This window comes from Mercenaria mercenaria, chromosome 8 (assembly GCF_021730395.1).
Source record: "Mercenaria mercenaria strain notata chromosome 8, MADL_Memer_1, whole genome shotgun sequence".
NCBI classification, from domain to species: domain Eukaryota; kingdom Metazoa; phylum Mollusca; class Bivalvia; order Venerida; family Veneridae; genus Mercenaria; species Mercenaria mercenaria.
This window is the reverse complement of record NC_069368.1, coordinates 141225-717940: the sequence shown is the minus strand read 5'-3', so window position 1 is coordinate 717940 and position 576716 is coordinate 141225. Positions and strand designations below refer to the sequence as shown.

The following is a 576716-nucleotide window of genomic DNA, read 5'->3' as shown; positions in this document are numbered from 1 at the left end:
AAAATTCAAATGCTGTAGAGCTATGTTTGTGGTCACAGCATCACTTGTTCATTCATAAAGTAAATTTTGGTTGGACAGTGAGTTAGCTGAAATCTTCAAAGCTTGTTACACTTCTTCATATTCCTGCACTGCCACAGTCTCGTTTCAAACTAAGTCTTGGACACTATGTGCTCAAGGCTAGTTTCAGTTTGAAACTACATCGTCAATCCAATGATATAGGAGTAGCTCAAGAACAATCTGTGTCTCAAGTCCTGTCCTAGATAAAGGCAACCGTTGACTAGGAAATGATTCTACAGAAGCGTGAAAATGTCAACGTTTTGCGTGTTGGATGTAACGTCACACCAACACAATTATGTCATATGGTTACTTTCCAGCTTTTCATGGTGCAGGAATAAAATGTTTTATCATTAGATAATAACTAAAGATATTAAAACCCCTCATCAGATATGTTTACCTTCTTGGCTACATACAAAACTACTACCTGAGTACTTAGAGCTGCTTTCGCAGTAAAATGTCATGCAGTGATGACAGTCAAGAACTAAAAAGTCCCATCATTTTAGTGGTACATGTAGTACATTCATACTACCGCTAGTACAAATATATCAAATATTGATGCATGGTAAGCTCATATATTTTGGTATCATTTGAAAATGTGTTGTCTACTGAAAAAGAAAATATAAATTAGATGACAAAAATATGTTATAGATTTTTTTACTTTGTCGTTTTCAATGATACCCCAACAGAAATCAAGTTATTACAGTGTAAGGCTTACCATTTCCCAGTCAAAAAACGTGACTGTATTGATTCGTGCATATCGTCCATGGTCATCTTATTTACTAATTCTTGTTCAGCAGACACAACTCTTTCAAATGATACCAAACAAAACATGGGGCCACCAGGCATCGAATTGTTACCTATTTGTGGATCGGATACCTTAACTTCAGTGCTATATGAGTATATAATGTATAGCTAATTTAGTTTGATTAACTTGATAAATAGTGTAACGTTTCTTTTTCTTTGAATTTGAAAACAAGGTTTTAATATAGCCGACCCTTTTCAATTTCCAAACAATTCTGCGAAACTACATTTAAATGACCAATGACAGTGATCTATAATTTCAAATAATTAATGTAGTGGAGCAGTAATCACAGTTGGCAAATTACAAATTTCAGCATTATCTGTTTTCTGTTTTACGGAAAGCCACGTGCGCGTTCAGCTGTATGTAGTCCGAAGAATGCCGAATTGCCTAACGGGAATACGTAATCACACGAAAATTGCCGAGTGTCGTTATGGATCAACTATCTCAATCTAACACTCGCATAAGTGTCTCTACCAAATTGATCAATGAGTTTCAATACATTTCTTTTTTGGACTCAATGACATACATGCGATTTCAATATCCTATTGCCTTATTAATGACTGAAAAAAAATATTTATGCAGAAACCAAACATACATTTGGAATAGACCACGTTGGCGGCTGATTTCTCCCCAAAAAGGTCGTTAATCATGTTACGCTAGGCAGCCATTCCTACTTTTCTTTCTCAGAAGATCTTCGATACAATGTATGCGCAAACAAGTATTGTGCATTTGAATTGCAAATAAGCCAAACCAGACATAAATGAAACACATTCCAGGGTTTCGCAAGTGTCTGCTGTAAAAGCCGTATACTGATTCAGACAATCAAGTCAAATAATAACTAAAGTATCAGTTTGTAGACTCTCTAATACTTGGAATATTTGATTTGCCAAGACGCTAGCTAGTAAGAAATGTCTTTAACAAAGACAAACGGTGTAGAGGTAATAATGTTTGGCGCATGGACAATGAAGAATTAAACAGGATGTACAGACAGAAAAGATTTGGATATGCACCTATGAACACACGATTCATTTGCAAATAGTTGAACTAAGCAGCAAATTTTAATGACCAATAGGTATCCTTTCAGTGATAGAAGATCAAAATGATTTGACGTCCTGTGCTGATTCTGAAATAATTTCGCGTTGGGTCAGAATCCCCCATAAGTAACCCACTGTCCGCATACAATTAGTTGGACTAGAAATAAAAATAAAACCCTAGAAGCTTTTGAATCACTAGTGTCCCAAACAATTCTAATTACTCGATTTAGTTCTAAACTTAAAGCCAAAAATCAAGTTGAAGTTTGTTGAACATTTGCAGGTTGAGAGAACTTAAATAACTGTTGAAATCTTTTTTAATTTGGGTAAAGTAATAGGTAAATACTCACAGACTTAAGCGAGGTGCGCAACGGGAAAAGAAGTTTACTTTCTATATCTCTGGCGATGATAAATTACTAAAGACTTTAAAATTAGAATAAATCATTAAGTTTCGGGTAACATCGCATATATACGGCATTTTATTGTATCCTATATAAGTTATTTATATATGTGCAATATATCAAGGGGGACAACTTTTTGAGAGCATGTAAAGTATCCAGCCGTACAGTCGTACGTAACAGTACAGTAAAACATGTATTGGACAGGTAGATTGTTGTTGGTTTACCAAATATTCCTGTGGTTTGGTTATATACTGCTAAACCGCGGCTTCGTTCGCACCTCTTGGCTGTGTCCCATTATTTATGATTTATCTTCTTATACATTTTGATTAATGAATTCGTCATTACTGACTTTATCAAGCATGGTTTCCAGAGAAGCGAGAAAATAGAAACACTGACATACGACGATATGCAACTTTGTTGTATTAATTATTTTTTGTTCGGTCATGTAAATCTATTTTTATTGGCAATTTTTCTAACCAACTACCTTGAACGCAAACTAATTTTCTGACAGAATATAATAAATTGCTTTGCATTTTCATCGCCTAATTGATTTTCCAGAAGAAATACATAAAAATAAGCGAACAAAAATTGAACGAAACACCAATTATATAAACAAAAATATTTTAAAGCATCTCATATGAAAGGTAAACACAGTAATGAGTGCCAGATATTTTCTTATCAACAAAAAAACTTTTGCTAAATGAATTATGAATTTGGCTGAGTATGCAAAATATGACTGTTTGATTGGCATTTTACAAAATATCATTTCTTTTTCAAATCCCGTGTGTCAGAGTGTCAACATTTGTGTTTGCTTACCAGTGTTTATCACCTCAGTAATAATTTTGAGTGTAGAAATGTTGACTACGTAAAACCTTCCAAAGTGTTACTAAAAATCTGAATGAAGTTAACAGAATTTTCGTCCATTAAATAACCCTTTAAAAGATAAGAAAAGAAACACTTACAGTCATTGAGCTTCCATTAACAAATAAGGATTGTCATCAAGACGACACAAAATAAACGCATAGCGAAAATCGGTAACTGACACACGAGTCAACAAAGCTACGTCTCATCGCACTGGCCTTTTTTTATGCACTTTTGGTGCACTTCATCATCGCGGGCATAATAAAGCATAAACTTACCTTCGCGTTCTTCTGACCTTGAGTGATTCATATTGTGAGGGTGAGGTTTTCCTTTGTAAACAATGCTATTTTTTAAGATTTTTCTTGCTTTGTTTAGTGTTTGGTTCGGTCTTTCTGAGAACTTAGATCCAATCAAATAGAAAATCTATATACAGTAAATCTTTCAGAAAACCACACACAAATTTTGTGAGCCGGAGAGGAACTTCAAACTATCAACTGTTATAGTGTTTAGTCGATGTGTAACTATATTTTGTCCCATGTTTCTGCCAAATGTTTATGAAATTCAATCGTATTTTTCATCAAATGTTCTACCTAAATCCTAACGATTTTCGGCAACAGGATTTCTTAAAACACAGTAGGTCATTTTATATGAGTCATCCATTCTCACACTCACAAATACATACCAATTCACGTATTTACCTCTGTGATCAAACTGTAACATTTTTCTTTGTTTTTCTACATGGATCCAATGACATTGCTGAATGCTATGGTGGCTGATATCTGCCAGTTCGTGTTTTCGTGTTGGTGGGGCGAAAACAAGACAACACTAAACAAGAAAAATTTTACACGAAAACACGACGTTTAGAGGGCGCCGACACGAAACATTTATTTGCCGAGTTTTCGTGTTGGCGGGTATGAATATGTCGTATTGGCGCCCTTTATTTGTCGTGCTGTCGTGTTTTCGCCCCGCCAACACGAAAACACGACAAATACATTATTTGTCGAGTTTTCGTGTTTTCGCCCCGCCGGCACGAAAACACGAAAGCTCAAAAACACGACAAATATCTAATTTGTGGAGTTTTCGTGTCTTCGCTTTGGCATCTTCCGTTAGACATGTGCACAACAATTACTGAATTGAACACAACATAACTGCATGCTAGAAAATATAAGTTTAAGAATAAAAATTGACTTATGTTCTATGTATATTTCGACCGAATACCATTTTGTTACATAAAAAGATATCGAAAGACGAAGGTCGAATATCAAAATAATATTTCCTCACAATTTAGACCCAAACATGCACCAGAGGTCACCACTGCATGCCTATATTTCAAAACTGTCCGTGGGAATACCATCTGACCCTGTAATTCCACTGTCAGGAGGGGGTTAACCCCCGTACCTCAAAATTTAGACCCAAACAAATGCACCAGAGGCCCCCATTGCATGCCTATATTTCAAAAATGTCCGTGGGAATACCATCTGACCCTGTGATTCCACTGTCAGGAGGGGGTTAACCCCCGTACCTCAAAATTTAGACTCAAAAATGAGCAGGGGCCACTATTTCATTCATATATTTCAAACATATCCAGGCGGACACGCCCTGACCTACCTAACAAGAGGGGTTACCCCCTTCCTTACCTAACCCCAATCGGCTCGCCGATGCCACCTTCATTCTTTAACTGTTGCCGCTCACCGCACCCCAATGAATTATTTCTGGAACCGGGTATGTTATACATAAACTTTGTATTCTTAAAACGATAATGACATCTGACATATTATTGTATTGTTTTATGATCTCAGATCTCCTAATGTAGCAATAAATTCTGAATTGACGGTTCGTTCGGATAGAAAGAAAAATGCTTCTAAAACCCTTTGCCACTGGTTTCAGAATAACTCTACGTTTTATAAGAGATGTCTGAAAAGTATTTGTCGTGTTTTCGTGTTGTCGTGTCGGCGGGGCGAAAACACGAAAACTCGACAAGTAATATATTTGTCGTGTTTTCGTGTTGGCGGGGAGAAAACACGAAAACATGAAAACTCGATAGATAAGGTACTTGTCGTGTTTTCGTGTCGGCGGGCGAAAACACGAAAACACGACAAATAAAGGGCGCCAACACGACACATATATACCCGCCAATACGAAAACTCGACAGATAAATTTGTCGTGTCGGCGTCCTCTAAACGTCGAGTTTTCGCGTAAAATGTATCGTGTTTTCGCCCCGCCGACACGACAACACGAAAACTCGACAAATTAGGTTTTTGTCGATGTTTCGTGTTTTCGCCCCGCCAACACGAAATGGCAGATATCGGCCACCATAGAATGCCAAAATATAGAACATCTAATATAGTATGATATTTCTGCTCTAGAGCTGTTTCCGTTGATCATAATTATCATTTCCTTTCACACAGAAATTTCAACTGGCGTTAACCATGCGGCTTTATTAAAACTTTCATAGTCTTTGTGTTTTCTTATACATGTATGCACATTAATTTGTATTTAAACTTATCTTCCATTTCCTTATTAAGAAGCCGACATGGATTTGATTGTACTTTTCCAATATTTGCCATACAAACTGAATTAATCCCAGATAATACCATAATACATAAACAGAACGTAGAAAATGTTTTGATTTTTGTTTCGGTTTAACGTTGTCACCTGCGATGTTTTATCACGGGCTCCTGGACAGAACCACCGACCTTCCGTAGGCCAGCTGGATGGCTTCCTCACATGAAGAATTCAATGCCCCGGGTGAGGCTCGAACCACATCAATGAGAGGCAAGTGATTCGGTAGAAAAGCTAATCATGTAAGTAATAAAGACTAGAAAGAAAACAATACCATACCATACGAAACCAATACAAGACCGTCGAAATCTAATTCATTGTACATTAAAGTACTGCAAGAAAGAACATAGTATTCTTTTTAATTGTCCGTATTTACTCTACAAAATTGCTTACGGAATTATTTGTAATCTATCTATCTTCCGATAATGTCAAACCCCTCACAGGGACGTAGACATTTGGCGCATCAAACCACAAAGAATATTAATAGACTGAAGTGTAAAAAGATAAATAAGTTCATTTCTTTATCTCTAAGTTAATATTCAGAGAAGAGAGACAATATTGTGTTATGACCATGGTTTAAGTATAATGTCATTTGAGCCGCACCATGAGAAAACCAACATAGTGCATTTGCATCCGCGCAGTCTGGTCAGGATCCATGCTGTTCGCTTTCAAAGCCTATTTCAATGAGAAATTGTTAGCGAACAGCATGGATCCTGACCAGACTGCGCTGATGCGCAGGCTGGTCTGGATCCATGCTGGTCGAAAATGCACTATGTTGGTTTTCGCAGGGCGCGGCGCATTTAATGTTTTCAATGCTTGTATCAGCTTAATGAGATGAGGCGTAGTCTACAAAAACTTTCATATTTAAGTTTAATTTTCTGCTAATGTTTCGCTTGAAGTCAGTTACTCGACTTTTAAAAATATTTAAAATTCTTACAATTTTGATTATCGCATGCTGTATATAATAAAAGTAATGGAACCTAAGTAGGGAGTCAATTTCCGTTTCCACATTAATTCAAACATATTTCTGTCTAGTTAGGTGTGAAATGATCGACCTCATCTCTGTGCTTCCAAAACAAGGGCAACAATAAAACAATAAAGCTTAATACTCATTTCACATACATCAAATCGCGTACTCGTTGGAATCATTGGATTTAATTTTACTGGTGGTGCTTCCAGTCTTAAAATAAACATTTAGTCCGGTGGTATTATATAGCTTACTTTGAATTGCAATGGCAAAGGCGTTAAGATCATTAAATAGAAAAACTTGCCACTAAAACATATGTTCATAATTACGGTCTATTGATTTTTATGTTTTTCATCATTTAAAAGATTGTATGATTCAAAGCAAATACCTCAGGTTTAGATGATGAAAGCTTTGTGGTTATTTTCAAAACTTCAAGAGAAAAAAAGCTTCCGTTTAATTAATGATTATAAATATTTTGTCTGAGCATACTAGAGCAATCAGCACGCAATTGTTTGGCTGTACCTGAAATTGATCAAAAGAAAGTATTTTGGAACATAATTTTCCGGCAAATCGAACTTATGGAAGATGTGAAACCAGTTGAATTCCTTGAAATTGTTCCCATTTTATTTTTGAATTCCAATATCACTAAAATTAGGATGTGCTTGTACGGTAATATTGTACTTTTAATTCAGGAAGTTTCAAAAACAAAATTTTAATAAAAGATTATATGTTTCCTTTTATGTTCTCTCGGGGAGCTTGTTTATGAAAATATAGTGTAAGAAATCATTGAGCAAATTCAAAACTTATGTTTGATTTTACTCGTGATCATAATAGATTATGGAATTAAAGTCGGCCAAGAACGAATAACTGAAAATACTACACGTATGTATAATCTTTACGACGATTCGTTGGAAGCATGACAAGCAAACTGCTAACAGACTCATTTTGATTGAGTCTGTCCATGAAAGGCGATGGAAAATGCAACACTTCTCACGACCTACCTGTAATTGAATGCACGCAATGATCTAAACTAACCAGTTAAAAAAAAACTACAAGGCCATAAAAATACATGATAAAATCATTAATTTTAATGTTGTACGGACGTTCTGCTAAAATTCCAATTAGGAAATGTTTGGAAAATGTTCAACCTTGTATATATATAATTTACAGTAAATTTCTTGGATGATAAATCCGGCAGTGCTCTGATTTTGAGTGTTGCTGCAGATAACACTGTGTCAAAAGAAGACGACCTAAATCATTGTCGAAAAGAGGGGTATTAAAGATGCTTCGTTATTTATATTTGTTTTGGTACTTAGATAATATAAAGGGCCTGTTTACTTCAATTAAGTTAAGTAACTGGAACACTTGCTTCGTTTCGTCATATCTGTGACTGATTCTAAGCAGACGAGAGGAAACCTTAGGATTTTGCCTCTTGAGACAGAGGAATTCATCTCATTGAAATCTAATAAAGAATGAATAAATGAACTCAGGAGAAAGATGACTGAAACTAAATAAAATCTGGTGAAACGGTCGACTTCAACGAAATGTAATTTTATGAGACAGGCGCCCTCATGTAAATCAAATTTCATGAGAAAGACTACTTCAACAAAATGAAATCTCGTATGACGGACGATTTCATCTAAAGGAAATCTCGTATGACGGACGATTTCATCTAAAGGAAATCTAGTTAATAAGGCGACTTCATGTAAACAAATCTCATGAGAAAGACGACTTCATCTGAATGAAATCTCTTGAGAAAGTCTACCTACTTCAGATAAATGATTTATTATGTAGACATACAGATACGATAATTTGGAAACTACCGAATAAGTCTAAACTGTATCTTGAAATTATCTAGACGTGAGACTGAATTGATAATGGATGTAAAGAATTTTGTGATTCATGCTTGAAGTGCTAAGCTCCGCAACTATATTTTCTCTCATTGACAAACATAAAACTCTTTCAAGTGTATACTCTTCTGAATTTGTCTTTCAGTCCCCCTAATGCCCGTGTGCCTGGTTAAATCATCGTAAACAGGTACTAACTATGTAATAAATGTAGCATAGTTAGCCGTTATGTTTAGTTCTAGATATGCAGAAGATAACAGTTTTGTTTTTCTTCAGACTGATTACAGTGACACATGCACAAATACAAATATCTAGTTTTCAAACCCTTTTTCTACTGTGCGCACATCTGTAACTTCCGTGCTATGGGTTGCATGTTGCGTGATATATTTTGACACAACCCTTTAATATAATCCACTGCTTTATCATTTAGCTTCTTAGGTGGGAATCTATCTAAATTTGTCTTTATGTATTACACTAAAGAAACAGGCTTGTATTTCGTTGAAAACATACACTATATTGACAATAAAGAAATAGCTACTGTTCGTTATTATTGACAATGTATAGTATAAATATCTACATTGCACGACCAAATTTAGATCAGTATTGTAATGCAATGCATCTGCTTTAATGTAATTCAACAATACAACGCACAGTGATATTTGACATAAGTATTATTATATCTGTTTTCCAACATATCTCAACCAAATTATAACTGAAGTATTGAAACAAACATTGTCAAAATTCGACTGCTATGTTTGTGGTCATAGCAACTGACGCTCATTCATAAAGTTAATTTTGGTTACACAATGATTTTATCATTAATCAAGAGTTGAAATCTCTGTCGGGAATTTCAAAGCTTGTTGCACTTCTTGATATTCCTGCACTGCCACACAGCCTCGTTTCAAACTAAGTCTTAGATACTTTGTGCTCAAGGCCAGTTTCAATTTGAAATTAAGAATCATTCCAATGATATACCTCAAGAACAATCGGTGGCTTAAGGCCTTTCCACTGTTGACTGGGAAATGATTCTGCAGAAGCGTGAAAAGGTCAACATTTTGCATGTTGGGTGTAACGTCACACCAACACAATAATGTCATATGGTAACTTTCCAGCTTTTCATAGAGAAGGAATAAAACATTTTATCATTAGATATTAACTAAAGATATAAAAACTCCTCATCAAATGTGTTCAACTTCTTGGCTAAATACTACCTGAGTATTTAGAGCTGCCTTCGCAGTAAAATGTTATGTGGTGACAGTCAAGAACTAAAAAAGTCCCATCATTTTAGTGGTACATGTATTACACTCATACTACTGCTAGTATATACAATACACGATATCTCAATTTTTAATTTTTTTTATTTGGTCATTAATACAGGCTTTGTCATGGAATGGCCCATTTCTTTTCTGAGATTACATTTGGCATAAGATCCCTTTAAATATGTTACATGTGTTAAAATTATGCTGATAAATATTGGACTTGATGCATTGAAAGTGACTGAACAACACAGTGCATACGTACTGGGTATTCAGGACGAGACGTCACGACAACATGTAGCAATTTAGAAATAAGAAAAGATAGTGTTTCATATCGTACATTCAATAATATGAAATTGTATTGAACCGTAATGTTTTTGTTGCTCTGCGTGTGAATATTTCTTATACAGGACTGAATATAAATTATATTTTCATATTCGAAGACAATGTCTAAATGTTAACTTCAGTGCTATTTGAGTATATAATGCAATATAGCTAAATTAGTTAGATAAACTTGATAAATAGTGTAACGTTTCTTTTTTCTTTGAGTTTTAAACCAAGGTTTGAATATAGCCGACCCTTTTACTTTGCAAACAATCTACGAAACTACATTTAAATGATCATATAGTTATGACAGTTTACTAGAAATTCAATTAATTAATGTAGTGGACCTGTAATCGCCATTGACAAATTACGTATACACAAATATGCGATTTCAGCATTATCCGTTTTTACGGAAAGCCATGTGCGCATACAGCTGTATGTAGTCCGAAGAATGCCGAATTGCCTAACGGGATTACGTAATCACACGAAAATTGCCGGGTGTCATTATAGATCTTACGTATCAATTACCTCTGGCTTACGCACAAGTAAAGTATTTAGATTTGTCTCAACCGAATTGATCAAAAACTTTCAATACATTTCTTTTTTCTAGATTGACTAGACTCAATGGCATACATGCGATCTCAATATCCTGTTGCCTTAAAAGTGACTCTAAAAAAATATCCATTTATACAGAAACCACACTCATACTTGGAATGGCGGCTGATTTCTCGCCAAAAAGGTCATTAATCATGCTACGTTAGGCAGCCATTCCTACTTTTCTTTCTCAGAAGATCTTCGATACAATGTATACGCAAACAAGTATTGTGCATTTGAATTGCAAATAAGCCAAACCAGACATAAAAGAAACTTCGCAAGTGTCTGCTGTAAAAGCCGTATACTGATTCAGACAATCAAGTCAAATAATAACTAAAGTATCAGTTTGTAGACTCTCTAATACTTGGAATATTTGATTTGCCAAGATGCTAGCTAGTAAGATTCGTAGTAGGTAATACAAAACAAGAAATGTCTTTAACAAAAACAAACGGCGTAGAGCTAATAATGTTATAACGCATGGACAATGCAGAATTAAACAGGATGTAAAGACAGAAAATATTTGAATATGCACCTATGAACACACGATTCGTTTGCAAAAGCAAATTTTAATGACCAATAGGTATCCTTTCAGTGATAGAAGGTCAAAATGATTTGACGTCCTGTGCTGATTCTGAACTAATTTCGTGTTGTGTCAGAATCCCCAGTAAGTAACCCACTAGCACAATATCTCGGTCCGCACACAATTAGTTGGACTAGAAATAAAAATAAAACCCTAGAAAGTTTTGAATCACTAGTGACCCAAACAATTCTGATTACTCGATTAAGTACTAAGTTTTTATAAAACTTAAAGCCAAAAATCAAGTTGAAGTCAGTTGAACATTTGCAGGTTGTGAGAACTTCAGTAACTGTTGAAATCTTTTTTAATTTGGGTAAAGTAATAGGTAAATACTCACAGACTTAAGCGAGGTGCGCAACGGGAAAAGAAGTTTACTTTCTATATCTCTGGCGATGATAAATTACTAAAGACTTTAAAATTAGAATAAATCATTTAGTTTTGGGTAATACCCCAGTCACACATACGGTGCGGATAGCTACGTCTAGCCACGGATAGAAGCGTAGTAGTACGTATCGATCCGTAACTGAGCCGTACGGGCTGGTACGGTTTGATACGGATTGATACGGATTACTACTTTAAGCTACGGCTTAGGTACGGATCGATACGGATTACTACGTTTCTAACCGTAGCTTAACGTAGCTATCCGCGCCGTATATGTGACTGTGGTATTACATAGCATATATACGGCGTTTTATTGTATCCTATATAAGTTATTTATATATGTAATATATCAAGGGGGAACAACTTTTTGATAACATATCAAGTATCCAGTCGTACAGTCGTACGTAACAGTACAGTAAAACATGTATTGGATAGGTAGATTGTTGTTTGTTTACCAAATATTCCTGTGGTTTGGTTATATACTGTTAAAACCGCGGCCTCGTTCACACCAAGTCTGCATCTGTCGGCTGTGTCCCATTATATATGATTTATCTTCTTATAAATTTTGATTAATGAATTCGTCATTACTGACTTTATCAAGCATGGTTTCCAGAGAAGCGAGAAAATAGAAGCACTGACATACGACGATATGCAACTTTGTTGTATTAATTATTTTTTGTTCGGTCATGTAAATCTATTTCTGTTGGCAATTTTTCCAACCAACTACCTTGAACGCAAACTAATTTTCTGACAGAATATAATGATTTGCTTTGCATTTTCATCGCCTAATTGATTTTCCAGAGGAAATACATAAAAATAAGTGAACAAAAATTGAACGAAACACCAATTATATAAACAAAAATATTTTAAAACATCTCATATGAAAGGTAAACACAGTAATGAGTGCCAGATATTTTCTAATCAACAAAAAAACTTTTGCTAGATGAATTATGAATTTGGCTGAGTATGCAAAATATGACTGTTTGATTGGCATTTTACAAAATATCATTTCTTTTTCAAATCCCGTGTGTCAGAGTGTCAACATTTGTGTTTGATTACCTGTGTTTTTAACCTCAGTAATAATTTTGTGTCTAGAAATGTTCCGTATGAGCAACAAGACTACGTAAATGCTTCTAAAGTGTTACTTAGAATCTGAATGAAGATAAGAGAATTTTCGTCCATTAAATCACCATTTAAAAGATAAGAAATGAAACACTTACAGTCATTGAGCTTCCATTAACAAGGATTGTCATCAAGACGACACAAAATAAACGCATAGCAAAAATCGGTAACTGACGACAAGAATTTTAGTATCTTTATTTAGGTTCTGTATATCAAAATTAGTTTTGTTACTCTTTTTGATTATTTCAAAATCTTAAATCCTCCAGACCTTCCAAAAATTACGCAGCATAGTATGATGTTAAGCGTTAAAATGTAAATGTTAATTACTCTGTATAAAATAAGTGTCAAGACACACGAGTCAACAAAGCTACGTCTCATCCCGCTGGCCTTGTTTATGCACTTTTGGTGCACTTCATCATCGCGAGCATAATAAAGCATAAACTTACCTTCGTGTTCTTCTGACCTTGTGTGATTCATATTGTGAGGGTGAGGTTTTACTTTGTAGACAATGCTATTTTTTAAGACTTTTCTTGCTTTGTTTAGTGTTTGGTTCGGTCTTTCTGAGAACTTAGATCCATTCAAATAGAAAATCTATATACAGTAAATCTTTCAGAAAACCACACACAAATTTTGTGAGCCGGAGAGGAACTTCAAACCATCAACTGTTATAGTGGTTAGTCGATGTGTAACTATATTTTGTGCCATGTCTCTGCCAAATGTTTTTGAAATTCAATCGTATTTTTCGTCACATGTTCTACCTAAATCCTAACGATTTTCGGCAAGAGGATTTCTTAAAACACAGTATGTCATTATATATGATTCATCCATTCTCACACTCACAGATACATACCAATTCACGTATTTACCTCTGTGATCAAACTGTTACATTTTTCTTTGTTTTTCTACATGGATCCAATGACACTGCTGAATGCTGTGGTGGTTGATTTCTGCCAGTTCGTGTTTTCGTGTTGGCGGGGCGAAAACAAGACAACACTAAACACGACAAATTTTACACGAAAACACGACGTTAAGAGGGCGCCAACACGAAACATTTATTTGCCGTGTTTTCGTGTTGGCGGGTATGAATATGTCGTATTGGCGTCCTTTATTTGTCGTGCTGTCGTGTTTTCGCCCCGCCAACACGAAAACAAGACAAATACATTATTTCACGGTCGAGTTTTCGTGTTTTCGCCCCGCCGGATATCGAAAGACGAAGGTCGAATATCAAAATAATATTTCCTCACAATTTAGACCCCAAAATGCATCAGAGGCCACCATTGCATGCCTTTATTTAAAAAAAATGTCCGTGGGAATACCATCTGACCCTGTAATTCCACTGTCAGGAGGGGGTTAACCCCCGTACCTCAAAATTTAGACCCAAAAATGCACCAGAGGCCACCATTGCAAAAATGTCCGTGGGAATACCATCTGACCCTGTGATTCCACTGTCAGGAGGGGGTTAACCCCCGTACCTCAAAATTTAGACTCAAATATGCAGCAGGGGCCACTATTTTATTCATATATTTCAAACATATCCAGGCGGACACGCCCTGACCTACCTAACATGAGGGGTTACCCCCTTTCGTACCTAACCCCAATCGGCTCGCCGATGCCGCCTTCATTCTTTATGATTATGACATCTGACATATTATTGTATTGTTTTATGATCTCAGATCTCTTAATGTAGCAATAAATTCTGAATTGACGGTTCGTTCGAATAGAAAGAAAAATGCTTTTAAAACCCTTTGCCACTGGTTTCAGAATAACTCTACGTTTTATATGAGATGTCTGAAAAGTATTTGTCGTGTTTTCGTGTTGTCGTGTCGGCGGGTCGAAAACACGAAAACTCGACAAGTAATATATTTGTCGTGTTTTCGTGTTGGCGGGGAGAAAACACGAAAACTCGATAGATAAGGTATTTGTCGTGTTTTCGCCGCATGGTTAACGCCATTTGAAAAGAAATGATAATCATGATCAACGGAAACAGCTCTAGAGCAGAAATATCATACTATCTTAGATGTTTTATATTTTGGCATTCTATGGTGGCCGGTATCTATGGCGGGGCGAAAACACGAAACCTCGACAAAAACCTAATTTGTCGATTTTTCGTGTTGTCGTGTCGGCGGGGCGAAAACACGAAAACACGACAATTAAAGGGCGCCAACACGACATATTTATACCCGCCAACACGAAAACTCGACAGATAAATTTGTCGTGTCGGCGCCCTCTAAACGTCGAGTTTCCGCGTAAAATGTATCGTGTTTTCGTGTTTTCGCCCCGCCGACACGACAACACGAAAAATCGACAAATTAGGTTTTTGTCGAGGTTTCGTGTTTTCGCCCCGCCATAGATACCGGCCACCATAGAATGCCAAAATATAAAACATCTAAGATAGTATGATATTTCTGCTCTAGAGCTGTTTCCGTTGATCATGATTATCATTTCTTTTCAAATGGCGTTAACCATGCGGCTTTATTAAAACTTTCATAGTCTTTGTGTTTTCTTATACATGTATGCACATTAATTTGTATCTAAACTTATCTTCCATCTCCTTATAAAGAAGCCGACATGGATTTCGATTGTACTTTTCCAATATTTGCCAATCAAACTGAATTAATCCCAGATAATACCATAATACATAACAGAACGTAGAAAATGTTTTGGTTTTTGTTTCGGTTTAACGTTGTCACCTGCGATATTTTATCACGGGCTCCTGGACAGAACCACCGACCTTCCGTAGGCCAGCTGGATGGCTTCCTCACATGAAGAATTCAATGCCCCGAGTGAGGCTCGAACCCACATCGGTGAGACGAAAATGATTCGGAAGAAAACCTAATCATGTAAGTAATAAAGACTAGATAGAAAACAATACCATACCATACGAAACCAATACAAAGACCGTCGAAATCTGATTCATTGTACATTAAAGTACTGCAAGGAAGAACATCGTTTTCTTTTTAATTGTCCGTATTTTCACTACAACATTGCTAACGGAACTATTTTTACTCTATCTATCTTCCGATAATGTCAAACCCCTCACAGGGACGTAGACATTTGGCGCGTCAAACCACAAAGAATATTAATAGACTGAAGTGTAAAAAGATGAATAAGTTCAAAGCAAGGAAAAATAGCTTTGTCAAAGGTAGCTATCAATACAGCATATGGCTGTATTTAACTGCTCAGGGGTTGGGAGGTGTTCTATGGAAGAAAGAATACTTTAAGCAATCTGTAGTTGATGTGAATATCTTGTAACTGAGGAAATGGAAGTGACGTATTTGGGGTGGGGGGGGGGACTAAGAGGCCTTCTTTGTGGATGGCAACTAATTGATGGTGGACTTTGTACATAAGGGAAAGTCTACTATAAATACGTTGGAAATCAAGGCGACGAAGTTTGGGGGATTGTAACATGTCTGTGACACTGGAGGTTTGACGGTAGTCAGCCGTAATCCAATTAGTAATTAATTTGTTTCATGAATTATTTTGTTATGAAAGGAATTACTAGTATCACACCTTTCCAGCAATATTGATAAAAGGAATACCGGTTTAATGATAATAATGTTTTTAAAACCATTATTTGCATTCCTGTGTATTGCTGTTTGAAAAAGAGAATATAAATTGAGAGAATTGTAAAAGAGTAAGTCTAAACACTTCAATGGCTATACAAACATATTTCTCGAGAAAGAAAAAAGAGAATATTTCACCAATTACCTGCTTGGCTAAGTAAAACATATTTCAATTAACAATCATCATTTTTACATACTTCGAAGTAATTTTATGGTAGGTATTACAATGAACGTCTAGTATTTGTTTTGCCTAATATTTGTTCCAGAAAACGAGGGACATGAAAATAAGCAAATTCGAAGCATAAAATGAATTAATTTTTGAAATAGCATCTAGCCTAAATCATTTTAGCTTATCATAATCATGTACATATAGAAATAGGTTTTTAATCTTTTGGTTTTGTTTATTGTCCTACAAGTCTACTACTATATTTAGTACTTCATATTTCTATTTTCATCCGGAACGGGACTGACTTGATATGGATGAAATCCCTCGAAGGAAACTTGAAGTCTGTTATATGTTTAAAGGTCCAATACTTAGGAAAGTGAACATTTTAATTTCTTTTAAAAAGCACAGAAACTATTTCATTTTATTGGAAAATGAAAGTTGGTATGTAGAAATTCGAAATAAATCGCAGTATATGTACAGTTATTTTTCTATGAAGTATGAAGAAAGTTAAAAAGACCTGGGGGGGGGGGGGTCATTCTGTCATTTCAACATAATACACATACATTTCTTTGAGTTCCAAAGACCTTCTGTAAATTTTGACCTGCCAATCTTCATTATTTAGTGTCTTGCAGAAGTCTATGCACTGGCTATGAAAAAAATTGCCAACTCACTTTCCCTTAGTAATGGACCTTTAAGTATCTGACCGCTGTAAAAGGCATTGAAATTTTTGTTGTAAAATGACTATTATACCAACTTCCAGTGACTTTAAACATAAATCGAAACATTAGATTCAAAAATATCTTTATGGACAGATAAAAAGGTTAATACAGAATCTCAAACAACGTATGTCAGTAATGAATGAAAATTAATCATATGAAAAAATAGAACGCAACCAAGGAACATAATAGCAGACTCGGTTGGAATTGGTCTGTTTCTGCCAGGTAACAAAATGTGCAATACTCCCCACGCCTTCTAGCATCAGCTTAAGCGGAATTCTACAATAGTAAAAAAAAATGTTCTATATGACCCAAAAGGACCATAAAAAGACGGCACAGTTTCTAGTTTTTGGTAATTGGAAATAGGGAAAGATTTTGATCATTAAATATCCCATTATAATTTTGTTTTATGTTGGTTTTGCTTTCCATTGCAGACGAAGAACCAACTACCACAGTTCAAGGGGTAAAAACATTTCATCATATTAAAACCTAAAATGAGATAGACATAAATCATTAGGAAACCCGTATTAACTACATGTATATATAAACTGTCTCCGAAACTCAGTTACGATAACTCAAATAACAGATATAAGTTTAAAACAGAAACTTAAATCGTTTCATTAATCACTTTTGTGTGTGCGTAATACATGTATAAGCAAATTCAGTACATACTTTGCATTTATTCTGCCTCAAACAAATTTCTAAACATGACATAGGCAAAGGATAATATGATCAAGTTAGGTTTGTATATTACTAGATATATTATTCCTAAATTAATTTCTGAAAATATGAGCAATTCTTGTACATAAAATAGAAACGTCTGTGTTTAAAAATATCTGCAAGAGAATACACAGTAAAACGTGTGTAAGAATGAATGTGAAATGTGGATATAATGGCTGTTACCAGATACAATCAGTGATATTCCACTAACGCAAATATGGATATGATTTGTAGGTAAGTCACTGGAAATATTAATACCCGTTGAATTATAGGTACGAAGGTAGTAATCCGCCGGATATGCCTCCGTGGTCCACTCAAATGTAGTCCATATCAGTATATAGTGCCATTTTCCCGCCCCTAGTAAGGGCCATTTTCATGTCAAATATAATTTTTATTGATGCTTGATTCTGAAGCGCGGAATGTCTGTGGATGATTTTAAATTACAAAATTTACTCCCAAGTTTGTGTCGAAGCTGTTTAAGAAAATGTAAATGAAATTATGCATTTCCTGGTGTCTATCTACGCAATATTAACGTTTTCTATCACCACCTGTCTTTTTACAGATTTTATTAGTCACGTGATCATGGTTTCACTGCGTTATAGGCAACCCCATGTTTATTTGTTTTGTTTTGTTTTCGTGGGGAGTGTAGTTTTGATTGCCTAAAGACAAATCTTTAAGAAAAGGGTATAGTCAGTCTCACAAGAACATGTTGTACATCGTTAATTTTACATAGGAAAAAGCAGGGGAGGCGTTTAATACCTTCATACCTGAATAATGTGTAAATGTTGATAAAATGCAAAATGCTTCACTCTGTATTTGGTGATTTGTGCTAACTTCAATGTACGGTATACTATTTTGGCGGCCGGCATTTTGGGATATGTATGATGTAATGCGCGCGCATGTGCGTTGACGTAACTTTCGTTTAGTCCGAAGTGAACTTTCAAATTCAGTTCTATTTCTTCATGCGTGACATTAGGTTGTTCCAATCATATGATTCTCAGACTTTCAAAGCGAGCTATTTTAAGTAAGCCTTTAAATATAATGCAAGCTATACAATTATTTACAAAACATCAAAGAGAAAATTCGTCCGTTTAATTAGTAATTATAAATATTTTGTCTTGCGCAAATCAGCGAAGTCAGCATGTCATTTCCAGTTGTAGCTGCAGCTGATCACATGAAAATGTTCACAAACATTAATTTCCGGTATAGATGTTTTCCATTAAAAATAAACACAATATAGCTAAAATATCTTAAAATCAAAATAAAAGTCGCATGTTGATGGTTTTTCTACAGGTTTATGAACTGGCTAAACAAGCTGTGAAAAGGAAAACTCACACTTTTGTTTGATCATTTAAAACACATGATGTCATTCTTTTGTCTTTCTCTGTAACAATATTCATTCATGATGAAACTGAAACCAGTGGATAAAAATTGAGGTGAAAACAAGTCCAGCTTTAACTTGTCACCTGCTCAATCCGCAGCACTGAAAAATACGAGGACAATGTGCGAATAAAATACAATAATAACTTAAATAAGAACTGTCTGAAGCATTGAAGAACTGTTAGTTAACTATTTGTGTATTTTCTGTCTGGCGACGAAATTTGATAGATATTTACAACGATCTCTGGGAAATATTTTTGACTATTGCCCGGCAAGCCATTCAATGCGTGTTTTATTATATGACATCGATGAAATATATTCAAAAGTTTTTCTCAGTTTTTTTTTTTAAAGTAGCTTAGCAAACCTTTTCTGAACATACTATTCTTAAATATGATACCAAAGTATTTTCCTAGTTCCGCTATCATAACTTTACAGCCATTTTCACTTTCTGCTGTCTAGCATCGAAATTCTATGTATGAGCCATTATTTATTTGGGGACCACACATTGCTTTTCGTGGAATTGCCCTCTGTGCATCATTGTAGGCTCCATATGCACCGCCGTATGAATACATATGTGGATGTCGCTAAATTACATTCTGGCACTTATGTGTAAATGTTGAGTTCTGCTCAACCCGGGGCTAGAGGGCGTGGACGGTAGCTTGCACTTCCACTATCATCCATGAACAGGCTCAGTCAAACCGAGCCTGCAACATTTTCGTTTATGTCTGTGGTTTTCCACTTTTTTATTCTATAATTATCTAATTGCACAAAAATAATATTTATTCTAGAACATACCACGATGGCGACTGGTTTCTCCGCAAATATCGTAAATCTACTACTGCCATTCAACTTTCTGCTCGATACAATGTATGCACAGATAAGTTGTTTGCATTTGAATTGTAGATAAGCAAAGTCAGAACTACAAAGAAACACAGTCCAGGTTTGCAAGTTAATATAAATAAGTGCCTGCTAAAAAGCAATACACCCATACCGAAACTTAATGCAAAGGAATTTCTTGTGCACCGATTAGTATACATGATACATTCTTTAAACGTTCGTGAAATGATTTCGAAGAAGCTTGCTAACTACATTTTGATTGTTAATTACGTGTTTTACATAAAATCATTAATTATAAGATTTAACGTCTACTACGATTTGGTTTCCGTGGTCTATTCCGTCTGCAAGTTATGGTAAGTAATATGACTTCCATCTGCATTCTTATTCACAAATGAATTAGAAAAATCTGAAGTACAAGAACAAACATATTTTCAAACATCATTTAGATGAGTTCAACATGGATATCTATGCCAGCTGTACTTCGAGCTATTCAAAGAAATATGCTTTGCTGGACATGTTAATGATAATAATTCTTGTGTTTATTGTAAATGTTTGCTAACCGGACATTTTGGATGAAGTTAATCAATGCTATGAATCAGCTTGATATTAAAATTTCTTGCATTCGTCGGGAATTTTTCTTTTTAAATGCATATATACCGGTACATCCTTGAAATATCATTAAAGTTGTACACTTTAAATAGTATAATATTATAATAACTTGCAAATGTTCAAATCGGTCCAATTGTACAGCAAGTCAGCAACCTCTTTTAATTAGCTAGATTATCTGTTTTATCAAAATCTGCATATTAGAAATATTTTGGTTCGAAAGAGCAAAAGCATAATACGGCATTAACCAATACCTTTTCAGTTTTGATTGAGAACATTTTTAATCAATTGTTTTTATGTGCTCACTGTCAGCTTTATTTTATTGAAGTGAATAACTGAGTACACAAAATCTCTGGAAGCATTGAGTAAAGCAATTGAAACCAAAGTCACACACTGCAGAGCGGTCTATCCAGAAATTTACATTGTGTTGGAAAGATAGTAGATATAGTATTACAAAAACCAACCAACAGATAGCTTTTAAAGTGTTGGACTCTGATGATAATCGGTAAATATACGTATTCCCTGTTTGCGTTTTCGGCAGTCTATTTTTACGGGAGTCATGTGTGCATTTAGCTAAATTTACGTCCGAAGAATGTCGAATAGCCTAACGTGAATTCGTAATTATACGGAAACTACCGAGTGTCTTACGGATCCTTTAACTTAAGAATAGTACCATTGAGACAGGTTTGTGCTAAAGCAGCAACACACACGACAACATATATAACATTGATAACAATACTGCCGAAACAGAAGTAGAAAGTAGATGCAGAATTATATTAAAATGACATTCAGTCTGAAGCAAGCTTTAGATCAAAATATATATATCTAAACCTAAGTTCTAGAATCCAGTTTATATTTTGAATGTACTCAGTATATGTTTTAAATGTGTAACTGTAAAGTGCAATAGGATATTTTATAATTTTTGCGCTGTATAAATGCCATGTATTTGTACTTGTATTTAAAATCTACATTAACTTTGTAACTTAGAACGTATGGTGGCAGGTTACTGACATTTCGTGTTTCTTCGAGTCCTCGTCCCGTTTCAGGACGAATAAATGAAGATACGACTAATAAAGGGCGTCAATTCCATGTTTAGTACACGAAGCCACAAAGTTGTTTTTATTCAGTGCAAGAATACATAATCGAGTAATTTGTTTCGATGGAAAAGTTATCGATGGAAAAGTTATCCCTGATGACTATTATTATAAATTTGGTTACTAGTATCTTACTGTTTACTGAGAACAATTTCGAAATTTGTCAGTAGCAAGGCAGCATTCTTTGTCTGGCCTAATTCCGTATTTTTCAAAACCTTGATCAACTAGCCTACCGATTGCGTCTACATCACAAATCATAAAGACGTTTTGGTGGAATCTGAATATGCATAAATAAAATAAAAAATATAACCTTTAAACTGATCCTAAACTATAACATAATTTGATCAGCCACACTGAGAAGGCGAATTAAATTTCCATCAACTAATATTATTGTGAGAGGTGCAGATTTCATTACCTTACATGAACAGACTCAGTAAAACCGAATCTGTATTATTCTGCTTAATTGCATTCCATGCTTTTAAAGGATCGTTTTATAGATTTTTTTTCTATCAGATTTTCCGCACGAACAAAATAAAAAACAATTAAAGTGAAATAGATAAAACCCCTAATCAAAGCCATTGAAAAAATATTGAACATGATTTAGGATTAAATGTCATCTCATAAGTGTAGGTATAGCGGGGTGGGTGGAGCGGGGGTTGAAAGTGGGGGTAAAAGGTAAAAGAGAAAACATGTACATGTACTTATCCGGATTTGGTGTGATGTCTATTGTTAATAAGGGGAAGAACGTATATGTTTTTTTCCTTTTTACTTATAAAACTTTACGTGGGAAAATATGGGTAGGTTTAGCTGGCCGGACCCCCCACTCCCGACTTTGAGATTCGCCCCTGTTCATCTTTACTATAAATGAATTATGCTTTGCGAGACATTTATTTGATTGCAGCAAAATACCGCTGATATATATTTGAAGTGTATGCCATTAACTTGATAGATTGCATCAAAGGGGAATATGCAACAGTATATTATAGTTCACCTTCAAAATAACTTAATGAAACATGAAAAGTAACGAAAACATTGTGAAATCCAGACTACAAAGAAAAATTTATTGTCTTTTGATTATTATCAATGAAATAAAATGGCAGCCATCTTTAGCACAGTGACGCCTTGGTTCTTGAGCTATCTATTCAGCACATGTATAAATCACATCATATTTTGTATATTTCAATTTCTTTTTAATGGAAAATATTTGTCTACTGAATTTCCAATTAAGGACGTAGTTTACTTTGACATTTGATTTGCGCGTGCCCAACCGGAAGATTTACGAAAACGTTTACGACAACTAAAAATGCGTTACCATGGAAACAAAAGTCCCGCTACATATACATTTTAAGCTGATATCAGAAAGCTTACGCACATACTAATAAAATTGTTAACTATGCAGACTTCTACGGATAACAGTGGAACTGAAATACACTGAAAAGTGTTAAATATCTGTACATTATGTATTTTCCCTTTGGAGGATCATGTATTTTAAACCATTATAAAATTGTACATGAAGCGACAGAGATAAACGAAACTGAGATCGAAGCAGCTAAAACATTCAATTACATGAATACAATAAATTACTACGGCAACTATTCACTTAATTTTAATCTACTCTAGGTATACTACGTCCTTAAGTGGTATTTTAAAAGTCTGATAAATTTGACTACAACAATGTATATCTTTTACGATATTATATCATATGAAGTCCAATTAAACCCCTTTTTGCTAGATATTCAGTGTATGGACTCGAAATTTGTTTTATACGCCCGACATTTTCCTTTTTCCTACTTAAGGGAACTCCATTTGCAATCCGAAAGCACAGACAAGTTAATTTCATTTGAATTGCAAATCAACCAAACGAGACATAAAAGAAATACAGAGTTTAGCACGAGTATACAAATACAAACTATAATGCACTATAAACATGCATGTTACTTCAAAATAGTAAAGCCTAAACTCTTCAGTCGCTTGAAAAGCAAAACGTTTTTGTTTGTCTAAACATTTTCGATTACTCTTGTTACTATCGACGTAGATTATATATTATTATTATTAAGTTTTAAGTAGACTATATATTAAAAAGTGGATACAGAGAGCGTAAAACTGGAAGATGGTAAAATAAAAAAACGCAATTAATGTTAACTGTTTGCACAAATCAAACAATGAATTGTATCAGATGTATTAAATACCCTGAGTATGACATATTTTAGTTTAACAATTATCCTACCTACCTACCTTGAGCACAAACTAATTTTCTGACCTCCTTTCCTTTGGAATATGTGTTAACATATTTTCCAGGGACGAAAACATTAAACAAATTAAACGAATAATAACGAAGTAATAAGCAGCAGTGATATAGAATTCAGGACTTCATTTCAGCATTTTCACAAATTTAATATACAGGAGTGGTATATAAGTATACTCCCTGGAATATGGTGTGCACTATGGAACTAAATATGTGATGAAACAACTGATTCTCTAAAACGAAAATTAATCAGGCTTTGATATTTTATTGTGATATTGGTACCAATATTTGTTCCTTACTGCACCCACGGGAAGTCTGCTTTCTTTCAATGTGTGATATTTAATGCTGAACGCGATACGCTGATAAAAATTATGAGCTTATATGATTTAGAATACACTAACGTCACGTTACGGTACAGCATTTATTCCTTCCTCAAGCTTATCTTCTTATGTTCCATCAGCATTATTCAGTGTTACAAAATTTAAAATCGTAACAACACAAAATAAACAAAATGACAACCTGATTATTACGTATCTTCCATTACTCCTAAAACAATAACAGAAATTCGTTTTTTTTTTCTTTTAGTATATTTTTTGATACTTTAAGTTATATGCATCTTAAATAATTCGCTTATTTTTTAAAGTTTCGTTTCTCTTAAACACATTAATATATGGAAAAACAGAACAAGTATGTTTATGCATAAATTACATATCATTGTTTGTCAGAAAAAAAAGACATTTTGACAGCTGTATAATCACGTTGTATCACCGTTGTTTGGAAATTACTAATACAAGTTCTCCTTGAAATATTGTACGTGGTATTGTTCCACAAACATGAAAATACGTAATAAAAAGGAACCAGCTTGATGATGAAGAAATTCGTAGCAAATAGATTGCCAATGTTTGCTACTAACTGCACCCATGAGAAGTCTGGTACTATTCGATGTCTTTTTTCTGGCGAGATACGCTGATTTCTATAAAATTAACTGAAAGAAATCAAAAAATCATGTTTTACTCCTTCTGCAGATAAGTGTTTCCAACTTATATTCGGTCATTTATATTTTCACGGGGATGAGGGCAAGGGTGTAATGGATGAGATGGCAATTTAATGTAACAAGTCTGCTAAAGTGGTCTGATAGTTGGGTATGATTAAGTAGAGAATGAAAAAAAAGCAATAATTTTTCTTTTTCTTTCAACGCCGCCTAGAAAAGATAATTGGATTTTAACGGTCATGTTTTATTTTTACTTTGCATTACAATGACCTCTTTAACAGTGATTCATTCGAAACAAGGCTTTTTTCTGTTGCACTGCATTAGTAGTGCAAATATAATATGGATCAATTCTAGAAAGAAAAGAGTCACTTTAGTCATGCATTACAGTATCAGGCAGACAAGGTTTGTTTTTCGACCAGAATGATACAAAATAACTTGTTTTGACTGGTAACCTGCATAAATATTTCCCAATGAAACATTGTTATATTAACCAGATATCGCAAAAACACAGTGAAGCCCCTACACGAAGCAGTACGTTTGTAATAAAAATGTAATAACTTTACACCGTTTCCATGTTAAACAGGAATTTCTTTTGACATTTATGACCAAAGGATTATCTTTGGAGGTTAATACTAGAGATACGGCGACAAATTATACACTTCTTGCTAATAAAATGCATTCTTGCTCCATTGATTTACAACTGGAATAACAGACAGGCTCATCTTTACGTTATAAATAAGCATATGTTTTTCATAGTTCCTGTGATAAGTTTGTCTAAAGTATTATTATACTATATAAAATGTCTATGATACTGATTTCATTCAAAGCACTGCTGGCTGTTTGTGATAGAACATTACTCAACTGCTGAAGAAACAGGGGACAGTTTTGTACTGTTGACACAGTAATCTATTATATGCATTATATATGTATTTATGTTCTTCTGGTTACTTACATTTAAAAACAATTTTGTGTATAGAACTTGCAGGTGTAGATTACAATGAGAATTAACCTTTATAATATTACATGTGTTCCCAGGCTGCTCAGTGGTAATGGTAACAGAGTCGACAGGTTTTCAATATATTGTCAGGCACATTATACGCTCCTGTCATACAGGACACAAACAAAACAATGTAAATACAATATCAAAATAGGAATTTAACAATACACATTCATGTCAAAAGCAATACATATTCAAGTTTCAAATACATAACTACAAAAATGGATGTTTATAGTTTTCGTGCTATTTCAAAATAATTATGGCGGATATTAATCGATCGAATGTAATTGGTTAATAATATCAAAGTGTTAGAGGAATTATAATGTGTAAGGGAAGCAAATATTGGTAAATAACTGATACAGCCTACAACTACAAATACAACTACACTGCTACTGTCTGTATAATTGGTATTCAGATTTATTATTTGATTGTAATGTATTGTTATTATGACAGCAATATATTTATCTATTTCTGAAACAGAATTTATATTAAAGTATACAAAACATATATGTTGTAACATTGTTATAGATTACCCCTATGACACTGTCAAATGCAGTAAAATGTTCACTAAACAAGAAAAAGACACCCCCTCCCCGCTCCTCCCCACCTCGCCCCACCGTGTATGTCCTAAGAAACATTTATGTATTTTTTTTCCCGAAATTTTTACTGGCTCTCCGGAAGTTACGGAAAGCGTATTTGATTGGAAATACGATACGAATGTAATGGTTTAGACCGTTGAAAAGATTTAAGTTAGAGTTTTGAATTTAAAGTAAACAAGTTGCGCAACGGACATTGTAACACTGACATGACTTTATAAAGTAGCTCTATTTAAAGTCAGTTCATACAGCGTGTGTTTTAATTTGGATTTCACACAGCCAGAAAAGAGTTATGGCCCTTGATTTATTAATAAATGTACATACATTGACAGAAAGAGTGGTACCGGTGTCCTGTTGACACACATCTAGTTTTCTAAACAGTTTATAGTAAAACGTTTTGGTCCCATATATTCATATTTGATCGTTAGAACAATAATGGTTTTGCTTAAAACCAGACTGTTGTTACAACATTATATGTTTTCAAAAAATTAAAAGTTACTTTCGTTATTTTTACAGATGCAGATTGTTAACTCAAAAAGTTAAAGATTAGTACTTATATCATTTGGCCTTAGGCATTAGCTTTTTGACAATTAGCATTTATATTGGCATTTAACATAAAGTATATGACATTTAGCATTAAATTTAGCATTTGGCAATTGGCATGGCGCATCGGATGTCAATATCGGTCATCTATCCAAGTTGATTCAGCTGGAATTTGTGAAAACATAACTTGTCATGAGACATTCTCAATACCAATGCTTAAGTCTAGCATTACGATATGTTAGACAAGGTGATCCCTCTTTCGAATATGATATGGATAAGTATAGGTAATATTTTTATAAATAGTGAATCATACGCTTATTAGTTAAAGGAAAAATAGTGCGATCAAGAACGTAGAAAAAAGTTTTTGTATATACTCACTGCAGTTCGTTGTGTTATGAAGGCCGTGAAGTGTAATAAAACGGTTTCAAAAGTTTCAGGTATATTTATTGGAAGGAGGTACATTGCACTTTCTCTACTTATCTCCTGTCAAAGTATTAATTTATAATATAATCCCTTCAAAGGGGAGCGGTAGTCTAGTGGTAAAGGTGCCGGCCGCTTAACCCGGGGGTTGTGGGTTTGAGCCCCACTGGCGTCACGTCCATGACTTCTCATATTACACCAGTCTGGGGTTTTCCAGGAAGCGGATTCGAGAGTGGTTCAAACAAGCTTTATGCTTTCATCACAATCGAGCTAAACTAATGTATCTGAAGTTATCCTCCGAACATTTTGTTTTAACTCCACTATCTTCTGTACTGATAACTTATCGAACATCGATTTTCTGACCTGTCTTCTTCAGCAGAAATCAAGTTTTCAAGCGAAATAATTTTTTATTTGCTCTTTTTATGATATCACCTTATGATGTAATTTGGAATAAGAGTTTATTTGACAAGTCTGTGAAACTGTTCCTTATCATTAATACAATGACGTACTTTTAATACGGAACTTTTCTGCTGTTTTGTTGACTAAAGTGATTATTTATGCATCACAGAATGCACACTGCATTTCCGTGAACATGGAAAGAAAAACGATACTTGTAGCATTAATAGTATCCTTATAAAAACAATCATTGCGAATATAATTTTTAACAGACGAGTACGTCTATTTTTTTCAAAATCTATCGCATGTCAATTTGGCCTACTTTGTAATGATGGCTTAGGTGGCGAGTATAGTACTTCCTGGACATCAGACACTATGTGTAGTATGATGGTTATGGCAAACTTATGTTTATAATTCTTACTGTCGATCTTCGAACGCTGGAGGAATCTTTCAACGTCTAGCTGATTGCACTTTGGAATTAACATAGTCGATCTTTGCATAAAAACTATCACCCTTGTGAAGCGTCTGTAAAGTCAAGAACTTTCAATGCCACACGTACAGTCTACAATTTCCAACGCAGTGGCCTCCCCTTACAGTACAGGGTTTAGCAAAACTATAACAGTTATTTCGTTTCAACGTTATTCAAGATTTTTATGGCCACGTGGTATTTTTGATGACCGAGATTAGTTTAACGCTAGGGGAGATACTCGTTGCTTTCTTTATTGGTCTGGATAAGTGCAGGATTCTATTCGTCTGCTAGGCCGAGAGTACAAGACAAATATATACAAAGCGTTAAGTGTAATAGTAACTGGTCGAATATCTACAAAGCGATGCAAAACAATTTCATTAGCTATTACTGCATAATGATTTTTTTTGAAGACCACAATTTAAATCAAATAAAAATTTCAAACGGTCTTTTTTCATGTGTCATGGATATGGGCTTGAGTAATTCACATCGTTTATGACGCTATCATACTGATTACACATAACATGGCCGGCGGGATACAAACGGTTTACGTCGAAAGAATTCTCATTACAAAATTGTAACATGCTTTGGTGTTCCGAGGCTGTTGTATTCTACACCAAAGTGATTATTTCAATACAAGATTTATTCAAAAGAGGCCATCGTCGGGGACTGTATGAGACACTGTCACAAATTGACATACGGGCCCTATTTTATCTGTAGTGTAAATGCAGGTATTGCATCATCTTTTTGTAAATTTTTGAGTTATTGAGGTAAATGTCAGATTTCACGCATAAAATACCTCTCATGTTTTTCTGTATTTCATAACTTAAATTTCCATGTAAATTTCATTAAATTCGGTTCAGTAATAAGAAAGTTGATATTTTATAAACTTCAGTAATTTATGTTTTTATCCCCAAAACCACTATAACGGCCCTTAAATTGTCAATTTCAATCCGCGCCAAAGTAGTCAGATTTCTCGGCTATATCGTGAATCCCATGAAAATGACAATAGTCATAGCACACGGATTATCCGTGAATCCCATGAAATTTAGTATTTGGCGAGACATTATCCTTTAAATAGACTGGACTAGATATGCCTTGCGCACACCACCTTCCGACATTATAGACGAATCTATGTCTAATTAATTTTTCTTGCTAGAAATTTATGCTCGATCGAGGTAAGAAATTTATTTGTTAGATTTTTGTATGATTTTTGCATAACGATTTTTATTTGGTAAATTTTTGTTCATTCTACAGAATTCTGTAACATTTACTTTTCGGCATATGATTTTGGCTAGTTTCGGTATGTCAGGATGATTTATTAAATTTTTCAGACTTTTGTAAATTATTTAGAAAAGGAATCTAAAACGTTTCGTTTATATAAGATGTTAGATTTATACTGAAATTTGTATCGTAATAATTGTAAAGCACTGTTTCAAAAACTTATGTCAAACATTTTTGTTAATTATGGAACGCCATTACTGCATTGTATTGTTATGTATAAATCTATATGGCAAATCTAGCACCATGTATGTAATATATTATTGTAATTTGTAATTGTGTGCCAGTCTATAGCACATCTAATTAATGTCCGTTGTAGTGTATGGCATTAGATATTATATGGATGCCAACTATGATATAACGTTTGATTTACATTGAATTTTGTTAATTTGTAGTTGTAAATAATAGCTGCAGTTTATCATGTCCGTATCTATAATGTTTCATCATATACTTTTCATATCTTTTTCATACTTTAACTTTAGTCTTTTAAGTAAGTAATCTTTGTAATAATGGAAGTAATAAGTGACGTATTTCTAATCATGTGACGCTTGAACTTAGTAGCACATATGTTTTGTTTAAGTAGTACGTATTATTTATGGGAGCCTACGGAGGTATGGTGTACCCAAAGGAGCAGTTATATGCCCTGACTTATTTGTTTTGCTATGGTGCTTACCATATGTTATATATTTTAGCTTCCTCCGCCAGACGATTTTCCTGGTGATGTCATAACCCGGAAGTACAATGCCCGAGGTTCACTTGTTTTCACTCGCCTGGATGTGATTTTCCCAGCGCAGAGCTTTCGTCCCATGGTTGTGCCGTAAACCGCAAAGACGATGATTTTTGTTATCCTCTGAAGTCAGCTCAGGGATGCAATCACCTACCACCATAGGGAGCCAATACGGAATCAAAGTATTCACGGTTTAAAGGGACTCTATTTCAAGATACGTTTTGATATTGTTTGTGCTACTTAAAGTTCGCAATTAAATTAAAGAACTGTGACACGTCATTTTAGAATGGAACTGAAAGATCTTTTGTATCCGGAGATACTGAACTTTGATTTTTTTTTCTTTCTTATAATCAGTTTTTTTTTTCATATCATCTATGCATTGTTAATAATCATCTATGTAAATAAATTTGTAAATATTGTAAAGGGTGTTGATTTGTTCTGATGGTTACTGTCGCCGGTACGGCCTTTCCTGTCACAATGGTGTCAGAAGTGGGATTGGTCGACCAGACACAATAGCTATTCGAACATTATTAACACCCATTTAACTGCAGCAATAATTTGTAAAGATTCCTCTTGTTTTGGTCTATTGTTACACATATAATAGTTTTATTCATTTTTCAGAGTGACGTCTTACCTCAGACAAGACAAGACAGATCCATAGCTTCAGCTAACCAGCTTTAGTGGTCACAGACTGATAGACAGTTGCTTACGACACTTGGATTCTGGGGTGAGTTCGTTCCTTTTATTTTTCTTTTGGGTTTATTTTGGGTCACTCTATGATTAAGCCACCATATATCTGTGCTGAGAGTGACCGCCCTTGACAAGGAGAGTTATCCTACTCCCTCTTACTTGTGCGTTGCCCTACTTCTCCCAGTGATCCTATTATGTATTAGTGTACTGTAGACATACTAGATACAGTATTTTTCTTTGTGTGTGTTAGCAAGCTTGTTTACTTGCATATACTTTTACATACTTTTAGTTTTAGCGCTACACAGTTGTGTTATACCTATACTTTATCTTAGGATAAAGCACTTTGATTTATTTTTGTTTTATTTGTTACACTAAAGTGTTAACACTAGTTACAGTTGATTGATATTTGATAAGGCTAGGGTATTGTTGCAGCCTACTGTCACTGTACTTTGTTGATTGTTGCCTATGCAACCTTGATTGACACATAGTACTGTTGCGCAACTTAGTGTATTATTATCTTAGTGAGGACGTTTTGTATAGTATATACTTAGAGTATAGTATTTTGTTTGGCTTCAGTGGTAACTGTGGAGCTTTAGTGTAAACAAGTGTAGTCTAGTATTCCCTCACGATTGTTTAACTAGTGTCTCAGGTTGTTATAGTAGCTGTTGTACTGTAGTGTTATATAGTGTTAACGTAGTGTAATCGTGACTAGTGTAGTAGAGTTAACGAAGGTATGACAGGAGTTAGGTTACGAAGGAGAGGAGTTACGTAACTTTGTTAAGGAAGAGCAGGCTAGGGAACGTGAGGAAATACATAGTAGATTGGAGGCAGAGAAAGATAGGTTAGAAGCAGAAAAATTAAGAGTAGAAGCAGAGAGAGAAAGAGAAAAAGATAGGTTAGAAGCAGAAAGATTAAGAGTAGAAGCAGATAAGGAAAGATTAGAGTTAGAGGCTAGATTGCAGAAAGAAAAGATAGAATATGAAAAACAAAGTAGTTTAGAAGCAGAGAAATTAAGAGTAGAAGCAGAAAAGAATAGATTAGAAGCAGATAGGGAGAGATTAGAGTTAGAAGTTAGGTTGCAGAAGGAAAAGATAGAATATGAACGACGTAGTAGCTTAGAGGCTGAGAAGGAAAAGTTAGAGTTAGAACGTAAGTTAGAACTAGATAAGTTAGAAATGGAAAAGGAGAAGTTAATGTTAGCTAGGAAGTTAGAAACAGAGAAGGAGGAAGCAGAAAGTAGGAAATTAGAAACAGAGCATAAGTTTAAGACAGACTTAGAAAAGATGAGTAAGAAAAAGGTAAAGGTTAAGATGTCTCCCTTTGATGAGAAAATTGATTCCATGGATGTGTACTTGAATGTGTACGAAACGTACGCTGTTGCGCAGGATTGGGATAAAGAATTATGGTCACTTAACTTACCGTTCCTTCTAAAGGGTACGGCAAGAGAGGTTTTTGATAGGCTTCCGTTGGAAGATAGGAAGGATTATGATAAACTGAAAGCCGCTTTGCTACGTCAGTTCGAACTCACTGATGATGGCTATAAGAAAAAGTTTAGAACTGAAAGGCCTCGTGATAATGAGACCTTTGTGATGTTTCTAGCCAGACTAAGTAGATATTTAGATGGTTGGCTTAGATTGAGCAAGGTAGAGAAAACGTACGAAGGATTATTAGATTTTATACTTAGGGACCAATTTTTAGATGTATGTAATAGAGAACTATACCAGAATTTGAGTAGTAAGAATTTAGTTAAAGCTAAGGATGTAGCAGAAGATGCAGATTTGTTTGCAAAGACTCGTGGAGGTCCCAAGTATGTCGTGAATCGAACCAATAAGGACCGGAACCATAAACCATATGAAACACCTCAGAGACAGAATCCTATTAGTCGTAATGTAGGCACTAGTAATAGAGGTAGTAGCAATGTTGTTAATAGAGGTAGAGGTTATCAACCCTTTGGTGTACTGAAGTGTAATAAGTGTGGTCGAATAGGGCATAGCTCATATAACTGTAGGAGTGGAAAGTGCGGCGGTAATAGTGCTAATGCAGCAGCAGAGCAGTAGAGCAGGAACAGGAAAGTAGTAAAGGGGAGAAAAGAAATAGTAAGGAAAATAAAAATAGAGGTAGAGGCCGTGACCGATCTAGGAGTAGAGGTAGAGGAAGAAATAGAGATAGAGATAGGAGTAAGTCAAGTAGGTCAGAGAGTGGAAAATGTATTATAGAACTAAGTGATGTTGAGGAGTTAGGTATGCTTAGTGTAAGTACATGTCCTGCAAAACCCGGTACTTGTAATGGTAGGGATGTAATCGCTATGCGAGATACAGGTTGTACATGTGTGATAGTGAAACGGGACTTAGTAGAAGCAAGTCAGTTTTTAGAGAAAACACGTAGATGTAAGTACATAGATAGGAGTGAACATAGGCTAGATGTAGCTAGAATAGATATTGATTGTCCGTATTTCAAGGGTACAGTAGAGGCGTTGGTTGTAGATAATCCTACCAATGATGTTATAATTGGTAATGTAGAGGGAGCTGTAGAACCTCAGTTTAGTAGTTTAGCGTCAGCAGTAGAAACTAGGGCGCAAGCCAAAGTTAAGAAGCAAGTAAAGCTTAAAGTTCCGTCTCAGATTTTAGATATATCTAGAGAGCAATTCTTAGAAAAGCAACAGAAAGATAGCACTTTAGATTTGTGTAGAAAGAAGGCTGAGGAAGGTACGATTAAGCAGTGTAGAGGTAAAGGTTCAGTTAGGTTTGAGATTAGGAATAGATTGTTATATAGAGAGTATACCGCCCAGAATTTAGACAAAGTAGACAGTTGATTGTACCTAAATGTCTTAGAGAAACTGTGATGAAAGTTGCACATGATTCGTTACTGTCAGGCCATTTAGGTGTAAGGAAAACTAGTGATAGGGTATTAGGCGAATTTTACTGGCCAGGAGTAATGGCACAGGTTAGAAGGTACTGTCAGTCATGTAGTATTTGTCAACGTACTATAGCTAAGGGTAGAGTAAGTAAAGTTCCGTTAGGAAAAATGCCTTTGATTGATACTCCGTTTAAGAGAGTTGCCGTCGATATCGTTGGTCCGATCGAACCTATCACTGATAGGAAAAACAGATGCATTTTGACTATGGTAGATTATGCTACTAGATATCCGGAAGCCATAGCACTACCTAGTATTGAAACTGAGAGAGTAGCAGAGGCATTAGTAGATATGTACAGTAGATTAGGAGTGCCAGAGGAAATGCTTACCGATTGTGGATCGCAGTTTACGTCAGAACTTATGGCAGAAGTTAGTAGGTTATTGTCATTAAGGCAGTTAACTACAACACCGTATCACCCTATGTGTAACGGTTTAGTAGAGAAGTTTAACGGTAGTTTGAAGCAAATGTTGAAGTTCCGCAAGAAAGTTTGGGATTTTCTGCCTTTGAGTTACTTTACGGTAGAACAATCCGTGGACCGATAACTGTGCTAAGAGAGTTATGGGCTGGTAAGACGGAGAATGATGAGGTTAAAACCACTTACCAGTATGTTATGGATTTGCAAGAAAAGTTGGAGGATACGTGTAAGATAGCTCAGCAACAGTTAGCAAAAAGTAGTGCTAGATACAAGAAGTATTACAATAGGAAGGCTAGAGATAGGAGGTTTAAGGCAGGTAGTAAGGTACTTGTATTGTTACCTACGAAAAATAATAAGTTGTTGTTACATTGGAAGGGTCCTTACGTAGTAGTAGAGGTAGTAAATAGACTAGATTACAGGATAGATGTAGACGGAAAGTTGAAAACGTTTCATGCAAACATGCTGAAACAGTACTGTGAAAGGAAGCATGATAGTAAGTCTATACCAGATAAGAGAATTTTAAGTAAGGTTGGAGCAGCTATTGTAGAGGAGGATCAGAGAGATTATGACAGATTAGATCCGAATGAAAGCAGTGATGAGTTTTCGAGTAGAGTAGAAAAGGATATAGTTTTGTGTCCTATAAAGCAGGGTACAGAAACGTACAAAGATGTAGAGGTAAATCCAGAGTTACCAGTAGCAGGTAAACAGGAAGTAGTAGATTTGTTAGAAAATTTCTTAGATGTATTGACAGATATTTATTTTGTATGTGTATCTTTAATGAAACTTTTTAAGTTTATCTCAAATTTCGGCGCCATTGCAGTTCCGCTCACAGATTTGACGAAAAAGGGTCAGCCAAATCTTGTAGAGTGGGGTGAAAGTCAAGAAAAGGCTTTCCAGACTTTGAAGGCTAGCTTAATGGGTCCGCCTATTTTGAAGTTGCCAGATTTAGATCAGACTTTTATATTGAGAGTAGATGCTTCAGATGTAGGTTTAGGCTCAGTATTGCTTCAGGAAAGTGATGGAGAGAAATTACCTGTAGCGTATGCTAGTAGGAAATTGCTACCTAGGGAACAAAAGTACTCAGTGATAGAGAAGGAGTGTTTAGCGATAGTATGGGCAGTAGCTAAGTTTCACCGGTATTTGTTCGGTAAAGACTTTGTATTAGAGACAGATCATCAGCCGCTCACTTATCTGAATAAAGCGAAACTTAGCAACTCCAGGCTGATAAGATGGGCATTGGCATTGCAGCAATATAGGATCAGTATTAGAGCAATTCCTGGTAGAAAAAATGTAGGTGCAGATTATTTGAGTAGAGTGTAGACAGGTGGCTATATTACATGGTGTACAGATAGTGACAGTGTGTGTTTTCTTTTGTGTTTCCTATTTTCAGTATGTCATTTTGTTTCATTTAAGAAAATTATAAATTTTCTTTTTAAAGGGGGGACGTGTGTCACAAATTGACATAAGGGCCTTATTTTATCTGTAGTGTAAATGCAGGTATTGCATCATCTTTTTGTAAATTTTTGAGTTATTGAGGTAAATGTCAGTTTTCACGCGTAAAATACCTCTCATGTTTTTCTGTATTTCATAACTTAAATTTCCATGTAAATTTCATTAAATTCGGTTCAGTAATGAGAAGGTTGATATTTTATAAACTTTAGTAATTTATGTTTTTATCCCCAAAACCACTATAACGGGCCTTAAATTGTCATTTTCAATCCGCGCCAAAGTAGTCAGATTTCTCGGCTATATCGTGAATCCCGTGAAAATGACAATAGTCATAGCACACGGATTATCCGTGAATCCCATGAAATTTAGTATTTGGCGGGACATTATCCTTTAAATAGACTGGACTAGATATGCCTTGCGCACACCACCTTCCGACATTATAGACGAATCTATGTCTAATTAATTTTTCTTGCTAGAAATTTATGCTCGATCGAGGTAAGAAATTTATTTGTTAGATTTTTGTATGATTTTTGCATAACGATTTTTATTTGGTAATTTTTTGTTCATTCTACAGAATTCTGTAACATTTACTTTTCGGCATATGATTTTGGCTAGTTTCGGTATGTCAGGATGATTTATTAAATTTTTCAGACTTTTGTAAATTATTTAGAAAAAGGAATCTAAAACGTTTCGTTTATATAAGATGTTAGATTTATACTGAAATTTGTATCGTAATAACTGTAAAGCACTGTTTCAAAAAAATATGTCAAACATTTTGTTAATTATGGAACGCCATTACTGCATTGTATTGTTATGTATAAATCTATATGGCAAGTCCAGCACCATGTATGTAATATATTATTGTAATTTGCAATTGTGTGCCAGTCTATAGCACATCTAATTAATGTCCGTTGTAGTGTATGGCATTAGATATTATATGGATGCCAACTATGATATAACGTTTGATTTACATTGAATTTTGTTAATTTGTAGTTGTAAATAATAGCTGCAGTTTATCATGTTCGTATCTATAATGTTTCATCATATACTTTTCATATCTTTTTCATACTTTAACTTTAGTCTTTTAAGTAAGTAATCTTTGTAATAATGGAAGTAATAAGTGACGTATTTTTAATCATATGACGTTTGAACTTAGTAGCACATATGTTTTGTTTAAGTAGCACGTATTATTTATGGGAGCCTACGGAGGTATGGTGTACCCAAAGGAGCAGTTATATGCCCTGACTTATTTGTTTTGCTATGGTGCTTACCATATGTTATATATTTTAGCTTCTTCCGCCAGACGATTTTCCTGGTGATGTCATAACCCGGAAGTACAATGCCCGAGGTTCACTTGTCTTCACTCGCCTGGATGTGATTTTCCCAGCGCAGAGCTTTCGTCCCATGGTTGTGCCGTAAACCGCAAAGACGATGATTTTTGTTATCCTCTGAAGTCAGCTCAGGGATGCAATCACCTACCACCATAGGGAGCCAATACGGAATCAAAGTATTCACGGTTTAAAGGGACTCTATTTCAAGATACGTTTTGATATTGTTTGTGCTACTTAAAGTTCGCAATTAAATTAAAGAACTGTGACACGTCACTTTAGAATAGAACTGTTAGATCTTTTGTATCCGGAGATACTGAACTTTGATTTTTTTTTCTTTCTTATAATCAGTTGTTGTTTTTTTTTTTGTTTTTTTTTTTTGTTTGTTTTTTTTTTCATATCATCTATGCATTGTTAATAATCATCTATGTAAATAAATTTGTAAATATTGTAAAGGGTGTTGATTTGTTCTGATGGTTACTGTCGCCGGTACGGCCTTTCCTGTCACAGACACGTTATGAAATCAGTCCCCGATGAGACACGCCATGAAATCATTTTCAGTAATTAAGGCATTATGTAACAAGGAAGAACTGTCTAAACTGTGTGAAATTGTTATTTTGGTCATTTTTCAGACGTCAAAATAAGAGCTCGAATCTTTGTTACTGCTGAAATTAACAGTGTTCAGGACGACTAAGGGATTCATTTGACCATGTTGATACATTGCTTGTATGAATGTTAATATAATAGTTCATATTATTTTGCCGACAGATTTTCAGGATGATAGTGACATACGTATAAAAAGGGAATCATTACGAACACTGATAGTGTTTGGGTGCTCAATAACTTTTGTATTCTGCGCCAAAACGATTGAATCAATACAAAGTTTGGTCCACTTAAGCCATAGGTTTGGTCCATAGTTTCATACTTGGAGACTCTATAACACACCCCATGAAAGCAGCTGTAGCAATTTATACATGATATTCCACCAAAGAGCGGTCAAATCTGTTTGAAATAGGAAAAGATATTTCATATATGTCTAAAATTGTGTGTGTGTGTGTATATATAGGGTATTTTGATTTGATTTTGGTACAAAATGACATAATTTAGTTGAATGAAACACAAAATTATCTTATTTTCACTCTTTTTGGATATGTTTTTGGAAGTATGTATTTACATCATTAAGATTCAGGGTGAAAACCTTTGAAAATTATATCGCAAAAGCTATTTTAGGGGTAAGTATACGCGCTGATATCTATAACTGAAAATGGCATGAAATCTTGAAAAATGTTGGTATAAAGTTGAAACAATGTATTAGTCCATGTAAACCCTTAACGTACGGCTGAAATAAAAGTTAAACAGCTCTAGAAAAAATGGTTGTATATGAAACTTAGGCTATACACCTACATTATTACATGCCTTAAACCATGTCAAAACGACACACACGAGCTTCTGCAGGCATCAATACACAAAACAAATGTGTATTTTCGCTATTCTTATATTAAAAAAAAACATGATACGAAGACTAAATGTATTGTTTTCATATGCAATGGCTTTACGATTCCGGTATCTTTTTTTATTTTCAGCTGTTCATGAAAACAAACGTGTTTTAGATATCTATAACCGGAGGCCTTAAATCAACAAGATTTTATGTCGGATAAGGTATAAACTCAAAATTAACTATAAAGGTATTTGCCCCGACAAAGTCAAGCTCTGTAACCGAACAAACAAAGACCTGCGAAAAGAAGTGGTTCCATAATTAAAATGTTGCGTAAGTAATCTGATATCACAGTCCGCTATTGATTTAAGATATAACTAGTACATATTTATAATATAAATAAAACATGCCTAATACAAAACACATGTTAAGAAATTGCAAACATAAACAACAAATTATATTAGGTTCATATCATAAAAAGAATATAAGGGTATGATCACAACCATAAAAGCAAATTGTAGAGACTAAAACAATCAACAGTACATCATTGCAAGATAAGAGTTTTCCCAGTTGAGCAAAATTAAACCAACACTGCCAAAGCCATATATTGAGGGTTTTTAAACAGCCGAGTACCGCCTAAGGACGGCCGGCGGCCAAAATTATGGTGGACACGATAACTTTCTCATAGGAAAAGGAAAAGGAGAGGGGGTGCAAATGCAAGAGGGCGCAATTGCATGGGAATGGGAAGGAACGGGAGATAGGGGTAGTAAGAGGAGAAAGAGGAAAGGTGTTTCTATGCAGAGAGAATACTTTGAAGGTCTGACGTGAAAACTGTTTGGATCTTATTTTTAATTTAGGTATACGAGGACCAATAACAGAAATTATTGAATTACCCTTGTATATACATTTATATTCACATGAATTTCCTATGAGGTCTTTTTGGCTGTAATTGTGATTGGGTATATCCAGCACGACTTAATACTGTAAATTGGTATGAGGTTCTGCAGAGTTACCTCCAAAACATGTATCAAAAAGCTGGACATGTCCTTGTCCTTTCACAGAGTATTCACAAATAGAAGGGCCATTATGAAGAGTTAACAGAGGAAACCCCAGACAGAGGAAACCCCAGTTTTGTATGTATGAAATTGTGCCCAACATTATTTCTTATGTATTGGTATTATATTGGTTGACGCTATAATGTTATGTTTAAATTTCACACTCTCGCTACAAACAAAGAACACACCAATCTTATGTCAAATCATTACAAATAAAGGCAAATAACAAAACGACATGAAGAAGCTGAATAAATGCACGGCGTCAATTAGAATTAGCTATCTCGCTTGCACTAGAGTCAATTAAAGACTAATGATATGGTTTTTATGATTTTTATTATTATTAAATCATTGTCTTTTTTATAACTTTTATAAAACTATCTATTCGTATTTTTTATCTGTGTTTAAGCAATATTACGTGAATGTAAGTCACATGTTAGTTTTAGAATTTGTTCGCTTAGTTTTATATATCTTACAAAACTGATCTTACTTAATGCGATATTTGTAATTTTAAATTGTATATATGATCTTACACCTGAATAAATCTATCTAACTATCTATCTATCTATAATAGCTTTTCCTGTAAAATAAATGTACGTATATCCGTTAAATAGCTTCTTTTCTGTTCTGTTCTTTATGGTGTATAGGTTATGAAAAGTACTACAAAGCAGGATATGCTCAAAGCAGACAGACATACTATATCAACTTTATCAATCAACCTATGTTTATAAAACCAAAATTGAGTAAAATGTTTTCTCTTTCGTTCAACAGGAAATGTATATAATATGTTTTATCACACTAAATCTACAACGATTATTCGTACTCCGCCAAGTCTACCGCACTTTTACAAGTGTGTGTGAAAATATTACGACTTTCAGTCCGAATCATGATCGTTTTCCTCTAGATAATCAGATGCAAAGTGAATAATCTGCCTCAAGGCTAGCAGCAGTGGGATGTTCTTTAGTGGGTCAATTTCGATTTCACCTTCGTAGTTCTTCACGGGATGAATATTTGACTCTGGTATGGCGAATATTTCTGACGCCTTTTTCACCGCCTTCTGGACTTTCGTGCTACTGAAGATGTTACGAATATCTTCAGCAACCTTTTGACAAAGCAAGTCAACTTTAGTTAGGACAAGTACACGTGGGACGTCTAAAATATAAATAAAAACGTTTGTTATTTATATAGTGTTAGAAAGTTAACTACTAGATATAATTTACAAGAAACATGTCTGATATGCCATTAACTACCTAATTTCCAAAACATACTTCGCGGCTTCTAAATGTAACTGCTCTGTTGTTTCAATTTAAATACATTTGATGATATTTATTTGACAAATGTGTAATGAACTTTTTGTTATACCATCTACTATCTATGTAACATCAAGATGAATAATCCCGCCCGCTTAGCACAGTAGGTAGAGGAACACTGGTTACGTTAACTGCCCGCCGTTACATGACTGAAATACTGTTGAAAAACGGCGTAAAACCCAAAACAAACAAAAACAAACAAGATGAATAAACAACAACAATATGTTGCCATTCAATATATTTCATTATATAGCTGCACTCTCATATACAGATTCTCAAATAAACAGACTATGGACAAATGCCTTGATTCATTCTTTTTCGCAATTTATTCATTGGGAGCACAATCTAATATCTGATAAAGTTTGTCATTAGTTTTCAATATCTGTAAATGTAATGTGTTCAATGAATTCCATATAAACAGCTGAAATTGTCTTTTGATATAATTGAAGTCATGTAAGACTTTTTATTTGTGTGAATTTGTTGCTGGTAAGAAGGGCACGACAAACTCTATACTAAAGTATAAGAATGGTTCCTTTCTGTAAAGAAAACACTTCATAAAGTTATTATTTTTAGAAACAAAATAATATCTTTTCACCGGAAATTCAAACTTGGTACCATCTGAAAATTATTATACTGTGAACTTCTTAATTCCTGTAAACATGTGTGAGAGTTGTAGCCTGAATAAGTGATTAATGATTATGGCCTTTTCCTTAAACACTGCACATGAAATCATTGAAGCTGCTGAAACATATAGAAATATCTATATATGCAACGTGAATAGCAATAAGTATACAATAAATGAAAACTACTCCTTGTTTCAGCGATTTTCTGATATGCTGTAGAACTAAACCCATTGTTTTTATCTATTACCTATTTATTTTTGTGAGAACTAACTACTCACCACGTTTTCTTATTTCCTCTTGCAAATGGTGAATTTTCCTTCTCATCCCATTCGATATGGATCCGGACGACAGCACTAAGGCATCAATTACAAAAACAACACAGTGTATTTTTTCCTCTGGCTTTGGACAAGGGTTATAAGCATGATCTTTTGAAGTTAGGGCCGAGCGTGGATTGAACTGTAATTAGATAGGACAAAATGGAAACTCCACAGGTCGCTCAACACGACAAAAAATGAAAATCTTTCAGGCTCTGTTTGATTTAGTAGTGGAAATGTATTAAAAAGACCCGGGTTGAGCAGAACTCAATATTAACACATGCTACGAGTACAAAAACAATTTAGGGACATACGCAGACGTGTTACATACACTTCTCAGTTCATTCAAATTTTACAGTCGTTCTAGAAGAGTGTTATAAATGTAAAACTTGTAACTGGCACATGAGTGACTACTTCAGAGTAGGAAAAAGGAATTTCAGTTGAAATACATTTAAAACATTACCTTGTAGTTATCGCGGATATGTCCCTCTATCAAATGTACTATATCACTAACGTGAAACCCTTCTTCTTCGTCGTCCTCTACACCCATTGTATCACAGAGACGAAAATTCTTCAATAAGCCAGTTCCTCTGTATCTAGTAAACTAGCATTTAAGAAAACACCAAGTTGTAACGTTGCAAAAAGTTGTATCTGTTTAAATATATGTTTATTTAGACATAAATAAAAGGTCTGCTGTATAACACTTACTAGCATAGGCAATTCTACTCTCAGTGTGCGTACGTGCGTGTGTGCGTTGACAAATGCAAAACTTTAAATATTGTCGGTTTAATTCTACAAACCTGTATATCATTTTTATCCATTTTGAGAAAACCACATTTTATGTTTTGAGTACCTTTTGAATGGTTAACTTGTACAATGTAAATTCTTATATGTTCTCTTGAACTAAATCGACCGTATATCTTATTTGTTTATATACATTATTATTATACCTCACATAAATGTCCAATGCAAATTTCCCATTAGTTTAACTTCAATAATATATCATATTCCCCAGTGATTTTATATCACGTGCGCAAAATCGTTATTTTCAATTTCTGTGCAGGTGATATGATCCATAATTTCATATTACATGCGCAACAACGTTATTTTGATTTTCTGCGCATGTGATATTTTTGTTTCATATCACCCGTTGAGAGACTGATACTTTCGCATTGTTTAATTTCTTTTTTATGCTACGTGCAAAATATTTCGAAAACAATTTTTCATCAAATATTGAATCGAAACTACAACAATAAGTTTGGAAATGATCTAACTAAGAAAATGAGTACTAACACTTATATGTTTCATTTAGAAAAAAGAAAGTTATCGCCGTTTTTCGAATGCTACTGTTTGACGCCATGTTGAAATATTAGAATAAATATAGGCCTACTGTAGGGGTCAGCGATATGTAAACGTCTCGACTAAATCTATCAAAAAAGTCATATTACAGCAAAGTCGCCACAAATTATGAGATCTAACAAGTAAAGACTCTTTAATTCTGTCTTCATTATTTGGTTAGTAATTACTTTTTAATGTTAAATAAATTACTATGTTGATTTTCCAGTAAATGCTTTGACCCTTATAAGCTTTCGGTATAATAAAATAAATATTGCATTCCTGAGAGGGTGATATGAAAAATGTTCACCCCTCGAAATATGAATATAGACCTCGGCTGTCGCCTCGGTCAATATTCATATATTTCGCGGTGAATATTTTTCATACCACCCTCTCAGAAATGCAATATTTATATAATATAGATATGGACCCAAACTACTCGTGTTTTTTTTAATGTTCGTTAATGAGATAATAGAAGATAATTTAAATTCTAAAAGCTAGAATTAAGATATGGGATTCGTACAATTATATTCAACTCAAAACTGATTAAGTGCAGTGAAATTCGGTTGGTAATAAACTTAACGTCAACTGAGACAACTGAGACAAATTGAAATAACATGAACGTCTAACATGTCTGCTTTGCACGTAGAGAACGTAAATAATAATTAAATAATAGTAGACTCGGCGTGACCTAGTCTGTTCTTTAGAGAAAATGAAATCTGCAACTCCTACCCCACTCCTCCTGCCTCACCCGCCATACGATAGCGGTACGTACATGAGGAACATGCATCACACGAAACTAGACACCGACACAGATCTTTTGTTGAGACGTGCGTGCTTAAGCATTTAATTTAAGTATCTGCATTTATTCCTTGTATAATAAAATATTATACTCATAACGTATTGAACACATGTGACTAAATTCAAATGTTATGTATATTGACATTCAGATAAAAATGGTAATATCCAGGAATGAATAATCTTCAAAAATTCCTAATGACATCTACGGCACAAGTGTGTTGACTCTTCTGAAATATTAAGGTGAATATTTTACATGTTACACAAGGCAATAATGCATATGTGTAATACTTACTGATACTGTAAAACTTTTATTTGCCGATCCAGTGTATGCCTTATTTACCAGCCTCCCTTTGCCAATGCTGAAAATTGAATTGATGAACGTTGATTTGCCCGCTTTGATAGGCCCAAGCAACAGAAGACCTGGCTTTTTCACGTCGCCGCATTCAATGCTTATTGATTTCGTTTCATCTTGTAGCTTCTGGCTAAACTAAAATTAAGTTTAACTCATTTGAAATTAATTATGTAATATTGTTGTATCAACTCTTGCAAAATTATCGCTGGGGGAACGGGATCAGCATTTAATACATGTAAAGAGCGCGTAAAACATATCCTATTAAAGTACACGTTGTTAAATAACGTCATAGGTCTACACCATTTATTAAGCCTCACGTTGCGGTCTTTCTAATTACTTTTTGGCTATATATAAGAAATATCAAATAGCTTTCCAAGGTAATATATTTGATGAACAGTATGTACTATTATATTTTCTAAACTTCAATTGCTCATTAAGGTAGGACATGTTGATGTGTTTGAATATCAGTATGATTAAAAATCATGTTAAACTGTTTCAGCAAAACAAAGAAACAACGTCTTGTGCATAAGGTATAATCACAGTCAAGAGCGTTTGACTTACACCTTATATCCCCCAGAGACGACATGCAGAAACGTCTTGCATTATATCAATTCTTATACTTTCACACAGGAAAAAAGCTTGAAGCATTAAAACAGAAAACTTTCATTTTACGTGCAGACATTTTTTTCTGTTTGAAAGAAATAAAGCAATAAATGATGTTTCACTTAGAAATATCAAATAGAGTTTGAACAAAGTGCTACGTGTTTGCGCGTTCAGAGACACACTGACACGGTTTTGATGATGGAAGAAAATCAGGTACTCCATGTATTATCTCAGACATGAGCAAGAAACCAGGGCAGAACTACCTTTCTTCCTTAAACTCGCTTGGATTCCTTAAAAGGGAGTTTCTGAACCTACATTGATTAGAGGCAAGTGATTCTTTACCACTCAGCAACATTATGCGTTTTTGTTTATAGGGTATAGCTTTTTTTATCAATAGATATGCATGAGTTTGCAAAGGAGACATTGCGCTATTAAAATGAAATGAAAAACTAAAACACCCCTTGTGTCCTCTACCGGGTTTAACTCGTAACTATGGAAGCCCTGGAGGGACAACTGATTTCCGTACTTCCCACTTCTGACTTCTAACTTTTGCACTCCTCACTTCCAACTTCTTGACTTCCTACTTCCTACTTCTAACTTCCGCACTTCTGACTTCTAACTTCCACACTTCTGACTTCCAACTTCCTGACTTTCGACTTCTGATTTCCAACTTCCACACTTCTTACTTCCGACTTCTTAACTTCTTACTCCCTTCTTCTAACTTCTGCACTTCTGACTTCTAACTTCCAACTCCTGACTTTCGACTTCTGATTTCCAACTTCCACACTTCTTACTTCCGACTTTTTGACTTCTTACTTCCCTCTTCTAACTTCCGCACTTCTGACTTCTAACTTCCGCACTTCTGACTTCTAACTTCCTAACTCTCTACTTCTGATTTCCAGCTTCCACACTTCTTACTTCCGACTACTTACTTCCCTCTTCTAACTTCCGCACTTCTGACTTCTAACTTCCTCACTTCCAACTTCCGCACTTCTGACTTCCAACTTTCCCTCTTTGGAAGTCGGAAGTAAGAAGTGTGGAAGTTGGAAGTCGGAAGTAAGAAGTCAGGAAGTTGGAAGTCGGAAGTGTGGAAGTTAGAAGTCAAAAGTGCGAAAGTTAGAAGAAGGAAGTAAGAAGTCAAGAAGTCGGAAGTAAGAAGTGTGGAAGTTGGAAGTCAGAAGTCGAAAGTCAGGAAGATGGAAGTCAGAAGTGCGGAAGTTAGAAGTCAGAAGTGTGGAAGTTAGAAGTAGGAAGTCAAGAAGTTGGAAGTGAGGAGTGCAAAAGGTAGAAGTCAGAAGTGGGAAGTACGGAAATCAATTGTCCCTCCAGGGCTTCCATACGTAACACATATTATGATCAATATGATTTCTACAATGCTAATTTAGACAGGCGTTAGTCAGCAGTTATTTAAATCTGAAACCAAAAATCAGAAAATACAAACAACTTATTTATTTGTTATACGCCAAAAAGGATGTATAATGTAATGTAATGCGCTGGTCGTCAGTCTGATTGTTCGTTGTCTTTTTCGAAATTTAGTTCCCGTTAATTGACAAAAACTTAAGGAGAGTAAGCTTGTTTTGAAATGGTTTTCGTCCTAATTTACAAAGAAAGCATACTAAAATGTTAGTCAGGAAAAAAGAGTCATAAAAATTAATAAATTTTGGGTCTCCGATTCCTTTTTTACTGTTCTAAAAATAATAAAATTGAAAAATCGGTTAATCTAATACAAAGCCGTGGTACACATTCATAGAAAAGTCTTTTAAGATGATAAAAGGTAAAAGTAGATTTCCCGTAAGCAAACAGCCGTAGGGCCGTGCATCGCAAAGTGTAGGCCCACAACAGAAACTTTCATGCAATTTCCTCCGTCAATAAAGGAACTGAATAACATTCCACAAAGTTATGAATTTTTGTTCCGAGAAAAGGACGGAAATGAATTATATGAACTTTATCATTTGGCTCCTCCTTCCTTGAATGAGACTACTCATGTATTAATAGGTCGACAGTTTGGACATTATTAACGCTGAAAAACATATATATTATTATAATAATTAAGGCAGCCAGGCAAAACCCGTTATATTTACCTGATGAAAATCAACCAAATAATTTCAGTTACGCTAAAACAATAAAATTCCAATTTACGCCCCCTCTAGAGCTTTGGATGACTTTATTATAATTATCCAGATTCAGGCAAATAAATCCCAAGCTTATTGTCCAGAAATACCGTGACTAAATTTATAGCCTGGTGGTTCTACTCAGAAAGGTATAATTGTAAACACAGTCAAGTCAAACGTTTACTGTTTATCCTGAAAAATCATGAAATAAATATATTTATTCTGTTGGGCTTAACGTCCAACCGACACAATTATAGATCATATGGCGACTCCGTGCATTATTTCATCACGAGCGGGCACCTGGGAAGAACAACCGACTTCCGTAATCATGAAATAAATGTTTTACTGGTTCGAGTCGTAAATTCGGCCAGGTGCCAGATGCTTGAGAACGCATCTGTGTCATCACAAGCACTTGCGTTAACATCAAAGTCGACAAAAAACAACAAGTTGAGGTGAGTAGAAAAAAAGCTGTCCTTCCTTAAAATTGTGTACTCTAAAAAGCAAAAATTTGTCTCGCGGGTCGCGTGACGTCATTGCACGCGCTCGTTTATGCTGAGGCCCGGCAAGGTTTAAGTCAAATCTAAACTTTATAACACAAAAGAACATGTACTAACTAGCATAAAACGCGTTAAAACCAAGAAAATTAATATATTGTCCGTCAACGTCATTGAATTTCCATGTCTACGTTGTTTTTTCACGTTGACGTCATTTCCTTTTGAATTATCCGTTTTTGGGCCGTAATACCTTTATGCTTTGCCACGGAACGCGCATATATAAAAAGGTGTTATAATAGCACGTGAGCGAGAGATTACCTTTACTCTCCTGTTGAAACACCCCCGAAAAGTGACAAGAACAGCAGTTTTATGCTAGAATGTGTGATAAACAGTGACGTAAAAATTAAACTACGTCATGCTGGTGTGAGAAGGATGACAGGCGCTTTTTTAATCTCTGTTGGCAAATATCTCCCACGAGGTATGCTACTGAAAATTGATTGCAGTTTGTTGAAAAAAGAACAATTTTGGCTGTAGCATCGAGTTATTTCCAAGAAAATGTTGAAAATAAAACCAATCTTATGTTTAAAAAGTGGCCGAATATTAACAACCTCTAGAAGGTAAAATGTGGAGGCTAAACCTGTCTGTTATTTTAAGCGCGGTTGTATTGTTTACCATACTGTAAACGGCCCTTAATGATAACAATCAATGTTGCTTGTATCAAAGCACATATGGTAGAAATTTTGTACAAATCAATTGTAAAACGAAAGAAATATTTATGAAAAACCGCAAAAACTGGCCGAATTTACGACTAGAACCAGTATATTCATTTTTTTTTTGGCATCTGGTAGAGGGAAGTATGACGAATTTATATGAAATAGAACAGGTTAAAAATGCCATTATACTGCTTAGGGTATCAGTAATTATGCATTGACCTACGTTCCTCTAGTTCTATATGCTTACTGTTCATGGGTAGTATATGATCTCTATTGACGTTAAAGCCCAGTTTACAGTGACTGTTAATGTAGAAATAGTTTGCGCTGCCTTAATCAACGATCCTTATATTCAAGAGACACATTGCCCATTTGCATTGAATAACTCCTATTTGTATTGAGGTCAGTGGATCAATATCACAAGAATTGTTTCCACATTTCTCTTGAGATCCCTTATCCTTCAGCTTGGAAGACACATTGTCCATGTACTGAGGGCAAAAGATGAAGTTCCTAAGAATATTGAGGTGTTTTAAAACAACTGTTTATCTCAACAGGAAAGACAAATCTACATATCGCTGGGTGGTGACTCTGATTCCGAAAAGAGTTTTTTTAGTCATCCCAGTCATCTTCAATTGCTTACAATCCTCATCATTTCAATACTTCAAATGACTAAGACAACGTAGCAACATAGTAAAACTGAATTGTCTCTACTGAACAAAGTTGAAGTAGTTTGCGAGTCTGAACTTGCTCTAAATCACAGAGAACTACTTATAGTATGCAGTTGTATTGTTTCAAACACTCCGTACTTCCAAATACTGGAAATTTCCAAAACCCATACTTTTTCTGGTCCTGATGGTATGCGGTCTTCGGAAAGTACACTGTACAACTTCTGACTGATTCAATCAGAAAATAGGATCAGTATCAGGATCAGTTCATTGCAGAGAATATCGTATTTGTTAAATGTTTATTAAGTTTCGTCAATATCTTCAACATCTAATTACCTTCTGATGTTGTTTTGTTCCAGTAATAGTAGTGGCGTGGTTACTTCTGTTAAATGTGTAGGGCATGGTCTGTGAGCTATCACTATAGACGTTGTCGTTTTGATCTAACTCAACTGTTTAAAATAGTCCATGGGTACGAGAATAATGATGTGAACAAGTTTTTTTTACATTTAATGAAAGCATTACACGTGGTCATATTTATCAAATAATGAAAATAGGTCTTAACACAATAAGACTGAATGGTTTTCCTAACCGCTCTATTAAGGACTGGAGTCAACTACCAGAAGATCTAGTCATTAATGAATCTGCAAACATGTATAAAAATAAATAGACAGACTGTGGATTACTGAACGTTTCAAGTCAGATAAAATAATATTAACATCAGGAAGTAAATCCCGAAACTCATCCTCCACAAGCGAGTTACAGAAGCCAGAACCAGCTGGCTTTGAGTAAATTTGAAGACGTGGTAAATTGTAAATGGTAAATGGTAAATCAGAAGGGCAGGATCAAGAGTTAATATCAAGACAAGAGGTTTACACGAAGATAGTAATGAAGCGCTACGTTTAACTACGTAGTCCATCCTCTCAGTAGTTGTAGCTTGCTTGCTCCCTCAGAAAGGTGAGGTCGCCTTCTCGCGCTCTCAGTAGTGGTTGTCCGCCCTTTAATTATTGGGACCCGCCCTCTCAGCTGTGGTAGCCGCCCTCTCAGCGGTAGCAGCTTGCCTTCTCAGCTGTAGTAGCTCTCCCTCTCAGCAGTAGCAGCTTGCCGTCTCAGCTGTAGTAGCTCTCCCTCTCAGCAGTAGCAGCTTGTCTTCTCAGCTGTAGTAGCTCTCCCTCTCAGCAGTAGCAGTTTGCCTTCTCAGCTGTAGTAGCTCTCCCTCTCAGCAGTAACAGCTTGTCTTCTCAGCTGTAGTAGCTCTCCCTCTCAGCAGTAGCAGTATGCCTTCTCAGCTGTAGTATCTCTCCCTCTCAGCAGAAGGAGCTTGCCTTCTCAGCTGTGTTAGCCATCTTCTCAGCAGAAACAGCTTGCCTTCTCAGCTGTAGTAGCTCTCCATCTCAGCAGTAGCAGATTGCCTTCTCAGCTGTAGAAGCTCTCCCTCTCAGCAGTAACAGCTTGTCTTCTCAGCTGTAGTAGCTCTCCCTCTCAGCAGTAGCAGCTTGTTTTCTCAGCTGTAGTAACTAGCTCTCCCTCTCAGCAGTAGCAGCTTGCCTTCTCATCTTTAGTAGCTCTCCCTCTCAGCAGTAGCAGCTTGCCTTCTCAGCTGTATTAGCCATCCTCTCAGCAGTAGCAGTTTGTCTTCTCAGATGTGTTTGCCACCCTCTGAGCAGTAGCAGCTTGCCTTCTCATCTGTATTAGCTCTCCCTCTGAGCAGTAGCAGCTTGCCTTCTCAGCTGTAGTAGCTCCCCCACTCAGCAGTGACATATCATAACATCAACAGTGGCTGCTCCCCCTGTCAGCTCCTTATTTTATTTTCCTTTCTAGAGTGGCAGCTCGCCCTTCACAGAAGTGGAGCCCTACCTCAATGTAATGCTAGTTGTCCCTCTCTGGTAACATATTGTCACCCGAGATAGCAGCGGACAAAAACGGTCTCAAAGGCCCGGCTGAGCTAAGACTCTAGCAGTTTTAAAGTATTAACAATGAAGAAGTAAAGTAAATATTATAATCCTTCAAACTTTGTTGTTGTTTTCTAATTTCAGTACAAATGTACTTTATTCAAACTATCGATCTTACAGACGACAATTCTAAATACAATGTAGATAAACTAAGATTAATTCCTATGTAAACCTTTTTTTCAGATTGTTTTAATACCAAGAGCCTGTTTAGTAATCATTTGCTGAATATTATAAATACGCTGGAATTTTCGATCAGCTGCTGAATGCGGGTATATATAGTAAAAGAGGCTTACAGTTCGTAAGTGTGGGCACACAGCTCACAAGGGTGTACTGTGAGGCTCACAACTCACAGATACAGAATGAGTGGTACACAGTTTAAAGTGTTAGGTGTATGTAACAATGCAAATGCAAATGGGATACAAATTCAGCAGCAAACTGGCATAACGTAAAACAATTACATAAAAATCAACAATTAACGAAAGTGTGTTAAACTGAAAGTGAACATGTCTAAGAATTTAAGTATTGTATTCACACTGCTAGAGGTTAACAGCTGCTGCGCAAATGAAAATCAGCATGTAAAATTCAGAATACATACCGATTTTGGAAATGCGTATCATAACCTCTACTGAACAATAACAAAAAACGCGAAATGCATCGTACAACGTGAGTTCGACCCTGTAATCAAAGAGAAACAGCTTCAAAAATGGAATGATAGTTCAAAATTGTTGCCACAATGCGTAATGTGAGTTGGTGCACTTATATAAGAAAACTCCATCCAGCTTAAAGGCCTAGATTCACTACTATACAAGTGTCCCCCACCCCAAATCCAATATACAACTCCCATCTTATCTGCTGTTTATCAGCGATTATGTAACCATAACTGATTAGAGGGCAATTAGCACAGCAGGGACCCAAACTAGACCATGAAGATGTGTGCAGTGGAGTTGAAAGAAATTCATTTTTCTTCAGTGAATGTGGAATGATAATAATATTAATTATTATTTTGATATTATATAGATGATAATAAGTATTACTTTAATGTTATAATAATGATGATAATAATAATAAAAATAATCATCATAATAATAATTATTATTATTGTTGTAATTATTATTATTGTTGTTGTTGTTGTTATTATTATATTACATAAAGGATGATTAAAGATACAGTAATAATATTGAAAACAATATTGATAATAAAACACAAGTACAGTGAAAACTTCAGGAGTTCTTTGTGGTGACAAACAATATTTTTCTAGTTGGAAACTGGGTTTCTTGTTTTCATGTAATCAACATTATTTGAACTTAAAATTATTGTGTTCCATCTATACTGAATTTTCATTTTCAGTATGTTGCCAAAGGTGACTTTTTTCATGTTTTGCTTTGTAAGTTTGAAATGCACATACTGTTTTCAATTTTTAGACAAATGTTATTTACAGTATTCTGCAAACTTTAAATGAGTGAAAGTCACAATTTTCAGAAATATCACAATTCTCCAGACAGACTTTGAAAAAAAAATTGCATATTTCTTTAAGTAAGTTTATCATTATTTCATTATTGTGAAAATAAGTTTCTGATTATCTTATTATTGTGTTTGATCAACAAATATTTTTCTTTACATAAAAATGAAAATAAAACTGGTATAACTTTAAAAGTTATCAATTATATATCAATTTAAGATAAGTTACATTGTTTCCCCTTCTCACTAATTGATACACTTGTAAGGTATACTGACTCTCCAATAAACACTGACCCTTGTTAATTGGAACCATACTGTGATGGTGATTAGCCCCCATCTGTGCTGGTGAAGACAGAAATCCCTTGGCCCACTGCCAAAATCTAGGCCTTTAAAGTTCCGTCAACAGTAACAGCTTAAACTTTTTTGTAGACCGACTTTTTATAAATTGACCCCGTATACCAAGTTTCAATAATTAATGCCAAATAATTATTATCTCTAACACGTTAATCAAATGCTTTTAAGAGATAAAAAGAAGCACAATACAATTGTTCATTTTTGTTAATAAAATGTGAGATTAGGCCATTTAGGGCAAAAATGTAATCAGATGTTCCAAATTTAAGCAGGAAAACAAGCCCTGGCCTCGCAAAGAATGTTATAGTTCTCTGCCATTTTATTTAGTATGTTGTTAAACAACTTTTAAAACAAGTTGCCGTAATAATTAGGAGAGTTATTCCCCATTAATTTCCCTTTTAACTTTCCTTGTCCGTTTTTAACTGTGAGAGGCCATGTTGCAGTTCTAAAGATGTATATCTAAATCTAAGCTCTAATTCAGCAAACATCACCTTAAATTCTGACACAAAATGTATTTTTTAAAATATAATGCCCTCATCAACCTGAAAGAATTAGAGTCCTAAAACTGTGTAAAATTGTCTACGGATATTCTGTTAGTGCTCTTTTCAAAACAAGATACTTTCAGTAGCTTGGCATTTTAAGACGAGCTTTTAAGGACAAAAATGATATTTTTTTATCAATGTTTTAATTACAACTCCTAACAGATTTCTTGTACACTGGCCGGGTATAAACCAAAGCGTTTCTATTTTCTTCGGAAGCATTTAACTTCCACTGCATTCTAGCGTTATGAATTTGTGAACGTTCTGATTTGCATTAATCTGCAAAAAAGATTAAACCGTAGAAAAAATTAACTCAGATCCCCACTTCTATGTACTCTTTATCTCAAATTGTATCTGTGCTCTCAATAAAACGTTACTTTATATCTTCTACCTGACTGGGCAATTTGACACCGTTAAGATGTTCACTAAGTATATATTACATTCTTCGACTGAATAAAATCATCTGTCAAACTGTTTTACAACTGTAGCTAACTAGGTAATAATAAAATGGCATGAAAACAAATTAAGTTGGGTTTAAACATCATATCTATTCTCAGAAAATAAAATACAAACACTAATGCATATGTCATAGCAACACAGGAAAGGATAAGAATGGTTTACGGGTCTTATAGAATTCTTTTCCTACGCGGAAAGAATAAACAAGAGGGCCATGATGGCTATATCGCTCACCTGCTATCATTGCACTTGAGGACAAGAAGGTCCTCAGAAAAAAATATCTAAGTCCAAAGGACAGGAACAACAAAGGAAAGAAATTTTACCAAAAAGAAAAAACAAATTTTTACAAGGTACAGATATGTCAAAATACACCTAAAAATTGGCGGTACCATCCATGTTGTACCACAGAAAAGTGGTCTCAGTTTTCCCTACGGCCAATAATAAAAAAGTTACTAAAAATGAGCTATTTATAGTAACGTAAAAGGGAAGTAATTAAAAAGAAAATTATTGTAAGTGAACAAAAGAAGGATCTGCCAAATAAATCTGTTGACATAAATGAAATTTCAGATCAGTATCTTCATTAGTTCCGGAGACATACCCATTTTAATTTGAAATAAAGGGAGGTAATTTGACATAAAATCAGTCCATAGTTATCTACCCTGATTGGCTCAGTCCAACTAATGACAATAATGAAATTTCAAATAAGTCCTATAAGTACTTACTGATATAAATCCATTTTGACTACAATCAGGGGAGGTAATCAGATATAAAATAACTCTGGAACCTACGATTGGATCTGATTTGTCATGGAATCCAAGATTTATTGTTGTTGAAGATATTTTGGAAATTTGTATCAAATAAAACCATAAATGAAGTCTCTATATGGCTGCAAAAGCCATAATAGCCAATTTTGGACCTTTAAGGGGCCATAACTCTGGAACCCATGATGGAATCTGGCCAGTTTAAAAAAAGGAACCAAGATCTTGTGGTGATACAAGTTGTGTGCAAGTTTGGTTAAAATCAAATCGTAAATGAAGTTGCTGTTGTGCAGATAGGGTCAAAATAGCTAATTTTGGCCATTTCAGGGGCCGTAACTCTGGAACTCATTAAGGGATCTGGCCGGTTCATCAAAGGAACTGAGATCTTATGACAACACAAGTTTTGTGCAAGTTTGATTACATTCAAATCATAAATGAAGCTGCTATTGTGCAGACAATGTCAAAATAGCTAATTATGGCCCTTTCAGGGGCCATAACTCTTGAACCCAAAACGGAATCTAGCCAGTTCAAGATAGGAACCAAGATCTTATAGTGATACAAGTTGTGTGCAAGTTTGGTTAAAATAAAAATCATAAATGAAGCTGCCATTGTACAGTCAATGTCAAAATAGCTGATTTTGGCCCTTTCAGGGGCCATAACTCTGGAACCCATAATGGGATCTGCCCAGTTCAAGAAAGGAACCGAGATCTTATGGTGATACAAGTTGTGTGCAAGTTTGGTAAGAATCAAATCATAAATAAAGCTGCTATTGTGCAGACAAGGGCAAAATAGCTAATTCTGGTCCTTTCAGGGGCCATAACTCTGGAACCCATGATGGGATCTGGCCAGTTCAAGAAAGAAACCGAGATCTTATGGGGATACAAGTTGTGTGCAAGTTTGGTTAAAATAAAATCATAAATGAAACCACTATCGTGCAGACAAGATATTGTTGACGGACGCACGGACGGACTGACGACGGACGACGGACGAAGGGTGATCACAAAAGCTCACCTTGTCACTATGTGACAGGTGAGCTAAAAATGTACGGACATATCTTATGGGACTAGAAACATAGTCTTAAAACATGAAAGTAATAATATTTTTAATTGTATACAAACTGCCTAGGAGAGAGGTTTTCTCCCAACTCGGCTTCAAGCTCCAAAAACAGTCAGAATTGCATTTCTTGGAATGAATGAGAGCTTTTTATATTGATTGACAGATGGACAGACTTTTTTCTATGCTTGAAAAGATAATGCAAACATGTATAACGCACACGTGAAATAAGTACTTAATGGCCATCATCGTCTGATGATTTACTTTTCACTTCACCCCACCTATACTATGGTTTTAAAGGCGCTCGCTACAGTTTTTCGGCCAATTTGGTTGTGTTTCTAATCGATGTAGCTCATTGCAGAGTTGGAGCGGTCTTCTGAGCATGCCCGGAAGTGATTATCTAATGTCGCGTACGGCAAAAAATCGCAAATTATTGTATGTTCGCATGCATTTAATGTATAATATACTGACTAGAGGTTAGGGTAAGTATCACCATGGTTACAAAATATATACATTTAAAGTACTTTTAGTTCAAATTGCTTCAATCCGACATATACTAGAGTGTGAATTTATACCGGCGCTCCAACTCTGCATTGAGTCACAGCTGTTTCTAATCCCGTACCGTACCCATACCGTACATCTGTATTCGTAAACTATAGGTTTTGTTCGGAGAAAGGCGGAAACTTTCATCGTTCTATGACATCAAAATGCTTCAGAAACACCTTAAAATCCGCTTATTAAGAAATATGCCGTTTGATAATTTGATATATCTCTAAGTCATTTGCTCAAACACTGAAAGAGTATTTCGTACCAACCTGCGTTGTATAAATGCCCGCCACACCCCACCTCGTTGTAATTTTATTTAAGCGAAATCTTATATGGTGACCTATCAATTTTCTTTTTGTTTTAGATTAGGTAGACATAACTAAAGGTATGTGCAGAGTTTTATTAAATTCTATTATGTGAAACTCGATAAAATAGCAGAAGTACCAACTTAAAATTGACAAAAATATGCAATAGCCCTTGGGTCTGCTGAACAAGTATTCCTTTCTTTACAAAACTATTTTCTTTTGATGTCTCTGAGCATGTTTCAAACAGATATATTGTTTTCCGTTATAAAAATGCTTAGATATCAAATTTATGCTGATTATTGTACTTTACTGAAATATATTTTAGGATTATAGAAATTTTGAAAAATGTTAAAAAATAGCACCATATCTAGGGGCAAATTAAATTAAAACAAAGCTGGTGACCTAGTATTTTTATTTCATTTTTCAATACATCATAACATGATCTTTTAATACAAAATATTTCATCAAAATTACGAAACTGTAGCGAGTGTCCTTAATTTAGTTTTGTGTCTTGTATTTACGTACAGCTAATTACGCCACTGACCATTATTATTATATGTATTTCCTATAATAATATTCAGGCATTGAGCGGCAAAAATTAACTGGTTTCTTACACCTGGTCCCCATTTTTCTTTCATAGCTCGCCAAGGCGTCGAGGTCAGTGGAGGCGTTTTTGCACGAGGTGGATCTCGATATACTACCCGTGTTGCCGGTTGTGGTGTCGGCTGTGGTTTCGGCGGTGGCGCTAAAATATAAGGTAGATCAATAATAATTTTACGCCTTACATTTAGAGCTGTCATTTTACTACATACTCCATTTTAAAATATTTATTAAACATATCAAGTACAAGAGTATGTCATGTTTTGATTAGAACAGTACAGAAATAAGAACGAAAGACTTGTCATATAGTATTAATGTAATTAGCGGACACTATAAAACGGTATAATCGAGCTGTTATCTGTTACGGACCAGAAACATGGTCTTAAAGCAATTGTATTATGTTGATACAGATCTATTTTAGGAACAGGTTATAACTCAGTTCACTTTTCTTATTAAGAAAAAAAAAGTAGAAAATAAAAAAGTGGAAAACGACAGGTCGCTCAACAGGACATAAATGAAATGTTACAGGCTCGGTTTGATTGAGCCTGTTGGTTTACGGCAGAGGATATTAAAGCTCCAGCCTACGACATCTGGCCATCTCGATGGAGCAGAACTCGACATTTATACAATTAACAGTGCAAAAATACAATTTTAGAGACACTAGTACAATAACGCAATGTAGACTTGCGTAATGAGCACCTGAAGTATGTTTCACAAGTAATAGTACGCTAGAGTTCGTTGCTTGAGTTAACGTTAAAGGTATGACCCATGTAATAGTATACCTCGTTTTGAAGAGTATTCAATTCCTTCAATAAACCTATTTTGACTTAAATTTTCCATGGGGCATAGGTTCAAGCCCCACTGGGACCAATTTTCTTTCCTTATATTCCTTTTTTCAAGTAAGTTTTTACTTTTTCAAGACATTTTATTGATTTATTATAAAAAAAGAGAAAAATTTTAGTTGATAAGGGACTTTATGCTTTTCAAAGTGAATTTACCTCTGAAACAGAAGAGTGGAGAGTTACACATCTTCAAAAAGATTGAGTTACATGCGGTATTAGTTCCTTAGTTTGCCTTTACTCTTTAGATTACAAATTGTGGAAGAAATGTAGGTAGGTTTTACTTCTGTCCCAAGGTTATTTTTGAATGATAGACCAAAATTTAAAACAGCCCCACAGGACTCGACCTTAGATTTTCAAACTTGGAGTTAGAATTCAGTCTCATTAAATCCTTTTACTTGAGGCACTCTAGAAAAATGATATTCACGTTTTATTTTGTGTTTTATAATTGTTTACAAATATTTTGACGTTTCTTTTATCAAAATTAATGGTCCTGTGTCAATGAAATATTTTCGGCTGTAACTAAAAACAGATCTGGTGCGCCCGTGATATATTACAGACTCCGGTATATACCGGATTCATGCAATTGAACGAAATTATCTTAAATATATATATATTGTAACCATGGTGACACTGCCCCTAACCTTTAGTCAATATTATACACATATTTTTGCATATTTTTGCCGTACGCTCCAATTTATAATCACTTCCGGGCATGCGCAGACCGGCTGCATCAGATCTGTAATGAGAAACTATTTTCAACTGTAATATGACCAGGTACGCATAAAGAAACAGCGCTTTCAAATTTGATAAAATATTTTACTTAAAAAGCGTTTTAAACGAAATATCGCATAGCTCAACTGTCTTAATTGATTTACACAAACGCCGAGTTGGTAAGTCGCTGTGCAGAATAATTTGTCATCATTTGTGCTTTAACTGAAATATTCCCCAAGACGTAATACCATTTCCGGTCCAGACACGCATAACAAAGGATCTAGACGAACTCATTTGGCACCATACATCCGCGAAGAAACAGTTCTATCGCATTTAAACTGATTTATACAATAAAGACATATTGGAATTGAAATATTTATAGCAGAGCCGTGTTTACACTCCGGCGGTTACACGTCGTACGAAATATTTCAATCGGGCTGCGCCATCGTGATATTATTACACCTGACGTATAACCGCTCATCGTGTATAAATGTTTTGCTATAAATTATTTTTTAAGTTAAAACTTTCTTACGTGTATTTTCGCTGATAAAGAAATTGATGTGTCAGCTCGACGGTTATACTGACGTGTTTGAATGAAAATGAATATGAGTACTTATTGTTACATATAATTCACAACTACTCGATTAATTTTGTCTATCTATATTTGTTTGTCTTGTTTGGTTTAATGTCTGTTTTATTATTATTATTATTATTATTATTATTATCATCATCATCATTATCATTTTATACCATGTAGCGCTATTTCTATGCCTAAACGCATTTAAAAGTGATTGACAGTGTACATTAAAAGACAAATCTGAAAATATTAACCCTTTGTAGATACCATTTCTATTTAGGTTACATTCGTATTGTTCAAGATCTGCATCTTCGCAATAAAAAAGGAATAACCTTATACTTTTCATAATACAATTTTAGATAATAAAGTCATCAATAAAATCCCTTATCCAATAAAACAATATGATATATTTAAATCTTAAAAAAAATTACCAACCTGGTTTTGAGTCCTCACCTCCCATTGTACTACAAATGATATTCTTACATCCAATTGATCGTATAAAAACGGTACGTATGAATTAGTCGGCTCGAACTGTACTGTTTAGATTATCACTCTACTGAAAGTAGTAGGCAAGAAGAATAATCTGACGGCTTTTAGCACACTAAGACACAATGTGCTATGAGTGAGAGCTATTTTTATCACATAAGGTCAGTCATCCGATTAGTGTTCATCGGTTGTTCATTCACATTTAATTCCAACGAAATCTCTTTTACTTATTGCTGGAAGTTGGTGAAATGTATTTTGCAATGAAAAGTCCTCTTTCATAATTATACGAACGATTTCACTGTGCTGCAAACAGCCTTGAAACTGCTGATCGAATAACGCTTTACCAAGAGCGTTCCAGGCATACCAACTTGTCAAGGTATCTGTCACTGAGTGGTCACTTTTCTCTAATAGTGGAATTTTAAACAGAAGTCAAAATTTCAGAGTATACTTTTGGCGGCCCTCAACTGGACAAACAATTTTAGTTCGCCAAAAAGGTAGGCCTTCAAAGTGTTTGTTGGATGACTCTCTACCAAACTATTTCAATGCGTTTTATCCATGAAAAATACTTGTATGAAAAGGGGCTCTTTTTCCGTATAGGTTATAATGATAATCTTCCTTTTTGAAAGTGTTGTCAAGGTTTCAGAATATTTTTGCAAAAACAGAATATTCAATCACTGTACTTGTACGAAAGCTGTTTAACCCGATGCAATTTGTCAAAAATCAAAGTCACAATCGTGTTATAAAGAGAGATGATAGTTTGTAAATCATATAGTCTGAAACCGCTAGAAATCAAGAATCGTTCTTATGATAACCCACTATCAAGATTTTAAAGTTATGTTGATTTCTTAAGAAACAATGCCGATTTGAAGGAGAGGCTATATATTTGGTCGGATATACTAGAAATGTGGTGTCAATGATGTTACCTTAACAATTTTAAATGAATATTCTTTGGTTTAAAACTTGACGTATTTTTGAATAGGTCTTCAAAAATCTTGGACAGGACTAATGATATAGTCCAAATTTCTTTCCAGTGAAATTTGATACCTCTAACGGGATGGCTTATAGTCCGTCTGACCGTCTGTCTATCCGTTTCTGATCAATAATTAAAGAACGCTTTGGTACACAGTTGTCAGACTTCATAAGATGATTGCCTGTAGTTGGTAAATGACCATTTCTCTTCAGATGAGACAAAAAAGATTCTGATCTATAACTAAAGAATGCTTAGGCCAACATGTTTAGAACTTAATAGGACAATTGCCTATTGTCAGTAGATGCTTTTATTGTTCTGGAGGTCAAAGTAAAAGTGACCTTGAAACTTAAAACGATAACTGAAGAACGCTGCTTCACACGAACCTCCAACTTTGTTGGCAAATGACCCTTATCCATTTTGAGCTCAGTTGTTTAAAGACCAGGAAATTCGTTTCCGTTTTTAACCGAAGAACATAGCCTATCTGTCTAACTGTCGACCATGGATTTCTTGTTTATGACTGAAAAAATTGTTGGCACTCAGGCATCAGGCGTCTTAGAATTATTGCCTTTGGTCAGTAGATAACCCGTACTATTTGTAGGGTCAGTAGGTCTTAGGACAAAGGTCAGGGTGATCAAGGGAGGTTAGGATTGCGAGCATGCGTGTTTTCGATAATAAAGGAAATGTGACTACCAGTGAGCGAGACTGTTATCTAATCTTGTCAAGGAGGTGAAATTCAGGTAAGCATGGCTCATTGTTTATATTTTTTCCGGATTCCTCCAAACCTGTTAAGACTCTTCAAAGATGAGCAGTAACATCGTTTATCATTTCACGTTCTCTGTTAGGTTATTTGAGCCTTGACGAAGTACTGTCTTTGGCTTTCATTGATAAATGAACTATTAATCTGAAATTCTTTCAAATAGCCTCATGTTTTTTGCATTGTACCATTAGATCCAGGTGTAAAGATGTTGCTGTATGTAGTGTTTCAGATCTGGTTTTAAGTATCGGTATTAAGCTTTAATGAATGCAATGTTGGAAATTTAGTTGCATTCCCTTCAAAATTGTCCCAGATTTTATAGGCAAGACATGTACACATTTTTATTCAATAGCAATGTATCCTGTTAATGCTGTAACAAAAATATTCTTTTGGTTGAAAGATGCAGACTAACGGATTGCGTGCTTAACTGAAAATGTATGTGCCCGTTCATAACAGTGCTTTTGTATAGGCTAAAATCACCTTTATCGTTGGAGAGTTGAAATAAGCGTTAGTGTATATATTCAATGGATGATAGAGGAAAATAATTTTAAATCAAATCTTATATCCTTTGATATTTCATTGTTAACTACAAAAAGCCTATGTTCGAATATAAGTATTTTGAAAATTTTACAAGTCGCTCGCATTTTTTTTAAGTTGGACAATGGGAGTTGCATCATCGAGTAAACAATCCGTGAGTATGGTTTATAATTCATGTCAAATATGAATCTTAACAAGTGTTATTGAATACTGAAAATTGTAGTTAAACTAAATATTACAAAATCTAAACGTAGTATTTTGCAGATCGTAATAGGTATGTTTCTGTTTTAGAGATAGAACAAAGTATTCTAAATCAATAGATAATAATACAAATAGATAAAAACTTCAGCTTCACGTACACCGTATTGAAATCATGCCTAATATGTCGCGTCGCAATTTCATCAATTGGAATACCACGAACTAACCTTTTACTTTGTTATATCATATTAATTTTCCTTTTATCTGATATAAGATAAAATATGCGACACAATTTGAAGACGAGTTTAAATGTGCCGCGGTCTTCAGTATCCCCCTCCCCCATTACAGAACGTCACTTGTACGACCTATTATATATATGTTTTATGAACTCTTATTTAAATTCATATCTATAATACAGATAAATTCATAAATATAAAAAATGCTAATCTTGATACTCAAAAATAGCCATGTGCTAAGAACGTGTCGTCATCTGAAGAAGAAAAAGCGCATATTCCGGTTCGACTTTTGTTAGGTAAAAAAATGAGGTTACATTATAACTTAATAGACGCCGCCATCAAAAAAGAAAAATAGCGTTAGTTAAGTTATACCAACCCGTTCTTCAGAAAGTCACGCTTTGTAACGGTCAGAGGAAAGCGGCAAAATTTCATTGGGGAAATCTTATAATCACTTCGCTTAGATAAAATACCCGTAAAAGAAGGTCTTTTTATTAACGTAGATATCAGAAAAGCACGGATCCCTGCATCTTCTATGATACATGTATAAGATAACCGAAGTATCATAATTCTGACTAATGGTTCATCACACGCTTTTACAATTTCTTAGCTCACTTGCGCCTTACCGCTTTGGGTTTTTTTTGTAGTGTTATAAAATCATCCAACCAAACGTACGGAAGATCCGCGGTTCTTCCTAAGTGCCAGACTGGTCGGATGAAGTACAGGAAACCTAATAAAAACTGAACAGATTAATTATAGGTTTTATAACTTTTTTCATTATTATTATTACTATCATTATATTTGAAACATACAATTACAGTTCACATTACTATGAGATCAGATCAATACCAAATATGATAAGGCTTATTAACTAAAGGCTGATAAGGTCATTCAATTTCAACAACAATATTAACATATATACCGCCTGATAAAATACTGAAAATTGTGTTAATTTTTCTCTGCAGTGAAACATATTTTCTATGTTTTCACTGCAGTGAGACATATTTTCTATATTTTCACTATTTTCCCGGAACTATTTTTTGTATTCTTAGGCAGTGACTTTGGTATCATTTGAAGTAAAAACAATGTATATGGATAGTGAAGCAAACTATTTCAAGTCAAAATATAAAATTTACAAATATCGCAACCCACCTATGGTACATAAAATACAAAGGGACATTACTCGGGATACTGATTGAAACGCTAGAAAACTAAACCGCAATAAACCGAAAGGAATTGTACGCAACTGGTACAGCTACACTTTCATGTTAGATATCTTCGTGCATTTAGTAAAGATAACGTTTTTCGTTTATTTCTAAAATAATTCTAAATTTTGGCTGTATGGAAAATCTACTGTTGCTGTTGTTCCTCGTTCTAATGTAAACAAATCATTTTAATCATTTGTGTATAAATAAAAAGAAATCCTCTTTCTCTCTCTCTCGACATATGTAGAGAGAAACTATACCAACAAATTACCACCACAATATACCAGACAAATTACGCCTAGCGACACAAACGTGCTTGTATGTTTCACATTAAATCCACTAACCCAATAAAATTAGTGTCAACTACACATTTGTACTGGTTCAATATTTGCATAAGTACTCAAATCTATGTTGTCATGTCTCAAAGATCAGCAGTGACATTTTAGTCTTTTAAACTGATTGAGACCAGAGAAGCTATATTTTTCTTCTGAAAGTCAACAGAATCTCGAAGATACAATGAACTTTATAAAAATAATTTGCAAGTAGGGATAAAATTGAATTCAGAACAGTTGAATTTCCCAAGCGTGATATCCTTAAGGATACAATTTCGCATTATAAATTATCATAGGCATAGAGATGGTATTTTTTCTTTTATTTTGGGTTTAACGCCATTTTTCAACAGTATTTCAGTTATGCAACGGCGGGCAGTTTACCTATCCAGTATTCATGGATTTTATACCAGTACAAACCTATTGTCCGCAAATAACAGCCATTTTCTCCACATAAACCAGAGGTAGAGGACAAATGATTTCAGACACAATGTCTTCTATCAAATCGTCACGGACAACATATGCCTCGCCCGGGGATTGTACAAATGATCACCCGATCCGTAGATCTACACTTTCCCTACTGCGCTAAGCAGATTCGTCTTTATTACTTTTTGCGGTGTGAAGTGATTTTAAGTGCACCATTTTACTAAGCAAACTGGACAACTCTTGCATTGGCAGTTTGTCATTGATTTTTGGATTTCCACAATTTCAGTCCATATCAAAAGTCTTAACAGCTAAATAAATTCAATAGGGTATAATGGAAGTTTAGTCTATTTTCAACACTTTGAAAGAGCCTATCCTACATTCGAAAAAAGTAGTGAAATTCATCACCTACTGAGAAATTACATAGTGTACATTTTCTCGAAAGTTCTACCCCATGCCAAGATTTTTTTTTTTTTTTTTTTTTTTTTGCAACAAAGGTTAATGACACATGGTCGGGTTTTCAGAATGTTTTCCTAAAAGTAATAAATAACATTGCACTTATCAAAGAGATAAGAATAAAAAATAGAACAGAACCATAGATGACATCAGAAATACTTGAACTTATCAAACTAAAAGATATTGTTTCATATAAATTTAGAAAACATAAGTCAGTTCTTAAGATTACTATTACTTTCATCATAAATATGTCTATTGATTCCGGAATTGTTCCTGGCGGCATGTATTAGCTAGACCTGTAAGCATTCTCATTGTGGTTTCTAAACCTCTAGCGCGTTCTGTATATAATCAGGTTTCTGAATACTTGCATGAAAATTCCCAATTATACCAGTTCCAGTCAGGTTTCAGATCCAAATACTTTACCGATACCTGCCTTATACATCAGTTCTGTTAGGTTATATTAAACAGAATAATTCTGAAGGTGATGTTTTACTTGACATACAAAAGGCATATGAAACCTTTGTGACAAGCTTACAGCTATAGGGGTTCAATCAATAAATTGGTTTAAATCTTATCTTACTGACCAAACTCAGATAGTCAATATTAACAATGTTTCATACGAATCTGCTGTGGTCACATGTGGGGGTCCCCCAGGAAAGTATCCTGGGGCCTTTACTCTTTTTTTTGTTACGTAAATGACATACCAACGTATTTAGATTCGGACTGCAAGATTATATTATATGCCGATGACAGTGCAATATTGTTTGCCCATAAAGATCCCCACATTTTTTTTCAGAAAAATTAAGCAGAGTTATGAGAAAAAATGTTCAACATGGCTAATTGATTATAAATTGTCCCTACACCTTGGTATAACGGAGTGCATGTTGTTTGGTTCCGTTAGGAAGCTCAAGAAAATTTCTTACTTTAAAGTTGTTTGTAATGGTCATATAATACCTTCTGAAAGTAATGTTAAGTATCTTGGTCTGTGTATTGGCAAGTTATAAATGGTGATCAGATATTAGACTCAGTAGTTAGTAAGGTCAATGCACGAGTAAAATTGTTTTACAGACACCGTAGTAATTTCAGTATTCAAACAAAGAAAACTTTGACAAGTGCATTAATACTGTGTACCTTAGGCTACTCTTGTTCGTCGTGGTAAGCTGGTCTCACTGAATCTCTAAAAAGCCGATTACAAGTAACCCAGAACCAGGACTAGTATTACGTGTGGAAGAAGTCAAACTTTTAAGGGTCGAAGATAGGGCTAAACAATTACGGCTGAATCATGTTTATAATCTTTTCCACGGCAATGCTCCACAATATCTTAATCAAAACTTTTGCAAAGTATAAAAAATTCACAACCGTACCAGATTTAGTAAATTTAACTTTATTGTTCCAAAAGTCAAAAGGTTTTTACAGATACTTTTTGTTTCAATGCAGTTCAAGGTTGTAATAATCTTCCCGAATTAATTAAGGCGAAAACAAATAAGCATAGCTTTAAACAGGAAGTGAAGAAACATTTATTGTAAGTGTGCACGTCTAAAGGAAACCACTAATACTATTTTGTACTGAGGCATTCCTGAAGATGAATATCTGTATTTTCTTTTTGTTTAGTTTTAAATATTGAAATCATTACTGTGATGATATTCATGACATACGTTTTTTAGATAACATTATGTTTTGTTCACTTATACACGAATTTTTTACCTCTAAATTTGTAATGATCACACATTTTAATTGTGAAGATAATGATTGAAAATTATATCTACCTAATTTAACCCCATTAGAAATAAGTGATTAGTTTTACTTTAATGGGTCATCCCAGAGATTTTAGATTTTAATCTTTATTTAAGTCTCTTCAATGTAGATCACATATCATGTGTACACAAACAGAAAACAACATTAACAAGAAATACATTGCCATGCAATTAATGAATTATAAGAGACTATGCACAATGCAAAACAAATACAATTGATTCAGACGTTTACACAGTTATCTACAAAATAAAACCAAGGAGAAGCTGCTAATCCCAGATTTCAAGATCATATCTTTTATCTTTGTCATAAATTATAAGATATACTTGACGTAATATTTCATGTATTAATCAGAATATTTTTTTTAAGATTTTTATAAAATTTTAATCAAAGCATTTAAAATAAATTGATTATTGTATACATGTATATTTACTGTATAAGTTATATATAATGTTTCATGCGGTTATGCCTAAAGAATTGAATAGAATTGGATTCTCAAACTCGAGTTTATGTTTAAACAATTTATAATTTCTACACTTACTAGATGTTTCTAAACTTGAATACCATTGGGATTTGTTTTGTTTTTGTTTTTGTTTTTGTTTTCTATAAAGTGCAAAATTATACATAACATGTGTCAATTTAAAACTCTTTGGTAACACTAAAAAGGATAACAGGTAAGGGTAGATTTCTCGGAAGCACAGAGAACCAAAATGAAATTAACCTTGTTTCAATGTTTGAAAAAAGTGGTTTTACTCCAGTTTCACCATACACCACAGTATTAGGAGTAAATGTTTTTAATCCCAAAATGTAAATGTATTTCAAAAATTTAAGCTGGACTCCTTCATTTAAATCTATGTGTCCATATCCCCAGATTTCACACCCATATAGAAGAATGGGATAAACAAATCTGCATATCAATAGGTAATATAAGAATCTTTCACTGGTCGTGGGTAAAGTTGGGAATATCCGGATCCTGTCGAATTACCGCCTAAACAGTTGCCAGAGTGCCTTATATTCCCATCTTTACCCGCTGCTAGTGATTGATTCATTTTCTTGCATGCCTTTTTCTTCAATTTGTAGAAGATATAAAGAAAAACGAAGCCTTTTCTTTAAGGCGCTATTTTGTTATAGTAGCGTATGAATGTACGCATTCGTTCATAAATTATGGCACGTGAGTCATCTTACACCCTGGGTGTAAGATGAGTTTTTTTAGCACCGAAAAAGCACGGGGGAATCCTGTCCGGTATGCAAGAAATATAAAGAATTAGCCTTTTTAATTACGGTATACATAGCAATAGTTCCTTGTTTGGCTATGTGCATTTTGCATTTAAAAATGAACCACTTCTATAGAAAATAATACCTAGGTACCTGTACTCATTTACAACTTCAAAATTTTCAATTTGAAAGTAAAAATTTTACTCTACATGTCTACCGTTTGCCAACACCATTATCTTTGTTTTTGTAGAGTTTAAAACTAATTTCCATTCATCACAATATGCTTCATATACATTTAAAGCTTTTTGTAAATTTATGGCTGAATCAGCTAAAATAACAGTATCATCTGCAAACAATAAGACAAAAGGTTTTTAAAAGTTCATATATTTTCCGCCCAGATCATCTATGTTACAACTGACGCCTTCCACTAGTCCACTATCGGAAAGAGTCATGTAGATCATTTAAAACAGTTAACTGAGAAGTGAAAGTTTTCACCTTGTCTTCCAGAGTAATTGCCGCTAGGAGGAACTGCTAAAGGAAATTACTGTAATGCACTGGATGAATGATGAACTTTTTGAAGTTAACTATAATATACGAGGGATTCGTTATCTATATAGGAATATCTTACGTTTTGGGGGTAAGAGGAGTACCTCCTGCGTCACTCCGATGGCCTCCTCTGTCAAAAGAGGTAAGGAGAGGCGCTTCCTCTATATATCTGCGGAGTAAGGAGGAACGGTTCATTATCAGTTGAGACGCAGACAAGTTGACTTGTGAAATCTGCGAGAAAACATTTTCTAGACTGGACAATATGTTGCGACATAAGAAAAACAAGCACGCGAATGAAAGTGAATCGGACACCATGAGCAATGACTCTGTGGAACAATGCTCTTCAGAAAGATCCTATTTACAAGACAATCATGAAAACGGCATCTGATCTTAAGTTAATCGCTGACTACGAAAGTAAAGAAGTTTGGAAATACGCGGTTAACAAAATGAAATATTTGTTTGAAAAGATTCTGAAGATGTACTATCCTCCGGAGGTAACAAAATCAAAGGCGGGACAATCAACCAGACAAAGAGGAGGAGGGAACACTGCCGTGTAAAGAGTAGAGAACCGGGTTAAGGCCGAACACGAACGCATGCAAAATGCGCCAAAAATAAGCATTATCGGTAGACAATACTTAAGTGAAATAAAATGACGCGCAATTGCAGCATAACAGCGCTTAATTAACTACTATTTACGTCTGGTTTGCTAAACTTTATAATTAAAAGGAGAAAGATAAGGTATATACAATGCATGAAGTATTTGTTCACATACTGACCCCTATAGAGTGTCTTGAGTAAGTCCGAAATAGGTTGGAATGATTGTTGAACATATTAATACTTGAATATAATAAACAGACAGAAATAACGGAAACCGTACCAGTCCAACAGGAAGGAGCCGGAGCAGGAAGAGTGCTACAGAAAGACTCCGAGGGGCCGTTGCAGAGTTTCGAGCGTTAAGTAGAAAGGATAAAAAATCAACCCAAAATATCCATTATCGGAAAACGTTATTAAGGTGTTTGAAAAAATCGAAAAAAAGACTGTTAAACTGTGACTCTGATTTTTATCTATAGATTACTATTATCAAATGAGGCGGAGGTTATTTCTTGCTATGTCTACGAAAAATAAACTTGACTATGATATGCAAACAGTATTGTTTTTATTTACGTTCCCCCCTGCTTAGTTTTTCTCGCGCTGATTCTAACGTTTATGGCGTCTGAGGAGGGCCTCCTACATTCTTTTAGTACCTATCTAGTCAGAGGAGTCAATGGGAGAAACCAACTCTATGCACTGTACATTGCGGTATGAAGATTTGCCCCTTCATGAAGATTTGCACTTTGAGGTACTACGCATGCGTTAAAGGGGAGATATACGTGACAACACGTCTGTCACGATTGTCGGGAGTGATCTTAACTCGACTGGCATAAAAATTCCTGGAAGTCTCCGATGATGCCAGCAACAGTCGCAGACCAATGCAATGGGGTCCAGGAGGATCCCTAGATGCCAAAACTGGTCTTAACTCGATTGGGACCAAAGTTCCTGGAAGTTGCAAGAATGCCAGAAACAGTCACAGACCAATGCAATGGGTTCAGGAGGGTTCCTAGACGTTAAAATTTGTCTTAACTCCATTGCCACCAAAATTCCTGGAAGTCTGCGAGGATGCCAGAAACAGTCGCATACCAATGCAATAGGTTCAGGAGGGCCCCTAAACGTTAAAACTGATCTTAACTCGATTGGCACCAAAATTCCTGGAAGTCTGCGAGGATGCCAGAAACAGTCGCAGACCATTGCAATGGGTTTAGGAGGGTTCCTAGACGTTAAAATTGGTCTTAACTAGATTGGCATCAAAATTCCGGGAAGTCTGCGAGGATGCCAGAAACAGTCGCAGACCAATGCAATGGGGTTCATGAGGGTCCTTAGATGTCAAAACTGTTCTTAACTCGATTGGCACCAAAATTCCTGGAAGTCTGCCAGGATGCCTCGTTAATGCGTCACCCTTTTGTCAGCGCATTCCTGCGATCGCGAAAAGTCGCGTATGTCGGTCGTGTTATAGGCCAAGGTCAAGGTCACTTAGTGCACCGAGCTAAAAGTAGAATGGACGACCGCCGACCTTTTGAGGGGAATAACGGGCATTACATACTACTGATAACAGACATCACCTATATTTTTGTAAACTGGATTGATTATTCTAATTGTCCAATCCTTTGGTAAAATACCAGTAGTAAATACAATATTAAATAGCTTAGCATACACAATTCTCAAATATGGAAACGAATATTTAATGTGTTCATGTATCACTGCATCTATACCACATGACGTGTTGTTTTTAGTGTGTTGACATTATTTTCAATTTCTTCAGTAGTGAATTGCATATTAATTTCTACATTTTCTTCATCAAACAGATCTGTATCAACATTAATATCATATACACTGTCATCATTTTTACACATATTCAAATTTTTAAAGACCTTAAAGTTTTTACGGATCTGTAACAAAAGAAACACGTCAAATTACGTATTCTCTATACGTTATCAGTATTAGAGGGTATGTAAAGCAAAGATCGTTTTAAGCTATAGTTACGTTCAGAGAATGCTGACTGGCAAATACATAATATTATAAGTGTCTCATTACCTATCTACTACCTTAAAATATTGTAATTACATTAATTTTGATGACATTAATTTATAATAATAAGTGTAGAACTATTTGCAGCTATGTTCTCTTGAACAGTGCTTCAATGCTTCATAATGAGTAAAGCATAAAAAAACACTTTCAAAATGATAAACTGAAATGATAAATATAACAACAGTCTACCTGTGTTATTACACTTTTATGACACAAATTTAACTCTTGTAATTTCTAAGTGCTTGACTTCACACTCTGATGTTTCAAATTTCGCGTAAACTTAGTTATCCTAATTGAGAACAAAAATAACTTTAGCCAACAAGCCAAAGCTAAATTATCTTAGTTAACGATTGTTATTGTCTTAAAATGTCTTGAAAACAAATTACGTCTTGATAATCTCTAGGTCAAGTTTGAAACTAGGTCATGTTCGGTCAAAAACTAGGTTAGTAGGCCATATCAAAGGAAAAGCTTGTGAACACTTTAGAGGCCACATTTCTGACCCAATCTTAATGAAACTTGGTCAGAATGTTTGTCTTGATGATTTTTAGATTAACTTTGAAACTGGGTCATGTGGGGTCAAAAACTAGGTCAGTAGGCCAGATCAAAGGAAAAGCTTGTGAACACTATAGAGGCCACACTTGTGACCCAATCTTAACGAAACTTGGTTATAATATTTGTCTTGATAATCTCTAGGTCGATTTTGAAACTGGATCATGTGGGATCAAAAACTAGGTCAGTAGGCTAGCTCAAAGAAAAAGCTTGTGAACACTCTAGAGGCCACAATTGTGATCCAATCTTTATGAAACTTAGTCAGAATGTTTTTTTTTGATAATCTCTAGGTCAAGTTTGAAACTGGATTATGTTGGAACAAAAACTAGGTCAGTAGGCCATATCAAAAGGAAAAGCTTGTGAACATTTTAGAGGACACATTTGTGATCCAATCTTTATGAAACTTGGTCAGAATGTTTGTCTTGATGATCTCTAGGTCAAATTTGAAACTGGGTCATGTTGGATCAAAAACTAGGTTAGTAGGCCAGATCAAAGGAAAAGATTGTGAACACTCTAGAAGCAGCCACATTTATGACCCAATCTTTATGAAATTTGATTAGAATGTTTGTTTTAATGATCTCTAGCTCAAGTTTGAAACTGGGATATGTGGAGTCAAAAACTTGGTCAGTAGGCCAGATCAAAGGAAAAGCTTGTGAACACTATAGAGGCCACATTTGTGGCCCAATCTTTATGAAACTTGGTCAGGATGTTTGTCTTGATGATCTCTAGGTCAAGTATGAAACTGGGATATGTGGGATTAAAAACTAGGTCAGTAGGCCAGATCAAAGGAAAAGCTTGTGAACACTCTAGATGCCACATTTGTGACCCAATCTTTATAAACCTTTGGCCATAATGTTTGTCTTGATGATCTTTAGGTCAAGTTCGAAACTGGGTCATGTGGGGTCAAAAACTAGGTGATTAGGCCAGATCAAAGGAAAAGCTTGTGAACACTCTAGAGGCCGCATTTGTGACCCAATCTTAATGAAACATGGTCAGAATATTTGTCTTGATGATCTTAGGTCAAGTTTTAATCTAGGTCATTTAGGGTCGAAAACAAGGTCACATGGTCAAATCAAAGGAAAAGCTTGTGAACACTCTAAAGGCTGCAGTTATGAAACAATGTTTGTCTTGATGATCTCTAGGCTAAATTGGAAACTGGCTCATGTGGGGCAAAAAAACTAGGTCAGTAGGCCAGATCAACTCTGGTGGACGATATATAGGGCCTCATGGCCCTCTTGTTTAGTTTTATGCACCACTCAACTTTCTAGAAGAGCCTCAGCACAAATTATTAAACAATTATAGGTGTAAGCATGTATCAGAAGTGTGCATTTTGTATATCGCATTCAAAGATTTCTAAAGAAATGTAGGTAATATTTTGTCAACTTTCTGTTTGGAAAAGGACCTATTTAGTTTTCCTTTCACTTTTGACCACTATTCTATTTTGACTTTAGTTTATTTGTCAATTCACTGATGTTCCCTTTAGATTTTCTTAGGTAGGTACCATGTCTAACAGGTGGAGATATTTAAACCAACAAATCACCTCCACAAGACCGGTTACGACAAAGCGCCAAGCGACAAGGGTCAATGTCACAGTGACCTTGGGAAGAAAAATTGTTTATGCGCAATAACTAAGGAAGCTTTAGGCTGCACTGATTAACACTGTGGTTAGTCTGTAGTCAACAGATGACTAACATTGTTTCCGGGATCAGTAAATCAAAGTTTATTGTCAAAGTGACATTAAGACTGACATCTGTGTCCGCGCCGTATCTAAAATCGGTTTGGCCTACAATAATCATTCGTTATAGGATGATTAAATGATGTCACTAAATGACCCCGTGAAGATCAGTAAGTCGTAGGTCAAGGTCATATTGACTTCTAGGCTGAAAACGGTTTTAAAACTTTACAATTGCCTGTGGCCAGATGATGACCAAAATTGTAATGTAGGTCAGTAAATCAAAGGGCACGGTCAAATTGACCTTGGGACTGAAATCTGTGTCGGCGCAATTAACTTAAGGAGGTAGGTTACCTTGTTATCAGGGTAAATTCAAATTAGTTAAACCGTAGCAATTTATTGTATTTCGTGTAAGTTAATGTTTTAGCTGTTACAATGTCAGGTTCGTTTATCTCTGTCCCTATGAGTACAAGTTTTATCCAGGTTTGAAGTACATGACCCTCCACATGTATTTTATATTGAAATAAGAAGGAAAATACGGATGTTTAAAACTTTTCAGTGTATTTCGATTTCACTGTTATCCGTAGAAATCTGCGTAGATGACAATTTTATCAGTATGCACGTTAGCTTTCTAAAATAAGTTTAAAATGTATATGTCGCGGGGTTCGTGTTTCCATGGTAACGCATTTTCTCTCATTTTTAATCAACTATGTATGATAACGGATTTTTCGACGGCTTCAGTGCCATTCTGTTAAAAATCAACATGGAATATTAGGATAATATTATTAGCAGAATATTCAACACGTTACATACGGGAGGGGATCCAACATATGTATTCCCAAATGGGCACCGCTTAAATTCATATGTTGTGCTTCCGGTAGTACATATGTGGTAAACATTTCGCAGAAAAATACGTGAGATTTTTATTTGTGATTGAATATTGTGAAAATGACATTGTTTTGCCAAAAAATCGCGATGCAGTGCAACCGAGTATACATTACCTAGCATGTAAGTGCATTTACCTTACCTGTATTTGAAGAAATGACGGAGAAAAACGTATCCTCCGTGAAGCGGTATAACTGAAAAATAGCAACATTTTTATCAACAGGTGGAAAATTGTTGTTTTGTTGCCCTGCGCCTGCTTAATTTGGCCCTCGCAACCTTCCGTATGCTAAACACCATCCAGAAGAAAAAATATTTGGCGATCACTTTGCTAGGAAAATATTTTTGGGCAAAAAACCGAATGGGATACATATGTTGTGCATGGTCTACATATGTGGTGCATTAGATTTTTTAGAACTCCACAGATCTTGAGCTTAAATGGTACCTGGATAAAGGAACGAACAGGAAATACGTGCCAAGTATATGTCACATCAGTCCAAAAATTATATACATTGTACATGTGTATGAAAGGGATAACTTATAAACGAGCACAGCTTTAAGCTTATATTAGATGTTGTAGAACATTTCCACTTGGGAATCAACGCATCTCTCCTAAATCCGAAGGCGTTAATGTGTTGCTTATGTGTGCTGACCTGTGAATGCCGGAAATATGCTTATAGCATATTAGCTGCCGATACGGTCTGCGTAATTATATGTTCTTGAACCTAGTGTTCTTTTCATGTTTGCTTTACCCGTTCATGTGCGCCTCTATATATATCCTCGGTGGTATTTTGCATCGTTAACTGCGGAGGACTTAAAAATAAAATGTAATAAATACTTTATGGTCAGGGTGTTTCAGGAGGTATTTTGGTTTGCCCGATACAGAACTACTGGCCCAGCCTCTCCACTACATGTACATGTGATATTGTGGACCTGGCACTTACTTGTGTAAAACTACGTTGTTACATGTATACCGCAACTCCACATTCTTGGCCTATTATAGTTTGTAGAAATGTAGGAGGGAGGATATCCTGCAAGGTACTCGGTCATATAATCAGAACACAGCTGCGTCTGGTATAGGTAACTTAATCAAATTAAGGGCCCAGGACATATTTCATAGTTTAATGATCATGCTCAGTTATATACACACAATGTTTGACCGAGTAACTTGCAGTATCTCTTCCCTCCTATATTGCCACAAACTATATAGGTCTAGCTTGCGAAGTTACTGTGTAGTTCAACACAAGTAAGTGCCAGGTCCACAATATCTTATGTATTGGAGCGGCCGGGTCAAATATTACCTCCTGAATTGAAATCCCAGACCCTAAAGGATTTATTACATTTTATGTCGAGCCCGTTGCCCGAGACACAGATATTTGGCTCTATAACTCACTTCGCGTACATGATTCAAAGATAGACAATTTCCACAGTTAACGATGCAAAATACCGCTGAAGATATATATGAAGAGGCGCACACGGACGAGTAAAACAAATACGAAAAGAACACTAGGTTCAATAACATATAATTACGCAGACCGTATCGGCAGCTAATATGCTATACACCAAACTATACATGCATATTTCCAACATTCACAGGTCAACACACATAAGCAACACATAAACGCCTTCGGATTTAGGAGAGATGCGTTGACTCCTAAGTGGAAATGTTCTACAGCATCATATGTAAGCTTAAAGCTGTGCTCGTTTCTAATATGTTATCTCTTTAATATACATGTATATAATTTTTTGAATAATGTGACATATACTTGGCAAGTATTTCCAGTTCATTTCTTTATCCAGGTACCATTTAAGCCCAAGATCTGTGGAGTTCTAAAAATTCTAATGCACCACATATGTAGCCCATGCACAACATATGTATCCCATTCGTTTTTTCGCCCAAAAACATTTTTCTAGCAAAGTGATCACCATAATTTTCTTTTTCTGGTCGGGGTTTAGCATACGGAAGATTTCGAGGGCAAAATTTAAGCAAGCGCAGGGCAATAACAACATATTTCCATCTGTTGATAAAAATGTTGCTAATTGTCAGTCATACCGCTTCACGGAGGATGCGTTTTTCTCTGTCATTTCTACAAATACAGGTAAGGTACATGCACTTACGTGCTGGTTAATGTATACTCGGTTGCACTGCATCGCGATTTTTTGGCAAAACAATGTCATTTCCGCAAAATTCAATCACAAATAAAAACCTCTCCTGTTTTTCTGTGAAATTTTTACCACATATGTACTGCCGGAAGCACAACATATGAATTTAAGCGGTGCCCAGTTGGGAATACATATGTTGGATCCCCTCCCGTGTTACATGGTATCCTATTTATCTTAACGTTTAAAGTTACCATGGCAACAGGGACGTTTAAAATATCTTATATCTTGCTTTTTATCGAAATTTCTATGAAAAGGATTAAATAAAATTACTTCTCGTTTAAGGTATAGGTCCATGTTTCGGAGAAGAAAGTTCGAATGTCATCAAATCATAGAAAGAAAGCATTGTTTTACATGAAAATATAACAGCATATAAAACTTTTATATTATTGTACAAAACCATTGTCAATTTATTCATATATATATTGAATTCCGGAAAGGGACTTCATGAAGGGGCCACACTTCTGGACAGTCCAGCGCCTTTAAAAACTCACCATTTTTAAAAAGCTGTTACGTGTCTTCGTTTTGATGCATTTGCAACATCGTGCGAGTGTTTAAACTTTACATAACTAGGTAAAACATCGTTTTGACAATTGTTTACATTTATTTCTTTACAAATGACATTCTTATTTAAAGGGGGACAACTCATTTAGAATAATTTAGGTATCCAACTCTGTGGGACAGAACAGTAAAACATGTATTGGACAGATAAGTTGTGTGTCAAGATGCTGTTCATTCGCTAAAAAAATCTGTTGTTTTGTGATATACTGCTAAACCTTAATGTAGCTTCAAAACATTTTATTTCTATAGTAAGTAATATGTTCATATTATTTGCATTTATTTAAACAAATTTTAACCTCTGATCCCTTTCTAAATTCCACACCCTAACCCATTGTTTTCTCGTTTGAGGCAAACCTATTACTTCATCTGGAGACCAAACGCCGCTTTTCATGGAATTACACGCCACAACCCGTGTAGCATTGAAGGTTCCATGTTCACCACCATTTGAATACATCTGCGGATGTCTCTAAACTGCTTTTTGTACTTTTAGCATGTGTAAATGTTGAGTTCTGCTCAACCCGGGGCTAGAGGGCGTGGACGGTAGCATGCATTTCCACTATCGTCCATGAACAGGCTCAATCAAACCGAGCCTGCAACATTTTCATATTTATCGTGTTGAGCGACCTGTGAAGTTTCCACGTTTTCTATTTTATTATCACAGCAGCGTTGTTAGTGCGGTATGGCGGCCATAAAAAGTCTCCCCGTACATTCAGTCAGGGCTGTTATATTTCAATCTTCTCAGATCGTCGTTAAGCACGACTTTTATGTTGTTTTATTGGTACTGTTTAGTTTCTCAGTATGACCGTTTCGGCCTGGGCGGTTCCAATACTCCCGTTTTCATAGCCTTGGGTATTGTATAATCACCCCATGGATATGGTGCCTGCTTTTTAATTTTGTCTTTTGAAAGTTCCTGTGATATGCAGGCTCCATAACCGCAGATCCCCTTTCTTAATTCCAGTTTGTTTAGTTCTGTCCATGGTTTTCTCGCTTGGGGCAAACCTATTACTTCATCTGGGGACCAAACGCCGCTTTTCATGGAATTACACGCCACAACCCGTGTATCATTGAAGGTTCCATGTTCACCGCCGTTTGAATTCATCTGCGGATGTCTCTAAAATGTTTGTTTTTTGTACTTTTAGCATGTGTAAATGTTGAGTTCTGCTCAACCCGGGGCTAGAGGGCGTGGACGGTAGCATGCATTTCCACTACCGACCATGAACAGGCTCAATCAAACCGAGCCTGCAACATTTTCATATTTATCGTGTTGAGCGACTTGTGAAGTTTCCACTTTTTCTGTTTTATTATCACAGCAGCGTTGTTTGTGCTGTGTTGCGGCCGTAAAAGTCTCCCCGTACATTCAATCAGGGCTGTTATATTCCGATCTTCTCAGACCGTTCAGCACGACTTTTATGTTGTGTTATTGGTACTGTTTAGTTTCTCAGCATGAACGTTTCGGCCTGGGTGGTTCCAATACTCCCGCTTTCATAGCCTTGGGTATTGTATAATCACCCAATGGATATGGTGCCTGCTTTTTAATTTTGTCTTTTGACAGTTTCTGTGACATGCAGGCTCCATAACCTTAGATCCCCTTTCTAAATTTCAGTTTGTTTAGTTCTGCCCATTGTTTACTCGTTTTAGGCAAACCTATTACTTCATCTGGGGATCAAACGCCGCTTTTCATGGAATTACACGCCACAACCCGTGTATCATTGAAGATTCCATGTTCACCGCCGTTTGAATACATTTGCGGATGTCTCTAAACTGCTATTTGTACTTTTAGCATGTGTAAATGTTGAGTTCTGCTCAATCCGGGGCTGGAGGGCGTGGACGGTAGCATGCATTTCCACTACCGTCCATGAACAGGCTCAATCAAACCGAGCCTGCAACATTTTCATATTTATCGTGTTAAGCGACCTGTGAAGTTTCCACTTTTTCTATTTCAAAGCTTAAAATACTTACAGCAGTACTCCTCATTTGACATTTTTATGGAAAAATCTTGTGCTTGCAATTATAATTCTCACGGCTAATGTTGAAAGGAAAATAAAAAGCTGAAGTTGTGTTCCTTAAATAGACCAGTGTCAACGCTTTTGAATTTTTCATTTAGATATATAGGTTACGGGACTCGTGTCCATGGTAACATTAATATAATTCAAGAAATCTCTATATTCTACTGAAAGTTGAACAATTTTAGAACATAGTTTAAGTGTATTAGTATCAAATTATCAATTGAAACGGAGAAAAGGTATAACAAATCAAATATCCCAATTTTCATTGGAAAATGGCCATGACAAGTAACCTTTCACCCGGCTTTACTAAAAAAAAATCAGTTACCATCATCCATTTTCTTACCTTCATCATAACATTTCAATTTAACTACACAAAAACCGCAAAATATTTATCATTATTCAGAGTGAAAGACTCGAAAATATGTTTTGGCAAAAATGTCTGTCTTAAAATAGTTCAAATAAATATAAATGCTCAGAATTACGTACTTTCAAGATAAAAGCTATTCATTTTGCGCGGTAACTGACACGTAATGTCATGACGTCGATGACGTCATTTTAAGGCAACAATGTTTTGTAGCGTTTGTGCGGTAATTTATTCATTATTTACGCATTATTTAAGAAATAATAAGTTTCCAAACGTGGTTTATCGTAGAATAACCCGAGTTTTGAGTTCTTATACGTAAGAATATATCACGAAGGCCGAAGGCCTGACTGATATATTGTTTCGCATAAGAATGAAAAACTCGGGTTATTGTATGATAAATCACACTTGGGAACTTTTTTTTCGATTCTAACACGACATACTTATCAAAAGTGTTAGAAAAAAATGGTAACTATTTTTTACGACCGTGCTACGCACCTGGATCGGATGACGTCATTGCACGCGAGTGGTTTATTGCAGAATAACCCGAGATAGATTTTGCTCTACAAGTATGTAGATTATCTGCTGGTCGTGTTAGAATAATCCATTAAGTATCAGATCAAACACGGGTAAATGATTTTTTATCAGAAAAAATAAATAAACAAACACATTAAGCTTGTCGTAAACGTTGTCGTAAAGCCTCAAGTTTGTTTCCAGTTGGGCATGCGCACATACAAATATTAAGGTAACCTACCTTCTTAAAAATACTTCGGTCTCTATACTAAAATTATCGCCTTTAGTAAGTAGATGACCCTGTTGTTTCTCGGTCAGTTAATCAGAAGTCAAGTTCACTTTGATCTCTTGATTGAAAACGGTTCCCAGTGAGTAATTAAAGTTTTATTCGACCTTCAGTCATTAAACGTTAAAAGATAATTGTCTCACGTCAGCAGATGAATACTATCGCTTATGGTGTCGGTAGACAAAGAGCAACGCCAAATAGACTTTCATACTGAAAATTCTTTACACTCTGTAAGTGCAGATTGCTTCAGCCAACAGTTGTAAAACTTCCTATGATGATTGCAAGTGGTCAATAGATGACCTCTGTAACATTGAGTGTCAGTAGTTTATAATAAGTTTGATTAAAACGATTTGTATATTAATCACAAGATCTACATTTACACATTGCAGACGGACTGCCAGTCACAGAGATGCAGAAATACAATTTACTTATGATTCTTTATATATCTTTGATGTCTTTGACATTTGCGCATATTATCTTAAAAAGATAATAGGTAAGGGTTGATTTCTCGGAAGCACAGAGCAGCACAAACTCAGTCTCAGAGCCACGCATTTTGCAAAGTAGGTCCACAACAAAAAGTAACCGAAAAATATTACAGATGGGTTTCTTAAAACAACCAACATCCAACAAGTACATTTTAATTTTATGCACAATATGGATATATGGTGAGGAAAGTAAGGGTAGAAAGGGCGTTTGGAGGTGGCTGAAGGGGAAAATAGAACAAGGGTGAATATATAAAGGGAATGCTACGTTCCTTAATCACAGTTAACAACACTGTAGAACACTGTCCAAGGCACACAGACGAACAAGCATACAAACGCACACATATAAGCAGGAAAAAACAACAATCGGGTTTCGCCTTAGGATTCCGGCGGCCGAAATAAAGGTGGGTACGATAACTTACTCATAGTAAAGGGGGAGGGGGAGCCAAAACAAGGGAGCACAATTGCAAGGGGAAGTGATTGGGGTGATAGGGGAAGTGAGGAGAAAGAGGAAAGAAACGCTAACACCAAACAAGAAAACATACGCAACACAAAATACAAGACAGACAGAAAACAAGTTGAAAAGAGCGCCTTGGAACGGTCAGTAACCTATATAAAGGAAACTGGGGATTTAAACGCGTTTAGGGCATGCCAACCTCGCACTTACCCTATTTTCAAGAGTTAGACAAGACAACGTTAATAAAATGCAAACAATAAAAATACTACATACACAAAACAAAATACAAGACGGACCGTTAATAAATGCCAGCATCAAACAAGACTACATACGCAACACAAAATTGGAGACGGGAGAAAATAAGTTGTAAATAGGGAGGCTCAAATAGGGACACCGCCTTGGAACAAGGTAACTGGGGGTTTTAAACGCATTTAGGGCATGCCAACCTCGTACTTACCCTATCTTCAACAAGTTAGACAAGACAATGTAAATAAAACCCCTGCTGAGAAAGGCTCTAACATTAGAGAAAAAAATACCAGACCATATTAAGTAAAACATAAAAGGTAAATCTAAGGTATAATTACACCAATGTACTCAACAACTTGTCTGAAGTCAGAGCACCAAGAGCCTAACTTTTAAGGGCACGACTAAGACAGCTGAAAGACAAAATTCCACTCCCTCCGTCCGTTTTATGTAGGATTCAGAAGAAAAGCATCATGGAGTTTTACACTTTATAAGTCATCGCACCATCAAATAGGAAAGAGTAGCGATTAACTGTAGAGGGGTCAATCACCAAACATGCACTGTTCTTCACGATTTCCGCATCGTACCCTCTTTTGATAACCTTTTTAACACATTTTACAAATATCTGATTTAAATAAAGACTATGTTTAATTTTCCAAATTTTATAAACTACACCTCCATAGTATTCCAGGTGTGTAAGTCTAAGTTTTAAAAGTGTTTAGGTTAGTATCATATTTCTCTAAAAGTTCGGTTGATCTGTAGTAGAATTTACTGAAAGCTTTCCGTAGCTTATGACAACGTTAACCCTGTCCTGATATTTTTTGGTGATATTAAAATTTCTATCATTAAAATCATCTATCTTTGAGCAAGTTCTTGCAAAACGAATAAGTTGTGAAATATAGACACCGTATGGTGTTGCTCAAGGGACATTTCCATCAACGATGGTGAAGTTGACAATTTCAAAATTAAAATCGTCTCTTTTAACTTATATTTTCTTTCTAGATTATCAACTATGATTGTTAAATTTAAGTCCAAAACTGACGTTTCTAAATTTGAAGTATTAGCTTTGTTAAGCTGTAACTCTTTTGGGTAAATTTGTTTACCATTTCGGAAAAAATATAGGTTGTCTATATTTAAAATATCATCAAGATACCTCGAGGTTCCATTAAAAGTTTCAATAATTTCAAATTTTGTCTCAGTGGATAAACTAAGCATTAAATAGAACTTATTTTGAAAGCATTTAATGAACGATACGATATGGTTTTCATGAAAGAAGATTTTCCCGCAGTCAGTAATGCAATTTCTTCTGGAATATTTTGCAATATAATTTAGTAAAGATTTCTAAAAACCTAAATTGTGTATATATCTTCAATATTTTAACTTTAGAATTGCAGAATGTCACAGGTGTTGAAATAATATAAAATACAGATGTCTCAGCATTTTAAGTGGAGTATCACGATATTAAACACTTTACTATTAAGAGCAAACTTTAAAACGTGTTATTTCATGACCATAATTTATTTTCAGACCGAATTGGGTCTTTTTAAGTATCATTTATTTGGTACTATATGTACCAATTTGATCGGCATGAGATTAAACAAATAAAGTGTAAATTATACTTTCGTTCAGTGGTAAGGACGCCTGATATTTTCAATGATATAATAAAATAACACTTGAAATCTGTTTTCTGTTTGATCATATATATTCCACCTCCTGTAGCGATCCAAGTACCTTTCAAAAGAATATTGAAAAGTTCTGATATTGAAGTATTCTATCTAAGTACGGTCCCACATTTTATATATTTGCTTTCTTTTTTTTGGGAACACCTGACGACGCCTTATGAAGCAAACATTTAACTCTCAGTTTTGCAAGGTTGCGTTGTTATTTATGACTGAGCATTTTAACTATAAATTTTATGCGTGTTTTTTTTCAATTTTTTTTTATTTGTCGTGGTTTCAATTTTAGTAATTCAACTTCAAATATTAAGCTATTATTGTAAAACGTATTCATTCGCATGTAATTAACTTTACATAACAGTTTATTCTATATCTATCCTTTTAATTTAAGTAATTGTAGTTCTTTTCAACTTTTTCTAATGCGCTTGCTTATCTTTTAACAGTATGGCCCTGACAAGCGTCCCATAATCAGAATTGACTGTATGGCAGTACATCGTAGATGTAGATAACATTTCCTAATTTAAGAAGAAGGAAAAATTTGCTTTATTTTATGTTACATTTGTGTTGAGGCGTGAAAGTTTTATAAGAACCTTCAAGCACACTAAACCATAATTTCAAACAGATTTTTTTCTGAACAAATAAAGAAATAAAGTAAAGTGCATCCTCACTATTTTTTGTATAAGTTATGAAGTCAATCCTGTGTATTTTTAAAAACAGTACATTTCAGAAGACAATTTTCGATGAAGCTAAAAAATATTGTGTAGTTTTGAAAAATGCATATTTTATTTTATATTTTTTGCAAGCCAGTGGAAATAACTGACGAAGAGATTGCAGTGGAAATATTGCAGATTGTTTATCAGGTAAAATGAGATTCTAGCTTCCTACTGCATATTTAGTATGAGTGAAATACAAAATGTATACATGCTTTAAATCTGTAGGTTTATCTGAGTTGTTTCCTTTCCTAAAATCAGCACTAAAATGACATCAGGCTATGACAGATTATAGATATGCATTGATTGCAATGTAGCTAAACTTAATTATATCCGCTCAAACAAGTTTGTTGGCGGTATATAGGACTGAGCTTGTCTGTCGGTCCGTCCGTTGGTTTTCATGGTTTCCGGACAATAACTCATGGAAGCTCGGGTAGATTTAAATAATCTTTAGTACAAAGGTGTAACAGCATAAAATACAGGTCAAATTCGACTTTGCCTACAAACTTCCATTTTCTGACGTAGTTATGGCCCCTTTCCAACTTAAATTTTGCCAGACTCATGGTTTCCAGACAATAACTCAAGAGAGTAAAATAACTTTGGTACACAGGTGTAACATCATTAAATACAGGTCAAGTTTGACTTAAATTGTACCTTGTTGTGGCCATTTAATTCTTATGGTTGCCATACATCTGTGACAAGACCGTTTTGCGGGTGTATCATTCATCACTCCTGTGGCAGTTCTAGTTATATCTGCTATTTTACATGTTATATACATGAATCAATGTAAAGTATGCAAATGCGTATTTTAAACACGTTGATATTATCATTTCTGGTCCTTTTTTAATATTGACTTCCACTCAAGACAGTGCTAAGACCACGCCGCATTGATTACTTAGTAATTTGTTTATCAAAATTTCATCACCCCATCGCATATACACATAACTCTATTCGAAAACATATTTTATGGTAAGCCCGATTAATAACAGCAAACAATTAATGTTCAGTTATTTAGTTTTAGGTACTACTACTAAAACTCCTGGTCTCTTACAAATATGACCCTATTTTGGGTTAAACCTATTTCTGTTTTCTAAAACGTTAACAGAATATCTCGTAGAGAATGTACTTAATACTTTCTTCCTACTTCAATTTTAATGATTTTTGTTAGTAATGCGTTCATTATAAAATAATAAATTTTGATATACCCAAAGATGAAAAAGATGACGTACTACTTGACAGCAGGTTCCAATGAACAAGATGACGTACTAACTGACAGCTGGTTCCTTTATCTATAAATTGTAAGCTGCTAAGCATGCAAATATTAACGTTTCGGTGCCAGTAATTTCCGTTGCAGTGCAAGTTTTTCTTAACTGTAAGAAAACGTTTGGCTAAACTAACCAATGACCTTGAGTTAGTGTAACAAAGTATCAAAATAGTCATAGCTAAAGTTATTATTTCCTTATGATCGGGCAGGGTATCAACTTGTAACTTTGTCCTCTTTTTTTAGTTTTAGCTGTACTGGCCAAAAATATCCAATATATTATGCTCCGTTGGTATTTATGCTCTAGATAATTGCATTTTCCTTGTTTGCATATTTGTCATTAATACCAAAATATCAAATGCTAATAACTATGCGAGTTTGTTAAAACGCCTGAATAGATTTGTTTTTAGAAATATTATGCACACTTTTCAAAGATTTCAACTGTTGAAATAGGTATAAAATTCATACTATCTCGAAAATCACTACATGTGAGAATATAAAGCAGTTGGCTGGTCAAAATGTTAGATTTCACTTATAAATTACTTGTTCATTAATGTGGATTCGAAACAAGACCTTTCAGATTTTATCAGTCTGCCAACAGAATTCTGTTTAGACATTTCGTAAATATATATACTAAAATGACAAACAACGCAATGAAAATATTTGTTGCACCTGAATATTCAACCTGAGATTGTATGAATAAGAGCAAAGTTATAGGCCTCGACTTTGTTGAAATGAACTGTTTGAACGCTGTGTTGTATGAATCGAAGACAAATTGTAAGAATTATGTTTTGAATACACTATTTCGGAAAGGCATTCCGACCTACAATACATACGAGTCACTGTAGAGCTTAGCCAGTGCCTCTCATGTAACTCTTCGGTCAGACTAAGTCTACAGTAATTGTGTTTGTTTCTGAAGAATCTACTTTATCTAATTACTATAAACACTACGAATATCACGGAATAATACAATCGGGCTACACAATTATAAAGTTATTCCTCTATACTAATTATCTCTTTTTGTTAGAATAGATAAAAACACAGTATTGCTATATATAATTTCAGAACTAACAAAGAACAAAGCCTTTATTATTCGCGTTTGATATTAAAGTTTTTGGCGTTTTTTTTTTTTTCGTACTAGAGCATCAAGAATCAGACAGAAATTTCACAAGAAACAAGAAAAGAGTTGGAAACATTGTGTAAGGTATGCTCTTACATGCTTACTTTGCATTTCCTGTCTTATGGCTTGTAATATCTCAAATTAATTGAGTTTTAATGCTATAAACAGTGATGTGTTTGCGTACACATATATTTAGTTTCTTGATTAATATTCATTTACAAATACCATTGTGCCTGTACAAAACAAACGAATGTTGACATGTAGCAAAACAGAAATTCTAAAAAAAAACTTAAACAAATCAGAACATGACTGCTTTGATTTGTTCATGTATTGGATTTGCAGCTGTAAAATATGTTTGCATGACTGCTCCTGAATATAAAACACTAATCATGATTGAAGTGTGAAGTGAGTAATACATACTTCGACCTTGTACCTTTTTGTAACGATATTGACTGAAAAAAATAAAACAGTACCCTTTGCGCGCTTAATCTTCATTTACACATATAAACGTTTCTATTTGCTTTATAATTAAGTTAAGCTCATTAAAATGGTAGGAAGTAATATGTTTTCCCCCAATATAAATAGTAAAAATAGAATCTGCGGAACCGTTGAATAAATTGTTTCACGGAAATATTTAATTTTATCACTGTGAACTGAATTTATTTGAAACTTTTATCTTTTATTAGAAGTGGTGCAATTTCACTGCTGAATTCTTTTTAAAATAGTGTATAACCTGTCTGATGAATTTTGAGCACTTGACTAATTTTCTGTTCAGCAATAGTATGTTAGGTAGATCACTTGGGATGATATTAATTCAGTTTTGGCCTACATTTTAAGGTAAAACATCTTCGTGTCAGAGACATAACTTGAATACTGCTTAAGCCGGTGCTAGGGGGCGTGGGCAGTGTTGCATTTTCCATTACTGCTCATGAACAGACTCAATCAAACCGAGTCTGCAATTTTCACTGTTTGCCTCGTTCTCGGTGCTTCCGAGGGATCTACTTTTCAGATTTTATTAAAATTATAAAAACAAATGCTGAAGGACGGTTTAGAAGGGGAAACCTTGGTTAGTATAAGCTATCTGTTTTGTGTTCTATTTAATCTTAGTATATTGCACATACTAAATTTTCAGTAGTTTTCAAAAACCTAATAAAAATAAAATTATATAGAGGATATTACATGAGTGTCTTTTCATATTGAATTTATTAAACTCGTGGAATAAAATGATAAAATGCGAGGCTCTGCCGAGTGGTGTGGGAGACATAATGATTTACTCCAGTCTGTCTGTCTGTCTGTCTGTGTGCGTGCGTGCGTGCGTGTGTGTGTCTGTCTGTCACAAAGCTTGTCCGCACTCTAAGCCAAACATTTCTTATCCGATCTTCACCAAAGATCATAAGAGTTCGATAACTAGCCAAATCGGTCCAGGCGTATTAGAGTTATGGCCCTTGAATTACCAAAAATCAGCCTTTTTACTCTTGTCCGCACTTTAAGTCAAAGATTTCTCATCCGATCTTCACCGAACTTGAACAAAATGTGTTTGACCATGAGACCTCAGCCAAGTTCGATAACTAGCCAAATCAGTCCAGGCATTTTAGAGTTATGACCCTTGAATTACCGTAAAATCGGCCTTTTTACTCTTGTCTGCATTCTAAGCCGAACATTTCTCATCCGATCTTCACCAAACTTGAACAAAATGTGTTTGACCGTAAGACCTTGGCCAAGTTTGATAATCAGCCAAATCGATTCAGGTATCAGGCCCTTGAGTTGTAGTGAGTAAACAGTATATAAATACTGACTTGCTATTTAGATGGTTAGGCAGTTGTGGGAGACATTCGCTTTTCTCAAAAGCAGCTCTAGTATTGCATAATTGGGTTTTATCTTAAAATGCCAGAGTTTGCAAGAATACAAGAAAATGCAAAGAAATATATGCAAGAAATTGCAATGAGCGGTATGCAAGAATATGCATGGAATTATGTGCAAAATGCAATGTAGAAAAATGCTATGAAGATACAATAACTTTGTAGAGAGGGAATATAATTAAATTTAGAATAGTTGAGTTTGCACTGTATATATATAAATAATGTATATGCGTTGTTTCTTGAGAAAATTACATTGCCCACGGACTTTTGGGAAAAAACTCATATATTCATAAAACTGTGTTTTAAAACGTTCAGACGACCTTTAATCAAGCGTATTCAACGTATATTGTCATTGTATTTAATCTGTGAGTTTGGTTCGAGTTCATGTAAGAGCCCTGTAGCATGGGACAGGAACAGGGACATCTCCCTGTTAGTGTGGATAATTGAAACAAGAAATATCTTTAAAAATGATGGTCGGCGAATTGTAATAAGGAAAGAAGTTTATGAATTTTTCATCTAACATTCATCTTTCATCTAACATTTTTCAAATTGCAAAACTAAACACCGCACTTTAACAATTTAAATGGTTCTCTTTTAATTTTTCGAAAAGGTTTCGTAGGGTTGCAATTTTGTTTCGTTTATCCTTAGACGAATAATTAAAGCAGTAGTTTGATGCAGATTCATGAAGCGGTTCATGAGAAGAGGTCATTAAACGTGTTTATATTTTTTGCTAAATTGGTCCCTATCCCCATTTGTAACAAAATAGCAGGAGACCTTACGATATTGTTACACATCGAGTTTGATAAAAATCCATTACATTTTAGTGGTTAATGCGAAGAAAGGCATATCTACTTTTAGCTATAGTGGTCCCTAATAGGGCACAAGTTCCTTTATAAATATATTTGGAAGAGGACCTTATAATGATGCTCCGCACCAAGTATGACAAAGATCCACCAAGCTGTTCATGAGACGCTGTATAAAATCAATTCTAGTTTTAGCTCTAGCAGCCCCTAAAAGGGGTCAAATGTCCCAGGTGAACAAAGTTGGCTGCGGGCCTAATAAAGATGCTACAAATCAAGTTTGATTAGAATACATGAGAAAAAATCAATTAAAGATTTTTTCATTTATTATTTTTGTTTATTTCTAAAATAGGCCAACTGATCCCGCTATAACAAAAAGCATATTCGCTATTCATGAATCTTTGGACAATGACGTCACACCTATAAAAAGGTGAAGGTCAAGCAAAACATACATTTGTAATTATTTCAATATTTCTGTTTCATAAGCAAAGTTTGACCATAGTCATATCACATAGATAAACTGTATGCAGCGTACCTTCATTTCAGTGTAACGAGATTCAGTCATTATATAGCATATATATAATAAAACAGATTTCAACTGAGTTCAATATTTGCATACCATACTAAAGAAAAATATTCATATATAATAAATCAGTTAAATAATTTATAACAAATATATCAAAGCAAACAAGTTGTCATTTTAATATGCAACCTGAATAAGTCACAAAAGCAAGAAACCTTTTCATATACAGACGACAATTGTAACAAGGAACATCTTTTAAAAAGCACTTCTCTACATAAAAGACTCTTATCACACCCTTATTCATGTGATACGCAGACCGTACTCAGCTCTTTCTTTAATTTGATATATGTTGGTATTGAACAGGTTTTAATCATATTTATTAAACTTACTTATCATTTTGAGATATATCAATATTCTTGCTAAATATACTTAGCCAAAGTTAGCTTTAAAACTGTGAACAGCGTCGTTTAGGATAAACGCTTTGTCTACATTTCACTCAGCGTAGCACAATCAACAGAGTGAAAGAAATTGACACTCTCGTCTAATCAGGCAGAATGTTGCATAAATCTTCCATTTTGATAAATTATCTATAATGCGTTATCAAGTAGTTTGATTTGCAAACTGAAGTCACGTGACATAGGTAACGAAAACGAATTTAGACAGCGTCGCCGAAAAATATTAAATTTAAATTTGTTTCTCTAATCTTGTATTTTTGTTTCTACATTTCTGTAGCTGTACTTAACTTCTATCTTCAGAAACATGAAGAGAATGGTGGACGTCTTGCACACCGGACATACAAAACAGAAATTTCAACTAGGGACAAGAATCCAAGTCACGGGCAACCTTCCTATGCGAGTAAGGCATTAAAATAATCAAGAATCTATGAAATAACTCCAACAATAGCATCATATGTTATATGGTCTGGATTTGCTTTAATTTCTTTAGTTAGCACCATATGAAGTATCAGTCAAACCATGTTGCTGCTAAGATATGTATTAAAAACTTTCATTTCTGACTACCTTACCGACAATATATAAGTTTATTTTCGTCAAATCAATGTACGTACATACTGTATTTATAAAACAAATGAATAACATTATAAAAGTACATTGCCACTCAGAAATGAGTTAAAGGTCAGGTTAAAACTTCTGGCCTAGAATTTTAATATTTACAAAGTCCTAATCAAAGGATTATCTTATCTTTAAATTCAAGATGGGCTGTTTTAATATTTAAAATAATTCATAGGAATCTGTGTCAAAGATACGATAAAATAAATAGTTTAACTTAAATAACACCCTATAAGCATACTGTAAAACAAACCACCACACCATGTATTATATTGGACTTTGTTTTCACAAAAAAAATATAACAGGTAAGGGTGGATTTCTCGGAATCATGTAGAGCACCACAAACACAGCCTCAGAGCCACGCATTTTCAAAGTAGGTCCGCAACAAAAAGAAGCTGTAACAGAAAAAATTACAGATTGGTTGCTTCAAAGATCCAACAAGTACATTTTAATTTTATGCACAACAGATAGAGGGGGTGGGGATAAAGAGGTAAGGGGTAGAAATGGGCAGGAGGTTGAATGGGGAAAGTAGAACAAGGATGAATATGTAAAAGGGAATGCTATGTTCCTTAATCACAGTTGCACTACAACGTAAACCACAGCAGCGCAGACACTCGTGTACAAAAGATAAACACACACACACACACACACACACACACACACACAAACACACACAACTAACTTACATAGATAAACAGATAAGTTAGATATAACAACACTGTATGGCACTGCCCAAGACACACAGACGCACAAGAACACAAACCCACGCATGTAAGCTGGAAAAAACAACAATCGGGCACCGCCTTAGGATTCCGGCAGCCAAAGAAGGAAATTAAGGTGGTATTACGTTTTGAATTTCCGGTGAATAACAAAAACCAAAGAGTATTCAGTACTTTCCAAAAACCGTTATGTTATGATTCAACCAAATAGTTTCCTTTGTCTACCAGAAAGGAGCAAATCTTATATCTTAATATTAAGGTTTGTTACCTTTATTATAGACAATAAACTAAAGCAATAGAATTCATATGTGACTTCGGTGAGCTCAAAAAAGCAATTTCAAGCACAAATATTAATGTGGAATGTAAAGTAAGTTACACACTAGAATATCCCACCAAGATACTTACAAAAACAGTACATCTGCAGAATAGAGAGATAAAAATAATTTTGATAGCTCGTGAAAACTAATGACAAATTTTGACAGGTGTATGATGACTCATGACCTAAAAACACATCCCTTATTTTCACATAGATATTGATGATTTATCTAATCACATGTATTGGAAACACAATTTTAATACCGATTGTGTATGCAATAATGCTAAACTATCTCAGCCGTGACGTGTCCTTAAAGTGGGCACAATAACTTACTCATGGTAAAAGGGGAGGGGATGTAAAAGCGAGTGAGCGCAAATGCAAGGGGAAAGTATGGGGGCGATAGGGGGTGACGAGAAAGAGGAAAGAAACGCTAACAACAAACAAGAGAACATACGCAACACAAATTACAAGACAAACAGAAATCATAAAATTATGGTAAACTAAGGTATTATTACACCAATGCACTCAACAACACTCAGCAACAGAGCACCAAGAGCCTAACTAAGATAAGCCTAAAATAAGGACTATATGTTTAATTTTCCAAATTTTATAAACTACATCTCCATAGTATTGCCCAAGTTTTTTTAAAAGTGTTTTTTAGGTTAGTATATATTTCTTTGATAGTTCGGACGATCTGCAGCAAAATTTTCTGAAAGTTTTCCGAAGCTTATGATAACGGTAACCCTGTTGTAATAATTTTTGGTGATATGAAAATTTCAATCATTAAAAATCCTCTAACTTTGAGCAAGCTCTTTCAAAACGAATAAGTTGTGAAATATAGATACCATATGATGTTGCTCGAGGAACATCTCCATCAAGGTGGGGAAAGTTGACAATTTCAAAATTAAAATCGACTCATATCTTTTCGTTTCTAGATTATTTTTCACAATTGTTAAATTGAAGTCCAAAAATGATGCTTCTAAATCTAAAGTATTGGCCTTGTTAAGCTGTAACTTTTTTGGGTAAGTGTGTTTCACCATTTCGGAAAAAAAATAGGTTTTCCTTATTTAAGATATCATCAAGATACCTCGAGGTTCCATTAAAAGCTTCATTAATTTCAAATTTTGTCTCAGTGGACAAACTAAGCATGAAATATCGTTCATAACAGTGAAAGAATAAAACAGCAAAGAGTTGAGCGCAGTTAGTTCCAATCGGGATACCAGTTACTTGTCTGTAAGTTTTATTGCCAAATTTGAAAATATGCTATCTAATAGAAACCTTAGAGCTTCACAAACTGATCACGACTCCATAGGTTGTATCTCTTAAATATACTGTTAAATTTACTAGAATGCTCAAGTTTCATTGCCTGCCAGTTATTATCGTTTTCTCTTGCAAATGTTTTCTCAATTCAAGCTACCAGTTTTTCTTTAATAAGATTGTGCGGTAAATTAGTATAAAGAGTAGAAAAGTCAAAAGTACTTATACTCGAACATTTGAAGTGTTTGTTTATTAGCTTTTTGATAACATCTTCAGAGTTCTTGATGGACCAAAACAGACTAACATCCGAGTTCTTATATACTTTGGAGCAATACTTCTGTACGTGGTCTTTTATTGCAGAAAGACAAGAAGTCAATAGTAGAGAAATATCTTTTGTAGTGCATAAGGTTGAATTTGCAATGAATCGAGCTTTATATGGAGTTGTTTTTTTTTTGTTTAGGGATCCAATAACGAGTAGGGAGCTTCATCTGATTGTCTTCAAGTGCTACATTAAAATTTATACATTGAGCTATATGTCTTTTTACATATCATTCTCATCTTGTAGCGATAACTGGTGAGTTTTAGTATGTTTCAGTTCATTTTTGTACTATTTCTGTGTAGTAATCGCGTCATATAATAATAATATTATTTGAAGCTTTGTCTGCAGGAGGTAAAACAAAATTCGTGTGTAACTTAGATAAAGCTTTCTTAAGACTTCGAAGTGAAAACTTGGGTTTAGGGGGTAATCAGGAATGGTTTGATTCAGAGTCTCGCACTTTATTATTTTATGCAACATGTTTAACAAATTCAATATGAAAAGACACTCATGTAATATTCTCTAATTTTTTTTATTCCTTTATTATTTTGGTGGAGGGTGGGCGCTGAAAGTTGCCCTCGTCAGCACGTTTGTCAGTCCCACTTTGTGTCGTGCATACTGTATCCCAAAAAGAATTTGACCAAGAGTCATTAGACTTCGTAGAATTGTCATCCAGCATGTGAAATTGTGCATCTGGTGTTTAAATTGGGAATTTATACAACCAAACCAAAGTTATTGCTCTTGACTTAGTCAAAATGCGCGTAAAAAGAACCTAAAAGTTTGTGTCGCATTTATCTCGAAAGTACTTGACCTAAGATTATAAAACATTATAAGAATATTACTAAGCACGACTTTGAAGTTTTGCATCTTGGGTTTTGTTTGAGTTCAAGAGTTATGGCCCTTGACTTAGCAAAAATATGCATACAACGGTAAAAAAGTTTTTTGTCTCCTATATTTCAGATTTAGAGGCGTTAACATTACAGTATTAATATATAGCATGTATAATCGTGCAGCTGGTGTTCTATTAAGGTATTAGATCACTAATAGAGAACCTCCTTTTTGAAGAGTATTCAATTCCTACCATAAACCTACTTTTACTGCAGTTCTTAGGGGTGCGTAGGTTCAAGCCCTACTGGGACCAATTTTTTTCCCTTATTTTCCTTTTTTACTAGTAAGTTTTTACTTCTTTCAAGACTTATTATTGATTTTTTGTACAAAAATGGAAAAAGATGAATCTTATAAGCGATTTCTTGGTGTTCAAAGTGAATTTACTACTTAAACAGAAGGGGTAGAGTTACACATCTTTAAAAATATTGAGTTACACATGGTGAAAGTTCTCTATTTTGCTTTCACTCTTAGATTATATATATTGGAAGAAATTTAGGTAGGTTTTACATCTTCCCTAAGGTTATTTTTAAATGGAGTAAGCGAAATCCAAAACAGAAACACATCATTCGACCTTATTTTTTCAATGTTGAAGTATGAATTCTGTCTCATTAAATCCGTTTACTTGAGGCACCTTAGAAAAAATGATATTGACATTTTTATTTTGTGTTATATAATTGTTTACCAATAGTTTGATGTTTCTTCTATTGAAATTAATGGTAAAATGAGTTCTCTGCAAACGTTTTGGATAGTGGCTATCACTTTGAAATTTGTCTCTACTTCAGCTTGAGGAGATACCATACGTTATTCAAAATTTATAAAAAAAACGGCACGGTAAAAATTGTTTAAAATTTGCAAAATAGTGCAAAACGCGGTGACCTTTCAGAATATACCAAGCAAAGGCCATTTTGTAAACATTACTATTAGTGACCTAATACCTTAAGCCAGACCAGAGCTATAACCCTTCAAGTGAAAATGCACATTTAGTGCTTTAAATTTTGTGTTGCGTATATCTTAAAAATATTTGACCTAGCGTCAGACTTCGTATTAGTACGTAATACTACCAGAAACTACATTTTTCTACATTTTGGTTTTTCACTCTAGTAAAAACGTATTGAATCGAAGTAAGACTTAGCGAATCGTTGCAGACACCTAGTTAAACGTGCACATGTGTAGCAAAGACGGGACACTGAGTCGCTTTGTCACATTTCAGAACGAGCAAGATGTGTAACACTTAGTGAAAACATACTGATAGTAGGTAAATCCTATAGTCCATATAAACGGGGAAAAACTTGGCAATAAAATGTATTATGTTATTATGTTGAGGCCCATACGGAAGATTGTATGTTGCCTTGTTAAATAATGCAAAAGCGCTCGCTTATGGCTAAAATTCAGCACGAACGCTATTAAAACTTGTATGCAGTTTCACGAATGTATTTCATTGAATAATTAGAAATAGTTTAGAGTATGATCCACTTCCATTAGGCAGCCTTCTTTTGCGGAGAAAACCCTGTTTTTTATACCCGAGTGATTAAGGATTTACTGTTTCTGGTGTTGAAGTATGTTTATAAGTAATTCAAAGTTATTAAAACTTCTAATTCCAGAAAAACAAAAAATTGTAACATACCAACTTTTTGATCCTACTCCAAGTGAGGCTACTGAGTGGTTTATAGAGGAATTGATGAAGATACTTCAAGAAAATAATATAGTTATAAAAAAAGTCTCGAGCATTCCAAACTCCGACGACAATCTCATTTTGGTATGCAACAGATCATCACGTCTTGTGACTGATGTCGAGAGATCTTTAAGAGCAGTTGCCAGTAAGTCCTGCTTGTCATTTAATTATTATTTCCATAGTGTTAAAGTAACAGTTATACCATGATATAAAATACGTGTGTGATTTTAAAATGTATGGATACTGAAAGCATACGTCAACTGCTGAACCGCAATGTATATCTTGTATTTACATAAATTTGTAGTTTGTTTTCTTTCATATTTATGTTTAGGGTTTTATCGATAAGTCTGGTAAAACGCACGTATCTGATCTGATATAACAAGCAATTGTAGCGAACGGAGCGTTGAGATATCTGAAATGGTACACTTTATGAGTCAATAGAGTTGTTTATTATATACATAAAAGAGGGGCGTAATGCATTGTGTAAATAACCAGTTATGATGAAATGCACAACAGTCTCACATTTTAATATTTATTGAACTTGTTTAATAAATTTAATATTAAAGGACACTCCAATAACATCTTCTATATACATGTATACATAATATTCTGCTCATCATTATCAAACATTGAACGCAGCAATAGAAGTATTTTGTCTAAAATTATAACACGTGACTGTTTCAGATATATTACTAGTACATCGAAACAATATTTGACAGATAGATATAATCTAGCAAAACTTATTTCATTCTTGTCTAAATTGTGTACTATCAATCTTTCTTAATGATGAATGTGTGGACATTATTATAACTTGTTAATTATAAAGATTATTATTTCAGGGACGGACTACAATAGAATACTTTTAGTTGCCTTACATGTAAAGGAAGAGTATGCATTGCCCGAAGAGTCAACAAAGCAACATCTACTGTATGAAGATGAAAAGTATCGTGACCTTTTGGGCATTGTTGACATAGCGTTTACAACAGAGAATGGAATATATAGCTGCAGAATGAATGATACAGCCAAACAGGCCATAATGAACTTGTAGAATTTCAAACTGTAACATTTTTCTTTTTTCTTTTTTTTTTCAAGCCGAAGCAGTTTATTCTTTCGGATTTCTTTAACACATCAAAGATAACAAAACTTATTATAATCACTTTGTTGTATAAATTAATTACGTATATTTTTGCTATGATACAGGCAATTTTCAAACGTTACTTGTAAATACTTACTATTTCATTTGAACGTAACTTGTCATTTAGAACTCGTAGAGAAAGTAACAAATGAACCGGATATGTTTATTTGCACCCATCAGTCATGCATGCCCCTTTCCAGAAAGCAGAGCAACAAGAGAAGAGCCCTAATGATAAATATGAAAGCAGATCATTACCGTTGTTTTTCAAGAACGACCTACCATGTACTCTTCGCTAGCGGTTAACTGCAATAAACATACTGAAAAGTCGGGTCATAGCCTTTTTTGATAATTTTTTTTCTATAATTTTATAATATACAGCTGGAAAATTTTCATGACTCAAAATCTCCAACGTTTGTAAACAAAATCTTCATAACGGTAATGTTTTGAAAGTTTTCTTTAAATTACTATTTTTAAAAGTACAAAACCAAATCTGAATCACCATAAAAACACGAGATTTCAATAGTTAACACAAAAAAAACTCCATATATCTGTAGAGCACATCGTGAACTGTTCATAAAGCATATTACTTGCAACATTGAAGTAAATCCAGCCTTAGCCTTGTCAGACTTGTAAAAAATGTGTGTTGCCATTTTAACAGTTTTCATTATACCTGTTGAAACATAAACATTCTATATGTCTGTTCATAGATATAATCTTTTGTTGCCCCTGTGAACATCCCGATTCTTTGCAAGGAGAAATTGGTATGTTTGCGATTTATGATACTTGCTTTAAAGTGTGGTAAATCTGGGTTTTTAGCTAAGAGATATTCTGCTATTGCATTTGACAAGTTTACTGTTTTGCAATGTTTTGGTGACAGTTATTTTATTAGTTTTTCAGTTGATAAAGTTATCGGCAAAACAGATTGCATATTTACCTCGTATCGGAGCAAAGTTACAGTAAAACATGTACATAGTTTATAATGCGAATTCAATATTTTTATGATTATTTCTATCTTTAATGTGTAGTAAAGATGTGTCTGAACATTTATGCAAAGATTGAGGACATGACATTTTACCTTTAGAGAAATCCTGAAAAAAATGTGCCTTTGTTTACATTTTTGCTGGTCGACTGTTTATGAATAGAGCTAGCCAATGGAATTGATTTACTAAAACATTCAGGATTCAAATTCTACTGTATTGTCTGTGGTGTAAGTTTTTATTCATATTGAATTATACAGATTTGTAAAATCCCTTTCTTTTGTAGTCTTTGAAAGGCCCTTAGATAGGAAACAGGTAAACAGGTAAACATTAATGACCACATTTTAAACATTTAACTAAATTTTCTCCAGAAAAAAACTCTGTATGCGCAATAGGGACTGTATTTTTGACTGGATATTCGTGAACTTTAATCAGAGTGATCTTCGTAATGAAATCTAGGTCAAATTCAGATATGGATCATCTGGTGTCAAAAACTAGGTCACTTGGTCAAATCAAAGAAAAACCTTGTGTATGCAATAGGGGCTGAATTTTTCATTTGATGTGCATGAAACTTGGTCGAAATGTTTTTCTCCATGAAATCTCGGATGAGTGTTTACCTGTTTTACATGGGGTCAAAAACTAAGTGACCAGGTCAAATCAAAGATAAAGCTTGTTCAGTCTTCATTAAATTTGTTCAGAATATTTGTTTTCATGGCCACTTTTTTGCTCCAATTTCCATGAAACTTTGTCAAAATGTTTGTTCATATGAAGTTTTAGAGAAGATCTAATCAAGGTTGTATGGGTTAAAAACTAGGTCATTAGGTCATAATCTCCAATGTCCATAAATGTGCCATTACCAAGTTATACAATAGAGTAAAATTCTACAAAAGAACTACCAAAGTCCCCGGCCTAGGGACATTTTTCACAAAACATATAATTGCATACCATTACAACATCTTTCAAGTAATAGGACAACATACTAACAATGTAATAACTGTAAGTTATAACTATATATCATATAATTCATGAAGACATTATGAAGTTTGAAAATGTCTGGAAATCTATAATTGGTAAATGCTTTCAAATGCTAATATCTATATTTTAAAAATTTGTTGTGATTTTATTTCTAAACTGGTAAAAAAAAACAAGAGCTGTACGTTAGACAGTGCGCTCAGTTATTCGGCGATTTGACAGTAAAATAAATTTATGTCTCAATAAGAGACTTGCATACAGAAAATATGTCTATAAACGATGCTTTCAAAAAAAATTAACATGAAAATAATTTCAAGTATAACAACTTGATGACCTTGACCTTGAGTATAATGGGCCCAGCCCCTGCACATACTTTGTTTGTATCACCTCACCTCACCTATCCTCTTCACACCCATTGGTGTATAAGGCCTTAATGCGCCGTTTCCATTGAGTCCGGTCTTTTGCAACTGTTCTAGCTGTTGCCCAACTGTTCCATCCGAGCCGTTTTCGTTCTTGTTCGGTTGTCCTTCTCCATGTTGTCTTTGGTCTGCCCACTTTTCTTTTCCCCTCTGGCTGCCATGTTAGTGCTGTGTTGCAGATGGTGTTTTCTTGTCTTAAGATGTGGCCAATCCACTTCCATTTTCTGATTGTGTCTGATTCACTGGCTTTGGTCGTTTTAGCTCTCTTGTGTAGGTCTTCGTTTCTGATTTTGTTTGGCCACCTTATCCTAAAAATCTGTCTCAGGCATCTGTTCTGAAATGTATCAAGTTTCTTTTTGTCTTGTTCTGTTGTTTTCCATGTTTCACTCCCATAGAGTAGTACTGACATGACTAAGCTGTTGAAGAGTTTGACTTTAGTCTGGATGGAGAAGATAGAGGATGTCCAGATTTTCTCAGTCTGCGAAATTGATTTCTGCCTTTGCCTATTCTGCTATCGATGTCTTCGTCACTGCCCCCATTTGGATGTAACTATTCCACCCAGATATGTGAATGTTTCTACATCTTCTATGTTTGTTTGGTCTATTTTGACTGGTGTTTGGATCCTAGCATTCAGTCTCATCACTTGTGTTTTTCTTGAATTTATTTTCAGTCCAGTACTGCTTGCGTTTTCTTTCAGTTTCTCCGTTTTTTGTTGCATATGTTGGAATTTGGAGGAAAGTAGAGCCAAGTCATCAGCGAAGTCTAGGTCTTCTAGCTTTGTTGTGAATTTCCATCGTATTCCTGTTGGATCGCTGTTGGCGGTTTTCTTCATAACAAAGTCAATTGCTAGTAAGAACAGAAAGCCTGACATTGTGCATCCCTGTTTGACTCCTGTTGTAACCCTAAACCATTTTGTTTGTATGCTGGACAATATTTATGTGAAGTTACAGTAAAAAGTAAACATATAAGCAATAGTAACAAAGATATGACAGAAAAACAAAGGTTGCCAAAAAAACTTTAACCTTAAAAATAACTGTAGTATAACATCTTGGTGACCTTGACCTTATGTATAATGGGCCCAGCCACATACTGTAAAATCATTTAATTTTCGTGGGCATGAAATTTCGTGGTTTTCGTCAAAACAGCAATTTCATGGGGATATGAATGCGTGGATTTTAACTTTTGAACATAAAATGAATGGGAAGTTTACTTGTTCGTTGGGATTAAATTTCATGGATTGACTCAACAATGAAATCCACGAAAATTAGTCCTCAATGAATATTAATGATTTCACAGTACTTTGTTTGCATGCTGAAGAACGTTAATGTGAAGTTACAGTAAGATATAAGCAATAGTAATAAAGAAACACAAAGGTTGCCAAACTTTAACCAAGAAATCTCACACCCACGCCGACAACAGGGCAAGTAGAATAGCACCCTTATTCTCCAAGTAGTGGAGCTAGTAAATAAGAATATAATGAAATGTTTTATCATTAATAAATGGAGGTTATTAACAAACAAATGAAATCCATGACACTTATATGGTACTAAAAAAATGTTTTTAAAGTACACACCAGAAAAAGTTAAATCTTCTCAGTCTGTTGGTCAATACTATCATCCTGCTAACTCTTTCAGAGACAGGCGTATAATAACTATCAATACCAATTACCTTACTTAAAACACATATTTTCGTATTTAATTTCGTGGGAAAACTGATAAAAAACACATGTATTGTATTTTATCATATAAAAGGGATGTAATTTCATGTACAAACAAAACATGTTAACCTGGTGTCTGTGACCTTGACCTTTTGCACATGACGCAATGTCTTGTAATGATGAATATTTATGCCAAGTTATCTGAATATACACCAATGCATAAAAAGTTATAGACCAGACAAAAATACCTATTTGTACTATTTCCAAAGAGGAGCCAGGGGTAATGGGTCCTGGACATGCTATCAAATCATTAAGGGAAACATTTGTGCCAAGTTATTTTAAAATACTTGATGAAAAACAGAGTAATGGAACAGACAATAAACACACCATTTTAACCTTTGACTTGTGCTTGGATGGAAGGATGCAGCCTATTTCTTTGTCCCCCTTTTTTCTTCGATAAAGGCGAGGGACAACAAATTTGAATGGTACAAGAAGATCGTGTTATATATCATATTACCGTTACAACCTCTACGCATTTTTGAAAGACACAAAAAAAACAAAATTGTTTCGATTTTATTGAACAAGCATGTATCATTTATAAGGATACAGAGGTAAAGATATTTAAAGGACAAATATCGAACATTATTACAATTTATTTACTAGATGTGGCAGGAAAAAATGGCATTTGTTCATGTCATGATTTTCCTGTACCTTGTTCTATTTCAACTGTTCTTATATCTTTTGCATGCCTCATGATGTCTGGTAAGTCACAACAGTCTCGTATAATTAGACTTCAATATTATGTAAGAAAACATGTTTCAAGATTAGAACAATTCAAAACATACTATCTATATCAAATAAATAAATTAAACTGCAAAAGAACTTGACTAAAAACAAGTTTCTTTCATTTCTGTGTAAAAAAGCAGTTTTACGTAAATTTTCATTTAAATTCATAAGAGTAATGGTTTATTTTAACATGCATGTTATTGGCAAACAAAATAACTTTAAATTTTCAAACAAAGTAGCTGAATTACACAGATATACAACATTCATTATAGTATGTTTACCATTTGGGTAATGTTTACAAAGTTAGTTCAGTATCGAAGGACAACTGCACCCTTTTCAGAAACTACTAAAGCCACAGATGTGCCAAAGAATCCAGTTTAACTAAGTGAAATTTGATGTTGGAAAATAAAAAAAACTAGAAGTCACAGGAGTGACTTATACCCCCACCATACGATCTTGTCACAGAAGAATGGCAACCATTAACCATAAGAAATCTTAAAAATACTTAGAATAATATAAAACTTAAAAAAAACTTAATACTTAAAACAAAATTTTACTCATCTTTGGAGTACTTCATCCTGGGCTTTCTCGGCACATATAAGTAATACTAGTATATGTGCCAAGGATGAGGATGAGGTAAATATAAAAATCTCTAATATAAGAGATACACTAAAAATGAATACAAAAGTGTCTTACCGACACATGTTACCACAGAAAAATGTTTTTACTTTTTACACAGGACTAATAATAAAAAGTTAGAAAATTACCTAAAAAATTGAAAATCTAAAAATAGAATTTCTAAAAATAGACTAATTCTTGGAATTTAAGGTGAAGTAACTCAGTACAAACGTTAACAAAGTTACTTCCCTTTGGCTCTAAGCCAATCAGAATGACATATGAGTCATTATCTCACAAATATAAACATTTGACATATGTGTTGTCCAATCTGAACTATAGTATTTATATCACTGTTTTTTATAACAGAGCCGAGAAATTGAATAAATATTGTGATTGAGTTGCAAAATAGTCGTTGTTTTTACTATATTTTATAAAAAAATGATCTGTTTTATAAATCTGTCCTTACCTTAACGATGTCAAAGTTACGTGATGGTAAATTTATTGAACGCGAGTCCTGTACACTGTCAATACAACAGCATGAGAAAGTAATGTCAGATTTACAAATTAAACCTTACTTTATCTTAATTACCTTTACTATTATTAGAAATGATGTATTTATGCAGTTTAACTACTTGCTGATGTCGTTCACTTATATTTTACCGTCACGTAATGAAGCCAATGTGGCGGTAAACGTCCCAAACAGCAGTCTTTCCAGTAAAATATTTACCAAGGCAAATGTATCATATATAGTACAAAAAGAATGTCGAATAGTATCTTTGATGAGATAACCATCTGCTGTAAGCATTGTAATCGTTGTATATGGTTGCAACAAAAAAACTCAAAAATTCAACATAAAAAGGAACTAGAATGTGTCTGTAGGACACAGGGTGTGCCCCCCACTGGCACATTTGTCACAAATAAGGGGAAATAATTCAACTGTTTGCAGTCTTAATGGGGTATAGCCTCAAAAAAAAAATTATGAAATAGATTCATTATTGTATACCACATATTTTTTGAGCTATGGGCATCACAAACAAAAAATCTACTATTTTGGCTATTTCAAGGGACATAACTCTGTAATAAACGCTAAAATTCTCAAGAAGAATGCCAAGTGTGCAAGGTCACATTATGATAAAGACTCAAGCAAGGTTTCATGAATTTACATTAAATACTTTTTGTGTGAGGCACATAATTAGGTGAAAATGTGCATTTTTTTACTATTTCAGGGGCCATAACTCTAGAAATAGGGGGCGGACCAAGATGAAAAATAGGAGATGCGCAAGTTTATATCATGATAAAGATTCATGAGAGGTTTCATCAATTTATATCAAATACTTTTTGAGCTAGGCGTGTCACAAGGTGAAAATGTGCATTTTTGACTATTTCAGGGGCCATTACTCTAGAAATAGGGGGCGGACCCAGATGAAAAATAGGAGGTGCACAAGTTCATATCATGATTAAGACTCATGCAAGGTTTCATGAATCTATAACAAATAATTTTGAGCTAGGCATGTCACAAGGTGAAAATGTACATTTTTGACTATTTCAGGGGCCATAACTCCAGAAATAGGGGGCGGAGCCAGACGAAAAATAGGAGGTGCGCAAGTTCGTACCATGATAAAGATTCATGCAAGGCTTCATCAATTTATATCAAACACTTTTTGAGCTAGGCGTGTCACAAGGTGAAAATGTGCATTTTTGACAATTTCAGGGGCATAACTCTAGAAATAGGAGGCGGACCCAGATGAACAAGAGCTGTCGGAGGACAGCAACGTTCGACTATTCAACAGCCTTGTCAACTGAATTAATACGAAAGTCGAAAAAGGGGCATAATTTTGTAAAAATGGGAAAAAGGGTTATGGAACCTTCACAGTGCTTATCAGCTCATAAAGTGAACAAGTGCGTGAAGTTTCAATCCTTTCCCATAGGTGGATACTGAAATACCAGCTTACATACAAAAACTTAACCAAAAACTGCTAAGTCGAAAAAGGGGCAAAATTTTGAAAAAAAATGCAAAGTAGAGTTATGGGACCTACACAGTGCATGTCAGATCATGACAGTGAACAAGGTGTGAAGTTTCAATCCATTCCCATTAGTGGGTACTGAGATACCAGCTTACATACAAAACCTTAACCAAGAATTTCTAAGTCGAAAAAGGGGCATAATTTTGTAAAAAAGCAAAATAGAGTTACGGAACCTGTGCAATGTAGGTCAGTTTATCACAGTGAATAAGTGTGTGAAGTTTCAATCCATTCCCACAAGTGGTTACTGAGATACCAGCTTACATACAAAACCTTAACCAACAATATCCAAGTCGAAAAAGGGGCATAATTTTGTAAAAAAGCAAAATAGAGTTATGGAACCTGTGCAATGTAGGTCAGTTTATCACAGTGAATAAGTGTGTGAAGTTTCAATCCATTTCCACAAGTGGTTACTAAGATACCAGCTTACATACAAAACCTTAACCAAAAATTTCTAAGTCGAAAAAGGGGCATAATTTTGTAAAAAAGCAAAATAGAGTTATGGAACCTTTGCAATGTAGGTCAGTTTATCACAGTGAATAAGTGTGTGAAGTTTCAATCCATTCCCACAAGTGGTTACTGAGATATCAGCTTACATACAAAACCTTAACCAAATCGGGACGCAGACGCGGACGCATGGGTGAGTCCAATAGCTCTACTATTCTTTGAATAGTCGAGCTAAAACTAGAAGGTGCGCAAGTTCATATCATGATTAAGACTCATGCAAGGTTTCATGAATCTATATCAAATACTTTTTGAGCTAGGCGTGTCACAAGGTGAAAATGTGCATTTTTGACTATTTCAGGGGCCATAACTCTAAAATTAAGGGGCGGAGCCAGACGAGTACTGTCCAAAACCTAAAATGTCTTTACCGTTACACTCCTCTATTAGGAATAATTTGAAAGTGTTTTGTCATAATAGCGATGACGTCATTGATTACGTCGAATTCTGCGGAACCGCTCGAAGACTGTTTCTGGCATGATGGAATAATGGCGGGCGCACACAATGAGGTAAACAATATCATATTTTAAGCGGTAGCTTTATTGTAGTCTTTACCGTATGCATGTTAATATGACGAATTTATTGTTTTTTTGTATAATTTTATTTTCCAAGTATTAGAGATAGTTACACAATAGCTCTGCATTCGCAGGGGGGTTGTATGACATATCAAATCTAGATGCAGTGGCGTTTTTGTATATAAATGTCCTCTCCATCACAGTCTTTACCGTTACACAGAATAGTGTTATGTAAAGATGGGCGCTCTTGAAAGCTGTGACAGTAAAGACTTTTTTTAAATTAATCTGTCATTTTGTATATCAACAAGCAAATTCGATGCATTGGTATCCCCCGCCGAAAGGGTCTGTGGTGAGGAATGGCAAAAAGTTAACGATGTTACTAGGAAGCAAATAATTTCATTAGTCAAAATCAATTTAACAGAAAACAAATGTTTAATTAAAGAGTACATAATAAATGTATGATACTTCGATCCTGACTAAAGAATTTATTTTGAATGGAATATGCTTAATGTAATAAGCTTAGCTTTTAAAATTAAATGCAGTTAATTGAAATGTGAGCTTGAAGTTTAACTGGAACGAAATATTGTCTTTGAGTGGTTTGGCACCAAGTGTTGCTGTTTAACATGTACATTTGAACTTAAAAGAACAGATGTCCTTAAGAGAACACAATCAAGTAAGATATCTTGAACATGGCTGGGGGCAAGGTTGGTGTATGTTGAAGGTTTGAACATTTTTAAAAAAAAAATAAGGAATGGAAATATATATATATGTTTATATACTTTTTTTTTGGAGGGGGGGGGGGGGGGGGGGGTGAGGAAAACAAAACCTCACATGTTGATTATAAATATTGATGAAAAATTAAAAATGAAAAAAAAAAATTGGGGTGAAGTGGGGGGTGGGCAGAGGATGCATGATCAGTGGCGGGCATGACTGGGTGGAGGAGCGACGTGGAAGAATGGTACAACTTGCATGTTGATAAATATTCATGAAGGTTTGAAAAAAAATCTAAAATAAGGAATGAAAAAAAAAATATTTTTTTTTTGGGGGGGGGGGGGGGGGGGGGGGGGGGTGTTGACCAAGGTAAGGGGGTGACCAGGTGTGGGTGCACAATTTCACATGTTCATAATAAATGTTCATGGAAAAGAATGAAAGAAATTCAATGAAATTCTACCAAATGGTAAGTTTGTTATAAATATATATATACAAATATGTGGATTTTTATACAATTAAGGGGCAATAACTCTGAAGTTACAAAGGAAATCCGAACGACATTGTGTGTGCACAACCACATGATGGTGCTCTAAATTCTGTTTAAGTTTCATAGTTCAAGGTCAAATATATCAAAAGTTATGATGCAGAAATTGCCATATTGATAGTACCCTATATAGTTAACACTAGAAAGTTTAGAAACTTCTAAGGGCCATAACTCTGGTGTTACTTGGGCAATCTGACTGAAACTTGACGGGCCCCATAACCTTATAGTGGTGGACATGTATATGAAGTTTGTTTGAAAAAAATCTAAAATAAGGAATGATCTTTTTTTTTTGGGGGGGGGGGGGGGGGGGGGGGGGGGGGGGGGGGTGTGACCAAGGTAAGGGGGTGACCAGGTGTGGGTACACAACTTCACATGTTTACAATAAATGTTCATGGAAAAAAATGAAAGAAATTTAATGAAATTCTACCTAATGGTAAGTTTGTTATGTACAAATATGTGGATTTTTATACAATTAAAGGGCAATAACTCTGAAGTTACATAATAAATCCAAACGAAACTGTGTGTACATAACCACATTATGGTGATCTAAATTCTATTTAAGTTTCATAGTTCTAGGTCAAATATATATTGACGGGCTGCATAAACTCATAGTGGTAAACATGTATATGAAGTTTTATTTAAATATTCCCAACCACTTCCTAGATATGACTCCGGAAGGACATTTATAGTACCCAATATAGTTAACACTAGAAACGTCTAAGGGCCATAACTCTGGTGTTACTTGGGCAATCTGACTGAAACTTGACGGGCCGCATAACCTCATAGTGGTAAACATGTATATGAAGTTTTATTTAAATATTCCCAACCACTTTCTAGATATGGCTCCGGACGGGTGGACGGATGGAAAGACGGACGGACAACGCCAAAACTATATCCCTCCGACTTTCGTCGGGGGATAACAAAATAATTTTAATACACGGAACTTTATAGAATAACAAGAGCTGTCACTAATGGTGACAAATGCCCCCGCAGCACCTTGACCTTTGACCTGGTGACCCCAAAGTCAGTAGGGGTGGTGTACTCAATAAGTACTATCAGCATGTGAAGTTTGAAGGTCCTTGGTGAAGTGGTTCGCATGTAAAGTGCCTTCATGCAAAAAGTTAACGTTGGCCCCTGTGACCTTGACCTTTGACCTGGTGACCCCAAAGTCAGTAGGGTTGGTGGACTCATAAAGTACTATCAGCAGGTAAAGTTTGAAGGTCCTTGGTGAAGTGGTTCGCGAGTAAAGTGCCTTCATGCAAAAAGTTAATGTTGGCCCCTGTGACCTTGACCTTTGATCTGGTGACCCCAAAGTCAGTAGGAGTGGTGTACTCAATAAGTACTATCAGCATATGAAGTTTGAAGGTCCTGGGTGCAGTGGTTCGCGAGTAAAGTGCCTTCATGCAAAAAGTTAACGTTGGCCCCTGTGACCTTGACCTTTGACCTGGTGACCCCAATGTCAGTAGGGGTGGTGTACTCAATAAGTACTATCACCACGTGAAGTTTGAAGGTCCTGGGTGCAGTGGTTCGCGAGTAAAGTGCCTTCATGCAAAAAGTTAACGTTGGCCCCTGTGACCTTGACCTTTGACCTGTTGACCCCAAAGTCAGTAGGGGTGGTGTACTCAATAAGTACTATCACCATGTTGTGTTTGAAGGTCCTGGGTGCAGTGGTTCGCGAGTAAAGTGCCTTCATGCAAAAAGTTAATGTTGGCCCCTGTGACCTTGACCTTTGACCTGGTGACCCCAAAGTCAGTAGGAGTGGTGTACTCAACAAGTATTATCAGTATGTGAAGTATGAAGGTCCTGGGTGCAGTGGTTCGCGAGTAAAGTGCCTTCATGCAAAAAGTTAACGTTGGCCCCTGTGACCTTGACCTTTGACCTGGTGACCCCAAAGTCAGTAGGGATGGTATACTCAATAAGTACTATCAGCACGTGAAGTTTGAAGGTCCTGGGTGTAGTGGTTCGTGAGTAAAGTGCCTTCATACAAAAAGTTAACGTTGTGACTAACGAACGAACTAACTAACTAACGAACGAACGAACGGACGGACAGTTGAAAACTAATATGCCTCCCTTCGGGGGCATAAAAGTAATAAAATCTAAAAACGATTGTTAAAAAAAAATCACAAAAAATTGAAATTACAATGGGTATTTTATAAAATAAACAAGGCAGTCTGAAAGACAGCTAAATCTCCCGCCACTGCTATGGATAGGGTAAAACCTTTGATTTTAGCTGTGACCTTGACCTTGAACTGACATGGCTGACTCATGAATTCTGCACAACGTCTTGATGAGGTGATCATTTGACCAAAGTTTCATGAAAATCCTTCAAGGGGTTTAGGAGATACAGAGCTGAAACCTTTGACCTTCAGTTGTGACCTTGACCTTGAGTTGACATGGCTGACTCATGAGTTCTTGATGAGGTGATCATTTGACCCAAGTTTGATGAAAATCCTTCAAGGGGTTAAGGAGATACAGAGTGGACACCAAATGGAAGGCTCAAACTTTCGACCCTTAGTTGTGACCTTGACCTTGAGCTGGCATGGTTGACTCATAATTTCTGCACATCGTTCTGATGAGGTTATCATTTGACCCAAGTTTTATAAAATTCCTTCAAGGGGTTTAGGAGATATAGAGCGGACACGAAATGGAAGGCTCAAACCTTTGACCTTCAGTTGTGACCTTGACCTTGAGCCGACATGGCTGACTCATAAGTTCTGCACATCGCCTTGATGAGGTGATCGTTTGACCCAAGTTTGATGAAAATCCTTCAAGGGGTTTAGGAGATATAGAGCGGACACAAAATGGAAGGTTCAAACCTTTGACCCTAAGTTGTGACCTTGACCTTGAGCCGGCATGACTGACTCATGGGTTCTGCACATCGTCTTGATGAGGTGATCATTATACCCAAGTTTTATAAAAATCATTCAAGGGGTTTAGGAGATATGGACCGGACACTATTTTGTTACGGACGGAAGGACGGACGGACGGAAGCAGACCATTCCTATAATCCCTCCGCCACGGCGGGGGATTAAAAATAACAAGGAGCTGCGTTCAATAAATGCTTGATGCCCCCGGTGGCATCCTTGTCGATACATAGCAACCTAAGTCCAAAACGAGGTCAAGGTCAAACTGAGGTCAGGTGATGTTTGAAGATGAGGAATGGTCACAGGTTACAATTGTATTAGTATCAATTCATTCTTGTAAGCGGTATTAATGCTAAGACGAAACAGTCCCATTTGGTTAACCAAGAGATGGCCCATATAAACCAACCTAAGTCCAAAATGAGGTCAAAGTCAAGGTCAAACTGAGGTCAGGTGATGTTTGAAGATGAGGAATGGTCACAGGTTACATCTGTATTAGTATCAATTCATTCTTGTAAGCGGTATTGATGCTAGACGAAACGGTCCCATTTGGTTAACCAAGAGATGGCCCATATAAAGCAACCTAAGTCCAAAATAAGATCAAGGTCAAGGTCAAACTGAGGTCAGGTGATGTCTGATGATGAGGAATGGTCACAGGTTACATCTGCATTAGTATCAAGTCATTCTAGTAAGGGGTATTGATGCTAGACGAAACAGTCCCATTTGGTTAACCTCATACGGACGGACAGACGAACGGATGGACGGACGGACAGGACGATCACTATATGCCTCCCGCATTAGTAGATGCCGGGAGCATAAAAATATTTATTGTTATTTCAGACAAACCCTTCGGAACTATCTCGACAAAACGAAATATTAAAAGAATACATTCGCATAAATGAATTGCTACTGGACATTGAATTAGAAAGAAGACGTGTGTTGAATGTAATTGAAAATCTTAATTTGCCAAACTTTGAACATGAATGGAATCAGAAAAACGCAGAAATTTTTAAACATCTTAAAGACAGGAAAAAGCAAATTCAAGAAATAATTTCTATTTTTATTTAAGTTTCTGCATTAACAAGATGTGGGCAAAAAAGTACAGATTCTTTAAAATCTGACCCTATAAAACATGCTCAGTACTCACAAAAGGAAAGAGAGGGATACCATAAGAGAAAAGCATCTGGTGAATATGACATAAGTAAAAAGTCAGAAAGAGAAAAGAACTATATAAGAAGGCAATGGAGAAAAAAGAAATAAACATACAGACAACAACAAAGAATGAATGAAAAAGGTATTAATTTCAAGGAAGTAAATAGTCCTACTACATCACCAGAAACTTCTCCATTGCGAGTTAGAATCGAACGGCCACTGCAGCATGCATCTGGAAGAAAGAAAGTAAAAAAACAGAGAGAGCAAAAGCCTATCAAACTATTGGAAAACTGCAGAATGAAGTAAACAGATACAAAAGACTATGGGAAAATTACAGGAAAAAAGAACAGCGTCTAAGGAAACACGTTCAAAAAGGAAGTAAAACTCCTGTTCAGAAAACTGGTGTATTCGGTGAAGTTATTGTAAAAGCTTTGGCCAAGAGATTTAAAGAGTCCAAGGGAGAAATGGAAAGAAAGCTAATATCAAGTGTTGTTTCTAAAGATTTGTTAACGAAAAGCAGAATCCAAAGACAATTCACAAATGAAACCGGAATAAGTTACTATAGGCTAGTGTCTAATGCTGTTAGAGCGGACATGAAAGATTCATATAAGCGGACAGGAAGATCAGTTGTTTGGAGAATAGAAATGCGAAAAAAGGTAAAGAAGTTCTTAGAAGAAGACATAAACAGTGTCCAGGCACCTGGAAAAAAAGACACAATAACTAGAAATGGAAAAAAAATGCAGAAGAGATATCTTGCAGACACACTTAAAAACTTATTCCAAACAAAAGTATTTAGAAAAGTACCCAGGTGATACACAAAAGCTTTCTTACAGCAGTTTCTGTCAATTAAGACCATGATTCTGGATTGTTGCCAAGAAAACAGATGCAAGAGATACATGTCTTTGTAAATTACATGCAAACGTTAAGAGTAGATCTGAATTGAAAAGTTGCATCAACTAATGGTTATTAAAAAAATGGTTATTACAAAAAATCCTGACAAAATCAGTGAACAGTTAGTATGTGATTTGAAAAATAAGGCCTGTAGTTATGGAGACTGTATACATTGTAAAAATAAACTGTTGTGTAGTAACAACCTGGAAGAGCTAGGGGGCAACCAGGTCACATTTTCCCAATGGGTGAACAGGAGTGAAAATATACCAACAAAAGATGGCAAAAGCATGCGAAAAGTTAAAAAAACAGTCAAACAAACCGTCTCTGAAAGACCTAAAGGACAGTAATCCATGTAGATTTTTCAGAGAATTATAACTGCAAAATGTCTGAAGAAGTGCAATCTATTCACTTTGGTGGGTCGAACCAAATTTCTTTACATACGGTTGTTGTATACAGCAAAGCAGGCACAAAGTCTTTTTGCACTGTGTCAGAGAACACATACCATGGTCCTGGTGCTATATGGGCCCATATGTTCCCAATTTTGCAGGAAATTAAGGAAACAATGCCTCAGATATGTACGCTACATTTTGTAAGTGACGGGCCTTGCACACAATACCGATCAAAAAACAACTTTTAAATGTTTAACAAAGAGATACTTGAAAACTCTGAGTTCCAAATGGCTTCTTGGAACTTTACAGAAAGTGGACATGGTAAAGGTGCAGCGGACATTATCGGAGGGGTAGTAAAACGTACAGCTGATCCTATTGTGTCAATGGGTACAGATATATCAGACGCTAAATCTTTTTATGAAGAAGTTAGTAAACGTGTCAGTAATGTACGTTTATTTCTAATTGCTTCCGAGGATATTGACAGGGATACAGCCAGCATTCCCACACATATTCCTACTATTAAAGGGACAATGAAGCTCCACCATGTTGTTATAAACATAGCCCATAGAGGTATAATGCATCTGAGGGAACTTAGTTGCTTCTGCACGTGGCCCACATGTTGTAAGTGTCACATAGCAGAAACGTCAGAATGTATTCTTGTGTCCCAACATGACTCTGTTTCGCCTAGCAATGATGATGCAGATAAAAGATGTAAAACTGGAAGTACAACTAATTTGGATTGTAGAAGCCAGGGAGTATTCACTCATAATTAACTGTGAACCACAGACACCACCAACGGATGTAGAAGCTTTGAAAACACCGAAAAATGTTGACCCGCAGAAAATATTGACGAAAATTGAACCGCATCCAGATCTTATTGGAAACTGGTGTGTTGTCCGGTATGACGACAAGGTTTATCCAGGTATCATTTAGGTATGGTATATCAGTCAGTAGTCGTACTTTTGTTCCACTCTAATAAGTTGAACCGCGTGAAACTAAAGGGGGAGTTGTATTCATTATTATTGAAAAATAAACATCTGCTAAAATAATTTGATTATGTTAAATAGTTACTATAGCAACATATATCTATAGAATAAGATATGTATAATTTTCAGATGTAGGCTTTAAGAGTAAATTTCAAATGATCGACTATTCAAATTGCGCTAAGTTTATAATTTAATGAATGTTGACAGCATGCACCTACTAGCAGAAGTATAAAATCTCAATCTAAAGTCCTATTTTCTTGCATAAATACATAAAAGCAGCATAAAAATTAGGTCGGCATTAAATATCCCGCTTTGAATGTACGCAGGCATTGAATGTACACTATTAACCTATGTTAAACCTAACCCTAATCTTAAGTCAGTATATAGTACACTCTACACGTGCATATGTCCAATAGGGGTGACTTAATGTTAATGTTGACATTATTTAAGGCTTATTAACAGACATGTTCACAATGCAATATTTACTTCGTAACTTTAATACGTAGCTATTGAAAGCCGTATCATAGAAATTCAAAATGTATTAACTTATAATGCATAATTCTTAAATTTAATAATGTTCTTTTGATTTAAGGATGTTTGAGTTGATCAAATATATAAAAAATACACATGTTTAATATACTTCAGGATTTGGATGACGACTCTGCAGAAGTAAAGGTAATGCACCGTATAGGTGAAAACCGTTACTTTTGGCCGTATTTGGAAGATTGTATCTGGTATAACTGGGAAAACTTACTTATGCTTATTCCGAAGCCATTTTACATGTGACAGGTAGACATGTACAGATCGACCCAAGCCATTGGACGGAGGTTAAACATATGTTAAACGAATGATATAATAACATATAATTTAACATGCAACATATCAGTAAATGCCGCACTATCATCAATGTACATGTAACATCTTTTTTTATAAAGGGATCGAATACTGAATAGTATTCTTCTTTGCATATAACTACTGTTCAATAAGATCTGGAACTGAATATTTCATCTTCTTTATTGTTGCATTAAGAAGTGACATTGTAGACTCGGAGATTAAGGTACGGCTGTCGACGTTTAAAGGAGCATTATGTGTTGATTTAAAGTTTTCGTAACACTGTTTAATTTGTTACATCTTTTATTTGTTTGAATTTTGTGTTGTATTGCTTGCTAGCATTTCACTTAAATGAAATAAAATTTATTTGTTTCCATTATTAGTATTTGTTATCATGTATTTATATGAATCATATTACATTACATCACAAAAATTGTCTTTTCCGTCACCTCAGTGTCTTTACCGCAACGAAATGTCTTTACCATCACGTAGCATATTTTTTGTATTTAAAAGTTTTTCATGCAATATTTTCCATTGGTTAATTGTCATAGTACAAAGCAAAATATACTTTTTATGACCAGTGATTAATTTTCTATATCACTATGAAGATAGATGTTTGCAGTAACAAAATATGTTTAAAAAATCGGGATTTCATTTTTTTTTGGAAAATAAACAGTTTAATTCACTCTTTCCATTATACAAACTATTTTTTCCATGCAAAACTTAAGAAAATAACAACTTACTATCCTTTAATACAGACTGACTATCAATTTCATTTATAATTAAAGATTATTTTATGTAAGAAGCATTGTGACGGTAAAGACTAATTTTTCGCACGTGCTTCTTTCACGTGCATCACTACAAATATGACACGCCCGCCCGCTTAGCTCAGTAGGTAAGAGCGTTGGTCTACGGATCGCGGGGTCGCGAGTTCGACCCTCGGGCGGGGCGTATGTTCTCCGTGACTATTTGATAAACGACATTGTGTCTGAAATCATTAGTCCTCCACCTCTGATTCATGTGGGGAAGTTGGCAGTTACTTGCGGAGAACAGGTTTGTACTGGTACAGAATCCAGGAACACTGGTTAGGTTAACTGCCCGCCGTTATATAACTGAAATACTGTTGAAAAACTGCGTTAAACCCAAAACAAACAAACAAAACAAATATGACACATTGTGCTGTATGCATACTAATAAAAAATGACTTTTGAGGGTATAACCTTACAATTATATGCAAGAAAAACAAAAAAGTTTCTTAAAAATTTTATATCAAAATCAATAATACAGTTTAAATTTGTCAGATAATGACCCATATAGTGAAAATGCATCAAAATTAGCCTTAAATTCTAAGTAAAAGGGGGCATAATTCATGAAAAGTTGGTGTCAGAGTTATGCACCTTGTGTCACAAGATGGGGGTGATAAGGTGGAACATCTATTTTAAGTTTGAATCAAATCCATTTAGTAATAACTGAGATATAGTGAAAATGCATAAAAATTAACCTTAAATTCCAATTAAAAGGGGGCATAATTCATGAAAAATTGGTGTCAGAGTTATGCATCTTGTGTCACATGATGTGGGTGAAAAGGTGGAACATCTATTTTAAGTTTGAATCAAATCCATTTAGTAATAACTGAGATATAGTGAAAATGCATCAAAATTAACCTTAAATTCTAATTAAAAGGGGGCATAATTCATGAAAAGTTGGTGTCAGAGTTATGCACCTTGTGTCACATGATGTGGGTGATAAGGTGATACATCTATTTTAAGTTTGGATCAAATCCATTTATTAGTAACTGAGATAATAGATTTCGGGACGCGACGCGACAGGACAAAACTGATTCCTATATAGCCCCCCCAAACATGTTTGGTGGGGGTATAAAAACGCTATTCAGAGAAAGTTTCAAATCAACAGAACAGCCGGAAAAAAAAGTTCAGCAGATTTGGCATTGGTGGGCAACAGCGCGTATTTCAGTGACCTAAAATCTAGTTCAGCTAAAGTAATTTGGTGTCGGAGGACAAGGGCATGCCAATTAGTAAAGTTAACAAAGCAAACAGATGTGCTGAAAATTCCAGTTCAGCAAAATGGTGTTGGAGGACAACAGCACACCATTCAGTGAATATACCAAAGCAACAGATTGCTGAGAAATCCAGTTCACTACAGCATTATTTGGCATCGGAGGGCAACAGCATGCCTTTCAGTTAAACTACAAAGCAACAGATGTGCCGAAAAACCCTGATCAGCAAAGCATAATTTGGTGTCAGAGGACAACTGAGACCATTTAGTCAAATTAACAAAGCAAACAGATGTGCCAAAAAATCCAGTGAGAATTGCATGGTCTATTCCCCGACTATCTTAAATGTTTGTTTGTCGGTATATTTGATCTGATAATGAGATTAATTATTGATGAAAGGTGGATTCCAGGAAGAAAAATTTTATTGATCAAAATTGTTATTAATTATTACTTTTTTCTGCGGGATCGAAAAGATAATTATGAGATCTTAATATTTAAATCAACAGTTGTTTGCATGCAAAAAAAGCCTTTTCATAAAACTGAGACGATAATTATGAGATCTTAATTTGGAGAAGAAAATTGAGAATTCGATTACAGTATTTCAAATAAAAAAAATGTCTTAGCTGTTTCTTCACATGTGCCATTTACGATCTATCATAAATAACGTTTGTAATACGTTTTTTGAAAATGTCACGAGTGTGTTATTATTACGCATCACCGTTTTCTCTGCAAATGGTCTCGATGACAATTGGTAAACCAAACTTCAATTTTCTTCGTATGTTGGTCAATGTTTGGGTCGCTCGAAACCATGGATAACTTGAGCATTTTGCTCATCCCCTTGCGACCTCGAGCGAGCGGTGTTTCACTGTATTCCAACCTACTGACATATTTAATTAAAGTAATATAACTCTTGGTGAATCTAATTCAAACTATGTCTTTTTTGTCTAGGAAAATTTGGTTCAAGTTAGAGTAGGATAGCTCTCAATATATTTCAAGTCGAGCTAAGTCAAGTGAATGAAGTATTGCAAAGCAATACAAAGTCTCCTACAAGGAGGTGACCAATTATCTCAACCAGTATAACATATTTATCTGATATCTGTTGATAATGTATATACGAAATTGTACAAATTATAAAATATGTTAGAACACATAACGTTTAGATTACAATTTGCGTATATAAAAATCTACAGTTGGTGACTGCTTATAACATCTATAAATATAAAAAGACATTTAATTTCAATTTTGATAACACTTCATATAGAAACCTGTGGGAAAATATTAGAAACAAGAGCACCGTCCTAGAGGTGCAGATGCTCATCTGATCTTTTTGTCTCTTTAAAAGTCCAAAAGGGGCCAAAATTCATGCAAAAAAGCAATGCAGAGTTATGGTACTTGTGGTGCAGAGTCAGATTTTAATGGCGATTAAGTGCTCCAAGTTTTAAAGCAATAGCTTTGACCGTTAAGGAGAAAAGATGACCTAAACGCAAAACTAACCTGAAATCTGATATTTTCTAAGTCCAAAAGGGGCCATAATTATTGCAAAAAGCAGGATGGAGTTATGTTTCTTTCTGTACATAGTCAGCTACTGAAGGTAAACATGTGTTGCAAGTTTTAAAGCAATACCTTTGATAGTTTAGGTAAAAAGCTGACCTAAACAGAAAACTTAACCAAGAAACGCCGATGCCGACGCTGATCAAGTGATGACCAGGGACTGCGTTTTAGGCGAAGTTGAGCGATAACTTCGCTTTAAAATATTTCATTTCGCCCTTCCCGCCCAGAAAAGCAAAGTTCAAGTCGCCCTAAAAATGGATGAAAGGAAAACATAATCGGCAATGAAGTGCGCCGAGATTATACATCTCAGTTATGTAAAGTCTGTAAACACAATATGCAATACACAGGATGTCACTGGGAGGCACGCGCGGCGAAACGTGTCCATGACAACAAAAGATGATCACTCGATTTCAGATTGACGCCGCAGGATAAGCTGCTAATTGTTTGCATTTAATGTGATTGCAGTACATGATAATTAAAGAACGAAAGAGTAATAATTGAAGTTGACCGAAATCAGAGATCAGAGAGCCCGAAAACTTCGTAAAACTGCGATAATTAACTTCCGAATTACAAACCTAATTATGTGTCAGTCTGTGCGTGGCGTGATTGACATCTGTCAGTAGCTAATTAACATATGATGCTCCGCCTTCTGTCATACTTCCGTTTGTGGCAGTGAACAACAATGAAATTGAAATTCACCGAGATTTTGATTGACAAAGCAGAACTTTCGAACTCGAGACGCATATCGCAGATCTAGCCGACGCACAGGACACTTTTTTTTGTGCAGGTCAAATTCCAGTTTTTCTTGATTTTCGCGGGTCAAAACACGGAACCTCGGGTCAACTGCACGCCCTCGGTACTTTATAAGGAGATGTCTTATCCAGTAATTCATGGTTTCGGATAAAAATCGTTTCGAAATTTTTATTGCCATCACAATGTAGACTACCCGTTACTCCCGATGTTTATTTTTCAATCGGGATCTGCTTACTAATCATTTTAATCTGCATTTCTCTTTCATTAAAAACATATAATGTTAAATATAAGGCCCTTGACAAACTATTAAATTTGTTGTTTGATAAAAATAGCAGACAACTCTTTTAGTACATTTTGAAATGTGTTAAAGGGAGGTAATACATTTAACCAAATTTTAGATTTTTTATGTCAAAATACGTAGTTTTAAAAAATACTGCCCCTGATTTTTAGGTCTTTTATCTACTGATCAATATAAATAACATTTCATTGTAAGTTTGAGAGTTTTTTAAACTCTGTAGTTTGTCAAATTGAAGGAACAACATATAAAAATTTTAAACTCAAAATGCTCACATGCGTGAGAAAGCTGCTCTAGGAAGGAAGAAATCCAAGAAATATTAAGTACTGGTTATATGAGGAAAGATTTTTTGTGTCAAGTTGTCAAACATTTTGCAGTAAAACAGTGCAAATATGTACTGTATTGTTGAAACATTGCATCATTTTTATTTATGTCATAAAAAGATAATACTACAAAATGAACTGAATAAACATTATTACTGTTATTTAATGCATGTAAGCGATGTCCTGTCTCACGTTTGCTGAACTTCTCCCAAAATTTCAAAACTTCTCCCTATTTCCCCAGGAGGGAGAAGTCACTTCTCCCTAATTTTCCAGGCTAAGGTAGTCCCTGGATGACAATAACTCAACATTTTTTTTTTCAAAAAATCAGCTGAGCTAAAAATGTAAGAAATTATCATACTAAAGGGAAGTTATTCTGCAGAAAATAACCATTTTTTTGCTCACTGGGTCTACATGCCACATAAGCTTCTATCAAAATATTTTTACAGACTGGACAGGAAAAGATCAATATTGACTGTTGACCTTTAAGTGTAGCCTTGACCTTTGAGTTAGGTCCTGGGTATCGCTGAAAGTTGTGCATGACACATCCTCTTATGATGGAGAACATTTGTGCCAAATAATATTAAAATTCCTTTTCACATTGTTAAGTTACAGACGGGATTAGAAAAAAGCCCTGTTGACTTTTGACCTCCAAGTGTGACCTTGACCTTTGAGCTAATGGTCCGAGTTAAGCACATAACACATAATCTCATTATGGGGAACATCTATACCAATTAATATTAAAATCCCTTGATGAATGACTATGTTATTGACCAGGCACGAAACTGCAGATGGATGGAATAACAGACGAACAAAACAGCACAATCCTATAGTCTCCCAAACTGGCTATCAACCAGTAGGGGACTGATAAAACCTCCAATACTGATCACATCCTGAGAAAGTGTTAGAAACAACACTGATTTTTCTGTTTTACTTAAAAATACCAGCACTGAAAATTATTCACAGGCTACATAAATCTGTTACTATAGCGACACCCGTTCGCTGCCTGGAGGCATATGACAGTATATCAAATTGTTATATATTTTTTTATCAGTCAATGAATTAATATATGGTGAGAAACTCCCTGGCATGTTTACACATCTAAAATATACACGTGACTGTCCAAGTAACAGCCTCTGATGAGATGGTTGCTGACCATTCTGTCCCTGCCAAATTTACACTGATCATTTAGAATATCCAGATCAGTGACTGTAGATGTAACGTTTGGTGAGATGGTCCCTGGCCAGTCCGTTCCTGCCTTATTAACATGTAAATTATCTGGAACATATACAATGCAGGAACTGTTTATTCAGAAATATCTGATCATGATGAGATCCACAGATTGTCTGGGGGATAACAGTCAATAGTTGTCTATGTAACAATATCTTGTGAGACGACCCCCGCGAATTTCTCTACATCTCCCACAATGCCTTAGTATTGTCAATGTGGAACGAGCAACATTATCCACTTTTAAACCACCAGTGTCTTTCAGATCTTCATCAACAACAAAGTAACATCCTGAAAAATATATCATAAAAATCTAATCTCAACCAATGTCAACACATCACAAAAGAGCAAAAATACAAGTTATTGTTTGTTCACTGTAACTACAATATTCAATACATTTAACTTAGAAAATACCTAAAATCAACAATAAATATACAATTTCCATGAAAAACTAGCTAAAATCTAGTTCAGTAAAAGTAATTTGGCGTTGGAGGACAAGGGCATGCCAATTAGTAAACTAGCTAAAATGTCCCAGCTTTAAAACAAAAGTTCATCTTGGCAGTTCAACACATCAGTCCATGTAATGTCCTATAAGTTGAATTTTCACAATTTCATGAAACTCGAGATATTTTTATGTCTGAAAATCACCGCATCTCTATGTTCAAGGTACTGTGACTGTTACTATACTGCACCTTCTATATTCACATACTGTAAAATGTGACAGAGGAATAAGTATATAGCCCATTTTCTTTTATCACAGTTCCTTCTATTTTGTAAAAAGTCAACTTTGCTCATTTTGCTAGAACCACAACATTGATCCCCTTGGCCTAACATTTTTGTTTATTGCATTTTTTTAACATGTATGCTTATGTTGCTAGAGCTATACCACTTTTACCTTCTAATTTTGTACACTTACATTTTTAACAAGAGCTGTCTCCATAGGATGACACATGCCCCCGATGGCACTTTGAATGAATAGTTATGGCCGATGTTAAGAGTTTAGGACCTTTGACCTACGGAGCTGGGTCTTGCACGCGACACATCGTCTTACTGTGTCACACATTCATGCATAGTTATTTTAAAATCCATGCATGAATGACAAAGATATGGACCAAACATGCCCATCAATGCACTATCATGAAAAATGATCTTTAACGTCTAAGTGTGACCTTGACCTTTGAGCTACGGACCCGGGTCTTGCGTGTGACACGTCGTCTTACTGTGGTACACATTCATGCCAAGTTATTTGAAAATCCATCCATCGATGACAAAGATATGGACCGGACACGCCAATCAATGCACTATCCTTTAACATCTAAGTGTGACCTTGACCTTTGAGCTACGGACCTGGGTCTTGCGCATGACACGTCGTCTTACTGTGGTACACATTCATGCCAAGTTATTTGAAAATCCATCCATCGATGACAATGATATGGACCGGACACGAAAATTGCGGACAGACCGACAGACAGACAGACGGTTCAAAAACTATATGCCTCCCTTCGGGGGCATAAAAATATAACTGCTTGTTTTAAGAAAAACAACACTTTTTCCCACTGACATTATCTTTTGTTTTTCTATAGTCTCTTGCATTATGAAAACTACATGTTTGGCTTTAGTTTATATTGATTTATTTTACCTTCATTGTGCTTATTTACAAATCTCTGGTAAACTTCCTTGAAAGAACTGATTCACCACACTAAACAATAAATGTTTCACCCTTGAAGAAGCAGTGTCTGCCTACAATACTCACTTAAATGCCACTGAAGTTCAGTGTTATTGAAAGCTATTCATTCTAAGTTATTGCTCAAAAACCATTTTTCTATATCCAGTCACAATGACCTTGACCCAAGCTACTTAAAATGAAACACAAGAAAAGTGGAAACTCAACGAAATTCAGGTTTTTGCATATAAAAAATGGAATTTTTTATCCCTCGCATTCTTTTATATAAGTACAAGTCTGATGTGCAGTACTGCAAGACATGCATGCATGCTTTATCTATAGGCCAAGTTTGGTGTCTATTGCTTGTTCCAAACTAATGTTATTGCACGGAAACCAAAAATTCTATTTTTAGCAACAGTGACCTTGACCTTGACCAAAATGATACCAAATGCAATCCCAGCCTTCCTTTCCTTACCATCTATCTATAGGCCAAGTTTGGTGTCTATTGCTTGTTCCAAACTAATGTTATTGCGCAGAAACCAAAAATTCTATTTTTAGCAACAGTGACCTTGATCTTGACCAAAATGACCCCAAATGCAATCCCAGCCTTCCTTTCCTTACCATCTTATTCTATCTACAGGCCAAGTTTAGTGTCTATAGCTTGTGTGGTAACCAAAAATCTATTTTTAGCAACAGCGACCTTGAACTTGACCTAAATGAACCAAAATGCAATCCCAGCCTTCTTCTCCTTACCATCTATCTACAGGCCAAGCTTGGAGTCTATAGCTTATTCCAAACTAAAGTTATTGTGCTGAAACCAAGGGATGCATTTCGCCACAGCATTTAACATTTCTGCCATGTCTTATTGAAATCCATTGAATCATGTCTGAGAAATGACTTCAAACAGACAGAAAATGGAATAAATTACTACATCTGTACTACAAAAGTAACATATACATGAACAAAGGGCCATAAATCTTGTCTTACTCAAGCTATGTGACCGGTACTAACATGGTGGCATTTCTCTACAACAGTTAACATTTCTATAATGTTTTATTTAAATACTATGTCACAGATTGGGTTCCAAACGGACGGACAGACAACACCTAAACTATATCCCTCTTCCTTTAACAGGGGATAACCAATACAAGTGGCATATGAAAAAGTGTGGTTGCGATCCAAGTGGGGCTCAAACCCCTTAAATAAATGTCTCCTAACTAGTATTAGCACTTTTCTCTCCAGTGGACTTACCTTTTGTCTCTTTCGTCTCTTGCATTTTGTAAGCCTCGTACCGTTTTCTGTTTGCATCATTTAAGGTAGCTTTCTTCTGTTTCAGAAGTTTGTACTTGGCTCTGTACGATTTATTCATTCCTTCTATAAACTTGTTTACCTGATCGTATGTCATTCGGCCCTTCAGGTATCTGTAATTTAAACATGTTTGTAATTCAATGTGATCTTGACCTTGAAGTAGAGACCTGAATTTTGCAAACCACATACCTTCTTGTTTAAAGTTCCATAAGGCTTTAAATTTTATGTTAAAAACAGATGATACCAGGGTTCCCACACTTTTCCGTGGAAATAATTCAAGGACTTTTCCAGGACATTTTCACAAAATTCAAGGACTAATAGAGTGCCTCGTGGTTCAAAGGTAGAGCACCCAAACCTGATCCAGACATTGTAGGTTCAAGTCCTGTCAGAAGTGAAATTCTTTCACTGCCTCTAAGATTTTTAATAGGTGCTAGAACTTTAAGAAAATAAGCTAGAGCTATCCCTAAAGAGGATGGATACTTCTGCCTCGCTCACTGTCACTTAGTTCAAGTAGTACTGTTTAAGAAACATAATGGAAAATATCTAGGTCCAATTTATCTCCCCTTTGCTAGATTATCTTGTAATATGAACATCTTCATGTCATATACTACCAGTCTGTAAAGTTTCAACAAAGCCTTTCAAATAGTTTAAAGTTAGGTTCACAAGAATCATGGACAGACATAAATGAACAGATGGACAGACTCCAATATACCCTCTTTGAACTTCATCGGTGGGGGTTTAATACATGTAAATTTAATTAAACTAAAAAACAGGACTCAATTTCACCAAGCGTTTAAGACTTTTCAAAGTTGTCAGTAGGTTGCTTTTTAGATTGACTTCTTATGCTGATAAGCATCTATTCACCTTGTGATTCAATTTTAAGGGTGTTCTGCAATTTGTCAGAAGTACTTCAGTCAGATTATAAGCATGGACAATGCAGTCATCTGGCAATACCAATTTATTGTCAATTTTCAGACCTTTGAGGTCGTATTTTACACTATCTTTGCCAATTTCTCTTCTTTGTAGGAAAGAAATCATTTTTCAAAGTGTGCCACGTTTTTCTTTCATCTTAATCACCAGACACTTTACAAAGAAAGACAACTCCGTATAGACTAAGTAGGTGTAACACCACTAAAATCTCAACTGATGTGAAGAGTTGAAGATGCGAATTCTTCAAGAACTGGGATAGCAATGCCGGTGTTTCTCTGTTTAAATATGTTTGCTTTTTATGTACACTGGCAATATTGTGAGCATACAAAAAGAACAAAATTCCCGACTTTTTCCAGGTTTTTTGCTCTTTCTTTAAAATTCAAGTACTTTCAAGGCCTTGAAAATGAAATGAAAAATTCAAGGACTTTTCCAGTTTTCCAGGAAGTGTGGGAACCCTGTTGATACACATGTCCAAATAGACATTATGCATAATTACAATGTACATGGTTAGAAAATTGCTACTTTTAATAATATACATGAACTTTTACAGATAGTCATAAAGGGAGTTAATCAAAAACTAGAGATGCTTTTGAGAAACCACAACTGCCCAATGAACAAGAGCTGTCGGAGGACAGCAACGCTCGACTATTCAACAGCCTTGTCAATTGAATGAATACAAAAGTCGATAAAAGGGGCATAATTTTGTAAAAATGGGAAAAAGGGTTATGGAACCTTCACAGAGCTTATCAGCTCATAAAGTGAACAAGTGCGTGAAGTTTCAATCCTTTCCCATAAGTGGATACTGAAATACCAGCTTACATACATAAACTTAACCAAAAACTACTAAGTCGAAAAAGGGCATAATTTTGAAAAAATTGCGAAGTAGAGTTATGGGACCTACACAGTGCATGTCAGATCATGACAGTGAACAAGTGTGTGAAGTTTCAATCCATTCCCATTAGTGGGTACTGAGATACCAGCTTACATACAAAACCTTAACCAAGAATTTCTAAGTCAAAAAGGGGACATAATTTTGTAAAAAAGCAAAACAGAGTTATGGAACCTGTCCTTTCTTTGAATAGTCGAGCTAAAAATGACTAGTTTCTCTGGATGGTCTAGACGAATGGATCCAATCAGTAATTCAAGGGCCATAATTCATAAGTGCCTAAGCGGATTTGGCTAGTTATCAAACTTGGCCGAGGTCTTATGGTCAAACAAATTTTGTTCAAGTTTGGTGAAGATCCTATGAGAAATGTTTGACTTAGAGTGCAGACAAGCTTTGCGACAGTGCTGCCCAATGAAAAATGGCTAGTTTCTCTGGATGGTCTAGACGAATGGATTCAAGGGCCATAATTCCGAAGTGCCTAGGCCGATCGAACTTGGCCGAGAACTTGGCCGAGCACTTACTGGCAGACACATTTTGTTGAAGTTTGGTGAAGATCGGATGAGAAATGTTCGACTTAGAATGCGGACAAGCTTCGTGACTGACAGACAGACACAGACAGACTGGAGTAAATCAATATGTCTCCCAAACCACTGTGTGGTGGGAGACATAACAATAAATTCATTAAAACTTCCTACTATATTAATCAATATTCAAACCTTTGACAAATATAAGAGAAAACAATAATCAGAAATAGGATTTAACAAGAAATTAATATAATTTGTTCATAAAGGAAAATGCGGCAGCCACATTTTAAACAAAGGTATTATGAACCTTTAAGCCAGTTCTGCATGTTTGATAAATCTGAAGAAATGGGTAACATTATTCATCCGGGTAACTTAGAATTAGGTCAGGACTCAGTATATAGAAACGAAAATTGTTTTATGAATCAATGGTAACCTATGAGTAAACATATTAAAACTAGAGTTGTCACTGGAGTGACGAATTATACCCCCACAATATGGCCCTGTCACAGAACTAAGCCAATGTCAAAGCCGAACTTGCTTGACCTCTACTGACCTCAAAATAAATACAGGTCATCTGCTGGTCATGATCAACCTCCCTATGAAGTTTCATGATCCTCGACCCAAGCATTCTAAAGTTATTGTCCGGAAAAGGTTTTAATGTTGATGGTCACTCTGACCCTTGACCTTTGTAACTCAAAATCAATAGGGGTCATCTGATGGTCATGACCAACCTCCCTATTCAGTTTCGTGATCCTAGTCAAAAGAGTTCTGAAGTTATTGTCAGAAAACCATTTTAAATGTTCCGGGTCACTGTGACCTTGACCTGTGACCCACTGACCTAAAAATTATTAGGGATCATATGCTGGTCATAACCAACCTCCCTATCAATTTTCATGATCCTAGGCCCAAGTGTTCTTAAGTTATCATCCGGAAACCGTTTAACTGTTTCATGTCATTGTGACCTTGACCTTTGACCTATTTACCTCAAAGTCAAACTTGACCTGTGTTTTATCATGTTAAACCTGTGTACAAAAAATTATGACTCTAGGCCCAAGCATTCTCAAGTTATCATCCGGAAACCGTTTAACTATTCCGAGTCACTGTGACCTTGAACTTTGACCTACTGACCTCAAAGTCGAACTTGACTTGTATTTCATGATGTTACACCTGTGTACCAAAATTTATGATCCTAGGCCCAAGCGTTCTCAAGTTATCATCCGGAAACTGTTAAACTGTTCAGGGTCACTGTGACCTTGACCTTTGACCCCAAAGTCGAACTTGACCTGTATTTTCTGATGTTACACCTGTGTACCAAAAATTATTTAAATCGGTCAAACCTTTCATGAGTTATCATCCGGAAACCATGAAAACCAACGGACCAACAGAATGACCGACCGACCAACCGACCGACAGACCGACCGACACGCTCACTCCTATATACCCCCCCAAACTTCGTTTTGTGGGGGTATAATTACAATGTTACTATCTTTCAAAAGATAAAATATGATATGAAAATGTTTATATTAGATAATTAGACAAGAGCTGTCCGTAAGACAGCCAATGTTCGACTATTCGAATTATTGTCCCAGAAGCAGAAAAATGTTACCCTAAATGTTAAAATATCTACAGAGTTTCAATCCAGTATCTGCATTAGTTTTGGAAATAGTAACTTGTATGGAAAACTTTAACCAGAAGTTTTATGTTCAAAAGGGGACATAATTTGACCAAAATGCATGTCAGAGTTATGGGACTTGATGCAATCAACTAGTTTTATAACCCCGAAGGCACATGTGAAGTTTCAATTTAATATTTGCATTTGTACTGCAGACAGTAACTTGCACGCAAAACTTTAACCAGAATTTTTTTAAGTCCAAAAGGGGGCATAATTTGGCCAAAATGCAGGTCAGAGTTATGGGGGACTTGATGCTATCAGCTAGTTTTATAATCCCGAAGACACATGTGAAGTTTCAATTCAATATCTGCATTAGTTTTGCATGTAAAACTTTAACCAGGATTTTCTAAGTCCAAAAGGGGGCATAATTTGCCCAAAATACATGTCAGAGTTATGGGACTTGACCCAGTGAGGTTGGTAATTGTCCTAGAAAAAGAAACAAATAAGTTTCAAAGCTATATGCCTTTAAATGATAGCTGTATGTACTTGCATGCAAAACTTTAACCAAGGTGTGACACCGACGCCAGGGTGAGTAGAATAGCTAGACTATTCTTTGAATAGTCGAGCTAAAAAAATGTCTTAAAATCAGAGTGTGATATGCAGATCTCTTTAATCATTCGCAAATTATCTAAAAAACAAGCACACGGACCTGAACATTTTATTTCATTATACATTATGGTTTCTGATTTTTGAAATAAGCAATGGATGTCAATAGTTAGCAACAAATTCCTCTGAAACTTTGAAGAATCACTATTTCATCAAATTCAACAGAGTAGAAAACTAGATGTGTGTCCATAGGACACAGGTGCCCCCCACTCCTGCCACTGTAACACGGCTTAATGACTCAGGTTAAACAATTTTTAAGATGTTTGCAACACAAACTTTTAAGAACCTTATGTGTATTTTTCACTTAGTTGGCCATAACTCTGGCCTAGCTGAGTAAAATTCTAAAGAGAACACTTCATAGGCTATAAAACAATCCCCTAATGTTTTATGATTCTAGGTCAAGTACATTTTAACATATATGTTTAACAAACTTTTTTTTTTGAGTAAGTCTGGACAAGAAGTCTGGTCTTGTGTAGTGAAATAATGACTGTAGGTAAAATATTTTCAGAGCTACGCAAAACATTAAAATGACAATTTTTTCCTAGGTCAGGGGCCATAACTCCTACAATACTGAATGAATCCGAATGCGAAACCCCAGGTGCACAACTGCACATGCTGACCAACATTCCTGTAAACTTTGGTGACTCTAAGTCAAATACTTTTGGAGCTACGCGCGACACAACATTAAAATGACCAATTTTTAACTAAGTCAGGAGCCATAACTCCTACAAGACTGAATGAATCCGGACACGAAACCCCAAGTGCACAACTACACATGCTGACCAATATTCCTGCAAACTTTGGTGACTAGGTCAAATACTTTTGGAGCTACGTGCGACACAACATTAAAATGACCAATTATTTTACTAAGTCTGGGGCCATAACTCCTACACTACTGAATGAATCCAGAAGCGAAACTCCAGGTGCACAACTACACATGCTGACCAACATTCCTGTAAAGTTTTGTGACTCTATGTCAAATACTTTTGGAGCTAGGCGCGACACACTAAAATGATCAATTTTTACAAAGTCAGGGGCCATAACTCCTACACTACTGAATGAATCCGGACGCGAAACCCCAGGTGCACAATTACAAATGCTGACCAACATTCCTGTAAAGTTTTGTGACTCTATGTCAAATACTTTTGGAGCTACGCGCGACACAACATTCTCGGAAGGACGCACAGATGGACGGACAAGAGCAAATCTATATGCCCCCACCACTCATGGGGGGGCACAAAAATTGATACGAATATGCAGAACTACCTTAAACTGTAAATTTTTAAGTCCCTTTGTTTAAATTTTGTTGCCGAGATAAGAAACATTTAGGACAGATGAACTAAAAATTTATACAGACAAAGAGTGTAATTACTACATACCTCCCTTCAAGGGAGAACAAATTATGGTAACTGTGAGAAAATAAATCTTCTACATACATTTTAATAGTGCTACTGTTCGAAGTCCAACACATTGTTTTTAAGATAAACAAAGCCTTGGGTTTGGGTGTTGTATGAAGCTATGCAAGAAGGTAATCACTGCACAGGAGATTGCTAATCCGCTGCACTTGCATTCTGGTTTTGTACATTTAACTAAAACGTAAAACTCTCTTATTTCAGTTTAACTTGTTAACTACAGAGTCAGCTACAGAATTTAACTGAGTTTGATCTAAAATCACTTCTTTACAAATACTTACTTTGGAATCTGTTCAAATTCATCTGTTGTAAGGAACTCTATTTCTGGGTAGTAAGTATTTTCTAATTTTCCTGCTCGTTGACCATTCATACCCTCTTTACTTTTAGTGTTGGTCACACTTGTTGTTATGTTCTGACTGGGTGCAGGCACTTCCTGTAGTGGCATCTTACCAGTGACCACAGGAACATCACTACAACAGGTCAAATACTTCTTGAGGCATACAAACTTTTAGGACCTTATGCACATTCTAAACTAAGCCAAGGGCTATAACTGTGGTCTTGCTCAGTGAATCAAAAAAAGAACCCAAGGAGCATAACTTCACATGCTGATAATAATGATAATCCTATAAGGTTTAATGACTACCATAGATATCAAATACTTTTTAAGACATGTGCAACACAATGTTTCCAAAACATTAGGGGTTATCTACTGACCACAGACAATAATTCTATAACCGTCCAAGGCCAAAAGTTCTCCAGTTATTGGTTTCAACAATTCTCAGACTGGAGTCCACTGTGACCTTGACCTACTGATACCAAACAACAGAGATCATCTAATTACCACAAGAAATCATTCTTACAGTTACTGAAGGTCAAAGACATCTCCAGTTATTGACACAAAACTGTTTTTCAGTCATTGTGACCGACCTTTGACCTACTGGCACCTCAAAACAATAAGGGTCATTTACTTACCAAAGGCATCCTATAAAGTATGACCACTGTAGGTCATAGCCCTCTAGTGATTCATTGGAAACAGAAGTGTCTACTGACCAACAATGAGCAAATTACACTTCCGCATCTTCAAAGGAGTGGAAGGCATAACATAAACATGTCAACCAAATTTAATTTCATTCAACAAACAAGAGCTGTCGGATGACAGCGCGCTCGACTATTCGAAGAATTGATTGAATGGGGTCAAAATATTACCACAGATATTCAGACAAAAGAAGATTAGACAAACAATGTTCCTGGATTTGTGGATTTCGATAATTCAGCCAAAATAGATGACAGAGTTATGTTCTCTTTCCTACAGATAGAGACTATTATACTGATCAAGTGATAAAAGTTTCAAAGCCATATGTCAAACACTTTACACAAAATATTAACTGGTACGAAAAACTTAACCAAGATTTCTAAGTCAAAAGGGGCCATAATTCAGCCAAAATCCTTGATGGAGTTATGTACTTTTGCCTATAACTGGACAAGGTGATGGTATTCAGGTGTTGAAAGTTTCAAAGCTTTATCTCAAAAGACTTTGTCAAAATATGAACTGGTACGAAAAACTTAACCAAGATTTCTAAGTCAAAAAGGGCCATAATTCAGCCAAAATCCTTGATGGAGTTATGTTCTCTTACCTATAACTGGACATGGTGATGGTAAACAAGTGTTGAAAGTTTCAAAGCTTTATCTCAAAAGACTTTGTCAAAATATGAACTGGTACGAAAAACTTAACAGAGATTTTTAAGTCGAAAGGGGCCATAATTCAGCCAAAATCCTTGATGGAGTTATGTACTCTTGGCTATAACTGGACATGGTGATGGTAAACAAGTGTTGAAAGTTTCAAAGCTTTATCTCAAAAGACTTTGTCAAAATATAAACTGGTACGAAAAACTTAACATGGTTCATACAGACCTTCCCCAAAAAAAAAAATTCAAGTAGTTTTCAAGGAGTTTTCAAGTAGTTTTCCTCCATTTTCAAGGACTAAAATGGGCGCAATGTCACTGTTGCTGAGACATGAAATAACCAATTTAAATCCAGTTTAGGACAAAATTAAACAATGTAACACAAGATTTACCTTCAACGCATCGCGGATAAATTACACAGTGTGAAAACTGAGAGAGCATTAAACACGTAAAGTACAGTACCGTACCGTACTATCGCCGACTCCGTGGCAGGCCCTTATGGCGGTAACGGTTGGGTTTTTTCGTCGTTTTTTAGTTTATTTTGGTCCTTTATAATGTTTGTCCATTTTCACTTCGCACACGACGAATTTAAGGACTATTTGCCATCTTTTGTACGTTTTTTCCTAAATTCAAGTAGTTTCTGACTGTTACAAAATTCAAGTAGTTTTCAAGGAGTAGGCATCAAATTCAAGGACTTTTCATGGCCTGTGCGAACCATGCTTAACCATGATTTCTAAGTCAAATGGGGCCATAATTCAGCCAAAATCCTTGATGGAGTTATGTGCTCTTGCCTATAACTGGTCATGGTGATGGTAAACAAGTGTTGAAAGTTTCAAAGCTTTATCTCAAAAGACTTTGTCAAAATGTGGCAAGTAGGATAGCTCCCCTATTCTTCGAATAGTCGAGCTAAAAATGTCTAAGTTAAACTAGAAATACATTCTGCATGCCCACAGGCAAAATGTTGAGCCCACCAGCTGTCTAAAAAAGTAACATTTATTATACTATTTGGCGGTGTCAGAACTGATTTACATTAGTACTTGTATTTGCATATGGAATTTTTTTCACCAATTATAAAAAAAAATCTACATGAGTCCACACAAAACTCCTTACCAGGTAGAGATAGGTCAAAATACACCAAAAAATTGGATGTACCATGCATGTTGTACCACAGAAAAGTGGTCTCAATTTTTCCCCACGGCCAGTAATAAAAAAGTTACAATATAAGCTATTTATAGTAAAAACAAAGGGAAGTAATTCTAAAAACAAGGTTGTCTCATGGTGTTTAACATATGTGCCAAGTTACATCAAAATCCCCTTATGAATAAAGAAGACATACTCCAGACAATGTCATTCTTGTATCTGACCTTTGGCCTCTAAGTGTGACCTTGACCTTTGACACAGGGACGTGGTTCTTGTGCATGACACTCCGTCTCATAAAGGTGAACATTCAGGCCAAGTTACATCAAAATCCCACCATGCATGAAGAACAAGCTTCAATTTGACCTTTGACCTCCAACTGTGACCTTGAGCTTTGAGATAGGAACATGGGGTTTGCGCATGACACTCCTTCTCATTGAGGTAAACATTCATGCCAAATACAAACAAATTTGGTCCATGCATGTCAAAGTTATGGTCCGGACAAACTTCAATTTGACCTTTGACCTCCAGTGATTTTTTTTGGAAAAAATAAAGGTGCCTGTGCCCGCTGAATTGGGAAAATAAGCGCGATAATTCCCCAAATTGGGAAAAATAGAAATATGTTTAATTTCCATACTAAGTGATATAAATCTGTACATTTCCTTACTGAATGTTGTTTGAAGAGTTTATATTTTTTCAAAACCACTTCTGGATTTAAAATCGTGAAATTTTTGGGTGATAAAATAAATTAAGACATCAATACAACTTGTAATAATTGTATTTATCAATTTTCACCTCATGCCCTTGAAATTTGATAACGTCCGAAATTTTGACTATCCGAAAATCGGTACAATCGCGGAGATTTTGATCTCCAATTTTTCAAAAACTAGGAGATATATTGTCATTTTTCATTACCATAAATGATTAAATGACATAATGGAACATATTTAAACCGACTAAAGTGCATATTTCTCTTGAAAATCGGCAATATTTTGTTTGTCACGTGTTTTCGCGACGGTAACCTTGATGCGATTTTGATCTTAAAAAGGACGTTTTTGATGCCATTTCTGCCAATTTCATGTTAGATATCGCTGATCTCACGCCCGAATATAAACTGTTACATTTTGGAAATAAAATCTTATAGTTTGAGGGGGGAAAACATCTCTTTTTTAGGGGAAAAATTGACGATTTTTTGGGAAAAAATGGCCTATTTTGGCGAGGGGAAAGTGCCGATATTCGGCAGTAAAAATACGCAAAAAAAATCACTGACCTCCAACTGTGACCTTGACCTTTGAGATAGGAACATGAGGTTTGCGCATGACACGCCTTCTCATTGAGGTAAACATTCATGCCAAATATAAACAAGATTGGTCCATGCATGTCAAAGTTATGATCTGGACAAAATTGTACGGACGCACGCACATACACCGACCTGCCAAAAGTGACAACTATATTGAGCTCACTGCAAGCGGGCTTGACAATAACTGTTTAATGTAAGGGAATCAGTTGTTTATAAGAACTGTTAACTGTTAATCTCCATTGAGATTTTAAATTTAAGAAGACTATGTCAAATTTCCAGTATTAAAGATAATATGGGACACCTTCAAAAAGCACAATAATTTCAACAACACATTGAAAAACTTACCTTATTATGTTTTTCTTTCGAGCTGGGAGTCTCTCTGGGATATTTTCAACCATGTAAGTCAGTTTCTTCTTCCATTCAATCAAATCCTTATTCAAACTCTGAAATAAGAGTTAGTAGCTTTGTATAAAACACAATAGTGCATTGCAAAGGCTTGTTGCTAACTATTGCTTCTAAACTCCAGTTTGATTTTGTGTTTAATATAATGCTAATAGAATCTGGAAAATATATTTGAATCCGGTGCATATGCAAAAGTAAACTCAAAACAATTTCATATTAAATTCCAAACTAGAAATATGTTGAATATAAGAGACCAATTCATAATTTAATTTATGACTCAGTAACTATTTACAAACAGACAATTTGTACCATTCCAGTATGGCGTGAATCAATTACTTTGTTGCCTTAGTGTGGTAGCCTTAGGAAGGCTATATTCAAATAAGAAAATTAGATGCACAGCTATACATGCTAAACAACATTGCTATAAGGTTTCAGGACCTGAGGTCAAAGTGTGTCTGAAATATGAGTAACATAAACTTGAGGCCCTTTTATATGCCTTTTTTTTCTTTTTTTTTTTTTTACTTAAGACTAAGTCAAGGGAAATAACTCCGGTCCTACTGAGTGAAATAACAAAACCTCAAGCCTCACAACTTCTTATGCTGTATACAGTTCTCAGATCGCTTGATGATTCTATATCAAATACTTTTTGAAATAAGCATGACACAAACTTAGATGGACCAACACGGAAAGACAAACCTAAGTGTACCCCTACCGCAAAAAACTGGGAGTTAAGCATAAAAATTTGCCTTTTGTTCAAAGGAGTTCCCTTAAAAAGTATTTGCCAATATATTAGAAAAACCTTTTTTCGAATACTTCCTTGATTAATTCATGTTTTTGTTTAGTTTTGACATCAAAAATTGGGAGCAACCAAATTTAGCCTTTGAACGTCAAAAGGATTCTTTTGGCACGACAGACCTCAGTGGCCAATAGCAACATAATAAAACTGCCTCCAAATTAAATGTTACACACTAACTTCAGTGTCCTGGAGTTTGACTGCATAAAGGTCTTGAGCTAAATTCCTTTAACATTTAGGTTTGGAGAAAAAAAGTTTAAACTCCAAAAATTCAAATTCAACATATACCTATAGTACCGGTAATTACTGTAAAATCATTAACGTTTAAGGTGTATGATTTTTCAAGGATTTCGTGGTTTGTTTAAATCCATGAAATTAACCCTTACCCTGCTAAAGGACTTCGGACACTATCATATGCTTCTAGCCTACATTTTGAAGGCAAAATTCTCATTAAGTATTTAAACAATACCCAAGTCGTTTCAAGTCAATGATAAACCAATGTGTTAGTTAACTTATTACAGCAGAAACTGGTTTGTATTTGTTCCTATCAAGATGTTTTTCTTATTTTATCTAGGCCAGGGTATATTTTATTGAAAAAATTAAATGTTTAATTTCCGTAAAAATATAATGTCATCACTTTACAGAAGTTTTAAATATATGAATTCCAGTCGAATAAAGTGACAAAATCTGTTTATTTAAGGAAAAAATAACATTTTAAGATTAAAATCCTATGTGTGAATAGGTATACATGTGTAAGTGACCGGTCAGTTTTATTACAGTGGTTCAGGTAGTTATTTAAGTACATGTACATGTCTGTATAGTTCTGTTATAAGTGATGGCAGATATTTGTGTGCTGTATAACATTAAATAAATACTAAGAAAAGGCAGTCATCTTATCAAGACCGTAGGGTTGGTTCTTGCTTGGGATAAGTACCACAGATAACATTTGAGCCGCGCCATGAGAAAACCAACATAGTGCAATTGCGACCAGCATGGATCCAGACCAGCCTGCGCATCTATGCAGACTAGTCAGGATCCATGCTGTTCGCTAACGGTTGGTCTAATTCCAGTAGGCTTTGAAAGCGAACAGCATGGATCCTGACCAGACTGCGCAGATGCCCAGGCTGGTCTGGATCCATGCTGGTCGCAAAGCCACTATGTTGGTTTTCTCATGGCACGGCTCATTTGGCTTAAACATGTAATAAAATGTATCCGAAATGACAGTTCTTTGTGGGGCTTGCCTAAGGAAGCTGTATCGGAAAAGGTTGAATCGGGATAAGTCTGACAACAACCGATCTAAAGATAATGTTGTCTAATCAGGGCTGAAGTTATTGGCAAAACACATTCGAAATGTGTCAATTGTAGGGCTAAAGTAGAAGCAGGTCGCTGCATAAAAAAACCACCTGAAACTTGGCTGGACCTTTTAGTTTGCTTTCGCGTCTTGCCATATTTATATATGCCATCTGCATGGAAAGCGACTTGACACATCACTTTCGTGGCATCACACTGAATGTGAACCCGTCACTGATATAACCTGCCATGAAGCAACTGTTCTTGACCTATGCATCACAGGCATATCAATGCTAAGCGTTAGTTCTGTTGGATAGACTATAGTCATGATCAGATTAACTGCTGTGCACATATTGCCTCCTTTTTTGGTGTTAGACCTAGTCCGTCGCAAAGAACAGTCTTCGATTCAGTTTTCACAGAAGGAAGAACATGAAGTGATGAATGTGTGTGACATTTAGAATTTTTCTAAAAGAAATAAATATGAACGCACAAAAGAAGATGAAAAAATAAAGAAATGAAAAATATATAAGAAATACAAACAAGAGGACCATGATGGTCCTGAATCGCTCACCTATCCCCACATGACCTAGTGTTGAACTGAGTATGACGTCGTTATTTCTATTATTTGACACAGTGACCTAGATATCATCAAGATAAAAAATTCTGACCAATTTTCATGAAGATCCATTGAAAAATATGACCTCTAGGGAGGTCACAAGGTTTTTCTATTATTTGACCTAATGACCTAGTTTTTGAAGGCACGTGACCCACTTTTGAACTTTACCTAGATATCATCAAGGTGAACATTCTCACCAATTTTCCTGAAGATCTCATGAAAAATATGGCCTCTAGAGAGGTCACAAGGTTTTTCTATTTTTTGACCTACTGACCTAGTTTTTGACCGCACATGACCCAGTTACGAACTTGACCTAGGTATCATCAAGCTGAACATTCTCACCAATTTTCATGAAGATCCATTGAGAAATATGGTCTCTAGAGACGTCACAAGGTTTTTCTATTTTTAGACCTACTGACCTAGTTTTTGACCGCACGTGACCCAGTTTCGAACTTGACCTAGATATCATCAAGGTGAACATTCTGACCAATTTTCATGAAGATCTCTTGAAAAATATGGCCTCTAGAGAGGTCACAAGGTTTTTCTATTTTTAGATCTACTGACCTAGTTATTGACTGCACGTGAACCAGTTTCGAACTTGACCTAGATATCATCAAGGTGAACATTCTGACTAATTTTCATACAGATCCCATGAAAAATATGGCCTCTAGAGAGGTCACAAAGTTTTTCTATTTTCAGACCTACTGACCTAGTTTTTGACCCCACGTGACCCAGTTTCGAACTTGACCTAGATATCATCAAGATGAACATTCTGACCAACTTTCATAAAGATCCCATGAAAAATGTGACCTCTAGAGTGGTCACAAGCAAAAGTTTACGCACGCATGGACGGACACACGGACAGACGACGGACGCCACGCGATCACAAAAGCTCACCTTGTCACTTTGTGCATGCAGAAGATTACCTGGTGTGTTGCAAGTATGTTAAAGCACATATTTGCCAATTACTGCAACAAACAACCAGGATAGGCCAATGAAAATTTAACCCAACGAACAATAATGAATTCACAGTATTTGCTTGTCTGACTACTATACATGTATATCATGCCTATGTATACCCTTTCAAACATTTGTATAGTATTTGAGTTACAAACTGATGTAAAAATATGTTTATTAATGAATATAAAAAGTATTGGTTACTTTACATTTGGGAACACCCTGTAGTTACATTTTTTGTTTAAAAGTACTGTTCCACCCCTGGCATCAACACAACAGTCACAGAAAATGTGTACAATTAATATCTACATATGCTGGCCAAATATGTTTTTGATGCACGGGTGGGAAACAATGTTGTATAAAGCAAAACACTTTTTATATCAATATAACAGGGAACGTAATTCTATTTAGAACAAAAATCACCGTTTTATGAAACAAATATTGAAAATTTGACTTTAAGAAATAATCTCAAATATGTATTTTGATGGCATATGTAATTAAATACTTATTTCTTAGTGGTTTATTTTTCACTCTTGGAGTAGGCAAATTCATATAGAAAGTGTCCGAAGTCCTTTCTATAATGAACTTGTCCATCTTCAAATTTGGGCAGTACCATTAACTGTTTAAAGGGGTGCTTACCAAAAAAAAAAAAGACAGCAAAAATAAGCTTTAAATTTTCATTTGAATTATTTTTTTGAATTCATAATCCTTGCATTTTTTTGAAGATGATGCCATGAGGCTTTCAGAACATGAGATCATTTGCGATTCTCCATTCTCCAGCATTTTTTCCCCAACTTTTTTCCAAAGTGCATCTTTAAAAGACTGTAATATTATTTTCAGCTAATTGGAAACCTCTCCTCTTAGACTACTGTATGAAGTGATACAGAAAGTTGAGCAATGAAATAGCTCTCTACCTTCACTGGGAAGAAACATCATTCCAGCTTCCTGTCAACTTGTATCGCCTTGGTAACTTCCATCGAAAATATTTAAATCTAGCACGTCTGAAGTTATATACTCATGTTATCCTTGAGCTTGCTGCTAAATTATTAGAAAGTGGATATCTCCACTCCAGGAATCATTATAAACTCACCTTTATCCTGTCCAGAGCTTTTTGTCTGGTAGCTAGTTCTTTCTTAACCAAAGCCAGATTTTTTTCTTGATTGCCTAACTCTGTCTGCAGAAGCTGAAGTAAATGATAAGGTGAAAAATATCTTTTTTTTTCACTGATAAAAATAATATACATGTAGCTTTATCACCGAAATAAGAGATCTATGAATCAAACACTTAATACATGTACCTCAAGTCCAAACATTACTATCTGCTGGTAAGTTTTAGAAAATCAGGCACACCCATTGGTGGGTACTCAGATACCAGTTTACATATGAAAACTTGACCAATAATTGCCAAGTTGAAAAGGGGGGTATAATTTTGTAACAAAGCAAAACAGATTTATTAAAACTGTGCAATGTTAATCAGTTTATCACATTGAATAATTGTGTGAAGTTCCAATCCATTCCCGTAAGTTGTAAACTGAGGTATCATCTCACATACAGTAAGAAATGTGGAAATTTCACGAAAACCAGGTTTTCAATTGCATCATGCCAACAGGTTCTTTAAAACAAGAGCTCCGCCTTGCAGGTGCAGACGCTCATCTGATTTTTTTTGTCTCTGTATAATAGAAATATTGTCATACCCATGGTTTTCTAAGTCCAAAAGGGGCCATAATTCTTGCAAAAAGCAATATAGAGTTAACTTTCAGTACGTGCTGTGCAGAGTCAGCTTTTAATGGCGAATAACTGCTCCAAGTTTTAAAGCAATAGCTTTGACTGTTAAGGAAAAAAGTTTACCTAAACACAAAACTTAACCAAGAAATATGACATTTCTAATTCCAAAAGGAGCCATAATTTTTGCAAAAAGCAAGATGGAGTTACGTTTCTTGCTGTACAGAGTCAGCGATTGATGGTGAACAAGTGTTGCAAGTTTCAAAGGAATAGCTTTGATAGTTTAGGAGAAAAGCTGACCTAAAGATATAACTTAACCAGGCAACGCCAACCAAGTAACGACCCAAGTGACCTCAAATACATTCTCAACCTTTTGTGTTTGATAAAAGCTATCTACACAACAAGTACACTGACAATAAGTGTACCCAAACTAAAGATATTGAGTGGAAGCCATTTTTCTATTTTTAGTAATAGTCACCCCAAATATCATTCAAACCTATTTTTTCAGATGAGCTTGCTGTACACAAAGTTTGGTGGCAGTAAGTAAGTCCAAACTAAAATTATAAAGCAGAAACCACCTTTTTGATGATCACACGGAGAAAAAAAATCTATTTTTAGTAAATGTGACCTAAAATTTTGGATTTCAGTAGGATTTGAATAGACACCCTTCCGTCCCACTGACTAAAAAGTAGCTTTTGGCGCAACGCTCTAGACCACTGCACCACTGTGGAATTTTCTAAGTGTGAAGATTAAATAAGTTATCCTGACCTTGAACTTGACCCCAATGACCCCATATACAATCCCAACCTTGGTTTTTCTATAAGCTACTTATAGGCCAAGTTTAATTTCACTATTTTACAATTTTAGGTTTGAACCAGATCTATTTAGTAGTAACCTTGACAAAGAGAAAGTGCATCAAAACTTTAAATCAAGTTCTAAGTGGATGATGAGAAATAACTATTCAAAGTCTGAAGCAAATCTATCAAGTAAACAAGTGCATCAAAATGTTAACCAAACATGCAGACAGACACAAGGACAAGTACAACAGCTCTCCATATACTGCTGAACCAAAAATTATTTTACTCTTTTATTATTATAAAATATCCTCACACAGAATGCTCCGCATTGTGGCTACCAATGTAATGTTTGGCAGCATGCTTTTTGAGAAATATAGAACCTATATATTAGACCTTAGTGGCAGCTTAGAATAAGAAGTGTAATTGTTACTTGATACAAATGCTGCAAGCATCAATTTTTTCTATTCAAAACAAGCAATCTCATCAATGTAAAATGGAAATTATTTTGTACCTGTAACTGTTCAACACATGTGTCATCTTTACTGGCATCACGGAGGTTCAGTAATATACCAATTCTATCTAACTTTGATGTAAAATGGTCAGACAGCTCTTCAAACGTTGAGGATTCCATTCTATTTAAAGCATGTACATCAATTATTAGTGGGATTTTCTGAAAATGTTATAGAACTTGTTTGGATTAAACAAACAAAAAATAAATTTTACATTATAATATTATGTATTACATCTTTCTTATAGAATAAGGTCAGTAACTCGGTCACAAAATGGTGTCCCATTATGGTTAGTAGTATATGAATGTCGCTAATACTGTATAAAAAGATTTAAAGCTTTGATCAAGTTGACTGTTAATTTATTCAGTGTCTTGTTTCGATGTCAGGTTTTTTGTGTTTTACTAATAATGTACTGCCTGTAACTTCTGAATAAAGACTTGGGATCCAAACTGGAAGAATGGAGAAGTGTATGTTGCTCTTCATCCCCTTCATGTGCAATCTTTCACATATATCTATCTTTAAAATCTAAAAGAATCACTGAACAGAATTTTACACTGGGAAAAAACTGTTTGCTATAAACTTGTAAATTACAAGGCAGTCTGAAAGACAGCTATATCCCCCACCACTGTTATGGATAGTGAAAGGGTTGATGGTATAGGGTGGAACCATTAAACCTTCGAGTTATGACGACATTAAGCTGGCAATTTTGAATTGTGCACATAATGTCTTGATGTGCACATAATGTCTTGATAAGGGGAATATTATAGCAAAGTTATATTAAAATCCTTCAAGGGGTTTAGGAGATCTATACAGAGCAGACATATAATGGAAGGCTTAAACCTTTTTCTGTGCAATATTCCAGTGTTTTTTAAGCCTATTTGGGGCAGAAATTTGGCCATTAAAACATTTGAAACAAAGTATGCAAACTTAATGCATAAATAGCCATTTTTTCTCAATGTAACATTTCAATAAAATGTACGTCTTCTAACAGTCCCAAGTTTATATGTTTTACAAAGCTTTTTCACCAATTATAACTTTAGGTCCTGGTCCCATTCCAAACGTTTGTTACGTGTCGTCCATATCGCCAGTGTAATACTTTAATCTTTATTATAAGTGTCTGTTGATCAACTCTGCAAATGCTTCAGTAAGATAATGCAGTGACACAAGCTTATCTCCTGTTGCCATTCTGTGTATTTTATACTTCTTCGGTTTAGTTTATTATTGAATTTATTCATACATGAACCTATGTTTGCGACCAAAAATCATAGCTTTTTTCAAGAAACATATTATATTGAATGTAAACCTAGGTTCACGCTCATAGTCATATACCAAAGTTCACGGTCGAAAACATAGGTTCACATTTGCAAATATAGGTTCACATCCATAAACTATGGTTCATGGTTGTAAACATAGGTTCACGTCCATAAACCCATATTCACACCCAAAATTCAAAGCGGGTTTTATTATCCTATTATATCGACCGTAAACCATGCTTTAGGTTTAATAAACTAGATTCCTCAATTGAATTTAGGTCGTTATCCTATTTTTACCCTCCTGAACCCCAATACATGCTCGTAAACCATAGCTTAAAAATGTGAACCGTTTACGATTGTGAACTTTGGTTTACAAGCGTAACCCTCGTTTAAGAGCGTGAACTATGGTTTAAGGCGTTATTCTATGTTTTCACTTGAAAATATTCGTTAGCATTCGAAAAACTTGGTTTATCGATTGTTAATGGGCATGACTAGATACCGGAAAGGGCCCTTTCCGTGGTATTTGATCGGAAAGGGCCTAACATGATCGGAAAGGGCCTGTCATATGTTTATTATTGGAATATATTTAATTATTTCTTCATATTTCATTATGATATATAAAAGAAAATAAATTATGAAAAAAAGTTATCAATTTGTTATTTTTAGTTGAATTATAGACAAAATACGAGTCATGGCATAAACCGCCCTGATCAGAAAGGGCTTAACATGATCGGAAAGGGCCTGCTATATGTTTATTATTGGAAATTATTTTACTGTTTCTTCACATTCCATTTAACAAATAAAAAATAAAACTAGAAAATGCTTTTGTAAAAAAGCGCATGTCTCCCCAAATGCAAAGTCCTATAGGCAAGAAGTCAATAGGGGTCAGGAGTGAAAGTCAAAGAGACACTGATGGTTGGCTGCAATAGGGATCATGTACTTGGCATGTCCAGCCATCCCGCTAAATTTCAACACTCTTGGCCTAGTGGTTCTCAAGTCACTGTTCAGGCTCCTGTGACCTTGACCTTTGATCAAGTGACCTCAAAATAAATAGGGGTCATCTACTCTGCATGTCCAATCATCTTATTAAGTTTCAACATTGTAGGTCAAGTGGTTCTCAAGTTATTTCCAAAAAATGATTTTACATGAACAGGCCACTGTGACCTTGAACTTTAATTGACTGACCACAAAATCAATAGGGGTCATCTACTCTGCATGTTCAATCATCCTATGAAGTTTCAACATTCTGGGTCGAGTGGTTCTCAAGTTATTGATCGGAACTGGTTATCAATGTTCAGGCCCCTGTGACCTTGACCTCTAACGGAGTGACCCCAAAAACAATAGGGGTCATTTACTCTGCATGAACAATCATCCTATGAAGTTTCAACATTCTGGGTCGAGAGGTTCTCAAGTTATTGATTGGAAATGGTTTTCCATGTTCAGGCCCGTGACCTTGACCTTTAATGGAGTGACCCCAAAATCGATAGGGGTCATCTACTTTGAATGTACAATCATCCTATGAAGTTTCAACATTCTGGGTCAAGTGGTTCTCTAGTTACTGACCGGAAATGGTTTTTAATGTTCAGGCCCCTGTGACCTTGACCTTTCAAAGAGTGGCCCCAAAATCGTTAGGGGTCATCTACTCTGCATGACCAATCATCCTATTAAGTTTCAACATTCTGGGTGAAGTGGTTCTCAAGTTACTGACCGGAAATGGTTTTCAATGTTCAAGCCCCTGTGACCTTGACCTTTAATGGATTGACCCCAAAATCGATAGGGGTCATCTACTTTGCATGTACAATCATCATATGAAGGTTCAACATTCTGCGTCAAGTGGTTCTCTAGTTATTGACGAGAAATGGTTTTCCATGTTCAAGCCCCTGTGACCTTGACCTTTGATGGAGTGACCCCAAAATCAATAGGGGTCATCTACTCTTTATGACCAATCATCCAATGAAGTTTCAACATTCTGGGTCAAGTGGTTCTCTAGTTATTGATCGGAAATGGTTTTCAATGTTCAGGCCCCTGTGACCTTGACCTTTAATGGAGTGATCCCAAAATCGATAAGGGTCATCTACTTTGCATGTACAATCATCCTATGAAATTTCAACATTCTGGGTCAAGTGGTTCTCTAGTTACTGACCGGAAATGGTTTTCAATGTTCAGGCCCCTGTGACCTTGACCTTTCAAAGAGTGACCCCAAAATCGTTAGGGGTCATCTACTCTGCATGAACAATCATCCTATTAAGTTTCAACATTCTGGGTGAAGTGGTTCTCAAGTTACTGACCGGAAATGGTTTTCAATGTTCAGGCCCGTGACCTTGACCTTTAATGGAGTGACCCCAAAATCGATAGGGGTCATCTACTTTGCATGTACAATCATCATATCAAGTTTCAACATTCTGCGTCAAGTGGTTCTCTAGTTATTGACCAGAAAAGGTTTTCCATGTTCAGGCCCCTGTGACCTTGACCTTTGATGGAGTGACCCCAAAATCAATAGGGTCATCTACTCTTTATGACCAATCATCCTATGAAGTTTCAACATTCTGCGTCAAGTGGTTCTCTAGTTATTGATAGGAAATTGTTTTCAATGTTCAGGCCCCTGTGACCTTGACCTTTGACAGAGTGACCCCAAAATCGATAGGGGTCATCTACTCTTCATGACCAATCATCCTATGAAGTTTCAACATTCTGGGTCAAGTGGTTCTCTAGTTATTGATCGGAAATGGTTTACAATGTTCAGGCCCCTGTGACCTTGACCTTTGACAGAGTGACCCCAAAAACAATAGGGGTCGTCTACTCCAGCAGCCCTACAACCCTATAAAGTTTGAAGGTTCTAGGTCAAATGGTTCTCCAGTTATTGCTCGGAAATGAAGTGTGACGTACGGACGGACGGACGGACGGAAGGACAGACGGACAGGGCAAAAACAATATGTCTCCTGGGGGAGACATAATAATTGAAGATAAAAAAAAATATCAATATTCGATTTTTAAATGAATTATGGACAAAACACGGGTCATGACATAAACTGCGCTGATTGAAAAGGGTTTAACATGATCGGAAAGGGCCTGCTATATGTTTATTATTGGAAATTGTTTTTTTTTATTTCTTCATAACGAGGGCTCAACGCAATAAGGGCGTATCTACATATAGTTATTATATGTAGATACGCCTTTATTGCGTTGAACCCTCGATATTTCAGTTATCAAATCAAAAAGAAAAGAACAAACAAAAAAATATTCCAATTTTCGATTTTTAAATGAATTATAGGCAAAATACACACCAGTACATAAAGCCTGCTGATCGGAAAGGGCTTAACATTATCAGAAAGGACCTTCTATATGTTTATTATTGGAAATTATTTATTTATTTCCTCATAGTTCATTTATCAAATCAAAAAGAAAAGAACTTACGAAAAACAAGAGCTGTCCATAAGACAGCCAAGCTCGACTATTCGAAATATTGTCCCAGAAGCAGGAAAATATTACCCAAAAAGGTTAAATATCAAAAGAGTTTTAAGTTCAAAAGGGGGCATAATTTGACCAAAATGCATATCAGTTATGGGACTTGCTGCTATCAACTAGTTTTATAACCCCGAAGGCACATGTGAAGCTTCAGTTCAATATCTGCATTAGTTTTGGAGATAGAAACTCGCATGTAAAACTTTTACCAGAATTTTCAAAGTCCAAAAGGGGGGCATAATTTGCCCAAAATCAGTCAGGGGTGTAACTGTTTCAAGTTATCGCAGTTTATAACCCATTTGAGTTATTGGATAAACTTTCATAACTTGTTTCAGTTATCATGAAATATTACAAAGCCCTCCTGTGTCAATTCCTCATTTTGAATGAGACTAATGCAATTATATCTTGAATCCTTGACCTTTTATCTTTCCAGCTGTGCAGTAGAATTTTTTACGCAAGGCTGATAAAAGTCTTACGCAAAAGCTTTTAAAGCTATAAAACTCTTAATATCTCGTTATTATCTCATTATGCTTATCAGGTCATGCTCAGACTAAAAGAGAATTTGATTAACCTCAGTTTGCTACTAATTTCACTTTAAAGGACACTTTGTGAGAACAGCAAAAAGACTTTTTTTGAATAACTTACCTGAGTTAACTATATTTTATAACTAATACAGGTTACAGAATGCCTGAAAAAGTAACTGAAATAGGTTACATAACTTAAAACAGTTACACCCCTGACTGAAAATACATGCCAGAGTTATGGAACTTGACCCAGTGAGGTTGGTAATTGATCTAGAAAAAGAAAAAATAAGTTTCAAATCTATATGCCTTTTAGTAATTGCTGTATGTACTTGCACGCAAAACTTTAACCAGGATTTTCTAAGTCCAAAAAGGGGAATAATTTGCTCAAAATACATGTAAGAGTTATGGGACTTGATCCAGTGAGGTTAGTAATTGATCTAGAAAAAGAAAAAAATAAGTTTCAAATCTATATGCCTTTTAGTAATAGCTATATGTACTTGCACGCAAAACTTCAACCAGAATTTGCTAAGTCCAAAAGGGGGCATAATTTGGCAAAAATGAAAGTCAGAGTTATGGGACTTGATGCTATCAACTAGTTTTATAACCCCGAAGACACATGTGAAGTTTCAAATCAATATCTGCATTAGTTTTGGAGATAGTAACTTGCATGTAAAACTTTAACCAAAATTGTCTAAGTCTAAAAGGGGGCATAATTTGCTCAAAATACATGTCAGAGTTATGGGACTTGACCCAGTGAGGTTGGTAATTGACCTAGAAAAAGAAAAAATAAGTTTCAAATCTATATGCCTTTTAGAAATAGCTGTATGTACTTGCACGCAAAACTTTAACCAGAATTTTCTAAGTCCAAAAGGGGGCATAATTTGGCCAAAATGAAGGTCAGAGTTATGGGACTTGCTGCTATCAACTAGTTTTATAACCCCAAAGACACATGTGAAGTTTCAAATCAATATCTGCATTAGTTTTGGAGATAGTAACTTGCATGTAAAACTTTAACCAAAATTTTCTAAGTCCAAAAGGGGGCATAATTTGCTCAAAATACATGTCAGAGTTATGGGACTTGACCCAGAGAGGTTGGTAATTGACCTAGAAAAAGAAAAAATAAGTTTCAAAGCTATATGCCTTTAATTGATGGCTGTATGTACTTGCATGCAAAAACTTAACCAAGGTGTGACGCCGATGCCGACGCCAGGGTGAGTAGAATAGCTAGACTATTCTTCGAATAGTCGAGCTAATAAAAAGATATACCAATTTTTATTTTTAAATGAATTATTGACAATATATGCGTTAGTACATAAACCGTGCTGATCGGAAAGGGCTTAACATGATCGGAAAGGCCTGCTATATGTTTATTATTGGAAATTATTTATTTGTTTCTTCATATTTCATTTATCAAATCATAAAGAAAAGAACATACGAAAAAAATCATCTTTTTTATTCTTAAATGAATTATTGACAATATACGCGTCAGTACATAAACCGCGCTGATCAGAAAGGGCTTTTGAGGAGGCTGAGCTTTTGGTGCGTGGCATTCCCTGTTTGATATTTCTCTTTGTTTTTAACGTGATCGGAAAGGGCATGTCACATGTTTATTATTAGAAATTATAGAATTATTTCTTCATATTTCATTTTGGCATAAAGAAAATTGATTAAGAAGTATATATTATAGATTTTGAATAAATTATAGACAAAAAACATATTAGTGCATAAAAGCGCTGATCGGAAATGTCCTTAATTGATCGGAAAGGACATGTCTCGTGTTTCCTATGATAAACAACAGATAAAAAGATTTAAATTTTATTATATAAATATTTCACATCTTAATAAATAGGCAATGTAACACAAGTGAAGTATAATATAAATTATCACATAATCAAACAAAGCAGAGAATATGACGAATTCATTAAACTTTTCCAAAATCAAATACATTTAATGTGTTGCTATTTTCTGTTTATTATAACTTTTCAAAATACAAATACATTTAATGTGTTGCTATTTTGCTTAAGAAACATGTATGCTAAGAATCAGGTGACTTTATACCCAAAACATTTAGCGGCATTGTTTGAAGAAAGCAATTAAAGTCAGTAAAGGCGATTATCTGTCAAGTGTATAAAAATGTTGTTAGACATTATTTGTCACATGTCACTTGTGTGTGCTTACAAATATACTGATTAATTGATATAATCAATAGGTGTGATAATCCAATCAAACTCTATCAGGACTAATCAGAGGCACGTGTTTGTTACGCCGCATATATTCAAAGGCCGGTCCTTTCCGATCAGCGCGGTTTATGCACTGACATGATTGTGTTTTGTGTGTAATTCATTTAAAAATCGATATTGATATTTTTGTCTTAATTTATTTTCTTTCTATTTGTTAAACGAACTATGAAGAAACAATTAAATAATTTCAAATAATAAACATGTGACCGGCCCTTTCCGATCATGTTAGGCCCTTTCCGATCAGCGCGGTTTATGTCATGACCCGTATTTTGTCTATAATTCATTTAAAACTCGTAAATAGCTATTTCATAATTCATAATTTATTTCTTTTTTATTTATTAAATTTAATATGAAGTAAAAAAATAAATAAGTTCCAGTAATAAACATATAGCAGGCCCTTTCCGATCATGTTAAGCCCTTTCCGATCAGCGCGGTTTATGTCATGACAGGTATTTTGTCTATAATTCATTTTAAAATCGTAAATTGTTAAATGAAATATGAAGAAATAAATAAATAAATTCCAAAAATAAACACATAGCATGCCCTTTCCGATCATCTTAAGCCCTTTTCGATCAGCGCGGTTTATGCCATGACCCGTATTTTGTCTATAATTCATTTAAAATTCGAGTATTGATGATTTCTTTATTTTGAATTATTTTCTTTTTCATATGTTAAATGAAATGTGAAGTAATAATTAAATAATTTCCAATAATAAACATGTGACAGGCCCTTTCCGATCATGTTAAGCCCTTTCCGATCAGCGCGGTTTATGTCATTACTCGTATTTTGTCTATAATTCATTTAAGAATAAAAAATTGATAACTTTTTTTTTCGTAATTTATTTTCTTTTATAATGTCATAATGAAATATGAAAAAATAATTAAATAAATTCCAGTAATAAACATATGGCAGGCCCTTTCCGATCATGTTAAGTCCTTTTTGCGGAAAGGGCCCTTTCCGGTATCTAGTCATAGCGATTGTTAATCTTAGTTTTTCGACCATGAGGCATTTCTGACAAATAACATGTGAAATGATATGTTGAAATATACCAAATGAAATCCACAGAATAAAATGATACCAAGTGTGTTACAGAAAGGCTTTAAGCGTAGTCAAAGAGCTATAAAATAAACAGATCGGCAACTTGAAAGGCATATAGAGCAAATCTCGCCAACATCCCGTGACAGCTGAATGAGATCTCGTTGTAAGCGTCTGTCGATCGTGATTGATCAAGTCAGCTAACGCTTTGAAATAAGGTTACTTTCGGATCATTTGTTTATCATGATAATGGTGCATTTTTAATGTTATTAGTATTTTCTACACGGGGAAGGAATTAATTTATGATTGAAAGTCTGAGACATCAACAGTTTTCGTTTGAAAAAGGACTCAAATTGGTTTATTACGTGCCGGGCGTACCACCAGTTTTATACTTGAGTAAGCGTCTGTTGATTTGATCATGATTGATCAAGTCGGCAAACGCTTTGAAATAAGATAACACGCTAACACGAGATGACGCGGGATTATCCCAAGTTGCCATTCTGTGTATTTTATAGTTCTTTGGCGTAGTCAAGAATTGATAACCAGACTTACTTAGTCGCGAAAAACAGTTATAATCGTAAAGTTATATTGAATTGTGTCTCCTTGGTCCTAATTCGAGATCACTACATCAGGTAAAATTGAATCTTTATCGGATATCATTCTAGGCGTTCATTCAAGGATGATTTAACAGTTACAATGTATTTTGTTTAATTTTTGACTTTTTAAAATTACCGCTTTTCATGGAATTACCTCCCTTGTTTTATGAAGGGTCTAAAACCCGGGATCCGGACCAGAGATCCGGAATATTTTACAGGTCACACACACCTAAATACTTTTCCCAATATAATCTATATAAAACTGACATTTATAAAGAGTAGACGGCATTATCCTGTTATTTGGAACGCGTTCCAAACAAATATTTAACATAATACCTTATGGCAATATGGACGATGTTTACATTCCGAACCGGATAACCACTTTGGAACTACTTTTTTAATTCATAATGATGATCAATTCTTTTATGTAATAATACTTCGATTTATTCCGTAATTCTTTTTTAATAGAGTCAAATCATTCAATTACTTTAATTAACTCCACCTCTTGCCTCTAAACAATAGATATAAAAGAAAAACAAGGGCGTTCCAAATAACAGGAGTATATATATAGCGAGCGAGTTAGATACTAAAAATGCCTTGCAAGGGGAAGGTTTCCCCGGGAATAGGGTTTTCTTTGGGGGATATATTTCTTCAGAAAATGGGGCTTGGCAATCTTTTGGGGGTTAAAAGTGTCTGAAAATTGTATATTTTAAAGAAAAAAAGAAATATTTAGTATGCGTTCCAAATAACAGGAGTATATATACGCGACGAATTAGGTCAGATTTGTTTACAAAGTATTACTACGCACCTGTGTTACTGTCGGATATTTCGGTGTACATACGATCTTATTCTACCGGCTAGGTACTCGTATCTGTTGCTTGAAACATTGTAAACTTAATTGTTATCTTAATTTCCATCCACTTTTCAAAATTTCTCGATTATTCCTTTCGCTCATTATACATGAATACTACACATTAAATGATTTAAACCTCTGGTACACTCGAGCACAGACTGACCACTAGGCAAGCGGCAAGCTATTAATGCCAGATAATTTTATGGCTATCTTAATGATCCTTATCACTTGGAAGTTTGGAACATCATTCAGTTAGGATGTAGCATGCTGGAATTCAGCATAATTTATTAAATAGCATTCATTGTTCAGATGGATCGAACTCTGATAAGGACATCGCATGCACGTTTTTTTTCTTTCTGACCGTTCCAAAGCATGCATGTTTTTTTTTTACCGTTCCAAATAACAGGAGTATATATATACCGAGAGAGATTTGATTTCAATAATGCCTTGCAAGGGGAAGGTATCCCCGGAAAAGGGTTTTCTTTGGGGGATATAATTCTTCAGAAAATGGGGCATGGCATACTTTTGGGGGTTAAAAGTGCCTTTTTTTAGGATGCGTTCCAAATAACAGGAGTATATATACGTGACGAATTTACTGAAGCACGTGTCACATCCACAGCAGAAACTTAACTTTGGCAGTTCAAATATTTTATAAATACATAAATTGGATAGCAATACGGAATAAATCGAAGCCTACATTCTGCCAGGTGAGTTGCTAAGTTGTATTGTTTTATGAATGAAACTTGCCCCAGATGGCTCCGCCTCAGATAGTATTTCTTCAATGGCGGATGAATACAATCAGTTCTTACTTGACCTAATTCGTCGCGTATATATACTCCTGTTATTTGGAACGCATCCTAAAATTAGGCATTTCTCTCTAAAAAATTCCATTTTCAGACACTTTTAACCCCCAAAAGATTGCCAAGCCCCATTTTCTGAAGAAATGTATCCCCCAAAGAAAACCCTTTTCCCGGGGATACCTTCCCCTTGCGAGGCACTATTTAGAATCACAACTCTCTCTCTATATATATACTCCTGTTATTTGGAACGCACTTGTTTTTCATTCATACCCATTTTTGGAGACAAGATGTGGTATTCAATAGAAGTGAATTGAATGATTTGACAGTATTTAAAAAGCTATACGGAATAAATCGAAGTATAATTATATTAAATTATTCTTTACTAAAAAAAGTAGTTCCAAAGTGGTTATCCGGTTCGGAATGAAACAACGTCCATTTTGCTGTAAAATATGGTAAAATATTTATATGGAACCCGTTCCAAATAACAGGATAATGCCGAGTAGACCCATTTCAGAGAACAAATCCGGAATTATGATAAAAGTACCTGAAGAACCAGAACCAGACGGTTGCAAAAAAAAGAGCTCTGAAGTTTTTTTTGTTAATTTGTTTCTTTTTCAGTGCTAGCTGATACGAACCTGTCTTTCTTGAGTGTGCAAGGGATAAGCTGTGTTTTTGTCACATTTTGGCCAAGTGGGCTGGATTCTTAACGTCTTTTTTGGTGTATTTTTGTCTTTTTCTAGCCGAACCATAGGTTATTTCCCCTTATTTAGCGTGGCTGGTCAGCCATCTTGGATTTAGCATTGTGGGCTGTCTGGTGCCCAAAAGTAAACATAAGATCACCACTGGCTTTCGTACCTACGGTGCTACTGCTTGCTGTTGCCGCGGTGCTCAGCTATTCATCTTCCTTATCTTATACAAACTATACTCATGATTGCAAGAATGTGTCTTCCTCAAATGCCCCATTAACAAATTTAATTAAATTACCAACACTTGCAATTAAATCTAAAAAGGCTAGTGATACCAAAGGTGTAAGCTTTCGTAAGTACTTAGTTGTATTGCTTCTTAGTTTAGCAGGTGACTGTGAATTGAACCCAGGGCCAGCACAATGCCCTTGTGGGGTATGTGATAGGAACGTGGGATGGGAAGATCGTGGATTCGTTTGTGATTCCTGTGAAACATGGTTTCACATTGACTGCCAGGAAATGAACACTACTATGTACAGTTGGTATAATAAGTCTTTTAACCAAAATGTCTCTTGGACGTGATACAGATGTGGCCTGCCCAACTTCTCCTCATCAATATTTGACTCAGTGAGTTGTACTCCTGTAAGTAATAGAATTGAATCTCTGTCAGAGTGTGATAGTACGTTAAGTCCGTTACTGGATGATATTGGTCCCCCAAAAGCAACGTCCTCTCCACTAGGTGCACAGGTTAAAAGAGGTAAGCATAAAGGGAAAGCTATGCTTCACCATCCATTAAGGGTACTTATTATGAATTGTCAATCAATTAAGAATCAATTAAGAATAAGAAAGCTGAATTATATACCGTGATCGATTCTACTAAGGCTGACATTATCCTTGGAACGGATTCCTGGCTTAAGCCTTGTATAGGAAATTCAGAAATATTTCAAGATGATTATCGATGCAGTAAGGAAAGACTGGTCTGATGGTCATGTTGGTGTATTTGTAGCCTTTAAAAGGGATCTTCTCTGTATTGAAGTAACAGAACTAGATTCTGATTGTGAAGTTATATGGTGCCGACTTGAGGTGGCTGGAGCTAAATCGTTATACATTTGTTCATTTTATAGACACCCGGATAAGGTTGAGTTAGACTATCTTGAACAATTGAATTTTTCCCTAAGGCGCATTACTTCAAATAAAAATGCAATCATCTTACTTGGTGGCGATTTTAACTGTGGTAGTATTGACTGGGAGAGCTTGTCAGTCCACCCAGGTGCTCCACAGAGCCATATCCAGAACCAGCTTATTGACATTGTTAAGGAACACTGTCTAAGCCAGGTCGTTAATTTACCTACTCGCCCATCTTTGAACTCAGCAGAGAAGTTATGGAATGAATTCAAGACTGGGGTCTTGACAGCAATTGATAAGTTTGTACCATCAAAAATGACCAGGATCCGGGTAGGATACCCATGGGTTGACAATAATATAAGAAGTCTGATCAGGAAACGTGATCGTCTCTTTAAGAAAGCTCGTAAGAGCAAGGACCCCCACATATACGAAACATTTAAGGAAATGAGATCCTATGTACAAAAGGTAACAAGGGATGCCCATTAAAGATATGTTAATAACATTTTTGAGGGAGGGATACCCTCCCTAGAAGGTGATAAATGTAACAATAAAAAATTCTGGTCATACGTTAATAACTTAAAAAGTGGCTCCAAAGGTATTACATGTCTTAGAGACAATGGTATCCTTAAAATAGACAATAAAGAAAAGGCTGATATTTTGAATAAACAATTTTATTCTGCCTTTACTGTCGAAGAAAACTTACAAATGCCCGATATGGGGCCTAGCATGTACCCATCAATGTCAGACATAACATGTTGAGAGTAATGGGGTCTTTAAATTATTAAACAAACAACTCAAACCACAAACAGCGTCAGGTCCAGATAGTATTAATGCCCGTATACTTAAGGAGTGTTCTGGTGAACTTGCAGACATATTGTCTATCATCTTTAGCCTTTCCCTGCGCTCAGGACAGACCCCTAATGACTGGCGTAATTCCTCAGTAACTCCTATTTTTATGAAGGGTGACAAGTATAACCCGATCAATTATAGACCAGTTTCCCTTACATGTATTTCATGTAAAGTCCTTGAACACATAATTGTTAGTAACTTAATGAAACAAGTAACATAATGAAACACGTTTCATTGTCTAACATTTTGTCAAATTTTCAACACGGTTTCCGAGAGAAAAGGTCGTGTGAAACGCAACTTGTACAATTCACCCATGACTTGGCCCACAACCTGGATAATAGTAAAACCAAGAAACATGTCCAAACCGATATATTAATCATGGATTTTGCCAAGGCCTTTGATAAGGTGCCTCATAAGAGACTCCTGCACAAGTTAAATTTTTATGGTATACGGGGTTCCACCCTTAAATGGATTGAATCTTGGTTAAATAACAGGTCTCAAGTGGTAGTCCTTGATGGTGCAGAGTCTGACCCAGTCTCAGTAGTATCTGGTGTTTCCCAAGGCTCAGTTCTTGGACCGGTATTATTCCTCTTGTTCATTAATGACCTACCTGAGGGTATCATATCAACAGTGCGTCTTTTTGCTGATGACTGCGTGTTGTATCGCGATATCCATTCCTACTCAGATTGCCTGACCCTACAAGATGATTTGAATAAACTGCAACAGTGGGATCAAACTTGGTTAATGAAATTTAATGTGGCCAAATGCGAAGTTATGAGAATTTCTAGACATAAACAGGTCAACCTTATTAAATATAACTATTTGCTCCATGGTCAAGTCGTAGTGGCAGTTGACTCTGCTAAGTATCTTGGTGTAACTATCACCAATACTCTGGGTTGGTCCAAACGCATAGACAATGTGGCTAGTAAGGCCACTAGAACACTGGGTTTCATACGTCGTAACCTCTCTTTTGCCCCACAGGGGACAAGAGTTTTGGCATACAAAACCTTGGTTAGACCCCAGATTGAGTATGCGTCCCCAGTATAGAATCCTTACACCCAACAGAATGTACAGAGGATTGAAAAGGTACAACGCACTGCGGCAAGATGGGCATGTAGGAGGTGGCGTAGGACCAGTCATGTGGGTGACATGTTGACAGAATTAGATTTGGATAGTCTAGAGCATAGAAGAGAGGTCACAAGTTTAACCTTTTTCTACAAAATTCATAACAATCTGGTCTGTATCGATAAGGATAGATATTTGACCCCTATTACAAATAGGTCAGTACAGTGGACTCCTTCAAGAAGGCCATTATGACAATGTAAGGTAATATAGCCTTGTACATAATTTTAACAGGTTGTGTCGGCTACCCTTTTTAAAAACATATAATTTGGCTGTCAGAGCGATTTTGACATCAAAATTACTTATTTTTTATTAATTGTATTATATATGGGTAGTTGTTTGTTTTTATCAACTCTTCTGACTGTACAAATTGCCACCCGCATGACGTTATGATCAATAATGATCGAAGTCGTTAAATGAAGAAAGAAAGAAATTCTATATATATATCTCTACATTTTGTGTCAGTTTTATCATAATGCTGGAAAGCAGATTTTGATTTTCATCACTTTTTATAGTGGATAAAATGTCTGTCTTTTTCTCAAAGCCAGATAAAATATGGAGTGACAGGGAAATTAAGAATTAAGTCTGAAAACTATTATCTTTAAGTGGTACCTAATTAGGCAAATATCCAAACACTTAAGAAATATATTTTCTAAATTTAAACAAAAACAAAATGACAAATACTATTTACAAGATTTTATTCACATTGATTAAGAATGGTAAGGGTCCACTAAACTAGAGTTAAATTATAAAGCCTTTCTTAGTGACAATGTCCGCATTTTTTGGTCATTTTATTTTCTGAATTCATATGAGGCCAAATAACACATTTAATTTTTTCTCCTTTTTTTCTTATCACTAAAATAGCTGTCTTTTATATTCATCCTTGTTCTACTTTCCCCTTCAACCTCCTCCCCTTTCTACCCCTTACAACTTCCTACCCCTCTATCAGTATTTGGCATAAATTTATGCTTTTGTTATATTTTTGAAGCAACCCGTCTGTAATATTTTTCCGTTACAGCTTCTTTTTGTTGTGGGCCTTCTTTGCAAATGCGTGGCTCTGGGGCTATGTTTTAGTGCTCTGTGCTTCCCAGAAATCTTACCTTACCTATTATTTTTTGCAATGTTCATATTTTGATATAATGTGTTGTTTTGTTTCCTTTGGTCTATTTCTGTTATTTCATGTGTCAGGTTTCATGCAGGCATAATAATTTACACATAGTTTTATCTTCTGATATCGACTAGATTTTGAACTCTTTTCACTGTAGTACACAAAGTTTATTTTTTGTTAATTTGTTCATACGTTATTCTAATTCATTTAGAAGATAAAATGACTTTAAGAGTACATAGATTCTTAATTGCGTTCCGTTCTTGCAAAGTCTAGTAAATGAATAGGCATAATAATATAAATATATAACGAGTTGCCTTTCCATTAAGTGCCTTTATACATCCCGCACCCAGACGTGACACATTAATCCAATGTCTTCTTATTTACACACTGAACCCGTTTCCGAATAAATTATCTTTCCTAAGACCGTTGCATGGCAACACACGAAATTGGCTGATCAAAACTATCCAGTTAAAAAAAATCAATAATTTTAAATCCAGGTATGGCCGCTCCATCGAAAACTAGAAAGTCGTGCTTTCCGTGCTAGACCGAAAGTTATTAGATTATTTTCCCACGCTATAGAGATTTTGTTAAAGACCCTTTGGAGATTTAAATTCCGCTATCTATTAAAGTCCCATCATGTTTCAAAGAATTTAGAATTACAAGAGACTACCGGTATACTTTCTATAAGATTAACTGTACACGATTATAAATACTTACAATACAAACGTAGCCATTATGGACTTTTCATTACTATTACTCAATAAATAGCTAGCGTCTACGATGAAAAAAGAAGAAATAAAACTAAATAAATATACTTGACAATGTTACCTTACAACCAAATTTGATTAACTTCGTTGCTTTAGTTGTTTTTCCTCTATGAAGGTGAGTTAAAAGAACACCACTGTCCCCATATATAAATGTATTGTATTATAAATATTGTATAACACCTTGTCTGTCCGAAATATTTTTGAATACTATATGTCTATTGTACTACACTCCCACAGTTTGAAGAATTTATATTTAATCATGTTGTTACTATTATGTAACCTGATTGCAAATAAAAGTAATTGTTGTTGTTGTTGTTGTTGTTCATTGCTTTCAATGCACTGACCACATATGTTACATACTAAGGACATATTTAGTAAAATATTAGGTTGGAAATTGCACGTTTTGTTAGACAGCCTTCATCAACTTGCTGAGCTGATAAATGGCTCCCCTCCAAGTTTAGAACGTTTCGAGTTGTACTGAAACCCAATATTATGACGAATGTATAAAACTGTTTATCGATCCGAGTATGGCATGGCCAAACGTTGCTAAATTATTTTTGTATGTTATTATTATTGTATGTTTGTTTCGGCGATATATGACTGTTTTGTGTCGGTTCGCCGTAGAACCCAACTCACTCACTCACTTATTGTTATTCAATGTTTTGTCATTCATATTCTAAAAGTCGTTATTGTTATTCTATATTTCGTTATTCTTATTGTATCTTTGATATTGTTATTCAATGTCGTGTCATTCATATTCTAAGTCTTACCATTGTTATTCTATATGTCGTTATTCTTATTGTATCTTTGATAAGATATGCCTATTGTGATTAACACAGACAATTTGTTTTTATTTTCTAATATATCTGCGTATCGCATCATTGTTTTACTACTTTTATCAATCCTCGGGGATTGTAACGTACACAAACACAACACGAGTCTATACATTTTCGATGTTTATTTGCACAGTAGAATATTTCGTACATACTTTCATAATTTATTTTGTAACTTCTTAAGTCTTAACAAATGTCATAGCTAAAGCCTAACTGAATCTTAGTATCTGTGAGACCCATTTCGTAGGTCTCATGCACCTGGTCTATTCTAGACCCTTCTCCAAGACCCTTCTGCCTCGAGATCTCTTAGGGATCATTATATAGTCGTTCTGTAACATCATACATATGTACTGTCTGACAATTTGACGTATAAAACGTGTGGGTTTGATATAATAAACAATTACAAACATGCACCATATATCAATTTGACAGGTGTGTAGCTGGTGTACTGTCTAACCCAACTGATTATTTTACACTCGTTACCCACCGAAAGAAAAAATTTGAATTGCAAATTTAAATTTTTTTAGACTTGAAGTACTATAATTTAATTTTTTCAGACTTGAAGTACTATCTCTCGCCTTACGATATGACATGTAGAATGATATTTAATATGATCAAGAACATTAGAATACAATCTGAAGAATGATATTAAAGAAACAGCGTTAAAGAAAAAATCTTAAGTCATTTATGCAATTAATGTAAACAAGAACAAAGGAGAATAGAATTTTAAACTAAACAATTTTCACAATTCATAGAAAGTCTTTTTTTATATTTTATATCGGCCTTTGTAATGGCACTTCTCCTTTCTTCCTCCAAGACTTTTTCTTTAACCCGTGTTACATTCATATTTCACAAAACCAATATCTGTAAAATAAAGCAAAACACAGGTGAGTATCTTTTAGAATATATGCTATATAAGAGTTAGGAAAAAGATAACAATTTCGTTTAATAACATTGATAAATTGCCTGTAATTATTGTCGCGTGTATAGAAATTTATCATGATATTTAAATTTCACTTATTTATACAAAGATTTTATTCAGCATATTTATTTTACTTTCGAAATATTTTGATATTTGACTACAGATCTTAAATAAATAGTAAAATCGATATGTAATGACCAAAATGTATGAATTATGTATTGATAAGTAGAAAGAGAGAGAAGATAATTAGTTTTTTTAGTGTTCTGTAATTTCCCAACTGGACCATTTTCTTCGCCAAACTTCACAGGCTCACAGCTTGCAGTCCACTTTCGCCATTGTCGCTTGGTTTCGCCATCTTTCTACTCATTTGTCCTTTGGTTCCGACATTCTTATACAGCGTAACGCATCACCATCAGTCTCAGTAGCTAAAAATCTCCCGTCATAGGCCGTAACGTTGTTTATGATGTTCATCCATCTAATTTCATTTGCTAACTTCTGAAATTATCTAGAGTTCTCCAAGTTATAATATTATTGTTTCATTAACGTAATGTTCAATATTTCAGATGCATTTTCTAGAGTTCTCCAAGTTATAATATTACTGTTGTATTAAAGTCATGTCCAATATGTCATTTATGACAGATAAAATCAAGTCTGCATGTTTACAAATTGTCATAATACAAAATGCAAATGTCATCATTTTGCTTTGACAGGTACTTCTCGATATGTAACCGTTAGGTATAATTAGTTTCCCTTTGGCTATTACATAATGACAGTCCACAATACGACAAGACTTATAATGTTGACTTGGAATACACTTTTTCCCATGTTAATTTGACAGTCTGTTGGTATTTTATTTCGGACAGTTCGTATTTTATTCAAGGCAGTTCGTTCGTACTTTCTTTTCATACGTGGTATCTGTACTTCGAATAAACCGTTATGTTACCGAAAACCTTACTTCTTTGTACTTTGTTTTGCAAGCTATGTCCTACGTTTTACATTATTCGAAAAATAAAGATATCAGCCAAAATATGTTTCTAACAAAAAGCAAAACATGTTCTCAACATAAAAATATACTTTTTTAAAAATGTATAAGATAGCTATAAAATTCTACAAAATAAGCATTTAGTCATTTCCAAATACAAACAGACATACATACAAAACCAACACCAATATATAACAGAATAACTGATAATGATTTCTTCCATAATTATATTTACACAATGTAACCTTTCTAGATGATTCAACAGAAATATTATGTCGTCCGCGAGAAAAATATAAATTTTCCGGCAAAATACCCTGCTTAAAAACCATGAAAGGTAACCTAAAAGTAACAGCACATTCGACTGTTTTTGCAACTCTTTGACAAAATACTACATCAGGTCTCATAAAACAAAAAGCTATTGCGCTTAAAATATCTGGTAAACACCCGTACCTCATAATGCAACATATGCATCGATTTCACGCCATGATAGTAAGACTCCGACTAAAAATTTCGGAAGACAGTATCTGTGTCTGTATAATAGTATACATCTTACAAAACAACTGGGATCTCAACTTCCAGTCTCACAAAGACAATATTAAGTAACTCTTAGTATCTCACAATATATATAAATTCAACCTTACTGGAAACCACATGTTCCAGCGACAATATCAAGTCATTTTTACGTAATAAACATATTCTTGTGCCATATCAGGCTTCAAAATATTTCCAGCACAACAGACCAATCTATAATTTACTGAGACCCGAAGTAACCATATTTTTGAAAAATAACAATGTAAACATAACCCAGCCATGCATTTTCATGCATGAATCATCTTGAACATGAATTTCGCATATCTAACTAGTTTTCAGCCGTTCCTTGTATTTTCACATATATTCGTGATGAAATATTACCAATAACCTCAACAGAAACTATATACAACTCATTTTTGCGCATATCTATGGCTATAACACAAGTTTCATAGGACAATCCATCTTCCTTCATTTAAACAATTTGTCAATGCGGGAATGCTCAAAACTGTTTAAATGTGGCCATAAGGGAAACAAATATCATATGGAACAAGTAAAATAAACATAACATGACAAGTAACATTTTCGAAAAATAAATATCTTAACATTTGAATTTCCTAATTCAGTCTCTTGAGTATTTTCCTCAATGCATTGTTTCTTACTTTTTACGTTTTTTTTTCTAACTATATTTTACTCTTTTTTTTAAAGAATTTTGTATATTATGAGTTAGATTTTATTATTTTATAAATTTGAATTTCTTTTCATGTCTAACAATTGATCAAAATAAATTTACCTTGAAATTTTGTTCAAAAATAGAAACAAAAATTTAATAAAAGAAAAGACTAGCTTGCAAAATTATACAAGAAGATAGGTAAGATGGTAACTTACAGTTTCTCTTCATTCGTCTTGGCAGCGTGTCGTCGTTGGCAGTAGTACTTCGCTTGGTAATGTCGCAACAACCCATCCTGAAATTCGACATCCTGTCTGCGGCACCAAAAATTTTAATAAAGGTTGTGTAACGTACACAAACACAACACGAGTCTATACATTTTCGATGTTTATTTGCACAGTAGAATATTTCGTACATACTTTCATAATTTATTTTGTAACTTCTTAAGTCTTAACAAATGTCATAGCTAACTGAATCTTAGTATCTGTGAGACCCATTTCGTAGGTCTCATGCACCTGGTCTATTCTAGACCCTTCTCCAAGACCCTTCTGCCTCGAGATCTCTTAGGGATCATTATATAGTCGTTCTGTAACATCATACATATGTACTGTCTGACAATTTGACGTATAAAACGTGTGGGTTTGATATAATAAACAATTACAAACATGCACCATATATCAATTTGACAGGTGTGTAGCTGGTGTACTGTCTAACCCAACTGATTATTTTACAGGATTACATACATAGGTACAGTGCATAATGGTAATGAAATGTTGTACGATATCAGGATTATTATTATTAATTATTATAACAATATAATATTAGATACAGTCAACTCGCCAATAGAGAATCACTGCCAATAGCGGGTCACTTAAAAATAAAATGTGAATCTCTCTTAAACATATTAGAGTATACAATGTTTAAGTTTCCAGTTATATAAATTTATCATTTAGCAATTATTAGACAAAAGAAGATAGATCTAATCTAATGACTTTGAGCTCTATGAGTAGATAATTCTTGCAACCATGTTTCCTGACTGGATTTTAGCACTCTTGAATTCTTCAAAGTAGAATATTTTTGAGCATACCTCACAATTTCTAAGATAAAACCACACACATTTGGTACCATTTTGAAGAGTGAAACGCACATTTTCATAGGAATAATATGATTATGAATTTTAGATTGACTTCGATGAAAAAAGTGCCATCAAACAGAGGCGGCCATTCAGCCAATAGAGAATCATCCATTTCAGGGATAATCAAATGGTTGTTTATTTTGCTTAAAATACAAATCAAAGGTTGATTTGATGTTGTACTGGTTTGAACTGACAAATCTAGATAAATGTATAAGGTTCTATGAATCAATATTTTCATTTTAGTTTTAGATATATTGACTTAATATCTCCTGTTTGAAATGTAAACATACTGTCTCTCATTATATTCTGTCTTGAAATGTTTATTTCTAATACCACAGTCATGTTTTGTCAGAAAAAAGGCTATTTTAAATTGATAGAAAATATGATAAACTAGGTGACCCCCTATTGGCAAAAATGACCCCCTATTGGTAAATCAGACAGGTATAAATATTTCATCATAATTCAGACATAAAAGAATGATTCAAATAAATCAAACATTGATATGAATGTGAGCAATAGTTTTAAGTGTTAGTAAGTTTAGATATCATGAAAGTCCAAACATTCTTCACTATATGCTAAAAATTTAGATAGTGACCCGCTATTGGCGAGTTATCAGTACTCTCTTTTGTTACAGATGTATGTATTTCGTTCTGTAGTCTGTATAAATGATTTAATCAATTTAGTAAAGGAACATATGTGCTGTATGTACGCCTAGACACGGTATACTATACGCTTTAAACTAATATTCTAACCTCTCATTTATAGTCATTTTAATTGGTATTGGTATCTGAAGACCCCAAGAAGTTACAGGAATGCCTGAATGACTTTGTACAATACTGTAATACCTGGGATCTTAACATAAATATTAGTAAAACTAAGGTTCTAGTGCTAGGTTCAAGAAATGATAACAAATTCACATTCAAAATTGGTGATACTCCTCTAGAACTAGTGCGATCTTACAAGTATCTTGGAACATATTTTTCTAAATCTGGAAGTTTTTTAACAACCAGAAAGCATTTGGCTGAACAAGCAAGAAAGGCGTTACATCTAGTATATCAAAGAACTTACAATCTCAATCTACCAATTGACCTAGTGTTTAAGCTGTTTGATCATACCGTCCTGCCAATTCTAATGTACTGTTGTAAATTTAGCAGCTAGTCTTATTAAAGTTGATTTATTAATTGATTCTACTGATGTGAAACTTTGACCTCTGCTACTAGAGATGTCATTCACCAGTTACCCTCATAAATTGCTTGGGACTGGAGTGTGTATCATTTTATCAGGGTATGTTGTCATCATGTACCATCGTAAACATGTCTGATCTGTTAGAGTTAGAGGTTGCTCCATATTTGGGATGGTACCATCAGTCAACGGTTATCCTCATAAATATTAGGGGTAATCTTTGTCTTTCATCACTATGATACACTCCAAATATGGGAGGGTACCTGCTTTTGTATATAAGCCTAGGTCAGAACTTGGGAGGGGAATTCTTTACTTTTGGCTCGGACTTTGAAAATGACAGATCATAGAAACAAGAAATGAAATATTTACAGTTATAATTATAAGTGACTTTAGACCAGAGGAATGAGAGAAATTATACCTTTGATGACTTATTTCCATCACTAGACAAAATCTCATAATAAACTAACATTGAAAATTGGAATTAAAGTGTATTTTATCAATGGTGTATAAACCCCCTCACCCGAATCTACGTTTTTCAACAGTACTCAGCTGAAATATGGGGATATGAAAGCACAGCAATAATTGAAAAAGTTCACTGTGAATTTTTAAGGAAAATTCTAAATTTAAAAAAGAGTACCCCATTATACATGTTATATGGTGAAACTGGAAGGTATCCTCTTGATATAATAGTAAAAAGTAGGATGATTGGATTTTGGAATAGACTTGTAACTGGAAGCCAAAATAAACTTGCATTTAAATTGTATCAATATATGAGAAGCAAACAAAATTTTGAATCTAAATGGATACTTAAAATCAAAGAAATATTAAATGAAGTAGGCAGATATGATATATGGCTTCAACAGGAAAATATAGAAAGCAAAACTATTAAAAACGCAGTAAAGCAAATTTTAATTGATCAAAATTCACAAAACTGGCATTCCTCTCCTGATAACTCAAGTAAGGGAAGAAATTACTCATTTTTCAAAGATTCCATTAAACTTGAAAACTATCTCCTTCATCTTAATAAACAAGAATACTTAAGTCTCTTAAAGTTCAGGACTGGTAATCACTATTTCCCGGTAGAAACTGGTAGATGGATTGGTCAAGAAATACATGAACGTAAATGTTTAGTATGTGGTTCAAATGACATAGGAGATGAACTCCATTACTTGTTGAAATGCTCTTTTTTTTGATAATGAACGAAAAAAGTATATCAAACGATACTATTACAATCGACCAAATATTCTGAAATACAAAGAACTATTGACAAGTACATCTATTATGCAACTAAAGAAAACTTGCAAATTTATAACACTTCTGTTACAAATAATTAAGTAATTGAAAGATTTAAATTATCACATAGGTAGCTGAATTAACAGAGAGTCAGTTATACCTATATCTCTTAAATGAATTAGGTGAGCAATTCAGGGTCACTATGACCTTCTTGTAAAATGTTCCTACTATAATACTATTTGTATTATTTAATTCCCTGTGTATATACATGTCAGCTTAGTAGAATGCTGTCTGTGCATTTATTCACTTTTTGAGAAGATATAGAGCTTACTAAGATATTGATATATAACATCATGTACAACATGTATTAGTGTAAACTCTAATTCCCGCAACCCGATTATTATTCTAATTTATAATACTCATACGTTATTTTGATTAGTATTCCATATTACTTTATAGCTTAAATGTATCCATCCAATAGTGTCACTGTATAACGAACGTAATTCCAGATTCGTTTTTTGTTTACAAATATAATATTTCATTCATAATATAGCACGTGTTTCATAATTCACACGCTCTCAAGTCCAGTTACTACACAGACGGTCACGTGACCCAAGATGTTGTGCTTATCCTAGCGTAAAAGGATATGTTTACAAACATTCGATCCGCCCACGCAATTATAAGTTGTCCATACCTATAATCCGTTTCAAAAAATGTTTGTTAGTACCAGTTAAACCTTAGGGCATTTACCCCCTCTCCCTCCTCCAACCAAATAAATGAAGTAAAATCTCGTTTATTTATTTAAATAATAATTCAAAAAAAAAAATAAAAAATGTTCTTCTTTATACTATGTCACGTGTAAAAGCATGCTTTGTTTAATTGTATTATGCATTGTACACTCTTGTGTTACTGTAATATGTAACTAGAGTTAATAAAGTGATGTTCTGTTCTGTTCTATTCTGTTCTGGTATTTTCTTAAGGCAAACTGCCATAAGAATCCTAGTTTAATTCTTTCTCTGCAGTGTATTTTGTTTAACGTAATAGTACCATAAAACTATAATTTACAGGTTATTTGATATGTTGATCTTGTGTTTCGTTTCGGCAAGATCAACATTCATATTGTGTACATATTTTGTACATATGATGTGAATATGATTGAAGGTGTATATATATATGTGTGTGTTGTATAAGCATACAGGATATAACATATCTATTGATTGAATGCTACTACATTTACCCACATAGTATAAAACAATAATATAACACATGTATTAGTCAAAGGCTACTACATGTACATTTGTATCCAGTATTTACAAAACAATTATATATGTAAAATGACAAAATTCTGTAACATGTGTAATATTCAAAATGTGACACTAGTAAGTTCTGTTAAGCACTGATTTTGTATTACTTTAATGAAATCATTATTTTTGTATCATCATGACTGTGTTCTTAAATGATTGATATGTTTGTAATTGATATGCAATGTATTGTATACCTTCTCCGGTTAACTATATTATTGTATGCATTTGCTAAACACTGTCCTGCCATGTATTATGTTTTGTTTGTCCTCATCAGCCATTTGGCCTTATGGAACTTTGAAAAATAAAACTTATCAAAACTTATGAAACTTATGAAACTTATTACAAGTCTATGCTTATATACGACGTAGCATTATTAATTCCACTTATGATCCAAGTCGCCTTTCTTTACGAAACACTTCTAAAAGAAGTTAAATACGAGCGTATATAGAAGGGCACAATTCATACAATTTAGTGAGTTTAATATGTTGTTGGAGCTAATACACAAATAGAAAAAGTGGAAATTCCACAGGTCGCATTCCTGTCTGTAAAATTTGTTTCTACCTTTGAAAACTGATTTTGGATTTATCTCCGATTATACACACTCGGGGAATGGACGTGCAACAACAAGTAATAGTTTTCCAAAATCACAGGCAATAATAAGGCAATGATCTATAACTCCTCGGCTCCGCCTCTTCCTAAAAAAGTATTAAATATATGAAAATATAATTTTATCAAATCACTAAACAAATACATGTACATAAAACAAATACAATGGAAGATATGCAAACTACATCTATACATATACGCTTTGACAAGATAATCTTTACCGGGTAAATTCTTTTTAGGTCTACAATGTTTTCTGAACAACACAATAAAACATGTATCAGAAAATGGGGACGCGAACATTTGGCATTAGGTAAGTGTACATTAATTAGATAGCAAAGGCTAACTCATTGCTAAAATAGCAAATTTGATACAGTAAATGTCACACAGTGACCTAAACATTTTCAATGTTTTTCAGGAGGAGAGCATGGAGTCATTCTGTTGATAAACTGTAATTCGTAAATTTTATGAGAAACTTCTTTGAGATATTTGTGCGTTATTTGCAGTTGCCATTTAGGCATACGTCTGACACACGAATTTTCCTGTTTTAAATAATCAGTAGTCATCACGGTTGCTACTTTATATGCTTTTGGCAGATAGGTTTATATATACGTTATGGCCAATTGAGCAGTTTGTAACTAAAGTCATTTCAAGATTTTGTCACCAAGAATAGAAATATAGAAAACATCGTCAAAGTTTTATTTAAGAAACTTGGAATACACGTACGATACATGCACACGGGGCCATTTCTAAGAAAATCATCCTTTACAAAATTGGCAAAAGTATAACTAATAGACCGATTAGGATAACGTTTTTAGTCTCTGAAAGATTTAATAATGTTCTTTCAGAAAAGTTGTGAACAGAAAAATCGAAAGTTTAGAATTTACGAGCGGTTATGTATACAGTGTGGCCAACCTACGTGACGTTTGGATACCGTAAACACAGAAAAACATCTCGATACAGGTAATAGTTTGCGTATTTCTCCTAATTACTTGACAGATTTCATGAAGTAAAGTCCTTCAAAGACAGTAAAAAAAGCGCCTGCAATCAGTTCTCAGTACTTTTCTCAAACACTTCGCCCAAATGTTTTCGTGGTCTATCTGTGTAGATAACATACACATATTTGAAATTTGTTTTTAGAATTTTAGAAAAGTACAGAGAACTGATTGCATCGCAAATGTTCTGTGCAGAGAAAAACAGCCATTCTGCTGTCTTCGAAGCTCTGAATCTTATGAAAATTCGTCAAGTAATAAGGAAAATATAGCCAAAATATCACCTAAACCGGGACATTCTCTTCGTATGTATGGTAACCAAAGATTACGTGGGTTTGTCATCCTGTATGTTGAAAGTGTGTGTGTTCACATTATACTGACACCGGGCTAACCAGTCCTAGCATTATCCCCTTAATGCTGAGCGCCAAGCGAAGAAGCTGCTAGTACCATTTTTACGTCTTTGGTATGACGCGGCCGGGGATCGAACCCACGACCTCCCGCACTCGAAGCGGACGCTCTACCACTAGGCTACCGAGGCGGTGTATGTTCAAAGACACAATATTAGAACTATAATTATGTACTTTAATGCAAACGAGTCTGAGACACTTTTATCTCACGTCACTTTAATGCAAACGAGACTGAGACATTTTTATCTCAAATACATCATTGCCTACTGTTATTGTAAATCAAAGCACTAAATGAGCTGTGCTATAAATTGCATTACAGCAAAGCGGCTATGGACGCTTTTTGGCGTCCCGCCGCAAAATATATACCGATTATGTGTAATTTGTATTCACAATGACCATATAAATGTATGTTATTGTCAATCAAACAGGTAATCAGACAATTAATGACAGTATTAATTAATGTTGTTTTGCCCTACTATTACATGATTGTAAAGTAAAAACAGACTACTGTTCGGAAAATTATAATAAAATTACAAGTCAACGAGGAAGGGCTGGACATTTATTTTATGTGTTATTTCTTGTTTTCCTTATTTTTATGTCTTTGTTTAATTCGTGCACGTTTTTGTTAACATATTACGAAAACATTCTGAATATGAGGGAGATTGTCATGCTTTTTTAGTGGTACTATTCAAACTAAATTTCGTATATAAAAGCATTTAGCAATTTAATATCTATTACACATTTTAAATACATTTGAAAATACCATTTTGAAGCTCCTTATCAATTCTGTATTCGTTAGAGATTTCGTCATTATAAACTTGTATCTTAAATCATACATGGTGTCGTTGAAACTCATTCAGTTATAATATTATCAATAAATTCGTCACAATTATTGCATCACTTTTGACCATAAACATACAGTGACAACGGAAATGAAAATCCATTATTTTATACAATAAACACTACAATAAATTTGCTTAGCCTTATTCAAGCAGCATATTTTAAATGAGCCATATTATAGTCGTACAGACATATATCACGAAACTGTGCCAAGTCATTGTCAAATAAATTATTTGTTAACGTTTTCTTAAATTTGAAATAAAACATGAGAACATTTAATAGTGTTTAGATATTTGACACAATGGTTTTATGCCGATTTTAATCAGCATTGTATAAATAGCGAAAACACATCAAGGAATATCAGAATTTAATTCTTTAAAAAAAAAAAAAAACAGGGGAAAATATGATATTTTCTTCAGACACTTATTGTATATTGGAATTAGTTATACTAACAAATATGATAGTATTGTCTGCAACACAAGGACGTCTTACAGGTATATATTTGTTCAATTATGGTTTTGATTTATTACTATTATTTTCTTATCTTTTCAAAATTTATCTGAAATACTTATAGGAGAATATGACATCTAGTTCATACTATGTTAAGATCATCATGGCGGTTCCAAATATTTAAATCACCCTGTCTGTACTGAACGAAGATCTTCGTCGAACAACATGTTATCTAAAAAACTAAAATTCTTTGTTATTAATTCGAGATGATTTGCGGAAATGTGAGGTAACAGTGATTTACCGTAACATTTAAAAACGATCTTTTAGTAATGTCTGAAGTGGTAATAAATCTCTACAAAAATTCTAACTGGATGATCAATATTTCTGGGAAACAAACTGATTCCAGTCTTCTTTGGTGTATAAAAAGTAATGTAAAATTAAACATTATAACTTACACCCAGACGAGAATCATTGAGATACTAGTTTAATTTACAAAGGTCTACACATGACGGAATATTTTGTTATGTTTCAGCCACAGAGAGGAAAATTTTGGAAGGTTTCACCGGCAGTCAGGATGGGCAAGTTCATCTGTTTGACCAAACAGGAAGGACCAATTTACCAGATGTGCTTACTCCAGAGTCTATTGTTATCCCTCCCGATGAACAAGTTGACCAGGCTCCACATGTGGTAAGGTCCAATTTACCAAATGTGCTTACTCCAGAGTCTATTGTTATCCCTCCCGATGAGCAAGTTGACCAGGCTCCACACGTGGTAGTCGTCCAAAGAAAAACTAGTTCCGTTTCGCAAATTTCTGGTGTACATGCAGATTCCACGGGAGAACATGGAACTAATTCACCAATACAGGCCGTTCATAAGCCCGGAACAGACACACATTTAGACATCACAGGACAACTGGACAACCAGTCATCAGTGTCAGTTGTTTATCAGGAAAATCGCGCGAGTGACGTCTTTGGTCAGATGGGACACCAGTTACCTATTTCTGTAGTGAACAGACAAAGTGCAGCGTTCGGTGATCTGCCAGATCAGCACGGAAATGAATCACCTTACCCTGTGGTTCAGAGGCATTATGATTCTCGTGTAGATATACCAAGTCAGCGCGGGAACGAATTAGCTAATCACGTGATTCACAGACAGTCTAGTTCCGTCAGTGATTTACCAGGTCAGTATAGCAAGGAATCTCCGTTTCCGACAGTCGATAGAGACCGTTCACACTTTCAGTCATCTGGTCATCACGGCCCTTTATCACAAACTCAGGGAACTCACACACAAATCCTATTCACTGATCATGTGAGTGGAACTCCTGTTAGAATACCTGGTCAAAATAGAAATATTGGTTCATTTTCGCATGGTTACCGTGAATCTGACGCTGGTGTCAATCGACTGTCCTTAGATTCAGTGGCCGACTCACGCCATTTATATTCACCAAGGGTAATTCCCAATCCCCAAGCAAGGAGACGTTTCAGTTTTCAAATACCAAGGCCTAGACCAAGGCCTAGAGTTACCCAATTTCCTGGAAATCGAAATTATTATGGATCGTTTCTTGGCTCCATTGGACCGCCACCATTTTTACTGCCCCCGGAAGCTAGAAGAATACCTGGAAGAATGATACGACACATGCGCAGACGTATGATAATGGGTCGTCTCCCACCGCCTTTCCCTTCGCTACCTCCATCTCCGGCCCCACGACCTCCAATGGTAGGGTTAGGTGGATTTCTTGCTGGTGCATTTCGGCGTTTATTTGGAAGTCTGTTCGGATAGTAGGAACAGACAACAATCTTACTAGGTTTGACACAAGCTATCTGTACTATAGATTGCACACGACTGTGAACTGTATTTTTAAATAGCAATTTGAACCACGAAGTACTGTCGCGCATCTTTACTAAGTCTTAAACAAACTGTGGTCGAATACGTTTAAACACAAGCTTTATCGGAGCTTCAGTGGTTTACTTGCAATCTTGTTAAAAGAAAGAGTTTTATAAAACATTAGGTAGAGTTCTTTTATTGTTTATGTATATTCATACAATCATCAATGATACAAATCCCGTCATTACTGAAACTGAAAAGTTTGAAAATACTGTATTGAAATTTGGCGATTTTTAACATTAGCTGTATTGTGCGATATCCTGTCGTAATGCGTGACATTATATAAAAGAATATCTTTTTTTGAACAAAACTAATCTAGCTAAACTCAACATCTTTCTAACTATATACACACATTGTGTTTGTAGTTATCTCGTATACATATTGGCATATTTTGAAGAAAATTGGACAGAGTGTCTAGTGCCGCAACCAGACCTGAAAAAACACCAAGGCAGAATTTTTCAGGAAAAAAGTGTTGCTTATATGGGCTTAGATACAAACCTAATTTTGAACATCTTTTATTCTTTCTATATAAAGCACATGTTTGGGCAGGCGTACAGGGGTCCTCCCTGAGAAATTTTGACATTGTACAATACAAAATGGTGCATTTTAAGACCATTTTCAGATAACAAATTCTGAACAAATCGGGCTAACAAGTATATATTACTATCCTGGATAATTGAGATACAGGTAGGGTTGGGGCTTCAGGAGTCCTCTTCGATGAATTTTGGAATTCTTCAATATAAAATGGTAAATTTTAAGCCATTTCAAACAAAAGCATCTTAACAAATCAAGATGAAATGTACATAATACTCACTTGCATGTTTGTAGTACAAGTAGAAATAGGGGTTCGGGTGCTGAGAATTTTGGACATTCTACAAGACAAAGCCATTTCTAACAAACATTTCTACATGGCAAAATGGTGCGTTTTAAGCCATTTCTGACAAAAATTCTGAGCTAATCAGGTTGAAATGTACACACTGCTAGCCTGGATAATTGGGGTACAGGTGAGTTGGGGCTTCAGGAGTCCTCCATGAGAAAATTTGAAATTCTACAATATAAAATGGTACATTTTAAGTCATTTTGACAAAAAAATCTGTTCAAATAATTAAAGTTCAAATGTACACACTACTCACCTGCATAATTATGTACAAGCAGAGGTGTGGGATTTTGAATCCTCCCCGAGAAATCTGGACACTCTACAAGACAAAATGGTGCATTTAAGCCATTCTGACAAAAATCTGACCAAATCAGGTTGAAATGAACACACTACTTGCCTGCATAATTATAGTACAAGTAGATCGAGGTGTGGGTTCAGGGTCCTCCCCGAGAAATTTTGACACAAGACAAAACGGTGCATTTTAAAGCCGCTATTTAAGACTCAGTTTATGAGCAAATAATATTGACAAGTTTAAACTATTTGTCCTTTGACCTTCAAATGCGACCTTGACCTAGGACTAAATTAACCGGGTTGCACGCTCTGCACCTCGTCTTTTTGGCTTAAATAATGATTATTATAATTGATGCTGTTTTTAAATAGCTCCCCAATAGATTAGATGAGAAGTTAATCTATTTGACCTTTGACATCCAAGTGTGGCATTAACCTTGGATCTTATGATCTGGGTTGGGCGCTCTGCACCGCGTCTTCATGACGTAAATAATTGATGCCAGGTTTGTAAACAGCTTCCCTGATTAAGGATGAACACGAAAATATGCTGTATGAGTTTTGATCTCCAAGTGTGACCGTAATCATACACCTATTTACCTGCCTTCTGAGCTCCGCAACTCATTGAAGTGGTGTTAACAGTTGATGTTAGTTTTATGGAAAGATGTTTAGACAAAAGATAAAAGGTAAGGGTAGATTTCTTCTCGGAAGCACGGAGCACTAAAAACACAGCCTCAGATCCACGCAATTTGCAAAGTAAGGCCACGGCAAAAAGAAGCTGTAACGGAAAAATATTACAGACGGGTTGCTTCAAAAATCTAACAAGTCAAATAAATTTATGCCAACTATAGATAGAAGGGGAGGAAGTGGTAAGGGGTAGAAAGGGGGTAGGGGCGGAGGTTGAAGGGTCAAGTAGAACAAGGATGAATATACAAAGGGAATGCCACGTTCCTTAATCACAGTTACACTACAATGTAAACCACAATAGCGCAGACATTCATGTACCAAAGATAAACACACAACTACGCCCAACTAACTAACATAGAAAAACAGACAAGAAAGGTACAGTAACACTGCAGGGCACCGCTTTAGACACACAAGCACACAAACGCAAACCTACAAGAAGGAAAAAAACAATCGTGCACCGCCCCAGGACCCCGGCAGCCAAAATAAAGGGGGTGGGGGGGCACGAAAACCAACCCACAACAAAGGGGGAGGGGACGCCAAAAAACGGGGAAGCGCAAATGAAAGGGAAAAGGAGGGGGCGACAGGGGAGCAAGGAGAAGGAGGGGGAAAACACTTACAACAAACAAGACAGTATACGCAACAGAAAATACAAGACAGACAGAAAAATAGTTGAAAATAGGGGCACCACCTTGAAACGGTCAGTAACCTATATAAAGTAAAGGAAACAGTTTTGACATGAAGCTGCGCTGTTTGACCCTTGACCTGAAGTGTAACTGGTCATCTCAACTGTGCACTCTGCAAGTCGTCTTGGTGAGGTTAAAACTGATGAAGATATGGAGCAGACACGAAACAAGGCTGAAAACCTTTGACCTCCAAATGTGACCTTTTGGTCAGTGACCTGGATTGCGCGTTGATGAGGTAAACAACTGATGTTAGTTTCATGAAAGCAGTTCGAAGCACTTCTGACAATATGGCTCAGACATGAAGTTAATCTGACCTTGACCCCAAAGTGACGACTTTAGACATTTGTTGTGCTTTCTGTGTGTCTTCTTGACAAGAACTAAAGCTACCACCAATGGTAAGTCATGCCTCAACGCGCCACTTTGATACAGAGAAAGTAAAATTTTGAGATAATCACCTTCGTCCTTCAATTGCGACCTTGGCATTGGACCTGGGATTTACATTCTACATATCGTCTGAATGAGGCTAACAGTTGGTGATAATTAAAAACAACAACAACATCCTTGTGTTTAAGAAGATATAGACAAGTTTTTTGGTATTTGGCCTCTAAGTATGACCTTGATCTTGAATTTAGTGACCCAGGTCATATGCTTTGCATGTCATATTGATGTGGTAAACAACTGATGTACTTATATCAAAATCTTCAAGTGGTTTAGAAAATACAGAGTGGACACGAAGTTAGGCTATTTGACCTTTGGCCATAAAGTGTGACCTTGGTTGTGCACTTTGCCGATCATCTTGGATAGGTAAACAAAAAATATGGTTTTAGTTTTATGAAAATCTTCCAAAAGATTTAGACAATATGGGGCAGCCACACAGTTAAAATATTTGACTTGTCTTCTGTTCCTAGTGACTTGGGTTTTGCACTTTGCAAGTTGTTTTGTTGAGGTTTACAACTGAGGCCAATTTTATGGAATTATTCAGTGGATAAGGAAATATGGACTAGACACAACGGACGGACAGACCAATGGACGTGCGTTACTCCAACATATCTTATTTATTTATTTATTTGGGTTTTACGGCGCACAAACATAGTAAAGGTTATATGGCGCCAAACAGGACTACAAATTTTGGTTTCACATCTCATTTACATCGAAATAAAAACATGAGGTATGGAATCAAAATTTGCATACCTGCTGGAATCACAGAGTTACAGCAAAACCAAGTGTTAAGACCCTATTAGTCGCCTAGTACGATCATGCAAGGGTAAGGCAGTGGTTCCAATTCTTTTCATACACAGATCGTCCCAGAACCACAAGGGTCCAACATATCTAGCATGACAAAAATAGCTCCTATGTACTATGTGTCTGTGGTCTTAAAAAGGGAGGTAATTCAAGAATTAGTTTTGCATCTTACTCTCTGCACTGACACTTCTTGCCAGGTCATCAGCATATCATATTTCATGAAATTCTCTTACCTGCTTTTTGAAGTTATTATGCAGAGGAAACAAAATATCGGTAAAACTGATGGACGATAAAACACGACGTATGATTACTGCATAATAAAAGCACAAAAGCAGAATGCATCAACTGGACATATACCTAGTCTTAGTAGTGAAGCTTCCAAAGAATTTTCTTAGAACTCCAACAAGTAGTTGCTGAGAAACAGCCTGCATAAAATAATCATATCTGCTCTTGGATATTGAAGCTTCCTTAAAATGTTCAATGAATTCCAGCCAGTGGTTGCCGAGGAATACTCCAGACAAGGATGGCGCTATACTAGTAGTTAACTCATATTGAAAAATCAAAGGGCAATCACTCAGTGAAATATCATGGAACCGGAACATGAAAATAATACGCACATCTCTTCTGAGAGTGAAGCTTTGTATGATAATGAATTTTTGCTGAATTCCAGCCAGTAGTTGCCGAGAAATACTCTGGACAAAGATGGTGCTGTAATTTACCAATCCTGATTAATCAAAGGTCAATAACTCAGTGAAAACTCATCCAACTATAAAACGAAGACAACATGGGCATCTCCTCTCCAATGAATTTTCACTGAATTCCAGCCAGTGGTTGCTGAGGAATACCATGGACAAGAAATGGGGATATGGTTTACTTCTGTTGAATAATCAAAGGGAAATAAATCAGTGAAAATCATCTGACCAGAACAAGATGATAATATGCACATCTCCAATCCTATGAAGTGGTTGCTGAGAAACAAGAATTACAGGACAGTCTGATGGACAAAGTGGCTGCCATTTACTTTTTAAAAACCCCATATGGGGAGCATAACAAGAGCTGTCCGATGACAGGGCGCTTGACTATTCGAAGAATTGATTGAAGAATGGGGTCAAAATATTTCCACGGATATTCAGACAAAAGAAATAAATAGATTAGACAAACAATGTTCCTGTATTACTATGATTTCGATAAGTCTTGCACTAAATGGCAATATATGAGGCAATTTCAAAGTCCAAAAAGGGCCATAATTCAGTCAAAATAGTTATGTACTCTTGCCTACAGATGGAAATCATAATGATAAACAAGTGTTCAAAGTTTAAAAGCCATATGTCAAATAGTTTTGACAAAACATGGACTTGTATGAAAACAGAACCAATTTCAAAGTCCAAAAAGGGCCATAATTCAGCCAAAATAGATGACAGAGTTATTTTCTCTTTCCTACAGATAGAGACTATTATACTAAACAAGTGATAAAAGTTTCAAAGCCATATGTCAAACACTTTACAAAAAATATTAACTGGTACGAAAAACTTAACCAAGATTTCTAAGTCAAAAGGGGCCATAATTCAGCCAAAATCCTTGATGGAGTTATGTACTCTTGCCTATAACTGGACATGGTGATGGTAAACAGGTGTTGAAAGTTTCAAAGCTTTATCTCAAAAGACTTTGTCAAAATATGAACTGGTACGAAATATTAACCAAGATTTCTAAGTAGAAAGGGGCCATAATTCAGCCAAAATCCCTGATGGAGTTATGTTCTCTTGCCTATAACTGGCCATTGTGATGGTAAACAAGTGTTGAAAGTTTCAAAGCTTTATCTTAAAAGACTTTGTCAAAATATGAACTGGTACGAAAAACTTAACCAAGATTTCTAAATCAAAAGGGGCCATAATTCAGCCAAAATCCCTGATGGAGTTATGTGCTCTTGCCTATAACTGGCCATGATGATGGTAAACAAGTGTTGAAAGTTTTAAAGCTTTATCTTAAAAGACCGTGTCAAAATATGAACTGGTACAAAAAACTTAACCATGATTTCTAAGTCAAAAGGGGCCATAATTCAGCCAAAATCCTTGATGGAGTTATGTGCTCTTGCCTATAACTGGCCATGATGATGGTAAACAAGTGTTGAAAGTTTCAAAGCTTTATCTCAGAAGATTTTGTCAAAATGTGGACTGGTACGAAAAACTTAAACAAGGTGTGACGCCGACGCCGACGCCGTGGTGAGTAGGATAGCTCTACTTATTCTTCGAATAGTCAAGCTAACAAGAGCTGTCTGATGACAGCGCGCTCGACTATTCGAAAATTGATTGAAGAATGGGGTCAAAATATTTCCACGGATATTCAGACTAAAGAAATAAATAGATTAGACAAACAATGTTCCTGTATTACTTTGATTTCGATGAGTCTTGCACTAAATGGCAATATATGAGGCAATTTCAAAGTCCAAAAAGGGCCATAATTCAGCCAAAATAGACGACAGAGTTATTTCCTACAGATAGAGACTATTAAACTAAACAAGTGATAAAAGTTTCAAAGCCATATGTCAAACACTTTACAAAAAATATGAACTGGTACGAAAAACTTAACCAAGATTTCTAAGTCAAAAGGGGCCATAATTCAGCCAAAATCCTTGATGGAGTTATGTACTCTTGCCTATAACTGGACATGGTGATGGTAAACAGGTGTTGAAAGTTTCAAAGCTTTATCTGAAAAGACTTTGTCAAAATATGAACTGGTACGAAAAACTTAACCATGAATTCTAAGTCAAAAGGGGCCATAATTCAGCCAAAATCATTGATGGAGTTATGTGCTCTTGCCTATAACTGGCCATGACGATGGTAAACAAGTGTTGAAAGTTTCAAAGCTTTATCTTAAAAGACTTTGTCAAAATATGAACTGGTACGAAAAACTTAACCATGATTTCTAAGTCAAAAGGGGCCATAATTCCGCCAAAATCCCTGACGGAGTTATGTACTCTTGCCTGTAACTGGCCATGATGATGGTAAACAAGTGTTGAAAGTTTCAAAGCTTTATCTTAAAAGACTTTGTCAAAATATGAACTGGTACGAAAAACTTAACCAAGATTTCTAAGTCAAAAGGGGCCATAATTCAGCCAAAATCATTGATGGAGTTATGTGCTCTTGCCTATAACTGGCCATGATGATGGTAAACAAGTGTTGAAAGTTTCAAAGCTTTATCTTAAAAGACTTTGTCAAAATATGAACTGATACGAAAAACTTAACCATGAATTCTAAGTCAAAAGGGGCCATAATTCAGCCAAAATCATTGATGGAGTTATGTGCTCTTGCCTATAACTGACCATGACGATGGTAAACAAGTGTTGAAAGTTTCAAAGCTTTATCTTAAAAGACTTTGTCAAAATATGAACTGGTACGAAAAACTTAACCATGATTTCTAAGTCAAAAGGGGCCATAATTCAGCCAAAATCCCTGATGGAGTTATGTACTCTTGCCTATAACTGGCCATGATGATGGTAAACAAGTGTTGAAAGTTTCAAAGCTTTATCTTAAAAGACTTTGTCAAAATATGAACTGGTACGAAAAACTTAACCATGATTTCTAAGTCAAAAGGGGCCATAATTCAGCCAAAATCCTTGATGGAGTTATGTGCTCTTGCCTATAACTGGCCATGACGATGGTAAACAAGTGTTGAAAGTTTCAAAGCTTTATCTCAAAAGACTTTGTCAAAATGTGGACTGGTACGAAAAACTTAACCAAGGTGTGACGCCGACGCCGACGCCGTGGTGAGTAGGATAGCTCTACTTATTCTTCGAATAGTCGAGCTGAAAATGGAGACAATTTGAATAATTCATGTTAATTTTGGTTCTGTTGCTCCATACTCCTCATCACTATCTATCAAAATTTCCAAATTATCATTTAAAAAATAGCACTTTTCAGAAAGTTACAGCATGAATATCTCAACTGAGCCAATAAAATGTCCATTTCCTTTGTTTTCAGTCCTTTAGTAGTTTCAAAAACATTGTGTAGACAAAACAAAACTAGAGTTGTCACAGGAGTGACGAATTATACCCCCACATTATGGGCTTGTCACAGAACTAAGCCGATGTCGAAGTTGAACTTACTTGACCTTTGACCTACTGACCTCAAAATCAATAAAGGTCATCTGCTGGTCATGATCAACCTCCCTATGAAGTTTCAAGATCCTTGGCCCAAGCGTTCTCAAGTGATTGTCTGAAAAAGGTTTAAATGTTCTGGGTCACTCTGACCTTTGAAACTCAAAATCATTACATGTCATCTGCTGGTTATGACCAACCTCCCTATTTAGTTTCGTGATCCTAGTCCCAAGCGTTCTGAAGTTATTGTCCGAAAACAGTTTTAATGTTCCGGGTCATTGTGACCTTCACCTTTGACCTACTGACATCAAAATAATTAGGGGTCATCTGTTGGTCCTATCCAACCTCGCTATCAATTTTCATGATCCTAGGCCCAAGCATTCTCAAGTTATCATCTGGAAACTGTTTAACTGTTTCGTATTATTGTGACCTTGACCTTTGACCTACTAGCCTCAAAGTGGAACATGACCTGTATTCAATCATGTTACACCTGTGTACAAAAAGTTATGATCCTAGACCCAAGCGTTCTCAAATTATCATCCGGAAACCGTTTAACTGTTCCGAGTCACTGTGACCTTGACCTTTGACCTCAAAGTAGAACTTGACCTGTATTTCATAATGTTACACCTGTGTACTAAAATTTATGATCCTAGGCCCAAGCGTTCTCAAGTTATCATCCGGAAACCATTTAACTGTTCCGAGTCACTGTGACCTTGACCTTTGACCTACAGACTTCAAGTCGAACTTGACCTGTATTTTATGATGTTACACCTGTGTACTAAAAATTATTTAAATTGGTTAAGCCTTTCATGAGTTATCATCCGGAAACCGTTTTACTGTTCAGGGTCACTGTGACTTTGACCTTCAACCTACTGACCCCAAATTTGAACTTGACCTGTATTTTCTGATGTTGCACCTGTGTACCAAAAATTATTTAAATCGGTCCGGAAACCATGAAAATCAACGGACCGACCGCCAAGCTCACTCCTATATACCCCCACAAACTTGTTTTGTGGGGGTATACATAATTAAGAACAAAAAGGAAGATAGTTTGAAAATTATTTACGATAGTTATGGTTCTTATTTCTGCACTCCATCTTATTGACATCTATCATTATTTAAAGTTTCATTAAATTTTCATTCCTGTCAGTGGTTTTCATGTCATCATTTGAATAAAGCCATCATTAAATGTGATTAATACTCTCAGACACCACTTACATATAGGGAAAGCAAAATATTGTGATCAGGACCTTTGACCTTCAAGTATGATATAAACAAGAGCTCGTAGAACACAAAATGCCCCCCTGGATGCATTTAGTAATTGCACAAGGAACAGAAATTATTTGGTCACTGTACACAAAAGTTCTACTGTTTTAGGTCAATGTGACTTTGACCTTTGTCATACTGACCTCAAAATCAATAGGGGTCATGAGTAACCTCCCTATTAAGTTTCATGAATCTGGGCCCATGTGTTTTTGAGTTATCATCCAGAAACTGTTTAACTGTTCAGGGTCACTGTCAGAAAGACCTTGACCTTTGACCAACTGAAATCAATAGGGGTCATCTACTGATCATGATCAACCTCCCTACTAAGTTTCGTGATCCTAGGCCAAAGAGTTGTCAAGTTATCGTCCGGAAATAGTTAACTATTCCAGGTCACTGTGACCTTGACCTTTGACCTCAAAATCAATAGGGGTTATCTGCTGGTCATGGCTAACATCCCTATCAATTTTCATGACCCTAGGCCCAAGCGTTCTTGAGTTATCATCCGGAAAATGTTAACTGTTCCTGGTCACTGTGACCTTGACCTTTGATCTACTGACCTTAAAATCAATAGGGGTCATCTGCTGGTCATGATCAACCTCCCTATCAACTTTCATGATCCTAGACCCAAGCATTCTTGAGTAATCCTCTCGAAACCATTTAACTGTTCCAGGTCACTATGACATTGACCTACTGATCTCAAAATCAATAGAGGTCATCTACTGGTTATGACCAACCTTCATGATTCTAGGCCTAAGCATTCTTGAGTTATCATCCGGAAATGGAATGGTCTACATACCGACAGACATCTGCAAAACAATATACCCCTCCTTTGAAGGAGGGCATAAAAATATACACTATGATGTACATAAATATATAGTTAAAAGGGCCATCTATCTTGCTGTCCTACAACAATCTGACTGAAACTTGCAATGTGTTATTTTCCTTTAGTATTTTAACATTTCTACCATGTTTAATTCAAATACTCCAAACCATGTCTTGAATATGGCTACAGACGGATGGATGGAAGACACCAAACACTATCTTCTTTCGCCTTCAACAGGGGATAACTAGCAGTAGATGTATAAACTGCGTTAGGGTTAGCTTGATTTAAAGAAGTAGGCATGTCAACAGTAACAGAACAAGAACAATAAAATTCAAATTTATCAAATTTAATGTTGCAATTGTATTGTACAAACATAAATTATCATATTAAGCACTTTTCAGAAAGTTACAGCATGAATATCTCAACTGAGCCAGTAAAATGTCCATTTCCTCTGTTTTCTTTTCACTCCAAAGTGATATTTATAAAACAGATTACACTTATCAATCTTATAACACAATCAGGAACAAAACATGAAATATACAACATTCTGCAGCAGTGAAGATACCTTTAGTCAATCTAATTCTATGGCCAAAATTCATTCATAAAAATATCTCTCAAATTACAATGACAAGGTGTCCAAAATGGCTGTAATTTATAATGGACACATCAAAATGGATTTTGACCATATTTTCAACATAACTTAAAAAAAGCTAAAATCTTTCTAATTCTGTTGACTATTGTATAAAACAAATATTTTCATTTCAGAAATAGCTGTTATGGAATAGGAAAATGAAACAGTAGTTTAACATTTTTTAACGTTTTAAAATCATTAGAAATGTTTTCCACCATTTAAACAAACAAAATAATTTATGATATTTTTAGTAAATAATGTCTTTTTCAAATATTAAAGTAATGAACATAAAATAAAGCATCAGCTCTGAAGTGCACATTTCTACGGCTGGTGTTCCAGATCCAGAATATCTCAAATATTTCACACCTGCAAAATAAAGTAGAGATCTACTTTAAATTTTAAAAACTATACAAACGTTGCCTTTACTTTCATTTACATTCATTTCTCTTTCATCTTTTATGTCTACAGGGTGTTTGGTCTGATGGGGTTCCACAGTACTTGATTTACTAAATCAAGTTTCTTAGTTTCTTAAGGGTGCAATCAAAACTCCTTAAATGAATCCTCAGTCAGTATTTTCTTCATTTAACATTTCCCTTTCTTCTAAATGAAGACTTTTCTTATTACTGAAACTCTTGTTTTCTAGACAAAAATTTCTTAAATTAATTAACTCTTGATTTTTCTAAATAAAGACTTCTTTAATTGACAGATTTAAAGATCATACAACAACAAAGGCAAAAGTAAATTTTAAGATGACAAGAAATTATTGTTATATTTATCAAGAAGGCTTTAAAATGTCAGTTATATGTGATGGAAACACATTCATGAGAATTACTTGTTTTTACTGATTTTTACATTAGATATTGAATAGTGTTTATCAATCTATCTTTTCCAAATTAAAATGACTTACACTCTTCTTTTTCTAAATCTGGACTTTGCTTAATGTAACTTGATATATTATTTATCTAAATCAAAACATTCTTTAATAATCTTTCACTTATGTTTTACTCAAACAATATACATTGTATTTCACAGTGCAACTTACAGTATAATTTCCTAAATCAAGACTTTTCTTTTTTCTTCTCTGCTTCTTTAGCCTCCTCAGCTTCGTGTACTTTAATCAGTTCATCCACTGTCTTGTTGTCTAGCACTGTTATCTTCGTCTTTCCATCCACTCGGGTTAGAGATGCCAGTTCAACTGAATAGAATGTAGGATTAGAATTAATGACTGGGAAGCCTTTAGTGAACATTAACTAAAACAAGTTATCTAACTTGTTTATTTCAGTAGAATTAATGACTGGGAAGCCTTTAGTGAACATTAACTAAAACAAGTTATCTAACTTGGTTATTTCAGTAGAATTGATGACTGGGAAGCCTATAGTGAAGTTTCAGTCTAATGTATGTAATAGTTACTGAGATATATGATCAAGCAAGAAAAGCTTTAACCAAGCTGTGATGCCCACAATGATTCCTAGGTAAGCAGAATAGCTCTTACTATTTTTCATATAGCCAAGCTTAAAAACAGGAAAACACTTCTCAACTACTCCAGGACCTACCTTTTTCTGAAGTAAGTTTGGTCATATCTAAAGTTTTGCTGAGAACTTTGATTGCCAGCTGTAAGGCTTGTTGAAGAGTTGTCTCCCCTTCTTTATAATCTTGTTTTAACATTGAAACTGCATTCTGAAGAAAAAGTAAGGAGAAACTGTCTTAGAACGGTATAGTCAGTTTCTCTTATGTTTGAAAAACACAAAGTACAACTGTACAGTAAAACAATGAGGTAGCAGGGAGACGAGTAAAACAAGAGCACCGCCGTGCGGGTGCTGACGCTCATCTGATTTTTTTTGTGTAATAGAAATATTGTCCTACCCATGATTTTCTAAGTCTAAAAAGGGCCATCATTCTTGCAAAAAGCAGGATAGAGTTATGTTTTTGATGTACAGTGTCTACTTATGATGGTGAAAAACGGTTGCAAGTTTTAAAGCAATAGCTTTGATAGTTTATGAGAAAAGTTGACTTAAACATAATACTCAACCAAGAAAATGATTTTCTAAGTCCAAAAGGGGCAATAATTATTGCAAAAAGTAGGATGGAGTTATGTTGCTTGCTGTACAGGGTCAGCTTATGATGGTGAACAAGTGTTGCAAGTTTCAAAGCAATACCTTTGATAGTTTAAGAGAAAAAGTTGACCTAAACATAAAACTTAACCAAGAAATCTGATATTTTCTAAGTCCAAAAGGGGCCATAAATCTTGCAAAAAGCAGGATGGAGTTATGTTTCTTGCTGTACAGGGTCAACTTATGATGGTGAACAAGTGTTGCAAGTTTTAAAGCAATAGCTTTGATAGTTTAGGATAAAAGCTGACCTAAACATAAAACTTAACCAAGAAAACTGATTTTCTAAGTCCAAAAGGGGCAATAAATCTTGCAAAAAGCAAGATGGAGTTATGTTTCTTAATGTACAGGGTCTGCTTATGATGGTGAACAAGTATTCCAAGTTTCAAAGCAATAGCTTTGATAGTTTAGGAGAAAAGTTGACCTAAACATAAAATTTAACAAAGAAATCTGATATTTTCTAAGTACAAAAGGGGCCATAAATCTTGCAAAAAGCAAGATGGAGTTATGTTTCTTGCTATACAGGGTCAGCTTATGATGGTGAACAAGTATTCGCAGTTTCAAAGCAATAGCTTTGATAGTTTAGGAGAAAAGCTGACCTAAACATAAAACTTAACCAGGCAACGCCGACGCAGAAGCCGACGCCGACAACCGCTCAAGTGATGACAATAACTCATCATTTTTTTTCAAAAAATCAGATGAGCTAAAAATTATCAAGCTTTCCATGGTTTAAAGCGATCAAACCACCAAAAATAGAAAAAACCGGCTGGACCTACGGTACATAATTCTGCTCATTTAAGCCCCGATGCTTGAACTATCAATGCTCGAATGAGTCATGTTCCATTGCATATAGTGCACAATATCATTGCAATGTTCAATGAGTAGTATTTGTCCAAGAGAGTAAAACACCGAAAAAAGGATGGAAATGTGTTACAATATTTAATGTCTCTTATCAATATTTGTGCATTCAATAAAAGTGAGACAAACCCTACAACTCCAAGAATAATTTTACTCCAAGGTTAACCTTGACTAAATGAAGTTTTAGGCACAACAAAATTAGTAACTACAAACAAGGCCACCACCTGAAAGTGTCTCGCCCAGAGGAGCTTTGACTCATGAAATAGGTGCAAAATGAGTTTTAAAATCATCTTCCGAAGTTTCAAAGTTATATGTGTAACAACTGTTTGAAAAATTCATATTTTTTGTGAATTTTCAAAGGTTGATTTCTTCAAGGTCACTAGGGAATCAGGACTCGCCATGGGGTTTTAAATGGGTTTTTGAATCATCCTACAAGGTTTCAAAACAAAATATGTATCGGTTTTGTAGAAATTGTCATTTTTGTGAATTTTCAAAGGCGTCAAAAATATTTCTAAAAAATGCTAATTTCTTCGAGGTCAAGGTCACTAGTTGGCCAAGACTCACCATAGGGGTGTAAAATTTTAAGTTTTTGGAAAGCAATACATTTAACAGTTTTTGAGAAATTGTCATTTCTGTGAATTGTCAAAGGCGTCAAAACAATCTCAGGTTATTGTTGCCTTTATCTTTAACCTGCTGATCTCCAAAACAGTGGGGTCATCTACTGACCACAGGCAAACAAGTTTGACTATGAAGACCAAGCAATCTCTAATTACTTATCAGAAACCAAATGGTCTACCAGCATACACTAACAGACGACCCAACTGACAATGAGCAAACCAATATATACCTTCTTTTTTTCAATGGGTACATAATAAATCAATTTAATTACAGCATCAGCTTTGTCAATTACTGCGAGAAAAAGGAAAATAATTTTTTTGACATACTGCACTATTGTTCCCTATACATGTAGCTTTCCATCCTCCATAGTTACCGCTTGGATCACTCTGATACAATTGAAATCCATAGTGTTTGTCCCAGCCCATATATAACAAAGACACACCAAAAGGTCTTTTACCTAAATAAAATGTTTTATACACATTACACTTTTTAATATTGAATATCATCATATACATTACTATGAATAGTAACAAATACATCCTTAAAATAGTCTGCCAGTGACAGAATAATACCTTGTGCGCTTTAATCATAATGACCCTCAACAACAATTTGGACAATCCAGATATCAAACTTGGTCACAATTTTGTGCCCATAAACATTCTGGCCAAGTCTGGTGAACACTGGATAAGAACTGCTCAGCTAGAAAAGGCACACCATAGGTGTTCACATTATATGTACCTTTCACAGGAGTATAAAAATGACAAAATTACATTGTGTGTGTATGTATATACATCAGTCTGCGAAATTAGCACTTGTCCAGGTGTCCGGGACAAGTAATTATTGTTTCAGACAAGTAACTTCTGCAGAAATTATGAAAAGAGTATAAAGGAAAGCAATTCAATTATGCCGATTTGGACACATAGTTTCAAATCCTAAATTCACAGACTGTATACAGGTGCTGCAACAAACTTGAAACTTACCTCCAAACTGTGTATATGCTTGTTTGAGATCACACAGAGTGCTAACCAACTGTTCACATGGAATTGGTTCTTGATACTGTAGTAAGTATCTGAAAATTTAACAAAACAGTGCAAAAACTAACATGCCAATTTGCTCTTGCTAGTCAGCACATGAAAAAGCCCAGTGGCATAAATAAAATGTAGTCTATGTTTGCCAAGCTACCACGTATATGATTTTGCCTCTTCATAATGAATTAATAAGCTGGGACTCTACTGCAATACAATCAAAAAAGGTTATTTTTGACAATGTCAGGAATCTTCATAAAGAGATGCCACATCTCCTTATGAATCTGCATGCAAAGAATGACTTGAATGTCTTCATCCATGTTAAATCACAGTCATGGAACATGGTTCTGCAGTATCATTCCATTTTAATCGAAGATATGAGACATGGCTCATATTAAATACTCACCCAAAAGTTTAATATCTGTGCTAAGAAAGTTGAAAATCAACCATGTATAGCAAAGTTACTGACTAGTCATAAATACATTTTTTCTATCACTAATAAACCCTAAAGTCCTGTCATTGGAGCTAAAATCCATGGTATCTTTATTCTTACGAAACTCCCAGTTATGTTTTGGTGAACATAAAATTTCTTGCCAACATATTTCAGGTCCCCTGATATGATTTCCACTGATGAATTAGATATGTGTCTGTTACTGGTCCTATATTATATTATATTACTTGCTGACAATGCAACACTGAGCACTCATATCACGTCAGGGGTTGAGGGGCGAGTCATCAAGAGTGAGGGTATGGCCACTACATCATCAAGAAACTGAAGATAACAGAAACTGAATCCTTAATTTTTTTTAAGGGTGATAGGGTTGGGGAGGGGGGAATGAAAGAAACTGGAAGTCATTCATTGTTTGTGTCTGTGATTTATTATCTATTTTTGTAGGGTTTAAATCCCAAAATGAAACTGAACCCCAGGTGTACAACTTTACATACTGAATAACATTCAGATTCCTATAAATTTTTGGCTCCGGGTCAAAATAAGCTACAACTAACAAAGTCTTTTAGGACTTTCATGCATATTTCCTACAGAAAAAGGCAGCACATAAAGATACAGGGCAGACACAGAATAGACCGTATTTATCTTTGTTCCCCACAAGTGAAGAAATGTTTCAGTAACAAAGTAGTTACGAGGTAGACACAAAACAGACTAAATAAAGCTCTGATCTAAAGTGCAACAAAATATCATTTAAACAGATTTTGCAGTTAGTATGTGCCCATCTTTTTACAGGGGCAAAAAGGCGCAATGAAATCTCATTATAATTTGGATTTTATTGAATTATTTTCATTAGTATGTGACTTTCTCTGGTTTACATACCTTTGTGCTATAAGTCGGAGTTCATTTGTGAGAACATTGGCGTCTGATGTTATACCTGCTACACTGCATACCATATCACTGAAACATCAAAAGTATAAGTTTATAAAGTACTGACCACACTTGCCACACTGCATACCATATCACTGAAACATCAAAAGTACAAGTTTGAAAAGTACTGACCACAAAAAGGGGACTTCAAGGAAAAGTTGTTGGTGATCTAGTGCTTAATTTGTTGGCTGCTCAACCCAGGGGTTGTGGGCTCAAATGTTCGAAATAATGTTCTGAATCATGTTTCATCTACAGAAACACCATTACATAGAAACCTGTAAACCTCCAATCAGTGTGTGAAACCATAGCCTTAGGAAATTTGTCCTCTTCCTAGCCAGTTATCATGCAGTTTCTTACTGGGAGGGGATACATCAAGCAGGTTCTGAGAAGTGGTTACATGGACCATCTGCACAATTTTCAAAGAGGTTCATATAAATGATACGGTAATAACTGAACTAATCACGGATCTCATATAGATCTACAAAAGACATACCTTACTGAACAGAATCAAATGTCTTACCCAAGGTTTACAACTAGGGTTAACCCCCTATACTCCAAAGATTTACTACATATTATACACCATTCTCTGCTTCACAGAAGCCTGTCACCAATTTTTGTTTCAATATTATACCTTTTTGTATGATCAATGCACTTCTTACGGCATATAATTAATTTAAAATTAGATACCAAAATTTTGTTTTGTTTTCCGGTCAGAACGTAAAAGACCAGAGAAAACATCCTTATGCTAGAGCAATGGAAGACCCCTACTGGAACGGGTATAAGTCATGCTTTCTGCCATAGAAACCAATTTTCCTACAATTAAAACTTGACTGAAGAACTTGCACATATTCTAAACATACTCTCAAGAAACCTATCCTCTATAAGTCAGGTTTCATGAAAATGTTTCTTGTACTTTGGAAGTCAACAAGGATCTATCTTTTATGACTGACAGACAGAAATGGATGGATAAAGGGACAGAATAAAACACTTTGTTTTTTTCCAGCCGAAAGGTCCGGAATCTAGCTTAAATAAATTTTGTAAAGCATTATAATCCACATTAAAAAAGAAAGTGCTTGCGAGAGAAGCAGTATAAAATTATTTTCAATTCTCTGACTGTTACTGCCTTAAAAATACACTTATGCATGTTGTCTCACTGCAGCTGGTATACCATTTTACATATGTTCAAATCTAGTTCTAAAGCATGCAACTGTCATCTCTGAAGTTGTTACAAGTATATGCCTGTGAAAAAATAGACGTTATTTCTAAAAACAGTTACATTTTTTACTGGTGGTAATATTCCTTCAAAGAAAACTTACTCATGAAGTTTGTATATTTTTTCCGAGTATGCAACCTCATCTAACAGTTTATTGGTATTACGTCTCTCTGCTGCCAGAAGGACACCATCATTGGCCAGAATTCCTAAACAAGTGCCTGCATGCCCTATAGCTTCCATCGCATACTCCACCTGGTATAGTCTCCCCTCTGGGGAGAATATTGTCGTCCTTGAGTCATATCGGCGAGACTGAAAATAAGTTAAAGCAATGTTATCATCTCAGCAAATTGCAAAAAAGTCCAATCTTTAACTCAAATACCACTTCCTCAATAGCCGACTGAATATTATCACAAGGAGCTGGGTCAGTACAGAAAAAACAAGAGGGCCATGAAGGCCCTGTATCGCTCACCTGACCTATTGACCTAAAGATCATCAAGATCAACATTCTGACCAAGTTTCATTAAGATATGGTCATAAATGTAGCCTCTAAAGTGTTAACTAGCTTTTCCTTTGATTTGACCAGGTGACCTAGTTTTTGCCCCCACATGACCCAGATTTAAACTTGACCTAAAGATCACCAAGATTAACATTCTGATTAAGTTTCAAGAAGATACAGTCATAAATGTGGCCTCTAGAGTGTTAACAAGCTTTTCCTTTGATTTGACCTAGTGACCTATTTTTTTAACACACCTGACCCAGATTTAAACTTGACCTATAGATCATCAAGATTAACATTCTGACCAAGTTTCATTAAGATATGGTCATAAATGTGGCCTCTAATGTGTTAACTAGCTATTCCTTTTATTTGACCCCCGTGACCTAGTGTTTGACCCGACATGACCCAGATTCGAACTTGACCTAAAGACCATCAAGTTTAACATTCTGACTAAGTTTCATGAAGATACAGTCATAAATGTGGCCTCTAGAGTGTTAACAAGCTTTTCCTTTGATATGACCTAGTGACCTAGTTTTTGACTCCATCTGACCCAGATTTAAACTTGACCTAAAGATCATCAAGATTAACATTCTGAGCAAGTTTCATTAAGATATGGTCATAAATGTGGCCTCTACAGTGTTAATTAGCTTTTCCTTTGATTTGACCTGGTGACCTAGTTTTTGACCCGACATGACGCAGATTCAAATTTGTCCTAAAGATCATCAAGTTTAACATTCTGACTAAGTTTCATGAAGATATAGTCATAAATGTGGCCTCTAGAGTGTTAACAAGCTTTTCCTTTGATATGACCTAGTGACCTAGTTTTTGACCCCACCTAACCCAGATTTGAAATTGAGCTATAGATCATCAAGATTAACATTTTGACCAAATTTCATTAAGATATGGTCATAAATGTGGCCTCTACAGTGTAAACTAGCTTTTCATTTGATTTGGCTTGGTGACCTAGTTTTTTATCCTACATGACCCAGATTCAAACTGGACTTTAAGATCATCAATATTAACAATCTGACCAAGTTTCATGAAGATACAGTCATAAATGCGGCTTCTACAGTGTTAACAAGCTTTTCTTTTGATTTGACCTGGTGACCTAGTTTATGAACCCAGATAACCAAATATCGAACTCATCCAAGATTTTATTAAGGGTAACATTCTGACCAAGTTTCATTAAGACTGGGCCAAAAATGTGACCTCTAGAGTGTTAACAAGCTTTTCCTTTGATTTGACCTGGTGACCTAGTTTTTGACCCCAGATGACCCAATATCGAACTCGTCCAAAATTTTATTGAGGGTAACATCCTGACCAAGTTTCATTAAGATTGGGCCAAAATTGTGACCTCTAGAGTGTTAACAAGCTTTTCCGTTGATTTGACCTTATGACCTAGTTTTTGACCCCAGATGACCCAATATCGAACTCGTCCAAGATTTTATTGAGGGTAACATTCTGACCAAGTTTCATTAAGATTGGGCCAAAAATGTGACCTCTAGAGTGTTAACAAGCTTTTCCTTTGATCTGACCTGATGACCTAGTTTTTGATCCCAGATGATCCAATATCGAACTCGTCCAAGATTTTATTGAGGGTAACATTCTGACCAAGTTTCATTAAGATTGGGCCAAAAATGTGACCTCTAGAGTGTTAACAAGCTTTTCCTTTGATTTGACCTGGTGACCTAGTTTTTGACCCCAGATGATCCAATATCGAACTCGTCCAAGATTTTATTGAGGGTAACATTCTGACCAAGTTTCATTAAGATTGGGCCAAAAATGTGACCTCTAGAGTGTTAACAAGCTTTTCCTTTGATTTGACCTGGTGACCTAGTTTTTGACCCCAGATGACCCAATATCGAACTTGTCCAAAATTTTATTGAGGGTAACATCCTGACCAAGTTTCATTAAGATTGGGCCAAAATTGTGACCTCTAGAGTGTTAACAAGCTTTTCCGTTGATTTGACCTTATGACCTAGTTTTTGACCCCAGATGACCCAATATCGAACTCGTCCAAGATTTTATTGAGGGTAACATTCTGACCAAGTTTCATTAAGATTGGGCCAAAAATGTGACCTCTAGAGTGTTAACAAGCTTTTCCTTTGATCTGACCTGATGACCTAGTTTTTGATCCCAGATGATCCAATATCGAACTCGTCCAAGATTTTATTGAGGGTAACATTCTGACCAAGTTTCATTAAGATTGGGCCAAAAATGTGACCTCTAGAGTGTTAACAAGCTTTTCCTTTGATCTGACCTGATGACCTAGTTTTTGATCCCAGATGATCCAATATCGAACTCGTCCAAGATTTTATTGAGGGTAACATTCTGACCAAGTTTCATTAAGATTGGGCCAAAAATGTGACCTCTAGAGTGTTAACAAGCTTTTCCTTTGATTTGACCTGATGACCTAGTTTTTGACCCCAGATGACCCAATATCGAACTCGTCCAAGATTTTATTGAGGGTAACATTCTGACCAAGTTTCATTAAGATTGGGTCAAAAATGTGACCTCTAGAGTGTTAACAGTCAAATTGTTGACGACGGACGGACGGACGACGGACGCCGGACACAGGGTGATCACTAAAGCTCACCTTTGAGCACTTCGTGCTCAGGTGAGCTAACAAGAGCTGCCGGAGGACAGCAACGCTCGACTATTCAACAGCCTTGTCAATTGAATGAATACAAAAGTTGAAAAAGGGGCATACTTTTGTAAAATGCAAAGTAGAGTAATTGAACCTCTGCACTGCATGTCATATCATGACAGTGAACAAGTGTGTAAAGTTTCAACCCTTTCCCATTAGTAGATACTGAGATACCAGCTTACATACAAAAACTTAACCAAAAACTGCCAAGTCGAAAAAGGGGCATAATTTTGTAAAAATGCAAAGTAGAGTTATGGAACCTTTGCAGTGCATGTAAGATCATGACAGTGAACGAGTGTGTGAAGTTTCAATCCATTCCATTTAGTGGATACTGAGATATTAGATTACATACAAAAACTTAACCAAAAATTTCTAAAGTCGAAAAAGGGACATAATTTTGTAAAAAAGCAAAATAGAGTTATGGAACCTGTGCAATGTATGTCAGTTTATCACAGTGAATATATGTGTGAAGTTTCAATCCATTCCCTCAAGTGGTTACCGAGATACCAGCTTACATACAAAACCTTAACCAAAAATTTCTAAGTCGAAAAAGGGGCATAATTTTGTAAAAAGGCAAAACAGAGTTGCAATGTAAGTCAGTTTATCACAGTGAATAAGTGTGTGAAGTTTCAATCCATTCCCACAAGTGGTTACTGAGAACTTCAATAAGAGCTATCAATGAAGGTGGTTTTGTAATGCAAGACGCAACTTTGATACTGGGAATTGGGTATTATCATGACCTTTGATCTTTAAGTGTGACTGTCAGACCATGACCTTGGACTTAATGACTTGTGTTGTGCTCACTGCATACTGTCTTCATGAGGTTAAACTTGATGCTAGTTTTATGAAAATCCTTCAAGTGGTTCACTGCCATTCAAAAGATATCAAGCTGACACACAAGACAACAATTTGACCTTGGACCTAGAGACCCCATTCAAGTGAGTCTGGTCATATTATGATGGTGAATCTGTGTAGTAATGTAAGAAGGGCTGGCTGAGGTCAGCAACACCTGACAATTTAAAGTCTAAACTCTTGTCACTGAAAACAGATTAACTGAATGCCAGAATGAATACAAAAAAAGTTAAAAAGCAGTATCACTTATGAAAATAATAAAAAAAGCGTAAACATAAGTTTAAACATGACAAATGAGATTGACTATTTCTGCAAGGCCTGTCAAGAATAAGAGGCTGTTGGAAGTGGCCTTATATACCTACAACCACTACACTCCTCTCCTCTCTTAACAATGAAGGACAAACCATCAACTGAACCACCTATCAGTTTCTAGCCTGAGGTATCAACTAAACCTCCTAGCCTGAGGCATCAACTGAACCTCCTATCGAGGCATCAACTGAATTTCCTATCTGTTTCTAGCCCGAGGCATCAACTGAACCTACTATCATTTTCTAGCCTCATCCAAATGCATGAATCCGTCAAACATCCTTGTCGCCACAGTTGTAAAATACACCAGTCTCTACTAAGGATCGAACCACTGACCTCACGATCTGTAGGCAGACACTCTAGCACGTCGCTAAAGAGCTAACCAAACAAACAGCAAGGCTGTTGGAAGTGACCTTATATAGCTAAAACCACTACAAAATTAAGAGAAGAAAGTGGCTAGGGGTCCTGTAACCCGACCTCTAGACTCAGAATCTAGAGGTCCAGTAATCAATATACATGTAGTATTATGTACTGTGTTACAAGTGTATAAGAGAAAAAAAAACATGAATCTGCTAAGTTGCTAACGGCGTACAAACTGCTATTTATTTTGTACTGAATTTGCGATCGTATTTTTCCTGGGATAAAAGAATTATTATGGTCACTTATAATGTATTTAAAACAAGGCCGAGGCTATCCACACGACTGTCATGCCGATAATTTTCCTTATCCACACGACAAGACAACAAGAAAAAATTGAGAAAAAACTATTGAAATCATATCCAATTTTTAAAGATAAAATACAGTTTCCTCTTTGTAAATACCGTGCAGTATTCATATTGATTACCGGACATCTAGCCAGTCCTGTATAGGTTGCCATGGTCTAGAGGTCCGATTACCAGACCCCTTATTGAGCCACTGCCTTAAGAGAAGTTAACTCATCCTCACATGATGACCGGCAATATAATTTGGGATCTCTATGATTTGGTTAAATAGATATTAACGCAGTGACTGTCTAATTACATACAATATCTGTCAAATTACTACTTAGTCATCCAAAATGGTTTCGGAGAAGAAATTATTACCCCACCCACAACAGCAAAATGGAGTTAGCCGCCGGCTGATAATGTGTCTTTGCTATTACTTTATACCGATGACATCAAATATGTTTAAGTTATCTTAAAACATTAAAGATAAAAAAACTTGCTCTCAAATTTTATATCATGTTTGAATCTAATGAGACAGCAGAGAAGAAAGCATTAAAATTATTTTTGATATCTCATTCTCACCATTCTTGAAATAGAGCTACCGGTATTGTATTGTCTCTTAGTTGCGTATGCATAAAACGGTAGATAAATGAAAACTAGATCAATATTCTTTAAAAATTGATATTTAAAAATATTTTAAACCTTTAAACTTATGGAAAATGGACAAAATTTTAATGTTCATATTTCTTTTTAAAATACGAAAATTTCAATACTTCGGTCAGACTTGATTAAAATTTCACAGTATTAAAATGGACAATGTCCACATAGAAGCCAATAAACAGAAAAGCCCTGGTCCAGTGATAACTCTATCTGACTGCGAAACCAGGGGTCGTGAGTTCGAGCCTCCGCTTCTTCAACAAAAATACTAATTAAAAATGGGATAACAGCCTCGTGTACGGGTGCTTTACACCAAAGAAGTATAAAATACATCTACATCTATGTTAGATACGTCCTAAAAACACAAAATTTTCCATATAGTGTGTTAATTGTAACCTTGGGATACAAAATTATATGATAGGTGATATTTTAGGATAAAGAGATATAATAGTTTTGTCAGGCAACAATTGGACACAAGATCAGTTTTCAGATGGTTAGTCATACACGGATACAAGGGATACATAAGGCAACAGAGGGATAAAAGAAAGTTATATATTTTTACAAGTACATAACCTAAGCTTTCATTTGATACCACTTTTATTAAATTTGATCAAGAAATAATAATGTAAATGTAAAGAAATAAATGGGTACGGTCGGATTTTTCAATACTTAACTGGATAGATAGGACGGTTGGATTTTACACCTTGCCCAAGAAAGGTTAATTTTGGGCCATATATGGACATTTAGGCTGGGACTTGACTGAATATATATAAGGAGAGCATTCAAGTATTTGATGGTTCTGGGGAAGAAAGAATTGGAGTGATACTGGGTGCGTGACTGGGGTATGAGAAAATTTAAAAAATGTTTCTTGTTGGTATCAGGTGATTGTGGTCAACAAAAACAAGATTATACTGGATGTTATATAAAAAGATAAGAGAGTTTTGAATTATATGATGTTTTAGAGATTTCCACTGGAGGTCTTGGATCATTTCAGTTACAGTATCAGTAAAGTCGTAGTTGATACAGACATATCTAACAGCAGCTCTCTGGACACTCTCAGTTTTACTGGTAACCCAGCAGGCACAACAACGTTGAAACGTCAGACTTCAACGTTGAAACAACGTTGAAATATAGTTGGATTTGAAAGGTGAAATTACGTTGAACCTTGAAACAACGTCAGGATTTCAACGTTGAAATATGGTTGTTTGTTTGTTTTGGGTTTAACGCCGTTTTTCAACAGTATTTCAGTCATGTAACGGCGAGCAGTTAACCTAACCAGTGTTCCTGGATTCTGTACCAGTACAAACCTGTTCTCCGCAAGTAACTGCCAACTTCCCCACATGAATTATCAGAGGTGGAGGAGGAATGATTTCAGACACAATGTCTATTATCAAATTGTCACGGAGAACATACGTCCCGCCCGAGGATCGAACTCGCGACCCCGCGATCCGTAGACCAACGCTCTCCCTAGTGAAATATGGTTGAAATCCTGAAATATGACGTATCTTAAAATGCATTTTTGTGGTGCATTTTAGTGACCTTTATATCTGTTTGAAATGTGAATTCCAACCATAATCCAACGGATAGAGAACTGGTATTTTTAGGCATTGATTTTTTGCTTTTAATATCTAACACTTGTAATCAGCATGTATATTTTCTAATCTTTATTTCATAGATTTGTGATCGTATTTTATCTAAGTAACATAGTAAGTCCATTAATTAATAGCTTACTTCTCAAAATCTTTATCACGGCAAAACAACTGCACTTGGTATCACCTGAAATGCATTAAATTAGGGTGTTTTATAATTATCATTTTACCGTAAATTAAATAAAAATGTAAACACAGTTTTAATGAATAAAGTGCTGATTAAACAAATAATGGAAACATTTAAAATATTATCAACATTTTCTGATTACACTATCCCCTCCGACTTTTTAAGTATGAGATATATTAAGAAAAATGCAGATTAAAATAACTAATGATATTAAACTAGATACTTTATAAATACATCAGTCTTTTAAATATAATATTATTGACGATATAACTATTAAATTATAATAATATTTAAAGTATTGTACTCACTTCCTCTGTATCACCCTTTTGTACATGATGTACAGTTTACACCTCTATCAGACTAACTGAATATTGTGTAAACTAATACCAGGATGCAGGATTGACTAAGGGCACTTTTGTTTGTAACAAACTCAGTTCGGTTTCAAACCGGTTTGCCAAACTTTCGATTTGTTTTGTAAAACTGGTTTTGATCTCGAAAAGGTTTGTGTCATTTGTTTTCAAAAACCGCTAACCGGTTTGTCAAACCGACCAAACTGCCCCCGGGGGCGGTTTGTTCAGTTTGTTGTATCCGAAATTTATTGCAGTTCGAGAAAAAATGGTGGACCGTGTGACCCAAAATGAAAACGGGTAAAGAAAAAAATTAAGAATTGGTTCATTTCTGGTGAAAACCCGTGGTAATCTTTATGCTCAGCCGAATTTATTTGTCAATAATTACTTCTAAAAACATTCTCTTTGATTGGCATACATCGTTTTCATCAGTTCTTCTTACCATCGAAATATTCCATTCATTTCGTTCCAAAATTATTGGACCTCCAACAGTCCAAAATCCAATTACTGTTATAAAATAAAATTTTAATTTATAGTAAATGTATCTGTTTCTGAAGGATAACATACAAATGCAATATTTTGTATTTAAATAAATGTCTCTGTTGCTAAGCAAGGGATCACTTCTTGTAGTGTAAAGAAACACACTTACTTTTGTAAGAATTCTAGGTTCAAGTCCTAGCAAGAAGCCCTATGCACATTGACATAACTTTATATGCACATAAACATTATTAGTATATTATAAATACATATGCAAAGCAGTTCTCTAGCCTGACTAAAAGATGCAGTTTTAAATTTGAAGAGCAAAATGAGTATTTTTTTTTTATTTTCATGCATGCATACAACTATTCATATCAATGAACATTTCATTTTCCAACTAAATTTTCATTTTTTTTATCCCTGACAATATATTAATTAAAAATAGGACCTCTTAACTTATGCAGAAAAATGGCCGAAAAACACTGCAAAGTCATAAATAATTGTGGGGGACTAATTTTTATGGATTTCATGGTTGTGTTATTAATTTCTAACAAGCCGATAAATACCATCGTTTTTATCTTCAAAAGTTGAATTCCATAAATTCGTGTGCCAATGTAATAGCCATTTCAATATAGACAAAGCAGTTATCAACAACAAAAATAAAATGACTATAAAGTCTGTAAAAAGAGCTGATCCTTGTCAAATGTACAATTTATTACAATGCTAACTTCGGAAACAAATTTGCACAAGTTTGTTTCAATTGATAATGCATTGTGTCGTTAGTGCCTTGATGTTGGTAACTTTCTCCTTGTAACTCACAGGTTCTGTTGGTTGTTCTGACTGAGCTCCTAGCTTAGCCAGTTTGTCTGCCTCTTCATTGCCTGCAAGTCCACAATGGGATGGAATCCACTGAAGTGCTACTTTGCAGATTATACTCAGGCTCTGCATTCTCCTGGCTAGCTGCGGAGCTTTATTGTCGATCAGAGCTTCCATGACAGACAGTGCATCTGTGAGAAAGACGACTGAGGAGCTTTCTTCTGCCGAGTTTTCAATCATTGAGACGGCCTTCGTGAGTGCTTCAGTCTCTGCCTTGTAATTGCTGCAGTGTTTTCCTGTGGCTGCGTGTAGTGTAGAGAAATTTCAATTCACCAAAATACATATAATTATATACATAAGTATAAATTATGTTTAATAATGTATATCCATGGTTTCTGGTCCCCCTTAATACATTGACATAAAAGTTCAAAGTATTAAGTATTATCTGATCAATAAAATCTGGAAAGTAGATCCCTCGGAAGCACCGAAAACAATGCAAACAGTGAAAATTGCAGACTCGGTTTGATTGACCCTGTTCATGAGCAGTAATGGAAAATGCAACACTGCCCACGCCCCCTAGCACAGGCTTAAGCAGTATTCAATCTTCAAATCTAAATTAGTTGAAATCAATGATCCCGAAGTCAGGGGTGTCATTGGATGCCATCCTCATTGGATGCCATCCAACTCATTGTTGCCAGATTTTGGATATACAGTGTGTCATCAGAAAAATGTCAGAGATTAAATATGTCAACCATTTTTTGAAGAATCTTAATTAAAATTTATTTAAACAAGTTTTTGTGAGGTAAGATACACTCGCTGGCCTAAAATTCAACTGGTTACTTAAATCAGTCCAGCACCAGAGTCATAGTATATGTGCTTTGCTTGAACCTTGAGTAGTATAACATCATCTATTTTTGCACATTAACTACATCACAACTGTCAAACATTGCTGAGTGTGTCTAAAACAAGGAAACAGCAATGATTTCAATTTAGGAATTTGTTTGTTTGTTTGTTTGTTTTGGGTTTAACGCCGTTTTTCAACAGTATTTCAGTCATGTAACGGCGGGCAGTTAACCTAACCAGTGTTCCTGGATTCTGTACCAGTACAAACCTGTTCTTCGCAAGCAACTGCCAACTTCCCCACATGAATTATCAGAGGTGGAGGACTAATCATTTCAGACACAGTGTCGTTTATCAAATAGTCACGGAGAACATACGCCCCGCCCGAGGATCGAACTCGCGACCCAGCGGTCCGTAGACCAACGCTCAACTGTATATGCCATAATTAGCCTTGTTATATATACACATGTTAAATAGTGTCGGCACATGAGGGGTAGTAATAGTAATAAATGTTATTTAATGTTTGGCTCTCAGATACAAAATCTGTCATTTATCTCCATTTAGAATAAATTTAATCACCAGTTTTTCTAGATTCGTCATTTTGTTCATACAAACCGCCTGTTTGTTCAAGAACTCATTTTAACAGAAACCAGTTTAAGTTTATCATTATTTTTTATCCAAACCAAAACCTAAAACCCAAACCGGATTTTTGCAAACAAAAGCGCCCTAATAGATAACATGCTTAGAGAGAGATGGACCCTTGGTTACCACGGTTACAAACATGCGTTAACAATATTCCAAATGAAGTGCAAAAATATCATCTACAAGTTTGAGTCCATTTTCATGAATTTTGGAACGCTAGTAAATACATTGTATTTTGAAAATACAATAAAAATGCTATATCTGTCAGTTCTAATATGAATTAAGGAAATTTTCAAACTTTTGAACCTATTTCTATTTGATATCACATATTTTTCCAAACAGTTTAGATACATGTTCATTTTTTCGTGGAAAATTAAGGTAGATTTTTTATACATGTACATTGTATAGATATTTGTTGATGCCATTTGATTTATGTTTTGTTTCAAACTAAAAAGAATCAGCCAGACCATAGTTTATATTTCATCGGTCAGATATGAACGATTTTTCAACGTTGAAACAACGTCGTAATTTAGACCATATTTCAACGTTGAAACAACGTTGATTTTCGACAACATTTCATCGTTGAGAGTCCGACGTTGAATCAACGTTGGATCAACGTTGTTTTATGCCCTGACCATGTTTGAACCATACGACGTCGTGTGCCTGCTGGGAAGGTGTTTTTGCCAGGGGTGCCAGACAATGGAGCAGTATTCTAACTGGGGTCTTATATAGGTGTTGTAAGCTGCGCGTTTGACCTGTTTATTGTTCGTTTTAACATTTCTTTTTTATGAAATAGAAAAAGTGGAAACTCCACAGGTCGTTCAACACGACAAAAACGAAAATGTTGCAGGCTCGGTTTGATTGAGCCTGTTCATGGACGGTAGTGGAAATGCATGCTACCGTTCACGCCCTCTAGCCCCGGGTTGAGCAGAACTCAACAATTACACATGCTAAAAGTACAACAAGAGGGCCAAGATGGCCCTAGGTCTCTCACCTAAGAAACACACCATAACAGTGTAAAAACAAAGAAAAATATCAAACAGGGAGTGCCACGCACCAAAAGCGCAGCCTCCTCAAAACGAACCCCACAGCACGCAAACGCGTGCACCACACACACACTCAAAGCTAACACATCAGGACAAAACGAACAACACACACACACACACACACACACACACACACACACACACACACACACACACACACACACACACACACACACACACACTCAAAGCCAACACATAAGGACAAGACGAACAATAAGCATACACACATGCGCGCACACAAAGTCAACACACAAGGACAAAACGAACAAACAAAGGAACACAGTGGGGCACCGCCTTGGAACGGTCAGTGGCAAAAACACCACGGTCAGTGGCAAAAACATGTTTGACCTAGTGATTTCATGGAAACAAATATTCTGACCAATTTTCATTAAGATTGGACCAAACAATTGGTCTCTTGAGATTAAACAAGCATTTTCTAAGATATGACCTAGTGACCTAGTTTTTGATCCTAGATGACCCATGTTCAAACTCGACCTAGATTTTATCAAGGCAATCATTCTGACCAAAATTCATGAAGATCAATTGAAAAATACAGCCTCTATCACATACACAAGTTTTTTCTTTGATTTGACCAAGTGACCTAGTTTTTCACCTCAGATGACCCATATTCAAATTCGACCTAGATTTCTTTAAGGCAATCATTCTGACCAAATTTCATAAAAATCAATTGAAAAATACAGTCTCTATAGCATACACAAGAATTTTCTTTAATTTGAACTATTGACCTAGTTTTTGATCCTAGATGACCCATGTTCAAACCCGACCTAGATTTTATCAAGGATATCATTCTGACCAAATTTAATGAAGATCAATTGAAAAATACAGTCTCTATTGCATACACAAGGTTTTCCTTTAATTTGATCTAGTGACCTAGTTTTTGACCCTAGATGACCCATTTTTAAATTTTGCTTAGATTTCATAAAGGCAATCATTTTGACCAAAATTCATGAAGATCAATTGAAAAATACAGCCTCTATCACATACACAATGTTTTTACTTGATTTGACCTAGTGGCCTAGTTTTTGACCTCAGATGACTCATTTTCGAACTCGGCCTAGATTTCATTAAGGTAATCATTCTGGTCATAATTCATGAAGATCAATTGAAAAATACAGCCCCTATCGCATATACAAGGTTTTTCCTTGATTTGACCTAGTGACCTTGTTTTTGACCCCAGATAACCCATTTTCGAACTCGACCTAGATTTGATCAAGATAATCATTCTGACAAAATTTCATGAAGATCAGTTGAAAAATACAGCCTCTATCGCATACACATGCTGAATGTTGACGGACGACAGACGACAGACAGACGACAGACGCCGGACATCGAGCGATCAGAAAAACTCACCTGCTCAGGTGAGCTAAAAAGCAATTTAGAGACATCCGCAGATGTATTCATACGGCGGTGCACATGGAACCTTCAATGATACACGTGTTGTGGCGTGTAATTCCATGAAAAGCGGCGTATGGTCCCCAAATAAAAAAAATGGGTTTTGAGAAAACAATGGGCAGAACTGAACAAACTGGAATTTAGAAGGGGGATCTGAGGGTATGGAGCCTGCATACCACAGGAACTGTCGAAAGACAAAATTAAAAAGCAGGCACCATATCCAAGGGGTGATTATACAATACCCGAGGTTATGAAAGTGGGAGTATTGGAATCTTAATGAGTTGTTTGCCAGTGCTGTAATATTTTTTATATGTTGCGTCCAGTTTAGGTCTTTTGCGATTGTTACAACCATAGGTTGACAAAGACGACATAGACGAAAATGTTACAGGCTCAGTTTGATTAAGCTAGTGCAAATGTACAGTCTACGCTCTCTAACCCCGGACTGAGCAGAACTCAACATTTACACATGTTATACGTATGAGAATATAATTTACAGACATCCGCAGATGTATTCATACGGTGATGCACATGGAATTTTCAATGATGCACAAGGTGCAATTCCATCAAAAGCGGTAGATATGGTCTCAAAGGAAAATAATGGTTTTGCCCTAAACGAGAAAACAGTGAGCAGAACTTAAAACAAACTGGGATTAAGAGTGAGGATCTTAAGTTATGGAGCCTGCATATCCCAGAAACTGCCAAAAGGCAAAATTAAAAAGCAGGAACCACCAAACCGAAATGTCCAAGCTAAATAATTAAACAATACACTAACATAACATAAATATTGTGCCGAACGATCTGAAGAGATCGAAATATAACATCTCTAATTTAAGGTACGTGGAGACTTTTTGCGGCGACCGGCACACGGCACAGACAATGCTGCTGTGATAATAAAATAAAAAAGTGGAAAACCATGTAGGTCTCGTAATGCGACATAAACGAAAAATTTTAACTGAGACTGTTTATGTACGGTAGCGGAAATGCAAGCTACTGTCCATGCCCTCTAGCCTTAGGTTGAGCAGAACTCAACATTAACACGTTATTAATACTAGAACATAAAGAATTGGAAAACCACATTTGTTAATACCTGTTCTCAATTTGTTTCATTCTGCCGCTGACCGTTCCAAAGCGAAGCCTAACTGTGCATACTTGTTCGTTTCATCTCATATATGTTTCCCTTTGAAATATGTTTCGCGTACATACGTGCATTCGTGTATGCTTGCACGCTGATGTATGTTTACATAGTTGACTCAGTTGCTTGTTGTTTGAAGAGGCTGCTTTGCAGGATCTTGATTTTCTATTTATCCTTGCCTCTGCGAACTTCGTGGAAGTGAAGAGCGAGCATGTGTAAAAGTTGACCGGTTGAATCTTTCTTGTGGTGTTTGCCACTGGCCTGAAGTAATATCCGGGGCACGTAGTGTATTTTTTCAGCTATTAAAGTCGCAACCATTAAAGTATAAAGTCGCTGGCGTAAATTGCATTACTGCAACATAAACACAACTGAGTTTAAAATTATCTTTAGATCGATGACACTATATACAGTTAATTATGTCAGCCGCTTTTGGACGTTTTGCACGAAGCATATAATGTAGATTTAAGTCAAGATCTTGCACACTATACTATCGCTTAAACCTGTGCTCGGATGCGTTACGTATTTTGCACATTTCGTTACCCTTCATGAAAAGACTCAATCAAATCGAGTGCCCGGTATAGTTCCATTTTCTTACAGACTCTTTTTGCATATTTCTTGCAGTCTATGAGGTAATTATGCATTTTGCAATTCTGTAAAGAAAAATTCAGTATTTCATTTGGAAAATAAAACAATACTAATTGATGATAATATTGCATTCAAACTTCACATGATTCTTGGCTATGACAACTTCCAATTGTATTTGGTAGTATTAAAGAAAGATTTATCAAAAGAGGTTTTTACCCCCTTTTTAAAAACATACTGCATGTTTGCTAGTTCTTACTCTTCCTGAGACCAATCTGTTTATATACTTGTTTTCTGGTCAGTCTCGTCGAGCTATTTTTTTAAAAAAGGAGTTTCTCTTGTTAGTCTGCTGTTCATTGCAAAGACAGTAACTACACGATTGTTTATGTGTACAAATGTTTTATTTGTTTTAGAAACTTGAATGTTGTTACCATTACATGTTTTTGGGGTTCACTTAGCGGTTTTTTTATACACTGTCCTGAGACTTTCGAATAAGGTGCATTGTGGTGAAGAGTGAAGTTTGAAGCACTCCTTAAACCGGTTTCAACACTCCAATGGTGGTTTTGCCACTGAACGTTCCAAGGCAGTACTACCACCGTGTTCTATAATTGTCCATCGCTGTCTATGTACTGTTATATAAAAGCATAATAAATTATATCACTCACAAATCCATACAGACAGACACTGTTGTAAAGTTGTATTGAAGCTGCGTTTTCTCGGAATGCGGCTCTTTTGTAGGACCTTTATCATTGTTTTATCTTATTAAATACTTTACCAAAAAGCCAAGAAAGATAAGGTCAAATTAAGAGTGATTTTATAAGGTCGTCAACAAGCATGAAATACCCCAGCTGAAATATGGCTCCAAGTGTGGTCACACTACACCCAAACATTCATAGACCAGATAGAGATTGTCCAGAGACAGGCAACTCATTGTGTTAAGGCTACTACCGTCAAACCTCCTTGTTTCAGACATACCACAATCCCTAATCTTTAATCGACTAGATCTCCGACGTATTGATAATAGATCTACTTTCCCTTATGTCTAAAATCGAACATGAATTTGTTGCCATCCCCGACGAAGGCTACTTAATGCCCCTCTCCCGCCCAACACGTCACTTCCATTCCTTTAGTTACAAGTTATTCATAACAACTACAGATTACTTAAAGTAATTACGTCTGGACCCCACTGGAAATAAGCTTTCGGACTTAATGGGTTATCCATGCAACCATAGATCATATTTATTTTACCTAAGTTTTTCTAACTCAAACAATTTTTGTCGTTTTTATTTCTGTAACATCTTAAATATTATTTGAATAAGTTATTCTCTTGAATATGAAAATATGCTCTCAGCCTATTTACTGCTCTTAAATAGATATGCTCTTATTTATCACATTTGCTTTTAAGAATGCTGACTTTGCGATATGTCAAATTTACTCTGTGCAGTAGAAATCTGTTATTTTATTTAAATGTCTATTTAATCTATTTTATTTGTTAAAATTATTTTACATTGTTATACTGTATAATGTGTGTTAATGTTGTGATATATGCAATTGCAAAATAAATAATAATAATTAATAAAAGTATTCTTTCTCTCCCAGAACAGTATATCACTGGAATTATTCCCCCTCCTGCTGTTGCTCACATCCCAACCCCTGGGCAGTTCAATGCATTGATCATGTCTCACCCTATATTGCCTGATAGTATATGTATCTGTATCGGTTATGGTGTAGGGTCTGTTACGGCATGGACACTGGGTGTGTGTGGGGGGGGGGGGGGGGGGGGGGGGGAGGGGCGCTTAGTCAAAATGAAGGGCTGCCTTGAAGCCCTCAACTGTCTCTGCACGAACAACACTACTGTCCAGATGATTCCAATCCACTACGGTCTTTACGAAAAAAGAGTTCCTTAGTTGAACAGTTCTACAGTTTTTTACCTTAAAGCCCTTATCATGATACACTGCATGATTATCAATTAGATTAGATGACACATAATCCTTAAATTCCCTAGGTTTGATTTGCCTCTTTACGCGAACAGGTTGTAGAAAATCTGATGCTGGAACGACAGGGACCAAACCCTCGGCCACTTTAAACAGGAAAATCAGTCTGCTTGCTGTTTGGCGATCCTGAAGTGTTGGTAATCCCATGGTTTTTAACATATTAGTAACACAACCGTCCTTTCTAGATCTATAATCTCCACTAATGAAACGATCTGCCTGTTGCTGATTTTTTTCTAATTTCAGAATATCACGTTTTAAGTAAGGATCCATATGATCGCACCATAATCCAAGTATGACCCGACCAGTGCTAGATATGCTGTCTTTCTACACAGCATCTGACAATTTAAAAATTCCGTCTAAGTAGAGCCAAAGTATATAGTGTTTACTTTCTTAGTTATTTTGTTAATATGAGTTGACCAAGTCAGGTCCTCCGATAACGTTAACCCAAGGTACGGATTTTCTGGTACTTGTTTCAATATATGTTTACACAAAGAATAGAAATGTGGAGATTTAGTATTTATACTCTTAAAGTAACATTTTTTGCATTGATAGCTACTTTTATATTTTTACTTATAATCAAGCTATTTTTCCTTGCTTTAAACTATCATTTTACACTTCAGTCTATTAATAATCTTCGTGGTTTGACGTACCAAATGCATTTATACTCTACATATTAACAACTCTGAATTGCTAGACAGATCAGTGTAACAGACTACGTCCTGGACAGAAGAAGCTGCGCGGTTCGATTAAAGAATTGAAATATTTTAGTAATATATCGAGCAAAGACAATAATGTTTTCCTGCAGACGAATTTTTTAAAATCAGGCAAGCTTTTCATAGTTAGAGCATTTTATCTAGCAGATAATGATTTTTTAATTATAGTTCTGTATTGTAAATATTCAAGTATGAATCATATTCAGGTCTGTCATGATTTTCAAACTGATGTTCAAATGTGCATGAGTAATCGGACATATCTATTTGGATCAAGATCAGCCACAATCCATAACCGACAGTACAACCAAATCTCATGTAGCAAATCTGCCTCCCAACACAGCACAGCTTCTGCCCAGCCACTGTTGTCCTTTGGAACTGCTTGACTCAATGTGCCATAAATCAGCTTTCTCTTGAGGGCTTTAAAGTTTAAAAGGTCCCAGAAAAGTCACAAATTAGCAATATAGTTAAATACAAGATACAAGAAACTTTATTTAACGTCGGATACTATATATAACAAAAACATTAGCTTAAAGCTATTTCCCGACAAACATATGTAAAAATAATATAACTATTAAAAAAGGCTGTAAAAGAAAAGTACATGGTTAAAGCATAGCATAAAAAAAAGATAAGCATATTATATTGGTACATGCAAGTAAAAATACAAATCTATGGGCATAAAATAAGGAATTAGTAGTTGACAGTCGGGTATGTGACAAGTGTGAGACAGAAAACCTAATTCCCCAAGTAAAGTACTTATCCCAACCTACCGAAAGAAAGATGTAGAGAGGGAAAAGGGGCCTGAGAGGGTCATACACAGTGCCACACCCGCCTCTGTCATCTACAATGTTATCACAATAAAAACAGATTGGCATCATGCATGAAAGAGAGAGAAAAAAGATATATATAAAAAAATATATATTAAGAATATACTAAATTATGACTTATATTAGAGTGGGCAGACCAATGCTCGGCGTAAAAACTACATATTTTAAATTTAAAAACTGATTTTACATTAACTTACCGTACTTTTTTATCGTCAGTTTGTAGAACAATCTTTGAGTATTCAACCATATTGTTTACATATTTCTAGTCACACCGTGACGTAATAGGCGGGAGCTAAAAATAGTATCAGTAAAACCTATGCAGTTCATGCGGAAGTATACCAGCGCTCGGCGTACGGCATATTAATCTGCAGGTTGTAATTTTGAACTATTTATGTATTAAAGTAAAGTATAAGACATATTTAACACAAGACATAGGTTGTATTGATTAACTGATTTTCTAAAGTACATAAACAGTTACGTAAATTACCCCTCTCTCTATTCTGCATCTATAAATTGAATAAACACATTTTACACAACAATTATCTTAAGGAATTCATTTGAAGATAATTTATCACAATTCTGTGAGTCTAACTTCAAGAAATCAATAAATTATGATATCTGATGATTTATTTCCATTATTTTTGGAAATCTTTTCAAAAGTGTCATTAGTCCACATAGTAGATCTATATCAATTACTTCGACAGCATAAGCTACAGAAAAGTGCAGTACAATGGGTCCGTATAAAATGCCATGATAAGGGTTTATAGTTTATTTAAGTATAAAGAAATAGAATAATTAAAAATGAAAATGCTTTTATTCTCCATAATTCGGCCTGCAAGCTACTTTTTTAATACCAATTTTACCAGAAAATCTGTTTTAATGACAGTAGAACACAAAACTGAACGGCTTTTAGCCTTGCATCGTCTGCTCTACTGTGACCACGTGACCATACTGGAAATGAACCGCACTGGGATAAAATTACGCGTGATGTAAACAAACGAAAGGGGACTCATAAGAGCTGATATTTTATATATATATTAAGAAATTCCCAGAGAAACGTGATATACGCCGAGCGTTGGTATGCGCCGAGCATTGGTCTGCCCACTCTACTATTTAAATGTAAGTACTTAGTTAAAATGAAAAACTATTGTTAAGATAATGAGTAAATGGATAGATGAAGTAGTGATAAAAAGTTTAAGATATGCTTCGCCTGGTTTTGCCAGCTGTATGGCCAGTCCACACGCGCTGAGACTCCACCAGGCGACAGCACAAAAAAGAATAAAAAACCAAAAAACATGGAAGCAGACAAACAAATTAAACTGATAAATGCAAAAAAAAAAAAAGTCTTTAGCTGAGGACGAAACTAAGAAGCACACAAATAAATAAAGCAATACAACAAGCCAAACAGCAAAGAAAAGTATAAAAGCAACTATAAGCACATGGCACATTTACATTTGGGACCAGTCCAGGTGCGGATCAGCCTGACAAATTCCTTGTATTCCTGTGCAGTCCTTATATCATTTGGCAGACTGTTCCACACCCGAACGGCCTCAAACCTAAAAGAGTTCTTGCCATACCTGACTGTTTTTACTGTTGGTATTTCTAATGTGTTTTCAAATCTAGCTATATATAGATAGAAGTAGCTATAAAACCAGTACCAATAATGCAAAATATGTCAAAATAAGATGAATAATGGTGATAACCACGTCCAAAAGGTTTATAAGATGAAAATCAATAACACAAAACCAAGATCTTTGTAGTCACATTTTCAATAACTGCGGCAGTATTTTGTGATAAACCATACCGAATTTTTCACTTGTGATAATCATCCTACTGGTATAAGACAAATTTATAAGTGACTAATCGCAGAAATTTGCAACATTGAAACTGAAACTGCATAGATCTCCATTCTTTGTCTTTTGTCTCATAAACCATTTGAATGGGATAATAACTATTTTATATTTGATATTCACATATTTTGAACAATTGTTATTGGTTTTATCGCTATTTCTAGCTATATATAGCTAGATTTAGCTATATAGCTAATTTGTGACTTTTCAGGGACCTGTTTAAGGCACAGGGGTTCGGCTCATGCCTAGGTCCAGGCCCTACCCTATAAGAAAAACACAAGGGAAAGCATTTCACCTAGAGCAAAGTTCTATGTCCCTTCGGTTTTTCGCTTGCTGTATTTTTTCTAAATAAATATTTTCAGGGTTTTCCCTCGGGTTTTTTATTTGGGAGTCCATGGACTCTCATGGCTGCTAATTTAAGGGTCCCTAATAATTTTTGGGGGTCCACAAATTATTGATCTTGAAAATGGACATTATTACTATAAAAATTTACCCTAAAACCGAGTGAACTTAATTGTATCTTTTTAATTTAGATAGCAGTTGATTCAATATTTCGGAATGGTATCTTTCAAAATGGCATGAGCTTCTCAATTCAGACTGATTACAAAAGGTGTGATAGTCTTTTTGTTATGATCAAATAGCCAGTAATTACCGGCAATTAAGGTGTCACCTCGTGTCAATTATGTTGTTCACAGTTTTATCTCGGTTAAAGATAATACTCGATCCTTAATTAGTATCATAATTTCTGTGATTTATTAATATTTTTTCATGAAAATACTTTAAATTTATATGAAATTAATGTTGTTTAAATAAAAAAATAAACCATTCGATCTTTTACGGAACGTAATGGCAATCTTAGATTTTAGCGGTGACAATTAGCGCGGAGAGTAGTTTCCCTTTACCAAAATGGCGAACATCGATAACAAAACTTGTTAGAAGTTGGAAAATCGTCTATACCTGTGTATAATGAGCACCCACGATTCAGTGATGGTCCCGGTGGTAAAAAACTGCGCATTTTACATGGGTATCTGCGCAAAGGAGGCTTCAGTGCAAAGGAGTTTCGTGACCGATCTGCGGGTCCAGTGGGACGCAGAGGCACTAAAAACGCGAGTTCAAAGCAGTAAAAGCGCGTCAGGGACGCAGAAAACCTGCGTCCAGGAAAACCCTGTATTTTCTAAAACTATATATGCCATTTGTTGTCTATTAAATTCTGCGCACGATGGTACCAAATTTTCTTACATGCGTGCTAGCAAACGCAAGAAAACTGCATCCAAACTTTCAATAATGTTCTGAAATATTGTAGTCGACGGAGACCGTGTCCAAACTGAAGCAACGAATGAACTCCACTAAAACAACTTTAGATTGATAAATGCGGACAAAGGTAGGTCACGAGCTAATTCGCAACAATATTTGATCACTATTTATCCCTCTATCTCTTACATGAAAGCTCCGGGGAAGATGCAATTCTGTATTGTTTTTTGATCGCCCGTGTTTTCATTCACATGCATCCATATTGTTGAAATCAAATCGAGACTGACACACCTCCAGCATCCAGTTGTATTATTGGCTGATCCGTATATATGACAGCCTCGTTTTGATTTCAACACTATGGACGCGTTTGAATGAAAATTCAGCGATAAAAAAACAAAGCAGAATTGCATCTTCATCAGAGCTTTCGTGTAAGAGGTAAAGGGATAAATAGTTATCAAACATTGTTGTGCATTAGCTTGTGACCTACCTGTGTCCGTATCTATCGCTGTAAAGTTGTTTTAGTGGAGTTCCATTGTTGCTCGAGTTTGGACACGGTCTCCTACGCCTACAATATTTCGGAACATTTTTGAAACTTCGGATGCAGTTTTCTCGCGTTTGCTAGCACGCATGTAAGAAAATTTGGTACCGTCATGCGCAGAATTTAATAGACAACAAATGGCATATATAGTTCTAGAAAATATTTATTTAGAAAAAATATAGCAAGCGAAAAACCGAAGGGACATAGAACTTTGCTCTAGGTGAAATGCTTTCCCTTGTGTTTTTCTTATAGGGTAGGGCCTGGACCTAGGCATGAGCCGAACCCCTGTGGTTTAAGGCTGTTCTAGGTCTAGGAAATATCAACACATTGTAAATGCTAGTCTTTGTTTTATCAGTTTTTTAAACTGTGTGCAAAGAGAGACTTTAAGTCTTTAATATGTAAATAGTTGACCCGTGCGGCTGCGCATGTACTTACTCTAACAAATTTGACGCGATCCTATGAAATATTGAGATAATTTTTTCATATGGGCAGTATCCCCACTCCCGTCAAACACTCAAAAGACCAAAATAGTGGAAGCAATTTCCGATGAAATTTTCATCGCTGCCGACACTTTACATGGTATAGGTTTAAATGCTGATTATGTCACAAATTGGCCATAAATTCAAATAAAACTTACATGTATCGAAAGGGGATTCAATTCCTCATTGATTTATGTAAAAATTATCAAATAATATCCAAAATTACGAATTTTCTGGTGATTTAAACCTATGTATGTACTGTACACGATTAACTTTTACTGTGTCTACACACCAATTTGCGCAAGCGATAAAACCAATAACTTTACATGACTGTGTACTGTGATTTATCCTCCATTATTTTGGTCCTAAGCTTTGACATTTAGATTGCAGCGTCACAAATATAAAACAATCTGAACGTTGAATTATTTTGACTACGCATGTACACTGTACAGTATTTTAATAAAATGGCAAGTATACTCTTCTAGAGTGAGGCGATTACTGAAGATGATGATGATGTTCAGATGCTTTGATAGCTATAACTTGTCACTTTAGTCTCTACAATGACATTTCCTTATGTTCTGCATCTTTAACATTTCATTGTCCAACAGTTTCATACATTTTATCGCTCGTGCATTCTGTCGCTAGATTGAGCCTCATTAGAGCATCAAAATCAATTGTTTCACTGATCTTTTATAGATAGTATGCCCTTTTCATAATTCCTAGCCCCTTAAATGGTATTTCAGCTCTTATCAGTAATAGATTTATGTTCCAAAAGAGTTTTTGCTATAGTTTGATACCACCATTCCAACATTTAAATTTAAAAGTCCCTATGAAGAAAAATTCTATGGATTGTTGTGAATGAATAATCAAGGCTTTCACATGATGACATGATTAAAGATTAAATATGAAGTGAATATTCTGCCATATAAACCGTGGGATGAGTATACCCTTTCAGAAATAGTAAATATTATCATAGACTGTACCCATTTGTGTGATTCAAAACATTTAAAAATAGAGTCTCTAGAAGGTGTTGAGTTCCACTGTAAAAGACTTTTTTTGCTCTACATGATGAATGATTTAAACAATTGAAATTGTGTGATCAAAATAACTCAAAAAGTTCCCACAAAAACAAAACTGCATTCAAGAACCTCGCTAATAGATGTTTATTATTACCAAAGAGTTAGTAAAGTGTGGTGTTTATTCATGATGGGGGTAAATATACTGGAAATTGACGTGACGTGTCACGGTTCACCAACATTGTTGGAAAAGACAAGAATACAGAATACAGGATGACCTTCACCCTCTGAAACAGCTAAATGCTTTCTCGAACCAAGACTTGTGATCATTGGTTAGCGCTCAAAAACTGAGGCTTTTTTAAAAAAATGTTTTTAATTAAAAACAGATATGTAATTATGTTTGCAGACAGGGGTTTTTTTTACAGCTGGGGGAAGGGACCCCAGCCTGTCATTGCGGGAAGAAAATAGCGCACGACGAGCAATTTTGGGAAATTTTTTTCACTCTGGGGGGGTGGGGGGGAATTTACAATTATGCATAATAAACACTTTAAACTATGTTTTTATTACATATTCCTGCAACTTTTAGCAACTATACACACTGTCACTTAGCAAATAAGCACATAGATGAAGACCAGTCCATTTTCGTTGTTGTTTGTTGACGGTCACGGATGCCGCAAACTTACAAAGTGTGTCATAATATGAGACATATGAGACATATACTTACGTCTTTTGCCGATGAAAAAAGAAGTTTTTTTAACAATCTGTTTACCTCCGAAAATGACTCTGATATTTTAGTTTTTTTACGCTTGGTATCGGAACCAATGATGTTGTAAAACAGTATCGTAAAGCGTCAATATGAACTAACGGAGTAATTTCCCTTGCTTTGTTTACGATTTCGGAGGGGGGAATTTCGGACGTAGGGGAATTTCGGACTGCGGTAGGGGAAATCCTTGGCTGTGGGGGAAATCCTCGGCTGGGGGACGAGGCCGATATTCGGCTGCTGCTATAGAATAAAAAAAAACCCTGGCAGACAAAAAAACTTCACAATATGTGGTTACTGTTTTCTATAAGAAGGTTATGTATTACTCTGGACAGTGATTTTAGATAAGCAAATTTTGTGCCAAAATTTTCTGTTGTGTATATTTCTATTTGAATGTGAATAATATTATTTTCTTTTTATTCCTTTTTACTGTCATATGGTTTGCCAAAACATGTATAATATTTAGAAATGGGAAACAGCTTCAAGTTCTAATTTTCCAAAGGCTTTGTTCCATGAGAAGGCTTTGAAAAATGAGAAAGAGGCATATTTGCCTTTATAACTTTTGATACTTGTATTATTTTGCTGTTTACAATTTGAATTGTGTGAAGGTCAACTCTTCTCAAACTTCATTTTGTAAAAATAGCAGTTTAATTTTGCTGTGACGGTCCTTTTCTAAGAACCCAGATCATATACATCACTACACTAGTTAGAAAAAGATTTTATTGCAATATTAACAGTTCAGACACCAGCAAATAGAAGGTGATTAAATTTCATATATTTTTAGATTCATATGAATAACATGTCATTGACAGTTTTAGTTTAAATCTGACTGTTTTCTTACAGGAGACTATGGAAAACTAGGTCATGGAAATAATTCCACACAGAAATTTCCTAAGCAGATCACAGGTCTATCTGGTATTGTAAGTACTTCAGCTAGTTACTCAGTTCAGTTTTACTTACATACATGTATTTATTTCCCTAGATGTGAGCAAGTTTATTGTGTCAAATATTTTTTATATGTTTTATATTTAAAAAAGTAAAAAAAAATATATTAAAACAGAAATTAGTGTTAAAATGATAAAACATTTGAACGATTTTGGCCATTTTTTCAAGTTTTGGTTTCTGTTTATATCCTTTGTAATTAAAATGTCAGGTGTTTTTTTTTTTACAGGCTGAAGGCACCAATTTTAAAAGTTGTAGCTGAAGCTTCAGCTATTCTTTGCAGATTGTAGTTCAGATTCAGGTTTAAGACAAATTCAGGGTTTTTTTCTTATATTGTAGTTGAAGTTTCATCTAGTATGTTTGGTTGTAATTCCTATCTCAGCTGGTTTTCTTTTCAGATTGTAGGTTAATTGTCAGGTTGTTTTTCAGATTGTAGTTCAAGTGTCAGCTGGTTTTCGTCACAGTGCTGCAGTAACACAGGAGGGAGAACTTTACACCTGGGGGGAGGGGGATTATGGAAGATTAGGTATTTTCATTATAAGAACTTTATTCCTTGAGATATTGTAGCGGAAGGGGTTCATTGTTATGGCAGGATTTGTAAAATGTTACATGTAGTAACATTTAACGTGGTTGGGATAAGTTTTAATTTTTGATGATTTTGTTAAAAGTAGGAAAAGTGGTAGGAAACTTGAGAACATCTCTGTAAAGATAGAAAATTTAATCAATTTTTTTCCAAATTTATGGCAATTTTAAACACGTATACATTAATTTCTTAATATATGTTTTGCCATTTGAACGATAAAAATATATTGCATCAAATTTACTGATTTATCTATTTTGCAAGTTATTTACGTTTAAGCTTTATTACATTAATATAGGCCATGGAGACAGCAGTAGCAAGAATTTACCAACCAGGGTGAAAGATCTACCATTGATCTCCCAGGTCTCCTGTGGAAGCTCTCACACTATTGTAGTTGCAAGGGATGGGAAAACAGTCTGGTCGTTTGGCAGTGGGGATAGTGGTATAGATTTTTTTGATTGTAAAGAAACTTGACATCTGTTTCCAGTTTTAAGACTTTGCAAGAAACCTTACAGTGTGTATATATATATATATATATATATATATATATATAGTAGAGAGAATTTATACGAACTAAATCACCACCACAATATACCAGACCAATTACGGCAAAGCGCCTAGTAGTACAAACGAATATGCACATGCCACAGCAAGTCCACTAACCCAGAAAGATTAGTTTCGATGCTGCTTTATATACGAGCCCGAATTGCACTACACATTCGTACTGGTTCAACATTTACATATATATATACTCAAATCTCTGTTTTCATGTCTCACAAATCAGTAGTGACATTTTAGTCTTTTTAACTGATTGGGACCAGAGAAGCTATATTTTTTCTCTCTGAAAGTTAACTGGATCTCAAGGATACATTGAATATATACAGATAATTTTGCATTAAGGGATATAATTATATTCAGAATAGTTGACTTTCCCATACATGAGATCCGCTAGGATACAAGTTCGCATTATAAATTATTATATAGTAGAGAGAATTTATACGAACTAAATCACCACCACAATATACCAGTACAAACGATATATATATATATAAAATATGAGGGGTTTGAGCAATCCAGATATGGAAAACATCAAGAAAATTTTCAGGGACAATAAGAATTGCTCCAGTGGACCCAGGTGCTTCACTCCAATATTCCAGTGAACAATACTTTACTGTATAATAAAATCTATAAGGTCATTTGGAAATATAGAATGCAACCAAGCAATATAATAGCAGACTGGGTTTGAATGTCTTTTTATGAGGGATACTGGGAAGTACAACGCTCCTAGCAAGTGGTACTCCCATTATACAAACATGGAATGCACTCCATCCAGTTTTGACTTTACCATTAATATGTTGTGCTTTTTACTTCAGGGAAGTTAGGTCATGGTGATACATGCAGACAGTATAAACCAAAGATCATTGAAAGTTTGACGGGTGTTACCATCAGAAAAGTGGTTTGTGGCTGTCATTTTTCTGTAGCACTTACCACCACTGGTCAGGTAAGACAGATTTTTATTTGTCTTTTTGGTAACTGTAAGGGGATTGTTAAACTTTCACTCCAAAAATACCCTACTTTCCATCTTCAGCATCCAGGTTCATTGTATAGTAAAGCTTTGATAGCATATTCATTTACTAGATTAATTTCATGAATGATTTTTACTTGACCCCCACTCCCCCCACCTCAAAAAAAACCCCCAAAAAAACCCTTACCCCATTGGAAGAAGAGGTGGTATTTTGTTATGTTCATGTTGATCTACCTGTCAGTTGACTCCACGGTTTCCTATCAATAACTGGAGGACATTTTGGCTTACAGTTGTCAAATTTAATAGGATAATTATCTGCAGTCAGTACATGCTGTTACATATTTAGAATCTAGAAAGATTTCACTCCTTTACTGGAGAAGGCTGGACTTACAGTAGTCAAACTAAGCCTGTCTGTATTCTTTGGATGACCCTTTGATTTTGAGGGTCAGTATGTTGATGAACAGTTTCTTTTAAGTAACTTGTGAAGGCTTGTGTTTGCAGTATTCAGACTTCTTAGAATGGTTAGCTTTTGTCCCTAGATATTCAATATGGTGTTGTTCAGTAGGTCAGAGGTCAAGGTTAGTAGATAGCCTGTAAAAAGGTCAGAGGTCAAGGTCATAGTCACCTCAAGACTGAAAACAGTTTCTAGGCATTGAGTGGAGAAGACTTGGGCTTATGGCTGTCAAAATAAACAACCTCTGCCTCTGACAAGCCATCCGTGTTTTACATGAAGCTCTTCTTTATATAGATTTGCTATTCAACCTTATATTATTTATCATAATTTTTCAAATATGATTATTTCACAAACAGCTGTATGCCTGGGGGTGTGGCTCTGTGATAGGGTGTGGCTCTCCGGATGCAACTGCCCTTAAACCACGCCTTCTGGAAGACTTCCAGACAATACGATTGGTGGATGTTGTTTGTGGAGACAACCACTGCTTAGCTCTCACTCATGGTCAGTTTAGTCAGTGTTTATTTTTTACAGCTTGTGTTGTATATTTTCAATTTATTATTATGTATTGCACAAAACCAAAAATAGTTTTCCTTGCAAAATGAGATAAAAGTTTTAGAGGTAACGCAATTGATTATCTTGTTTTATACAAGCATGTCAAACAAAGCAGATACGATAACTCTAAAGTTACCAAATATTTATTGTTGAAACCTGATATGGGAGCAGTTTGAAGAATATGCTGGTCTTATTTGTTGCTACATGTAATATTCGGGTTACTACAGCTACAAGAATTATACATAATTTCTTATAGTTGTCTGAGGTTACATACATGTTGCAATTATGCCCCTTTCATTTGGGTACTTTTATTGCTTGGCATTAGTCTTGTTTGTTATTTTCTCATGATGTTATATGTTTTGAACAGATAATGTAGTTTATGCCTGGGGCAACAATGCGATGGGACAGTGTGGTCAAGGTCACTCACAGAGTCCTATAACACGTCCAAAAAAAGTGACTGGTGCCATTACTAAAGCACCCATACACCAGATCTCTGCTGGCACTTCACATAGCATAGCATGGACAGCTATACCTAGTGACAGGTCTGTATCACATCTTATTACATAGCACTTTACATTACATAGAATGGGTAGTGATATCTAATGACAGGTCAGTATTGTATCTTGACAGCCTTTCACATAGCATAGCATGGGCAGCTTTACTTAGAGACAGTTCTTCATTAGATCACGGCAGGCACTGTACCTGACAAAGCATGAGCAGTTGTACATACAGTGGAAAGTCGTCGTCTGATTTCAACAGTGTCCTCATGTAGGGTAGTATGGATAGCTGTATTTAAATTCAGGTCAGTAGTGGAGCATGTGAGACAGAAGCAGATACTTGTATCTTTAAAGGATAAAAAAAGGACGTAAATTGGAGAAAAAAACAACTAACTTGTGCATTTGTGATGAAAATGGAGATGATAAAAATGACAAAAGTCAGATATTTGTGTGATGCATAAGTCAAGAAATGTGTTTTGACTTCTTAATTGAATATAGATAAAAATATACAAATAGATGCAAGAAATTGCAAAAATTATTTTGTTTATTGTATATTTCAGACCACTGATGTCACTACACCGACCATTTTGTGTAGATATACAGGTGGAAACTTTCTATATCTTGCGTCAGTTTCTAGAGAGATACTGTCACAGCTTTGATGCTGAACTCGCCCCAATGCCTTTCCAGAATCACAGGTGAGATATTTTTTCTTTTCTTTTGTAACTCAACAATAATTATTGTTGTTTTATTTTTCTTTCTCTGTCAGATGTCGACAGATTTCATTGAGAAAAATTAAAATTCAGATTTTTATAGCATTTTTACAAACGTTGAGTTATAACAATTACTATTAGATAATCCTGAAATCCAAACTTCATAGTAAGTAATCCCCAAAAGACTGCGGTACACTTAAACATGTGGGCTAAATGTAACCCATATTCATATCTACTCATTTTCTATTAAGTCAAGTGTGGAGATGAGACTTAGTTCAAATGTTTGTCATTTAAAAATCTATAATGAATTTGTAATGAGGTCATTTACTAATAGGTAAAAAGCTAGGACACTAGGTCATGGTTTGAAAGACTTGGTTAATGATCTACCTGACTTACATAATTCATAGCCAGAATATTTGTTTCAATGAAGTCTAGACCATATTAGATACTTTAAGTTACTGAGATGAGAACTGGATCAAGTGAGTAATACAGGGCCTTCAGGATCTGTGTGTTCTATTGGTTGATCCACCTTTTGGATAACAAGGTTTTTTTCTCTTGATTTCTCTTTAAATATAAGACAATACCATTGATTTATACATCATTCTAGAAAACTCCAATGGAGGTAATAAGAACTTTTTTTTAATTTCAAAATATCTTGATTAGTTTTGATTTATCATCAAAAATATATCTTTTGTTAATCTGTAGAAAATTGTTGCTGTATGAACTTGTCAACAAAAACAGAGAAAAAACAAAGACATTAGAATATATCAGACCTAGTCTTACATGGAAATTATTTACTTTTCAGTGAACACCGATACTTTGTCCTACTGTGCCTAAAACTTTTGTGTGTACATCTGTCTCTTGCTCAGAATGCAGGGGCCTCTAAAAATCTGCTTGGTGAGCAAGCAAAACCTTTAAGAAACCTGCTGTTCAAACTTATTGATATGAAAACACCAGATTCAATTCAGCAGGTAAGAGACTTAGTATACATAAAGCTACACACTCTCGGATAAATTGTTTAGTATCCTCATATATTGAAACCAAGACCTAAAAGTGATTCTGTCACTACCATGAATTGCAGAAAAGGAATCCCAATCGAAGGTGTAAATTTGATAGAAATACAGGGAAGTATGTCCCTGCAAGTCTCAGTCATATTGCTGGAGGAAGATAAGACCCTTTGTACTTGTATATTTTGTGTTCCTGGTGCAGTCTGCAGACACATATATATATAGTGTTGATATTCAATTTCTTGTCTGTCTGGAGTCATGTTTCTGACATAGTTTGAGGGATTCCAATAAAACATGGTGGAAATGTGAACTGTGATAGGAAAATATTAACCTGCAAGTTTAAATAAGATGACAGATTAAGAGAGTTAAGGGTCTTTGTACTTATATGTGTATTTGTATATCCAAAATGTATTGTTGTTGAACAATAAGGATAATATAGTGGGAAAAAAAGATTGCAAGAAATGTGTTTCTGGTATCACATAGTTTAAAATAAAAAGAACAAATTTCACTGTTGATAGTTTAATATGATATTGCAGCTTGTGTGTGAGTGTCTGTCTGTTGGAGCTCAGATGTTGTTACCAAGTCTTGGAGACAGAATGGAGCTGTTACACTCTCTACTACCACAGTCTCCACACTGCTGGAGTGTCTTATCTAGGGGACAAGTAAGTACATGTTACAATGTTACGCAGGCCACTTAATCACTTGCCTTTCATAGCTTTCTGTTATATATAATATATTCCAATATACTTGTCTCTGTTAAAACACTCTTACGCTAGAATGACGTCACGTTAACATGCGGTGGTTTTGTTGCGACCAAGAAAGAGTGCTGCTATATTTTATCTACTGTTTCAGATTGAGGGCATATTAGAATCAAAATAATTAATAGCAAAACCGTGTTTTAACACTATTTATACACTCGAGCGGTAATACGTCATACAAATAATTTCACCCGACTTATAACCGCCCATCGTGCATAAATAGTGATAAAACACTCTCTTGCTATAAATTATTTCTTAAATATAAACATTGCTTTGGGTATAGTATTCTTTCATTTGAGGAAGAACTCCAACTGGCTTATGGAAATGTTTTTGATGTAGCAGGCCCCATGTGGTTCTGGGACGATCTGTGTATGAAAAGATTTGGAACCACTGCCTTACCCTTGCATGATCATAAGAGGCGACTAATAGGGTCTTAACACTTGGTTTTGCTGTAACTCTGTGATTCCAGCAGGTATGCAAATTTTGATTCCATACCTCATGTTTTTATTTTGATGTAAATGAGATGTGGAACCAAAATTTGTATTACTGTTGGCGCCATATAACCTATACTGTGTTGGTGCGCCGTAAAACCCAAATAAATAAATAAATTGTTGTAGCAGGGTGTCCACCTGTGAAGTACTTCTGGGCCTTAGCTATACTCTCATACCTGTATCCTATTAATTTATCATTTGTAAGGTGTGCAGTTCTACATGATACTTTATATGCCCAAAGGGTCGTATTATGTTATGACACCAGTGTCCGTTAGCAATTTCATGTCTGCTCTGTAACTCTTGAACCTCTTGAAGGATTTCGAAGAAACTTGACACAGTTGTTCACCACATTGCTACAACATGCAGAGCGCATGTTCTGGATGGCTCGCTTCAAATTCAAGGTCACCACTTAGGGGTCAATGGTCATATGACTTTGTTTCGTGACTGCTCTGTAACTCCTGAACTGCTTGAAGGATTTTGAAGAAACTTGGCACAAATGTTCACCATATCGAGGTGATGTGCAGAGCACATGTTTCAGATGGCTCGCTTTAAGGTGAAGGTCACACTTAGGGTCATACCTTTGGGTGTATATAACTCCGCTTTGCAGTGCTCCTGTTAATCTACAGAATAAAACCAGTTTCAGTGCAAATGGTCTTTTATTTGGTCAGTGTATTTAAATCCTGGTATTTCATTGTAGAGAATGCAGCTAAACATGATACTGTCCAGCCTACAGAATAACAGCCATATTTCAGTACTGCTGGGCCTCAGCAATGTACATGTATAATTATCCTGTTATTTCATTGTAGAGAATGCAGCTAAACATGATACTGTCCAGCCTGCAGAATAACAGCCATATATCAGTACTGCTGGGCCTCAGTCATGCACATGTATAATTATCCTATTATTTCATTACAGAGAATGCAGCTAAACATGATATTGTCCAGCCTACAGAATAACAGCCATATATCAGTACTGCTGGGCCTCAGTCATGTACATGTATAATTATCCTGTTATTTCATTATAGAGAATGCAGCTAAACATGATACTGTCCAGCCTACAGAATAACAGCCATATATCAGTACTGCTGGGCCTCAGCAATGTACATGTATAATTATCCTGTTATTTCATTTTAGAGAATGCAGCTAAACATGATACTGTCCAACCTGCAGAATAACAGCCATATATCAGTACTGCTGGGCCTCAGTCATATACATGTATAATTATCCTGTTATTTCATTGTAGAGAATGCAGCTAAACATGATACTGTCCAGCCTGCAGAATAACAGCCATATATCAGTACTGCTGGGCCTCAGTCATATACATGTATAATTATCCTGTTATTTCATTGTAGAGAATGCAGCTAAACATGATACTGTCTAGCCTACATAATAACAGCCATATATCAGTACTGCTGGGCCTCAGCAATGTATAATTATCCTGTTATTTTATTGTAGAGAATGCAGCTAAACATGATACTGTCTAGCCTACAGAATAACAGCCATATATCAGTACTGCTGGGCCTCAGTCATATGCATGTATAATTATCCTGTTATTTCATTGTAGAGAATGCAGCTAAACATGATACTGTCTAGCCTACAGAATAACAGCCATATAATAGTACTGCAGAGCACATGTTTCAGATGGCTCGCTTTAAGGTGAAGGTCACACTTAGGGTCATACCTTTGGGTGTATATAACTCCGCTTTGCAGTGCTCCTGTTAATCTACAGAATGAAACCAGTTTCAGTGCAAATGGTCTTTTATTTGGTCAGTGTATTTAAATCCTGGTATTTCATTGTAGAGAATGCAGCTAAACATGATACTGTCCAGCCTACAGAATAACAGCCATATTTCAGTACTGCTGGGCCTCAGCAATGTACATGTATAATTATCCTGTTATTTCATTGTAGAGAATGCAGCTAAACATGATACTGTCCAGCCTGCAGAATAACAGCCATATATCAGTACTGCTGGGCCTCAGTCATGCACATGTATAATTATCCTATTATTTCATTATAGAGAATGCAGCTAAACATGATACTGTCCAGCCTACAGAATAACAGCCATATATCAGTACTGCTGGGCCTCAGTCATGTACATGTATAATTATCCTGTTATTTCGTTATAGAGAATGCAGCTAAACATGATACTGTCCAGCCTACAGAATAACAGCCATATATCAGTACTGCTGGGCCTCAGCAATGTACATGTATAATTATCCTGTTATTTCATTTTAGAGAATGCAGCTAAACATGATACTGTCCAACCTGCAGAATAACAGCCATATATCAGTACTGCTGGGCCTCAGTCATATACATGTATAATTATCCTGTTATTTCATTGTAGAGAATGCAGCTAAACATGATACTGTCCAGCCTGCAGAATAACAGCCATATATCAGTACTGCTGGGCCTCAGTCATATACATGTATAGTTATCCTGTTATTTCATTGTAGAGAATGCAGCTAAACATGATACTGTCTAGCCTACATAATAACAGCCATATATCAGTACTGCTGGGCCTCAGCAATGTATAATTATCCTGTTATTTTATTGTAGAGAATGCAGCTAAACATGATACTGTCTAGCCTACAGAATAACAGCCATATATCAGTACTGCTGGGCCTCAGTCATATGCATGTATAATTATCCTGTTATTTCATTGTAGAGAATGCAGCTAAACATGATACTGTCTAGCCTACAGAATAACAGCCATATATCAGTACTGCTGGGCCTCAGTCATGTACATGAATAATTATCCTGTTATTTCATTATAGAGAATGCAGCTAAACATGATACTGTCTAGCCTACAGAATAACAGCCATATATCACTACTGCTGGGCCTCAGTCATATGCATGTATAATTATCCTGTTATTTCATTGTAGAGAATGCAGCTAAACATGATACTGTCTAGCTTACAGAATAACAGCCATATATCAGTACTGCTGGGCCTCAGTCATGTACATGTATAATTATCCTGTTATTTCATTGTAGAGAATGCAGCTAAACATGATACTGTCTAGCCTACAGAATAACAGCCATATATCAGTACTGCTGGGCCTCAGTCATATGCATGTATAATTATCCTGTTATTTCATTGTAGAGAATGCAGCTAAACATGATACTGTCTAGCCTACAGAATAACAGCCATATATCAGTACTGCTGGGCCTCAGTCATATGCATGTATAATTATCCTGTTATTTCATTGTAGAGAATGCAGCTAAACATGATACTGTCTAGCCTACAGAATAACAGCCATATATCAGTACTACTCGGCCTCAGTCATGTCTACTTACCTGCAGCCAAATTTTTCCCAGATCTCCATACAGCTGAGATTCTCATGAAGAATATACTGAGAAACCTAGCATTTGAAACTGTAAGTACTGCCAGAGAAACCTTGCCTTGAAAGTGTAAGAACTACCTGAGAAACCTTCTTTGAAACTAAGTACTGCCCGAGGAACCTTGCCTTAGAAAACTTAAGTATTTGCTTGAGAAACCTTGTCTTTGAAACTGTAAGTACTGACTTAGAAACCTTGCCTTTGAAACTGTTGACAGTGTCTTGTCCTTAAATACTTGGTCTGTGAATCCACATTGAAATAGTCTGTACTTATGAAACTGTGGTGTTTTTCGTTGTTGAATAAAATTGTTCTTGGAATTCAGATACAAAGGAATTTATATATCTTGATATAATATATCATAAAATGCATCTGAATGACATTTTCTTTAAGAGAAAGTCACTGTTTGGCTTTGACTGTTCTTGGGAAAGCAAATCAGGTAACAGTTATTTATTTTGGTTTACCTCTGAAACAAACTACACAACTTATATTAACCACATTTATAAACCTCATTCTTGATGGTATTTAACAGAAGTCAGTTTCACTTCTAATGCTTAGCCCCAAGTCAGAGAACTACTGATACGTTGTGAATAATAGACGTCTATACAGGTGGGTGTGGTAGACTCGGACATTAAATCTTACTTTGATTGTGTTCATTTAAACAAGCTTAAACACTGGTTATATATTATGTGACTCAGAGATAATAACCTACCGTATTTTGGTGCGTATAGGTCGCACTTTTTCTACCCATTTTGCTGCCTGAAAAAGTTACTGCGACCTGTACGACAGAACATTGCCAGCAGAGTTTTTTTCGGGCCAATTTTCTGACCGTAGCTCTCGCAAAATTACGTGCATCTGTTACGAACGAACAAAATGGATAAAAAAATATCAATATCGGTGGCTTTTCAACCAATAGCGGTTACTTTCAATAAAATATATCGTAAATAACCCATACAGACTATTAAAATTACGAATGACTTTAATTCAAAGATGTTTTTGCAGTTTGAATTACGTTTGTTTCTACTTTCATTTTACTGGACGCGATTGACATGTACTCCGGGTTGGATAAATCCGGACAGATCCGTCCTCCATTCCAAACATTGTTTATACTAATTCTTAGTGTATTAAAAAACTTAAAAGATAATTTTTTTTACTTTTGATTTTTAAATAAAAGAAAAAAATCCAAAAAGAGATATTTTGTTAATCTTTTTACTCAGAATCAAAAGAACGCGGTTAATTACATGACACGGAAAGGTGTTATAATTGCTGTGCAAACAATTCACACTTAAACTTGCATAATTACAGAATGTAAACGCAAATCGTCTGCTGCCAATTAGTGTCAAAAAGCCGCTTTTCTTTGATGTAGTCTGTTACCGATACTACTGTTGGTACCAAACGGTTGGGATCGAAAATAACACTGTCAGATTTCCACCAATCAGGTTCTGATAATAATTCAGTCCGCCGCATCAATATAGCCGCCGCCATAACTTTTTTGCCGGTAAATATTAAATATTGCTGGGGAAAAAATCTGAAATTTAACTGCAACTAACACGCTAGAACTTAAATTTTCCGACCATTTCCAGAGCAAAAATTAGATGCGGACTATACATTACCGCGACCTATACACACCAAAATACGGTACACAAAGTAGGGATTTGATTATTTTATGAATTCAGTTTCTGAATTTCATTTTAATTTGTTACTTCCCTTTGGAAAAGTTAAGAAAATGTGTACTCTCTTTGGAAAAAAAAAATGGGTACTCTTTTTAGAAAAAGTTGTGTACTATTTTAAGAAAAGAACTTGACATACATCAAGAGCATCCTTAAGAGAATTTATTAATTCTATAGGATTGGATCATGTTTGTGATTTTACAGTAAATATCATCAGGAGTTGATTCAAACATATATGTTGTCTGGTTTGAATGAAAGTATACTAGATATTTTGAATGTTATGCTTTCATACATGACATAAAACATAGAGGATTTATATTTGTTTGTTTTACAGATTGAAATACCTTTCATCGAGTAAACACCAGAGTTAGTATTTTCATAACTGGTGTCACTAGGAGAGAAAATATAACATCTTGTGTTTAAGCGTGAACAATATTTTGATCATTTTAAGCAAAAGCATTTTGTTTTTATTGAAGAATCTTGCGTTGCCCCCCAAAATATTGGTTGGGTGGTGGATGTGTTTGGGCTAGCGGGGCACTTAGATTTGTCTTCGTTTTCAACTTGTTTTTACAGATTTAATACGAAAAGCCATATATATGAGATCCTTTATTTGTTACCAGGAGTCAGCTTTGAATGACCTTGAGAAGAACAATGATAAAGACATCACCTGTGATGTTAAAGAAACCTGCTGTCCCCAGCTGCATGAGTTACTCTCCTCCATACACAAACATCTGTTTGCATTCTGTACTCAAACAGATCACATTTCTACAAATGTAAGTATTATGTCAGTATTTTACAAAACATGGTCTGTGAAAAATCACTTTACACTGGATAATGTTCAATGTGGTTTTATTTTCATTGACATTTTTTAAAACTGCATCATGAGAATTTTCAAAAAACTTGACTTGAACAGACTCTGTCAAACTGAGTCTGCTATTATTTTGCTTGGTTGCATTCTATGTTTCCAAAAGTTCTTCTTGTAAATTTTATTGGATATAACTTCCTGAAGTTTGAGGTATTTTGAGAAATTTTAGACATTTCCATTACAACTTGCACATTTGATTTGCAATCAAAGTGTTAATTTCATACTTAGAATCAATAATTAGTCTTTTTCAGTTCCACCATTGAATTTACTGCATATTGGCATTACTTTCACCATAAATTGGCATTACATCTGCAAGTTAGTGTTACAGGTTGAACACTGTGGTATTTTGTTTCATTTAAAGATTTTACAACTTAAATTGTTAGAGTCTGCGTAAATCCAGACCATAACTTGCACTTTAATGAGCTGGAAGGCATGCTAAGTGCTTTAATTCCACTCACAATTTCAGACTTTTGGTTACACAGGTAACTTAAGTAGTCATATGAACCAACTCTACACCACTAGTGATACTGATATACAGTGTAACTTGCGAATTTAAAATACATTCAAGTTATTTATTTTTTGTGTCATATGTCATATGAGATGATACGGTTGCACATGTTACTCCAGTGGGATACAGACTTCTCCTCTGGGTTGAGCAGGTGAGACCTTGACTGGATCACCACTCCTCTGTTCATATATCTTCAAAAGTTGCAATAAGCATTTCATGTCCAACAAAAAAGTTATCATCTAAACAAAGAAATTTAATGTACACAAAAATGAAATAATTTAATAGGATCTGATGATAAGTTGATCAACAGGACAACATGTTCTAGTTTGCTTGCTTGTAAGTTGTCGTATATTTCTGTTTAGTTTGATGATGTGATGAGGCTGGTACAGAATCACCTCAGCCTCATGATTCCATTGTGTTCAGAACTGATATCACAGGCAGCAAAACTACTTGGTCAGCAGAGAAAACTCAATGTACAGGAGCATGTTATAGGTGAGATATTGTGTTTATGCAAGAATGTTGCCAAGTTGAATATTTTTTTAATTACCTTGCTTTTTAAAAAACTCATCTGACCACAAAGTGCTCAAGGTGAGCTGTTATGATACCCCAGTCCTCTTGTCAACTGTTGTGCATTATTTGCTGTGAGCAATTTTACTGTTGACACTCTTAAGGTCTTAAGGTCACAATATTTGCCTAAACTTAATGAATGATAGAACTTAGTTGAATTTAAAGCTGCAAACCTCTAGATTTATGTCTTATGTTTCAAAATTTAGATAAGTTTTACATGCAACTGTTTGTCAAGCTATATCTCAGTTACACTTGTGTAATGGGCTGAAGGGTGTTTGAATCCTGACTGGTGCTGGATGCCCCTATTGGTAACAACACTAGGATGTGAATCACACAAAAAAACTAATGAAGATTTACAACATTGTTTAATGTATGTCTCATATTACAAACATTATGTCAAAATCAAAACACAGATTTTAGGTACTTGAAAGGTGGTATATATGAAAACTAGGAAATATACTGAGTCAGAGAAATATATCGATTCTTACATACTTTAGTGGTGGGAACATGGTTTTTTGTAGCGCTCTTTATCACTCATTGGATCAAAATTGACAAAACAGGTGTTCGTTAAGACTTATTTGTAAATAATGAAATTATAAGTTAGAGGTAAATCTATTGATTCTTGTCCATTCATTGAAGTCCTTGGTAATAGATGACAGTAAATGAATTTAGTTACCTAAAACTTGCCTGTAAAACTTGACTATAGTGAAAGATATAGCCCTTGTTTCAAATGTTTGTCTTACTGAACATAAGTTATTTATATTTCATTGCTTCATTGAATGATTCAAAATTATATTTGCTTGTATTTCAGGTATCCTATATGCTTCTCCAGCTGGTTCCATGTTGTTCCACATGCTGCACTCTTTGGTGCTGGTCCCTCAGTGTAGAGTTGTCCCCCTTTTAAACTCTCTTCTTACACTTCTTTCCAACCTAGATGAAATCTGCAGGCTTCTCACTAACATTGACAGATATGAAAAAAGGGAACTGGAACAAAGTAAGTGACAAAAATTGATTACTGTGAAATCATTAATATTCATGGGGGACTAATTTTTGTGGTTGAGTCAATCCACGAAATTTAATCCCAATGAACAAGTAAAATTCCCATTCATTTTATGTGCAAAAGTTGAAATCCATGAATTCATATCCCCACGAAATTGAGGTTTTGAACAAAACCATGAAATTTCATGCCCACGAAATTAAATGATTTTACAGTATATTCAGAAGCTGTTAAGTATAATACTTAAATGTAAACTGAACCGTTTTAAAAACAATTCATATTTTCTGTGAACATTACATTATAGTTCACAAAACTTTCATGATGAATAATTGCCTACTCTCAAAACTGGATGCTTCATAAGATACACTGACCAAATCAGCAAATACTATTCATCAAATAAGTTTAGTTTTTTCTCCATTGCCTGTTGAATATTTTTATGACCAGAACAGCTCATACTCAAGGACAGTGACACTGAATGACACTAGTTGACTGAAGGATTATGTGAAAGGCTGTTTAATTTTTAAGTTTTGAAAATCAGTCTAAAATTTCAAATACTTCAATATTTTACTGAAATAATAAGTTGTTTTTTAGCTCGACTATTCATAGAATAGTAGAGCTATTGGACTCGCCCATGCGTCGGCATCCGCATCCCGATTTGGTTAAGTTTTTGTATGTAAGCTGGTATCTCAGCAACCACTTGTGGGAATGGATTGAAACTTCACACACTTATTCACTGTGATAAACTGACTTACATTGCACAGGTTCCATAACTCTATTTTGCTTTTTTACAAAATTATGCCCCTTTTTTGACTTAGAAATTTTTGGTTAAGGTTTTGTATGTAAGCTGGTATCTCAGCAACCACTTGTGGGAATGGATTGAAACTTCACACACTTATTCACTGTGATAAACTGACTTATATTGCACAGGTTCCATAACTCTATTTTGCTTTTTTACAAAATTATGCCCCTTTTTCGACTTAGACATTTTTGGTTAAGGTTTTGTATGTAAGCTGGTATCTCAGTACTCACTAATTGGAATGGATTGAAACTTCACACACTTGTTCACTGTCATGATCCGACATACACAAAGCAGGTTCCATAACTCTGTTTTGCTTTTTTACAAAATTATGCCCCTTTTTTCGACTTAGAATTTTTTGGTTAAGGTTTTGTATGTAAGCTGGTATCTCAGTACCCACTAATGGGAATGGATTGAAACTTCACACACTTGTCCACTGTCATGAGCTGATAAGCAATATGCAGGTTCCATAACCCTATTTTGCTTTTTAGTCCCCTACTGGTTGAAAACCAGTTTCGGGGACTATAGGAATGCGCTTTTCCGTCAGTCCGTCCGTCCGTCCGTCCGTCCGTCCGTCCGTCCGCAATTTCGTGTCCGGTCCATAACTCTGTCATCCATGAAGGGATTTTAATATTACTTGGCACAAATGTTCCCCATGATGAGACGACGTGTCATGCGCAAAACCCGGACCCCTAGCTCAAAGGTCAAGGTCACAATTGGAGGTCAAAGGTCAACAGGGCTTTTTTCCTGTCCGGTCCATAACTCTCCCATCCATGAAGGGATTTTAATATTACTTGGCATAAATGTTCCCCATGATGAGACGACGTGTCATGCGCAAAACCCGGACCCCTAGCACAAAGGTCAAGGTCACAGTTGGAGGTCAAAGGTCAACAGGGCTTTTTTCCTGTCCGGTCCATAACTCTCCCATCCATGAAGGGATTTTAATATTACTTGGCACAAATGTACCTCATAATAAGACGATGTGTCATGCACAACTTTCAAACCCCTAGCTCAAAGGTCAAGGTCACACTTAGCAGTCAAATGTTAACATAGCATGAACAGGTCTGTTTCGTGTCCGGTCCATAACTCTGACATTCATTAAGGAATTTTAATATCACTTAGCACAAGTGTTCCCCATGATGAGACGACGTGTCGTGCGCAAATCCCAGACCCCTAGCTCAAAGGTCAAGGTCACAATTGGGGGTCAAAGGTCAATAAGGTTTTTTCCCTGTCCGATCCAGAACTCTGTCATCCATCAAGGGATTACAATATTACTTGGCATAAATGTTTCCCATGATGAGACGACGTGTCATGCGCAACACCCAGTACCCTAGCTTAAAGGTCAAGGTCACACTTTGAGATCAAAGGTCAAGAGGATTTTTTTCCTGTCCGGTCTATAACTTTGTCATGCAAAGCAGGATTTAGATATCAGTTGGCACAAATATTCCCCTGGATGAGACAACATGTCATGCGCAAGAACAGGGTCCCTAGGTCTAAGGTCAAGGTCATATTTAGAGGTCAAAGGTCAAATTCAAGAATGACTTTGTACGGAACATTTCTTCTTCATGCATGGAGGGATTTTGATGTAACTTGGACCAAATGTTCACCACCATGAGGCACCCTTGTTTTTAGAATTACGTCCCTTTGTTGTTACTATAAATAGATTTTATTGTAACTTTTTTATTACTGGCGGTAGAGAAAAATCGTGACCACTTTTCTAAAGAGTTTCTTGTGGACTTATATTATATAGATTTTTTTTTTTTTTTTTTTTTTTTTTTTTAAAGATTAATTTCCGTTTGTTGTTACTATAAATAACTTACATGATAACATTTTTATAATCAGCCAAAAAAATTCAATATGAAAACAACTATAGGTTTTTATATATATAAATTTTAATCCAAGTGTTTTGTTATAACATATTGTATATATAGTACAATATTGTTTATACATCATTGACAGATATCAGTTCATTATGTTATACTGCAGTAGAGAAAATTAGGTGCCCTCCAGTAGGGGACTTTGTATTGCATGGCAATACTTCATTCACTTGTTTTAAATTATGCCCCTTTTTCGACTTTCGTATTCATTCAGTCGACAAGGCTGTTGAATAGTCGAGCGTTGCTGTCCTCCGACAGCTCTTGTTGTTAAACTTCTGATGTATTCAGATCAGCCCTTTAGAATGTAGTACTTTGATTTTTCTGTTTGTGTTGTAAAACCACACCATATGTGGCTTGAGATGGAAATAAAGTCCACATTACCTATATCTATATCTTTTAAAGAGAAATGTTTTTATGCCCCCGAAGGGAGGCATATAGTTTTTGAACCGTCTGTCTGTCTGTCTGTCTGTTGGTCTGTCAGTCTATCCGCAATTTTTGTGTCCGGTCCATATCTTTGTCATCCATGGATGGATTTTCAAATAACTTGGCATGAATGTGTACCACAGTAAGACGACGTGTGTGCGCAAGACCCAGGTCCGTAGCTCAAAGGTCAAGGTCACACTTAGACGTTAAAGGTCATTTTTCATGATAGTGCATTCGTGTCCGGTCCATATCTTTGTCATCCATGGATGGATTTTCAAATAACTTGGCATGAATGTGTACCACAGTAAGACGACATGTCGCGCGCAAGACCCAGGTCCGTAGCTCAAAGGTTAAGGTCACACTTAGATGTTAAAGGTCATTTTTCATGATAGTGCATTCGTGTCCGGTCCATATCTTTGTCATCCATGGATGGATTTTCAAATAACTTGGCATGAATGTGTACCACAGTAAGACGACATGTCGCGCGCAAGATCCAGGTCCGTAGCTCAAAAGTCAAGGTCACACTTAGACGTTAAAGGTCATATTTCATGATAGTGCAATGATGGGCATGTCCGGTCCATATCTTTGTCATTCATGCATGGATTTTAGAATAACTACGCATGAATGTGTGGCACAGTAAGACGACGTGTCACGCGTGCAAGACCCAGGTCCGTAGGTCAAAGGTCCTAAACTCTAACATCGGCCATAACTTTTCATTCAAAGTGCCATCGGGGGCATGTGTCATCCTATGGAGACAGCTCTTGTTTTGGACTAGATTTAATAGAGAAGGACTTTTCATCATACTGACCTCAAATATCACATGTAATTTATAACAGTCTGGAAATGGCAATATAAACTCTAAATGTTTTCTGTTTTCATGCATGATTTCAAACTTTAACATTCAAAAATATAATTTATGCAATAGGTTTATGTTTTGTGAGATATTCACAATAATTTTTGACTGAATGTGGATTAGTGTAGTTCAGTGTACTTCTTGCTTATTTTAAAATCTAGAGCTTTTGTTATCAGCCATTTGTCAGTGTCTTGATCACAAAAGTTTTGCATGTGTGCAGGTCTCTCAAAAAACATCTAGGTCAAATGCTTTTAAATTTCACATGTTTTTGGCATCATGTTGTGTCCTGGCAGGACAAGTAGCATATTTCAAACTTTTATTTTGGCAAAAAGAAGCCCATTTTTAATGTAGATTAAAAAAAAAATTCTAACAGAACTAATGTAAAAGTTTTGAATGTAAGCATATTTCTTGGAAACTACGAGTCAAAAGGTTTTTGAGTTGGCTAAAGGCTGAAAGCCTTTTGACGAGTCCTTGCTATCCAACGATTCTCTAAATGGACCAAATAACACAGTGAAGGGATGTAGTTCCATTAGATTTCTCAAACTTCAAACAGTTCACTGCATGAATGAAGTTAAGTTGTGTCAATTCCCTTTGCTATGACCAATATACGATGTAATCTGTCATATTTATGACTTGTAATTGTGCAATTCTCGAATGTAACTCATTAAGCATAAATGTGCATTTTAAGAATTGCGCAGGCTTACAAAGCTTGGGTAACATCCAGCGAAAGACAAAAAATAGTTCCACAGGGCTCCAGATAAGATGCGTATTAGCGTAAATTACGTATAGAAATAATGCAAATACGCATGTCTAATAATTTCTAAGCGTATAAAAACATATATAAAATTACATAAACGCACACAATGCTTTTTTAAAAACAAAATCTGAATCGTCTGGATGCGTTAGGTAACATAGCTGATCAGCCTTAATTCTCCCACATTGAACGTAAACACGCATCGTATGATTTCTATAAACTTTGCGTGGGTTGAATTTTGCAGTCAGTAAATGGATAAATTATCGAAAGAAGAAGCTCTTACTGGTTTGTTTAGTTACTACTGATATTAAAAATGATTTTAATTCTTATTTTTCGAGAAATAAACAAATCGGCGAAACATTAAATTGTATTTTCTTGTAGTTTTTGAAATCGAAAGTAGATCGTCTATGTTTGGCTGCTTTCACGAAACGAAACAACTTTTTTATGAAAAGATTTAAATAAGAGGTAATTTAACCGTAAACTTCAATGTCAGATACTGTCAATTGCTGCTAAATGTCTTCGTATCATCACAATTTGTAAAATATATTGTTCAAACTGGAGAAAAGTGTAATCGTATCTGGATATAATATTTTGGGTAAATATCGAGCTGTGTTATGAAATTTTAAGAAAAAAACTAAAAACAAACTGAAACTGGTGGACTATACTGTCAGTACATCAATCATTAGCCGACTCGGGCCATTCAGGCCTTTGATTAAACTCTGCACACATCTTTTTAGTCATGTAACAGGATAGGATTCATAACTATCTTGTTAAATATATTTTCAGGTTTTAACTCCAGTGTGTCAGCGATTTGGTTGGTTGACCTGGAAAGAGTTTGCTCATTGCTGATCGGTCATTGCCTTGGTAACATGTTGTTAGGTTCACCAATCACAGAAGAGGAAAAGCAGATAGGCCCATGGCTGCAGAACAAACTGTTCAGCAATGGATTACAGCAGAATGATAGTGAGGGTGTGTTATGTATTTTAAGTTATAGATTTATAAACCTTTGCAGGAACCAAATTTGTTTTTAGCTCGACTTTTCGAAGAAAAAGTAGAGCTATTGTACTCGCCCCAGCGTCGGCGTCTCCGTTAGTTAAAGTTTTTGATGAAGTCAAATATCTCTAATATCTATAAGTCTGCACCAGGAGAAACAATCCCCATAACTCTGATTTGAGTTTTTGACAGAATTATGCCCCTTTTTAACGTAGAATTTTTGGTTAAAGTTTTTGATAAAGTCAAATATCTCTGTTACTATCAAAGCTGTTGACTTGAAACTTAAAATAGTTATTTACTATCAAAGTCTACACCAGGAGAAACAATCCCCATAACTCTGATTTGAATTTTGACAGAATTATGTCCCTTTTTAACTTAGAATTTTTGGTCAAAGTTTATAATAAAGTCAAATATCTCTGTTACTATCAAAGCTATTGACTTGAAACTTAAAATACTTATTTACCATCAAAGTCTACACCAGGAGAAACAATCCCCATAACTCTGATTTTTGAATTTTGACAGAATTATGCCCCTTTTTAACTTAGAATTTTTGGCTAAAATTTTTGATACAGTCAAATATCTCTGTTACTATTAAAGCTTTTGACTTGAAACTCAAAATAGTTATTTACTATCAAAGTCTGCACCAGGAGATACAATTCCCATAACTTTGATTTGAATCTGGACAGAGTTATGCCCCTTTTTAACTTGGATTTTTTTTTACTGGCAAAGCTCTAATTCAGAGTCAAGCACTGAGAAAAGTCGAGCGCGCTGTCTTACAGACAGCTCTTGTTAATGCCATTTTTAGCTCACCTGTCACATAGTGACAAGGTGAGCTTTTGTGATCACCCTTCGTCCGTCGTCCCTGCGTGCATCAACAATTCCTTGTCTGCACCATAGTGGTTTCATTTATGATTCTATTTTAACCAAACTTGCACACAACTTGTATCACCATAAGGTCACGGTTCCTTTCTTGAACTGGCCAGATCCCATTATGGGTTCCAGAGTTATGGCCCCCTAAAAGGGGCCAAAATTAGCTTTTTTGACCTTGTCTGCCAATAGCAGTTTTATTTATGATTTGTTTTTTACCAAATGGCACAAAAATGTATCACCACGAGATCTTGGTTTTTCTTAAACGGGCCAGATCCTTTTGGGGGTTCAGAGTGATGGCCCCTAAAAGGGGCCCAAAAATTAGCTATTTTGCCCTTGTCTGCACAATAGCGCTTATTTATGATTTAAATTTAATAAAACCCACAAAACTTGTGTCCCATAGATCTGGGTTTCCCTTTCTTGATCGGCCAGATCCCCAGGGGTTTCCCGGGTTATGGCCCAAAAAAGGGCCAAAATTATATTTTGACCTTGTCGCAAAATTTGCAGCTTCATTTAGTTTTGTTTTTAACCAAATTTGAACATCTTGTATCCCACGGATCTTGCTTCCTTTCTTGCGGGCCAGTTTCCCACAGGGGCCCCAGGTTTGGCCCCCTTAAAAGGCCAAAATTAGCTTTTTGGCTTTGCACCCTTTATGAGATCATTTATGGTTTTATTTGTAAAACTTCCAAAATATCTTAAAAACAATAATCTTGGATTCATGACAAATCGATCCAATCGTAGGTTCCGGGGTTATTTTTTATTATTACCCCCCTGATTGTAATCAAAATGGATTTTTTCAAAAGTACTTATAGGACTTTTTGAAATTTTTTTATTGTTATTACTTGGACGAGACAATGGGTAATAATATGGACGTTTTATGTAAAATTACCTACCTTTTTTTCAAATTAAAAATGGGTAATCTCCATAACTAATGAAATTTTGATCTAAATTTCTTTATGAACAGATTTATTGGCAGATCCTTCTTTTGTTCCTTACAATATTTTTTTTTTTAATTTATTTTTTTTTTTTACGTTACTTAAATAGTTTTTTTAAATAACTTTTTTTTTTTGGGCCCGTAGGGAATAACCGAGACCACTTTTCTGTGGTACAATGGATGGTACCCCAATTTTTGGTGATTTTGCAATCTTAAAGTAAAAATTTTTTTTTTTCTTTTTGGTTAAATTTTTCCCTTGTTGTTCCTGTCCTTTGGACTTTGTTTTTTTTATGAGGCCTTCGCCCTCATGGCAATGATAACGGTGGCATATAGGGCCTTTCAGGCCCCTCTTGTTAAAAGTTTATTAATCCCCCCCCAAAAGTGGTTGGGGATTATGGAATGGTCACCCCCGTCTGTTGTCCGTCCCACTTTCATGTCCGCTCCATACCCCCAAAAACCCTTTAAGGTTTTTTCATAAAATTTGGGGTCAAATGACATCATCAAGACAATGGCGAACCCATGAGTCACCCTTTGCGGCCCAAAGGGTCAAGGTCCCCAAAAACAAGGTCAAAATTTTGAGCCTTCCTTTTTTGTGCCGCTTTTTCTCCTAAACCCTTGAAGGAAATTTTTTAAAAATATGGCAAATGATCCCTCTAAAGACGATTTCAGAATCCAGAGTCATTTGCCGGAAAAGGTCAAGGTCACAATTTTGGGTAAAAAGGTTGGCCTTCCTTTTTGTGTTGCTCTATATCCCCAAAACCCCCTTAAAGGATTTTCATCAAACTTGGGTCAAATGATCATCATAAAGGGCGTTGCAGAACTTATGAGTCACCCATCCGGCTAAGTAAAGGCCAACTGAGGGTAAAAGGTTTGAGCCTCCTTTTGTGTCTGCTCTGTATCCCCAAATTTCCCCTTTGAAGGATTTTATGAAACTTGGTCAAATGATCACCTCTCAAGGTGAGTGCAAAACTCTGAGTGGGTCATCCCGGTAAGGGTCAAGGCAAAACTAAGGTCAGGGTTTAGCCTTCGATTTCGGCCCCGCTCTATATCCCCAAAACCTCTAAAGGAATTTGATAAAATTTGGGGTTAAAGTTTCACCTCATAAAAAAGATGTGCGGACAATGAGTCAGCCAGCCGGTCAAGGTAAAGGTCACAACTTGGGGTAAAAGGTTTTGGGCCCTTTCCTTTTTTGTGTCCCTCTGATCTCCAAAACCCCCCTTGAAGGTTTTTCATAAAAAACTTAGGTCAAATGATCCCCTCATCAAAACTCAGGGTCACCATGTCAACTCAGGTAAAGGTCAAAACCAAAGGTAAAGGTTTTTGGTTTTTTCCCCCAAAACCCCCTTAAAAGGTTTTTCATGCTTGGTAAAATGATCCTCATAAAGTGTTGTGCAAATTTCATGAGTCAGCCATGTCAGTTCAAATCAAGGTACAGCAAAAGGGTCAAGGTTTTCCCCTTTACTTCCAAGCAGTGGGGGGAGTTTTACTGTCTTTCGATGCCTTTTTATGAAAAAAGAGGCAGAAAACCAAAGCATTGTTCCGGGGTTATATACAGTACTTATTTGTTCTCCTAAGTAATTGAATTCTCTGATGAATCAGAGGGAACAAAGATAAACCTCAGATATATTGTTTGCTAATGAAACCAAATTTTGCCTAAAATGGGGGTTCAATTCAACCTCTCTAGTTATTGCATCCTACTGAGCACAATTTTAGTTTGGTTTTATGGCTTTTTAACATTTTTTGTAGCTTTTTTTTCCTTTAAACCCAAATGTTTGGGTAAAATTTTAGAATGGGCAAATGGTCAGTCTCCTTTGTCTTTTGTCCACATGCAATTTCATCTAGAAATACTTATTGGAATTCACAAGCTTTGGTCTCTAGCATTTTTGCGGGGGCCCTTCCAATTTTTTTCAAATGATCTAATGGCTTTTAGAAAAAAATAGAAAAAACTTTAAATTTTAAAATTTTTTAAACAATTTCCTAAACATTGATGGATTTCATAAAACTTGGTTTATGGTATCATTATTAGGTTTCTTTCCAAATTTCTTTTAAAAGGGGACATTTGTCCGATTTTAGGAGCTGTTAGAGCTTGAAGTTGAAACACAACTTCTCATACACTGTTTAATGGATCCTTATTAAGCTTGGTCAGTAGATCATAGTTTCTCTCAACAAAATTTGTTCTTTTGACGAAGGTGCCATGCCTTGGACTTTTAAAAATCCAACTCATTTAAAGTTAAGCTTTACTGTGTTTTACTTTTTTTTAAAAACCCATTAAACCATTCCATAAAACTATGATTTTCAGTTTTCTGTGAGGGAAAGGGAAAAATTGACAAAATTTTACCAGTGTTGGAGTAGAAAAAGTTTTGTTTTTTTTTGTATAAATTTTAAAAGAATAAATTTTGCATAATTTTAGAAAAAATGGGGATGAGACTGAGCAGTGGTGGAAAAGATGTTTAAATTCAAAATGAAACTTCTTGGTGTATGACATGTATGTAGGGAACCTTTTGGGGGGAAAAGCGGGGTTTTACAGCTGGTTGTGGTGTACAGACGACATTTCATTCTCACTGGTTTTAGCAAAAAAACAGCTGAAAGTTTTGGGGAAAGGGGAAACAAAAAAAAAAAAAAAAGACAAGTGAGATGATTTTCTTTGAAACATGTATCACCCAGAATTATGAAGAAAGAATTTTCATCAGTGATCAAGATCTCATTCTCTTATCCGGATACACTGCAAGGTTTGCTTAATCTTTTTTGACACTGCAAGGTTTGCTTAATCCTTTTTTGACACTGCAAGGTTTGCTTAATCTTTTTTGACACTGCAAGGTTTGCTTAATCCTTTTTGACACTGCAAGGTTTGTTTAATCCTTTTGACACTCCCGGGGTTTTTGCTAAACCTTTTTGACACTGCAAGGTTTGTTATCCTTTTGACACGCAAGGTTTGCTTAATCCTTTTTGACACTGCAAGGTTTGCTTAATCTTTTTTGACACTGCAAGGTTTTGCTAAATCCTTTTTGACACTGCAAGGTTTGCTTAATCCTTTTTGACACTGCAAGGTTTGCTTAATCCTTTTTGACACTGCAAGGTTTGCTTAATCCTTTTTGACACTGCAAGGTTTTGCTTAATCCTTTTTGACACTGCAAGGTTTGCTTAATCCTTTTTGACACCGCAAGGTTTGCTTAATCCTTTTTGACACCGCAAGGTTGTTAATCCTTTTGACACCGAAGGTTTGTTTAAAACCCTTTTTGACACTGAAAAGGTTTTGCTTAATTTTTTTGACACGCAACTTTGGTAATCATTTTTGACCTGCAAGTTTTTTTTAATCCTTTTTTGACATGCAAGGTTTTGTTAACCCTTTTTTGAACTGCAAGGTTTTGTTAATCCTTTTTGACACTGAAAGGTTTGTTAATTTCCTTTTTGCCCGCAAGGTTTTTCCTTAATCCTTTGGGACTGAAAGGTTTTGTTTAATCCTTTTTGACACTGAAAGGTTTGCAAAACCCCTTTTTATGCCCCCGGATTACTGTCGGGAGGATATAGTGTTGTCCTGTTGCCCGTTTGTTCGTTCGTCCTCCTTCGGGTTAACCAAATGGGACCGTTTTCTAGCATCAATACCCTTTTGATTGCTTGAACTTGCTGTTTGCCCATTCCTTTTTCGACATCACCGCCCGTTTACTTGGCCTTCTTGAAACCTCGTTTTGCCTTTTTTTGATCGAAAAGGGATGAACGGGGGACCAAGGTTTTTAACTTTTTTTTTTTTTTTTTTTTTTTTTTTTTTTTTAAAATTTTTTTTTTTTTTTTTTTTTTTTTTTTTTGACACGCAAGGTTTTGCTTTTAAAATCTTTTTTGGCATGCAATGTTTTGCTTAATCCTTTTTTGACACTGCAAGGTTTTGCTTAATCCTTTTTGACACTGCAAGAATTGCTTAATCCTTTTTTGACACTGAAAGGGTTTTTGCTAATCCTTTTTTGAACTGCAAATTTGTTAACCTTTTTGACACTGCGGTTTTGTTTAAAACCCTTTTTTTTGACACTGCAAGGTTTTGCTAAATCCTTTTTGACACTGCAAAGTTTGCTTAATCCTTTTTGACACTGCAAGGTTTTGCTTAATCCTTTTTGACACTGCAAGGTTTGCTTAATCCTTTTTGACACTGCAAGGTTTGCTTAATCCTTTTTGACACTGCAAGGTTTTGCTAAATCCTTTTTTGACACTGCAAGATTTGCTAAATCCTTTTTTGCACGCAAGATTTCTTAACCTTTTTGACTGCAAGTTGTTAACCCTTTTTGACACTGCAAGATTACTAAATTTTTTTTTGACACTGCGTTTTGCAAACCCTTTTTTGACACTGAATTTTTTGCAAATTCTTTTTGAAATTTTTAGAATGTTTAATGTCATAGATGTTTTGGTAAGTCAGGTACTCTAGAAAAGATAATTTTCATATTTTTGTGTCCTCCAAAAAACCTTTTTGTCTTACTATAATTTCTCATGCAGTGCATTCGCGATGTCGAATTGAAATTTAAAAAAAATATAGATACTACAAAAGTTGTTGTGGTCCGGCTGCTTTTCGTCATTTCTATGTACAAAGCCCGGGGTTTTTAACAAAAAAGCTTTTAAAACGAAAAAATCGCTCCTACGAAGATTTTTATGCTCTAAAGTGTTTTAACATGTTTTAGTTGCGTTTTTACAAATACCTGTATTGTCTAAGTTTTCACCCTTCCAAAAGGGGGCGGGAAAAAAAACTTTGAGTGCAAGTGTCACTATCATTTGCGGGGCGTAAATAGAAAAATTAATGGTGAAAACGTAGTTTTAAATTTTCGAAAAACAAAGTAACTAGACGAAATTTGGGGTTTAATTTTTTTCCCCTTTAAAACTATTAGATCGGATGGCATACCAGTCACATTGTTCATATTATATCTCAAACAGTCACGCAAAAAGAAATTTAAGCCCTGACGTTGTATATTTCGTTTTTTATTCAGAACTATTCTTTAAAGGGGTAGCTGAGGTATTGGTATAAAATTGAATTTTTGTTCACGTGCAAATGTATTCTTATATGTTTAGTCAGTGAAAAAAAAGAAAAAAAAGTATTTTTAGATTAGATACCTTTCGAAAAAGATTTGTAGAAACCCAGATGTTCAAAAAAAATTTGGTAAAAAATGTACTCCAATCGAAAATACTGTTTAAATACTTCCAGTTCGATTTGTAATATTAAGGTACTTTTAATGAAATTTCCTATATCCTCAACGAAAATGCGATTTTACGAAAAAAAAACCGGTCCCTTAGCTTTTTTTTGGTCGTGTTTTTATGTATATTTACAGTTGGACTCTTTTTTTTAGATTTACTTTACTGTTTTTTAGCTCACCGTCAATAGTGAAAAGGTGATTTTTTGGATCACCCTTATCCGTCGTCCGTCCGTCCGCAAAATTTTTTTGTCTGCACGATAGGGTTTTTTATGATTTTTTTTAAACCCAAATTTGCACACAAATTGTTCACCAAAAGATCTGGGTTTCCCTTTTCTTAAACTGGCCAATCCATTAGGGGTTTCCCAGGTTAGGGCCCGAAAGGGCCAAAACAGTTTTTTGACCTTTTCTGCAAAATAGCAGCTTTATTTATGATTTGATTTTTCCCAAAACGGGCACAAACTTGTATCACCATAAGATCTGGTTCCTTTCTTGAACGGGCCCAGTTTCCCTTTTATGGGTTAGAGTTGGCCCCCTAAAAGGGCCAAAATTGCTTTTTTGCCCTTGTCTGCAATAGAGCTTCATTTATGTTTTATTTTAACCAACTTGCACAAACTTGATCCCATAAATCTGGTTCCTTTTTTTAAATGGCCAGTTTCCCATTAGGGGGTTCCAGATTTTGGGCCCCCTAAAAACCAAAATTGTTTTTGACCTTGTCTGCACAATAGCAACTTCATTTTATTTGATTTTAAAAAAACTTGCACCAACTTGTATCACCCAAGATCTTGGTTCCCTTTCTTGAACGGGCCCAAATTTTCCATCATGGGTTCGGGTTATGGCCCAAAATTTCCCAAAAATTGGCTATTTTGGCTTTTGCAGCCATATAGAACTTCTTTTTAGGGGGTTTTTTTTTTACAAATTTCCCAAAATATTTCAAAACAAAAAATCTTGGTTTCCCAGGGACAAATCAATCCAACGTAGGTTTTTTTTTATATCTGATTTACCTCCCCTTTGTAGTCAAAAAAGGGATTTATATCAGTAATTCTTATGGATTTTTTTGAAATTTCATTTTTGTCATTAGTTGGACTGACCCAATGGGGGTAAAACTAGATGTTTTTATGTCAAATTACCCCCCCCTTTATTTCAATTAAAAGGGGTAATTCCAAACTAATAAAGATTGATCTGAAATTTCATTTATGTCAACAGATTTATTTGGCGCCCTTCTTTTTTTCACTTCACAGTTTTTTTTTTAATTATTTCCCCTTTTGTTATTTAAAAATATTTATTTTTGTACTTTTTATTATTGGCTGTAGGGAAAAACCGGACACTTTTGGTCAACGGAGGGTACCCCAATTTTTTAGGGTATTTTGACTTTTCGTACCTTGTAAGAATTTTTTTTTCTTTTTGGTTAAAATTTTTTCCCTTTGTTGTTCCTGTTTTTGGACTTGTATTTTTTTCTGAGGCCTTTTTGTCCTAAAGTGCAATGATAACAGGGAGCGATTGGGCCTATGGCCTCTTGTTTTTTCTCAGTCTGGACACATTTGTGTGATGATGAGCCTTACTAGACACTTTGAGATTTGGTTGGCTCCATCCTTATGCATCAAATATGCTGTTTCTGAGTAGCTGGGAATATAAGTCATAGTCAAAATAAAAAATTTATACACATATTCAGTATTTTAAAGTTAACAGGGATGAATGTCGGGGAGTCATATATAAACGAATGAATGCCAGTAAATTAAAAGTCATACATGAATGAATGTCAGTAGCTCTAACATGGACAAAAACTGGTAAATTATTTACGGATGAATGTCAGTATGTGATACTTATATGAATGCCAGTAAGTTATATAAAGATGAATGTCAGTAAATCAAACATGAATGAATGTCACTAAGTAGAACATGGATGAAATTTGGCAAGTCATACATGAATGGATGCCAGTAAGTCATACATTAATGAATGTCAGTAAGTCGTACATTAATGAATGTCAGTAAGTCATACATTCATGAATGTCAGTAACTCACATACATGAATGAATATCTGCAAGTAGTACATAGACAAATGTCTGTAAGTTTAAATTGGATAATGTCATGTCATGAAAATTTTTGGGGATGCACTCAGTAAGTGATGGATGAAAGTCATGTTAAAAAAAATGTTAAAATCATATAAGTGTTGACTTATCTTTTTGTCAGGAGTTTTTCATGAACTGACACAGCAAGTCATACTTTAAAAAAAGATGCCTTTTTATCAGGTTTGGCATGGTAACAGCTGAAGGCATAGCTCAGGGTTGCTATTCCTTTTCCAAGGTCAAAAATTTTCATTTTGACCAGGGAACATTTTTTCATAAATGTCATTTAAAAATTAATTATGGTTTTGCTAGTTTTCGGATATTTGTTCGTTTATCTGTATATAGAAATTTTGTTCTAAAAATTAATACTTTTCAGTCATGACAGCAAATTTTTTTTCGGGTGTAGGGAAGTGTACCAGCTGAACTGATCGATGAAAAAGAAACATTTCAACACAAGCGATCTGAGGGGAAACCCTTTTCCCACCCACATGTGACCTGATATGGGGAAAAGTCAAAAAGGAGAGATTAGAATAGATACAAATAAAAAGACTGTGGGGAATTTACGCTTTTTTTTTTTTTAAAAAAAGAAAAAGGATGTAAAAAAAGGAAATTTGAAAAGTTATTGGAAAATATGGGAAAAAGTCGAAAATTGGAAGGACAATTATTCATCTGGGCCCTTAGTTTTCAAAATGGTGGTTTTTTAGGTATAGATGGAAATTTCGCCCTGATTTTCATCTTGCTCCTCTGAGAAAATTACATTTTATTTCATTTAGAAAATGAATCATAATTTTCGCAGTTATAAAGGAAACAGTACAACAGTAGGTACATTACTTCTTGTTGTTGCACCGCCTAACCTTAACTCAGATATTTTGATTGATACCCCCTTTTTCATAAATAAAACACAAAAAATCAAAGCTTTTGGTAAAAATTCTGTGTATCCTCTGGTTTGTAGAAGAAGGAGCGACGTGAAAACGTAAGCAGTAAAACTGGGGCATATGAAAGTGAATGTGTGACTGTCGGGAGAAGCTGTTCTGATTCTGCGTTAGACCCTTTTGGCAAGTAGTAGGAAACCTTTAATTGTTGGGCGAATTTCCTGGGTTTTTTTCCAACCAGATTTTTCCCTTGGGGGGTAAGAATTTAAATTTATGGGTATCAAAAAGAAAAAAGAATTTTAGACATATGTTTTAATTTTGATATTATAGAAACAATAAAAATAAGTCCTATACTTTTTAAAGATTTCATTGGTGTAGAGGATTGTTTCTCAAACTGTGCTCTTTTATGTGTTGCATTGGGTTCTTTTTCAAAGATGTTGAATATTAATAGCTTCATTTATTTCGTAACATCACATCCATCTGCAGAAGAATGGAATCTACCCAAAAAAAAAATCAAAGGTAAACTGTTGTGAATGTGTTATTTTTATGAATAGTTTTTTTATAATGTATTTTTTTAACAGTTTGGATAAAATGAGTTTGTTTGTTTTTTACTGTTTTATGATAGTGTGAGATTTTGAACAGTTTATGATTATGTTTTGCATATTTAAGTTCAACTTAGGTGATTCACAGATTTTCATTTTGGTGAGTTAGCAAGAATTTAGAAGTACTGAATGAAACAAATTACAGAAAGAAATAAAAAACTCCAAGTTGGGGCAAGAAAAAATTTGGGTACCCTAAATTTTTTTACTTTAAATGTTTCTTTTTTCCAAATTACCGAAACAAACAGATCGCACCCAAGTGTGCTGAATTGTTTCAAATCATACTAAATTTTGCTGAATTATGCTGAATTATATTGACTAAAGCTGAATTACGTGAAAAGTGTTAGATGCGACTCAAACCAGACCTGCGAATGGGGCTACTATTTTCATTGACATCAGCTTTCAATGTTTATCATTTCAACAGTTACATTTTACAGGCAGCAATCGACACAAAACAGCCAGCTGAAAGTCAAGGTTTCTTGCTGCACATAAAAGGGAGCCACCAGACCTTCGCTTATCTTGGGGCAATGATGTGACCTTGACCTCCGAAGGGGAAAAGCCACACCAAATTTTTAAACAAAGGTAACCTTACTAGAAATTAACTACTGTCCTAGGACAAGTGACAATGACTGTATGAAAGATTGGGCTATTACTTTTTTGTGGGGGTGGAGATTGGGGTGGAGTTGTTAAGAACGTTTCAAACCCTTGTCCTTACCAGGAGGTTGAAAACCCGACTAGTGCGGGCATTGAGGAAGTTGGTATCTTCTGCTTGGTAATTCGGGGTTTTTCATGAAATTTAAGGGGGGAACAAGAATTACTTCCTTGATTCAGCTGTAAAATAACCATTAATCTAAAAATTTTTTTATGAAACATTGTCCTCCCCCTCAGTTTTTTGGGGAAAGGGGTCATAAATTTTTAGAGAAAAAGTTTGTCCCGGTATGGGAAACCGGAAAAAAATGGGTTTTGATTAATGCCTCTTTTCATAAAATGGGGGGGTTAAAGTGATGTTGTGGTGCTCCTCAAAAGGAGAAGCATAATTATATTTTGCTGCTTTGTCTGTCCTCCTGTCCATCTGTCCCACAATTCTTGCTCTGAGTATTCCTCAGCAGTTACTGGCTGGAATTCAGCAAAACTAAATAGGAAGGTTACTCACAGATGCGAGTCGATTATCTTCTTTTTTCAGTTGAGTCATTTTAGTAGTTTTTGCCCTTTTGATTTTTATCCCCCCGCCAAAGGCAAGGGGGAAAATTAAATGCTCCCGTCCATGCGTGCGGGGCGTGCGGCGTCCGCAACGTCTTTTCCGGGGCATAACCAAAAATTTCTGGGGGTTTTTTTTCAAACTTATACATGATAGAAACCCTTGGGGGGAAGTGCAGTGTGCAAAAACAATAACTCACCTTGCCCATTTAGCTCACCCGAGCAATGCTCAGGTGAGTTTTTTTTGATCGCTGGGTGTCCGGCGTCCGTGCTGTCGCCGTGTCTGTCAACATTTGCTTGTGTTTGCGTAGAGGCTGTATTTTTCAATTAATTTCATGAAATTGGGCAGAATGATAACCCCGATGAAAACTAGGCCCAGTTTGAAAATGGGTTTTTTCCCCTTTTTTGGGGCAAAAAACTAGGTCAAACTAGGGTCAAATCAAGAAAAAAAACCTTGGGGATGCTAGAGGGTGTATTTTTCTTTAAAACTTCTGAAAATTTTGCCGATGTAACTTTTTATGAAATCTAGGCCAGTTCGAAAAAGGGTCTTGGGGGCAAAAAATAGTCATAGGTCAAAACAAAGAAAAACCCTTTGTATGCATAGAGGGGGTTTTTTTCAATTAATCATCTGAATATTGGTCGAATGAAACCTTGATGAATTCAAGCCCAGTTTGAAAATGGGTCATCTCGGGTCAAAAAACAGGTCACTAGGGCAAATCAAAGAAAAACCTTGTGTATGCGAAGAGGCGTATTTTTCAATTGACTTCTGAAATTTTTGGGCAGAAAGATTGCCTTATGAAATCTAGGGAGAGTTCGAAAATGGGTCATTTTGGTCAAAAATAGGTCCAGGGCAAAAAAAAAAAAAACTTGTGTATGCAATTGAGGCGGTATTTTTCAAATTTACTCATGAATTTTGGGCAGAATGATTTCCTTGATGAAATCTAGGCGAGTTTGAAAAAGGGTCATTGGGTCAAAAAATAGGTCACAGGGCATTTCACGTAAAAACTTGTGTATGCGAAAAGGGTGTATTTTTCAATTTATCTTCATGATTTTTTTCAAATGATTACCTTGATGAAATTTAACAAAGTTTAAAAATGGGGCATCGGGGTCAAAAACTAGGACACTAGGGCAAATCAAAAAAAAACCTTTTGTATGCAATAGAGGCGGTATTTTTTAAAATGATCTTTTCATGAAATTTAGCCAGAATGATAACTTTTATGAAAACTAGGCCAGTTCGAAAATGGGTCATCTCGGGGCAAAAAATAGGGGTTTTATAAAACAAAGAAAAACCTTTTGTATTTCATGAGGCTGTATTTTTCATTTAATCTTTATGAAATTTTGCCAGGTGATAACTTGATGAAATTAGGCCAGTTCGAAATGGGTCATCGGGGGCAAAAATATTCACTAGGGCAAATCAAAGAAAAACCTTTTGTTGCGATAGAGGGGTATTTTTCAATTAATCTTTAGAAAATTGGTCAGAAGATACCTTGATGAATTCTAGCCGGGTTCGAAAAAGGGTCATCTCGGGTCAAAAACTAGGTCACTAGGTTTAAATCAAAAAAAAACCGTGTATGCGATAGAGGCTTATTTTTCAAAAGATCTTTATGAATTTTGGTCAAATATTGCCTTGATGAAATCTGGGAGAGTTCGAAAATGGTTCTTGGGCAAAAACTAGGTCACTAGGGCAAATCAAAAAAAAACCTTTTGTATGCTAGGGGGTATTTTTTAATTACTTCATGATTTTGGTCGAATGATTACCCTTTATGAAAACTAGGCAAGTTCAAAAAATTTTTTTGGGTATCTGGGTCAAAAACTAGGGTTACAAGGTCATTTCACGAAAAACCTTGTGTATGGATGAGGCGTATTTTTCAATGATCTTCATGAATTTTGGTCAGAAAGTTACCTTGATAAAAATCTAGGGCCCATTCGAAAATGGGGCAGAAAGAAAAACCCTTTTGAGCAATGAGGGGGTATTTTTAACTGTCTTCTGAAATTTGCCAGAGTGATTACCTTGATAAAATCTAGGCCCAGTTCGAAAAAGGGTCATCTCGGGGCAAAACTAGGGCACTAGGTCAAAACAAAAAAAACATTGTGTATCAAAAAGGAGGGATTTTTCAAATTTATTTATGGAATTTTGGGCAAGGATTGCCTTTATGAAATTAGGTCGGTTTGAAAAATGGTTACGAGGTCAAAAACTGGTCATAGGGCAAGTTAAAGAAAAATCTTGTTATGCGATGAGAGGTTTTTTTTTAATTGATTTTTATGAAAATTTTGGTCAGGTTTATTGCCTTAATGAAAACTAGGTCGAATTTGAAAATGGGTCATTGAGGTCAAAACTAGGTCTTGGTCAACAAAGAAAAACTTTTTTTTTAGGGGATAGGGCTGTATTTTTCATTTTTTCAGAATTTTGGTCAGAATGATTGCCTTTATAAAATCTAGGCGATTTGAACATGGGTATTAGGGTCAAAAAAATAGGTCAAACTAAGAAAAAAGCTTGTTTTTGGAAGGACCAATTTTTTGGTCCAATCTTAAGAAAATTTGGGCGAAAAATTTGTTTCCATAAATCACTAGGGCAAACTGTTTTACACGTTTTGGAGTGAGCGACCTAGGCCTCTTGGCCCCTTGTTTGTTTTTTTCCCCTTTATCTTTTTTTTTAAAAAAAAATTTTCCGGAGCTAACTCCAAAAGTATGGAGGGATTTTCTTCAGACTTTTTACACTGATTGACACTTTTGGGGGAATGCTGTGTGCAAAAACAATAAATCTACCTTGCCCATTTTTTTTGGTTTTTTCCCTTTTTTTATTTTCTTAAAAAATTTTTGTCCGGAGCATAACTCCAAAATCTTGAGGGGTTTTTTTCAAACTTCTACCTGATAGAAACTTGGGGGGGAAAATGCAGTGTGCGAACAATAAATCTACCTTGCTATTTTTTTAGTTTTCCCTTTATCTATTTTTTTTTAAAAAAAATGTCCGGAGCATTTTTTCTTATGCTAGAGGATTTTAATAAATTGCACAATGTTCACCCCCCACGAGACAGAAAGTCTGCGCAAGATCCGGTCCCTAGGTCTAAGGGCAAGGGCACACTGGAGGGCAAAGGTCGATCAAAATTTCATTTCCCAAGCATTTCTTTTCATGCATGGAGAAATTTTTATTAATTGGGACTTATACACCTCGAGACGAAGTGTCATGCGCAGTTCCTTCTTTTGAATTACCTCCTTTGGTTTCTTAAAATGCTTTTTTGTAACTTTTTCATTACTAGTGTAGGGAAAAATCGAGACAACTTTTTGTAGACAAAATGCATGCTTTATCCAAATTTTTAGGGTATTTTTCCAAATTTTACCTGGTAAAGTTTTTTTTAATGAAGTAAGGGAAAAAAAAAAGACCACTTTTCTGTGGCAACAGGATGTTATTTTCCAAATTTTTCGTGTATTTAAGTATCTCACCCGGTAAGGAGTTTTTGTGGGCTTTTAAAAAAAAAAAGCTTCAATGTTGCTAAACAACCACAAAATTTAAAAATTCCCTTTGCAATACAGTGCTAGAGTAAAGAAATTTGCGTGACGGGGATTTTTTGTGAATTTTGGGACTCGTGTTCCCTGTTGCTTTCCCTTCCTTTTTTTTACAGTAGCCATATAGAAAAACATATAGTATCTGTTCATAAAAAATCAATAAAATTTTTCGTAAAACCACCCCAACCATGCTTATTTTTTCTTTTTCATCTTTAAAAAGCTGTGCGACCAAATAAATGGTTTTTTCAAAGCTTTCCCAAAACATACTTTAGACACTAACTTTCCAGGAAATTTAGCCTTCAATTAAATTTTTGCCCCGGGGGGGGGAGACCAGGGAACATGGGTTTGTTTAACATTATTGTAAAACCCCCTTTCGATCTAGGTATTCCTCACAACCATGGCAACCACTGGCTAAATTATATATTTGGCAAACTAGAAAGCTTTTCTTTCAAAGGAGACATGTACATTTCTCCCCTGTTTTGGTTGGATATTTTTTTTTTTAAGTAATTGCCCTTTTATTATTCAAAATATTTTTTAGTCCATTTTTATCTGGGTATTCCTCAACAACCACTTGCTGGAATTCAGCAAAACTTCATCACATAATGTCTTCATATTTTGATTGGATGATTTTTCACCGAGTTATTGCTGTTTGATTATTAAAAATTAGTAGGCTATCCTTGCCCAAAGTATTTCTTAGCAATCTTTGGCTGGAATTCATTAAAAATTCATATGAAGCTTCACTCACAAAAAGAGATGGGCATATTATGTTCATGTTCTGTTTAAAGATTTTCCCATGAGTTATTGCCCTTTTATTATTCAACGTCAGTAAACTATTGCACCATCCTTGTCTGGAATATTTCTCAGCAACCCCAGGCTGATATTCAGCAAACTTCATAAGAAATTCTGCTCCCAGGAGGAGGTGCATAGATCTTTATCTTTGTTTTTCAACAAGTACTTACTGGGGTTCTAAGACCTTCTTTGGAAGCTTCACTACTTTCATGCATAAATACAAAAAACAAAACATACATTTTTATAGCACAAAAAATTTTAAAATTTTATTGCGCTTTCAATTTAAAAACACAAATATAAAAAATTTTCATACTATGAACTGGATTCTAGAACTTAGATTTAGAGATTTGGACATGTATAAACAGGCAATTATATATGGTTTAATGAATTAGATAAATGCAATGCTGTTCAGAATAGGAAGAAGGAATATTTATTTCTGGGATTTCATGACTAATCAAATTAACAGAAATGATTTGTTTTTTATTTCAGAAGGTACAAGTACAACAGCATCTCTACAGAAAGTGAAACAGACTCTCAGAAGACTGAGATGGCACCATGAGCACTCAGGGGATGTCACTCTTGGTAGAAAGAGAGGAAGGCAGCCTCCACACACCATCAGTGGAGATGTTTGTAGTTTCATTAAGGGAGACAACCTGAAGCACAGGAAAGGCAAGAAAGGGAAAAGTTTTTAATGCAAATATTTCCTCACTTTGTAGGAATATTTGAAATTGCAGATAACAGGCGATATGTAATCTCTAGTTTTAATCGTTTAGCTAAATTTTTTATTTTTCTGAAATGTATTTCATTAAAGGTATGCTTTTGTATAATCTTCCAAACATTTAACTTTATTAATGATCCCAGTTTCATAAAACTCTGTTTCGATAGGCTTAGAACTTTTGCAAGGATTTTAAGTTGTGAATAAAGTCAATGAACGGATTGGTTTCATAAGATAAATAAAATCTATCGGCATATTCTTTGAAAACTAAAAATGACACCTAGAAAACTAATGATAAACTCAGTTTGAGTTTGTTCATCATAGGTAATGAAATATACAACATTCCCTGATGTTTTCATTCTTTTTTTAGAAAATTATATGACATGTAGTTTAAAACAGATTATGGTTTGCTATATAATTTCAAATTTTTCTGAAGACAAATTATTAGTTGGCATATATTTCAGTCACGCCTGTATGCACTGAATCAGATCCGGGAATTGCTGATGGCCCACAAAGAGAAGAGCAGTGCAGATAGAAATTCCCCTGTACCTCAGACACTGTCAACACTGTTATGCTCAGCCCATCTCTGTCTGCTAGCTGGTTGTTTTAATCTTGGCCTTCTTGTTGGCTCACAGGGAGAAAAAACACCCAGGCTTGCTCACTACAAGGTATTAATCTAATAGATCTGTACCTGCATGGTTTACATTTGCTATTTGACTTACAAAAATTTATGCATCCTGAGGTTTAAAAATGTTTGATTTAAGAAGTGTTACTTTTAAATCAGCTTCCTGCAGTTACTCTTGCTCCAAGGTTGTGCTCAGAAATAACCAGTCAGATGCTGAGATCCTAAAATTTGTCTCATAACTCTGTTTATAACATGGGCTGTTTCACTGGATTGCATGAAAAAAATGTTATTGTTAAAAAGAAAAGAAAAATGAAAAGAAATATTAAACACATTTTTGTACACATTTATTTTTTGGACATTTTTTTTTTTTGTGTCAGGCCAAAATCGACAACCAGGTTATCAAAAGTTTTTTTAAAAATGGCCAAAAAGTGGTTTCAGAAAGTAAGCTTAAATCTTCAGCTGTTAAATATAAGAATGGTTCCTTTACAGACCACATTATGGTCCCAAAATCTGTCTCAGAAATACACCTGGTATGGCATTTTTTACCAAAGTTGGCAAGAGATGGATGACATTCATCAAGGAATTTTGAAATTATTTGGCATGAATGTTCCCCATAATGAGATGACATGTCATGCGCAAGACCCAGACCCTTAGCTCCAAGGTCAAGGTCACACTTAGAAGTCAAAGGTTAACATGGTCTGTTTTGTGTTTGGTCCATAACTTTGCCATTTTACAAAGGATTTGAAAATAATTTGACACAAATGTTAACCGTATTGAGAAGGTGTGTCACGCTTATGAGACGGGTCTCTCAGGTCAAGGTCACAAAATGATTCATACCTAAACTATTCTGGCATATTTTGCGCATACAACTGTAGCATTCTTTGGCACGCTTCTTGGGCATATGTCACTAATAGTGACAGCTCTTGTGTTTGAGTACTTTTAGCTCTTTGGCAAATTTAGGGTATTATTCTGGGAGCATGTAAGTTCTATGTGTATTTTTTTAATTTACGAAAAATTTAGTGTTGTAATTCGATATTGTCCAGATTTGTTTTGCTCTGTTACGGATTTTCCTTTGTTTTCTCTTAATTGGGGCCATTTTCACACAAAATCACATATACTCCTTTGTAATTAGAGTGTTGATTGATCTATATTTAGGCTGGAGTAATGACTGCTAGAGCAGAAACTCAGAGAGAGATACAGCTGGCAGCACATGATATATATGAGTCTCTGGTGCAAGGTCTTGTACATGCTCAAAAAGACAAAGACAATCAAGGTATGTTCAAAATAAACTTTGTTTTAATGCAACATGAATCTTAAAGACGCTGCAGTTTCTTGTATGAGAGATGGGTCAAAAATCTCCCAGTAATAGAATTTGTTCAAACTTTGTATATGAGCACAATTTCATGTTAGAAACAGAAAAATGCAAAAACAATCATCGGTCACCGTGCTTGTTTAGGAGTTATCTGCCCTTAAAACTGGATTTTTCTTCAAATTTGCATATTCAAAGGCAGATAACTCCTGAACAAGCAGGGTGACCTTCGATTTTTTATCATAATTCTGTTTCTTACACGACACTGTGTTCATATACAAAGTTTGAACAAATTCTATTACTGAGGAATTTTTACCCGAAACTGCCACAACTGTCCTTAAATTGATAAATTTGATAACACTGGTATATAAATTTGGTTAAGTTACGCTTGGTACTGCTAGAGAACAGGAGTGTTATGCCCTCTTAGTGTAGCTAGAATATATACTGATCTCAAAGCCCATCTCCTTAACCCCACGGTTCCAGTTCAGCCTTCAGATGCCAATAAATTGTACTGCACTCTAAAACCTGACTACTAGTCTGAATGAGAAAACGATTGTTGTCATTTCACCAAAACTAAGTGACAGTTTCAAAAACTTAAATGAATATGAGGAACACAACTTGCTTTTTGACTAAATTTCAGTATCCTCATCAGCAATTTTCCAATTGAACCTTATTACCTGAAAATTAACTACAGTTTTATTAGCTCGACTATTCGAAGAATAGTCTAGCTATTCTACTCACCCTGGCGTCGGCGTCGGCGTCGGCGTCACACCTTGGTTAAGTTTTTGCATGCAAGTACATACAGTCATCAATGAAAGGCATATAGCTTTGAAACTTATTTCTTCTTTTTCTAGGTCAATTACCAACCTCTCTGGGTCAAGTCCCATAACTCTGACATGTATTTTGAGCAAATTATGCCCCCTTTTGGACTTAGAAAATTTTGGTTAAAGTTTTACATGCAAGTTACTATCTCCAAAACTAATGCAGATATTGAATTGAAACTTCACATGTGTCTTCGGGGTTATAAAACTAGTTGATAGCAGCAAGTCCCATAACTCTGACTTTCATTTTGGCCAAATTATGCCCCCTTTTGGACTTAGAAAATTCTGGTTAAAGTTTTGCGTGCAAGTACATACAACTATTTCTAAAAGGCATATAGATTTGAAACTTATTTTTTCTTTTTCTACATCAATTACCAACCTCACTGGGTCAAGTCCCATAACTCTGACATGTTTTTTGAGCAAATTATGCCCTCTTTTAGACTTAGAAAATTTTGGTTAAAGTTTTACATGCAAGTTATTATCTCCAAAACTAATACAGATATTGATTTGAAACTTCACATGTGTCTTCGGGGTTATAAAACTAGTTGATAGGATCAAGTCCCATAACTCTGACCTTCATTTTGGCCAAATTATGCCCCCTTTTGGACTTAGCAAATTCTGGTTAAAGTTTTGCGTGCAAGTACATACAGCTATTACTAAAATGCATATAGATTTGAAACTTATTTTTTCTTTTTCTAGATCAATTACTAACCTCACTGGATCAAGTCCCATAACTCCGGCATGTATTTTGGGCAAATTATGCCCCCTTTTGGACTTTGAAAATTCTGGTTAAAGTTTTACATGCAAGTTTCTATCTCCAAAACTAATGCAGATATTGAATTGAAACTTCTCATGTGCCTTCGGGGTTATAAAACTAGTTGATAGCAGCAAGTCCCATAACTGATATGCATTTTGGTCAAATTATTCCCACTTTTGAACTTAAAACTCTTTTGATATTTAACTTTTTTGGGTAATATTTTCCTGCTTCTGGGTCAATATTTCGAATAGTCGAGCTTGGCTGTCTTACGGACAGCTCTTGTTTTAGCTGCATTAAATTCCACACTTACAAACTCTGCAAAGCAATATTTGAATAAAAGAGTGTCGCTTATTCTAAAATTCAGGTAACAGACAGAGGTTATTACTCTGCACAATATTTTCACTGAGTATGAGTTACAAGTCGGTAGATATCTCCCTTCTGGTGGCCTGTGGACTGTTACCTACACTGTATGAGATGGCTAGTTTGGCAGCACCCATTCAGGGTCTGGTACAGCCAGTGAGAGGGAGGCTAGGACAGGCTCAGCTTAACACAGTACTGAGAGTTGCCAGCTATAGACTGATACAGATAATATCCCTTACAACTAGGTAAGTACTCGACCCATATTCTTCCAAGTTTTAAGTCTGAAACTTACACTTAAGAACAGCAAGTATTCAACTGCTATCACTTTTTAATGACAAATTGAAACAAATGAAATTTGGCTGAGACATTTTTTGCTATAGAATTTAGTTTTCTGCAAAGATGCATTAAAATCTGTGCTAATTTAGTCCAAGTCATAATTTCAGTCTTAAAACTTTGATAAATACAGGCCCTGGTTTCTGTGTCATTGATAGTATTAAGGCAGGTATAATTTAATTGTGAGATTATCATCCAAAGTTCCTAAAATTAAAGGAGGCTGGGGCTGGGATGGGGATGGTGGGATGGTGTTGGGGGAGGGAGGGGCTGGGGCTGGGATGGGGATGGAGGGATGGTGTTGGGGAGTTTATTGTCATTTCTGATAATTGGGTCGGTATGAAAAGGAACAAAATGAAGAGTCGAAGTTTACAAAATAGAAATATACAATAGTTTGTATCAGGTAACTTTAGTTAATGGATAATAAGAAAACTTTGTTATTGATATAAATAAGATTTAAACAACAGTCCTTAAAAAAATAAATTTTGTTTTAGAAAATGAAAATGGTCAGGTAGCATGTAAGATAGAGGGAGAGGGGAGATGATAATTGAGTAGTTAAATTTATCATCTAATCATATATTTAGCATCACATCAGAATTGATTGTTGCAGTCTTTTGTGAAAGTATCATATCACCCCTTGCAAAATATGAAAAATAATATCACATGCACAGAAAACTAAAATAGCGCTGTTATGCATTTGAAATTAAAATTATGGGTAATATCACATGCGCAGGAAAAGAAAGTAACAAATTTGCGCATGAGATATTAAATCACTAGGGAATATGATATATTATTCAAGTTAAACTAATGGGAAATTTACATTGGGCATTTATGCGAGGTATAATAAAAAAAGTTATTGGCTTAGTACCAACATTATGCATTTATATCCTCTTCATAATTATTACGCTGTTTCTAAAGTTTTACAAAATCTTTGCTTCTGACATGCTGTGTATGTTTTAATATATAATGATTTCTTTATATTTTCACACTAGTTTACACAGTGGACAGTTGAGTACAGGCGTACTCCAGTCTGTACTAGATATACTGTGGTCACAGATCCAGAAGCACCTTGACAACCATTGTTACCATAGTAACGCTATGACCGTCTTCCTGGTGTTTACATGTAGAGTTATCTCCTCGGGAAGAATGAGAAATCTTGCAGCAACTAAGAAGTGGACAGATATGCTTATTTCTATAGTCAGAGAGTCAAAACAAGGTAGCCATTATGATAAATGTATATAGTTGCAGTGAATAGCATCTGTAAATGTTGGTCCAGTCTATTCAGTATTGCATCAGCATGCTTATAATATGACAAGTTGGTGCAAAATTGCTGCTGAAGACATAATTCCATGCAAGTGGGATAGTTTAACTCATATTTATCTCAAGCACCTTTGGGGTTCTTCCTCCAGTATGAAAAGCTGGAAAGTCACTGTATGACCAGTAATTGTGTCTCAGTGACATTAAACCCAACAAAAACAAAGAAGTGTCTTAATATTACAACAAAGTTGAAATTATTCACTGTTAAGAATATGTTTAATTGTCACTTCATATTGGACAGGTCAGAGTCTGAGGACAAAGCTTGCAGCCATACATATATTGGAATGTATTCTACCAGCATGTAATATTGGAACTGATGCTGAATTCTTAAAACTGGTAAGATTTTAGTCTTTGGAAATGGGCATGTCATTTGCAGCATTTTATCCACAATATAGTTTTGCCCTTGTCCGTCTTGTCGTCCGTCTGCAGCCATATCTAGGAAATGGTTTGGAATATTTAAGTAAAACTTCATATACATGTTCACCACTATAGGGAAATGCGGCCCGTGTGACCTTATACCTTATATTCACTGAATATTGTGGAACATTTTCTTTAAATTCCAAGTGGGAAGTATAACCTTCTTCAAGGGAAAATTTAAAAGTTTTAGGGGGAAATATTACTAGCTATTGCTTGCTTTGGGAAACAGCCTATATTTGGAAAAAATAGCAAAAAAAAAATCACTGTCAGACATTAACTTTAAACTGACAGCTGTGTTGATCCTTATTAAGTAAAGTTTAGAGATAATGTTTTTCTTGATAATTAAGATTTCATTTTAAGAGTTACGGATCTGTTTAACTCATCGATCTTTTGGTACAAGTAACTTAAATGATGTTAATGTCCTGTTATTCAGGTGATATCAGACTTGTTGAACTGCCTCGCAGACAATATGTGGGAACTTCCTTTGAACCAGGCAGTGACTGATGCAAGGATTGAAGAGTTATCTCTCCTTGCTAAGTTAGAACAGCTCAAGATTGGCAGCCATGAGGTCAGCGAGAATTGTCTAACCTTCAGCAAGTCAGCTGACCAGGTTGATACCAGGCTTAGTGATAGTACTGCATTAGCTACTAGTCTCTCTGGTTCCCTGGCCACTGGTACCAGCAAGGAGCAGACAACACAGGGGGAGAATTCTAAAGATATTCAAGATAAGGGAGAAAACTCTAATGTTAATGAGAATGGACATTTAGATAAACAGTTTGATAAAATATTTAGCGAGGAATGTGCGACGATGCTGGAAGTGACCTTTGACCCTGAGAAGTGTGTTTGCAGTAGTGTAGAAGGGGGACAATCGTTGATACACAGTACTGCAGGGAAAGGTTATGGGATTGCCTCCATTCCAGTCACATCAGGATGCTACCAATGGAAGGTACAGTAACAAATGCTTAGGTCATTTGATTTATTTTTAGCTCGACTATTCGAAGAATAGTCTAGCTATTCTACTCACCCTGGCGTCGGCATCACACCTTGGTTAAAGTTTTGCATGCAAGTACATATGGCTATCATTTAAAGGCATATAGCTTTGAAACTTATTTTTTCTTTTTCTAGGTCAATTACCAACCTCACTGGTTAAAGTTTTACATGTGAGTTACTATCTCCAAAACTTATGCAGATATTGAATTGAAACTTCACATGTGTCTTTGGGGTCATAAAACTAGGTGATAGCATCAAGAGCCATAACTCAGACATGCATTTTGGCTAAATTATGCCCCGTTTTGGACTTAAAATTTTTGGTTAAAGTTTTGCGTGCAAGTACATATAGCTATCATGTAAAGGCATATAGCTTTGAAGCTCATTTTTTCTTTTTTCAGGTCAATTACCAACCTCACTGGGTCAAGTCCCATAACTCTGACATGTGTTTTGGTCAAATTATGCCCCCTTTTGGACTTAGAAAATCCTGGTTAAAGTTTTGCATGCAAGTTATCGCTCCAAGTCAAATGCAGATATTGAATTGAAACTTTACTGTATCTTCAGGGTTATAAAACTAGGTTATAGCATCAAGTCCCATAACTCTGACATGCATTTTGACCAAAGTATGTCCCCTGTGAACTTAAAATATCTGGTTGAAGTTTTGCATGCAATTTACTATCTCCAAAACTAATGCAGATACTGGATTGAAACTCTATAGATACTCTTAACATTAAGAGTAATATTACTGCTTCTGGGACAACAATTCAAATAGTCGATCATTTGCTGTCTTATGGACAGCTCTTGTTCTTATTTAAGTTCCCATAGAAAATATACTTAAAATTGAGATAATGGGTAGGCCGATGTTTTATGTTGAACTCGCTTGTGGTGAGCTTGAAATTGTCATCCAAATGGCAGACAGTTCATTTACATTAGAGTGTCAGTTACTGTATCCTTTTGTACATATGTACAATATTTTGTCTGGACAATATCTTCAGCTTACTTGGAGCAACTGTTTTTCATATTTGGCATGTATGTTATCCTCAATGTGTCTGTCTTGCACAGATCCAGTTAGTGCGTCTATAAGATTTTGTCCGGACAGTTACTTTGACTTGCATATTTTTTCACAATTTGGCATGCCATAGCTTTGATATGCATGGAAAAAATCTTTTTAGTCCCCTAATGGTTGAAAACAAGTTTCCAAGGACAGTAGGATTGCAGTTGTCCATCTGTCAGTCACTCGTTCCATATCAAGTCCAAAACTACCAAGAGATTTTAAAGTTTAGTTGGCATAAATGTTCCCCACCATGAGTTGAGGTGTCGTAGGGATCACACAGATCCATGGCTCAAACATCAGAGTCACCCTTTGAAATTAGAAGTCAACATTTATAGCTCATCTGATTTTTAAAAAAAAAAATGATGAGTTATTGTCATCACTTGATGGGGGTTGGGGTCGACATTGGCATTGCCTGGTTAAGTTTTATGCTTAGGTCAGCTTTTCTCCTAAACTATCAAAGCTATTGCTTTAAAACTTGCAACACTTGTTCACCATCAATAGCTGACTCTGTACAGCAAGAAACAACTCCATCCTGCTTTTTGCAAGAATTATGGCCCCTTTTGGACTTGCAAAATATCAGATTTCTTGGTTAAGTTTTATGTTTAGGTCAACTTTTTTTCTAAACTGTCAAAGCTATTGCTTTGAAACTTGCAACACTTGTTTACCATCATATGCTGACTCTGTACAACAAGAAACATAACTCCATTCTGCTTTTTGCAAGAATTATGGCTCCTTTTAAACTTAGAAAATCAGATTTCTTGGTTAAGTTTTATGTTTAGGTCAACTTTTCTCCTGAACGATGAAAGCTATTGCTTGAAAACTTGGAGCAGTTATTCGCCATTAAAAGCTGACTCTGTACAGCAAATATTGTAACTCTACATTGCTTTTTGCAAGAATTATGGTCCCTTTTGAACTTAGAAAATCATGGGTAGGACAATATTTCTATTATACGGAGACAAAAAAAATCAGATGAGCGTCTGCACTTGCAAGGCAGTGCTCTTGTTTAAACTCTTTTGAACTTTGAGAAACAGTATTCCTGTATCATAGTATGCAACAGTATGAAATTTCATATAATGATACCCATCAATTCTAGATATTGCATATCAATTAACCTTTATTTTTAAATTATGCTGTATGGGGAGACATGTGCTTTTATTAAAACCAATCTCTAATTACCCGGTACTTTCAAACTCGATTTTTCAAGATTTTGTTCACCTGACAACAAAAATATTGCTAAAATTTTGAAGAGGCAAATTTCTCATGAGATCTGTGTTATGATGATGTAGTAGGTGCAATGTACAGGTTTTATATTTGTATACAATACATGACATACATGGTGTTTTTTCAGTTTCACATATTGAAAGAAAACAAGAGCAATGAAGGAACGTGTGTTGGAGTTTGCCGACTGCCTGTACGGGATTATGGTCATAGATCCACCTCAGACATGTGGCTGTATCGGGCATATAGCGGCAATTTGTACCACAATGGTGAACAGATGCGGACCTTGTCAGGCTTTACACAAGGAGATTTTATCACCTGTGTTTTAGATATGGATTCAAAGACTTTGGCTTTTGGAAAGAATGGGGAGGTATGATATGGAAAGTCAAAGAAGAATTCCATAAACATTGAAATTTCTGTACACATACTTTATTTTTAGCTAGACTATTTGAAGAATAAGAGTCCTTTGGTCCATTGGTGATTTGGTTAAGTTTTTGTATGTAAGCTGGTATCTCACTAACCACTTGAGGGAATGGATTGAAATTTCACACACTTATTCACTGTGTTAAACTGACTTAAACAGGTGTGATATCTCTTTCTTGCAATTTTTAACAAAACTACATGTATGCCCCTTTTTCGACTTAGCAATTTTTTATTAAATTTTTTATTAAATTTCTGAACCCACTAATGGGAATGGATTGAAACTTCACGCACTTGTTCACTGTGATGATCTGACAGGCAGTGCACAGTGCTCGTATGAGCTACAGTATTATCATGTCATTATGTTAACGGATTTGTACTTTCATATTGTATGTATACAATTATCTAAGAGGTTGAGAACTTGTATATTCTGCAGGAACCACATGTTGCTTTTGAAGATATTGAGGCCACAGAGTTGTATCCTTGTGTCACCTTCTACAGCAGTAATCCTGGTGAAAAGGTTAGTACTCCCGCTATACTCAGTTCTCAGGTCATGGTACAGTACTTTGGTTTTATACTCTGTTGTTGTTAACTTTGTTTACAGTCGTTTAATACTTGAATTATGCAACAGTTTTGATAAATTACAATGTATATTCAATTATGTTTTATATTTCCTTATTAGAAATTTTATTAAATGTTTTATGTACCAGCCCTGTTCATGTAAGTCATATAGGCACTGATGATATAGTTTTAAGTTTGTTTGGAATATTCTATCTGGAGAGAACTTTTAAATTTGAAGGTGAAGATATCAGACATGCAGATTCAAGCAGTGCACAAAGACCTATTGCCTGGAGAGCCCCTGTGTGCCCCGCCCAATATTGTTGTATGTGAAGCCCTGATTGGGCTCGTACGTAGTTTACACACAAGCAGTGTATGGACTGAAGTGATCAACGAGAAACTGATACAGCAGCTAGATAAAGTCTCTGATCTTGATGTTTTTGTTGAAACCGACAAGAAAGATAGACTGGATAAGACTGAAAGATGTCAGGAAAATGAAAAGATGAATAGAGAAAAGGGAGATGACTCTTGTAATGGTACATTTTGGAATGATTTTTTTTTTTTTTTTTTGGTGATTCAGTGTCGTTCTTGTTTTTTCAGGCTAATCTAGGGCTGAAATTTGGCCCCAGTCCCAATGGCAAATAGTATGTTTATTTCCCAATACCCAAAGTTAAAAAGAATGTTTTTTTTTACTTTTTCAATCAAGACTGTACCTACGAAACCTTAAAGATTTGAAACAAAAGACAGTATGCTAACTAAATGCATTTATTGCCATTTTGTCTTAAATGTAACATTTCCAAAAAAAATATATATGACTTTTAACAATTTTAGATGTTTTATTAGCCATTTTCCTCTATTGTAAAAGCTTCAGACCAATTCCCAAATCAGTGAAAAAAAAAACAACACTGTGATTAATTCAGTTTTCAACATAATCTCAGTTTGGCAAAGTTTGTTAATTGACTTTAATGTTACTAGCCTCTGGCATAATTTCACATTCGTCATTGGTTGTGATGTATATCTTGCTACTTTCATTCTCAATATTTGATGAGTTTTTTACTTAGTTACTTAAAACACTGTTACAGTAGACATTACACATGTCAAGTTGTATTATTGCGTAAAGAGAGAAATACCTTTGTTGAGGTTTGTAATGTCTCTACAGCTGTTGAGATAGCATAAACAATACTTGTTTTCTGATGTTCTTTAAGTTTTTATCGCACTCTTGTTTCAGGTACAAAGCCAAGTTTTGAAAAGGAAAAATTGGAATATTGCCCAGAAGATAGAATTAGTGACCTTTGTTGTCAGGTAATAAGTAGTTATTTATTATCTTTCATCTGCAACTGCTCTTGAGAACCTCACCTGTTGAGCTGAGTAGTTTACCAAACCAGGAATTGAAAGGTTGGTAATTTGTTTTCCAGTTGAGACAAAATTAATGTTTTCTAGGACAGTTTGACAGAAGATATCTGTAGTCATTCATCCTCCAACTAGGATTCATCTGGGAAAGTTGTCATTCCCTTATATCTCTGAGAAGAACAAGTCAGCATTTCTACAGAATCTTGGCTTTTAGTTGCATAGTTGCATACCTGAAGTTCTGTCGAATCAGTGATAAAACCAAATTTTGAAAACAGTACTTTTATTTACCACCAACTGTGAAGTAAATCTGGCAGTACTTGAGTTAAATGCTAGTACACTAGGACCCCGTTATAACGCTGTCATCTGGGTCCAAGGTTCGAGACCCGCGGATCTAGCGGGGTTAAATTTATAACGCGGGTTGATTGTATCAGCGGTAAATGCAATACCCCACCCATCGGTAATGTATTAGATGTATTTTGGGCGCTGTTTTATGTTAATAAGAAATAAGAATCGTATAAACAGGACATTTATTTACCTTAAATGCTACTGAAAAATACATTAAAAGAATTATAACGTTGTGTCATCTTCTCATTTTGTCGTGATTCTAAAAGAAAGTTGAAATTGTTTATCCCGGAAGTAAACATGTATAACGCTGTGTGAGGAGTGCGATGTCATGAGAATTACATACGCAATGCAATTGCACTGGGGGTTTATGTAACTAAAAGAGAAAAAACGCGGGCAGTCTTAAAAAAATAATTTTGAATGCATGAAGAAAATCGATAAATAAGATAGAAAATTGTTAAATCGCCGTCGTTAATATACGATATTAAAAAGGGAGAACATTCTCAATATGGCTTTCAGTGCGTCGAATCTTCGCAAATTCCGACGAACCGAGAATGATGATTATGAAAAACGGCTGCATTTTATTACAAAACTGGGCCTGTTGTTCGATTTTTATTCACTCAGTGTTAATGTCATCCACTTAATTGGTGCAAACTTAAACGGTTTGATAGTTGACTGACCGATCTTCCACGCTTGTTAATGCAAACAGTTTAATTTTGACATGGTACTGATTGCCTAATTGTCACAGGTCTACATGTATTGAATTAACAAAGGCGATACGCAAACAAGTAAGCTAGCAGACGATAATTGATTTTTGTCACAGTTGTCATGGAAAGGTGTTAATGTACACGTACTTGATGTAGTTTTAACGCTGGTTATGATCAAATTAAATAACATCCGCGATTTTTAAATTTTTTTTTGATTTTTGATTTTTTTACCCTCTAAAATTTGGGAGCCAAGACGATACAGCGTTATAACGAATACCGCGGTATATCGAGAAGCGTTATAACGGGTTTCGAGTGTACTAAGTCTGTTGGTTCCTAGGCTCAGGCTCAAAGCAGTAAGTAGATTTCCAAATAACTGTACACAAATATTCACTATCATAATATGAAGAGAATTGCACATGGCCCAAGTCACATGGTCAAAGGTCAAGGTTGCACTTTGAGGTCAAATGATGAGTAGCTTTATTTCGTGTCTTCTAAACTGTTGGAAGGATTTTCATGAAACTAGCATCTATTGCTTACCTCATCAAGGCAACATGAAGAGTGGTCACCAGGGCTAACCCCTTCCCTGTATTAGAGTGGTGTCTGGGGATATTAGTCACTTATAGTGATAGCTCTAGTTAGTATAAATTTTACACTTAACAACTGCTGTATTATTGTCGCCCTTGTTATTGATGTTGATGTATCACGGTTTTTCATGATTAAGGGTGTTTTCAATTAGAGAAATCATATTCTCATCAAAGTTGTAAAAAAATGTATTGTCAAGCAGTTTTCTGTTCTAAAAAAGTATCCGATTAACACCGTGTCCAACGTATACGTTGCATTTACGGCGAATACGCTACATACATGGTATATTGTACGTTCCATTACCGGCATTTCCTGTTGATTTTGTCAACATCCTATGTGGTGCGGTAAGAAAAACTACTCATTTTCATTGAAGTTCAACGTGTTCAAAGAAGCGATATATTCAGTACGAGCTACAGAGCATTCAAGCTCCCCATGGTAATGTAATTTTGGTCAGTAATTCTCTAGTTTCTTCAAACATTTGAGTAAAGTGACGTGTGAAGTCGGTTTTGAACTCGGACGTTCACTTTCAGGTTCATTTTCTGTCTCTTAAAATCATTCTGTTGATTTTTCATCTGTTTAAAGCGAGAATAGTATAACAAGTTACAAATGAAAATGTATATCATGGCCTAAATTCATGTTTTAGGGGAGCTTTATGCCAAAATTAGCGGTGTACGCCCTGTAAAACGGCGCGTCTACAGAAGTACGCCACATAAAAAGGCCGTTATATATATAGCAACTGATTACGTATGTCTTCACTCGCATCTATTCTTTCATTTTATTTACACTTTTTAGCTCAACTTTTGGAAGAAAATGTACAGCTATTGCACTCGCCCCTGCGTCGGCGTCGCCGTTGGTTAAAGATTTTGATATAGTCAAATATCTCTGTTACTATCAAAGCTATTGACTTGAAACTTAAAATCCTTATGAACTATCAAAGTCTTCACCAGGAGAAACAATCCCCGTAACTCTGATTTGAAATTTGACAGAATTATGCCCCTTTTTAACTTAGAATTTTTGGTTAAAGTTTTTGATAAAGTCAAATATCTCTGTTACTATCAAAGCTATTGACTTGAAACTTAAAATACTTATTTACTATCAAAGTCTACACCAGGAGAAACAATTCCCATAACTTTGATTGATTTTGACAGAATTATGCCCCTTTTTAACTTAGAAATTTTGTTAAAATGTTTGATAAAGTCAAATATCTCAGTGTTACTATTAAAGCTATTGACTTGAAACTTACAATACTTATTTACTATCAAAGTCTTCACCAGGAGAAACAATCCCCATAACTCTGATTTGAATTTTGACAGAATTATGCCCCTTTTTAACTTAGTATTTTTAGTTAAAGTTTTTTTAAACTTAGAAATTTTGTTAAAATGTTTGATAAAGTCAGATATCTCCGTTACTATCAAAGCTTTTGACTTGAAACTTAAAATACTTATTTACCATCAAAGTCTACACCAGGAGAAACAATCCCAATAACTCTGATTTGAATTTTGACAGAATTATGCCCCTTCTAACTTAGATTTTTTATGCCCCCGAAGGGAGGCATATAGTTTTTGAACTGTCTGTCGGTCTGTCAGTCTGTCTGTCGGTCTGTAAGTCTGTCGGTCTGTCAGTCTGTCCGCAATTTTCGTGTCCGGTCCATATCTTTGTCATCGATGGATGGATTTTCAAATAACTTAGCATGAATGTGTACCACAGTAAGACGACGTGTCGCGCGCAAGACCCAGGTCCGTAGCTCAAAGGTCAAGGTCACACTTAGACATTAAAGGATAGTGCATTGATGGGCGTGTCCGGTCCATATCTTTGTCATCGATGGATGGATTTTCAAATAACTTGGCATGAATGTGTACCACAGTAAGACGACGTGTTGCGCGCAAGACCCAGGTCCGTAGCTCAAAGGTCAAGGTCACACTTAGACATTAAAGGATAGTGCATTGATGGGCGTGTCCGGTCCATATCTTTGTCATCCATGGATGGATTTTCAAATAACTTGGCATGAATGTGAACCACAGTAAGACGACGTGTCGCGCGCAAGACCCAGGTCCGTAGCTCAAAGGTCAAGGTCACACTTGGACATTAAAGGATAGTGCATTGATGGGCATGTCCGGTCCATATCTTTGTCATCGATGGATGGATTTTCAAATAACTTGGCATGAATGTGTACCACAGTAAGACGACGTGTTGCACACAAGACCCAGGTCCGTAGTTCAAAGGTCAAGGTCACACTTAGGCGTTAAAGGTCATTTCTCATGATATTGCATTGATAGGCGTGTCAGGTCCATATCTTTGTCATTCATGCATGGATTTTAAAATAACTACGCATGAATGTGTGACACAGTAAGACGACGTGTCGCGCGCAAGACCCAGTTCCGTAGGTCAAAGGTCCTAAACTCTAACATCGGCCATAACTATATATTCATTCAAAGTGCCATCGGGGGCATGTGTCATCCTATGGAGACAGCTCTTGTTTGTTAAAATATTTGATAAAGTCAAATATCTCTGTTACTGTTAAAGCTTTTGACTTGAAACTCAAAATAGTTATTTACTATAAAAGTCTACACACGGAGACAATTCTCATAACTATAATTTGAATTTTAACAGAGGTATGCCCCTTTTTAACTTGGATTTTTTTTTACTGGCAAAGCTCAAATTCATAGTCAAGCACTGAGAAAAGTCGAGCGCGCTGTCTTACGGATAGCTCTTGTTAACAATTATAAATGGTTTTGGAATTACATAATGTAATAACAGTAATATTAATTATTCGAAAAAAAAAATAAACATGCTTGTTTTGTATAAACAGTCCGGTATAGAATTGCCCGTTAAAGTTTTTACTTGGGAATCATGCACATTCCATATATTTTCGTAAATTAATCTTCACTGTCGGAACCTAAAACGAATTAAAAACTGAAAATGTATTTCACAAGTAACATAATGTCGTATTTTCAGGTAGAGTGCAGACAAAACGAATACTGCTAGTGTGAACATGGCCTGTAACTTCACAACCTGCTCCGCGTCTGGGGTAGGTTGTGACAGCATGCGGGGTACATTGTGTGGGGTACACCCTTACCTTTCAGTATTGTATAGCAGTATGAAAGTACATGGCATTTAACCTTAGGGAAATGCTGAATTTCATAATATATCTTATGCCGATCTACATGATAACGAACTGCCAGAACACAAATATGTAATACGTCAAAAATTACTTATAGCGGTCAAAATTGGTATTTCAAGAAAATCGCTTGTTTCCAAGATAACTGTGGAAGAAATTGTCGATTTTTCTTTTAAAGTATCTAAGAAGATAGAAAGACATATTTCCTGTCGTATGTGATTCCAGAAAGTAAAAATGAGCCATGCTATGAGAAAACCAACATATTGGCTTTCAGTATGGATCCAGACCAGCTTGCGTATCCGCGCAGTCTGATCAGGATCCATGCTGTTTGCTTTCAAAGCCTATTGCAATTAGAGAAACCATAAGCGAATAGCATGGATCCTGACCAGAATGCACGCATACGCAGGCTGTCTGTATCCATGCTTGTCGCAAAGCCACTGTTTGTTTTCTAATGTTGCGGCTCAAATCTACAAATGAAAACAATTAAAATTCGTAAAATATGTTACATGCAAGTGAAATAATATAAGAATAATATCAATGCCAATAACATTGCGTAATACTGAGACACTACTACGCCATCGAGTAATGTGTTTTCTACATATGTAATTATTTTCAGGATATGATTCTTTCGTAAGCTAACGTACACGCCCGAAAATATTGGCGAAGATTAATGAGTGCCAGGTAAATGCTTATGGACAACTGACTGAAAATTATTATACATGATATTTAATTGCGAATGTAGCTCTACAAACACAGTTATTTTATTACCCGAAATTATAACCAGAAGACAACGTAACATTCACATTTTTACATGTTTATTTGTACATTTCAGATATGAATACAGTCACATATTTCAATATAATATACACCGTAACATCTGTACCATCAAAACGTCCCAAAGCACGCCCGATCGTCCCCAACGGTCGACAGAATTTTTCCAGGCCACAATAAATTTGCCAAAATTTATCCCCCAAAAATTCTGTGCAACGATTTCTTAATTTCTAAAAAATACTATCTCAGCTTTACAACAATTATATTTGTTCTTTAAAACCAAACTGGTTCATCCATATAACTATAACATAATTGGATAGGCAAATTTGAAAGACAAGTAGAGCAAATCCCGTCAACATCACGTGATCACGTTTTGCCAATGTATGAAACAAGGAGCAGAAGGATTATCGTCTTGAGTGATTCGGATCATTTGTTCATCATCATGATGATATATTATCTATAGTTCTATCTTTGAAAGAAATAACTAACTTAAATGCTTACCTAAAATATATTTGTTTGGATACACATTTTATCTTAAGATTTATGTCCTAATGTAATCCAATTAAAATTCAATTCCAACCATGTTGATATGTACTCCTTCAAGGCTGTACATCAATATCCAGAAAGACCATTATCCCTTTTATCCGCAAGCATTATGATGTTACTGCATTTGGTTAGCTTTTCAATGAGTTTACCAGGCCTCAATCGGTTGGGTATGACAACACAATCCAATACACTACGGTACCAATTTAAACATAGTATAGATCAACTTGATGCTAATTAAAACGACTGCATGTTTATACATTGTATTATCGTTTGCTTGTTATGGTTCTCATGCATCGTTGAACTCGAGAAGATTGTCAATGAAAATTAAGTGCATACTGAAATGTTTTATTCAGAATGTTTTCTGTATTGAAACGTTTTAATGAAGAAAATCATAATTATCAAACATTTCATCGTTTAAGTTACCGTGTGAAATTTATACATCAAGGTATGTCTGCACTATTAATTTATAATAATACTGCGGTAAAATACCGAAGTTAGCGGATGGGTCACACATCCCTAAAAATTGTCGTGCAATTATACCTGTATTTATAAATGAATCAATCTACTGCGGAACTCAGTCGATATATTTATCAATAACGTGTTAAAGTAGTTGTACTTCTGTCGAATCGTATATTAAAAGAAAACCATGCTTTACTATGAAGTAGACCCTGAATATCCAATAAAAACATAATCGACTTTTCCAATAATGTTTCGCTATCGCTTTCTACTTATAAATACGTAATCGTTCTATAAATAGATTGCACTATACAGCATGAAATATGTCAAGATATTCAACATACACGAAAACACAACTTCAACCTTATTTTGTAAATCTAATACATAATGACGTTAACATTATCTGTCTTCAGTAAATAAATTCGGCTTGGTTTGTCAAAGAAATTTTTTACTTAAATATTAAAAATCTGAAGAGAATTCACTTACTGGAACAGGAGAAAAATTAAGACGACCAAAAAATTTTCATTCATACATAACGTAACAAACGACTGGTAGTTTGTTACAGATTTCAACCAAATCCCATGATAACCTGAGCTCTGAAGTTTTGCTCACTACACATACATACTCCAATGATAAAATCATCCTCGATTATGAATAGTCAAGAGTGTTGTAATACAGTATGATGACTTCCAAAATTTTAAGAACCATTGATATGATCTGTGATATTGGATTCGGCTAAATATTGGCAGTATATCTTAACGCTACATATTTACAACTATGATGACCTAATCTTATATTAGTTAGCTTCTAACACCAAACAAAAACGTGACACTATATAATGGGAAACCAACTGCAAAACAGTTCTATCTATTGTTACTGGAATGCATCGTTAAATAGTGTATCAAAGTTGGACTGTTATAGAGAATTCCAAACAACGTTTAGCTATGAGTTATATCTAGATAAGATTGCAAGTGATACTTATAGAAAACAACTTACATGTTTAAGACTGTCTGCACACAATTTAGAAATAGAACTTATTATAAGGTAGATATAATGGATTAGACAGAGAAAATCGTTTATGTAAAATGTGTAATCAAAATGTAATAGAAACTGAATATCATTTCCTTTTATGTTGTACAAAATATTCAGACATCCGTAAAAGATATCTTGGTTCCCTACCATGGCCTTCATTAAATAAGTTTAATACTATAATGTCTTGTAAAAGTCAGAAGAAGATATGGGCATTATCAAAATTTGTCAAAGAAGCTTTTGAAATTCGTAAAAATACCCTTGAAAATCTAACTGTTTCATGAAATGTAAATTCATATTTATTTGTAATGCTATTATATATTTGTATTGTATGTCTTTGCCATACTTCATGTGTATTTATGTAAATGGCCAAAGGCAAATTGATTTGCTGATTATGCCAATAAACTTGAAACTTTGTTATTTGCAATGTCACGCCATTTTAAAATGTCATGTTAACTGACACCAGTGAACTTAGAAATAAATACGAACAGCTCTAACTAAATACTATCAAGAATTAATGACAGCAATTAAATGGTCAAAGGAAAACTAGCAATTATACTGTATATAAATTCAATCTTGCAATCAGTCTATATTTTATAATAACGTGTTAAAGTGGTATTCTTCGATCTTATTAAAGTTAAAATGCTTTATAGAAGTAGACTGTAAAAAAAAACCCAAATTGATTTCCAATAATGTTTCCGCTATCCTTATTGACTCTAGTAACATAGAATCTTCATAAATAGATTGCAACTTTACTGATATGAGAAAATAACAAAAACAACTTGTTATTTTGTTAAATTAAGACAATGAGTTACTGTATTTCTTCAGAAAATTAAACGGTTGGTTTGTCAAAGAATTTTACAATTTAAAATTTAAGTTACAGGAAAGGAGTTAAGACGACAAAATTTCATTCAACAAAAGTAACAAACGTGGTAGTTGTTACAATTTACAACCGAACCCATAAACAGACTCAATTGCCCAACTATATATTAATATTAAAATCTCTGATTATATGTCAAGAGTGTTGACACTTTGATTTAATTTTAGAATTTTGATCTTGTTTGGTTTGTAAATTTGGCAGTATTTAACGCTAAAATTACATGTGAGACTATCTAATTTTATCACACAACAAATGTTGCTCTATTTAAAACAATGCACAAACAGTCTATCTTTTTATGGAATGCATCGTTAATGGACAAGTTGCATGAAAAAATACATGAGTATACTAAAAATTTTAAGTTCTATAGAAAACAACTTATATTTTAAGCGTCTGCACACAATTAGCATTGTAATTATTATGGTAGCAATATATATGTACGCGGTGTTTATGTAAATTTAATCAAATGTTCAGCAATGAATATTATTCCTTTTATTGTAACATATGCTGTAAAAGATATTGGATCTACAGGTCTTCATTAATAATTTTAGCGAAACACATTTTAATCAGAAGAGATAGGGCCTAAATTTGTCACTGAAATGTAAATATACCTTGAATATCAACTGCATGAATTAACATCTTTATTTATTTGTAATTAAATATGTGGATCTGTACTTTCGATATTAGGGTGCATTTATGTATGCAGGCAAATTGATTTCAGATTATCCAATAAACTGAACTTTGATTTTTTGATTGGTCTCAACATTTTAAATGACATATTAACGCACACATGAACTTAGAACAAAATCAACAGTTTGCCACAAATATTATAAATTAACAGACAACCAATTAAAATTATCGAATTGAAAGCTAGCCACTTTTATAATTCAATTTATTTTTTTTTTTAAAAGTTTTAATATGCATATCTCTTTAAATTCAAAGTTTGATATGGTTTTAGAAAAAATTGCCCACTTTAATTAACAAAGCGTTAATTCCATGATAATCATTTATCTGGTAAGATCGACATGCTATCATAATTAAAGAATCTCTGTTCTTATGAAAACTAACAATATCATTTTTAGCCTTAAAGACAGTCCCTCATTTGACCTGATTTCTTGGAAAATTGCAAGTAACATTATGTTTTCGGGACAATAAACAATACGATTCAAATTTATAACACAATTACTTCATAGAAAAATTTCCTCCCACCAAATTCGTAGTAAAAATACTAAGATCTTGAACATCAAAAATAGAAAACAAAATGCATCAACATATATTTTTAAAAAATGTTTGATGTTATTCAAATACAATTGATGTGTTGTTTTTTTTCATTTTTCTATTGATTATTATTTAGTAGAAATTATTTGGTAATTTGGTAAAAACATGGCGTATCCATAAAAATCAACACTCCTGCTCTATTCAAAAAAAGTAATGGTTCTTTTTATCCTAACATTTTATATGATTTGCATAAATACGAGCAAAAATTTTTGAAATAACAAATATTATGGCAGTGTTGGTATAATTAATTCTTATGACGCGTTGTTTTGTTAAATTTCAAATATGAGTTATTGCATTGTGCCAGTATGGAGAAAAATTGATCCTGCTATTATCCTTATAAACTATCTTAAATAATTCATTGAAAAAAAGTCTTCAGTAATGTGCGCAAAAACATTTATCAAAGGGTGACCTTATTACTACTGACATGTTTCATACCTGTAATTATACAACTAGCAGTCAAATCTTTATTTTTTTTGTAAACGGGGAATCTTTTTCCGGATATCGTATGGATTGCACGGGTTCCATGTTGCAGTGTATTTGATGATCATTACCGAAACCAATCGGAAGAATATGTAAGTACATCCAAGTCTAATATTGAACCAATGAATTTGTTAGTGATATTTGTTTATGATATCGAAAGAGTTAAATGTCGTAATTAATAGTGCTTGAGAAAACCTACTTAAATATCTTACAGTTGCATCCTTGTATAAATGTTTTCCTTACAATCTTTCTGGTTTCCATAACCCATCCGATCTTAATCCGTATACTATACCCTTGCAATACTAAACTATTCGACGGTCCCATAAAGGGGATGTGAACGTAAAACACTCCGAAAATTTGCTATTTAAATTGCGGGAAGTAAATGAGCACAACAGTGTCATTGTCTTATGAAATGTGACATCACCGATGTTACTACTTACTTTGCGAGCACCTTACGAGTAATAGAACGGAAATTTATGCAGTATGTCAATCTCGTGTATTGAAAGTACCACTGCCTGTCGGAATCAAGAAACTATTACGACAGTTGACTGAACTAGCAACATTATTGCTTTGGTTCGAATCTGTAAAATTATGAGAAATAGGGTCGCCACACCCCGTATTAAGTTTACAGTTAATACAATACACAATTAATTCATAATCGGTGCATAGATGTTAACGGGAAGACATTTACTGTGTATAACTATTTACTGACGTAAGTACTGTCATTACCAAACTGCAGAATTAATTGCGACTCCTTCAAAATTTGTTCGCAATCAATAACAAACCTACCGGCATTTGTCTGATGCCTGGAATTTCTGGCAAATCTACCGTCTAGTTTGCCTTTCATTTCCTTGCCTTCATAATCATCTCGGCAGGCTGGCTCGCCTCTACCTTTCTGGCGGGCTCTGCATCAACCACGTGGCATGGCTATTCAATTTAACATCGATCTGAAGCGCTAGCCAATACACCTTTAGTTCAACTGAGAAGATTGCACGTGCTCTCGATTTAATGTAACGCTCAAGTGGTTCCCTGATGAATAGGCGTTTATCATTTATCTGTTATGTTTAGACAAGGAACTAGAAAACTGGATTACTTGACAACGACGATAGTTTATAACTAACACACCTAGCAACGAGATAGCTATTAATTTCGGGAAAAAATAAATGTAATTATTTTTAGGCAAAATAATTTTTTATTATTTCATATATTTAGTCAAGTTTATTTGATAACATTCGACATTAAAATTAATATTTTAAAGAGACTATTTGCTAGGAATTTATCACAGTACACAGTGGTGGGGTTTAGGTATCCTCCCCGGAAATTCCTTACAATAATGACAGTAACTGTTGCATTTTAGATAAAGATAACGGCCTTTTTATGTGGCGTACTTCTGTAGACGCGCCATTTTATAGGGCGTACTTTGCTAATTTTGGCATAAAGCCCCCTTTAAACATGAATTTACGCCATGATATATATTTCAAATAGTAGCTTGTGATACTATTTTCGCGTTAAACCGATGAAAAGTCAGCAGAATCATTTTAAGAGAGAGAAAATGAACCTGAAAGTGAACTTCTGAGTTCAAAACCGACTTCACACATCAGTTTACTCGAATGTTTGAGGAAACTGGAGAATTACTGACTAAAATCACATTACCATTGGGAGCTTGAATGATCTGCAGCTCGTACTGAATATATCGCTTCTTTGAACACGTTGAACTTTAATGAAAATAAGTAGTTTTTCTTACCTCACTATAAGGGATGTTGACAAAATCAACAGGAAATGCCGGTAATGGAACATACAATATACCATGTATGCAGCGTACTCACCGTAAATGCGACGTATACGTTGGACACGGTGATTAAGCTGAATTAAAATGTTATGTCAAGAAAATGCAAGTCTTCATTTTCTTGAAAATAAATGAACTATACTTTATGCTCTTCCATATAGGTATGGCCTTGTTTAGCCATTCTAGGTGGCTTGGACTCTGGTTTACGTATTGGTGGCAAGTGTGTTCATCAACGGACATCAAAACAGGGAACTATACTTGGTGTGACCAGTCCTGGTGCCTCCACCATCAAAATACAGTGGGACAATGGTGATGTCTCAGTAAGGTATGTTATTATAATACTTACATGTATATAGGGATCTATACTTAGGGTGATTAGTACAGGGCTTCATCCATAAAAATTCATCTGTAGTGAATAATTTCTGGTTATGCCACATGCCCACTCCATTTGTAGAAAATGGGTATTATATATTTTGCCCATTGTACATCTGTAGGGAGACCATTTAGTTTTCAGTCAGTGAGTAGAAAATGATTTGGTCTACAGTAGTCAAACTTTATAGGATGATTGCCTGTTTTGGTGCTGGAAAGGTCAAGGTCCTACTGATCTTGAGGCTGAAAACTGTTTCCCTCAATAACTATAGAATCTATAATAGTCTTTAGTCTTAAATATTTTTTTTCTCTGACATTTCCTAGGATGATTGCCGGCAGTCAGTAGATGACTGATAAAGTAGGTCAAAGGTCAAGGTCACTATGACCTCAAGATGGTATCCAGTCAGGAGATATCCTGCATAGATTTTGGGGTCAGTACCATAAGGGTTAAGGTCAAAGTTAGCTTGAGGTTGACAACTGTGTGTGATTGATTAGTAATACATGATAATTCTTGGGCTTATGACCTTTAAACTTCAGCTGATAATTGCCTGTAGTCAGTACATGACCCCAGTAGTTTACAAGGTCATTAGGTCAAGGTCGCAGCATACAAAAATACATACCCAGTTGCCTCCAACAGACCATCATTTTAGGGATGGGCATATATGTTTTATAAACAGTTCTTCTTTACAGTTTATAGGTTTTAATTCTGACTGTGTCCAGACCTGAGGAGTGCTTTCAGTTGCTTTAATGATAGTTCTAGTGAAAGATACGCACTGGATATATTTAAGGATGTTAATGGTATTTTTATTTATTTCAGTGATATGTCATTATGTACATTGAAACCTCTTCCCTCTCAGCTGTTTGATATTGGATCACTTTCTGGATTTACTGCCAAACATCTGGAGCTTTTGTTGAGACTTACGTATCTCTCTGTTGACAAATACATCACAAGACTAAGGTATGGAATTTCATATGTCTTTGTAATTGCTCTTTCTCACTGTTTGTCATTCTGATTTACTTCATTTCGAAATATATCTTTGACTTCCTAGGATGCATTTAGTTATTGCAAATCTGACATTTTAAGTTATATACCAAACCTGCGATTAACAAACATTTCATTATGAGATCTATTATCTTCTGTTGAAAAATCATTCAGCACATTTCATTAATTAAACTTTGTTCTCGAAATTTCTTCATATAGATTAGAAATTCTACACAACAGCAAGATTAAGAGAATTCTTGTCGTCGTTTAATTACCACATCTAGTGTAATTTGTTAAAAAACATTGCGCTAGAGCAGACAATTTCCGCAAATGCTTATGGAACATTATCTCTCTAAAATGTATTGTCTATAGTGGGATAGAATTTTCTATTTATTATGGGGCTAAGGAAAGTTTGAAAATCTTTCAGAACTGTTGCTTGATGTCAAAATTCAGACAAGCATTCAAAGAAAATTGTTCAAGGTTAAGTGTGAAACTCGACTGGTGATAGTCTAGGACATCATGGCTCTCTGTTAATTCATTCTAGTCTTGCTGAATTGAATTGAATTGAAAAAAGTACACATGGTAAACTAATCAATTTTTTACAAGGAAAGAATGTGAACTGTGAAATGTAGATGAATTCTAAAGCTGCAGCAATCTGTGTTAATGAGGAAGTTGGATGAAATATTCAGAGTCTTGACTGATCTCAGATAATCATAATGCGAAAACGGGAATAAATGTTCAGTGTATAACTAATGCTTGTTTTATTTGACATGTAATTCTGTAGCACTTTTTTGTTGAAGTGAGGCAGTTTTCATGTAGACACTGATACTAACTGAGGAGTATCATTTTGAAATAACTAAGCTGTTCTCAGCTTTGAATGTTAAGTAAAAGTACAGGTTTGAATCTATGTAGCCTCAAGATGTGGTACTGGTTGAAAATCAAGGAAGCATTCATATAGCATATTTGAAATGAATGAATTATAAAGACTTCATGTACAAAAGAGTAAATATGTTTAAACTGAAGTTCATCATGGTGGGCTCTGGATTTCCAGTGTAGATGTACTAGAATTTACTACCAAAGACATTAGTCAGCCGACTCATTATTATGGGGAATATGTCAAATACATGTTGAAAAGGTGTCTTTGTGGCTGAATACCTTCAGATCACTTTCCACTCTACTCTTGGAGTTCAAGCCCTTCTTTTGTCTTGATGTGAGGAAGTTGTATAGTTGGCTATTGGAAATCTGGTTGATCTACCCAATGCTTACCAGTACATGATATTATACACAGATTAACACATTGGGTCTTCCTTCACCATTAAATCTAGAAAGTCAGCAGATTACCTGATATATATCAGTATGACTTAAAACCAAGCGAAATGAACAAACTTGCTGCTATATAGGAACATAATTACTTTTTCATGTCACAGCATATTAGAAGATTAAAGCTTTATTTATTCAGTTGAGATTTAATTTGATGGAGAGTTAATTATTGTTTTAGACACCGAGTCAGCACCAGATCTGAATGACAGTTTTCTGAGTGTGTCTTCTACAGCTAGCAGTGGTGTCAACCTGGCTGGAGCTTCTAATACAGGTCAGTCAATATTCAGTTGTAAGTTAACAGAAACATAGTATATGTAGTAAACTGGCCTTACAGTTCTTACAATTTGTAGCACAAAACCACTTAAAGGAACACCTCAACAGATTAATGTCAAATTACTCGAAATTTATAAAATAATATCAGTGAGGAAGTAATTCTTAATTAAAATTTTAATTTAAGCTACTATCATTCTGTGAGTTCTAGAAAGAGTTTGTTTATAAAAATTCCTAGTTCAGTATGTAATAAAAGCTCCTTAAAGTTGCATGATGGAAATGTGATGCAAAATGCAAGTGAATCTAAGTATATTTTTAGCCCACCATCATTATGATGGTGGGCTATTCAAATCACTCTGCGTCCTTGGTCCGTCCGTCCGTCCGTCATTCCGTCCGTCCGTCCGTTAACAATTTCTCGTTATCGCATCTCCTCAGAAACTACTTGGGGGATTTTGACCAAACTTTGTCAGAACGATGTATTGGTACCCTAGTTCTGTCCCCCTGAAAATCAGACTGGTTCAACAATTGTTTAGTGAGTTATGGCCCTTTGTTTATTTCTATAATTTACGAGTTATGGCCCTTTGTTTATTTCTATAATTTACATATATTTATATAGGGAAAAACTTTGAAAATCTTTTTGTCCAAAACCACAGAGCCTAGGGCTTTGATATTTGGTATGAAGCATCATCTAGTGGTCCTCTACCAAGATGATTCAAATTCGTTCCCTGGGGTTTAATATGGCCCTGCCCCGGGGGTCACATGGTTTATATAGACTTATATAGGGAAAAACTTTGAAAAACCTCTTATTCAAAACAACAGGGCCTAGGGCTTTGATATTTTGTGTGTGACATCATCTAGTGGTCTTCTGCTAAGATTGTTCAAATTATCCCCCTAGGGTCAAATATGGCTCAGCCCCGGGGGTCACATGGTTTACATAGACTTATGTAGGGAAAAACATTTTAGATCTTTTTGTCCAAACCACAAAACCTAGGGCTTTGGCATTTGTAATGTAGCATCATCTAGTGGTTCTCTACCAGGTTTGTTCAAATTATCCCCCTAGGGTCAAATATGGCCACGCCCTGGGGGTCACATGGTTCATATAGACTTATAAAAGGGAAAAGCTTTTAAAATCTTCTTGTCAATAACCTACAACATTCAAATTTGGACCACATGTATGGTTTTGAGTGGCAAGATGAACCTTGACATGAGTTGACCTTGATTTTGACCTGGTTACCTACTTTCACATTTCTTAAGCTACAGCCTTCAAATTTGGACCACATGCATAGTTTTGTGTTCCTAAATGAAATTTGACCTTGATTTTGACCTAGTGACCTACTTCCACATTTCTCAAGCTACAGCCTTCAAATTTGGACAACATGCATAGTTTTGTGTACCGAAACAAACTTTGACCTTTACATTGACTTAGTGACCTACTTTCACATTTTTGAAGGTACAGGCTTTAAATTTGGACCACATGCATAGCTCTGTGTTCCGAAATAAAATTTGACCTTGACATTGACCTAGTGACCTACTTTCACATTTCTTTAGCTACAGCCTTCAAATTTGGACCACATGCATAGTTTTGTGTACCAAAATGAACTTTGACCTTAAGATTGACCTAGTGACCTACTTTCACATTTCTGTAGCTACAGGCTTCAAATTTAGACCAAATGCATAGGATTATGTATGGAAACAAACTTTGACCTTGACATTGACCTAGTGACCTACTTTCACATTTTTGAAGGTACAGGCTTTAAATTTAGACCACATGCATAGATTTGTGTTCTTAAGTGTAATTTAACCTTGATTTTGACTTAGTGACCTACTTTTGGACTACTTGCATGGTTTTGTGTACCGAAATAAACTTTGACCTTAAGATTGACATAGTGACCTACTTTCAAATTTCTCAAACTACAGCCTTCAAACTTGATGCACATGCATAGTTTTGTCTACAAAGAACTTTGTCCTTGAAATTGATCTAGTGACCTACTTTCATATTTCTCAAGCTATAGATTTCGAATTTGGACCACATGCACAGTGTTGTGTACGGAAATGAAATTTGACCTTGAGCTAGCCAATAAGTCTTGAATTTTGGAACACTCAAAAATGGCACATTGGTGGGCGCCAAGATCACTCTGTGATCTCTTGTGTTTAAATCATCATTTTGATATTCAGTATACCTTTCTGTTTTAGAAAATTTGAATTCTTTAATGTATAACTGGAGGCATCCCCTTTTACATTGTAAATCTAACACCAAAAATGCTTAGATGAGTTTGATTTCATTTAAAGAAAACATTTACATTTTGGGCCGCTAAGCTCAGTAGGGAGAGAGCAGATCTACAGATCTTGGGGTTCATTAGTTCAATCCCCGGGTGAGGCTATGTTCTATGTGACAATTGATAAAAGACATTGCGTCTAAAATCACCTGTCTTCCCCCTATGATTCATGTGGGGAAGTTGGCACTTACTTGCAAAAAAACAGGTTAATACTGGTTCAGAATCCAGGAACACTGGTCAGGTTAAATGCCCGCCATTACATAATTGAAATACAGTTAAAAAATGGAGCTAAACCCAAAGCAAGCAAAACAAGTAAAATTATATAAAAGAACCTCTGGTGAGATTTCACTGGAATTGTATATATACTTGCACTTACAGAAAACACAAAGGCCAGAGCAGACATTACACAAGGTGTAGAGGAGATGGCTCCTCTGGGTCTAATGTGACTTCAGATTGCAGTTATTATACAGTTCCTAGTGACACTGATGTTAAACAGAGCACAACAGGTGAACAAGGTTTGTATATTGCTTTATTTTTATGCCACTGGTGTTGAAGATCCTTGAGGAAAATAATGTTTGAACTGTTTTTAGCTCACCTGTCACAAAGTGACAAGGTGAGCTTTTGTGATCGCGCAGTGTCCGTCGTCCGTCCGTCCGTCCGTCCGTAAACTTTTTGCTTGTGACCACTCTAGAGGTCACATTTTTCATGGGATCTTTATGAAAATTGGTCAGAATGTTCATCTTGATGATATCTAGGTCAAGTTCGAAACTGGGTCACGTGCAGTCAAAAACTAGGTCAGTAGGTCTAAAAATAGAAAAACCTTGTGACCACTCTAGAGGTCACATTTTTCATGTGATCTTCATGAAAGTTGGTCAGAATGTTCATCTTGATGATATCTAGGTCAAGTTCGAAACTGGGTCACATGCAGTCAAAAACTAGGTCAGTAGGTCTAAAAATAGAAAAACCTTGTGACCACTCTAGATGTCACATTTTTCATGGGATCTTCATGAAAGTTGGTCAGAATGTTCATCTTGATCATATCTAGGTCAAGTTCGAAACTGGGTCACGTGCCATCAAAAACTAGGTCAGTAGGTCTAAAAATAGAAAAACCTTGTGACCACTCTAGAGGTCACATTTTTCATGGGATCTTCATGAAAGTTGGTCAGATTGTTCATCTTGATGATATCTAGGTCAAGTTCGAAACTGGGTCAAGTGCCTTCAAAAACTAGGTCAGTAGGTCTAAAAATAGAAAAACCTTGTGACCACTCTAGAGGTCACATTTTTCATGGGATCTTCATGAAAGTTGGTCAGAATGTTCATCTTGATGATATCTAGGTCAAGTTCAAAACTGGGTCACGTGCGGTCAAAAACTAGGTCAGTAGGTCTAAAAATAGAAAAACCTTGTGACCACTCTAGAGGTCACATTTTTCATGGGATCTTCATGAAAGTTGGTCAGAATGTTCATCTTGATGATATCTAGGTCAAGTTCAAAACTGGGTCACGTGCGGTCAAAAACTAGGTCAGTAGGTCTAAAAATAGAAAAACCTTGTGACCACTCTAGAGGTCACATTTTTCATGGGATCTTTATGAAAGTTGGTCAGAATGTTCATCTTGATGATATCTAGGTCAAGTACGAAACTTGGTCACGTGCCTTCAAAAACTAGGTCAGTAGGTCTAAAAATAGAAAAACCTTGTGACCACTCTAGAGGTCACATTTTTCATGGGATCTTCATGAATGTTGGTCAGAATGTTCATCTTGATGATATCTAGGTCAAGTTCGAAACTTGGTCACGTGCGGTCAAAAACTAGGTCAGTAGGTCTAAAAATAGAAAAACCTTGTGACCACTCTAGAGGTCACATTTTTCATGGGATCTTTATGAAAGTTGGTCAGAATGTTCATCTTGATGATATCTAGGTCAAGTTCGAAACTGGGTCACGTGCCTTCAAAAACTAGGTCAGTAGGTCTAAAAATAGAAAAACATTGTGACCACTCTAGAGATCACATTTTTCATGGGATCTTCATGAAAGTTGGTCAAAAACGATGTCATACTCAAAACTGGGTCATGTGGGAAGAGGTGAGCGATTCAGGACCATCATGGTCCTCTTGTTATCATTCTGACTTGTGAACTCAGCACCTCATAATTTTTGTCAGATTTGAATTAAACATTGTATACATGTTCAACATCAAGTGAATATTATCAGGAGTTATATGTCCAGTTGTAAATCTCTTATTATTAGGAGTTGCATGTCCAATCTGTGATTATGATTTATTATCCATCTGTCCATCACACAAGGTGGGATCCTCTATAACTTAAAGATTAAGGTTTTTGTTGAGCCCGCTTGCGCAAGCGAAGACATAGTTGTCCAAATGGCTGTTTGGTGTATGTGCATCTGTCCCGACCATAACATTGACATGCATGGAACAATCTTGTTGCAAACTCCAGGTTCCCATCTCAAAGGTCAAGGTCACAGTGGAGGTCAAAGATCATGTCATATGTTGTCCGGCCCATAACTTTGACATGCATTGAGGAGTCTTGTTTATATTTGGCATAAATGTTAACCTCAGTGAGGTGGAGTGCGCAAACCCCAGGTTCCTATCTCAAAGTTCAAAGTCATAGTTGGAGATCAAAGGTCATGTCAGATCTTGTCCAGCCCATAACTTTGACATGGATTGAGGAATCTTGTTTATATTTGGCATGAATGTTTAACTCAGTGAGATGGACTCTAGAGTTACCTAACCCTAACCATAACCCTTAGAGATCAAGGTCACAGTTTGGGGTCAAAGGGCGGGCTCAACATGTTGCCCGTGGGCATCTAGTTTTACATGAATTTTGTTACATGGACACAGGGCAGTATGGACATCAAGTGCATCCTTTGATTTTATTGCTGAGGTAAATAATCCAAAATTATGACAAAAAAGGAGATCCTAGGATCACTTAAAAAGTAATTGAGACTTTGTAATGAAAAATGGTGCTTTGGCCTTATATTTGCTGGTCCCAAAATCTTTTGTCCCGATAACACTTACAGTTTTCAAGGGATTTGGCCCAGACTTACACAAATATATCACTATGAAGTAAACTTGGGCTTATAGACAGGACATGAATGTACCATGCCCAGCATCTACGTCACAAAAAATTTCAGTGTAAGCAGGTTTCTCAAAAATTGCTTGGCTAAATGTTTTTAAACTTCTCACATGTCTTTGGCATCATCATGACTGAGATTAACTAAAAAGGCAAGTTATATGACTCTACTTGTATTTTGTCAAAATTATGCCTCTTTTCAACTTAGAAATTTCGGTAAAGGTTTTGTATGTAAGCAGGTTTCTCAAAAACCTACATGGCTAAATGCTTTCAGTTTAACACATTTCTTTTGTATCATTATGATATCTTTACACCTAATAGAGATTTAAACTACTTGCTATTTCATTCATAAAAGACTTGAGATATTACAAACATATTTATTTTGATTTCTCTTTTTAGCAGAGTCCGAAGCACCAGTTGAAGCAAACAAATCCATTAGGTTTGGTATGTTAGAGAGAGAGCATGGATCAACTAGAGCGTCTGCAATGTCTGAGACATTTGTTGAACATAATGACAACGAAGACAAAAATTATGAACATTTTTTAGCAAGAGCTTTAGGTGGGGAGCCAGAAAATTCAGACGAATTAAGTGAAAGTAGACAGACAGTAGCAGCTGTCACTGGACAGGAGTTTGCTGAAATCAGTCACCTTGAATGTGAAGCAGGTGTAGAAGATGAGGTTAACAAAGAAGATGGAACAGCTGAAAAAGTTGGTTTAGAATCTGAAGGAGAAAAAGACAGATCTAGAGATACAACTAATGACAGAGAGGAATCACCAATGGAAATAGACAATACTGCTGATGCAAGTGATGACAACAAAGATGGTAATGTTTGCAGACCAAAAGAAACTACCAAACATTCACAAGATGTTGAAATGTCTGAAGATGAAATAATTACAAAGGAGGCAATTGCAATTAAATTCGCAGCGATTCAGGTTACAGCACTGAAAGCAGTACAATGTGTGTTAGCAAGTCAGAAATATGGAGAAATGTTGCTTGTTCCCAAGTCGGACCTTGTTGCTGATAGTAGCAAGGCTCTAACTGATGGTACAGTGGTGAGAAAAGATGAGGACTTCAAGAAAGTGATATGTGAATTCATGAAAAAGCTGATACATATCGCTACAAGCACCTCACCATTTAAACGTGCTGTTGGAATAGACGAGCTGGATAGAACAAGAGCTATGCTGCTGAAAGCTGTAATACAGGAACAAGCTGAAAGAAGAACAAATCTTCCGTCTTTGAAAGGTAAATAGCATACAGTTAAATATGAAATAAAAAAATATGCATAAAGGACTTAGAAGTTTGTGTTGCATATCTTAACAAGCATTTGACCTAGGGTCATTAAACATAGGAATATTATTCAACATGTGAGTAATTCCCCTTTGCTACAGTGACAGTAAGTAGGGTTACTGGTATCCTGCAGACACACATCTAGTTTGTTAACTGCCAAGGAAAGACTTGGAGAAGGCCTTGATTTTGTGTTCTATTTTATGCACTATACAACTGTAATATCTGTTGCAGAGAGATACACCTCAATATGTACAGTGCTACCCACTTCAGGACAGACCTCTGATAGAATGGCAGCATCATTAGCATCATCAGGGTGCAGTACGTCAATGGACAGACAGCCAAGCAGTAGTCATAATGGGGTCAGTAGCCAGGACAGAGACTCTCAGAGAGCCTTACAACAAACTTCCATACTCCAGTATGTCAGGTCAAGGTTAGTTTCTATTTTCTAAAAAAATGGAATTAAATCTCCCTGTATTTGCTGGCGATATTATCTTGTCTGTCAGTTTTGTCTGTCTGTTTGTTCTCCTGTTTGTCAGATTGTTAGAGAGCAGACAACGTGGTGGTGTATTTGTCATGTTTAATAGGGAAATGTTGTTTTTAGGTTAATGTTTCCTGAAAGTGTTATAACAATCCAACAACAGGTAAAGCAGGTATTGAAATTTTTAAACATTTTTGTGTTGAAAATGGCAGAAATCTGCAGTGTGAAATATGGCTATGAAAATGAATTTTTGTTGATTTGTCGCCTTCCAGTCATAATCGTTAATGATTGTTGGAAGTATCATGTAGATGTAGATGTAGATGAACTTTACTTGGAATATATGAAAGTGTATATTTTTTCAGCAATCTTGATGGTAACCTGCTCAGAGGAGGTAGACTGCGTAGTTTACCTCATTATGTGAACAGAACTCAGCAAGATGGAGGAACTTCAGCCAGCCCCAGTCGTGGCCCCTTTGCACCATCAGCAGTCTCTTCCAGAGATCTTGTCAGTGTCCCACTTACAGCCCCACCTTTAAGACGTCCTCCGCCCCCACAGTTCACAACTCCTGGGGTCAACCCGACCCCTAGACAATACAAAAGAAGGATTCAGAGATCACCGTCTCCACCGGTCATGCCCCCAGTATTCACACCATTGATGGAGATGGGATTTTCAATATCTCATATTGAAGCTGCAGTTCAAAGTCAAGAAAGAGGTAAGATTTTTGTCGAGCCCGCTTGGTGTGAGCTCGATATAGTCGCCACTTTTGGCGGTTCAGTGTATGTGCGTCTGTGCGTGTGTCCGTCAGATTTTGTCCTGACCATAACTTTGACATGCATGGAGCAATCTTGTTTATATTTGGCGTGCATGTTTACCTCAATGAGAATGCGTGTCATGTGCAAACCCCATGTTCCTATCTCAAAGGTCAAGGTCACAGTTGGAGGTCAAAAGTCAAATTGAATTTTGTCCAGAGCATTTCTTCTTCATGCATGGTGGAAATTTTGATGTACCTTGGCATGAATGTTCACCATTATGAGTGTCATACACAAGAACCAGGTCCCTAGGTCTAAGGTCAAGGTCACACTTGACAGCTGGCAGGCTCGACATTCTGCCCGTGGGCATACTTGTTATTTTTAGCTCACCTGTCACAAAGTGACAAGCGGCATAGCCAAGATAAAGGGTACCCCTGATGTTGCACATGATGATTTTAAACTCGGTCAAAATTTCATATCTTTAAATATCATGTGATTTCAAGGTACATCCTTTGAGCATAAGAATCTATCAGGGTTTTCTTCAATTATGTGAAATAAAAAAGTTACGGATGCTCAAGGAACCACACCTCTTAGGGCCTATGGACTCTACATACCAAAGCATAACATACCTAGATAGCACAGAAAAAGTTATTCATGGTGTTGAAAATAAGTTAAATAGTTGCTTTAAGATGTTTTCAATATTGCTTTATGGAATATAAAGTTGATTTTATGAATTTCATAATATATCCAGAGCTGGATATCAAAGTACCATCAAATGAGACAATATGCACTGCCTTCCAATTTACATTCTGAACAGAAAACTAAGAAGAGTATGGCAAGCTTCCTTGAAACCTATTAAGAAATATGTATATAAATAGAACTAGAGGTTTCAGATAATAACTTTAAACACTTTTCTGATACAGAACCCAATACAAATTGACATCAAGGCCTACGGACTCTACATCCATGAATGGTTACTAGTAAAATAGTTGCTGCAGTATAATATTTCATAGTCAGTTTCCAGAATTAGTGATATTTTCTGACAGTCTTATAATTCTTAGATCATTTAAGAGCATTATATAACTAACAATTTTATTTTATTTTATTTTTTTTTTGCATTTTGATTATTTAAACTTTGTAAAGACACAAGTGAACAAACTGTTTCATCATTATAAGTACATGAACAAATCATTGAAATGTGTCAGTGTACCTCACTTTCGGTTTTAACAGGAAGATTAATCACATTCTAATATGACTAACAATGCTTTAATCATCAAAACGATATTATGTTGACGTCTCGTCAATGTGATATTTAGCGCCATGTACCCATCAAGAAATAGCACTTTCAAATGTCATGAAACATTTAATTTAATAACATGTTTTAAACAAAATGTCACATTGCAAAAATGTGTTTATTAATTTACAAACATACTTAGTTATTTGCTTTGCTGAATAATTCACAATAATTTTCATCCGAATTGAACTCTACCGCAAAACATATTACTGTTTTTCCGGTCCTGGCATGTATAAACAAAGACCTATTGGCGCCTTGCTTGCGCGAAGAAACAGTTCCATTATGATTATATTTGATATAAATTTTACAATAAAGAAGTTACTAGAATCGAAATAATTTATAGCAAAACAGTGCTTTATCAATATTACTATTTATACACTCGGGCGGTTCAGTCAACAGTACACAAAATTATGCAAAAAAATTGCTTTCTTCAGCAATTTGGTTCCTTGTTACAGGTCTCATGTTTGATATGTTTGTTTCTTTACATTATCTGGAAATAGATCGGTAAATGTAACATAAATGGGACTCGTTATGGAAGTGTAGAGTCCGTAGGCCCCTTGTATAACATTTTAACTTGTATTTATTATCAATACATAAACACTTTGTTAATACAATTTTTATTATAAATGTTATACAGTGTATCCTTAACCTTACTTTATGATACTAAACAAACATCAATATGCATTAGATCTGTAAGATTATTGTTGGAAATTGGCAAAAATATGATTAATTTATTACAATTATATCTTTTTTCCAATTATACTGTTTACTGTCAACATCTTAGATGTTTAAAAGAATGACGCTCTTTTGTTATATCATAAATGAGAAAAATTATTAGTATTAGATATGGATTGTTGCATAAAAAATTCTGATTTAGTTGCATGAATATGGTGGGGCTACGGACTCTACAGGGCTACGGACAACCATTTTTTGTTCAAAACTTTTTTCTGCTTCTTCTCTGAAGAAATGTCTTTTCTGTCGTTAGTGTGTGGGATAACACGAAAATAATCAAAGGTTCACTTTTATATTGCTCTTGTTTTTGTGCAAGCGGTACACTGTTGAAAATGGGGCTACGGACTCTACATAAAAATGTCAAGATTCAGCTATCACTTTTCAGAAAATAATGTAGTGCAAATCAATATCTTGCTTTTAGATGCTGGCAAATGTGTTTCTTTTTCATGATTATAATGATTATATCTGCCAGTTTAAAGAATAACTTTGGTATTCCCTTTGTAGAAACAGAGCAGGTAAAAACCATCAATGCATAACGAAGTGATGGATTTAGTTATTTATAAATATCTTGAATATTTTCGGACCAATTTCAAATCTGTAAAAAGTATGTCTTACCTGAATGTCATTTGAAGTTGAAAACTTGAAATAAAAACTGTAACAAACTAAAATAGTAATTAAACAAATGGTCAAAAAGTAATGAATTTTTCGTGCAACAGCATAATGATTAAAAATGAGGCATTTTTCGACTCTCCAACCCTTGTAAATAAAAAAATACTGAACAAAAGTATGATAAACCATACATCACCAGAAAGCCCTTATAAATATCTTTTTAAAAAAGAATAAGATGATATTGTATTCCTTAAATATTGTCAGAAATCAACATATAACACAGGGGAATATGAAAGTGCCCATTTATTAGCTCATCTGATTTTTTGAAAAAAAAATGATGAGTTATTGTCATCACTTGAGCGGTTGTCGGCGTCGGCGTCGGCGTCAGCGTTGCCTGGTTAAGTTTTATGTTTAGGTCACCTTTTCTCCTAAACTATCAAAGCTATTGCTTTGAAACTTGGAATACTTGTTCACCATCATAAGCTGACCCTGTATAGCAAGAAACATAACTCCATCTTGCTTTTTGCAAGATTTATGGCCCCTTTTGTACTTAGAAAATATCAGATTTCTTGGTTAAGTTTTATGTTTAGGTCAGCTTTTCTCCTAAACTATCAAAGCTATTGCTTTGAAACTTGGAATACTTGTTCACCATCATAAGCAGACCCTGTACATCAAGAAACATAACTCCATCTTGCTTTTTGCAAGATTTATGGCCCCTTTTGGACTTAGAAAATCAGTTTTCTTGGTTAAGTTTTATGTTTAGGTCAGCTTTTATCCTAAACTATCAAAGCTATTGCTTTAAAACTTGCAACACTTGTTCACCATCATAAGTTGACCCTGTACAGCAAGAAACATAACTCCATCCTGCTTTTTGCAAGATTTATGGCCCCTTTTGGACTTAGAAAATATCAGATTTCTTGGTTAAGTTTTATGTTTATGTCAACTTTTTCTCTTAAACTATCAAAGCTATTGCTTTGAAACTTGCAACACTTGTTGACCATCATAAGCTGACCCTGTACAGCAAGCAACATAACTCCATCCTGCTTTTTGCAATAATTATTGCCCTTTTTGGACTTAGAAAATAATTTTCTTGGTTGAGTATTATGTTTAAGTCAACTTTTCTCATAAACTATCAAAGCTATTGCTTTAAAACTTGCAACAGTTTTTCACCATCATAAGTGGACACTGAACATCAAGAAACATAACTCTAACCTGCTTTTGGCAAGAATGATGGCCCTTTTTAGACTTAGAAAATCATGGGTAGGACAATATTTCTATTACACAAAAAAAATCAGATGAGCGTCAGCACCCGCAAGGCGGTGCTCTTGTATTGGCTTTGCCGCAAGGTGAGCTATTGTGACCGCTTGATGTCCGTCGTCCGTCGTGCGTCGTCTGTAGTGCGTCTTCTTGTACAAAACCACATGGCCTAGGGCTTTGATATTTGGTATGTAGCATCATCTAGTGGTCCTCTGCCAAGATTATTCAAATTATCCCCCTAGGGTCAAATGTGGCCCCGCCCCGGGGGTCCCAAGTTTTACATAGACTTATATAGGAAAATAAGTTTAAAAATCTTCTTGTCTGAAACCACAACACTTAGACCTTTGATATTTGGTTGTAGCATTGTCTTATGGTCCTCAACCAAAATTGTTCAAATTGTACCCCTTGGGTGAAAAGAGGCCCTGCCCTGGGGGTCCCAAGTTTTATATAGACTTATATAGGAAAAAGCTTTAAAAATCTTCTTGTCTGAAATCATACGACCTAGGCTTTTGATATTTGGTATGATGCATTGTCTAGTAGTACTCTACAAAAATTGTTCAAATTATGCCCCTGGGGTTAAAAGAGGCCCCACCCTGGGGCCACTTAGTTATTATATGAGTTATATAGGAAAAATACTTAAAAAATCATTTGATCCTATTTCCAAGACTGTTTAATTATAATTACCTGATGACCCCAAGTAATATGATGTCACTTGACTGTGACCTTGACCTACTGACCTACTTTCTTGTTTTTTAAGATACAGCCTTGAAATTTTGATGACATTCACAGTTTTGCACACAACTCGTAAAACTGAATTTCATTGACCATGAATGTGACCTACTGACTTTCTTAATATTTTATCATCAGTTCGACATTTGAAACATGTAGCTCATATATTTCAGGTGAGCAATCCAGGGTCATCATGACCCTCTTGTTTTTCAATTCCATGGAATAGGAATTAAGACAGTAAATTTGCTATTGAAGTTTCATATAAGAAGTCAATAAAACAATGCTTGCTTTGAATATGGTCAAGAAAAATTGTAAGGATTTTATGATTTTAGGGACATTCCTGCAGAGAAGGGTTATTTTATTCAAGGTGGAAAGTATTCATGTCTGTGACATACTTTTGCTTGTTGTTTGATCATTATTGCATTAAATGCATATCATTCTGTACTGTCAAATATTGTCATCTCCAGTGGTTTTTTGGGTCGTTTTTTGGGGCCGAAATTCAGCCCCATTCCCCTTCCCAAAAAGTATGTTGTTTTCCCATATTTCTGAAGAAAAAAATATCACCTGAAAAAACCCTTTCTAGATGTACATGATAATGTAAACTGTACCATTTAAAGCATGAGACAATGTGCTTTTAAATAATTTTCTTTTTTTTTTAGTGTAACATATTTATGAAAAATATTGCTTTTATCACAACGCAAGTTTTCTCATATTTTAGTGGTTAGGGCGCAATTTTCACCTCCTTACGGGCCCCGCCAGCATTCCCCCAAAATTAAAAAAAAAAACACTGACCTCCCTTTTTTACACATCTGAAGGTAAATCTCTCTTCAAATTCAGAAAATACTGAAATTGGTGTTCACTGATTGAAATTTGTTTTGATCTTGCTCTAGAACAAATATTATTTACAGAAATTGATGTATGGGATGTTACTTCACAAGTTGTGAACAGTCTTGCTACATGGATGATTGAACACCCACAGGAAGTAGAGTTAGCAGGACCCCCAGGGGACCCTGGCCCCTCACACAGAGAAACTACACCTACTGATGGTGCTACAGCTGCTAAAAGGTCAAACAGGTATAGGCAAACTTCTCAGTATTGTACATTGTACAGTAAAGTGCTTTGAAAACACAGTCGGGTATGTTTTAAATAAAATGTTTGATTACAAGATAATTTTAGGTCTAATAGGTACAAATAATAATGTTTTAAACCATTCATGCACGCAAATAATAGATGATTTGATGAGAAACTCCTGTTTTATGATTGGCAATAAATTCTATGGGATATTTGAGGTAGAAATGATGAAAAACTGGCATACTGGAAAAACGGTTTCATTTTTAATAGAAAATTAAAAAGATTTCTTTTATGGTGACATTTTTCAAAATCAGTTATAATAAAATCTGTGAAAAGTTCCTTTGGCGGTGTGGAACACAACAACGTGATATAAAAGCAGACTTGGTTGGATTGATTTTGTTCATGAGAGATTATGAAGTGTGCAGCACCACTTCAATAGTGCATAGTGATTTTACAACACTGTTACTAATTTCCAAGTACTTCATTCAAGACTGTTGGCTCTGTATACACTTTTATTGATCTCTTTTACAACTTTAGAGGATCGTTTTTATTCCCTGCTGAAGGCGGAGGGATATTGTTATAATGTTGTCTGTCTGTCTCTTCGTCTGTCAGTCTGTGCATGTGTGCGTTAGTCCGTCCAACTGTAAATTGAAAATGTTAATAATTCAAAAAGTATTGAAGCCAGAATCACCAAACCTCACATAGTTATTAATTAGTACATGGCCTTTGATCACATTTAGTATTATCCCCATTGACCTTGTAAAAGCAGAGTTTTTCCCCTTGATTTTGTAAAAAACAAGGATTTTTGTCTGTATCCAAGTAATTTATTGCTGGATCTCCATGAAACTTTACACAAAAGTAGATCACTTCAGGGTGGTGGCACACACACAGCTTTTGTCAGGATCACTTCAGTAACCAGAGTTATTGCCCTTTAGTTGGTTTACAATCCATAAATTCAAAAATAACAAAGTAATCCATTGATGGATCTTGAAGTTCATGAAATTTACTACAAATATAGATTACTATAGACAGTGACAAGTGCACATCTTTCATCAGGATCTCATCAGTAACTGCAGAGGTATTGCCCTTTAAATGTTTTGAAATTCATAAATTCCTACAAAACAAAGTAACCCATTAATGGATCTTTATGAAACTTAATACAAATATAGATCGCTATAGGGGAGAGTTTTTCCCCTTGATATGTTAAAAAATAGGAACCAACAAACCATGGCACAGTCCTATTATAATACATAATTTGTGTATATGCTTGGGGATATGAATTCACTGAATTTGCCTGTTAGATTATTATTAACTGTTCAGAAATGAGAGAAAAGAGATAAATAGAGGATATTACATGAGTGTCATTCAATATTGAATTTATTAACCCTTACCATGCTGGATACGATCGATTCTGCCTTTGCAACCAGTGTAGATCATGATCAACCTGCACATCCATGCACTCTGATCATGATCTGCACTGTTTGCCATTCAGTCAGTATCTTTTTGGTAAACACCCCTTTTTACAGTAAATTTTTACTGTCGAAATTGATAGATGGACAAGTTCATTATAGAAATTTAGCACGGTTTGACCTGTTTGTTGTGTTTTTTTATACAATGCACAGTTGTTCCCCTTTGTGATTCAGTTTGTCATACATATATTCAAGGTCTGTGACGGTCAGGTGAGCAATTTAGTACAAAGAGAGATAGCAATGTGGAGAATATTCATGTCCATTTATTTAGTTGCTTTGGCAAAAAATGTGGTTGCTAAGTTAGCTAATAGTAAAGAAGAATAACAAAAATGTCTTAGAGTAGGATCCTGTGATAGCTTAAAAAATACAATTCATTATAAAAATAGCAACTCATGAAAACCCCATATACAGATTTAATGGATTAAACGATATAGCACAAACCTGGAGGCATGCTGACCAAATATTCAAAATTAAATTACACAATCTGTGACATAAAAACTGCCTTCAGCTCAAATAACAATATAACATGTTAAGAGATGTAAAACAAATTGATCTGTCACAATTTGTGATCTTAGAAATTTCACAATTTGCAGGTCTATGTATTTTATCAGGAATTGATTAACAATCACTTCATATTTGTTCATCGAAGGAAATGTATTTTGACTACAAGTGGGTGTCTTTGATGTTTTTCAGAGAAGAGACTACAGACGAAGGACCTTCAGAAATGCTGATTGAGGAGTCCGAGAGCAGTGATCCAGGTTTTGTACGAAGACCCCGAAGAATGACACGTTCTCGACATCTTGATATTCGGAGCTTCCTCTCTAATCTTGGTAACCAGTAACTCTTTGATCAGATTTTTCTGTCTTCTATAGTTGTGATATGAGAATGAGCTGGAAAGTTCCTTGCTTGTAGAGTGTTACTATGTATCCTGTTTTTTTTAGCAATCTTTGACAGATGCTGACTCATAGTCTGTATTTACAATCTAAATGATTTACTGTTGATGAACTTTTACAAAGCCATTGTAGTTCAATTCCTGATGAATAACAAAGAGCATGTGATTGGTTATGCTTGTTTTGGCTGGATGTGCTTATTATTTGCAATTTACTGGATATTTTCCATGGAAAACTTGTATGTGATTTTAGAATGTCCACTTTTCCAGCAGTCGCTGTAAGGGGACAACTTCTGACTTCATTGTTTTAAAAGATTAACTCAAATCTGTTATGAGTGGAAAAAATTAAAGTAGGAAAGTAGAAAGAAAAAAAGAAACAGTTAAATAAAAGAAATTATTGAAAGAGTAATTGGGTTACATTGAGATTTATTGGTTAGTATGTGTGGAAACTGCAAAAGTGAAATTTACCCCTGAAAGAAATTGTCTCTTGTCAAAGTGTAACCACCTTGGTAGGATAGTGGAAGAGTGCCCACTTCTTGTGTGGGAGATTATAGGTTCACTCCCTGACTGTGTCATACCAAACACAAGAAAAATGGTATAAATAGCTTCCTCGCTTAATGCTCAGCATTAAGAGGATAGTGTTAGGACTGGTCAGCATGGTGTCAGTATAATTTGCATTATAGGGTTATTGTGTCACATATCTATGTTGTGATATTCCACTGAGGCTGCACTGTAAAGTTGGGTATTGTGTGCACTGCAAGTCGACACCCTCATTTATAAAGCTAAAATATTGTTGAAAAAGATGCTAGACCCAAACACACTGACGTACACCTGTCAAATTGTGCAGAAAACAATTAAGTATTTTTATTGATAGGTGAAGAGAGAAGAGCAGAAAGAGCTGAGCGAAGTAGCCAGGACCTGGCCCCAGAGGCTCGAACCTTGGTAGATCTGTATGATGAAGTCTTAGACCTGCAGGAAGAGCTGTACACTGACATGGCTACAGATGATATTTTCAGTTATGATAACAGAGAAGCATTAGACCTGTTTTCAGCTCTTGTGAGTGATTTGTTTGCCATTAATTATTACGATTTAGCATGTTATAACACAGTCAGATTTGTTGTTACTTTTTAGCTTCACTGAAAAAGTTGCCCATAAAAAAGATTTGAAGATCCATTTGCAAGTCTGCTCTCTAAAAATTAATATTTAGACCAGTCTTTGAGTATAACCTTCCCTTTTGTCAACTTTAATTTTATGCAAATTTAGGTCCCATCAGATGCTGGATATCTGAGGCTTGTCTCAAAATATTTTAAAGATTAAACAGTTTGGTGTTTTTCAATTTAACTAGTGTGATGCGGTATGACCAGTCAGATACTGAAGATCGAAGACTTGTCTGGTTTTGAGACTGATCTCACATACACCCTCAGTCAAACAAAGTTTAAATTTCATTCTGCTTTGTTACAGTAGTCTTCTATGCTTCCAGAGAATGTTTGTGCAGATTTTGTGCCCCAACCTGAATGTGTAGTTGTGCACCTGGGGTTTCGCGTCCGGATTCATTCAGTCGTGTAGGAGTTATGGCTCCTGACCTTGTAAAAATTGGTCATTTTAGTGTTGTGTCACGTCTAGCTCCAAAAGTATTTGACGTAGAGTCACAAAGCTTTACAGGAATGTTGGTCAGCATGTGTAGTTGTGCACCTGGGGTTTCGCGTCCGGATTCATTCAGTCGTGTAGGAGTTATAGCCGCTGACTTAGTAAAAAATTGGTCATTAGATCACCTGTCACATAGTGACAAGGTGAGCTTTTGTGATCACGCAGCGTCCGTCGTCTGTCCGTGCGTGCGTCTGTAAACTTTTGCTTGTGACCACTCTAGAGGTCACATTTTTTGTGGGATCTTAATGAAAGTTGGTCAGAATGTTCATCTTGATGATATCTAGGTCAAGTTCGAAACTGGGTCACGTGCCTTCAAAATCTAGGTCAGTAGGTCTAAAAATAGAAAAACTTTGTGACCTCTCTAGAGGCCATATATTTCAAAAGATCTTCATGAAAATTGGTCAGAATGTTCATCTTGATGATATCTAGGTCAAGTTTGAAACTGGGTCACGTGCCTTCAAAAACTAGGTCAGTAGGTCTAAAAATAGAAAAACCTTGTGACCTCTCTAGAGGCCATATATTTCATAAGATCTTCATGAAAATTGGTCAGAGCGTTCACCTTGATGACATCTAGGTCAAGTTCGAAACTGGGTCACGTGCCTTCAAAAACTAGGTCAGTAGGTCAAATAATAGAAAAACCTTGTGACCTCCCTAAAGGCCATATTTTTCATGGGATCTGTCTGAAAGTTGGTCTGAATGTTCATCTTGATGATATCTAGGTCAAGTTCGAAACTGGGTCATGTATGGTCAAAAACAAGTCAGTAGGTTTAAAAATAGTAAAACCTTGTGACCTCTCTAGAGGCCATATATTTCATGAGATCTTCATGAAAATTGGTCAGAATGTTCACCTTGATGATATCTAGGTCAGGTTTGAAACTGGGTCGCGTGCCTTCAAAAACTAGGTCAATAGGTCAAATAATAGAAAAACCTTGTGACCTCTCTAGAGGCCATATTTTTCATGGGATCTGTATGAAAGTTGGTCAGAATGTTCATCTTGATGATATCTAGGTCAAGTTCGAAAGTGGTTCACGTGCCATCAAAAACTAGGTCAGTAGGTCAAATAATAGAAAAACCTTGTGACCTCTGTAAAGGCCATATTTTTATGGGATCTTAATGAAAGTTGGTCAGAATGTTCATCTTGATGATATCTAGGTCAAGTTCGAAACTGGGTCACGTGCCTTCAAAATCTAGGTCAGTAGGTCTAAAAATAGAAAAACTTTGTGACCTCTCTAGAGGCCATATATTTCAAAAGATCTTCATGAAAATTGGTCAGAATGTTCATCTTGATGATATCTAGGTCAAGTTTGAAACTGGGTCACGTGCCTTCAAAAACTAGGTCAGTAGGTCTAAAAATAGAAAAACCTTGTGACCTCTCTAGAGGCCATATATTTCATAAGATCTTCATGAAAATTGGTCAGAGCGTTCACCTTGATGACATCTAGGTCAAGTTCGAAACTGGGTCACGTGCCTTCAAAAACTAGGTCAGTAGGTCAAATAATAGAAAAACCTTGTGACCTCCCTAAAGGCCATATTTTTCATGGGATCTGTCTGAAAGTTGGTCTGAATGTTCATCTTGATGATATCTAGGTCAAGTTCGAAACTGGGTCATGTATGGTCAAAAACAAGTCAGTAGGTTTAAAAATAGTAAAACCTTGTGACCTCTCTAGAGGCCATATATTTCATGAGATCTTCATGAAAATTGGTCAGAATGTTCACCTTGATGATATCTAGGTCAGGTTTGAAACTGGGTCGCGTGCCTTCAAAAACTAGGTCAATAGGTCAAATAATAGAAAAACCTTGTGACCTCTCTAGAGGCCATATTTTTCATGGGATCTGTATGAAAGTTGGTCAGAATGTTCATCTTGATGATATCTAGGTCAAGTTCGAAAGTGGTTCACGTGCCATCAAAAACTAGGTCAGTAGGTCAAATAATAGAAAAACCTTGTGACCTCTGTAAAGGCCATATTTTTATGGGATCTGTATGAAAGTTGGTCTAAATGTTCACCTTGATGATATCTAGGTCAAGTTCGAAACAGGGTCATGTGCGGTCAAAAACTAGGCCAGTAGATCTAAAAATAGAAAAACCTTGTGACCTCCCTAGAGGCCATACTTGTGAATGGATCTCTATAAAAATTGGTCAGAATTTTTATCTTGATGATATCTAGGTCAAGTTCGAAAGTGGGTCACGTGCCTTCAAAAAGTAGGTCAATAGGTCAGATAATGAAAAAACGTTGTGACCTCTCTAGAGGCCATACCCTTGAATGGATCTTCATGAAAATTGGTCAGAATGTTCACCTTGATGATATCTAGGTCAAGTTTGAAACTGGGTCACGTGCCGTAAAAAAACTAGGTCAGTAGGTCAAATAATTAAAAAACCTTTTGACCTCTCTAGAGGCCATACTTTTTATGGGATCTGTATGAAAGTTGGTCTGAATGTTCATCTTGATGATATCTAGGGCAAGTTTGAAACTGGGTCAACTGCGGTCAAAAACTAGGTCTGTAGGTCTAAAATTAGAAAAATCTTTTGACCTCTCTAGAGGTCATATTTTTCAATGGATCTTCATGAAAATTGATCTGAATGTTAACCTGGATGATATCTAGGTCAGTTTCGAAACTGGGTCATGTACAGTCAAAAACTAGGCCAGTAGGTATAAAAATAGAAAAACCTTGTGACCTCTCTAGAGGCCATATTTTTCATGAGATCTTCATGAAAATTAGTGAGAATGTTCATCTTGATGATATCTAGGTAAAGTAAAGTTCAAAACAGGGTCACGTACCTTCGAAAACTAGGTCAATAGGTCAAATAATAGAAAAACCTTGTGACCTCTCTAGAGACCATATTTTTCAATGGATCTTCATGAAAATTGGTCAGAATTTTTATCTTGATAATATCTAGGTCAAGTTCAAAAATGGGTCACATGAGCTCAAAAACTAGGTCACTATGTCAAATAATAGAAAAAACAACGTCATACTCAAAACTGGGTCATGTGGGAAGAGGTGAGCGATTCAGGACCATCATGGTCCTCTTGTTCATTTTGGTCCGCCCCCTATTTTCAGAGTTATGGCCCCTGAAATAGTCAAAAATGCATATTTTCACCTTGTGATGCACCTAGTTCAAAAAGTATTTAATATAAGTGGTTAAAAACTTGCATAAGTCTTTATCATGATATAAACTTGCACACCTTTTTATTTTTTGGCTGGCTTCATCCCCTATTTTTAAAGTTATGGCCCCTGAAATAGTAAAAAAAATGCACATTTTCACCTAATTATGTGCCTAGCTCAAAAAGTATTTGATATAAATTTATGAAACTTTGCTTGGGTCTCTATCATGATATGTCCTTGCACACTTGGCATTCTTCCTGAGAAGCTTGGCATTTATTACAAAGTTATGGCCCTTGAAATAGCCAAAATAGTGGATTTTTTGTTTGTGATGCTCATAGCTCAAAAAGTATATGGCCTAGAATAATGAATCTTTTTCATAAAATATTTGTTGAGGCTATACCCCATTAAGACTGCAAACATTTGAATTATTTCCCCTATTTGTGACAAATGTACCAGTGGGGGAGGGGGCACACCCTTTGTCCTACAGACACATTATAGTTTTAAATAGCAACATACTGTTTTCCCAAAGTTGATCTGTGTTCTTTATCATGTAGTGGGGGCATCTGTGTCCCATGGACACATTTCTAGTTCTATTTCTAGGCCAATTACCAATCTCACTGAGTCATGTTCCATAACTCTGACATGTATTTTGAGCAAATTATGCCCCCTTTTGGACTTAGAATACTGGTTAAAGTTTTACATGCAAGTTACTATCTTCAAAACTAATGCAGATATTGAATTGAAACTTCACTTGACAATGTGTCATCGGGGTTATAAAACTAGTTGATAGCATCAAGTCCCATAACTCTGATATGCATTTTAGCCAAATTGTGCCCCCTATTGGACTTAGAAAATCCTGATTAAAATTTTGTGTGCAAGTACATACAGCTATTACTTAAAGGCATATAGATTTGAAACTTATTTTTTCAATTTCTAGATCAATTACAAACCTAACTGGATCAAGTCCCATAACTCTGACGTGTATTTTGGGCAAATTATGCCCCCTTTTGGACTATGAAGATTCTGGTTGAAGTCTTATGTGCAAGTTACTATCTGCAGAACAAATGCAGATATTAAGTTGAAACTTCACATGTGCCTTCATGGTTATAAAACTAGTTGATAGAATCAAGTCCCATGCATTTTGGTCAAATTCTGTCCCCTTTTGAACTTAAAATGCTTTTAATATTTTAACATTTGGGTAATATTTTCCTGCTTCAGGGACAATATTTCGATTAGTTGAGCATTGGCTGTCTTACGAACAGCTCTCGTTTTGAGTCAAGCACTGAGAAAAGTCAAGCACGCTGTCTTATGGACAGCTCTTGTATCAAAAGTGGTTTCTAAACTCAGTTAAATGTGACCATGACTGAGAAAATGGGTCCAGATGAGGAATGTTGACATTTTTAGGTTTTTGCATATTTAGAAAGTATATTCATTCGGAAATAAATCCTGAAAATTTCAGATGAAAATCTTCAAAATTGTCAATTTTATGACAGATTTCGTAACATAGATATTAAAAATAAAAACAGTACATTTCAGTTATCCTTTCTTTCTAGTTTATTCCTGACATACTGGTAATGGCTAACAATTCTGAAATAAATTTATCTTTTGTTACAATTGCATGATATAAGTAAGATCCCTTCTTAATACACAAAATGATAATCAATTAAAATCTACAACAATTTCTATAAAAATATTTCTAAAATTGTGTTACCATGGCAACAAATATATTAAAATCCCTTTTCTATGATAAAACTTTAAAAAAAACATGTTAGCTTGAAATATGGATGTTAAAAAGTAAAATATATTAAGGCATATGTATTTACAAAAATAAACTGAAAATTTCCCATGAAAATATTAAGAATGTTTGGTTTTATGACAGTTTTTGTAACACGGGTAATAACCATAAGAATAAGATAGATTTGTCATTGTTTCTTCATAACTTGTCTTTTACATGCTGATAATAAATGACTACTTTGGAAAAAAAGAACCTTCTATTACTATGAAATTTTATTTTTGTGATGCTTTCTTAAAACAGAAAAATACAGCTAATTTAAATCTTTCATATTTTCTATGAAAGCATTATTCAAATTGCGTTACCATGGCAACATATGCAATAAATTGCTTTTTCTACAATAGTACTTAAAATAAAAGCTTAATTTAAAATAATGTTTCTTGTAAGTTGAATATAACAAAGTATATGTATGCGAAAGTAAAATTTGAAAATTATATGTGAAAAGATATAAAATGTTTGGTTTTATGACAGATCTTGTAACATGGGTAATAACCACAAGAGTAAACTATTTCAGTGGTTGTTTCTTCAGTTTGTGTTTTCACTTATTGGTAATCACTGGCTATTTTTAAATAAATGAATCTTCTTTTACAAAGAATATTTAGATATTCACTTAAAGTGCAAAGATCTAGCTGGCTAAAGTCCTTCACATTTTCTATAAAAAACATTATTAAATTATGTTACCATGGCAACATATGCATTTGATTCTGTTTTCTACAATAGTACTTTAAAAAAGAGCTAAATTTGGAAAAGTGTTTCAGATAACTTGAATATTATAAAATGAAACATATATTACTATTGATTTTTTAGCTCATCTGATTTTTTGAAAAAAAATGATGAGTTATTGTCATCACTTGAGCGGTTGTCGGCGTCAGCGTCGGCGTCGGCGTTGCCTGGTTAAGTTTTATGTTTAGGTCAGCTTTTCTCCTAAACTATCAAAGCTATTGCTTTGAAACTTGGAATACTTGTTCACCATCATAAGCTGACCCTGTATAGAAAGAAACATAACTCCATCTTGCTTTTTGCAAGATTTATGGCCCCTTTTGTACTTAGAAAATATCAGATTTCTTGGTTAAGTTTTATGTTTAGGTCAACTTTTCTCCTAAACTATCAAAGCTATTGCTTTGAAATTTGGGAATACTTGTTCACCATCATAAGCGACCCTGTACATCAAGAAACATAACTCCATCTTGCTTTTGCAAGAATTATTGCCCCTTTGGACTTAGAAAATCAGTTTTTCTTGGTTAAGTTTTATGTTTAGGTCAGCTTTTATCCTAAACTATCAAAGCTATTCCTTTAAAACTTGCAACACTTGTTCACCATCATAAGCTGCCCCTGTACAGCAAGAAACATAACTCCATCCTGCTTTTTGCAAGATTTATGGCCCCTTTTGGACTTAGAAAATATCAGATTTCTTGGTTAAGTTTTATGTTTAGGTCAACTTTTTCTCTTAAACATCGAAGCTATTGCTTTAAAAAACTTGCAACTCTTTTTCACCATCATAAGTGACCCTGTACAGCAAGAAACCCTAACTCCATCCTGTTTTTTGCAATAATTATTGCCCTTTTTGGACTTAAAAAATCATTTTTTTGGGTTGAAATATTATGTTTAAGTCAACTTTTCTCATAAACTATCAAAGCTATTGCTTTAAAACTTGCAACAGTTTTTCACCATCATAAGTGGACACTGTACACAAGAAACATTAACCTCTATCCTGCTTTTTGCAAGAGTGATGGCCCTTTTTTAGACTTAGGAAAATCAGGGTAGGACAATTTTTCTATTATACAAAAAAAATCAGATGAGCGTCAGCACCCGCAAGGCGGTGCTCTTGTTTTATTGTTTATGCTTATTTTAAAGTAGAATACTAGAAAGTACAGCTAATTAAAAATATTCCATATTTTCTAGGAAAATTGTGTTACCATGGCGACATAGTTTTAAATTCCCTTTTCTACAAAAATTTCTTAAAAGCAAGAGCTTATTTTAAAAAAAGGGTATTTCTAATAAGTTAAATATTTGAAGTATAAGTTAAATTAAAATATTCAGGAAAAAAATCTGAAAATTCCACATAAAAATTTTAAAAACAGCCATGTTCGTAACAAAAGTAGTTATGTAAGAATAAACATCCCTTTCCTCATAATCTGTTTTTTTCACTGGCTAGTTATAACTGACAATACAAAAAGGTGAAAAATTCTTTACCTTTACATTATATACTGTAGATCCCTTACTGAAATACAAATCCAAAATTTTCAATGAAATATAATTTGAATTATGTTACCATGGCAACATACATACTAAATTCCTTTTTCTAAAAATACTTTAAAAATTTAAAACACAACAGCTTAACTTTTGATGGAAGGTTACACTCCCTACAAACTCTGATGAAAAGTAAATATCTATTTCCAGCCAATACTTTAATGTAGGTAACTAAAACTACAACCTTTACTTGATGTTTAACCTTAACAGCTAAAACACTCAATATGAACAGCAAAACAGGCTAAAGTGTTGTGTATTAAAACGTTTGAATTCAACAACAATTTCTATCTTTTACATGCACTTCCTTTTTTTCAGTTCTCAGAAAAATTTCCTGGCCAATCACAATTTCAGTTTTCAGTTGAAGTGGTTTGGGACAAACAAATCCTTCGACTTTTCAGACAAGTACTTTTCTCTTATGATTTTCATACAGGTACCATTGATGGGCTTGTGTCATTCCATGTCAATAATATTTGTTTGGAAAGGGGGAGTAGATTTTAGTAAGTTAACTGGACTGTCACTTTTACACTAACAATCCAGGTGTTTCTGCAGGACATGATAAAGTGGTAACACTTGGTTATCTTCTTCAAAAGTTTAAAAATTGTGATAAGATATTTCTCCACGGTAGAATGTGACAGGATTTAAATCATTGTTGACCAACTGTGCAGTGTTATGGCCTTCTTTGATGACTGACACACTGTTCAGCAATATCATGTATTATTAAAGGTCTCAGCATTCACCCTCCTCCACAGATTCTTCTAAATACCAAAGTGCAAGTCAGATTCAAACTTTGAATGGTCTGTGATCATTGTTGAATATTCAATCGATCTGTGTTATCCTGTAACAAATAAGTAAAACATATTATTTTAAAAAAATTAACCATATTTTTTTAAAAATAATTAACCTAGGAGTCTCTTTATTTAATAAAAGCAGAGTTATCACTATTGATAATAATGATTCTTTAAATTTTTTACACCAATGCTCTAAAATATTGACAAACAGAATGACAACAGCGACTGTCAGTATATAAAATGTACTTTGTTTGTAGATTTTGATTACTGCAAATAGGATGTTCTAAAAAAATTTTTGCATTTATTGGGTTAACCCTAAACCTGCTAAATTTGTAAAATTGACTACTCCATCTTTAAATAGAGACAGTACCATTTATAGCTTATAGGGGGTTCTCATAGAAAATTTGCAAAGTATCAAACACTGCAGATCATGATCAGACTGCACAGATATGCAGGTTGATCTTGATCTGCACTGGTTGCCTCATGCAGCCTAAGGGTTAAAAGTATGCACTGTTTTAACAGCTATCAAAAATGGTTGTTACCTAGTAAAAGTCTCCACAGACTGTACCACACCAAGATGTTATTTCTGTTCTAGTTAGCAACATTGTCAAAATGGAATACCAATACAGGTAGTGATGTACCATGCTCATAAGTTGTCTGCCCCTTAACCAACTGAGTTGCTTCATAAACAAGAGGAAACACTTGCATTCCTGAAAAAAGATTTAAAAGTCTTTGGTAAAAGTATCTGTTATCTTCATGTATCTCAGGAACCCTTACAGTCTTCATTCTAATCTATATTCTTGGTGCAATAAAACTGGTAAAAAAATTCAATCACATCACAATGTCTAAGTCAAGAATGGGTTAATTAAATTTGAAAATAATAACAAATTTCAATTAAACTAAATTACAATTAATTGATCTACTTTGAATACTTTAAATTTAAAATTCCTATTTTTTAGAATGAGATATCAACTTATACACATGTACATGGTGTGTTAAGCATTCAAATCATCCATGTACTTATTGAGGCCACCCGATTTTCTCAGGCTAATAGCCAAAGTAATGAGACTTTACACCAACTGATCCTCCTCAAAACCCGATTGTTGAAATTAAATTTCAATAATGCCAGTTTTTTTCAGTTAAGCCCATTAATAGTCTAGTACATGTTACATACATTGTACAAATATTGAGGTAGAAGTAACTTATTTTGAATTGACTCCAACAAAACCTAGACAAGGTAAAAAAATAAAAATATTACATTAAAAATTTTAATAAGAGCCATTAGCTGCAGTTACTTAACCTGAACCTCAAAGCACATCCAAATATGTTACATTTTCTTGGATCTAAATTAACAGACCAATTTCCTGGCTGTTGTAGAGTATATGAACCAGCTGTATAGTGGAATGAACATCAAAGGAACAAGGAATATCATCTGAAAGAAGATACATTACATGTACTGTAAACATCACTAAAAACAAAAACTTCATGGATACTAAATTAATAATGTGATTGTGAAAGGTTTCATTAAAATTACCACAAAATACTATTAAAGTTATTTTACTATGAATCTATTTTTTCAGATCATAAATTGTTTTACATACAGCAAGGCTCAAAAATTTCATAATTAAAAAGATTTTCATTATATGGGATAAATTCCCCCTATCCAAAAAAAAAAATCATCCTGTTACAAAAATTCTGAATCAACAATAATAGAAAAAGAGAGTAGTCACCAGACAGAAATAACATGACTTATGAGATCAAAAGCAAAAAAAAGTTACCATTTTTTAAATGGAAGTGTCTAGAAAATCCCCGGAACCAGAAACCTAGCCGGTGTTCAGCCAACCGGTTTAAAAGGATGCCTAGCTTATCCAAATTTCTATCCTATAGGGGTTTCCTAGGTGTCCCCTAATCAATTTTAAAAATTTTAACGCCCTTTCAGGTGAATATTCAAACCTATGCCAAAAAATGATACAATAAATTTATTTCCTTACAGTATTCATATATAAAAAGATCGCCGAACAGCTAGAAAAACATTCGCGGAGAGGCTAGTCGTAATGTTGCCGGACAGCTAGAATGCAGGGTAGGCGTCCGGTTACCGGACATCAGCATATTTCCTTTTAAAATACCTTGGCTACTACTTGAGAGGGGACTTTTCGAGAAATGATGTGACACAGGCAGGCATCTATAAGTCTGCATCAAATTTATTAATTATCATTGCTACATGTATATTGTATTTTCCATAATAATGCTTACTATGGACAATGAACTAATTTGATGAATCCTGGTCACCTCGAGTAAGAAGCTGCCTGCCTTCTATAATCTTTGTGATAACCCAACTGGCCATTTTATATTAAATACACGGGCATAGTGAAATCATCTGTGTTTAGTGGCCACAAGATAAATTTCATAAATTTCCCTCGGTATGTTTTGGATTCACTTCCGGGTAAAAAAAAAACGACTTATTTCAGTGAAAGTTTCAAATATATTAGAGAACTTCATTAACAGCTGTTTTTAAATGGTACTTACCAAATCAGTAAACAGTATTACAAGTCTCAGATCCCTTCATCGTTGAACAAAAGGTAGTTAAACAAAAGTAAACTTCACATGCTTCCCTGTTTTACTGTTGAAATCCGAAACCGGAAACATAGCGAAGGGGAAACAACTGATTTTCAACGAAATATTTTGCCTCAGGCGTAATACCACTATTTTTTTACAGGTCTGATGTCTAAATATTCTTTCTGTAGTAGGCTGTCATCAATCATGTAACAAGCAGTCGTACTTTAACGGTCAAACCTTTGCTAATTAAAACATGTGTAAAAAAGCTGCGCGCGTAAACTTGGCGCAACTTTAAACGTCGTTTCTCGATATTACGTCATGCCGCATCTGGACCGGTTTTCAAAGACGACGTCACAAATATTCTTTTGGGCTCAGCTCTTTTATGTTTCAGATGTTTTACATATGCAAGGAAGTTTTTTGTACACATTATAAAAGGTTGTAATAACATCGAAGGATTGTTGTTTTTTCTTTAAGAGACGTGATATAGAAGAAGATATTTCTGTGACATGTGAGCTCTGTGGGGAACTAACTTTAAATTTCAACAGACACATGAGATCCCAGCATCCAGGATGTGGAGGTAAATGGAATAGTTTTATCAGCTTTTCATAACACATACACAATACAGACACACAAAGGTTTTTCCTAGTGAAGTGTGTTTTATTAAAAAAGAAGCTCATTGCTGTTACAGTATCTAAGGCATTGCAGCCATCTCAGCTTGTTCATGTTTAAAGTGCTCATGGTGAGCTATTGTGAATGCCCTGTTATCAAAATTCTAATGTTAACCCTCTAGGTCTTGTTTATAAACTGGAGGCCACACCTGATCTTCATCATGAAATTTGCCAGAATATTGTTAAAAATAGTTCACAAGCTCCAATCATAGAGAAAGTCAGTTAAAGTTCTACCTGATAAGCTTAAAGCATGATCAGAATATTTGTTTGGTGAAATTGTCGGCGTAGCCCAAAGCCGGCATTAATATATGGGTTCGTCTGTGTGGACGTAAGGACAAAGTCTGTAAATGTAAATATCAAAGATATTTAATAATAAGTAAATGCATGTAATGCATAAACAGAACGTTGCATACAATGATCTAATGACAAGTGCAACAAAGCATTGCATTTTTCATTAAAACAATACAATGACTGACTAAAACAAGTAAACAACTCCAGACTAAGGTTACCCAAATCCGTGTATTGAACTAACGTAGAAAAATACCTAAATGCACAGTTGCCTATATACATATGTATTTAATAATTAATAAGTGCTGCTATTTGATATTCTTATAACAAATACTCAAAAGGTTGAGATAATGTACTAACCTGCAAATGTAAATATCAAAGATATTTAATAATAAGTAAATGCATGTAATGCATAAACAGAACGTTGCATACAATGATCTAATGACAAATGCAACAAAGCATTGCATTTGTCACCTGAGCACAATAGGCAACGTCATGGGTGAATAGTTAATATAGGTTAGTAACTAACAGTATAGGAGGGAATGGGATAACGGTACAGTGGATAGGATTATAGGAATATGACTGAATAAGGTGCTATGTAGCATAAAAGAAAATGAAAAACACGGGTATGGTGGAAATAGTATATTTATATTTTACGGCCCTCTTGTAATTAAACACATTAAGCTTCAGCCCTATGACAAAATCTAGGCCAAATTGCATACATGGTTACCCGGAGAAGGTCAGCCTTGGAAGTTTGTAGTGCTAGTTGCTCACAAGCTCTGGTTTGAACTATTTTGTTTACATACAGGAAGCTGTGATAACCATGGTTACCGTAGTACAGGAAGTTACTGTGGTGGTTGGTTTGGTGGTCAGTGCGGCACAGGACATCCATTCTTCTTGATGTGTCCGACCTGTCGACAGCGCTATTTGAGCCAACCAAGTATGCCTGACAGAGGAACGGATGTAGGTACGAGTGAAGAACTGTGTGAAAAGTCTTCAGAGTTCCAAGACAGTAATGACTCCATACCATTGTCAGGTACTCGAAGTTTCCACAATTTAAGTATTTTCAATTTAATATACTTAACAACAGTGTTTTACCTTACCTGTACAGATTCTGAGTCGGAGGTTTTAAAATAGAAACAGTGGAAAACCACAGGTCACCAAACATAACATACATGAAAATGCTGTCGGTTTGATTAAGCCTGTTCATGGACAGTTGTGGAAATGCAAGTTTTTGTCCATGCCTATTAGACCAAGGTTGAGCAGAACTCGACATTTACACATGTTTCAAGTACCAAATAAAATTTAGAGACACCGACAGGTGTATTCATACGGCAAAGTACATTGAACTTTCAATGATACACTGAAGTGCAATTTCATGAAAAGTTGTGTATGGTCCCAAGTGAAAATAATTCCACTTTTTGTCCTTCCATTTAGTGGTCTCTTAATGCAAGTTGTACCGTATATGATTATTGGTCACATTTCCAGAGGGCAGTGGTTATACAAGGGAGATCGAAGGATGGTTACCATGTTTAGATAACCAAGAGAAACTATACCAATACCTTGGACTGTCAGACAAGAGACCCATACCAGAGCCAGTCAAGTTCCAACAACCTGACCCACTCGGAGCCTCATACATTTCTCCCTCTCAGCATGGCAAAAAATCAGCAGCAGATGGTATGTATTAGTCCATTTAGAAATATTTGCTTCAGTGGATGAAAAAGTTCCTTGTGGTCCACAGGTTCAAGCAGTGTGGAGCTATGCTGCCTTTGTTTAATTTATACCAATTCATAAATCCATGACAGTTGTTACTTCACCAGAAGTGACTTGTCGTATTTGCTTCTTACCTAGTCTGTCAGTCTGTACACTAACAGTGACAGAAGTGAGTCTTAAATAGGTTTTAAAGTACAAGTTTTTCATGAAACTTGGTCTATGGATAGCTGTTTTTGACAGGGAAACAAAAACCTGTTAGAATTTGGGAAGTATACAAGATTGTTTTAATGAAATTTGGTACATAGATAAAAGACAATAATAATTATGAAAATTTTTCAAATTATTTTAATTTTATCTTTTTCGAGATTTTTACTGTCTATATATTACCTTCCCAGGACAAGCTTCGAAATTTTCTCAGAAGAGTGATGACAGAAAGCAGAGAAGTTTACCAGAGCAGATCATGCACCTTCAAAACAGTGAAGACAGACAAATGGCCCTACACAGGACCACGATGGCGTCCCAGATCTCTATAGCAAGAACAGTGGTACTGCAAGCATTAGCTGTATTATCTGGAAGGTAAGTTAGCTAAAGTGTTTGTTAGGTTATGGTACTTTTACCAGAGCCAATTGGGAACTTACAGCCAGAATACTATAGACAGATGGGTATACTCATGGAGTTATACAGTAAACCTCACTTATAAGGAACTCGGATATAAGGAACACTCGGTTATAAGGAACAGTTTTCAATTCCCGATCTAATTCCTTCTTTATTCAATGTAAAACTCCTCAGTTATAGGAAACTCGTTTATAAGGAACACTCGGTTATAAGGAACACTTTTTCTAGTCCCAAAGTACGAAATTCAATGGAAAACCCCTCGGTTATAGCGAACAGACATAAAGAATAAAAATTATTGGAAATAAACAGGAGAATCGCTGATGACGTCAGAGTAACGTCGGCACTTTCATGCGCTTTTATGCACATGAATAAACATTTCTTTGATCTTTAGTTTGTTATTTCTCGGATATGATAAAAAGAAAATAAAAAATATTATCATTAAATTATATTTACTCGAGATTATGTTTGAGAGCTACATGTATTAGGTATTTCATGTTAACAATAGTGAACGAAAATCAGTCGCGGACAGGGTCATGTCATACTATCCTAAATAAATGTTAATTACGCGTGATTAACAATGGCAAACAGTCCAGTATACCAAATTTTCAATTGTAAAAATTATAGCAGGTGCTAAAATGGACAATAGCAAAACTATAGGTATAATTTACACTTTAGTCCCTATGTGTGGCGCCGTTGTCTAGTCGTAATGCACTGTATGTCATAAAAACCCTACTTTTATATTTTAATTGGTAGTCTAATTTAACATTTTTAGCTCACCTGAGCACAAATAAAAGTGCTCAGGGTGAGGTATTGTGATCGCTCACCGTCCAGCGTCCGTCCGTCCACACTTCCCTTTAAACAACATCTCCTCACAAACCAACAGGCCAATTTTGATGAAACTTCACAGGGATGTTTATTGGATGGTCTTCTTCAAAAATTATTCAAAGAAATGAATTCCATGCAGAACTCTGGTTGCCATGGCAACCGAAAGGAAAAACTTAAAAATTCTTCTTCTCAAAAACCAGGAGCCCTAGAGCTTAGATATTTGGTGTGAAGCATTGCCTAGTGGACCTCTAGCAACTTAGTTCAAATCATGACCCCGGGGTCAAAATTGACTCCGCCCTAGGGGTCACTTGATTTTACATAGAAAAATCTTAAAAAATCTTCTTCTCGAAAACCAGAAGCCCTAGACCTTAGATATTTGACAGGTAGCATTGCCTAGTGGACCTCTACAATATTTGTTCAAATCATGACCCCCCAGGGTCAAAATTGACCCCGCCCCAGGGGTCACTTGATTTCACATAGGAAAATCTTCAAAAATTTTCTAAAAATAAATCAAAAGGCCTAGATCTTAGATATTTGACATGTAGCATTGCTTAGTAGACTTCTACAAAATTTCTTCTAATCATGACCCCCGGGATCAAATTGACCCTGCCCCATGGGGTTACTTGATTGTACATAGAAAAATCTTCAAAATTTTCTAAAAATAAACCAGAAGGCCTAGAGCTTAGATATTTGACATGTAGCATTGCCTAGTGGACCGCTACAAAATTAGTTCAAATCTTGACCCCCCCCACCACCCACCACCCAGTGTCAAATTGACCCAGCCCCAGGGGTTACTTGATTGTACATAGGGAAATCTTCATAAATTTGCTTAGAATAAACCAGAAGGCCTAGATCTGAGATATTCGATATGTAACATTGCCTATTAGACTTCTACAATTTTTTTTCAAATCATGACCCCCAGGGTAAAATTGGCCCTGCCCCAGGGGTTACTTGATTGTACATCGGAAAATTTTCCAAAAAATTTCTAAAAATCATCAGTTTGACATTTGAAACATGTAGCTCATATTACTCTGGTAAGCATTCCAGGGTCATCATGACCCTCTTGTTGTATTAATTATTTGAACATTTATTTTAAATTAGTATTGATGCCTATTCACATAACATGCTGTCGAGCAAGGTAGAGGCTGCAACATATGGGTAGAGAACACCAATTGTTTTCCCATAGACATCCATTATAACATTATGGCGTGTACGGCCTTCCATATATCGAAACATGTATATCCAATCACATTTTTTTTCCAAGAACTATCTTAGTTCCACCAAAATATCGGACGAAAAACATATGAATAGTGATACTTTTTTTAAGTAATTTTCGTGTGAATGAGATGACCCCCTGTTTACATCGTTGTCATGGCGGGAGAAATTCATTTTATGAAACTTTTTTTCAATACAAATAAAATGTAGCAAATTTTGTCAAAATGTATAATGAAATACTGTAAATGCAGTAAAAATATTCCATTTTGAAAAAAATAATCACTACTTGGGTTTGTTTACATGACTGACTCCGTAAGAAATAGAGATAAAGTCTACCAATTTTGATCATTCTCCGACATTACAGACATAAAAATGAGCCTTTCTGGTCCAAAACCTCAGATAAAAATGGGCACAACTGTCAAACAAAGAGGCCGTCCGTCCGTGACTTTTGCTTGTGACCACTCTAGAGGTCACATTTTTCATGGGATCTTTATGAAAGTTGGTCAGAATGTTCATCTTGATGATATCTAGGTCAAGTTCGAAACTGGGTCATGTGCCTTCAAAAACTAGGTCAGTAGGTCTAAAAATAGAAAAACCTTGTGACCTCTCTAGAGGCCATTTATTTCAGAAGTTCTTCATGAAAATTGGTCAGAATGTTCATCTTGATGATATCTAGGTCAAGTTCGAAACTAGGTCACGTGCCATCAAAAACTAGGTCAGTAGGTCTAAAAATAGAAAAACCTTGTGACCTCTCTAAAGGCCATATATTTCTTGAGATCTTCATGAAAATTGGTCAGAATGTTCACCTTGATGATATCTAGGTCAAGTTTGAAACTGGGTCACGTGCCATCTAAAACTAGGTCAGTAGGTCAAATAATAGAAAAACCTTGTGACCTCTGTAAAGGCCATATTTTTCATGGGATCTGTATGAAAGTTGGTCAGAATGTTCATCTTGATGATATCTAGGTCAAGTTCGAAAATGGGTCACATGCAGTCAAAAACTAGGTCAGTAGGTCTAAAAATAGAAAAACCTTGTGACCTCTCTAGAGGCCATATATTCCATGAGATCTTCATGGAAATTGTTCAGAATGTTCACCTTGATGATATCTAGGTCAAGTTTGAAAGTGGGTCACATGCCATCAAAATCTAGGTCAGTAGGTCAAATAATAGAAAAACCTTGTGAACTCTCTAGAGGCCATAATTTTCATGGGATCTGTATGAAAGTTGGTCTGAATGTTCATCTTGATGATCTCTAGGTCAAGTTCGAAAGTGGGTTACGTGCCGCCAAAAACTAGGTCAGTAGGTCAAATAATAGAAAAACCTTGTGACCTCTCTAAAGGTCATATTTTTCATGGGATCTGTATGAAAATTGGTCTGAATGTTCATCTTGATGATATGTAGGTCAAGTTCGAAACAGGGTCATGTGCGGTCAAAAACTATGTCAGTAGGTCTAAAAATAGAAAAACCTTGTGACCTCTCTAGAGGCCATACTTGTGAATGGATATCCATAAAAATTGGTCAGAATGTTCACCTTGATGATATCTAGGTCAAGTTTGAAACTGGGTCACGTGCCTTACAAAACTAGGTCAGTAGGTCAAATAATAAAAAAAAACTTGTGACCTCTCTAGAGGCCATACTTTTCATGGGATCTGTATGAAAGTTGGTCTAATTGTTCATCTTGATAATATCTAGGTCAAGTTCGAAACTGGGTCAACTGCGGTCAAAAACTAGGTCAGTAGGTCTAAAATTATTAAAATCTTTTGACCTCTCTAGAGGCCATATTTTTCAATGGATCTTCATGAAAATTGATCTGAATTTTCACCTTGATGATATCTAGATAAAGTTCAAAACAGGGTCACGTACCTTCGAAAACTAGGTCAATAGGTCAAATAATAGAAAAACCTTGTGACCTCTCTAGAGACCATATTTTTCAATGAATCTTCATGAAAATTGGTCAGAATTTTTATCTTGATAATATCTAGGTCAGGTTCAAAACTGGGTCACATGAGCTCAAAAACTAGGTCACTATGTCAAATGATGGAAAAAACGACGTCATACTCAAAACTGGGTCATGTGGGAAGAGGTGAGCGATTCAGGACCATCATGGTCCTCTTGTTTAGTTATAATAAATGTCTCTGTAGTTTTAGATCTCCCATTCATAGTTAACATGAGTTTGAGAACTTGCTGTACATTTGAGAGGCCTCCATGTCAAGTTGGTTAAAGTCACTGGCTTTGAATCACTTGCATCTAAATTGTGTAGGTGTGATATAAAACATAACCGAACCAATTGCATTTTGATGTAAATGTAAAGAAGTTTTAGTGAAACATTGTATTTAACTTTCAGTGGAACAACATGCAGTCTTCCTGCAGCCCTGGAGAAAATGGGATTGTCGGATATAATGATGATTGTAAAATTGATGTGTCTCTGTGCCTCAGGAAAGATAACTCCATCATGTGACTATGGTCTGGGTATGGGCCAGGCCAGTCTTGACCACCTCTCCACAGCTATTGGATCACTTGTAGAAGAAAATACTAAAGCCCAAAATCAACTGCTCCAGTTGTGCACCAAGGTATTGCTGAACTTCCATGATAATTTTTCTTGTGATGTGGACATGATGAAACACAATATTTTTGTGTTATCTCATTACGTTATATTCCAATAACAGTGGTTGCATGTTTACGATAATATCGGTTTACCAGTTTCATGCTCCCTCTAGTTGCAACTTCATCCATCTGTCCATCCCACAAATCTTGTCTATAGTATTTCTCAGCAACTACTGGCTGGAATTTAGTGAAACTTCATAGGAAGCTTCATTACAGAAAAAGAAATGTGCAAATTGTCTTCATGTTTCAGTCGCATGAATTTTGTCGAGCCCGCAAATGGCTCTTCGTGTATGTGTGTGCGTGCGTCAGTCAGTGGGGCATGCGTGCATCCAGATTTGTTTGTCTGGACCATAACTTTGACATGCATGGAGCAATCTTGTTTATTTATGGCATGAGTGTTAACCTCAGTGAGACGGAGTGTCATGTGCAAACCCCAGGTTCCTATCTCAAAGGTCAAAGTCACAGTTGGAGGTCAAAGGTCATGTCAGATCTTGTCCGGCCCATAACTTTCACATGCATTGAGGAATCTTGTTTATATTTGGCATGAATGTTAACTTCAGTGAGACGGAGTGTCATGCTCGAACCCCAGGTTCCTATCTCAAAGGTCAAGGACACAGTTGGAGGTCAAAGGTCATGTCAGATCTTGTCCGGCCCATGACTTTGAAATGCATTGAGGAATCTTGTTTATATTTGGCATGGATGTTTAACTCAATGAGACTGACACTATCTCAAAGGTCAAGGTCACAGTTATGGGTCAGAGGGTGGGTTCAACATGTTGCCCGTGGGCATCTAGTTCACCAAGTTATTGCCCTTTGTTTAGTAGGCACTAGTAAACCATTGTGCCATGCTTGTTTGTAGTATTCCTCGGCATCCATTGGCCGATATTCACCAAAACTTCATGAGAAGCTTCACTCTCTAGAGGAGTTGCGCATAATCTTAGGCACGCTTTTTCTCAGCAACTACTAGCTGGAGTTCTAAGAAAGTTCTTAAGAAGCTTCACAATTAAGACGAGGTATGTGCCCCACTTTAATGCTTTTAATATACGGTACAATGATTTTTAATTTAAGGTGCATCCTTTGGTTTTCATAATATTTTCTTGTTTGATATGTATTGTATATAAAGATGAAGGTAAGATCACTTTCACTTGTATGAAGGTTTTCATTGTTAATGTTATTGGCAGTAATTGTTGTCAGCAAAACCACTATAGTCTGAGGGAAGTGATTTGTTTGAATTTTTTGGGTTGCCTAAATATAGACAAACAGATATCAAAGAGCAAAATAACTGTGCGTCCGTGTGTAAATTCTTGTCAGGGCTGTAACTCTGCTATCCATAAAGGGATTTTGAAATAACTTGGCATAAATGTTCACTATAATGAGGCGATGTGTCTTGCACAAGACCCAGACCCCTAATTCCAAGGTCAAGGTCACACTTAGAAGTCAAAGGTAAGCATGGTCTGTTTCGTGTCCAGTTCATAACTCTGCCAATCATCAAGGGATTTTGAAATTATTTAGCATAAATGTTCCCCATAATAAGACGACGTATCATGCGCATGATCCAGACCCCTAGCTCTAAGGTCAAGGTCACACTTAGAGGTTAAAGGTTAACATGGTCTGTTTCTTGTCCGGTCCGTAATTCTGCCATCGATGAAGGGATTTTAAAATTACTTGGCATAAATGTTCCCTATAATGAGATGACTTGTCATGTGCAAGACTCAGACCCCTAGCTCAAAGGTCAAGGTCACACTTAGAAGTCGAAGGTTAACATGGTCTGTTTCTTGTATGGTCCATAACTCTGCAATTTATCAAGGGATTTGAAAATAATTTGACAAAAATGTTAACTTAGCACGCAGTGTCAAATGTTAACTTCATCTAGGAAACGATCGCAACAATATGGAAATTTCTCACCGGAGGCTAGATTGCCGTGAACTGTTTGGAACAGGGACCTGAAAATAAATGCTAAACAATTTTTATCAGAGCTTGACTGACCAGTGAATGAGAGTTTTGTGAGAAATAAGAAAAAGTGTTATTTATCAAGCCAGAAAAAAAGAATAATTACAAAAATTTAGTCAAATTCCAGTCACTACATAATACCATGGTTACCTCCCTTCTGTAGCAGAAACATGCGGCAGTTACTTCCATCCCCCACCCCTCAAACTAGTACTTAACTCATTAAGGACGCAGATTGCATTTATGCGTTCATTTCAACACATGTCTTATATATCCGTCGAAAGATAATAGACGTGTATGCTGAGGATCGTAGAAATGCGCTCTCCGCCTAATAGTACTGTATGCCGCGTGACGTGATTTTACGTTTGTAACAGTACCATCGATTGGACTGTTGTCAAAGTCAACCAATGAAAATATTTTACACAAAAGACTAATTAAACATGGAAGCAATCGAAACAATCAAAATATTTATTATTTGAGCATGTATTTTCAATCTATTCATCACTAAATATCTGATTTAGAAAGTTATTTCTAGATATTGCCTGTTTATCTTCACTTTCTATTATACTACTGTGTCTTTCTATTTGATTCAGTATTTTAATTTTATTAAATAAAGTATAATTCTGTTCTTGCATGCCATTTGTTTTAAATTTTAGCAATAGATGATATTTGAATAAATATAAAATCATCAAATAATGGCTATTTTTCTATGTCCAATTCTTCTTGAATCTTGAATACTGCAGTTTTCCTTATTTTTGTTAATTCAATTACACTGTAATAGTAAATTTTACATCATTGAATAGATCATAAATTTTCATATCAGTCGTGAAAATTTCAGTTATATTCATTTGTTACAAACAGATTTAAGTCCATAATATTGATCAAAGGTTGCAGAGATCTTATCGATTATTGATTATCAGTGAAAATCCACAGGCATACAGAGCAGATAAATGGATTAGTGGCTCAGAAATGTATTGGAAAATTGATACCAGTTATTAAGTGGCGATATGGCTCCAGGTATTAATGAGTTAAACAGTAGCTTTTATCAAAACCATGAAATATCATGCAGACAAAATTAAACTATTTCAGGGTACATTGCATTGCTTGTTAGATATAGATTTATAACAGTTCCTTTAACAAAAAGGAGTGTAGATATTGTGAAGGGAATCAAATATATGTGTTGAAAGAACAAGACATGCTGATCAGTTTCATTTACCTATATAACAGTTCTGCATGAAACATTTGGGCTAGAAATACAATAGCATGCTTGTTGCCATAGAAATAGTTTATAATAGTTCCTCACTTGCGTCAAAGCTTAGATTTTTCATTACACAGTACAAATAATTCTTTGTTATAAACCATACCTGTCAAGTCTTGATCACGACTTATTAAATTTGGAGTATTTTCTCACACTTCCTAAAAAACAGACCAAAAAATTTGTGGACCACATATTTTGTCTAATTTGCTGTCTGGCGTTGTTATATGAGAAAATTTATTGTTAAATTACAGTAATTTACAGCTAGGCAGTTAGGTGTAACATTTTTAGCTCACCTATCACGAAGTGACAAGATGAGCTTTTGCGATCGCGCAGCGTCCGTCGTCCGTGCCTCCTTCCGTGCGTAAACTTTTCCTTGTGACATCTCTAGAGGTCACAGTTTTCATGGGATCTTTATGAAAATGGGTCAGGGTGTTCATCTTGGTAAATACTAGGTCAAGTTCGAAACTGGGTCACGTGCGGCCAAAAAGTAGGTCAGTAGGTCTAAAAATAGAAAAACCTTGTGACCACTCTAGAGGCCATAATTTTCAATGGATCTTCATGAAAGTTGGTCAGAACGTTCACCTTGATGATATCTAGGTCAAGTTAGAAACTGGGTCACGTGCCGTCAGAAACTAGGTCAGTAGGTCAAATAATAGAAAAACCTTGTAACCTCTCTAGAGGCCATATTTTTTATGGGATCTGTCTGAAAGTTGGTCTGAGTGTTTATCTTGATGATATATAGGTCAAGTTTGAAACTGGGTCAACTGCGATCAAAAACTAGGTCAGTAGGTCTTGAAATAGAAAAACCTTGTGACCTCTCTAGATGCCATACCCTTGAATGGATCTTCATGAAAATTGGTCAGAATGTTCACCTTGGTGATATCTAGGTCAAGTTTGAAACTGGGTCATGTGCTTTAAAAAACTAGGTCAGTAGGTCAAATAATAAAAAAGCCTTGTGACTTATCTAGAGGCCATACTTTTCATGGGATCTGTATGAAAGTTGGTCTAAATGTTCATCTTGATGATATCTAGGTCAACTTCGAAAGTGGGTCACATGCCATCAAAAAGTAGGTCAGTAGGTCAAATAATGGAAAAACCTTGTGACCTCTCTAGAGGCCATATTTTTCATGGGATCTGTATGAAAGTTGGTCTGAATGTTTATCTTGATGATATATAGGTCAAGTTTGAAACTGGGTCAACTGTGATCAAAAACTAGGTCAGTAGGTCTTGAAAAAGAAAAACCTTGTGACCTCTCTAGAGGCCATACCCTTGAATGGATCTTCATGAAAATTGGTCAGAATGTTCACCTTCATGATATCTAGGTCAAGTTTGAAACTGGGTCACAGGCTTTAAAAAACTAGGTCAGTAGGTCAAATAATAAAAAAACCTTGTGACCTCTCTAGAGGCCATACTTTTCATGGGATCTGTATGAAAGTTGGTCTGAATGTTCATCTTGACGATATCTAGGTCAAGTTTGAAACTGGGTCAACTGCAGTCAAAAACTAGGTCAGTAGGCCTAAAATTATTAAAATCTTTTGACCTCTCTAGAGGCCATATTTTTCAATGGATCTTCATGAAAATTGATCTGAATGATCACCTTGATGATATCTAGGTCAAGTTTTGAAACTGGGTCACGTGCGGTCAAAAACTAGGCCAGTAGGTCTAAAAATAGAAAAACCTTGTGACCTCTCTAGAGGCCATATATTTCATGAGATCTTCATGAAAATTGGTCAGAATGTTCACCTTGATGATATCTAGGTCAAGTTTGAAAGTGGGTCACGTGCCGTATAAAATTAGATCAGTAGGTCAAATAATAGAAAAACCTTGTGACCTCTCTAGAGGCCATATTTTTCATGGGATCTGTATGAAAGTTGGTCTGAATGTTCATCTTGATGATATCTAGGTCAAATTCGAAAGTGGGTCACGTGCCATCAAAAACTAGGTCAGTAGGTGAAATAATAGAAAAACCTTGTGACCTCTCTAGAGGCCATATTTTTCATGAGATCTGTATGAAAGTTGGTCTGAATGTTCCTCTTGATGATATCTAGGTCAGGTTCGAAACAGGGCCATGTGCGGTCAAAAACTAGGTCATTAGGTCTAAAAATAGAAGAACCTTGTGACCTCTCTAGAGGCCATACTTGTGAGTGGATCTGCATTAAAATTGGTCAGAATGTTCATCTTGATGATATTTAGGTCACGTGCCATTAAAAAGTAGGTCAGTAGGTCAAATAATGAAAAAACCTTGTGACCTCTCTAGAGGCCATATTTTTCATGGGATCTGTATGAAAGTTGGTCTGAATGTTTATCTTGATGATATATTGGTCAGGTTTGAAACTGGGTCAACTGCAATCAAAAACTAGGTCAGTAGGTCTTGAAATAGAAAAACCTTGTGACCTCTCTAGAGGCCATACCCTTGAATGGATCTTCATGAAAATTGGTCATAATGTTCACCTTGATGATATCTAGGTCAAGTTTGAAACTGGGTCACGTGCCTTAAAAAACTAGGTCAGTAGGTCAAATAATAAAAAAAACCTTGTGACCTCTCTGGAGGCCATAGTTTTCATGGGATCTGTATGAAAGTTGGTCTGAATGTTCATATTGATGATATCTAGGTCAAGTTTGAAACTGGTCAACTGCATCAAAAACTAGGTCAGTAGGTCTAGAATTATTAAAATCTTTTGACCTCTCTAGAAGCCATATTTTTCAATGGATCTTCATGAAAATTGATCTGAATGATCACCTTGATGATATCTAGGTCAAGTTTCGAAACTGGGTCACGTGCAGTCAAAAACTAGGTCAGTAGGTATAAAAATAGAAAAACCTTGTGACCTCTATAGAGGCCATATTTTTCATGAGATCTTCATGAAAATTAGTGAGAATGTTCACCTTGATGATATCTTGATAAAGTTCAAAACAGGGTCACGTACCTTCGAAAACTAGGTCAATAGGTCAAATAATAGAAAAACCTTGTGACCTCTCTAGAGACCATATTTTTCAATGGATCTTCATGAAAATTGGTCAGAATTTTTATCTTGATAATATCTAGGTCAAGTTTAAATCTGGGTTACATGAGTTCAAAAACTAGGTCACTATGTCATATAATAGAAAAAACGATGTCATACTCAAAACTGGGTCATGTGGGAATAGGTGAGCGATTCAGGACCATCATGGTCCTCTTGTGCTTAGAAGGGAACAGCACTATCCTCCGTAAAATCTGCATTTATTCTCACATATTAAATGAGTGAAGGCATAGCCGTCAGATGTTAAACACTGCTTGTGTTGAAACAACAGATACGAAGAATCTTATTCCCCACATTTGGCACATCTACTGCACAACAACATTGGAAAGACAGTAATTACATATGATCTGTAATCAGCAGCACTTTTAATTCAAATATTAATCTGATGTTAATATGCAAAGTACTACAATTTCATTGAAAAAAATGTAATTCATAAACAAATAGATTAACGAATGGCAAGAAAACCCCTAGTGGACAGGCCCAGGCCTTACAATTACACCATTTTGAAGTCCCCTTCATCAGTTTATATTAGGGCTGGGTACCGCCTTGAAAAAAATACCGCGGTATACCACGGTTTTTTCCTAATTACCGCGGTATATACCACGGTATACCACCGTATTTATTGTAAGACTTACAGCTATGGTAGTGGTCATGAAAATATTGAATTACTCTCAGAAATACTTATTTTATTATGAGCAACAATGTAGACTAGTTACTTGACTAGAATTAAAAAAAAATACACTGGAATATTAACTTGACTAATGACTAGTTAGATTAATGACCCTTAGTATTTTTTACCAGCGTGTATTTCTCAGAAGACGCCATACTCTAGGGAAGCACTGGGTCACATGTATATAGGCGCGCTTGTTTGAAGTTCGATTCGTGCACCCGTTTGATAAACCAGTAACGTTTACAAATAGTATGAAGGCTTCATCAAATCGTTTTTAAACAGAAAATAATAGATTTCGACTCAACATTTTCCATACTATTTATTTCTTTTTTATGCCCCCGAAGGGAGGCATATAGTTTTTGAACCGTCAGTCTGTCGGTCTGTCGGTCTGTCAGTCTGTCCGCAATTTTCGTGTCCGGTCCATATCTTTGTCATCGATGGATGGATTTTCAAATAACTTGGCATGAATGTGTACCACAGTAAGACGACGTGTCGCACGAAAGACCCAGGTCCGTAGCTCAAAGGTCAAGGTCACACTTAGACGTTAAAGGTCATTTTTCATGATAGTTGGGCGTGTCCGGTCCATATCTTTGTCATCCATGGATGGATTTTCAAATAACTTGGCATGAATGTGTACCACAGTAAGACGACGTGTCGCGTGCAAGACCCAGGTCCGTAGCTCAAAGGTCAAGGTCACACTTAGACGTTAAAGGTCATTTTTCATGATAGTGCATTCGTGTCCGGTCCATATCTTTGTCATCCATGGATGGATTTTCAAATAACTTGGCATAAATGTGTACCACAGTAAGACGACGTGTCGTGCGCAAGACCCAGGTCCGTAGCTCAAAGGTCAAGGTCACACTTAGACGTTAAAGGTCATATTTCAACATAGTGCATTGATGGGCGTGTCCGGTCCATATCTTTGTCATTCATGCTTGGATTTTAAAAATATTGGGCATGGATGTGTACCACAGTAAGACGACGTGTCGCGCGCAAGACCCAGGTCCGTAGGTCAAAGGTCCTAAACTCTAACATTGGCCATAACTATTCATTTAAAGTGCCATCGGGGGCATGTGTCATCCTATGGAGACAGCTTTTGTTTAAAACATGCAAATACATACCAGGATATTTTAAACTATCCTCATTTAAATAAGAAGTTGGGACTCTCCAAATTTACCAGACTCAAAGTAAAAACAAGTGCGCCCATGACGTCATCCGTCTATACGGAATAATCTGGAGATTTTCGAAGGTTTTGACTGGGGATCACGCGGTCGATCATACATGTTCATTGCACCATTGGGTGGTTATTTTTGGAAACTAATAATAGTAGTATCGAAATTCCAGAGATATAAATCGGAAAATCATGCATGGTGTCAATTGCTGTTACGGAAGGCTACATAGACAATGTAAATTAAAAATAAACAGAAGTAGGGATAATGTTGATAAAATACTGGTATTCCCCGATGGTACCGCGGTATCGTACCACGGGAAGATGGTACCACGGTTACCGGTATACCGATAATACCACGCACCTCTAGTTTATATCATCTAGTATTGTCACCATTATGCATATATTAAATAATATTTTTTTCGGGAAAAATTGCATGTAAGTCCGCTAATAAGTGGTGCATAGTATCACTGTAATAAGCATTGTGTTATCGGGATGACAATTACCATAAACATAGCCGTACTTAAACACATACTGCATATCACCGACAATTGTCCATTTTCCCAGGAAAGTACTACATTGCAACTTTGGATGCTGTTGTATTTTCATCAGGATAACTTCTAAACTTTGGAAATAATACAGGCCAGAATCTTTCCATCTTTTTAAGCCATTAGACGTTTCATAAACTGTGTATCAAGCATGCTAATTGGGCGTAGTACATATCAGAAATTTTAATTGGTCGTATACCCTTACAGAAGAAAAAGGCCTGCTGCGTACTCTTGCTGTGTACATACAGCGTATATGATGCGTACATGATGTGTACTAAAATCAAGGGCTTTAAATAGTACGCAGGATATACACCGCACATACACCGATAGTACGTTTGTAGTACACTTTTGACATGCAAATGAGCTCTGCCGCGTACTACTTGCTGCGTACATGCTGTGGACTACATAGTACACAGGATGTACGCTGGAGGAATTTAGTATGCGGGAAATAGTACGCAGCATGTACGCGGCACATACACTTTTCACATGCAAATGAGCCTGCGGTGTACTACCCCTGCGGCGTACATGCTGTGTACTCCTGCGGCGTACATGCTGTGTACTCCTGCGGTGTACATGATGTGTACTCCTGCGGCGTACATGCTGTGTACTCCTGGCCTGAGTCCTGCGGCGTACATGCTGTGTACTCCTGCTGCATACATGCTGTGTACCCTTGTGGCGAAACTGCTGTGATAATGTAAATTCCTTACCCCACCAACTTTCTTACGCAAATGCTGATCATTTGGACAGAAAAAAAACAGAAAAAAGATAAGTGACATGCATCAATAAGTATTTACCCTTACCAAAATAATGTAGATTGATGTTATCAAATAAATTAGTATGCTTTTCTTCATCCACTTTTCAATGAAATAAATCAGTTTTTGTAGCATGTAATTTGGTAAACATTTGAAGAAAATGGCGTAACTGCATCAAGGGGAAACAACTTTAATGCAACTAAATATAATGGTTATGATTTATTATAGACGATATGTCGTAGTATGTATTTATTTTGATTAAAATCCATCTGAGAACAATCTAGGACTGGAATTATATAAGCATTTATACACTTTAACGTCCGTAAAAAGTAGCGCACCAAAAAATCTTGGATTAATTTTTTCCAATGGGGCGAGCGCAATTAGCCAAAACGTTCTGAAAATATACGAGCGGCAAATCCGATGAACAACTTTTTAATTTGGTGAGGCCTTAATGAGTTAACATAATGAGCATTAAAGCCTTTATAAAACATGATAGAATGGTGTTTTGCTTAAGAGTATTCAAATAACAGTGAGAGCTATTAATTCTTCTCATTCGGGCGCTGTTGAGGCATTATCTTGGTAATTATTTCATGTATTACAAAATGTAATGCAACGAAGTTCAAATAAGGCTTTTCAATTATCCAAGTTAGAAAGCTCCAGGATTAATTCAAAATGAAAAAGAATATATTTTTACACTGCATGCAAGGTGCAGCTCAGAAATCACTAAGATGTAAGCTTCACAAATGAACATTGCAAATAGTTTGGCAAATTTTCATTGTTCAGAATACCGGTAATCTGAACTATTCTATGCTATTAAGATAAAAGTTACTCGGAAATCAAGTTCTTGCTTCCAAAAAAAAAAAAAATGTACAAATCCTTCCTGCATGAAGTGTAGTTCAGACTTTTACCTAAAAAAATTCGAAGTATAAACACCAAAAGAAAATGAACAAGTCCCCTGCGTATATGAAGTTTACTTCAGACTTTAACTTATAAAAAAAAAAACTAAGTATAAATGCCAAAAGAAATTGTACAAGTCTTTCCCGCGTATATGAAGTGTACTGCACAAATTTCAAAGTATCTGCGGTGTACATGCAGTGTACTATTTTTTTGTACAAGTCCCTCCTGCGTACATGCAGTGTACTCCTTAAATTTTCAGAGTCTGTGCTGTGTACTTGAAGTGTACTAGTGACCTCCTGCGTACATGCTGTGTACTTGTCGAAATAGTACGCGGCATGTACGCGGCATGCGGTGTATGTAAAATGTACTCCTCTGGGGTACTACTGTGTTCGCGGCATATACACAGCAAATACACAGCATGTACGCCACAGAGGCTTGCTTCTGTAAGGGTACGTCATGCATAAGATATTAAGTTTGAAAATAGAATGATAGGAATTCCTAGTTGTTTTAGAAAAGTTACTTGTTCGTAGCGGTGGGTATTATTCCAAAAAGAATATTTACCAGAAAGGATAATGACTGAAAACTTCGATGCGAGAATATCTCTCATTTTCGTATTTTTGGTGCGATTTCTTCAATATTTTTGTGAGAAATCGCGGAAATCATGCCCTAAAATAATTCCTGTATTTGAGGACGTTGCATTGTCAGAAAAGTATTAGAACCATTCATGCACTTGACCTTGACCGAAAGTACATTTTCAATCGAAAGTGGAATAAAATTACAGGTATGTAGGTTTTACACCGTTATCAGAAAGACCTTTGTTTGTATTAAACATTTTAAGTCCTTAGATACATTTTTATATCACGAAAGTGGATGCCAACCACAATGCTATAGAAAATATATATAATACTGTATTTATTTTTCTATAATAATATTTATAAATTTTAAATATCCCTGTTGATTATAAATGCAGTGGCCACACATGTACAAAATGTCATGCATCATGAAATAAAATTAAAAAAAAAAAAAAAAAAAATGTGTTTTCCATATGGAATGTGTTAAAGCAAGGCAAAAAAAGTGTGGACCTGAAATTCATATTTAATTTAGTAGTCTCAGAATGCACCAGAATGCATATTTTCATGTATATTTTAAAAAAATTCTTTATTAAATTTGTTTATTGAATATTTATGTGTGCCAAGTCAATACTCAGACGATACAAAATCTTTTAAAAATTCTTTAAATTGGTCTGTTTCTGGTCCTCTGTAATCAGCATGTGAAGTACAACAAGTGAAGGTATCTTGTTTTGCTATTGTCACAGAAGTCAGACCATCCTTGTATAATAAGAAGGCATGCACTTTTATTAGCTCACCTGTCACAAAGTGACAAAGTGAGCTTTTGTGATCGCGCAGCGTGCGTGCGTAAGCTTTTGCTTGTGACCACTCTAGAGGTCACATTTTCCTGGGATCTTTATGAAAATTGGTCAGAATATTCATCTTGATGATATCTAGGTCGAATTCTAAACTGGGTCATGTGGGGTCAAAAAACTAGGTCAGTGGGTCTAAAAATAGAAAATCCTTGTGACCTCCCTAGAGGCCATATTTTTCATGGATCTTCATGAAAATTGGTCAGAATGTTCACCTTGATGATATCTAGGTCAAGTTCCAAACTGGGTCATGTGCGGTCCAAAACTATGTCAGTAGATCTAAAAATAGAAAATCCTTGTGACCTCCCTAGAGGCCATATTTTTCAATGGATCTTCATGAAAATTGGTCAGAATATTCATCTTGATGATATCTAGGTCAAGTTCGAAACTGGGTCATGTGCGGTCAAAAACTAGGTCATTAGATCAAATAATAGAAAAACCTTGTGACCTCTCTAGAGGCGATATTTATCATGGGATCTGTATGAAAGTTGGTCTGAATATTCATCTTGATGATATCTAGGTCAGTTTTGAAACTGGGTCAACTGCGGTCAAAAACTAGGTCAGTAGGTCTAAAAATAGAAAAACCTTGTGACCTCCCGAGGCCATATTTTTCAATGAATCTTCATGAAAATTAGTTAGAACGTTCACCTTGATGATATCTAGGTCAAGTTAGAAACTGGGTTAACTGTGGTCAAAAACTAGGTCAGTAGGTCTAAAAATAGAAAAAACTTGTGACCTCCCTAGAGGCCATATTTTTCAATGGATTTTCATGAAAATTGGTCAGAATGTTTACCTTGATGATATCTAGATCAAGTTCGAAACTGGGTCATGTGCAGTCAAAAACTAGGTCAGTAGGTCTAACAATAGAAAAACCTTGTGACCTCCCTAGAGTCCATACTTTTCAATGGATCTTCATGAAAATTGGTCAGAATGTTCACTTTGATGATATCTAGTTCAGTTCGAAACTGGGTCATGTGCCATCAAAAACTAGGTCAGTAGGTCAAATAATAGGAAACCTTGTGACCTCTCTAGAGGCGATACTTTTCATGGGATCTGTATGAAAGTTGGTCTGAATATTCATCTTGATGATATCTAGGTCAAGTTTGAAACTGGGTCAACTGCGGTCAAAAACTAGGTCAGTAGGTCTATACGTCAAGCGTGTGTCTGTGCGTAAACTTTTGCTTATGACCACTCTAGTTTAAGATCCAGCCTTGAGATTTGGATGACATATACAGTTTTGCACACCAATCTTTCAGTGACCATAAATGTGACCTACTGATCTACTTTCTAATATTTTAGCATCAGTTTGCCATTTGAAACGTGATTCAATAAACTCAGGTGAGCGATTCAGGGTCATCATGACCCTCCTGTTACCAGTTGATTCAATTAAAATAAATTGTTCCATTTTGTCATACCTGTCAAGTTTCCAAAATATGAAAGAGTGAGATTTGTGCGATCGAGTTGCGATGAGTGGGGGTGGGTGCGGGAGGGGGTGTCCTCCTCCCTCTGGGGGAGGGGATGCCACCCAAGAATTTTTTTTAAATATACATGAAAATATGCATTCTGGTGCTTTCTGAGACCATTAATATGAATTTCAGGTCCACCCTTTTTTGCATTGCTTTAACATATTCTATATGGAAAACATATGATTTTTTTGGTTTATTTTATTTCATGATAGATTTACAGGAAAATTTAGCTTTCGAAAAAGCAAATAAAATAAATATTGTGATTTTGTCAGTGAAACTGTTTTGAGTTTTTATTACAGCCGTAACATAAAATGTATCTATGAACCTAAATGTTTAATACAAACGTCTTACTGATCTACATATTCTAATTTCGATTTGAAATGTACTTTCGGTTTGAACCTGCACCGGAAAAACAGTTGTGCATACAACTTACTTCCTACATAGCTTACAGAAAGCAAAACTAGGTCCATTGTCTGCTTTTCTAAGCCTAGGAAATTCCAGTTCCCACAAGTTGTTATATTTTGACAAATAATTCTTCTTTTTTTCTGGCGTCTTCATGTTTTTTTTAGTGTTGGTCAAGGTCAAGTGCCCAAATGGTTCTAGTACTTTTCCGAAAATGCAACGTCCACGAATAGCATAAATAGTAACCAGTCAGTCAATATCGATGACATTAACACATCAATTTGATTGGTACAATCTCTCTCGGAAGCTTCGGTTAAAGCAAAGACTGGCCAGAACCAGTTTCGGCAGGTCTGTTACGTAATCAGTACATTGAAAATGACACTTGACATGTGTTTTCTGTTTATTGTTGTCTCATCCTGTATTCAAGCGTCAGACTTGACAGGTATGATTTTGTAATAGAATCATATCAAACAGTGCCAAACATGGCTCAAAAATGTCAAAACAGCCTGAACTTGTGAAAATGTTAGCTGAAATTTTTTATATTTTTTCCTGCTTAATTAAAAAATGCAGTGCATTTACGATTGTTGGCTACGATACAAAACGGAAAAAGCTATCCATAGTCTTGACTGCATGAAGGCAATATTAAGTGTCATGCTGTATAGTTTAGTTTCATTTTTAGCTCGACTATTCAAAGAATAGTCTAGTATTCTACTCACACTGGCGTCGGCGTTGGCGTCACACCTTGGTTAAGTTTTTGCATGCAAGTACATACAGCTATCATTTAAAGGCATATAGCTTTGAAACTTTTTTTTCTTTTTCTAGGTCAATTACCAACCTCACTGGGTCAAGTTCCACAACTCTGACATGTATTTTGGGCAAATTATGCCCCCTTTTGGACTTAGAAAATTCTGGTTAAAGTTTTACATGCAAGTTACTATCTCCGAAACTAATGCAGATATTGAATTGAAACTTCACATGTGTCTTTGGGGCTAGTTGATAGCATCTAGTGCCATAACTCTGACCTTCATTTTGGCCAAAATATGCCCCCTTTTGGACTTAAAAAATTCTGGTTAAAGTTTTGCGTGCAAGTACATACAGCTATTACTAAAAGGCATATAGATCTGAAATTTCTTTTTTCTTTTTCTAGATCAATTACCAACCTCACTGGGTCAAGTTCCATTACTCTGACATGTATTTTGGGCAAATATGCCCCCTTTGGACTTAGAAATTCCTGGTTAAAGTTTTACATGCAAGTTGCTATCTCCAAAACTAATGCAGATATTAAATTGAAACTTCACATGTGTCTTCGGGGTTATAAAACTAGTTGATAACATCAAGTCCCATAACTCTGACCTGCATTTTGGTTAAATTATGCTTCCTTTGTACTTAAAAAATCCTGGTTAAAGTTTTGCGTGCTAGTACATATAGCTATAATACTTACAAGCATATAGATTTGAAACTTATTTTTTCATTTTCTAGATAAATTAACAACGTCACTGGGTCAAGTCCCATAACTCTGACATGTATTTTGGGCAAATTATGGCCCCTTTTGGACTTAAAAAAATTTGGTTTAAGTTTTACATGCAACTTACTATCTCCAAAACTAATGCAGATATTGAATTGAAACTTCACTTGCATCTTCGAGGTTATAAAACTAGTTGATAGCATCAAGTATCATAACTGGTATGCATTTTGGTCAAATTATTCCCCCTTTTGAACTTAAAACTCTTGTGATATTTTAACATTTTGGGTAATATTTTCCTGCTTCTGGGACAATATTTCGAATAGTGGAGCTTGGCTGTCTTATGGACAGCTCTTGTTGAAAGATCATGTTAACATTTATAAAATTCTGTAAAACATAGGAGCTTAGTTTCAGTTGAATTCTTGATGAGGTATATGTGATGTTAAAGGCAACATATCACAATTTCATTTTCCCCACCACCTCTGATTCATGAGGGAAGTTGTCAGCAACTTGTGAAAATATTGGATAGTAAATCAGGATCAATGGCCGAGATAACTTATATGACTTCTAATGTTCTCTTGTAAAATTTGGATGTAACAAATGAAAAGAAAAGAAAATAATCAAGTTAAGACATAAACATTTATTTCCCTATAAACAGTTACATATAACAGCACACAAATATATATAAGCCAATAGGTCATTATAAATCAACTAGCCTTACAGATTTTATACAGTCTGCAAAATTTCTGTTGTTCAGGAATCACACCTTTTTATCATAAGGCCTAAAAAAATTCTTTGTTTCCGGTAACATGCTAAAAAAATTAGGGTAGGTAGGTCGGGAATTTTTTTTTTTTTTTGGAAATTTTTTTTTATTAAGGGAGACTTTTTGGAAATTATTTTTGTGTCAAAAAATGAATACAAATCAGGGGATTATGTCTTTACAGCATCACTAAGTTGATTTCTAACATCACTGACCATGTTTATAAAGCATAAAAAGTGCAGTTTTGCAATTTTTTGTTAAAAAGTTGCAAAAAATATTCTACAAAGCCATAAAAACATTTAGGGTTGGGCCGAAAATTTAGGGTAGGTCAGGATACCGGAAACGAACAATGTTTTTTTTTACGCCTAAGAAGTACAAGTGTTAATCCAGTGATCACCTATGATTGTTTATAGTAAGAGCATGGTGTCAGTGATCTCCTGTGATTGTTCTTTGTAAGTGCATGGTGTCAGTGATCTCCTGCCATTGATCATAGTAAGAGCATGGTGTCAATGATCTCCTGTGATTATTCTTTGTAAGTGCATGGTGTCAGTGATCTCCTTTGATTGTTCTTTGTAAGTGCATGGTGTCAGTGATCCCCTGTGATTGATCATAGTAAGAGCATAGTGTCAGTGATCTCCTGTGATTGTTCTTTGTAAGTGCATGGTGTCAGTGATCTCCTGCAATTGTTCATAGTAAGAGCATGGTTTCAGTGATCTCCTATGATTGATCGTAGTAAGAGCATGGTGTCAGTGATCTCCTGTGATTGTTAGTAGTAAGAGCATGGTATCAGTGATCTCCTGTGATTGTTAGTAGTAAGAGCATGGTTCTGTGATCTCCAGTGATTGATTGTAGTAAGAGCATAGTGTCAGTGATCTCCTGTGATTGATCATAGTAAGAGCATGGTGTCAGTGACCTCCTGTGATTGTTAGTAGTAAGAGCATGGTGTCAGTGATCTCCTGTGATGGTTAGTAGTAAGAGCATGGTGTCAGTGATCTCCTGTGATTGTTAGTAGTAAGAGCATGATGTCAGTGATCTCCTATGATTGATCATAGTAAGAGCATCGTGTCTGTGATCTCTAGAGATTGTTCTTAGGAAGAGTTTGGGTCAGTGATCACCTGTGGTTTTTTTTAGAGTGTGATCTCAATGATCACCTGCGATTTTTCATAGTAAGAGTATGATCATTCATGATTGTTCATAGAAAGAGCTTGGCATCAGTAATCACCTGTGATTATTCATAGTAAGAGTGTTGAGAGTCAGTGATCTTCTGTGATTATTCATAGTAAGAGTGTTGAGAGTCAGTGATCACCTGTGATTATTCATAGAAAGAACTTGGCATTAATGATCACCTGTGATTGTTTATAGAAAGAGCTTGATGTTAGTGTTCATCCGTGATTGTTCATAGAAAGAACTTGGGATCAGTGATCACATGTCATTATTATAGTAAGAGTGTTGAGAGTCAGTAATCACCTGTGATTATTCATAGTAGAGTGTTGAGAGTCAGTGATCACCTGTGATTATTCATAGAAAGAACTTGGCATCAATGATCACCTGTGATTGTTCATAGAAAGAGCTTGATGTAAGTGTTCATCCATGATTGTTCATAGAAAGAACTTGGGATCTGTGATCACCTGTCATTATTATAGTTAGAGTGTTGAGTCAGTGATCACCTGTGATTGTTCATAGAAGAGCTTGGCATCAGTGATTAGCATTCATAGATAGAGCTTGGCATCAGTGATCACCTGTGATTGTTCATGGTAAGAGTGTTGAGAGTCAGTGATCACCTGTGTTTTTTCATAGTAAGAGTGTTGAGTCAGTGATCACCTATGATTGTTCATAGAAAGAGCTTGGCATCAGTGATCACCTGTGATTATTCATAGTAAGAGTGTTGAGAGTCAGTGATCACCTGTGATTATTCATAGTAAGAGTGTTGAGAGTCAGTGATCACCTGTGATTATTCATAGAAAGAACTTTGCATCAATGATCACCTGTGATTGTTCATAGAAAGAGCTTGATGTTAGTGTTCATCCGTGATTGTTCATAGAAAGAACTTGGGATCAGTGATCACCTGTCATTATTATAGTAAGAGTGTTGAGAGTCAGTGATCACCTGTGATTATTCATAGTAAGAGTGTTAAGAGTCAGTGATCACCTGTGATTATTCATAGAAAGAACTTGGCATCAATAATCACCTGTGATTGTTCATAGAAAGAGCTTGATGTTAGTGTTCATCCATGATTGTTCATAGAAAGAACTTGGGATCTGTGATCACCTGTCATTATTATAGTAAGAGTGTCGAGTCAGTGACCACCTGTGATTGTTCATAGAAGAGCTTGGCATCAGTGATTAGCATTCATAGATAGAGCTTGGCATCAGTGATTACCTGTGATTGTTCATGGTAAGAGTGTTGAGAGTTAGTGATCACCTGTGTTTTTTCATAGTAAGAGTGTTGAGTCAGTGATCACCTATGATTGTTCATAGAAAGAGCTTGGCATCAGTGATCACCTGTGATTGTTCATAGTAAGAGTGTTGAGTCAGTGATCACCTGTGATTGTTCATAGTAAGAGTGTTGAGAGTCAGTGATCACCTGTGATTTTTCATAGTAAGATTGTTGAGTCAGTGATTGTTTGATAGGCGGCAGATAACGATCTGTTGTAAGTCAGCCTATATGTTCAGTACTTTATAATATTCTTCTATTGAGCCTGTGGACTTTGTTATGAACTTAGGCTGATCTTAGAATTACAGCACTTTTTGTGGATATCTCTGTTATTCCACAATAAAAGTGTGGATTTAAGTATCGTCTTTGATGCACTACAATAATTGAACTTGTGTATTCAGACACCATCTGTGAAACTCTATAATAAATGAACTTGTAGATTCAGACATCTCCTTCTCTTCTGTGTTCAAACTTTTGAACTTTTGTGTGCAGGTGTCATCTGTGATACTCTACAATAATCAACCTTGTGTATGCAGACATCATCTTTGATACTGTACAATAATTAAACTTGAGGATTCAGGCATCTCTTGAGTTACTTGACATTAAACAAACTTGTATATGCAGGCATCATATGTGATACTCTACAATAATCAAACTTGTGCAGACAACATCTGTTGAACTCTACAATAATTAAACTTGTGTATACAGACAACATCTGTGATACTCTACAATAATTAAACTTCTGCATGCAGACATCATCTTTGATACTCTACTGTATTCAAAATTGTGTATGCAGGCATCATCTGTGATACTCTGTGCAATAATCAGAGTTGTGGATTTAGACAACATCTGTGATGCTTTGCTGTAATCAAACTTGCATATTCTGACATCTGTGGTTCACTACAGTAGTTTAGCTGGTACAGTCACTGGTATACACCTCATCATTCTTCACACAAAGGTTTTGACAAGCTTTCTTGTACATTCCCATGATACGTTTGTTAAACAAAAATGACCACATGATGAAAAAGCCCTGGCCACCATTGAAAACAATGAACAGGTGTTCAAATACTTTGAGGTCAGTTGCTTCATAGATAAAACCAAATGACCAGTAAAACCCTGTAATTGTTGATAGTTTCAAGAATATGATAATTTGGGCTTTTACAACAGCTTTGTATTTCATGTGCATCATTTGTGAAATACTTGACATTATGCATGCAAACATAAAGAAGTTAGCGATCAGGACCAGGGCAATTGGAAGGGCAAATGTAAAAATCCGCATTTTTCTTGTATTGATGTAGCACAACTTGCCTCCATAACCATAGTGATCGTCATGGTAAATTAATTGTGAGAGAATTACGTTAGCTAGAACGCAAAGAGCTGACATACCATAACTGTAAAAGGAGTATTTAAAAACTACGTAATTTGACTTGCTGTGAAGAAATTGTCGGTTTTCAGATTCTAGGGGATCTTTTAAGTTCTTTGACATAAGCAAGAGACAGGAGTTCATAGAAAACACGGTGGCCATCCATAGCATGTGAATACAGACTCCAACAAGCTCACACCAGATGTTATTGATGCCAAGGTCAAGGCCAAAACTGTAGAAACCCTGAGCGAGAAGAAGATTAAAACATAAAACCATTAACAGTTTACCAGGGATAAAACGTAACTCGGGAAACATGCTGTAAGTGACCAGCACTATTATGAGAGATATCATAGAAGTTACTGTGCTTATCATGCTCAAAGTGTCTGTCAGTAACAAGTGGTCTTGCCGTTTTCTAGACTTGGTCTTGTACATTTCTGAAAGCCAGTGATCCAAGTACTTTGAATAACAGATTGCAACTTGTTTTGTTTCCTTGATATTATTAAAGTTCAATATTTCATTTTCAGTTGATTCTAGATACCCTTTCTGGACTAATTCTATATACTTTGATGATGCAAGGAGTATTTTTGGACAATGAAATTTTTTGGGAAGTCTTATTTCATATGAGACAGGCTTTTCTGTTAATACTGTTTCAATGACATGGCTTTCTATGGGTCTGAAAGATAATCCTGCAGAAAATGTCTCATACTGCCCTGGCAGTGGTGAAGAATGAAGGGGATTTTTTTGAGTTTCACCAAGTTTAACAGTAACATTTATTTTGCCAGTGTCAAGTTTAGCATAAATGCCTACAACTTGTTTCACAGAGCATTTTTCAGTATTTGCAATTTTAAACACAAGAAGCATTTCTTGAATATAACCCTCAGATGGACGTGCAGAATTAGCATACATTTTGGTATGTCTAATCTCACAGCCGTTCCTCGATACTTGCATTTTATCATCAATACCTTTAGCAACTTTTCTTCCAAACTCACGTATTTCATCCTTGGTTTTACCAGTATAGACTGGTTTGTGAAACTGAAGATGTATGGTCGATGTTATAACCAGTCCAGTCACATCTCGTTCTCTGTCTAGGCATAGGTTTGACATAGCTGTCTGGTATATGGGACACTCAAACTGAATACAGTCATCCTGTGAATATAATATTATACATATTATACTGTCACAACTTGTAAAATGCAACTTTCTTCTGCTATGCACTACTTTGTTAATACATGATTTTCTAAAATATTTTCAAGTGCTTGCTGTGTAATATATATTTATGGTAGCTCTATAGTCAGACTTCCTGGGAGAACAAATTTAAATAGAACTTTATTTCCAGGTGGTTTTATACATAAGTTAAAAATAATGTCTTTGATGCCTGTAGCAAAGGTGTTTATGTAACTTTTATAGCTAATGAAATGGTAACATTTTTATGGTATGGTATTTTGTTTGCAAATGTTGTTTTTTTCCCAAAGATTTAATTGATTTAGTTTTCTATACAACAGTTTTTTAACAGCATGAAATTTTTAACAAAGCAGACAGATACAAAAAAACTACTTCTCTCATTCAGTATATACTTATATATATATACCAGTGTAATTTGAACACAAGGTCTAGTAGTTAAGGTAGTTAAGGTCTCGGCCACTCAGCCCAAGGGTGGTGGGTTTGATCCTCACTGGGGTCACAACCACGCCTTCAGCACTGGTCTTTTGCAGGAAGTGGACTCATGAGTGGTACAAGTAAGCTTGAAGCTTTCATCACAATCAAACTTAAATGAATGAGTATAAACTAAACTAACTGGAACTTACTGTATAGACATCGGGAATTTGCCCTTGAGGACATGTCAGGCTGTGATTATCATTTTCCCAAAACCAGACAGCTGTCTGAGCTGTGTTGTCTGCCACATTGATGTCCATGTACAGTCTGGTTCCACTTTCTGTGTAATCTGTTACACAATATGGCATGTAAAATAACAGTTTAGAGAATTTGTATTGATTTGAACAAACTCCTACACAGTGATCTCCCTTGCAGCTACGTTCTCATTGATCACTATCAACACAACATTGTTCATCGCGTGATGATTGGTAAGCATGGTAGACGAAACTCCGAAGAAACGGGTTCCCCTTAATTGTTTTCTTTGTGATAGAAAAAAGGTACTATAATTAAGTGAAAAAAAAAAGCCAGTCTTCAATTGATAATTAAGGGTAAACATGGAAAACATTGGGGAAAAATAACGATATAATTAGATAAATAAAATGTCCACTTACTGAATTCTAGATAAAAAATTTGTGTTGGCAGTGATCAGTAAGAGCGTAGTGGCAAGAGAGATCACTGCATATGAGTTTGTGATTTGAAATGTACATATGCACAATATGGCATAATATAAAGTAATAGTTTAGAGAATTTGCATTCATTTGGAATGTACAGATACACAATATGGCATATATAGTAATATAGAGAATTTACAGTTATTTAAGAGACTGGATATACCTTAAACAATCGGTGATATTCTAAACATTATATTTGAAAAGAATTTATAGGTACCTGTATCATTGCCTTCCTGTCTGTTACTCTCCAGTGTTTGCAAGCTATCAGCTGTATTACATGTGTAACAGAATATGTTCTTATATAATTTTATTGTCTCAGTTCCCAGCATTCTCTTCTTGTAAATTGGCATGTAGTTTCTTTGATTACACAACTTTTCAATTATGGGGATATTTTGTTTCCAAAGTCCAGTAACATTACATGTATCAATAATTCTTGGAATTAAAGGAACACTGGAACTTTGGCAGACTTTATGTTCAGTTTCTTGTCCAGCAGGTGGTATAACTTTGACAGTGCAGTTCTTGGTAAGGTCGTAAAAGTCAGTTGCCAGTGATGGGAGGTAATCCATAGTGTAAAGTTGAAGGCAGTCTGTGACAAGTCTCCATTTCCCGACTGTGGAAATGTTGTGACACTTTGCACACCATTTGTTACGATAAATATTCATTGTAAACCAGTCTGATACTGGAATATGATCAGTGAGGATGGTTGATGACTTATTCTCACATTTAGCAGTAATGTCTGCATTATGAAAGCCTCTCGGACAAGTTTCTGTCACTAGGTACATGGGAAAGAAGTTCATACTAAGCTCAGAAAAAGGTTTTTGCTCTTCATTCAATATTTGAAGATTTTTATGATCTTGTTCAACAGGTTTTTCATTATAGCTGTTTTCTTGCTCTTTGATTTCTTTTCTTTCTTTCTCAGATGAATTGTTGCGTACGTTTAAGAAGGCTTTGAATAATGAAGATAAATTGAATCTGTGTGTATTTTCATTGACCAACACTTGTTCAGTCTCATCAGATGTAGCTTTTGTATAGTTATTTATTTCTTGATCTTCTCCAGTTTTAGTCAAAGTGAACGTATTTGAATTAGTTTTGACTTCCTTATCTGCAATATCATTTATTCCATTGTGTTCTGTTAGTTCTTCGTTAAACTTTTTAAAACTTAAGGCATCAGAAATTGAAGCACAGACTTCAGTGGATGCAGAATCATCTTCAGTGTCATTAGTGTTTGCTTGAACATCTGGACAACAGTTTTTGGAGATGTGACAGGTCTTAGCATTACAGGAACATGTTTTACAGAGAGAAGAATCTTTGAAGATTTGGAGGCCATAAGTTGTTTTTGTGCAAGGTTCATATTGTTCTCCACAAATGGCTTTAATGATATTAATAATTTCATTGTTTTCTTCATTTCTTTCTTCTTCATTAGTCAGTTTCTCTTTGATAGTCAGTTTATCTATGTCTGCAGCCTGAATATTGTTTACTGATTTGCCTTTTAGGTCCAGCTTGTTTTTATTTATACTTAACTTCTGTACAGTAAGTTCTTCTGTTTTCTGTTTTGTTACATGTTCACTTGTATAATCGGCATTTTCCAAATCTATTCCATCATGATTATCTGCTATTTCTACAATATCTGCTTTTCTTAAATCAGATTGGTTTGTAATGATATGATTGGATTCACTTTGAGTCATATTGTCCACACTTTCTAGTCTTTGTTTTATGTTGGCACTTATAGGTTTTTGACTTTTGCCAGTGTAGTCTGATTTCTGGCTTTTTTTGATGTAACCTGGTTCTTGGCTTTCATCAGTATGCATTGGCACTTGGCTTTCATCAATGTTTCCTGAGTCTCGACTGTTTTCAATGTATTCCGGTACCAGGCTACTGTCATTGTAGCCTGTTTTTGGTGTATTACTGTCCTCTTCATACAGCGGATGGTCATGAGTACGTTCTGGGACTATATAGCATGCATATTGTTGGAAAAATGATAGCACCAAACAGGTGCTTATTAGTCTGTGCATGTCTGGTAATCTTCTCATTTATGACTGGTACTTTGCATATTTATGACTGGTACCTTGCTTATTTATGACTGGTATGCTGCTCATTTATACCTGATACTTTCTCATTTATGGCTGGTACTTTGCTCCATTTATGGCTGGTTCTTTTATCATTTATGACAGGTACTCTTCTAATTTATAACTGGTACTCTTCTCCTTTATAACTGGTATTCTTCTCATTTATGGCTGGTATGCTGTTTTTTTCATGGTTGATGTGCTTCTTATTCTAGAGCTGGTACCCTGCTTTCTTCTAGAACTGGTATGCTGCTTCTTTTAATTTGTTCATTGTGTAATCGGTCTGAAATGGTGGAATGCTCTTCCAAGAGACTTAAAAGGAATCAAAAGTTAAAATAAATTCAGATGTAAACTTAAACACACCTTTTTGAAAAGTTTTTCAAGTGACTTTACAAATAAAAAGCATGAAAATAATGTCACATTGTCAGAATTTTAAAGTGACTCTATAATTTGTAATTGTTATAGTATTATTACAAAGCCTTTTTTGTAATATGACCATCTAGTGATATGCAAATACTGTAAATATTTAAAGTTAATTGTATATGATATTTGTAATTAATTTTTCTTAAATTAATTTTTTTTTTAAATAAAGTTAAGTTATACATTTTAAGGTTGTTGTAAAGCGCAAAAGAATATTTTTTATACTTTTTGTGCTGTATAAATGTATTTGTATTCACTGGTTATTACTGAGTGGAATACTTTATGTTTATGTCTGGTTCTTTGCTCATTTACATGCTAATGAAATGATTATGTTGTTGTTTTTTTCTGAAAGTATAAAACGCTAAGCAATATTCCTTGTGGATTTACTTCCTTATCTACCTATATATAAATTATTTATCAACTAAAATTATTTTTATTGAAATTTTCTCTTCAAACTTCATGCTTCTCAAAAGTCTTCCTGAAACTTCTATCTGCTCTGTGCTTCCGATAAATCTACCCTTACCTTATTTTTTCTATCTAACATTGAATTCAACACAGTTTCTGGTTTTTGAAAACTCTTTTTTATAACCCAGATCTGTGTTGATGTCACTCTAATAGTTTATATTTTATAAATTATTAGAAACACGAAATGTTCAAGCATTAACTCACAGACGTTAATTAGATTGTGCCTTACCTCTTCTCTTTCTTCCTCTGTATCTGCTGATGTTCTCAGACAGGTAATATAGTACTTTCTATTCAGATAGATCATGGAAGTATTGGGTGTTGAAAAAAAAAAGTTCACAAGTTTGTACATTATCTGCTGTATTAGTTCTATTGAACAACACATCTACTGTAGCATCATGTTGCATAAAGCAATATGCTTTGGTCATAGATGTATAGTTTTCCAATTGTGTCTTCAACAGTTTAATATGTAAAGTCCGTTTGATATGATCCAGCTTTTTCTTAACACAGTTTATTTTTATGCCCCCGCCATCTACTGATGCGGGAGGCATATAGTGATTGTCCTGTCCGTCCGTCCGTTCGTTCGTCCGTCCGAGCTCACATTTGCATACTTAGGTGGCTATAGGAACAATAGGTAACTGTACTTTTTCTTTGATGTCATTCATTCCGTAAGGCTTTTATGTGGCTATTTTTCTCTTACATGGCTAAAAGAACAATAGAGAGAACAAAAGTGTAGCCACATAAGTATCCATAATGTAGGAATGTCCGTTCGTACGAGGTTAACCAAATAGGACCGTTTCGTCTAGCATCAATACCCCTTACTAGAATGACTTGATACTAATGCAGATGTAACCTGTGACCATTCCTCATCTTCAGACATCACCTGACGTCAGTTTGACCTTGACCTCATTTTGGACTTAGGTTGCTTTATATGGGCCATCTCTTGGTTAACCAAATGGGACCGTTTCGTCTAGCATCAATACCGCTTACAAGAATGAATTGATACTAATACAGATGTAACCTGTGACCATTCCTCATCTTCAAACATCACCTCATTTTGGACTTAGGTTGCTTTATTTGGGCCATCTCTTGGTTAAACAAATGGGACCGTTTCGTCTAGCATCAATACCGCTTACAAGAATGAATTGATACTAATACAGATGTAACCTGTGACCATTCCTCATCTTCAAACATCACCTGACCTCAGTTTGACCTTGACGTTGTTTTGGACTTAGGTTGCTTTGTATCGACAAGGATGCCACCGGGGGCATCAAGCGTTTATTGAACGCAGCTCCTTGTTTTATTTCTTTCAGAGACAATTCCAATGATAGCGTACAGCTTTCTAATTAAATAGGATTATTTTTAATTTTTGAGATCTTATAACTAGCTTATTTGTAACTTTTTTAGTATTGGCCATACGGAAAAACCAACACCATTTTTCTGTGACAGTGGTACAACATGGATGATACATCAAATTTTTAGATGTATTTTGACCTATCTCTACCTGGTAAAGATTTTTTTTGTGGATTTAGAAATATATTTTTTGTATGGATGATTGTTTCTGTTAAATAACTTTAGTTTGGGTCAAGATATTGAAATGAAACTTGTTTTAATTGGCTGAAATGTTTGAATCATTCAGGCGGTGTGTCAACAAATAATGGGCTCGGCATTGTTGCCCTGTGGACCATATTGTAAATTGGCTCAACCAAATATGTCACCCACTATGAATAAGGTCATTACTTACTTACTTACTTGTTCTTCAACATTCTAGTCTTTATCTTAAATTTCAAATGATCCTGTTTCACTCACTGCACCATACATTTATAATATTACAGAGTCTGGAAAATTGATTTATTTGTGAAATGTTCTGCTTGTCACATGAAGCTTCACACTTTCCATCCTTGAAAATATGACAAAGTGATAAAGTTCTCTCCTATAAAAGTTGAAACTACCCACCTTTTTGACACTGGGGTTATTTTTTATCATGCTGAAAAAAGAGGATTGTTCAATTGGTGACTTATAAGTCACTTACAGGTCACTTATAAGTCACTTATGAAATTGGCCTATAGGTCACTTGTAAGTTTTTTTGGTAAGGGAAGTTGTCAGTGATGCTGTTTCTATAATTATGGGGAGAGATATATTGATTTTGTCTTGACTGTCTGTTACAAAACACTGTCTGGATTACTCCTCAAACTGCTTGTGGGATTCAAACAAAGTATAGTAGAAAGGTGCAATATCAAAAAAAAAAAAAAAAAAAAAAAAATGTTACCAGAAGCACAGAGTAGTGGAAAGATATAGCAGACAGGTTGCTTCAAAAATCTATCAACATGTACATGTTGATTATATGCAAAATAAATGGGTAAGAGGTAGACAAAGGGGTGTTAGGGGAAATAGAAAAAAAGCAAGGATGAATACTCTCATGGCTTGTTTTCACTTTTCTTCGGCATTTTCCTGTTGAATGATTTTTGATGGAGTTTATAATGGCCCCTTAAAGATAACTACTTGTCAGGAATACTTCACCCATAATATCACAGAAATCGAGGTATAATTTATAGGATTGATTAGTCTTTAAGTTGTCCATAATTTGTAAGGCTTTTTGTAAAAAGATTTTTGAAGGAAAACTTTGCTTTTTAACAAAAGTGCTATATTTTGCACGATATTATGTTACATTCTGGCACCATGATTTCTGTACCAATCCTGTTCATGTATAAAGAGAATGTTTTATATCTTTTTAAAATTTAGTTTAAGGTGAAATTCACCCAAGTTGTAGTTTAAGGGTCAGTCAGACTGTTATTGTAAATTGTTCTGTTCAGTCAGCAAGTATCTAGTTGCTTATTACTTTTCATATTTTCAAATAAAATGTTCCTTAAAGTGGTATAAAATTTTAAAGTATTGTTGAAGTGACATCAGAGCGACAAGTATGAGATTTGAATTTTAAATGACAAGATTCTATTACTCTAGTCAATGTCACATGTAAAACCCAAAGATTTTTTTTAACAATAGAATTTGACAGGGAAAAAAAAACACCGTGTTAATGAAAACAGTATTTTCTATTGATTGAAATCAATATCATATATTTGTCGCTTTGACTTCTTTATAAAGTAAATATTGACTTACACGTTAAGATTATCTCCTCAAATTTATATCACTTTAAAGAGTTTTTTAATGGAAAATATGATGATAATAAGCAACTCAATACATATGTATTTGATTCAGACTTAATTGTTCCACATCATCACCCACATGATTTGACACGAGGGCCATAACTCTTACATCAATATGTCATGAATAAGAGTAATGTCTAACTAACTTAAAATTTAATTTTGATGTTTTTTTTGTACCCCCCGACAACAAAGTTGGAGTGGGGGGGGTATACTGGTTTCAGGTTGTCTGTCTGTCCGTCTGTCTGTCTGTCTGTCTGTCTGTCCGTAGACACAATCTTGTGCGCACCATCTCTCCTCATCCCCTTGACACAATTTAATGAAACTTCACACAAGTGATCAGTAACAACAGTAGTTGTGCATGGGGCATGTTAGGTTCTTTCAGAAAAAAAACTTGCAGAGTTATGGGACTTTGTTTTTTGTTACTATACTATATACATAGACACAATCTTGTGCGCACCATCTCTCCTCATCCACTTGACACAATTTAATGAAACTTCACACAAGTGATCAGTAACAACAGTAGTTGTGCATGGGGCATGTTAGGTTATTTCAGAAAAAAAAATTGCAGAGTTATGGGACTTTGTTTTTTGTTACTATACTATATACATAGACACAATCTTGTGCGCACCATCTCTCCTCATCCACTTGACACAATTTAATGAAACTTCACACAAGTGATCAGTACCAACAGTAGTTGTGCATGGGGCATGATAGGTTCTTTCAGAAATTTTTTTTTGCAGAGTTATGGGACTTTGTTTTTTTGTTACTAAACTATATACATAGACACAATCTTGTGCGCACCATCTCTCCTCATCCACTTGACACAATTTAATGAAACTTCACACAAGTGATCAGTAACAACAGTAGTTGTGCATGGGGCATGTTAGGTTCTTTCAACGACAAAAGTTGCAGAGTTATGGGACTTTGTTTCTTGTTAACATACTATGTATACATACAGTCTGCATATGTAGTCTTGTGCGCACCTAATCTTCCGAACCCTTGCACACAATTTAATGAAACTTCACACAAGTGATCAGTACTAACCCTAGTTGTGCATGGTGCATGTTACGTTCTTTTAGATAAATATTCTGTATAGTTATGGGACTTTGTTTTTTGTCACTATACTGTATACATACAGTCTATATACATACAGTCCACATAATTATGCAATCTTGTGTGCGTCAGATTGCAATGTGCTGTGTCAGTGCATGCGGGGGGTACATTCATCACCTTTAGTGATAGCTCTAGTTCACCATATTTTGATGTTTGCCATTTTAGGAGTTACTGACAGCAGCCCTTGGGGTAGGGCAGACAAATGACTCAGTAGTGAGACAGAAAAAGACATCAGTACACGTTGTCACAAAAACAGACAAATCCACACTTTCTGTTACACAGTCCCTTGTTGCACTCCTTGCACAATGTGGTCTCAAGAATACGGCAGGCTCTCTACCACAGAGCAGAGATAAAAATATTTTGGCATCACCTTCCAAACAACAAGGTAGGAATCAGTTGTCAGGAAACTTGTTCTGTTCAGTTCTTCTTAAAATTCTGTCATCAGAAGTTGTTTAAATACTTGTACTGTCTAATTCACCTAGTCTGTAACAGAGATTTTTGTGAATTGTGGCTTTATTTCAAAAGATTCAGATATAAACTGAATGTCATACTAAAGGTCTCAAAAGGAGGTAATAGGAACTTTTTGACCCCTGTTTTGTAAAGATTATTTAAGATTTCTTACAATGTTTAAGCCTTCTTACCATGCTAGAAAGGAAGTTCATAGTAGTTTTGAGGTATCTGATTCTAATGTTTCAGGGTCAACAACAGAGCAGCCGGTAGAAGAACGTCCTCTTGGAATCATACAGATGATAGATGCACTCTCTGCATGTATATTATCAGCAAAAATAGATCACACATACCGCCAGTGGGCTGGGATTCAGCTAGTACGGTGTATAGCTGCACATAAGCCCAGTACTGTTATAGACAAGCCCCAGGTTGATCTAGGGCCAGATCTGCCACCGTGTACAATACGCAAGTTGGAGGCACATCAAAACAGGCTCGCTGATTGTAGCTGGAATGAAAAGAAATCACTTCTTGCAACAAGGTTTTCCTTTTTCTGTAATTTTTTTTTTTGCTTTTATACAAAAAAAAATCTCTACTTTTTTTGAGGATTTTTGAACAGCATACCCTGAAAGTCACGAAAATGACGAATTAAGATTAAAAGTCTGATGCTTTTTTCTCTTGTTGATCTTTGTTCTCCTTGAACTTGTGTTTGCTTTTTTCTGTCACTGTAAAATGAGCCTATTCAGTGAATTTGTATCCCCTGCCAATTAGGTTGTTTTGTGAGTGAGGGGACCAAATTTTGAAAGATATATGAATTAGAGAGCAATAAGGGTATTAGTCTCCTTCGGTGTTAGCTCCAGTTGCTTTTCTTTTACAGTGGGTATGATGGTGTTGTCCGTGTGTGGAATATTCCCAGCAAAACTCACCAGATTATGCAGCAGACTTGTATATTCAACAATGGTGAGGGTGTGAACGGTGAGCACCTTGATGGGCAGTTGCTTGATAACCTGTGCTGGAACAGTGCCGGCAAACTACTCGCTGGATCTATGGATAATATGGTTAACATCTGGGCTATAGGAGGTAATACTATAGCTATCTTTCACTCTTGCTTTGAACTTGAAGCACTTCTTGGTAAAGCTTTCTTAATTTGCTTGGATAGTTAACAGAAGTCACCACTTGAAATGGAATTAAGAACCGTTTCTTCAACTAATGGCGGGTGTTATATTTACCACCCCAGCGTTCAATTTATGCTATCACTGCTGGAAACGGTACAGCTATAGTCACAAAACACTTGTCTGCCAAGGGAGATAATAGTTGTAACATAGTTGTAACTGGGAGTAAAACTGCTAGAAATAGTGCCAGTTTGATCGCAGAACACTGGTCTGCACATTAGTTGTAACTTGGAGTCAGGAAAGAATCTTGTACCTGTACCATAAACTTTTAATAATGCATATTGTATTTTGATATATTTTCGTTGACAATATGTTGGAAATAATATCTTTAGCAGTACATTAAAAATGTAAGAATAAACCCATGTGTTTTGTAGACAGGCATGGACAAACAGAGATTCAGTCCCACTTGGGTCTCAACTCTGGTTTGTTTATATTAAAATAATGATCTAAATTCTGTATATTTTTAGCTGTTGTGATCGCCCTGTGTCCGTCGTCAACAATTTGACTTTTAACACTCTAGAGGTCACAATTTTAGCCCAATCTTAATGAAACTTGGTCAGGATGTTACCATCAATAAAATCTTGGACGAGTTCGATATTGGGTCATCTGGGGTCAAAAACTAGGTCACCAGGCCAAATCAATGGAAAAGCTTGTTAACGCTCTAGAGGCCACATTTATGACAATATCTCTGTGAAACTTAGTCAGAATATTAATCTTGATGATCTCTAGGTCAAGTTAAAATCTGGGTCAGGTGAGGTCAAAAACTAGGTCACCAGGTCAAATCAAAGGAAAAGCTTGTTAACACCCTAGAGGCGGCATTTATGACTGTATATTCCTGAAACTTGGTCAGAATGTTTGTCTTGATGATCTTTAGATCCAGTTTGAATCTGGGTCATGTGGGTCAATAAATAGGTCACCAGGTCAAATCAAAGGCAAAGCTAGTTAACTCTCTAGAGGCCACATTTATGACTGTATCTTCATGAAACTCAGTCAGAATGTTAATCTTGGTGATCTTTAGATCAAGTTCGAATCTGGGTCATGTGGGTCAATAAATAGGTCACCAGGTCAAATCAAAGGAAAAGCTAGTTAACTCTCTAGAGGCCACATTTATGACTGTATCTTCATGAAACTCAGTCAGAATGTTAATCTTGGTGATCTTTAGATCAAGTTCGAATCTGGGTCATGCAGGTCAATAAATAGGTCACCAGGTCAAATCAAAGGAAAAGCTAGTTAACACTCTAGAGGCCACATTTATGACCATATCTTAATGAAACTCAGTCAGAATGTTAATCTTGGTGATCTTTAGATCAAGTTCGAATCTGGGTCATGCGGGTCAATAAATAGGTCACCAGGTCAAATCAAAGGAAAAGCTAGTTAACACTCTAGAGGCCACATTTATGACCATATCTTAATGAATCTTGGTTAGAATGTTAATCTTGATGATATCTAGGTCAAGTTCTAATCCGGGTCAGATGGGATAAAAAAAACTAGGTCATCAGGACAAATCAAAGAAAAAGGTACTTAACACTCTAGAGGCCACATTCATGACCATATCTTTATGAAACTTCGTAAGTATATTAACCTTGATGATCTTTAGGTTAAGTTTGAATCTGAGTCAGGTGGGGTCAAAAATTAGGTCACCAGGTCAAATCAAATGCAAAGCTTGTTAACACTCTAGAGGCCACATTTATGACCATATCTTAATGAAACTTGGTCAGAATGTTAATCTTGATGATCTTTAGGTCATTAGGTCAGTTGAGCGATACAGGGCCTTCATTGCCCTCTTGTTTTGATATTTTTGGCAAAATATGGAAATTCATTTGACAGCCTATCTGTCTGGCTGGAGACATTGTTGTCAATGCATAAGATATAATTCTGTTGATTTCTGTCTGTTACAGGTGGTCGTGGACATTTAGACATTCAGCCACACTGGATCTCAGCCTTGGCTTGGTCTCAGTGTAAGCCTGTGTTTGGTGGCTGTCTCTGGTTGAACACAGACCGCCTGCTTGTTGGCCGGCTGGATGGATCTCTTGCCTATATAGATATTCTGGACAGTTCCACATTTAGACGACAGGAGTTAGAGCATTGTTACAGGCCTGATGGTATGTTAGCTATAAAATATTAGTCAGCTCTGTAAGTACACTACCTGTTTGTAGGAGACAGTCTGATTTGCCATCGGTCAGTCTGTTGGAAAAAAAGCATTTCTGAAATAACTTAAAAGTATTAAATATTTTGTCATGAAATGTTGTACATAGGTAGAGGGCAATATGGAGAGAACATTCACAAACGAGTAGTTTAAAAAATATGACACATTGGTCTTGCAATAGTTTTTGAAGTACCTGATTTTTTTTCTTGAAATCTGGTACATAGGTAGAAGGTACTTTAAAATATACTATGTACATTGTATATAATTTTGTTTTAACCATTTGTCCAATAGTTCAACTGTCTGTCAGTCTCCCAGTCAGTCACAAAAAGTCTATTCTATAACAGGTATCTGGAAATGGGGGACTGGAAAATTTGGCTGCTAAAGACAGGTGGCTGTTTCTCAGGGTGACTGCAGGAATAGGGGTGTCTGTAGTGACTAACTATAGCGTGAGTGTAATTCACTGTTTCCTCATTCAGTCTGTCAAGTACAGTCCATTGATGCGTTTTTGAATGACTTTTTAGTTTCAGTGACAAAGATTGCTTGGTATGAAGAGACCAGAAGGTTTATGGTAGGATACAGTGATGGTGTCATTGACCAGTGTAGCATTGAGGAGTTTGAGGCACCTATCAGGACCCAGGCACATGAGGTGAGTTATTGACCAGTGTAGCAGAGGGGAGTTTGAAGCACCAATCAGGAACCAGGCACATGAGGTGATTTATTGACTAGTGTAGAACAGGGGGATATTGAGGCACCAATCAGAACCCAGACACAGGAGGTGTGTTATTGACTAGTGTAGCACAGGGGAGTTTGAGGCACCAATCAGAACCCTGACACATGAGGTGAGTTATTGACCAGTGTAGCATTGAGGAGTTTGAGGCACCAATCAGGACCCAGACACATGAGGCGAGTTATTGACCAGTGTAGCACAAGGGAGTTTGAGGCACCAATCAAAACCCAGACACATGAGGTGAGTTATTGACCAGTGTAGCACAGGGGAGTTTGAGGCACCAATCAGAATCCACACACATGAGATGAGTTATTGACCAGTGTAGCATTGAGGTGTTTGAGGCACCAATCAGGACCCATTCACATGAGATGAGTTATTGACCAGTGTAGCACAGGGGAGTTTGAGGCACCAATCAGAACCCACACACATGAGGTGAGTTATTGACCAGTGTAGCATTGAGGAGTTTGAGGCACCAATCAGGACCCATTCACATGAGGTGAGTTATTGACCAGTGTAGCACAGGGGAGTTTGAGGCACCAATCAGAACCCACACACGAGGTGAGTTATTGACCAGTGTAGCATTGAGGAGTTTGTGGCACCAAGCAGGACCCAGACACGTGAGGTGAGGTATTGACCAGTGTAGCACAGGGGAGTTTGAGGCACCAATCAGGACCCATTCACATGAGGTGAGTTATTTACCAGTGTAGCACAGGAGAGTTTGAGGCACCAATCAGAACCCACACACATGAGGTGTGTTATTGCCCAGTGTAAAACAGGGGAGTTTGAGGCACCAATCAGAACCCACACACATGAGGTGAGTTATTTACCAGTGCAGCACTGAGGAGTTTGAGGCACAAATCAGGACCCAGACGCATGAGATGAGTTATTGACCAGTGTAGCACAGGGGAGTTTGAGGCACCAATCAGAACCCACACACATGAGGTGAGTTATTGACCAGTGTAGCATTGAGGAGTTTGAGGCACCAATCAGAACCCAGGCACATGAGGTGAGGTATTGACTAGTGTAGCACAAGGGAGTTTAAGGTACCAATCAGCACTCAGACACATGAGGTGAGTTATTGACCAGTGTAGCACAGGGGAGTTTCAGGCACCAATCAGAACCCACATACATGAGGTGAGTTACTGACCAGTGTAGCATTGAGGAGTTTGAGGCACCAATCAGAACCCAGACACACGAGGTGAGTTATTGACCAGTGTAGCATTGAGGAGTTTGAGGCACCAATCAGGACCCAGGCACATGAGGTGAGTTATTGACCAGTGTAGCATTTAGGAGTTTGAGGCACCAATCAGGACCCAGGCACATGAGGTGAGTTATTGACAAGTGTAGCATTGAGGAGTTTGAGGCACCAATCAGGACCCAGGCACATGAGGTGAGTTATTGACCAGTGTAGGACTGAGGAATTTGCGGCACCAATCAGGACCCAGACACAGGAGGGGAGTTATTGACCAGTGTAGCATTGAGGAGTTTGAGGCACCAATCAGGACCCAGACACATGAGGTGAGTTATTGACCAGTGTAGCATTGAGGAGTTTGAGGCACCAATCAGGACCCAGGCACATGAGGTGAGTTATTGACCAGTGTAGCATTGAGGAGTTTGAGGCACCAATCAGGACCCAGGCACATGAGGTGAGTTATTGACCAGTGTAGCATTGAGGAGTTTGAGGCACCAATCAGGACCCAGGCACATGAGGTGAGTTATTGACCAGTGTAGGACTGAGGAATTTGCGGCACCAATCAGGACCCAGACACAGGAGGTGAGTTATTGACCAGTGTAGCATTGAGGAGTTTGAGGCACCAATCAGAACCCAGACACAGGAGGTGAGTTATTGACCAGTGTTGCATTGAGGAGTTTGAGGCACCAATCAGGACCCAGGCACATGAGGTGAGTTATTGACCAGTGTAGGACTGAGGAATTTGCGGCACCAATCAGGACCCAGACACAGGAGGGGAGTTATTGACCAGTGTAGCATTGAGGAGTTTAAGGCACCAATCAGGACCCAGACACAGGAGGTGTGTTATTGACCAGTGTAGCACAGGGGAGTTTGAGGCACCAATCAGAACCCTGACACATGAGGTGAGTTATTGACCAGTGTAGCATTGAGGAGTTTGAGGCACCAATCAGGACCCAGACACATGAGGCGAGTTATTGACCAGTGTAGCACAAGGGAGTTTGAGGCACCAATCAAAACCCAGACACATGAGGTGAGTTATTGACCAGTGTAGCACAGGGGAGTTTGAGGCACCAATCAGAATCCACACACATGAGATGAGTTATTGACCAGTGTAGCATTGAGGTGTTTGAGGCACCAATCAGGACCCAGGCACATGAGGTGAGTTATTGACCAGTGTAGGACTGAGGAATTTGCGGCACCAATCAGGACCCAGACACATGAGGTGAGTTATTGACCAGTGTAGCATGAGGAGTTTGAGGCACCAATCAGGACCCAGACACATGAGGTGAGTTATTGAGCAGTGTAGCACAGGAGAGTTTGAGGCACCAATCAGAACCCACACACATGAGGTGAGTTATTGACCAGTGTAGCATTGAGGAGTTTGAGGCAGCAATCAGGACCCAGACATATGAGGTGAGTCATTGACCAGTGTAGCATTGGGGAGTTTGAGGCACCAATCAGGACCCATTCACATGAGGTGAGTTATTGACCAGTGTAGCACAGGGGAGTTTGAGGCACCAGTCAGAACCCACACACATGAGGTGTGTTATTGCCCAGTGTAGCACAGCGGAGTTTGAGGCACAAATCAGAACCCACACGCATGAGGTGAGTTATTCACCAGTGCAGCACTGAGGGGTTTAAGGCACAAATCAGGACCCAGACACATGAGGTGAGTTGTTGACCAGTGTAGCACAGGGGAGTTTGAGGCACCAATCAGAACCCACACACATGAGGTGAGTTATTGACCGTGTAGCATTGAGGAGTTTGGGCACCAATGCAGACTCAGACACATGAGGTGAGTTATTGACTAGTGTAGCATTTAGGAGTTTGAGGCACCAATCAGAACCCACACACATGAGGTGAGTTATTGACCATTGTAGCAGAGGAGTTTGAGGCACCAATCAGAACCCAGACACATGAGGTGAGTTATTGACCAGTGTAGCACAGGGAGTTTGAGGCACCAATCAGAACCCAGGACATGAGGTGAGTCATTGACCAGTGTAGCATTGAGGAGTTTGAGGCACCAATCAGACCCAGGCACATGAGGTGAGTTATGACCAGTGTAGCATTTAGGAGTTTGAGGCACCAATCAGGACCCAGACACATGAGGTGAGTTATTGACCAGTGTAGGACTGAGGAATTTGCGGCACCAATCAGGACCCAGACACATGAGGTGAGTTATTGACCAGTGTAGCATTGAGGAGTTTGAGGCACCAATCAGGACCCAGACAATGAGGTGAGTATTGACCAGTTTAGCATTGAGGAGTTTGAGGCACCAATCAGGACCCAGGCACATGAGGTGAGTTATTGACCAGTGTAGCATTGAGGAGTTTGAGGCACCAATCAGGACCCAGGCACATGAGGTGAGTTATTGACCAGTGTAGCATTGAGGAGTTTGAGGCACCAATCAGGACCCAGGCACATGAGGTGAGTTATTGACCAGTGTAGCATTGAGGAGTTTGAGGCACCAATCAGGACCCAGGCACATGAGGTGAGTTATTGACCAGTGTAGACTGAGGAATTTGCGGCACCAATCAGGACCCAGACACAGAGGTGAGTTATTGACCAGTGTAGCATTGAGGAGTTTGAGGCACCAATCAGAACCCAGCACAGGAGGTGAGTTATTGACCAGTGTGCATTGAGGAGTTTGAGGCACCAATCAGGACCCAGCACATGAGGTGAGTTATTGACCAGTGTAGACTGAGGAATTTGCAGGCCAATCAGGACCCAGACACAGGAGGGGAGTTATTGACCAGTGTAGCATTGAGGAGTTTGAGGCACCAATCAGGACCCAGACACAGGAGGTGGTTATTGACCAGTGTAGCATTCAGGGAGTTTGAGGCACCAATCAGGAACCCAGCACATGAGGTGAGTTATTGACCAGTGTAGCATTGAGGAGTTTGAGGCACCAATCAGGACCCAGACACATGAGGCGAGTTATTGACCAGTGTAGCACATGAGGAGTTTGAGGCACCAATCAAACCCAGACACATGAGGTGAGTTATTGACCAGTGTAGCACAGGGAGTTTGAGGCACCAATCAGAACCCACACATGAGATGAGTTATTGACCAGTGTAGCATTGAGGGTTTGAGGCACCAATCAGGACCCAGGCACATGAGGTGAGTTATTGACCAGTGTAGACTGAGGAATTTGCGGCACCAATCAGGACCCAGACACATGAGGTGAGTTATTGACCAGTGTAGCATTGAGGAGTTTGAGGCACCAATCAGGACCCAGACACATGAGGTGAGTTATTGACCAGTGTAGCACAGGAGAGTTTGAGGCACCAATCAGAACCCACACACATGAGGTGAGTTATTGACCAGTGTAGCATTGAGGAGTTTGAGGCACCAATCAGGACCCAGACATATTAGGTGAGTCATTGACCAGTGTAGCATTGGGAGTTTGAGGCACCAATCAGGACCATTCACATGAGTGAGATTATTGACCAGTGTAGCACAGGGGAGTTTGAGGCACCAGTCAGAACCCACACACATGAGGTGTGTTATTGCCCAGTGTAGCACAGCGGAGTTTGAGGCACAAATCAGAACCCACACGCATGAGGTGAGTTATTCACCAGTGCAGCACTGAGGGGTTTAAGGCACAAATCAGGACCCAGACACATGAGGTGAGTTGTTGACCAGTGTAGCACAGGGGAGTTTGAGGCACCAATCAGAACCCACACACATGAGGTGAGTTATTGACCAGTGTAGCATTGAGGAGTTTGTGGCACCAAGCAGGACTCAGACACATGAGGTGAGTTATTGACTAGTGTAGCATTTAGGAGTTTGAGGCACCAATCAGAACCCACACACATGAGGTGAGTTATTGACCATTGTAGCATTGAGGAGTTTGAGGCACCAATCAGAACCCAGACACATGAGGTGAGTTATTGACCAGTGTAGCACAGGGGAGTTTGAGGCACCAATCAGAACCCAGTCACATGAGGTGAGTCATTGACCAGTGTAGCATTGAGGAGTTTGAGGCACCAATCAGGACCCAGGCACATGAGGTGAGTTATTGACCAGTGTAGCATTTAGGAGTTTGAGGCACCAATCAGGACCCAGGCACATGAGGTGAGTTTTTGACCAGTGTAGGACTGAGGAATTTGCGGCACCAATCAGGACCCAGACACATGAGGTGAGTTATTGACCAGTGTAGCATTGAGGAGTTTGAGGCACCAATCAGGACCCAGACATATGAGGTGAGTCATTGACCAGTTTAGCATTGAGGAGTTTGAGGCACCAATCAGGACCCAGGCACATGAGGTGAGTTATTGACCAGTGTAGCATTGAGGAGTTCGAGGCACCAATCAGGACCCAGGCACATGAGGTGAGTTATTGACCAGTGTAGCACAGGGGAGTTTAAGGCACCAATCAGGACCCAGACACATGAGGTGAGTTATTGACCAGTGTAGGACTGAGGAATTTACGGCACCAATCAGGACCCAGACACATGAGGTGAGTTACTGACCAGTGTAGGACTGAGGAATTTGCGGCACCAATCAGGACCCAGGCACATGAGGTGAGTTATTGACCAGTGTAGTATTGAGGAGTTTGAGGCACCAATCAGGACCCAGGCACATGAGGTGAGTAATTGACCATTGTAGCACAGGGGAGTTTAAGGCACCACTTCAGATAATTGAAAAGTAACTGTTTGTCTTTCAAGCATTTCAATATCTTTGATTTGTGCATAATACCAATATTTGTTTAGAAAAGCAAATTTCAAGGAGAAAATGTCACAGAATATGAGAATCAGACATTACTTAAGCATTATACAACCAAATGATTCTGCATGTTATCTGATATCTGACACTTCTGGCAAGGTGACACTTCAGGCATGTAATTAGAAGAATTGGAGCTCTCTGACAGGTTTCTTGGGTATTTTATGGTGAGAGATAGGCTTATGTGATGAAATTGATTAGGTTACTTGTAGAAATTTAGTGTTGCTGTATCAGATATCATTGAATAAAGATTATTAAAGATATCTTTAGAACCTTTTCATATTACATGTATCCCTTACTAATTATACTGGCTTTCCTCATGATGCTGGTGGACTGGTATGAAATCAGTGCACAGTTTTGAGGCCCTGCTTGACAGTTTTTACATGCTAAGTTCTTTTAATTTATGTCAAAACATTGAAAAAATACAAGCATCTGCTGTGTTTTTAACTTGAAAACCTGGTTACTAAATTGGCAATGTTGTTGGGTGGATTGATGGATGGATGGGTGGCATCAAGATTTTGTTTCAATAACTTTGGGTTGAGATATTGAAATGAAACTTGGTCTATAGGTAGCTTATAGTAAAACCTTTGTCTAGGGCTTTAGGCCAAAGCTACATTTGGTGCTGTAGAACAGATGGGGCTCGGTTCAAATCTTAATGAACACCTACCTTTTTTTTAGTTTCAGTAAGTGTTCATTGGGAAGGGGGAAAACTGAAAAACATGCTACCCCTCTTATCATGGGATGTTTATTTGGAGAAATATTGTACATCCAGCACATTATTCAGCAACTGAAATTCCTGCCAACAAAGTACACAGTAGGGCTAACCAGTTATAGGTTGCAAATATCAATAAGGGTTTGGACAGGTCCTGATATTTGCCCTCAATTCAGTGTGATTGATAATTGAAAGTGTTACTAAAACATCTCCCTGCTGTGCAGTACAAGTGAAATAATACAAAGTTGTATACCAAATTCTACTTGAAAAAGCACAAGTATAAATCAAATTTACAGAAAACTTGATTTTTTCACCAAGAAGTGTGAGGTTCACTTAAATAGTAAGCAATGACTTTTAACAAACTATTTTTCAGCAAATTTTACAAGGACTCAATCTTTACAAAAACAGTTTGTGTAATTTGCTGATATCAAACAAACTAACAGCAGATTCACCTATTTTCAGTCTTATGTCACAGAGTTCAATTTGAAATGAATGATTCAATATTGTTACAGTCTACAATCACTGGTATGGAGTGGGATCCAACTGGTCACATGCTGTTGACCTGTGCTAGAGGGGACTCGCACGTGAAAGTATGGTTGCCTGGTCGGGAAGGACTTGTGTTGCTACACACACTCCACCATACTGCAGCTGTTACTGTGATTGGATGGTGTACTTTACTAGGGAAGGGAGATAATAAATCTCTTATGTTGGCAAGGTATTGCTTTTCACTATTCTGACTTTATTTTGTCTAATTGCTGAGATTGATTGACATGCTCCAGTCCAAAATGACAAGGATGAGCTGCTTAGACCATGTGACATTCATTGCTTATGTTAGGTTTGGGTATTTAATAGACTAACATTTATATCATGATGTATAATGATATTTTGGTCTGTAGCAATGTATGTACTGCAATATTTTTAGATCGAAGTCTATGGAACTCTAACTGGACTATGGTCTTTATTTTTAAGATTTTCTAGGTCCGTTGTGTAAACATTGTTTGAAAGTTCAGCATACTTTTTATTGTCATATTTTAATTAGCATATTAGAATGAAAAATAAACAATGCCTTCTTGTGGTTTATCATCTGTTTTACAATGGTTCAGAGTTCAGATGTGCAGGAATTATTAAACAACTAAGGCATTGATTATGTAATAATAAACATTTTCTTCTTACAAATTATTCTGAAGTTGATTATACCAGTTGAGCTACCGAGGGTCATCATGAATTTCTTGTTTTGCATTTTAAATGACAGATTTTTCTCTTTTATATAGTGGTTGTGACAATGGAATAGTGTATGTAGAAAGTGTACCACAGGTCACATATAATGAGAACCAGTTAACCCCCACTAGCTCCTCTTCTTACACCTGTCAGGTAAGTGTAGCAGAGGGTCACATCTAAATGAGAGAAAAGGTTGTTATTGTTGAAGTAAATCTCAATTTTAGTGTGAAGAAGTATCAGCTCACAGCTGTGTGATTTTACAGTAAGCAAATATGACAGGAAAAAATCCCTGAAAAGATACATGACCTCTCCTTTTCTAGCATTTTATGTTTAAGCAATAATAAATCTGTTCCTATATTTTATCAGTTAATAATATATGGGCAGGAGTTTGGATGCGTAATAATTAAATCACGAGTGCGTAGCACGAGTGATTTAATTATTCACATCCAAACGACTGCCCATGTTTTATCAATTGATAAAATTATTGGAACATATTTATTATTTCGATTCTAACAACGCAAATAATTCGCATTTTACAGTACTACATTTTCAGCGTAATACGTCATTCGGGTCATATGCTGTTACAATTTACCCCCTATGGTTAGAAAGAGTTGCATAGCCAATGGAACGTATAGATAATTGTTTCTTTTTATCAGAATTTTGAAAAGTATTTATAATTTAGTAATCTAACAGCTCGCAAACTAATTATGAGGAGAATCATCAAATTAGGCGAGTTGACCCTGTGTTACAAGTTACGAGCTTAACTTTATATGACGTCACATCATTATGACGTCATACTTTATGTCATACATTTATGACGTCACCGCTGAATCTTAATTAAGCTAATTGAATTCGCTTGTAGAGATCGAAACGTGTTTTACGGTCCTACACATAAGTCAGTATGACATTTGATCATATTTATGTTTTTGAGATGCTGTTTTCAACCGTTTGGCCCTGAAATAATTTGTTTGTAACGGAACTGAAGTAGATTCTCTTATACCAATCATAGGGGGTTCAATGTAACAGCCAACCATATTTTATCGTAGATTCATGTATAGGCGATTTCGCTATATGTTTATATACCAATTGCTGCAGATCATGTTAGAATAGTATTTAGTTTATTCTTCAAAAGAGGTAGGTATTCATACTCTAAAATTGGTCAGCTCTGCCTGCATTTTCCATTTTATATAGAATATGTATGGAATAACATTTAGGTCTGTGCAACCTGATAGTAGTAGTACAAAAACTGACAATGAGTTAATATTTGTAACTCCAGTTTTAAAGGAGAATAACAGTTTCTATCAAATGCAAAAAAATCCCAGACCTTGGCCATGCAAGCTGATGTTAGTGAGGGCAAGTAAATATTAAGCTCTGTAGGTAACTCAGACATAGAAATTAAGGATAACATGGTGTAATAGCCATATTTCGTATCTTGTAACTGGATGGTAATATTTAAATGAAATTTGGTCTCTTTAAAGACATTCAAAATTTTAAACGTTTCACCGAGAGATTTTTCGAATGTTATCATTTTTTGGGGAGATAATCAGTATTGAAGTTAACATTGATGCCTATGGGAAATATATAATTTCTTTGATTATGAGAGTCTGAGCTCGAGTTTTGAGAAAATTTTGCGGTAGAAAGCTGCATTATATGATTCTGATACAAATATCAAAAAGAAATCTAAAATTCCCTGTAGGGAAAGTAGAAAATTATTTTTTTCTAGTTTTCAGGGGAGATAACTCATGAAAAACCAAAATTACCAGGGGAGATAATCTAAAGGAAATTTTTGAGAACTTCTGTCACTATATAACGTGTTAATATGCACCTTATTTCTATCGTTTGACATTTTCAAAGCTTACATTATCAAATTGTATGTATGCTTTTGGTGAAATTGAGGCTTATTACGGGTAGTCATCCTTAAGTCAAACACTAGCAGTGTGTATTTTCAGGATACAGAGGAGACGGTGGATGAAACGAAAGTGATCTTCACTCTGCATGGTCACCTGACAGCGCTAGGGTCTCTGACCTTTAGTCCCAATGGACTTCTTCTTGCATCAGGATGTAATAAAGGCTGGCTCAAAATATGGTCACTGCTGGTATGGTTTATTTCCCATTGTAGATGGCATCATGTTTAAAATATAAACTCTTTGATTTGAAGACTATTTTCTACTTAATGTAATAATTTGACTAAAAAGTCGTTGGATGTTTGTAAAAGATGTTTTCCTGTTTTACATTTTATTTCAGAATAACTGTTTAAAGTTAATATTTCTAAACAAACTTCCATTATAACAAGGGGTTGTGTCAAGTTCAAGACTTTAGATTGCTGTGCCAAAAGTCAAGGTCATGCTAAGAGTCCAAGTTCAAAAGACTCTGTTTTAGTTCAGTTCATGAAACTTCTGAATTTGCATGTCTCTCCAGTTATAAAATTCAGCAAATAATGGAATTTGCAAATACAGTTTGAACTTGGTATCCTGAACTTGCTTATCTAAAAATTTTGGCTATCTTGAAAACATTTTCAAGCCCTGTCTAGAAAACACGTGCACAATATATAATTTTAAGTCCAGTTTTGGTTGTCTCAAAGTAAAACACTCGATCACTTGGAATTTTGAGATACCAAATTGCAACTGTATTATACAATCTACAGTACATGTTTGATATAGGATGGAAGCCTGATGCAGGTGTATATTGGGACAGGAGCTGTACGTAGTTTGTGCTGGTATGCTGATCATGGGCTAGCTGCTTGCTTTAACAGATCAAAGGTAAAATTTCAAATTTTTACTTTTATTTAGGCGTTTTGGCATTTTCTGGCTGTAAATGTAGCTTAATGCTTACATAGCTTTCGGTAAAAAAATGGACAATGCTGAAACCGCTCATGGAGAATATGTAATTGCCAATTAATCATTATGGGTCCACTACCTAAATGTAATTAGAACTACAATTTCACTATGAAATAAAATAAGATCATTTTTAGCTCACCTGTCACTTACCTGTCACAAAGTGACACAAGGGGAGCTTTTGTGATCGCGCGTTGTGCATCCGTCCGTAAACTTTTGCTTGTGACCACTCTAGAGGCCATATTTTCATGGGATCTTTATGAACGTTTGTCAGAATGTTCACCTTGATGATATCTAGGTCAAGTTCGAAACTGGGTCACATGCGGTCAAAAACTAGGTCAGTAGGTCTAAAAATAGAGAAACCTTGTGACCTCTCTAGAGGCCATATTTTTCAATGGATCTTCATGAAAATTGGTCTGAATGTTCGTCTTGATTATATCTAGGTCAAGTTCAAAACTGGGTCAGGTGCGATCAAAAACTAGGTCAGTAGGTCTAAAAATAGAAAAACCTTGTGACCTCTCTAGAGGCCATATTTTTCATGGGATCTGTATGAAAGTTGGTCTGAATGTTCATCTTGATGATATCTAGGTCAAGTTCAAAACTGGGTCAACTGCGGTCAAAAACTAGGTCAGTAGATCTAAAAATAGAAAAACCTTGTGACATCTCTTAGAGTCCATACTTTTCAATGGATCTTCATGAAAATTGGTCATAATGTTCACCTTGATGATATCTAGTTCAGATTCGAAACGGTCACATGCGGTCAAAAACTAGGTCAGTAGGTCTGAAAATAGAAAAACCTTGTGACCTCCCTAGAGGCCATATTTTTCAATGGATCTTCATGAAAATTGGTCATAATGTTCACCTTGATGATATCTAGGTCAAGATTGAAACTGGGTCACGTGCGGTGAAAAACTAGGTCAGTAGGTCTAAAAATAGAAAAACCTTGTGACCTCTCTAGAGGCCATACTTTTCAATGGATCTTCATGAAAATTGGTCAGAATGTTCACTTTGATGTTATCTAGTTCAAGTTCGAAACTGGGTCACGTGCCATCAAAAACTAGGTCAGTAGGTCAAATAATAGAAAAACCTTGTGACCTCTCTAGAGGCGATATTTTTTATGGGATCTGTATGAAAGTTGGTCTGAATATTCATCTTGATGATATCTAGGTCAAGTTCGAAACTGGGTCAACTGCGGTCAAAAACTAGGTCAGTAGGTCTACGTCGTCCATGTGTAAACTTTTGCTTGTGACCACTCTAGTTTAAGATCCAGCCTTGAAATTAAGATGATATGTACAGTTTTGCACACCAATCTTTAAACTTTCTTTCAGTGACCATAAATGTGACCTACTGATCTACTTTCTAATATTTTAGCATCAGTTTGCCATTTGAAACATGTGGTTCAATATACTCAGGTGAGCAATTCAGGGTCATCATGACCCTCTTGTTAATAAAGAAACATGGATTGGATTCCATGATCCAGGTCCAGATAGTGTAACAACACTGAGTCAAAGTATTAATGACTTTTTACAGCTGCCACATGGCACTACAAGACTGCTGCTGTGACAGTAAAATTTTCTAAGAAGTTCCTTTGGAAGCATAGAATGCTATCAAGAAAAGTAACAGCAGACTTTATTTGAATGAGTCTGTGTATAAGAGTTGATGAAATGTGTAACACACATCATACTCAATCCGAACTGTAATACAGAATTAATTGATGGACTCCATGACTCAAAATATGGCTAGAAAATTCACCAGCACTAAGTCTGTATATGATAAGACTTTTTATTTCTGCAACACTTCACTTTAACTTTGCTGGTGAGATAGTTAATAAAATCTCTAGCTAGAAATATCTGGATTTGAGGTTTTTATTACCTCTGCTATCTAACTACTGAACTAAAGGGAATGTAAAATCGGTTGCTCATTACTTAATCTAATTTTCTTGTCCTTGTCATATTTTGGAAGTGTTTGAGAGATTTGATTTGATAGAACTTGGTGCATTTTTTTCTTGTGCAACTCGAGCTGTTGAGGGATTCTAATATTTAACAAGTTCATATTGATATTTTATTGTATAGAACAAGGTATCTTACTTTGACTCTTGCCTATGATACAGCAGCAAAACAAGTGTGTATATATATATATATGCTAGGCACTTTGCTGTAATTGGTCTGGTATATTGTGGTTTTGGTTTGTTTGTATAAATTTTCTCTACCTATATAATGTATATATATGTATTGTTTGAGCAAAAGGCAATTTGTTCTTAATCTGTACACAGTATAGCTAATAATTTCAGGATGTTGTTTTACTGAGTTACCCTCAGGATATTCATCTCAAACAGCAGGCTCTTGCTACAGCCAGGACCAGTCTACGCAGCTGGGGACTAAACTTACTACAGGCTCCTTGCTTCAAAACATTCCTGCAAAACCTTCCAAATCTTGTCCTCGAGCAGTATCTCTGTGAAAAGGTTAGATTTTTTACCTCTTTCCTCAGGTAAAACAGCTTGACTTTATACTTCTTTACTCTAGTATTCTTGCTAGCTTTTTCACCTATTTCTTGTAAAAATATTGCTCAGTTTTTTGCTTGATTTTCTACCTCTTTACTATAAAAATATTGCTTAACCTTTTGCCTCTTGAATCTAGTATTCTTGGTGGCTTTATCACCTCCTTCCTGTAAAAATATTGCTCAATTTTTTGCTTGATTTTCTACCTCTTTACCGTAAAAATATTGCTTCACTTTTTATACGCCCAAAGGGACGTATTATGTTATGGTCCCGGTGTCCGTCCGTCCGTCCGTTAGCAATTTCGTGTCCGCTCTGTAACTCTTGAACCCCTTGAAGATTTCAAAGAAACTTGACACAAATGTTCACTACACCAAGACGACGTGCAGAGTGCATGTTTTGGATGTGTCATTTCAAGGTCAAGGTCACACTTAGGGGTCAAAGGTCATATGAGTGTGTTTCGTGTCTGCTCTGTAACTCTTGAACTGCTTGAAGGATTTCAGAGAAACTTGACATAAATGTTCACCACACTGAGACGACGTGCAGAGTGCTTGTTTCGGATGACTAGCTTCAAGGTCAAGGTCACACTTAGGAGTGAAAGGTCATATGAGTGTGTTTTGTGTCCGCTCTAACTCTTGAACTGCTTGAATGATTTCAAAGAAACTTGGCACAAATGTTCACCACACTGAGTTGACGTGCAGAGCGCATGTTTTGGATGACTTGCTTCAAGGTCAAGGTCACACTTAGGGGTCAAAGGTCATATATGACTTTGCTTTGTGTATATTGCTCTGCATTGCAGTGCTCTTGTTTTTATTTGGCAGATCTCTTTTTGTTCTCTTACAATATTTTTTTTTGAATTACTTCCCTTTTTTGTTACTATAAGTAGCTTATTTTGAAACTTTTTTATTATTGATCGTAGGGAAAAACCAAGACTACTTTTCTGTGGTACAACATGGATGGTACATCCAATTTTTAGATGTATTTTTGAGGACTTGGAAAATTTTTTTTTTGAAATTTCTTCTTTATTGTCGTTCCTGTCCTTTGGGCTTCAGCAGTCAAGTTCTTTAAATTTTGCTCCCATCCTCTGATGTAACCCTTTGGGCATATATTGCCCCGCTTGGCAGCGCTCTTGTTGCCTCTTTACTGTAGTATATTTGGTGGCTTTGTCACCTCTTTCCTGTTAAAATATTGCTCAGTTATTTTGTCTTTTAACACTAGAAATATTGTGCAGTATGCCACCCTTTTCTAGTATTGCAAAATTTGTCATCTCTTTACTCTAGAAAAGTTAAGGTTTGTTACCTCTTTATTCTGATGATATTCCTTGATTATTTTTTTTACCTCTTTACTGTAATAATATTGCTCAATCATTTTGCCTCTACAATCTTGATTGATTTGTCCCCTGTTTCCTTTAGCGATTTTGCTTGATTTGTCACCTTTACTCTAGAAATATTGTGCAGTTTGCGACCTCTTTACTATAGTAATATTGCTTGATTTGTCACCTCTTTAATGTAGTAATATTGTTACATTTTCTAAAATGTTCAGACCATTTACTTACTTGGTCATTTTACTAGATTTATGTCCAACATTATAAAACTTGTACCATATTTTTCCTTGTTAATGCTCTAAAAAAAGATAAAACAGCGAAAACCAAAAAATTGTTCATGCACACAAAAACCAAACAATTTTTTTTTCACGAAGAATTTTTTTGGTGTGATTTTAATTTATTTTTTTTATTGTTTGGTTTCACAATTTTATTTATTTACGTTTTCCCCTCCCTGAAATCAAACAAGTCTTTTCATTTTTGTAGCCGATAGTTATGAGTGGAGAACAGTTGATGCATAGTGACTACCTGCAAAGCTTATGCTCATTTTGTGTTGCACTGAGATTAGATACTGTACTGTGTTACATGCCTCTACCTCCACATCATAGATTTGCAGTCATTGGTGAGTATAAAAATAGTTCCTGTCACGGTTATTCGTATGTTTGTTTTGTACCCTCAGTTGCCTTACTCAGATAAGGTTTAACAAGTTTCACACTTCATGCGATTTGATTTTGCTGGATTTCTTTGTACATTTCATTTCCTGACATTCCTTACGATTACATTATGTGAACATGAAAATTTCTAGACAGTTACTGACAAGGTCCCTGTTTTGCATTAATTTCAGGTTATTTAAGTTTCTATAGTTGCACATACTTACAATGCAAATGACTGAATTTGTTTGTTTTCTATATGTCAGAACCAGGTCAGATATTGGTACCAGAGTGGCAATGGTTGTTGACGTATGCTTCAGCATTGAAAACATCTGCATGCTTGATGGATGGACAAGATTTCCCGGAAAGTTTCAAACAGTTGAACACAGGCTTGTCTCAGGATAAATTCCCCAATACAGTTTCCGTATGTACTCATAGCAATAGTGAAACATTTTTTGTGTGTTTCATTTTTTGATATGCACCTTAATCATAAATATTGTGATATACGTGACAAAGTGATTTATATCAGACTTTAACTCTGCTGACCTTTGAACCTTCATACCTGTCAAGTTCAAGACATTGAGCTGGCTTAGAAAATGTTGATTAGTGCCTGTGCCTTAACTAATTTTTTCAGGGACAACTGTGGTATTCCTTCTCATAACTAAGATATCAAAAAGATACTTCAGCTGTTTAAACGGCTTCAGATCCAACAGTGTAAAACAGTATGAAACATGTATAACTTAATATTTGAATTGGCTACATGATGTCATATACAAAATGCTGTATTTTATAGGACAATAAAGCATGGAACCTCACTACTGATGGAGAGATTATGAGTTGGGCAACACAGAGTCCCGAGGACTGGCAGATAGGGGGTAAATGTGAGGCTTACATGTGGGGTTATGAGAGACATGGACAGCTATGTGAGGGTGGCAGAGTTGTTCTCACTCCCGTCAATGTGTCAGCTTATTCTGTAGCTCAGCAGGTAGGATTGTAAAATGTTTTTATATGCCTATTCAGAAAAATAGGGATGTGACGGCATTGCATGTACCTATCTGTCCTTCCATTTGTCCATCATATTTGTTGTCCTGAGCATAATTCAATAACCATTCGAGCTATTGACTTTACATTTGGGATATAGGTAGGTGGTGATGAGACGATAAGGTCTGTAAGTAAAAGGTCAAGATCACAGCTGGAGCTCAAAGGTCAGATTTGATCTTCATACTTTGTGGAAGGAAAAAGCCACTTTGTTATTAAATGCTCTACAGAATTTAGCAGATTGTGATTTTTAAAAAAAAATTGTGGGCATAAAATTTCATGGTTTCAGCAAAAAGAAATGTGTTTTATAAATTTTTAAGAAAATAAGAAAAAGTCTGTGGAAATTAGTCCTTTTAGATTCTTTTAACTTCAGTTTGTAAACTTTGAAGGTCAATAAAATGGTTTTGAAGAACTTGTCATTTGTTGATTACAGATTATCTGTGGGCAGAACTGTACGTTTGTTATCCAAGCAAATGGTACTGTGCTGGCATGTGGTGAAGGAAGTTATGGTCGTCTCGGACAGGGAAATTCAGATGATCTTAAAAACCTGACAGTATTGTCTTCTTTACAAGGTTTGTAAACTGAACTAAATGTAAAGGAATTTTGTTTGTATTTTGAATTAATAGATGATTCTGTGCATCAGTTATTGTAAGGTATATTATACTGCATTGTTTTTGGGGTTCATACATCAGCTTCAGTGATAGCTGTAGATATTTTCAGTATTTTACACATGTTTTTAACAATATGACTACTTAAAAATGGAGTTGCTATAAGCATTTTCAAATCATTTGTGATGCGTAAGAGTTTGAGTTTATCAAAACTCAATGAAGAAAAAGATGATAGTGTGTATTGAGTCTGATGACTAATTTAATGATACTTTATAAAACTACACAGGGTTTGTTGTAACACAACTTGCTACATCTGTTGGTTCAGACGGTCACAGTCTGGCACTAACTGAGAGCGGGGAGGTATTCAGCTGGGGAGATGGAGACTACGGAAAGCTAGGTCACGGCAACAGCGATCGTCAGAGAAGGCCGCGACAGATTGAGGCTCTGCAAGGAGAGGAAATAATTCAGGTCTGTTGCAGTAATAAATGGAATCAAAGTTCAGATATAGTATATCTGTCAGTAGCTTTTCTTAGCTCTTCCTATTGTAAGATTCTTTTTCAATTTCTGACCATAGAAAACGTAAAATGTATTTTCTCTGCTTCCCCACCTCCATCCACGTTATATGAATGGGAGGGAGTATAATACTGATGTCTTTTTTATGCCCCCAAAGGGAGGCATGTAAGTTTTCAACTGTCCGTCCATTCGTTCATTAGTTCGTTCCTCAAAACGTTAACTTTTTGCATGAAGGCACTTTACTCGCGAACCACTGCACCCAGGACCTTCAAACTTCACATGCTGATAGTACTTATTGTGTACACGACCCCTACTGACTTTGGGGTTACCAAGTCAAAGTTCAGGGTTGCCAAGTCAAAGGTCAAGGCGCTGCGGGGGCATTTGTCACCATTAGTGACAGCTCTTGTTCTATCCAAATATTGTATTTTCTGATTCTAATACATTATTCTGTGAAACTTTAACAATTTATTTTGGAGAACTTTTACAGATGACTAAACACAAAAAAAATTAAGGGGCTAATAAAAATTCACAGTAATTATGTCTCCCACCACATTGTGGTGTGGGAGACATATTGATTTACTCCTGTGTGTTTGTCTGTCTGTATGTCTGTCACAAATCTTGTCCGCACTCTTAAGTCAGACATTTCTCATCCGATCTTCACCAAACTTCAACAAAATGTGTTTGCCAATAAGTCCTCGGCCAAGTTCGATAACTAGCCAAATCGGCCCTGGCACTTTTAAATGATGGCCCTTGAATTACTGATCAGAACCACTCACCCTAACCACCCAAACCACTTGGAATCACTATAGCAACCACTCACCCAAACCACTTTGAATCACTATAGCAACCACTCACCCAAACCACTTGGAATCACTATAGCAACCACTCACCCAAACCACTTTGAATCACTATAGCAACCACTCACCCAAACCACTTGGAATCACTATAGCAACCACTCACCCAAACCACTTGGAATCACTGTAGCAACCACTCACCCAAACCACTTGGAATCACTGTAGCAACCACTCACCCAAACCCCTTGGAATCACTATAGCAACCACTCACCCAAACCACTTGGAATCACTATAGCAACCACTCACCCAAACCACTTGGAATCACTATAACAACCACTCACCCAAACCACTTGGAATCACTATAGCAACCACTCACCCAAACCACTTGGAATCACTATAGCAACCACTCACCCAAACCACTTGGAATCACTATAGCAACCATTCACCCAAACCACTTTGAATCACTAAATGATTAGGCAGTTGTGGGAGACATGCGCTTTTCTCAAAAGCAGCTCTAGTTTCATATTTGTTTTTTTTTTCACTTCTTTAATTTATAAACAGGTTAATATATAGGAGAGATAGCAGTATCCAGTGGACACAGAACTGATTTTATTATGCAAAGTATCATATGGAAATAACTATCTACTATAGTTGAAGAACAAACTATTTTGTGGAACAAAAATACAGATTTCTAAATTAGATTTAATATTATATTGAAACCAAACTTTGTCTTCAGTTGAAGTGGAATTGAGAAGTATATTACATGTATATTTAGGTTGGATGTGGCTTTAAGCACAGTGCTGCAGTGACAGCGGATGGTAAACTTTACATGTTTGGTAATGGTGACTATGGACGACTGGGTCTCGGCTCTACAGCTAACGTGAAGCTCCCAACACGAGTCTCTGCCTTAGAGGGACATCAAGTGGGTTATGTAAGTGTTCTGGTTACCTTATCAATAGAAGTAATATTGACTGTGATAGATTTGAAAGATTTTCACAAGTTATCACATTGCAATTTCATAATGTAAAAAGCTGCTAAAGCATTTCAGTAGCTTATAAACGGGTCTATAATTTAAAAATGGTATTTTACTCTACATTAGAATTAACCACCAGTTCAGAGTTCTCTGTGATTAAAGTGTGTAGTCGAGTTTTCAAAAATAGCTAATAAGTCAGTGCTATGATTTGGACATTTTACTTATTGAACAACTTGCTTGCTTTGAAAGTTGAATCTCTCTGTTATGATAAAAGAGGAAGAAATTCCCCATCGTAATTTTGTTTTTAGCTCACCTGTCACAAAGTGACAAGGTGAGCTTTTGTGATTGCGCAGCGTCCCTCGTCCATGCGTGCATGCGTGTGTAAACTTTTGCTTGTGACCACTCTAGAGGTCACATTTTTCGTGGGATCTTTATGAAAGTTGGTCAGAATGTTCACCTTGGTGATATCTAGGTAAAGTTTGAAACTGGGTTACCTGCGGTCCAAAACTAGGTCAGTAGGTCTAAAGATAGAAAAACCTTGTGACCTCTCTAGAGGCCATACTTTTCAATGGATCTTCATGAAAGTTGGTCAGAATGTTCAACTTGATGATATCTAGATCAAGTTTTAAACTGAGTCACGTGCCATCAAAAACTAGGTCAGTAGGTCAAATAATTAAAAAACCTTGTGACCTCTCTAGAGACCATATATTTCATGGGATCTGTATGAAATTTGGTCTGAATGTTCATCTTGATGATATCTAGGTCAGGTTTGAAACTGGGTCACCTGCGGTCCAAAACTAGGTCAGTAGGTCTAAAAATAGAAAAACCTTGTGACCTCTCTAGAGGCCATACTTTTCAATGGATCTTCATGAAAGTTAGTCAGAATGTTCACCTTGATAATATCTAAGTCAAGTTCGAAACTGGGTCACATGCCATCAAAAACTAGGTCAGTAGGTCAAATAATAAAAAGACTTTTGACCTCTCTAGAGGCCAAATTTTTCATGGGATCTGTATGAAACTTGGTCTGATTGTCCATCTTGATGCTATCTAGGTGAAGTTCGAAACTGGGTCAAGTGTGGTAAAAAACTAGGTCAGTAGGTCTAAAAATAGAAAAACCTTGTGACCTCTTTAGAGGCCATACATTTCAATGGATCTTCATGAAAGTTAATCAGAATGTTTACCTTGATGATATCTAGGTCAAATTTGACACTGGGTCACGTGTCATCAAAAACTAGGTCAGTAGGTCAAATAATAGAAAAACCTTGTGACCTCTCTAGAGGCCATATTTTTCATGGGATCTGTATGAAAGTTGGTCTGAATGTTCATCTTGATGAAATCTAGGTCAAGTTTGAAACTGGGTCACATGAGCTCAAAAACTAGGTCACTATGTCAAATAATAGAAAAAACGACGTCATACTGTAGGTAAGAGCGTTGGTCTACGGATCTCGGGGTCGAGAGTTCGATCCTCGGGCGAGGCTAGGTTCTCCGTGACTATTTGATAAACGACATTGTGTCTGAAATCATTAGTCCTCCACCTCTGATTCATGTGGGGAAGTTGGCAGTTACTTGCGGAGAACAGGTTTGTACTGGTACAGAATCCAGGAATACTGATTAGGTTAACTGCCCGCCGTTACATGACTGAAATATTGTTGAAAAACGGCGTTAAACCCAAAACAAACAAACAAACAAAACTCAGTTCAAAACTGGGTCACGTGGGGACAGGTGAGCGATTCAGGACCATCATGATCCTCTTGTTATATGAAAGTCATTGTCCAGTCATTCATAACAAGAGGACCTTGATGGTCCTGAATCGCTCACCTCTTCCCACATGACCCAGTTTTGAGTATGACGTCATTTTTTCTATTATCTGATATAGTGACCTAGTTTTTGAGCTCATATGGCCCAGTTTTAAACTTGACCTAGATATTATCAAGATAAAAATTCTGACCAATTTTCATGAAGATCCATTGAAAAATATGGTCTCTAGAGAGGTCACAAGGTTTTTCTATTATTTGACCTATTGACCTAGTTTTTCAAGGTACATGACCCTGTTTTGAACTTTACCTAGATATCATCAAGGTGAACATTCTCACTAATTTTCATGAAGATCTCATGAAAAATATGGCCTCTAGAGAGGTCACAAGGTTTTTCTATTTTTATACCTACTGGCCTAGTTTTTGACCGCACGTGACCCAGTTTCGAAACTGACCTAGATATCATCAAGGTGAACATTCAGATCAATTTTCAGGAAGATCCATTGAAAAATATGGCCTCTAGAGAGGTCAAAAGATTTAAATAATTTTAGACCTACTGACCTAGTTTTTGACCGCAGTTGACCCAGTTTCAAACTTGACCTAGATATCATCAAGATGAACATTCAGACCAACTTTCATACAGATCCCATGAAAAGTATGGCCTCTAGAGAGGTCACATGGTTTTTTTATTATTTGACCTACTTTATTATTTGACCTACCTAGTTTTTTAAGGCACGTGACCAAGTTTCAAAACTGACCTAGATATCATCAAGGTGAACATTCTGACCAATTTTTATGGAGATCCATTCACAAGTATGGCCTCTAGAGAGGTCACAAGGTTTTTCTATTTTTAAACCTACTGACCTAGTTTTTTAACGCACATGACCCTGTTTCAAAATTGACCTAGATATCATCAAGGTGAACATTCTGACCAATTTTTATGGAGATCCATTCACAAGTATGGCCTCTAGAGAGGTCACAAGGTTTTTCTATTTTTAAACCTACTGACCTAGTTTTTGACCGCACATGACCCTGTTTCAAACTTGACCTAGATATCCTCAAGAGGAACATTCAGACCCATTTTCATACAGATCCCATGAAAAATATGGCCTTTAGAGAGGTCACAAGGTTTTTCTATTATTTGACCTACTGACCTAGTTTTTGACGGCACATGACCCAGTTTCGAACTTGACCTAGATATCATCAAGATAAACATTCAGACCAACTTTCATACAGATCCCATGAAAAATATGGCCTCTACAGAGGTCACAAGGTTTTTCTATTATTTGACCTACTGACCTAGTTTTTGACGGCATGTGACCTACTTTCAAACTTGACCTAGACATCATCAAGGTGAACATTCTGACCAATTTTCATGAAGATCTCACGAAATATATGGCCTCTAGAGAGGTCACAATGTTTTTCTATTTTTAGACCTACTGACCTAGTTTTTGACCGCACTTGACCCAGTTTCGAACTTGACCTAGATATCATCAAGGTGAACATTCAGACCAACTTTCATACAGATCCCATGAAAAATATGGCCTTTAGAGAGGTCACAAGGTTTTTCTATTATTTGACCTACTGACCTAGTTTTTGATGGCACGTGACCCAGTTTCGAACTTGACCTAGATATCATCAAGGTGAACATTCTGATCAATTTCCATGAAGATCTTGTGAAATATATGGCCTCTATGGAGGTCACAAGGTTTTTCTATTTTTAGACCTACTGACCTAGTTTTTGAAGGCACGTGACCCAGTTTCAAACTTGACCTTGATATCATCAAGGTGAACATTCTGACCAATTTTCATGAAGATCTTGTGAAATATATGGCCTCTAGAGAGGTCACAAGGTTTTTCTATTTTTAGACCTACTGACCTAGTTTTTCAAGGCACTTGACCCAGTTTCGAACTTGACCTAGATATCATCAAGATGAACATTCTGACCAACTTTCATAAAGATCCCATGAAAAATGTGACCTCTAGAGTGGTCACAAGCAAAAGTTTACGGACGCACGCACGCACGGACGGACGACGGACACCGCGCGATCACAAAAGCTCACCTTGTCACTTTGTGACAGGTGAGCTAAAAACAATCAAACCAGTGATGTAGAAGATAAAGAAGTTTGAAATTTATATGGCTAACTGCAGAGGCAATCATTTTAGACTTTATGGCATCGTTTTCTCACTGCTCAATTAGCAAAAAATATTTTAAGTTGATACATTTCTGTTGGTTGAACCAGTGTTTTTCCAAAAGTTTTTATTAAAAGAAAATTATTTTTTTACTTTTTCAACCAAGACTGAAACCATAAACATCTGAAACTGTGAAACACAAGACACTTAATGCTTACTTAATGCATTTATGACCATTTTTTCGTAGATGTAACATTTTATTATTTCCCAATTTAGATGTTTTGTGACACATTTTTCTCAATTGTAAAGGCGACAGCCACATTCCCAAATCAGGGGAAAAAGCAGTTTTTTCCTGATTTTGTAAAGAAATAATTTTCCGTAATTAATGAAATACATCTAGAATAAAAGTCTGAAAACTTAACAGGAATTAACCATGTTATTATAATTATTTTGCCATGCAGACTAAATTGCTACATTTTGTTTCACTTTGATCAAATACAGAAATGTTCGATCAGTGTCATTTTGAAACTGTTTTTGAAAATTCTTTCATTGAAGTGGTTTATATACATGGATTACAGGTATCTTGTGGTTTGAACCACAGCTTATGCCTGTCAGCAGATGGCAGCACTGTCTGGTCATTTGGAGATGGTGACTACGGAAAGCTTGGTCTAGGCAACACCACAAGGGTTCTTGTACCTACAAAGATAGAGGCCCTTCAAGGGATCACGATGAAGAAAGTTTTGTGTGGTGCCCAGTTTTCTGTGGCTCTGTCAAAAGATGGAAGGATTTACACTTGGGGTCAAGGTGAGAGACATTTTTATTATACTTTGATAAGGTGTTTTCTAAGAAATAATGAAATTTTTAAAGCAGATGTATGGGATACCGTATATCCCCGGCCATACGTCGAGAATTTTTGGTCAGAATATATGTTCTGAATTCAAGGGTCGACTTATGGCTGCATAACTAAACACAGTCATTATCCTCTTTCAAATTTTGGGACCGAACGCAATGCATTCTGAAGTTTGTGTACGATATTTTCGCCATTTTGGTGAAGGGAAACTACTCTCCGTGCTTATTGTTTAGGCTAAAAATTACAATTGCCGTTACGCTCCGTAGTTACCCTAGTTAAACAAAACTAATTTTGTATAAATTTAATAGTATTTTTTATAGTATTTTGAAGAAAGAAATATGAAAAATCGTAAATCTTATTGAAATAATGAAGGATTGTTAGAAGAGATGGAATTGTGAACAATAAAACTTACACAAGGCGTTTCACTAATTGCTGATAATTAATGGCCATTTGATCTGTAAAGTTAAAAAGATCGTAACAAAGGCGATTATTGGTTTGAATTGAGATATTATTATTGTGTGTTAATCGATTGATACATACCAGGGGTATACATAAATAAGCCATTCAAAGTAAATATGCGTCACCAATGGAATCAGTGGATGGTAGATGGACCGCATGAGTTCACTAAGCATGGAAACAGAAAGCGGCCGGACTTAGTGACTGTGTGCACGTGGATTTTAAATGCATGGGACGGTATAAGTGATGAAATGGTGATCAGATCATTTCTCAAGTGTGGTATATCCAATTCGTTGGACGGAAGTCAAGATGATGCTTTGTTTGATGAGTTTATTAGTGGTGAAAGTGCTAACTTTCATAATGATGTTCAGATTTCCGAAGGAGATGACAATGAGGGTCTTGATCCCTATGACCCCCAGATTTCACAGGCCGATCTACTTTCATTATTGGCAGATGACAGTGATTCCGATAGTGAGTTCGAAGGATTTTAATGACTGAGCAAAACGTACGTAGAATACCGGTAACTGTTTGAAAACAAATCTTGTGTGATTATATCCGTAATTATTATTGATGAAATTACATGACTGTATTTTTTCGTGCTTATTCAATGTACGCTAATGTACGCTAATTAACAAAATATTTGTCTATTTTATATGTTATAAACACATTTTTTGGTGACTTAATAATGGTTGAAATAAAAGAAAATCATGATCGTTTATTAAGACTGAGTTATTTTTCACGCTTATTAATGTACGCTAATTAACAGATGTTTGTCTATTTTATCTGTTTAAAAAACTTTTTTGGTCACTTAATAGTGGTTTGAAAAAAAAATCATGATCGATTATTATGTCATGTAATAAAGAAATAAGTCTTTTATTTTTGTTTTTTATTTTTGTTTGTTTATGTATGCCTTGACTCTCAAACTAACAATACATTTTAACACTATTACGGCACAAATAATTTATCGCGGAAACGTCACAAAGATGGTGCGCGGAAATATAACAGAAAACAAAAAAGATAATTTGCTGGAACCAATGTTTTTTTACATTATTTTGTGCCATAGTAGTCGTTAAGAGGCATTGTTGTTCCTCCCTAACTTTCCAAAAATTGTCCATTAACGATGGTGAGAAGAAGAAAACAACTTTGCCCAACGTTGACAAACTGCAAAATAAAAAATCGCTTGCATAATTTTGCTACCAAACCCAAATGTTTCCAGCATTACACTTGACAATTTCAGCATTTATGATGCCAGGTGATCTAGATCGATCTAACCCTCGACTTATGGTCGGGGCAACTCGAAAATCTTAAGATTTTTATCCAAAGTAGACCCTCGACTTATGGCCGAAGTAGACTTATGGCCGAGAATATACGGTAATTCTATTTTTAGCTTGACTGTTCGAGGAATAAGGGCTGTTTTACCAGCCCGGCAGTCAGTATCTGCATTGGTTAAAGGTTTTATTAAGTCCATTATCTTCTTCATTTTTCCAACATATTCAATTGAAACTTGCTGTACATGCTCATAATGGTAATGTACATTATTTGGACAATATGTGTAGCTCTACTTTTCCAAGAATGAGAATGGCTGTTTTATCTGAAATAAAACATCTCAGTTTATTCCAATCTACAGGAAAAAAGGTGCACATGAAATGTTGAAGAGAAAACCTCTGAAAATTTTAGTTTTAACCATTTACTTTTTAAATTTCTGTATAAATTACTGCCTTTGGACAAAAAGAATGTGTTCCTTAAGCCTAGTTTTTGCTCTAGCTGTGTTCGTTGTACTGGTAGATCTCTACAGCTGGTAGATCTCTGCATGAACTCTAGCTGTGTTCGCTGTACTGGTAGATCTCTGCATGAGCTCTAGCTGTGTTCGCTGTACTGGTAGATCTCTGCATGAGCTCTAGCTGTGTTCGCTGTACTGGTAGATCTCTGCATGAGCTCTAGCTGTGTTCGCTGTACTGGTAGATCTCTGCATGAACTCTGGTAGATCTCTACATGAACTCTAGCTGTGTTCGTTGTACTGGTAGATCTCTGCATGAGCTCTAGCTGTGTTCGCTGTACTGGTAGATCTCTGCATGAGCTCTAGCTGTGTTCGCTGTACTGGTAGATCTCTGCATGAACTCTGGTAGATCTCTACATGAACTCTAGCTGTGTTCGCTGTACTGGTAGATCTCTACATGAACTCTAGCTGTGTTCGCTGTACTGGTAGATCTCTACATGAACTCTAGCTGTGTTCGCTGTACTGGTAGATCTCTACATGAACTCTAGCTGTGTTCGCTGTACTGGTAGATCTCTACATGAACTCTAGCTGTGTTCATTGTACTGGTAGATCTCTACATGAAATAAACAAGGCAAAAGATTGCAGAATAATGTATTGTTCACTATATCTGAGTTTTACTGTATGAAATTCTGTGTTACAGATCGTCTTGTTGGCCAGCCAGACTGTAGATCTAGAAACCACATGAAGCCACAGAATGTGCCATCACTGGCTAGTTATTTTATTGATGACATTGCTGTGGGTGTGGACCATACCCTGGCCCTTACTAGTTCTGGTGATATTTGGGCTTGGGGAAATAATTCTGATGGACAGCTTGGGCTTGGACACACAAGTTCACCTGTCAGGGAACCTCAGCTGGTACCCGGCCTTGTAGGCAAAGATATAAGACAGGTATGGTTTAGTTTAGCTTGTTTAAATTTGTTATGTTTGCACAAAAAATGAAAAGTCATGGAATTTTTTTCTCTGAAAAAATCATGTATTTTGAAAACTGTCAGCTTTGTCCTGGAAAAGTAAGAAGTAAGTCAATTACTTAAGAAATAATAAGTTCCCAAACGTGGTTTATCGTAGAATAACCCGAGTTTTGAGTTCTTATGCGTAAAAATATATCACGAAGGCCGTAGGCCTGAGTGATATATTGTTTCGCATAAGAACGAAAAACTCTGGTTATTCTATGATAAAGCACACTTTGGAACTTATTATTTCGATTCTAACACAACATACTACGCACCTGGATCGGATGACGTCATTGCATGCGAGTGGTATATTGCAGAATAACCCGAGATAGATTTTGCTCTACATGTATGTAGGTTATTTGCTGGTCGTGTTAGAATGAAAAATAGCCTTAGATTTCTACATACCATCTTGAAAATTACATTAGGTGATTAAAATGTAAATGAGCACTCACCATTTTGGGTCATTGAAATCATTTGTCTTAAATTTTGTAATATACCTGACCTTGATGAATGAGTATTTTAAGTACAATTTCTGTTTCAGATCTCAGCTGGTAAGAGTCATTCAGCAGCCTGGACTTGTCCACCACCACCTCAGCGCTTACCAGGGATTCCTGCACCATTGCTACTGGGTGTACCAGAGAACATTCCTCTACAGTTTTCTAGTCTTTCACAATATTCCATACATGATATAAAGGGTCGCCTTCGACTACTGCATCATTATTCTGATATAATTTATTCCACATGGCGTTTACTTCCTCTCACAACTCCTAAGGTGAGATCTTTGATAATGCTCTGGTCTTAATTTTTAGATCACTCAAGCATACAGTGCTCCAGTTGAGCTGTTGCTATATCCCTGTGTCTGTCATCAACAATTTTACTATTTGCATGGGGGGGTCACAAATTTTGTCCATTCTTAAGGAAACTCGGTCAGAATATTTGGCTTGGTAAAGTCTCATACTGGTTCATCATGGATCAAGAACTAGGCCAAATATTAGAAATAACATATTTAACATGCTAGAAGCCACATTTATATATTGATCTGCTTTTTTACTGTGTCCCATTTCTACACTTTAGAGGACACATTTTCTACCTGATCTTCATAAAACATGGACAGAATGTTAATCTCCATTAAGTCTAGGTCAAGTCTTTTACTGGGTCATTTAGGACCAAAAACTAGGTCAGCAGGTCACATATTGATATAAATATCCTGTTGAAATTTAGAGGCAACATTTTCTTCTTGATCTTTCATGATGAAACCTTACCAAAATAATTGTCTTGGTAAAATTGAGGTTAAGTTTGAAACTGAGATCCAAAACTAAGTCAAGAGGTCAAATTGTAGCACTCTGGTGTGGTCACATATTCAGCATGATCTTCTTCAAACATGATCTAAATGTTTGTATGTTTGCAAGTGGTTTGTTAGGGTCAGAAACAAGGTTACCTGATCAAAATATAGAAATATCTGGTGGTTACTGCAAATGCAACATTTTCTGTCTACATAAAGCTAAACCCTAGTTGATGAGAGTGATTTTTTTGACAAAGTCTATGTCAGGTTTGAAACAGGGTCATCTAAGGTGAAGAATTGCACCACTAGGTCAAATCTAATCATCAAAACTGTGTTAGCGACCTAGAATCCATATTTTCTGCCGAATCTTCATGAAACCGTGTCAGAATGTTGTTTAAATGAAATCTAAGTAAAATTGGAAACCGAGTCATCTGGGGTAAAATTTAATTCTGGTGGGTGACACAGTGTTTTCATGACTCCCTTGTTGGGTTTTGTTCATTTTGACTGAAGTTCTGTGTAAATAAAAGACATGGTTTACATTGCTTTAAAAAAGTTTTACTTTGGAAGTTAAGTTTTCATTGTCTGAACAATTACTGCCTGCTTAATTCCAAAATGCTGTATGTCTAGTTTTAGTAATATTGAGATTTTAGTATCATTTTTATTTGTCTTAAAGAGCTCAGTCTGCTCATAGTGTTTACAGCCTCTCCAGAGTGGCCCTGTCTTAAACAAAACCCTCTCTATAACAACACTATCAAAATTTCCCTAAGCTGAAATACACTATCAAATTTACCTCTCCAGAACAACAACCTCTACATAACAGTCAATATTTGTATCTCCCAAAGGGTGTTACTCTACAGAGGTTGCACTGTACATCTTTATAGAACTAATTAATGCAACGAGAATGCAATTTCTGAAAGCCATTTTGTCTGTTTAACCATTAACATTTTAAGATGTTTAACTTATTTTTCTCAGAATGCCAAAAATGGATGCATTTCATTCTGAAATCGTTACTTCTTAATTCATGTTTACAGGAATCTCTGTCTCAGTTTGAAAGTGGTATAGCAGGTTTACTGACTGGGGATCTACGACCTCTACTTGCCCCCAGGGTTTACACTCTGCCCCTGGTGAGGTCTATAGGTAAAACCATGATTCAGGGGAAAAACTACGGTCCACAAATCACTGTGAAGAGAATAGCTACAAGGTGAGAATATACAAGAAAAATTGTTTTGATAAATTAACTTCTGTACCCAAATTTTGTTACATGTTAGATCTAAGGCAAAGAGAAAGATGTACATGAAATTTGGACTAGGGACATTAAATCCTAGGTCCTACATCTCTGTTTCATATTAGATTGTTGTCAGTCATGAGTTTGCAGAGATTGAGTAAGTACCATACCAGTTAGCCAAGGAGGCAGAAGGTAAGACTGCCCAATAGCACCTCTTGAAACAATACATATGTCATGCTGAAACTTACATTATGTTACAAGACAAGTTCACATACCAAATCCCTTAACCTTTTTTGACACAGTTGTTTTGTTTAGTCTTTTCCCATTTCTTGAGTCCATACATATATCATGATGAAACTATCTGATAGTATCAGTATGCATTTAAGATCATAAGACAAGTTCATGTACCAGGTCTAATAACTCTTTGACTTTTGTTTTGACAAAAATATTTTCCTTTTTCACTTTGAATACTTGGGGAAAGTACAAAACCGAGACATATACCTACTTCACTTGTCATCCAACCATTCCTTGTGTTATCTACTAACACAGCCTCTGTGATACACGATTTAACAGTAAAGAGGGCTAATGTTAATTTGCATTATTTTGTAAATAATGTTTGTATAATTTTGAATAGTTGCTTTATATTTATATTATGTTAACTTTGTGATAGAGGGAAAAGATGCCGTCCAGTCTACAGTCAAATTTCTGGTCAAGTGATCAGACTGAAAGCAGAAGATTTACGGTTGCCAGCACGAGCGTGGAAGGTGAAGCTACTAGGGGAAGGTGCAGATGATGCCGGTGGAGTGTTTGATGATACCATCACTGAAATGTGTCTTGTAAGTTTACATGTAACAATTGTTTAGCAGGAGTATATGAAAAGCTATCCTGTTCAAGCTGGCGTTGGCATCAGCACTCTGGTGAAAGTCTTGATGTGTTTCACGTTATTTCCATAATTACTACTTGGATTTGCTTCAAACTTAAAATAGTTATTCCTCATCATCACATCCGTCATGGGAAATAGGGGCTATAGCTCTCACACTAATATTTCATGAATTATTTCCCCTTTTACTTAGAATTTCTGGTTAAAGTTTTGATTCACTTACACTCTGTCTCTTTTAACTACTGAATGGATTTGATTCAAACTTAAAGTAATTATGTCTCCCCACCTCTGGGGGAGACATATTGTTTTTGCCCTGTCCGTCTGTCTGTCTGTACGTCATACTTCATTTCCGAGCAATAACTGGAGAACCATTGACCTAGAACCTTTAAACTTCATAGGATTGTAGGGCTGCTGGAGTAGACGACCCCTATTGTTTTTGGGGTCACTCTGTCAAAGGTCAAGGTCACAGGGGCTTGAACATTGAAAACCATTTCCGATCAATAACTAGAGAACCACTTGACCAAGAATGTTGAAACTTAATAGGATGATTGGTCATGAAGAGTAGATGACCCCTATTGATTTTGGGGTCACTCCATCAAAGGTCAAGGTCACAGGGGCCTGAACATTGAAAACCATTTCCGATCAATAACTAGAGAACCACTTGACCCAGAATGTTGAAACTTAATAGGATGATTAGTCATGAAGAGTAGATGACCCCTATTGATTTTGGGGTCACTCCGTCAAAGGTCAAGGTCACAGGGGCCTGAACATTGAAAACCATTTCCGATCAATAACTAGAGAACCACTTGACCCAGAATGTTGAAACTTAATAGGATGATTGATCATGTAGAGTAGATGACCGCTATTAATTTTGGGGTCACTCCACCTAAGGTCAAGGTCACAGGGGCCTGAACATTGAAAACCATTTCCGATCAATAACTAGAGAACCACTTGACCAGGAATGTTGAAACTTCATAGGATGATTGGTCATGAAGAGTAGATGACCCCTATTGATTTGTGGGTCACTCCGTCAAAGGTCAAGGTCACAGGGGCCTGAACATTGAAAACCATTTCCGATCAATAACTAGAGAACCACTTGACCCAGAATGTTGAAACTTCATAGGATGATTGGTCATGAAGAGTAGATGACCCCTATTGATTTTGGGGTCACTCTGTCAAAGGTCAAGGTCACAGGGGCCTGAACATTGAAAACCATTTCCGATCAATAACTAGAGAACCACTTGACCAGGAATGTTGAAACTTCATAGGATGATTGGTCATGAAGAGTAGATGACCCCTATTGATTTTGGGGTCACTCCGTCAAAGGTCAAGGTCACAGGGGCCTGAACATTGAAAACCATTTCCGATCAATAACTAGAGAACCACTTGACCCAGAATGTTGAAACTTCATAGGATGATTGAACATGCAAAGTAGATGACCCCTATCGATTTTGGGGTCACTCCATTAAAGGTCAAGGTCACAGGGGCCTGAACATTGAAAACCATTTCCGGTCAGTAACTTGAGAACCACTTGACCCAGAATGTTGAAACTTTATAGTATGATTGGTCATGCAGACTAGATGACCCCTATCGATTTTGGGGTCACTCTGTTAAAGGTCAAGGTCACAGGGGCCTGAACATGGAAAACTGTTTCTGATCAATAGCTTGAGAACCTCTTGACCCAGAATGTAAAAACTTTATAGGATAATTGGACATACAGAATAAATGACCCCAATTAATTTTGGGGTCACTCTATTAAAGGTCAAAGTCACAGGGGCCTGAACATGGAAAATAATTTCCGGTCAGTAACTTGAGAACCACTCAACCAAGAATGTTGAAACTTCATAGGATGATTGCTCATGCAGAGTAAATGACCCCTATCGATTTTGGGGTCACTCCGTTAAAGGTCAAGGTCACAGGGGCCTGAACATTGATAACCATTTCCGATCAATAACTTGAGAACCTCTTGATCCAGAATGTTGAAACTTCATAGGATAATTGAACATGCAGAGTAGATGACCCCTATCGATTTTTGGGTCAGTCTATTAAAGGTCAAGGTCACAGGGGCCTGGTCATGTGAAATCATTTCTGGAAAATAACTTGAGAACCACTTGACATAGAATGTTGAAACTTAATAGGATGATTGGACATGCAGAGTAGATGACCCCTATTTATTTTGGGGTCACTTGATCAAAGGTCAAGGGCACAGGAGCCTGAACAGTGACTTGAGAACCACTAGGCCAAGAGTGTTGAAACTTAGCAGGATGACTGGACATGCCAAGTAGGTGATCCCTATTGCAGCCAACCATCAGTGTCTCTTTGACTTTCGCTCCTGACTCCTATTGACTTCTTGCCTATACCACTTTGCATTTGGGGAGACATGCGCTTTTTTGCAAAAGCATCTTCTAGTTATTCCACATCTTCACCCACATCATATAACACAAGTTCTGTTACTCTGGCAACAATATTTTATGAATTGTGCCACCCTTTTACTTAGAATTTCATGTTAAAGTTAGATGCAATGCCAGTCTATCTCTGTTATTTACACAGACTTAAATTTTGTCCGACATCATCAAAATAGGGGCACTCGTCACTCCAGTAAAAGCTCTTGCTTACTCAGTTATGCCATATTTCACTGAACAGCATGGAAATTGTTAAGCATGCTATTTTCTGTAACAGCTCATGTTGTAAACTACCATGTAAAGGTATAAATGTAATGTCTTAGTTAATTTAGAGTGGGTAGACTTAAAGACTGTCTGATGTTGTTAGGGCAGTAGTTTGAAAGTATGAAAAATTACGGTATTGTTATATAGCATGTTATGTTGTGCACCTGGTGTTCTGCTTGGGATTTCACTCAACCATACCGGAGTTATGATCCTTGACTAAGTCATAAATACACATAAAGTGCTTAAAAGTGCATGTTGCATATATCTGAAAAATTTCTAGTGCCATCAGAGGTCTAGCTAGGTCAAATTTTTTGGGAGAAGTCACTTCTCCCTCAAGCTGATTTAGGGAGAAGTAGGGAGACTTTGGGGAGAAGTGGGAAGACTTCTTCGATTTTTTGTTTCTACCTCAATGCTGTTGAGTGATTCGAAAGGTGGCTATAATTTTCTTGTTTCTTGAAAAAAACATTAATGTGACCATTCATTTGTTTTACTTAGTTACATCATTTCCAATACAGTGGTTATTGTTTCATTACAAAATTCTGAAAAAGTTTTCAAAATTTCAAGCCGATGCTGTAACTTTAACCAACCAATTTTTGGTTATATCTTGTATAAATGCAGGATGAAAGTGTTAATTATTAGCTCACTGTCACATATTGACAAGGTGAGCTTTTGTGATCACCCTTCATCCGTCGTCCATCCGTGCGTCCGTCAACAATTTCTTGTTTTTATTATAAACACCAAGTCACCATTTCGATGAACAGTATCTCACTTGAATAAAACTGAAAGTAAACTGTATAAACTAGAAATACATATTTAAATCAGTTCAGAAATGAAAGTCAATTTAACGTAGTTATCTGTTCAACATTTATATTACAGGAGTTAGAGTCTGGAGTGATACCTCTGTTATTGCCTACACCAAACAGCAGCACTGACACTGGTAGTAATCAGGACAGGTAAGAGGGGAAGGATGGGGTTGAGGAATGAGATGAACTGTATTAGATACATCAAAGCAGGGCTTCGGAAATTTGCCGGTTTGTCGGTTTTGGACCGATTTTTGACTTTTCAGACCGATTCATGAAGTGAAAAAACGAAAAAAATCGGTCCCTTAAAAATGGAGAAAAGTATAAATTTCGGTCTGATATCTCAATACACGACCACCTGTCAAGCAGGAAATTGTTTGTCGCACCTTCAGATAATCAATAAACGTGTCAATCGGTCTGATTGTCACTTTGATAATCAGTCCGTAATTAGCATGTGACGCAATCAGTGCTCGCGCCGCACATCCTTTAATGTTTGCAGACAGCCGACTGCAATGTATTTTCTCGGAAAAACATCGAAATTTAAACAAAGTAACGATCACTCATAACACTGAATAACTGTCTTCATTGTATGGTAACTCGCGGTGACCGGTAACTCATATTTAATGAATGACATGCTTATTTCTTTACTCTATCATGTTTTACAAAATGTGTAATATTGAGAATGCGGCGGTTGGGGTAGTGCCGATATCAGGATTTTCGTTTCGGACCGATTGAGTTATCAAAATTTCCGGAGCCCTGCATCAAAGTATGCCTGAGGGCCTCCTCACATAACAATGTAACCCATTACCATTGAAAACTATAAAACCTCAGTTCATAATAATCTAGTATCTGAGAGGGGTTTTGTGTGCATGAGAGGTCGCCTGATAATTTTTGAATAATTAAGTGGTTATCTGGGGTTCAAGAAAGTCAAGGGTGATAGTCTCAAATCATGATGCCCTCCGAGAAATCCATGATGGCCTCCGGAATTTGCAGATGCGAAAAACTCTATATATTTGCCAATGCCTTACACATTTTGGAATTGAAGTGAGCTTTATATGGCTCGTTTTATCACATTTGATCAAAGTTTCATACAAGTTAAGTGTAAGACACAATTTAAAAGACTGAATATTTGTAACATTTATAAGTTTGTTTTCCATCAGAGGTTAGTTTGTCAGATCTCATTGTTGCAGGTATGTGTTGAATCCAAGCCTGAAGTCGGACGAGTATGTTGGTATGTTTAAGTTTCTTGGTGTGCTGTTTGGTGTGGCTATACGTACAAAGAAACCGCTAGACCTTCACCTGGCACCATGTGTATGGAAACTGCTTGCTGGTACACCGCTCAAAGTAGAAGACATAGAGGAGGTTACTTTAGACATTTCTTTGACAAATTTTCTGTAAATACCCCTGTAATATAAGCTGGTTTGGTGTGTATAAGGATTCATTAACATAAATTTAATCATGCAATATGTCTGCTCAAACTTACTCCATGTTTTTAAAGGGATTCCAACTAAACTTCATACAAGTGATGCAGTGTAGATGTTGATTCTTTTTTTCAGGGTCATTCAAAGTATTACAGAGTTGTGGGTCCTTATTTTACTGGATAAAAAAGTATTTACAATTATGTAGCATACAGATATTCTACTGTAAAATGTATAAAAGGGCAGGTTTTCAATCTGTACAGGCTTTCCTGTGCAGTGAAATATTGATAGCTATTGTTGTTTTGATGCTTGCATACTGTAAAATCATTTAATTTTGTGGGCATGAAATTTCATGGTTTGGGTCAAAACGGCAATTTCATGGGGATATGAATTCGTGGATTTCAACTTTTGAACATAAAGTTAATGGGAATTTTACTTGTCTGTTAGGATTAAATTTCGTGGATTAACTCAACCACAAAATCCACAAAAATTAGTCCCCCATGAATATTAATGATTTCACAGTATACAGAATAAATTTGAGAGATGTACATGTATGTGTAGTATATGTTAAACTTTTATTTACAGATTGATTACATGTATATACAGAGTCTAAAAGGTATTCTTGAAATACAGGAGACAGGTGTTAATGAAACAAACTTCCATGAGGTGAGTAAGCTACTCTTCCTTGAGGATCACCCTGTTGTTGTCAATTTTTCTGTCACTAGGTCAAGTAATATACATACACAGCAGAGGCTACATTTTGAACTTGATCTACATTAAACATAGAATGTCCATTTTGATGAATATTAGGTAAAGTTCAACATAGGGTTATCAGGGGTCAAAAACTAGATCTCAGGATCATATCCTTAAACAGTTCTTAATAACATTCTAGAGGCCACATTTTTTACTTTATTTACTTGAAAATTGCAAGAATGTTTGTCTTTAGGAACTTTGGGTCATACTGGGTAAAAAACTAGGTTACTGCATTTAGTCATAGAAAAAACAATTTGTCATTGCTGTGGAGGCAATCTTTCTACCTGATCTACATGAAACATTGCCAGAACATTAGATTTGATGTTGCCTAGGTCAAGTTTTCAACTTGGTTGACTATAATCAAAAACAAGTTCAGTTGGTCAAATGGTAAAAAGATATTATTGATATATCAGAGGCATGTAGCAACAGCCACTTAACCTGACCAGTGTTCATGAATTCTGTATCAGTGAATGAAAAATGGAGGTCAGAGCATCATAGAGACCATTTCCCTCAGACAGAAATCCACTTAATTCGTAGTCATATGTTAAATGCACTATGCTAACAAGGAACGTCTGTCAGATTATATGTTTCATTTAGTGTGATAAAAAAGAAAGAGTGAAAGTCACAGGATAAGGGATTTAGATAATGTCTTTGTTATGGATAATATTTCTGTCTGTTTTCAGTTCATTCCTTTAGATTGTTTTGAGGGTCAGTCTTTAGATGGTCGGATGGTGCCTGTTATACCAGGAGGACGTAATCTACCTCTAAACTTCCATAACAGACAGGAATATGTGGAGAATGTGATCACCTTTAAACTGCATGAAATGGATACCATGGTAACAAAAATGATTTCAGCTCTGGATTGTATACTGTGTTTACATTAAGGTGCTGTGTTCTGGTGGTCTTTATTCTGACCACTCTGCCTTGACAGTCCTGGGTCAGAACCCTATTTGGGTCATTATTGCATATCTGACAGTATGACACAAGAGTATGTGAATCAGAAAATAGTAATATTTTTACATGCTTATTTGAGAATTAACCTAAGATAGGTCAGTAGAATGTTAACTTAATACTAAACTCTTATTGCCAAAATTGGATACTTTTCATGTCTAGTTTTATTTAATGGTTAAATTATCAACTTTGCGACTTCTAAGATTTTAACTGGTTAAGCAAGTTTTATTGTGTTAATTAATATCTTACACAAAATGAGCCATAGTAAAATGCATCAGAAATTCATCTATGACAAAATACAGCTGAAATTCTATATCTCAAACTTGATTATCTCAAAGTTCCACTGTCTAGAAAACACCTTAAAGTCTCGCCCTGAAACACATGCACAAAAATATCATGTTAAGTTAAATGTTGGATAGCAAATGTTTGGAATTTGAGATTCTAAGTTACAGCTGTGTTGATTTTTCTTGTTGAACTGCATTTTCTTTGTTTTGACAGGCTGCATTGATACGAGAAGGCATGTCATGGATTATACCTGTGCCCTTACTGTCCCTGCTTACTGCAAAATCATTGGAACAGCTGGTGTGTGGTGTCGAGCATATACAGGTGGATGTCTTACAGAAAATTGTCAGGTATGTTGTCAGTATAACAATGAAGTCTACAAAAATTGCCCTCCACAACTAATAAAGATTTTAAAATATTTAGTTTTAGCTTATCTTACTTTTGAAAGAATATTACACAGTATTGTTTTCACTTGGTCATCAGCGTTTTTGAGGTTGGTTAAGATTTTTTTATGCCCTTCTTTCCTTGAATCTATGAGCTTTGGCTTAGAAACTTTGCACACTTGTTTATCATTATTAGAAGATGTAAGTAGTCTAAGAACCATAACCTACATTCATGAGAGGCAATTGATTTGAAGTCGGGGACCTTAACCACACGGCCACATGGGCCCCTTAAAGCTTGAAAGTACGAGAAATTTTAAGTGTTCAGATTTAATTCCTTGGATTGAACCAATCATGAAAATGAGTCCCTCAGAAATATCAAATATTTCACAGTACATGTACTTTCTTATGACAGGTATCGAGGCATTGACGAGCAGAACAAAATGGTTGTTTGGTTTTGGAAAGTCCTGGAATCTTTCAGCAATGAGGAGAGAATACAGTTTCTACGTTTTGTTTCTGGACGCACGAGGATGCCAGTAAATCCTGCTGATATTCCAATGAGGTTTCAGATAATCAGCTCAGGAAGAGTGAGTATGATAAATTATGAACATACAGTTAAACTAGATATCTTAAACTGACTTATCCGAGTCCAGTCCCAGAAATACGTGCAGAAAATATCATTTTAAGTTGATTTTTGGTTATATCGAAGTAAAACCCTTGGTCCCTTGGAGTTCGAGATACTGAGTTCAGCTACTTGTAAAGGGGAAAAGTAAAAATCCTTGCGATTGGCAGAAAACTGGGCAGCAAAATTGTTTAGTCTGTACTTACTTATTTTAGCTTGACTGTGTTGAAAGCAACATTGAAGCTTATTTGAATCACTTAGAAGTTCGCTTCCTTGTAAAACTAGTACTGGTTTTGTTTGAAGAGGTGTGACTGCAATGGGCTTTAAAGCTGATTACCTCTTTGTTGAGTGGCCAACACCCTATCCAGTTTTTAAAAATTTGTTTGTTGTGTAAGCATTGTCTACAGACTGATGCTGTGTACAAGGACGGATCAGTCAAGAAATCTCTTTGAATGATTATAAATTAAACCAGAAATGTTTGTAAGGGAATACATTCTGGTAGTTTCTGATTTTTTATAACTTTGCATAAATAAGTCCTCCCAAATAATTTTAATAGGAAACAGGACTTTACAGATTACACAGTGGCTACAATGTGTTATTTGACAATTTCTAAAGGTCTCGGAATTTGGATTGCATGAAAATATCTGTATTACAATAGACAAAGTTAGTGATTCCCCCATACCTTACTGCAGTAATATAAAACCAAGCTGTTTTTCAATTTTCATGGAAAATTTAATCATAATTTAAACTCTGTTAGTGGCTTAAACAGAAACCCTACAGAACAAACTGACTTGTTTCCCACCTGTTGTTATGGACACAACTTGATCACAGTATTTTGTTTGTGATTTCTAGGGTGAGGACAGTTTACCAACTTCACAGACATGTTTTTTCCAACTACGAATACCTACCTACTCTACTATTGAGGTGCTGGCAGAGAAGTTACGCTATGCTATAAACCATTGTAAATCAATTGACATGGATAACTACATGCTCAACAGAACTGACGATGATTTTGGCGCAGATTTGTTTGGTTCCGATGAGGACAATGGTGACTGAACAAGAAATAAGAACAGATTGTTCCAGTAGAAACAGAGAGAAATTAAGGTTTGAACATCAACTATTGAATGAGAACTCTGTATAGATTTACTTTCTAAGTTTAATTGTTATTACAGTTCTGAAACTTTTACAGTTTTGAAACTTATGATTTTTCCATATATACATTTTTCATAGGCTGAATCAAATTTTGAAATTTGTTGCCACAAATGTTAATATTTGTGAAGCAAAGTTTACATGAAGTTCATTCATGAGTGTTTGAAGTCAGTTTTGCTATTTTTATGACAGTTTTGTTTATGCCAGTATTCCTAGGGCTCTTTGTTACACTTTTCAATATTAAAATTCTTGGAGACTTAAATTTTTCAGACAGGAAATCTTTATTGTGTCAGAAGAAAATAACGCAGAGAAATTTGAAACAAGTTCAGGAAGACTTACAGGGGATCTTTTTAATAAGCATTTATCAGATATCACATTAATATAGAAAATAGTCTTTGTCAAATCTCTTTTAGAGATGAAATAATGAAAGTAGGGTTAGCATTTTTATGGTCATTGATTTTTTGAATATGATGAGTTATTGTCTATCAATGTAGCTTGTCACTATCTCGCAGTTGCCTTTATTATGAGTTGTGTTTCTCCTAAATATCACTTGTTTGTCTTGAATTTTGTCACCATATAGCTATGTAGAATAATGAAAATGCTTGCTTTTTAAAGATTAACCCTTTTTACTTTGATTAAAATATCAGAATTTCTTGGTTGAGTTTTATGTTTAGGTCAACTTTTCTCCTATACTATCAAAGCTATTGCTTTGAAACTTGGAATACTTGTTCATCATAAGCAGACCCTGTACATCAAGAAACATAACTCCATCTTGCTTTTTGCAAGAATTATTGCCCCTTTTGGACTTAGAAAATCAGTTTTCTTGGTTAAGTTTTATGTTTAGGTCAGCTTTTATCCTAAACTATCAAAGCTATTGCTTTAAACCTTGCAACACTTGTTCACCATCATAAGCTGACCCTGTACAGCAAGAAACATAACTCCATCCTGCTTTTTGCAAGATTTATGGCCCCTTTTAGACTTAGAAAATATCAGATATTTTGGTTAAGTTTTATGTTTAGGTCAACTTTTTCTCTTAAACTATCAAAGCTATTGCTTTGAAACTTGCAACACTTGTTCACCATCATAAGCTGACCCTGTACAGCAAGCAACATAACTCCATCCTGCTTTTTGCAATAATTATTGCCCCTTTTGGACACTGAGATTTGTTTAGACTGCTAAAATACCTTTTTGTCTTGAATTTTAAGTGAGCACATTTTGTTAGTAGAATAATTGAAAAGTATGATGGTTTTTAAAGGATGAAAAACACTCTTTATTACTTTGATTTCAAAAAGCTGTGGTCATTTACTGTGTTGATTTATACATGTTCGAATGTGCATATAGATGTATACAGATAAGAATATATACTTTACAGTAAGTGTCAAATATTGTTGGTGCCAACATAGGTTATCAAAATGTTTACTCTTTGTTTTAGTTATGCTAATGAATCTCAGATGTCTTGCCTTAACCCTACTTAAGGTAACTCAGCACGTTTCATTAACCTGAAGTTACTAAGTAACATCAGTTTTTCGGAGTGTAGAACAATGCCTATTAGCTGTGATACAGACAGTATACATGTTGCTGAGAATCTATTCTATCACCTGTACTAAGTGTTCAGCTATCAGCTTTACAGTCTATGTTAAGGTTAATTTTGACAATAGAAACGTTTTGATGTAAAATAATTCCAAAAATAATATAATGAATTATGAGGACTTGAATTGATTTTTATACGCCCGTCTGTGAAAGAGCTGAGTGAGGGCGTATTATGTGAACACCTGTGGCTGTGGCGGGCGGACGGGCGGCGTCCAAAGCATGCCCGCTCTCTAAGTCAAACAGTTTTCATCCGATCTTCACCAAACTTTCTGACAATGTTTGTGGGCATAATATCTCGGCCAAGTTCGATAACCAGCCAAACATCCCAGGCACTCTTGGATTTTGGTCCTTGAATTACTAAAAAAACAACGAAATTCACCAAACTTGCTGACAATGTTCGTGGGCATAATATCTCGGCCTAGTTTGATAATTAGCCAAATCCTGCCAGGCACTCCTGGATTTTGGCCCTTGAATTACTTAAAAAACAACAAATTAAGCCTTGCCGCATTCTAAGTTAAAACAGTTTTCATCCGATCTTCACCAAACTTGCTTGTTTTTGTGGGCATAATATCTCGGCCCAGTATGATAACTACCCAAATTGCCCAAGACACTCTTGGGTTATGCCCCTTGAATTAGACCAATTTCGATGACAGTCTGGCACTCTTGTTGGATTTGTGAAAAATTTAGCAACCTATAATAATAAAAAATAAATTCTGTTTTATTTGGCCATATGATTGCAATAGATAGTTCATATGCAAAAAGTCGTCTTAAGAGTAATTTTCCCCATAAAAACCCAATTATGAAAATTGACCGGAGGCCAAATATTTTCAGATCAGTCTAACATAAAGTCAAGAACACAACCATATCTTTTTTATTGGCTGAATTTCCTTCATTGAAAAAGTATGGTTTGATAAAAATCAACATTTATGTCAAAGGTGCAGAACTACCTTAAATTGACGATGTGTTACTAAACTCTATAACTATTTTCTTAATATGCCCCCAAAAATGTTTAGGGAAAATTTTCAACCATCCGTCCGAATTTGTGTCATGGATGTGTCAAATTTTATTTGACCGATTGTTACTCAGTATGTGAAGTTGTGCACCTGATGTTTTAATTTGGATTTCACACAGCCAGACCAGAGTTATGGCCCTTGACTTAGTCAACAATATGCATAACAGTGACAGGAGTGCAGATATCAGTGTTCTATTGACACACTAGTTTTTTTTATCTAAAAGGCATGCTGTCATTCATAGGTTTCAGAAATGTTGATGTCTCTACAAGTATACTTTCTATGTGTAAGATCACAGTGTGGTATATTATTCAGAATTGTTTAGAAAAAATAAATTTTGCTATGCAGAATAAATGAAATATAACGCAGAATTTACTATTGGAACATTGCTCACAACAGGTGCACATGATTGAATGTTGCGTTGGGTTTTAACTATTTACTATTGAATATTACTGAATGGAATGTTTTATTTGTTTTTAATTAACCTGAGTTTTCAGTGCTTTGTATGTGCAGTTGCAACATTGTATGTTAGTTTTTAGCTCCACTTCTAGAAGAATAGGTAGAGCAGTTGCACTTCTTTTATCACCTTGTATAAGTGTCTTAAGATTTGTATGTAAGCTTGTATCTCAGTAACAACTAGTTGGAATGGATTGAAACTTTACATGCTTGTTCCCAAAGACCTAATCAGAACTGCACATGTTCTATAACTCTATTTTGCTTATTTCAAAGTTATGCCCCATTTTTGGTTCCAGTTTTTGTATGCAAACTGCTACTATTTCAGTTACCACTTTGATCACTGTGATACGATGATATAAAATACACAGGTTCCTTACTCTGATTTCCTTTGCTTCTTTTGGACATAGAAAGTTCTTTGGTGTGATCTGTTATCTCATTAAGCATTATAACAGATAACAAGAGCTGTCGGAGGACAGCAACACTCGACTATTCAACAGCCTTGTTGATTGAATGAATACGAAAGTCGAAAAAGGGGCATAATTTAGTAAAAAAGCAAAATAGGGTTATGGAACCTGCATAGTGCTTATCAGCTCAAGACAGTGGACAAGTGTGTGAAGTTTCAATCCTTTCCCATTAGTGGATACTGAGATACCAGCTTACATACAAAAACTTAACCAAAAATTTTTATGGTGAAAAAGGGGCATAATTTTGTAAAAAAGGAAAATAAAGTTATGGGACCTGCTTTGTGCATGTCAGATCATGACAGTGAACAAGTGTGTGAAGTTTCAGTCCATTCCAATTAGTGAGTACTGAGATACCAGCTTACATACAAAACCTTAACCAAAAATTTTTAAGTCAAAAAAGGGGCATAATTTTGTAAAAAAGCAAAATAGAGTTATAGAACCTGTGCAGTGTAAGTCAGTTTATCACAGTGAATGTTGTGTGAAGTTTCAATCCATTCCCACAAGTGGTTACTGAGATACCAGCTTACATACAAAAACTTAACCAAATCTGGACGCCGGCGCATGGGCGAGTCCAATAGCTCTACTATTCTATGAATAGTCAAGCTAAAAATTAATTACTCAACACTTTTACACCTTTTGTGCTTGCTTATGTTGTCATTTTTTTTTTCAGTCATTTGTCTTGTGTGTGTTTCTTTTTTTTAAATAAAAAAGGCTGTTGAATTGTCAATTGGTGCTGTCCTCTTACAGTTTAATGTGTGATGTTTTCTTTAGGATAAGATACAGACCAGATCCGCGTTGTCTGAGAAGTTTTTGCCAAACTGTTGCAAAAGCTAAGGTCCAGCACTCCCCGTTTACAGACTGCACTGCATGGTGATTACCAGTAATAGATTCAGAACTATCACATTATATATTCTAAGCGTGTTTTTACAGAATGGAATTGAATAACAAACATATATTGATTTACTAAAATTTGATTGCAAATTAAAGTGGTAATTGTTTGTTTTGAATATAGCCTTCTGTGATAGTTTATATATTGCATATTTTTGATGGTGTGAGAAGTGATTTTTTTAAGCTGTGGTTTTCTTTTATTTGTATATTGTCTGTATATGAAACGCTGTGGTTATTTATTTTTGTAAGAATAATATTTGATTAGGTTGATTTGTTTTAAGTATGCTACGACCTGCGTTAAATCCATTTGCAAATAAATTTTCTTTTGAAAGTATGTTGTTTTTACTTCTTTCATATACCAAGTGCTCAGGGTGGGCTGTTGTGATCACCCTGTGTCTGTTGTCATCTGTACTGCATCTTCACAACTGACTGTTACAGTTTACAGATCACAATTTTGGGCAAATCTTAATAAAACTTGGTCAGGATGTTACTCTCAATAAAATTAGGTCATTACAGGGTCATCTTGGGTCAAAAACTAGGTCACAAGTTCAATCAATAGGAAAACCTTGATAACACTTGAGGCTACCTTTTCTATCTCATCTTGATCAAACTTTCTCTATGAAATCTAGGTCAGGTCTGAAACTGGGTCGCCTTATGTCTTTATCTGGGTCACTAGGTCAAATCCTAGAAGAACCAGTTAACACTAGAGGCCACATCTGATCTACTTTCATAGATATTTGACATTACCTACCACTACCCCATTGTAAATCTTACGTCAATTTTAGGCAAATGTCGGCCAAAAATAAGGGTGAAAATTTAAAAGTAGAATCTGTTTGGTTAAATTGTACAGTATTAGTCATATTTTAATTATTTAACGCATTGATTTTTGGCAAAACTTTTGTTAGAAAGCAATATTCGAAGAAACATTTTTCAAAATGGCAGATATCCTGAAAAAAACACTTGTTCTTCCTTAAGGTAGTTCTGCACGTTTGATAAACCGGAAGTGATGGCGTAACGTCATTTTTCCGGAAAACGTAGAATAAAGCCAGGATTCGGCGTACAGAAATAAAAATCATTTTAAGAATTAATGGCAACCCGTGAGTAAATGTATTTCAATGGCATTGTTACTATTTCTCTAAAGTTAATATATGATATCAAAACATCTGTGACGTTTAAATAATTTAAAATAATGTCTTCAATTGTCTTGAAATATGCGGTTCACTTTAAGGTTGGTCAAATAGCTCAAAAATAAGCACACGGACCTATAAATTTAATTTTACCATATTATAGACCATATATTTATTTACGACTGTGAGAAGTTTCATTAAAATCTACATTGTAGAAAAATTTCTATTGACGAAAATGATATGAATGTTGTAATTTTCCCATAGCCTCCCATTATGAAAAAATGCGTGAGGTCCAAATATTTCAAATCAGTCTAGCAAAAATTCAAGCAGACGACCCTATCATTTTTATTTGCTGAGTTTTCTAAGTATATTCTGAAGTTTTGAAAAGTCAGGGTTTAATCAAATTCTACATTGTAGAAAATGTTTCGATCCAAACGTGCAGAACTACCTTAAGCAAATTTGAAAATGGACCTTACAAAGTGGTTAATGATAAAAATCCTTTAAAGGATTTTCTACTTATAGATCGATTCTGTAGTCATATAAAAGGGACTTGTTGAACAATTTAAAACCAACTTGAGAGTGGTCCATGCTAGCTAGGATGACAGAATTTGGTGCAATTTCAACCAGTAGTGCCAGAGAAGAATATTGTGTTAATGTTGGCAATGGATGCCATACCATCTACAGTATACAAATAACTTATTAAGAACACAAGTTCACATGGGCAAGTAGAGTATTTTGAGCTCACCTGAGCACAGTGTTCAGGGTGAGCTATTGTGATCACTCGCCGTCCGGCATCCATCTGTCCACACTTCTTCAAACAACATCTTTGAAACAATTGGGTGGAAGTTGATGAAATCAATTTTTACGATTTGTCGAAAAACATGGCTGCCAGGGGGAATGGTCTCTTTTTCCCTATATGTATATAGTGAAACTTTAAAAAAATTCTGGTATGAAACTGCTGGCCTGATTTTGAAACCTTAAGCCCCCGACCACCCCCCCAAAAAAAAAAAAACCCCACAAAATACACATTACCTGCCTGTATTTATTGAGTAGAAACTTTTAACTGTTCAAGCAAGCATTTAAACTCAGGTGAGGGACATGGGGCCATTATGGCCCTCTTATTGCGCAGGAAGCTGGATATACATGTATCTGATACTGTACAAACCTGACCCTTTTCACATGAAATGTTAAAGTTGAGGCCCCAAATGAAATACCTTGGATCAAAGGTTATAAAACTGAGTTTGGAGATCAGTCAAGAATTGCTACAAAATTATTCATAGAAACAGCCAATCAGATATTAGAGGTTTCAGACTGGTCTACAAACTTGTTGTTAGAGGTTTCAGACTGGTCTACAAACTTGCTTTTACAACCCTTGATACTGGCGTGTGTTACCAAGGTAAAAAATATTTAAAGACGCAAATGCAGCATTAAATTTTTATTTAAAAATATCTTTGAACAAAGAAGGTATATTCAATAAAACAACATTTTAAAATCTTTTAACTGAGAAAGAATTAATATTATAAATACAAGTTTACCGTGTTATTGTTTAAATATCACATCTTAATATGTACAATAATATGCATAACAAATAACTCATCTAATAAGTAAGTGCCTGTTTTCATCTATGATGAAGTCAGAAATTTAAACTACTAAATGTTCTTTAAAATACATACACCATTATACCTTAAAGGGGCATATCTCTAGACAAACATCAAACTTTCATTTTTTTTTTCAATTCCAAATGCACTGATACTTCAAATTTCAAATAGATCTGCAGTCGAACTTTGTTAACTTGAACTTGGCTGGACCAGCAAAATTTGTTCGTGTTATCGAACAAAAATCATTATACAGGGATTTTTCCAGAACCTACGACGAGTTCGAAAGAAGGGTGGTGTACAAATTATCCGAGTTTGAGTTAAATAAGTTTGATTGTAGTGATTTAAATATGATGTCAAACTCATAAATCTAAATTTTAAAGTTGACATTTTCATTAGTATGATATAAAGTTAAATTCCTTCTACTTCACATTCTAATACAATCAGATTTGTTTTCTTTTTGAAGAAAGAACTGAAAATTTTACATTATTATGCAACAAATCACTGTGTACATCACACTCCTTACATCACAATCCTTACATCACAATTCTTACATCACAATTCTTACATCACAATCCTTACATCACAATTCTTACATCACAATCCTTACATCACAATTCTTACATCACAATTCTTAAAATCTTGGACGAGTTAGATATTGGGTCATCTGGGGTCAAAAACTAGGTCACCAGGTGAAATCAAAGGAAAAGCTTGTTAACACTCTAGAGGTCACATTTTGGCCCAATCTTAATGAAACTTGGTCAGAATGTTACCCTTAATAAAATTTTACGTCATAGTGTTGAACATCATAGCAGCACCCTGGCAAAGCAAACCACAATTAAAGAAGAAAATGTTTGGTGGATGTCATCGTAGTACTTGATTTTGTGCTATAATTGAAATAATATATCTCGAACAGTGGCTTTCCCTTGAATAAAGTCATTGTTTTGAGTTCAGATGCTAAGGAATTACAGCCCTCATGATATAATTACTTCACATCTGAACTCTAAACAAGGATTTTATTTAACAAATACATCTGTAGAATGCTGAATTGCCTAAAGAGAATACAAAACCACAGAAACTGCTCACTTTCATTTCTGGTCCACTACCTTACAAAAGCTGTCTCCATTAAAGATCTCTTTAAAAACTTTCACTAAACTGGCAAAAACAGGAGTACCTGTATTTGGAATCTAAATTGCAAACTCAAAAACTCATTACTGCACCAGAATCACAAAACACAACAAAATGGCAAACAAACTACACTAAGTGACATCACAGAAATTTGGAAGTGTCAAAAATAAACAAACCCTGTACTGAACATTTTTCTGATCTGACAAAAAAGAAACGAAAACAGATGGATGAACTTGGTCACAGTCATTTTTTCAAACCTGTTGCAAAATATCTACATATAGTGTAAAAATAACATGTTATGATAGATTTTTAACATATTCCTTTTATCTGTATTATGTCAAGTCTCTGTGACCATTTTACTGCACAAGGTACCAATTCTGTCGTCAAGACTAATTTATAAAACTTCATGCTGTGCAAAATTCCAGAAGCTGTTCCAACAGACTGTTGGACAAACAGAATGAAGAAAGTCTCCTATCCAAGTATTTCTGTTACGGAGACACATTACTGCCTATATAAGAAAAAGTATGGAGGAATTTCTTAGGAGCTAATAGTCTGATTAAGAAAAACTGCACATCCAGGTAAGACGGAACTTGCATATTAAAGGGAAAAGCAACACTGTTCTTACGTTAATTCTGTATGAACATTTAAGTAAATGAAAGAATTTTCAAAATCAGCTCAAAAATGAGAAAGATTTGATCAATAATGGCAGCCACACTGTTTCCATGACAACACTAAACGAAATGGTGGACTTGTTTAAACTGCCATACCTTTTTCAATATAGGTCCAATTTTAAAAATTCTTTCAGCATTACAAAAGGCTTGACAAACTTTTTCATGCAAGAATCACTCATTGTAAGGCATTCTTTAAAAAATTGTCCTTTAAAAATAAGTGAGATATCCAATCAAATCACTGATACCACACAGTTTCTGCACTCAAATGAATGTCAAGAACTAGTAACAACAGTTTGAAGGATGTATCACAGCTTGGTCAGAACTAACACACACAAAAAACACTACACAAATACAAAAGTCTTCATAAACCACAGTTGTACATATAAATTCTTGCAAAATGTCTGAATAACAGTTGTTAAAAGTTTGAAAAAGTCACAAATTAATGTGTCAAAAAATAACAGGAAAAGATGGGACAGGAATTTATGCTTCTTATTCTGTAGTAACACTTAATAATGAATTGCATACAATGGTATGAAGTGAAACACACAATAGACAATAGTAGAATACTATACACAGTTTAACCAAATGTACTTTTGTGAACAACAACTACCAGTAAACCACATCATTTTAAGTATATTTATCAACAGTGTTATAATTCATGTCTTACGTAAAAACATTTCCAAAATGCTTTTTCCATTTTTCTCTGCCTATATCCAAGTTTGTGTTATCCTAGTTGAAATCCAACAAGAGCAAACACTATTCAAATCTGTTAGTTTGGATCACTTATCAATTAAACCCCAAATACTGTAGAATCTGGTAAATAAGCGCATATTCGAATATATACGCATATCAAAAGTAAGCGCATATGGCCTTACCGTTATTCCGTATGGGATAATAAGCGCATGTCATGCCCTTACGATAACTTTGTCTCGAAAGTAGGCACATATCCGATTACTGGTAAACAAACATCAGATACAGCAAAAAGACGTAATTAACAGTATTATACCGTGATGATTGTTTGTAATAAATACAGGTGACAAATGTTCTTACCTGATGAATAGCCGAAGGATGTTAAAAGATTTTAACGTCTATTGTCTGATAAACTGATAATTGTTTATGATAATCATTCTTTTTTAATAGAAAATGTTTTCGTTGTCATAACAGTTTGTCATTCTTTTGTAAATCTGTGAAAACAATACGGATAAGATGTTACAATCTTAGTGTTGAACAATGACTGAATGGTCCGAGAGATTGAGCATTATTTGCAAATTATGTATGATCATTATGCTTTCTATATGTATAAATACTGTATGCAATAAAAGGAAGTAGTTCACTGCGCACGACCATGACCATGTTTTACTTTCGTTTTCTCAACCAAGGTAAGCACTGTCAATTTTCCTAATATATCAAAATAGGTGCACACGGCTTGTCTATAAGCGCATATCAAATATAAGCGCATAGTTTCGGCTTAAGTATAAGCGCATATCAAAAATATGCGCATAAAAGTGTCACTAAAATTATTATAAGCGTATACGCTTATTTACAAGATTTTACAGTATGTTGTTGGGTTAAACATTTTTCAATGTACTATAGATTCTTGAACCATCAATTTTTTGCATTGAAAAGCCACCAAAATAAAGCCCATTAAAATGATTAAAATCTAAATTTCTGCAAGGTATTATCTGGAAGTAAGAAATCCGAAATTTGCAAATATTTCACCTAGAGACATTTTGATTTGCTCAGTATATAGCATATCTATAATAGTTATATAACTTTTAACTGAAAACCTAAGGTGTATTCCATTCGTGAGTCTGGGTATTCTGCACCTGTTCTATGTTATGGGAAGAAAATAGAACAGTGTTCTGAAAAGTATGGAACATGCGCAAACTCTTTTCAATAAAAACCAGGCGCAGATGGAACATTAGCTATCTGATAAATGGTAGCTAAATCAGGATGTAATGAGAACAGGCTTTTCAGAAGAATGGATGCTTATACAAAAGAACTGGGAACTAAATAAGTTCCTTCACATTGTTCTATTTCATTCCAGTGACAATAATTCCAGCAGATTACTCTGAAATTTCTGTTCCAGATCATGAAAAGAATAACACTAAGTCACTTGGAAATCTATCACAGAAAGATATGTATATCACAATTGTTCTATTCTGTTTTGTGCAAAGTATTTTCCCTGTTAACACAGGACAGGTGATTCTACTGAAACAAAACAAACAAAAAATTCTGCTAAAAAGGATCACAATTTCGTAAATATATTTCTCTAACAGGCTTTAATTTACTGATACTAAAAATGAAATATTGTGTCTTACTAATAAAACTGTAAAATAAAGTGAATTTATCAACATAGAAATATTTTTGCTAGTTCTTCCTCTAGATATCATTTAATATGCAACTGTATCATAATTTTGTTTTTTCATTTATAAAATTTGAATTGAAAATATGTTAGCTAATCTCAAAAACTCAAGTAAACCTTGACAATTATTGTTAATATTACAGATAATTATTAAGCACTTTAATGTAAGCAAACATTTACACAACAGGATTAGACACAAAAATACAGTATAACCTCTATCTACAACACCCATCAGGACCAAATAATTCTCTCCCAAAGAAAGGCACAATTCTAAGTATATAAACCTTTCTCGAGTAGCAACAGCTGTCCTAATGGTGTCCACACTAGAGAGATTACACTGTAGATGTAGACAAGCATTCATTTAGGCTTAAATAAGAAAAACATCCTTGACACAGTATGTTAAAACTCTGGAAAAACAAATATGGAAAATCTTTGTCACAGAGACAAAAAACAAAACAGAAAGTAACTCAGCACCTATTGAAATTGTTTGTTGAAAAACAACAAAAGGCATAAAAACAGCAAAAATGTAAATATTAGCAAAAACATACAGTTTGTTATTAAAGTTTCAACCAAGTTATATCTCGCATTTACACAGAATCATTAGTAATAATTATTCAATAGTGAGTATAAATTAAGTTTGATGGCCAAGTTGTTTAAATGTCAAAATCATATTCTGGCTGGGTATCTTCCTTCCTTTGTAAATTTCAGCCATATCAAATATCAAGTTTTAAAATTTGAATTTTGACTTAATTTACTGATGAAACTTTCCAGGTACCTTAGCACAAAAGCAATGTTACCATGTAAAAAATTGAAAAATGTCAAAAAAACAAGAGCTGTCTCCATAAGATGACACATGCCCCCGATGGCACTTTGAATGAATAGTTATGGCCGATGTTAGAGTTTAGGACCTTTGACCTACGGACCTGGGTCTTGCACGTGACACGTCGTCTTACTGTGCCACACATTCATGCGTAGTTATTTTAAAATCCATGCATGAATGCATAGATATGGACCGGACATGCCCATCATTGCACTATCATGAAATATGACCTTTAACGTCTAAGTGTGATCTTGACTTTTGAGCTACGGTCCTGGGTCTTGCGCGCGACACGTCGTCTTACTGTGGTACACATTCATGCCCAATAATCTTAAAATCCATGCATGAATGACAAAGATATGGACCGGACACCAAATCAATGCACTATCATGAAATATGACCTTTAACGGCTAAGTGTGACCTTGACCTTTGAGCTACAGACCTGGGTCTTGCGCGCGACACGTCGTCTTACTGTGCCACACATTAATGCATAGTTACTTGAAAATCCATCCATGGATGACAAAGATATGGACTGGACACGCCCATCAATGCACTATCATGAAAAATGACCTTTAACGTCTAAGTGTGACCTTGACCTTTGAGCTACGGACCTGGGTCTTGCGCGCGACACGTCGTCTTACTGTGGTACACATTCATGCCAAGTTATTTGAAAATCCATCCATGGATGACAAAGATATGGACCAGACACGAAAATTGCGGAAAGACAGACAGATGGTTCAAAAACTATATGCCTCCCTTCGGGGGGCATAAAAATAATTCATATTTTTCCATGAACCAGACTTCACACCTTGGTAGTGATGACCCTGGATAATCCTCTGGGCACCACTTTCTTTTAGGCAAATGGTCTTTAGTGCTAACTTCCTATAAGCCAGATGGATTGGTCATCACTTAAAACTAGATCCCCAAGCCCTAAGCTGTGGAGAACCGAGAAGCAAGTGGACATAATGATGGCTCTACTTAAGTATTTAATCTGATTTTTCAAATCGTGCCTAGGGTTTGATTACAGTTGTTCATTTATACTACAAGTCACAAGTTCTTTGTCTGAGTTACAACAACAGTAAGTTAAGTAATGTTAAGCAGTTAATTTGGACAAAAAAGCCTCTTGTATTAATGGTTTAAAAAACAACAAAATGGTCTTAGCACACTATACTCACCTAATAATCTATCAAATGTAAAAGCAGGTTTCATGAGCATTTAGCAAAATATATACATGTATAAGAGATACTGTTTGTCATTTCTCTATCTGTTATTGTTTTGTATCTGATTTTAATTCTATACAGCACTAACACTAGACATAAAACTGCAAATCTGAAAAACTAAACATAATATTGCTGCTCTACAACACTAGACATAACACTGCAGACCTACAATACTAGACTAGTACTGCTCTACAACACAAGACATAATATTACTGCTCTACAAAACTAGACATAATATTGTAGATCTACAATACCAGACATAATATTGCTGACCTTCAACACTAGACATAATATACAAAATATAATATTACGTATCTACAACACTTGACATAACATTGTTGATTTAACTTTTAACAGCACAAATGCCCCAGCCATATGTACACAGTAGTTTGTCAAATGTAAAGTACTGCACCTGACACAAACACTTTAAACAATAACTTTTTAAAAGAAAATGGTTCACTAGCCAAGCTTGACACTGAGGTTATCACACAACAGGAAACACCATTCTGTTTTGGTGGTCATTTGTGCCTAGCTACTACAAAATCCTACCTTGTAGAACACAGTTAACAGTTGTGATAATTTTTGAAGACACAGACAGTCTGGAGAACTTTATACCTTGCCATTAAAATGGAAGAGGTATAGCATAATATCGCCAGCTCTTACAGCTTCAAGCCATGATCTAGCTGATTTATCTCTAATCATTTTGAATACAGTTCAGTGGGATTCAAAGTGCACTAAAAACAAGTGATACATGTAGATCATGTTTAAATAATTCTTTAAATGCAATGACATATTCCGAAACACATTCTATTAACATGAAGAATAAACAAAACTCTACAAAGTACTCTAAATTCTAAACTACAACATCTAATTTACAAAGTGTATACACTATTTACAAAAATATCAATATAATATTTGGTTGGTACTAAATTAAAGTATCACAGTTTTCAAAAATGCTGTTGATAATGCACCATGTAAATCAAAACATGTTCTTTTGGCCAACTTTAATAATACCTTTCTTTCTGACAAATTCGTAAGTAATGAAAGTCAATGGAAGATACCATATACAATAATTTATGTCATGTAACATGAATTGTGAAATCATTCACTGTGAGTTCAGTAATTCTTATTGAGGACTAACTACAACATTTCACCAATCTGCAATATCAAATTCAGATGAACAGATAAAATTCATGTCTATTTAATGCTTTTCTGAACAACTACAAATTAATCTCCCAACTAAATAGTTATTAGGTCTAAAACCACTAAATCTAATACAGACATTCAATTAAATGATTTCACCATATATTTAATTTTTAGAATACTGTTATGTAAAAAAGCTCTAACTCATCATAAAACCTGACTGACTGCTCAACTACCATAGTTATATCCTCTCATAATTGCCCTATCTACACTGACATGGAAATTCTCATCAGGAGAGAGCAAATTCAGATATTTGACACAACGTACTGATTTCTGACACTGAGAAAAGATTTCTGACACAGGATACAGATTTCTGACACAGTGTACTGATGTACCCTGTATACAGTGACACTGATAAATCATGCAGAGTATATATCTTGCCAACTGTCTGTAGCTTTAGTATGCCAGTAATGATCAAACCTTTAATTTTTAAGCAGTCTGGCATGCATTTCTTCTACAAGAAGGTCCATACTGTACATTCACTTACATTGGGTCAGTATGTGTCATCTTTTGACCAATAGAAATGGAGGCCATATAACATTTAATATACTCATATCATTCAATATTATACAAAATTTATTCATTTAAATGTAAGCACCAGAAAAGCAGAGAACTGATATCTAAAACTAAAGCTCCCCTGATTGTCATGTCCTACATTAATCTCCAACTCAGGAAGTTTTATCATCAGCAGATTGTTCCCCCTGTGTAGTCTGCTCAACATTTTGACCATCTAGAGTGACCTCCCCTTGATCCTCACCTTCGTCCTCCTCCTCAACATCCAATGATATCTCCACTCTTTTCATCTTGTCGCTATTTTTATCATCTCCTTCTTCTTCTGGTTCTTTACGCTTCACCTGCTTTTTCCATGCATTCCAAACTCGTATGGAGTTGTCCCAAGAACAGGAAACATACTGAAAATAAAAGGGACATGAACTATAATATGGCATATTCTTTAGCAAAACCTGAAAGATTTTCAAATATGCAGAGTTGTAATTTATACTCAAACAATACAATCAACTGTTTACAGACTGATTGTACAAATATCATCTGTATTTGCATTTTTCTATCAGGTCAGTAGTAGGCAACTTTAGTAAGCTCTACAGATTATAGGATTCCTATTCACAGTATAAATGGTAATGCAATACATTACCAGTATTCTCCCACAGTAAGTAGTCTGTCAGGGTTTACCTTATCATCAGTGCTATCAAATTTGATCAAGTATCATTTTAAAGTGTCAAGTAACATGCAACTTTGCTAGAGGTCTAAGTAACACATAAAATAAAACACAGTACAAAAATATCATAAAAATCAATTAAACATCTGGTTGCATGTGTATTTGTTGCATTTAGAGTCACACCAACACAAGTTAGGTCATTAATTATGACGACTTTTCCAGCCTTTCATGTAGCAGGAAAGCCCCCGCCCCACACTCACACCCCCTTCTCATTGACCCCCAGACACTGTTTCAGACATAGACAGGCAACTATATGAATTTAGAAGAAGGCGTGGTCTTCATTTTGTCCGTTTGAATGTGCGTAGTTTGATTCCAAAGATCAATGAAATTTGTTTATTTGCAAGGGACTGTAATCCAGCTTGTTTATGTATTTCCGAGACATGGTTAGATTCCACCGTGCCAGGTTCAGAGATTTACATTGAGAATTATGTTGTAAGGCGGAAAGATCGTGACCGTCATGGTGGAGGTGTATGTATGTATGTTCAAAGCAACATAGCTTTCAACCCGAGGGATGATCTTGACAACCCAGATCTAGAGGCTTCCTGGATAGACATTCTACTTCCAAAGAGTAAACCTATTCTGTATGGCGTAATATACAGGCCACCAAAGCAGCTCAACTTTTATAATGTGTTAGAGTCATTTTGCTCTGTGAAAATTAGATCATTGAAAAATTATAATAGAGAAGACTTTCAGCAGTCATTATTATCTACAGGTTGGAGTTCTGTGATTCTTCAACTCTTCACAAGAATATCTGGCAGAACTTTAAATAGTGTGTGTTTTTAAAGTCTTCTATGTACTTACAACTGTAGGTCTGACCTTAAAATCTATTTTTAGATATGAAACACTGACATACCTGATTTCTTTCTTTAATGTGAATAATACTCCTAACAGCATCAGTGTGTCCGACATTTGTCTGTATGAGCCTGTAGAATTCTGGGTCATAAACACGGATAACATGCTGTATCCCAGCAACTATTGCCCCGTTCACCTTGTCTATACACAGGCATGACACGCCTCCTAGTGCAGCTAGAATCTGCTCACACTCGTTCAAACCAGTGCCAGACTGGAAAATGAAACAACAACAAAATACAACTGAGAAAAACCAGTTTGACAATTAACTTGAATCTACTAAATTTACTTCCATTCTAATTGAAGTTGTTTACCACCTACGTTTTACAGAATTTTATATACTATTCTCTGATTGAGTGAACCATCACAGCAAATATCTTTTGACTTTTAAAATACTCCATTTATTGAGCTGGCAAGTTGTCAATTTTTTCAACTTTGACTAATTCAAGGCCCGTAAGTCTGGGATTACTTATCCAAACTGGCAGGTAATCAAACTAAACCTAAAAGTATGGTCGAGATCAAAGACAAAATACTACAACTAAGGAACCACATACCCATATTCTCACGGTGGCATCTTCTGATCCTGTGACCCATTTCTGTGTAATACTGTTCCATTTAACACAGGTAACTTCTGCTTCGTGACCTTGAAGTGTATTCACCAATGTCATTTTAGAACCTGTTGTAGAAAACTTCCGAATATACACCATCTTGTCACTTGAAGAATATGCAAACTCCTTCCTGAAAGGAAAACAATACATAAAGCTGCCAAAATATTATTTCAGTTAGCAAAACTACGAAACTTTGACTAGTGAAGCACTGGAGTGAGACAAGTTCAATCTGTATCACCTACCACCTTTTACTTGTGGGGTAGTTGTCCCATCTTGTTAATTAGTCCAGTCAGATAAAACAGTAAGTTTCTAAGTAGGTTGTACAAGCAATTCACAAAATATGCTACCACCATTTTTTGTGGGATATTGCCTGTTCACTGATACTGATAGGGACAACTGGCAATGGTCCCATGATGTCAGACAACCATAACCGAAGCTTTTTCTAATTACTGGCTGAAAATCATTTAAAAAAATTTCAGCCTCACTGTCAATATGAACTTAATCTTTCAACATACTGAAACCAGTCTTGAGAATATTCATCATTGCTTTTATCCATCCCCATCAGCCCCCGAACCCACCCCCATCCCCAACCCTTTATCTACCCCTTACCCATTTTTATAAAGGTAAAGGTAAATGTCTTGTTTATTATAGTGTCACCCCTATTGAAAGGGCCAGTCAATTTGGCTTATGAGACACCTTTATTGTGCATATCCCCCAAATCCTACCACTTTGCCAGGCGTCAGGCAGATAGAAGTTGGTAACCATTCATTTAACTAGCTTGCGGCTCACGCATATAATTAAAATGCACATGTTGTTGGATGACAGAATCAACCTGTTTACTATATCTTTCCACTACAGTTTCTGTTTATGCTGGCATACTTTGCAAAGCAATATTCTCTGGCTGTGCTTCCGGGAAATCTACCTTAGCCTTTTATTTCCTACGGAATCTGGCAGCTGTAGTGTAAAGACCTCTCCACGTGATGTATAAAACTTTTTAAAATGTCAAGGTCACTGAGACCTTAATTCATGTTTGACCTACTGACCCCTAAAAGAAATGTCATCTACAGACACAGGCAATCATCCTCTGACGTTTGTCAGCTGTATCATTCTCCAGCCAAAATGACAGGTCAACAGATAGACTAGAATAACAAGAGGACCAAGATGGCCCTAGGTCGCTCACCTGAGAAACACACAATAACACACCATAACAGTGTAAATATGTTTGACCTAGTGATTTCATGGAAAAAAATATTCTGACCAATTATCATTAAAATTGGAGCAAAAATCTTATGTATAACTAAGTATTTTCTTTGATTTGACCTAGTGACCTAGTTTTTGATCCCAGATGACCCATATTTGACCTTGACCTAGATTTCATCAAGACTATCATTCTGACCAAATTTCATGAAGATCAATTGAAAAATACAGCCTCTATCACATACACAAGGTCTTTCTTTTGATTTGACCTAGTTTTTGACCCCAGACTACCCATATTCTACTTTGACCTAAATTTCATCAAGGCAACCATTCTGACTAGATTTTATGAAAATACAGTGTAAAATGCAGCCCCTATTACATACACAAGGTTTTTCCTTGATTTGACCTAGTGACCTATATTCGAACCTGACCAAGATTCCATCAAGGCTCATTCTGACAAAATTTCATGAAGATAGTTGAAAGAAATTAGCCTCTTTCATACACAAGGTTTTTCTTTGATTTAACTAATGACCGACTTTTCGGACCCAGATGTGACCCATATTCGAACTTGACCTAGATATTTTCAAAGCAATCATTCTGACCAATATTTATGAAGACCAATGAAAAATACAGCCTCTATTGCACACCTGAAGGTGTTTTATTTGAATTTGACTGCGTGACACTACATTTTGACCAAGAAACCCATAATCGGAACTTTACTAGATTTATGAAGGAAAATATTCTGATCAAATTTCATTAAAATTGAAAAAATCTCTATCGCATACACAAGTTTTTCTTTGATTTGACCTAGTGACCTACTTTTGATCAAAGATGACCCATATTCACATTGTGGCCTAGATTTCATAAGGCATCATTTTGACTAAATTTCAGAAAATCAATGAAAAATATAACCTCTATCGCATAACAAGGTTTTTCTTTGATTTGGACCTATGTCTTTTTGACCCAAGAATGACCCATATTCACTGACCTAGATTTATCAAGGGCAATCATTCTGACCAATTTCATGAAATCATTAAAAATACAGCCTCTACGCATACACAATTTTTTCTTTGATTTGACCTAGTGACCTACTTTTGACCAAGATGAACCATTATCAAACTACCTGGATTTCCTAAGTATCATTTTGCTCAATTGAAAGGCTTTGATTTGCCTAGTGACCTACTTTTTGACCCAAGATGACCCATATTCGAATTTGACCTAGATTTTATCAAGGCAATCATTCTGACCAAATTTTTGAAGATCAATTAAAAATACAGCCTCTATGCATATACAAGTTTTTCCTTTGATTTGACCTAGTGACCTACTTTTGACCCCAGATGACCCATATTCAAACTTGACCTAGATTTCATCTAGGCAATCATTCTGAGCAAAATTCATGAAGATCAATTGAAAAATACAGCCTCTATCACATACACAAGGTTTTTCTTTGATTTGACCTAGTGACCTAGTTTTTGACCCCAGATGACCCATTTTCGAACTTGACCTAGACTTCATCAAGATAATCATTCTGACTTAACTTCAGGAAGATCAACTGAAAAATATAGCCTCTATCACATACAAAGTTTGTTTTTATTTGACCTTGTGACCTAATTTTGACCCAAGATGACCCATATTGAACCTGACCTAGATTTTATCAATGCAATCATTCTGATCAAATTTCATGAAGATCAATTGAAAAATACAGCCTCTATGGCATACACAAGGTTTTTCTTTGACTTGACCTTGTGACCTACTTTTTGACCCCAGATGACCCATTTTCAAACTTGACCTGGATTTCCTAAAGGCTTTCATTTTGGCTTAATTTCAGGAAGATCAACTGAAAAATACAACCTCTATCGCATATACAAGCTTTTCCTTTGATTTGACCTAGTGACCTACTTTTTGACCCCAGATGACCCATATTCGAACTTGACCTAAATTTCATCTAGGCAATCATTCTGAGCAAAATTCATGAAAATTAATTAAAAAATACAGCCTCTATCACAAACACAAGGTTTTTCTTTGATTTGACCTAGTGACCTAGTTTTTGACTCCAGATGACCCATTTTCGAACCTGACCTAGATTTCATCAAGATAATCATTCTGACCATAACTCATGAAGATTAATTGAAAAATACAGCCTCTATCGCATACACAAGGTTTCTCTTTGATTTGACCTAGTGACCTAGTTTTTTATTTCAGGTGACCCATTTTCGAACTCACCTAGATTTCATCAAGGTAATCATTCTGATCAAAACTCATGAAGATTAATTGAAAAATACAACCTCTATCGCATACACAAGGTTTTTCTTTGATTTGACCTAGTGACCTATTTTTTAACCCAAGATGACCCATTTTCGAACTCTGTCTAGATTTCAACAAGGTTATCATTCTGACCAAATTTCATGAAGATCAGTTGAAAAATACAGCCTCTATCGCATACACAAGCTAAATGTTGACAGACAACAGACGCCGGACATCGAGCGATCAGAAAAACTATAAAAAGGAGAGGGGGAGGAGTAACAGTTCCACAAACCACGTCACTGAAACCTAAAGGTGAGTAAAGGGAGGTAATAACAGTTTTGGTACTAACCTGCCTGGGTTATAGTCCATGTCCATGATAACACCATCACAGGCCAGTTCAACATTTTCATGCTTTCCATTAGTACCAGTGTTTCTAAATGTATCATGCAACCTGAAGCAAAGAGAGTATCAAAATTCAACCTTTCATTTCACAGAACCAAAGCTTTTATCTATTTTTTCAGTTACTCTAAAAACATAAACTTTTGTGTGGCCAAAATTTGGTATTTCTAGATTTTAGACTGGTTCACTTAATACAATGTCCATGATATAAGAACATACTTGACTTATTTATATTCCAATAACAGTTCTTTTACAAGTAATTATTTTCATGTAAATATTGTTTGCATAACTAAATATTAAATATATACAAAACTGAAACATTAATGAAAATTTCTGATTTTGCCAATAAAAACTAGTACAATTTTTTGTCCAAGTCACAAGTTGACACGATGATACAGTTCTTCGCAGTATTTATTGGTGAAAGAAAACCATTTTTTCAACAGACATGTACCTGTATAGAACAAAACTCCCTCCACAAGCAAGCCAGGTGATTTTCCCTAATCATGATTAACCAAAATAGGGCTCAAATCCACAGTGATAAGGGGCAAATAATTTGAAATCGGGGACATTAAGGATACCATAGTTCGGTACCAGTCCAGAAAGGTAGAAAAGATTCTGTGGAATCATCTCATGAAATTTTGTTTTCTATCAAAAAAGGCTTTTTTTAAAATAAAATGTGGGTTTTGCCCAAAAGTCATATATCATATTTAACTTTAGAAAAATAGTTACATTGCCATTTTAAAAAATTTACTCACAGACTGCCATTAATTCGTAGAACAATTTTCATTTACATAATTATATTTAGGCTTTATTCTACATTATCTGTACAAAAGATGTTATGCCATTATTATCAGTTAATTAAATGTACAAAACTACCTTCATGTAGAAAATTTAGTATGTCACTTACCTTCCTTTTTCAAGGTCCCAAATACATATTCTTCTGTCCCAGCCACCACTTAACTGTAATAAATAGGGAGAACATTGAAAATATTCAAGTTTTATCCTGAACTGTACATTATAACTTGGCAAATTCTTAAACAATGAAAACTATACTGAAGTGAAAGCTCAAAATAAAATTAAAGCTTTATAAGTGGAAATATGAAGAAGAAAAGTTAATACACTACAGGACAATTTCTGAATATCTTAAAGAGACTGAACTAAAATATGGACATATTATGAACAGTATAACATGAGTTCTTGTTTCTAATAGATATTCATACTTTAACAACTGTTAAACATAAAAAAATATAACAAGAGGGCCATGAAGGCCCTGTATCACTCACCTGACCTACTGACCTAAAGATCATCAAGATTAACATTCTGACCAAGTTTCATTAAGATATGGTCATAAATGTTTTCTCTTAAGTGTTAACTAGCTTTTCCTCTGATTTGACCCAGTGACCCAGTTTCTGACCTCACATGACCCAGATTCGAACTTGATCTAAAGATCATCAAAATTAACATTCTGACTAAGTTTCATGAAGATACAGTCATAAATGTGGCCTCTAGAGTGTTAACAAGCTTTTCCTTTGATTTGATCTAGTGACCTAGTTTTTAATCTCACATGACCCAGATTTGAACTTGACCTGTAGATCATCAAGATCAACATTCTGACCAAGTTTTATTAAGATATGGTCATAAATGTGGCCTCTACAGTGTTAATTAGCTTTTCCTTTGATTTGACCTGATGACCTAGTTTTTGATCCTACATGACCCAGATTCATATTGGATCTTGAGACCATCAAGATCAACATTCTGACCAAGATTCATGAAGATACAGTCATAAATATGACCTCTACAGTGTTAAAAAGCTTTTCCTTTGACTTGACCTGGTGACCTAGTTTTTGACCCCAGATGACCCAATATCGAACTCCAAGATTTTACTGAGGGTAACAATCTGACCAAGTTTCATTAAGATCGGGCCAAAATTGTGACCTCTAGAGTGTTAACAAGCTTTTCCTTTGATCTGACCTGGTGACCTAGTTTTTGATCCAAGATGACCCAATATCGAAATCGTCCAAGATTTTATTGCAGGTAACATTCTGACCAAGTTTCATTAAGATTGGGCCAAAATTGTGACCTCTAGAGTGTTAACAAGCTTTTCCTTTGATCGGACCTGGTGACCTAGTTTTTGACCCCAGATGACCCAATATAGAACTCATTCAAGATTTTATTGAGAGTAACATTCTGACCAAGTTTCATTAAGATTGGACCAAAATTGTGACCTCTAGAGTGTAAACAAGCTTTTCTTTTGATTTGACCTGGTGACCTAGTTTTTGACCCCAGATGACCCAATATCGAATTCATCCAAGATTTAATTGAGGGTAACATTTTGACCAAGTTTCATTAAGATTGGACCAAAATTGTGATCTCTAGAGTGTTAATAGTCAAATTGTTGACAATGGACGACGACGGACGACGACGGATGACGGACACAGGCGATCACAAAAGCTCACCTTTGAGCACTTCGTGCTAAGGTGAGCTAAAAATTAAGGCAGTTTACCTGTGGTACCCTGTTATAAACGCTTTGCAATTTTGATTGGAAAAATTAGTAAAAAAATTACTTATTCTCATGATGTGTTTCTATTATCTTTAAGTAACTAAGTTTCAAAAATCTTGTTTTTATTGTGTTGAGCATATATCAAGAGCTTTATGTTTATGACCAATGAGTTACTGTTACAAAAATATCATTTCCAACCTATAACACTACATGATGAATTAATTGGCTGTAAAATTACTCACGAGATAGGATGAGTCATCTTTGTTCTCTTTCTCTATGACAACAAGACTTGTTACACAGCTCTCATGCTCACAGAACACGTATTTACAGATAAACCCTGCCACTCTGTTTGTCACAGAATCACTGTCCTGAAAATTTCATAAAAAGACACGTAGAGAATCACTGTCCTGAAAATTACACAAAGAGGAAAGTAACACACCTTTCAGTGTTCTTTATTCCATGGATACTGTTAAATCATTTAATTTCATTGGCATATATTTCTAATTTGACCAAAATTACTATTCTAAGAGGAAATGAAATTGTAGATTTTGTTTCATTTAATAGCACACTCAGTTTGACTTCGTCTCTTAACCTTTACCCTGCTAAATCTCTAAAATGGACTGGTCTATCATTCAATTTGGGCAGTACCATTTATTATTCGAAGCAGTGTTTACTGAAAATTTACTTACTAAATAGCGACCAGTTTGTTTGTCTTGGGTTTAATGCCGTTTTTCATCAGCATTTCAGTTATGTAACGGCGGGCAGTTAACCTAACCAGTGTTCCTGGATTCTGTACCAGTACAAACCTGTTTTCCGCAAGTAACTGCCAACTTACCTACATGAATCAGAGGTGGTGGACAAATGATTTCAGACACAATGTCTTTTATCAACTCGTCACGGAGAAAATGCGACCTGCCAGGGGATCGAACTCACGACCCCACGATCCGTAGATCTGCGCTGTCCCTATTAAGCTAAGCGGGCGCAAAGGCAGAATCACTTGCCGGCAGCAGGCTAATGGTTAATGACAAAAACACTGCATCAGATGCTAAATGATGTTGATATTCATGAGGATTCTGAATCAAGGAGAATGCTATATTTATAGACTATATATAAAAGTACCTACACCATCTTTGGTATTTTGTGGCAGGAGTTCAGAGTCAGAATCAAGGAGAATGCTATATTTAGTGACTAGAGTCTCCATATCTTGTGGCTTCATATTCTGTAACACAGACACTGCTTGATCATCAAATCCCCACACATCTGAAAAATAAAACAATATCATATGCTTATTGTTACACACCAGACTGGCGTTTCCAGTGATCTTTACCCATGCTGACAAGACACGTCCCTGAACTAATTCTGTGACATACTTCAAAGGATTGTAACTCTGAATTAGTGAAGTAGTGTTCGCATTTGACAGGTTAAAAAATGTTCTTTGTAAATAATTTGCAATCTTAATTTCTATTTTTTTTTATCCCCAGTACAAGTCATGTCATGAATGGGCTCCCAGAATGATTTCCTTCTTGTATATCCAACTTTTCGCTTCAATCTAAACTATACTGCTTGGTCAAATAATTAAAGAAAATAATGCTCTCACGAGAGATCAAACATCTAACCCACAGACTGTTGATCCAAAGCTCTGCCTTTGGTTCTAAGAAGAGAAACCGGAAGGATGTCAATATCAACTTACAAATATTCGTATCTTCTGACGCAGCTAAGATAATGTCTAAACTTTCAACAAACAGAATCTTTAAGATGGTAGTATGTGGATGATTGTGCGTTGATGCCTGAAATATAAAAAAAGATCAAATCTAAGGGGAATTCGAAAAGCAGAAGTTTTTGTTATAATATTCAGCTTTTATTCTACACTGGGACGGCTTAACAACTGACTTTCAAACTAATTTGCTGAATGCCCAGAATCAACAAGTCAGAAGAATATCATTTCTATTTACCTATGACCTTTAATTCTTTGTAACTGCATTGTTTAGTCTAACATTGTCAGAGGTAAATTTCTTCTTGGAAGCAAGATGTTCACCTTGAAATCTTCCTCTACCAATATGCTGGAACATCTTAAAACGATTATGTATAGTGACTTTACATCAACTACTTCTGGAAATTAACTAGCACAACAATGTTGAGAATACCACAGGAAAAGCACTGACCCATCCTTTCAACATGGCAAGAGGTTTAAAATACACAGGAATTTTAGTTAAATGGTGACTTCCCAAAGTTGAGGAAGACTTTAGATGCTACTCTGGGTATTATTTCAGTCACCTGCTGGTGCCTGGTAAAAACCATCAATGTTCCATAAGCCAGCTGGATGATTTTCTCACATAATGTCTCAAGCATGGACTGAACCAACAGAGGTGAGGGACAAGTGATTCAAAATCAGTGACTTTAACCACTCAGCCAGTCCTTCCTTCAACACAACAGTGTCACATGAAAAGCAAGCTTGTACCTCATATAAATATTTTCTTATAAGAAGTTCTCCTGTAGATAAAAATAAAAACTTACAGGGGGAATGATAGGTTTGTTAAATGCATAATGGCTCTGAATATTTTTGTTGTTAGTTTTGGCGATATCGTCTGTATGAAGGTTATTCAACTTCTCATTGAGTTCCTGTTCCAACATAAGTTCACGTTTTTTACTTCCAGTTTTACGCTTCTTCTTTATCTTTGAATCACTGACTACAAATGCTTCTTTACTGAAATGCAAACAATAACAAATTAATTTCTTTATTTCTTTCCTTAAAGTAGTGATTGGCCCGTTGGCTTCCAATAGCAGAATGCCTTTAAGCATGGACAATATCAGAACATGTGCCATTTATTAGGGAAAACATCCAATGTAAAGTAAAAAAGAAATCTCTTACAATTTCAACTACTAACAAGAGCCATGTTAGACATGGCCAATCCCCCCGCTGGGCATGTTATAATTGAAGGCTAAAGTTCCTGGTAAGTTAGTGTCTGAAAGTATTTTTTTTTTTTGGGAGAAGCTTTGAAAAACCGTTTGTTGTGGTCCACATCACGGGTTTTAAAGATGTGGAGGAAAGAATTATTCAGTGGTGAAGTGAAGTGGGTTACTGCTAAATTTTATTAATTTTCATGAACAGTATAGCTGTATGATGTTTTTCTATATGGCTACTGTAAAAAGAAGGAATGGAAAGCTAACAGGGAAAAAGAGTGCCAAAATGTCACAATATATGCCCATCACAGCAGATTTCTTTACTCTAGCAGCTGTATTTGCAAATGGAATTTTAATTTTGTGGTTGTTTAGTAATCATTGTAAGTCTTTTGTTTTTCTAAGTCCACAAAAAAACTCCTTACCAGGTAGAGATGTCTTAAAATACACCTAAAATTGGAAAGTAACATCCAGGTTGTACCACAGAAAAGTGGTCTTGTTTTTTCCCTGTGGTCAATTATAAAAATGTTACAACGTAAGTTATTTATAGCAACAACTAATGGAAGTTTATCTTAAAAAAAAAAAAAAAAACAAAAACAAAAAAAAAAACAAAAAAAAATTGTAAGTCCACAAAAAAATTTTTACTAGGTAGAGATTGGTCAAAATACACCTCAAAATTGGATGTAGCATGCATGTTGTACTACTGAAAAGTAGTCTCGATTTTTCCCTACGACTAGTAATTATTATTATTATTATTATACCACATTTATATAGCACTCTTTTCATGCACTTGTACACGTTCAAAAGTGCTTTACAGAATAAATTGCAAAAATACAAACAAATACGTATACAAAGATAATGCATTCCACATTAACAAAAATCATGAATGAAAACAAGTATAATTTAAAAAAAACAAGATAAAAAAAATAAATGTATCGGTCAGTTAACAAAATATTGTACAAAAAAGTGGGTTTTGAGCAGGCTTTTGAAAGCAGCTAGCGTGTCAGCTTCCCTGATTTTGACAGGAAGAGAGTTCCAAAGCTTTGGAGCAGTGCACGAAAAGCTGCGATTGCCATACATCATGGTATTAGATTTTGGCATAACCAGTGACAGCGTGTCTTGCGATCTTAGGGTCCTGACCGGTTTATATACTTCTAGCATATCCCTAATATAGGCAGGGGACTGATTGTGTAACGCCTTAAAGGTGTGGGTCAGAACCTTGTACTGCACCCTGTATTTCACTGGCAACCAGTGAAGCTCCTTCAGAACCGGTGTTATATGATTGCGACGGGGCGTCTTAGTGATTACGCGAGCTGCAGTGTTCTGGACATGTTGCAACTTGTTAAGTGTGCTGTTTGGTATACCACTTAACAAGGCATTACAGTAGTCTAACCGTGAAGTAACCAGGCTGTTTATAAGGGTTTTTGTGGCATCACTGGTAAGATACCGTCTGATGTGACCTATTCTGCGAAGTTGTGCATATCCAGCCCGGCACACCGAGTTGACTTGTTGTTCCATATCCATACCGCTGTCAAATACTGCTCCAAGATTCCTAACACATTTCGTGGATTTTATCACAGAATCACCGACCTTCACAGAAACGTCATCAATGTACTTGGAGTTACGCTTTGATGTCAATAGCATTACCTCAGTTTTGTCAGCATTGAGCTTCAGCATGTTGGAATTCATCCACGAGACAATTTCAGTCAGACAGCTCTCAATGCGGCGCAAAGCTTCACTTCTGGCCACAGCCTCTATCGGCTTAAAAGATAGGTATAATTGAGAGTCATCAGCGTAGAAATGATGAAGAAGTCCATGACGTCTGCATATGGCACCCACGGTTTAGTGTACATGATATAGTTCTTTGGACCAAGCACTGATCCCTGGGGCACACTGTATTTCATCAACGTAGGCGTCGACAACTCACCATCAACGCATACAGTTTGATAGCGGTCACTAAGATATGATGACATCCATGCAAGTGCTTTGTGTGTGACTCCAAAATGATGTTCGAGCCGGTGTAACAGTGTTTGGTGATCAATCGTGTCGAAAGCCGCAGAAAGATCGAGTAGCACGAGGACTGTTACAGAATTTTGATCGAGAGATGTGAGGATGTCATTCTGTACCTTTATCAAAGCCGACTCAGTTGAATGAAACTTTCTGTAAGCAGACTGCAGTCCCTCATGTAGCTCATTTTCACTCAAGTGCCGCTCAAGACGCGCATCTACTACCTTTTCTAAGATTTTTGAAATGAAAGGGAGGTTAGATACAGGCCTGTAGTTTTTGAGAATGTTTGGTTCAAGACCTGGTTTCTTAAGCAGGGGTCTTATCCTAGCACTTTTAAACTCTTTTGGTACATAACCTAATTCCATTGATGTATTTATGATGTTTGTTATCAGCGGCAAGAGCTCATCGAGACATTTCTTCAGAAGCCATGTTGGTAAAGGGTCAAGTTCGCAGGATTTGTTTGGAGATTTTTGTATAATTTGTTCTACCTCTTCTATCGTTGTAGGAGCCAAATCAATAAGACAGTTTGCTACTTCTTGGTGTTCTGGACAATGCAAGTCTACTGAATCACGATCAGTTTGGCTATGCGAAATAATATCATTCCTAATGTTCTCAATTTTCTCGATGAAAAAGTCACTAAACTTCTGCGCAAGTTCCTTTGGTGATGTGTTAGAGGGACGGGAAGCATCTTGGCTGTCTCCTAGTAGATTTTTGGTTATCTTGGCCAAACTTTTGTGGTCAGTGCCACACGACTTCACCTTATCAGAGAAGTAGTCGGTTCGGGCCTGAATTAGGAGTTTATTCATGGTAGCACATTGGTCCCTATAAAGTTGATGGTCGATTGTTAGTTTGGATTTACGCCACTTCCGCTCAAGCTTGCGTTTTAAGTGTTTAGCCTCATGAAGTTCGTCTGTAAACCACGGACAGCTAGGTCGAAGAACGATAGTTTTTGTGCGTAAAGGAGCGTGTTTATCTATCAGTAAGGATAATCCTTTTGAATATGCATTTACTAGCTGATCCACGTCTGCGCCTTCTGGAAGCGTATTTAGTGCAAGGGACGCTGAGATGTCTTGTTTGAAAGAACTTACGTCAATAGAGCGTAGTTTCCGAAAAGAAACTTGCTTCCGTATCGGAGCTGGTTTTGCGGCACTGGCGTTGAAGTGAATTGCATGGTGATCCTGTGACATATTACCAGTATTGTCACAAAGACCTGGATCGATGACCTCGACACATGATATTATTTGCTGTCGTTCCTGGTTATTACAACATCTAATGTATGACCGCGGGCATGGGTTGGTCCGTTCACATGTTGATGCATACCACATGACTGAAGTACACTTTTAAATCTGACAGCATCTCGGTCTGATGGAATATCAAGATGGAAATTCATGTCTCCCACAATGATGATGTCTTTATCAACTGTAGCATACCTGCCTAGGAAAGTAGGCCATTCTTCCTCTAGAAACACACTAGTCTTTAAACCGTTTTGTTTTGTTGGTGGTGGTCTATATATCACTGCCACTCGTGCAGAAAATCCATTGATGCTCAAATTACAATCCATGTATTCAAATTGTTTAAAATCTTTGTCACGACTAGATGCAACAACACGAAGAGTAAATGCAGACTTATGTATGAGAGCCACACCCCCTCCACGGCTGTAATGAAAAAGTTACAATAAAAGCTATTTAAAGTAACAACAAAGGGAAGTAATTCTAAAGAAGGGAACTGCGCAAGACACTTCATCTCATGATGGTGTATAATTGTGCCAAGTTACATCAAAATCCCTCCATGCATGAAGAAGAAATGCTTCGGACAAAGTCATTCTTGTATCTGACCTTTGGCCTCTAAGTGTGACCTTGACCTTAGACCTAGGGACCTGAATCTTGCGCATGACACTCTCTCTTGCGGTGGTGAACATTTGTGCCAAGTTATATCAAAATCCCTCTATGCATGAAGAAGAAGTGCTCCGGACAAGGTTTTCATTCTTGTATCCTTTGACCTCTAAGTGTGACCTTGACCTTAGAACTAGGGACCTGGTTCTTGCGCACGACACTCCATCTCCTGGTGGTGAACATTTGTGCCAAGATATATCAAAATCCCTCCATGCATGAAAAAGATATGCTGCAGACATTTTTTTTTAAGAAAATATGATAAAGGGGAATAACTCAAAAAGTAGGCAAGGCAGAGTTATTGTTCTTGCACACTGCACTTCCTCCCAATGTGTTCTATCAGTGTATGAAGTTTGAAGAAAATCCCTCCAGTACTTTTGGAGTTATGCTCTGGACAAAATTTTTTAAGAAAATATGATAAAGGGGAATAACTCAAAAAACAGGCAGGGTAGAGTTATTGTTCTTGCACACTGCACTTCCTCCCAATGTGTTCTATCAGTGTATCAAGTTTGAAGAAAATCCCTCCAGTACTTTTGGAGTTATGCTCCGGACAATTTTTTTAAGAAAATATGATAAAGGGGAATAACTCAAAAAATAGGCAAGGTAGAGTTATTGTTCTTGCACACTGCACTTCCTCCCAATGTGTTCTATCAGTGTATGAAGTCTGAAGAAAATCCCTCCAGTACTTTTGGAGTTATGCTCCGGACAAAATTTTTTAAGAAAATATGATAAAGGGGAATAAGTCAAAAAATAGGCAAGGTAGAGTTATTGTTCTTGCACACTGCACTTCCTCCCAGTGTGTTCTATCAGTGTATGAAGTTTGAAGAAAATCCCTCCAGTACTTTTGGAGCTATGCTCCGGACAAAGATCGTTGCGGACGGATGGAGAGCATTTCTAATATCCCCTTCGCCTTTGGCGGGGGGATAAATTAAGATACTACAGAAAATTTAAAACATAAACAAAATCCATAACAAGAATGTCAATAATGTACCGGTATGAAACGTATGAAAGTATTTAACAAACTAATTAAAATACTGAGAAGAATGTTCGGAATGCTGATTCACCAGTAATTCACGAAAGCACAGGTGTCTTTTAAATTATGGTCATAACATGTAGCTATGAAAAATAATTTCTAATAATAGTAACTGTTTGACAGAATGATTGGCATGTTTTTATATCCATTTATTAATCATATGTAAATTAACTCGTAATACAGGTCAGCCGGATAGTATATAAGGCCAGTGACTTAGCTTTATAGAGGGAGTTTTCGATCAGACGTTGAGCCGGTGACATGGCTCTTTGGAGCTGTCAGGAGAGCAGTCTGAGGCACGAGACATTCGCATGTTGAAATTGTTATGATTATTAAAACTTGTTGAATTTATGAACTTGAAGAACTAAATAGAACAAGAGCGTCATGATGACCCTGGATCGCTCACCTGTGTAATATGAGCCACATGTTTCAAATTGCAAACTGATGCTAAAATATTAGGCAGGTAGGTCAGTAGGTCACATTCATGCTGACTGAAAGTCAGTTTTAAGATCGGTGTGCAAAACTGTACATGTCATCCAAATTTCAAGGCTATATCTTAAAAAAAAAGAAAGTAGGTCAGTAGGTAAAGGTCACAGTCAAGTGATCCCTAATCGCTTGGGGTGATCAGGTAATGATAATTGAACAGTCTAGGAAATATGATCTGATAATTCTGAAGTATTTTTTCCTGTATAACTCATAATTATATCAAATGACCCCCAGGACGGGGCCTCTTTTTACCCAAGGGGCATAATTTGAACAAACTTGTTAGAGATTTACCAGGCAATGCTACATACCAAATATCAAAGGTCTAGGCCTTGAACTTTCAGACAAGAAGATCTTTAATTTTTTTCCTATATACACATGTGTCTATGTTAAACTTAGTACCCATAGGGCAGGACCTCTGTAGACCCCAGGGACATAATTAGAACAATTTTGGTAGAGAAACACTAGGAAAGGCAACATACCAAATATCAAAAGCATAAGCTATGCATTTTCAGGCAAGAAGATTTTTAAAGTTTTTTTCCTATATAAGTCTATGTAAAACTTGAGACCCCGCCCCCCCCCCCCCCCACCCCGGGGCAGGGCCTTTTTTCATCCCAGGGGTATAATTTGAACAATTCTGGTAGAGGACCACAAGGCAATGCTACATACAAAATATCAAAGGCCTAGGTTTTGTGGTTTTAAACAAGAAGAATTTTTAAAGTTTTTTCCTATATAAGTCTATGTAAAACTTGTGATCCCCCGGGCGGTGCCTCGTTTCATCCCAGGGGCACAATTTGAACAATCTTGATAGAGGACCATAAGATGATGTCACATGCCAAATATCAAGGCTCTACGCCTTGCAGTTTTGGACAAGATTTTTTAATTCTTTCCTTCTGGTTGCCATGATAGAGTTCTGCATGGAATTAAATTCTTTGAATAATTTTGAAAGGGGACCATCCAAGGATCATTCCTGTAAAGTTTGGTGTACTTCTACCCAGTGATTTCAAGAAGAAGATTTTTTTAGAAATTGTTGACGGACGCACGACACACGGCAGACATTGAGCGGTCACAAAAGCTCACCATGAGCCTTTGGCTCAGGTGAGCTTAAAACTTATGCAATAAAATTACAGAAAATATAGACTAGTTGTTAGCTTTATTTATAGGGCGGCCACGCTACACAATTCTTCTCTGTGAAAAATTTGTGGAAACAGATCTGTTAAACACAGTATTTTAATCAATAATAGCAATTATTTAATATCACGACTGACGTGATCAGTACGTAAACATTTTTCACTCCACGGTTGTACCTACCTGTACATGAAATGATTAGATTGCATCCGTTCCCATTTGACAATAGCACCCTCATGATCTCCGCTAAATATTAATATTGGCACTTTTCGGGCTGAAATAAATATACAGTGGTTGTAAAGTTTGAATGCTCCTAGCCTACAGTGAACTTGATTTTGAGAAAGAAAACTCTATGTGCAGATCTTGTCTTGCGAACAAGTCAAATACTCACAAATTAAAACAAAGATTGTTGTTTTTTTTCCTGTTGTTTTTGGATTAAGTGCCATTTTTAAACAGTATTTCAGTAATGCAGTTAACATAACCAACGTTCCTGGATTCTGTAAGAGTACTTAAATAAGCCACGCCATGAGAAAACCAACATAGTGCATTTGCGGCCAGCATGGATCCAGACCAGCCTGCGCATCCGTGCAGTCTGGTCAGAATCCATGCTGTTTGCTTTCAAAGCCTATTGCAATTAGAGAAACCGTTAGCGAACAGCATGGATCCTGACCAGACTGCACGGATGCAAATGCACTATGTTGGTTTTCTCATGGTGCGGCTCATATGTTCTCTGCAAGTAGGTGCCGACTCTCCATGCAAGTCTGAAGTGGAGAACGAAGGATTTTACACACGACTATTATCAATTGACGAGGACAACATACCCCTTCCCAGAGGATCAAAGTCACAAGCCCACAAACCATAGATCTCTGCTCTCCCACTGAGCTGAGAGGGTAGACGTAAATTAAAATTTTTATAACTTTTGTAACAGAAACTTGAGCAGTACTCAGCTATACATACTGTAGCAGAGACTTTCTAATGCCACTTTACACTTTAATGCTGTCACACAACCAGATGGATTGTACTTCCACACAATCAAGTGCCGTCTGCTGGTTGACGCTGAAATGAGGAAAAAAATATCAATTAATATATTATAACTAATGCTTAAGACGTTCATATTATTTTCTTTTAAATCTTATAGAATGCTTGCTCTTTTTGCATATGACATTGTATGGAATTTGTAATGAATAAAATCAATTACTGGAAAGATCATGTGTACCTTAACTGTTTTCTACTGAATTATATAAATGTTTGTTTGCAACACAATAAAGTTATGCTTAGTAAAGAAACTAAGGAACTAAAAATGCTGTATCAAAACCAGTTTCCAACAGACACTTTAAGTCTTTAAGATATTCTTCCAAATGAGAACACCAGTGACAAGGTAGAGCATGCTCTGTATTTGGGGAATAAACTTGTGAATTGTAATTTTCCCAGTCTTGCAACATATAGCTTGAGTTTGACAGTTAACTTGGTTATATTCTGTGAAGAATTCAGGGATCTGTAATTGATATTTCTGATCTGCAATTAATATTTCTTCACTTAAAGAACACTTGGTTAAGGTCAAGCAGAATATAGGGATCTGTAAGGGGTTCTACTTTACTTACTGACTACTTGACCTCTTAAATGTTGTTTTGTCTCCTTATGAACAACTTGGTACAGATTTTGATCTGTAAGGGTTATTTCTCTACTTCATAACAATGTAAATTTATACTTCAGAATTGTAAGGTGATTTCATTACTACCAACAACTTGGTTAAGATCTGGGAAGAATTTGAGGATCTGTAAGAAATATTTCTCAACTTACCAACAAGTCTTGATTAAGCTCTGCGAAGTATTTGAGGATCTGTGAGAAATATTTCTCAACTTACTAACAACTTGGTTAAGATCTGGGAAGTATTTAAGGAGCTGTGAGTGATATTTCTCAACTTACCAACAACTTGATTAAGCTCTGGGAAGAATTTGAGGATCTGTAAGTGATATTTCTCCTCCTCTTGTTGTTGAAAAGTTCCAATGAAATCTGACACCTACAATAAATAACATAGTCATGCGGAAAAGTGGCTGAATGTACCAGTAATTTAACTTTTTCTACTGACAAGTCAGAAATAGCTGCAAAAATTGCTTCTGATATTATATTAAACTGTGTATATTTTTCAATTCTTGACTTGTAAGTGTGACCTTGAAGCAGAGTATATTAACTGGTTATGTATCATTCTACCACTATTACCAGCCCCTGGAGCAATAAACTGATAAAGTGTCTAAATCTAAACAAGTTCTGTATAAGCAAAAGACTAAATTTTTCATACAAAACACTGATTATAATAAAAATACTTTGAAAGAAACTCAAGCAAACTATAAACTAATTATGACTTACATTATCACCTGATTTTGGATCAAACAAACTGGCGTATGAGGTTCCTCCAGCAACCCAGACTGTTTTGTTTCTTGGCACATAGCAGATACCAGACACAGTCGATATAAAATTGTCAAGTTTGTGGACTGGTTTGCCATCTGCAGTCCAAATTTTCACACTTTTGTCAAAAGAACCAGTCAAAATCCTGCAGATAAATATTTAAATTTTAATTATGATCTCTTTTATTAAAAGCAAGTAAGCAGTACTTCACTGTGTTGAAAACCTCTCAATAAGGAATACTAAAACTATTTGTACATCATTGCAATATATGAATAGTATAAAAGCCTGTCAAGAGTAGAAACAAATTTTTTGCAACCATTCTAATATTGCAAGTTCTCCCTTCTGATTTCATCAGTTTGAGGTTACTTAAAATAGAACACCTGTAAGCAAGCCTTTCTGCAGGCTGATAAGTCAATTAAATCATGACTTCAATACTGAATATAAAAACGAAAGTATTGTAAAACTATAATAGAATTTCATTACAGTTAACTTACTAATATTAAACTTTTATTCACAACTAAAGCAGCCCTCTTCTTTTATTAAAACGTTTTAGAGCCCAAAACCAACTTGTTAGTTAACTTCTTTTTTCAATTTACTGACAATATCATGTTAACCATTTCTGTAACAATCAAGGCCACACACCCTCTTGTAGATTTACCAAGATTTGAAAAAGGTTTGAAATATTGTTTTGAATTAATTCAGTTGAACAGTACAGTAGTAGTAGTGTGCACCTAAAATGTTGTTTCCTGGAGTTACTAAATTTATACTAGTTTGTGTTTGGCAATAAAAAAACTTTTATTCAACAAAACACAGTCATATTAACCTAATTACAATCTGCATTTCAAAGCCAGACCTTTATTCATCAACATTGTAAGTCTAAACTTCATACTTAGCTCTTAAATTGCAAAATTTTCTTTTTTCCCTGTCATTGTTAAACTTGGTATGAATAAGCCTAATATAGCTACATACATATCTGCTAAATTTCAGCATTTAAAGTTTGCGATGAAAACACATGGCAAATTAAATATTTTGCAGGGGCTGTGAAATCTAATTTTGACTTTCTTGTCCATTCTTCCAGAAGTTATTTTCTTTTTGTCCGTATAATGGTTATATGATAAAATATGGTGAGATTCTACATGTCCATACGGGCTGTTGGACAAGACGGCACATCAGACAAATGATTTTGCCACCTCTATTTGGTGTTCTGAATTCCAGATTTTAGATGTTGATGTATATGGACAAAGTTCCCTGTGTTTGGAAACCAGTCTACAGACTGAAGCATCTGATTGGCTGTTTTAAATACAGACTTTCTATAAACTGACCAATGGTTATTCTTCATACTTACTGGTGCCCAAGCTCAGGTTAATAATCTTGGAACCAGTACAAACTAATCACATGCTGGGTACCGAGACAAAAGCCCAAATGAATTTGGAGAACATTTTTGTTTCTAAAAAAAGTGAATGAAGTATTGCCAATACAAAGTCCATCTAATTTTCTCTACTGCAGTATAACATAATGATCTGATATCTTTCAGTGATGAATAAACAATATTGTTCTATATATACAATATGTTATAACACAACTTTTGGATTAAAAATTACATATACAAAAATATACAGTTGTTGTTTCCTAACATCTATAGATATAAAAAAAAGTATTAAATTTCCATTTTGGTATCATTTCATTTTGAAATTTGTGGGAAAATATGAGAAAAAAATGTGAGAAAGGGAAGTCATTCTGAAGAAAATACACCAACATTCTTTTTTAACTGGGTCCATAGGACACATGAGCTTATGTAAAAATATTTTACAGACTGGACAGGAAAAGATCAATGTTGACTTTTGACCTCCAGGTGTGACCTTGACCTCCAGGTGTGACCTTGACCTTTGCACTAGTGGTCTGGGTATTGCACATAACAAATTGTCTCATTATGGGGGAACATTTGTGTCAAGTAATATTAAAATCCCTTAATGGATGACAGAGTTATTTTCTTTATTATATTTCAAGTTGTTTACATAAACCTTCTGCCTAACATTCAGTGTTATAAACATTCCACATTAACCTACCTGACAGTCTGCCTCCTAAAAAAACTGAACACTTTCTTAAATTTATCTATCCATTTATGCTATCTTATTTTAAGTCAAACAACAGATGAAATTCAATATTCAACTAGAAAATGCTTTTGTAAAAAAGCGCATGTCTCCCCCAATGCAAAGTCCTATAGGCAAGAAGTCAATAGGGGTCAGAAGCGAAAGTCAAAGAGACACTGATGGTTGGCTGCAATAGGGATCATCTACTTGGCATGTCCAGTCATCCCGCTAAATTTCAACATTCGTGGCCTAGTGGTTCTCAAGTCACTGTTCAGGCTCCTGTGACCCTGACCTTTGATGAAGTGACCTCAAAATAAATAGGGGTCATGTACTCTGCATGTCCAATCATCCTATTAAGTTTCAACATTGTAGGTCAAGTGGTTCTCAAGTTATTTCCAAAAAATGATTTTACATGAACGGGCCACTGTGACCTTGACCTTTAATAGACTGACTCCAAAATCAATAGGGGTCATCTACTCTGCATCTTCAATCATCCTATGAAGTTTCAACATTCTGGGTCAAGTGGTTCTCAAGTAATTGATCGGAACTGGTTATCAATGTTCAGGCCCCTGTGACCTTGACCTTTAACAGAGTGACCCCAAAAACAATAGGGGTCATTTACTCTGCATGAACAATCATCCTATGAAGTTTCAACATTCTGGGTCGAGAGGTTCTCAAGTTATTGATTGAAAATGGTTTTCCATGTTCAGGCCCCTGTGGCCTTGACCTTTAACAGAGTGACCCTAAAATCGTTAGGGTTCATCTACTGCATGAACAATCATCCTACGAAGTTTCATCATTCTGGGTCAAGTGGTTCTCAAGTTACTGACCGGAAATGGTTTTCAATGTGCTGGCCCCTGTGACCTTGACCTTTCACAGAGTGACCCCAAAATCGTTAGGGGTCATCTACTCTTTATGACCAATCATCCTATTAAGTTTCAACATTCTGGGTCAAGTGGTTCTCAAGTTAATGACCGGAAATGGTTTTCAATGTTCAGGCCCCTGTGGCCTTGACCTTTGACGGAGTGACCCCAAAATCAATAGGGGTCATCTACTCTTCATGATCAATCATTCTATGAAGTTTCAACATTCTGGGTCAAGTGGTTCTCTAGTTATTGATCGGAAATGGTTTTCAATGTTCAGGCTCCTGTGACCTTGACCTTTGATGGAGTGACCCCAAAATCAATAGGGGTCATCTACTCTTCATGACCAATCATCCTATGAAGTTTCAACATTCTTGGTCAAGTGGTTCTCTAGTTATTGATCAGAAATGGTTTTCAATGTTCAGGCCCCTGTGACCTTGACCTTTGATGGAGTGACCCCAAAAACAATAGGGGTCGTCTACTCCAGCAGCCCTACAACCCTATGAAGTTTGAAGGTTCTAGGTCAAATGGTTCTCCAGTTATTGCTCGGAAATGAAGTGTGACGTACGGACGGACGGACGGACGGACAGGGCAAAAATAATATGTCTCCTGGGGGAGACATAATTATCATGGACAGTCCCTTGTGCCCCTCCTAATATTTCAGACACAGGGGAGCAACTAGGTGCAATCATGAACTTTCCACAACAGAGGTTTTTTTCCTTCTATAATAGGGGCCGTTAATAGGCCCCTTCCCCTCAGGAAATTTCTTTTAAATCATGCACTTTTCCCCAAAAATTGACTTTACATCAGGTTTTTTATTCCCCTTTACCCAAATAACGAGCTATATTTTCTCCAAATCACAGGCCTGGGGCCCTTCCCTGTCCTGGTAAAAAAAAAACCTGCACAAGAATGATGAATGGCTTCTTTAAATGAATTAATCTGGGCTTTTTTCTTTTTGTTTTTGCTGGGTTTAACATCACAACACAATTATTAGTGATATGGTGGTTTCCAGTTTCTGATGGTGGAGGAAGACCCCAGGTGCCCCTCCATGCATTATTTCATCACAAGTGGGCACCTGGGTAGAACCACCAACAATCTATAAGAAATAATTTGACAACAGCAAAAACCTTGATGAGTAATCACAATCTATTGGCAATAAATAAGCCCATTTAATTAAAAATTTCAAACAGTAACAAAAGAAGGCCAAAACTTAGCAAAGGCCATTCCTTCATTCTATGTGGTATCTGTTGGTATGAATACAAGAGGACAATGATGGTCCTGAATCGCTCACCTGTCCCCAAGTGACCCAGTTCTGAACTATGACGTCGTTTTCTCTATTATTTGACATAGTGACCTAGTTTTTGAGCTCATATGACCCAGTTTTGAACCTGATTTAGATATCATCAAGATAAAAATTCTGACCAATTTTCATGAAGATCCATTGAAAAATATGGCCTCTAGAGAGGTCACAAGCTTTTTCTATTATTTGACCTACTGACCTAGTTTTTTACCACAGTTGACCCAGTTTCAAACTTGACCTAGATATCATCAAGATGGACATTCAGACCAACTTTATACAGATCCCATGAAAAATATGGCCTCTAGAGAGGTCACAAGGTTTTTCTATTATTTGACCTACCGACCTAGTTTTTGAAGGCACATGACCCAGTTTCGAACTTTGCCTAGATATCATCAAGGTGAACATTCTAACTTCCATGAAGATCCATTGAAAAGTATGGCCTCTAGGGAGGTCACAAGGTTTTTCTATTTTAGACCTACTGACTTAGTTTTTGAAGGCACATGACCCAGTTTCGAACTTGACCTAGATATCGTCAAGATGAACATTCAGACCAACTTTCATACAGATCCCATAAAAAATATGGCCTCTAGAGAGGTCACAAGGTTTTTCTATTATTTGACCTACTGACCTAGTTTTTGATGGCAGGTGACCCAGTTTCGAACTTGATCTAGATATCATCAAGGTGAACATTCTGACTGAATTTCATGAAGATCCATTGAAAAGAATGGCCTCTAGAGAGGTCACAAGGTTTTTCTATTTTTAGACCTACTGACCTAGTTTTTGACCGCAGTTGACCCAATTTTGAACTTGACCTAGATATCATCAAGATGGACATTCAGACTAACTTTCATACAGATCCCATGAAAAATGTGACCTCTAGAGAGGTCACAAGGTTTTTCTATTATTTGACCTACTGACCTAGTTTTTGATGGCACGTGATCCAGTTTCGAACTTGATCTAGATATTATCAAGGTGAACATTCTGACCAACTTTCATACAGATCCCATAAAAAATATGGCCTCTAGAGAGGTCACAAGGTTTTTTTTATTATTTGACCTACTGACCTAGTTTTTGACGGCACATAACCCAGTTTCGAATCTGACCTAGATATCATCAAGGTGAACATTCTGACTAACTTTCATGAAGATCCATTGAAAAGTATGACCTCTAGAGAGGTCACAAGGTTTTCCTATTTTTAGACCTACTCACCTAGTTTTGGACCGCATGTGACCCAATTTCGAACTTGACCTAGATATCAACAAGATGAACATTCTGACCAACTTTCATAAAGATCCTATGAAAAATGTGACCTCTAGAGTGGTCACAAGCAAAAGTTTACGCACAGATGGACGACAGACGCTGCGCGATCACAAAAGCTCACCTTGTCACTTTGTGACATGTGAGCTAATAAAAAATTAATAAATATGATTCAATAAAAATTGTTACTTACTTTAATTTAAATTAATCTACTTAAAATGTCAATGTGATTTCAAACCATGAAAAGATATAACAAGATATAACCAGAACAAAATATATGAATTTGTTTAATGATGGAATTCTTGTAAAGTTATGTGTAACAACAAATCAGACTGATTTTGTTATATAAAGTCTACAAACTTAATTTACTAATAAATTTTATTTTTTCATGTCAGAAAATGATGTGTACTCACCAAGAGTTGTTTTCATTATCTTTGGCAAGTAATAAACATGAGATTCCAGCATCGTGAGCATTGTCAATACTGTAAAAACAACAACAGTAAATTCTGTCAATGATGATTTTCTCCACTTAATAAACACTACAAAACATGTTTAAAATGTTTAAATGAAAATGTAAAAACACAATTTTAAAATACATATTACCCTTACAACTTCATAGTACATACACCTGTTAAAACGTTAAAACAAATAAACAAGTTCTGCCTCAAGAAAGAATCTGTAAAAAATGCCATCCCTTACAGAAGAAAAAGGCCTGCTGCGTACTCTTGCTGTGTACATACAGCGTATATGATGCGTACATGATGTGTACTGAAATCAAGGGCTTTAAATAGTACGCAGGATATACACCTCACATACACCGATAGTACGTTTGTAGTACACTTTTGACATGCAAATGAGCTCTGCCGCGTACTACTTGCGGCGTACATGCTGTGGACTACATAGTACACAGGATGTACGCTGGAGGAATTTAGTATGCGAAAAATAGTACGCAGCATGTACGCGGCACATACACTTTTCACATGCAAATGAGCCTGCGGTGTACTACCCCTGCGGCGTACATGCTGTGTACTCCTGTGGCGTACATGCTGTGTACTCCTGCGGCGTACATTCTGTGTACTCCTGGCCCGAGTCCTGTGGCGTACATGCTGTGTACTCCTGCTGCATACATGCTGTGTACTCTTGTGGCGAAACTGCTGTGATAATGTAAATTCCTTACCCCACCAACTTTCTTATGCAAATGCAGATCATTTGGACAGAAAAAAAACAGAAAAAAGATAAGTGACATGCATCAATAAGTATTTACCCTTACCAAAATAATGTAGATTGATGTTATCAAATAAATTAGTATGCTTTTCTTCATCCACTTTTCAATGAAATAAATCAATTTTTGTAGCATGTAATTTGGTAAACATCTGAAGAAAATGGCGTAACTGCATCAAGGGGAAACAATTTTAATGCAACTAAATATAAGTGTTATAAATTTCGAAGTATCTGCGGTGTACATGCAGTGTACTATTTTCTTGTACAAGTCCCTCCTGCGTACATGCAGTGTACTCCTTAAATTTTCAGAGTCTGTGCTGCGTACTTGAAGTGTACTAGTGACCTCCTGCGTACATGCTGTGTACTCGTCGAAATAGTACGCGGCATGTACGCAGCATGCGGTGTATGTAAAATGTACTCCTCTGGCGTACTACTGTGTTCGCGGCATATACACAGCAAATACGCAGCATGTACGCCACAGAGGCTTGCTTCTGTAAGGGATATCTGATGTATGAAAATTGCAAAGGTTTGTTTGAAAGGTGAAGGTGATATAACAAATAAAATGTAATGAACTTACATATTTACAGCCTCTAAACTATCGTCACCTGTAAATGATGAGTCATAGATGATCAGTCTTTGGTCATACCTATAAATCAAACAGTAAGTGTTTAAAGATACTGGCATCCAGATTACATGACAACAAAAAGAGAAAAAAATTTAAATATAAGGAAGTTACTGCTCTTTTTCTTAAGTAGGCTTTAAAACTTACCTTACTGACAGATTATATGTTATGGAACCACATGAGAATTAGTCATTTTCATTAATCATTTCGCTCTAAATTGAAAAGCACTGGTAACTTGGTACTGGAGGTTAACTGACACAATTATAAAGCCTTATATTTAACTGTTGTTAAGTACAAATTCCTCTGTGGTGTACTGGTCAAGAATGTAGAATGTTGGAAATCTTTTATTGCCAAGGCGACCCCAGTTCCATTCCCAAATTAGACATTTTTTTTACTGATTCATATGTTAGAAACCACATGTGACCCAGTATTGCAGTGGCAATACAGAAGTCCCCTACTGGTGGAAAACTTTGTAAATGTTCATCCCTTGTGGTTGTTGGCAACAGTGTTAGGAATAAAAATGCTTCAAGGTATTTAGGAGCTAAGAAAAAAAACTATTTTTATTTGAATTTCAATAGCTATAATTATCAAAAACTGTGAAAATGTCACAAACCACTGGTATGATTTTGCAAGAATTATATATTTATTGAGTGGCCCTCTATCAAACTCTGCAATCTAGCAGTGAATCACAGGTGGGCATTCTAGAGCCATCATGGACCTATTTTTTACAAGTTTTATGCATGATTTGTTTTATCAAGGTAAAGATAATCAGTAAAAAGATAGTTTGGAAAGAACTTTTCAATGGTAAATCTTATGCAAATGTTATTAGTCATGTGTGGTTGTTTCTAACTGTCTAAAAATGATACTGGCATGACTGTTGTGTTTCTTACATATGACTTCAATGCAGTGAGTATTAGGCCAGCCCTTAGACACCATGTTTTTAGACAAATGAAAATAACTTAAAAGAATTTTTAGCGAGTCTCTCAAAGAACAATACTATGAAATTATTTCGAATTTGGCCAACCAGTTTCAGAGCAGGAGATTTTCAAAGTTTTCAATGCAGCCATATAGAGAACACTAGCCCTGCCCCCTGGAGGCCATGTAGAGAACGCTAGCCCTGCTCCCTGGAGGCCATATAGAGAACGCTAGCTTTGCTCCCTGGAGGCCATACAGAGCATGCTAGCCCTGCTCCCTGGAGGCCATACAGAGAACGCTAGCCCTGCTCCCTGGAGGCCATACAGAGAACACTAGCCCTGCTCCCTGGAGGCCATACAGAGAACGCTAGCCCTGCTCCCTGGAGGCCATACAGAGAACGCTAGCCCTGCTCCCTGGAGGCCATACAGAGAACGCTAGCCCTGCTCCCTGGAGGCCATACAGAGAACGCTAGCCCTGCTCCCCAGAGGTCATGTTTTCTAATGGAGCAGAAAAATTTGAAAGACTTTGGTAGAGGGTCACTAAAGCAACAATGGTATTAAATTATTTTAAAATCAGGTCCGAGGTTTTATAGTAGAAGACTTTGCTTTTCCATACAGTCATGTTGGGAAAACTAGACCACCTCCTGGCAGCCATATTGGGAAAACTTAACCAGCCTCCTGGCAGCTGTGTTGGGAAAACTTAACCAGCCTCCTGGCAGCTGTGTTGGGAAAACTTGACCTGCCTCCAGGTAACCATGTTTCTTAACCTTTAGCCTGGTGGTCGCAAGTGATTTTGCCTTTGCGACCAGTGCAGACCAAGACAAGCATGCACATCGCTTTCAGTCAGTAAATTTTCAGTGAACACCCCTTTGAATAATAAGTGGTACTGTCCAAACTCAATGATGGACCAGTCCATTTTAGAAATTTAGCTGGGTAAAGGTTAATGAAACAAAACAATCTGAAGAAATTTGGTAGAAGGTCATGAAACAAACATTTCTATGATTTTTTTTTCAATATCAGTCAAGCCTTCTGATTGCCATGGCAACCAGGATTCTGCACGGATGACCCAGATTTCAAGAGATATGAAAGGAAACCACCAAACAAATATTCCTTTGAAGTTTAGTTGACAATGACTTATCGGTTTTGAAGGAGATTTTCTTTAAAGAAATTGTAAACAGTCAAACAATGGATGGACGTAGAATAACGGACATCCAACGATTCTAAGAGTATACATCTTAAAATTCATATTTATATCTTACCCTGCTGAATATGTGCGTGTGTCTGTACAGATGAGGCAGCGAACGATGTCTGTATGTTCTTTGGCTATATATAGAATTCTGCTAATGTCAATCACATGACCTGATTCTTTATCTGTAAACACAGAAACAAGAAAATATATTTTAATTTTTCTGTTTATCTATGACCTGTTTCAGGGACAGAATCCTTCTCAACCTTGAAACAGACAGAGAAATTCTTTCTTGATTACAGTCGACAAAATCAGTGAAACTGATAAGTTACGTCTGAAATAAAAATCTCAACAACAATGAGACATACATTTATATACCCTGAAGTTTGTCTGTCTCAAACAGTGACAGAAACAAAGTCAAATCCAACATCCATATATGCTGGTGCTCATCTATCCCAAAAGGCCACAGAAACTGTTATTCCTTTAATGCATATTTTAGACTATCAAGGGCCAGTAGTCTGGTCCTGCAGATTGAAATCTCAAACAAAACCCAAGGTGCATAAACTCACATGCTGAATAATATTCCTATACAGTCTCATGCCTCTAGGTCAAATACTTTTTAAGATATGTGTTAGCTTAATATGCATATTTTACTAATTAAAGGGGCCTTAACTCCCGCTAAGTTAAAACTTCCAAACGGAACACTTGGTGCACACCTTCACAGCTATATAACAATCCTCAAATATTTCATGACTATAGGTCAAATTCTTTTTGAGAAAGGCGTGACACAAATTTTAAGGCCCTTTTTTCCCATATATGCATATTTTTGACTAGGTCAAGGGCCATAACTCTGGACTGGCTAAGTGGAAATCCAAACAAAACATAAATTGCACAACTTCACATGCTTATTAACAACCCTGTATCATTTAATGAATATAGGTCAAAGTCTTCTTGAATGTGACACAAACTTTTAGGCCTTTTAAGTATTTGTGTGATTAATAAAACGGCTATAACTGGTTTGGCTTAGTGAAATTTCAAACAAAATCCCAGGTGCACATCCAGACATCCTGAATAACAATCCTATGTTTATTTACTCTGGATAAAATTCTTTTTTGCAATATGCATGAAACAAAAGTTGGATGGATGGATAGGGCAGATCTAATTATCACTCCACAAATTTATGGACCATTAAAATAGGCTAATAAATTAATTTACCTTATTAAATTTCTATTTACAAAACTGATTAAATCTGGTATATTAATATTATGACTTCAATTCTTCAATGGTTACATACTTTCATCCAGCGCATAAACACGTATACCACCATTGACGCCACAAGCCAGCTGATAACGTCGAAGATTTATTGCCATACAATATACAGGAACACCAATCTGTTAGACAAAATAAAATAACACACACACAATTATTACATACTCATTCTAAAACTCTGTCTTGTTACAATATCAAACATGCTTGCTTGTTCTGCAGAGTTTAGAGTCACACTGACATAGTTATGTCACATGGTGACTTTTCTAGCCTATGATAATGGGGGAGGACTCCTGGTGCCCCCGGCATTGTTTCAGGCATGGAAGAGGACAAAGGTAGAACCACCAACATGCAATAGGCCACCTGGACGACTTCCTCACATAAATAATCTTGTACACCTCACTTTTTTTAACATTTATCAGTGAGGAGAAAATAACTGAAGTCAGCGACCTAAACCACTCAGCCACAGAAGCCCCTATGCGAGGATGCTTCGAGAAGTTTTGTTTATGATACACTTCCATACATAAAATTTTATTTTATTTTGTTGGGTTTAACGTCGCACCGACACAATTTCAGGTCATATGGCGACTTTCCAGCTTTAATGGTGGAGGAAGACCCCAGGTGCCCCTCCGTGCACTATTTCATCACGAGCGGGCACCTGGGTAGAACCACCGACCTTCCGTAAGCCAGCTGGATGGCTTCCTCACGTGAAGAATTCTACTCCATACATAAAAACATGATTTTCATGTTTAATTAAACTACATGTACATGCATGTACAAGAGCTGTCAGTGGACAGCACGCTCGACTATTCTCAGTGTTTGATAGTATAATATAAGCAATGAGTAAAACTTTAACATTACAATAAGCATATTCTAAGTCGAAAAGGGGCCATAATTAAGTCAAAATGCTTGATAGAGTTGCCTCCTCCTTTTTACAGACTGGGGTCATGATGGTAAACAAGTATGCAAAATATGAAAGCAATATCTCAATGGACTTTGAAAATATTTGGGGTGGTACGCAAATGTTAACATTTGTGTGACGCCCACGCTAACGCTCACGCCGATGCCGGGACGAGTAGGACAGATCCCCTATTCTTCGAATAGTCAAGCTAAAAAAGGTATTTAAACCTACATAAAGTCGAAAAGCCAGTGGAAGTTTTGGAAAAAATGAAAATCTTACACCTATCTGAAATAGCGACAGTCATATACCCCAGTCACACATACGGCGCGGATAGCTACGTCTCGCTATGGATAGAAACGTAGTAATCCGTATCGATCCGTACCTGAGCCATACCTTAAAGTAGTAATCCATATCAATCCATACCAATCCGTACGGCTCAGGTACGGATCGATACAGATTACTACGTTTCTATGCGTGGCTAGACGTAGCTATCTGCACCGTATGTGTGACTGGGGTATTATACACTGGCCATTTCTTTGTTTTAATAAGGCTAAGGCAGTGAAAATTGAAATACATGCCCATATCAAAGGGCGTCACACTTAAAATTCCAGCAAAACAAATCTTTAATGAACTGTAAAACTTTGTGTCAATTAGAAAACTTTTAGTATACTTACAGTTATTCTGTCATAGACACCCCCACCAGGTGCCCAGGCTATGATATTTCTATCATTAGCAGACGACAACATCAACTTAGCCTCACTCCTGAAATACAGCAAGATACTTAGAACAGACTACTTCCTTACAAGCATAGTGATTTTTAATCACCTGAATTCTATCTGTTCTATATTTAACTTAAATTACACCAAACATCTAGTATAACAATTTTCTACAACTTTGAGTTTCATTTCATCTATCCTGAAGGCATAAAATTTTATGGAAATTCTAAATAACGTAAAAATGTCTTTCCAATGCTTTTAAGATAACTACATTTAAGGTAGTTGATCCGTAATGAATATTGTTTTTTTCTGTGTGATTATATATTCTTTGTATAGGACTTCAAAGTCTGTCTGGTTGCCCTTACAAGCTACATCAGCAGCCGGAAACTGCTGAAACAGTACGGGGATATTATGTAATGTCACGTAAATTGCTGACTGTCATTACAGGTTCAATTATCTTAATAAGGTTCTAATGTCCCAACGATTTCTTTGTCAGTGTCTTCCATATTAGTATATCCCCAACATTAAGAAAATATGACGAAGAAAATCACAAAATAATTTCAACAAAATGAAGTGATGCTAGCTATGTCATGATTTCATTTATTCTACAGTCACAAGGCAATTTTAAAGTCTCAAAGATACACATAATTGAGCCGTGCCATGGGAAAACCAACATAGTGGGTGTGCGACCAGCATGGATCCAGACCAGCCTGCGCATCCGCGCAGTCTGGTCAGGCTCCATGCTGTTTGCTTTTAAAGCCTATTGGAATTGCAGAAACTGTTAGCGAACAGCATGGAGCCTGACCAGACTGCGCGGATGCGCAGGCTGGTCTGGATCCATGCTGGTCGCAAACCCACTATGTTGGTTTTCTCATGGCGCCGCTCATATTAACATTTTACAATTTACAATTGAGCGAAATACATTATACCAGTAAGGCAAGAAAATATTGACAAAAACAGAACAATTCCTTTATCCTGTCACATCCCAGGATTAAATTTTAATTTGATATTTGATCTTGTATCACTTATATCTCTGTACTCTTTATTGCTAACAGTTGTTGTTCTATAAAAAAAACAACACACACACACAAATTTTATGTGTAATTTTGTGACTTTTTAAAGTGACACAGGTCATCAAATGAATTATATTATGTCTTTCCCCAATCTGATATTGTTGAAATTGTAAGATGTTTACAATATACCTGTCTAAATGTGTAACTAATTTGATAAATGTACAACTATTTGAATTAGGAAAGATACTGCCAAAAATACCTAGTGCGCATTAGAAGATTTGATTAATATATAATTAATTAAATCTTAAGTCAATATTTTAAATCTATGAACATTAGCTGCACAGTCTGCAGGATGTGGAACTGGAAAAAAAATGGTCAGCAAAATATATTAATAAATTCAAGGTTTTCATTAAAACGTTGGGCAAAAACAATTCTCTTGAAGAGGAAAGAAAGTTTTACATGACTTTTTCAGCAAAGTAGGAAGGGGGTCCAGGTCCAGAAAAACTGTTTGAAAATAAAAATTGAGCACAACCAATTTGCAACCTCAATAACTGTGCCTTGTTTACAATCTGAGGACTTTATAATTATGCAGGTTTTATAGTAATGGCAAGTATTCGGAGGTGGTCTTTAGCACTGCTAAATTAACACTGTTTCTAGTTACATGGGAGGAGAAAATAGTGGCTTTTATAACTAGGTTTTATAGTTACTGTAGTGGCATGTATTCGGAGGTGGTTTTTAGATCAAGGTTTGACTGTATATGTGTATATCCCAACCTAAATCTTTAACTGAATGAATTCTTTAATAAAGTTTGTTTATTTCAGTTTTTGAAAGACTTATTGTCTTCTGTTACTATATTAAGACATTGTTTACCACATGCTTTAAATATGTATCAAACATTTCATACGGATACACAAAACTGTTCTCACAGCACCCACTATACCGTGTGAATCATGCAATATTTTGGCACACTATTGGATAACCATTATACAGAGATAAAAATCTTTTATCTATAACTTACAAACACGGCAGAGCCATTTATCAAAATTATTTTATGTGTGTGTATCTCACAACAGATATGGTAAAAATACTTCCAATTCATTAATCATGCTAATAGTAAGATAAAATGTCAACCTCGATTAAATAAAAATCAGCTCTTCAATGAGAAAACAGAATATATACCTTTTATATGAAACTTACTGATGAATTTAAACTATCTGATGCTCACCATATGTTTAAATGGTAATATGGTTGATATAAACATAACCATATCTTCATTTTACACCATGTTATTGTAACTCAGGACACTAAAACTAGTGTCATGATATGATGAAACATAGGCAAATTAATTAAACACAATAAAACTGGTGTAGTATGATATACAAACATATTAAACATTAATCAACATAAATTTTTTGATGAAATTATGTGTGCTTTTACATAATGTACCTTTTGTTCAAGTGAAATAAAATGTTGTTTGTGAAAAATGCAGTATAAACCTCTGACAGCAAATATCTTCCTATAAAGACAGAATCTGATATCTACCTCACTAAAAAGGCTATCTCTCTACAAACGTATATATTTATCTCCCTCCCTACAAGCCTGAAAAGGCTATCTCTCTACAAAAGTACATATTTCTCTCCCTACAAGACAAATATCTATCTCACTGAAAAGACTATCTCTCTACAAAAGTACATATTTCTGTCGCTACAAGACAGATCATCTATCTCACTGAAAAGGCTATCTCTCTACAAAAGTACATATTTCTCTCCCTACAAGACAGATATCTATCTCACTGATAAGGCTAGCTATCTCTCTACAAAAGTACATATTTCTCTCCCTACAAGACATATATCTATCTCACTGAAAAGACTATCTCTCTACAAAAGTACATATTTCTCTCTCTACAAGACAGATATCTATCTCACTGAAAAGGCTATCTCTCTACAAAAGTACATATTTCTCTCTCTACAAGACAGATATCTATCTCACTGAAAAGGCTATCTCTCTATAAAAGTACATATTTATCTCCCTCCCTACAAGACACATATCTATCTCACTGAAACAGCTATCTCGATCTCTACAAAATTACATATTTATCTCCCTACAAGACTGATCTATAAATTTCTTTCTAACCTAACAATTTAAGTAGCAATCCCTCGATTGGAAATCTGTATGAAATTTCAAAGAGGTATTTGTAAATGTTAGAAACAAAGAGTGATTGGAAAGCAACTTACCAATAAAGGAAATCTGTAATCCACCCTTTATGTTCACACACTACAGACAACTGTTTCCCACTTTCAGATTCCCAGGTTTTAATAACTCCATCTGAAATAATTTGCTGTTTATTTATTATCACAAACAAAAAGTTGAAATTTACACAAATTTCCTGTATTCAAAAAACATGTAATACATTCATTCAAAATTAAGAAACCAAATTACCTTAAACCATCTTCAGTTAATTAAAAAAAAAAAAAATTGTTCCATGAAAGACTATAATAATAATCTGTCAAAGGTTGATCAGATGCAGATGGGAATATCCTGCTAGAGGGTAAATGTTTAGGCCATAATGAGGCTCTGAAGAGTGATCACAAAAACAGTTACCCGTGAGCGAGATATTTCCATCTGCATCTACAACCAGTGATAGATTATTTTTCTTGCATACCGTATTTTACAAAATATAGAATAAATAAAGCAAAACAACTTTTTAAGTTTGAATAAAATGATTTAAGTAACAACAGAAGTAGAGTGAAAGTGCACCAAAACTTTAACCTGAAATTCTTGAAATAAAAAGGTGATAATTTATGATATATTGGCATGACAGTTATGACCCTTGTGTCATATGATGTGGGTGATGGCGAGGAATATATTTATTTTAAGCCTGCAGCAAATCCATCACGTAATTACAAAGATAAAGTGCATCAAATCTTTAACCAAGATGTGGACACAGACGTGGATGCCAAGTCAAGTAGGATATCTCTCCATATACTTTGTACAGTTAAGCTAAAAGCTCAGTTGACTTCCAGAACAAGGAAATTCGCCTACTTGTAAAGAATTCCAATATCAAATAGAACAAGCGGAAAACCAAAGGTCACCCAACACAACATAAACGGAACTGTTTCAGGCTCTGTCTGATTGAGCCTATTCATGGACGACAGTGGAAATTCAAGCTACCGTCCATAACCTCTATCCCCGGATTGAGCAGAACTCAACATTTACATATGTTATAGGTACCAGAATATAATTTAGAGACATCCACAGATGTATTCATATGGCGGTGCACATGGAACCTTCAATGATGCACCGAGTGCAATTCCATGAAAAGCAACGTATGGTCCCCAGTGCCTTTTATTACTCCAGCATCAAAGTCCATACAGGCATATGTTCTTTGACCTGTTTGTCTGTCAATCACCCATCTATTCAAACTGTCTTATGTACTGAACACTTCCCACAATTTCTGCCAGATTCAAATGAAACTTAGCATACATCATCATCATAAAGTGGACATATGCATATTGTTAGGCTTTAATGTCTCATCATTTTTCTTCAGTTTAAAGCAGCATGCCTCCAGATCGTTCGAAAACAAATTAAAATATTTTTTTTTTAAATATCTTGAAATAAATGCTATATTTCTTAGGAAGGCTTTAAAATTTAATTACTGACAAACTTTATGTTACGGAAACACATGAGAATTTGCTGGTTTTATTACTTTTTACAATGAAAATTGAAAAGTGTTTGTCACGCTTTTACTCCATGTAAACTGTCTCGATTATAAATATCTATATTTTGAAGTCATTATTCACTACTTCAGCTATAGCGCTATTGGTTACGACGACGGGAAAATGTCCTTATTGCCGCGGCGGTCCGGGGTTTGATTCCCGACGTGGTCAGCTTTTTTTTCTTGATTTAAAACTTCTAAAATATTTTAGAAACAAAAATTCATATTCTTATGTTCATAATAAGACCAAACTTAAATTTGAAAGAAAGATTATTTTTTAGCCAAATCTGAAGGCATGCTGCTTTAATAATGCCCCATTTTTTAATTATATTATATTACAACTATATCTATACCTTGATTACTTATTTCATCCAATTCAATAAAAGTTGGTGTATATGCCCTTACAGAAGCAAGCCTCTGTGGCGTACATGCTGCGTATTTGCTGTGTATATGCCGCGAACACAGTAGTACGCCAGAGGAGTACATTTTACATACACAGCATGCCGCGTACATGCCGCGTACTATTTCGACGAGTACACTTAAAGTACGCAGCACAGACTCTGAAAATTTAAAGAGTACACTGCATGTACGCAGGAGGGACTTGTACAAGAAAATAGTACACTGCATGTACACCGCAGATACTTTGAAATTTGTGCAGCACACTTCATATACGCGGGAAAGACTTGTACAATTTCTTTTGGCATTTATACTCAGTTTTTTTTTTATAAGTTAAAGTCTGAAGTAAACTTCATATACGTGGGAGGGACTTGTTCATTTTCTTTTGGTGTTTATACTTAGAATTTTTTTAGGTAAAAGTCTGAAGTACACTTCATGCAGGAAGGATTTGTACATTTTTTTTTTTTTTTGGAAGTAAGAACTTGATTTCCGAGTAACTTTTATCTTAATAGCATAGAATAGTTCAGATTACCGGTATTCTGAAGAATGAAAATTGCCATTTACTATTTGCAATGTTCATTTGTGAAGCTTACATCTTAGTGATTTCTGAGCTGCACCTTGCATGCAGTGTAAAAATATATTCTTTTTCATTTTGAATTAATCCTGGAGCTTTCTAACTTGGATAATTGAAAAGCCTTATTTGAACTTCGTTGCATTACATTTTGTAATACATGAAATAATTACCAAGATAATGCCTCAACAGCGCCCGAATGAGAAGAATTAATAGCTCTCACTGTTATTTGAATACTCTTAAGCAAAACACCATTCTATCATGTTTTATAAAGGCTTTAATGCTCATTATGTTAACTCATTAAGCCCTCACCAGATTAAAAAGCTGTTCATCGGATTTGCCGCTCGTATATTTTCAGAACGTTTTTGGCTAATTGCGCTCGCCCCATTGGAAAAAATCAATCCAAAATTTTTTGGTGCGCTACTTTTTACGGACGTAAAAGTGTATAAATGCGTATATAATTCCAGTCCTAGATTGTTCTCAGATGGATTTAAATCAAAATAAATACATACTACGCACACATCGTCTATAATAAATCATAACACTTATATTTAGTTGCATTAAAGTTGTTTCCCCTTGATGCAGTTACGCCATTTTCTTCAAATGTTTACCAAATTACATGCTACAAAAAGTGATTTATTTCATTGAAAAGTGGATGAAGAAAAGCATACTAATTTATTTGATAACATCAATCTACATTATTTTGGTAAGGGTAAATACTTATTGATGCATGTCACTTATCTTTTTTCTGTTTTTTTCTGTCCAAATGATCAGCATTTGCATACAAAAGTTGGTGGGGTAAGGAATTTACATTATCACAGCAGTTTCGCCACAAGAGTACACAGCATGTATGCAGCAGGAGTACACAGCATGTACGCCGCAGGACTCGGGCCAGGAGTACACAGCATGTACGCCGCAGGAGTACACAGCATGTACGCCGCAGGAGTACACAGCATGTACGCCACAGGAGTACACAGCATGTACGCCGCAGGGGTAGTACACCGCTGGCTCATTTGCATGTGAAAAGTGTATGTGCCGCGTACATGCTGCGTACTATTTCCCGCATACTAAATTCCTCCAGCGTACATCCTGTGTACTAAGTAGTCCACAGCATGTACGCAGCAAGTAGTACGCGACAGAGCTCATTTGCATGTCAAAAGTGTACTACAAACGTACTATCGGTGTATGTGCGGTGTATATCCTGTGTACTATTTAAAGCCCTTGATTTCAGTACACATCATGTACGCATCATATACGCTTTATGTACACAGCAAGAGTACGCAGCAGGCCTTTTTCTTCTGTAAGGGTGATCAGAATTTAGTCGACATGCTATACTGAAGGAACTTCCATGTTAGATTGTTCTTCCTGAGTTAAGCCCCTTTTTTGGACTTAATATTACAACTACATTAAAAAAAAATTGTACCTTACATATTTAACTCCTACAGATTCCATCCAATTCAGATGAAACTTCAAGGGGGGTATTCGATCTACTCCTTACCACCAAAACAAAATGGCGGCCAAAACTGAAAATGTGAGTTTTTCTTACTTTTTATCTTTTTTAAGGATTTCTAGACCATGACACATGGCTATCAACCTGCTCCACTGTTTTTTCTATCTATCGGTACCTTTAACATTGGAAACAGTGCTGTAGTTTATCTGGAATGCTGGTCATGGGATTTGAATCGATGGAAAATCCTCCAGAAAACACGGGATAAGGAATAGTGCGATTAGCAAAAATGGTCTTTTTTTCCTTATAATTCAAATAATTGTGAGCTATTTTTCTAATTAGAAGAAAAGAATTAATATATATTCCATCATGGTTAGTCTGGAGCCGATTAAAAGTCGTAATTTTAAATTACACAGTTTTTTGTCTGATGGTAACGAACAGTGTACGAAAATAAGAGGATAAGGTGCAGTTCACTTCTTCAAACAATTTTTTACTTCGCTCTTTTCAGAGACAATCAAGTAAAATTCTGTTACAATAATATTTTGGTGATCATTTATAACTATCTCTTGCTAAATGTAGTAAGATTTAAAAGGTATCCTCCTGTCTATCAGACACGTGATGTACTGAAAGCCAAAAGTTTAGCAAGTATTTAATATAGTATCCCTCGCCAACATTTAAGTATTTATAACTTTCTTTTTGGTATACCGCCCAAAGTCATTAATAACAAGCGATTGCCTTACAAAAATGTTGAAATATTATTTTTTTGTCTTAAAAAACCATTAAAAGTTAAACCTACTTAAAATACAATGTGTTTTACTAAAGATAGTGAAAACTCAGCAACACCACTTAACTTGTTTAGGTGTTATGCATTCTTTGTAATTTTGCATTAAGATACATACGTTATGCGACATTTAGGCGCACTAATTCACGATTTTATGGATACAAAGACCAGAAATTATTCGTGGTTGAAGCTATGACTATGTATACGACTTTTCATAATTATGGTTAACTCTTACATTATAAGTTAACGTTGGCTTAGAGTTATTAAGGAATATTACCTCGCAAGTTCGCTAGTAGATTATTGAGCGAACATTTAACTGTAACAAAACATATTTAAAAACATTGACAAAAAGCAAATCGCAAACATAATAAGCTCATAAAATCATAGATATACTCTTACGATGCCATTAACATATACATTTGGAAGAGCAATTTGAATATTTTATGTGTCCTGCTTGTATCTTAAGCTGCACTACAAAAGTAACGTAAGTATCATTGCACATAGGTATGAGAAAAAAAATACATTCAAGTAAGGCTTAATATGTGGCAAATATGTTATTTACCAACATTATGTATCTTATACACCGAATTTAAGAACATTTAATTATCAAGCTTTTCTTGGAAACATTTATGTCAATCAACAATAACACATATTAAACTTGTCAAAACATAAAACATGCAACTTTACAATAATACTTTTTAACAACAAATACTGTGGTTATACCTTTGTAGTAAAACCGTTGACATATAATCAGCATAATCTTATGCACAATATGACTATACAATCTTGGTTACCATCTGATCAGAAATATGCTGATGGTAACGTATGTATCCCAAATTAACGAATAAATTCATTTTCGGGCATCAAAATTCGTGTTCAAGATTGCCATCAAACTGAAGCCGACCATTGTAAGTCAAAAGCACAAATACTTATTTATTCAAATTAATTATTTCTTACGATTGTCAAATTAATTATTCGTATTTTCAAAGGCGGCTTTGATAATCTCGTTCTCTTGTATATTTGTAAGTGGCAGCTCTTATAACAAGTGCTTTTGTCACTGAATCCATGAATCACACAACATTAAGCTGTATATAATGAAATGCACAAAGAAAAAGTACTTATTCTAATATTAAAAATTAAATATAACCACAAGTCACCGTGTCAGAACTTTTCCAAATAATGAAGAAAAAATAATTTTATTTGAGTACAACCACATTCATGAACCAAGCACCAACAAAAACCAACAATTCTACATATAAAATTTCATTCAGAGTTAACAGTTCTATTAAGTCTGTCTTTACTGTAAAGACTTTCAAATATATACAGTCTTGTAAAAAATATTTCAAGATATATCACGGTTGGAACAAAACTTTATGCCCTTTCACTTGCAGAATTTTACATTAACAGTAATTAAAGCTAGCTATTTGACCTTTCAGCTACCAGTTCTACGGCAGCGATTCGTTTTACGGTATCGATTTTAATAGAAACGAAAATAAAGTAATATAAGGTCGCATACATTCTTAGTAAAAACTACAAACACTATCTTTTCGGTTAAGCCTGCGCCCGAACAACCAAAGCTTATTCAACAAAGTAAGAAACAGACTCTCGATACTCCGAAAGAAACACGGTACATTTTCACAGGGAATGTATAATGTCATATTATACATTTCTTGTGAAAAAGTACTTTTTTTTTCGAAGTCTCGAAGTCCGTTTCTCGTTTTGTTTTTCTTATTTTCTCTCCTCCCTTTTCTGTTTGCCAAAGGATTTAATTAGCAGGGAGGTAATAGTTTCACTGTCTGATTCTCTCTTTTTAAAGTAGCGCACTGTCTCAGTGTTCGAAATTCACGGTAGTCCGACAGCCCGTGGCTACCAAATTTCAGCTCGGGCTACCGATTTTCCACAGGTACAAGCCCGACTGGGCTACCGAATTTTCCTCATTTGTTTAAAAAAAACATGCTAATTAAACGAGTACTGCATCGTGATTTTCCAGACTGAGAAACGCTTTTGGAATTATTGGTTTTTGCACTCTTACTTGTTGACAATCAAACACAGTGCCAAAGACGTAACCGCAGCTCTAATTGGCTGAATACAATCACCTCTAGCGTAACGGATAATTTGATTAGCTTTCACACTTCTCGCGAAAATCTCACAAGTACCTGCAGTAGGAGGAGCTTAAATTATGCTATCAGCGTGTGTGTAATGTGTATTCAGCACTCGGTATTACATCTTACAAATTGTCAACAGTCCGAGTTGCAGTAATTGGCGAGTGCTGATCCTAAAAAATCGGGCATAACAGTTTAGATTTCGATTTGGCAAGGAGTGTCATGTCCGATGCTTTTGGACTCTGACGATGATGATCTGGACTGGAGTATTTCGAGTTAAAAGTTTTCAAAAACATGGCAAACATGTACTGTATGTCTTTTTTATTACTTCAAACATGCATAGAGATGTCTGTAAAACAAAATGTTATATGGTGCAAAAATTATGTATTTTAAGGTGTTAAAGTTCGGGCTAGTGAAATTGATGTCGGGCTTGGAAAATTTTTAATCTGGTAGCCCGAACGGGCTATTGGATTCAAATCTGAATTTCGTACACTGCTGTCTTTAGCCTTCTCACATTCTCGATACACCTTTCAGATTTTAGCCCTTGATGTTACAATAATGTTAACCTGATGTACAACCCACCACAAGTCAACAGTGAGTTATTATTACTGATATACGCACACACACTAATAACCTATGTATTGATACATACGTTACCGATCACTGTGCTATGGGTACCACGGGTATGCTGTTTCCATTCATTTTGTATTCAAAAAAAAAGTGTTAAACATGTATCTTTATGATAAAAACACTATGACATACGACCAATTCTGTAAATAAAACCTTTTTAACAAGAAATTAATATTAAAGCATATATTATCAGATTTTAAAAATAGAATTTGCAAGACGTGTTTAAACAAAAATAGTGATAAAAACAAAACTTTAGCGTATTATCTTGGAACCTTGACTTCAAAAAATAAAAGAAGCCTCATGTTGTATAACAAGGACTGTCAGTAATATATCAGGCATGAAAGGATACATACATTACCAATAATTTGTACTGTGTTTATGGCGTACTCAATAATGTACAACAATATAAATTTAATTGAAACAAAAAATATAATTATCATATAATCACAAATAGGTTTTACTTTAAGCTTCCTATTTAAACCGAACATTACCAGCGGAGCCCATTGAACATTTTCAGAAAATGAAAACACGTCTTCAAGGACAAATGTGCGACTTAACCTGTGTGAAATCTGCATCTTACGACGTAGACGATACAAACTGATGACACTGTCAATTAAAACTGAGTGACACTTTCTTGTTTATGTTATTTTAAATAAGATTGGTAACGTTTGTATCGATCACGTGTCATTTTGCCATTTCTTATGCCATTTAAATTAAGAAGGACCTCTGCTTCATAATAGACAAATGATAGATGTATTGAAAATGTATACTGGTTTCGAAGCAGTTTCCGTCGGCTAGTAGTATCCGTCAACGCGTTTTTTTACGTTTCGTGACGTTCTTCACAATGAAGTCGATATTGTTTCCATATCGCTACCCTGCAATCCAGAGCTCTGTGAAATTTCAGCAACAAAGGGTAAAAACTTTCCAAGAAAACTCGAATTGTTCATTCCATAACTGTTTTGTTTACATTCCGCACATGGGGGATTTCACGTGCAACCAATGCGCATGCGCAAAGAATAACTCCGTAATCCCTAATTAAGTTGAAAGTTCCTCCTTTTGGCAGTCGAAACCAGATGATTTACCAAAAATACATAATAAAGTCATTTTTGTGCATCGGTAGAACATCGGCTTCACAAGCATGAGATCGCGAGTTCGAGTCTCAGGTTTTGTTTTTTTTTTACCTCCTATTTTCAACAAGCCTAATTTAACACCTGAACCTTCAAATTTCTTAAAATTGTATTAATTAATTTCACCAGAAAGATTAAAAAAACACGGATGGTGCTTTTCTAGTCGTATTCACTGTAAAAATGTACATAAATATTAAAACAAAAATTGATGACGGAAACTGCTTCTGTAGTCAACCGATTCAGCTCTATTCATTCACCCCTTTTGGAGCCCCTCTGTGTGTTATCACGTGCGCTAGACACTATTGATATTCATGTTTTCGTAAAGCAGAAGAGCTAAGGTGTTCTCTTTGGGAGCATTTTACGGAACTGAAACGTTCAAGAAAAAAGATATTTTAAAAACCTTCATTTTATGACGGAAACTGCTTCGAAACCAGTACACTGTTTTGGCATGAAAAAAACTACTCTTAGTTCAACATGTCATTGAACTGCTGTGATTTTCAGTGTCTTAGAGTAAAGGTAACGTTTGTATCATAGAAAGTGGAATCTTTACATAAGGAAAGTTTAAGTGAAAAATATATCACTACTAAGTATATCTTGTATCAAATGTTATAACATGTAGTTGAAACAAAACTAGAAATAACCTTTAAAGACATAAAAACACTATTCTTTATATGTCAAGCTCATATATTCATAGTAGGATAGATCCATAACCAAAGTATTCCTTCATCGGCGTCATATCTGTTTTATTGTTTAGGAATCGTAATAACACAAACATACATATTATGATGCAGTTATTAATAATTAGGGAACATGTATTCTTTTTATTTACTAAAAAATCCGTCATTAACTATAAAAGCGGTCAAGCGTTGTGAATTTTTCTATAAAACTTGCGCATGGCGCCAGTAACGTATGTATCATTTTAAATTGTCTTTTGTACATTTTTTGGATTATGGATATGATAAATCCAATTGACATTAGGTAACAAGTATAAACACATATTCATTGGAATTATAGTATGTTTAATTTGCTTCCGGAGCCTATTTTTAAACAACCACGATAAGGAACACTCGATTGTTCGTCATTTACGACTTTTAACGATAGGAGGGTTTACACTATGGTTCATCTACAAAATTAGTGTAGCCAGTACAGCCAGGGTCACAATTCAGACCTCTTTAATTATTACATGGTAGAGAAATGTCAATTGGTTATCTCAGAAACGATGAGAGAAAACTGTAAAATCCGTTTGAAAAAATTGCACTGCACCTTATCCTCTAATTTTCGCACACTGTTCCTTACCATCGGACAAAAATTGTGTTTTTTTGAAAATACGAACTGTGATCTGCTTAAAACCAACAGTATTAGATAAGTATGTGGAAATATTCCTTCAAATCAGAAAAATAGCTTACAACCTGCGGTATATTAGGTATAAAGACCATTTTTGCAAGTCGCACTATTCCTTATCCCGTGTTTACCGGAGAATTTTCCATCCATTCGAATTTCATGACCAGCATTCCAGACAAATTAAAGTGCTGTTTTCAAAGTGAAAGGTACCGGTAGATGGAGAAAACAGTGGAGCAGGTTGATAGACATGTGTTATTGTCTAGATATCCTTGAAAAAGCAAAAAAGTAAGAAAAACTCACATTTTCAGTTTTGGCCGCCATTTTTTTTCCATGGTAAGGAGTAGATCGAACTAGAAAATGCTTTTGTAAAAAAGCGCATGTCTCCCCCAATGCAAAGTCCTATAGGCAAGAAGTTAATAGGGGTCAGGAGCGAAAGTCAAAGAGACACTGATGGTTTGCTGCAATAGGGATCATCTACTTGGCATGTCCAGTCATCCCGCTAAATTTCAACACTCTTGGCCTAGTGGTTCTCAAGTCACTGTTCAGGCTCCTGTGACCTTGACCTTTGATCAAGTGACCTCAAAATAAGTAGGGGTCATCTACTCTGCATGTCCAATCATCCTATTAAGTTTCAACATTGTAGGTCAAGTGGTTCTCAAGTTATTTCCAAAAAAATGATTTTACATGAACAGGCCACTGTGACCTTGACCTTTAATAGACTGACCCCAAAATCAATAGGGGTCATCTACTCTGCATGTTCAATCATCCTATGAAGTTTCAACATTCTGGGTCAAGTGGTTCTCAAGTTATTGATATGAACTGGTTATCAATGTTCAGACCTCTGTGACCTTGACCTTTAACGGAGTGACCCCAAAAACATTAGGGGTCATTTACTCTGCATGAACAATCATCCTATGAAGTTTCAACATTCTGGGTCAAGAGGTTCTCAAGTTATTGATTGGAAATGGTTTTCCATGTTCAGGCCCCTGTGGCCTTGACCTTTAACAGAGTCACCCTTAAATCGGTAGGAGTCATCTACTCTGCATGACCAATCATCCTATGAAGTTTCATCATTCTGGGTCAAGTGGTTCTCAAGTTACTGACCGGAAATGGTTTTCAATGTTCAGGCCCCTGTGACCTTGACCTTTCACAGAGTGACCCCAAAATTGTTAGGGGTCATCTACTCTGCATGAGCAATCATCCTATTAAGTTTCAACATTCTGGGTCAAGTGGTTCTCAAGTTACTGACCGGAAATGGTTTTCAATGTTCAGGCCCCTGTGACCTTGACCTTTAATGGAGTGACCCCAAAATCAATAGGGGTCATCTACTTTGCATGTACAATCATCCTATGAAGTTTCAACATTCTGGGTTAAGTGGTTCTCTAGTTATTGATCGGAAATGATTTTCCATGTTCAGGCCCTTGTAACCTTGACCTTTGATGGAGTGACCCAAAATCAATAGGGGTCATCTACTCTTCATTATCAATCATCCTATGAAGTTTTAACATTCTGGGTCAAGTGGTTCTCTAGTAATTGATCGGAAATGGTTTTCAATGTTCAGGCCCCTGTGACCTTGACCTTTGACGGAGTGACCCCAAAATCAATAGGGGTAATCTACTCTTCATGACCAATCATCCTATGAAGTTTCAACATTCTGGGTCAAGTGGTTCTCTAGTTATTGATCGGAAATGGTTTTCAATGTTCAGGCCCCTGTGACCTTGACCTTTGACGGAGTGACCCCAAAATCAATAGGGGTCATCTACTCTTCATGGCCAATCATCCTATGAAGTTTCAACATTCTGGGTCAAGTGGTTCTCTAGTAATTGATCGGAAATGGTTTTCAATGTTCAGGCCCATGTGACCTTGACCTTTGACGGAGTGACCCCAAAATCAATAGGGGTCGTCTACTACAGCAGCCCTACAACCCTATGAAGTTTAAAGGTTCTAGGTCAAATGGTTCTCCAGTTATTGCTCGGAAATGAAGTGTGACGTACGGACGGAAGGACGGACGGACAGACGGACGGACGGACAGGGCAAAAACAATATGTCTCCTGGGGGAGACATAATAACCCCCTTGAAACTTGGTACATATCATAAACATGAAGCAAACATGCACATTTTGTCAGGAATGTCTATTTTTGTTGAGTTATGCGTTTTTACAGTTTGTACTTTGTGTACTAAAGTCCTCTTGTAGTTTCCATCCAATTCAAATGAAACTCAGCATACTTCATCAAAATGAAGTGTACATGTGCATATTTAGGGACTTTCATGTTTGATTGTTTTTCTCAAGTTAGGCCCCTGTTTTGGACTTTATACTATACAATCAAACATTTTCAGAAGGCATATCATATGTGATACAATGCTGAAATCATTCTTATTTCAAGTAAAAATTTTAACAGTTTAACACACTTTACATAACATTTAATAACATGGGGAGTGTTTGTGTTTTGTACAGAGATGGTGGTGTGGGTGTATTGAGGTGAACTGGTGAGGGGTCGAGTGTACAAATGTAGTCAGGTGGAGGGGTGGGTGGCAGGGTAGAAATGAAAGAGCATGTATCAATATTCTGCTTAAATTTAATCTCTATACAGTTCAATAAATTCTCTGACTGATGGAAGAGTTTTTATAAAAGAATCCATGTGAAGTTGAATTACAAAGTTTTCAAAATGAGTAAATCATCTGAGACTCTGAAAATGATGGATTGGAAGTAAGTATTTTATAAAGGGTTCCCCCCCCCCCTCCCGAGTCTTTGCTTGTTTTGTTGTTTCTCAATGTCAGATGCTTCATATAAAGAGCTACTAATCTGACACTATAGGTACAGGTGAGTTAACTTCTTCGTTTCTAAATATAGACCCGTCTTTGAGAGATTAGTTAGATCAATGGATTATACCATGATTTATTGTTTAATTAAACCTGATCTTTGCATGCATTCAGCCTATCCTACAGATTTTATCACAGAAAATTTATTTGTATAGACTGAGCTTTAAATAGTTGGTAACTGCACTGCAAAAACAATATTTTGCAAGGTTTATTTGGATAAAAAAAAACAAAAAAACACCAAAACCACATCAAATTAAACCAGCAATAAAAAGTTACAAACCAAAACAGGCATTAGTCTGTAACTGCATGTTTTACATTGCAATTTAACTGAAACTGAATATTCTTTGGCATGTGCGGATCCAGAGGGGGAAACAAAGAATTTTGATTTTAAGAAAACTTGATTTTATTATTTTCCCCAAATTTAACAGGCTAGCTCATAATAATGTGAAAATAAGAGTTATATTGTATATAATATTGCAGTGGAAAAGGTGTTCTTAAATGCTCCTAAAATGCCCCAGAATGCAGAAAACGAAGCAGTGAATTTCAAAATTTTGCAGGGGGGCATGCCATAATTGTCGCTATAGCAACAAATTAAAAGGATGTGCATATTTTCCATATTGCTGTTATAAGACTACCCATGTTTCAAGTATGAGGCAAAATAAGCTTTTTTTTTAATTATCGGAGGACTCCACGTTGCCACTTTTTGACATTTTTTACATGTAAAAATTTGCACTGTATGAAATTCATGTGACAATGATTACTGTTTATATTGTCTAAGACAAGACGATGTACTTGAGTATGTATAAGTCTGTAATAAAACATTTTACGATACCTAGCTCTTTTGTCTACAATGGTAAAATCCCATTACCCGAGAAAGAGAAATTTTGACTATGAAAAACATTTTCAGCCTTTTTGATACGTGACCAAGCGAAAGTGACTGTCCTGTCATGTGACTGTGCTGATATTTTGAATGTCATATTAGGGCAATTAACTGATTCAAGTTTTTAGCTGTATGATTGCCTCCCTTGTACACATATAGTAGTGACGTCGCTATTCAATGTGTACACACACGATTATGACCGTGTTAAAGATGAAAATGTCAAATTCAATGAATTAAAAGCATTTTTAAACATTTTTATGTTTTTTTTTCAGTATAATAGAATAAATATTGTATGACAGCGTGTGTGACATTAATATTGTCAGCCCTCGAAACAGAATGTCACCACTCGGCTTTCGCCTCGGGTGACATTCTGCCCTCGGGTTCCACCTCATCTTTATCACAAGAAAAACAACTGAAGGTATCCACCTGTACTAACAGAAAATCTGACAAATTGTGTGACTCTTACAAGTGCATAATGACAACCAGTAGTGAAACTAGTGACAAAAATATAAATGTAAACCAAAATGATGACCAGTATACCTCACTAGATGTTTCTATGGAGGATATCAAATTTGACACTAATGGCTTGAATTTTACGCATTTAAATATTCATTATCTGTATCCAAAATTAAATGAAATCAAGTTTTTGATAGATAAATTTCCAAATATTGATATACTTGGATTAGGAGAAACTTTTCTCAATGATGCATTTTCAGACAATGAATTTCATTTGAACAACTATCAACTTTTCCGTCGTGATAGGCAATCAAATGGTGGTGGAATTATCCTGTATGTTAAGTCTAGTTTACCATGCGAAAAAAGAACTGATCTCGAATCAAATGATCTTGAGGCTATCTGGTTAGAAATGAAAAGCAACAAGCAAAAGCCCTACATAATAGGATACATCTATAGGCCACCATCATCCCCATCTACATGGAATGACAAAATTGAAGAAATACTAGAAAAACTCTATGCAGAAAACAAAGAAATTATAATTTTTGGGGACTTTAACTACAATTTTCAACAATCAGTCTCCACAAATACAAAATGGAATAACATCATTAACACTTTCAATTTAAGACAACTTATTACCAAGCCTACTAGAGTCACGAAATTGTCATCAACTATCATTGACCACCTATATACAAATCAGCCACAAAACATAATCTTCACTGATGTCCCTATACTATCTTTGAGTGACCATTATCCTATATGCTTCACAAGGAAAACACAAGCTAAGCTAAAAAAAGGTCCTTTGCATATAACAATTAATTACAGAAACCTTAAACAATTCAATGCAGACAATTTTATTGATGATCTATCAAATCAACCATGGTCACTCATCGACATGTATAGCGACCCAGATGATGCACTAGATACATTTAATAAAATATATTTACAAGTTCTAAATACGCATGCACCATACAAGCAAAAACGTGTAAAGCAAATAAATCAAAAGGATTGGTTCAATGATGAAATTGCAAGTGCTATAAATAAAAGGGACTATGCTAAGAAAAAACATCAAACAGAAGAATTCAAATACTGGAAGTCACAAGTTAAAAAACTTTCGTACAAAGCTCAAAGGGATTTTTTTAACCAAGAGATAAATTCCAACAACAAAAATCCAAAAAAACTGTGGAAAAATTTAAAAGACCTTTCAGGCAAAAGAGAAACTTACCAGACAAACTATATAAATGACGATCAAGGAAACCCCATTACTGACACAAAAATAACAGCTGACTCATTCAACGCATTCTTTTCAAATGTCTTTAAAAAGGCAGAAAAAATCTCAACTCTCAGTTATGAAACTAAATCTGTCTTAAAAGACAACATGCAACATAAAATAAAAAACAACACAACACAATTTGAAATACCTAAAATAGATGAAAACTCTGTAAAAAAAGCACTAGACTCCCTTGATACAACCAAGGCCACAGGGCTTGACTGTATCAGTGCTAAATTTCTTAAAACTAGTTCCTCTGTGATATGCAAACCATTGTGTGCAATTATTAATATGAGCATACAAACTGGAAAGTTTCCATCCTCACTGAAACAGTCTAAAGTAACACCAATATTCAAAAAAGGCCAAAAATCTGACAAAAACAATTATAGACCTATATCAATATTGCCTGTCCTCTCTAAGATATTTGAAAAACATGTATCAGATCACTTGAAACTATTTTTAGAAACTCATAAATTGATCTTTAACAGGCAATCTGGCTTTAGAACTAAACACTCATGTGAAACAGCTTTGATTAATATAACTGACAACTGGATCAATGCAATAAATGATGGTAAACTTGTTGGGACAATATTTCTTGACCTCTCAAAGGCATTCGACCTAGTAAATCACAGTTCTTCTTGAAAAACTCCACTTTTATCATCTGTCTCAAAAGTCAATCAACTGGATTACATCATACCTCTCCAATAGAACACAGAGAGTCAGTGTTTCAGGTACCCTTTCAGAACCTGAAGAGGTTCTGTCCGGGGTACCGCAGGGATCAGTTTTAGGGCCTTTACTGTTCATCATTTACATAAATGACCTGCCATTTCATGTAGACAATTCTACCACAGATATGTTTGCAGATGACACTACAATAACAGCCTCAGGATACTGTGTTCCTGAATTATGCCAAAACCTTCAAGCTGACCTTGACAATGTAAACAGATGGTGCAAACAAAACGCGATGATTTTAAATGCGCAAAAAACTAAAGCAATGTATATATCCTCAAGAAGCACAGACTCAACTAGCAATTCAGATCTATATTTAGAAAATCAAGCCATTGAATTTTCTAAAACTGAAAAATTGTTAGGTGTTTACGTGGATGATAATCTAAACTGGAAGACTCAAGTTGAAAAAGTACTTAAAACATGTAACTCTCAATTATATTTACTGCTGAGAATCAAACAGTATCTTGAAATTCACACAAGGAAGTTATTCTATAATGCCTATATTTTACCACATTTGGACTATTGTTGTACAATTTGGGGTAACTGCAACAATGAGTTGACCACAAATCTAATCAAATTTCAAAAAAGAGCAGCAAGAATAATTCTAGATAAAAGCTATGATACTCCATCTGATGCTTTATTTAGCGAATTAAAATGGATGAAATTTGACGAGAGACTTCAATACAAAAAGGCAATAATGATGTTCAAATCCATCAATGCTGACTCCTTTCCTGAGTATATGAAAGATAAATTTCAAAATATTAATCAAAGGCATCATCATAACTTGAGATCTGTAAATAACTCTGAAATAGTCATTCCAAAACCGAAGAAAGAACTCTTTCGTAAATCATTGGTGTACTCAGGTCCCAAACTATGGAATGATATTCCACTTAATATACGAAAGTCTGAAACACTTAAGGAATTCCAAGCTTCATACGTTAAGTGGAAATTCTCTTCTCATATGTGAATAATGCAATTATAATCTACATGTTCCAACAAAAATATATTTTGCTTTGTGTTAAACTTGATATTAATTATTTGAGTATGACAATCTTTAAATTATGTTAACAATGCCACATTTCTTATTCAGTTTGTACAAAACTTTTATTTATGTACCATTCTTATTTGTTTTGTATTGTAACTTTGTGTAATGCTCTGTTGTTTATATGTATATATGTTGAGGCCCACATGGAAGATTGGGAAACCAAATGTGTAGCCTCATTAAATAAAGTCTTTACTTACTTACTTACTTACTTTACAATATCAATGTCACACACGCTGCCATATGATATTTATATACTGTAGGATCTGTTCTGTTAATTATTAATTATAAGTGTGCCAGACACTTTCTATTTAATCAAATCAATTACACTTGAATAAACCATAATTATCACAGCCTACACAATAGATATTTATAGTATATAAATAAGGGAGGTGTAAGATCCTAGGGTGTAAAGACCTGGAAGAGTAAAGTCCCAGGGTGTATTGTCCCTGAGGTGTAATGTCTTGATAACATGGAGATATTGCCCATATGAAAAGATTATCTCAAAATTTCCTAGGAGCGCGTCAAATCAGTTTGACTAGTCACAATGCAAATTGAAAATAAAAATTAATTAGGGATGGAAACGAATATTCGAATATTGTTGAACTTTTTGAATATTCGGAAAAAAATTAAGATCATAAGAAATAAATAAAAGCCAAATGAAACAACAAAAGTGTTCGTTTATCTAATTTGCCAAAATCCGCTTTCATTATAAATACGCGTAAAAATGGCTTCTGTCGCTGTCAGAAGTGTCTTCTTGTAATATTAGCATGCCGAGATTGTACATCACTATGGTGATGACATTGTACCATGTTATAAGTATCGCTAATTGCTTACGTTTAGAAAATTTTACTGGTCTGAAACTGATATTAATCTGTTCCAAATCACCTTGTTTTCAGTAGGTGCAAACCGCGTATAATTAAATGTCATCAGAAAACACTTGAACTAATGACTCGAATTCCAATTTAAGTCGATAAAAGATGTATTTGAGTAATGAAAAATGCCAAAAAGTGTTGAAAACAAGTCAAATGTTGTGAATATTAATATGTAAAACGGATCATCCACTTGATAATAAATGCACTTTGTATGATAAAATTAGTAGAATTTACTCAATATTCAGACAAAAAGTAAATTACGAGTGAAGCAAAATATATCTTTCATTAGACTCCCCCTCCCAACAGTCTAAAGCACCTCATTTAATTGAAATTATTGTTCATGTTGTAACGTGAAACTTCTGTCAAAATGCAAGTGATTCCACCTGTCTTTTTAAAGTAATTTTCACACGATCATCCAATAGGAAGTCAGTTAACGTGTAATATGTGTGGAGAGAACCTGACTTACAGCTACAGGAGGGCTACATCCATGTAAAAAATAAATAAAACCTGTATAAATTATATGTAATTGAAGGCAGATAACAAATATTTTATATTCAGAAAGATGAACAAGCGAATTCCTCCTCAATGTCTGAGATACTTCCGGTGAAAATGAAAGTACTAGAATTAATGCAGATTGCTTCTTAGGGTATGATGAATTTTTAAGATTTTGAGTTGATTTGTTGATCATTTGATGACCGAATATTCGAATACCGAATATTCGAATACCAAAATTGCTATTCGTTGCCATTCCTAAAATTATTGTAAAATAAAATTCTCTCGGTTTAAGATCTTTGGAGAAGAGATAAACTGATGCAAAATTAATAATGTTTTACAAAATTGTCCATTCGCTAGTAGCTATTCCTGCCCCAGCATATTTTGAGAGACCAAGGAGGCAGAATCGTCACACACACACCCTGGCCTATAGAAAAATCCATACGGTTTCAAATTACTATAAATTTTCCTTTTTTCCAATTACTATGGTCTTATGGAACAACCTCCCATCTGAAATTGTTCTACTGCTGCCTGAATCTTTCAAGCTGGCAGTATGCCAACATGTATACATTTAGTTGTAGCAAAGTGCGTTTTTAACCTGATTTTACTACTCTTATCTGCTTATCCAACACTTTTTTAAACTGTTTTCAGTCTCACTTGATCATTTTGACATCTCACTGTGAATCTTTCTCTTGCACTGACTGCACATCTTCTAATAATACAGTAGATTAGTCAGTTCCGGATAACTAAGGACTATATTTGTTAATGAGCTTTGAAAATATATTTTTAAAACACATTTTTGCACCTGTAGGGAGAAAGGAAAATCCTTTTGCTTTTTAAATCACCACATCTGGTTTGAAAATGCAAAGTAAATAATTATACTTTCGGAGCAACATTGGTGTCACCACTTTGGTAAGTTACGGGTCATTTTTTGTCTATCCCTGATCATTTCAGAATAAAACTAAAACGCACTGGGACATCTGTGAAAAAGTAATTGTTTTCTCTCATCCAACCAAATCATTACACATTGGCAAGTTGGAAATATAAAAATATTTTCTTGTTTGAAAAATAATTTCTCAATATTGTTGTGTCATCATCATCATCATCTTCAGTTATGGTCTCACCCTAGAAGAGTATAGCTTATCCAGTAAGTCTTCCAGCTGAACTAAAAGACATATTTACAGACATATTTGCTGATGATACTACAATAACAGCAACAGGTAAAACACACACTGATGTACAAAATTCTCTTCAAACTGCACTGAACAAAATTCTCACTTGGTGCCAAAATAACTCCATGTCTTTAAATGCTAAAAAGACAAAAGCAATGACAATTCAAACCACAAACAAAGCCAGAGCGAATAATATTTTTGAACTTTACCTTGGAAATGAAAAAATAGAGCTTTCAGAATCAGAAAGACTTCTTGGAGTACAAGTAGACAAAAATCTTAACTGGAAAGACCAAGTAGACAATGTAATGAAAAAATGCAACTCTAAGTTATATCTTCTATAACGAATAAAATGTTTCTTAGATTTACCTGTCCGCAAAATGTTTTTCAATGCTTACATACTGCCGCATCTAGATTACTGCTGCTCTGTTTGGGGAAATTGTAATGTTGCAGAAATGGACACTGTGATTAAATTTCAAAAACGAGCGGCCAGAATTATACTTGATGCATATTTTGACACCCCTTCTGAAGATTTATTTGAAGTTCTGAATTGGATGAAATTTCCTGACAGGGTCAGATACAAAAAAGCAATACTATTTTACAAGTCTCTGAATAATATATGTCCTGCATACTTGAACACAAAGTTTTCATTTTTACATGAAGTAAAGACAGTAAACCTAAGGTCACTTGACCCAAAACTGAACTTGCACTTGCCAAAACCAAACACAGAATTTTATAGGAAAAGTCTTGACTATTCTGGTCCTAAAATATGGAATGAATTACCTGTTGAAGTTCGAAATGCAGATACCTTATATTCTTTCAAACAAAAATATCTAGCATACTGGAAAGTGTCACAGGTGTAAACATTGTCTATACTTTTAGATTACATCTTCACTTTCTTCCTATATACTGTATATATAATGTCATTAATTTGTTAACAATGTAATGATCTTTGTAGTAAATGTATATATTATGAAGAGGCTCGTTTGGAAGATCGGGTTTTACCTGAATTCGTTGCCTCTTAAAATAAAGTCTTTATTATTATTATTATTATTATAGTACTACCCTCCTTATTTACTTTGAAGTCTTCTTTGAATGCTTTTAAACTAGTTTTATTCTTGCACTTGAGGTGCACCTGCTAGTTTACCCGAAAGGGGCATAAGCAGTATGAAAGATACTTGCATCGCGATTAGTCCCTGTTGTGTGAGTTCTGGATCACATAGATTGACAAAATACGAATTTTCTTCACATTCCAGCGATCTGCAAAAGTTATATTTTGGTATGTTACTGCCAATTTCAGAATAGTGTGCCGATTCAATGTTTGCACCATACACATGGAGTGACTGACTGATATCAATTTTCTTATCATGACCCTTACAGAAGCAAGCCTCTGTGGCGTACATGCTGCGTATTTGCTGTGTATATGCCGCGAACACAGTAGTACGCCAGAGGAGTACATTTTACATACACCGCATGCTGCGTACATGCCGCGTACTATTTCGACGAGTACACAGCATGTACGCAGGAGGTCACTAGTACACTTCAAGTACGCAGCACAGACTCTGAAAATTTAAGGAGTACACTGCATGTACGCAGGAGGGACTTGTACAAGAAAATAGTACACTGCATGTACACCGCAGATACTTCGAAATTTATAACACTTATATTTAGTTGCATTAAAATTGTTTCCCCTTGATGCAGTTACGCCATTTTCTTCAGATGTTTACCAAATTACATGCTACAAAAATTGATTTATTTCATTGAAAAGTGGATGAAGAAAAGCATACTAATTTATTTGATAACATCAATCTACATTATTTTGGTAAGGGTAAATACTTATTGATGCATGTCACTTATCTTTTTTCTGTTTTTTTTCTGTCCAAATGATCTGCATTTGCATAAGAAAGTTGGTGGGGTAAGGAATTTACATTATCACAGCAGTTTCGCCACAAGAGTACACAGCATGTATGCAGCAGGAGTACACAGCATGTACGCCACAGGACTCGGGCCAGGAGTACACAGAATGTACGCCGCAGGAGTACACAGCATGTACGCCACAGGAGTACACAGCATGTACGCCGCAGGGGTAGTACACCGCAGGCTCATTTGCATGTGAAAAGTGTATGTGCCGCGTACATGCTGCGTACTATTTTTCGCATACTAAATTCCTCCAGCGTACATCCTGTGTACTATGTAGTCCACAGCATGTACGCCGCAAGTAGTACGCGGCAGAGCTCATTTGCATGTCAAAAGTGTACTACAAACGTACTATCGGTGTATGTGAGGTGTATATCCTGCGTACTATTTAAAGCCCTTGATTTCAGTACACATCATGTACGCATCATATACGCTGTATGTACACAGCAAGAGTACGCAGCAGGCCTTTTTCTTCTGTAAGGGGAGTGGCTAATTTTGTAACAGTCATTTACATAAACTCCGCCCAAGATGCGAGACAAGTTATGTTATGTGGGGATTTCCCATTAATTGCCTAAACAACACATAAACTGAAAAGTCAGTCTTGCAAAAAGTAAATGTATTTACTGTTTTTAAAAACTGATGATATTGCAGTTTTTAGCCGTGTCTAAGAAGCAGTTTCAAGTCAAACATTTTTTACAATCTCTACTGTATCCAGAACGGTACAGAATAAACATCAACCACTCGGCCAGATTACATTATGTGTGCAAACTTTTCCATTCGATAGCTGTTGATTAAGTACGCATTATCTCAATTTAATTCACGTGTATTTGTTTTCTTTAATTGAAAAAAATTCCTTGTGACAAACTGATAAAAAAAATCACTCACTACAAAATGCAAATTTAGTCAGCGGGTGCATATTAGTTTAAGATCAAAAGACGTAAAATTACATATATCCTAAACAACATGATTGTGTATTTTTATCGCTAGGTCAAGGACTTTTCATGTTGAAAATAAAAAAATTTGATTTAAACATAAATGCACTGTTTATATACGTAACTCAAGTTATAAAGGTAATAATGTTTTATGTGTTTGAAAATCTAGTAAGCATCACAGTGATTGAATCAACTGGAATCATTAAATTTTCTTCTCGTACATCAAAGCTGGGAAGTCACCATAACTATGACCTATAAACGTGTCGATCGATCATTGTTAAACCCAAACAAAAATAAATGCTGGACTCGGGATTCATGACTAAGTAAGTTTCCTTGCCAAGAAACTTGCTCATGACGGAAAAATCTTTTTTTCTTGGATTCACGCCCATTTATCAACAGTTCTTCCTATACATGTATGTCGGGTGGGCAGTTTACCTAACCATTGCTCCTGGGAAGAACCGGTACAAGGCTCCCTGTATAATCCTTCGTAAGAATCTGCCAACCGTTCTAACATAAAGAGATATGGCCGGTAGCAAGGCTCAAACCCATCCCCCACAGGTTACAGTGATTTCAAGTCAGCGACTAACCACTCGACCACAGGGGCGATCACATGATGGAAGGTTACTACAATTCAGAATCTAGAAACCACATGGGTACGTAGTTGCAGTAATGCCAGACTGAAGTCAATATAGAACTTCCAAATAGATTTATGGCGATGGGTTCGACTAACAGCTTATTTTTATCTCTATGTTTTTTTGTTTGACTAAAGTTTTCATGACATCGCATACCACATGTCTTCAGTATGCAGTAATTATTTGACAGATTTCTATGAAATAATGTTTATCTTTTCATATGGAATCTTTTCTTATCGATGTTAATTCTTTAGTTTGGTATTCTACAGTTTGAGAGAAAATATCGGTAAAAATGAAAGATTGGAAGTAGTAATCAGACTCGGATGGTCCTCATGTATAGTTATAATGGCTGCATCACTTTGTATTTTTTACCGACAATTGTTACGTAAATTCATACCCTGGAAAGGAAATACGTATATGTTTAATGAAAATTGGCTGCGTGTTTATCTGCACCATTTAGTAATTTTTGAACGAGTCTAAAAATAAAAAGTGCTAAGACTGCATGCGGTTTACGCGGTCGAACTCAGCGAGCATTGTGGTCCGATACACGTGTAGAAGAAATGACTTAACTGAACTAGACTTAGTGCCATTGTATTATAGTAACCTGAAAGCATATTCAGTAAAGTAATATCAGTTAAAATAGCATTTGCATTGAGTGGCGCCTGCGCAATAAACTTTTTATTACAAAATCGTGTGCATGGTCATAGATTTCAATTCTCTCTGTAACAAAAGCCAAATGTTCTATTATTTGCAACAAGCTGCAACAGAACTATATGCCTTTTAAAACAGAAGGGCACTACACATACTAGATATAGTCCAACTAATTTAAAGCGATCCTAGGAAATACTGAGATAATTTTTTCATATGGGCAATATCCCCACTGGTGTCAAACACTCGAAAGACCAAAATAATTTTACAATTTCCGATGAAATTTTTCATCGCTGCCGACGTATTACATGCTCTAAGTTTAAATGCTGATTATTTCACAAACTGGCCATAAATTCAAATAAAACTTACTTGCATCGAAAGGGGATTCAATTCCTCATTGACTTATGTAAAAAATATCGAAGAATATCCAACATTACGCATTTTCTGGTGATTTAAACCTATGTATGTACAGTACATGTACATGATTAATGTTTACCATGCTGACACGCTAATATGCACGAACGATAAAACCAATAATTTTACATGACTGTGTTCTGTGATTTATCCTCCATTTATATTTTGGTCCTTCAAAGTTTGACGCATAGATTGCCCGTCACAAATATAAAACAATCTGAACGTCGGAATTATTTTGACTAACACTAGATATTACCAAAGGTTCAAAAGTCTAGGGAAAAAACTTCCAGTTAAATTTCGACAAGATACTACATGTAGTTTTTAATAAATAAATGGATGAATATTAACGAGTTAGTTTTCTCACAATTGAAAGAAAACTTATAGTTCAATGTGTAAAAACAACATCGAGTATGCGATATTTTCCATGACCGACATCCGTGGACATTTTACGAAGACTGGATACATGTACATCAATTTAGAATAAATACATGAAACTTACGAGACAAAATCTGCAGTAGCAGTTGTTTTATTTCGTCGAGAGTTGCTATATAAATACATGTATACACACCAATGTTCAAATCTATAATCTACATAGATTTAAGTGTATATGCTGCACATGAATGCATTTATTATGCAGAATCAGAGCTATCTTGAAATAAATACCTGTGATATTTTGCTTTTGTAACTAACACGTAACGATCAATAGAAAAATACTTTAGGGCGGAGCAAACTACAAGCTTGATCAAATTAACCTCTCACCGATAACTAGAGTGACACCTACGTCATTTACTACCAGCGTTTGATGTAAACTCCCATTCAGCGAGCTTTTCTGAAATTGGCAGTATTTCCCTCATTCATAACTTTATCATGACATCACAGTACATTAGGGGTTCTAACTGACCAATCAGAGAGCTGCATTTTCGAGTTCCTGCCAGTTTCCACTTGGGTATATAACGAAATATATTTACAATGAACATATAGTGACTTTAGAAATAAATACCACACTATTTTAGAAATCAAATTAAGATTTATTCACTGCACATGCCCCAGATGATGCTACAAACAACAAAACTTTGAAGTTTCATTGGAATATTATATCGATTTAATACCTTTATTCAAAGAGTGTTATAAAATAAATAGATCGGCAACTTGAAAGGTATATAGAGCAAATCTCGCAAACATCCCGCGGCTGTGAATGAGATCTCGTTACCGGAAGTGACACGTTCTCCACGTGCCATTTTGTATGCGAAAGAATGACACGGTCAATTAATTAATTATCAACGTATGACCACGCTTTTTTTTATAGTAAGAAACGTGTATTCTGTGTCTTGAAGACTATTTTATATTAAACAAATGTTGTTTTAGAAGCAAACATGTATTTTACATGTAGTTTTAAAAGTACAAATTGCAACTCCATGCTCGCTTCACTAAGATAACACTGAATCACGCTCGGACGCGAGATTACAGCCAGTTGCCATTCTGTGTATTTTATACTTCTTTGCTTAGTAAATTAGTTAAAAGTTTGAGATTTTACACCTGTAGGGAGTCTATGATAAAGTCCGAGTAAAATGTAATCAATACCCAAGTGTAAGAAGTATTATTCCGCAATGTTTTGGACATGTTAAAATTATGAATTGAAGCAAATACTCATGCTAAGATCTAAATGATTATCTTCCTCAGTGCTGTGATCCGGAACCCAATGATCTGGGACTGACCAATCAACTGTACCCGAAAGGGGATTTAAGCAGTATGCAAAGACAGATAGATAGATGAAATAATGGATGTTGAAGGTAAAATGAGTACACATCTAATATTTTGAACTAGTTATCTGGGAGATGGAGTTCAATCCCAGCATATGTCAGGTCATAAACATAACAAAAAACAGAAAGAAATTTACATATAACTACATTTTACACGGTCAAATCCTGGAAGTGGTCTCCAGTGCAAAGTATCTAGGAGTAGTTATAGCAAATGATCTCTCCTGGAACACACATGTAGATAGAATCACAAACAATGCAAACAAATCACTGGGTTTCCTATGCAGAAACCTCCCGGTCAAAAACTAAAATATTAAAGAAACCTCCTACAAGACTCTAATTAGGCCACAACTTATTAGTATGCCTTTACGGTATGGTCACCACACTCACAAAGAAACATACATAAAATAAAAATGGTGCAAAGAAGAGCAGCCAGGTGGGTAAAGGGTCAATATTCATATTATGATAGTGTAACAAACATGTTAAATGATCTCAGTAAGGCAGACACTCGAGGACAGGCGGACAATTGCTAGACTTTTCATGTTTTACAAAATCGTTCATGGTTACATAGCTGTTCCAATCCCTTATCTAGTACAGCCATTGAGACGAACACGTCATATGCACGACCAGTCCCTTAGGCAGATCCATACAAACATTAATGTTTTTAAGTTCTCTTTCTTTCCATACACCGTTACCATATTGTAACTGTGGGAAACTTACCAGGTGGAATCAGTCTGTACTTTATGCTAATTGGGACAATAGCCAAATAATATTGTCTAGCAACACCAACAATGTCTTTTCGTGCTGCCCGCGCCAAGGGAAATCACTCTTGCTGTGTTCCGGGTTCAGGCTATCGCCCCGTAGGCCGTACCAGACCGTACGCGAGCACTACACTCCTCCCCGTCCTATTGAAAGGAGGTAGTCCCTACACCATGGAAGTAGACCATGGTGTCTTAGACCATGGAGGTATACCATGGTCCCTTAGACCATGGAAGTATACCATGGTCTCTTGCTCATAAATATGAGATGTTCCTGGGTTTAACCAGTACTAGTATTGTGTCACTTTAGCCACAATACCACCGCTACCGGCGACCATGGATCTCCGCATCCATAGTGCACCGGGATCAGCCCCTATGGCTTAAACAGACTCAGTTCTTCTATAGATAGTCAATGCTATCATAAGAACTGTTCCTACTCCAAGAATGGTCAGCAGCCGAACACTTACCATAAAACAACCTTTAGTCAAACAGACGGCTGACCCTAACCTCACACAGCTGCCTCTACCTGAGCTTTGCCTAACAGTGGGGGCCTAGGTAACCTTACTGCTAGTCCAAGCACAGCTCAAGTCTCCTCTCTGACAGGGCCTTGCGGTGCCTGCCCTATCCTTGTAAAACTGTGTGAGGCCATACGTTCCTCGTCAAGGGTCTCTAGGACGAGGCTTCACCGGACTAATCTGTTTCTTAGTCCGATGTCCCAAAGAAGTTAAGCCATGACTGAGTTCAATAGCTTCCTCCTTCAGACTTTTCAGCATACCAAGATGAATGCCATCTTGACCTTAGTCACACTAACATAAAACACAATCTAACAGAAGAAATTGTTCCTTGTTTTACCGATTCGACTCAGCCGCTTGACTGGCACGAAACAGATCGGACCATGCCTGATCTGTCCTACCTCGTTACCAATCCAAAACAAACAGCAATTTCTCATCCTGTTTCAACACTTCACTCAGCTCCACCACTAAGAACCACCAACTACACAGTCCAATTTTATCCCTCAGAGCTCCTAGATCCGGTACCGAGATGGAATTCTGAAGGCTAGACCCCAGACCCCTTGTAGAGTCAGAGGTACCTGTCGCACCCTTAAGCACGGCAAGTCTTTAGTTTGTCCTTTCCGGGGATAGGACCTCAGACTGTGAACTTGGTTGTCCTACAGTAGGCACTGAACTGACTGTCCAGACGTGACTGTATTACCGACTACCGAGGCCCTAAACAGCCTCAGTCACAACCCTCCTTGTGGTCACCATGTTCATGTTTACAACAGCATGTTCAAACATATCTACCACAAAGGAGCTTACTAACTCCCTCGGAGTAGTCTAAATCTATACCAGCACCAAAAATTACTTCATCTGGTAGGCTACTTTTCCCAGAAGGGTCATCCTGCATCTGAGACTACTATTGTAAGGATTGGCTTGCCACTCTTACCCTCGGTGTCATCTGTGGTTCCATCCTGATACCCGTAGACAGTCGTACCCATGCCAATGTTGGTCTCAGGTTCCCCGGATGCTCTGTGATGTAACCTCCAGGTAACCCCTTTACCAACGGCACTGCGTCGTCTACATCAAGAAACCCGTAGACAGTCGTACCCATGCCCTTGCTGGTCCTAGGTCCCTCAAACGCTCTATGATGGAAGCTTCGGTGTCCCCTATGACCAACGGCACTGCGTCGTCTACAAGGTTAAAGGACCCCAACTTTCGTTGTCTTCTTAACAGTAATTACACCTGCCACAAGGTAACTGCTCCAGTCGTGTCCCAGCATGATACTCATTGCAATGCCTCCAACCGGCATTCAAGACATTGCCTTAGCTTTATCATGCTCACGACCTACCCCATGCTGCAGCACAATATTCAACTGAGACAGCTCCTCCGGCCACCGTCTCACCAGTTAACCTTGAGGCTCTTGGAACCCCATGTATCACCTTAAACTTGAGTGGTCATTCCGTACAATACAGTTTACCAAATAAGAACATAACTACCATAACTACCATATGCAATGACCTTCTCCTTGCCGACCTGGACCTATGGTACCAATGCATTGTTCTATTTATTCCATGCATTGGTGTAAAGCATAAACTCATCCATCCCCATCAGCAAGGCTAACCCAGGCGGTTGCATCATAGCCTCTTATCAAAACTTCAAAAGCTCTGACCCACTCTCCCCGCCACACAAACCGAAGTTTGCCTGTCAAAGCATAAAACAGATTTTGCTTTTATAAAGCCTCTATGGTAGTTCACCAGATTCACCTCTACTGGATCTGACTGTCATGACTTCATCAAATTTAAGCTCTAATTGCTTAAGTGCTTCAATGACAGTCCTATTATCTGGTGCCCCTTGTGTGCTACCGGCCATTTCTCCCACTGCAAAAATACGTTCCTCCTCTTCGCACCATTCCTCCTCTTCGAACGGCTTAGGTTGGTGCTTTGACATACCAAATATAGCCATGTGTGCCTGTTGGTATTTACGGACTACCTGCTTGGCCTGTTGGATACTCGTAGGATCAAGCATAAACACATGAATGCCTGCATCCTTATCTAACAGGCCCTGACAGAAACGACTTATGACTTGATTAGTCACAAATGAATCTGGCAGGCCTCTGAACGCTCTTTCTGCAAGTGTCAAAAGCCGGTCTGCAAAATCATCTAACGACTCGCCCTCTTCCTGGCAAGCCTGTTGAAATTGCAATTGAGCCGCCGCTGGCAACTCGTGCTCACCAAACCGCGCCTCAAGCTTACTATGTAAACCCTGGTAAGAGTTCACCTCACCACTATCATGTATCAGTACATAATAGTCCATAGCTTTGCCAATAAGACACCAGCACAAGCCCTCAAATTTCTCAGCATCTGACCATCCGCATGCCTCAGCATATTCTGGAAAACTTTAAATCAAAAGCTTCCCAGCTGCCCTTACCATCAAATGCCAAATGCTTTTGCAAAGAACTTAATTTCTTTGCCAGCTGACTATAGTCGGCTCCCACTCCCCCATCTGATGATGGTCTACTTGCATTGGCATTACCATCATCACCAAAAGGAGTGCTACCTTCACCAAGGTTGAAATTCAGTTTCGTTTCTGGTAACGATACCTTATTCCTGCCCGATGCTGGTGTCCCAAGGAATTCAGCTGGAGTTTTCAATATGGCTTGTGCATACCAGAAGATACAGCATGCATTCTGGGTCTAGGGGTGATCAAGTCCCCAGGCCTAGCTAGAGTATTTCCGGTCTTAACATGTGACCAAGCACAAGGCTCTTTTCTAGCCTCAGGCTCCTTATCACTGTCCTGAAGTGGCCATAGTTTATTCTGGGTAAAATCAATTCGACCCAGCTCAGACTCTGTAAATTTCTTACGACACAGCATGGACAAGACTTCCGGGGTTATGTTCCCCGTTGCCTCACGCACCAACAAAATTGCACTGGCAATTTTTGTATTAATTCCAGGTATCATTCTCAATTGCTCAAGGGTAGCAAAATTAATTGAAACCACTTGTGCACTAATACCAGATGTAACTGACTTACCTTCTGGACTCTTTTGTTGTGACATCTTTGATAAAAATCAAAATAACAACAACAAAATCAGAAATAAATTTAATTATTTCAATTCCAGACTGACCCAAAAAAAATCTTTTAAGGATCCTTAAACTTCAACCAAGGTATACTACTATACCAACTATAGGGATTTCCGATGGTACAAGTCCCAACAAACTGTCTGGAAATGTCGAATAATTTTTCAATTATTCAACCTATAACACTTAAATAAGTGTTTTCGACCTAGAACGTAATCGACTAAATTCAATTACGCCTCACCCGGTCCCTTTTCCAACACAAGTCACAACTGTTTTTAGACTGGCAAGTTGGCCAAGCCTAAAAATAGAAGTTCGGTAGCGATTTATTGGTCGGCGAAATATGGGCTCAAAATGAACCGCTGCCACCAATATTGTAACTGTGGGAAACTTACCAGGTGGAATCAGTCTGTACTTTATGCTAATTGGGACAATAGCCAAATAATATTGTCTAGCAACACCAACAATGTCTTTTCGTGCTGCCCGCGCCAAGGGAAATCACTCTTGCTGTGTTCCGGGTTCAGGCTATCGCCCCGTAGGCCGTACCAGACCGTACGGCAGCACTACAACCATATGGAATCAACTGCCTCCCCTGATTGTTCATCAGCCTGATCCTGAACATTTCAGACATGCTGTTAATGCATCCCACTACTATTTAGTGACAAAACCCTGTTTTTATCCTGATTTTTCCTTTGTTAATACAGTTTTATCTTGCACTATCTTCCTTTTGACATCTTACTGTCATTCTTTTAACTTTTATTCTGGCACAGACGCGCACCTGCTAGTTATACCCGAAAGGGGCATCAAGCAGTATAGATACATACATACATACATACATAGTTCAAGCACTGCATACATACCCTCACATCCCATCAAAATTTCTCTGCGAGCTGGGTTATATCCAAGAGCAGTAATTGAACGCGTGTGAGTCTCTCTCACAACATATAATTTTTCCATCGCCATTTTGAATTATTTCTAACCGTTTTCATATCCTAGAAATAGATATTTAAGTCAGCATTTGGATTAACAGGAGACAAACACAACGAAACAAAGTTGAACGTTCTTTCCGCAGCCATCTTAGTTTATCTTGACAACCACGCATGTGCACGATTTATAGGGCCGAACACCACTAAATCCGATATAGGCTGAACACCACTAAATCCAACTGTTCTTTATTTCATATAAAATCCACTTACTTCATCTACATCTACATCGACTCTGTCACATTTGACTATCACGCAACGGGTGCTTTGGTCAAGAGAAAAGATGGAAAGGATAGATAGTTAGAAAAGTGGGATAGGTCAAAAGAGAGAAGTAGAAAAATTGTTACCAAGCTATTTTTCGGCCCCTTTAACCCAAGCCTCTCCGGTTACGGTGGCCGCGGCCGGCACAGCCCCAGGAATCATCAGGTGGTACTTGTAGCTGGGACGGTCCTACCTGGAACTTTAGTGATGATAGCCCCTGCTTACAGGATACCAAGTCAGGGGCTTCAGCGGTCACCGACGGTAGGCTGTTCCATATGGTGATGGTCGGGGGAAAGAAGGAGTTCCTGTAGTGTAATGTAGATGCTGATGACTGCCTGTACTTTCTGCTGTTTGTAGATATAGTGCAGTTTGAAGCTGTAGTAAGATGCTGTTGGGCTGGGATGTCTACCAGGTTGTTGACAATCCTATATAGCATGGTAAGCTGGGCTTTAGTTCTTCTGGACTCTAGCGTATCCCAATGTACGTGGTCCAGCATGGTCGCGACGCTACTGGTGTTGTGGTGCCTATTAGTGACATAGCGTGCTGCCCTCCTTTGCACCATCTCCAACTTTTTAATCTGGTCCTTAGTGTATGGGTTCTATATGGTGGAACAGTACTCTAGGTTTGGGCGCACAAGTGAGATGTAAGCTGTTGTCTTGGCTTCCTCATTGCTAATCCTGAGGTTCCGATGGAGAAAACCCAAGGTACTGTTCCCTTCTTGGTGATCTTATCAATGTGAGTGTTCCAGGAGAGGTTCTGTGTCAAGTGTACTCCCAGGAACTTGGTGCATGTCTCAGAATTGAGTGTATGGCCCTTGAGAGTGTAGTCAAACATGACTTGGGACCTCTTCCGGTGTACAAGCTCGTAGGACACTGCATTTTTTGGGGGTGGAATGACATGCCCCATTGCTTCTCCCAGTCCACAAGTTTATTTAAGTCTGACGGAAGAGGGGGAGGACTCTATGATGAGCAGTTTTTAAATCCCACCAGGACTGAACTGTTCTGATACCTGTCTTCCGGCCTGTTTCGTCGGGCCCTTAAAGGCCTAGATTTTGGCAGTGGGCCAAGGGATTTTTATCTTCACCAGCACAGTGTGTGGGGGGGGGGGGGGGGGGGGCTAATGAGTAATGACCATCACAGTATGGCTCCAATAAACAAGGGTCATTGTTTATTGGAGAGTCAGTCTACTTTACAAGTATATCTCTTCTTCTTCTTCTTAATTTCTAGTACAGACACCTTAAAGCGTATACTCGTACTGGCGCAGCGCGGTGTAAGAAAATCTAAAATCAGGTGAGGTGGTTGGTAAAAATATCTATGTACAGTGCAGTTAAAAACGGCCAGTATGAGTCTATCTAAGTGTCACCTTCTGGACTTCTCCCTTGAAGCTGTCAATGGTGGGGCTGTTGACGACAGTCTGTGGGAGGCTGTTCCATAGGCGGATGGTGTCTGGGAAGAAGGATCTCTGATAAGTCAGGGTTCTGGCAAAAGGTACAAGGTAGTTGAGTCCAAGGCCTCTCACTGAACTGATCGGGATGAGGTGTGTTGTAGGGACTTCAACTAGTTGGTACACAATCCGGTACATCATGGTGACTTTTGCCTGTGCTCTGCGTTCCTGTAAAGTGGGCCACTGGAGCTGTTGCAGCATAGATGATACACTACTTGTTCTTCTGTAGTCTGAGAAGATCATCCTGGCTGATCTACGCTGCACCATCTCCAGCTTCCGGATGTTGATGTCAGTAAAAGGATCCCATGTAATTGCCGAATATTCCAGTAGTGGCCTCACCAGGGTAAGATAACACAGCTCCTTGGTCTTCCTGGGGCATTGATGGATGTTACGTTGTAAAAATAATCTAGCGTTGTTTGCTTTCTCAGTGATGGTGTTGATGTGGTGGTTCCAGTTGAGTGATTTTTCGAAGTTCAGGCCTAAATACTTTGCTGTGTTTACTTCTTTTAGAATATGTCCATGAATGTTGTAGGGGAGCTTGATGGGTTTACGTTTCTTGGTTATATGTAGAACCTGACATTTCTGGGGGTGGAATTCCATCATCCAGTCCTTTTCCCATCGCAGAAGTCCCTTCAGGTCTTTCTGTAATGCTATGGCATCTTCTTCTGATCTGATGTGTCGATAGAGCGCACAGTCATCTGCAAACATTCTGGCAGTAGATTCAGAGGATATGTACTTGGGTAGGTCATTGATAAATAGCAGGAATAACAGACACTACCATGGGGGACACCAGATTGGACCGGGGCTTGAGATGATTCATGGCCATCGAGGTATACTTTCTGGTTTCTGTCTCCTAGGAAGCTGCCTATCCATCTGTGAAGATTGACTCCTACCCCATAGTATCTGATCTTAGAGATAAGGCGTTGGTGCGGGACTTTATCAAAAGCCTTTGAAAAGTCCAGCAGTATGACGTCTGTTTGACCTGATATGTCAATGTTGCTGGCAAGATCCTGGACTGTCTGGATGAGCTGAGTTTCACAGGACCTCCTTTTCCTGAAACCATGTTGGGCGTCTGTGAGAATATTGTTGTTATCTAGATGAGTCATAACGGAGCTGGTGACAATGTGCTCTAGGACCTTGCATGTTATAGAGGTAAGTGATACAGGCCTGTAGTTTACTGCCTTGCTTCGATCACCCTTTTTGAAGATTGGGACCACGTTCGCCGACTTCCAATCATCTGGTATGACACCCTGGTCCAGCGAAGTCTGGAAGAAGAGTTGGATATGGGGGCAAGTTCTACTGCTAGTTCCTTAAGTAGTCTAGCTGGGATCTTATCTGGCCCTGTGGCTTTGTGAGGGTCTAAGTCTGCCAGAATCTTGCGAATGCCGTTTTCTGTAACGGTTATGTCTTCCATATGTTGGTGAGGGCTAGGTCCCATGTCGGGGATACTTGAAGCATCTTCATCCTTGTTGAAGACAGACGAGAATTGCTCGTTAAGGATGTTGGCCTTGGTTGTACTGTCACAATAGGTAATGCCATTCTTGTCTTTCAGGGGTGCTACGCCTTGGTTTTCTGTTTTCTTACTTTTGATGAAGCTGTAGAATTTTTTCGGATTTGATTGTGACTCTGGACTTATTATATTTGTTATATAGTCATTGTAAGCCTTTTTACATGCTTTGCTGGTTTCAACTTTCAGTTTTTCGTATCTCTTTTTATTTCTGGTGGATTTATGTTGTTTTGCTTTCTTGTAGGCTCTCTTTTTCCTATGGCTCATTCTTTTGATGTCCCTATTTATCCACGGCTGGTTGAACCTAGAACTGGTCATTTTAGATGGTACACAGGAGTCAAGGATAGCAAGAAGATGTTCTTTGATCTATTAGTGAGAAGGGAAAAGATGTAATTTATTTTAAATTAATGAATATAGATAACTTTTAAAGTTATACTAGGTTCTTTTTTGGCATTTCTGTGTTAAGAAAAATATTTGTTGGTCAAACACAATAATAAAATAATCAGAAACTTATTTTCACATAATGAAATAATGAGAAACTTACTTAAAGAAACATACAAGTTCTTATTTTTTTCAAATTATGTCTGGAAAATTGTGATATTTCTGAAAAATGTGACTTTCACTCATCTAAAGCTGGCAGAATACTGTAAATAACGTTTGTCTAAATTGAAACCAGAATGTGAATTTCAAAGTTACAAAGCAAAGCATGAAAAAAGTCCCTTTTGGCAACATACTGAAAATGAAAATTAAGTATAGATGGAACACAATAATTTTATATTCAAATAATTGTTTGTTTTGTTTTTTTGTTTTTTGGGTTTAACGCCGTTTTTCAACAGTATTTCAGTCATGTAACCTAACCAGTGTTCCTGGATTCTGTACCAGTACAAACCTGTTATCCGCAAGTAACTGCCAACTTCCCCACATGAATTATCAGAAGTGGAGGACTAATGATTCAGACACAATGTCGTTTATCAAATAGTCACGGAGAACATGCGCCCCGCCCGATGATCGAACTCGCGACCCCGCGATGCGTAGACCAACGCTCTTACCTACTGAGCTAAGCGGACGGGCTTATATTCAAATAATGTTGATTAAATGGATACATGAAAATTAATTTCCAAATCGAAAAATATTGTTTGTCAGCACAAAGAACTCAGGAAGTTTTCACTATTGTATACTTGTGTTTTATTATCATTATTACTTTCAATATTATTACTGTATCTTTTATCATCCTATATGTAATACAATAATAATAATAATATACTAATGATAATATAATGATAATACCGGTAATAATAATTATGATTATTTCTATTATTATTGTTATCATTATTATAACATTAAAGTAATATTTATTATCATCTACATAATATCAAAATAATAATTATTATTATTATCATTCCACATTTACTGAAGAAAAATTAATTTCTTTCAACTCCACTGCACACATCTTCATGGTCTAGTTGGGGTCCCTGCTGTGCTAATTGCCCTCTAATCAGTTGCTATTACATAATCGCTGATAAGCAGCAGATAAGATGGGAGGTGTATATTGGATTTGGGGGATGGGGGGTGGTGGAGGGGGACACTTATATAGTAGTGAATCTAGGCCTTTAAGGGTTGCTCTGTCTTCTGCAAAGGCATTGAGTATATACGTTTTTGGTTCTTAAGGTTTGCTTTTTATATAATTATACAGGAGCATTTTTGTGTTTTACATGCCATGCCTTTTTGTTTCCATAACAAACCGAGCCTGCAACATTTTCATTTTTGTTGTGTTGAGCGACCTGTGAAGTTTTCACTTTTCTCTACTTTAGAGATTCACCTGGCGGCGATTACTTTTATTTACACTGTCCCGTGTCTTTGGAACATGGTGGGGGTAAGAGTGAGGTTGGATGAACACCATAAACCGGTTCAAGCTCCCCAGTGGTGTTTTTGCCACTGACCGGTGCCACACTGTGTTCCTTTATTTGTTCGTTTTGTCCCCTCGTGTTTGCTTTGTATGCAAGTGCGTGGGTGTTTGTGTTTGTAGTGTGCACGCTTGCGTGCAGTGGGTTTCGTTTTGGGGAGGCTGCGTTTTTGGAACATGTAGTATTTTGCAATCGGTTTCAGTGTTGATCTCGCGGAATACCACACAGTCATCGGCGAAGAGTCGTGACTTGGATAACACATGTAGAGGTAAGTCGTTGATGAAAGCAAGAAAGAGAATGGGGCCGAGAACACTTCCCTGAGGTACGCCGCTAGTAACGGGTGCCGGCTCGGATGATGCCCAATCAACGATCACACACTGTGTTCTGCCTGTTAAGAAGGCCTGGATCCATGTCAGTGTTTTCCTCTGATCCTGTAATGGTTGAGTTTGGCTAGGAGACGCCTGTGTGGTACCCGGTCGAAAGCTTTGGAGAAATCTACAACTGCAAGGTCGTGCGCGCACGTTTACCCTTGTCTGGAGATTTGATGAGCTCATCCACCAAAGTCAGTAGCTGTGTCTCGCAGCTTCGCTTCCTCCTCCTGAAACCGTGCTGGCAGTCAGTCAGGATCTGGTACTTGTCGAAGTGCCGCATGATGTTGCTGACTACAAAGTGCTCGGGCATCTTGCAACATATGCATATAAGGGACACCGGCCTTTAGTTGCTGCCCTTGAAGCGCTCTCCCTTCTCGAAAATTGCCTAAACGTTTTCTTTGGTCCAGACATCAGGTATCCCACCGCTAGACAGACACTTCCTGTGTATGCACATCTCAACGTAATTAAGCATAAAATAAAATAAAAAGTTTGTTTTTCGTGAATATGGAATATATATTACCTCGAAGTGAGAAAGGTTTCACATTTTCGCGAAAATATTTGAAATTTTTTCACTTCACAGTGAGATATATTCCATATTCACTGAAAACAAACAAATATCCTCTACGTATAAAGCCTTGTGCGTATCCTCGGATTTTGTTGTGGACTTAGGGTCCCTTAAATTTATTTTTTGAATGAAATTTGTCCGAACTGCTTTATAAGGAAGCAAGACGTTTTGACCCATTGACACCTACCAAAATAAGATGACACCTTGACCCCTTGACACTTTGTCCCCTATTTTCAATTTTTTCATAGTGACACTTTGACCTCTAATATATTTATTTTTTTTATTTGAAAAATATATTTTGAAAAATTTACATGTTATATGTCTATGTGCATATTTATAGTTAGTTTTTAGTGTTTTTGTTGAATATTGACAGAGATTCAGGCTCAAACAGTGTTTTGAAAGGAAATAATACAATTTTAATCACATTATTTGAAGATTTTGACATCACAAGACACATCAAAGAATATGTAAAAGGCGATAATGATATAATGGTTAGTATAAATGCTGTATTAAAATATAGAATGACTTTGAATCGAAGAAATCATTGATTTCAATTTGTATGAAAGTGGGCTAATTTGCAAGTAATAAGAGGAAGTAAACAGAGAATCAGGATGGTATTTTCTGTGACGAGTGTGAAAGATGGACTCATAGAACATATCAGTCAGGTAAGTGTAAAAAGTTAGCTCTATATCTCTATATTACCATGGTTATACTAATATTTAACTTAAGTCAAATTGATATCGTATTTTGTAAATTTATTTGTGTACCTGGACTGCATTGTCTAACTACTGTTTTTTCATAATAAATTGAATCTGACTTATTTATTTGAGTTAAATGTGTCGAAATTACACATATTTGGCTATGTTTGATATGATGTTGGAATGAATGCATTTATTTTCCACTGAGCTATAAATATTGAAAGATTTTTGGGAAACTCAAGGACATATATTTTATCACACAAAGCAGTATTTATATATATTATGAATATTATGGGTCTGTCGGGTATAATTTCCAAAATGAAAATTTACCCAAGGGGTGGTCACAAACACTGTACATGAACCTTAACAGACTATTACACTTGCGCCAATGGCAATGAATTGGAGTAGAGCTTATATAATATGTGTGGGACACATTATTTACAAAAGTTTTTTTCCATTGCTGAAGTTAAAGATTACCAGTCCATTATTACTGCTTTTCAACAAAAGTGTTGCTATTTGGTAAAACTATTACTTATTAAACTTGAAAACATTTATAGAGACACCATCCCACACTCAAAAAGAAATCTTATTTACTTTGTTCAGTTTCAGTTTTTCAAAATTAAGACAAATAAAGGGTATTTTCCATATTGTACCAGTCTGGGTGGAATTCACAAAGTGATGAACAAAACACATGTCTTGAGTGTTTTGCATTTTCTGAATTAATCTACATATTATCTAAATGCAAGACACAAATCAACAACATCAATTATACAAAGATATACTGATATATGGAACAAAAAATCCTGAAGATGGAGGTATGTTTCAAACACTTGAAAGTTATTTAAGGTCATTGCAGCTTCTACCAACACATGCTGGATCTGGTTTAGGGGTAGCTGCAGACAGGTGGTATCATTTTATAATTATGTATCCATCAGCCCATATGAAAGGTAAAAAGGTAAAAGTAAATTTTACTTATCATCACTTAGTGAAACAATAAGCATCTGTAGAAGTTTTGAGTGACCCTATTTCAAGAACAGTTAAAACCATTTATACCTTACCCCCAGAAATGTGTTAGTTCCAACCAATCGAATTAATATGCGGAGTGGCGGAAAAGTTTTTCATTGGTTCCGCAATCTAGAAAGGAAGTGTAAGTGTGCGCATGTGGAGGAAACGTCAAAACAACACAGTAGAATGTTTTAGCCTGCTATATTTCTACAACAGACTGATCCATCATTCAATTTCAGCAGTACCACTTATTCGAAGGGGTGTTCACTGAAAATTTACTGACTGATTGGAGTACGTACTATCTATTTAAAAAGAAAAAAAACGCGCTACTAACTTCAAACATTTAATAAAAGGAGTTAATAAAACAGTTATACGTTTGAATTATTTATTGAAAACCGAAAATAATATTAATTAATCTGAGATTTCGAGCAAAATGTAATTTTCATAATTTGAAAATAGAAATTTATAGGAAAAAAATGAGAACAGGAAACCTGTACAGTTGTAATGACGGTCGGATATAAAACCATTTAATGCAACTTTTGTTGCTACTATTATGACTTTGCCTATGAAACAGTTGCTACTATGGTGAAAATTGTATAACAATGCAATGCTTGATATTTTCTGATTTACAAAAATATGCCGTCAATGTTAATAACTATATTATGTAATTGCAACATTATTTTCTGAGTGGAAAAATGCACATATTGACAAAAGGGATATTATTTTGTTCAAACGTTCTACATTTTTATAGATCTACACATATATTGTCTAACTCAAATGTATGTTGAGAAAAAACAATGTGAAACAACGAGAAATGGAGAGGGAGACGCGTGTAAAACAACTTCCGAACATAGGCAACATCATTAGATTAGCGTCTTCCCACATAACTTAAATCAGATAACATGAAAGAAATCATTGCAGAACCACAAATAGTTGCATTCAGGCGTAATAGAAACTTGGGAGATATGCCCGTATATGAAAAGCTCAATAAAATTGAAGGAAAGGTCGCCAACAAACTGGTTGTAGACCAGGATGCATAATATACGACACGTTAGCAATAAGTACAAAGAGAAAAATAAATTCGGATGTCAATCGACTAACTGTGTACGGGATATATTGTACTCTCTGTGAAAAAGATGTTTTCGTGGGAGAGACGTCGAGAACGTTGAAAGGATGAAAAATCACGAGGCGGACGTAGACTGAAGAGGCAAAAGCCAGTAGTGCTCCATTTCAATACAACATGTCACAGTGAAAATAACATAAGAGTGAAAATTCTAGAACTTGAAAAGGCAGATTAAAGAAGTAGAATGGATAGGCAAGCTAGAGACTGAATCACCAATGGATAATAATTTTAAAAAGCAAGTTTAGGTGTATCATGGTGCGAATACAAGTAAACATGGTTCACAGACTGTAGATTCAGATACATTTGAGCTAAGCAATATATATGTATAAAATAATAAACAAGAGATCACAGAGTGATCTTGGCGCCCACCATTGAGCCATTTGTGATTGTTCCAAATTTGAAGACTAGCTCAAGGTCAAAATCAAGGTCAAATTTCATTTCAGTACACATCACTGTGCATGTGGTCCATGCATGTGGTCCATGCTATAGCTTGAGAAATGTGAAAGTAGGTCACAAGATCAATTTCAAGGTCAAAGTTCATTTCAGTATACAAAACTACGCATGTGCTTCAAATTTGGAGGCTGCAGCTTGAGAAATGTGAAAGTAGGTACTAGATAAAAATCAATGTCAAATATCAATTCAGAACACAAAAATTTGCATGTGGTCCGAATTTGAAGCCTGTAGATTGAGAAATGTGAAAGTAGGTCACTAGGTCAATCTCAAGATCAAAGTTTATTTCGGTACACAAAACTATGCATGTGGTCCAAATTTGAAGGCTGTAGATTGAGAAATGTGAAAGTAGGTCACTAGGTCAAAGTCAAGGTCAAATTTCATTTGGGAACACAAAAACTATGCATGTGGTCCAAATTTGAAGCCTGTACCTTCAAAAATGTGAAAGCAGGTCACTAGGTCAATGTCAAGGTCAAAGTTTTTTTCAGTACACAAAACTATGCATGTGGTCCATATTTGAAGGCTGTAGCTTGAGAAATGTGAAAGTAGGTCACTAGGTCAAAATCAAGGTCAAATTTCATTTCGGAACGTAAAACTATGCATGTGGTCCAAATTTAAAGGCTATAACTTGAGAAATGTGAAAGTAGATCACTAAGTCAAAATCAAGGTCAAATTTCATTTCGGAACACTAAACTATGCTTGTGGTCCAGATTTGAAGCATGTACCTTCAAAAATGTGAAAATAGGTCACTAGGTCAATGTCAAGGTCAAAGAGTTTTTTGGTACACAAAACTATGCATGTAGTCCAAATTTGAAGGCTGTAGCTTGAGAAATGTGAAAGTAGGTCACTAGGTCAATGTCAAGGTCAAAGTTTATTCCGATGCACGAAACTATGCATTTGGTCCTAATTTGAAGGCTGTAGCTTGAGAAATGTGAAAGTAGGTCACTAGGTCAAAATCAAGGTAAAATTTCATTTTGGAACACAAAACTATGCATGTGGTCCAAATTTGAAACCTGTTCTCATCTTTTCCCTATAAATTTCCAGCTTTGAATCATAATAATTATATTTTCTTCAAAAGCCAAGACTTACTTATATTAATTCATCTTTTAATAAATAACTTTATACGTATCACCGATTTATTACCTCCCTTTATTACAGTTTTTTAATTTTTCTAAAAAACGTTTCCTTTTCTCAGTAGATAGTACATGTATGTAGGTTGTACGTCGTTTGCATTGTATACATTAACGTCATTTTCCGTGATTCCATACAACGTTACTTATTTTGAATATTTGTTAAACTCTGCGCATTGCTCTGATTGGTAAGAACCTAACTTGCGGCATATTTTAGCAAGCTCCGCGTTTTATGTATACATATCTTTGGCGGGGGTTCAAATCGGCGGGATGTACGATGTCCCGCGCGGGGGCTGTCGGACAAGCGGAAAATCAAAACAGCGCGATTTCTGATGTATCAGTATGTTCCGCACTTTCAATAATGAAAACGTGTGATTTCCCAATATTACGCACATACTGTATTGAATCGACGGATTTTATCAAGCTCCGCAATTACTATATAAGTATATTGAATCGACGGGTCCGCAGGTTATTGAATGGGCGCGTTTTCCGAAGTTCCGCAATTACTATATAGAATCAGCGGGGTCTTCTAAAGCAGCGGGTTTTCAGATTTTCCGCATTTACTTGAATCAGCGGGGGTCGTCTAAATCGGCGGCTTCCGCATTTACTATATAAGTATATTGAATCAGCGGGAGCTACTGGCGGGGTTGCAGAAGCGCGGGGTCACCCGAATTCCCGCTGTTACTATATAATCTATATGGAATTAGCGGGGTCCTCTATGGCTTTCCATATTCCGCAGGTTATTGAATCGGTGGGTCCACAGATTTTATTGCATCGGCGGCCCCGCTGGTTATTGAATCGGCGGGGTTTTGAATAACTTTCCGCTGTTACTATACATTCTATATTGAATCGGCAGGTATGTATGTGTAGTTTAATACATAAATGCAAAGTGTAATTTGTAGATACATGGTGTATAACAAAAATACAAGACGTAATACACAATTTGTAGCCAAATGTCACAAGATGTTATGCAGGATGTAAGATGTAATGTACAGATATATGATATAAACAGATACCTAGTGTAATAGACGAGCAAAATATGTACTTATTTGATCATTTGATCAAAAACAGCATGTAACTTAAAGGCTCAAAGAATATAACACAGAAACACGGTGTTATACAGAAATATATGGTAAAATACATAGACACAAAGTGTAATATGTAGATATATCGTGTGATATACAAATTAAAGTTTTAATACATACTTGAAAGATGTAATTTATAGTCACAAGGTGAAATACAAAGTGTAAGGTGTCATACACAGAATCGTACAGATAGAAGGTCTAGTATACTGATGATTGTTGTTATTCACAGGTAAAAATCATGATACATTGACACATAGTATAAAATTCATACAAGGTACAAGGTATGACGCTTCTTTTCATATTATTGAACAACACTCACACCAGGTTTTAAAATGCAGTTTTCAGACAAGTAATCGTCATTATTTTGTGGGATCAAAGTGTTCACCCCTTGCTGTAGATTTGATTTTAAATTGCTACGAAAGAGATTTTATGTTAAGCCTTTATACATATACGCAAACAGACATTTAATGTACTACATTTACAAATATAGCATGATTTCTGGATGATATTCTTTAACATTGATTATCCGTTTTTCGTTTTTACCATTCGGATACTACTTCTTCATTTTTAGATTTAGATCCCTACATTTATGACTATATCACACATACCATCAATTATGGCAAAAGGTATGACTTTAAAATGATCATTGTAAATTTCCATCATTTGGATTTGGATTTACAACAGGCAAGATCTTATGGGATATATATTTCGCAATTAATTCGGTTTGCCAGAGCATGCAAACATGTTGAAGATTTCAGAGAACGTATTCTATATTAAATTTTAAATAAAAATAAGCTTCTGCAGTAATTACGTAAATACTTTGCTTAATTTTACTCTCGAAATTTAGGTTCAGGTTAAGTTTATAATATTTATCAGCGGTCAAGTCCATCAAGGTAACATTCCTCTTGTTGATTTGTCTTTTCTGAGGTACTTGAACAATGAATACCTGCGTTTTTGGTTCTTAATGAGTGTTTCTTTTGGAAATTTAATAGAAGATGATGGTGTTTTTATCTGTTGTAACTGCATGTGTAAAGGATTATCTTTAAGCGGATAATTTGTTCTAACTCTAGGATTAACTGGAATTCTACGAAAGTTGTTAAGAAATCTTGGAGACTGTCCATATAAAATATAGAAGAACTATTGAGCATGTCGCTTACTAGTCCAAAAAACATGCTTGAATTTATTTGACTAGGTGGTTCTGTAAATACTGCTCTACAATGTTATAATTTTCTTGCGCAGATACATTGTCATTATAATAACACCGCTCCGTAAACCAGCTAATTGTTGATGTTTTACGTACTGTTTTGTAGCTGATTTTAGAACTTTGTCTATTTGGTGCACTAGAAGTGTGCACAAACGGGTCTTCGGAATCAAAGAAACTTGTGTAAAGAATCCTTCTTTTCCCAATAACGGGTCGTTTTTGCCCCTTCCTAAACCACTGTTTGTTTTCACCCAAGTCTCATCCCCAGGGAAAAGTTCAAAAAAACTCCTTCTCTCTACATAGAGCAATAGAGTTTGCACTTTCGGCTTTTTGATCATTGGTCAAAAGGCAGGATGCCCACTTGCCAAGACGTCCAATATTTCCAAGTGTTTAGTTTAAATTTCACAAACACTTCCTGATGAAATTCCCACCTATAAAATATGGTGAATTGCTCCCGTATTATAGTAAAATTGAGTTTTCTCCATGATCCGGAAGGACCTTAGATATAACAACACTGTGTCCAAGTAATGGTAATCTTTTGCCGTTTGGCACTTACAGGCAGTTTTTGTGAAAGTCAATTAAACTCAAAATGTGAAATGATTTTCAGAATTAAGTTAATTTTGCAAGTGACAGTTCTGAAGCGTTATCGATATACCTAATTGTCGAGGAACAATAATGTCTCAAGTACTTAATTTATGAAATGAACTTTTCTTCTTCTCATTCTTCTTCTTCTTCCTATCAGCGTTTTTATTCCGTGATGAGCAATACTGGGAAATATTAGAGCCTATGCCTTATAATGTAAACAGTTTTGGGCATTGTTTTCGTTTGTGTATTCCGATTATGACATTTACAATTTGTTTGATAACTGTTTCCTTTAATTCTCTACTAACATTAACTACCATCACACCATCACAGTGTATTGTATGTCTACCTCTTTCTAAAACAAGCTTGAAGTAAAGAGACACTATCAGGAAGTATCAGAATGATTAACAGAAGCGATATAACACGTGACCATTAATTACCAGTAATGATAAATAAAATAATAAACTGTTGTGCTCTAAACTGAAACAAAATGAATTCGGTTGTAAAATATAAACAATTGTTCCAACAGAGTACAATTAGGTTTCTTGGTTATCATTCAATAATTCAGATTAAAGACTTGTTTTATGTTGCCTATTTAACGACGAATTCATTTTTATTCACATGATGTCCGTCGTCCATTGTCTGTCCGTCCGTCATCATTTTCCTTCAAACAATATCAACTTTGAAACCACTGGGCCGTATTTTAAGAAACTTCACAGGAATAATTCTTGTGTGATCCTCTACTAAAGTTGTTTAAATGATGTTGTTCTAAGCAGAACTCTAGTTGCTAAGGCAACCCAAAATTTAAAGGCTAAGGAAAGCCTGACAATTAATAAGTTAATTTTATATGAAAGCCATCCTCAATCCGTTCATAACGCTGAAAGAAGGTTTAAAATCGGACCACTATATAAAAAGATATGGCTTTTGTAATTAAAGAAAATGGCTGATCATGGAGGCAGCCATTTGGGTGTTTATGACTTCATTTACACACTGTTGAATTCTTTATTTAACAAATAACTCTTTAAATAGATTGATTTTCAATTATTTATTGAGTGTAAGGTGTAAAACATAATATTTTCTTTCATTATAGCTGGAAAATGTAGAGAAATTATTTTACAGAAATAAGTAAATACAGTTTAAATGTGTATCTAAAAATATATAAAAAAAAAAAATCCGCAATTCTGTTTTCTGTTGCCACGGAAACAAAATGGCCGCCAATTTGACTATATATTTAACTGCTCATAACTTTTCCATTTCTACTCCAATTTTGAAAATTCTTTCATTTCTTCAAATGATTTAAGAAATCCCAGCTGACGAAATTAACGTTATAACAACGTTGCTTTTCCCTCTAATAGTTTAGAAATGGAACTCTCATTTATTTTATAGCTCTTACTAAAAGAGTTTCAACAGACGCGATGGACTGCGTGTGGATATAATGCAGTTGGCCACTGAATGAATAGGACTGATGCGGAATGTGCATATTGTATATAAGTTGCATTCTTTGCTTCCAAAGGATCTTTTTATGATTTTCATTAAATTTGTAAGTTGTGAAAAGGTAATAACTGAATACAACTGAAGGATTATGCTATAAGTCAGAGGGATATTATTACTTTTACTGCTTGTTGATGCAGTTAATAGATATAACTTTTTAAAGAGTTGTTTTGAAATATATTCTGTAATCTCTACTCTTACCTATTATGTTTTGGCCAACAGAGAGCTTGTAACTGAAGGAATATGTGCAAAAATCTCTTCTTAAAGCCCTTTCCTGAGACACTGTTTTTATCCGCCTTTGAGGTAAAATATAATATATCCATGTCTCATTTCCCAGTGAAACGTTATTAAAACAACCTTTAATCTACATTTCATAAAGTTTTAGAGTTGAGACATTTGGCTTTTTCTCGTTGCTCAAAACAAAGATGCCATCGATATTTTGTTTTCGCCCCTATCGATTAGCGTGTAATTAGCATATTACCTCAGTTAATCATGGAGCTATATCACTTTTTGTTCAAAGGGTTTACCAGTTACATGTTAAGTGGCGATAATTAGATGATCAGAGATTGATCTAAAGGGATTCTGAAGGAAAAACAGCATGCGACAGCATGTGGTGATATTATTAATTATTATGAATTAACCCGAAAAAATATTTTACCACGTAACTTCAACCCTTTATCAAAGGACCGATTTTTGTTGGATTTGAATAAATAAAATGGAAAAAACAGAAAGCTGACACTTTACTTAATCTTGTAGAGCCATAATTATAATTATTGTTTATAATGTCAGATTTCTACATACAGAAACAAACATTCTTCTTGAACGCAGAGAATGTTTCAAACGAAATTGTTTTTTAAACTCCAAAAATTAGTTTAATTATTTTTTCCTAAAACTGATATGTGAAAAATACAATGTATTTAAATCAAAATAACAATGAAATTTAAACAAAAAAGGCCGACAACGAAGTTACATTTAGTATTCCAAACTTTTAGATAAAACTGCAGAAAATCATCTAGGTTTAACACGCATTTGAATGGTGAAGAACAAAGCAATATAATAAACAAATATTTTCAGACAACAGTTTACAGTTTCGACTTGCTATTTTCATTAAAATATGTCCTAATTTTATTGTTCTAAATATTCTGAACAAGGCAAATATCATGTAAAAAACGACATCTTTCTCTCTGGGTAAGACGAGCCTAGATTAAGCCATTTTCACAGGGCGAAAAGATATTTTCCATTTAAAAACAGATGCAGGCTATAATAATTTCATGGCAGAACTTTTGTTTTCAACAAAAAAATTCAACAAATGCTCTCCCAGATTTTCACTGAAAGGACGAGTTAAACTGTAAGGCGTAAGTGTGTGAGTAATAGCAGAATAACCTACGGCATACGCTTCGATTGGACGACAGCATAAGATAAGATAAATGCCGCATTCCAGTCCCCGTATCCAGTCCTATGCACAAGGCACACTGTTTCTGAAAATATCCCTTTTACAGCATCAAATCCGGATTTCACGGTACTGAGAAGATTATGATAAATCTAATTAATAAGGGCCATCCGTTAATTGGTACCACATGGGCCATACAGTAGATTATAGACATCAGTTCACATCTCATTTCATATCTATATAGCATAATAGCCTACTGAAGAAATAGTACATCTGCAGGACGTGTTAGACAATTGTTTACATTATATGATAAGTACAAAAAGGTTAAGTAATGTATAAAGAAGAAAAAATATAATAATGATTAATATTTTTGCAACCTGTATGTTAATAAATAGAATTTTAAAATGTGAAAAGATGTGCAAAGAGTTTATAATTCGGCATAGTAACAAGTTCTAATTTATGTAACAGAAATAACCCTAAACCATAGAGGGCGTTGATGGTAGCATGCGTCCATGAACAGGCTTTAGACCTTGAGCTGGCAATAACCCCCCATCCCCCCCTCTAGGGATATTTCTACGCTATGATTTTCTGAAAGCATATAATATAAGCTATCATTCCAGAAATTCTGCCATCTGGACGTCGGGTTCTTTTTACGTTACAGCCTACTTTATACGTTACCATTTATAATTTCTAGAAAATACTGACTAGCACTACAGTTAGCCATAAATGGTTTACTAGCTACACAATATATCAATATATAAAGAAAGAATGTACAGATTTATATTTTGCAGGTAAAATTGACACTTATAGGCATGTGCTTTACGTTATCAACTGTACGTTACCAAACATTGCAATGAAAATAGAAAATATAACTATGTGATTTCATATTTTATTTTAAGTGTCTATGTCAAAAGTGTTATAAAAAGAAGCTGTGGTTATAACAGCTAAGAACTTGCCATAATTATACTGGTTGTAAAACATTTCTAATTATTAAGAAAAAATAAGCGGTAATGTACAGTAAAGAAGATAAAAATAACATAATGTTGACAATATGAGTTTCAAATGTATAATAATTATTTGTTTTAAAAAGTCGAAAACTATTTGGGATGTGGTCAAATATTTTTTTAAACAGATATGTAACATGTACAAATTTCATAAATATGTTTTATATATATTAAAACATAAATATATCACAAATTACAAATCTGTATAACGTAAATTACACATAGATTGATAAATTGTATATAACATTAGATAAATTGTATATAATTTGCTTCAAACTGAAGTTACTATCAAGATTAACAAAAAATCATTTTTCATGTGAAATGAAACTGATTTCATTGAGCTGAAAATGAAATGAGATGAAATGAAATAAAATGAAATAAATAAATAAATGTGTGAACTGATTTGCAAAGAGTGGGTGCTCCAACTTGCTTCATATATATGGCACCTTCAAATTATTCAATCAATGATAATGCTACAGTCCAGCAAAAACATCAGTAGATGCAAGTAATGAAGTTGGTCAGAAATATAGTATAGTGACATGTGACTCGGCTGTTGCTAAGAATGCATATTCTTTGGTTCTGCAGACTAAAGATGGATTTAATAACATAATTGTTAGAATAGGTGTGTTTCACACAATCTGCTCTATATTTGGGCCTATAGGAAAATTGATGAAGGGCAATGGTCTTGCAGAACTTGTAATAGAATCAGGAATTTATTCTTGTGGTTCACTTTATAAAGTATTACCAGGTAAATGCTGCAACCATACCCTAAATGAACACAGGACTGTAATGGAAGCTCTTATGTGTTTGCTTCTACGCAAGTCTGAAGGAACAAAACCTCGTAAGGAAAGCATTTCAGAAGACATTAATATAACAGAAACGGACTGAAAGTCCATGCAAAGAAAAGGTGTTTGAAATAGTAACTCTCCTGACTTTGAAGAGTATTTCAACAGACATGAGCAGTTCAAATCAGAAATCAGAAATCAGAAAAGGTAAAAATTGGCCAAACTGCTCAATTTTGGTCAATATTTGTAGACCTACTTCATATGATATTGTTGCCCATCAATGCATTAATTCTCTTGAGTTACATATAGCATCTCTGTACAAACTGTGCCCTTTGTTCTTCGCATTTGACCACAATAATCTTGCTCGCTACCTCCTCGTTTACCCGTTGACATTGATGAATATTGATCCAGGTGCAGAGGAGCTACTCCAAAGTAATGATTTTAGTATATCTAGGTCTTCTGTACCGGCATTGAGAAATGTTGTAGATATTACTACAGAGCAGACAATTAACAGACATGAAAAGTCTGAGGTTGACATACTTGGTTTCAGTAGAAACTATGCTGCATATTTCTACTGGTGCGTGATTCGTCATTACAGAGCAAAGTATGTTGAAGCAACACTTAAGAATGCAGACATACATAGAGAAGACATGTACAACCACAAAGAAGTGTAACCTGCTCAGATAGAGTGAAGAGGAAGTTAACAGGGTTATAATGGCATAGAATCCTTCACAAACCCATTCCAGGCTGAAAAAACCCCAACAAAGATGAAATTTACTGTGTGTCGTTTGGTATTCCTGCAAAAGCAGAAGTCGCTCATTACCTTAAGGCAACTCAGATAGGTGTAAAGACAATGGATGGATTATTAAAAGACTGAAAAATCAGTTCCTTTCCAAGACCCCATTAAGAGAAGAAAACTTATAACATTTTCCACAGCTGAAGTTAAAAGGAAAATAACCAATTCTCAAAACAAAATACTACAGATAAGAGCAGAACGTAACGTATATGAACAGTTGGTACTTTTGGCTGTTCAGCACAACATAGATTTAGAATTGACACTTTTTTCCTGTAGGATCTGTCACCTGGCCATTATAGCTACTGCGACTGGAATGCCAAAGAAAACAGACAAGTCAAAACTACTTCACTATGTAGAGACTACAGCCGTCCAAAATGATGACATTGTTTTGTTGATTGTCAGTAACGCCCTGCTGCAAAGCTTAGTAACCATCCCTGCAACATTCCAAGACGTAGCCGAAGTTGTGTTCAGTCAACTACGTAAGACAACTTGAGTCGATTTTGTAACAGACACAGTCCTCGTGACAGAAAAGCATTCATGTCAAATAGTGAAAATAAAACACAGTGATCAATCAAATTTTGGAACAATGAAAATGCGATTCCTATGCACCAAAGATGAAGAGAAGACAACTGTATTTTGTCAATGGTGAAAAGTGTTATTTACTCACAAGTGAAGATGGGAACAAAGTTGAAGCTCAATCAAAGTTAGATCCCCAGATACAGATGCGTTTGTGTTATTGGTGATATCTTCAAAAACACAAAGTACTGTTTTATTTTACACTAGACTAGGCAATAAGAGATGCCATTTAAATGCTCACAACATCTAAATAAGCAAAGGAGAAAGAATCTACTCAATTTTGCCTGCAATACACCATCTGACTGGTTGACATAACCGGTGCTTTTGTTCGCACAGGGAAAGTAACCACTCAAATCAGTAGAGAAAAACCAGGTGTATGTTGCAACATTACCAGACATCACAGATCTGATGACCACTTTAACAGCATCGAAAATATTGCCTGTGCAATCTATGGATTGAAGAATACAATAGCATCAACAAACTTATATATGACATGTTTCTCGCAAAGTATCAAGCACGTGCTGGCAATGTCCCGAGTACATATAATGGTATAGACATTGGTCTATTTCCACAGTGCCAATTGTCATAGAATGCACATAACACGTGTGAATTAATTCAAGTAGATGAAAGTGGATAGAAATTTGGATCAGAACATTTGTTGGAATAAGACTGGTGTGCCGATAATATAGTACTTCAATAACTAGCTGAAATTATTTGTGACGCATCAGCAACATGTGACTCTGATGATGACTATGAAGAAGTAGAGATGACCAATATAGTTGACACCATATACGAAATAGACAGTGATTATGATGACTTAGGTGACTGAACCCCGCAACTTAATTGTTTCACAAATTTGATGTATGTGAATTTATTTGGTTAAACAGATAAGCGATTGTAAGCGTGTATTTTTCAATTACTAAAATACACATCCAGTAACGTATCGTAACGTAGGTTACAATGTCAGTGCTGGGCTATATGCATTTTTATATCAAACTAGTTCGAACTTGATAAGATACTCGCATTATCTAAGTTTGAACATCATTATTAGGATTACAAAAACAATATATTGACTGAGAAATGAAAATAATATATCGTGAATTTTAGTAACGTATATAATAATGGTAACATACTTGTTCTGAAAACTGTTGAACGAAAAATTCTTAAACACTAATGTAATGTGTATCTGAAAATACTATACTTTAGACATATCTGATATTTTCTGATAATTAAACCTATTGAATTAATTGATATGAGTATTTTTATAAAACAGAATGGTAACGTAAATTACAAAATGAATTGATCGATTTAGAGAACAAAACTAAGCCGGAACATTGACAACATCATATTCTGCATATTACTAAACCCACTTGCTGATGATTTTGGTTGTTTCTACCATATAAATCCCCACATTCCAGTTTTATCATTTATTAAATAATTGTTAAGGTAACGTAAATAACAGGCTGTACCTCATAGAGAACCCGCTTGCCAGATGGCAGAATTCAGAAATATGATCTACATACAAGGGGCTTCAAAAATAATGGGGTCTACAAAAATCCCTAGAGGGGGGGAGGGTTTTACCTTCCAGCTCTAGGCCTACTTAGTTTTGTTATGTTGAGCGATCTGTGGAGTTTTCACTTTTTCTATTTCTTTTATGATCTAATAATAGTTATCTTGTAGAAAGTAATGAAACCTGGTAACTTTAATCATATTTTACACTATTTAGTTATAAATATGAAATTAAATCAGTATAAATACGTTGATGTGTGGAAGTCAAGTATATGATTGTTTGGGTTACTTTTAAAGTTACCATAAGAGAGGTTGGGGTCATTTTAATGTAATATTAACATCAAATGAATAGCGTTCAATCAGTTAGTAAAATAGTTGTTAGGGGACGGAAATCGGTTATGTGGACAGTGGCAGAAAAGTAAAATAATATTTTAGCTCCAGCATGAGACAGACAAATAGTCTGGCCTTAGCTTCAACGTATGTAAAATTTTGGTCTGAATGAACAAGTGAGTGAGCGAGTGAGAGAGTAACGACTTTAGGGTACATATTGGGCATCCCAGTTTTATGATATATTTGCTTTTTTGAGATTTTAAGATCAATCCTGGAATATCTTTGGATTCCAGGCCACATGATAGGTGGGATGCCCAATATGTAAATACTCTCTCACTCGCTCACTCACTTGTTCATTCAGACCAAAATTTTACTTACGTTGAAGCTAAGGCCAGACTATTTGTCTGTCTCATGCTGGAGCTAAAATATTATTTTACTTTTCTGCCACTGTCCACATAACCGATTACCGTCCCCTAACAACTATTTTACTAACTGATTGAACGCTATTCATTTGATGTTAATATTACATTAAAATGACTCCAACCTCTCTTATGGTATCTTTAAAAGTAACCCAAACAATCATATACTTGACTTCCACACATCAACGTATTTATACTGATTTAATTTCAAATTTATAACTAAATAGTGTAAAATATGATTAAAGTTACCAGGTTTCATTACTTTCTACAAGATAACTATTATTAGATCATAAAAGAAATAGAAAAAATGAAAACTCCACAGATCGCTCAACATAACAAAACTAAGCCTGTTCATGGACGCATGTTACCATCAACGCCCTCTATGGTTTAGGGTTATTTCTGTTACATAAATTAGAACTTGTTACTATGCCGAATTATAAACTCTTTGCACATCTTTTCACATTTTAAAAAATCTATTTATTAACATACAGGTTGCAAAAATATTAATCATTATTATATTTTTTCTTCATTATACATTACTTAAACTTTTTGTACTTATCATATAATGTAAACAATTGTCTAACATGTCCCGCAGATGTACTATTTCTTCAGTAGGCTATTATGCTATATAGATATGAAATGAGATGTGAACTGATGTCTATAATCTACTGTATGGCCCATGTGGTACCAATTAACGGATGGCCCTTATTAATTAGATTTATCATAATCTTCTCAGTACCGTGAAATCCTGATTTGATGCTGTAAAAGGGATATTTTCAGAAACAGTGTACCTTGGGCATAGGACTGAGGTCGCTCAACAGGACAAAAACGAAAATGTTGCAGGCTCGGTTTGATTGAGCCAGTTCATCATGTTCACGGACGGTAGTGACACTGCATGCTACTGTCAACACCCTCTAGCCCCGGGCTGAGCAAAACTCAACATTTACACATGCCAGCCACAAGTATACTGATAATCAATTTAGAAACATCCGCAGATGTTTTCATACAAGTTCGTGTTTGTGTCTCAAAAGAACTATCCAGCTTCTAACAGTGATGTTGGGAGGAAGACCCCGGGTGCCTCCTTTGAACATAACTTTAGCCATGAACTGGAACTTGGATAAGGCCATGAATTGTTCACAAATCTAGCTTGGCTTGATGGCTTACTCGTATTAAAAAAAACACCTCGTGCGGGGTTTCGAACATTATAACAAACGGATACGAGCGGATACAAGCTACAGACCATATCTTCAAGGTGCACTATAGATCCATGCAAATTTTACATTTGAAAATATGAACAAGTCTAGTTTACGTAAACATTCAATTAACAGTAATATGCAACAGGTTTAAAATAAGACAAATTGCACGTTAAGCTAAACAAAGTATAAATACTTATAGTACAAAAAGTCTAGCCAATGATTTATATTTGATATACATGTATAATTTGATGTTTTAGATATAGAACATCACTTAAAGGGAATCATTGTGCGATACTCTGTCAAAAAAAATAAAATAAAATAAAAAAAAAAATACGGGTGCAGAAGTCATGCGTTAAATTAAACATTGACGAAGATCTCACCATTCATTGCCTAATAAGTATGCAATCTTTATGTTTCAGTGACGAAAATATTTTGAATCATAACTATATATTTACTGTTACTGTTGATTTAAAGTTGTTTTGTCCTGGAGTGTTTTGTATAGAGCAATTCACAGAAGTCTGACTTTTCAACACATTAAGTCTGGCATTATTCATTTTGTTATTTATCTTTGTATCGAAGTAAAAACGGAAAAATCTGCGAAATAGATATTCAACATTTTAAAATCTTAGATAAGATTATTAATGAATACTAGTAGGGGCCAAGTATCGTGCCAGAGCGATCGAGCTATTGAAGCACACAATTTGCATGGTAAATTACATAGAACTCTATACGGAAAATGGTTATATTCCTCAAAGTATCCGAGGCTGTTCCAGTTGCTATTTTAGACACTGTCACGATCCCTACTAGTAAGCTTGTGCGGTGCGATAAATTGTGAATTCAAATGATTATCGTTGTAATATGAAGTACAAATGTGACAAACAAAATATATTAACGCTGAAATATAGCAAGAGAACACATCCCTTGCCGAACAGTTTTCAACATTTTCAAGGGGAGGCCCCAAAAACCCAATCCGCCGGGAGATTCAGACCCCCTCCCTCACCTACCCCACATTCGCAGCACATCTGATTGGTTCGTAGCTATATATGCTGCTCATATTCGGCGTACATTTCAAAATCATCCAGGTACCCTGGCGAAGATTTCAATTACGATAAAAAAAAAACAAAAAAACTAGTATACCTTTGATATGCTGGGTAATTTAATTTTAACGTTCCATTCATTGCGTATGTAATCTTGACGTTGTGGAGAAATTAAATGAATAATATAAAGAAATAATCATAGTGACAGCTTTGCACACGGTTCGAATATTCGATGTTTTCACGTAAATAATCATAGTGACAGCTTTGCACACGGTTCGAATATTCGATGTTTTCACGTGTGTAGCAGTTAGATGCAGTTACCCAAACTGCCATAGTGTTAGGCCCCTTTGGCTTGAGCGGGTCTTGGCAGCTGTACAATAAAATATATCATAGAATGACACAGTGTTTCAGTGACACAAATATTTTGAAACATAACCATATATCTACTGTTACATTGATGTCTAATGTACGAAAACAGGGAGTATATTGTGTAGAGCAATTCACAGAACTCTGATTCTTCAACGTTCTAAATCTCAGCCGTGCTAGAGCGATACACAATTTCATGGTCAAGTTAATTAGAACTCTTCACTGTAAATAAAGTATACTAAAAATGGTTGTATTCCTCAAAATATCCTGGCTGCTCGAGTTGCAGTTTTTGCTTTTAGACAATGTCACGATCCCTGCCATTAAGAATGAGCGGTGTGCTAATCTTTGATTTTAAATGATTACACCTCCGTAATATGTAGATCTAGGCCTAGTACAAATGTGACAAACAAAATAGATTAACGCTAGAATAGCAAGAGAACGCATCTTTTGCCTAAAGCATTCACTAGAGAAATCTCAATTTTCTGGGAGATGGAGACCCCCTCCCTCACCTACAATAACATCATACTCGCAGCATCGCTGCTTCGTTCGTAACTATGCTGCTCATATCTAGCGTACAATTCAGAATCATCCAGGTACGCTCCCGTTAGTGACTAATTCATTAGGCGTAAAAAAAATAATTGTTTGTTTCCGGTATCCCGACCTACCCTAAATTTTTGGCCCGACCCTAAATGTTTTTATGGCCTTGGAGAACATTTTTTTCAACTTTTTACAAAAAGTTGCAAAACTGCAATTTTTATGCTTTAAACATGGACAGTGATGTTATAAATCAAATTACTGATGCTCTAAACCCCACTTTTTGTATTCATTTTTGACACAAAAATAATTTCCGAAAAGTCTCCCTTAATAAAAACAAAATCCCCCCAGAAAAGTTTTTCCGACCTACCTACCCTAATTTTTTTGAGCATGTTACCGGAAACAAAGAATTTGTTTAGGCCTTACAGCCTAACCCCACTTACCCTTCGATTTTTATTGCATATTTGGCATTTTTATTTTTTCTCTTTCTCGGGTAATCTGCAGGCCCGGGCCTGCAGTGCCTTATGCTAAGAAGCTACGCCACTGCAAAAATCATTTAACTAAGTGGTTATTTGCGACTGATAACTAAATCTCAAGTCTGCTCAAATTCGCTCTTTTGAATTCCGCGCTATTTTGCGTCATCAAAGTATCGTGAGAATTAACGAGAGTTATCGTATAGAGGGAAGTGGCACGTCGGAGAAATCGAAGGAAAACATAGCAAAAAGTGAGTATTTTTCGGTATTTTTAGCGATTTTCATTGACATTTTTCAAATGCTTCCAAGTTTTGAGCCAGCTGGTAGAGGTTTTCCCAGTGAGTTCAATGTTTTAACTTCGCAAAAATGGAAAGAAAATTCACTGCGTGCGGGGTAAAAACCCTTAGGCTATTCCTACGGCTCTCCTGTAAGAATAATAAAATATCCCGCATGTGGCTATTCCTACGGCTCTAAAGACAGTTTTGTATCACAGGCACTAGTATCGGACCTGGGACAAAAAATATGACAAGACTGAATCAAAAATGAAAAATATGTAGTGAAATATGATACCCCTTCAAAATATACATATGTCTACTGAAGGCCAGAATCTCGGGATGCGAGCAATGGGTTCACTTCCCAGGCCGTTGTGAAATAAATTTTCGAGACAATAAAACAAACTACCTATCACTATTTTACGTGTACATTCAGCTATAGTCGAACTAATCCGACGTATACATTTGTTTTATATTGTGACGGTCAAACTGTAACGTCGGACCAAAATATGCCAAAAACCGAGTGGAAATTAAGTTTTATGAAGTTTGCATTTAACACCAAATTTTCACATTTTTCTGCACTCTACTTGTTATACATAATAAATACAGACGAATACCTGATAATCTTGTTTGTTTCTATCAGTAAATCGGTAAAAAAATATGTTAGTTTCAAAACGAAACACCTTAGCTGAAATTCTATGTAAACAACCGCCCAACTGCGGTGAAGTATGTATTGCGTCAAATCGCTGACCGGTCAATTTCGTCCCCGTTCTTTTTTTGTAATGCACCTCTTACATGTTTTGAATTTGTTGAAAGTTAGTGAGCATTGTAAAAAACATTTTTCCCCCATGCTTTTTTTTTTGTCTGTTACAATGAAATTAATAGAAATCTTCTAAATTCACAAATGTATTATCGTTCTAAACAACAAAATGTAAAAGAAAAGTCAAAGGATCCATGCATTAAATTTGACATTTTGTTTTGCTTTGTTTTTTTTTTCTTTAATAAATGTTTTACTTGCAGGGTTTATGACTGAATTTAACCACATACAAATGTATAATAAAAAATAATTGATTTTTGAAAGGAAAATAAAGTACGTTCGCGCAAAATGGTCTTCGACCAATTCTGGAATATGGTGATGTATTATTTGACAACTGTAATCAGTATGAAAAAAGAGAGCTAGAACAAATCCAACATGAAGCGGCCAGAATTATTACCGGATCAACAAAACTTGTATCTATTGACAAACTCATGCGGGAGGTTGGGTGGGAATCTTTGGAGAACAGACGATACAAACATAAACTTATTCTTTTTTATAAAATGAAAAACCATCTTACCCCGCAATATCTTTCAGATCTTGTCCCGTCTTTAGTTGGTAGTGATCATCGTTATCCATTAAGAAATGCTAATGACACGCAATACATTCTTACACATACTGACTTTTATTACACCTCCAATCCTTTTTACCTTCTGTTATCAGAGATTTTAATGCTCTTCCACTTCAGACACAAAATGCTACAACAGCTTCGTTTTTAAAAGCGGATGTTAAATAAAGATCTACCAAATGTCCCCGGTTACTTCTATTCTGGTGACCGCAAACTGCAAGTCCTTCATACAAGATTGCGTACCCACTGCAGCTCTCTATCATCTGATTTATTTGAGAAAAATATCATTGACTCTCCCTTGTGCGAATGCGGTGAAATAGAAAACTCTTACCACTACTTCCTTTGTCCAAAATACACAAAGCTACGCACTGATCTACTAGCCACTGTTTCCCAGTTCTGTAACCCTTCCATCAATGTCATCGTTAAAGACACTGATTCTGGTATGCCAGGTATGTGGCCTATGGGAGTGATAAGGTCTGCGTATTGGTGGTAATGGCCAATACACAAGACTGGACCATTGATAGACATGCTTCTGTTTATCATAATAAGCTGCTGTATAGCTACTGTGCAGTACGTAAATTACAGGTGATATTTCTCACCTTCATAGCAAATCAGTTCCCACCTTTATAACGAGTTTAGAAAGCTTGATTGAATTAGGGCTAAATAAACAAAGTGATAAGATACAACAGTGTTTTTATCATATTTTTAATAATCAAGTTTTTTAACAATTACATTTCATCATTGCTTTTTTGTTTTAATCAAAAATATAAAAAATTCATTCAGGCACATAGCTTTTAGAAATAATAAATTATGTGTATAATTATTTTGAACAATGATATCTCTTTATTGCTGGATTTTATTATACATAAAAGAAATGTTATTTAGACAACACAATGGGAATTATGCATTTTTAATATATAAAATCCTTCTGTCCAGATTCCATTTTATCTATTAAAAATGCAACTGAACGCTTCTTTAATTTCTAATAAAATCCAGCAATCATCATTTTTTCTGGTTTTATTTTGTTACTTTTGATAAAAAGATCATAATCATTGAATAAACAAACTTTTAATTTCTTTTATTTAGTTTTAAATAATTATTTAATGGAGTGAGAATTGCTTTGCTATAAGAGTTATAATTTAATTGGCCGGGACATTACTCAACATCAATTAAAATAATTTTGTGTACATTCTAAAAAAAATCAATCAATAAAATGCAAAACACAGGAAATAACCAATTTATCTGTAGGCAATAAACTCTGACAATAATTAGGCTACATGTCAAGTCTACAGGGGTTTCATAGACCCTTATCAGACTGGACCAGATAAGATCTTGTATATTGGGGATTAAAAGGTCTGGTATTTGGAGTGGGGGTGGCGTGGGGGGGGGGGGGGGGTCACTTATATAGGAGATTTTCTTTGCCTTTAAGGGTAATAGTTCATTATCTCTCTACACCAATATATCAATCTTTATTGCTGTCCAAAATACATAAGAGAAACGAAACGATTCTAGAGATAAAATGATGTACTGTTTCATAGGTAGCAAATTCATACCCACTACATTTCCCTGGTATTATCTATACATGTTGAAATCCAATAGAGTAAACAAGATTCGGCTATTATTTATTATCCCCCGACGAAAGTCGGAGGGATATAGTTTTGGCGTTGTCCGTCCTTCCGTCCGTCTTTCCGTCCGTCCGGAGCCATATCTAGGAAATGGTTGGGAATATTTATTTAAAACTTCATATACACGTTCACCACTATGAGTTCTTGCGGCCCGTCAAGTTTCAGTCAGATTGCTCAAGTAACACCAGAGTTATGGCCCTTAGAAGTTTCTAGTGTTAACTATATAGGGTACTATAAATATGGCAATTTCTGCATCATAACTTTTGATAGAACTATGAAACTTAAACAGAATTTAGATCACCATAATGTGGTTGTGTACACACAATTTCATTTGGATTTATATGTAAATTAAGAGTTATTGCCCTTTAATTGTATAAAAATCCACATATTTGTACATAACAAACTTACCATTTGGTTGAATTTCATTAAATTTCTTTCATTCTTTTCCATGAACATTTATTGTAAACATGTGAAGTTGTGTACCCACACCTGGTCACCCCCTTACCTTGGTCACACACCTCCCCCACTACCCCCCGACCCCTCCCCCCCAAAAATAAAATCATTCCTTATTTTAGATTTTTTTCAAACAAACTTCATGTTCACCACTATAAGGTTATGGGGCCCATCAAGTTTCAGACAGATTGCCCAAGTAACACCAGAGTTATGGCCCTTAGAAGTTTCTAGTGTTAACTATATAGGGTACTATAGATCTATAGATATGGCAATTTCTGCATCATAACTTTTGATATATTTGACCTAGAACTATGAAACTTTAACAGAATTTAGAGCACTATAATGTGGTTGTGCACAGACAATTTTGTACGGATTTCTTTGTAACCAGAGTTTATTGCCCTTTAATTGTCTAAAAATCCACATATTTGTACATAACAAACTTACCATTTGGCAGAATTTCATTAAATTTCTTTCATTCTTTTCTGTGAACATTTATTATAAACTTTGTGAAGTTGCGCACCCAACCTGGTCACCCACTTGCCTTGGTCACACGCCCTCCCCTCCCACCCCACCCCCCCCCCCCCCAAAAATAAATTTTTTTTTTTTTCATTTCTTATTTTAGATTTTTTTCAACCTTCCAAGTTGTACCATTCCCCCACCACACTTCTCCACCCAGTCATGCCACCACTGATCATGCATCCTCTGACCCCCCCCCCCCCACTTCACCCTTTTAACCTTTTTTTTTTCTTTTTTAATTTTCAATCATATTATAATCAACATGTGAAATTTTGTTTCCTCTCCCATTCCCTGCACCCCCCCCCCTAAAAATTAATATATCCATATATCTTTATATATACATATATATATTTCCATTCCTTTTTTTTTAAATGTTCAAACCTTCAACATGTTAAGTTGTGACTGCACAAACCTTGCCTCAGCCATGTTAAGATATCTTACCTGTGTTCTCTTAAGAACATCTGTTCTTTTAAGTTCAATGTACATTTTTAAACAGCAACACCGGGTGCCAAACCACTCAAAGACAATATTTCGTTCCAGTTAAACTTCAAGCTCACAGGTCAACTAACTGCATTTAATTTTAAAAGCTAAGCTTATTACAGTAAGCTTATCCCATTCAAAATAAATTCTTTAGTCAGGATCAAAGTATCATACAATTTAATACTCTTTAATTAAACATTTGTTTTCTGTTAAATTGATTTTGACTAATGAAATTATTTGCTTCTTATTAACATCCTTAACTTTTTGCCGGATATATCTTTTTGCCATTCCTCACCATAAACCCTTTCGGCGGGGGATACCAATTCATCGCATTTGCTTGTTTTTATTTTTTTTCACACTGTTCCTTATCCGTTCATCCTTTCATCTTTTTTACGTTTTTTTTTGTTTATACTCTATGTTTCATAACAATGTATTATTATTTCACTTTGCACTTTCAATTTCAATTAGTATCCAATACCCCTCTTAATGACATTTGTTAATGTTAATTCACAAGCTTTTTCAAAATGGTTCTATTATATGCATTGCTTCAAGATGCAAAGACTCTTAAATCTTAATGAATCTTACGTAACAATATTATTTATTTTAGATATGCAAATCAATACTGTTTTGTTGAAAAATGTCATTGTTTTTTTTTTCTTTCATATAATACTGTATTCATGTACAATCAGTTATGCCATGAAAAAAAAAAATTAATTGTACCAATAAGGAGAGGACAACGGTAAGCTGATATAGCTTTCTGTCCAATTCCTTAATTAATTGTTCTGTAAATGTTTCATGTATTGCTGAAATAAAATATGTTTAAACTAAAATGGTCTTATGCGAGATTGAAATTCGGTGAGCGCCAGGACATTTCAATAACCGTAATGCACCCGTATTTTTAAGTAAGTGGTATTTTTGTTGGCTTTATGACAAAATTCATTCGTATATAACATGAATAATTGAAATACAAAAGAAAAATGAAATATATTCACACAAAACGTTTTTATAACACATTGAAAATCGGCGAGCCTAAATATGAACTCAAATTAACTAAACTTCTCTTATATAAACAACTTTTTAAATTATTTTTTGAAAGATCTATAACCCTGTTCAATCAGAAAAAAATAATTGAGAGAAGTTTATTAAAAGTTATTTTTGTATACGAGATTTACGGAAATAGTGTTCGCGACATAAAAGTAGATATCTCCAAGAAATAAATGTTTATTTCTGATCATCTTGACTACTCGGGTTTACTTTGAAAGATTTTTAATACCCGTCACATGCTTTTTTAGTTAAATAATGTATTGATACCGGTTACAAGACCGATTCCAAATCGGCAAATTCTTTGGGAAGTTCGAAGCATAGATTTTCTTTTATTCTAAATAATTTTTATTACGTTTTGAATATTAGATAATTGTAATTAATCTTCTGTCACAATCAAATAGATTACCAATAATTGCAACAGGGGTGCAAATTGATAAAGTAAGTCTTTTAAAGCTGAATTTGTTTGCAAATTAATTGACATCTCGTTTGCAATAAGTTTTTACTTCAGTAAATGCCCTTAGAATCTTCGGAAAACAAATAATTATTTTTTGAATTAATAATGAAAAAACGACTTCTAACAACGCATTGTTGGCGAAATATTGAATGTCGCAAGTTTTCTTTAAATATAGTCACTATGCCGATTTACAAAAGATACGCATATTACGCGAAATATATAATTTGTAAGTCATTATATTTATAAGAAAAGTAACCACGCATAGTTATTTAAATTGATTTTGTTATCTGAAGGAAAAAGCTAAAATTTGCGTAATTATTACTGTGCCCATGTACAACAGAAAGGAGCTCGTTTGTTAAGGTCCGTTAGTTAGTACATTAGTAACATGTGTCACCATCATACATTACGCAGTCAACAATATAAAATCAAGTTGATTAGAGACATACATTGATAACACTTTCAAGTTATCAAAGGAAATACGGTAATGAAATTTCCCGCACGCTTGCCGAATTTCAATCTTGTATAAAATATTTTAGCGCGAACGTTTTTTTTATATTCTTCTCGTAAGTAAATTATTTATGAAAGTATTTTATTTAATTCTCTCAAAAATTAAAAACTAACTTAGTAAAAAAATAAAGATGTAATACGGTGAAACGTGTGATCCCTTCTCAAGTCTGAAACCATGTTACTTCTTCCCAGGACGGCACGAGTGTAAGCTCCTCCGGTTTTAAGCGTTTCAATAAATACGCCCATGTCGTCCCTACTTAACTGGTCTTAAGGTATTAGATCACTAATAGAGAACCTCCTTTTTGAAGAGTATTCAATTCCTACCATAATTCCTACTTTTACTGCAATTCTTAGGGGGCGTAGGTTCAAACCCTACTGGGACCAACATTTTTTTTTTGCTTATTTTCCTTTTTTTTAGTAAGATTTTACTTCTTTCAGACTTATTATTGATTTCTTGTACAAAAATGGAAAAATATGAATCTTATAAGCGATTTCTTGGTGTTCAAAGTGAATTAACTACTTAAACAGAAGGGGTTTGAGTTACACATCTTTGAAAATATTGAGTTACACACGGTGAAAGTTCTCTATTTTGCTTTCACTCTTAGATTATATATTTTTGAAGAAATTTAGGTAGGTTTTACGCCTGCTCTAAGGTTATTTTGAAATGGAGTAAGCAAAAATTCAAAACAAGAAACACAGCATTTGACCTTATTTTTCAATGTGAAGTATGAATTCTGTCTCATTAAATACGTTTACTTGAGGCACCATAGAAAAAATGATATTGACATTTTTATTTTGTGTTTTATAATTGTTTACCAATAGTTTGATGTTTCTTTTATTAAAATTAATGGTGAAATGAGTTCTCTGCAAACGTTTTGGATAGTGGCTGTCACTTGAAATTTGTCTCTACTTGAGCTTGAGGAGATACCATAAGTTATACAAAATTTATAAAAAACGGCACGGTAAAAGTTGTTCAAAAATTGCAAAATAGTGCAAAATACGGTTACCTTTTAGAATATACCAAGCAAAGGCCATTTTGTAAACATTACTATTAGTGCTCTAATACCTTAATATTTTCCTACGCAAGAAGTTTAGTAAAATATTTTACTGACAGTGGCATGAAAACAATCACGGCATCTGAAAATTGTTTGAAGAGGGCCGTTCTGGAAAAAATATGTATAGTAACTTTAAATACACACCGTGAGGTTTGCACACGTAGACAAAGTGACTTTTTATATTCTCTAGGCTGTTTTTATGTATATATATATATTTTTCTGTATGCTGTTCATACGCTTCAAATAATAAACAACACAGTATACATCATATTTCGTTTTCATTTCTTTTAAATTCATAATGACGTAAAAAAAAGAGAATTCAGCGTACAGGTTTCCACAGATTCTCCTATACGGTGTAAGGTGCGCGTTTTCTGATTGGTCGAGAAGGATCAAAAACAACGCATCATAAAATATCATGGCTGAAAAACAAGGTCAATATTGCGGTATATAGCTCACAGACACTTGGGGGTCAGCACCCCTCCCCCTCCCAGGCCGCCCCTGACAACCCTCAGTCAATATATTTTCGTTTTTTAGAACAAACTGAGCACATGTCTCGATCATCCAACGACTTCTGTTACCATTTCAAAATGTTTGAAAAATTCCCATACTCGATCAATGCTGAGCATTGATAGTATACTGTATGGGAGATTTTTTAAACATATTGAAATGGTAACAGAAGTTGTTGTATGTTCAAGACATGTGCTCAGTTTGATTTAAAAGGCGAAAATATATTGGCTGAAGGTTGGCAGGGGCAGATCGGGAGGGGTGACAGGTTCTGACCCCCAAGTGTCTGTGGTAGAGCTGTTTATTTATGGCCGGTATAAGGTAATGCCATGTATTTAAAGAATGTCATTGGTGCAAATCGCGAGAAAAAGGTTCTTTCTTCGTGAACATGGTATATATTTCATAGTGTTTAACAATTTCCATTCATGTATTTGAGATGCGAGCAAATTTTGCTCGCAGCAGATCCCAGGTTTTTGACATACTTTGGCTTGTCGCGGTGGCTGCAAAGTCAGAAATTAAAAAGCAGCTACTCCGCGACAGTAAGCTTGTCTAATTCAGCTACAAAATGAGACCGACCTCAAGTCTCTAGCCCTTCCCGTTCATGAAATATATATCAGGAAACGATTGCCTTTCTGCTGAAAGTCCCTGGTAGATAAAAATGAGGCACAACGAATCGGTACGAAATCACGGGTTAAATTATGTTTGTCAGCCTGGCACGGGTCAAATTCACTAAAAGGTACTTAAAAATATAACTAAATACATAAACTAGGGCCACTCACAATCGTCAGTAGCATCTCAAACACGCGATATTGGCGATTCAAATTTCTTCACGGTCTTATAATTGAATGCTACGCCATTGAACGGAATTCCTTAGGTATTTTTAAACGCAATTTCTGATTAGCCAAATACCGACACACCTCCAACAGAACCGCAACGTTTGGCACAAAATTACTTGGATATTATCATATCGGTTTCAATGGTGGATATTGCAATTTATAGACCGACGGAAAAATAAAAAAGTAAATCTCGCGAGTATCAGATGCTACTGACGGTGGTGAATGGCCATAATTTACATATTTAGTAATACTTGTTCTTAATGGCAAGTGAATTTGACCCGTGCTAGGCTGAAAAACATATTTTAGTCCGTGATTTCTATCTACCTGGAACTTGCAGCAGAAAGTCACTCGTTTTCTGGTAGATATTTCAAGAACGGAGAGGGCTAGAGACTTGGGGTCGGTCTCATTTTATAGCTAAATGTACACGTGAAATAGTGATATATAGTTTGTTTAATTGTCTCGGGAATTTATTTCACAACGGACCGGGAAGTGAACCCATTGCTTGCAGGCTCGAATCTCGAGATTCTGGCCTTCAGTAGACATATGTATCTTTTGAAGGGGGTTCATATTTTACTGTATATTTTTAATTTTCGACACATTTAGGATGAAAACAAGGATTTTTATCAATCTGGTCATATTTTTTGTCCCAGGTCCGATACTCGTGCCTGTGTTTTGTATGTACATCTTGAATAGCACACTCCCGTATGTAAGGATCTGTGACGTCACCGATAAGGTCTGTGATCTAAAAATAGCACAGGACTCAATTTGCGGACAAACAATCAGTGCATTCATTGTACAATAACATAAGTAAACCATAGATTTTGCATCTAATGCGTTATTTTCTTTCAGGTTTCTAGCCTACACATCGCAAACAAATGTTTTTTTCCCCACTTTTAATTTCAATAAAATAACCGAGAAACTATTTATTTTATATCCATGTTAGAAATAAAATACCGCTTTTTCATGTCATTCTGTTCATTTTGTGACACGTCCAGTTTTTAAAAAAAAGAGTATTTAGAAAAAATAAAATAGCTCGAAAAGCAATGTATTTAAAACAAAAATGTTTTTACAGAACAGAAAAAATCCAGATTGTTCTTCTTGGTTACCATCATACATTGTAAAAAAATCTTCCGTTAAGTGTTTATAAATCAAATAGATCCACTTGTGAATGTAAAAAGAAATCTTATGATCGCATAATTTAGATTCATTGAAATTTCGAAATATGATGAACTACATGTATATTTTAAACTAAACTGTCATACACATTGTTATTTTCAGCCACATATTTAGTTATTCGTTGAAACTATTAACGCCTCTGTGATATACAATCATATGTTTTGTTTTATTACAAATGACCACTTAGTGTGACATGTAGATATCTGACTTTTGGTAGATCTAGTAATGTTTAGATGTTATCTGATAAAACCACAGGCATGAGTCCAGTGTATATTTTTTGTTTAATATAATTTTTTTTCACACAAATATACTTTATATATGTTAGTCAAAAGAAAAAAAATCGATGACAAAAAATCCGGTCATAGTATCATTTACATTGAAAAGGTGAACAATGCGAGCGTAACGCTATGGGAAGCTACTCGGCAAACTTGTGGAACATTTCAAAATCGGAGTTTATACACTTGCAGCCACTACCTGCATGATCGCACCTTTGAAACATTTAAAGCCTTCCATAAATGCTAAACTGACCCCATAAATTGCTTTGAAAAACACAGTACAAGTCTCTACGAGCGAAATATTTTAGTTATCCCGGTGATTTCATTCCGGATAGCGGACGTGTTCCTGGTTTTTATCACTTCGTTTGGCAGCTGAAAACGCCGGGGATATTTGAAATATTTCGCTCCTAGAGACTTGTTCTGTGTAGTTTAAAGCAATTTATGGGGTAAGTTTAGTAGTTATGGATAGCTTAAAATGTGTCGAAGGTGCAATCATGCAGGTAGCGACTGCAAGTGTATAAACTCCGATTTTGAAATGTTCCACAAGTTTGCCGAGTAGCCGCATAGTTCACCTTTTCAATGTATATGGCACTATTACCGGATTTTTTTGCCATCGACTTTTTTCATTTGACTTACATATATGAAGTATATTTGTTTGAAAAAAAAAAATATATTAAACAAAAAATGTACACTGGACCCGTGCCTGTGGATAAAACATGTTGCTAATCTAATGCAACACCATTATTTTCTACCAAACCATGCATATAATTTTTAATAAGGAAATGTTTGACGGACACCGACCACAGCTGACATCGGGGATCATCATCAAGTTTAATTGCGTCTTGAGTTGTGTGAATCAGTTGTTTAATTAAAATGAAATACATGTAGTTATTGAAGTTATGATTTTAATTGTGCTGATACATTCTTTGAACATCGTGAATCAAAATGAATTAGCAGTAAAAGTTTTAACCACAATTGCCCTTCGGTGTGTCGTATTCGAAAATATTGTATTTTTTTTATTAAGACTGTAAACTGTTCTTCTAATGCAAGATTTTGATAGTATTATTGCAGAATATGGGATAATGTGCATGCAACATGCTTTTAAACAGGCCCATTTTGAATCACCTTGTTAAAATTATATATCTGTATATTTGGTATATTCCATACATTTCCAGTATATTTCTTTAATTAGTTATTTTTTCATCTCTTTTATTTATTCTGTTAACACGTGCGACAATTTTATAGAGGTTGCATGTTACTTTTCTTAATAGCACACTCTCGTATGTAAGGATCTGTGATGTCACCGATAAGGTCTGCTATCTAAAAATAGCACAGCACTCAATTTGCGGACAAACAACCAGTGCATTCAGAGCGTACATGAGTTTGTTGTTGCTCATATTCAATATGTCGTTTTCCCCTATCTGAATGACGACAATGTCGAATTTGGACAGGTTACATCTATGTAGCAGCTGGCGCAATCTTCTTGTGTCAAGACCTCCTATACCATGAGCCTCTCCGCTGAATGGCATATGCTGATGTAGAGTGGTTTTTCCAGACATGTTCATGAATACCGACCTTGCGGCACTAATTCGTAGCCGGTCAATTTGGGGGTACGACCTTGTGGCACCAGTCAGGTAGCCGGTCATAATATATTTTCATTGTACAGTGTACATAATGTTTCCTAGTACTTTTTAGCTCACATGTCACAAAGTGACAAGGTGAGCTTTTGTGATGTGCAGCGTTCGTCGTCTGTGCGTCAGTCCGTGCGTAAACTTTTGCTTGTGACCACTCTAGAGGTCACATTTTTCATGGGATCTTTATGAAAGTTGGTCTGAATGTTCATCTTGATGATATCTAGGTCAAGTTCGAAACTGGGTCAGGTGCGTTCCAAAACTAGGTCAGTAGGTCTTAAAAAATAGAAAAACCTTGTGACCTCTCTAGAGGCCATACTTTTCAATGGATCTTCATGAAAGTTAGTCAGAATGTTCATCTTGATGATATCTAGGTCAAGTTTGAAACTGGGTCACGTGCGGTCAAAAACTAGCTCAGTAGGTCAAATAATAAAAAAAAACTTGTGACCTCTCTAGAGGCCATATTTTTCAAGTGATCTGTATGAAAGTTGGTCTGATTGTTCATCTTGATGGTATCTAGGTCAAGTTCGAAACTGGGTCAACAGCGGTCAGAACTTAGGTCAGTAGGTCTAAAAATAGAAAAACCTTGTGACCTCTCTAGAGGCCATACTTGTGAATGGATCTTCATGAAAATTGGTCAGAATGTTCACCTTGATGATATATAGGCAAGTTCGAAACTGGGTCATATGCCTTCAATATCTAGGTCAGTAGGTCAAATAATAAAAAAAACCTTGTGACCTCTCTAGAGACCATATATTTCATGGGATCTGTATGAAAGTTGGTCTGAATGTTCATCTTGATGATATGTAAGTCAAGTTTGAAACTGGGTCAACTGCTAACAAAAACTAGGTCAGTAGGTCTCAAAATAGAAAAACCTTGTGACCTCCTCGTCCGTCCGTGCGTAAACTTTTGCCTGTGACCACTCTTGAGGTCACATTTTTCATGGGATCTGTATGAAAGTTGGTCTGAATGTTCATCTTGATAGTATCTAGTTCAAGTTCGAAACTGGGTCAGGTGCGTTCCAAAACTAGGTCAGTAGGTCTTAAAAAATAGAAAAACCTTGTGACCTCTCTAGAGGCCATACTTTTCAATGGATCTTCATGAAAGTTAGTCAGAATGTTCATCTTGATGATATCTAGGTCAAGTTTGAAACTGGGTCACGTGCGGTCAAAAACTAGCTCAGTAGGTCAAATAATAAAAAAAACCTTGTGACCTCTCTAGAGGCCATATTTTTCAAGTGATCTGTATGAAAGTTGGTCTGATTGTTCATCTTGATGGTATCTAGGTCAAGTTCGAAACTGGGTCAACAGCGGTCAGAACTTAGGTCAGTAGGTCTAAAAATAGAAAAACCTTGTGACCTCTCTAGAGGCCATACTTGTGAATGGATCTTCATGAAAATTGGTCAGAATGTTCACCTTGATGATATATAGGCAAGTTCGAAACTGGGTCATATGCCTTCAATATCTAGGTCAGTAGGTCAAATAATAAAAAAAACCTTGTGACCTCTCTAGAGACCATATATTTCATGGGATCTGTATGAAAGTTGGTCTGAATGTTCATCTTGATGATATGTAAGTCAAGTTCGAAACTGGGTCAACTGCTAACAAAAACTAGGTCAAAAACTAGGTCAGTAGGTCTAAAAATAGAAAAACCTTATGACCTCCTCGTCCGTCCGTGCGTAAACTTTTGCTTGTGACCACTCTTGAGGTCACATTTTTCATGGGATCTTTATGAAAGTTGGTCTGAATGTTAATCTTGATGATATGTAGGTCAAGTTCGAAACTGGGTCAAGTGCGGTCCAATAACTAGGTCAGTAGGTCAAACAATAAAAAACTTTGTGACCTCTCTAGAGGCCATATTTTTCAATGGATCTTCATGAAAATTGGTCAGAATTTTTATCTTGATGATATCTAGGTCAGGTTCAAAACTGGGTCACATGAGCTCAAAAACTAGGTCACTATGTCAAATCATAGAAAAAACGACGTCATACTCAGTTCAATTTCAAAACTGGGTCATGTTGGGACAGGTAAGCGATTCAGGACCATCATGGTCCTCTTGTTATATTATGGTATATTATTTCATTATTATTCACATTGGCACATTTAAATACACATTGATTTTAGACAAAGAAACTGCGCAAGTGTTGTTAATGATGACATTTTAAAATGATCAGAAACTATTGCATTTTCATTCACTTTGCTTTGTTCTAACACTTGTATAAAAAGATGCATTCTGGGAAAAAAAGCAGAACACACTTATTACATGTTTGTATCATATCAATACTATTTTATATCGTATTTACATTCAGTGATTCACATCCAAAAGATGCATTCTGCACAAAAAAAAAATCCTATATTCGAACTCGCTTCCTCTGGATGTGATACTGAAAAGTAAACAATTTGTTGGAAAATATACCAGTTGAATTAATTCAGTACATTGCTTCAAAAGTTCAGTCGAAGCTGCAGGGTGTTTGGTAAACTGAAAGTAGATATTTCCCTTCTAGGTGATGCCTAGCTTAATTCATATTTATCTGATTTAGAATGAAGTAATACACCTAATTAAGTACTTATAAAATTCTAACATAATTATTGACTGAACGCAAACACATTAAGCAGTGATACATTCATAGAAAAACTTGTATCCTGTATTAGAAGTTACTCAAGGATGTTGAAATCTTGAAAAGTACCCATCTGTACATTTTCCAAGGTTTCCTAGGAAAAACTGGACAATTTGAAGTAGGAAAAACCTCGGAATATTGGTTACGAGGTTTTTCCGAGGTCTGTGCGTATTTTTAATGAAAAGGAAACATTAAATGATAGGAATGTCCAAGGAAATATTGACTTCTGGGATTTCCTAGGAAACCTAGGAATATTTATCGGACATCCTAGGAAACCTCGGAGCATTGGGACCGAGGTTTCCAAGGACGTCCAAGGATGTCCTAGGACACCTCTGATGTACTAGGAAACCTCGGAGTATTGGGACCGAGGTTTCCAAGGATGTCCTAGGACACCTCTGATGTACTAGGAAACCTCGGACCGAGGATTCCTTGGACATCTCGGAAAAAACTCGGACGGAAACATCTTGGAAAAACCTTGGACAGAAACCTAGGACAAAAACCTTGGACAATCGCAGAAAAGTTTGCGGGCTTCGAACCTGAAAAAATGTTTCACAGCAGCTCCACAAAAGAAAAAGAAAAAAAAATCAAATGAAATCACTTTATACTATGATAGTTTCTTACAACATTCAACTGTAGGTCACATAATATCCCAAGGAATCTTCTTGTGTAGTTCTTTGTAATGATGTAAATGAAAATATGCTAGTTAAAAAATTGTTAGGATTTATAACAATAAGTACTGATTTAGCACATTTAAACATTTTAATTTTTAGCTCATCTGATTTTTTGAAAAAAAATGATGAGTTATTGTCATCACTTGAGCGGTTGTCGGCGTTGCCTGGTTAAGTTTTATGTTTAGGTCAGCTTTTCTCCTAAACTATCAAAGCTATTGCTTTGAAACTTGGAATACTTGTTCACCATCATAAGCTGACCCTGTATAGCAAGAAACATAACTCCATCTTGCTTTTTGCAAGATTTATGGCCCCTTTTGTACTTAGAAAATATCAGATTTCTTGGTTAAGTTTTATGTTTAGGTCAACTTTTCTCCTAAACTATCAAAGCTATTGCTTTGAAACTTGGAATACTTGTTCACCATCATAAGCAGACCCTGTACATCAAGAAACATAACTCCATCTTGCTTTTTGCAAGATTTATTGCCCCTTTTGGACTTAGAAAATCAGTTTTCTTGGTTAAGTTTTATGTTTAGGTCAGCTTTTATCCTAAACTATCAAAGCTATTGCTTTAAAACTTGCAACACTTGTTCACCATCATAAGTTGACCCTGTACAGCAAGAAACATAACTCCATCCTGCTTTTTGCAAGATTTATGGCCCCTTTTGGACTTAGAAAATATCAGATTTTTTGGTTAAGTTTTATGTTTAGGTCAACTTTTTCTCTTAAACTATCAAAGCTATTGCTTTGAAACTTGCAACACTTGTTCACCATCATAAGCTGACCCTGTACAGCAAGCAACATAACTCCATCCTGCTTTTTGCAATAATTATTGCCCCTTTTGTACTTAGAAAATCATTTTCTTGGTTGAGTATTATGCTTAAGTCAACTTTTCTCATAAACTATCAAAGCTATTGCTTTAAAACTTGCCACAGTTTTTCACCATCATAAGTGGACACTGTACATCAAGAAACATAACTCTATCCTGCTTTTTGCAAGAATGATGGCCCTTTTTTGACTTAGAAAATCATGGGTAGGACAATATTTCTATTACACAAAAAAAATTCAGATGAGCGTCAGCACCCACAAGGCGGTGCTCTTGTTATATATCTGTAATATATCGAAAATACATGGGCAGTCTACTTTCCAAACTGGACTGAGGAGTTTCTCTAGGGTTTCAGAATCTTGGAAATTTTGCTGTTGACCATTGCAGGCTTGGCCCACGACCATTTCATCTGGATCAGTTCTGAAAAAAAATGTGGTTATGCAATGAATAATTGATTTATTAATTAAAACAAGAGGATCGGATCCGATCCCTAATAACTGTACACCTGATTTGTTGTATATTAACTGCAGGTGAATATTCAAAACTTTTGACTAACAATCAAATTTGACTGGAATCTTAGTATTCAAAGTGTTGCATGAACAACATGAAATATGCCTATTTTGTCTAATTCTCATTTTTTTGTGTGCAATTTCAAGGGCACTAACTACTATCTGGCCCATTATGGGACTTGTCAGAGATAGTTTGGTTATAGACAAATTGTAATGAAGTCTGTATCATGTTAACAGGGTATTTGTGAAATGAAGGGTGATCACAATAGCTCATGTTGACCCCCCCCCCCCCACCCCACACACACACACCCCAGCGACATTGGTGAGCTAAAAAATTACAAACGTACTTTTATGAAAATCAGTGACCACTCTTTATTTAGGTTATGGGGAACTTGGAAATAAACTTGCCAAATTTTACGTTTGTTGGCAAATGACATCAATGCACTGAGAGTTGATGGAAATAGTGTATTAAGAATACATGCAACTGAATAAAAAATACATATTCATGGTTTCTTTTGTGATCAATACTGTAGAATTGAATTACTTTCAACTTCTGCTGGTCTTTGATGGCAAGCCTAGTGGGGGTACTGTTATTAGTGTTATTAGCCGCACTGCCAGTAAGGGATTGTCCCCTGTACTCTTCTTCAGAAAACAGATTTCTGAAGAACAACTTGCTGACTTTGCCATAATCATTGGCAGTATCTATGTAGCTCCACAACTGATCCTGAAACAACAAGAATAGAAATCTAACAAGTGTATGAAAATTGCAAGTAATATATTAGACCTCTACAATGCTCTATGAGGTTAAACTGAAGCCTCCTCAGTAATATATTGCACACAAAAAAAAATCTATAAATAAACCTTCTGTATGTATGTTCTTGGTGTATTTATTTATAAGTAGTATTATAGTCTATCAAGAAGCTTCACAGTCAAGTTTATCTATTGCAAAATATTTTAGACAGGTTGTGGTGTGCAAAACTACTTTAACAGCATAATACCAAAATATTTCATCAGTGTCCTCCATATTGCATGAGCTAAAAACGAACCTGGTTTTTATAAAATTAATTTGTAATATTTTGTTACCGCAGCAACCTCTAACCACATGCCAAATTTCACATGGCTTGGGTACTTCTTGCAGTTCATTTTAATCCTGCTCAAAGAGGTTACAGACCACCAAAGCCCAGATCTTCAAAATGCAGAAACAGCCTCAACCCAGGCGAGAATTAAACGTAGGATTCAGTCTGGTACAAAGTCACTGGCTGTAAAATTAATTGAGTTCAAAGTTATATGTACCTTAGTATAATTGCTTTAAACTTCAGTAACCTGCGCTGGTTGAGAAGTAAAACCAAACTGCCAGACTGTTCTGAAATAAGAAAATATTTATTGAAATTCATTCATCATTATGATCAAGTGACAGCAATATCTCAAAGAATTTTTATGCCCCTGGCATCTACTGATGCGGGAGGCATATAGTGATCGTCCTGTCCGTCCATCCATCCGACCGTTCGTTCGTCCGTCCGTACGAGGTTAACCAGATGGGACCGTTTCGTCTAGCATCAATACCCCTTACTAGAATGACTTGATACTAATGCAGATGTAACCTGTGACCATTCCTCATCTTCAGACATCACCTGACCTCAGTTTGACCTTGACCGTGACCTCATTTTGGACTTGGGTTGCTTTATATGGGCCGTCTCTTGGTTAACCAAATGGGACCGTTTCGTCTAGTATCAATACCACTTACAAGAATGAATTGATACTAATACAGATGTAACCTGTGACCATTCCTCATCTTCAGACATCACCTGACCTCAGTTTGACCTTGACCTCGTTTTGGACTTAGGTTGCTTTGTATCGACAAGGATGCCACCGGGGGCATCAAGCGTTTATTGAACGCAGCTCCTTGTTTTTAGAAAAATAAATGCGGATTTCTTTGCAGAAAACTTCACGAGACCATGCTATTGAATGTGGTGATAAAGAGGGAATTTGCTAGTGGAGCTGATCAGTGTAAGTAGATACTGAACAGATACTATCTGTGTACATTTATAAGTTATTCAGTTTGTCAGTGTATGGTAATAACCACCTCAGGATTTTTCATATCATGTCACCTAGCATTACCTTTAAGTCCTATTTTAAGATGACTTATCTGAGTGGCTTTGCTTTGTGAATTACCTGATACAGAGAATACAAAAATAAGAAGTGATGCCTTGAACTTTTACACAGCCTGTTTAAGTGAAGAAGTATAAAGTATTATACATTATGAATACAAATTATACGAGGGCTTGTGGCACGCGGATTGCACAATAAATCCCAAAACCTATGTTCTCAGGTGAGAACCTAGGTTCTCGGCCGAGAACCTAGGTTCTGACTTCAGATCACAAGTTTGTCAGAGAACCTAGGTTCTCAGAATATTTGTGCAAATAGCCAAAACCTGTGTTTTCAGTCGGGATCATAGGTTTTAATTTCAGCCTCAGATCATAAGTTTTTGATTAACGGACGTTCTGGCGCTGTTGTAATTAAACCGAGCGCATAGGTTTTTTGTTGGCTGATAGGGCGTGATTAGCTGATCAAGTATCGATTTATTGAATGATGGGAGTTATATGATTAGATAATATATGATTGAATATAATATTCAAGGGTTCAATGCAACAAGGGCGTATCTAAATATAATTATTATATGTAGATACGCCCTTATTGCGTTGAACCCTCGAATTATATGATTTGTCCGAAAGTGTAATAAAGACACATCAGTGGGGGTGGGGGTGGGGAGAGAATTTTTGTTGGAAGTTCTGTTATTTACAATAAAATGTGGAATTATGCTAAATTAAAGCTGACAATATTTCCCATTGACTGGTATTCTTTTCAGTTTTTAGCTCACCTGTCACAAAGTGACAAGGTGAGCTATTGTGACCGCTTGCGTCGTCCGTCGTGCATCGTCTGTCGTCCGTCGTGCGTCAACAATTTGTAAAAAAATCTTCTTGAAAACCACTGGGCAGAATTACACCAAACTTCACAGGAATGATCCTTGGGTGGCCCCCTTCCAAAATTATTCAAAACATTGAATTCCATGGAGAACTCTGGTTGCCATGGCAACTGAAAGGAAAAACTTCAAAAATCTTCTTCTCAAAAATCAGAAGCCCTAGAGCTTAGATATTTGGTGTGAAGCATTGCCTAGTGGACCTCTACCAAATTTGTTCAAATCATGACCCTGGGGTCAAAATTGACCCCGCCCCAGGGGTCACTTGATTTTACATAGGAAAATCTTAAAAAATCTTCTTCTCAAAAAGCATAAGCCCTGGAGCTGAGATATTTGACATGTAGCATTGCCTATTGGACCTCTAGTAAAGTTGTTCAAATCATGACCCCGGGGTCAAAATTGACCCCACCCCAGGGGTCACTTGATTTTACATATGAAAATCTTCAAAAAATTTCTAAAAATAAACCAGAAGGCATAGAGCTTAGATATTCCACATGTAGCATTGCCTAGTGGACCTTATAAATTTTGTTTAAATCATGACCCTCGGGGTCAAAATTGGCCCCGCCCCAGGGGTCACTTGATTTTACATAGGAAAATCTTAAAAAATCTTCTTCTCAAAAACCAGAAGGCCTAGGTCTTAGATATTTGACATGTAGCATTGCCTAGTGGACCTCTACTAAAGTTGTTCAAATCATGACCCTGGGGTCAAAAATTGACCCCGCCCCTAGGGGTCACTTGATTTTACATATGAAAATCTTCAAAAATTTTCTAAAAATAAACCAGAAGGCCTAGAGCTTAGATATTTCACATGTAGCATGGCCTAGTGGACCTCTACAACATTTGTTCAAATCATGACCCCCGGGGGTCAAAATTGACCCCGCCCCAGGGGTCATTTGATTTTACATTATGAAAATCTTCAAAAAATTTCTAAAAATAAACCAGAAGGCCTAGATGTCAGATATTTGACATGTAGCATTGCCTAGTAGACTTCTACAAAGTTTGTTCAAATCATGACCCCCGGGTCAAATTGGCTCTGCCCCATGGGGTTACTTGATTGTACATAGAAAAATCACCGGACACCAAACCTATGATCCGAACGCTCCAACCAGTGTGCCGTTCCGTCCGACAGGGTGGGGGTAATTTTTGACTGGATGAATTAGACAAAATACTATTTTCTACGAGTCAGTTGTTTTTGAAGTTTCAAAACTGGAATTATTTTAAAATCTGAATTGCACATACATGTTAACCATGGTTTAAAATGTTCATTTAAAAAGATAAAAGTTAACATTATGGGAATAACTGTATATGCCGATGTTTAAATAACTTACAGGCTGACCCAATTGTTTTTAATCCCCCGCCGTGGCGGAGGGATTATAGGAATGGTCTGCGTCCATCCTTCCGTCTGTCCGTCCTTCCGTCCGTCCGTGCGTCCCTCTGTCCGTAACAAAATCGTGTCCGGTCCATATCTCCTAAACCCCTTGAAGGATTTTCATGAAACTTGGGTCAAATGATCACCTCATCAAGACGATGTGCAGAACCCATGAGTCAGCCTTGTCAGTTCAAGGTCAAGGTCAAAACTCAAGGTCAAAGGTTTGAGCCTGCCATTTTGTGTCTGCTCTATATCTCCTAAACCCCTTGAAGGAATTTTATAAAACTTCAAGACGATGTGAAGAACAATGAGTCAGTCATGCCGGCTCAAGGTCAAGGTCACAACTTAGGGTCAAAGGTTTGAACCTTCCATTTTGTGTCCGCTCTATATCTCCTAAACCCCTTGAAGGATTTTCATCAAACTTGGGTCAAACAATCACCTCATCAAGGTGATGTGCATAACTAATGAGTCAGCCATGTCGGCTCAAGGTCAAGGTCACAACTGAAGGTCAAAGGTTTGAGCCTTCCATTTCGTGTCCGCTCTATATCTCCTAAACCCCTTGAAGGAATTTTATAAAACTTGGGTCAAATGATAACCTCATCAGAATGATATGCAGAAATTATGAGTCAACCATGCCAGCTCAAGGTCACGGTCACAACTAAGGGTCGAAGGTTTGAGCCTTCCATTTGGTGTCTACTCTGTATCTCCTTAACCCCTTGAAGGATTTTCATCAAACTTGGGTCAAATGATCACCTCATCAAGAACTCATGAGTCAGCCATGTCAACTCAAGGTCAAGGTCACAACTGAAGGTCAAATGTTTCAGCTCTGTATCTCCTAAACCCCTTGAAGGATTTTCATGAAACTTTGGTCAAATGATCACCTCATCAAGATAGGGCTGTCATTGATTGGGTCTTTGTCATATCGACGATACCGATATATCGGAAGACAGATATCGACGATACATCGATATATCGATTATTAAGTTAGAGTAACAACCTATTTGTTCATGTACATGCTATATACCTTCTTGTTAATGTTATTTTTAGTTTAATTGCCTGCTTTTCATGTGTTTTATTAGCTCACCTGTCACATAGTGACAAGGTGAGCTTTTGTGATCACCCTTCGTCCGTCGTCCGTCCGTCCGTCCGTGCGTCCGTCAACAATTTCTTGTCTGCACGATAGTGGTTTCATTTATGATTTTATTTTAACCAAACTTGCACACAACTTGTATCACCATAAGATCACGGTTCCTTTCTTGAACTGGCCAGATCCCATTATGGGTTCCAGAGTTATGGCCCCTGAAAGGGCCAAAATTATCTGTTTTGACCTTGTCTGCACAATAGCAGCTTTATTTATGATTTGAATTTTACCAAACTGGCACACAACTTGTATCACCATAAGATCTTGGTTGCTTTCTTGAACTGGCCAGATTCCATTATGGGTTCCGGAGTTATGGCCCCTGATAGGGCCAGAATTAGCTATTTTGACCTTGTCTGCACAATAGCAGCTTCATTTATGATTTGATTTTAATCAAACTTGCACACAACTTGTACCACCATAAGATCTTGATTCCTTTCTTGAACTGGCGAGATTCCTTTATGGGTTCCAAAGTGATGGTCCCTGAAAGGGCCAGAATTAGCTATTTTGACCTTGTCTGCACAATAGCAGCTTCATTTATGATTTGAATTTAATCAAACTTGCACAAAACTTGTGTCACCATAAGATCTCGGTTCCTTTCTTGAACTGGCCAGATCCCATAATGAGTTCCAGAGTTATGGCCCCTGAAAGGGCCAGAATTAGCTATTTTGACCTTGTCTGCACAATAGCAGCTCCATTTATGATTTGATTTTAACCAAACTTGCACACAACTTGTATCACCACAAGATCTTGGTTCCTTTCTTCAACTGGCCAGATTCCATCTTTGGTTCCAGAGTTATGGCCCCTTAAAGGTCCAAAATTGGCTATTTTGGCTTTTGCAGCCATATAGAGACTTCATTTATGGTTTTATTTGATACAAATTTCCAAAATATCTTCAACAACAATAAAGCTTGGATTCCATGACAAATCAGATCCAATCATGTTCCAGAGTTATTTTATATCTGATTACCTCCCCTGATTGTAATCAAAATGGATTTATATCAGTAAATACTTACAGGACTTAATTGAAATTTCATTATTGTTATTAGTTGGACTGAGCCAATGAGGGTAGATAACTATGGACTGATTTTATGTCAAATTACCTCCCTTTTTTTCAAATTAAAATTGTTTTATCTCCATAACTAATGAAGATACTGATCTGAAATTTAATTTATGTCAACAGATTTATTTGGCAGATCCTTCTTTTGTCCACTTACAATATTTTTTTTTTTAATTACTTCCCTTTTACGTTACTATAAATAGCTTATTTTAGTAACTTTTTTATTATTGGCCATAGGGAAAACATGAGACCAGTTTTCTGTGGTACAACATGGATGGTACCTCCAATTTTTAGGTGTATTTTAACATATCTATACCTTGTAAGATTTTTTTTTTTTTGGTTAAATTCCTTCCCTAAATTCCCTTGTTCCTGTCCTTTGGACTTAGATATTTTTTCTGAGGACCTTCTTGTCCTCAAAAGCAATGATAACAGGTGAGCGATATAGGGCCATCAGGCCGAGTTCGAAAATGGGTCATCTCGGGTCAAAAACTAGGTCACTAGGTCAAATCAAAGAAAAACCTTGTGTATGCGATAGAGGCTGTATTTTTCAATCAATCTTCATGAATATTGGTCGGAATGATAACCTTGATGAAATCTAGGCCGAGTTTGAAAATGGGTCATCTCGGGTCAAAAACTAGGTCACTAGGTCAAATCAAAGAAAAACCTTATGTATGTGATAGAGGCTGTATTTTTCAATTATTCTTCATGAATATTGGTCAGAATGATAACCTTGATGAAATCTAGTCCGAGTTCGAAAATGGGTCATCTCGGGTCAAAAACTAGGTCACTAGGTCAAATCAAAGAAAAACCTTGTGTATGCGATAGAGGCTGTATTTTTCAATTGATCTTCATGAATATTGGTCAGAATGATTGCCTTGATTAAATCTGGGCTGAGTTCGAAAATGGGTCATCTCGAGTCAAAAACTAGGTCACTAGGTCAAATCAAAGAAAAACCTTGTGTATGCGATAGAGGCTGTATTTTTCAATTGATCTTCATGAATTTTGGTCAGAATGATTACCTTGATGAAATCTAGGCCGAATTCGAAAATGGGTCATCTCGGGTCAAAAACTAGGTCACTAGGTCAAATCAAGGAAAAACCTTGTGTATGCGATAGAGGCTGTATTTTTCAACTGATCTTCATGAAATTTAGCCAGAATGATTACCTCGATAAAATCAGCTAGGCCGAGTTCGAAAATGTGTCATCTGGGGTCAAAAACTAGGTCACTAGGTCAAATCAAGGAAAAACCTTGTATATGCGATAGAGGCTGTATTTTTCAACTGAACTTCATGAAATTTAGCCAGAATGATTACCTTGATAAAATCTAGGCCGAGTTCGAAAATGTGTCATCTGGGGTCAAAAACTAGGTCACTAGGTCAAATCGAAGAAAAACATTGTGTATGCAATAGAGGATGTAGTTTTCAATTGATCTTCATGAAATTTGGTCTGAGTGATTGCCTTGATGAAATCTAGGTCGAGTTTGAATATGGGTTATCTGAGGTCAAAAACTAGGTCACTAGGTCAAATTAAAGAAAAATCTTGTGTATGCGATAGAGACTGTTTTTTTCAATTGATTTTTATGAAATTTGGTCAGGATGATTGCCTTAATGAAATCTAGGTCGAGTTTGAATATGGGTCATCTGAGTTCAAAAACTAGGTCGCTTGGTCAAATCAAAGAAAAAACTTGTGTATGTGATAGAGGCTGTATTTTTCAATTGATCTTCATGAATTTTGGTCAGAATGATTGCCTTGATAAAATCTAGGTCGATTTTGAACATGGGTCATCTAGGATCAAAAACTATGTCATATCTAAGAAAATGCTTGTTTTATCGCAAGAGACCAATTTTTTGGTCCAATCTTAATGAAAATTGGTCAGAATATTTGTTTCCATGAAATCACTAGGTCAAACATGTTTTACACTGTTATGGTGTGTTTCTTAGGTGAGCGACCTAGGGCCATCTTGGCCCTCTTGTTTGTATTTATGTATTTCCCCATACAGGTAGTGCCGACTAGTTGGAAAAGAATGCTACCGTACAAGTTTAGACATGACCTTTATTGACAACTTCCGTTACTAAGGGCACATTTTTGCAGGCAGAAAAGTTGTTTTAGAGGGTCTGAGTGTTTATCTGGATAGTTTTTTTTCTCTGTGTAAAATATCGATTTTTAAAAATGGGAATCGATAATCGATCGACCAAAAAATATCGTTGATACATCGATATCGTTTGTATCGATGACAGCCCTACATCAAGACGTTGTGCAGAATTCATGAGTCAGCCATGTCAGTTCAAGGTCAAGGTCACAGCTAAAATCAAAGGTTTTACCCTTTCACTATCCATAGCAGTGGCGGGGGATTTAGCTGTCTTTCAGACTGCCTTGTTTTTCCTGTGTTAAAAAGATATGGTTGTATTAGTTTAATTTGTGTATGAACAAAGAGCAATCAAATATGATTAAAATAAACAAGAGGGCCATGATGGCCCGTTATCGCTCACCTGTTATCATTGCACTTGAGGACAAGAAGGTCCTCAGAAAAAATATCTAAGTCCAAAGGACAGGAACAACAAAGGAAAGAAATTTAACCAAAAAGAAAAACAAAATTGTTACAAGGTACAGATATGTCAAAAGACACCTAAAAATTGGAGGTACCATCCATGTTGTACCACAGAAAAGTGGTCTCGGTTTTTCCCTACAGCCAATAATAAAAAAGTTACTAAAAATAGGCTATTTATAGTAACATAAAAGGGAAGTAATTCAAAAGAAAATTATTGTAAGTTAACAAAAGAAGGATCTGCCAAATAAATCTATTGACATAAATGAAATTTCAGATCAGTATCTTCATTAGTTACGGAGATATACCCATTTTAATTTGAAATAAAGGGAGGTAATTTGACATAAAATCAGTCCATAGTTATCTACCTTGATTGGCTCGGTCCAACTAATGACAATAATGAAATTTCAAATAAGTCCTGTAAGTACTTACTGATATAAATCCATTTTGACTACAATCAGGGGAGGTAATCAGATATAAAATAACTCTGGAAACTACAATTGGATCTGGTTTGTCATGGAATCCAAGATTTATTGTTGTTGAAGATATTTTGGAAGTTTGTATCAAATAAAACCATAAATGAAGTGTCCATATGGCTGCAAAAGCCAAAATAGCCACTTTTGGACATTTAAGGGGCCATAACTCTGGAACCCATGACGGAATCTGGCCAGTGTATAAAAAGGAACCAAGATCTTGTGGTGATACAAGTTGTGTGCAAGTTTGGTTAAAATCAAATCATAAATGAAGTTGCTATTGTGCAGACAAGGTCAAAATAGCTAACTTTGGCCCTTTCAGGGGCCATAACTCTGGAACTCATTAGGGGATCTGGCCGGTTTAACAAAGGAACCGAGATCTTATGGCAACACAAGTTTTGTGCAAGTTTGATTAAATTCAAATCATAAATGAAGCTGCTATTGTGCAGACAAGGGCAAAATAGCTAATTCTGGTCCTTTCAGGGGCCATAACTCTGGAACCCATAATGCAATCTGGCCAGTTCCAGAAAGGAACCAAGATCTTATGGTGATACAAGTTGTGTGCCAGTTTGGTAAAAATCAAGTCATAAATAAAGCTGCTATTGTACAGACAAGGTCAAAATAGCTGATTTTGGCCCTTTCAGGGGCCATAACTCTGGAACCCATAATGGGATCTGGCCAGTTCAAGAAAGGAACCGAGATCTTATGGTGATACAAGTTGTGTGCAAGTTTGGTTAAAATAAAATCATAAATGAAACCACTATCGTGCAGACAAGAAATTGTTGACGGACGCACGGACGGACACAAGACGGACGACGGACGAAGGGTGATCACAAAAGCTCACCTTGTCACTTTGTGACAGGTGAGCTAAAAATGTTAGCAGTTAATTGTTAAAACGTTGATTCATTGTTATCACTACCCTACCATTTATTCATATTATTATCCCCCGATGAAAGTCGGAGAGATATAGTTTTGGCGTTGTCCGTCCGTCGGTCCTTCCGTCCGTCTTTCCATCCGTCCGTCCGTCTTTCCGTCCGTCCGTCCGTAGCCATATCTAGGAAATGGTTGGGAATATTTATTTAAAACTTCATATACATGTTCATCACTATGAGTTCTTGCGGCCCGTCAAGTTTCAGTCAGATTGCCCTAGTAACACCAGAGTTATGGCCCTTAGAAGTTTCTAGTGTTAACTATATAGGGAACTATAAATATGGCAATTTCTGCATCATAACTTTTGATATATTTGACCTTGAACTATGATACTTAAACAGAATTTAGATCACCATAATGTGGTTGTGTACACACAATATCATTCGGATTTATATGTAAATTAAGAGTTATTGCCCTTTAACTGTATAAAAATCTACATATTTGTACATAACAAACTTACCATTTGGCAGAATTTCATTAAATTTCTTTCATTCTTTTCTGTGAACATTTATTATAAACATGTGAAGTTGCGCACCCACACCTGGTCACCCACTTGCCTTGGTCACACCCCCTCCCCCTCCCCCACCCCCCAAAAAATAAATAATTTTTTTTTTCATTTCTTATTTTAGATTTTTTTCAAACCTTCCAAGTTGTACCATTCCCCCACCTCACTTCTCCACCCAGTCATGCCCACCACTGATCATGCATCCTCTGCCCCCCACCCCCCAACTTCACCCTTTTACCCTTTTTTTTTTTCATTTTTAATTTTCAATCAATATTTATAATCAACATGTGAAATTTTGTTTCCTCTCCCATTCCCCTGCACCCCTACCCCCTAAAAAAATAAATATACATATATGTATATAAAATTATATATATTTCCATTCCTTTTTTTTTTTAAAATGTTCAAACCTTCAACATGTTAAGTTGTGACTGCACAAACCTTGCCCTCAGACATGTTCAAGATATCTTACCTGTGTTCTCTTAAGGACATCTGTTGTTCTAAGTACATGTTAAAACAGCAACACCTGGTGCCAAACCACTCAAAGACAATATTTCGTTCCAGTTAAACTTCAAGCTCACATTTCAATTAACTGCATTTAATTTTAAAAGCTAAGCTTATTACAGTACTGGTTTCGAAGCAGTTTCCGTCATAAAATGAAGGTTTTTAAAATATCTCTTTTCTTGAATGTTTCAGTTCCGTAAAATGCTCCCAAAGAGAACACCTTAGCTCTTCTGCTTTACGAAAACATAAATATCAATAGTGTCTAGCGCAAGTGATAACACACAGAGGGGCTCCAAAAGGAGTGAATAAATAGAGCTGAATCGGTTGACTACAGAAGCAGTTTCCCTCATCAATTTTTGTTTTTGTTTATTTATGTACATTTTTACAGTGAATACGACTAGAAAAGCACCATCCGTGTTTTTTAAAGTCTTTCTGGTGAAAATTAATTAATACAATTATAAGAAGTTTGAAGGTTCAGGTGTTAAATTAGGCTTGTTGAAAATAGGAGGTAAAACAAAAAGCAAAACCTGAGTCTCGAACTCGTGCTTGTGAAGGCGATGTTCTACCGATTGAGCTAATCGGCCAGTTGACATCATAGCGACAATTTATATATCTTATATACACATATACTACGTAAGGGATACAACCGTCACTTTGTATAGCACATAGTATGTGATCAGTTACCCCCCTTGGATAAGAAAATCTGGCAGGGGTGACCTAATCATCTATATTTCATATTGGTTTTTGCTTTCTTAATTGTGAAAAAAAAAATTTTTGCCGATGCACAAAAATGACTCATTTTTATACGCCCGTTTGAAAAACAGGACGTATTATGGGAAAGCCCCTGGCGGGCGGATGGGCGGTTGGGCGGGTGGGCGGGCGGCGTCCACAGACCTTGTCCGGAGCATATCTTCTACATGCATGGAGGGATTTTGAAGAAACTTGGCACAGTTGTTCACCATCATGAGACGGAGTGTCATGCGCAAGAACCAGGTCCCTAGGTCTAAGGTCAAGGTCACACTTAGAGGTCAAAGGTCAAATTCAAGAATGACTTTGTCCGGAGCATATCTTCTTCATGCATGGAATGATTTTGATGTAGCTTGGCACAGTTGTTCACCATAATGAGAGGGAGTGTCATGCGCAAGAACCGGGTCCCTAGGTCTAAGGTCAAGGTCACACTTAGAGGTCAAAGGATACAAGAATGAAAACTTTGTCCGGAGCATATCTTCTTCATGCATGAAAGGACTTTGATGTAGCTTGGCAAAATTGTTCACCATCATGAGACGGAGTGTCATGCGCAAGAACCAGGTCCCTAGGGGTAAGGTCAAGGTCACACTTAGAGGTCAAGGCTACAAGAATGAAAACTTTGTCCGGAGCATTTCTTCTTCATGCATTGAGGGATTTTGATACAACTTGGCACAAATGTTCACAAGCATGAGACGGAGTGTCATGCGCAAGAACCAGGTCCCTCGGTCTAAGGTCAAGGTCACACTTAAAGGTCAAAGGTCAGATACAAGAATGACTTTGTCCGGAGCATTTCTTCTTCATGCATGGAGGGATTTTGATGTAACTTGGCACAATTGTACACCATCATGAGACGGAGTGTCATGCACTGGTCCCTTCTTTTGAATTACTTCCCTTTGCTGTTACTATAAATAGCTTATATTGTAACTTTTTCATTACAAGTCGTAGGGAAAAATCGAGACCACTTTTCTGTAGTACATCATGCATGTTACGTCCAATTCTGAGGTGTATTTTGAGCTATCTCTACCTGGTAAGGATTTTTATATGGACTTGTAATTTTTTTTTTTTTTATTTTATTTTTTTTTTATTTATTTTTTTTTTCTCTCTCTCTTTAAAGATTAACTTCCCTTAGTTGTGTCTATAAATAACTTACATTGTAACTTTTTTATAATTGACCCTACTGAAAAACCAAGACCACTTTTCTGTGGTACAACATTGATGTTACTTTCAAATTTTGGGCGTATTTTAAGGTATCTCTACCTGGTAAGGATTTTTTTTGTGGACTTAGAAAAATAAAAGAATTACAATAATTTTAAAAAAAAAACATTGCAAACAACTAGAAAATTAAAATTCCATTTGCAAATACAGGTGCTAGTGTAAAGAAATTTGCTGTGACGGGCGTATATTGTGACATTCTGGCACTCTTGTTATCTTTATTATGTATTTTTGGTAAATCATCTGGTTTCGACTGCCAAAAGGAGAAACTTTCAACTTAATTGGGGATTACGGAGTTATTCTTTGAGCATGCAGATTAGTTGCACGTGAAATCCCCCATGTGCTGAATGTAAACAAAACAATTATGGAATGAACAATTCGAGTTTTCTTGGAAAGTTTATACCCTTTGTTGCTGAAATTTCACACAGCTCTGGATTGCAGGGTAGCGTTATGGAAACAATCTCGACTTCATTGTGAAGAACGTCACGAAACGTAAAATAACGCGTTGACCGATACTACTAGCTGATGGAAACTGCTTCGAAACCAGTAAGCATATCCCATTCAAAATAAATTCTTTAGTCAGGATCAAAGTATCATACATTTATTATGTACTCTTTAATTAAACATTTGTTTTCTGTTAAATTGATTTTGACTAATGAAATTATTTGCTTCTTATTAACATCCTTAACTTTTTTCCAGATATATTTTTTTGCCATTCCTCACCACAAACACTTTCGGTGGGGGATACCAATTCATCGAATTTGCTTGTTATTATTATTATTATTATTAAAATGTTGTTTTAAAACAGACCCTGGGCGGTCATGTTTCGGGGGACCCGGAATCTAAACTTTTGCGCTAGAGCTATTTGGAATTTGGAAATGGCACCGATCTTTCATATTTCATACTCCAGTTAATTCATATCACCTGGTTTTATTTCAAGCTAAACAAACTAAAAATAATACATATACTGATAAAAACGGTAGAAGTTTTATCCGAGTGTTAAATATGAATATGGTCAAATGCTGACAAAATCTTAGCCATATTTTACTAGGCTAAACATAAACAGATTTTGTTTGGCTTCAAGGTTTGATGGAAAAGAATATACCAGAAAATATGTCTGAAATAGGTAGTCGTTATAGCCACTCCTTTTATGAACTACAAGTTAATGTTTAATTGTTTGAATATGAAAAAAAAAAGCTCATCGTACCATCGCGTTTTCACCATTGTGCCATCGCGTTATCATCATCGTACTATTGCGGTTTCCCCATCGTACCATCGCGGTTTCACCATCGTGCCATCGTGTTATCATCATTGTACCATCGCGGTTTCACCATTGTACCATCGCGTTTTCACAATCGTGCCACAGCGTTATCATCATCGTATCATTGCGTTTTCACCATCGTACCATCGCGTTTTCACCATCGTGCCATCGCGTTATCATCATCGTACCATTGCGGTTTCACCATCGTACCATCGCAGTTTCACCATCGTGCCATCGCGTTTTCACTATCGTACCATCGCGTTTACACCATCGTGCCAGTGCGTTATCATCATCGTACCATCGTGGTTTCACCATCGTGCCATCACGTTCTCACCATCGTACCATCGCCTTCCGGATAGAAATGCGTAGTCTCGTACAGTTGTATTTTTGTCAACAATAGATGAATGTATCTCAATGTATTATGTTAGTCGTAATTTACCAGTTAGTCTGCTGTTTTGCAAAATGTTTTACAAAATGTTCAGTGCTCAGTTCATTAAAACTGTAAAATCTTCAAGGCCACGTCCTTTGTATTTTATGTATGCATGAAAGTAAATAAAAAGCTGGGTGTAATAGTCACATGGTATTATTCAAACTCAGCTCATTCTTGTTAGGATGTAGAAGGTACATAGTGCAATGTGAAAATGAGATTGTATCAAGCCTGTATTTTACTAAAACATATACTGTACCACTGCGCATGACCACCGCAAGCGATTACATGTGGTGATTTACGCAACCTCTTTAAGCGGCTCAGTTAGCACATTATGATATATAGATGATTATCATAAGTTTTGTTACTGTAACTGCAAGGAATCTTGTTTTATATGGTTTAATGTGACCACCCATAAAGCAATAATTCTATACAGAATGTCACACGGCCGGTCAGTTGAAGTAAATGCACATTGGAACACAGAAAGAATTCCTTATTACAAATACCCTTTCTGAAAAAAGTGCGCTAAACACATTTAATCGATAATTATAAGTACTTTTATCTGAAAAATCTTTTAATAAAATTATATAAGCCAATCGAATTGCAGAAACTGGAAGACCAGTCCTAAAAATCCGAAACCTGAATTACTAGTATTTGACCGGGAATTTACGCTGGCTTATATACTGTCCAGCATGAATTATTTGAAGATCGGGCCTAACTATAAACAGAGAAATAATGAAATTAAAGATAGACGATATCAAAATTTGTATCCATGAATGAGTTTATTAGGTTGAAAAGCATTTCAAAGCATTATAAATACACCTTTACCTTTATTGTTTCGATTAAACAAAAGATTTGTAACTAATTTAATTCTAAAAATAATGAGATATCCAACGAACAGCTATAATTTCGGGTATTTCTGTGTATGCTTAATTATGTTGCATCAGTGTTTCATCATAATTATTCATTAGTGTTCATTTTAGTTGATGTCTAGGCAGATGTGCAGAATGTCTAAGAGAACTTATTTAAACAGAAACTACAAAAATAAGTAATCATCTTTAGGATTTTTTTGCAAAGTTTTAAAAATTGAAACTAAAAGAAAACTGCTCTTCTATAAGAATTAAAATAACTAAATGGCTTCATTTTCAACATCGAATTGTTAAGAAAAGGTGTGTATTTTACTTCAAAATGAGATCAGCGACTTCATGACAATTTTGAATTAAATTTGAACATGTGAAGGTTCTCCTTAGAGTGAAATTATCATTTGTTTTGTTGTATTTTGATTTCTTACATCACTAAATCTAACTTATATAATATTTTTAAACAGTTGTTTTAATATTACACAAATAACTTTCAAATTCAAAAGTATTCTTGAAATTTACATATTTGAGTTAGGTGTAGCATTTATGGTCATTTGCCATTTTTTCACATACTAATCCCTTATTCTTTATATGGATGGAAAATAGCTAGATTTAAAACCCATACATGTTTGTATTAAAATTGTCAAACAAATTACTTAAGCTTAACTGGTTAAGTTTATCATTGATATATCTTAATTGCCCAGCATTTGTATAAATTTGAGTGCATGCAGTATCCTAAATAAACATGTAAATTATCTAATTTTCATTTCATTTTATTTTGATCCAATTGTAATATGTAGTAAAGTTCAATTTTATTTTCATTATTCTTTTATTCTGTCCTCCAGGCTTTTATCAGCAAATACTTCTAAAAGTTTGTTTCCTCCCAACTTTAAAAGTTAAAACTTAAATACCCCTTGCACGAATCTAGAATAGTTGGGTACAATATCAGCTTTCTTTGCCAAATCCGACAACATGTTTCGAATCGAAACCAGAAACTGCTCTGCACGAGACACAGTTATTTAAAAAAAAACATATTCAATCTATATTCTGAAAACAGATATTTAATGCTTCGTGCGATTGAAAATGCCGACTGCATTGGAGAGTATTAGTAGAATAAACGATTAGCCAATGAAAACCCGTGAGCTGGGAATTTATTATCCAGTAAAAACCTAGGATCTCAGGTTGGACTGATTTGCATTCTGGAATGAAAAAACTTGTGTTCTGAAACGAAAACATAAGTTCTCGGCCCAGAACCAACGTTCTCAGAGAAATTGTACATTTTTCAAGTCAGAACCTAGGGTATCTGAAAAACTTGTGATCTGGAGTGAGAACCTATGTTTTTGGTGGTTCTCACCTGAGAACATCTATAGGTTCTTGGATTTATTGTGCAATCCGCGTGCCATAAGGGCTGTATTGGAGAGTCAAGCATGTTGGTTTGTCCATACATCAGACCATTCATTTTCCAGTTGCTCTAACCTTTCTATTGATTTTTTTAAAAAGAGACTCACTAGTTTGAGTTAATCACAGAAAGATCAAATTTAAATTCCGTCTTTCAATTACCGGTATGTCAGATTTGAACCGTATTTAAGTTTGACATATATTCATGTTTAGCTGGTTTCTTTTTAGGAATCTTCACAAGACAAATCTAACGAGAATGACATTGAAGGGGACCAGAAATTGCCAGTGGAGCGTAATCATGTAAGTTGTTACCTGATAAATGCAGTCTACACAAATGTATAAGTTACTCAGTCTGTCCGTGTATGGTTATGAATACTGCATGATTTTTCATACCATGTCAGAAATCATATTTTTATACATAAAAGATGACTTACTTGAGTGATTTTACATTTAAAATTACCTGGTACAGAGGATACAAAACGATCAAGTGGTAATTTTGAACTTTTACACTACATGTGTATTTGGAAATTATAAAGAAATATACCTTTTGAATACAAGTTATAGGAGGGCTATATTTGCAAGTTAATCATGTTGGTTTGTCCATACATTTGTCTGTTCATTTTCATGTTTCTCAGTAATTTTCAAACTGCTTAAATGATTATCATGAAACTCACTGTTTTGAGTTATTCACAGAATGATTAAAACCAAATTAAGTCCCAACAGTTATGAATTGTATTTTAATATTGTTCATATTTGGCTGGTTTCTTATAGGAAACTTCAGAAGACACTACTAAAGAGGACGATGAAGGGGGCCAGAAATTGCCAGTAGAGCTTAATCAAGTAAGTGGTTTACCTGATAAATGCAGTCTGCATAAATGTATGAATTATTCAGTATGTCAGTGTATGGTAATAAACACTACCGGATTTACGATACCATTTCTCCAAGCATTACCTTGAAGTCATAGTTCATTATACAATTTGGAAGACTGAAGCGAGTGATTTTGAATAAAAAATTACCTGTTATAAAATGATCCATTGATATTCTGATGTAATACATTGTTTTTTGTTTGTGCTAATGAACTGACTGGAGTTCACTACAAATAGAACAATATTAATCCCTAGATTATATAAACTTATAAAAGTTAACTGAAAATGGACTGCTGCTCAAGTCATGCCGATAGAGTTTCATTTTTAGCCTACCATCATCAGATGGTGGGCTATTCAAATCACAAATGCATCCGTGGTCCGTGGTCCTTCCGTCCGTCCTTCCGTCCGTTAACAATTTCTCGTTATCGCATCTCCTCAGAAACTACCAGGGGGATTTTGACCAGACTTTGTCAGAATGATGTATTGGTACCCTAGTTGTGTCCCCCTGAAAATCAGACTGGTTCAACAATCTTTAGGTGAGCTTTTGTGATCACCCTTCGTCCGTCGTCAGTCCATGCGTGCGTGCGTCCGTCAACAATTTCTTGTCTGCACGATAGTGGTTTCATTTATGATTTTATTTTAACCAAACTTGCACACAACTTGTATCACCATAAGATCTCAGTTCCTTTCTTGAACTGGCCAGGTCCCATTATGGGTTCCAGAGTTATGGCCCCTGAAATTAGCTATTTTGAGCTTGTCTGCACAATAGCAGCTTTATTTATGATTTGATTTTTACCAAACTTGCACACAACTTGTATCACCATAAGATCTTGGTTCTTTTCTGGAACTTGCCAGATTCCATTATGGGTTCGAGAGTTATGGCCCCTGAAAGGCCCAAAATTAGCTATTTTGACCTTGTCTGCACAATAGCAGCTTTATTTATGAATTGATTTTTACCAAACTTGCACACAACTTGTATCACCATAAGGTCTTGGTTCCTTTCTGGAACTGACAAGATTCCTTTATGGGTTCTAGAGTTAGGCCCCTGAAGGGGTCAAAATTAGCTATTTTGACCTTGTCTGCACAATAGCAGCTTCATTTATGATTTGATTTTAACCAAACTTGCACAAAACTTGTGTCACCATAAGATCTTGGTTTCTTTCTTGAACCGGCCAGATACCATAATAGGTTCCACTGTTATGGCCCCTGATAGGGCCGGTATTAGTTATTTTGACCTTGTCTGCACAATAGCAGCTTCATTTATGATTTGAATTTAATCAAACTTGCACAAAACTTGTGTCACCAAAAGATCTTGGTTCCATTCTTGAACCGGCCAGATCCCATAATTGGTTTCAGAGTTATGGCCCCTGAAAGGGCCAAAATTTGCTATTTTGACCTTGTCTGCACAATATCAGCTTCATTTATGATTTGATTTTAACCGGACTTGCACACATCTTGTATCACCATAAGATCTCGGTTCTTTTTTATACGCCTGCAGGGACGTATTATGTTATCGCCTCTGTGTCCGTCTGTCTGTCTGTCTGTCTGTCTGTGTGCCTGTTGGTTAGCAATTTCCCTTCCGCTCTATAACTCTTGAACCCCTTGATGGATTTCAGAGAAACCTGACACAAATGTTCACTCGTTGAAAGGATGTGCAGAGCGCATGTTTCGGATGGCTAAACTCAATGTCAAGGTCACACTTAGGGGTCAAAGGTCATATGACTTTGTTTTATGTGAATATTGCTTTGCATTTGCGTTGCATTGCAGTGCTCTTGTTTTTATTTGGCAGATTCTTCTTTTGTTTGCTTACAATATTTTTTTTATTACTTCCCTTTTATGTTACTATAAATAGCTTATTTAGTAACTTTTTTATTATTGGCCATAGGGAAAAACTGAGACCACTTTTCTGTGGTACAACATTGATGGTACCACCAATTTTTAGGTGTATTTTGACATATCTGTACCTTGTAAGAATTGTTTCTTTTTGTTTTTGGTTAAAGCAATGGTACTCAGGTGAGCGATATAGGGCCATCATGGCCCTCTTGTTTAGTAAGTTATGGCCCTTTGTTTATTTCTATAATTTACATAGATTTATATAGGGAAAAACTTTGAAAATCTTCTTGTCCAAAACCACAGAGCCTAGGGCTTTGATATTTGATATGAAGCATCATCTAGTGGTCCTCTACCAAGATGATTCAAATTATTTCCCTGGGGTCTAATATGGTCCCGCCCTGGGGGTCACATGGTTTATATAGACTTATATAGGGAAAAACTTTGAAAAACCTCTTGTTCAAAACCACAGGGCCTAGGGCTTTGATATTTTGTATGTGACATCATCTAGTGGTCTTCTACTAAGATTGTTCAAATTATACCCCTAGGGTCAAATATGGTCCCGCCCCGGGGGTCCCATGGTTTACATAGACTTATATAGGGAAAAACTTTGAAAATCTTCTTGTCCAAACCACAAAGCCTAGGGCTTTGGCATTAGTAATGTAGCATCATCTAGTGGTTCTCTACCAAGTTTGTTCAAATTATCCCCCTAGGGTCAAATATGGCCCCGCCCTGGGGGTCACATGGTTCATATAGACTTATACAGGGAAAAACTTTTAAAATCTTCTTGTCAATAACCTACAACATTCAAATTTGGACCACTTGTATAGTTTTGAGTGGCAAGATGAACCTTGACATGAGTTGACCTTGATATTGTCCTAGTGACCTACTTTCACATTTCTGTAGCTACAGCCTTCAAGTTTGGACCACATGCATAGTTTTGTGCACTGAAAAAAACTTTGACCTTGACATTGACCTAGTGACCTACTTTCACATTTTTGAAGGTACAGGCTTCAAATTCGGACCACGTGCATAGTTTCGTGTTCCGAAATGAAATTTGACCTTGATTTTGACCTAGTGACCTACTTTCACATTTCTCAAGCTACAGCCTTCAAATTTGGACCACATGCTTAGTTTTGTGTACCAAAACAAACTTTGACCTTTACATTGACCTAGTGACCTACTTTCACATTTTTGAAGGTACAGGCTTCAAATTTGGACCACATGGATAGTTCTGTGTATTCTGAAATAAAATTTGACCTTGATTTTGACCTAGTGACCTACTTTCACATTTCTGGAGCTACAGCCTTCAAATTTGGACCACTTGCATAGTTTTGTGTACCGAAATGAACTTTGACCTTAAGATTGACCTAGTGACCTACTTTCAAATTTCTGTAGCTACAGGCTTCAAATTTAGACCACATGCAAAGGATTGTGTACCGAAACAAACTTTGACCTTGACATTGACCTAGTGACCTACTTTCACATTTTTGAAGATACAGGCTTTAAATTTGGACCACATGCATAGATTTTTGTTCTGAAGTGTAATTTGACCTTGATTTTGACCTAGTGACCTACTTTCACAGGGGTCCTGAAATATTTTCAGAGTCTACTTGTCCACGGACAAGTTGGGCCCACAAATCCACTTGTCCGTACCTAAGAAGCACTTGTCCGTACTTTTTAGTTTAAGAAGGAAAGGATCAGCATTATCATTACTAAATAAACAAATAATACAAACATACACTTCTGTTGACTTCTATTTTGACTTATATAAAGTTATTATGTTATGACTAGAACCATCTGTTTGAAAATATGTTATGACTAGCAAGCTAAGTGACTAGAACATCCACTTGAAAATATGTTATGACTAGCAAGTTTAGTGAGTAGAGAATAATTAAGAACACTTGAACACATGCCCATTGACAAAAATAATCTCAGTATGCCTAGAATTTCTACCTTGGTCCCATAACATTCACTGAATACTGCACTGGTCTTTCAGGGGTCCTGAAATAAGCTGTCCGAGTTGTTAAATGTCAAAACAATCGACTCGAAAAATTAAGCCACAAATTTTGGCTACTAAACTTTTTTACATAGCGCCAACCTAGCTAATCGATTTTCTGAAAATCAAAAATGAAAGTAGATAACGGGAATCCCCAGATTGGCACTCATTTTCAACTTTACGGTATAATTTTCCAATAATGATCATTAAATGTAGTAAACCAGTCCACGTGTCTATAAATAGCTGCATACATTTTTGTTTTGATAATTTAAGGGTCATAAATGATCACAAACAGATTAGATATTGCCTTTAGGCATGCGGAAATCACAGATGACGCCGATTAGTTTCGTTTTCATAAAATGTTTACCACGGAAATTTTGCTTGTCCCCGGACAAGCCAGCTTCTAAAAACTGCTTGTCCGGACCGAGGAATCCATGAATCGGACAACTCGGACAGCTTATTTCAGGACCCCTGTTTCACATTTCTCAAGCTACAGTCTTCAAATTTGGACCACTTGCATAGTTTTGTGTACCGAAATAAACTTTGACCTTAAGATTGACCTAGTACTTTCAAATTTCTCAAACTAAGCCTTCAAACTTGATGCACATGATAGTTTTGTGTACAAAGAACTTTATCCTTGAAATTGATCTAGTGACCTACTTTCACATTTCTCAAGCTACAGCTTTCGAATTTGGACCACATGCACAGTGTTGTGTACAGAAATGAAATTTGACCTTGAGCTAGTCAGTAAGTCTTGAAATTTGGAACACTCAAAAATGGCACATTGGTGGGCGCCAAGATCACTCTGTGATCTCTTGTACTGTATAGTTTGTGTAAAGACCACGAAAAGGGTGTGACCAAGTGGTATTATGTTGTTGGCTGAATGCCTTGTCAGCATTGTGGATTTCAGTTAAATAAGGGGTTATCCGACTCTTGCCAAATATATGTGATTCAATCAATTAGTCAGCTGAAAATATCCTACAACTCTTGTCATTGTGCTATGGGTACTAATGAACCAACTTGAGTTGACTTGACAGAGCTGGTTTTCAACTTTGTGTGTGTGTGTGTGTGTTCGGGTTTAACGTCTTTTCAACAATTTTTCAGTCATAAACGACGGTGTCTACTTGTAGCAGAGAGCACAATGCCCAACTTTATAGTGCTGCTTCACTGGAATATCATGCCGTAGACATGTGGCATGATACCCCACCCAGTCCCATTATACTGACACTGGGCTGACCAGTCCTGGCACTATCCTCTTAATGCTGAGCGCCAAGCGAGGAAGCTACTAGTACCATTTTTTACGTATTTGGTATGACGTGGCCGGGGATCGAACCAGCGACTTCCCGCACTCGAAGTGAACGCTCTACCACTAGGCTACCGAGGCGGTTTTTCAACTTAGTTGCTCTGTGTGGATCAGTTCTTCTTTCAAGATTTATTTATCATTTATCATTGTTATACTGTACAGCTGATGGTATTTATGTCTTTGGTAATAAAACATTGCCTCACACTTCGTAACAGTACAGTTATCTTGTAATTTGTTTTAGGAAGTACAGTTACAGATTGACAGCTACATTGAGGTAGAGTATGAGCTGAACAGAGGAAGAAAGAAGGAATGTAAAAAATATGTTGGAGAAGTAAGCGCAATTACTACATTTCTGCAACAGTTTGTTATATTAACCCTTATCATGCTGGACACGCTTGATTCTGCCTTTGCGACCAGTGTAGATCAAGATCAGCCTGCACACCCGTGCAGTCTGATCATGATCTTCACTGTTTGCTATACAGTCAGAATCTTTTAGGTACGCATTCCTTTTAACAGTAAATGGTACTGTCCAAATTGAAAGATCGACAAGTTTATTATAGAAATTAAGGAGGGTTAGGGTTAATCACATTTAAAGTAAACATGCTAAATTATAAATATGAGTTTTGGCATGCTGACATTGTTAGCTGGACTTAATGAAGTATATGGAGAATTGTCCTCCTGGCCCCACATTTATTATACGTCAGAAGGGACGTATTGTGTTATACCCCTGGTGTCCGTCTGTCTGTCTGTCCGTTAACAATATTGTTTCCTCTCTATAACTCTTGAACCCCTTGAAGGATTTCAAAGAAACTTGACACCAATTTCACCACATCAGGACGAAGTGCAGAGCGCATATTCTGGATGGCTAGCTTCAAGGTCAAGGTTACACTTAGGGGTCAAAGGTCATATGACTGTGTGTATATGTCTCTGCATTGAGGTGTTCTTGTTTTTATATGGCAGATTCTTTTTTTGTTCACTTACAATAATTTTTTTTATTGAATTACTTCCTTTTTATGTAACTTTAAATAGCTTATTTAGTAACTTTTTTATTACTGGTATTGGCCGTAGGGAAAAACTGAGACAACACAATTGCAGTGTATCGATTGGTAATGAAAATCGTTTCTCCAATGAACTTTCATGGCCATGTGTTTGTTTGGCTTGGTAACTTGTTAATCTGTTTCAGTTATTTGGATAAATTTAAATAATCATTTCCTTTTGCTTTCCTTTATTTTCAGATTATTGATGCGGTCGATGATGAACCATAAGCACAGTGATTTCTGTATATCCCACGATCCACCTATCAGATTTGTTTTTCTCCATTTGCATTCAAGTTTTTGTTTCAAATGTTTGGCTTCGTGTAGTTCTTCATTATACCATGGACAAGTCGGTCTAAGCACTATTGGTTTAGTAAGCCAAGGGGCGTGCTGGTCAGTGAGTGATATCAAACTGTTGTTTAATGATTCCACGTGCTCGTCAACACCAGAAATTAACGTGTTCGTGTCAAGAATCTCCAAAGATTTTATTTCGTTTTTAAATGATTCAATGTCAGTGCATTTCAACTTTCGGAAGGTCACAGTTTTCTTTACTGGAGCAGGTTTTTCAGCTTGAATATGAAATACCACAGCGAAATGGTCGCGTGATATCTTCCAATCAGAATCAAGAGTCCTGGGTCAGTAACTTCTATATTTGATACAATATTTTCAGTGTCTCTTGTGATAAGAACATCCAAAGTATGTCCTGCAACATGTGTTGGTCCTCGAACATGTTGTTCCATACCGAATGTTTCTAGACAGCTGTTGAACTTGGAAGCGTCACGATCCTTAGGTATGTCTGGAAGAAAGCTTAAGTCGCCAACAATAACTATTGGCTTGTCAATTGTAGCGTATTTTGAAAGAAACAGAGGCCATTCCTGCTGAAGGAATACATTAGTACTGAAACCGTTCTTTTGTGATGGTGGTGGTCTGTATACGACTGAAAGTCGCAAGGAGTTCTTATTTGTAGCAATGTGACAATCAGTGTGCTCAAATGTTGAGAAGTGTCCATCACCGGAAGATGTCAGCATTTTAAATTCTAAATTGGACTTATTGCCCTTGATTTAGTTGAAACATGCATAAAGAGACTAAAATATTACTGAACATGTAAAGTGGTGTACCTGTGACTTTGTTCAGTCTGTCAATCTGCTCATAGTTATGGTCCTTGATAAAAAATACATAAATGGGATACAAGATTGTGTCGAATGTATCTCAAAATGTATTTAGCTTAAAGGCATAAAACATTACATATTTTTAAGTTGTCACAACAAAGTATAGAGAAAAAACTAATTAAGGTACATTTTAATGAACTGTTTAAATCTTTACCAAACATGGTCAGAAGAAAGTTCAGATGGTCAAGATCCTCTTAAGGCAAAGGACTTGTTTTTATACTGTTGCATCTCAAACTTGTTTCTTATGTTTTTATTTGCATTGAACTAAGATGTATATATTGTTAAACTGATTAAGGCATGTATATCCATTAGTCATACATAATTATTTTTGCTCTATTAAAAACTGTGATAGCTTTGCACAAGCTTTATTATTATTTAGTCATCTTAAGAGTCACAAGTATTTTTATAAAATTAGAGTATAGGTAAAACTGAACATGTCATGTACAAAATGGGAATAATAAGGTTTCTATGGCAACACATAGACGAAAAATATAACAAAGTTTGATCCTGTGATAATGTAAAAAGTACATGTGACTTTTGTCGAGCCCGCTTGTGGCTGGAAGACATGGCTAATTGGTGTATGTGTTTCTGTCTGGATTTGTTTGCCCGGACCATAACTGACATGCATGGAGCAGTCTTTTCATACGCCCGAAGGGACTTTTATGTTATACCCCCGGTGTCCGTCCGTCTGTCCCTCTGTGACTCTTGAACCCCTTGAAGGATTTCAAAGAAGCTTGACACAAATGTTCACACCAAGACGACGTACAGAGCGCATGTTTTGGATGTCTCGATTGGAGGTCAAGGTCAGACTTAGGGGTCAAAGGTCTAAGTAGTTTGTTTCGTGACCGCTCTGTAACTCTTGAACTGCTTGAAGGATTTCAAAGAAACTTGGCACAAATGTTCACCACAACAAGATGACATGCAGAGCACATGTTTCAGTTGACTTGCTTCAAGGTCAAGGTCACACTAAGAGGTCAAAGGTCATATGACTTTGCTTTGTCTAGCTATTCTACTCACCCTGGCGTCGGCGTCCGTGTCACACCTTGGTTAAGTTTTTGCATGCAAGTACATACAGCCATAAATTAAAAGCATATAGCTTTGAAACTTATTTTTTCTTTTTCTAGGTCAATTACCAACCTCACTGGGTCAAGTCCCATAACTCTGACATGTATTTTGAGCAAATTATGCCCCCTTTTGGACTTAGAAAATTCTGGTTAAAGTTTTACATGCAAGTTACTATCTCCAAAACTAATGCAGATATTGAATTGAAACTTCAGATGTGTCTTCGGGGTTATAAAACTAGTTGATAGCAGCAAGTCCCTTAACTCTGACCTTCATTTTGGCCAAATTATGCCCCCTTTTGGACTTAAAAAATTCTGGTTAAAGTTTTTCGTGCAAGTACATACAGCTATTACTAAAAGGCATATAGATTTTAAACTTATTTTTTCTTTTTCTAGATCAATTACCAACCTCACTGGGTCAAGTCCCATAACTCTGATATGTATTTTTGAGCAAATTATTCCCCCTTTTTGACTTAGAAAATCATGGTTAAAGTTTTGCGTGCAAGTACATACAGCTATTACTAAAAGGCATATAGATTTGAAACTTTTTTTTTTCTTTTTCTAGATCAATTACCAACCTCACTGGGTCAAGTCCCATAACTCTGACATGTATTTTGGGCAAATTAAGCCCCCTTTTGGACTTAGAAAAATCTGGTTAAAGTTTTACATGCAAGTTATTATCTCCAAAACTAATGCAGATATTGAATTGAAACTTCACATGTGCCTTCGGGGTTATAAAACTAGTTGATAGCAGCAAGTCCCATAACTCTGATATGCATTTTGATCAAATTATGTCCCCTTTTGAACTTAAAACTCTTTTGATATTTAACCTTTTGGTTAATATTTTCCTGCTTCTGGGACAGTATTTCGAATAGTCGAGCTTGGCTGTCTTACGGACAGCTCTTGTTTTTTGGCAGATCCCTTTTTTGTTCACTTACAATAAAAAAAGTTTGAATTACTTCCCTTTTATGTTACTATAAATAGCTTGTTTTGAAACTTTTATTATTGGCCGTAGGGAAAAACCGAGACCACTTTTCTGTGGTACAACATACTAGATGGTACCTCAAATTTATAGGTGTATTTTTATACATACCTGTACCTGGTAAGATTTTTTTATGGACTTAGAATTTTTTTAAAAATTTCTTCCCTTTGTTGTTCCTGCCCTTTGGGCTTCAACAGTCAAGATCTTTAAATTTTGCTGCCATCCTCAGATGTAACCCTTCGGGCGTATATTGCCTCGCTTGACGGAGCTCTTGTTTATATTTGGCATGAATGTTAACCTCAGTGAGATGGTGTAGCATGCCCAAATTCCAGTCTCAAAGTTGGAGGTCAAATGTCATGTCAGCTCTTGTACGGCCAATAACTATGCAATGTGGAATCTTGTTTATATTTTGCATGAATGTCAAACTCAATAAGACGGAGTGTCCTGTGCAAAGCCCAGGTTCCTATTTCAAAGGTCAAAGCCACAGTTAGAGATCAAAGGGAGGGCTCGACATGTTGCCCATGGGCATCTTGTTCTTAAAATGTGGTTGGCAATGTAGCGGTTATGTACAGTCATCCTATTTTGTGGCAAAAATAGTCAAGAAATTTGAGAAAAAGACAATTTTGTAAATAGCGGAAAAATGATTTCACATGAAAACTGATTTGCAGTTTGTGCAAATATTCCAGATTAGAAGTTGGCAATACCTAGTTGATAAAATGACTCGTCTCATGAAAAGGTGATTTTAAATACAAGTATAATAAATACAGCCCAGTCTGAAATTAAATATAACTCTGTCACATAAATTGTGTATCAAATTATAATTTGAAATATAAATTATTCTTTGAGATCACTTGTTTAAGTGTTTGCGGTAAATCAAGGGAAGAAACTACTGTACCTAAATGGAACCGTGGTAACAAAAATAGAGTTATCCCCCTCTTTAATTTAATTCAAGAAATGACTTATTTAAGTGATTGGTGAACTTTGAAGTGATCACTTATCTAAATGATGTTGATCTATAAGTGAAAGGGAAACAAATCTTACAGCTAAACGAACGGGCAAAAAAAAATCACTGTGTAACTCCCCTGACTGTACACTTTAGAAACAAAATGTGATTTAAATGTGCCAACATATACTGATTTTATGTACAGACCGCTACATTGATTCAATAAAGTTTTATACATTAAAGACATTGTCTTGGCCTAATATATGTCACAGTCAATTTAAAACTAAAAGCTTGTATATCTCATTTTTTTTCATGCAAACCATGTATAATTACTATCATGGAAATAGACAAAAAAAAAACAGTTGTTTTGTGGCGCGTCTTTAAACGGACATTCATTAAAATTAATTATAAAATTACTTGAACCCGAAGAATATCCGATCGGTTACGGAAAAAACGATAAACACTAAAGAAGTACAAAATGACCACCATGTCAGTCTGAGAAAATACAACCCCCACCCTCCCCACCAAAAAAAAACATCATTCGTTTCTCTGCACATGTTTTGACTTGGAGGGAATATTGCACGGCTATCGTAATATTTAAATGTATATTTCAAAATGTGTAGTCTTTTGTAAGATTTATGCTTTTTTATTTGTCTTTATTTGGTACCTTTAAGGAAATGAGTTGAGATTACAGAATTTGTTTTTTTTTCTAAATGTCGTGCAACATGAAAAGGGTTTCTGTAATAAAATTCGATATGGAAGGAAACTGATGTAAATATTTGTTCATCAATATGGGAGGTGCTTAATTTTGATATCAGTTCAATGACCTGATATCAAAACAAAATATCAGGCAAGTAATATTTGGCACTTTGAAGTTTGTATAGTAGTTGCATGACAAAATTACTTTATAATTCAACTTGTATCACATGTGCAAGTACCTGCACGGACAAATCGTTTACCTGGCAATCTCGGTGTTGAATGTTCGGGTAGACTGCATCTGACCTACTTTATTTTCAAATTTTATCTGCAAACTTTACAAGTAGAAAAATTGCAACACTTACCTGATTAAACGTTATGGTCAATATCTTGAAAGAAATACACATGTAGTTTAGTTAATCATTGTGGAACAAAACAAATAAAAAGAAATGTGTATAAAGTTCTCGGATGAGAAAAAATGTACTTGTCAACAACGTTTCAAGAAAATCGATATAGTAACTGCAAATAACAAATAGAATTTATGAAATTGTTACGTTAATATTGTAAGAATAAAAGCAATATCGATAACATAAAACTACAGTCAAATTTTTAAAGAAAGTGGTATGAGATGTTTTTGAACTCGTGGTAACATGCATGGGAGCCAGACAACTTACCACCATGCCATTGTGTCATTGTTTTTTATATAGATTATTTCAGTAATATAGATATTTTAAGGATAGAAATATAGCTTAAACTAACGAAAATCCCAGAAAATATTGGCGAAGATTAATGAGTACCAGGGGCCGTATTCATAAAGCATCCTAAGTATAAGTATAAGAAATTGATTATTTACTTAAGTATTACTTAGGTAAGAAATTTATTAGTCCCCTACTGGTTGAAAACCAGTTTCGGGGACTATAGGAATGCACTTATCCGTCCGTCATTCCGTCCGTCCGTCCGTCCGCAATTTCGTGTCCTGTCCATAACTCTGTCATCCATGGAGGGATTTTAATATTACTTGGCACAAATGTTCCCCATGATGAGACGACGTGTCATGCGCAAAACCCGGACCCCTTGCTTAAAAGTCAAGGTCACAATTTGAGGTCAAAGGTCAACAGGGCTTTTTTCCTGTCTGGTCCATAACTCTGCCATCTATGAAGGGATTTTGATATTACTTGGCACAAGTGTACCTCATAATAAGACGATTTGTCATGCACAACTTTCAGACCCCTACCTCAAAGGTCAAGGTCACACTTGGCAGTCAAATGTTAACATGGCATGAACAGGGTCTGTTTCCTGTCCGGTCCATAACTCTGTCACCCATGAAGGGATTTTAATATTACTTGGCACAAATGTTCCCCATGATGAGATGACGTGTCATGCGCAAAACCCGGACCCCTAGCTGAAAGATCAAGGTCACAATTTGAGGTCAAAGGTCAAAAGAGTTTTTTCCTGTCCGGTCCATAACTCCGTCATCCATCAAGGGATTTTAATATTACTTGGCACAAATGTACCTCATAATAAGACGATGTGTCATGCACAACTTTCAGACCCCTACTTCAAAGGTCAAGGTCACACTTGGCAGTCAAATGTTAACATGGGATGAACAGTGTCTGTTTCGTGTCCGGTCCATAACTCTGCCATCCATGAAGGTATTTTAATATTACTTGGCACAAATGTTCCCCATGATGAGATAATGTGTCGTGCGCAAAACCCTGACCCCTAGCTCAAAGGTCAAGGTCACAATTGGAGGTCAAAGGTCAATTGGTTTTTTTCCCTGTCCGGTCCATAACTCTGACATCCATCAAGGGATTTTAATATTACTTGGCATAAATGTTCCCCATGATGCAACGACATGTCATGCGCAAACCCAGAACCCTAGCTTAAAGGTCAAGGTCACACTTGGAGATCAAAGGTTAATGGGAGATTTTTCCTGTCCGGTGTATAACTTTGTCATGCAAAACAGGATTTGAATATTACTTGGCACAAATGTTCACCACTATGAGAGGGAGTTTCATGCACAAGAACCTTGTCCGTAGGTTGAAGGTCACACTCAGATACCAAAGGTCAGATACAAGAATGACTTTGTCTGGAAAACTTCTTCTTTATGCATGGAGGGATTTTGATGTAACTTGACATAAATGTTCACTATCATGAGACAGATTGTTGTGCGCAAGAACCAGGTCCCTAGGTCTAAGGTCAAGGTCACGCTTAGAGGTCAAATGCCAAATTCAAGAATGACTTTGTCTGGAGCATTTCTTCTTTATACATGGAGGGATTTTGATGTAACTTGGCACAAACTTTCACCACCATGAGGCACTCTTGTTTTTAGCTCACCTGTCACATAGTGACAAGGTGAGCTTTTGTGATCACCCTTCGTCCGTCGTCAGTCCGTCCGTGCGTCTCGTGCGTCCTTGCGTCAACAATTTCTTGTCTGCACGATAGTGGTTTCATTTATGATTTTATTTTAACCAAAGTTGCACACAACTTGTATCACCATAAGAGCTCGGTTCCTTTCTTGAACTGGCCAGATCCCATTACAGGTTCCAGAGTTATGGCCCCTGAAAGGGCCAGAATTAGCTATTTTGACCTTGTCTGCACAATAACAGCTTTATTTATAATTTGATTTTTACCAAACTGGCACACAACTTGTATCACCATAAGATCTTGGTTCCTTTCTTGAACTGGCCAGATTCCATTATGGGTTCCAGAGTTATGGCCCCTGAAAGGGCCAGAATTAGCTATTTTGACCTTGTCTGCACAATAGCAGCTTCATTTATGATTTTATTTTAACCAAACTTGCACACAACTTGTATCACCATATGATCTTGGTTCCTTTCTTGAACTGGCCAGATTCCATTATGGGATCCAGAGTGATGGCCCCTGAAAGGGCCAGAATTAGCTATTTTGACCGTGTCTGCACAATAGCAGCTTCATTTATGATTTGAATTTAATCAAACTTGCACAAAACTTGTGTCACCATAAGATCTCGGTTCCTTTCTTGAACCGGCTAGATCCCATAATGGATTCCAGAGTTATGGCCCCTGAAAGGGCCAAAATTAGCTATTTGACCTTGTCTGCACAATAGTGAGCTTCATTTATGATTTGATTTTAACCAAACTTGCACAAAACTTGTATCACTACAAGATCTTGGTTCCTTTCTTGAACTGGCCAGATTCCTTCATGGGTTCCAGAGTTATGGCCCCTTAAAGGTCCAAAATTGGCTATCTTGGCTTTTGCAGCCATATAGAGACTTCATTTATGGTTTTATTTGATACAAACTTCCAAAATATCTTCAACAACAATAAATCTTGGATTCCATGACAAATCAGATCCATTCGTAGGTTCCAGAGTTATTTTATAGGGAATTGATCCTATCGATTTTCGTCGCTGTGCGACGAAAATCGGGACCGAATCCCACTACGGTAACATACGAGGTAATCCAAACAACACATACTATCCAAATAAAAAAATATGGAGTTCCGGTTTAGACCATGGGCGTGCGACGACCCCGATGAAATTCGGGATATCACGGTCTTCGTTAATGTTAATAAGCATCCGTCAGATCAGTAGGCGAAACGCAATATCCGCACAATAAGATGTCTGTGACACGAAAGAATATTCAAAGTAAGCTGTTAATTTTGTTGCGTCACAAGCTAATCAGCCGGTAACGTGACTACACTGATATAATTTGTGATACAAACATGCTTTATTCATTACAGAGTAGCATTTTTAAATGGCGACATTTTGAACATTTTTAGCTCGACTATTCGAAGAATAGTCTAGCTATTCTACTCACCCTGGCGTCGGCGTCGGCGTCGGCGTCGGCATCGATCACACCTTGGTTAAGTTTTTGCATGCAAGTACATACAGCTATCATTTAAAGGCATATAGCTTTGAAACTTATTTATTCTTTTTCTAGGTCAATTACCAACCTCACTGGGTCAAGTTCCATAACTCTAACATGTATTTTGAGCAAATTATGCCCCCTTTTGGACTTAGAAAATTCTGGTTTAAGTTTTACATGCAAGTTACTATCTCCAAAACTAATGCAGATATTGAATTGAAACTTCACATGGGTCTTCGGGGTTATAAAACTAGTTGATAGCACCAAGTCCCATAACTCTGACCTTCATTTTGGCCAAATTATGCCCCCTTTTGGACTTAGAAAATTCTGGTTAAAGTTTTGCGTGCAAGTACATATGCTATTACTAAAGGCATATAGATTTGAAACTTATTTTTCTTTTTCTAGATCAATTACCTACCTCACTGGGTCAAGTCCATAACTCTGACATGTATTTTGGCCAAATTATGCCCCCTTTTGGACTTAGAAAATCCTGGTTAAAGTTTTACATGCAAGTAACTATCTCCAAAACTACTACAGATATTAAATTGAAACTTCACATGTGTCTTCGGGGTTATAAAACTAGTTGATAGCACCAAGTCCCATAACTCTGACCTGTATTTTGGGCAAATTATGCCCCCTTTTGGACTTAGAAAATCCAGGTTAAAGTTTTGCGTGCAAGTACATACAGCTATTACCAAAAGGCATATAGCTTTGAAACTTATTTATTCTTTTTCTAGGTCAATATCCATCCTCACTGGGTCAAGTTCCATAACTCTTAACATGTATTTTGAGCAAATTATGCCCCCTTTTGGACTTACAAAATTCTGGTTAAAGTTTTACATGCAAGTTACTATCCCTAAAACTAATGCAGATATTGAATTGAAACTTAACATGTTTCTTCGGTGTTATAAAACTAGTTGATAACATCAAGTCCCATAACTCTGATATGTATTTTGGTCAAATTATGTCCCCTTTCGAACTTAAAACTCTTTTGATATTTAACATTTTGGGTAATAATTTCCTGCTTCTGTGACAATATTTTGAATAGTCGAGCTTGGCTGTCTTATGGACAGCTCTTGTTATATTTACATTGATTTACAGTGAGAGTGGATACAGTTACACTGGCGCCGATATATTGAAAATTTGAGAAAACAAAAACATATTCTCCAACGAGTTTTTCAGCTCGGGGAATGAGAGAATAGATTCACCTTTGTGTCGCTTTTCAGATTGTATTTTAATTCCTTTCCGGTACTTTAGTTTCTTTGAACTTCTCTGTTACTCACTAAGCCTATATTGAATTTTTAAAATTAAGAAATCCGTGATTTTACTTGCAGTCATGACTGATTAATGGAATTTTTTTACTTTTATATAGAATATGGAGCGACACAGTGGTTGAGAGGGCTAAGACGCTTTCCTACGGAGGTGAAGGCCCCTGGTTCGAATCCTGGCTACTCCCATTGCGGTGTGTCCTTGGGCAAGGAACTTTATCACGATTGCCTCAGTCGACCCAGCTGTAAATGGGTACCAGCAAATTGCTAGGGGGAAAGGTATAATTGGTTTTAACTGTTCTTAAAATAGGGTCGCTCAAAAGCTCTACAGAGCTTATGTTAATTGTTTCACAAAGCGACGGTAAATAAAATTTACCTTTACCTTTATTTACCTTTACGGCACTCCAGTACAGCATGTGCATGGTTGGACCTGTTGACATTTTTAGAAACGTGAGTAACTAACTTTCCATTGTATAATAATAATGTAAACAAACACCCCACCCATAAAAAGCATAGAAATTCCTTATTTTTTACATTTTTATTTATTCATAAATTTAGATTACTATTTCTTAAGGCTCACTGCATACACAGTAATTAAGTTGAGCTAATGATTCAGCCCATAAGCTGTGCTCAGCCTAAATATAGGGAATCGGATCGGCTTATAGAAAAAAATATAGATTTTAAAAGGTGTTTTTCATGTTCTCAGAATTTTGCATATACCAGTACTGCATTATTTTTCATGACTGGACACAAATTAATTTGACCTCGTTAATCAGCTTTTCTATAAGAAATCATTTAAACCAGTAATTTTGCACATCTGATTTAAAAATAGGTCAGTCAGTCCCAGGCATATACATGCTTTTACCTGTAACCGTGAATGCACAGTGTTTGAAATTAGAGGCAGATCAATAGCCAATTTCAGCTCATGCTACTGATTTGCCACAGATACAACCTCAGCCAGGCTACCATTTATTTCCTAATGTGATTGAAAAAGCATGCTAGTTAAATGCATAAATCATGGTGATTTAATATGATTTCCATTTATAAAACTTATTTTTTTTTTTCCCAAGAATGCATCGCACAATGTACAGGTTGAAGAACACTTATTGATTTATTGAAACTGTATGAGCACAGAGCTCCAGATAAGGTTTTGTGCAATTAGTGACGGTACTACCAGATTTTCTGTGAAATTCGTAACAGTACTACCTGATATGTTTTCTAATTAGTAACGGTACTACCTGATATTTTGTGAAACTAGTAATGGTAGTTCCAGATAACAGACAAAAATAAGCATAAGTCATATCATCGGTGAACAGTATCTCACTCGAATAAAAACTGAAAGTAAAACTGTGTAAACTAAAATTACATATATACAAATCAACTCATCGATGGAAGTCAGTTAGATTTAACATAATAATACATTACATGTCATTCTTTTACCATATATGACAAAAAAATGTGTACAATATTCCAGTTAATCGCACAGCTATTAAAACATTGTTTTTTTGCTCTCGGACATGCTGACAATTAAACACAGGGTCAAATACGTAACCGCGGCGCTAATTGGCTGAACACAGTCGACTGTAGTGTATCGGATAATTTGATTCGCTTCACACTTCTCGGGAAAATCTCGCAAGTACCTGAAGTAGGCGGAGCTTACATTATGCTATTGGCGTGTGTTTTGTATATTCCACACTCATTTGACACCGTGCAAATTGTCAACAGTCGGGATAGCGTTGATTCTGAGCGCAACTTGGCACAGACATGCAGTTCAGCTCGATCTTTCTTTGAAATTTGTAATACTGTTTACATGCCGTATTGATACGACCACATTTTAAAATAAATTCATATTGTTACGGCCACATTTTAAAATAAAGTCATATCCGATCCCTAACAAATTCGTAATTACAAAAATACGGCCCTTATCTGGAGCTCTGAAGCATGCTCGATTATTTGGTCAGAATTATGAAGGAATTGAATTCAAACTGTTCCATAAATGCAAGAGTTTAAGAGTTAGTCAGAACCATAAACATGCAGAAGATGTAATTACTTTCACAAATCACAGGGCTCAAATTTTGGACTCGCTGAATGCAAGTCAGTTTCATGGAATGCGAGTTAAGATAAAAATTTCACACATTTTATTTTGCAAATACAAATAATAGTCAAAATTGTTGCGGTTTTTGTTAATGTTTGTAGATTCGCTTTCATTCGAGGATAACAGAAAACACAACATCTTTTGTTTGTTAGCCATTTTTTGTTGAATGGATTACTGATTATAAAGAAATGTAGAGGTCTATCTGATAATTAAATCTAGAACGCAGGCTATCTTACTAATTCGTACATGTATACGGTTGAATCGGTACTTATAATATTAGGTACGAAAATTTGCCTTGCCGTAGTTTCAGCCAGTAGTTAAGTTACACCATCAATGATGCGTTCCGAATTACTTTGAGGGTCATTTTGAGCTATAACGCACAAAATTGTACGCCAAGGAAAACCGCGCAAACAGTATTGATGTTCTAGCATGATTTTTTAGGATATTCTAACATTTTTAATTGAAAGTCTAAATTTGCAAGTAGATTTCAGATTTAGCAACAAGAAAAAAAAGCTACATGCTAAAATTTGCAATTGGTCAAAAAAGTTAAATTTGAGCTCTGCAAATGCAAACTGAAGCCGCTCACATTACTTGTTGTTCCGATGCATTCAATTCAAGTTCTCCTAGGAATCCCCAGTCGAGCATGTCCTAAACAATATGATGAAGTATTTTGAGGGTATGAGCTAGACCAGTTGTTTTATGGTGCAAAATTTAGATATTTTATGGTGCTTTAGTTCAGGCATGTGAAATTGGTGTCAGGCTTGGAAAATTTTCTATCTGGTTGCCAAAATGGGTTAGTTGAAATCTGAATTTTGTACACTGCACACATACTCAAATACGTTTAAAGTTATACGTTTATGAATCATGACCGTCAGATACCAATAAACAATTGTAGCATTTTGTCGGCTTCTATGTTCATACTAAACTGAGGAAGACAGAACAGATTCTTCTAGCTGCTTTACCAGTCTGTTTTTGCCTTTGAATGATATCGAGCAAAGTGAAGGTCATAGACCACCAAGTCAAAAAGGTACATGGAATTCACTGGGTTAAAGTAATATTTGGCTGTTCTGGCTGGTCAATCGTGTAAACAAACCCACTCATACAGTGACTTCTTTTTCAAAACTGAAATTTTTAACCGCATTTAACTTGTTTCATTATACATTTTGACAAAATTTGCTACTGTTTTATTTTCATTAAAAAAAGTTTTATTTAACAAATTTTTCCCGCCATGCCAATGATATAATTGGGGTCATCTTATTGGCATGAAAATTGAAAAACTGCGAAAAAGATGTTAGCCCTTAGACCTTTGAAATTTCAAAACAGCTGGTTGTCCATGTTTTCTTAATTTGCTCACTTTTCACTATTTTCAGGCATATTGGTCTAATATACAGAGTATTGTTGTATTGCTCCAATGTGCTTGTTGACAGACTGAAACCACTTGCTTGCAGCTCATAAGGTATTTCTATCTTTCTATTTCTTTATTATATAGTTGCAGCTGTGGGAAGCAGTTCATTCAAAAAGCATGATATACTGTAAAATCATTAGTATTTGTGTGGACAGATTTTTGTGGTTGAGTAAGTGCACAGAATCAAATACCAAGGAACATTAGGCGTAAAAAAAAAATTGTTTGTTTCCAGTATCCTGACCTACCCTAAATTTTTGGCCTGACCCTAAATGTTTTGGAGAACATTTTTTTCAACTTTTTGACAAAAAGTTGCAAAACTGCACTTTTTATGCTTTAAACATGATCAGTGATGTTATAAATAAACTTACTGGTGCTCTAGAGGCATAATCCCCCTATTTGTATTCATTTTTTGACACAAAAATAATTTCCAAAAAGTCTCCCTAAAAATAATTTTAAAAAATCCAAAGAAAAAGTTTTTCCGACCTACCTACCCTAATTTTTTTTAGCATGTTACCAGAATTTTTTTTTTATTTTTTTTAGGCCTTAGTAAAGACTCCATTTCATTTTCTTGATGAAAAAGCATTTCTGGACAAAACCATAAAATTTAATACATGTATGCAAATTTAAACAATTATTAGCTCGATCACCAGTCACAGGGTGACAACATGAGTTGATGGCCATCATGTGTCAACAATTTGTAAAAAATCTTCTTCAGAACCACTGGGCAGATTTACACCAAACTTCACAGGAATAATCATGGGGTGGTCCTCTTTCAAAATTACCCAAAGAATTTAATTCCATATTGAACTCACTGAAAAGAAAAACTTTGAAAATGATTTCTTGTCAGAAATTGTTAGCTGGCAGGGCTTTTCATCCTTATATGACAGAAGCCTATATTCGGCCACTTCCCAATCAAAAAATATTGCATTTTTTCCCAACTGTGGCAGAGAAACATCCAAAAATGCAAGGTAACATTTCCCAAAAATCACATCAACAAATGGTTTAATTTTGCTTACATTTTAGTATTACCGGAGGAAGCGGTTCTCGGGTATTGATTTTTTTGTCTTACTATAGCGCACAGTACTGAGTGTTATGCATTTAAATACCAGTCTAATCCGTTATGTTCCGTTTCCCTGGATTTATATTTTAGTCCGTGCTTCAGGGAAGATAAATTTAATTCATCTTTTGGTGTTTACTTCCGGTTGATTATTTTCCTGACAAAGTGTCATATAACAGGAAATATTACTGCAAATCTATCAAACACATGGCAGTATCAAAAGAAACTGGAGGTAATCTTTTGACCGTGGGGTAAAAAGGCGTAACTTTGAGGGTATGGGTAATAATACCGAAGAAACGGCCTGTGATTAGATTTGTAAAACTTGTAATCTGAAAAATGCTGTAGTCTAGTCTATTACAGTAAAAATTAAATTTGAGTTGAAAATATTTATTACTGTTCAAATTTATACACTAACACCATCTTTCCATGAATAGCATTTCTTCCCAAACTGGACAGTTATCGCACATAAATTTCTAAATTTTAAAGGCCTTGGCCTCTATCCGATTTGCTGGTGAAAAGCCCTGGCTGGATTTCAAAAATATCTTATGGAAATGATCTCTCGGTCAGACCTTCTACCAAAATTGACTTAGCCATTCTGTTTCGGTTAAAAGCAAGTTCCTCTACCAAGTTAGTTCAGATTATCCCCCTTGGGTCAAATATGGTCCTGCCATTTGGTCATATGGTTTACATAGACTTGTTTAGGAAAAACTTTGGCCAACTCTGTATTGAAACAGCTGAAAATATTTCAAATTGTTCAGAATAATGTGCAATTTGTAATAGAAATTTTATATTTATTTGTTTTAGTTTGCCTGCTTTCTGAAAGCTTTGAGTATGAAAACATGTCTTTTTTGTTGGGGTCTCTTTTTATCAATTTACAATGTTTGATTTGTGTTTTACAGGTTTACTTCTTGAGAGCAGGCAGCTACAAAATGGAAGGTCAACAAATCCAGTATACTTGAAAAGCAAGAAAGAAACACCAGAAAATATGAAAAGACAGAAGAACAAGGGAACTTGAACAAAAAAAAAACTTTTAAGGATAGGAATTCAGGATTTACTTGGAAGCTAAATTTATTTTGAGAACAACAGTGATTGACTAAGCTCTGTTACTTTAATGATAATGTATTAACACACTGGTTTTGTTATTCTCATAAAACATACTAAAGTTTCATTAATCTTATTTTAGATAATTGTTTTCTGGTTTATTTTGTAAAGGATGTCTACTACATTGTAATTAAGATAGTTATATTTAAGTAATATTTTCCATGAAATTTTAAAGAGAATGTTCTGTTATACCCCCATGAAGTAAGCTTGTCTGTCTTTCAGTCAGTAGGTTTTCATGGCTTCCGGATGATAACTCATGAAAAGCTTGACCGATTTAAATATTTTTTGGTACATAGGTACAGGTCAAGTTCGACTTTGGGGTCAGTAGGTCAAAGGTCAAGACAACTTGCAAACGCTTTGGCCTAGGATCATAGCTTTTGTAACACAGGTGTAACATGATAAAAAACAGGTTGTTTGAATTTGAGGTCAATAGATCAAAGGTCAAGGTCACAGTGACCTTGAACAGTTGAACCGTTTCCGAATGATAAGTTGAGAACTTGAGCCTAGGATGATAAAGTTTGGTACACAGGTGTCACATCATGAAATACAGGTCAAGTTTTACTTTGAGGTCAGTAGGTCAAGGTCACAATAAGGCAAGACAGTGAAATGTTTTTCAGATTATAACTTGAGAATGCTTGAGCCTAGGATCATGAAAATTGTTAGGGAGGTTGATTATGACCAGCAGGTGACCCCTAATGATGTTGAGGTCAGTAGGTCAAGGTCACACTGACCCAGTGCTTTAAAATAATGCACAGAGGGGCACCTGGGGTCTTCCTCCACCATTAAAGCTGGAAAGTCGCCATATGACCTATCCTGTGTCGGTGTGACGTTAAATCCAACAAAATAAATAACGGTTCTTTAAAACGGTTTTTGGACAATAACTTCAGGATGCTTGGGATGAGGATCACAAAATTTACTACAAGGTTGGTCTTGACCAGCAGATTACCCGTATTGATTTTGAGTTCCAAAAGTCAGGATGACCCGGAACATTTAAACCTTTTCCATACAACAACTTGAGAACACTTGGGCGGAGGATCATGAAACTATGGAGATTGATCTGGACCAGCAGATGATCTGTATTGAATTTGAGGTCATTAGGTCATACCTCAAGAAAATGCTGCTTTGACATTGGCTTAGTTCTGTGATAAGGCCATATTGTGGGGGTATAATTCGTCACTCCTGTGACAACTCTAGTGTTTAGCTCACCTGAGCACAAAGTGCTCAAGGTGAGCTTTTGTGATCGCCCTGTGTCCGATGTCGGTCCGTCCGTCCGTCAACAACAATTTGACTGTTAACACTCTAGAGGTCACAATTTTTACCTAATCTTTATGAAACTTGGTCAGAATGTTACCCTCAATAAAGTCTTGGACGCATTTGATATTGGGTCATCTGGGATCAAAAACTAGGTCACCAGGTCAAATCAAAGGAAAAGTTTGTTAACACTGTAGAGGTCACATTTAGGACTATATCATGAAACTTGGTCAAAATGTTAATCTTGATGATCTCAAGGTCCAATCTGAATCTGGGTTATGTAGGGTCAAAAACTAGGTCACTAGGTCAAATCAAAGGAAAAGCTAGTTTACACTGTAGAAGCTACATTTATGACCATATCTTAATGAAACTTGGTCAAAATGTTAATCTTGTTGATCCGTAGATCAGATTCAAATCTGGGTCAAGTGGGGTCAAAAACTAGGTCACCAGGTTAAAACAAGGGAAAAGCTTGTTAACACTCTAGAGGTCACAATTTTGGCCCAATCTTAATGAAACTTGGTCAGAATGTTACCCTCAATAAAATATTGGACGAGTTTGATATTGGGTCATCTAGGTTCAAAAACTAGGTCACCAGGTCAAATCAAAGGAAAAGCTTGTTAACACTGTAGTGGCCACATTTATGACCATATCTTAATGAAACTTGGTCAGAATGTTAATCTTGATGATCTGTAGGCCAAGTTTAAATCTGGGTCAGGTGGGATTAAAAACTAGGTCACTAGGTCAAATCAAAGGAAAAGCTTTTTAACACTCTAGAGGCCACATTTATGACTGTATCTTCATGAAACTTAATCAGAATGTTAATCTTGATGATCTTTAGGTCAAGTTTGAATCTGGGTCATGTGGGGTCAAAAACTAGGTCACCGGGTCAAATCAAAGGAAAAGCTAGTTAACTCTTTAGTTGCTACATTTATGATCATATCTTAATGAAACTTGGTCAGAATGTTGATCTTGATGATCTTTAGGTCAATATGTTAGGTGAGCGATACAGGGCCTTCATGGCCCTCTTGTTTATTTGTTCTTGTTGCAAGAGAAATGGTACATTTTAGAATACAGATTACAGCAAGTCACATTTTCTTTATTTTGACAATACTTATTTCAAAGCCTGACAAAAGCATCCAGTACTGTTATTAAAAGCTGTTATTCACAGTTCAGCTCTATTTCATGTATGGATAAAACAAATTATGTGATCTGTGGTCATTATAAATGTGTATACAGATAAAACTTAAACATGTGAACAGTTTATTCAATAAATAAAGTGTAATGCAAGTCTTTGTAATGTGTATATAAAAGCAAAATTAGGATTCGTTTTACGAGTAATTTCAGAATTACAATTAACATAAATAGAAAAAATCAAGCCTCCACAAGAAGGCTAATATGTCTCCCTAGACTGAGCTCTTAACCTGCCGTGGTGCAAATAGATTGTTAATGTGTGTCTGTCTGTTACAGTCTTGTTAACAGTGAGTTGCAATCTAGTAACTTTTCAGTTTGTATGATTTTTAGCTCACCTGAGCACAGCGTGAGCTGATGCGATCACCCTAAGTCTGTCATTGTGCTTCTCAACAATTTGCCTGTTAACACCCTAGTAGACAGTTTTTTTAAATGTTAAAGGGATGAGTTGAAGTCTGATCGATTCCCGATTGAGGCAGTGCCTTATTTCATATTATCTGATTACCTCCCCTGATTGTAATCAAACTGGATTTATATCAGTAAGTACTTATATGACTTATTTGAAATTTCATTATTGTCATTAGTTGGACTGAGCCAATGAGGGTAGGTAACTATGGACTGATTTTATGTCAAATTACCTCCCTTTATTTCAAATTAAAATGGGTATATCTCTGTAACTAATGAAGATACTGATCTGAAATTTCATTTATGTCAACAGATTTATTTGGCAGATCCTTCTTTTGTTAACTTACAATCAATTTTTTTTTTAATTAATTCCCTTTTACGTTACTATAAATAGCTTGTTTTAGTAACTTTTTTATTATTGGCCGTAGGGAAAAAACGAGACCACTTTTCTGTGATACAACATGGATGGTACCTCCAATTTTTAGGTGTATTTTGACATATCTATACCTTGTAAGAATTTTTTTTCTTTTTGGTTTAATTTCTTCCCTTAGTTGTTCCTGACCAGTTTTCTGTGATACAACATGCATGTTACATCCAATTTTTAGGTGTATTTTGACCTATGTCTACCTGGTAAAGAGTTTTGTGGGGACTTAAATGTTTTTTTTTTTTTTTTTTTTTTTTTTTTTTTACTACAAATAACGTTCAAGTGACCCCTATATTTAAAAAAGATGACCCTTTTGTTGAAAAAAACTACAGACCCGTTAGCATCCTACCCACACTATCCAAATTGTATGAAAGAATAATAAGTAACCAGTTAAATGAACATTTCAGCTCCATTTTTCATCCCTTCTTAGCAGCATTTCGAACATCTTTTGGTTGTCAGACCACTCTTCTACGACTTGTTGAAGACTGAAAACAAGCTCTAGATGAGAACAAATATGTGGGTGCGGTGCTGATGGATCTGTCAAAGGCCTTTGACTGTTTGCCACATAATCTTATTATTTTAAAGTTAAAAGCCTATGGTCTTACAGATGAGGCATGTAAACTAATGGATAATTACCTGACAAATAGAAGTCAAAGAGTTAAAATTAATAATGTTAAAAGTGACTGGTTAGAAATCATTAAAGGAGTGCCCCAAGGATCGATTTTAGGACCTCTTATTTTTAATATTTTTATAAATGACATTTTTTATTTTGTTCAGCAATCTACTCTATATAACTATGCAGATGACAATACTCTGTCCTTCAGTCATGCAGATCCAAACACCTTCAAATACACCTTAGAAACAGAAAGTAAATCTTTAATAAACTGGTTTGACATTAACCATATGCAGGCAAATCCAGAAAAATTTCAGTTTATACGTGTAGGAAGCAAAACAAATAAGTTAATAAAATCCTTTCAAATTGATCAAAATGAAATCATGTGTGAAGATGAAAAACTTTTAGGAATAAATCTTGATTACCTCTTAAATTTTGACAGTCAGGTTACTAATTTATGTCAGAATGCAGCAAAACAACTAAATGTCCTGCAAAGGTTAAGTAAATTTTTAAATTTTGATACTAAATTAGTTATTTTCAAAACTTTTATCAAATCCAACTTTAAATTACTGTCCGTTAATTTGGCATTTCTGTAGCAAAAGTAACACAGAAAAAATGGAAAAAATTCAATATAGAGCTCCTAGGATTGTTTTTGATGATTTTTCTTCCTCATATGACACATTACTAAACAAAGTTAATATGACATCACTTCATTTAGGTAGGCTTAGAACTATTGCCACTGAAACTTTTAAATTAATTTACAACATGTCACCAGAAAATTTAAAATCTCTAATAAATGTCAAAGATTCTTCTTATAATTTCAGGTATGTAAATATGTTAGAAGTCCCCAGGGTGAAGACTGTCAGGTATGGCAAAAGTACATTTAGGTTTGAGGCTGTCAGGGTGTGGAACAGTCTGCCAAATGAAATCAGGACCACTGATAACTATAAGAAATTTGTCAGACTGATCCGCACCTGGACTGGCCCCAAATGCAAATGTGCCATGTGTTTTTAGTTTTGCTTTATTTGCTTCCCCTGTGTGTCTTAGGTTTTTTGTTTGTTTTTTTGTTGTTGTTTTTTTTGTAGTTTGCTTGCTTTGTCATCTGTAATGCATGTATTGGTATTGTATAATACCAATGGTTTTAAATGTAACTTCTAGTTCTGTGTGTGTAACCCTTGTTTTCTTTTTTTTTTAGTTTTAGTTACAGAATGCTACATGCTGGTGATGCAAATGTTTTCCTCAGCTGCTTTAAGTAGTTTTAAATGCCTGTTGTAAAATGTGACTCTTCTTATTAATTTTTGTGTAGTGTCAGCTAATCTTTTTTATGTTGCTTTAAATGTGTTCCAATCTGTATGTGGTAAATTGCTTTCCTTTTCCTTTTATTTGCTAGTACCTATGTGCTATTTTTTGTTTTAATGTGCTGTAACATGTATGTGATCATTTGTGATTTGTTTATCAGTTGCTTTATTTGTTTTAATGTGCTTTAACATGTATGCTTTTTATTACAGCTGTTTTACTTATGTTGGGCTTATTTATATGTGTTTGTCGGAAAATAGCTTTAAGCTAGTGTTATATGTTTTATACTTATCCGACGTTAAATAAATCTTCTTGTATCTTGTATCTTGTTGTTACCTTTTTGATAATCGGCCAAATATGCTATATGAAAACAACTAATATAAGGGTTTTATATATACAAATTTTAATCCAAGTCTTTTGTTTATAGCATACTGTATATATAGTACAATATTGTTTATACATCATTGACAGATATCAGTTCATTATGCTATACATGTACTGCAGTAGAGAAAATTAGGTGCCTTCCAGTAGGGGACTTTGTATTGCATGGCAATACTTCATTCACTTGTTTTACTTGAGTATATTTGTTATTCATAAAACAACTTAAGTAATTCTTAGCTAAAATAAAACTTAAGTATGCAAGAAATTCTTAAGTAAAATATTTCATTCAGCGTAAGCTTTTATGATATTTACAGCTTGAAAACAGGATAACCCGCATCTAAATATAGTAACGGAAGTACCTGCCCATCTTTATTTAGTAACAAGATACAAGATACAAATTTTTATTTATAGTCTGGTTGCAAACATAATAACATTAGCTATGAATAGCTATTAGCCGACTTAGCAACAAATAACAGTCACATCACAATACAAACAAATAAGCACATAGAAAAGCACATGAATTATCAAGCATAAAAGCACATTATACATAATACAACTGCAGGACTTCAAATTATACAAAGTAAAAGCTGAGAGGTTTGTGCTAATCTTGACCAAAGCCTAAAAATAAATTAAGGTCTATAATCAGTAAAATTCTGAAAAAATTAATATAAACACAAAAGTGCACCAGCTAAAAAATGTCTTCAAAAATCAAATATCACCTTGAATCAGATTCAAAGAGACCTGATTAGCACCTATCTCTCAGGTAATATATTAAATAGTTTCTGTAAAATGCAAACTTAATCATATGCAATTTAAACAGAAACATGCAAACTAAGAAAAGAACATGAGCAGTTACCGGTTGCAAAATACATAAGCATATAATTGGTATCTAGCACAACTATGAGCTAGCAGAGCAAATAAACAACGGCATGCTGAAATATGCAATTGGAAAGCTATGTATTAAAGTTAACAGTAAACAAAATAAAAACAAACAACATGCAGTACATAAGAAGCATTGGCATAAATACAGTAGCGACAGTTATGCATTGTTGGCACAACAAGAACAGCGACAACTCTGTCCGTTCCAAGCACTGATCAAGCTCCGGAACTGATTTAGGTTTGACTCGTCTCTAAAATGTTGAGGAAAGGAGTTCCAGAGCTTGGCAGCGCAAGAACGGAAGGAGTTGCTACCATATCTTGTTGTCCTTACCTGTGGCACTTCTGCAGTGTTTGAATACCTAAAAGAATAAGGTTTATCATCAATATTTATAAGGTCATGAAGATAAGCTGGAGTCTGTTTATTAATTATTTTAAAAGTTTCAATAGCAATTGTCCTTAGACGCCTAACTTCCAAAGATGGAAGCCAAGATTGATTTAGAAGAGTTGCATAATCTGAACTATGGTCATTATAAATGAAACGTAAGGCCTTTTCTTGTATTTTTTCTATTTTCTTAGAGTTAGTTTCTCTGCAGAAATGCCAAGCCAATGGACAAAAGATAAAATTTGACATAATAAATGAGTAGTAAATGTTAAGTTTACCTAATTTACATAGATTACGTCCAATGCGTTTTAATACATTCAACAGCCTAGATGCTTTTTTGCAAATACTTGAAACATGAGAATGAAAATTAAGTTTAAAATCTATAGATACTCCTAACAGTTTTACTTCCTCATCACATGAAATAATGTTATCATCTAGATTGAAGGAGATATTACATTTCTTTGTCTTATTACCAATAGCAATAGCTTGGAATTTGTCTGGGTTTGCCTGCATTTTATTATCTGAAAACCATTTAATGAGTGATAAACTATCATTTTCCAAAGTTGTTACAACAGTATTAATATCATGGTCTGCATGTGATAGAGTGTTGTCATCAGCATAGTTATATAATTTACTAACTTGTACAAAATGAAAGATATCATTTATGAAGATTTTGAAAAGAATCGGCCCTAAAATGGAACCTTGTGGAACTCCTTTATAGATGTCTTTAAAATCACTGCTAAATTGACCTAACTTAATGCACTGACTCCTATTACTAAGATAACTTTGTATTAATTTAAGGGAATTTTCGGATACACCATATGCTTTAAGTTTCAAAATGAGTAAATCATGTGGTAGACAATCAAAAGCTTTAGAAAGATCCATTAGAATTGAGGCTACATATTTGTTCTCATCTAAGGCTTGTTTCCGATCTTCAACAATCCTTAAAAGGGTCGTTTGACACCCATAACCTGACCTAAAAGCGGATAAATACATGTTAAAATGTTGTTCAAAAAAGTTTACAACTTGAGTATTAATAGCTCTCTCAAAAAATTTTGATAAAATTGGTAGAATACTGACAGGGCGATAATTCCATTTCTCTAGTGTACTTTTCTTTTTATGCAGTGGTGTCACCTGGGCAATTTTCAAGCTATCGGGGAAAACTGAAGTTGAAAAGGATTTATTAACCAGAAGAGTAAGATGACCTGAAATAGCTGGTTCAGCCAGTTTAACAAGTTTTGAAGATAAATGGTCAGCTCCAGTGGCTTTCTTTATGTTTAACTTATTGATTTGCTTACAAATGAAATTTTCTGTAACTGGCTCAAAAATTAATTCTGATTGGCATGATTTATTATTTGAAATAGCAGCAATACTTGGATGGTCTTCATTTGGGATAAGATTGTCATTACCAATATCTCTAGCCACATTTACAAAAAAATCATTAAAAACTTTGCAGACTTCTTGTTGATCAGTAATAAGTTTATCTTTTTCTAATAATATAGTGTCCTTAGATTTAGTACAACCTTTATTTGTGAGGAAAGGTTTTACGGTTGACCAGAAATCTTTGGATTTGCATGCCCCTACACATCTATCAATAAAGTATTTATTTAATGATTTTCTTCTCGAGCTAGTTACTAGATTTCTATATTTTCTAAAATTTTCCCAGTTTTTAGTTGTTTTATTCTTTTTAAATTTATTGAGAAACATTCTTTTTTATGCCCCCACCACTTTGGGGGTGCATATAGATTTGCTCTTGTCTGTCCGTCCTTCCGTCCGTCTGTCTGTCTGTCCGTCCGTCCGTCCTTCCGAAAATGTTGTGTCGCCCGTAGCTCTGAAAGTATTTGATGTAGAGTCACAAAAACTTTCAGGAGTTAATTGTCAGCATGTGTAGTAGTGACTGGGTTTCGCGTCCGATTCATCCAGTCATGTAAGTTATGGCCCCTGACTTTGTAAAAATTGGTCATTTTAATTGTGTCGGCCTAGCTCCAAAAGTTATGACCTAGAGTCACAAAACTTTACAGGCATGTGGTCAGCAGTGTAGTTGTGCACTGGGGTTTCGTGTCTGGATTCATCCAGTCTTGTAGGAGTTATGGCCCTGACTTAGAAAAAATGGTATTTTAATTTTTGTGTCGCGCTGCTCCAAAAGTATTTGACCTACAGTCACCAAAGTTTACAGGAATGTTGGTCACATGTGCAGTGGCACCTGGGTTTTGACGTCCGGATTCATCCATCATGTAGGAGTTATGCCCCTGACTTAGTAAAAAATGGTCTATTTAATGTTGTGTCGTTGCCCAAAGTTATTTGACTAGAGTCACCAAAGTTTACATGATGTTGGTCAGCATGTGCAGTTGTGCACCTGGGGTTTCGCATCCGGATTCTTTCAGTATTGTAGGAGTTCTGGCCCCTGACCTGGGAAAAAATTGTCATTTTTGGCCCTGACCTGGGAAAAATATGTCATTTTGTCATGAATGGTGCATCTGAGTCCATGACATCATTTCTAGTTTATAATAGATGTTTCAAAGTTTTTTCATGAATGGTACTGGCTTCTGCAAAAACCTTTTTTTGAAAGGTGCATGTTGTTTGACTACATTAAAAAGTCCTGCTAAATCTTCATGTAATAAGTTCACATCATCCTTTTGCAGTCATTCAGAAATATGACAAGGTAAGTCTTGATTAAAATTTTCAACATCAAAATGTTTTAAAACTTCGGTATGTGCAAATGTTATTATTCAGTTTTTGGCATCATTTTTTAAATGAGCGCCAATAAAGTTATGGCAGTCACTCAGACCACAGTCAAAGTTATGTATTGGAAATAAGATTTCACTTTTGTTAAAATTACATCAAGGAGTAGGATCACTTGATTTTGGAAACTAAGTTGTCTTAATCATGTTTCCAGGCAAAATATACAAGTATTGTTTAGTGTATGACATTTATATCAAGAGCATGTTAAATTCAAATCCCCAATTATCATTATATTCTCATACTTACTAAAAGACATGAAAATAAATCAAGTCAAAGACATTTATTGTGCTGCTTTCACCGATAATATGAAATGAAGAATGTGAAGTGACAGTTCCGTCATATGATGATATGTTCCCCTTTACTGTGAGTATTAATCAGTTTGATGGCTTGTGAATGAGAGGCACTCAAAGCTATAGAAGATGCCTCATTATCAATGCGTTCATATGTGAATTTACCCACTTGCATTAGCACAACGGCTATAAACAGTTCAGAGATAATGATTTTTTGTCTGGTTCCCGGTCATACTCTGAAAGTAACGATAGTAAGGGGCAGGTAATCCAGACTAAATGATTTTCTGCACCATTTCCTGGTTTTCACGGCGCCGGAAGTACAATTACTTTAATAAGCGTCTGTTGGTCGAGAGCTCCCAGTTGTAAACAAAGCGTCCGGTGATACTGACGTCTTATAAACATTTCTAAAACTCCAGTAAAACTGATAAAAGTGACGACAGTTGAATCATAAAACAGAAGGAGGTCTTCTGTAAACAATAAAAAAGCTGCATTTAATCCGCATTGTCTTCATCCTGCAGCTTATTAGAGACTTTTATTTATGTTGATTGTCAGAGTATGTATGTTTTACAGTTGACGAGCATATTGTTACTGTTTTTGCGTCCGTAGTGGCAAAAATCCGACTCGGAGATTAGAAATTTGGACGTTATTTTTTCACATTATTTCAGTGAAAATCTCTTTTAATAAAAAAAAAATCAGAATTCAATTTTGAATGGTGCTTGGAATTACTGGCAAATGTGTGAGTATAATTGATATATTGTTACTGTTTTTGCGTCCGTAGTGGCAAAAATCCGACTCGGAGATTAGAAATTTGGACGTTATTTTTTCACATTATTTCAGTGAAAATCTCTTTTAATAAAAAAAAAATCAGAATTCAATTTTGAATGGTGCTTGGAATTACTGGCAAATGTGTGAGTATAATTGATATATTATGCAAATTCATACCCCCATCCCAAATTTGTAAAATTATTGTGAAAATTGACTGCCATTTCAATTGCATATCAATTTTAGCCCTCCTGCCACCTCTGGATCCTTATAAACTGTGACAAAGTCTGAAACCCAACAAACTGTATAATAGTTTCAAGTGACTGTCACAATACCAATTAATAAATACAAAAAAATGTAATGTAGTCACTGTCCCAACATTTTGTGTCAATTTCACTGGTAATTCAAATTGGACTAGGACTCAAACCCGGTATCTTGTGGTGCCATTCTGATACTCTATTGAATGAGTCAACAGACCATGAACTCATTGTGAATCATGTTTGAAACCGTGACATGATTTATATGCTAATTTTATTTTTTTATTGCCATGTGACATACCCCTCCTTCCTGTAACTACTTTCTTGTTTTAATCCCTTCTTTCCTTTTTTTGGTCATGTCCAAAGAATTTTCCTCAATGTTTTGTTTATTAGTGCTCCTCCTTTTTACACAGACAGCTCCCCTCCTATAATATTGTACTGCATCAACTGCAGTGTGATTATTTCATTGGAATTGCGGTGTAAATATAGCTGAATAAAACAAAGGAAACAAACAGGGAAGAGTTTGCCTTTTTAACTATAAAGTAGATTCTGGACCTGCAAAAGATAGGGGTTTGGGCAGCCATTTATACAGTGCCCATTCAATTGTATCTGTATGCATGGTACACGTGTACATGTATAACAGTTGGATGAGACTCTTACTCAACTTCTAATACATATTATGTGAAGAAAATGATAATTACATTTTGTGGACTTTAATACTATACAGTCCATCAGAGCATTTCCTTTAGAATTTCATTTAGTTTATTATCAACTGAATTAAATACACGGCTACTAAACGCTAGCGCCACCACCAAATTGTGGTGATAAGGAAAAGAGCTATCGGCATTTCCGTGGTGCAGCTATCGCCCGTTTCTGCTTGTAAACACGTGAGTAAAATTTATATTTTATCTTATATTTTTATTGATAGAACTTTTTTCGAAAATCAGGAAGAGTTCTGTAAAAACCCTTTTTACTTCGGGTTGGGCTGTAATTTCATTAAGATAATATAAAATTGGGGGTCAGGGTTTTTCCTCCCAATTGAAGGGGAACATTTTCCTTCGGCCATATTCGAACATCATTCCGATGAATAAAACGCTGAAAGAACATACTTTCGGCAAATGGTGGAAATGAAAATAATTAATACGCACACACCATGAATAAATAACTCGGGTTAAAAGAAATATAAAAGGTTTTTTAATAGTGGTGGCGCTAAATCTATGAGGGCATACATGTGATGGCGCTGTTACGGCCCCACTAATACAACGCAGGGACTAAATAGTGGAACCCCCTGAAAATACATTTTTCCTGGAATTGCTGAGCATCCGGAACAAAACAAACCCCAAATTTTCTCTAACTGAAATTTTCCCCTGCAAGCATTATTTTATTACAGAAAGAAAAGCACGATCATAGTTTTTTTCCCTTTATAAAAACTTTCTCTAAAAGAAAAAACAGCAAAAACTCACAGACCTTGGGACTCTTGTATCAAAGAAAATATTTTCCTTTTTTTAAAATTTTAATGTAAATTTTTCAAACCTTTTTAAAATTGACTTAAATACAAAAAATTTTTTTAAATTCAGGTTAAAAAAAAAGTAGAATAATTTTTTTCAAACAAAGATTTGTGTCCAGGAAATAGTCTAAAGATATTGTAGAATTTATTTTTTAAAAAGAAAATTCGAACGTTCTTCCCCTTTTTTTTATACGTGTTTGCATGGCATTGAAACCCAAAGACTTTATTTTCACAATTTTTTTGAAAAGTGAGTAAGTGTTTTTTCATTTCCCAAAACGTTAAATATGTTTTACAATAGGCTTAAAAGAAATTTTAAACCCAAAAATGCATGCAGATTATTTTGCGATCATGTAGGGGTTACAGTTTTTTTGAGTAACGAAATTTTTGGGGGTAAGTGCGGGATGGGTTGGAAACATCGATTATTGTAGAAATTTCCGGGCTTGCAGACAGATTTTTTAAATTATAAAAATTTGAATATATTACCCACAAATCATATACAACAGCCCACCACTATGTATAACGCCCCCACTGGGTTATAGGCCCCCTTTCAAAAAATGCGTTTTTAACTTTTTATGGTTTTTTTTAATTCTTTGGTTAGGGGAATACGTGAAATTCATTTCTACCCATTTGCATGAAAAAGGTTGTTTTAAAATGTTCTTTCATGGGAATGGTTTTTTTGAATAGGGGCCGATGGGAAAATTTGCCACTGCAGATTGGGGAAAAAAAGCTCCGGCACCAAAATTTTGCTAATATTTTAATGAAATTACGCCAAACTGTAAAAAAAAGTGTTCTTAAGGGAATACATCCCCCGATTTTCAAAAAAAATTTCACAAAAAATTAAGAAAAATAAAAATTTTTTACTCATTTTTACAAGTAAAAAACGGGGTAGTGCCCCAGGGAAAATGCAATAGTCTTTTCCTTATCACCACAATTTGGGGGTGGGCTAGCTTTAAGCCCTGAATATAGTTTTTAATTTTGGAAAAAAAATAACAAAAGTAAATTTATTTGTTTATTTTCTGATACCATTTTTTCCTCTATATTTTTAAAAATTTTTGATCACTTTGTAACATTGGCAATTTATTGAATGCTTTCTGACTCACGCAAGTCTTTTGAATATCAAAATTTTTGAACTGTAATTTTATTACATACATCAAAAAAAAATTTTTTCACAATTTCTTTTTAATTTTGGGCCAGAGAACATGTGTTGAGTAAAAGGACCGTGATATTGATTATGAGTCTATAATATTTAAGAAAATGCTGTCTCTTCATTTCTTTCTAACTTTTTTTCGAAAATAGTTTTTCTTCCAAAGCCGAATGATTTAGTATTTAGTGGCTAAATTAATATTTTAAAAACATCTAGCATCATTTTTTATTACTTTCCCTTTATTTTTATATAAATCGCTGGCCCATATATAGTTTGGTGTTTTCATCGTTATTTTCAAGACATTTTTTGGCTGTAAGTCAAACGTTGAAAAGTTACCATGAAATTAATTTTCATGTCAAAAAAATAAAAACTTATTGAATGGTTTTTAAAACCATCATTAGTAAAAATTATTGACCCCATCCTTTGGACCTTGGTCAATAGTTTTGACTTTGACCGGTAACCTTTTAAATAAGGCATATAAACCTTTTTTAATTCTTTTTCTTTCAAAAATTATGTTTAGAAATTTTTTTTCAAAACATATCAGTAGCAATGAAGGATATTCATAATACTTGGATCAGAATATTCCCCTTTTTGTGTGCAAAATTTTGGGGGATTAGTCGATTTCTATTTAACTTTTCAACCATTTTTAATTTCCCCTATAATATAATTGAAGCATCTTTTCTGACAGCATACGCTGGCACAATACAATCATATTTAGACGTGCCTGGATGATGATTGCAGTATTTTTTATGGCTTTGTGCTTTTATTGAATTTTTAGTGCAAAAAAAAAAAAAAAATAAAAAAATACTATTACATATTTTAATAAGGAAAATTCTGGCTCTTTTTTGTGCAGACTGAATTTAGGTATTTTTCCCCCTTACAACTCCTTGACAGTTTTGAACATAATTAACCCTTTCAAAAAACTTTTCATATAGAAAAAAATTTTAAAAAAAAAATTAGCATCATTTTTGATTGAATTTTAAAAATTTTTGGGGCCCTGATCTTGAATTTTTTTAAAAATTACTAATTAGAGAAAGGGTTCATACAGTAGACTGTCCCCCAGCATTCCGCAAAAAGAAACATTTTATAACCAAAGAAACTAATGACTTTTTGATAAAAAATATTTGAATAAAAGTGCCGCAATGAGACATTTAGTCCATTAAACTTTTTTTAATTTGCTGAACTGCAGTATTACTATTACAAGTATTCTTTTTACTAGTATTTGTCATTTTATGTTCTCCGTAATTTGATAAACGACATTGTGTCTGAAGTCTTACCCTCCACCTCTGAATGGGGGGGAAGTTGGCTTACTTGGGGAGAAAATTTTTTGTCGGTACAGGAACCCGGGAACACGGTCGGGTTAACGCCCCCGTTACATGACTAAATACTGTTGAAAAACGGGTTTTAAACCCAAAACAAACAAACAAAACATTTTATCGGGGACTGCAAAATGATGTTCAAAAAAAATTGCTTTTATACATAAAAAAAATTTTTAAAAAAATTTATCTTTTCATCGGTTAAATTTAAATTATAGCCGCCCATAGAAAACCACATTGGGTTTGCGCCAGCATGGATCTAGACAAGCCTTGCGGATGTCAGATCCTGGTTCACTTTAAAACCCTTTTGCAATTAGAAAAACCCGTTAGCAAACAGCAGGTCCTGACCAACTGGGCGGATGTGCGGGAGGCTGGATCCATGCGGTCCAAAACCACTATGTTGGTTTTCTCAGGGCGCAGTGATAAAATGAGCTATCAAAAAAAATAAAACAACAAAAAAATAAAATTTGATGGTTCTAACTATTGTTACCAATGAAGAAGCGGGTTTGAACTTTTTTGTAGAAGGCCACCCAGCTTACTACAAAAATCTTTCATGCATACCAAAGAAAATGAAAAAATTTATAATTTTAAAATATTATCTTTTTTGCAAAAGGTAAATCCCAAAATTTTTAAAGACATGCTTATTGTCAAATTTTTTATATTAAGGGAAAAGATCTGTCCTATTAGGGAAGCATTATGCTTATTGAAAAAATTGAAAAAACTTTTTTCCCAATGTAAATTTTTTAATTTCAAATCCCAACTGTCAAGTGGGAATTTTAAATGATGGCGGGTATAGATGTGTATTGTTTTGGTCCAAGGTTTCTGGAACAAAACGTGATTTTTTTTCAAACTTGTTTATGTTCGAAAACTAGGGTTTCACACTTAAACATACGAAAATTTTGAAAAAATTACGAAATTTATAGTTCAAATTGAAAAACCCTTTTATTGATTGTAAAACATGCTTCAAGAGCGAAAAACTATGGCTTAAGCCCTTTTATCCACTGTATATTTTTCACTCGAAAATATAGGTTGGTTTTTCAATAATCCTTTTTTTCGCCAAAATGAAAATTTTTTGACATTTCCATCAAACTGGGTTTTTCCCCAAACAAAACTTGATTTTCGGTTTTATCCTATGTTCCCCGCATAAACCCTATGTAACTATTTTTTAACCCATGTTTCTGGTTAACGTGGGTTATGTTTGTAAACCAAGATTATTCCCATAAATGCTTGTAACCAAGTTCCGTCGAAACATGGTTCACTTCAAAACTAGGTTTAAGGCGTGAACCGGGTTTACGAGGAAACTTTGGGTAACGTTTAAGAATCAAAAATGTTTTTTTGGGCGTAAACAGGGGTTTATGGCATGAACCTATTTTTTTTGGGACGTGAACCTATTTACGAACTAAATTTGGGGTAACGAGCGTGAACTTATCGAACAAAAACCATTTTTCCCGAATACAGCCTATTTTTTCGAGCGAAAACATGGGAAAATGTTGTAAACCCCTTAGATCATGGGGAAACATAGGTTAACTTCCCAAAACCCCAATTTTCCCAGGTAAACATGGATAACCCCCAAAATTCATATTTCAACGGAAACATATTTTATTAAATTTAAAACCAGGGTTTACGTTTGATATACAGGATATCAATCAATATAAATTTTCAGTTTTAAACCTATGTTTCGGTGGTACCGTGTTTCCAGGGTGACATAGCTTTATGACTAAACCTAGATTAACTGCCGTAAACCCCCAATTTAGGGACATTAACCTCTTTTTACGTGTGGATCCGGGCGATGTGAAACAACTTCTCGAACAAATTTGATTTCGGTTGTAAACCATTCCTTTGTAAATATGGTTCACGCTTTGTGAACCCGGGTTCTGCCTGTAAACCAAGGTTTGCCTAAACTTAGGTAAGACCAAATTTATTGTTAATCCAAAACTAGGTATCAAATTAAATAGGGTTCAAGAAGGAAAAGTATGGTTTACCCCGGGTTATCCGTTTTTCGCTCGTAAAAAGGTAAATATTTGATAACTTAGTTTTCGAAATAACAAATGTGGAAATTTGGGTTTTCCATGAACCATAGTTTTCGGACATGAACCTATGAAAACATTGACTCCAAGGGATCATTTAAATAAGAAAATGCATTTTACTCCATATTTCAATTGCTATTTTAAAACATTGTGACCACTTTAGTAAAGGGACAAAGGGATGGATTTTGGATGGAAATAAAAAAACACATTTGTTACTTTTGGGGAGTGTTTTCTTTAAAAAATAAAGCTGAATGATGTATACTGAAATTTTTATTTTCTTTATAAAGAAGGTTTCATTTCAAAGTACTTTAACTGAAAAATAACAGGTACTTGTATTGTTTAAGTGGCCAGTCTTCAGTTACATTATACAGCAATTTTCAACAGCAAAATTGACATGCCTGGCAAGATTTTTGCCCCCTTTTGCACTTTGCATCATTTTATATAATTTTTTGTCTTCAATGGGAAAAATCTTATATCTAGGCAAGTGGGGAAAATGATGAAAAGAATAGCACAAGGTCGTTTGAAAAACATTTAAGGGCAAAATGCACTAGGACATGTCAGTAGTGTGTAATCTTTATGTTTAAATCAGTGTGTTCATTTTTGTATTTTTAATGCTTAAAGTCACTTCAGTAATCCCCTGGGATAGAAAGTGTTTATAATCAGAAAAACACTGTTTTTGTGATGGGGTGGGGGTATGAAAACAGCCTTTTTCAGTAGCATTTATGCTTGAAAGGGAGTAAGTAGTATTTTGGTTTAAGGGGACAAAATTTATTTAAAAGCAGGGGATTTTTATTATATTGCCTCAAAATTACTCCATGGGGCTTTAAATAAGAAATGCAGTTTTCTCCATTTTTTCAAAATACTATTTAAAACCCGGACACATAAGAAAAAGGGGGGGAAGAGGATGGATTTTGGGGTGAGTAAAAAATCACATTTGTTACTTTGGTAAGGGTTTTCTTTAAAATAATAAAAACTGAAATGCTGTTTTCTGAAAATTTTTTATTTTCTTGATAAAGAAGGTTTTTTCAACGTGATTAACGAATAACAGGGATAGAAACTAGTTTTGCATTCAACATGCTTTGCTGGGTTTTTAGCAGAAAACAAAGCTTCCAAATTGTTCAGTACTAAAGCAGGAATTTTAAAAAAGTGGTAGTACCTTTTTCCCCTACAAACCAAGGGGCTCAAACTTTTTATTTTCGTATTTCAAATAGGTTTTTGGATCCAAATGTTTTTTCATGTTTTTGGGGGTCTGCATGATTTGGAAAATTTTTTCATTGAGCAGGGTATTAAGGGGGTAGAGTTTGGATGAATGCATTTTTATTTTTTTTGTAAATCTTTATTTAGGTCCGAATTTCTCAACTGGGTGTGGTCCATGAAGATTTTTGAACAAGATTGTAGGAAAAAAAGTACTGAAGTGCCAAATGCTTTCGATAAAAAAAAGTAGAATGACACTAAAAAAAAATTAAGGGAACTTGTTTTTAAGTTTCCCTACAACCTTTAAATTGTATAAATATTTTTTTCTTTTTTTTTTGAAACAAAGAAATCTCCCAGGTGCAATTTTCACCATTTTTATTTCTCTTTTTTTTGGGGAACCAAGATTATGTATCACATATTTCAGATTTTTTTTTACGATTGATGCTAAAAAGCTCAAATTGGGGGGAATAACATTGAAAGTAAAATTAAAATATCTTAAGTTGTCTCACTATTTTATCAGAACATACATAAATTAAAAGCACCGGGGGGTTGTGTAAAGACTCCCTAGATAGCCCTTGCTCTAGAATCACTTTTTCAGTAAAATGTTTGGTTGTTGGGTTCAGCGGAAGTTATTTACAAAAATTAGTTTTTTTACTTTTATTTTTAAGTGGGGCCCGTCTTCAGTTAATTAAAGGCTTCTAAGGACAAACGTTTGTTTTTGGCTGTCTTGTTGGTAGAGCAGGGAGGTATTCCCTTTGAAATAATTTTTTTGGGGGTAAGTTATCATATTTTTTTTGTTTTTAGTGAGTACACTTTATAAATCATTTTTATCTTTTTTTTAGTAGGTTGTCAGAAAAATGCCCAAAAATTTACCCCAAGGAGTTTTCAAAATGAAAAAATAATACATATTTTTTGTGAATTATCTCCCTTTTTAAATTGTTTGTAATTTTTATTTTCTGCTTTAACTTTTTCAAATATTTTGGCTCTAATAATTATTTTTTATCAAGAGTTTTTCAGGCTTTTTCAATTGCAAAAAAAATTTCAAAATTGTATTTTCCATTTCCATGGCAAAAAAAGTGTAAAATTACCTTTAAAAAGGGATTCAGAGGTGGGTTGACTGTCATTTATTTGAGAGTACAAACAATTTTCTACACAAAATTATGCCCCTTTGCTTTAATTTGCATCATTTTTTAATTTGTTTTTCTTTTAATGGGAAAAACGTTTTTAAACTATGGGAAAGTGGGCCAAAAAACTGATAAAAGAAAAATTCAGCAGAGGGCTGTTTGAAAGAATGTAAGGTGCAAAATGCTGTTAGACAGTTTAATGTGTAATCTTTTTGTTAATATCAGCTAGGTTTATTTATTGTTTTTGAATGTTAAGTCACTTTTAGTAATCCTCTAGGGTGAGAAATTGTGTAATGCAGAAAAAAATGTTTTTTTGAGGGGGATAAAAAGCTCTTTGTAGACATTTTTGCTTGAAAGTGTTTTAAGTAGATTTGGGGTTTAAGTGGACAATCATTTAAACAGGAGGAGTTTCATGTAATTGCCTCAAAATTGACTCCATGGTATATTTAAAAAAGAAAATGCAGTTTTTCTCCATATTTCAATATACTGATTTAAGGGACTGTGACACACAAGATAAATGGGGCAGAGGGGGGATTTTGGATAATAAAAAAAAACACTTTGTTACTTTGGTAATGTTTTCTTTAAAATAATAATAGCTGAAATGCATGTATACTGAAATTTTATATTTCCTTATAAAGAAGGGTTTTATTTTAATGGACTTAATGAATAACAGGTACAAAAAAAATTTTGCTTTTAACATGCTTTTGCTGGGGTTTTTTTTGCAGAACAAAACTTCCAAGGTTGTTCAGTACTATAATTTCAGGGAAATTTTAAAAAAGATAATAGATACTTTAGCCCAAAATCAAACCAAGGTGCTCAAACTTTTTTTTCAAAAATTTTAAAAATGTGTTTTCATTTATCCAGTGATATTTTAAGTTTTTGGGCTGCATGGAGAGAATTTTCTCATTGAGCAGGGTATTTAAGAGGGGGACGTTTGGGGTGAAAGCATTGTTTTTTCTTGCAAATCTTTTATTTAGGTCCGGGGCTTACTCAACTGGCGTGGCTCCATAAAATTTTTTTAACAATTTAGGAAAACCCTGTACTGACAGTCCCAAAAGCTTACTGAAAATAAATTTAAGGTTGACACAAAATACATAGTTTTTAAAGGGGAAAATTTAATTTTTCCCCTACAACTTCAAAATTTTTTTTTTATAGTTTTTTTGCTTTTTCCTTAAACAATGAAAGCTCTGGGGGGGGGCCCTTTTTTCCATTTTTATTTTTCTTTTTGGTAAACCAAGATTTTTGATACATATTTGAATTTTTTTTTACGTTTTAGATGCTCAAAAAACTCAAGAAGCAGGAAAAACATTGAAAGTAGAATATTAAAATATCTTAAGATTGTGCTCACAATATTTTTATCAAAAATACTTTAAAAGACAATTTAATATTGTTTAAAGACTGGCTAGATAGACATTGCTGTAGAATCACTTTTTCTTAAAAATTTTTGTTTGTAGGTTTCAGCTGGAAGTTTATTTCAAAATTGTTATTTTACTTGTATTGTTTAAGCGGCCCTCTTTATTACATTATATGGGATTCAAGGATCAAAAGTAGTCGTTGTGTGCTGTCTTTTTGGGTAAGAAGAGAGGGATTGCCATTTGAACAATTTCTTTGGGGGAAGTTTATACTATTTATTTTCGTTCCAGCATGATTAAAAGCTTTTATAACTCATGTTTAAACTTTTTGTTTGACAGTTGTCAGAAAAAAAAAAGCCAAAATTTGAGCCAAGGGGTTATCAAAATAAAAAGTAATCAAATTTTAAGTGAATTTTCCCTTTTAAATTTTTTTTGTAATTTTATATTTCGTTTTAACGTTTAGAATATTTTGGGGTCTACAGTAATTTTTTTCATCAAAATAGTTTGTCAGGGATTCTCAGTTTTCAAAAATATGTTCTAAAAAAGATTTTCCATTTCCATATCAAAATTGTGGAAATAACCCCCAAAAAAAGGCACTTCAGAGGGGGTTGACTGTCATTTATTTGAGAGTAAAACAATTTTCAACCGCAAAATTGACATACCTGGCAAGATTATGCCTCCTTTTGCTTACATTTGCATCATTTTTATATAATTTGTTGTCTTTCAATGGGAAAAATGCTTATATCTGTGGCATAATGGCCAAAAACTGATGAAAAGAATATGCAGCAGAGGTCTGTTTGAAAGACATGTAAGGTGCAAAATGCTCTTATGACAGTATTAATAGTGTGTAATCTTTATGTTAATATCAGCTAGTGTTTATTTATTGTATTTTGAATGCTTAAGTCACTTTCAGTAATCCTCTAGGATGAGAAATGTGTTGATAATGCAGAAAAAACACTGTTTTTGTGTTGGGTGGGGTATGAAAACAGCTCTTTGCAGTAGCATTTATGCTTGAAAGTGTATGTAAGTAGTATTTGGTTGAAGTGGACTATATTCATTCAATACAGGAGGAGTTTCATGTATATTGCCTCAACATTGACACCATGGTGATCATTTAAATAAGAAAATGCAGTTTTACTCCATATTTTCAATATAGCTGATTTAAGACACTGTGACACACTATAGATAAAAGGGGACAAGAGGCATAGATTTTGGATGAGAGTAAAAATAACACATTTGTTACTTTGGTAAGTGTTTACTTTAAAATAATGATAGCTGAAATGCATGTATACTGAAATTTTATATTCTCTTTATAAAGAAGGTTTCATTTCAACTGTGACTTAACTGAAGTAACAGGTACAGAAAATGGATTTTGCTTTTAACATACTTCTGCTGGTGTTTTAGCAGAATCAAAACTTCCAAGGTTGTTCAGTACTATAATTGCAGGTATTTAAACAAGTACTAATAGATACTTTTAGCCAATATCAAGACCAGAGGTGCACAAAGTTTGTATTATCAATTTTCAAATATGTGTTTTCATGTGATCCAAGTGATATTTCAAGTTTTTGGTGTCTGCATGGATTCAGAATTTTCTCATTGAGCAGGATATTAAGGAGGGGTAGAGTGTTGGATGAATGCATTGTTATTTTCTTGCAAATCTTTTATTTAGGTCTCAAAACATACTCAACTGGCTGTGGCTCCATGAAGATTTTTGAATAAGATTGTAGGAAAACCATGTGCTGACAGTGCCAGAATGCTTACTGATAAATAAATGTAGAGGTATGACACTAAAAATACATAGTTATAGGCAGAATTAATTTAAGTTTTGCCCCTACAACCTTCAAAATTGTATATATAATTTTTTTCTCTTTTCCTTGAAGCAATGAAAGTCTCCCGGGCGACATTTTTGCCATTTCTATTTCTTTTTATGTGAACAAAGATTATGTGACACATATTTGAGATTATTTTTTACTGATTCAGAAGCTCAAAAGCTCAATTGGAAGCAGGAATAACATTGAAAGTAGAATATTAAAATATCTGTAAGCTTGCTGCTCACAATATTTTATCAAAACAGTACATTAAATGACACATGGATATTGTGTAAAGACTCAGCTAGATAAACATTGCTGTAGAATCACTTATTCAGTAAAATGTGTTGTTTGTGGGGTTCAGCTGGAAGTTATATTACAAAAATGAGTTATTTTACTTGTATTGTTTAAGTGGCCAGTCTTCAGTTACATTATATAGGCATTCTTAGGATTAAATAGTAGTCTGTTGTGTGCTGTCTTGTTGGATAGAGCAGGAGAGGTATTTGTCATTTGAACATATTTCTTTGGTGGTAAGTTGATACATATTTTATTTGCTTTCCAGCATGATGTGCAGCTTTTAAAACTCATTTTTAGCTCGACTATTCGAAGAATAAGTAGAGCTATCCTACTCACCATGGCGTCGGCGTCGGCGTTGGCGTCGGCGTCGGCGTCACACCTTGGTTAAGTTTTACGTACCAGTCCACATTTTGACAAAGTCTTTTGAGATAAAGCTTTGAAACTTTCAACACTTATTTACCATCACCATGGCCAGTTATAGGCAAGAGTACATAACTCCATTAAGGATTTTGGCTGAATTATGGCCCCTTTTGACTTAGAAATCATGGTTAAGTTTTTCGTACCAGTTCATATTTTGACAAAGTCTTTTAAGATAAAGCTTTGAAACTTTCAACACTTGTTATCCATCACCATGGCAAGTTATAGGCAAGAGTACATAACTCCATCAAGGATTTTGGCTGAATTATGGCCCCTTTCGACTTAGAAATCTTGGTTAAGTTTTTCGTACCAGTTCATATTTTGACAAAGTCTTTTGAGATAAAGCTTTGAAACTTTCAACACTTGTTTACCATCACCATGTCCAGTTATAGGCAAGAGCACATAACTCCATCAAGGATTTTGGCTGAATTATGGCCCTTTTTGACTTAGAAATCAGGGTTAATATTTCGTACCAGTTCATATTTTGACAAAGTCTTTTGAGATAAAGCTTTGAAACTTTCAACACCTGTTTACCATCACCATATCCAGTTATAGGCAAGAGTTCATAACTCCATCAAGGATTTTGGCTGAATTATGGCCCCTTTTGACTTAGAAATCTTGGTAAAGTTTTCCGTAACTTCCGTGTTTTTTGATGGGTGGGGTATGAAAACAGCTCTTTGCAGTAGCATTTATGCTTGAAAGTGTATGTAAGTAGTATTTGGTTGAAGTGGACTATATTCATTCAATACAGGAGGAGTTTCATGTATATTGCCTCAACATTGACTCCATGGTGATCATTTAAATAAGAAAATGCAGTTTTTACTCCATATTTTCAATATAGCTGATTTAAGACACTGTGACACACTATAGATAAAAGGGGGCAAGAGGCATGGATTTTGGATGAGAGTAAAAATAACACATTTGTTACTTTGGTAAGTGTTTACTTTAAAATAATAATAGCTGAAATGCATGTATACTGAAATTTTATATTCTCTTTAAAGAAGGTTTGATTTCAACTGTGACTTAACTGAAGTAACAGGTACATAAACTAGATTTTGCTATTTAACATGCTTCTGCTGGTGTTTTTAGCAGAATCAAAGCTTCCAAGGTTGTTCAGTACTATAATTGCAGGAATTTAAACAAGTACTAATAGATACTTTTAGCCAATATCAAGACCAGAGGTGCTCAAACTTTGTATTATCAATATTTCAAATATGTGTTTTCATGTGATCCAAGTGATATTTCATGTTTTTGGTGTCTGCATGGATTCAGAATTTTCTCATTGAGCAAGATATTAAGGAGGGGTAGAGTGTTGAATGAATGCATTGTTATTTTCTTGTAAATCTTTTATTTAGATCTCAGAACATACTCAACTGGCTGTGGTTCCATGAGGTTTTTTGAACAAGATTGTAGGAAAACCATGTACTGACAGTGCCAGAATGCTTACTGATAAATAAATGTAGAGGTATGACACTAAAAATAGGCAGACTTAATTTAAGTTTTGCCCCTACAACCTTCAAAATTGTATATATAATTTTTTTCTCTTTTCCTTGAAGCAATGAAAGTCTCCGGGGCGTCATTTTTGCCATTGATTTTCCTCTTTTTATGTGAACAAAGATTACGTGTCACATATTTCAGATTTTTTTTACTGATTCAGATGCTCAAAAGCTCAATTGGAAGCAGGAATAACATTGAAAGTAGAATATTAAACTATCTGTAAGCTTGCTGCTCACAATATTATATCAAACTGTACATTAAATGACACATGGATATTGTGTAAAGACTCAGCTAGATAGACATTGCTCTAGAATCACTTATTCAGTAAAATGTGTTGTTTGTGGGGTTCAGCTGGAAGTTATATTACAAAAATTAGTTATTTTACTTGTATTGTTTAAGTGGCCAGTCTTCAGTTACATTATATAGGCATTCTTAGGATCAAATAGTAGTATGTTGTGTGCTGTCTTGTTAGATAGAGCAGGAGAGGTATTTGTCATTTGAACATATTTCTTTGGTGGTAAGTTGATACATATTTTATTTGCTTTCCAGCATGATGTGCAGCATTTAAAAGTCATTAGTCTTGTTGTTAGTCAGGTTGTCAGAAAAATGCCAAAATTGAGCCAATGAGTTATCAGAAATGAAAAAGTAATACATATTTTAAGTGAGTTATCTCCCTTTAATTGTTTGTAATTCTTATATTTCTGCTTTTAACTGTTTCAGTGAAGTATTTTGGGCTGTACAATAATTATTTTCATGCAAGAGTAGTTTGTCAGGCATTCTCAATTGCAAAAATATGTTCTAAAATATGTATTTCCCATTTCCATGGTCAAAATATGTGTGAAAAATAACCTTAAATGGCACTTCAGAGGTGGTTGACTGTCATTTTATTGAGAGTACAGCAATTTTCAACAGCAAAATTGACATACCTTGCAAGATTATGCCTCCTTTTTCTTACATTTGCATCATTTTTATATAATTTGTTGTCTTTCAATGGGAAAAATGCTTATATCTATGGCATAGTGGCCAAAAACTGATGAAAAGAATAATGCAGCAGAGGTCTGTTTGAAAGACATGTAAGGTGCAAAATGCTCTTATGACAGTGTTAATAGTGTGTAATCTTTATGTTAATATCAGCTAGTGTTTATTTATTGTATTTTGAATGGTTAAGTCACTTTCAGTAATCCCCTAGGATGAGAAATGTGTTGATAATGCAGAAAAACACTGTTTTTGTGATGGGTGGGGTATGAAAACAGCTCTTTGCAGTAGCATTTATGCTTGAAAGTGTATGTAAGTAGTATTTGGTTGAAGTGGACTATATTCATTCAATACAGGAGGAGTTTCATGTATATTGCCTCAACATTGACTCCATGATGATCATTTAAATAAGAAAATGCAGTTTTACTCTATATTTTCAGTATAGCTGATTTAAGATACTGTGACACACTATAGGTAAAAGGGGACAAGAGTCATGGATTTTGGATGAGAGTAAAAATAACACATTTGTTACTTTGGTAAGTGTTTACTTTAAAATAATAATAGCTGAAATGCATGTATACTGAAATTTTATATTCTCTTGATAAAGAAGGTTTCATTTCAACTGTGACTTAACTGAAGTAACAGGTACAGAAAATAGATTTTGCTTTTAACATGCTTCTGTTGGTGTTTTTGACACTAAAAATACATAGTTATAGGCATACTTAATTTAAGTTTTGCCCCTACAACCTTCAAAATTGTATATATAATTTTTTTCTCTTTTCCTTGAAGCAATGAAAGTCTCTGGGGTGCCATTTTTGCCATTTTTAGCTCACCTGTCACATAGTGACAAGGTGAGCTTTTGTGATCACCCTTCGTTAGTCGTCCGTCGTCAGTCCGTCCGTCCGTCCGTGCGTCAACAATTTCGTGTCTGCACGATAGTGGTTTCATTTATGATTTTATTTTAACCAAACTTGCACACAACTTGTATCAGCATAAGATCTTGGTTCCTTTCTTGAACTGGCCAGATCCCATTATGGGTTCCAGAGTTATGGCCCCTGAAAGGGCCAAAATTAGCTATTTTGACCTTGTCTGCACAACAGCAGCTTCATTTATGATTTTATTTTAACCACACTTACACAAAACTTGTGTCACCATAAGATCTTGGTTCCTTTCTTGAACCAGCCAGATCCCATTATTGGTTCCAGAGTTATGGCCCCTGAAAGGGCCAAAATTAGCTATTTTGACCTTGTCTGCACAATAGCAGCTTCATTTATGATTTGAATTTAATCAAACTTACACAAAACTTGTGTCAGCATAAGATCTTGGTTCCTTTCTTGAACTGGCCAGATCCCATTATGGGTTCCAGAGTTATGGCCCCTGAAAGGGCCAAAATTAGCTATTTTAACCTTGTCTGCGCAATAGCATTTATTTTAACCAAACGTGCACACAACTTGTATCACTATAAGATCTTGGTTTCTTTCTTGAACTGGTGAAATTCCATTATGGGTTCCAGAGTTATGGCCCCTGAAAGGGCCAGAATTAGCTATTTTGACAATGTCTGCACAATAGCAGCTT

The 576716-nt window shown here is 35.7% G+C and overlaps 6 protein-coding genes and 2 long non-coding RNA genes across 12 annotated transcripts; 4 read left to right on the top strand and 4 right to left on the bottom strand.

Annotated features, from left to right (window-relative positions):
* Positions 1 to 38383: 38383 nt before the first annotated feature.
* LOC128559154 (interferon-induced protein 44-like) lies at positions 38384 to 59787 on the bottom strand. The gene is made up of 6 exons (XM_053550348.1): positions 59708 to 59787; positions 57157 to 57287; positions 44485 to 44679; positions 42520 to 42660; positions 42021 to 42198; positions 38384 to 40961 (listed from the first exon to the last, which is right to left on the bottom strand). The coding sequence occupies exons 1-6, from the start codon at positions 59730 to 59732 to the stop codon at positions 40684 to 40686; spliced, it is 948 nt and encodes a 315-aa protein (XP_053406323.1). The 5' UTR covers positions 59733 to 59787; the 3' UTR covers positions 38384 to 40683.
* A 28034-nt stretch (positions 59788 to 87821) lies between these two features.
* On the top strand, positions 87822 to 99058 carry LOC128559136 (uncharacterized). Its single transcript, XM_053550307.1, has 4 exons — positions 87822 to 87885; positions 89852 to 89974; positions 95284 to 95499; positions 96194 to 99058. Exons 1-4 carry the CDS (start codon positions 87822 to 87824, stop codon positions 96400 to 96402), a joined length of 612 nt encoding a protein of 203 aa, XP_053406282.1. The 3' UTR covers positions 96403 to 99058.
* Positions 99059 to 119040: 19982 nt separating this feature from the next.
* On the bottom strand, positions 119041 to 139843 carry LOC123565901 (spindle and kinetochore-associated protein 1-like). Its single transcript, XM_053549230.1, has 6 exons — positions 139688 to 139843; positions 137749 to 137841; positions 132946 to 133043; positions 128763 to 128951; positions 122395 to 122564; positions 119041 to 119771 (listed from the first exon to the last, which is right to left on the bottom strand). The coding sequence occupies exons 1-6, from the start codon at positions 139805 to 139807 to the stop codon at positions 119614 to 119616; spliced, it is 828 nt and encodes a 275-aa protein (XP_053405205.1). The 5' UTR covers positions 139808 to 139843; the 3' UTR covers positions 119041 to 119613.
* A 40510-nt stretch (positions 139844 to 180353) lies between these two features.
* LOC123523220 (proteasome subunit alpha type-4-like) lies at positions 180354 to 188190 on the bottom strand. The gene is made up of 7 exons (XM_045300933.2): positions 187955 to 188190; positions 186591 to 186668; positions 185219 to 185307; positions 184565 to 184695; positions 182208 to 182331; positions 181697 to 181849; positions 180354 to 181020 (listed from the first exon to the last, which is right to left on the bottom strand). The coding sequence occupies exons 1-6, from the start codon at positions 188089 to 188091 to the stop codon at positions 181713 to 181715; spliced, it is 696 nt and encodes a 231-aa protein (XP_045156868.2). The 5' UTR covers positions 188092 to 188190; the 3' UTR covers positions 180354 to 181020; positions 181697 to 181712.
* A 15249-nt stretch (positions 188191 to 203439) lies between these two features.
* LOC123565561 (probable E3 ubiquitin-protein ligase HERC1) lies at positions 203440 to 385728 on the top strand. Its single transcript, XM_053550306.1, has 70 exons — positions 203440 to 203506; positions 204184 to 204339; positions 212853 to 212929; positions 213381 to 213477; positions 213830 to 213973; positions 214905 to 215032; positions 215867 to 216011; positions 216430 to 216604; positions 217120 to 217254; positions 218075 to 218240; positions 218813 to 218938; positions 222736 to 222900; positions 225150 to 225302; positions 226265 to 226394; positions 227281 to 227463; positions 232956 to 233138; positions 249644 to 249823; positions 249871 to 249902; positions 250334 to 250537; positions 251650 to 251767; positions 253746 to 253986; positions 255064 to 255287; positions 255630 to 255724; positions 256239 to 256751; positions 259195 to 259434; positions 259921 to 260004; positions 260284 to 260578; positions 261271 to 261344; positions 273526 to 273689; positions 274551 to 274691; positions 278960 to 279096; positions 282061 to 282903; positions 283180 to 283378; positions 283789 to 284138; positions 289705 to 289870; positions 292030 to 292166; positions 293100 to 293281; positions 304835 to 304937; positions 306125 to 306352; positions 306805 to 306993; positions 307425 to 307605; positions 312029 to 312254; positions 341565 to 341784; positions 342096 to 342384; positions 342721 to 342923; positions 344914 to 345117; positions 345683 to 345807; positions 353029 to 353231; positions 353788 to 353887; positions 355684 to 355830; positions 356395 to 356493; positions 358859 to 359029; positions 360870 to 361005; positions 361300 to 361457; positions 361827 to 362018; positions 362505 to 362643; positions 362966 to 363147; positions 364762 to 364917; positions 369425 to 369650; positions 372570 to 372817; positions 373421 to 373651; positions 375193 to 375362; positions 376057 to 376222; positions 379809 to 379885; positions 380923 to 381094; positions 381736 to 381816; positions 382587 to 382739; positions 383353 to 383486; positions 383932 to 384103; positions 384991 to 385728. The coding sequence occupies exons 1-70, from the start codon at positions 203440 to 203442 to the stop codon at positions 385192 to 385194; spliced, it is 12534 nt and encodes a 4177-aa protein (XP_053406281.1). The 3' UTR covers positions 385195 to 385728.
* A 6516-nt stretch (positions 385729 to 392244) lies between these two features.
* LOC123523222 (uncharacterized WD repeat-containing protein alr3466-like) lies at positions 392245 to 494474 on the bottom strand. Of its 5 annotated transcripts, none has more exons than XM_053549226.1 (22): positions 467371 to 467601; positions 436277 to 436367; positions 432988 to 433075; positions 431441 to 431537; positions 430220 to 430331; positions 428002 to 428070; positions 426617 to 426685; positions 422760 to 422774; positions 420655 to 420838; positions 420214 to 420307; positions 419245 to 419343; positions 418471 to 418561; positions 411367 to 411556; positions 410543 to 410639; positions 409976 to 410112; positions 409095 to 409220; positions 407260 to 407312; positions 406303 to 406404; positions 402459 to 402642; positions 401909 to 402118; positions 400579 to 400732; positions 392245 to 399352 (listed from the first exon to the last, which is right to left on the bottom strand). In XM_053549226.1, the coding sequence occupies exons 1-22, from the start codon at positions 467471 to 467473 to the stop codon at positions 399333 to 399335; spliced, it is 2385 nt and encodes a 794-aa protein (XP_053405201.1). In that variant the 5' UTR covers positions 467474 to 467601; the 3' UTR covers positions 392245 to 399332. The 5 variants fall into 5 exon arrangements, with proteins under 5 accessions (XP_053405201.1, XP_053405203.1, XP_053405204.1 ...); XM_053549228.1 differs by having other exon boundaries at positions 392245 to 398581; XM_053549229.1 differs by lacking the exon at positions 467371 to 467601 and adding an exon at positions 494331 to 494474 and having other exon boundaries at positions 392245 to 400732.
* Positions 494475 to 511194: 16720 nt separating this feature from the next.
* On the top strand, positions 511195 to 534219 carry LOC128558923 (uncharacterized). Its single transcript, XR_008371960.1, has 5 exons — positions 511195 to 511561; positions 527185 to 527256; positions 527728 to 527796; positions 533197 to 533286; positions 534191 to 534219. It is a non-coding gene; the product is annotated as an uncharacterized LOC128558923 (long non-coding RNA).
* An 8908-nt stretch (positions 534220 to 543127) lies between these two features.
* On the top strand, positions 543128 to 552151 carry LOC128558922 (uncharacterized). The gene is made up of 3 exons (XR_008371959.1): positions 543128 to 544234; positions 547421 to 547506; positions 549412 to 552151. It is a non-coding gene; the product is annotated as an uncharacterized LOC128558922 (long non-coding RNA).
* Positions 552152 to 576716: the final 24565 nt, after the last annotated feature.

What these genes read in the sequence shown, in the direction of transcription:
- LOC128559154 (XM_053550348.1), bottom strand. Translation starts at nt 59,732, where the DNA reads ATGGGAGGTGAGGACTCAAAACCAG. An exon ending in ATAAAAGTTTTACAGTATCA is followed by an intron (nt 42,661 to 44,484) that starts GTAAGTATTACA and finishes CTTAAATGCTAG; the next exon opens with TTTACTAGATACAGAGGAAC. An exon ending in AGAGGAAATAAGAAAACGTG is followed by an intron (nt 40,962 to 42,020) that starts GTGAGTAGTTAG and finishes TTTATATTTTAG; the next exon opens with ACGTCCCACGTGTACTTGTC.
- LOC128559136 (XM_053550307.1), top strand. Translation starts at nt 87,822, where the DNA reads ATGCCAGAGTTTGCAAGAATACAAGAAAATGCAAAGAAATATATGCAA. An exon ending in GCAAGAAATTGCAATGAGCG is followed by an intron (nt 87,886 to 89,851) that starts GTATGCAAGAAT and finishes ACATTTCTGTAG; the next exon opens with CTGTACTTAACTTCTATCTT. An exon ending in CGGGCAACCTTCCTATGCGA is followed by an intron (nt 89,975 to 95,283) that starts GTAAGGCATTAA and finishes TTCTAATTCCAG; the next exon opens with AAAAACAAAAAATTGTAACA.
- LOC123565901 (XM_053549230.1), bottom strand. Translation starts at nt 139,807, where the DNA reads ATGGAATCCTCAACGTTTGAAGAGCTGTCTGACCATTTTACATCAAAG. An exon ending in CATGTGTTGAACAGTTACAG is followed by an intron (nt 137,842 to 139,687) that starts GTACAAAATAAT and finishes CATTTACTTCAG; the next exon opens with CTTCTGCAGACAGAGTTAGG. An exon ending in CGAAAGAAAAACATAATAAG is followed by an intron (nt 128,952 to 132,945) that starts GTAAGTTTTTCA and finishes GACCTGTTGTAG; the next exon opens with TGATGTTCCTGTGGTCACTG.
- LOC123523220 (XM_045300933.2), bottom strand. Translation starts at nt 188,091, where the DNA reads ATGGAAGCTATAGGGCATGCAGGCACTTGTTTAGGAATTCTGGCCAAT. An exon ending in CTCCGACTTATAGCACAAAG is followed by an intron (nt 185,308 to 186,590) that starts GTATGTAAACCA and finishes TTAAATTTTCAG; the next exon opens with ATACTTACTACAGTATCAAG. An exon ending in AGCATATACACAGTTTGGAG is followed by an intron (nt 184,696 to 185,218) that starts GTAAGTTTCAAG and finishes CATTTTATTTAG; the next exon opens with GTAAAAGACCTTTTGGTGTG.
- LOC123565561 (XM_053550306.1), top strand. Translation starts at nt 203,440, where the DNA reads ATGGCTCCAAGTGTGGTCACACTACACCCAAACATTCATAGACCAGAT. An exon ending in GGGGGATTATGGAAGATTAG is followed by an intron (nt 213,478 to 213,829) that starts GTATTTTCATTA and finishes ACATTAATATAG; the next exon opens with GCCATGGAGACAGCAGTAGC. An exon ending in AAATCTTCCGTCTTTGAAAG is followed by an intron (nt 282,904 to 283,179) that starts GTAAATAGCATA and finishes TATCTGTTGCAG; the next exon opens with AGAGATACACCTCAATATGT.
- LOC123523222 (XM_053549224.1), bottom strand. Translation starts at nt 467,473, where the DNA reads ATGGCGATGGAAAAATTATATGTTGTGAGAGAGACTCACACGCGTTCA. An exon ending in ACACGCACATATTCAGCAGG is followed by an intron (nt 428,071 to 430,219) that starts GTAAGATATAAA and finishes TTTGATTTATAG; the next exon opens with GTATGACCAAAGACTGATCA. An exon ending in ACATTAAAGAAAGAAATCAG is followed by an intron (nt 400,733 to 401,908) that starts GTATGTCAGTGT and finishes TTTTATTTTCAG; the next exon opens with TATGTTTCCTGTTCTTGGGA.